The sequence below is a fragment of the Falco rusticolus genome, chromosome 5 (assembly GCF_015220075.1).
Source record: "Falco rusticolus isolate bFalRus1 chromosome 5, bFalRus1.pri, whole genome shotgun sequence".
NCBI lineage: Eukaryota > Metazoa > Chordata > Aves > Falconiformes > Falconidae > Falco > Falco rusticolus.
The window spans coordinates 29268607-29839537 of NC_051191.1; the positions used below are offsets into that span (position 1 = coordinate 29268607).

At 46.5% G+C, this 570931-nt stretch overlaps 1 protein-coding gene and 1 long non-coding RNA gene across 4 annotated transcripts; one reads left to right on the forward strand and one right to left on the reverse strand.

Annotated features, from left to right (window-relative positions):
- Positions 1-10144: 10144 nt before the first annotated feature.
- PLXNA4 (plexin A4) lies at positions 10145-466301 on the reverse strand. Of its 3 annotated transcripts, none has more exons than XM_037389024.1 (32): positions 466062-466301; positions 436773-438036; positions 416618-416800; positions 239642-239773; positions 166758-166858; positions 126601-126724; positions 123056-123209; positions 119871-119970; positions 117488-117602; positions 101123-101323; positions 92040-92136; positions 88538-88728; positions 82821-82972; positions 82108-82225; positions 76742-76878; positions 74897-75064; positions 69025-69118; positions 66297-66536; positions 65316-65462; positions 59769-60003; positions 59212-59354; positions 55928-56196; positions 52492-52558; positions 50105-50251; positions 42441-42600; positions 35916-36019; positions 33620-33719; positions 31041-31231; positions 27052-27221; positions 24177-24389; positions 13551-13701; positions 10145-12720 (listed from the first exon to the last, which is right to left on the reverse strand). In XM_037389024.1, exons 2-32 carry the CDS (start codon positions 437949-437951, stop codon positions 12625-12627), a joined length of 5679 nt encoding a protein of 1892 aa, XP_037244921.1. In that variant the 5' UTR covers positions 437952-438036; positions 466062-466301; the 3' UTR covers positions 10145-12624. The 3 variants fall into 3 exon arrangements, with proteins under 3 accessions (XP_037244921.1, XP_037244922.1, XP_037244923.1); XM_037389025.1 differs by lacking the exon at positions 466062-466301 and adding an exon at positions 464664-464736; XM_037389026.1 differs by lacking the exons at positions 10145-12720; positions 13551-13701; positions 24177-24389; ... (23 more) ...; positions 126601-126724; positions 166758-166858 and adding an exon at positions 217331-217841.
- LOC119148616 lies at positions 465312-467208 on the forward strand. The gene is made up of 2 exons (XR_005104444.1): positions 465312-465544; positions 466876-467208. It is a non-coding gene; the product is annotated as an uncharacterized LOC119148616 (long non-coding RNA).
- Positions 467209-570931: the final 103723 nt, after the last annotated feature.

Below are 570931 nucleotides of genomic sequence, written 5' to 3' on the forward strand. Positions count from 1 at the left end.
CAGAGATGGGGTGGCCTGGGGTGTATCCCTTGCTTCAGTGGACAGATTTCTCTCTGGCATCATCCCTGGACCCCAAAAGGCTGTGTTTCAAAAATCAAATCTAACTTCAAAGCTGACCACAAGCATTTCTTAGGGCTCATTCTCCCATCCTCGTGTACAAGCCCTGAACAAGTAAGCATCACTCTCTCACAGTCATAACAGACCGAACCTTTAAAACAGCTCCTTGTCCAACATTTTGTTACAAATCTACCCTGACCCAGTAGACCCTTTTCCCAATCTGTCTTTTTTGGGTCCATCTCTGTGTATTTGGCTCAGTGAAGCACCTGTGTCTAAAAGCATATAAGGCAGAAGGAGCCAGACTGGGTGCAGTTTTATCCGTGAAGGTAAAAAATCCCTGGTACATGCTTTTCCCAAACTGTGCCTGGGCATTGAGGTGGCACTGTCCAAAATTGTGCTGGGGAGCATGCTAGCAGCTAAACATCACAGTTTCAGCCTAATGCTTGATACTCCACCTTGGCCTTCTTTTATTTACTAGCACAGATGTAGCCAGGAAAAACATAATGCCTGGTGGTGTTATCTGCTTGTCATGCTCCTACCCATCAAATGTTTGTGTGTCATGAATTGTGACTAACTGGTGATCTGCTTGTCTGTGTTGTAGGAACAAGGGCTGCACCCCATATGGTGTACTGAAAGCAAGCTGGCCTGTGGAGATGTCTTGGCATTGTGTTTGGTTTTGGGAGTTATAAGGTCAGTAAGTACATTTCCCATTAGAATTTATGAGAAGGCAGGAAATTCAAAGAAGCTAATAATAATAATAATGATGATGATGACAATAAAAGTTATTCTCCTTTCATTTTTTTTTCTTTGAACATTTTAGCTGAAGGCAAAATACCAAATTGATTCCTGCTTTCCTCCCGGATGCTTGCTGGGTTGTGGGAACATACAACACCCCACAGAGGAGTTCAGGGCTCTGCAGCGTACACAGCGAAAGACATTCCCTTTCCTAAGACAATTACAGCAGGAAAGGTCAAAGCAGACCCATTGGTGGGGTTCATTCCACCTGGCTTTAGAAAGGCATACTGCAACCATCCACAGCTGGGCCAGCTCCCCCATCCTCCTTGGCCCAGCAAGAGGAAACAAGCCTTCACCTTGGTCATTCTGATTATTTTAGCTGATTATTTTAGCCATTGAGGCTGCAATGAGATGAATCGTATCCTGAACGGGCCCATTTTTCACTGGTGACTGTGTGGGGAGACAGGAGAACTAGCACAGAAGAAAATACCCACAGCCACTCAAATCCCCAGCACTAGAAGAGGCAATTTTGCAGAGATCCTTCTAGGATGGCTCTGAATAAACCCTCATTGATCCCAGAATCATTTTGGGATTGGGATTGCCTGCAGCATGCTGGCACACCTTGTACTGAAGCTAGCAAGGGCAAGTGACCCAGAGTGACAGTCTCCATCACTCTCACCACCTCGGTGAGGATAACAGCCCTGAGGCTGGACATGAGGAAAGGAGTGTCGGTCAGTGCCCTTGTACCAGTGATATCCAGTGGACACGGGAGAGCTGATGCTGGAGTTATACTCTGCTGAACCAGAAAAACTTCCAGGAAGGGGACTGGTGAGGGGGACAGCTTAATATGATGCAGGCAGCTGAACCTGTGAAGTGTCAGAAAGTGGCTGAGGGAAATAATAAAGGGAAATTGAATGCTCTCCAGGTTGCTGGAAATACTCCTTCTCAGCTGACATCTGGGATTGCTTTGGGAAGCTGAGCTGCAGACCAGCTCCTAGCTTTCCCCTGGGACCTGAAGACTGGCTCCTAGCTTTGTCCCTTTCCCCTGCCAGGTTTTCAAGGGTCACTTGGGGGATATTATTTACACTGGGGATGTCGCAGAGCTCCAGCAAATGGTGACCATTTCCTCAGTGGAGGAGCTTGAAGGAAGGCTGGACTGAGATGCAGGAAATGGACATCACCTCTCATGGACAGTAAAAGCAAGAAAGCTTTGAAAATACCTCTTTTCTGTAGCTTGGGGGTGGAAGAATCCAGTATGGACAGAGAAACAGCAGTGATCTTCATGAAAAGATGGGCAGATGGTTACTGCCCACTTTGTAAATAGCTGGCTAGCCTTAAATATCCAGCTTATAGCCCATTTGGGAGCTGAACAGAGGCGTTTCAGAGACTGAAATGGGGAGAAATGGCAGGTACCTCCAGCACACTTGCGCTGTCTGTGTCATGCACTTGCAAACAAAGCCAACAGGACCTGAGCCCAGGTCCCTCAGGATCTCCAGTGTGCCCCAGCAGGCACCACCTGTTCTGTCGCAGACATAACCATACCAGAGGTTTTCCTCCTCGCTCCTACCTTTGCAGCTCTCATTAAATCAATAGGTAAAATCTCCACTAAGCGGTAGCAAGCCCACACATGTAATCCCCTTGAAAGCAAGCATTTCAAGCTTACAGCTGACAACAGGGAGTTACCACAAGCCTGGAATCTGTTTGCTTGGCTGTGCTAAGTAATTGCAGACACGTTTAATGCTTGGAAGGGTGTTTTTGTGGGAATAGTTGGTGTCGTGTTGTTTGCCAGTCTTGGCACTGAAGACAAGAGGAAACTGGTCCGGTACGTATCGCGTATAAGGTCTAGCTACAGGATCACAGTGTAGGTCCTAACCATGCCCTGCCCTATGGATTCTCACAAACCTGCAATACACTGCTGTGTCCGGTTGCAGAAGCAGTGACTGGGTTGATCAGTACTGGGCAAATATAAGCTGCAGAGACCCCTAGCTTTGTCTCTGAGCTGCTGTGTGATTGCAGGCAATTAATTTCACCTCTTTGTGCCTCAGTTTCTTCCCAACCTCTTCCTTTTCCTGCCCAGTCTCACCGACATGGAAGCTGTTATTTCTACAGGGATGCCCTCCCTCTGTTTTTGCAACATCTGGCAAAGACTCAACCTAAAACTCTTATGCAAATGTTAAGTACAACCACCTTGTCTGGAAGGGAGTTTTTATATGATATTTTAGTTTAGGTTTAAAAAAAACCCCAAAACCCACATAGCTTCATAAAATAAAGCATTTTCTTTAGAGATGTTTTTGCTTTTTCCCTAAATACACTAATAATTCAGAATAGCTTAAATCTGAAGCATTTATTTCCACACAGAATTTTCTAATATCAGTTCCTGCCACTCACCCTGTTTCTTTCACCGACCCAGAGGGGTCTAATGGGTGATACCAATACTGATGACACACTGCTGTGACTGATGGATGTGCTGTGGGACGTGCTGGCAGAGTGATGCTAGCCCTTCTGGGTCACAGACTTTTCCTCTGCTGTGTCCCAAGAAGCAGAAGGACAGAGAAGTCTCATTTCCATGGCTGATGTGGTCAGTCTGTGGACATACATATGCCGTTCATCTATAGGTACCCAGACATGTGCTTAGTAGCATCAGGCTGAAGCCTATTGCAAAAGCTGCCAGCACTTCAGCTGATTCCCTTCCTTTTTTGAAATGCACTTTCTTACTTCCTTTCTGTGCTTTCCATTGCACTGAGGCTTGCCGAACTGAGTTCAGCAAAAAGGTGTTTGCTCTCCACAAGGCTTATATTGGCACCGGCGATCCCGTAAAACCTGTCAGCTGTCTCCTCCTTCAGTGGGTGACAGAGGCTTAGCATTTTGGAGCATGGCAGGAGTTGCACCAGCTCCAGGCAACTCTGTTTTCCACTCTGCTGAGCAAAAGGGAGGACAGTGGCACAGGGCTAGCTGGGAGAAGGGAGGGAATGGGAAATTTCAGGAGCATACACAGCTAGAGGAGGCTGGTAAGGATGCCCAGCTCTTGGGATGGCAGTAAGTGTGACGGGTTTGTCCCTGTTTTGTGGGGAGAAGGAGGCTGGTGACTATGTACAGCTCTGGCTGCGAGTCTGCTGGGGATGCAGGACACAGGAGGAAGCAGGTACACAGCTCTGCCCTCCTCTGCCATGGCTTATTGCTGTGAGAGTGGTGAATTATGAAAGAGGGCAGTTTTGGTAGTCCCCAGCACCATGTCCCCTTTCCACCTCCAGAGGGACCTGGCTCTGCTTACATCAGTTTGGCTTTTCAAGAGCAGGGTTCAGTGAAAAGCACCTACGAACCTTTTATCTCCAGTTTGCCTCCAGCTGGCAAAAAGTTCAGTCTCAGGTCAATTCTCCTGTCCTTTGGCGTACATCATGAGGCTGACATGTAAAATCACGCAGACCTGTGTCAAGGCAGTTCAAACCCTGCCTGGGCTTGGCCAAGTCCATCATCAGTCCCAGGGAATCTGACCTCCTTCATTAAAGTTTTACTCTTTGCAACAGCCATTCAAAAGGCAGTATCATAAGATAATAATCATAAGATAAGGGAAGCACAGTAGTTGGGGAACAGACATGGGAAAGGGAAAATGGATTTTCCTCTCTTGCTTTAAGCTGAGCTATGTAGGAACTGGAGTGTTCATGAGCTGCTCCTTCTCCCCACATGCGGGAGGAGAGCAGGGGTAGGACACAGGGCAAGGAAGGAGGCTGCCTTTCGCACCGCCTGGGGAACATCTTAAGTTTTGAACATACATGCTGAGGAAGGAGACCATGCCTAACAATGAGAAGGCTGCAGACTTTCCCACAGACCTTCCCTCTGCCTTGGAAAGACATCCATCTTCCACCTCCAGCCAAAGATATAGATGCTGAAGACAGATTGTTTCTCTCTGCTTGCATGGCCAACCACAACTGGTGCAAGCAGGGCTTGCCCCACTGGCAGCTTCAGGCCTGACAGGATATCCTGGGGACAGGGAAGCAAGTGGGTTGGTGTATTTGCTTCTCCACCAAAGACTACCTATGACTCTTCCAGGTTTGAAACCCACTGTGAAGATTGCTGCTCTAAGTTAATGGCCAAGGAGCCAGCGGCTGGCTCCCACTGAGGACTTTCCTTTCAAGAGCTGTAGGATGTGTTTCCTTTAACAGCATGCCTGAATTCATGAGCTTGTCAGACGTACTCAAAATGTACAGCTGATGACACCCCAGAGGCAGACAGAAAGGAATAACCTGTCTAGAACCCACATCTCCAAAAAATTTTCAAACTATCCAATAAATGTGGTTTTGTGTGAGAGGGAAAGGAAGAAAGAGAAATAGAGAGAGGACAAAAAAGAAGGCAGGTGGGGAGGGAGGGAGGGGTGGATTGGTGGAAGAAAGCTTTTCACAGTCATTTCTTGACTTAAGTGCGTTGATCCCCAAGCCTTTGCCTTCTCTATGAGCAGCTGGGGTCTGTCCATCTGGGGGCCACTCCCCACCATGCTTCACCAGCCCAGCCCATGGGCATGAGTATAAAGCCAAGCCCAAAATGCCAACATGTGCTGACTCTCCAGAGCACTAAGGAAACTCTAGAGCACCTACTGTAGAAGGTGGGAGAGCCTCAGCTTGGGAGAGGGCTCCAGCGGTGTACCTGTGGAGCAGACCTGCTTTGAGGACTTACATGGTCTTCAGTCTCCTGCTTCCCTGACACTTGAATTATCTCTCTCTGGCTCCGTTTGGCCACAGGAAGCAGCAGTCACAGCCTGGGGCATTTTTATTTCTTTATTTTTTTTAATAAACTTTATTCTATATTACAAATAGTTTTTTTTCTTTTTTGTTCTGGACTGCAAAATAGGAATGCCTTATATTTACATACACAGGTATACAATTAATTATAACAAAGGTACAGAAGCTTTGCCTTTACCAAGTAACAACGGGATTCCAATTTAAATAGTATAGATTTTATTTATTTTTTAACTAGGATCAATTCAAAAGAAAATCAAACCAACAACAACAACAACCTAAGAAAAAGGATCCCAACCTCCTTTCTAATGCTGTCTTGACATCTCTTTGAGGCTGTTATTAACACTGTAGTGAAAGGATATGTCTTTACATTGACTTTGTATTTAAGGTGGAAGCTTTAGCGAAACAGAGAACGAGACTTCTGGGCTCATGTGCATGTCCAAGACACAGGGTCAGACACTAGGAAGGGCCTGGCTTGTAACATTAAATAATCCAGTTGCCTCTCATCTTGATTCCTTGGGGAAAACACTGGGAGCATTTGGCTAGCACCTTATCTCTCTGCTTCCTTACGCCACTCTGGGCTGGAAAGTAGGTTTTCTCCAGGGTCTGGAGAAAAAGCAGCATAGAAATTTTAAATAACACCAAGTTTCTCTTAAGATACTTCAGAAAGAACTGCAAGCTTGGACATGTGCTTGGATTTCTCCAAATGGCTCTTGTGCCTCACTCTATGTGAAAGTGAACAGCGCCCTCTCCTACTGGAAATGCTGTCTTCAGAGCCAAGGAGCCATGTCAGACCACACCAACAAGAGAAGGGAATGCCAAAAGAGCCTAAATGTCCTGGTTTCCCCCCTATTTTCCACACCCAGGTTCACTTTACTGAGCTTCCCTGTATACTGCTCTCTGCTGCGAGCATCTTTGAGGTGATCTGTTTCCAAGCAGAAAGAATTTCTTGAGGTAAACTCTCCATTTTTAGAACAGAAGATTAACACACACGAAAAAAACCCCACCCAAAACTAAAACCCCCCGAAAAACCAAAAAAGCCCATGAACAAACAACAACAACGACGACAACTGAAATCACACATGTGACAGGTTGATTAGACTAAGCAGCTTTATATCCTCGCTGGGTTTTTTTGGCGGTTTTATTTTTTTCCAAGTGTATATTTTTTTTCTCCTTTTTTTTTTTTTTTTTTTTTGACATCTTTCTACAAATTAATTTGTAGCTGTAAGCTTGTGTCCCCTTGGGTGCTTCCCTAACAGCATAGTGAACTGAGCCATCCCAAATAAAACATTGTTGACAAGCTCCATTTTCAAAACATTACCACAAAGCAGTTATCCCTCATAAGACAACAGAACTTTTTTTGGAGAAAGGGGCATTGCACAGTGGTGGAGGTGAGGGAAAACTGCAGGACTCCATGGACTAAAAGATACTCTGAAGTGGGAGCAGCATTGGATGCAAATGGCTGTGAATAGCCAGGAGGTTGAGGTTCAGACCATGGCGTTGAGGTTCACTGGCTTTGTCAGGTGCCTGCTCCACAGCGTACCAAGTTTGGATGGTAAGGGCTAGGGCACCCCAAGACCTCCACCTGCTCTGGTGGACTGGTCAAGACTTCTTGACTAGTCATCAGACTAGCACAGAGCAAATTGTCCTGGCATCACTGAGGCTACGCCAATACTTCTTTACCCAACAGCTCTCATGGCAAGCCATCTGCCAACACAGAAACACAATCTACTGTGATCATGTAAATGATCCTAGCTCCCTATTTCAGAGAAAGAGATCCTTTCCTGGGATTCCCTGGTCATCCCGGGAGAGGAGGTTATCAGAGGTTCAGAGGAGTTTAAACAACAACACTGATTTGAGAGCTGGGGTTTATATTGATCTTTTCATTCAGAGATGGGGAATAGGCAAACTGGGTTCCTGGGTACAAATTTTGGTGAGCTATCTGAAACGAACACAAACTTGGTGGGACGACAATGCACATTTCTATGCAGTGCCCTCTGTCTGGCTTCTGTAGCTAAACGCTGAACCAGGAAGAAGAAAGGGACTAAACCCACCTTGTTGGGACAGGTGGGGATTGGGCAAAGGACTTATCTTGTCACAGCATCCTCCCACACCAGCAATGGCCACTGCAGGAAGCAGCAGATTTCTATGGAGGAGCAAACCTCTTGCACACCAGAGCCTACCTCAGGGGTCTGGGAAGTAGGAACAATTATCTTCCTCTCTCTCATTCCTTTTACAGTGTCAAGCAATAGCTCCACATAGTCAGATGAATCTGCTTCATGAATAATTCTTCTACAGGTTGCTGAGAAAAGTGAAGCATGACTTGTTTTACTGATGCCTTGCTGACGTGAGAGAGTAGTCCTGGTCATCTTTAGTGCCCAGAGTTTTCTTTTTAATGTGAGATGGTCCTTGCACTTAAAGGTCTTTTGTGGAGACACAAATGTATGCCCCACTAAAAGAAGCCCTGGGACTGAGTCATTTCAGGTTTCCAGTCTTCCTTTGTAAGAGTATTGCACATTATGGTGTCCTTTTCCAAAGCAATTCACTAAAGCCCTGGGGAAGGACAGATCTACATTTTGTGTTTTAGCTTACTTTTAAACAATTTTCCTCTTGATAGTAGCTGTCTTGTGCTTGCGTTGTTACATCATAGGAATCCTGGACTTTAGGAAATGTGGAAGTGATGTGTAATCTTTCTGCTGGCTGACTCAACAGTGAGACTGTCCACTTAAAACTCTATCAGTTTTCAATAGTATTATTACAAATAATTATGACAATTATGTGATTTACTTGGTCTCTTTCTCTTGATGGTACACCTTCCTGTGGGCTAATGCACAAGACCTGGAAACGTTGGTAATCACTTTTCAGTTAAAGCAAATACCAACGAAAATTCTACTGGTAAATCTTCATGTCAAAATACTTTTTTATGGTTTCCAGTGTCAAAAAGGTAAGATAAGACAACCACAGTGGTAAAACTACAGATGAGAAAATTGGCAGAGCCCTATTACCTAATGGAGCAAGGCTGGTATATGCTGGATTGGACAAAACCTTCAGATATGTTCAGAACAGAATGTAGAGTGGGAGGAGAAGGACTAGGGCATGTTGGGAGAGGAAGGTGCCCTTGGGTGACATTTCTCTTTTCAGTTTTTCTCCTATGCTGTCTGTTAAAACACTAACAATCTCTAACACCTTCTACCAGGTAACTTGCAACTTCTCCCACAACAGTGTTTACTGGAAGGCTCAGTCTGCAAAAGTACATGATGTGATGGGTTATGTCTCAGATCACTGCGTCACTGATAGGTGAGTACACTCACAGGGAGGACACGATGTGTTTGCAGAGGGACTGTTCACCTTTTGTCCTTTAACCCAGGTGAAAAGTCCCAGAGCAAACTCTGCAGTGAAGAAATAACCTTAGCTCTCTCAATAGGACCACAAAGAACCTTCATGAGTTCCCTTTCCCTGTTTCTTGTGGTGCTGAAAGTGTCAGCATTCATTGTCTTGATTGCAGTGTTCAAGAAATACCCATAAAGGTCAGCCTATCATCTGGCATATTCTGCATGTTAGGAATCTGTCCATTGACTTGTAGGGACTTTGGCTCCAGTTGTCTTGGTGTGGCTTGAAAAACAGTGTGAAGTACTACCTGTAGGGTATTTTTGGCCAAGTGTGGATAGAGAGATGAGGGGGAAAGATCAAAGGAAGAGGAAAAGAATGCATCCATGGTGTAGTAGGGCTCATTCTTCTGCTTGTGTCTTTGTTTTTAGTTGTATTTTGCATGCATTTAAAAAATAGTTAGCTCAACAGGTGAGGCAGGGAAGAAAGATGCCAAGACCTCTCATAGACCGGGAAATGCTGGGACAGTGGTTGGAAATGGGGAGGGCACTGAAGGGGACAGGGGAGGAAGCCCACACATTTACATCACAATTCTGGCACATTTTCCAAGCGAAAACCAAAACCAGCTCAAACACCAAATAAAGAAAAACAAAAAGAAAAATAAGGAGGAGATTAAAGAGAAGCAAAACACAGATTTTCTTTCAAATCCTGGGGATGGTAGAAAGAAGAGGGTGGAGAGAAAATGGAAATGCCTAAATGGGAACTTGGGAAGTGTTAAGACACCAATCTTGTGGCTCTTCCCATTTCCCCTAAGTGTTTCATTCTCAGTGTCTCTGAGGTGTTCATGTTTTTCTTGAAAAATATACATATATATATATTACAGATGAAAAACTTCGTACCAGCAAGAAGAAATGAAATAATAACAATGGAAAACCACCATAATAAAACAAAAACACAGCCCTGAAAACATCAAAAAAAAAAAAAAAAAAAAAAAGGGTGAGTCTTAAATTTCCCCTGTGGTGTTCCTCTGACTTCAGTAACAGTGCAGGATTACACCAGTTCACTTTGATACTTTTTTTTTTGTTGTTGTAAAACAGCTTCTTCTTCCTTTCATATGCGCATGTCCAGACAGTATAGCCCATCACTCATAACCATTTCCCCGCCCGCCCACCCCCTCCCCGAGCCAGCTATTTGTCCTTAGACTCCTACCATCCAGCTGTGAGTACAAGGCATGACAATAGGGTCCATATTTATATTTTGTGGCACTTTGTTTGTCAAAACCTTTGGTTTCTTCCTTTTTTTTTTTTAATTTTCCTTTTTTATGTACTTATAAAAAATATTGTGTTTGTGGTGGTGGTGTAATTTTCTTACTGCTGGCTCTGGTGGGACTTCCACCCCACTTTCACAGCCATAATCAATGGATCTGGAACATGCGCTGACATTACTAAATGGATCAACAAAACCATGGCAGAACCAGCCAAACCCAAATCATCCCCAATGCGCAGGCCTCTTAAAAATGCTGAGATGTCCATAAGGTGCGTGATGAGTCCATCAGCTCAGCAATCAAACAGAAAGCAAGCAAAATTAAAAAGGAAATAATGCACACGCACACACAGATACACACACACACACACACAAAATAATAATAATTAGAATCAAGAGAGAAATGTCTGGGGTTTGAAAACCAAGGCGTGTCCCTAAGTTTGCTGTTTCAATATGGATCTCGTGATATTCTCCCCACAGACACATCCAGTTTTGGACTGCTGTTCTTTAAATGGTTTTAGAAAGACTTGCCTACATTTATCTGCTTGGCTGAATGAAACCCACTTGCTGACTGACTTCTGTTTGCACCACATCCCCCATCAGATGCACTCATCATTCTTCGCTTTGAAGAGGTTCTGGTTTGCTAGCAAGAGGCATGAATAAAACCAAATGCACTCATTCTGCAATCAATTTACACACGCTGTCTTTACCCCTTCCTCCCTCCAGGTGCAAAGTAGATCCAGGCTGTAGCTCTGAGGATGGTGTGAGGTGGATGCGGGATGATTCTCCATGGCATCAAGTCACTTCCCCACCTGCTAGTGAGCTCCGTTCCTTTCTGGTGAGATGAATGCAGACCCAGCTCTTGCCTCCGTACAAGATGCAAAGTTCTCCAGACCCTGAGGGTCTCCCACTACACTGAACCATGGCATTACCCAGGCTGGCAGCAGTATGAACCAAATAGCCAAACACAGAAGAGACGCAGGAGCTCACCCCTCTTTGGTTGACCACAAAACAGGTTGAGATGTTGTTCTGCAGGAGTTGAGCAGAGGAGAGGACAAGGTAGTCACCCACAATTGTTCTGTGGTGATGGTGATCTCTGAAGGGATAGGAAGTGTGAAGAGGCAGCAGATCCTTCCCAGGCAGCAACTGTGCCTTCAGCAAGGCCTGTTGATTCAAGGAATGGGGAAGAGAAAAGGCCAGGAGTTGGCACCAAAAGGCAGATGGGCTTACAGCGGTTCAGAGACCTCCAGAAGACATGCAGTTTGGCTGGGGGTATCTAGGTAGAAGAATATTTTGCAGTTTTTCATTTGGATTTCCTCCAGGATTTCCTTCCAAAATATGTGGTGACATTTCCTTTTAGGAGTGGCTTTGAAGGAAGGTTTTACCATCAGTCCTATGCATCACCTTGCTTCATCACAAGCCCTTCACGTATCCTTCTGATATTCCGCCATGAGAAAACAGTAGCTTTGTTCCAGTTGAGGAAACAAAATTGAAAGAACTTACAACTTTAAAAAAAATAAAAAAATCCCTCTGGTTGGTTTTTGAGGCCAGTCTCCTTGCCTGGAACAAAATGAGATTTGCGGCTCTTGCTTTCCAAGCTGAGGTGGGAACAAGGGAGATGCTGTGCTGTTCATTGCCAGAAGGAACAGAACGACCACCAATGGGATGCCACTGAGCAGAGAGCATTTTTGCCGCAGTGCTACGACCAACAGGACACAATGGGAAAGACGGAGGGGGACACAGGTCTCTTTGAAAAATAAGAATAACCATATGAAACACATGGGCAGGGGAGCGTCGGTCTCCTCCTCCCCCCCAACCCTCCCCCTCCCCCAAGAGAACAGCTACACTGCTGTTTGCCCAGGCAGATAAGAGCCACAATGGTCCCACTCTGGACGGAGCTGTGGCATTTTTCGGGGATCCTTGGGGTTCCTCTCCCAGTGGGTCACTATCAAGTGATAGAATTGCAATGGCTCTGCAGGAGAGGATCTCGATTTCTCCTGCCCTCCAAGATCCCTGCAGGCAGGCTGTCTTCCCCCTGGGGAGACTTTTAGTAATAGTGAGTTCATTTCCATGTCCACTCCAGAGGCTACAGGCCTCGGAGGGCAGTTAAAGCAGCATGACAGAAGTTACCTCCCAATTTCCCATCTGCAGACTGATGATGTGATGATGGAGGAGGGTTTGGAGGGTGAGAGGGTTGTGTGTAATAGTTCTTCTCTAGGGAAAAGGCAGAGGGGAAGCTGTGAAAAGGAGTGCTCCACCCAAACGTCTTCATGTCCCCAGAGTCAAGATTCCTCTGCAGTCTTTTCTTTTAACCCCTGGGGCTTTGTCGTTTTGTCCACAGATTTTGAAAGAGAAAGAAATGAGAGAGAGAGAGAGAGAGAGAGAGAGAGAGGAGTGCTGTTCAGGTGACTCTGCTTACAGTCGATCAAAACTTGCACTTGGTAAAGATGATGATCTTGAGTGAGGCACGACTTGGTTTATCCCTCCCAGGGTGTCCCTGGCAGGACAGTTCTCAGCTGTCTATGCTCATGAGGGTTATGACTTGTTCAAGTTTGTAGGCGAGTTTCTGTTTCCCAGCCTGGTCATCTTGATCAAGGGCTCCAAGAATCTGGAAAAGGAGAGAGAAAGAAGTGGTAGGGATTTTTATTTAATTAATTATTTTATTTTATTTTTTTGCCCAGCGGCTTCAGTCCAGCGTCTTATAGCAGCAGATTGGGATTAGCTTTCTCTAAGGTAGGTCCCAGGCTTAGCTTATATCATGCAAAACAATTAGGCAGCCAGCAGGGAACAAGGAAGGCAGTTTGGGGTTGATCTGACTAAATACTGATCTCTAGATTGCCAGCCATCAAATGGGTTCTTAGCTTGGAGATCAGTTATTTAGTAACTTTATTCATCAACTTGCCATGCCACTTGAGATGCCCCAGGAGGTCTCACTCGATGTTCAATGCACAGAACCATGCTGGTCACCTTTATGTCCTGCGTCATGCTTGCTGGACCAGTCTTGGGTGCTTTAGCGTATCTGAATGTATATAATATCTGAACTGATCCAAATGAAACTGAATGAATAATAATATCTGAAGGTATTATGGCACTGGGCACATATGTTTAAACAACTTTTGGCCACATGTGATGGAGAGCTCATGTAGGGCTGCTGTGTAGCAAGATAACATCTGACCATCAACTACCTCAAGCCACCTAAATCTGATTGAACAGTAATGGGAGACAAAAATAATAGGGATCCAGACAGAAGAGTACTGGGGACAACAATAATCCCAAACCTTCCCTTTCCAGACCCCAGGCCTTGCTTTTCATTCCTTAAATCCATCATCCCCCTAGCCAGGACAAAGATAGGTATCTGTGACACATGCTGGGCCTTTGGAATGGGTGTGATGTCCCATGGTCCTGCAGAACTGCTCTTCCCTGCTCCAAGTCTCTTACCTCCTCGCTGTACTTGCCAACGTAGGAGTATATTTCTGAGAGCGCACTCATAGTGTTGAACTCGTTCATATGCATGCGAGACTGCTCAGCCAAGTATGCATTCATGTCCTGGTCACTGATTGCTGGCATTTTGGCGATGTCTGAATAGTACCTGAGAGAGAGAAATACAGGTGTTTCTCGAAGGGATAGAGTTGGGAATCAGGAGATGAAAACCACCAACAATAAGGAGAAAGAATGCACTTAGCACCTTGGGCTTTTCTGATGCATCAATGATATACCTGGTCATACTCTTCTTCTACAGCAAGGGAGATGACTGAGCCAAAATGGAATTACTGAAGCACTGTTTCTGAGTACCAGGTGTGTTGTATTCACTCAACCATATTTTAAGACTGAAGTCCCAAAGAGCATCCTATAAACTTTCTCCATGCCATCAAAGAAGTAGGCAGTACCTATTAATGTTGGATTCCTTTGTCAGACCTTCAAGGGCTTTGAGCTCTGCCTCTAGTCCCAGAGAGCAATCCCACTGATTTCACGGCCCACTGAGAGCTCAGAATTGGTCCCATAGACAGAAAAAAAACCTTGCATGCTGGCTTGCACCGTTCACGCTAGTACATCTGCATCCACTGCTAGCATTATCCACCTCCCCACTGAATCTAGTCTATCCCAGCAACTCCTCTGCTGCTCAGTATCTCCCTTTTGCCCCCAAATTTTAAGCTGGCCTGATGTCATCTCCACTCCCACAACGCTCCCATCCCCACTCTGACTGGGGAAAATCTACTTTCCTTAGGAGTCAATGCCATTCCTCTTGAGCTCAAGAGAACTGGGGCTTTATCCATGGGATATGGATCCCCCAGAACCATTGCACATCAGGTTTCATCAGCAAAGCGATGTCTCTTTAAGGCAGTTGCTATTTTCAATGTCCTTCGTCCCCAGGGTAAGGCAGGTCTTGGAGGACAAGGTTTGCAGAAGGTAATCAGTCACTGTCACTCGCAGCTGTGCTCTGCTGTCAACTGGTTAATTAGACGCCATCATTTACATTTTTAATTTCTGCAATTTGACATTTTGTGCACAAGGAAAAAAAAAAAAAAAAAAAGAAAGAAAGAAAAAAAGCCCATAGCTGCAGCAATCTACAATTTTATAATTAGGAGGCAGAGGGGACAGGGAGCCAAAAGAGCTGACAGGTGTCCTGTAAACAGCATAGAGACACCTGCTGAGATGGAGGCTGTTTTCCACTGCACAAAAATTGGACAGTGAAGTGCTGTATGACAAGGATCCTTCAGACAGACAAGTGGGAAAATACTCTCTATGACAGAGCGGGACAAGCAGCTGCTGAAGTCTCCTATGAAATACAACACAGTGCAAAAGCACTGGGAGGGAACCCCTTCACACCAGAAGGCTCCAGTTTTGCTTAGTCTGGTTTTGTGCCCTGCACTCCCATCCTGCCTGATTGCAATGGGATGGTCTCATTTGCTATCCTGGATTTGCAAGGGTGGGGAAGTTTGATGTAATCCGTGGAGATATAGGCACAGGAGGCAGAGGTCCTTCTCCCAGCATAGTCTTCTAGTCTGACTGCTTCCAGAGCTAGACTCTGGCTCATCATAAAGACTCATGCCAACCTCATTAACTTTACTGCAACTTCCAGCATACACAACATCACTCTCTCTGAAGGCCTAGCATCTTTTCCTCTGGGCTCAGGACCAGCCAGAAATCCTAGACTAACTCAGTCCCATGGTCTAAATATTGTCCAATCCCAGTACTTCAGTGATGAGTGATCTGGGCTTGATTTTGCTTTATGCTCTGTCCAACCCTCAATTGCCAAGTGGACCTGAACAGTTGCCTATGAGGTAAAGCAGGCAACTAGAAATGCTGTCAGGAGCTGCCCTGCAGAACTACTGCCAGGAGAAGATGGTGAGCAAGATGAATAAGTATTTCTCAATTTTTGCCACTCAAAAAAACCCTCAAACAGGTCTCAGCATCAGCAGCTGGACAAAAGCAGACCTGTTCTATATAGACTTCTGAGAAGAGAAAGCATCAGGAACTGGGGGCATCCATGACAGTGCTATTGCAGGCTCCTCAGAGCCAAAGCACACTGCAGAGAAACAAGGACTCTTGTGGCCAAAAAGCAAGGTGTGCCTTGGAACTCAGAGAAAACGACATCCATGTGCAACCAGCGCAGTTCATAGACTTGTGGGGAAAAACAGCCTGCAATGCAGCGAAATCCATTGATTTATGGTGCTTAAGCAGAGCCCATGGAGAAGAGCCCAGCTCTTCATGAATATTGCATAGTCACCCTCCTGCCGGGTGAAATGGAAAGTGAAGGGGATTACATCATAGCAAAAATAAATGAGGCTGGTGGAGGAAAGCAGAGGTACCGTGTTGGATTTGCCAGTCTGTCCCTGACAGCCAGTTGAAATGCTGCTATTCCTCTCTGGTTCAGCGAGCCATCGAATGGTGGCAGGATAGTGGGTGTGGGAATAGGGTGAAACACAGACACACGTATCGTCGGGTTCTCCACTTTTGTCCTGTCTCCCTTTCACCTGGTAGCAACACTCTCCGGAGTCTGTGGCTCACAGGGTCTGAAAGCTTTGCAGTCCCTTTCCAGCCCTGAGGAGATATTTTTCCCAGCAGCATAACACACCCATGACTCATCTGAACAATGAAAGCAGTGCTCCCTGGAGCGAAGGACAGGATACAAGAATCTGAGTTTCAGGGCTGGGAGGCCTCTCCAGCCCTGACAGACTCTTAAGCTGTGGTCTCAGTATTCTGGGTTCATGGGCCATTACCCACCACCACACAAAAATGTCCTTGTCTCCCCTGTACTCATTTCCCTGGCCACCACACACCTGAGCAGTAATTTCCCACGAAGACTTCAAACCAAGATATTTTGGAAGTGTGTTTCATGGGAAAAATAAAAGAAAAAGAAAGCAGGAAAAAAAAAAAATGTACGTACCAATAATCAAACCTAGCTGCCAGTACAGGGAGAAGATGTATAATATCCTTCCATCAGAACTCTGCCATGGCCGAATGACTTATTTATACAGAAGTGTTTCTAATGAAGCCATCATTGCACTATCTAAAGAAATGATGAATGTGTGTATTAAAGCAACCTAGCAGGGAGATGACAACATCCCTGCTGAGTCTTCATTTACCTTCTATTTGAACTCAGATCCTCAGAGATACTTAGGGACTCTCTGCCATTTGCATACCCCTAATGTTTTCAAAACCACTGTGAAGCTGTCACCAAAGCCCAGAAGTCCTTACATTTTCAGTGCTGGCATTTGCAAGGCTGCCTGTGTGCTGCTTCCCTTCACCCCTGCGGCTGACAGCTCTCACACCATCGCTGAACTGCACGGCACTGCAGGGGGAGTGAGATGCTCTTTCACCACCTCGCTCCTGTGAGCATCCCTAAGCTGAGGGCCACCAGATCTCACCTGAGACATGGACAGATCATTGACTCACCCTCCTGCAGTCCCAGGGGCTGCATTAGGGAACATAAGACTAAATCATATCCCCTCTGGATGAGACAGAAAGGTGGCAAAGCAGAAAATTCAGTACAGCCTGCCTCCAAAAGTTCAAGACTAAGAGTCCAATGTAGAAGACAGTTACTGTTTGGTCAGTTGGCCACCATTGGCTGGCCTGGTGCTGCATATTTGCTGCTTCTGTACTCCAGTTTTGGTTATCTCCAAAGCTGTTTCCCAGCTCTTTCCAGAAGATCCTTAGATGCATACCAAAAGACCCTGTCTCACATGCTTTAGTTTCCCCTGAGCCACAGGAGGAACCTGACTTCTCACCTCAGGGCTGTTCATTCTCTGATGTAGCAGGAAATTTGTTCATTAGATTTCAGAAGCACTAAAATCCATAAGAAATATGTGTAAATCTGTTACTCAGGTACATCAGCATCTCAGACGGAGGATGTGAGGATTGCTAGACCATAGGATGTGACCTCACAGGTACCATTAGCACTGCAACTCATCCCAGCCTGGCTTGAACAGGAGAGCCCATAAGACCATCCACTGCCACTGTTGTATGGGGAAGGATTTTGGATGCACTAGTATATAGCAGTGCTCCCTCTTATTCTCAAAACATTGTTCCTTTCACACCCTCCTCTTTCCCTGGGTTGCTTTTGTTTTGTTTTGGTTTTGTAAGTGTGCTGGTTTTGGTGGAGTTAGAGTTAATTTTCTTCATAGCAGCTGGTAAGGGGCTCTGTTTTAGATTTGTGCTGGAAACAGGGTTGGTAAGACAGGGATGTTTTAGATATTGCTGAGCAGTGCTGACACAGAGTCCGGGACTTTTCTGCCTTTCCCCCCACCAGCGAGCAGGCTGGGTGCACAAGGAGTTGGGAGGGGACACAGCTGGGACAGCCGACCCTGACTGACCCAAGCAACATCCCGTACCATATGACATCATGCTCAGCGTATAAAGCTGGGGGAAGAAGAAGGAAGGGCGGGACTTTGGAAGTGATGGTGTTTGTCTTCCCAACTCGCCACCACACGTGATGGAGCCCTGCTCTCTTGGGGATGGCTGAGCACCTGCCTGCCCATGGGAAGTGGTGAATGAATTCCTTGCTTTGCTTTGCTTGTATGTGCAGCTTTTGCTTTACCTATTAAACTGTCTTCATTTCAACCCACGAGTTTTCTCACTTTTACCCTCCTGATTCTCTCCCCCATCCCACCGGAAGGAGCGAGCGTATGCATGGGGCTGAGCTGCCGGCTGGGGTTAAACCAAGACACTAAGGAAAGCAATAAAGCAGTGACCTGGGAATACAGCCTGCCCTCTGTTTAGCCCTTTGGTACCACCCAGGAAAAGCTCCTTAGTGGAGCTGTTTTACAAGAATGACTGTGCCTGCTGCCACTCAGTAACTCATTAACTCATCAAACGAGAAGAGAAAAGCCATGTTGCTACTGCTTCCTCTCCAGTCTGAAATTTTCCAGCACGGCCGCGGTTTAGGAAGCTTAGCATGGAGCTAATTGCCTTCCAAAAGATCTTTTTGTCATGGCTGTTGTTGTGCCGTCGCTGGGTTGGGACTGCGCTCATTAATAATCATTTTAGCATATGAAAAGCTTGTAATGAATCCATGTGCTGCAGACGGCAGACACAATTACAGCAATAACATAATTAGTGTTATGCAATAGCCGGCTGTATCCAGACCACTGAAGAAGGAAGAGATGCATGAAAGGGATATGGGGGACTACTATAGCAGAGAAGGGCTGAAGAAAAGCTTGGGAACAACCCAGTGGCCAGGGTTTTTACGGGATGAAGTGAAGCAATGCAAGGACATGCTGTCTTCTGTTGACAGAGAATGGCAGTTTTCATTTCCTGGAAGGCATCTGAGCTGCAAAGTTTGTGTTTGTGCTGAGGGTTGTGAGGCTCTGGCACAGGCTGCTCAGAGAAGTTGTAGGTGCCCCATCCCTGAAAGTGTTCCAGGCCAGGATGGACGGGGCTTGGAGCAACCTGGTCTAGTGGAAGGTGTTCCTGCCCATGGCAGGGGGGCTGGAACTAGATGGTCTTCAAGGTCCCTTCCAACCCAAACCATTCTATGATTCTGTATGATTCTGTATGATTCTGTGCTTCAGCTACAGACAACTACAAGACGCCTAGGCCAAAGTGATTCTATTTCAGAGAGAGGTTCAAGGCCAGGCTGTTGGACACTGATTGGACTCTGGCAGTAATAGCATGACAGCTTAGCAAAAGGTACCAGCCACAAAGTTAGCTGAAGACCTGTCAGTTCTTCCAGCGATTTGCCTTGAAAAGCTTGGGGAAACAATTCTGTCTCTGTATGCATCCCTAGCCAGGGCAACGATCTTATTTTGCATGTTCATGGCTTTTGCTGCTGCTTTTCGTCTCAGAATAAATACATGGTAGAGAACAGGTGGGCAGCACTGAGTCAATGGCTGAAGAGTGAATTAGTGCACAGGTAGTTTCTGCAGGAGGAGAAACCACCCAGCACCATCTCAGCACAGAGGACATGTGGGTCTGAGGCTGTACCCTCTGCATATAGACACATTTTCATCTAGTCTGCTGAAAACCACACTGCATAAGAACAGCATGGTTCAGGAGGGGTTTTTTTGAGACTAAAAGTGAAGACAGACAAGAAAACCGTCTTCAGATACATGAAAGGCTGCAGCGGAGAGGCAGCGAATGGGCTGCACCCCTGGCCCCTGGGGATGCAATGAGGCGGCATGGGCTTTAATTACGGCCAGGGAGATTTTGGCTGGCCATCAGGGGAAACACTCTGATGGGAAGGACAGGGAACTGCAGGAATGGATTGCCTGAGGAAAGTATAGGCTCTGTCGTTGGAGGCCTTCGAGAAAGAGGTAGACAAGCATCTGTCAGGAAGGTTTTAGACAGAGATGATCCTGCCCTGAGGCAGAAGCTGGTTGGGTTGACTCCTGAGGCTCCTTCCGGCACCAGTTTTTATTATCTCTACTGACAACAGCCCCCTACCTTGACCCTTAGTATGCTATATCTTGAACCTTCTTTCTGGCAGGGAAAGGAGGCACAGAAGAGTGCATTTTTTAAAGTAGAGCCAGGATTTGCATCTGTTATCTGATGCTCTCTTTTAAAGTCCTTGTAGTCACCCCAATGTTTCTGTTTAAAATCACAGAAACTTACAATGTTAGGGCACATGCAGTTTAAAATATTTATTGTACTAAATTAGTCTAATTTCCCTTTCTTTCTAAAGCTAGCTGCAATGCAGCCAAGAGGCATCACAAGCACTGCACTGGAAGACAGCATCTATTGACTACAGAGTCCTGAAACCACAGGCTGGCAAGTTATGTAGGTTAGATCCTGAATGAATACAGACTTCTGTTTTTCATACTCCAAACACACTCCCACATCATTTTCTAACAAGCTTAAGACCTTGACATGTAAAGGCTAACACCAGGCAAATCATAGCTGCTTCAGCAAAAAGAAGCAGATGAGTTCATGGACGCAGGACCTGGGTACCAACAGCTAGGTCAAGTAGTGTTTGTACCCAGTTTAAAATAATAAATCCACTGGTCAGGTCACTTTAAACCTCTTTCAGTCCCAAACCTGGCAAGCATATTTTGGATGGTCTTCACTGGAAGATTCTCAAGGTGTTAAGAATACTTGCAATGTCTTCGTTGACTTTCAGCTTTTCTTCAAGGCGCTATTTTTAAAAGGCAATAAGCAGCCAAAAGGAAACCAAGTCCCTGTAGGGATGAGAAAAAAGCACAAGTTCCTCTCCTTGCAGCACTGCAGGTATTTGGGGCACCAGTGTGCAATGGAAAAAACTCTTTGGCTTCTGCTTTTTGTGCTCTGCCCCTTTTCAGTCTCCCACACCCCTGCCTTTGTGCCAGGTTTCAGTAGGGAAACATAGTATTGATTGTGATGCAGGCAATTAAATGGTGTTAATGAAGTTCAAACAAGTGTTATCATAAGCTTGGCAGCATGGAGAGAAATGAAAGGTCAGCCACAGCCCTTTGTCATCTTTTCAGTGTGGTGCTGAATGCTAATGAGACAGTCCCAATTAGAACCAGCTCCCCTTTGTATTGCTTGGGGATTGCATCAAATGCTCCCAAGTTCTCCAGATTTCTAGGCTCAAAGGGGACATTTGAAGTAAACTTGAAAAGATGCAGATCTGAAGCTGCTCTAATGTAAATTCAGCAAAGCCTATGGAGTTTTACTAACAGAAGTCAGATGAGAATCTGGTCTACCGTTCCCATTCTTTTCCTCTTTTTTTTTTTTTTTTTTTCAATAGACTCATATAATGATAATTGAAAAGCCTCCACTTTGTTTTAGAAAGAAGTCTGACTCTTCGTGGCTTCAACAAAAGCCAGAAAGCCTGTCCCCATTTCCCGGGTTAATTCTCCTCCCTCAGTCAGACCTCATCTTCTGCTGCAGGAAACCCAAGCTGTGGCTGCACCGAGATACTCTTTCGCCATACGTTTTCACAGTGAAAGAGGCTTGGGTGTTTTAATTGGAATGCTGAACCTACTTTTCCCCAGTAGCCAAGATTTCTCAGCAGGGTTGTTTTAGCAGGCAGTGTCCACCTCTGCTTCCAATAGCCTTAAAAAAGGACTGTTGAAATCAAACTCCCAGTTGTTTGCTATGTGGAGGTAGATCATTGGTCAGGCCAGGATCTGTAGCTACTCCCTTCCCAACATACATTAACAATCTAAAACAGGTGGAAAACTAATCACTTAAGGATCAGAGGAATGTACTTTCACCCATGCCTGTTTCTTATGCCAGGGTCATTCCCTGCTTGGATTTTTGTGAGTCCTAAAGGACACTACATTGGGAAACCATAAGCTGCAAAGGGATGGTTTGGAGTAACCCAGCTCAGCTACCATTTCAACAGCCCTGTTAGAAGTCAGGAGCCTGTCTTTACTCCAGAGTGCCTTCAAGTTGGGCTACAATCTACCACTGCCTAATCGCCTTCTTATAGTTTCTTCTTCATCAAAGTAGTTCATTTGACTTCAGGTTCTTCTGATTTACTCAACCACTTCTTAAACTCCCCGACTGAAAATCTTTTTATCTTAACATTTGCTCTTTGAAGAAGTCTAGTGGCCTTGAAGGATGCCATCTCCAGCTGATGCTGACTACAGAAATAGCTCCAACCAGGACTGGAAGCCTTTGGATTTGGAATAACTCCCTCAAAGTACAGTTGCAGAAAAGAGAAAAAGAATTCATTAACTCAGGGTAGAGTTGAAATTATATTCTGTTCATCCTTGATATGTTTTTTCTTTGATCTCCCACAGCATCCAGGTGCCACTGCATTGAGTCAGTGGAACTGACACACAAAAATATAAGCAGGGCAGAAACTCTAACCATATTCCAAAACCCACAGCCTCCCCTTGGGCTTCAGTTCAAGTTGTCAGACATCAGTGCAGATAACAACCCAGCACATGCTGGGCACAGAAATCCAGTGCTGTTTACTAGCAGCAGGAGGTGTTATGTACCTCGTTTGCAAACCCAGTTGTTTGGGAAAACTTCCAGGGAAATGCAGCACCTACTGCTGAAGATCACTGGGCAACAGGATTTAGCTCCAAAAAGCTGTAAAGTGAAATCAATACTGGAAAAACAAAATGGAAAATGTAGCCTTTTGTTTGTTCAGAAAAAAAAGGTGTTGCATGAGGAAATACCCTCTTCTCCACCTATGTACCTTAGTTTGTCACTCAAACATACCACCATCCCTTAAGATAAAAATCAACCAGGTTCATATGTAAAACAGCATTTTTCCAAAGAAAACAGCCACCCACCACATGCAAGGTTGCTAAAGCATCACTAGAGTCACTGTTGGTGCAAACTTGATTTCTAAATGAATCTCAAACACCTCTTTCTCCCTGTCCAGGTCAATCCAACAATCAACCTCAATACATACTAAGAAACTTGGACACAGTGCCAGAAGTAGGTCATAATTAAGCAAGGTAGCTCGTAAGAGCCTTACAGGTTGCCTAGAAACGACATTTGCAGAAGTGTTTAACCACGTCTAAAAATAATTGTCCAGACAAATCAGAGACCAATGGGAGCACTGTTGCAAAGAATGTCACCTCATGCTGACTAGGGGACAGAGCTTTCTGATCAGCCATGCTCTCCTTTCAGAAAATGAGAGGAAACCATCCCCACCAAAGGAATATGGTGGTTTACATCCCAGTGTGCCCATAGTAGCAGAGGTCTCATACAAGGTGCATGATGTGGTATCAATTTTAGACAGTGCCTTTGAAGTCATGCAGACAAATCATTGCTTAAAACTGGATGGCATTGCACAGGAACAATCTGTAAGATAAACTCATCTTTGTATTTACAGAGTAGTAATCATTCTCCATCTGTGCAGTTCCTAAACCTGTCAATAACTCCAAGCAAGTGTAGCATATTAGAAAACAAAGCACAGATCAACTTCTGCAAGGATTGCTCCAGCAGACAGGCTCCTGCTGAATGCAGCGCAAGATGTGCTATTCACTTGTCCTGTGGAAATTCTTAAGAGAAACTGAAGCCCCCACGTACTGCAGGAATAGTTGTCTTGGTTGTATTCCCTGTAGGGTAGCTTTGCCAGACACTGACCTTCAGTACAGTAGATTGAACAGTACAGCTACAGGTCTTGCAGATGTGGATAAAATGCTTGGAAAGACCTCTGACCTTTCAGAAAGTACCTGCAGAGCTTCAGTCACCAGCCTGTCAATCTTTCGGCATCTCATTCAAAGCACAGAAGAGCCTCCAAGGAAAGCTACCGGACTCGGAATAAGGGGAGATAATTGTATAACCCTTGGGATGTAGGCAGCATGGGGACTGTCACAATGATGCTGAGAATAGCAAACCACTTCTGATCTGGGTGAAAAGAATTAGAATCCCATGTACTTCACAGGGCTCAAGCACATCACCTCCCCTTCCTTCCTCCCTCTAGCATTTCTCAACAGTTTCTCCTCAAGAGAAACAGTGATGGCAAACACCTTCAGTTCACACCTCTAAATTTCCATCTCTGTTGCAAGGCACATGGGAATAAAAGGCTAACATGGAGTTTTCCAGTTAGGCAATAACCAAAGAAAAAAAGCCCAGAAGCATCTACCAAAAGCAATACTGATGATGCCTCCTACCTCCATCCCTGAAGCAGAGCCTCGCTGTATCACTTGCTATGTCATTAAGATTTCCAGATCTAAAACTTACCTTTCCACCCAGTTCTTGTAGCTGGGAATGTCCTTGGCGTAGAGAAGCTTGTTGGAGGGTGAGTCTTTGCCCAGACGGTGCTCTGAGGTCGAACAGGAGTCCATGAAAGTCTGAGCCACTACAGAGAGGCAGGCATCTGTGATGCTGTTCTTGTGGATGTCGAAGACGAACTGTGGATTCTTGATCATGTTAACCCAGAACCGTAAAGGCAGGCTGCAAAAGGGATGGGAGGCGGGAAGAGGTGCGTCAGTCAGTGCGTGGTTCACAGGCTTTGTTGTGTGAGGTTACAATGGTAAATGGTGGATGAGAATCAAAGATCATGGTGTGGAGAGAAGGGTTCTGGGATAAGCTTTGATATACAGCAAATTCCTCCCCTACAGGTCTCTGTGGATGGCAGTGGAGTCAGAGAGTGGTTTTTGTTCCTGTTATCCTTACAAACCAGACTTTATCGGTCTTAAAGTCCATGCCATCTTGGTGAAGTTGCACATAAATTAGTGGGAGTATAATTGAGGTGGTTAAAATGACTCCTAACTTCTCTATATTAGGTTGCAATGTAAAGTTGCAGCTGTTGGCTGCTTCCTCAGACAAGGACAGGCCTTGCATCCCCAGAACTTACAGTGAACATTTGTCACTGAGGGACTTGGCTTTCAGCCCTCATAGCAACCCCATGGGATGAGAGGGAGGTAGAGCTCCCAGGCTGAGACCAGGAGTGTTCATGACAAGTACTGTGTGCTGTGGACACCGTGTACTGTCATGCTCCATGGCTCAAGCCCAAGCCCACATATGATCCCAGCACAGTGGGCATGACACAGTTAGTATGTGACAGGAAAACCCCTGTTGCTTCAAGAAGAAAAACCTGGGAAACAAGTGTTGCAACGTTTGAAATGAAAATATACCTGCCCTAATGAAGGACGCAGTCCAAAGACCTTTTTTTGCCCCCTTTTCCTCAAAAGAGCTGTTCATTTGTATAAGATGCCTTGAGGTATCTACCTCCAGCCTTTGCCTCAAGGCTTTCTGTCAAGGTAAATGCATTCATGTGATGGCGGCCTAGGAGCTGTGTCACTGATCACGGAGTCAAACTCTTTGTCAGGTAGACCATTAAGTCTACCTTCAGTGTCTGCACCTTCCTAAGAGGAGGTTATTCTTCAGTTTAACAAATTCACCTGATGTTCAGAGTAAACTGCCCCATTCTTCAATTCTTTCCAGTTGCTCATTACCCCCATGTGTTCACAGCACCATCAAGGAAATCATCTCCAAGTCTGATACATGTCAGGTAACAGCATGCAGTTTGGCATGTTCTGACAGAGGATGACACCACATTTTCCTAAATCACTGTGTGTTCTCCTGAGCCGTCAAAATCAGAGAACAAATGTAAGGAAAGCCCCATGCAGGTGAACCTGTCGCCAAGGTCAGGAGAAGTGGGAAATGTTGGCAATGAGATGTGATGGAATTGAGGTGTGGGGGTGATAGCGGTGGTGGGATTTTTAGGCTGGGGATGGAGGTTAGGGGGAAACCTTTTAGGCTGGGGATGGAGGTTGAGGGAAAACTTTTTAGGCTGGGGGTGAGGGTTGATCTGTTGCAGGAATGAGGAGGATGAGTGAACTGTGCAAAACATCATCTGCAAGTGCTTGGACAGCAAACACAGCCACAGTGAGGATGAGCAGAGAGTGCATGTATGTGTGCCTGAGTGTGTGTATGGGTGTGGGAAGGGGCTGAGGGGGACAGTGTCCCTAGCTGGGAATAATGAAACCCGTGATGTGACTGAGTTAATTTAATCTGATTGAACAGATTTCTTCATACTGCCCCTTTTCTCACACAGGCACACACTCTGCCTTCCCCCCTCCCCCCTTAAATAAACCTCCTGCTCATTTAGTCTGAGTGGCTGCAATCAGCCTTAGATTAGTGCCGCAGATAATGTTAATAATATGCTAATGTTTCATTAGTTGAAAGCCTCTTTGGTGCATGGGGTTTCTTTTTTTATGTCACTGTGCTGTGACGATCTGCCATCAGCATGGATGGTAAAAGGAAAAAATGCATGAGCTGGGAGCCCCATGGCTCTCCTCTGCTGTTCCTTTTATAGTCCCTGTATTTGCACAGGAGAAGGGGAGGGAGCGATTCCCCACAGGACTCTTCCCAACAGGGAGACTCAGCAGAGAGGAGCCGCAGAGATCTTTTCTCTCCACCGATCCTGGCTTTTCTCCGCTGTCCCATTACATGTGTGAAGAGGGACTGCTGCCTGGCAGCTAGAGCAGGGGGCTGATGTCAGACTTTGTCACTCACTCTGAAGGAGGGTCACATCCAGCTCCAGACCCTTTAAGTACTTAATACCATTTGAGATGCTTTCCTGGACTCCAGTTGCCAGGCCAGGAGGGTACCACTGATCTCCTGTGGGTGCTGCACATCCCCTAAGGATGTCTGGGATACCTTAAAATAACGCAGATGGCACTAGATGTTTATGTGTGGGCAAACAAATGGGGCTCAAGCCCACCTCTGACTACAGTGGGAAATCAAACACCCAGCCTAGATGAAGGCAGTGGTGCTGAATCCTCTCCCATGCCTCCCTAGATATTCCTGTGGGCCCGGACACTGCAGCAATTAAACATTTCACCATTTTTCCTCATGAGGTCCCTCAGAAACACTGCCAGCCTCACATAATACAGGGCGAACTGGGACCTGCTTAGCCAAAGCACTCCATCCTTGAGAGCATCTTTTAGATTCTTGGATCTTCTGACTTCCCCATCAGGTTGGGAAGACTGAACCTGGTACTCTGAACCCCACAGCAAGCTCCTCAGCTCCCCCAGAAGCCAGATACCGAATGACATGTCCCCCTACCCTCCTTCCAGTCTGAGACGTGGTATGGGACTGTCTCACTCACCAATTGCTCTTCCAGGTGTGCCGCACGTGGGGGTCATGGATGTTGTGCTTGTCAGCCTGCTCATCCAGGAAATCAAACATGTATTTGATAGCCAGGGGAAGTGCACTGCCACGGTGAGCAGTGCTGAAGATGGTCTCAAAGAGGTCGTCTACAAATTTCTGGAGGGTGCCCTGTTGGGAGAAGGAAGGAAAGAAGAATGTGAGATACCAAATGGGAGAAGGATGTTAAATTATTGTACCCCACTGAAAACAGGGTATGTCTGTGGATCAGGCCGAGAAAGTATGGTTGAAAAGTGGGAGCCATCTGATATTTGCTAAATGTGACGTGAGCTGGAAATTTCAATACAGATGTCTTTAAGCAGGCACGTGCATCCTCACAATATCTGCTACATCTGCTTAGCAGACAGATGTAGTAGGTCAAGGCACTGCCTGTCCTCTCTGCTGCTAGCACTCCTTGCCATGGAGGGTGGCTGAGCTGTGGTGGGACACCTTGCCCCAACTCAGGTATATGGTGATGGTAAAGCTCTGATCTGTTTCCACTAAGATTCCTCTCCTCTGCATCCTATCCTCAACTGCTTTAGTACATGCATGAGGCAAAAACTAGCCATATTCTACGCTGGCTTTCATCCAGGGCCAATTCTTGAGACGGTAATAGAATTCAGGTGACTATAAAGCAGAGCAGAAGGTGTCACTGGGACAAATGGGACAAGAGTGCCTTAAGAGAGACGGCTGTTTAAGATGTGTGAGTAGCATAATAAATAGCACAAACTTCATCTTAATCCCCAAGTGGCCTGCTCATTTTTTACTACCCGTTGGCACAGGATTGAGGCAAACCTTAGAAGCAATGCATGGATGTGTCATGTATTGCTCTGCAGACCTCAGTAATGTCCACTGCAGAGGTCTTCTTATGTTACTCTGGGAGGAGAAACCCAGATCCTGTGGTTGGAAAACCACCCTGGACAAGCCAGTGAGGACAGTTGACCTTTAGCAAGAAGGTGGAGCTGGAATATCAGAGGGTGACCAGGCCTGGAAAAGGGGGCAGCTGAGGAGCTGAGATAACCAGATGAGCTGCAGGCTGGGTTTGGAGGGGAACCATGCAAGGCACGCTTTCCCTGCTGCATTGGGAGGTCTAGCCCATGTCTGAACATCTGCTCTGTTATCAAAGTTCATAAGCATTTATATGTGAACAAACCATGTGGTTGCTAAAATAACCAAAAAGCAATCAGATCTCCAGCAAATCTCCAAAATTTTCCTCTTCTGACAAATCAAACCCTCCCCCTTCTCTGCAGATCCAGGCAAGAAATTCTTCTTACTAAAAACAAAGCACCAGGTGCCACCATGGTGGCTCTAGTTTACATAGCACTAACAAATTCTTAATTAGAAAGCTGGTGTCTCTTGCTGATTCACCACTTGATTTATTCTTTGGGAAACAGAGGCACCTTTTGCTTGTGTGAACTCCTACAGGGTGAATAAAGCCCTGCAGCACATGTCTGACTCAGAAAGGGCCCCTGAGGGGAAATCTTGTTGGTCTGACATGGAAGAGTTGCCCTCAGGTTCAGTTTCTGGAGGGAATTAGTTCTCTACACATTCACCCACACAAACACAAAGAAAACCTCTAAGGCTTTTAGGCAAGAGACTCTAGGTCTCAGAGGTCAGGGATTTACCAGAATAAAAATCATTGTCAGTTTAACTAAGTATTCCCTGGGATTGTATTACCAGCAATTGCACTCTCTCCTCTTTCCCTCCCTCAAATGGTCAGGACGAGAAAAGAAAATTGCTCAGCCCAAGAGAGGAATCAGTAACTCCCCAGCCTTTCTACTCTCTCTGTTACTGTGTAAGTTTTGCAGCTGCTTTCCTGCTACCTCTACAAAAAACAAAACCAAAACCAAACAAAAAAACCCCAAAAAAAACCCCTCCCCTCCCCAAAAAAAAAACCCACCAAAAAAACCCCACAAAACCCAGCCACAAAAAACCACCTCCCCCCAAAAAAACAAACAAACAAAAAAACCCCAAGTGCTGAGTTTGTGATCCGTAACAGAGAGCGATTCAGTGGTGGGGTAGGGGACGTATCCCCAGACAGTGTAAATCAGCACTGGTCCAATGCTTGCTGATTTATACCAGCTGGGGCCCAAGCCCTGGGGAGCATCATTTTCTTTTTACATTGTGTGACCCATAAAAGCATCTTGATGCCAGGGAGATGAGCATGTACCAGGGGCTAAAGACAAAGCCACTTTATCTCCAACTCCCACTGCAACATAGACAGCCTGAGTGAGGCTGCAGGGAGAGTCAGACATCAGAAGCAAAATGAATTCAAGAACAAATGTGCAGGTAAAACTGTATGGTAGGACTTAAGCATGTGATGGAGACCTGTCCGATGAGCAAAGTCAGACAGCGTTTGCATGAAGACATGGAATTGTGTTTGTGCCTATTAACACCCTTACAAGAAATTATAATAGTCAAAAGTTCAGAGAAGGGAGGAAAATTGGGCTGTTTGATCACTGCTTGGTTTAACCCTGCTCAGAAAGGGGTGAGATAGCGCTGTGATTAGCCACACCTGAGCCACAACTACCCTGCAGTTTCCACTTCTGGGATGCATTGAAATAACTCATGTTAGAGAGGTTCGGGTGCAGAGGTGCTCTGTACTGCAAGAGGACAGCAGAAGTGCACAGGGAGCCTATCTCTGATTATACTGCCTTTCTCCCCACCTGCCCTAGCCCCTGTGGGGTGCAAAAGAAGTTGCAGTCTCTTCATTAATGCAGACTTCTCCAAGGAGACCACCATCCACAGGGTGGAAGAGGAAATAAACGTAAACTCAGACAACTGCTTTTGCCCACACTCCTGTAGAACCTTTAGAAGCAAGTCAGGTGGAGGATAGTCTCAGTCGGAGATGAAAGAAGGTGAAGGGCTTGAGATCTTTTGCCAACCCCAGAGAGAGCCAGCTGCAGCAAGAACCAGCCATCCCCTTTGCACGGAAGGGACAGCATAGTGCGGAGTGGCAGCGAGTTCTTTCTGTGCAGACAGTGGCAATTAAACCACTTTCTGTGGCTGCCCCAGAGCCAAAATCCACTGCAATTAGTTATTGTAGTTGCAGCTTAAGTAATCTCCAGTTGTGCAAGTGTCCTCCTCATGATGCTGTATCCCCAGTTACGCTAAACACTCACATACTGCCCCACTACAGAAGTCCTGCAGGCTCTGGCAGGCACCCTTGTAGGAGGCTGCCTTCCAGCATGTTGGGGAATATGGATTGAGCAGATGGGATCTTACCAACTTCCTAAGACAGTCTTTGCCCTCTCTGCAGAGACTTGCCATGGACCATGATGTCTGAGATAGGACATGATGTGTGAGATGTGCCTGGAGATTCAGCTCAGGATGTCCCTGCTCTGCCCCAACCTGACTTATTCTGTATTTTCTCTTCGGAGACCCTGGGCTTTCTATGTCTCAGAGGGGATGAACATCTAACTCTGCTTTCTCTTCTTGGAGCTGCCTACGTATTAGCTACACCACAGCCAACCCCCTGGCAAGTCATCAGCACAAGAACCTTTATGGGCCCAGGGGAAAGGTAGAACACATAATCACAGGTTTGTGGCATAGGACCCCATTTCAGACTGTGAGGTGTGACACATCCTTGGAAGCTGATCCAAGCACATTTTCTCCCTGGGTCTTCATCTGCTCAATTTTGGTACAAACAACAAGCCGGTGTAATTGACAACCCCAGCACCTACCCCTGTGCTGACTTTCTCCAACACTCCCATCGCCCCGAGTTCTTTACTCCTCATTGCTCTCCAATATCCCTTTTCTGACTGCTTTCTAAATTCAGGCTCCTTCCTTACAATGTTTGGAACTCCTTTTGCTTTATTTTCCTTCTGCTCTTCTTGCTTTACCCCTCTTTGGCATCCTTTGAGCAGTCTCTAATTTCTTGTAGGCAAGAAGCTCTAACGCAGCCTTTAAAAAAAAATATTTTTCACTCTCTTCCCCACCCCCACCATGTACCTTGGTGGCAAGTAGTCTTGTCAGGTAGATCTCAGAAACCATCTTGCTGCCCCGGTCACCCTCTTTTTGGTCACCATGCTCATGGTTCTTCACCAAGTGCCACATCTTGACTCCACTTTCAAGGTCAGGAGTGATCATGGGAGTGCGGGAACGGAGGCTGTCTGGGCTGCCTGTGTAACGGATCATGTTTTCTGCAAAGAGAGATGCATGTGTCTCAGCCCTAGTAGCACTTGTATTGGGATCAACAGGTTTCATCAAGGAAATATGCTAATGACATGCCACCTAATAGAAGATTTTTTTCAGAAAGGCAAGAAGAAGACCTCTTCTGTCTGGGTGCGATAGCAGGTACCTCTCCCATTCGGTACATGGAAAGGATGCTCATACAGATTCTGGTGTGGGCTGCTGAGACAATCACAGCTGGTGAGTTCACCCTGGAGAGACATTAGTTTGGGTCTCCAAACTGGGAAGGTTGTAGTAGTGCTGTAACGTCCCTGCTCCCACAAGCTCCGTGTTTCCATATTAGTATTAAATAAATTTCCATCAACTAACTTGTAATGTTAGGCAACACAGGTATATCTCCTGGTGAAATTACAAGGCAAGATGGAGAAGCCCCCAAATGAGCTGGATGGGCCAGGCCTTATTATCAAAGCATCACCTAATGACCGAGTGATTAGCTCAGCAAAGACAAGGGTTGTCAGCCAAGCCAGACATGACATCAATGTCTGCACTATTAAATTAGAGCCTCAAACACTGACTTTCAGTTGCCTGTGCTCTTTACCTCTTATCACAATCCCTGGCAAAGCTTTGGCCTGGGACAACTGGCACTGTCAGTGTCAGACACTGCCCAGGACTCGTTCAGGGGAGAGTACCAACTACTCATGGTAACCAGCACGGCTAAGTACAACTTGTTTTACCTACATGGTTGTTAGTCGTACCATGTCATGCTGCTTGGCATTATGGCCAGCAAACAGGCCACGGCCTGTTTGCATAGTAATATTGATGCAGCTAACGTGACCTCTTGTCTAGCTCCCCATCCCCAGACTCAGGAGGAGCTGCCTCCTCTTCCCCCTTTGGCATCAAAGCAATCCAATAACTCCTGCCCAGCCATCCTCTTCACTCCCTGCTCCAAAATCTTGTGTTGACCAAAAATAAACCAGAACCCCAGGTGGGCCTGCAGAAATTTCCTCTCCCAGGACACCTTTAGCCTCCAAATTTTACCTCTTGAGTGTAGGCATGAGGCATTCCCCTCTCCCTGACCTTCCAGCAATGCTGCAGAGTCTTTTCCGACCATAATTAACACAAGAGAGTTGCACCTTTCTGTAGCAAGATCTGAATCAGCCTCATTAATGCATTACCAATCCCTACATCATAATTATCAGATGGAATATCCTTTTTCTCTCTGGATGCTGTTTTCTTAATTGCAATTAACAATCACTTCTGACCCACCATATCTTCTCACCCTGCATTCTTCCCCACTCCCTCCTCCTGAAAAAGCAAATAGCAAAAGAATTAAAGAAATCCAACAGAAATTAACCCCTCTGAAGTCTTCCTTTTCAAAGGTCACTGTGTCTTTCAGTAATTGCAACAACATGGCAAAGAGGATGAATATTAATAAGGTGTGCTGGATTGCTTATGTCCTTGGAGAAAGAGGAAGGGGACTCCTCTGGACACTGAGGAGGTTTACTTTCCCTCAAGCTAAAAGGAGTAAGAAGAACTGGAGATGCTTTCATAAATTAAAAAAAATAATAATAATAAACTGATCTGGCAGTTGCATCCAGGTTGGAGGGTGGTTTTCAGCACTCTGCACACTGGAGATGCTTTGCCTTGCCATCCACCATCATCATAGTGAGACATGTCCTGGGCTGCAATTCTGGTGCAGGGGAGAGAGGTCTGTGTTGGTGTGAGAGACTCAGGAGGTCTCTGTTTGTCTCTACAGAAGACTTTCCACCTGGTCTCTATTTCACAGCTGTCTCATTCTCAGTTGTCTCATGGGTAGAGCGGGAACAACAATCCACTGCCTTGAGATATACTGATACAAGACCTCAGTAAGCCATTTTTTTTTTATTATTGCAGGTGCAAATTCCCTTGGGATAATAAGATAGCTGGGTGGGACATACAACACCCACACTGGGATATATCTGTAGACAGGTCTATACCCTGTGTAGGTTATGGTTGCTCATCTGTGCCACAGATTCTCCTTCACAAAAGACCATGCTGCAAGGACTTTGACCGCCAGAATGACTCAGCTCATACAGTGTGCAGTGCTTCTCGCTTGCCTCTCCCTATGCAAACTCTAAGAGCAAGACTGAGAGATTGAAAATGCAGGCAGCTAATTATATATGCTCCTCCTTTTATTAATGAGGGAGGAGAAGTACTTCCTAAGAGCAATCCAACCAGCTTGGACCAGGTGCCAAAGTTTTAGATGAATAAATCCTCTCCTGCCATCCCTCAAGCAATCTTATCAACTAGTCATCTGCCTATCATTCTGTCTGCTGGTGCTCAGTGTCTTGTAATCACCATGATGTTTGGGATCTCTTCTCTGGTGCTCTCTCAATCCATATCAGCACACAAATCCTTACCATACTTGCTGGCTGATGTCCGGGAGACAGTGGAGTTGTTGACTGCATTGTAGGCAGTGACTTGCTTGGAGACTAAAGCTACCACAGATCCATCTGGCACCTGTAAAGAAAAAGGGACTTCGTCAATAAGCTTCTGAAGACTGGCTGAGGAGCATTCCAAGGACAGCAGACATTCAAGCAGCAGAAGCTGAGCCATAAACCAGTGCCACTGTAGATAGGACAGTAGTTTTGGCCCAAAGCTTCAAATACTTTCTTCCGTGTGTCTATTAACAAAAAAAAAGGGACAAAATCTCCTGTTACACTGCTGGAAGCTTGCACTTGGGCAATAGCACAACTGACGATAAAGCAGGCTCCGCTCCACTGAGGTCCTGATTCCAAGTTCAGTGACAATGACGCAAGTCTATGCACTAACCTTACTAAAGCTGACAGCACATTCTTCCCAAAGAAGCTCTTATGCAGAAAAGGAGTGTGAGAAGAAGAAAATAATCTGAGCTATTTCAAACACCAAGGGTGGGCTGTCCCATAAGGATGATAAAACTGATGTGAAATCCTCTATCCCTTCCACCTCAATTGCAGATGATATCTAGGTACCTAGCTCAGAAATGGGTACCTCCATTTCCCACTTTGATCGTGTCAACCTCTCCATGTACAGCCTCCCCCTTCCGCGTTACAAATGTACTGCTGGGCTGAAGTGACTACCACAACTTCTTTCTCTTTGCCGTGTCAGAGGGTCTCAGAGAGGTGAAAGCAGCAGGTTTGGGGTGGCTGTGTTCCAGGATGTCATAGGACAGTGTTTCAAAAGACAACAGAACTTTCTGAAATAAGCCAGATTTTCCATAACTACAACAAGGCGATTCATGTGGGTCCCATATTAGAAATGTTAACAAGCCAGTGGCTCAGAGGAGCCATATCATGGATATCTGTGATAAATAAGACACCATAAAAAGGAGATCGGTGAAAAAAAATCCTGCTAACGTCTAACTCTTGTGTGTAATTAGCACTTGCATAGAGTTTTTCATCTTCAAAGCACTGCAGAGGCTAATTAAATAGCCCCTCAGCAATCATGGAAGGCAGTTATTGGCTCTTTATAGTTTTAGCCCCAGAGTACAGAAGGGGAAACTGAGGCAAAAGGACTATCAGTGTCTGTCCCAGCATGTTCCATGTCTGCCCTCAGGACAGTCAGGGTAAATGGTGTAAAGCTCAGCATCCTGGCAGCTGAGGACCTGTTCTGCCCCAGCTAATCCATATAGCTAGGAGCTTGTTGCCTGAAGCAAACAACTGGAAAAAAACACAGAAGTGAAATAAAATTATGCCTGTGGTTTATTGGTGAAATAAAATTGAAAATGTCCCCACTCCTCTTGAAAAAAAGTATTCTGGAGTCAGCCAGCAATGCTTCAGTCAATCCGAAGTGAAAAGTTTTGTTTCCTTTTCAAATTATTGCTTGCTGTCTCCTCAGGTCAGCTCTTAAATAAATAAAAAAAACAACAAACAAAACCAAACCAAAACCACAGAAATCTTGTTATGAAATGTAGACTGCTGAGGTGTGATTGAGGAAACAACAAAATTGTTAGCATTGGATTAAACTTAATGAGGTGCTTTTTTTGGCTTCTTTTTTTGGCAAGAGGTGAAGGAGTGAGGGAGCTTTTGACCAAAGCTCAATTTTTCATTAAATCTGCTACTTGTGTAAGATATTTTTGGACATCTTTAGCACTCTCTTATGGACCTCAAGGACATGCGGAGATAAAGGGAAGCCCTGTCCCAAAGCGTGTGACATGGATCAGGACAGGGGTTGAAAACAAGTGTTCCTAGGTCAGTGACAACCCCACTGCACTATGGTCTTCAGTCACGCTGCTTTCCTCCTCCTTCTTCCTGACACCAAACGTTCTTCCCTTCCATTTTTCTCTCTTCCATCCTTCTGAACTCTCCTAGCATCACAAGGCCATTGATGCACAGGAAAAAGGGGCACGGAAAGGCTTGCTTTCTGTTTGTCTACATGAGAAAGGTTAACTCGTGTTGTCCTCATGTCCATATCTCCTCTTCACATCCTTCACTCACCAGGGATGCCTCTCCTTTGAGAGAGATGGAGGATTTTTTCTTCCCTTGGCTTAATCTCTGGTGTTGTGCAGGGTAAGTACTACAAGAACAGTGGAACAGGATGGATGTACTCAACACAGGCGCTCTGCCCAGTTATTGCCCACTCAACTATTGTTTACCTTGTGTCTTAGAGAATAACACTTTGCCCTTCTTGCTGTTTTCTTAGCTGATCTACCTTCTACCCATCCTCTCACACAGTTACCTGATAGTGTGCCAGCGTGTTGAGTCTCTTCCAGTCATTCTCTATCTTGGTTGTGATGTCTTCATCCTGAAGGATCATCCTTGCCCCGCTTGCTTGCCGCCACTCTGCAAGAACAGGGACATTGAACTCTGATGTGCAGAGCCTCTGATAGGGGATACAGCCCAGTAATCCCTGTGCCCATAACTCTTGTAGTCACACATGTGAAGGCTGCATCCATGTAGCAGCACATCAGTCATTGCCTTTACCCACTGTCAGATGCCTCCAACCACGCACAACATACGAACGCACAAATGTCCAGAGCCCTCTTTCCAGAGGGAAAGAGAAGACAGATAAACCATTAAAAGTTCAGAGAGACGGTTCAGGAAAGTATGCAAAAATCATAGCCATATGGCAATGTTCAAAGTCACGTCACAGATTATCCAGACTGGTTTCTCTACCCTTGATAAAATGATATTGCGATCACAAAACCACTTCTCCACAGGGAACACCCACTCCTTGAAAGAGTGATGCCACACAGAGGTCAGAACCTAGAGCAGTTGCTTAGGGAGATGAGAGATCCAAGGCTAGGGCACAGAGAGGGCTCCCCTGGGCAAAGCAGTGTCTTGCTCAGCTCTCAGTTCATCTCCATTAGTGCTCACACAACACTTCTTGCTACTGGAATCCAGAAGTGCTGGAGAGCAGGAAGCCTTTGGCTTCAGGCACAGTAGAGGGACAATGGAGAAGAGAGCCTGAGATGGAACAAAGACCCTGCTCCACGGAGCATGTAATCTCTACCAGCCTTCAGCAGCATACCTGTGGGAAGAAGGGCTCCAGTTTCTGACCACATCCAGTTCTCCAGCCTCCACCCTGAAATAATGAATGCTTCTTTCCTTCTGCAGCACTGGAGCGCCCTGTCACTTCCCAGGGTACCACCTTTTGTTCAAATCTTGAAGGATGCTCCATGTGGAGGAGCACTGAGGACTCACACACTTGTGTATAGACAAGGAACACATAAACACAGCCAAAAGGAAAGAAATGTAGTATCACTGGTGACAATAGGGAAAGCTGTGCTTTAACCACAGACAACCTGGACCATCCAAAGCTATCTTTCTGGTTGTCGTGTCTCAGTCACAGTGACCTAGCCACACAGAGTTTAGCCAGAGTCAAAGCAGAAAGTCTATTCATTTGCAGGAGTTAATTAAAATGAACTCTTGGATATGGAGACATCACCTGCCACCCCTGCTTATTTCTCCTAATATAAAAATGCAAGGACTGTTGCAAATTTCTTTTGGTTTCAGCAGTATTCTTATCACATAATTAAAATGTATTGGGGAAGCTCCCCTTGCCTTTATTATTCATTTAAATTAGCACAAAGAGGTCAGCTGCTGTGTTTATTGCTGGGTGTTACTTTGGCTGGAGATACTCAGAGAGTAAGCAAAGGTCATGTTGGCTAAGCACTGATCCTGCAGTGCCCTTCATTTACTCCAGTGCCTTAGATCCTCACCTGTATTACCTTTGTGATATCCAAGGATGATGCTTTCTGTTCATTCCCAGCTGGACTGGATTCCATGAAGGTAACTGGTCTCAGACATTGCCTCAAAGAGCACAAAATGTTGAAATTTGGGCTGTGCTGGGAAATTGTGCTCTTGCTAAGTGCCCCACAGAATGCCAAAGCCAACTCTACTGTCACAGTGTGTCCCTTATGTGCCTTCCTTATGGTCCCTTGGGGACGGTGTCTCTTTGATGTCTATCCTTCAGGGCTCTGCATGTTGCTGTCATCCTCCTCTCTCCTCACTCATCTTTGGGGAGAGACACACACTCATGTAGTGTTTCAGGGAGGCGGTGCAGAGGTTCTCAGTGTTGCACTTGGCTCTGCCATGAGTTTTCCTCATCCTGTGCTTTATTTGTATTCAAGGCTGGACAAGCTCCTCATAGCAGAAGAAGCTTTCCCTCTGCTCCAGGGGAGCTGGAGGCATGGTAGGATGTCCCCCCAAGCCCTTTGTGCTCCTGCAGGGAGACAGAGGATTGCCAAGGCCTTCCCCTTGGCCTTCCTGCAGAAAGGGGCCATGCGAGGAAGAGGAAGGACTAGTCTGACTCCACACAAGAGCTACTTTCCTGAGCAAGACAAGGAGAAAAACACCCTGCAGAGCTTCAGTTTTGCAGCCCATTTGCACTGACCAAATACAAATTGCTACATCATGCATCTGAGGAAAGACAGGGAAAGGTCCCCCAGCTATGGTCCCCCAACTCTTCCTAGTTTCACAGGAGCACTCCACACTTCCCTTCTCCATGAGTGCCAGCTGGCAGCTCAGTGGTCTTGCAAGGAAAGGCAATGGCTGGGAGCAAGGGAATGGGAAGGAAGGGTGCAAAGGAGGAGAAGGTGACCCTGACATCTGTATTCACAGCACTAAGTGAAAACTGTTAGCTTTTTCCTCGCTGGCAGCACCCTGTCCCCTCTCTCATCAGATCTGCGCACTCCTCTGCGAGCTGGCACAAAGGAGAGACATACTCCAATCCAATTTGTTACACTTCCACCTTCCAGAGAAAGGGGGAGGGAGGTAAAAAAATCCCATTATCTTTATCAAGCCTTCCAATCAGGAGCAGCGGTAAATGCAAACTCAGGAGACAGCTGCTGTGAAGCTTTTATATTTCATTCAGCAGATAGTGTATCTTTTTATTGCACGCAGGAATTACTTCTTTTTTCTTTTTTTTTTCTTTTCTTTTTTTTTTCTTTTTTTTTTTTTTTTTAAGAAACAACCTTTCTATTCAACTTGACTCGGAAAAAGGAATTCCAGGAGCCTTTGATAAAAAGCTGCTTCTCTGAGCTGTAGCAATGCCTGGCTAGGGAATGACTGTGGGGAGATGGGGACATGTCTTCCTGCACCTCAAATACGTTAGAAAACGTTACACCCTCAAGACGCCCATTGAACAAAGGAGAAAAGTGTAACAGAGAGAATATTTTTCAGGGGTAATTGAAATACCCAGGTGGATGAATATGTGCCAGCTCACTCCAAGTGCCTTCATTTGAGCTAGTCATCATCAGTTACAGCATCCTTTACAGGCATTTCTATGTCATAATGCACACAATCCATTTCAGCCAACTGCTCATGCCATATACTGTGCTTCCTACTCCTTTCCTAAACACCCAAAGTCTCCCGTGAAGGGCTGTGAAATGGTTTGTGGCTGACTTTGCACAGCAATGGCGTGTGGAACAAAAGCATGTGGCTTACCCAAGCTTGATCCCTATTTCATGACCACTTGTGCTTGTGGAGGATTAGCTTGAAGAGCTGGGGAGGGGTGCCTTTAGTCTTTTAAGTATTTTTTCACTTCCCAGCAATTTCCACGTGAGAGACAGATTGGCATGGAAACAGGGGAATAAACTTTGTCTGTATGCTGCAGGCACCAGTACAGCCAGGTGGGTAAGAAACAAAAATGGGTAAACGTCTAGTATGTGATGATCTCTAGGAAGAGAGGAGAAACTCAGCTCTGTTTCTGGGGTGGAGAAAGGACTGCCATGGCTGGGGGAAAAAATGTTTGTATCAGAACACATAGATGGAAGATGCCTGTGGAACATTTCATCCTGTATATGGAAGCTGCCTGCCTCACTGTATATATACTAGAGTTAGACCCAGTTTAAATGCCTCCTAAAGGCTGAACCTCGCATCCCAGCACCGCACCACACGGAGGCAGTGAAAGCTGGCCTGACACGGCTCACAGGAGCCTAAGGCAGCATCACCGAGTGGAAGACAGTCAGCCTAGCAGCTCCCATCACCTCAGCCGTCCCTTTCAAAAAGCAACTGAAACACGGGGAAGAGTGAATGCCTCAGCATGAAGCCAAATTCCTGGTTTGTGATCCTCACACCATAATGCTTTCCCAAAGGTGGGGTATTTTATTTATGGTGAGGGCTTTAAAAAGTAGTAATAACAAAAATAGCCACTGTAGAAAGAAGCCTTTACTCAGGGGGCTGCAATTTGGGCTTTGGACTAAAATGTAACCTCAGGGTGTCCAAAATAAGTGCTTTCAGCTGACAACCCCCTCCATGAGTTGTCTGGGTAACTGCCAAACATTATGACATTTGCGACACATACAAGTCACTCTGCCTGCAGCTACCCTGCATTTAACAACTCAAAACAACTCATTAGCTTGTTTGCTTTCTTCCGTGTGAGCAATCTGGCCTTAGCATAGACAGAAAGCCCAGAAAATTTTAATGGTAATAGAAAATGGTGTTGTTGTTTAGAAAACCATTGATTTCAAGGCCATATTACAGTCATCTGCTCTGACCTACTGTTTAGCATGGACTGGCAGGGCTGATTCAGCTGCCTTTGCAGTTCTGAGGATTCAGCCTGGGGCTGAGAGCTCTGTGCTTCTTCCTAATGGCCAGCAGTGCTTTCTGCTCTCCTCTTGCTGCCTTCACTGTCGCGGAGGGATGCCAGGTGCCAACAAACATCTTTTCCTGCATAGAGGCTGGGCTGGAGCTGTGGCTGGACGTGCATAACCTCTTTTTCCTGCTTTACCCATGCCAGCCCTGCTCCTCCCACCTTGTTAGCTGCTGTGCTAAAGGATCCTGCAACTATATCACTGCTGGCAACACTCTTCTACTAGATGAGGGGGTGTGTGTGTTTTGTTTTGGGTATTTTTTCCCCAACTGCATCATCAACGCTATTGGGCAAACAGCTGCTCATTAAGCAGTCTCCTGTCAATATGGACAAGTCTGTCATCTGAGGGGTGCACATGCTCATAAAGACTTTCTGGAACTTGCTGGTCCTCAGCACTACTCAGCGGGCCACTATTTCTTAAAACAGCAAGAATCCTGGATGCAAAATTGTCAGTCTCCAGCTGGGACCCTGCACACACACACTTCGGTATCTGTCAGTTCTCAGAGCTATAACAAAATCTGTGGACTCTGGTTTATCCCTGGCATTTGCAACATGCAGGTGAAATTCCTGCCTCCCTTATGGATGCATAGTTCATCCCTACAGCAGAAGAAACCACTTTCCACTCACGCCCAGTCTGAGATCCAAAGGTGATGGACTCTGTGGCCACCATCCAGTGCCAGACAGATCAGGAGATCTGGCTGTAAACCCCACTCCTCCGGTCTACTGTGCCCTGGCACCCTGCCCTGTGTGCCCCCATGCTTACACTAGCACTCACCATTCCCCTGCTGACTCAGAGCAGCTCCAGAATTATCTTTGGTCCTTTCTTGATGATTTATATGATCTCTTCTTTACCGCTGCAGGTTTTGGCAGCTTGTTTCATTATTCTAACTGCCTTTCACGAGCAGGAATCTTGCTGCAATTTCTGTCAAGAATCCCCTCCTTCCCCAGACATATGCACACACATATAGACACTTAACTTTAATCCCTGACCTCTCATTCCTGCCTCCATTATTGCTGTGAATTGTTTCTTGGCATCAGTTCATCCCTTCTCCTTTTGGTTCCTCTTCTACTTTGCTGGGTTTTATAGACTCCATCATTTTCCACTCAAGTATCTTTCACTGAAGGTCACTGAGGGCAAATTCTGGCAGGTACAGCTACAATGCAGTCCCCAGTACCCTCCCCAAACATCTCAGCAATGCCCCAGGCATATTTTTCTACATTCTTTTGTAGTAACTTCCAGGTGCAATATCACATCTGCCTCTGGGCCCCAATTAAGGCTCACTCATTCCAGCATCGTTGCTCCAGATCTTGGGCAGAAATGGATTTTGGCCTCAGAGGCACCCCAGCACTGGGCTGTACAGCTCCCTGTGTGCCCCAGAGCTCAACAACACAACTGCCTAGAAATGCAAGTGAAGTTGGTGCTGCTCTTTCCACCCTCCGAGCAGAGCAATGCATGAAGAAGCAAACCACTGAGAAAAAAAAAAAAAGCATGAATTCATAAACAGAAGGACTAATCTTTCCTTAAGACCTCCTAGTCCTCTGCAGAAAGGAAACCTCAGAGCAGCAGCTCCCAGCCCTGCTGTTGGTGATGGGGTGCTGGCTGGAGAAGGAAGCAGTCAGCGATGAGATAGATGCAGCCCACTGAACAGAGGATGCTTCATCCCCTTTCCTGTGCCTGGACAATGAGTAATTAGTACTGCATGGGCTGTGACTATCTCAGCAAGAAGATATATGTAATCCAAACCCTCACTACTCAGAGAAGAGCTAGGAATAAATCTCTGCAGCCTGAACATTGCTGACAACACCACCCTGGGCAGGGTTTTTTTCCAGGGGTCTTTGGCAGGGCAGCGAGGATAGCCCCAGCCATGCCTTTTCCATACCCTTATCCAAGTTGAATTCTGAGGGCAGAAAAGCAGGATGGCTACTGGCCTTTGTAAGTCCTCAGTGCCAAAGATTTCACAAGCCAGGAGCATAATGCATCAATTTAATTAGTCTCTTCTGCCCTCTCACCATTGCTGCTGCTCTGCCTGGCACAAGCACCAAAGGCACACTCAGTCTGGAGAGGTGGCACCTGCCCCAGCAAACAGTGTCTGGACTGAGTGTGGCTGTCTCCCATACCCCTCTCCCCCCTGCCCAGGGGCAGTCAGGGCCTGTTGTGCACTCACATACCCAAGTCCATATCAGCAGCTTTGGGCCGGTGAGAGCATGGTACGTTCTTGAAGATGGCATCGAGGATCTTCTCCTTGACCTGCGTGATGGTGTCACAGTTCAGGATCTTCACTGGGATCTCGGGGCTGTTCACGTTGTCGGGGTTCACACAGCTCAGGACCTGAGAGAGAAGCACCACACATTTCACAGCAGCACGGGTACCCTGTGCCTGCCCTTCCTGCAAGTCTCTGTGTCCTACAGCCAGAGGGATCTAGGGTGCAATAAGGGGAAAAATGTGTACCGAGAGTATTCTCTCCTACAAGAGGGCACAGAGATATGGTTGCACACAGGAGGATGCCATGTACCCACGCTTGTGTTGCTCTCAACCCCTTACCTCTGCCTGTGTGCAGTGAACTAAAGGTAACTCAGCATCTGGCTCTCAGCTAAGTGCTGTGGGCTCCCAGATGTTGCAGACAGTGACTTAGGGCTGATGTGAAGTTTTTTTCTGAACCTGTGTCTCATGCCACTTATCTCTGTGAGAAGAAACTGCTGTACTTGTGGGAACAGTCCCTTAGATTTGAGCCTCATCCCCTGGACATCTTCGCTATACCTAATAACAGAAAGACCATGAATACCAGCTCAGGTTCTGGTGCTTGCAGTAAAAATGGCTTTGACTCAAATGGTACCAGACAATGGTCATTGACACAGTTTTCATAGAAACCATTAAAAATGCAACCAGTCCTAACCCTGGCTGGAGCTGAACCGATATCCCAAGGGCTCTCCAAAGCTTTTCTTGGGCTCTGACTCATTCCACACTCCCTAGAGAGCTGGTGAGGTGATGTAATTCAGTAGTGGCCTCCTTGTATTGCCAACTCACTTTGACAATTCAGGTAAAAGTGCTCTTCAATCTCTTGGCCTTAAGTTTGTACATCCTCTGCACAGCCACAGGACTGACCTACCCCCTTCTCAGAAGGATGTTATTAATTTGAAATGCAGGGCTTCTTAAAAAATGAAACACAAAACAACAACCACTTCTGCTTTCACATTTAGAATAAGAAAATTGACCCAACTAGAGAGGCCCCTTGTTTCTTAGAAGGAGATTATAATTTTCTCCAAAGACTCTGTCCAAAAGTAAATGCAAAGCATATGGGATGGTGAGGAAGTGGGGATACCTTAAACACATGCACACAGTGTTTAACAGCAATCTGCCTGCTAACTTTGGTCCATGTCTATGTTGAGCTTTCTGCTCCCTTCTGGTTACAGGAGTGTGAAGTCTATAAACTTTTATAAACTTAGCACACCTTTGCACTTGGAAGGAGTGTTCAGTGATGCTCCTGGCTATATTCAGTCATTAAATGTTTCTGCGCCACTTCTACAAGTGCAGACATGTTAGTTTTGGTGCCTCATGACCGATTCTACCTTGACAGTACATTCCCTTTCATGGCACGTAATGGGTACTGGACTCTCCATCACTTTCTGTCTTAACCTACTAAGATGCAGTGGGATCTCAAAGTGGCTTGAAACTGGGTGAAACCATATCAGCATAATTACATATAGGCTCACCAGGCTCCCTTTGGTGCTGTAATGCTCAACTGAGAGGGACTTGTGAAGACATTGCTTACAAAGAGCTCTGTGATCTTTCTGGATGAAAGGGGAGATGTAAATATGAGATATTGATTAGATCATAATGCTATTATTTATATGTCACTTCCAGCAGTATTGAAGAAGCATCAATTCAGATAATAATAACAGCACAGATTTACAGTTCTGTGGCATCTTTCATCTCAAAGGATCACAGAACTATGCATAAAAAGCACTGTTGAAATTCATCCAGTGTTGAGGTTATTAGCTGATCTAGCCAGCTGCAGCCCTCTGGGGTTATGCCTGTTCCTTGCCTGCAGAAACCTCTTCCTCTGCAAACTCCTCAGGTATATCTAAAAAATAAACACCTGATTGCTGGGAGCCTCCATGGCGTTAGGTTTGTGGTTGGACTCAATGATCTTAAAGGTCTTTTCCAACCTAAATGATTACACACTTGTAGGGAAATGAAGCAGTGATGGCAGGTTACGACAGCTTTTTTGAGAGTGCTAGGGGGGTCACACGTGATTCTGGAGACCAAGACACTCTGCAGGTCTCTCTCAGTGATCCGAGCTCAGCTGAGATGAAATGAGCTGATGCCAGTCAGATCAAGCTCTGTGGTGTGATTCACATCTGATGCAAACACCTCAGGTTCAGTTCCGTTCCCTACATGAAGGCACTTAGTGGTCTTTAAAATAAGCTGGGCGACCCTACCAGGCCAACACGTGGTCCAGAAGACCCAATGTTTCCTGCAGGTGCTGACTAATGTCCATCACACCAGTACCCACCATGCAGTGTGGTACATCACCCAGCTGGAAGCTGGCAATGGTAATTTGCTCTTATAACTTGGTTGTCCCTGAATTTCACAGGGTGCCAGCTTTGGAAGGTGGCAGAAAAAAAATCTGCCTGAGTGAGCCATGATCATTCATGGCCTGACTACAGTAGTCCTTATTTTCCTCTTTTCCATCTCATTTGGAAGAACAAGGAGCAAGGGAGGCGACATTTCAAAGGGCTGTGTAGAGAGAACTTTGATCTTGGGGGTTTCAAGCATCGATAGGAGCAGCTGGTAGTAGCTGTAAATCCCTGAATCCCAGGGTGTTCAAGACAGTCAGGAGGCTCCTCACAACATTTTAGGTAATTCAGGCATTGCTTACAGAAACCAGCACCCTTCTCAGAACACAGTGTCTTTGACATACATGTCCCAGGTTTCACATCCACTCTCGGTTGGTGTTTTCCAGCTGTTCTCTTGTGAAGAGCTGAACTTTGTACAAAGACTTCAGGTTTGCAGGGTACATCCGTGTATTGCACACACTAAATGGCTAGGTTTTGGAGATTGTCACGGACCCGATGGAAGTCATCCTTACACCACAGGTTGAAAATCTCTCCTCCCCTTCCAACAGACTGAAGTTCCTCTCCTCATTCCTCATGCTCTACGCAATGAAGAGAGAGATTCCTACCACTTCTGAGGGAATCCTCCCAAAGTTTTCCTCTGTTGTGAGCCCAGGCTTCTATAGATTGTCCCTGGAAGGGGATGACTAGGAGAAAAAGAAAATCTAAGCATTGGCTTCATCGATTTAGCAGAGTTCAGATGCTTCAGCCTCAATGGAAGAGAAAGCTTTGCCCTGTGTTCCACCCAGAGCTGTTCTCATAACAACCAATGTAAGACAGAGATGCAATTCCATTGCTCCTGCAGTGCTGCTAAGCTATGTCAACACAATCTTTGATGTTAACTGGTGGGGAAGAGATCCCTGAGATGGCCTGTGTTGTATTCCTACGTGATTAGTCACTCTGAGAGAAGTTTTGTGATGCCGATATGAATGCATTCACTGTTACTCCATCACTCGACGGCTGCCTTTGAGCCTTGTGGGGCACAGCTGGCAAGGTGGATGGGGGGAGTCACTCAAGAAGATGCAAATGTTTTGCTGCTGAGAGGACACCAACACTTGGCACCACTGTTCTGTCATGCATTGAGGTCTGTGTCAGTATGGTATAAGGACGGTGCCAGTTATGGGGTCAACGTGAAAAGGACTGGGAGCAAGCAAGGCTCTCCTCTGTGAGCCCTGCTCTCCCACTGACTCTCTATGACCTTGGGGCATGTCATCTCAATGGATTTGTGTTTATTGACCTTTTCTGATATCCTTGGGCTTTTTTCGATTGCCAGCCCTTCCAGCCATGAGCTGTCTCTAAGTCTATACATACATTCAATGCTCAGCACAGCTAAGCCCTGATCTCCACTACAGATTACTGGCATTTAAATATTAAAGGCACAGTTTGTGATTACTCACATGGTCACCCTGGCTCTGAGTTCTCTGAGGTGATTGAGTAGTCTGCCTTGAGACCAAGACATCACTACAATTTCTGTCACAGGGACAGACATCTTTCTCTCCTTTCTAGTATGGGCTAAGGAAGGTTCTAGGGGGCAGGCATACAGCAAGGCTTGGCAGCAAAAAAAGAGAAGGACCCGAAAAAAAGCCAAGTATAGGAGAGCTTTCTGATACCTTAGTAGTGGCTTCCTCCTTGCTACCAAAATTCCCTGAAAAGCCTTAACTAAAGTCAGCTGGAAGTATCTTTACCCATCTGGAATATGTTGTCAGGAGAGATGATCCAATGAGGCTCTCAGCACTGGAGCCACTGAGGTGTGCAGGGACCACACAGAGCATGCCACTGCTCAAGATGTACTGGGCAGCTCCTGCCTGCCACCCCCAAGCACTAATGAGCCAATACTCTTGGCAGCTTCTGACACACGTCGAGGCCTTTGCTCCCCTGCATTATTTGTATCAACAGAAATGAAGCTGATGCAGGAGATGGATGGTCTCTCATCTCCCAGTGACAGCAGAGCAGTGGCAGTAGGGAATGAGGTTTTCGCATTTGAACTCTTGTTTAGTGAATGGTTAAAAAATCATGGATTCTGGCAAAGGCAGATGGCAGTCAGCAGGGATGAGATCTTCCTGTCTCTCATAGATGGAATAATCTAGCTGGGTTTTTAATAACACTGCAGACCAGAGATGATGAGCACTGGCTGCTAGCGAAGACATTAACACAAGAGGGTGTTTCTCTGAGGTATACAGCTTGGGAGAAGGCCTACTGTTTAGCTGCAACACATTTATTCTAGCAAATCACATCTGTAACTAGCTTACTTTCTCCTGGACTGAAAAATCCCTTGTAAATACAGACATTGTTACAGACTGCAAAGACCCTGGGACACTGAGGGCTGCTGCCTTGGAGAACTGCAGGACATGGCAGACAGCAAATCTGAGCTATCTAGTTTGGACAAATCATATCAAAACAATCTAAATTTAGTTCATGAGGTGTGTATTATAAAATCAATAATTCCAAATGTCTGAATATGCTCCGTCTTCTTTTTTTCTTGCTGGATGAGTCAATTTCTCTGGATGTGCTTTTCACTCAAACTATATTTGAAACCATGTTTTAAAATAGTTGGTCTTGATTAATGAAGCCTAAAGAATAAATGCCTTTCAAAAGAACCCCCAGCCTTATCTTTCTGGAATAATGACAATAAAGAGCCTGTTTCAATGCATTCCGCTGCTGGAATTGTTATTTAACTCAGTCAGGAAGTCATCTAGCACTCATGAAACGTGACCAACCCAATGAATTCTAGACACACACACTGCAAACTCACAGTGGTGACCAGGTGTGTTTGGTAGAAAGCAGGAGACATTGAGGGAATTCCTGTATTACAAATACTGAACCAGTTCTTTCTTTATTCCATTGCTATATATTTTTAATAAAATATGACGGACTGCTTAAGGAAGGTAGAAAGACAAAATGAAACAGAAATAAAGAGAAACAGAAAGAAAGAACAATCCTATTCATAGTCTGCTTCTTCTTAATCTCCTTCACCAAAGCTGATCTCTGTAAATCTGCTGAGATTCCTATCAGGGTATATTTGTCTGCTCTTGAGATGTAAGAGGGAGAGCTGATTAACATCAAACGACACAAAGCGAATGGAGGACAGCTTTGTTCAGGCTGATGTATAATTACTACCCTTTGCTGGCTGCTTTATATCAAGCCTAAAAGGATCGGAGGGATTTCCTTTGGTGAAAGTGATCACTGTGTCTGCATTTTTCTTCTTTTTGCTCATTCTCTCCATGTGAGATCAGGCCTTTGAATTACTAGACAACCACACGTAATAGAAAAGAACTACGCTGCTGATTTAATAAAAGTCACGTTTTTAATGCACAAAACAAAATCGTAGTCTTATTTAAGAATAAAGTCTAGCCTCCCATCAGACTTGGATTCAATCAAAGCTCAGCTCTAGACTGTCTGTAGTTATCGAAGAAAAGCAGGCATTTCTAGCGTTAGCCCACCTGAGCTAAGATCTAAGACAGGTCAAGGAACTAACATCAACTGGACACAGCTCTCAAAGCTAGCTAAAGTTAAGTGAGATGTACATCCCTCAATTGAAGGCACAAATAAAATAATCTGACAAGTTCAGAGCATCTCAGCACCATTTCTGAGAACAAGAATATGAGAAATAAAGAAATTACAAGGATCTTTGAAGACTTAGTGTTCTTCTTCCTGCAGAGACTTAGAAGCTCAGTGGATTTAGTGTATCCAGGAAAATGTGAAGGCCCACAAACACTTACATTAAGAAGAGATCTCTAATGCTCCTTAATTGATGTTCTTTAATTAGGTGGGGAAATGATGTAATTTCAGAGTAGAAGCTAAAGCTGCATATTTGAAATTGCATTGCTGGAACACGTTACCCAGAGCAGCTGTGGCTGCCCCATCCCTGGCAGTGTCCAAAGCCAGGTTGGACGGGGCTTGGAGCAACCTGGTCTAGTGGAAGGTGTCCCTGCCCATGGCAGCGGGGGTGGGAGCTAGGTGGTCTTTAAGGTCTTTTCCAATGCAAACCATTCCGTGATTCTATGATCCTATGTCTTTCACTATGCAGACAATTACATTTTGAAGCAAATGACTCAGTGACAGGGATTAATTTTCTTTCCCTTGAAATCTTTAAATCAAGTTCATTTTTCTTTGACTTGTGCTTGCTCAAGAGGAATAGCTGCATTAGCTCTAGAGAACATATAATAGGTCCCTTCACTGTGTACCTCTAATACATTCCTTGATGCTGAAATCTTCATTGGAGAAACAGATTATTTTTTTTTCCCCTGGTATTATTCTAGAGCAGTTCCTTGCAATGTAGCCTCATAAAAACTATTTTTACTGTCACTTGCATAAGGGCATAGGCTTTGCACTGACTGATGCCCACAAGGTCTCAGACATCTCTGGGCTGGCCGTGCCCTGAGCTGGGTGTCCCTGGGATCACACGTGTCCCGCAGCCAAGGGGCTGGTGCCCACCTGCCTGAACTCCGCGCTGGGGACACCCGGCACGGCCAAGGGCTGCCACCCCGGGCAGGCGCTGCCCAGCAAACACCAGCCCTTGGTGTGCCCGGGCTGGGCGCTGGGCAGCTCTGCCCTGGTGCTGGGCACCGGGGAGAAGGGAGCGGGTGGTGGGGGGCCAAGAGTGAGGAGGAAGAAACCCCACCGTGGGCATCATGCCCCTGCCAGGGGGTGACAACTTGCAGTGGCAACCCCACCTTCCTAATGTAGGAAGACTATTACATTTGACTTACAACTCAGAGGGATGTTGGAAGGGTGGATGTCACTCCAGGGAAAAGGGTTAGATACTGGGAAGCATTTTGTCTGACAGAACAGAGTAAATTGCCCATATCTATTGTCTCCATGTTCACAGGCCTATTCATGATACAAGGTTCATGCCTGTCTTCCAGTGCTCCTGGACCTCAGCTAATCCAAGGAATGGTAAAGGACTGGCACTGTCAGCCTACCCAGCTATAAGTGCAGATGCTTTCAGAGAACAGGCAAGGCCTTTGGGGAGCTGAAGATGCTCTGGGCACAATGGAATTAACTTGGAAGCAGCTGTCTCTGCAGATCTGCTTTGCAAGCAGATGCTGCAGCTATCAACCTTGCTGTGTTAGGGGACGCATCAGGGGTTACCCTGCTAGGTTGCAAGAAAGAATTGTCCCAGAGGGTCACCATGCCCATCACTGGCTTCTTTTCTCTAAATCCACTTTTTCTAGAAGAGGCTGGACAAGTCCATAGGAAGGTGTCCTCAGAGCACTCACCAGTGTCTTGTAATCAATCTGCTGTCGGATAAGCTTGTCCTCACTCAGTGAGTACCGGGCCTCCCCAGTGATCGAGTCGATGGGACCCTTTTCCATCTGCTGCTTGATGGCACAGAAAAGGGAGAAGAGAGGTTCGCCAGCACACTCCTGCAGGGGTGACAGACAACCATGAGGTGAAACAGGAGGAGCAGAGGTGAGAACCCAACCTACACAGCATCTCAATAACTGCCACGATTTGCCATCCCCAACCACTCAAGACAAATGCATCAGTGGGAATCAGTTTATTCCATACATCCTAGGAAGAGAGGTGACTCTCCACTTCCACAGAGCACAACCAGCCCTCTTGAATGTCCTCTCATGGGACAGAGGTGCCGGTGCTCCCTGGCAATGCTGGGGCTAGCAGAGCCTTGTAGGAGCTGTTCAAGTGATGGCCACCAGGCCAGAGCTTTGCACTGGAGCAGGTGGTGGGATGGGTCCCAGAGGAAGACAGCTCTGAAAGGGAGATGGGCTGCTGATGCCCCATCCTGGGTGTCTGGTCAGAGTCAGCAGTCTCCCTGATCCCTCTCATTCTGGAGGCAAATAGGGCTGCTCAAGCAGAAGCACCTCCATGATCCAGGGGAGGTGAGCCCCTGGATCTGTATGGTTGCATCAGTGATGTCAGATGTGTGGAGCCCAGCACAGAAGAGCAACAAGCAGCCCACAGGCAGGGCCAGCAAAGCACACTTCTCCCTAATTTCTCATTCCCATCATTCGTACTCCCTGCACTCATCTTCCCACACTTTTCCTAGCCTCTCCTCCCTTGCTGCACTCCCTCTGCACATTTGCTGTCATGCACTCTTCCTCAGGCTTCTTCTATTGGCTCCCTTCCCCTTCATCCCTCCATCCTTCCTCCCCTCCTCCCCACCTTGCCCTCTCTTTCAGTGTGTCCAAACTCAACGAGCGAGGTCATTTTCCTCTGGTGTAGATCCCAGCAAAAACAAGTTAATAATCTGAAGCAAAGTGGCCCCTTTCTCAGTTCCTACACCTGTCTCCCACTTAATTAGCTTATCTGCCAGCAGCATATTGCTTCTGTGTGCCTGTCTCTTGCCCTTATCAGGCCTCTGTTCAGGCTAAGGCAAGAAGACAAGTAGCTGAGTAGGGTGAAAAAAGCCTATTATAAAAGCAGTTCTTTAGGGAGTCACCTCCTTATATCCTTTCCTTTCAGCTGAAAGCAGGAATCTGATACTGAAGTCACAGAAATTACCTTCCAGGGACCTTCAGAACTTTCCCATGTGTTCATCCTTGGACTGGTTGCACCTGGGAAAGGCTCAGGGGAATGGGACTGATTTATAAAGCCTTGAATTGCCAGGCAGAGGATGGCCACGCTGTCCAAATGGGGCTGTAAGGTCCAAGGATATCTAGCAACAGCACTGGGAATGAGGGAGATGCAGAGCCCAGCTCTTGCCAAAAAGGCTGGCTCCAAGTCTGGTGCCTGCACAATCAGCATGCTTGAGTTCAGTGTGTATCCCCATGGGGAAACTGCCATCACCCAGCATTCAGCGGCAGGTCTCAAAGGCTGGAAGACTCTGTTTTTCACTACACACCACCACAAGGAGACCCCCCAGGAAGAACGAAAGGGCTTCAAGGGGTGTCTCAAGTCCTTTCACTCTTTTGCTGATGGTGTCCTGCAAAGCCAGTGCTACCTCCCCCTCCCACTGGCATATAAAGCAGCAGCAGCCTCAGCCCATACTGGGCTCTGGATGCAGCAGTCAGGTTGACATGGGGTGTTGTGTCCAGCCCTCTGTACTTAGATCGCGCATGGCCTTGCCCAGGGCAGGCTTGAGACAGCCTAATGCCAAGAAATGCTTGGGCTCAGGCCTAAATTAAACCAAGCAGGGTTATGGTTACAGTGTGTGTAAAGCAGGTAAGTATGAAGGAGACACTGGGTATGATGGAGGCACTGGGCCTCAGCACTGTTCTGCAGTTCTAGTCACTGTCTCTGTTCTGTTCTTCAGAACTCAGCAGTTCTGAACTGGGTGGGAGGAGATCTCCAGCCACTGTGCATTGAAAATATGGGTCACCACGTAATGGAGATCTGAGCCTGCTAATAAAAGGAGAGCATTTTCAATGTAGGTCTCCAACAGGCTCTGAAATCATTCACATTTCAGCACTGACCCTCAGATTTCACCTCTGTACAGGAGTAAGACTGACAGGCTGCCTCTCTAACAAAGTGTCCTTCTTTGTTCTCCCTGGATCAGGAAGCAGTCCCTCTCCCATCAGGCAGTGAGCCTCCTTCAGAGAAAAAAAATCCTTTTCCTTTATACCCGTGAAGTTTTTGCCCCAACTAAACCTCACCAACAAGAAATGTATTAAAGCAGCTGTTCATCCAGGCATGCTGCTCCTCTTACCTTGAGGAACTTGTACAGAAGGAAGGTGAACCAGTTGGTGAGCATCTTCTCAGCCACAGACTCTGTCCTAAAATCAGCCAAGGAGAAAAAATAAATTGGAAATTAATTAGTCATGCTGGTCATATCAAAGGGCTAGTCAAAGATTTGCTTTGTCCATCTTACTGCCCAGATCTTGGAGCCCTGTGGAAAGTCTGTCATGACACCATCAGGATTAAGCGCATCCTAGGTTCTCTGCTTTCGCTTTGCATGTAGGAAACCTGCAGGCAAATCCTTACTGCCCTGTTGATATCCCTGTGACTAGGGAAGTCCCCGTATGTCTGTTTCCCAGTTTCTCCATCAGTAAAAGCGAGATGACAACGTTTGATGGAACCTTCTCAGAGGAGCTCAGGGAGGATAAAACCGTCAGATATGAGGAGCTGAGAGTTAGGCTGTATGACAAGCAGGCTATATAAATACTGAAGGCAGACAGATCTAAATCACCAGAGAATAGTTATCTGGCTCTGACCATCTCCCTGGCATTTGGGAGTGATTATAGTCTTCAATGTGTCAATGTGGTGCATTCACAGAACCCATCCTCTTGCCCTTGAACACTCTGTTCTCAATCAAACAAAAGTCCATCTCGAGTCTTCAGGGTGAGCTTCTCCTACAGAAGGACTGACTGAGACCTGTAAACGTGTTGTGGGCACCAGGAGCACAGGATAAACCTGTGTTGGTGCCGGTACATGCACTGGTGTTGATCAAGAAGAAAGCAAGACTCCCTGCCTGGATGAATTACAGTCAGTCTTCCTTCTGGCTATCACCAAAGCCATGCAGGGGTTCTTGCTTAGGGCTGCAACTTGCCTTTTAGGTTCCCTTCAACATAAAGTTAATCTTGCTTCCTTTGGAGCGTGACACTTCCAAGAGGAAGGGTTTGCATTGCTGGAGCTATATGTGTGGAACCAACCAACAACCTTGCCTGAAAGCAGTGCCCTGTTACACCAACACAAAGCAAGTGACAGTCCCTTCCCTAGCTAAATGCAGTTCATCTTCAGCCTGGTTTCCACAGAGATTCTTCTGTTCTTGTGGGCAAATCCTCACTTAAATAGTGGGGATGGTGCGGGGAGGAATGATACCAGGGGTTTTCTGTCACTCCTCTTTTCTTGCTTGCAACCAGAGAAAGGTGATATGGTCCCAGTTTGCTACCAGATTAATGCTGTGTTTCCTTTGCTTGCAGTGGTCATCATTCTGTCTCTGCCTAGAGACTGCCTCTGTCCAAACCAGCCTGTTTGCCCTATATTTCCCTCGGTCAGTGTCACCTAGCTGCTGTCCTCCATGGGTCATGCTGCGATATCAGTTCCAGCAATACTCATGCTTATCTTGGTCTGAGCTTCTCTCAGGGAATATCAGCCAGAAGAGTGCTCTTTCTGACGCTCCCTGGTGTGACACCTGGAACCCATGGCATAGTGCAAACAGCATTACCATGAGAAAAAAGAACTGAAATGCCATTGTGGTGCTGCTCTCTGCCCTGACAACCTTGATCGCTTTGAGGCTGCAGATGTCTTGTGGGACAAACACTGGACGCAGGTGAGGTGGGAAGATCATTCCAGCCAGCTCCTTCCTCCTGCCAAATACCCCCAAAACCAACATTGCAGAAAGGTGTTTGAAGATTCCCTTCCTTCCGCAGACTCACAGGGAGGGAGAGGGGAAGCATCAAGTTGACTCCACCTGCTTCAAATAATTGTCTGAGGACCTCACACCAACATCTGACCCAAGGCATTGAGCTATTCACATGTTCATCAGGACACTGTCCTGATGCTGCTCAGTGCAGGACCTCCATCTCGGAGCATAAACTCAGAGAGTTAAAAAAAACCAAAAAATCAGCAAAAAGTCAGAGATGTCTCTAATGTCTCCTTGTGTTTTCAGAGCTTGGAACAGTGGAAGTGCCTTCTTTGTTCACAGGCTCTCTTTCCAAGGGCCACATTTCATTTCCAAAAAAGAGGACTAGAATTAGAAAAGAGCTGGAAGAAGGAAAAAGAGGAAAGTTGGGATGCTCAGGCCAAGACAGGAATGGAAAAGCAGGGAAGATTAAAGAGATGGAGAAAGGGGAAGAAGAAGGAGAAAATGAAGGGAGGAGACAGTTGGAGGAAGGCAGTGCCATTCAGCATCAGAGGAGAAGCACAGAGAAGAAGCCTGGGGACAGCGGAAGGGAGGTCACCAGCCAGGCTGTAGGGCTTGAATCACATCGGGGAGTCAACTGACACCAAAGCAAAGTCCAACCTCTGCCCCTGGCATTGCTGCCTTGAATGCTAGGGAGTGCCTTCTGCTCCATAGTGGGCAGACGAAAAGCTCCCTGCAGGCACCACAGATCTCTTCCCTGTCCAAGCCATCTATTGTAATCAGCTGAGGACTCCTCAAAGTTGCCTTTCAGCAGTGGCAAAGGCCATTCATCTCCAGAAGTCTCCACTGATTTCACTCAGGGTCCTTGAATCAGAAGGGATGGTTCAGACTCTGAAAAGGAGATTAATGTGATCCTAAAGGGAGAAGAGGCAGCATTTCCCCAGGCAGGGAAAGCACATTAATGACAGAGCAGCAGATTTCTATACCGAGGGTTCCCATGGAACTGTGGAGTGTAGACCTTAGACCTGGCCAAGAAGCACTAATCCAAATTTGTGCCCTGTATGAAACCTGTTCTGTTGTCCTGCTCAGCTCTTCTACTGTCTTCAACAAGCTCCCAGCACCATTGCTTAGGGAAAGACAGGCAATGCAGCTGCAAAAAACTCTCCAGGTGTCCATAGCTCACTCATGAACAAGAAACAAAGCAGGGCAGTCCACATCCCAGGCAGGAGACATCAGCAACTGACTGACCTATTCACCAGGGACATAATACAGCCTCTTCCATGTGGTACAGGTCCTACAACTGCAACTGGAGTTTTCAGGTCAAAAGGAAACATAAGCATAAACAAGCATCTCAAGCACACAAGGAGACCAAAATAAGGACGGAGAAGCATGGGCTCTTCCTGCCCTTACAAAGCTTTATGGAAGATCCATATTAAAATCCAGAGGTAGTTTTGTTCTGTAGCTTTTAATCATTGACTACATTTTTGTTAGGGAGGAGATGGAGCAAGATCTATAGACACACTCGCTCAAAAGCGAGGAAGAGGAGAGTCCTTGAAGAGGAGGCATGCTCTGTCAGGAAGTCTGAAAGGAGCTGGGAACTAGAAAGGGAGAGCGATTCAATCCTCATTCAACCCTGTCTGCCTTATTTAACCCTCTTGACAAACAGCTTCATGGCATATAGGGTCCCCTGAGCTGTGGCTGTGTACCATCCTGATTTCACACCCTGCTGCACAAACAAAAATCAAGCAGATTTGCCCCTTTCCTCCAGATGACCAGCATGCTTATGTTAGTGGGGCTCAGGCTGCCCAGGCCAGCTCACTCCAGCCCCAGGCACCCTTACCTCCGGAGCAGCAGCTTGGGGTGGTTCTTGCTCTCCAGATTTTTGTCTATGAGGTCAGCCAAGAGCTGTTTGAGGACATCAGTAGCATACTCCAGCTTACTTTGCAGCACTGTCATGATCAGTGAGGCCACATTACCACGGTCCCGCATGGAGAAGCTGCGCTGGGACTCCAGCGTGCGGATGAAGGACAGCAGGAAAACCTTGTTGTTGATGAGCTGGGCAAAGAGCTTCAAGCCTTTCTCCACTCGTTCCTGCCTATAACCAGGGACCTGCACAAGAAGAAAGGAAATTTATACCTTTCCCTCACTATCTGCTGTCAGACCTCCCTGAATTGGTCACACCCCCTTTGCTACCTCTCTGCTCTCATCCCTCCAGCTCCTCTCCCTCCTCCAAATAGACTTTAACATCAAGAAGTCAGTACTGAGACAGGGAAAAGCTGCTTCAAACAGCAGAAACAATAAAAAAAAAAAAAAAAAAAAAGAACTTGCATCTAGCAGGCAAGTGAATCCTTCCTTCTGTATCACAGGATAGTCCTGTAAAAAGGAAGAGAGTCCACACACCATCTAATGCTTAGGAAGACTGAGACACCTCCTAGCCACAGTCAGATTATTCTTGTCCAGTCCTGTCTTTTCCTCTCTTAACAGTACATCAAAAATAGATTGCTAGTGCCTAGATGTGGTACCATACCATGTTATATTTTTATTGTGGTCAAAGTGAAGTCTCACTCTATCTTTACCTAAAACCTCTTTTTTATCCCTGAAAAAAGCCTGCTTACAGAGATTTGGGGTTCAGCTTTAAGAAGTTATGACAGGCAGCAAGAAAGTGAATGGGGAAAAGAGCCTGGGGTCAGGTTTTGAGTAGGTGAAGAGATGCAGTGAGGCAGTGGCTGAGTTGGTGGTCATGCAGCTGGGCCTTGGTTTGAAGAACTAGGTATATGAAGGTGTGTGAGGACACCCTGAGTTGGGACGTCTCTTGGAGATCCCACTGCAGTAGGACCCCTGTGCTTGGGAGCTGAGATAGTTTAGAGACAGAAAGGTTGATAAGTCTGTAATATATTTCTCAGCTGTGGAAGGCTGGTGAAGTAGTTTTTCTATAGAACAATTCAGGACATCAACACTGGACCCCAGGCTCCACAGTCTACAGCAGGCTTTACCATTTCCCATCCTTCTGGCTACAGCAAAAATGGAGCCTAAACAGAAAACCCCAAACTCATTCCTTCATGTTGCCAAAGCTGTTCTAGCCCTTGAAAAAGCTTTCCTGAAAGCTAGAGGATCTCAACATAAAGCAACATGTGTCGCTGTGGGATGTATGTATTAATAACCAACCGGATTTGGCACTTTAATCCAAAACAAGTTGGCATGCTTAAACAACCAAGTAATGCAAGGGCCCTTAAAAAGTCATTACTTTTTCATTCTGGAAATTAAAGCTCTTAACTCTTTTTGTATACAGCAAATAAATTACTTAGTAAATAGCTTGAGACAACCAACCACTACCACCCATCCCACGAATAATTATTTTTAACTCACTTGCTTGAACATTTAATATTGTCTATCCCCGGGTTATTATGGAGAATTAAAAAAAAAACCAAAAAAAAACAACCAACCAAACAAAAAAACCCCAAGAAAAGTATTTTGTACTGCATCTGGAAGCAGTTAATTGGCAAATGAGCTGGAAATAAGTAAGACTGCTCACTGCGGGATCTATGCTGGGGCCTTTTGCCATAAATAGCAACTCCTTCTAGGTGCTACAGAGGAGGGAGCAGAATGGGAGCTGCCTTCCCTGATATGTTGGTATCCAAAGATGTTGACACTGAACGAGCTGTTGAAGCTTTAAAAAGGATTAAGGGGGGGAAAAATAGTTGAAGGAAATGAAAGGAAGACAAGATCAAAGGTGGCTGATTGAAACATTAGCTCTGTGTCTCTCTATATGTATCTACACATGGGAGCATCCATGCTAAAACCTCTGTAGGGGTCAGGTGCTATTTTGTGGTCAGCTGGCTGAGGTTAATGAATATAGGGATTGAAATTGGCTGTGGGTATAATGAAAGTGTTTGTGTGTGCGTATACGTATGTGAGAGAGAGATTCATCACCCCTCACCTCTTGTGCTTATTTGTTGTGAGCCCCTCTTTCCTGAGGGAAAGCAGCTCGACGCCACTCTGCCTGCACCCCAAAGGCAAATATACACAGTAGTCAATGTGTAACAGCCTCCTACCCAATCCCACAAGTCCTCCTTGCTGACAGATTAGGCTTTTTCATGGTTCTCTCCATATGGTTTGATGAATTTTGCCTCTCCTGAAGGGAAGGAGTAAAGACAAGCAGGCCCCTCTGATTACGCAGCCAGCCAAGCATGGTATCACCTGTGCCAGCTCTTGGTCCTCCTTTCTGCCAACTAGCCCCAGTCGTGGCCTCCAGCAATCTCACCAGCCCACGCCAGAGCCTCTCTGAAACTCAGAGCTTGCCAAAGACCTTGCAGAGAGCTCAGGCAATGACCCTCTGGCCCTGGCCATGGTGTACCCCTGCTTCTCTGGCCCAGGTACCCCTGGAGCACAGCCTGTCATCTGCCAAAGCCTGAAGCAGTTTTGCAGCATGGGCAGACCTCACCCGGGGTCCCATCAAATTCCTCATCGCCGGTGAGGCAATGCAGGCTGAGTGTAGACCTCGGCAGTGCCAGGCCATGTCTCACTGTTCTCCCACTGCTGTGGTCCAGGGAGTTCGGGTGGAGGAGACAGATGTGGACAGGGTATGGGCAGACTGATGCTGTGGTTTTCTGACCTCACTGACAACCACAGCGTACAGCAAAGGCGAACCTTCTTCAGCAACAGCAGGTTATTTCTATAGGCGTTGCCACAAAAAAAAAAAGGCCTCTAGGTAGTATAAGTGTCATTCAAAGCTGGAGTGACACAGGCAAGTGCGCTGCTCTGCCATATAACTTTTTTTCCTGGCCCCTGCACAGCAGGAACTAACAAATCCAGCCTAAAAAAAACCCCCAAAAACCCAGCAGGATGAAGACCACAAAGAAACTTAATGCAGTTGCAGTAGACCTAATGCACACAGATCTATGAGGCTCTTCCAAACAGGTGAATGGTCAAACAGAATTTAATATTTAAGATAGCAGAAATCATCTTCCCTTTTCAACCTGGATTTTCAGTGAGGTGCTGTCACACCCCTGGCAGGATACAGCATTGTAAGCCATCACATCCCCACCACTGGCATAACATCTCTTGCATACAGGAGAGAACAGGGAGGCATGAGAGAAGCCAAAGCAGGAGATGTTGATTTCTTACCTCCAGATCCCTCAGGACTGGATGATCTTCAATGCCAGGGAAAAGCACCCTCATGGTGTAGGTTCGGTAGTCGAGGAAAGGGATCCCTGCTCCATCCAGATCACTTGTCAGCTCATGAATATCTGTCTGTAGCTCTGCAAAGGCTGACACAAAAAAGGAACGACTCATGCAGCCATGACAGTACATGTCTCCCTCACCATGATGGGGAAGGCCCTCAGACCCACAGGAATGAGATTAAGGTAAAACTGGAGAAGAAATACATGGAGAGGAAGAAGAAGGTGGACAAGAGCAGTCCCACCTTTTCTATAACATAGCCTTTCCCCAGGGACATGTGCCAAGGTTCTCCCTGAACAGCAAGTTAGCAAATGCAGTTAGGACAGGGTGGAGGAAGGCTGGGCTCAGGTAAAATAGGCAAAGTCAGATTATGTCCAGGCTTGAGCCATACCCACAGGGCTCAATGCCTCTTTTGTTCGTGATATTTTGGCTCAAGGCTTTGTGGCTGGATGCCTCTCTTCTACTAACACTGACACAGTGTCAGCTTTCCTTCCTCATCCTACCTTCTTTGCACTCCAGTGCCACCCTGGACTCCAGGTTGTCCATCTGCATCTGCAGACGTTTGAGAGTGAGGTCGCTTTCTCTGGATTTGCGCTTGTACGCAATCAACACAGCCACAATGAAGATGATGAGCAGGCCACCGGCCACCGCAATGCTGACAATAGCTGGCAAGCTGAGAGGGCTGTCTGGAGAGATATAGACCATCCCTGGGGAGAACTCCATTCCTCCTACACGAGCCTAGAGGGAAGGCAGGGAAGAGTTACACCGAAACTGTAAAACAAGCAGGAAAACAGAGGAACTCCATCATCTCCCTAACTAAGGCTGAATGAAGACCTCCCCTTGTCTCCCAGGCTAAATGGATCATGAAGTACTTGGACAGAGAACAGCTTAAAATTGCCTGAAATGTCATATAGAAGCACCTCTGTAGACAGAGTGGCCATGAACCCAACTAATAAAGGACTTGTGATGAAGCAAATCTCACCAGTTCCAATGTCCTGGCTACCTATCAGTTTGGGCTTCATTCTGGGTTTTCCATTCCCTGTCCTGAACAGCTATGTTGTGCTGGACTGTCCTGGTGACACATTCCCAAAATGCACACAGGACGCTCAGCTCATGCTTGTGGTTTGATAGGTCCTAACCTCACAGTGGCACAAGGGACATCTGACCCAGACAGCTAGCACAGAAGCAGTCAGTGCAGCAAGAATGCAGAAATCAGAGTCACAATTTGCTTTTGACTCTTCAACCAGGGAAAACTGTATCTGGAACCCACTGGGACAGGAAAAAAAAAATAATATCACAAAACCCACTGAGCCTGAACCTTTACAGCCCCTCTTCTAGCCACACATTGACAGGGTGGCTGTAAATGCTCACCAGTGGGACAGGGAGAGGAATACAGCTCTCTGCTCTCCATGCACTCCCAGAGGTTCCCAGGGCTGCTGCTAGCCTCTGGAACAAGCTGCTGTGTGAAGACCTTGCTTTTAACAGCCAGAAAGAAACTGTGCAATCGGCACTGCTTGAAGGCCAACAAAATGCTCTGTTGAAGCAAGTCTGTCAGGAACCCAGTTTTACAATACGAACGCTGCTCCCAACAGTAATGCCACAGGGTAATGCTTGCTTAAGGCTACTACAAGGTTGTTCAAAGCTGTTTGTAGAGTAGAAAAAGTTTGAGTGGCAGGGGGAAAAGCACTGCTGACTAGCCTGAAGTATAAAAAGAGGCTTTGAGGAGTGTGCAGTCTTAGGGGACCACTGGTTATAGATCAACACAAAGCTAGGAAGATGCCATGCAAAGAGCTTGAAGGATCGTGACTTGGCAACGAGCCCCATCACTCCTGCCAGCTGACCTTTGTCACAGGGAGGCACAGCAGGCCTTGCACAAAGAGCAAAATCTTGCTGCTGGGCAAAGGTGCAGTCAAGACCTCAGGACTACGTGCTGTCCCCTCCCACTGCAACTGGACCCGTTGCAGCATGTACCTGAACCTTTTTCTTCCTTCTTTATGAGGAGCTCTCCCTTATAATTTCCAGATCCCACAGCATTCCAGCCTGGCATGTGAAAACACCCTCCGCATCCCAGCCTGGTGGCTAGCTGTCTCCTCCATCCCACTGGCTCTCAGTTACTCAGTCTGCCTCCAGCCCACCTGCACATGCATCAGTCCCAGGCCTCAGCGCAGGCACCCACTTGGGCTTCCTCTCTAGGCTCCAGGAGGAAGAAACTGGCCCGAGGAGGAAGGATTAACTAGCAGGAGAGACTATGAAGCAGAAAGTCATGAATTAATGAAAAGTTTTCCAGCTGCTTTTGCTCCTCACTACTACAGGCTTTGCAGGGGACATGAATCTGTGTGACCCCGCAACCTCCTAGAAATTATTCTGGCCCCAGTTACAGCCTCTGAGATGTCTGGTTTGCTCTAGCAGCAGCAGTAGCCTGTTCCTCAGTGGGTCCTGGCCAAAGCCACCTAGCTGTAACCCTTATGTCTTGGGCAGGACAAAAATGAATGTCTGGAAAGATCTAATTTCTATCCACAAGATCCCCTCATGGCATTTGTGGATGGGCTTTAGAAAGATAACAATGTGTGCAATGAGAAACAGAATCAAACCTAAGCTCATCGGACCAGGCAGTAGAGTTTCAAGATGACCGTTCCTGTACCATGACATTGATGACTTGTAGAGCATCTTCAGTGGCCAAGGAAAAACCTAGCACTCATTTAAGTTGAGGATGCAGCATTAACTAGCTTTCCCATCTGTTTCAAGATGCAAGGCCCGACTCACCTATAAGGCCTGCGCAGGGCAGAGGTTTGCTGTTGGTATGTGGCATGCTCAACTGGGAAGACAAACTGCCAAACTGACACGCTAATGTCTGCACTGGAAGCTGTCGCCTTTTGCCCTAGACCACTGTCCCAAATCCTCCCAGCAAAATTTGCTCACCAGCTTGCACAATTTCCTTCCTGTCACAGTGGATCAATAAACAGATTTGTCACTTTTCATTTTTTGTTTCCGACAGTGGCCCTTTTCCCCCAAGCCCTGTAGTCAGATAAGTCCATTCAGGGAGTATCAGACTAGAATCAAAAAACCCCATCCCAATCCCCAGTGCAGGTCTGTCCTCAAAGCTTGCCGAACAGCCTGTCTCCATGGGTGGGAGTCTTCTCACCAAACATTGGACATGCACATCTAAGTTAGACATTACAGCATGCCTTCAGAGTCAATACAGAGAAAAAGCACTTTTAGAATGTGATTTATGTGAGCAGCTTTTGACACCTCCTTTAACATTAGGATGAGACGTTTTATTCAGTGGAAGTTCCCATTTCTCTCCATTAACTGTAAGGAGATCTAGACTCATAGAGGTAGGTGTCTAACAAAGTTAACCCCAGTACATTCCTCTCTAAAAGTTGTTTCAGCACTGCTAAGGTCTCACAGTCCATGAATAAAACTGCCATGATCTGAGGGAATCTGTCACTTGAAGAAGAAAGCCTGCAAGGCTGCAGTATTATTGTGAACATTTGAAAGAAAAATAAGCAAATATGTAGATACAGCCTTACTTTATCTCCTGGGCCACTGAGTGTTTTATAAGTGCTATTTATACCTTCCAGAAGACTGCACATGAGCCCTCCATCTTATCAAACAAAGTTTGGCCACCTGCTAGGCCTATTAATCCTGAATTTGTTCTAAATGGCACTATGGCAGAGCTCAGTTTTGTCCAGCAAAGTCTTAGGGGTCAGCAGTTCAGGAGTTCCTGTTGAGCACAACTTGACTGTGGCAGTGTCTATCCTAGTGGAAGTTTGCCCTGGCCAAATGTAAGTGTCTACCTTAGGATGAGATCAACTGTGCCCTGAACTTCAGTTGCTGTATTTGACCATCTCTCCATTCACTATATAAAGAGTCCAGTGTGACGTTCCATGTATATAAGTGCCTACATTAGATACCAGCAACCCTTCAAAAGTACTCCGCTTCTTCATTGTAGACCTTCCCCAAGATACTCATGTATCTTTCTCATGTCTCTTTGATTTCCTTGAGACAGAGCTTGCCTCTGAATTTTATTTAGTCAATCTTTTTTAACCGTTGCTCAGGCCTTTTAGTTCTTTTCTACTTTTTCAAATATTTAACTCTGTCGTATAAAAAAAAAGATAGCTGAGCTAGATCAAAAATCTGTTGACATTAATGTCACTGTTCCTTCCCTTAGAAATAATCTTAGGTTCCTTCTCTTAGAAATAATATCAGTGTTGCAATGGTTGATTCACTCCCATGGTCCCCTCTCAGATCTAGGCCACCTCACTTTGCAAGAAAGGGTTTGCTCAGCGATTTACTCAAGGTCACACAGTAAATTGTTGGCAGAAACAGGAGGAGGACCTAGGAGAGATACCTGTCAATTTTCCTGACCATCAAAGTGACAGTCATGTGAATCATGGGGATACATTTTGTACCAACCTGAGCAACAGAGATGCCATGCTATGCTGGAGAAGGCATTTCCCAGCCCAGCTCTTCCCCTGTAAAGTTTCAGCTGCAAAGCCCACCCTTGAGCACTGGTCTCCATTGCAGGTGACCTTCTGTATTTGGTTCCCAGCCCAGATGCTGCCAAAGCCTTGCCCCAGTGTTAGCAGTTGAACGAGAAATCTGTAACTTGCCCCTATTACTGATGCTCATTAACAGGCTTCAATGCGATCATCTTCCTTGGCTTCCAGCAGTATCTCTTGCTTGATCAAGATCCTCAAAAAGGGATTATTTTTTTCTCTATGGCTTCACTTAAGCTGTCCCAAGCTGCAGGAGCAGGGGAGTCTTTCCAATTAGTAAGACCTGAGCAGATATTCATCCTCCCTGATCCCCAGAGGTTGATTATTGCTCACCTGACATTGAGTTTTCTCTCTAGGATTGGCTTTGTCCATCTCTGACTAACCATATGTTTAATTATATTCATGAAAATGACATGGAACATATATTGTCTAGTTCAAAAGCTTTCGTATTCACACAGAGAAAATCTCTCACTTCATTATTACTCCTCTTGGATTGTCTTAAAGTGCTTTACAATGAATCAAGAGCCATGCTGTATTTGCATGGCTGAAAAGGGTTATTACCTCTGTTTTCCAGATGACAAACTTTGGCACAGAGAAGTTAAGCAGCCAGCGTCAGGTGTCCCAGCAGGAGTCACAAACAAGACCCAAAACGGTCACCATAAACTATTTTCTAAAAGTTCCCAGAAAATTCTCTTTTTAAAGAGCCATGCAGTGTGTCTCCATCAACCTCTATGAGTCTCATTGCATTGAAATAAATAAATACGTGACAGATACAAGTTTAGGAGGGCAACAGAGAGGTGGAGAAAAGTTGATAACAAGGAATGAGAAACATTGTTCATCTGTATGTTTGGTGTCACTTGTCAGATTTTGTTGTATTTCCACCCACAGCTCAGTACAACTGCAATGAGTTTGCTGATGTGCTGCTTATCAAGCAACAGCATTGAGGAATGCAAACTGCTGAGAAGAAAGTAAAAATGGAGTAAATAAATCAATAGTGAGAGGAAGAGAAGCTCTCTCTGATGTAATCACTGAGTCCATTTTTCACAGATCCCAGGAAGGATATGCAGGATTTTTGGATTCTTGGATTTTTGCCTAAGTTCAGTCCGAAGTCCAGTCATACTGTTGCCCATATCCTGCATTTCTTTTCTCCTGCATAAAGGTGAATTTTACCCACCAGTATGTTAGTAATTGCTAGTGACTGTGCTAAATTTAACTAAGTATGCCATGGAGGGAATATAATATATATATGAACTCATATAAGCATCTAGTGTTCATACAGCCCATACAAAAACAGAAGAGAGGCAAACTTCCCTAAAGGGTTTTGATAATGAAAAGTTTCTCAGTGTCCATTGAGATCTCCTGGTTACTCTTGTACTTCTCCAAATTACTCTTGGTGGGGATATTATGACAAGAAGAGGCCCTGAAGTTTATGGGATCTATGGAAAGCAAATGGTGATACAAACTCCTCGGAGATGTCTACCAGCTCTTGAGCACTGGTATGCCCTCCCAACCCACCCAGGGAGGACAGGCTGAAGTTCAAGCACCACTTACCATCACCTTGTGCCGTCCAATGAGGTTTGGGGACTCACACAGTAGCTGCACATCTGATACGGTCACTGCACAGGGCTTCTCACCAACCAAAACTGTGTAATTCAGTTTGGCATTCCCTCCTGCCACTGGTGGGATCAGGTTCTTGCCCTGGATAGAAAGAAATATCACACACACACCAAAAAAGCCCACCATCAGAAAAGTATTCACCTTCCAGCTCTAGTTTGTTCCTTTGACATGAGTATTAACATTGCGTTTGACATTTGTGGTTCGTCATTTGCTAACACAGAGAGGAAAAGCCAATTTAGAAAGTCATGCAGAGGACAGCATGGATGGCTACAGACTGTAATCTGTCAAAACAGCCTGTCCTGCTCTCCTCTCTCTCTGAAACTAAATGAGAAATGTTACATATAAGTCTTGAACAAACAGGCCCTCACAAAATGTGTTCAGACAAGACAGACCTCTTTGTAACCACGCAAGGAGGTATTCTGCAGGCACAACCATTTCTTTGCGTATGCACCACATACAAGTGCTGATATAGAAATGCTCAACCATAAAATTCTTTCTCTCTATTGCTGTCCAGATTACAGAAATGACAAAGGACTGGTGTAAGATTTAAACAGGGGTGAAAGGAAGGTCTTGAAAACCCAAGAAAGACATAAACTTGGATATTTATCTACCAGCCTTGTTGCAGTAGCAGAAAACATTCTTCTCTGGTGGAGGGCAGTGGGTACAAATTTAAGCTGCATACAGGTAGCTACAGCAGGCGTTTATATTTTTTAGTTATGGCTATTGGCAGATGCTGAGCAGTGACTGGTGTTTGCAGATGATGACTCTGATGTGATGCAATATGGTAGGTGCAATAAATGAAGGAAATTTCTAGGATGCAATTAGGATGCCACTTGTGGGGTGCTGGCAGACACAGAGAGGCAACAGGCAGCATGTGTTTGTCCTTCCTCACCCAGTCCTTGGCCTCCATCTCACCTTCAGTATGATGGGACTTCCCGGCTTCAGCTCCAGGATCCCTGAGGGATTGAAAACCTCGAAGATAGGGTTTGGGTAGTAAGTGAAGTTGGTTTTGTTGAGGATCAGCAGGGATTGCACGTTGTCAAGAATGAAGCCAAACTCCTCTGGACGCTCGGCGAGCTCAGAATGGTGATTGGGGTCAACAGCCAGTGCCGGAGCCTGGCAGGTCATCTCCGTGCTGTTCTGCACCTCACAGTTCTGGAGAAAGGAAACAAACAGAGGGAGTGTTTATGGAAAATGCCTCCAGCCATCCTGGTGGACAGATACCTCTCAGTGAAATGTTAGCCTACCTGCTCCTGGAGGACAGGGAGGAGCAGACCTCCTTGGTTATCATGAGACAGGCTGGTGCTCCACTGGTTCAAAACATACCCGCCACCCATCATGCAATCAAGTATGGAAAGGGATTAGGAAAACTTTTCTGGGGTGGGTGTGTGGAGCAGTTTGCACTGCACTTGGGCATCCTGTGCTTCTTCCCTGAGGGAGCTCAGCCTGTGGGGTTGCCAGTGTTGACATCTTCCCTTAAACCCATTTCTTTCTGGAAATAGAAAGTCTTCCTGGTTTTTTTTTGTTTGGTGTTTGTTTTTTTTTTTTGACAACAGAGACTAATCAAAGGCTTACTATCACCCTAAAATTAGCTCTCATACTCTTGGGGATCACTCCACAAGTATATGTGCAGCGCAGGCTCAGTTGTGCCCAAGATTCCTGTTTGAACATCAGGTTACCCGAAATGAAGCCCAGGAAGCTGGAGAGGCGCAGATAATGAGGTAGGTCCCAGGAAACCCTAAAGTGTGTTTCCAACCCTGCCAAAGACCTGCTTTTTCCTGTATTTGAGAAACAGGTTATAGCTTGTGAAAGGCATTTTACCCTGACTACCACTTTAAACAATGTAGAATTGGACGCCTGCTTGTCCTTCAGGATCTGAGTTTTCATTTTTCTATATCGTGGTTGCTAGCACGCTGCATCCCAGTCTCACCAGGAATCAACAGGCTCTGTAGGAAAACAGCACCAGCCCCATGGGATCCCAGCTGTGCCTGATCTGAGAATCTTCTCCAAACTAGTCTGATACCTACAGCACTGAGACCATGCTCATTATCACAGCTAGCATAGCTCAGATGCTAGTATGTCTTTGGTTTAAATCAATAGATAAGCGACTTGGACCAGACAGTTTTGTATTGGAAAGTCAGTCAGTCAGATGTTTTTTGCTGTAACAGCTCTTACAAGGAAGAAAAGGCACCAGAGTAATTCCCAGTGCAAAACTGATGGGCAATTCCGCATGGAGGTGTGTGAGATGAAGAATAGGCTTCATCACCTGCACAATGGCATGACTGTTTGAGACCACTGTGTCAGGCAAGATCTGGAGTCTGGCTGGAAGAATAAGATGAAGTCATGCAGGCTTCTAATTCTGCAGGAAAGTTAAAGTAGTGTTTGTTTGTGCTGTACCAGGAAATAGAACACATTACCAAAACATTCCTATGAATATGCATAATCAGTTGGACCAGGGTTTCCCCAGAGTTCATGACAGACTGGAAAACTGCTATTCAAGTTTCAGCATCCAGAAACCAATCTCACTGGTATTTCCTGAATCTGATGGGGCATGAGAGGTGACAAAATTGCTTTGGATCTGGTTTTATGAAGGGAGATATTAGTTCATGGCAGAGCTGGGACAAGACCAACATTTAGGTCTCTCAATCTGTAAACTGCAGACGCAAATGAATCTACCCCATATTTTCCTGCATTTTCTTTTTGGATCTACCACAATTTCACCATTGTTCATGTGGCAGTACATTATTTTAATGTCCACAAAGTGCTTTGAGAACCTTTTGTGGAAAGCATATGGACTACTCTAAATCCGAGAAATGAAGAGGACCTGGACTTTCTGACCCCACCCCAACTGGTCCCTCTGTGTTTTGGGTTTTTTTATTTTTGATCCCTCTTCTTCTGGGATGCTCTTTCACAGTTGGTCCCAGGAAATACCCATACACAGCCAACTACTTTTCAGATGCTGTTGCATGGCCCCTTCCTCCAACCTTACTGTACGTACCAGCAAGTGCTACCTGCTCCTGAGTTTCCTAATTGCATGTCCTGCACTCACACCTTTTACAGTTCTACCTGGAGCTGCTCAGCAGCTACTGGCAATTGGCTCCTTCCAGGTGAATTGTCTTCCCATTCCTTGGTAAAGCTCTACTGGCCTCCACAGGCTGACTTCTGATTCTTCAGTGGTCACTAAGAGTTGAACTAAGTTACAAACCTAGCTGGTTAAACCTGGAGACACTTGCAGGATCCCAAAAAAGGCCAGGGAGTGGACACAGTAGTACCAAAAAGCATTATTCACAGTCCCTTCCAGTTCCAGCACACTGATCTAAAAACCTGAATTTGGGTCTAGTTAGGCACAGGCATGGCTGGTAAGCAACACAGGTTATACAACAGCCAAGAGAGGACGGGTATCCTTGAGCCAACAGAAGAAATAAGCCCAGCAAGGACCAGGAAATGTATGACCCACCATTAACACCTCTCTTTTCTCTCTTTGGTCCAGTGCTCTTTCATGGAGAAAGGATGGTGTAATCCTTCTGAAAGCAAGTCATACTCTGTTCTGGATGCAATTGGAGATTTCAACCTCCAGAGCTGTTATCCAGCCCCTCTCACCACCTTGGACATGTCCGCTCTCCAGCTCAGCAGGCATACTCACATTGACGTGTTCCTTTCCACCGTGCTTTGCCCGGATCTGAGGGTTTTGGATGAGGTCTAGATGAGTTCCCCACACTGCAATGGGTGTGTTGCCACTAAAGGAGAAGAAATGGAAGAAATGCATAAATGCAGCTAATAGGTATCAGAACTGATTGCACCAGCAATGGGTGATCTGTATTTCTAAATATTTAGTGTGAAGTATCTGACCACATCTCACAGTCACATAGGAAGGGAAGGAAAAACAAAACCAAACCAAAACAAAACAAAAAAACAAAAACCAAAAACAAAACCCTAATAGTAATTTTTCATCTATTCATAAGGCGAGAAATAAGTAAAACCACATACTTGCTAAAACTGTCACATCAAGCAGCACCTAGGTGTTTTTCATTGTTAGGACTCAGAAATCCTAAGCTTTGGTAATGAGGATAAGAGTTGGAAATTTAACAAGGACTCTTCATAATGGTTCACAGATTATATCTCTTATATCACTTAAGGAAGGGACCCCAAAAAATCTTCATAAATACTATCCTGTGCAGGCAGCTCTTGAGGATTCAGTGCTGCCTTGGTTGAGGGCTGTATCTTTAACATCTTGCATGTTAAACCTGCTATAAAAATATCACCCTGAATAAGAGAATATCACCTCAGTGAATACACTTCAGTGCTGACAGGGCACCCGGTCCTGCAGCATCTAGAAGGAACAAGAGTCAAAATCTCCACCCCTGGAGTACATAAGGCATTTGCTTGGTTTCCATTTGGCGACCCAGGCAAATAAGCTCTACCACGTGTGTTAGATCCAACACATAACAGAAAAGAGATTTCCAGTCACTGTGTCCCTTTGCTTAGATGAGGACTGGTTTCCTGAGAAAGCCGATTCATACAAGCCACAGCCATGCATCTGGTAGATTTTGTCACTTCTATAACAACTCTCTCAGCCCAGCGTAAGATGGCAGGATGTAGGCAGAGCCCTTCCCATTCCCTGCAATCACTGTCAGCAGAAGGAAACAGCTTTCAGAAACACCCTCCTTTCCCTTCCCTTGCCTCGTCTGGCTGCAGCCAGCAGTTCTGTTTGTGGGACTTCGGGGAACAGAGGGGAGGGAGGAAGGAAACTGCAAAGGAGCATTCCCAGGCTTCAGCAGGAGCTAGCGCCTGGGTTGGCTTTGAACACCGCATCAAGGAGAAGGGTGCACCACAGGCAGCTTCAGCCATCCCAAATTGAAACAGCATTGCTCTACCAGGGTGAGCTCTCCCTTACAGCACTGCGGTGGAGGCAGAGTGATGCAAGGGCTGCAGGGAGAAGAGTTACCTAAGAAAGTAAAACCTTCAGGGCTCACACGTCCAGGGCAGGATGGGGAAATGTCATCAGTGGACAGCCCCATCTCTGAGAGTTTCCCAGGCTAAGGAGTGCTCTCATTGACTTCAGCACCTGCCTCCATAACTCCCTTTGGAAACCGTCCAGGCTGCTATTTATTTCCTTAGTGGGATTTAAATCAGTGGGATTGGGAAAAGAAAGCTCAGGCTCCCTTTCTGCCTCCACATAAACCTCGGCATACATGAAAAGTTAAACAAGTACATTATAAATGACAAAACACCAGAAAACAAACACACTGAGAGGAAGAATCCCATATTGGCCAAGAGATCTCCCCCATTTCTGACCTCTGTTTTCCATTTTCCTCATTTATCTTCTATTATTAATTAGATGGGGCAGGTAGGAATGAATGCAAATGCATCTCTGCATGGCAGTATAGCTGTCAGGTTCCAGTAAGCTGGTCACAGCTAACTGGGACTGTGCTTCAGCCCCTCTAGTCGTGCCCACACCGATAAACCAAATGGCCAGGACAGCAGCTCAAACACTGGCTGGTGACCGTAGATGCTGAAAAGCTATTAGTGGTACCCCGGGCAATGCCTGGTCGTGGTTCAAGGGATAGCAAGGACCAAGGAGCTCTCCCAACAAGCAGGATAGGTTGTGTTTGCTGAAGACACAACATCTCTCCCAAACCCTCTGTGGCTTGCAAATCAAGCAAATAGATGAAGCTAACCTGCCTTTGAAAGAAGAAAGACCAAAGTACATATGAGGGCTATGCATGCTCTTGCTTCAGGACTAAAATATAGATCTGGATTAAGTATTCACTAGCTTAAACACAGCCTACTGTCCCATAAGCCTGTAAATTTGAAGACTTGAGACATGAGTTCTGCCAAAAAGCTTGTCACAACCATATCTTTTGGCAGGTGCTGTTGTGACACTTCTCAGAAAGATTCCTCTTGGTCTTTCATTCAAGTAATGCCTGTACAGACTAATCCATGGTTAGGACAACATTTGACCTTGAGTTTCGCAGAGTACCTCAAGTTCTTGCTCTCCGAAGCCATCAGCTGTGATGGGAAATTTCTAATGGGAAATTGTACGGGGCAAAACCATATTTTCCGTTTCCATAAGATCTGCTTGGATGGTTGAGCTTTCTTGAATGCACAGAGGATCTCTTCTGAAGTCAAGCATCCACTTACAAGAGAGACACACACACACCCCACACCCCGCCTTACAGAAAGAATACCCTCTCCCCAAAATTCAGCTTTGCGTTAACTATTCCTGATATCATGCAGGGAGAACTCGCTCACCAGAATCCAGAAGAGAAGTGTATAAACCAAGTTTTTCTTTCTCCGCCGTCTTGGTTCTTCAAGAATTTTGGCTTTGAAACTTTTTAATTTGTATTATCATTTATTATTATTATTATGAATCTCTGCTGATTCAAACTAGAAGGGATTTTTTATTGCTACTCAGCTGAAAGTTTATGTGTTCCAGACTTATCAAATGTATGCACGTATGTACAGATATATCTGACTGTGTGCATATACACATAAATCCTTTTATTTAATCAACCAAGTCTGCACACACAGTTTCAAACTCACATGTTAAAAACGCTGTATTTGGTTTGGAAACTCAGCTTGCAGACCCAGCCCACAGTTATTAAGTACAGCCACAACACCTGATCAAAGGGGGGCCTTTTCTCTGAAAAAAACCTAAAGCAGTTGTGTTTGCTGAGAGCACAATATCGCCCCCAAACCCTCTCTGGCTTGCAAATCAAGCAAATAAGACTGTTTCTTGCCTTTGCAGGAAAACTGCCAGCCACTGCCCAGCAAAATCACAGAGGTGCCAAGAGACAAGACCATGACCTTTCTTAATTTAACTCCTTATTGTCCCAAAAGCTCTGAGCATAATTTTCTGTCTGCAGACTCAGACAATTGCTAGGCATAACTCAAATCAAACCCAGATCAAAAGTATTAATGGAACCTCATAATGGAACCTCATAAAATTCTAGTTACCTGCCAGCCCAGTGTGACTTCTTTTTTTTTTTTTTTTTTTTTTTTTTTTTTGGCTATGGAAGTAAATTAGCAGTAATCTTTTCTTTATTGTCTTGGAAAATGGTACTTGAGAAGGTTTTAAGCCAGGCTCAATACATTCATTCACTAATTTTGCAAAGCTGGTTTAGTAGCAATCATCATCTATCCCTCAAAACAGCTTAGCCCCACAGCCAGGAGTGATGAATCAGAGAAGCACAGTGGATTTGCTGTAATGAATCGTACTGCATAACAAATATACTGAGGAATAGTCTCCTCAGTCTATCTCCAGATCCACGTGTCTTGACTAACTTATTTCCCTCTTCGTTCTCAGGACTGGAGTTGGAGTTGGCTGCCCTTTCATCCAGCTCTGTGCAGAGGCTTTACTCTAATGCTTGTCTCCGTTATAACCTGCTGGATGGAGCTCCACAGCTAACGGTTAACAGTGCTTAAAACTGCCCTTGGCACCCCAAACCACCATGGTAATCCTGGATATTGCATCTTCTCTTTCTGCACCCTCCTCCAAGGTTATGCACCTTTGGAGTGATTAAAAAATGCACAAGAAGGGGGATGGAAGGGGTAGGTCTGGTTAAAATTAGGCACCTGTTAATGCTCAAGTGGATGCTTTCTGATTTCAGTGATGCTGAAGAGAGCAGAGGGTAGAGGCTGTACCCGGATGATGAGACAGGTAGAGTTCCACTCATCCATCCCAGCAGCTACACACCCTGCAAGTGAGCTGGCACCCACTAGACAAGCAGCTCTTCTTAATTCCCTTTATGCTGGGAGGAGGGATGGGAGATCCCGGGCAACAAGCAAAAGGATGCAGAATCTCTGCACCCCCAGGCTGGGCAAAGCTTTACCAATGCACCTGAAGCATCTCCCAGGCTGTTTCTTCGTCTGTTGCTAGAATCTTCAGTGGAGAAACCAAGGAGCAAATGGGCTCTGGAGAACTCCTCTCACCTCCCAGCCTGACCTGAGGCCAGACAGAGGAAGGTCTCCATCTTGCAACTTTCCTGGGGATGACAGGGGAATTCACTCTCCCAGGCTGTCAGTCTTGCACCTTTTAACCAGCACTGAACATACTTTAATAAGGAAGAGACTAAAGCGATTTCTCATTTCACTGATAACCTGAACTCTGACTGAAAATAAAAACCCCAAATGGAAAATCCAGACACTAAAGCTTCAAGACCAACGTGCAAAGATTCAATCCAGCTAAATCGGTAAATTCCCTCATGGTAATTAAAGGCACTAATTGATTTGTGGAAACATCTTCTGGACAGGAGCTGAACTGTGGGGATTTACAAGCCCTGCTCCTAATCCCTAGATACTCCGATCAGTACGATTTGACAGGGAAGCAGAAAGCTGCTGTGGATGAATGGGGGGAGACTAGGATTTCTTATTTTGTATCTTTTCAAGGAAATACCAGTGCATTTAATGACCAATTTCTCTCTTCCTGAGGCCATTTCTGCAGGCTTCTGAGAGCATTTGGGTACTGCTTTGATGTCTTCTACAACCAGGGCAAATGCTCCTCTCAGACACCTTCATGTGAAGCCTCTGAATTCACCAAAGCAGCATCAATGGGGTGAAGAGAAAAAGGGATGCCTAACGAGAAGGAAGGCTGTTAATAGGGCAGGGACCAGGGGTCCCTTTGCGTTTCATCTTGGGAGACAGCCCTGGGGCTTTCAGGCACAATGGCCAAACAAGCAATGCTCAGTCCAAAGCCAGCAAGACCATGAAGGCTGTGGGAAAGGTAGGAATTGAAGCTTCCAAACCCAAGGAAGATTCACTTCTTTAAGCAGTTTGACATTTATGCTTGGTTTTAAGAAATCACTGACTGGTCCTGCTGCCATGCAAAGCTGTGGACCCATCCCAGTGGGGCCTGAAACACAGTCATGGCCAGAAGCACTAGGAATTTCAGTTTTTAAGGATACAACCATGTAGTTTAACTAGCTCCAGTGTTCTGTAATATTATGCAGACAGGGAGCATCCTGGTGCTGGAGATAAACCCTGAGCTGCAGTGAAGAGGGAGAATGCTTCAGCACTAAGTTGGAGATCTGCTGCATCTACCTTTGTAATTAAAGCATGGAGTCTTCAAGGCAAGCTTCTGGTAAGCATTGGCAGCTGGATTTTATGCGTTAAGCCAGGAAGCTTGGCTCTGCTAGTGAAGGTGGGGTGCACGATCATTTAGGTTTGGAATATAAGGCATTTGTTTGGAGAAAGGACCCTGCTCCCACCTATCCCTCACTAGACTATGTGGAAATGTTGTCCCAGGGTACGCATGAGCACAGACACATGTTGAGCATCCAAGGTGTTGTAATGAATGCACAATACACTGCTTTGTCTCCCCTTTTAGTCTTCCCAGAAGGCAAGTCCACCAGCCCTCATGATCTTGGGCTTTGGGAAGTATCTCTGCACAAATCTATTTCTTAGTGACCACAATGCTTGGAAATCAGTTTTCTGTATCTAGGACCAGTATGAACACATTAGTGCTGCATTAGAAAACCATGTCAGGTGGTATGGGGGAGTGTCTATGGAATGCTTACCTGAAGATGCTCCACTCGGGCTCAATCCTCAGGATGGTTGGATCCTCTACATATTCATACTGTAACTCCTGATGTATCTTGGCCTTATCCACTCTCACAGACACCTTCACCTTCTCAAAGCCTTCATCAGAGGCAGTGGTGTTACAGACAATATGCTTGGTGGATCTCCTGTGAGTAGAAGCACATAAATATAAACCAGGTGCTACCAGCAGCAAAACAACCGGTGCCAAAAAGAGCCCAGCTACTTACTCTATGTCCTGTGACCTTAAACCTAGAAACTGTGAAGTGGTGAAACTCACCGTTACAGGACTATGCTGTGAATAGTGCAACACATTTATCTGAGGAAGTGACGTTGCCTTTTCATTTAAATAGTTAGTTTAAATAAAACCACAAGAGCCATCATTTCTCAGGTCTCAGAGTGAAAACTGAACCTCAAGAGAAGTCCAAACCAGACCTCTCTCCATCAGAGAGTGTGTGGTTAAATGGATGTTTCCGTCCCGTCTGCAGACATACACAGCAGTGGCTCATAAAAAGGGGTGTTTGTACTTCAACTTTCCAGTCTGGAGTAATAAAGTTTACTTTGCATTAGGACTGTAAGCCATGTTTAAGTGCAGTTCGCAGCATGTCTAAGATCTTTGCATGAAAGGTGTTAATATAGTGGGAAGCACTTTATGATTATACTCAAAGAGGATTCTGCATAAACATTTCCTTTTGGGCAGGGCTCAAAACCAGCTCCGGGTCTGAATTTTGCCACGGCTCTTACCTTCCATAAAGAGCCCAAAATCTAGGCTCCAAACACCCTCAATCTCCCCAGTCCTGTGTTTTGTGATGCAGCCTCATCTTACACCCCTAGAAAGGATGAAGCAGAGTGCATCCTTCCTTGCAACATGGCATTTGCCCTCACTGACTGCACCCTCAGGTGCTCTCCAAATTCCCCCGAAAGGCCATGCTCAATTCCTCCTAAACCCCCCCGTCTCTTCAGTAAGCATCTCCAAGCAGCTGTGGTTCCCACTTAGCCTTTTAAATCACAAGCTGTGACTTCACCCTCCTGAATTATAGATGCTGAATCACACCACAGTCATGACAGGTGGCTAAAGAGGATCCCCACAGTCAGGAGAGGGAAGGGCATTGCCCCAAGACAGTGGTCCCAGGTCTCCTGTGAATGAGCCCTTCTTCTGCTAAGGATATGCTAGGAGAAATGTGCCAACTTCGTCTTCAACCTGCACCGATCCTGGCAGCAAAATGTGTTGCACAGAGTAATTTTGAGCTGCAGGAGCCCTTGGGAATTGGATTCAGACTCATTCTCACAGGGATCAGGGAAGGTTCAGCAGGTAACACTGACATTAAGCCTCTCTGAACTGCAATTGAACAGGAGCCAACCCAGAGCTAAAATGTTGCAAATCATCCATTTCTTAGCACTACAGGACTATTTTGGGATAAAAGGGACGTGGTTTAATACTTAGAACCTATGTTGTCAGATTTTCTTTGTCACCCCTGCTAACACAGGGACATGAAAATGAATCTTTAAAATTACATACTCCCAGAGCAAGTAGCAAAGCATAGGACCGTGGAGAATTGTAGTGAAATTTGACAAGGGGCCATGGAAAAAAGCACATCAAATACCAATCAAAACAATGAAATAAATCCTATTCTCCCATCCCAAAACATGCAGAGTAAGGCTGCACATGGTGCAGAATGCAAAAGTCCTGTTGCTGAATAGACATGGCCACAGGCAGAAGAGGCACTTGAGGGACAGGTTTTCTGGGCTGCAGAAGAAGTCTCTTAACTATAATTGTTCATGTCTTTCAGACTCAGGCATATACAGTAGCAAGGACTCATCTGTACCTGTAGAAGAGGCAGGGTTGTCGCCCAAAGGTCACGATGACATTGCTGCCTGCATTGAGGTTGTTGCCTGTAATTGTCACTTGGGTGCCACCTGACACTGGTCCCCGCTTTGGCTTGAGGTCAGAGAGCGTCAGAGTCTGTGAAGGTGAAGGGTCATGTTGAAAACACAGCAGGGGAGCATAGGTACCTTCCTTCTCTCATTTTAGTGAGGGAGAGAGGTAGGCACCCCCAGGGGTTAATCACATTAGCTGGACTTCAGAAGATGACTGTATCTTCTGGACAATAGAGGAGCCTAGGATGACACCGTCTTATCACAGACACCTTGCTTGAGTGCCAGGTGCGGTGGGATGAGTTCAGACCTAAGCCCAGCCTGTTCTCCCCACCCCTCCAAAATCAGGCCTGCGTTTGTATCTGCTCAGAAACACTCTGTGTTTGCAAATCAGTCCAGGGGCCTGGAGCCACTGGAGCCATGATCTCCCATCTCCACTGCTTGTTTGACATCGCTGAGGTGTCATTTGTCCATCCTGCAACATCACCTCTGCAAGGTAAACCGGGTCTTGAACTAGCTGATTGGATCTTAACGGGGACTCTCTACCTCCAAACTATGGAGCTCACAAGTGATGAAAATTATCAGGTCTTGCAAAGATTACTCTAAACCCTATCAATCTGAGAAGGGAACAGGGCCCACTGTATAGCTCCAGAGAGATGCCTAAAAACTCACCCTGTGCTCAAGGGCTTTTTCCCAGGGAAGGAGGAAAGCTGTGGTTCAGCAGAGCATCGGAGCTCATGCCTTGCCTCTCCCACACGCCCAATGCATGACCTCATATCTTTCTCATTTCCTTATCAGACTTGGGTGCTGGGACAGCCTAGTACCACATGAGTGTCTGGCAGCGATACAGCACAGCAGCGTTCATGTTGAGATGTGCTCTGAAATACTACTGCCGCAAAAGGAGCACTGTCCAGATGAACACCTTTTTCCTTTTTCTGCTGATTTTCCAAGCCACTTTTCCAAACATAACACAGTGCTGTATCAATGTATCAGAAAAGGGCACAACTCTTTTAGGGACCCCAAATCTCAAACCTCTTTTTCTTACTCTCCTGCTCTCCCTTCCCAAAATAAAGATAAAATACTTGCACTCTGAATGTAGAAATCACTCTGTTACCACAATGCAGAGAGGAGACATCCATTTTCAGGGAGAAATTTGGAGTTACAGTTTATTCTTTCATTTGCATTTTAATAGAAAAACTTTCCATTCAGTCCCAAGTGAAAAGCTACTATATGCATTTAAATGAAGATTATTTTTTTCCTCCTCTCTTTAAGAATGATGACACAAATGCTTGAAGCTCTCCTCTGCTCCTCTGAACGAGCAGGTACATCACGCAGTCACCTTATTGAGCTTTGGAGACCATTAATCCATGTTTATAAAACCACCTGACACACACCACGCTCCCTCTTTCGCACACACGAAGCCATCCCTGTCCTTGTGCCCCTCTGGCTAATCATTTTGAAAAACAGCAGTGAGGTTTCCACTTTGCTTTTGTTCAAAATGCAGCTACCTCTTGGAGAGAGGGCTGAACATGAAAATCAGGCATGAAACCCACAGCTCTGTAGAAAAGTCTCTTGTCAGAACTGCACACTTCTTGTGTTTAAACTTGACTGGTTTTGACATGATGTTTTGGAAACTGCTTTTATACTTCTCCAGGAATATTCTATAACAGCTGTTACTGGCATAAAAGATGCAGCAAGAGTATGCAGATGCAAAAGGTGCACTTCAGTACGTACTGCTCCTCTATTTTTGGGGTACCACCTCAAGCTCTGATGGCAATTCCTTTTTAATCCCTTATTGATGGCCACCCCTACCAGTGCTAATTACTGCTGACCATGATGGCTGCTGCTGGGAGGGGTCCTTCCAGGTGGGAGAAAATGGCTTGAGAATGGCCAACCTGGTGCACAGAGCCTACACAAGAGCACTGCAATAGTATCTGCTTTACAAACCATAGAGGAACATTTGAGTTACAGACCCAAAGCCCTTGTCCCACACCTGGATGGGTTTCCTGCTCTCTCCTAGAGGCAGGTAAACTAGCCATGACCTTTAGAAGATCCTCACAGACCAGAGGTACTTCAGCAATGCTCCTTGGCAAAGCATTGCTATGTCCCACACAAATCTTAAGAAGAGTTTGTGGCTAAGCTTTCAAAGTTGAGATAAACCATTAATTATTCACAGTGGCCTTCATAAATATTGCACAGCATGTTTGCAGTAAAACTCTCCAGGCTATTTACCATTTCCTTGCTGGTGAAAGGTGATGGAAAATGCAAATGCATCTAGTGGATCTCTAACAGGCTGAAGTGGACAGTAACAACTGGGAAAAGAGGACAGGAAATCTTCTGCACCTTTCTAGGAGCTTGCCAACTTTCCTCTGCTCCCCAACCCTTTACTTTCCTTCAGCGCCTCCTCCACACACACAGGCTGCCCACAGAGAAGCTGCCATCAGAGCTGTGTCTGAACTGACCTCATGGTGCGTGCCAAGACCTTGGTTCCCACTTCATTCCTCCTGGGAACAAGAGCAGAGCAAGATGTGACTCCCACATGGCGTGTGCACCTGTGTTTCCTTTCTATAGGTTCAACAGGGGCAGAAGAAGGGGAAAGATGGAAAGAAGACCTGCTGCAAATGGTCTCCTGGGACAAGGAGCAGATCCAGAAGAGATGCTATCAGAGCAGCTCACATCACCTGCACTGGGCCTTAATCTCATCCAAAGGCAGAATAAAGGCAAACTAGCTTCAGCATCTGAATTGAAAAGTGAGGGGAATTAAATTTTTTTAATTGAAAGACCATGGCAATAATCATAGCCACAAACTGAATAATAATAATAATAATAAAAAAATCAGCCTGCAACCAAATGCTTTGGTTCCCTTAACATTTCTAAACTAAGCCACCTCTTTTTTAAAATACTGAAATTAAATACCCTGTTGAGTTCAAGATATAATCTCTTCCAATTTCTACAGCACAGGCTGAACCTATTGGCCAAATTTGACCCTGTTTTGCTTCAAACCCTTTGAAAAGCAATTTTCCGGAGGATTTACTATGTGTCAGAAAGCAACATTTGTCTCCCCTGTGATGCCCTTCCTTCGTTTTCAAACATCTTCCTTCCCTTCAAGCTGCCACCCACCCTTGCATGATGCCAAGGCATGTTGTGATGTCTGCAATAACATCACTACCCTCCTGGCAGCAGTATCCGAGGAAGCCAAGCCACACCAGCAAACACAGCTCCTGCTATGGAAGCAACAGACACGGGAGAGGGCATATGATAGGCAAGCTGGAGAGTGTCTACATTTTTTTCTGTCTAGCACAAAGGTATCAAGGTATTCAGCAGAGAAAACCCTGTTGACTTCATGCTCGTGCACGGTTGGGATAGCTGGCAGCCAGAAAGCCGGCAAGCAGAGGGAAAAGCTGTCACAGATGGACACGGATGACCAAAATCAGACAGTAATTCAAAGAGCAGCAAAGGTGACACATTAAAGTGTAATGTCCTGGAAAGAGCCCTTCTGTCTGCCTAGTGGGGGCTACCTCTCAAGGTGTTTCTCTGCCCACCCCCACCCAACCATAGCACCTGAGTGACATCAGAAAATACAGAGAATTGAGAAATTCCTGTAGCACAGGGGGCAAACCTAAGAAATTTGCATTTGTTACCAGTTCCTTTTACCATAAAAAAAAAGTGCTTGGCCACGTGAATAATTTCAGAAAAGACCCATTCCATTGCAGGATTTGGGAGCTTTTGATGGGAACAAAGAGACCCTCTCATCTCAACCCTGCACAGATCAAGGCCAGGCGATGCTTGCATGTCCTCAGCAAGGGGCCTTAGAGCAATAAGCAGGTCTCTTGGACAAGGAGCATTATCAGAAAGGAGCAAAAAACCAAGTCTGGTGTACAATGTATTTGGCTCTGCTCCTCTCTTCCATGAGGCTTTCATGAACAGCCTCAGGCTGAACTTGCATCATTAGTAGCCCAGAATCAGGCCCAGAGCCCCTCTGACTGCTTTGCAAGCTGATGTCCCAGACAGGTGGTGTAGCGAGCCAATTTGCTAGCCCAGTCTCTCTAAAAAGAGGAGCACGGCTGCTCTCTGAGTGCCTTCAGCACACATTGAGGGGGAGCTGTGTGTGTGATCCCACCAGACACCATCCCTAGGAACTTTTGGCTTCATCTCTAAATTCCTCATAGCTCTTTCCTCTCTCCAAACCACCTGCCCTTAAAAGCTAGCTGAAGTTCAAGCTTGCTGGTGTCTATTTTTTCACTCTGGAGCACCCAAACCAGTTGCCAACTTGCACTGAGTCCCAGTCACACTCTACAACTCTCCCGGGGCCTGGCTGGTGAACTGGTCCTGCCTGATCTAGTGCTGCTGGGGTGCAGCACAGCTTCTCCAGGACACCAAAAAGACCATCTAACACAAACATCCCTTGAATGCTACACCTTGCAGAAACACTTGCCACTGCTATGGTGACTGCCTGTGGCTCAGTAAATAGGAAATTTTGTCCTTGCTAGCAAAAGGCCACAGGCCTTGTACTGGCCCAGCACCGCAGGGTCTCAGACATCTCTGGGCTGGCCGTGCCCTGAGCTGGGTGTCCCTGGGATCACACGTGTCCCGCGGCCAAGGGGCTGGTGCCCACCTGCCTGAGCTCCGCGCTGGGGACACCCGGCACGGCCAAGGGCTGCCGCCCCGGGCAGGCGCTGCCCAGCAAACACCAGCCCTTGGTGTGCCCGGGCTGGGCGCTGGGCAGCTCTGCCCTGGTGCTGGGCACCGGGGAGAAGGGAGCGGGCGGTGGGGTGGCCACATACCCCCGGGGGTGCCGAGAGTGAGGAGGAAGAAACCCCACCGTGGGCATCACACCCTGCCAGGGAAGGGCTCAGGGTGGTGGTGGCAACACCTATGTTTCTCCTGAGGGACACCGGTGCCTTCAGCTGTGGGCCTGGAGAGATGCCAAGAGGGTGAGCATCATACCCAGGAAAAGTAAGATACTAGGGAAGGGGGTTTTTCCTTTTTTTTTTTTTTTTTTCCCTCCTTTTCATTCCTGTATAGCATTTTTAACTATTAATGAGGATTTTCTGTACTAATTTGGACCATGACTGTATGTAACTGTAACTGGACTAATAATTTGGACTATTATTAGATTGTTAAAACATTAATCAGGCAAGCTATTTTTGCACATAACAAGATTTTAAAAGGAAATGGAAAGAACAATTTGGTGCACTCAGAATGGCAGTGAAGAGCTCAGAGGCTCAAGATGGTCAAGGACGATGGATAGATGCAGCAAAGGGAACCAGGGCCCAAGGAACTTCAGGGTCAAGGAGAACTTCTCCCTGGAGCTTACCATAAAGTAGTAGAGCTGTGAGGACCTGGCCATGAACTCTGGTTTGCACTCAGCCACGCAGATTTCCACGAATCCGGCATGCTGGCTGGGCTTGGCCTCCCCCATCTCACATACTATCCTGTGGAGAAAATATGAACCAGAAGCAAAGTTTGAGAGACGGTTCGGCAGTCTGGATATAGATGGAACTGGAGCAAACAGCCCACAGTGCTGGGAAATGGACTGCAGGCTTAACCCTTCCTCTTCTTTCCAACTCAGGATCCAAACTGTGGACTATGTTATTCTTTAAAGAGAGGTGGCTTTTGGCTATTGGTACTTGGTGGGACATATGCTTAGCTGATGTAAATCAACATAGCTTCACTTAAATATACAGACAAATGCTGGGCTGAGGTCTGACCCCAGGGGTCACTCCGTCCTCCAGCCTTGCATGGTGGACAGCTTTGGAGCTGTAATGCTTAATGGTCATTCCTGCACACCCTGTGGTGGCTGTTATGTGAAAAACAGAAGATAACTTCAGGGTATGTGCCATGAGGATTATCTAAATATGAAGTCCAAATACAGTAATAAAAGGATTATTAGCTCCTGAGCTGTAAGTGAGGAATGGCATCTCCCATCACCCAAGGCTGGGTGGAATGGATTCCTTAGAAGACCCTACACATAGCAACGACTGTTACTAGGTGTGCTGTGGCCCACTGTTTGCCACACACCCAACTTACTGCTCTGCTGGGATGTACCCTTCCACCAGTGGTTTGCACTCCACTCCGGCCACTTTGACATGAGAAGCAATATCTCTGAACTCCAGCCCCAGATTCTCCCCACGGATGGTCACTTTGGTCCCTCCTTCGCGAGGGCCTGTCACTGGATTGATCTGGAGAAACAAGGCAAGAAAAAGGAGAATAATCAAACCACCTATGTAAAGATACCCGCATCCTCTCAGGTGAGAGAACAGGCAACATCATGTCTCTTTGTGACAACTAGAGACACTCATGAATGGGGAACAACTGAGGGAACAAGCCTACTCCAGATACATCACTTGGTCCAGCTCCCCTGAAAATATATGTATCACACATTCCCCAGGCACAGAGTATACAAAATTCTGCCCCAGATCTCACTTACTCCCTTTTAACTACTCGCAAAATATCCAGAGATGAGTAGGAGGTATTTTCTAGGTAGGAGCAGGGGTTTCTGCTGTTGCAGCTGAGCTCTGCACTTTATAGACATAAGCCATGGAAAGGCCAGAGGGAGGTAAGGTAGAAAGAAATGGGAGAAAAAATGAGAAAAGGATACAAATGGATTCAGTCAGTCACTTTAAATCCTATATTCCCAGCCCAGTGTGCATGGAGTTTTGATCTGTTCTGGAGGTAGGCATTGGTCATGCGTCACAAACTCAGCTGAAAATGTCCACTTCAAAAAACCAGCCGAGGCACAAAGAAACAGCTTGTCAGATTTGGTATGGAGTAGGTGGATGGCGACCGAGACAGCAGCAGCAATTGCTGTGTGCCAACACGTTTCTGAAAGGGCTCCAGCTGCCTTCACGGGACAGCTGAGGGCAGGCACGGGAGCATGGACAACTTATTTGTGGGGTGGGAAGCTCCTGAGCCCCAGCATGAGACAAGTGGCTATCCCAGCCATTCTAGTGGCTGGTGGCATGAAGTTTCCATCCCAGTCTGGACCTTCACCAGGCCATAGCAGGGGTAGGTTCTCTGTGTCTTGCTCAGCAGTGGCTGTGTTGGGCAGCAGAGCCAAAGCACCAGCCAACCCCCAACGCTCCCCTCTCCCTCCCACTGCAGAGCCTCGTGGGGCACCCACAGCTGCCTGCCTCTGTGCGGTATTTCTGGCCCGTGCAAAGGAGCTGTGCACGTGGGAAAGCATTCTGCATCACATCCATCACCCTTGTTCAGAGCCAGGTGGAAATTAGCATCACAGTTGTCTCCTCAACATTGAAACAAGACAGAAATCATGGGGCTGGCCCTTAATTATCTCAGTTCTGCCCTTCCAATTACTCACTGTGCCCAAATGTTTTGCCATACAACTGGCTGGCTGAAAGGGGCTTCAGACGTTGCTTTCAAAGGGTATTCCCTGCTGCCCACTCAGGATGCCATGGATGCCATCTGCCAGCATTGGCAAGGCTCTCACTGCAGTGAGGAAGGGGGAATTCCCTGTCTGAGGTCCGTACCCACTGGTCGATGGCTCTGCCAACTGGGAATCTAAAGCTGGCAGCTAGATCCCTGCGTAGCAGTCGGACTGGCAGGGAAAGTCGAGGCACTAGCATGAGCAGGGCTGCTCTTGACCGCTTCCTAGTGCTGAGTCTGGCACCTGGGTTAGCCTAATTTCCACCCCGAAGCCAGTTTTTACAAGGTTCGTCTTTAATAGAAGGAGACAGACCCTGGCACTTTAGGGGATATTTTATTTTAGGGTATTTAATTTTAGGTGCTGTGAACAACCTCCTGAACATGTCTTTGCTCTGACTATACAGGGAACCAACAGAGGTTAACAAATTAAAACCCCAGATGATCACGGATGAGCGCTTGGATCCCTGGGCTGTGTAGTGTAGACACAACCTCTGCAGCACCAGATCCCTGCAGTGGCCCAGTCTCAGGTCCAAAAAACAAACAAATACCACTTGAGCCAATGAAATCAGAACCATGGCAGGCTTATGCCTACTCCAAAAGATACTTACATCCTAAAAAGAAAATAGTACAACATTCATAAATCTGACAAGTGAAATGATTATTTGGGTTGGCTGGAGATTTGACCTTTGGATGGTCTGTGGTGATGAGATTGATAGACAACTAGAAAACTGATAAAAAGAGAAACAGAGAGGCATTTGTAGCTATTTTCCAGGAAATGAAGAAGGTAACTTAAAAAATGAGAATGAAAATGAAATTTCTATTCCAGGAAAAACTAATACTGATTGTCTCGGTTGGAGATTCAACACTGAAAACTCAAACTATTTTCCAGAAATGGAGTTCCAAAATATTTTTATTCCGAGTCATTAATAAATATCTATTAAAGCAAAGTTTTCTGTTTGAAATACATATTTTGCTGATATCAGTTAATCCTCTCCTGAAAAAACACTATATGAATGATGCTGGAAGGCCAGAATGTATCACCATACCAAATGCAATCTAGCGTGTACTCAAAATGAAAAGAGAAAGACAAACCAAAATTCCCTTATTTTATTTCCTAATGCATTAGACACACTTTGTAAGAGAACTGAGTTCCCCATGGAGTAATTTGGTTCTGTTTTGTGGTATTAAACTTGCCATCAAATGAGTTTTACTTGCTCTAGTAAGGCAGGTGTCTAGTGAGCTAGGTCTGTGGTTAATTAGGGCTCACCTATGCTTGAAAGAACTTGCTAGCACAGGCAGTACATCTCGTAGCAGGTCAAAAGAGGATTTTTTTTTCTCATATGACTGATGTCATTACCCTGAATAAAAGAAGGTGTAGTGGTGAAAAGAAACATCTTGCTAGAAAAGTCCTTTACTTTAGTACTAGGGGTGAGTTTGAGGCAAAAGTTTCACTGAAGAAGTCACAAAAACCTCCGTGTTGACATTATCAGCCTTCTTCCAGCTCTGTCTAAAGGGTGAGATGTTTAAAAATTCTTGCTATGATGCAAAAAGCATGGATGGGAAACTCCCTGGAGGGAAGGCAGCACAGCACCTCTGATTACATCCCTGTGTGATTTTTAATTTGTAAAGGCCAGCTTCAAAACCCACTTATTTCCCTAAAACAGGAGTGCCTGAGATTCTCCCAGGAGCACGTGGGAGAGTTTTTGACCCCAAGTCTTTGCATTCCCATAGGTGCATACAAGAAGAAGGTGTTACCATGCTGTTTCCACAGCGAGAGAGAAGGAGCCTGTTTCTATCACAGGTGCAAAAATGTGGAATGAAACCTGTCAGTTTTGGAGAGGAAAATACAGGCAGGGAAACAAAAGCTGCCAGGAAGCCTCAGCTTTCTTTTGAAGACCAGAGCTGCAACACTGCATCACAATTTACACCCTCCGCTCACATCAGCCTAATGCTGCAGCTTGTCACTCTTAAAGGAGGTTTTGTGGCTCAGCGAGTCTCTAAGTCCCTTGATTTCACTGACTGGCAACATGAATGCAAGAGCTAGTACGTAAGCACAGGTTATGGGAAGCTCTGTGCTGGGTATGTGTGTGTGTCTGTGCAAGTACATGTGTTGTTTCTCCTCCTTCGCCTCCACAGATACTGCCCTGGCTCCTCGCCAGAATATGCATGCTCTTACCAACCGCCCCAGACCAACCATTAGCTGCAATATATATCCAGTCACTTGAGATTACTTCCATGCTAATGGCTCAGAAAAAGACTTTCCAAGAGCTACTTATGATTGCACCAGACAGCTGGAATATTTCATGAGCAAATATTGCAATGATCTGTTCGAGCTTTGGGAGCTGTTGGAGGAAATGCCAGCAGAACTAGAAGTATGTCCCCTCTGGAGCTGTAGGGTCGAGAATGAGTGCTTTGCACCTCGTAAAGAAACTGTAGATGCAGGGTTGGAGTCAAAGCATAGCAGAAAAATGTGGATGGACCTTCAGAACACCGTACTACTGTGTGGTCAGGTCCTTGTGTATTGGACTTCTGCTTTAGTTGGTCATCCGTCAGCTTACCAATTTCAAATTCTTTGAATCTGTGCAAAATTTCTGAATCTTTCTCAAAGTTCAAGAATCTGAAAAGATTCAGAAAAGGTTTCCTTTACCTCCCAATAATTTTCAAGGCCTCAAAGCTGAACTTTCAGAGGTAGCTGCTCACTCTGACTGTCTGGGTTTGGTTTCACAGCTTTGGGTTGTTCAGATGGGCTTAAAATTACCAGTCCCAGATAAATGCAAGTGCAGTGGAGACCTCTACCTTAGAAACATCAGAATAAGTCTGGCACTCCAGCATCCAGCTGAGCGAGTGCTTTGGGGACTGATGAATGACAGGAAGATGGACTGAAACACAGTAAAAGGAGTTCCTTTCAGTGGTATCTGGGAAAAGAAGATTCTACCCAGCCTTTGCTTTCACAAAACTTTCATGCATGGGCATGGGCTTGTCCGTAACTCCCACACTTTTTATTCTTAACCAAATACAACTGAAAAAGCCTTTCTTGCTTTCTAGAAAAAATAACCTGCATAATAATTCCTATTAAATCACAACAGTGGAAGCTGGATTTCCCTTCTTTGCATTTACCCCTATCTTTGTCTCATTTTCCTCCTTACTTTTTTCATTTGGAAATAAGACCCTAGCCACCTTGAAAGGGTGCTTGTGTTAACTAAGGCATGGTGACTGAGAAACACTCCCTTAAGGCAGGAGGCAGTTGGTAAGGATGGGGCCCCCGTTTTCAAGGCTCAGATGCATCCTGCTGCCTGCCCTGTGACCTGAAAACGGTGCCCATCATTGTGGCAAAGGCATCCCAAGACAGCAGACGAAAGTCCCTTTAGACTGCAGGACTGATTTGCCTACCTTGCCTTCTCTCCTTTCCTCTGCTTGCTCTCTCTATGGACTTTCTATTCTCTTATCTCACCTTTGTACCTTCCTCGCAGATCTTCCTTAGGTTTAGTTAACACAATCAATACGAAATCTTACAAAGAACACCATTTTCCTGCAGTTCCTTCCCCCCAGCCTCACCCTCATTCTCTCTTTTATCACTTAATAGGACAGTTCCAAACTTCAGTTAGTCCAGGCTTGATCCTGCCTTCTCCTTGAGCCTTCAAAGGGGGAACATTGATAGCTATACAGGGCTTTGTTTGCTCCGTGGGGATTTCTTTTACCATGCAAACTCAGCCAGGCAAACAAAAGACTGTTACACTGCTGAGGCCAGTGGAGTCTGCTCTTTTTCTGGACGTTGACCCTGTCCATGTCATGCTGCCAGGAAGCATGAACTACAACCCACCTTGTTTCTTGATCTCCTGTCAGCAAAGTTCAAACCACTCCAGGATCACTCAACATCTCCTTCTCAGCCAGGGTGGCCAAAGAGGTTCTTTCAAGAGGTAGTTTGGCTCCTTTGATTACCTTCACACTGCCCATTTGAGATGTCCCAGAGCATCCTGTCTCACCCTCAGCTGTTCCACTAGAAGGCCAAGGTCTCCTAAAGGCTTGATGTCATGTCTACCAGCCCTGTGTGTGCAGGTCAAATGCTGTGGCATTCCTAAGACTGCACCAGCAGACTGTGCTTGTGCAACTGATTTACATCCACGGACTATGGTGGGAAACCTGACACCCTGCTCACTCCTGTGATCTAGACACCTGAAGTCGTGTGCCTGCCTTTGAAGGCCACCATGTCTTCCCATCACCAAGGGTGCCTGGGGCTTTGCCTGATCCAGCAGAACTCAGCCATAACCTTCCCCTCACCAACCCAAAGATAAATCAGGAAAATAAAGCAGGGAAAGGGTACGACAGGGAATACCCCAGCTTCTGGTAGATCCATGACTTACATCCGTGATCTTGGGGTTGGTGCATTTGCCCTTGGTGCTGGACAACTCCAGCCACTGGCTGTCCTGGGCTGGGCAGTGCTGCTTCAGCGTGCACTGGTTTTGTCCCTCGCACCAGCCGCACTCGAAGTCTGGGTCAGCTTTCAGGCAGAGTCCACAGCTGTCCCGCATGGCCCCGCACTTGTACAGGTGAACTGCAGGGACAGGAAAACAGAGAGGACCTGAGAGATGCAGACAGCATGGGAGAGTGGTGGGATGTCAGAGGGCAGAATGAGGAGTGAAAGAGGGGAAGGTTTTATGGGCTGCTCATCCCAGAGGCAGGATGGGAACTCTCCAGGGGGGTGAATAATGGGGTGTGAGGGGGAAGTGTTTACATCCTTCTTGAAATAAATAGCACTTGTCAAAATTCAAACCCCTTGAAAGATATGTTTGGAAGCTGACAGCAGAAGGAAGGATGCTGCGCTCAGTAAGATGAGGGTTTACAAGCAGGCGGCTGGGGGGAAAGGTGCTTGGGCAGTGACTCAGCCTCAGTCCTTTCCTTCTTCAGAGACTTTCTGAATGTCATGTGATGCCACCTATAACCAGTCTCAGCCTCAGCACTTCATCCTAAAATGATTTTCTAGACCTGGTCTACCCACAGCTTAAACCTGGGGATTTTTCTGATGTGAAACTACCCAGAACTGGGCGTCAAGGTGATGCCACTCAGGTTACTCAGGTTTCCCCCTTAACAGAAATCCTAAGAGATAATAGTAAATCCACAATGCTTCACTATGAGGCTGTATCCAGGGATTCACAATCAGCCTTTCCTCCTTCTTCTGCTCCAGAAATTCAGTCTGTTTTACACTTTGAAGTACTAAGTTGAACCTCCTCTAATAAAGAGAGCAATGGTTAATGCTTAGCTACATCTTGGATTGCTAAGTGATTAGAGGAAGGCAAAGCTTTTTTTCTAAATAAAGCCTAAAAACATTGCAGTCCTCCTACAAAATAAGATCATATTATTTATCCTTATTATACAGATGTGTAAACTGAGGCCTGGGTTGCACAGGTAGGAGACTGATAAAAATTCTCCTCCCTGAAGGTGAAGACGACAGACTTGAGGCTTTCAGGCTTGCTTTTTCCTGTATTTGTGGGCATGTTGGTGAATTTCTTTATAAGATGGGGGATTTTGCCTTTGTGCTACTGTTTTGCTGGGTCAGTAGGTGACTAAAGTCTTGTTTGTGGTTATTACTATACACAGTCCTAAAGCCCAAAGGCTTTGGATATGTGTGCTGAAAAGCTCTGGCTGGCTCTTCATACTTGCACCCCAGAAGTCAGCAAGCATTGACCAATGCAAAGAAAAGCCCGGAAACTTATTATTTCTTCATGTTAGGTGCAAGACAAGTTTGCAAAACGGCTGTCAATCACAGTGTGCTACAGGCTTCCTGGGATAAAGCCCTTTCCTTAATTTTCTGTTGGATTTCCTCAGATTTGCTGAGTTGCTCTGCTTGCAGTGCTCTTAGTGAGTACCTCTGCTGCCATGTGATGCCAGCTATGAAAGCAGTGGCATCTTGGTTGTGTACCCAAGTGCCACTGCACTTAGAAAGGCACTGGGTCTAATCCTGCCTCTGCCTCTCCCTCTCAGTTTTCCAGAGAAGAAGGTCTGCTTGTTTGCAGCACTGTGCAAAGCCCTGCCTGGGTTTTGTGTTTGCCTGTAGCCACTACATTTATGCTAGTAAATAAAGCTGTGTCCTTGGGAGCGTGTGGTATGCCTCCATCTGCTATACCCATGTACATACTCCTAAGCTCTCCTCCTGACCTGAAATATGATGGTGTCATCCAAACTACTCATGCGAGAGAGCCACCAGCCAGTGCCACTTCCTAGGTTTTTCCTAGTCATTACTTACAACCTTTAGGGTTCAAATAACCCAAGAACTTGTAAGGGACTGTGCTAGAGGCTAAGCACCACAGATGTTTCTTGAGTTCATCCCCTGGTCTGGTTTACATTGCCAGCACAGACATGCCTAAAGACACAATCATCATGATTATGAAACTGATTTTACCCCTACATCACCCAGCACAGCTCAGTACTGCCCAAAAAGGGTTCACACTCATTGTATGGACCATGTTGTATCAGCAACACTTGGGCTATATATAATGGTAACAGAAAACTAAGCAGGACTGGGGGAAGCGCCCAAACCCTGACCTCCAACCCACGCTGGTAAAGACCAGCACAGCCTCTGGCACTGTTTGGGCCCATGAAAAGTAGCACTGTCCTGGCAATGCCTTGGCACAGCTTGGAGAGCAGGAGAGAGGGCAGACAGCTTCAATATGGAGAGAGGTTGGCAGTGTGAACGTAGGCTATGCCACACTGCTGGATGCCAGGGCTGGACAAGGGTCTCCAGCCTGTGGTGTTTGCTGAGCGGATTTAACCTTCAAGAGCTGTGGGTTAGGGGAGGACAGTGCAGGATCTTTTGCATTTGGCCTGGCTATTCTAACCCACCAGTTATTTGAGCCAGCAGAGAAAGACATCACAGAGGTAGGGGCAGGAGGAGAAGGTCAGGAAAGGGTCATGCCATGGGAGAAGAGCTGCCTTCTGTATTGCTTTCCAGCTTCAATGTGGCATTGGTGGAAACCTCACCCATCACCCCTCAGCACGAGGCAGTGTGTGAAATGGTGTGAAAGAAGCATGGGAGTACCTGATGGGGAGAGGTGGAATGGGAGAAGGTGTGGAGTGTGTCCAAGAAAAGCAAAGGTAAAGTGAGAGAGATAGAAACTTCTGAGAGGTGGTGATGGGAGAAGGAGAGAGTCTGCAGGTCTGGGCTGTACAGGGAGAGCAGCCGAGAGGAGAGGCTGCCTGGGGGAAAGTCTTCAGGTTCCCTGAGGCTGATGGACAAGAAGGAAGAAGATGTGAATGGGCTGTCCATCTCCAGAAAAAACACCTGCCTCAGGGCTGTGGCTGGACGTGCAATATCCCTCTGTGAGAGGCACATCAATCCTGTGCTGTTGGTGGTAATTAAATGGAGCCAGGCTCTAGGCAGGAGGTGGTTTTCGGTCCTTTGCTATTATCATTTTATTTTGTTCACAATTTTCCCACTGAGGAACTACAGCCTTTCTCCTCCCCCTCTCCCTTCCCCTGTTCATTACTACATCGCCTCTGCACAGACCGTGCCGATCTCCTGGCATGTTAACTTGAAGAGCATCACTGCGGGAGGAATAAAGAGGGGGGGGAAAGCTAGAGAAGGAGGGGTATAAAAACAAAACACAAAATTGTGGGGAGAAGCCGGAGGCAAAGATGATGCAGGAAGCAACACAAGTGGGAGGGAGAGTCATATTTCTCCAGTGCAAAGAGAGAAGTGCGTGTGTGTGTAACACATAGCACACAAAAACCTGGTAATTTGCAGAGTGCAGAGAACAAGTAAGCACCAGACAGCATGGGGAGATGGTGCTGCCTTTGTTAAGTGCAGGGAGCTATGCGGCCCGTTGCTAAGGTTACCGCTTCCAAGGACAAGTTGAAATAACTCTTTACCTTTGTTCTGTGCTGGGTTGTCAATGTTGAAATTCCCATTCCAGACAACCGTCAGTTCCACCGGCAGGCTGTTAATCTCCATCCCTTCATACGAATACTAGAAATAGGAGAGGAAAAACAAAAAGAAAAACCAAACCCAGACTTACATGGTGCCCAGAGGTAGGGAGGGGATGGGAGAAGGCAAAAGGTAGTGCTGCAAGTTGCGAACAAGAGAAATTAAGCTGCCAGCTATCTCCCTAATCACAATTACATGCCACAAAAGCCATAGGATGCTCTCAGAGTCTTGGCTCTCAAGAGAGCAAGCCATGCCCCTCACAATAGCCTACTTAGCTGTTATGTCAATGTTCCATGATTTAAGTGTATTTGCATGTGCTGGGGTTTATCTTCGAAATCCACCTTCTAGTTGTTGTGCACAGCTCTGAAAAATATTTTGCCAACTCTTGGGTGCACTTTTAAGGTGTACATTATGCATTGTAAGTCTACCATCCATATGTACCTCTGCTGAGTATTCTGATGCTGAGCTTGTATGTAAGGTTACCTACATTAGTGATATTTTGAAGAACTCTTGGAAGCTGAGTGAGGTCTCAGGAAGCAGGGAACAGTCATGTCATGGAAATATCTTTAAAAAATGGAAAATGGAAGTTCTGTGTAATTATAGACCTGTCAGCCTAACTTGACTTCCCAGAAAGTACGTACATCGAATTATTAAACAATCAATTTATAAGCACCTGCAAGATGATAAGGTGATAAAAATCAGCCAGCATAGATTTGTCAAGAACAAATTGTGTCAACCCAATCTAATTTCCTTTTTTGACAGGCTTAATGGCTTTGTGGATAAAGGAAAGGCAGCAGATGTGATTTATCTTGATTTCGGTAGAGTATTTGCTACTGTCCTACAGGAGATTCCCATAAACAAACTAAGGAAATAATGATCTAAAAGAAACCACCATAAGGTATATGCAAAAGCTGCCAACCCCTCCCCCCCCCAAAAAAAACCCCAAAACCACAATCAACAAAACAAAGTCAAATAGTTCAATGTCAGGCTGGGAGGGTGTTTCAAATCGAGTAGCGTCCTGGGTCTGGCACTATTCAGTATTTTTACTACTAACTTGGATGACAAACCACAGATATCATGAATGACACTGTTCTGGAAGAGGGTGCAAGCACATTCAAAAGCAGGGTTAAGAATTCAAAAGAAACTTGACAAATTGTAGAACCAAGCCAAAATCAACAAGGCAAAATTCAATACAGGCATGTACTGACTGTTCTTCAGTAGGAAAAATCAATGCAAAAAAATACAAAGTTGGAGTGACTGGCCAGTGCTGCAGGAAAGGGTCTGGGGACTGGTGAAGATCACAAACAGATTGTGAAACAACACTGCCATATTGCTGCCAAAATCCAAGCAAATCTCAGTTGGGGATATCCTAGATAGAGTTTGTTACATAGGTAAGCCCCAGGAGGCAATTATTTTTTCCTACTCAGAACCAGAAAGGCTTCAGCTGGCGTAGGGGGTATCCAGTTTCCAGTAAATATGTATTAGGAAAGCCAGAGAAATCTTCTGAGAGAGTTGGACAGACTTAAACAAACACTTGTCAGGCACAGTCAAGGTACACAGAGCTGGCCTTAACAAAGGAAATGGCAGCTGATCTCTGGAGGCCCTCTCAGCTTGGACAGCTCTCTGACACAGTGCTGCTCAGTGTATTTTTTCAGCTAGATTTTGGTTTATCACAAGCCAGTTCACACAGGGTTCACCCGGTTGTCCATCAGATCCCATTGCCCACCTCCATCAACAGCTTCCATCCAACACTTCACAAAAGGCAAAAAGCCTCTTATAAGGGGAGAGGAGATAGTTGCTTAAAGGGCAGAATGGGAACATGTCTGCTACGGTTACTGACCACTGTGCACATCAGTATTTATCCTCCTGAGATCAGGAATCTCCCACTGCACTGGGATCTATAGCAGGACAAACTCCTACTTCTAAAGAAAAAGATGTTTTCCCCACTACAAGGCTAAATGTAATTCAGTAAGCGGCCTGGTTTGGTTGGGCATGTCTTAGAGACCACTAAAGAGTTCCCCATCACTTAAAGTTTCAGCATGGTTTTCCACAGAGATGCCAAAGCTCTGAGCCTTTAGAGGTAGATTTTTCTGTATCTGTTAATTGCCATGTAATTGCAGAGTAAATCGTATATGGTGATTTCTGTCCATTACGGCAGAGTACTAGTTGCACGATAATTTCTCTTTGGACAAACTAAACACAATTAGGCACTAATCTGCAAGGCCCTGTGATTACAATCTAGTTGTAGGGTATTTATGGGTATAAGCTTTGTGGTTACCATGGAAGTAAAGAGCAGCTGCAGGTTAGCAGAGTCCTTTGCAATAGCGCTGTACCCGACAGTCTCATTCAGTATTAGCATTTTTATGACACTTTTTGGTGACACTGCCAGCAAGATGCAAGATGATGCAGAGCCGCTTGGACTCACAACACTGGCTTTTCACAGTTTTTTGGAGCTATGAGCAAGGATGGGGAGACATGAGTGGGAAGGAAAATGTCTGAAAAGTAGAGAATAATTAATTTTCTGCCACTCAGGAGCTTTCCAAATGCCTGCTTTGCACAGCACTTGCAAATACTGATTGGGAGTGGGAAAGAACATGTATACAGAACCACCGGTCACCCTTACGTCAGACACTGAGTCTGTAGGTGCCTGAGAAAGCGCTACTTTCTGCCTCAGCAGAGCCTTATGTGCATGTGTTGGGATTTAGCTGTTAGCAAACCTAGACAGGGCTGCCAAGGGACAGGCAGCTGCAGTCCCCCAGAGCCTTTCATCCCACTGAGAATCCAAGCACCAGCAGCAGGAGGCCAGCTGGGATTTTAGATCTAGATCTGTCTGCAGCACCAGGGGCAAACACATATTAGACTTGTTAACTCAGCAGACTTGATCCAGAACTGGAAATGGATGCAAGGGAATAAACAAGGGGATCCCCATGGAAGAGCTCCAAGGATGAAGCCAGCTGGGGGCTGGAACGAGGATGCTCACGCTGCCATGCCTGGCCTGCTCAGACAGCTTGTGGGCTGCACAGCAGTGAAACAGAGCAATTTGCAACATAACAGTGAGTAAATGCTCCATCCTCTTCAGACCACAGGAGCTGCTAACTCGTTGTGACCCCTGTTCAAAGCCCACTGAACTTAATAGGAGTCTTTGAAAAGGATTTGCTCAGCTGTAACAATAAGATGGAAATATGTTTCAGAGAAGAAAAAAGGGATAGTGTATCGATCTCCAGGACAGCAGAGCTTCCTGGATACTCTTGATAAGAGCATTCATACTATTAGGGCTTGTGTATATACGTTGCCTTGTACAACTTTCTCCAGCACAGGCAGAACTGCTCAAAAGGCATAAATCTGACCTCTGAATCTGCCAAATCTGGATTCCCACCATACAAATCAAATCAAAGCAGAAAATTACAGGCAATTTAGAGGCCCAAACTGAGAAAGAGAAGCTGCCTTTCCGGAAAGGCAGACTGGCTCCCATCAGGAAATGCCAAAGATCTGTTAGAAGGAGCTGTTGTAATTCACATGAACAACACAGCGTGTTTTGAACTCCCAAGTACCAGTTCTTTGTCTCTTAAGCTTTTTGCTAGTATCAGATACTCCTGCAACACAGGCTGAGCCCATCACATCACTTGGCCATTTTGCTGTGGCATTAGCAGTTTAACATATTACACGTAAGCTACTGTAAACATGTTGATTGTTTGTCTCATGGAAGCTCACAATCCTCGGACTGAGAGGATGGCTGCAAAATCACGGCTAGCAGCTCTACAACAGCTATGGAAACATTAGACCCCTTCATGGAAAAATATTTTGCCTTTCAGAAATCTGCAAATTCCTGTCTCTTTTGGGCATCCAGTTACTACAGGCACCCTACATTAGAGGAACTCAGCTTCACAGATCTCTGTGAATTTGCGGTTTGTGCAAATCCATCGCCATGCTTGACCTCTTGCTGCATCCTGCTGGAATGCTGTATCGCTGGGTAAAGTTCTTTGGTAGTTTGGCTTGGGCACGCTGAGGACAATAAACCAAGAGTGGTTACATGGTATTTCCCCCTTGTATCTTAAGCATGTTCAATAGACATCTGCAGACAAACAGCATTTTAGCAGTATTTTAGTGTTAGCCTGTTTTCCCTTACACCAATTTTGTGATTAGAGCTTGGAACTGGGAACTGATTCCTGTACCTGGCTCTGTCACTAACTCTGTGTGATCCTGGGCAAATCATTTAATCCCTCTTTGCACCAATTTTCCAGCCATAAACTATAGGCAGAAAACTTCTTGCCCACAGTCATCCCGCCTCTTCGGACTTTTTGTTTCCCAGAGCTAGGACTGAATTTTTATGTCTAGGTATCACCCAGGACAATAGAGCCCACAACATGACTGGGGTTTCTCTGTGCTATCTGAATGTAGATAAACAATAATGATGCATCATAATAATTGAGAAGTGGATGCACAACTAACAGCCCCGTGCTTGTCTTCCTTTGGCTGCCCATAATCATGTTTTCCCACAAGTTCTGTGAATAGCTGCTGACTTTTTCCCAGCAGTGTTTCTTGTATGGGTTTTCCTAGAACTCCTCCCGCTGCATGAGCCACACCACAAAGTCAAATGGCACTGAGATCTCTTGCTCAAGTGTAATGGTGTGACAAATACAACATATTTGCTTTTCTTATTCCTAGGTTACACAGCATTTTCAGCTGTACTATCTCAGGTCTCATGGCACACAGACCTGCGAAGGACTCAAGGCAAATTATCAGCAGGGATTTTGCTGCTAGAAATCAGTGTCTGCTGCCTCTGTGTGCCAAAGTTTGGCAATGGGTAGGCTCATACTGAGCAAGAACATGAGTTTTGTCACTGAAGCAGGTAAGAGCAATGGTCATGGCATGGTCAGTTCGGTCATTTCTCACCCATCTCCCAACATCTCACCCTGTTCCTCATGCCAAAGGCTGCTAATATTGGGATGATTGCAAGTACTGGGTCTCCCACTGTTTCCCACTGGGGAGATTGCTCCCTGCTCTGGTAGATCTAGCAATTTCAGCCATTCCTCCTGACATTTTTACTTATTTATTTATATGCCTCTTTGGCTCTCCTCCTTTTCATTTCCTCCCATCACTCTGTGTCCAGACTGTCGGCAGAGCTATCATAAGTGCAATAAGGAATGGCAGTAGGGTCTCTCTGAGTGATAATTGCATGCCTTGGGTGGTGTGATGGAGGACAAAGCCCAGAGCTGAGAGTCTCAAACCACTTGACAAGAACAATAATTGTCCCGAAGCATGCTGCCTGCAGTGACTTATTGCCGTTATCAAATGAAATATCTCCAGGAAAGACAGGGGGAGAGACCGAGCTGGCTGCTGATGGGACCGAGCACCTAGGCACCGTCAGTGTTGGATATGACATTACTGACACACTGTCAGATAGGCTGGTCCCACCTGGGTGTTCTTATAGCATCCTTTAACTGAAGTTGGAGACACTTGGAAAAGTGCCTGCTCAAAAATGGTTCTGATCCCTGGTTAAAATCTTGAAGGACCAGGCAGTGGAAAGCAAGAATTAAGTTTTTTTCCTGCTTTCACACAGGATCGTATCAGAAAAAAGCCTGCATTTTGCAGAAGTTATTATGCAAGAGCTGAATTTGAGCTCATCGATGCCTAGTGTGTGATGGGAGGGGGTAGATCTTGAGGCTTATGAAGGAAAACAAGCCAAGAAAGATTGCTTAGTCTAGCATGCACCACCAACAGAAAGATCTGCTGGCAGGATAGCATCCCTTCAGGGACACACCATCACAACACATCCTCCCACCCTCCTTTGGACCTTCTCCAAGCCTGCAATGCAGGTGCTACATGCAGTGTCTCATCCAGCAACTCTGCCGAGGGGGCTGATTCAATTTGCAAACAAGCTCATATGGCTGTTTCTAAAACCAGGTGACCCTCGGAGCACAGGCTCATTGTATTGCAGTGGCTCCAGACAGAATGCTAGTTCTGGCAGGGAAGGAAATAATCATGATGGAGACATATCTACAGCACTCCTTCCCTATTGTCTGTGTCCTCTGCCACCTGCTCAAACAGAGCTGAGGCTTCTCTGTTCCTTTTTTGTACCTGTGTGACTGTTTCTTTCTTTCATCTGGCTCTCCTTTCCACATCTCTTTCTTTCAATGTCTGGCAAATTCAGAGCAACAATGAAATAACATTTTTCAGGGAAAAAAAAAAAGAAAAGAAAAGAAAAAGAAACTCAAATCAGAGAGTCAAAGTGCCTTCAAAAGAAAAGGGAAGAAAAGAGAAGGAAAGAGAAGGGAAAAGAGAGAGAAAGCAGAAAACAGGATAGAAACAAGTTGCATATATTCCAAAATAAGCTCTCTCCCTGAAAAAGGGAGAGGTTCACCTGAGCCAGCACCAAACATAGGATGGACATCTTACAGACACCACACAGCAGCAGGGTCATGAAGTGTCTTGGCATTAGCCCGAGACAGCCCTGCTACCCTGGCGCAGCTCAGGAGTGGCCTTCAGTGCTCCAGCTTATGAAAACAAACATTAAAATGACAACAGTGCTGTCACAACGCTCAGGCATCCCATGAGCAAATGCATCTGGGATGATTCATCAGAGCCCACTTCTCTGGCCCTAGGCACTAGCAGCTTCTTGGGGCATGCAGGTACTATGGGAATAGTAACCACTACCTCTCAAAACCAGGCTCATTTATTAGATACCACAACTTGGATGCTGAGAGGAACCCCTCAGGACTACAGAGGCAGTCAGTCCCCTGCTCAGCCCAACTATGCTTAAAACCAGCCAGAGGTAATTCATGTTGATGCTTATGTGTGCCAGAGAATTCATGACTCTAAAGGGTGGTTGCTGTCTTCCCTGTTAAGACTCTTTGGACAGATACATAGACTCTGCCTGTCGCAGCACAATCAAAACTAGCTGTCTGCACAAGGCTTTGACCATCACATACCAGGTTAACTTCAATAAGTAGTTAGCACACCTTGCCCCTGCACAGCTACAAGTGGAGATACCTTCAACAAGCACATAAATGCCAGCAAGAATACCACCAGGCCAAGGAGCAGCAGCAGTGGCAGGAGCCGCCCGTGGCACCACACCGCTCCCGCGCCTTCTCCCAGCACAGCCATCACCACTGTCCAGCCGGACCTGCTCTGGACCTGCCACCACTGCGGGCTGCTGCCATATCAGGCCATACACTCCACCACTACTGCCTGTTACCCTCAGTCTCTTGGCTCCACGGTGGTCAGGCTTCCTTCTCTTTGATCCCAACAGCTCACCTTTACTGGTGTCTGATCTGGATCTCCAGGCTTTTGCCACCTATCTCAATGTGATCTGGATGGCAGGCTATCCCTGCCTACGTTGGGCACCACCGTCACCACTCAAAGCTTCAAATATCCCCTGGAACAGCCATTATTGCTGTCACTGCTCATTACACTCAGTCTCATAATCTGAAGGTCGTGAGTTTGTGCCTCACACAGGGAATCAATTGTCACAGCACTAACAAGCTATCAAGCTGCAACAAGGCTTTTACCATCCCATCCCAGGTTAACTTCAATAAGTAGCTCCCATGCCTTGCCCCAGCACGGCCACCAATCCCCCACAAATTTTCAACAGTTCATCTACTGCCCGTGCTGTTTCTTCAGCCTCTTCAGGCCAGTCCACCCTGCTTCTTGCCTCTGCTGCATCCTTCTCCTTATCTCTCCTCCACCCAGGGCACTCTCTCCCCTCCCTCTGCTTCTTCCAGGTCTCTCTTCATCCAGAGCTCCTCTTCCATCCCCCTCAGAGCTATTTAACTACTTAGCAGGAACCAGCCACAGCTGCACCTTACCCACATCAGCCAACCCACCGCCCCTGAAGCCAGCCCACAGCTGTATATTATCAATGATAATTAACCCAGCTTCATTCCTCTACATCTCCTCTACATCTGCCCAGGTTCATAGCCTTTTAGCCACAGACTTTCACCATTGTAAAAGATTTTATTTTGATTTTTTAAAGTGTAGTGCCCTGTTAACTTCTCAAGCCACCCATTTCTGTGAAACTTCAAACCTGGATTCTCACAGGCTGCTAACCAGTAATGAAAGTCAGCGCGAGGGAGGGGGACTAAGAACAAACACAAGAATTTCATTGGGAAGTTACTTGTTTGCTACAGATCATAAAATGTGTGAACTGCCTATAACCTTCAGCACGCTGCTTAATACAGCAGAATATGTTGTGACGGATTTTAACAAGCGCTGCCCGGCGTGGAGTGGCAGATCTGCAGTGAAGTGGCTAAAGCCTGTAATTAGCTCTTTCACTAATAAATCATCTCACAGTAGCAACAATGACTCAAATGCATGTCTTGGAGACACGAGTCTTGTGGAGAAACCTCAGGAGAAGCGGAGACCACCATTGCACCTATGCACAGCTCCTGGCAGATGCCCTCAAAACTGGCATTGCTGTGGTGACAGCTCCATTGTGACTCAGACAGGCTCCCTGGGAGTTACTACTGGTCCTGCACTGCATATTGGGAAGTGGAGGTGGGCCAAGGTAAGGAGACTAGCCAAAGGTCACACGGTGAATCAGTGGCTGGAGGAAGGTTTGACTCAAGCCTTCAGCATCTCACCCTTCTTTTGACCCATTACATGCTGGCATCTGTGAGACTGTTTATATGGGTTTTTATATGGCCCATCGCCAAAACACCATATAATAACCTTAACTCTCAATGTTGACATGAACGCCTGTCCCTTTTGAATGCACACAAGGATGTGGCACTGTGAGGATATGGGCAGGTTAAGCTGGTAATAAAGCCTATAGGTCATGGCTAAGGTGCTCCATACAGCTAAATGCTGGGATCCAAGGGTAAAAGCAACTACTGGGTGGTGACACCAGCCAGCCTAAAGAGCAAAAAGGGCAGTCTGCAAGCTACCAACCAGCCTTTCCTTGACTGTGACTGGAATCAGGTAGGCAATAAGGTAAAAAGGGCTGCAACACAACCCCAGGTCCCATTGGGACAGCGCTATAGGCACTCCCAGTCCTCCTTGCACCACTCCCAAGCACACAGGGTTGGCTCACCGAGGTGTTCTGGCACTGCACGCTGGAGCTGTTGAACCTCAGGGCAGGCACGCGCTGCTCGTTGCCCTGGATGTTCAAGATGCACTCGTAGCCTCGCTGGCCCGACTGTGGCTGGGGCAGGTTCTTGGCCTTCAGCGTGATTGGCTTGACCACTTCCACGGGCACCAGGATCTTCTCTGCCTGCAGCAGCTGGGGACAGTCCTAAGGAAAGAGAAGACAACATGCCAAGTCAGCACATGTGTTTCCCAGCTGCAGGTGGAGTCCTCTGATGCTTCTCACTTCACGCTTCACTTCAACAGATTACAAAGCCTTTGCATCTCCCAGGGCCTCAACATATTACAAGGGTATTCAAGGAGCATTACCAGGAAGGCTCAGATAGGTGAGGAAGGATTTCTTTTACAGACCATCCTTTCCTATCTCCCTTATTTGCACTACAGACTTTCAACCTTCAGCATCCAAGGAAGCTACCTCTGGTGCTTTTTAATACCTGTTCTGTTAATCAGGTAGTGGGAAAGCAATTGTGTTGCACACAGGGACTTAGCCCAGCCACAATGCCATGACCTAAGAAGGGAATAAAGCAAAAATCTGAGTATAATTCCTTGCCTCCTCAACAGCCAACACATCATTATACAAAAGGCACAGCTCCAGCCAGCTTCAGCAAGACATGTTGTAAGCTACAGACTCTGAGCTGTTAAAAAGAGTTTGTTTTGGCTTAGGAGAGGACAGAATATTTATTACAGATGGATCCAGCTCCCAAGAAACAACTGTTGCACAGTGTGTAGAGATCTCTTGGAAAGCTTGCCACCGTTTCACCAAAGGAGCAATGCTAAGCGGATGTTACTAATCCAGTGCCTCTTGGTGGGTCCCTCGCACAGGTAGAGGTCTGGGCACCCAAAGCTGCAATGCAGAAGGCTGTATTCAAACTCTCATTAATTTGCACAGCTTTAGTTAAGAGTAGCAAAGCACTGCTTCTTCATAGTACAATTAGACAAGTGCAAGCTGTCAAATTCATGTATTCTAGGAAGCTATCAGCTCTTTAGGAAATTACTGCAGAATTCGCCTGGCTAATCCAAGGCAGTTTGATGTAAAATGGGATCCCTTAAAAAACCCACTGCAACAGGCTACAAAACATAAGCATACCATATGTACAGACCACACTGTCTTGATCATTTGTGAGTGCCTGGCTGTCCCCTCTTTTAATTCTTTTCAGGTCCTAAATGCCAGAAGAAAGGCTGTTCCTCTCTTTTTTTTTTCTTCTCTGAGTTGTGTTTAGCACACTGCCTGCTCTCTGTAGAGCACCATGTTATCATGACAGTGCACCTGCCCTGTCCAGTCCAGAGAGCAACAGCATTTCGGTCTGTCCTGCCCAACATTAAGGCCAGGTCCAGTCAGTGCAAGCAGAGACAGGGAACTTACATAAAGAGGTGTAAACTTAATCTGTAGGTGTGGGCAAGGGACAGCAGGGGGGAAATGACTAATCCAGGGCTGAAAAGTAGTGAAAGGGATTGAAAGGCTCTAAAGTGGAATTTATGGCTTATGAAAGCCTGGGAGCTTGTTAGAGCAGATGGTAGAAGCATCTTACTGAAGCAAATAGCTTAGGAAGATAAAGAAATGGATTAGACGTGTAACATCTGCAGTTACACCAACCAGGAATAGAATTACAAGAGCCATCAATCATCACCCTGTGGGTGTGAGCTGATCCATGGCCTGAGGCAGGAAGAAAACCCAGTAACCACCCATCATGTTGCTGCAGTGAAGTCCAGAAGCCTTCCTCAGCCTCCAAAGAGGGTCTGTCTGTCCTAGTGGGGATGCCAGACTGAAAAGTCCTTTGAGGCTACATGATTTCTCATCTGCACTTATAGGGTGATGCTAATGGTGTAAGTACTCAACAGCTGCTGATAGACTTCAGCTGGACTTGCCCAGACTAGCACTCAAACCAGGACAGCCAAGCACATGGTCACTGGAGCTGGAGGGAGGTAAACTATCTTGGGTTTGGTGGCCATTTGCCTGGGCTAATCCATCACAAGACCTAGTTTAATATCTGCTGCCAAGAACTGAGGCTTAATAAGCCATCATGTTAACTTGATGGGATGGTGTAAGGATTGGAGGTGGCAAGGTACTGCATTGCAGTGGTGAGCTTTACCACTGTGATGCTCTGCAGTCTTGGGGATCCTGCTGCTGAGCAGCACTTCAACAAGCAGACGTGTGAGGAGGCTCCAGAAAGCTGAGTATATGGGCAGTGGAAGTTGCCTTATGACCCATCGTGCACAAGACACAGCCAGTATGGAAAGAGGCTGTATCTGACCTCCAGGAGTGCTTGAGGAGGAATACCCTCTGCCAACACTCCCTGCTCTTGCTGTTGTCCTGTCCTGTGATGAAATGCCCCTAGGGAACTATAATATTTAAACATGATGGTTGAAGTGTCACAGAAGTGTTTTGTCTTGACAAATGGGCAATGCTTGGCAGTCTAGAAAGTCTTTCCAACCTTGGGTGCAATGGTCCTATCCTATTAAGGCACACAATCCTTAAGGTTAGCTGTAGGGTTAAGTAGCTATTCAGCATGAGAAAGTGAGGCATAACCTAACCCTGGGTGCATTAGACATATAAAACCCCAGAGGGCAGGGGAAGAAGGTATTCTAGGCTGCGTTAAAACAACAGTGAGAGTTTCCAGTTCTTCTCACACCAGCAGATACCATGTGCGAATACCTTTTGGGACAGTGTGGCTTCAACACACCCTGGAACTTCCCCTTCCCCTGCCCAACATGTCCTGGGGTCTCTCAGTCAGCTCCCTCTCTTTCTCCTGGCACAAGAAAAGACCTTGGCAACATCATCTATATTGTTTTTCTCCCCAGCTATAAGAGTTGAGAGAGAGAGATGCACTGGCAGAGAGGATCAGTGGGACAGGAGGCTGGGAAAGCCCTATCTGTCGCTGAGCAGCCATTTCCCAAGAGTGGGCATTTTGCTTGATGTCTGTCAAATAGAAAAGCCTCTGAAGGGAGCTGGAGGATGGGGCTTGGAGATAGTCCACCATGTTACCTGCAGGCCAATCCCAGCTCTTCAGACTGGTCTTTCTTGTCTAGCTTTATCCTGTCCCCCTCCACCACTGGTGCTGTAACCTTTCCGATAACACTTGTTTCAAGTTCATTAACAAGCAGTGATTGCGGCAGCCCCAAAACAGGATTCGTTTGCATATAAAAAGCTTTGCAGTGCTGTGAGGAAGTTCATTATAGATAATTGAAGAGGCAAGCGCCATAAAGAGGAAATCCTCCCAATGTGGCTTTATCTGATTGACCTAATGTTCTTTCTAATTGAAATGGGGGGGGGGGGGGGGGCAATTGCATTGGGTAATGTATTGCATAAAACCTCAGAGCTTGGACTAGGCTCTGGGTTTGAATTCAAATGTAGTATTCATTTTGCAGCACATGTCAAGCTTTGGATGCCTGGTCAGGTTTGTATTTTTGAGATCAAAACATTAACCTGCTCAGAGCAGACCCTGCAGCAGGACCAAAGCAGAAAGATCCTTAAAAAAAGAGTTATCTTCAGTATTTTCCAATGGAGACACTTTCCCTTCACCCTTCCTCTGCAATGGACATCACCTAGGTTAGAAAAGCACAGTTTTCACATGATGTAGGGGAAATAAAACCATCCACTAACAACAACTGTACCAAGGAAAGTTACAGTCCCATCCCTTTTGTCTTTGGTATATAATAAATTAAGCCTTTCCCCCAACTCTACAGGGAAGTGGTTCAGATTCCAGAGGAGCTAAAATCCAGTTCAATCTGTACCAGGGCAACACATTTGAAAGCGGACTCTTGTTGATTCATTTTGTGTATGTAGCTTCATTGTCTTCATTAAATGTTTTCGAAAGAGTCATTCTCCTTAAAATAATATCCTCCACCCTTGCCAATTACTCGTATCAGCAGCAATGCACGCCTCAAATCACCAGATTTTGCCAGTTATCAAGTCAGAGAGCTTTTGTAGTGAAAACACGGCCTGAAATGGGCTGTACTCACTGGGTCGATGGTAGTTTAATTTTCTTTATTTATAACTCCTTATAGAATCACTGAAAATGTGTTTTTCTGCAGCTTGCAGGAATAAAGAAGTCTCAGAAATATGAGAACCCTTTCTCTCCTTTTCTTTCACATATGTGTTATGGCCCTCATCACAGTTATACCTGAGTGAGTCCCCAGCGAGAGCTATCATGAGTATTTTGCTAAAGAGGACAATGAAACCTCTCTGAAGCTATGTGGTCTTAGCCCTGAACTAATTAGTTTGGTACCTTTATGGTGCTTCATACATATATAGTTATGATTTCATGGAGGTTTCACCATGCTGTTTTCTAGTATAAGCAGGAGACTGACCAGATACTCTGAGTTATCATCCTCTCCTAGGGATGAAACATGTAGGGATCTTTCACAGTCTAGTGATATTGCGTGGATTTTCTTCTAACCTTCTTTTGTACAGTTTCACTCTCTGTTGCTGTTTATAGCCAGGATCATGAGCCCAAGTCTCATCAAAGTGTTTTCCGTTTTCCAAAAGAAAACGGGTGTGATCTGCTGTGAATAGTAGGCATCCCACAAGGGAACAGGTGAAACATCTGTGAAGGTTTAATTAAAGGGGTCCTCAAACTATGGCCCGCGGGCCAGATACGGCCCCCCAGGGTCCTCAATCCAGCCCCTGGTATTTACAGACACCCCCCCCCGCCACCCCCCCGCACCGGGGGTTGGGGGGGCAAACCAAGCAGCCGCAGATGGCTGCCTGCCACTTCATCTGCGCGCCGGCCCCCTGGTTAAAAAGTTTGAGGACCCCTGGTAATACAATGACCCATCCACCTATCAAGAGTCTCGACCTTATATTGGTGTCCCAGTTCATTTCTCTTCCCCTGTGCATCTCTTATCATCCAGAGCATTCAGGTGGGGGAATCTTTCCTACTTTTCCTTTGTACTGCTCCCTCATGATCCCTGGTAGCATTAACTGGATCTCCACTTTCTACAGAAGGAAACTGGAGCTCATCTATGGCTGACTGCACTGTAGGAATCTTTGGCAAGATATATTCAACTCTTGGCAGTGGGTTTTCACCCTTTCTTTCCTAGAAAAGTAGGAGTCATCTCCATTCAGGACCAGACACAGCCATCACCATCAATTCCTCCAATACTGATCTCAAAGCATCCAGTTCCCCTTTTCTCCTGTCATCAAAATCTATTTCTTCACCCTCATTCAGGGCTTTTTTAAGACTTACTTTTCAATATCTCTCATTCATCAACCATCTTTGTGCCTTATCCAAGCCATCTTGTCTGGAAGGAACATGACCACAAAGCGAATCTACATGGGGACCATAACTTACTCACTCAAGCCCTTCAGAACCCCACAAGAAATGACACTCATTGCTATTTACTCACATAATATGTAAAAACAATACATCTCTTGTCCATCTGCTCTGCTGAGCTGCAATGTACCATTTTGCCTGTGTCCTCTATGGTTTTCCCACCCTCCCACTCTGTGCTGTAATCAAGTCAAAAAGGGCAAGATTTGAGAGGCAGGGATTGAGTGTAAAGATATCTAGACTACAGCATCTGGATGCTGTAAGTGAGATTAGATAAAAACACATTAAACCCAAAACAGAACAGAGAAAGAGAAAGAAAGGGAAGGAAGGAGCAAAAGGATCAAGGCAAACAAACAAACAGAGATATTTTTTCCCCCATTGATTCTAGAAGAATCAGATTTCACCTGGATAAAAAGCAGGAAATCAGCAAGTTGGCAGATGACAAGCAGCAAGGACTGCCTGGAATATGTTGCCTGAACTTTTTTCTCACACCTCAGCATGGTCACCCTAGGTCAGGGTTGTGACACCACCTGAGCAAAATCAGAGGCTTGTTCAGCAGCTACCCTGTACTGCTGCAAACAGAGAGCTTCAGGCTCTAGGGCTGACAAGCTGTTTTCTTCGATAAATCATTTTTAAACTCTTGCACAACTTCCCAGCCCGAGGATAAACTGGAGAAAGAAACAGCAAGGAGCTCGGCATTCCCAGTGTGAGAAGGGAAGGGGTGAGTTACAGTCCACGTTGTGTTTACATTATTACACCACTAATTCTTAGCATCATAAAAATATATATTTAGAATTTACACGAACAGTGCCGGAGAATGTTATTAGGTTATAAAGTGGAATCAGGTCAATGCTTCGTAGGCAGGATTCCAAGCTCCATAAATTTCTGGATATACTTCCTCCAAATTTACATTGGCACCAGCAGCAATCAAACCAGCTACAAAAAAGCTCACCCGGTCAAAGAATTTTTTAATGCACCATATATTTTATCTGCACTTCCTAAGTTTACAATGTTGTTAGTTTGATTGATGTTGTGCTTATTTATTACCACAGCAAAAGTAATAATACATGAAGAAAATGCTCAGAACTTTAAAGGCAGCTGATGAAGAGAAAGCAACAGGATTTATGGGAAGTGTAAACATCTGCAGAGACAACAAAGGAATAATTGAGTCTTTGCAAGGCTGTCACTTCTGGTGGCTGCTTTCTAGTTAAGAGTCTTCGATGCACTCAGGAGCAAATACCAGCTCTCTTTTGCCAGATACTGCAAGTGGTACTGGTGCCTGGGAAAAGGTGGTTGGCCTGGAGGCTGGTGCTCAGTCTATGGAAGAGATTTGGCCCTGCTTAAGCTCTGTGCACTCTGGTGGCTTGCACAGATTAGTGTACAAATATCACTGTTGAAGGAAGGGAACCCAACGGAAGTATCAGATCACTAGCTCAGCTGCCATAGGCTGTTGGGTCCCTGGCTTCGGTGTTGTGAAGGCTAAAGAGCAATAAGTGATGCTGATCATCCAAGAGTGGATACTGGAAAAGCAGAAGCTAAATGAAGATAACTAACCTCCTCTCATATGGCTTACTGCTGGATCCTGTTGATTGGGAGCAAAGTGACCCCCCCAAGGCCATGCAGGCATTACTGGGAAATGACCCAGGTCTGGTGAGAGCTTGATCTCAGCCTAGGACTATTCTGCCTCTGAAGTCAGTCCATATATCTCTGCTGATCAACATTAATGATTTTACTCTCCTTTAATTCTTTATTAATAGAGTCTTTCTCAGCTGGTCCATTATTGCACAAGGATCAAGGTCAGGCTGCCATAATTATCCAAGCACCACATTTATCCTTCTTAAATAGAGACACGTTAGCTTTCTTTCAGCCCTTTGCTGCTTTGACACACTCTCAGAAGGAAAAGTAATGATCCGGAGAACAGGAGCCTTCTGGTCACTGGGTGAGGGGAGTGGACTAGTGACAAAAATAGTAGATGATTGTGTCATTAGGTACATTTACTCAAAGGAGAGGGTCTACGGGAGACATGCAAGCAGTCTCAGCTCATGTGTTTCCTGAGTAACTGCCTGGTTTTGAAATCATAAAAATACACGCACTGAGGAAGGTGGTGTACATGCAAGCCACAAGATAACTGTGTATGTACTCAGGCAGTCTGTAACGTGTTAAAGGAAAACCCTAGGTAAGTAGAACAGCCCTTCAGAATAACACACATAGTAAAACTGCATTGTGCAAAGCCGTGGAAAGCACAGAGCAGAGCACAGGCAGCTTATAAAGCAGTAATGACTTCCTTCTCTAATTATTACTATATAAATCTGCATCCTTCTGCTTAGCCAGCCTTCTGGCCTTCTGTAAGGACTTTATCTGAAGTTCCAAGACGTGATGTATATCAAAGCACTGTACATGCATGGCAGCCCAGTGAGGCTGCAAATTTTGAGCACTGCAGTAATACCCCTTACTGCTCATCCCTGTTGGTGCCAAGGACTTTGACATGTCACTCCTCCACAAAGCTGTTTCCTGTACAGCTGTGCCAACAAATCGGTTTTGCTTGCCTAAAGGACATTCTCCAAGGCTCCCTCATAAGCAACAGGGACTCCCATGACAACACTCTCACATGGGGATATCTGGTCTGTAACAACGGTTGAGCCCAAGCTGTGACACTTTCCTCCTAAGAGAACCAAAGGTCTGTTTCTTATCTAAAGCTTCCCATTTTTACAAAGTTATTAGGAACTTGGTATCTTTGAGAGCTCCAGACTTTGGCCCAACTAGGCCAAGAATGGCCAATCAGTTCAGAAGTCAATAGAGGAGACAGAGTAACTGGTGGACCGGAGGTTGCACACACAGGCCACGTTGATGCAAATCCACTTTCTTTGGAAACCAGGACAGAAACCCAGAGAGTCATATTACTTTGGCTTCCACAGTGGGAAGGTCAGGACCATGATATCATGGCTTTTGTCAGCCTCCCCCACACCAAGATTCATGACAGTATGTGATAACATCCAAGCCAAAGCAAATGGACTCATGCTTAAAAACAAGGCAGAGAAGGAGGGTCTGGGCTCAGCCTCCTGGAGATGTCCCAAGCAGGGCAGGAGATAAATTCCAGCCTCACCTCTTATCTGTAGCTTCAACATCCTGAGGATGTTTCTCATTGGCCATGATCCAAAAGCTCATATGAAGCAGTGATTGCAGCTGATGTTACAACGAAGAAAAGCAAAATTCTCCTGCTTTAGAGCCAGGCCATCAGCATCAGGGCTAAGTCTGAATGGGGAGCTGTCTTTCCTGCCTCAAACAGCAGGGTGCCATACAGATCCTTGCAGTCCTAACAGATGTCCAGATAGCCAGAAAATTCTTTAGTCACTTGAGGCATTACAGTGGCATTGCACTGAGCTGGGCTATCAAAACAACATAAGCTCTTCCCGATGTTATTTCAAGGGTGCTGTGTTGGCAGGGACAGATGAACATTACCCTGTTGCATTCTGAGATCACTTTGTCCCATGGGATAAATAAACTTGCATTACAAAGATGAGCAGCCCAACTGTTATGCATAACATATAGCAAGGACGCGATACTGAGTGTCAGATGTTTCTTACACCTCCATTCAGACTAACCTCCCTGAGCTACTCCTAGGAAGTACTTGAACAAGTTCTTGATTGCTCGCTCACATGGTGGCTGGATAAACTAAGTTCTAAGAAAACAAGATGTGTATTAAGGTAGGAGTAACCACTCACAGGGAGGCTTTTTTTTCCATCAGTTCTCTGTTCCCCTTGTGATTCGGTTGGAGGTCTCGACAAGGAGAGACATGATGGAGCTGCCCTGCACCAGGACAGATTTCCTGCAGATCCACATCCCAGTAATCACAGATCCTGCTAAGTTACTGCAGAAACTGAGCAAGTCACCAGCCTCTTCCCCTGCCAGTTGAATGAATGCAGGGCAGAAAGGCTCAGAGATGAAAAAGGTGCTCCAAAATAACAGAAGAAACCACCCTGCACACAGGCTTTCCATCTTTTCCTTCACCTCAGTGCAAGTCAGTATGACTTGCAGATAACAGCAAAATACCTAATTTGTTTGTACATGCAGAAAGACTTCTTATGAACAGCCCCCACTGCGAGATTGCAGCTCTGAGTACTATGCACTGTACAAGCCCCTACTAACAGAAAGTGCTTACCTGACTCAGGAGAGGGTGTGAGAGAAACAGGGGCACAGAAAGGTGAATGTGTCTGAGCCAACTTAGAGCCAGGTATAAAACCCTCATCTGCTGAAATACAACCAGTGGCCTCATACACGACCTAATACTACCTCTGAGCAGTATCTTCATATTCTAACAGGACTCCATGACCATGTCGAAAGCTTTCTGCCTGGCCTCCAACTTCTGTCTTTAACTTCCTCTTATTATTATCTGAAGCACCCTCCTCTGAAGAAGATGTGCCCGCTACATGATACATCCCCATTTCTGCGAAAGGGCTGTAATGGTGGATGAGGGATGAAATGCCAAACCACCAGGAGCCCCAGGGCATGGCTGGATCCAAACAGTCAGCTACAGCCTCCTCCCAGATTACCCCTGCATCTTCCCTGGACAGGATGCTGACAAGACTGAACTCCATCACACGTGCTTGGAAACACTTCTAAGAGCTAAACAGATGATAAACACCAAACCCCCCATGCTGCTTAAAAGCAGGTGCCACAAAATGCATGCATCACTATGCCAGATCCCATCAGCATGGGGTGACTCTTGCTGCCTGCAGCAGCTGCTTGTCTAGAGCTGCTCCTCGCCTCTCCTGCCGGTCCCCCTGCCTGCTCACATCACTTAAAGGCAGCAGGTTCCCTGCAGTTGCCATAGAAACTACACCTCACACCCTCCCCTTAATGATAGACAGGTGCCAGGATAAGTGAGCGGGTAATTGACAAGCGGGAAAGGATTCGGCACTCTGATTTTGGCCTTGCTGCAACCGTCATTAGAGTCCCTGAGAAATGAGAGATACATTAATTTGAGCAGTGATGGCTTTTCTCTCCTCCCTGTGCTGATGCTTCCAGAAGCTGCCTCTCTGGCCCAGTTAAGAAAGGCTGGAAACAGGAGCGGGAGGGAAACCGGGCAGTTGCCACAGCAACAGCTGAAGATGCATCACCAGAAGATTTGCCGATGCAAGGGAGCAAAGGGTTGGCCATGCTCACCTGATGGCCCAGCAGGTCATCTGCCCCCTGCCCAGTGCACTCACCCAGGCATTTCCACCGGGGTGCATTTTGGGAGGGGGTGGGCACTGTATCTTCCTTCTGTACCTTGCAAAGAAGGCAAAGTAAGACATCTGGGGGCCCTGAAAACCTGCCTGCTTTTTGAGAACTTGGGGCCAAGCCCTTCTGGAGCCAGGCTGAGATGCACTGGCGGGGCGGGAAGGGCGTTGCTGAGTTTACTACAAAGTCCACCACAATGAGGAGTTGTGGGCATTACCACATAGAATAGAACAGAATTGGCATTAGAACTGAATGGAGTGGAACAGAACAGAATAGGACATGATAGGATACTTTTCAGTTGGAAAGGACCTACTACAATCATCTAGTCCAACTGCCTGACCACTTTGGGGTTGACCAAAAGTTAAAAGCATGATAAGGGCATTGTCCAAATGCCTCTTAGATGCCTGCCAGTTCAGGTTGAGCTGTCATTATCACTCCGTGCCTCTTTTCGTCACCTCCTTTCTTTCCTGTTTCCCCAAAACCCACCCCCAAGAAGGACAGGCAGGCGGTCAGAGATAAATCAGTGCACTCCACTGCAGAGGCCACCGGTACAGCTCTTTGTTTGGCACAGGGCATGAGCAAGTGCTGGGCAAAGCAGCACTCCGCTCCTCAGCAGCTGCTCGCCAGCATGCGGCTCACACAGCTTTCTATCGCTTTTGACAAATTAATATTTGAAGCAGTTGTTTCTTTTATGTGGGCTTTACTGTCATTAGCACGTAAAACTCGACATAAAACACTTTGGTGCGAGATCTTTTCTTCTGTTCTCTTTTTAGGCAGCAGATGAAAATCCTTTTAATAAAAAGCTTGTTTGGGGGAGGAAGAAAAACACACGCACACACAAATCGGTTGAACAGGGAAAGATGAAAACCTCCTTCAAGGTAATTAAATGATTATGCATCTTTTAAACCCCGCGGATAATAGATTTGTTATCTAGGCTTGCTTCTGCCTTTGCCATTTTTCCCCCCCTCTTTCCCCCCACCCCCAAAGCTAAAATCCTTGCAAGGCCCAGAACAAGATCATGTTCATTTGAAAAGAAAGCACAAAAGAAGACTTAATCCTTTATCCCATCAACTCAAGTAGGCTACCCCAGCTTACCCATCCTTGTACAGATGTCTATGAAACACTGGCTTGAAAACTACCTCCCTGGGTCAGAGTAGGTCTGTACAAAGACAAGATGGATAATGCAGTCAGGTGTAGTGGGTGATATATATCAGGAGAGACAGATAACTGTTTCTGTAGCTTCTGTCACACCCGAGACCTTCAGATCAACTGTTTTACTCCTCCATGCCTCAGTTTCACTCCACTACTTGTTGATTGTTCTGCCCATTTGCAGAACAAAATGACTGACCTTTCTTGCTTGGTGACTGTGTCAGGCAAGGGTTGATTTCACAGTGTGTTAGTCTGCAACGCAATCGTTTATGGTGCAACACTATGCCTGCACTATGACTTTAGCAACAAATGTCAAAGCAGAGACAGGATGCCAAGAAAAAAAACACAACACAAAACCCAAAGAACCAAAAAAACAGAAACTTGGCCTGCTCCACTCTATCTTTGAGGCTAATTATCTCTACTTTTGCCATCAGCTCCCTTTGGGAAATACAACAACAACAAGCCACTTCAGTAATAAAATGTCTTTTCTTTCTTATTCTTTCCTTTCCTGTTCTCAATAGCAATACCATCAGCTCCCCTTTACAAAGCAAGAAGTCACTCAGTATATTTCAAGCTAGTGGACTTAGCTTTTCAAAACCCACTATAAAGGGAAATTATATGCTAAGGTGAAGTATTTCTGTCGCAAATCATCCAGAGACATCGTCAACCCTAGTTGATTGAGTTCAGTGCCATAATCATAAATACTCTTGTTTTATGATCACGTTGGAGTTCTTCACCAGGAGCAAACATGGGCTTTCCCAAGGCTTCCAGTCTAGTTGATTCAGCTTTATTGTGGGTAGAGCTGATTCACCAAGCACCTGACAAGTGATGGGTAAGAAAGTCACGTCTCTTTGTTGATATCGAGAGATGTGAATTTACTGTGTTTTCTCCATCTCTGGTTTAGTTTTGCCAGGCAGTTCTGGGAGAGCTGCCCTGTCCCAGCCTGGGGCTGGCTGGTTGCAGCTACTCACCATGTAATGCAAAGGCACACCTTGGATGGTAGATCACAGGCTATACAGATAGAAACAACATTTTGCCTTCCGGACAGCATGGGTCATGGTCTAAGCCTTTCTGCTGTCCCACTGGATCAGTCTCAAATTCATCCTGCACTCCACATTAATCAGCAACTCATACTATACAGAGAGGAGAAAAAAAAAAAAAAAAGCAAGCAAAAAACCCAAACAAAATCCTTTCAGAAAACATGAAGACGACCTGAAAGAAAGGCAGGTTGAGCCCATGGGAATCCAGAAACTTGTGAGATATGCTAAGGAAATTATGGAGTCAGAAGTAGGGTACAAGCCTCCCTCCAAAGAGTTCTCCAGGCTGGTCCAGAGGTGATGGGTACCAACCCAATTGGTCCATTTGCAGCCCAGGCCATCTGGAGAGTGGGAAGCCTCTTCCCACATGATGGAAAGATGCTATATAGGCAAAAAGAGAAAAAAAAATGACCTAGAGGTGGGCGTATCAACAAAAGAAGGTGAAGGCTATAGTGAAGGGGAGAGGAGCAGGTTTGGCATGCCAGCAATGATGATTACAGAGGGAAGGAGTTTCTGGCACCAATCCATACGACAGAGTAACATCAATATTTGTTTACTTGGCAAGGAGTCTCTTGGTGCAATCAGACCATACAATCCTGGAAGCCGGCCATGCTAATCTGCTCAGCTGATACATGGAAGGACTGCAAATAGCATGGTCCAACCACCCCATGCTGGTAGTACAGTTTCCCATGAATACCTCCTCAAGACTTACTTATTTAGCAGGTATTCATGCCTTGATGGTAGCAAACTCTGCCCCCTCCTCATCTTCCAGGGGTCCAAGTGCTTGTAGAGGAAAGGATCAAAAGGAGCACTGCAGATGGAGATGGAAGGCCAGTAAAAATAGCCCCACTCAAGGTGATGGTACATTTTGAGCACTACTGAAGATGGCATTGAGAATTCTGGAAATGGACCTTAGTCCTGTCAGCCTTGTGAGTCATGTCATCAGGAAGTGGGTGGAGGTCTGGATGGGCAATGAGGAGCCAGGCTTGGCTTCCATACCAAATGGTTTCCATTGTTCAAAGAACTCACTCAACAAATAGTCATGGGTAAAGGAGAGAAGAGGAAAGAAAGGTGAAAGTAAAAAATAGACAGTAGAAATTTCAGTGAGAGGGATGAGTCAGTGAGAAGATGTCTTCTCAAGAGAAGCATAAGAGACATAGGCAGCATTTGTTCCAAGTGTCATTTGACAAAGCCTTTCTGGCCACAGAGCGAATGTAAATCTGTGTTTGTCAGAATGCACTTATGATGCTGTCCTTCCCCTGCCCAAGTGTCCTTGAGGGCCACAAACACACCAATGGCAATGAGAAGGACCCTGAAGCTGCAGGGCATTTCTCACACTGCCAGGCAGAAAGCTGTCTCTGAAAGTTTTGGGGTTTGCAAGGCCATTATCTTTGCAGATACTGTCCAGTTGTTCCAGTGCTGAGAAATGTTTCTTCTGCACAGCACACAGGAAAAACCAGCTCCTGAGCTGAACAGCTGACTGGCAAATGTTGTGCCCTTTGGGAAAGAGGTTTGTGCCCAGACATGGTTTTACTGCAGAAGCCAACAGCGGTGCAGCCCTTATTAGGAACGGCCGATGTAACATACAGTGTCGCATGATGCTGCCATTGCCTTGTAGATCAATAGTTGTCTTCTGAGGTCAAGTTTGTGCCTCTCCCTGCTGCCATGCAAATTGCACAGAGCAGCTTTGCAAGATCAGAGAGGAGCATTTGAAGCTCAGCAGGAAATCCTCTGTGAGAAGGGATAGAGGAGAGAAAGAGCAATCTCTGCTGACAGACAAAGCTCCCCAGACTAAGCTGTCTCCTAGTCTGAAGAGGATGCCTTTCAGAAACAAAACGAGTGAGAGGTGACAAAGCAGTGATGGAAAAGGTGTGCTAAAATAGGCAGATCTGCAGAGGATGAGTCCACTGTCTCCTCCCCAGTTCTGCAGAGATTGGATCTTGGAGGAGATACAGTAAAGACCAGGGGCTATGCCATCCTCAGTCCCTTCCCTGAGGAACTGGGGTGATGCAGAGCTTCTCATGATCTCCTTTCCAATTGGAGTGAGTGTCAGAAATACCAAGGATGTGATGGGGGTCGAGGAAGAAGGAGATGCACTAAGATTTGTAGGTGTTTCACTTTGGGCAGGGGGCTGGAGGATAGAAGAAGCGGGAACTAGGAAGGTGGGTCCCGTGCTTGGTACATGAGACACACCAGAGATGTCTGCCAGAGGAGGTAAATGGTGGTGGTATTGCACAGCAGGAAGCTGAGACAAAGCAGCCCAAGGAATTCCACCTGAGCAAGAGGTTGAGGTCCCTCCAGCTCCTGAAGTGAAAGGCACAGAGACCTGCAGCCAGCAGGACTGGCCAGGTCTGCCAAGGCTCCACGTGAGGGAATAGGGCCTGTCTGACTGGGATAGTCTACCAAAAGGGCTGAACCCTGGGCTGCCTTCCTTCACCGCATCACCACTGAGCAGAAGGTGTCAAGCTCTCCAGCTCCTCAGCAAGTTTTCTAGCAGGTTTACAGCAAAATCTGAAGCCTGGTAGATGAAGAACTGGCAACCTCCCTGCTCACGCATATTTATGACCTGTCCTAATGCCACAGCAGTTCAGGATGTCTGCTCCAGGACACCTCAGCCAGCACATATGTGACATCTCAACCAGCTCATGAGGAAGGGGTGGGAGGGAACGGGGGTTGACATAGGAGTGTGAAGACACTACACATGTCATTTGGTCCAGCAAACTGGCTTGTCTGGGACATGGGCTGGGGGTAGGTGGGGGGCCACATTAGAGACACTAGACCCAGCAGGCAGCGCGGGGAGGTTCTACTCCATTCACATTCATCTTCTGAATGTGACACACGTTGCTGGAGTCTTCAGCAGCCGCCTCTGTGCCCCGTGGTTCAGCAGATATCAGATCTCTTAATGGGTACTGGTCCCTTGGGCCAGGCAAACAACGAGCCATCTCAGGTCATTTACCAGACAGGCCAGGATGCTTTTAGACGGCTCCTGACCAGGAAGTAATTAAGTGGCTTCCTATTTGTATTCTCCCGAGCTCCACTTGTCTGCAAGTGCTCGTTAGTTACAATACGAGCCAGACAGCATTTGCAGCGCAGCAGCCAGCTCTGTATTAAGCCCCAAGGCCCAGTTCAGCTCAGCGACTGGCAATGAGGCATCCCCCAGCCTCATCTGGAGGCAGCTGGAATCACTGGCCATTAGGCACCAAACCCATGAAGCCACAGATGTGCTCGAAGCCCAGCTGAAATCCACTGACACGGTGGGCATAGCCCTAAATCTTCCCCGTATCTGAGCGTCTCAGGGTATCTGCTTAGTAACGACCTCCTCCCCTGGAGGAGATGCATGCCCAGTGTTTCCCATTCCTCACAGTCCCTTCCAGTCGCCAAGACTTTCCAAGGTGACGCACTGCCTGTAGTGTATCGGAGGGAGATGGCAGCTCTCTGGGTGTCTGGTAGAGCAGAGAGGAGAGGAGCTATCTGCAGAGGAAAAGGTGAGGGTCTCCTGGCGAGTGAGAAGTAGAGGGAGAGGAGGGGATGGGAGGTGGAGAAGGCATCCTGGACTATTGGTCTGACCCCAGCCAAAGGGTGACATCAGCCCTGAGCAGCCCACGTACATGACACGTGCCCTATGCCCCTGCCTACCTCGGGCAGCTTGACACGTCCCTCCTGGAAGGAGCAAGAGCTGGGGTCATGAGTGCAGACGTGGCGGTACTTGCACCAGTGACACCGGTAAGGGCTTTCCACGCATGACAGACACCTGGAAATAGAGAGAAAGAGTAGTCATTTGGCCAGCAGGGGCCTGTCAGCCAACAGGACAGACCATAAGACTAATAGTGTTTCTCAGAGGAAAATATAGCCTGGTAAACATTGCTTTTGCCACCACTAGCAGAAGGCCATAGGCTCTGATCTGGTCCAACACCATCAGGTTGGTTCAGGACTTGCATGCCCTGATCTGGTTGTCACTGTGATCACAGGTGTCTCATATGAATTAGATAATTTAGATTGCATTCATATCATTGTAACTAGAATAATAATAAATAGAAGGATTTTGGTTGCCTTGTTACAACTTTTAACCAGACTGTCACCAAGTTCTCAGCTTCATACATAAAAGGCATTCCCTTTTTTGCCCGTAACAAAAAATACAAGATCAGGGGATGGATGGACACTGCTACAGCCTTGCTGCCTCCACAGTGAACTGCACCAGCGCCCTGGGAGCTGCAAACACATCATGAGAAGGTGGCTGAGGGAGGGACTAGCAGGAGGAGTGATGCCCATGGAAGCATCGGTGCCTCCCTGCTGCCATGCCACGGTGCCTGTGCACCAGCAGTCCCATCCGGCTAATCCTCCCACTCTCATACATGATACAGAGGCCAGACACAAACTGTGATGCACCGAAGTCAGAAAGCCAAGGATGAAGTGGGAGATTTTCTTCTCCTGCGTCCCACAGCCTTATTAGTGTGAGTCCTGCCCAGGATGATGAGGCTGGTGCAAATATATTAACTGTATTTTTTCTTCATCTCAGCAGAGGAGGAAAGACTATTGTATTGCCAGCTGCCTGGGAAGCAGAGGGCATATTTAGGACATCACCTGTTCAGACTGTGTGAAAGAGCCATTCCTTCCATCCTACAAAGTTTTGCTCTCCTATGCCCCACAGACTCTGGAGAGTAAGAGCCACAAACACTTCTGGCTGTGTTATAGCACTGACTTACATCTACATTATACTTTTTAATTTAATAAGATGTCTGCTCATCAGCAACCAAACTGAGCCATAACAAGCTCTCTACACAAAACAAGCACTGAATGGTAGTGACTCTGGTCACTCACACTGTTGGAGACCTTCATGCAACTGCAGGCTCTAAAGTACCTGGAGGGGATTTGGGGAGGGGGAGTTTTCCTGGCCCTTATGTGCCAGTGGGGTTTTAATGGGCAGGAGTGAAAAAATTGCCTGTGGTAGAGCTTGGCTGAACCCAACAGGCAGACGCACACCCTCTCCCCTGCCTCTGTGAAATCTCGCTCAACTCCAATCCACTCTCAGCTTTGGTACAGCAAGCTATTCCTCAAATTGGTAACAAGTGCTTGCTCTGATACATCAAATTAAAAATGGATAGTGTATTATAGTTTGTCAAGTAAGAAACCAAAACATGCCATAAATATTTAACACCACCATCTCTCATGCTCTCCCCCCCAACACTTGCTTTCTGACACTGTTTGTCAAAGCAGCAGGAACACGGAAATAGGATTTGCTTTTCCTTGTGAATTGCTGAGCCGCAGTAATTATCTGCTTTTGGCACTTCTGATGGCTCAGTAGTAGGGACAGAGCCGCTCAGCCTTGCTCAAGGGTGGATCAACCTGCCGGAAGAGCATCTTTCTGCAGGAAAGCTGCAGACCCACTCCAGTGGGGCAGTTCCTGGTGCCAGCTAAACCCCAGAAGAGTGGGGTGCAGGGCAGAAAAGGAGCTCACAGGATGGAAGAGGTGGTCTTGGGGGAATCAGCTGCGTATTCCCTGCTCAGTTCGTGTCATGCAGGAACCAGAAACTCCTGTCTTTCCACATTTGAGGGTCCAAGCCCATGCTAACCACCTGGGGCAGGCTCCTACTGGTGGGACTGAGAGCATGGATGAGGGTTGGAAGTGCATATGTATGGGCAGGATCCAACCATCCAACGAAAAAATGCTTGATAGGAACATGAGGGGGCCATTTGCTGAGGTCATGGCTCTTTGACTCAATTTTGTGGCAAACTCCCATTACTGTGATGCTCCTCTGCCTGAGGGACATGAGTATGTAGCAATCCTCAAGAGAATGTCTTCCTGCAAACGAGGCTTATCAGCAGGACAACTGGTCACCATATTGCTCCTGGTCTTCTCAGGAAGGACTCCACCGTGCTGACTATCACACAACTGATCCTGACCGCTGGTCACCTCCACACCTAACCAGATTCCTGAGGGACACCTGCCCCAGTCAACAGTGGGTTCTGTGGCAGATCCAGAAGTGGAATGAAAAGTAAGTATCAAAAGAAATGAACATACGAGTTGTGGACGCTGCAGTTGTAGAAGACGAAGCTGGTGCTGGCAAAGGTCATACCCGTTTCCTTGGACTTGAGCTGAAGCTGGACAATGTGATGGTCTCCTGGGGAAAAAATAGACACATCAATGTGTGACTGCTTTGTTAGCCTAGTTAAGCCCTGTTGGCCGTGCCACCAGTCCAAACCTGAAGCTGTCATACCGTACCTTAGCTAGTCTATCCTCATAGATGTAGAAAGTGCAATAAAATCCTTCTAGAGCACATCCCCCCTCTTATGGTCCTAGGGTGATGGAGTATGTCTTCACCACTGAAAATTATCGTACCTGGGAACAGAGCCAGGCCTGTATGATGACAACAGGTCTAGACCATACCTCACTAATTTAAAAAAATAAAATGACTGAAGTCATCAAATAGGAAAGCTAGGCTCGAAGAAAGGATGCAGGTGTCTGGAATTAGGAGGCCATTAAAATGGAGTACTGTCCTTAAAGTTCTTCCTTGCTGGTGGTTCATTTGATGCCCTCAGAAGATTTGACTGCTAGCCCCAGCCATTGGTGGCCTGTGTATACAGCACCTGAAGGATACACATACCTGTTTTCCTAAGGGCATAAAGAGAGATCTACTTTCTCCTCACTGTCACTATTTAAGATCTTTAAACAGAGCCCAATACTCAGGACAGCTATGCTTGAAAAAGGCCACCTCCAAATCCTGTCCCCAAAAGAGAGGTTATACCTTGAGAAAGCAGGAGGAAGGAATGATCAAGGATGATAAATGTCATAACAGTGAGGACAGGGTAGGGGCTCCCTACCTGCAGCCTGGGAAATGCTGATGAACAGGAAGGCTCCACGCAAACAGTTCCTCCAGGTTCTCTCACCCCATACACCCCAAGGTCCATTCACCCCAGCCTTTGGCTACGAAGAACCCATCTCAGTGTGAGAGACATCCACAAGCCTTCCTTCCAGAAGGATCCATCCATTTCCACCTGCAGCAAAGCCTGCACCTCAGCTCCTATACACCATCTCCTCATCCCCTTTCCCACTGCTCCCATGCTGGGCAGTCAACTATTACCTCTACCTCTTCCCACAAGGCCAAAAGCCCTGTTCAGAACCCATCAGCTGTGGGTAATGAATGGGTGCAGTAATTGCAGTAATTTGGTGGGGAAGGGACCATGTTTAATTCAAGACTGCAACCTGGCTGGTCCTTTCACCTCTATTATTTTCCTCCTCACCTGAAAGATTCATTAATCAATCAGGCCAAAGCAAACTTGACAGCTCATCGCGGCATGCAGCCACGTGCACGCTCCCCCACCTACAGGCATGCACACACACGCACAGACCATACACTTCACTAAACATGTTTTGCTGCCAGTGCTCAACTTTGCTGCCCATCTGCTGCCGCCGGCTTTGACAACTCTGTTAACTGCTTTGTATTTAACAACTTTGCCAGCATCTTGCATATATTTTAAAACAGAATGTGGGGATTGGATGGCCTCAGGGATCAAACACGCTACAGAGCCACACATTCTTTGATTCAAATCCAGTTTCTGGCACTATGCATGGAGAACTTGGTCTTTGCAGAGGTGTGGAGCACCAGCTGCTGAAGTCGATACAAGCTGCAGGTGCCCAGCTCCTCTGAAAACCAACCTGCACATAAATCTCTTTTGTCCTGCCTCCACCTTCCACTGCTATTTTTGTTTGCTGCTTGATTAGAGCCTGGTCTGGGACAGATGTCCATAGTAAGTAAATAGTTTCTGGCACGTTTTTTGATAGGTATACATGACTGATAAATCAGTGGGACCTGAAAATGGTAACATCCCTCCAGGGGCTTGGTTTGGGACCGCAATGGAGAGCATACACAGCTGTGTGCAGCTTGGGGAGAGCGGAGGCCATGGTGACAGTTCGTGTCACTTCATTTTCTGTGGCCTGAGGATCCTTAGAAACAAACCTTATGCTGAATTTTCAAAGAAGCCAACAACAAAAGCGGCAGCATACTCTCTGCATCTTTTGGGGTGATTGATGGGGGTGAGGGTTTTATAGCAAGCCCCTGCAAAGAGCCACAGGTGCTCTTGAAAGTACCTAGAAAAGTTGTCAGACCAGGGAAACAAAAAGAGCAGAAAGCTGGAGGGGTGATGGGGGGTGGGGTGGGAAATCATCCTTGGAGATAAGGTATTTTTCTGTGCTGGACCATTCTGAGGGAGGGAACCAGCAGCAAACCTGGAGCAGCTGAAGGCGGTAAAAGATGGGGACAGAGACAAGGAACTGAGCATACAGATCTAAATCTGGGAGGAGGAGGATGAATTTACAGCCAGGATCATTCAGACTTTACAGCCACTGCACAGGATGGGATGTGTTGAGAGTACATCCAGCCTCATTCCCTGGTTTGTATAACATCAACCTGGGCAAAAGGTGCACAAATATCCCACATCCATCTCCTGTCTTTGCTAGATATATGCAACTGCCACTCGGTGGCAGTCTGAAAGCACACAGTATCACACATAAGCACCTTAATGCAGGTACTGGTACTGCAGCTCAGTGCTTGCACACGTGTGCACACATACACATCCCATGCTACAAAGTGCTGCTGCACAGCTCTACCAGCTAGTGCTGGCACAGCATCCTACCTACTCCCTGTGCTTTGCAATACACTGTTCTCAGGCTCCCACAAGCCAAACTCCGCTTTGGGAGAAAGCAGGACAGAGAGGGGTGTGTGGTGAGGAAAGGAAGGAGAAGAGGTGTTGCAGCAGTATCAAAACTAGCTGGCTGCAACAAGGCTTTTACCATCCCATCCCAGGTTAACTTCAATAAGTAGCTCCCATGCCTTGCCCCAGCACGGCCACCAATCCCCCACAAATTTTCAACAGTTCATCTACTGCCCGTGCTGTTTCTTCAGCCTCTTCAGGCCAGTCCACCCTGCTTCTTGCCTCTGCTGCATCCTTCTCCTTATCTCTCCTCCACCCAGGGCACTCTCTCCCCTCCCTCTGCTTCTTCCAGGTCTCTCTTCATCCAGAGCTCCTCTTCCATCCCCCTCAGAGCTATTTAACTACTTAGCAGGAACCAGCCACAGCTGCACCTTACCCACATCAGCCAACCCACCGCCCCTGAAGCCAGCCCACAGCTGTATATTATCAGTGTTAATTAACCCAGTTTCATTCCTCTACAAAGAGTTGCAGATGGAGGAGCTGTGGGATACTCACCGTTCTCTGTGATGATCTGGGGTACTTCTTTGGCAGCTGGCGAGATGCATTGGATCTGACTGCCCACCACCAAGCCATCCATCTCTGAAAGGTCCTCAAAGGTGCAATTGACTCCTGCTGACAGCTCGGGGACATTGTATGTCTCCAAAACCAGCTGCAAGCAAAGATGGAAGGAGGAAAGAAGAGATAGAAGAAGGAAAAAAAGAAAAGAGAGAATACTAAGCCAAAAAACAGAGCTGGGCCAGCAGGAGAGAATTACACTGGAGAGGTTGGACAAAGAGCCTCTTGCTAGAGAGAGCATCCTCCTTCAACAGAAAGCAGCGATTCAGGAGAGGGATGTGTGTGTGGAGGGGGAAGGGGATGAGATGCTGATGCCGACACAAGTGGTACGTGGCTATGCAGGGACAACGGCACTGCATCCCAGTGCTGGCTGGGTCAGTGGAGGGGAGGGAGTGCTCGCTATCTGTCATGCAAGTGTAAGGTTAGGCAGGGAGTCGTTGGAGCCAGCCGTGAAGACCAGGGCTTTGGCGGCTCCCAAGGCACGCGGTTTCTGAGGAAGGTGACTGCTACTCACAAGAGGCACTCTGCAGACTACAGAGAAACTGTAGCACTCCAGTCTAACTCTCTACGGCCTGCTCTCCTAGCATCAGCAGATGGGGGAGCGCTCTGTCACCAAGTTCCTGTGTAAGGAGAGTCTAGTTACAGCCTTCAGTCCACCACAAAAAAACACTGTCTCTAGAGGCACAGCAAACCTCTCCTGCCCATCCCACCAAAGAAGCAGTTGGCTCTGGGGACTTTCTCTACTGGGGCTCCATACATTAAAAAAAAAAAGCTATGAAGGAGGAATTGCCCATGTTTCTAGAGTTCACAGCACCCACTGGCATTGGTCTATCATTGCTTATGGTCATAAAAAAAAGGATCATACAGATGGTTTCCACCATGTTCATTCTCTGGAGAAGGACCCTCATGCTGCCAACTTCCCAGACCAGCTAAGGTCCTGTACCACAGCTCTCCATCACTGAAGGTCCTGCCTAACCCACCAGATCATGTTTGAACAAAGACAGGCATCCCAGAATACTTCTATCACCTGCTGCTGACCTAGTAAGTAAAAATTTAGCATTTTTGTGACCAAACACTACAGCCAACCACTTGACGCAGGCACAAATGCAGATGGTCTCCAGACTTGCCTCCTCCGTGAGCTAGCTGAGGCCCCCTCTGAGGTGACAGCCACTGAAGGGAGACATAAACACATGCTGAAGTGTTGTTGCTACCAGCACAAAGAACAGAGGAGGCCAGTCCAGGTGACAAAGCGGGAGAGGATGACAACATAACATAATGCTTACTGCTCCCCACACACTGTTTTCCTCACTTAGAGAAGACTTGCAGCTATCTCTTCACACTAGGCACCGTCAGGGAGAAAGGCTGAGCAGACAGGCCTTGGCTCTGACTGACATAAAGCTTTTGTGAGAGTATGTTCATTTCTGGGCAAGGATAACCGCAAAGGGAAAGGTGATTTCTTTTGTCTTGGATGGGGAGTAGGAAAAAAGCTTAGGTGAGTTGGATGGATTTAGCACTCAGGCTAAATCCATTCTCCCTGCTCATTAATATCCTGCTAGAAATGGAGAAGGGGAAACTACTCTGCCTAACAAATCTTACTCTGAGCTTGGATGATGCAGAATGAAGGTGTGCCATGCAGAAGATGACACCAGTGGATAGACCAGTAGTGCTTGGCCACAAATGTTATGAGCCAGTGCACTCTCTGAACAGACAAGAAGTCCTACATCCCACATGCCTGCTCTGGAGCTGCTATAATGAGGGAAGGACGGAACCTTCCCCCAGCACATACCTCTTCCCAGAGACCCCAGAGCAGCAGCCCTGGACTGAAACAGGCTCATATACAATTTTGCAAGTCCTTGTTAGTGCCCAAGGTTTAAAAGATTGACTGGCCATACAGATAGCTTCTCTGCCTCTGTACACAAGAACTCAGTATGACTGACCCTTTGCTAGAACCCAACTGACACTCAGCAAAGACACCACCTGCTATTCTTTCATTGGTGGTCTCCCCCTGGTTTGCCAAGAGACTATCTGTGGTGACTGTGGATGACCTAGTCACCAGTCTATCTGAGACTGGGTTGAGACTCCCATCTAAATGTTCATGCAGATTATTGGGCAACAGTCAGATAGTGGCAACTTCTGATCCCAGCAGCTCTGGGTTGTCTTGCCCTGGAAGTAACCTGGAGGGAAAGGTCTTTTATTCTGTTATCATTTTCAATCGCCCTGAGCCAGCTAGTCCCCCAGGATTTATTCCAACATGAAAGAATTCAATGACTACTGAGAGAATAAGAAAGAGAAACCTTGAACTCCCAGAAGAACAAAGGACTTTAGATGTCTCAGATCAGTTTTGTCTGAAGCCTAGGAAAGTAAAGTCACAGCAAAGTTAAGATGCTGAAACAAAGCAGTAGTGATTGGACATGCAGGCTTTGGAAGGCTGATTTCATTAGCACTGAAGAAACCCTAGTACCCCCAAAACCTGTCACCTGGAAGACATCTGGCAGCAGCACCTTGAGCAGTTCCATTTAGACCTTTCAGGGTGTGGGGCTAGTGACCAACTCATCCAGAGATGGAGCTTTTTGGGCCTGGGTTATTACCTTAATTCCAACCCAAACTAGTATGGTCAAAAAGACAGAGCTCTAGTAGCCTGAATGAAACGGTTTTCTGCCTCCTCAGAGCATGTTAGGATCTCACCACATAGGGTACTGTGGTCATGGGTCAGGAGAGAAACCACAAGCTGGTTAGATCTTCAACAGAGATTTCTTGCCTTAAGCCCAGAAAATTATCAAGATCATCTGCTGCTCTGCCAGTATTCACTGTGTGGCTTTGTTGGCTGCTGACTTGAGCAGTTTGATGCCATAAAGGTTAAACCTCATGCTGAGGAAGGTCACAAGAGATAGCATGAACCTCGGGAGCCTTAGGTTCCTCTGCATAGCATCCTGCCTCTCTGCTCTGCATAATTAGGGCTGGAGCTGGGGCAGGGTGGAGGTTTTGGTGGCTGAAGAAGGAGACATTTCCACCCAAGGTGCTGGAAACTTGGAGCTTACTGAACCAACTCATAGTATGTCTCACTTGTCCTCCTTCTACAAGGTAATTTCTAGCCATGATAAGGTTTTCCTTTGCCTAAGGTCTATGCCCAGCCATAAACAAATCCCTCTTCCAGGGAAGTAAACAACTACACTGGGTGCACACAACATTTGCATGGCACAGAGTCCCTTCAGACCTGCCCTCCGCTACTCACAGAAAACAGGGAAGCCTCTTTCCACACTTCTAGGCAGGGAACAACCAAGGCCAAAATGTGTTCCAATGGCAAGTCTTTCTCTGTGCCAGGAAAGTTGTTGGGGAAGTAAATGGACTCTGGAGAACCTCTTGCATCAAGCTGCTGGTCCTTCCCACTCATGCACTCCCACAACAATCCAGGTTGTACATACCTGGGGCTGTCAGACTGCATGGGTAGATTAAATCTGAGGGGGGCAAGGATTAACGTTCCTCACCAATACGTTGTACTGGGAGACGGAGATGTTGTTGGGATGCACGGTAAGACGGACACACTGCTTCATCTCCGAGGCGAATCTCCGAGGCTCGCTGGAGCGCTCACACCGCTCCTTCCTCGTGCACCTGAGAAAATGGGAACAGAGAGAGACAGAGTTAATACAAAGCCAGGCTGAGAGGATGAGGACAACCCTGGGACATGGGACGAGCAATCATTTTGCATGGAAAGTCAACACTGTACCTGTTGGGACTGCACTAGCCGGGAAAACCACAGAGCTCCACGCCCTGGAGTGCCCTGACTTGAGTGCTAGCAGCCATGGGATTGCTCAGCAGGCTGGAGTGTTGCAAGGACACCATGAAAGGAGAAAGCGTGGTGGGTGAAAGCCCCATGCCTTGGGCAGAATGCACAGCTGTAGAGATGCTCTATCTTTCTACCCACATAGGGACAGCGTAACCTTCCCTTGGGCAAACCCACAGCCCTGAAAACTGTTTGGTCCAATGGCAGCGATACATCTTAGGCAGGGATGTCCTTTCACAGTAGCTGTGGGTAGCCCAGGCTCGTTGGCCCTGCTGAGAACACTGCACATATGTGGTACTTCTGGGCTGCTGATACCTCTCTGCTGGGAAGAGGCAGCCTTCCAATCTATTGCTCAGCAGCAGCTAAGTCGTCCCTGGCAGATTAAGGAGTTTTAGGCATCTGGTTTGAAAGTGCCTGACTAGAGGTGCCCAGGGTTGAATCTTAAAAATTCTCGTGTTCTTAATCAAAGAAAGTTCAGTGAAAGTGGTGGCTGCACAGCACCTGGGCTGCACTAGCCCATGAAGCTTACACCACGCGCTAAGTGTCAGTGCTTCCAACACTGTCTCTGTCTCTTGCCTTATCTGCCCGGTGTAAACACAAGCCAGCAATGTGCGTTGGTAGCAGTGCGCCCTGTTTCAATCCCAATTTGCATCTGCTTAACATAAAACACATCTGTATTTTATCCACATGCGCTGCCGAGGCCATCGCTTCAAGGAAGATGTCTGCCTAGAAATCCACAGGGTTAATACAAAAGGACAGCTTCAGCTGCATGCCAATTACCTTTTGCCATTAAGCTGATGTTATGGACTTGCACAGGGTGTCTTCAATGGATTTTGTTATTAGCAGTGCTATTACCCCCCATTAAAATCAGCTATAAAGACTAAGTGTGGATGTTAAATTATTCACCCACTCCCAGACTTCAGAGTCTTAGTTGTGAGAGCACATGGGGGCTGCTGGAGGCTCGGCTCCAAGATCACCCCTCAACATCCTTGCTCCCTGGAGCAGAGATCGCACCTATGTGCATGGGGATTTGCTGATGGAGTTCTACAGCAAAACATGCAAAAGCAACCCTATATACCCTACATAGCCTGGATGCTACAGAGCTTGAGGGCTAGCCTAAAACATTAGGGCTTGGCTTGTCTCTAGTGGCTGACGCTAGATAAAATGAACACCCCAATTTAAAACTCATATTGCTCCCTCTTTCTGGTAAAGGAAAGTTTTGTATTTCCAGTGGCAGAAGTAATAAAGAGAGATCTGTACCATTCTCAGCATGCTCTCTGTTTGCTTTGCAGATTTGAGAATGCAAGAGCAGCATTGCAGCTCCCGCTCTCTGTTCCCTAGGAGCCATCATCCCATTAGGTCTCCTTTAGCACTGCCGCATGCTAGATCAGGAATTTAAAATGTGCAGTCTCCAGAGGGATGGATGGATAGCTGACTAACTACTCCCAAAACTTTAAGTCCCCTATCACAGAATGAAAGCCACAGCAAAAAGCTGCCCTGAGATTTTTATAAGCACTTCTATAAAACAAATAGACACAGCAATCCCATCAAAGCTCTGCAGGCCATGGGAACTACTCTCCTGAGAAAAGCTTGGAAAGAAACCCTTTTGGGCTTGGTGTCAAAACGCAAGCACCCAAACTCTTATTTCCTTCAGCTGCAGCACAACAGAAATGTCTGGATTTTCTGAAATTAAATGGGCAGATACCCGGGCTCTGTTCAAGTGTGACAGTGCAGTAGGTTGCAAACACATCCAGCACATTAGCACAGAAGGACAACACATGGGTATAGGTGAAGCATCTAGGAATGTAGTTTGTATTCCCAGTCCCACCACTGAGCAGGAATGTAATAATCAGCATCTTATCTTGCTATTTATTGGTTATACACATATAAGACATGTAACTCTTCAGACCAAAAATTCACCCTATATTACACTGGTGTCTTGCAGCCTTGGTATCTTGTGTGTTGCCATCCAAAGAGTGAAATGATGAAAAATCAAACCGAACTAAGCCTGGTTTTAATATAATGTTAAGGTTGAAGTGTCAGGCTCTCAGGAATTAGGTACCACCAGACTGGAAGTAGCTTCTACACTCCTGTGTCTGCTTCCTGCACTAACACACTGTAAGCCAGACTTTAATTACAGGATCTAACATTATTATTCCTTTTTTCCACAGGTGACCTCAGTGCTGCTACTTCCTAACTTTTGACTTTGGCTTTTTCAATGCAATTTCTCAAATAAAGCAAAGAGGGGAGAAAAAGCCCAAAACAACCAACCCTGCCTGGTGCTTGAGTTTGGTGACGGGGGAGCTCTGCCAAGGTGAACCAAACCAGCTCTGCTCTGGCTCACCAGCGGGGTCCAGGCCCTTGAGTCAGTGTCACAGACTTGTTCCTTGAGCTAGCAACACAATTCATCCCAGGTAACTGATCACAGCTGCTGTATAAATCAAGACTAAAGGGATGGAACACCTGCCAGTGGGTTTTGCAGGTTTGTCCACATAGAAAGGAGTGATGGGGGCTCTTCTCCCAAGCACTCTGCCCATGTTTCCCTATCTCCTCTTCCTTAACCACCTTATCTATCCTGAGCTGGAGCATGTGGAGCATCCTTTGGGTCTACACACCATGCTCTCCCAGGTGTCTGCCCAGCAGCTGCAACTGGGGGTCTTCAGAGGCAAAATGTGGTGGATTTTCAGGGGAGCAGAAAGAGGTACCTACCTGTCATAAAATAACCTCCCTCCAGTCCTCCTCTGCACTGCCAAAAATGTTCTGCCCTCTCCCAAGAGTGAAGGGGGAAACGGCAGAGAAAATTATTTCAGCATGTGCTAAGTATCGCCCTCCAGCAGCAGTCTCTCAAATCCCTGAATGGTGTTGGCTGAAACACAGAAAGAAACGTGGCAAAGCACCCAGCCACTGAAGGCAGCTGCCCAGAGGGGACATTGCAGCCCAAAAAGTAAGTTCAGCAAATTGTAAATAAAGGCAAATGGGACTTTTAGTAAATAAGTACTTCCAGACACAAGTGCCTGCCTTAGAAAAGTGGTCACCTGGAAGGCAGCTGCCTGCACTCGGCAGCTGGACTGTGAAAGGGATAATGAAATATCCCAACCCCAGCTAATCATTTCTGTTGTCTCTGTTGAGAGTCAGCATGTACTTTGGGCCCTGGGAGATTGCTGGGACTCTGCTGTGCTCTCATCTGGTGCGTCTATTACGGCTTACGCAGAAAAAATATCTTGTGCTGCCAATAACTATTTGGCTTTAATAAAATAGCAGTAACTTTAACACGCAGGGTCTGTCAATATGCTGAGATCACTTTCCACTGCTATATAACCTAATTCAGTGCTATTCATGCTATAATTAGCTGGTGTGTAACTCCCACCCAGTGGCATCACATTATACTTAAGATACCTAAAAGAGCATATTCTACTCCTGAACTTATTTGCATAAGATTATGGTGTAGACACAGCACTTCTCTGTGTGTCTTAATAACACCTGCTATTTCATTATCAGCTGCATCTTTAACAATTGCAAGTGTCCTGCTTCTGTCCAAACCATTAGTGCAAACACTAAGAAACTGTTCCTACCACTGAACCATGAGGAATATTATTTCCTCCTCATCTCCCATTAAGAATAAATACCGCTAACGCTAACCCTCTGCTCACTATCCACTAACTAATTATTTCAATAATGTTAAATTAATACGTTGCGCTTCTATAGCATCTCTCATCTGAGGATCTCAAAGGGCTTTGCCTGGAGCTAATTAAACTTCACGATACCTCTGTGAGGTTTGAACATTCCACGCAGCAGCAGGAAAGGGAGGCAAAGACACGTGCATGTCAGAGAGAAGAGCAAAGTCCAGGTCTCCTGAAGATGAGTTTGTTTTGGGTCCCAAGAGATCATGGTTAAATCCCAGGTCTGCCACCTGGGACCTAAAGCAACCTGCTGAGGCCACATTCTGCAAACACAGGCTGCAGAGGGGTAAGGTGCTATTCCACCTTTGCACCAAGACGCTGAGGGCTCTTCCGCCTTGCTAGGGCTTGGTCAAACCAAGCCCAGGCTCACTCCACCACCCCAAGGGTCTGTCCCTAAACGTCCAAGGTTAGGAGGGTTAATTTGAAGCCCAGAACTCTTTGGAGAGGCTGAGCACAGACCCAAAAGCTCCACTCACCTGGATAGAACAGGTTTAAGAAGGGTCAAGTGGGGTACTCCTCCACCTGCAAGCTCTTTGTTTTCCCTATGCACAGCAGGGAAAACCGATCATTCTATGGCAGGGTCGCCAGCCTGACAGAGGGCACATGTGCCACGCACATGCCTTCACTTGCCTTTGCCTCTCTGTGAAGACACATCTCCACCATCCTGTTGCAGAAAAAAATCCAACAAAACTGCCTGCACACACACACAAAATACCCTAGAACAAAACACATGACTTCTATTTTGCATCCTGGCCTCCTCTTGGCTCTATCTTTGTTTTTCCCATGCTCAGCATAGTGCGGTCCTGATCCTTGCTGCACCCTCACCACACAGTCCTGCAGACCCTCATCCCCATCCTATCGGTTTAGCCTGAACAGTCACTCATACTTCTCTGGAGCATTGCACCTCCCCTTCCTCCCACCTTGGTGTTGTGTCTTTACCATCTAGACCTCATGGGATCTGGACTAATGGTCATAAAGAGGCTGTCATCACTATGTCTGTAGAGGATGGAGCTTGGTTCAGGAGGCTGAAGATGGAAAGAAGGTCTTTTACAACCGTGTAGAAGCCAGGAACAGGGAGAAAACTAGGGAAAAGGTGCTATTTGCAGAAGGAAGGGAGCAGGGCAGTTGCGATGCCAAGAAGTGCTATCTGAAGCCATCCCTCAAGAGAGCAGTGGGGTGGGACAAGTGCCTCCAAGGGGGGTATTTCTCTGCCCCTTCTTGTCCATTTCTCCATCCCACCACTGCTTGAAATGCCTGAGTTTGCTTTGGGTGACTCCTGATTTCTTAGCAAAGGGAAATGAAAGGAAGGAGATGGTGTGCTCTCCCCTCCCAAGCAGGGTGCTCAGAGGTTGGTAGAGCTGCAGAGGTTCTTAGGACCTGAGCCAGAGCACCCCTGCAGCTCTGCAACTCCCGTTTCTTTCACCAGGATGGAGACACATGATGCACAGACAGCTCTACAGACCAAGATCTCTAGCCTTCTCTCTGGCCATTCATTAAGGGCAAACTACGCCACGGTCCCATGAGCTGTGTGGGCTTTTCCCTTAGTCACACCTGCCAGCAAGGCAGCTCTTAGCATCACCTGAGATAGCAAATTATGCATTCAAAAGGCACTAGTGGTCTTTGTGCCTGGCCTTTCCAGTAGTAATTATTTTATAAGACATGCAAAACCCTGGTAAGATCATACAGTGAGTTTCTCTTATCATTTAGGCTTGCAGGGTCTTAGGTGCTCAGGTGCTCCACAGACCCATGCCATGGCCTGGGGCCCTGAGGCTTCCAGGAGAGGCGGAAAGTTGTTCTGCTAATTCACACCATTAGTCAGATCTGGTGGTCGCTGCTGAAATCCATATTAACTGGCACCATGGACAGACAAAATAGACAGAGACAGATAGTCCTGGGAGGAGAAAATTAAAGGAGAAAAGTTTCTGTACCGTAAGGTTTTTTTTGTTGTTTTGTTTTGTTTTCTTTTGTTTTGTTTTTTTGTAGGGAGGTGGAAATAATGCAGTCAGAAAACCAGCATGTAGTCCTGACTGAGCCTTTCTTGGTCATATCCATAGCTGTTGAAAAAGGAGAATTTGATACTTTGTTTTTCTTTTCTTTTTTCTTTTTTCTTTTCTTTTTTTTTTTTTTTTAATTTTCCCAGAAACAGACTAAAACATCCAACTTTTCTAATACAAGATTTTTTAAAAATGTTGTCAGTTTTCTGGCAATGGAAAAGGTCTTATCTGCAATTTTGTCAATTAAAAACAATTTTCAAGACAAAAGAGTGGTGATTGGATCTGATCAGAAATTGCTACTCAGAATGGGGGTGGGTGGGTGCGTTATACAAATGGCAATTAGCACATTGTACAACTTTTTTATTCAGGAAAAATAAACTTGCCATTAAAAAAAAAATGAATTCCCAGAAATAAAATCCAAACAAATTAATTCTTTTCAAAGAAGCCTCACCATTTGATGCATGGCAGTTTTCTTTTGACTGCTTTTGCATTGCAAGACTCAACCTGGCCACTGAGGGAAGAAGAGGGACATGAGGCACCTATATTTGATGCCAAGGGTCAGGGGTGGCACCGTGAGACAGCTCAATGGTTTGGGTCAGCTCAGCAAACTGAAATGACACCCTTCCACTACCTCCAAACAGGTAATTTGCAGTCACTGCTGTTTTGCAAAAGGTTTTGACATTTCAGTTTTCCTTTCTGATTCCAAAGGGTGACATTTCCCGCAGGGGAAAAATTCACTCACCCTTTGACAGAATAATTCCAGCCACCATTTCCTTCCACTTTCCCCCTGTGCTGGTAAACTTGAGGTGGCAGGTGGGAACCGGTGCACACCCCATTCACCCCAGCAAGGACAGGTCACCAGGGCAGGATGGTACATTTTGATGGGACACAGGCTTCATGTTGGCACCCATATTTGCCTCCCTAACCTGTTCATTGCTAGGCATTTTGTTGTGGTGTCGGGTCACTCACACTGGGGTCCTCAGCTTGTGCAGGACAGAGATGTTGCCCCATCCCACTCCACACAGTTCTATGTTTTCAGCTTGGACAAAGTTACCAACTTTTTCTCATGTCTCTAGCTCTTTCCCTTCATTTCTCCCTGCTGCCTTCTCTTCTTCGCAGGTTATTTGTCTGCCTCCCCTGACTTTTATCATCAGGGTTGTCATGTGTCTCCTAATCTCCTCATGTCCAACCAACAGAAAATAGGATATGGGAAAAGAGAACATGGGGCTGGATGGAGTGGTGATGGGGACATTGGGAAAGGGGAGGAAGGTGGTGGCAAAGGGACCAGCAGTCAGCCTGCACATCCCAGACTCTGTGAGAACAGAGATGTGCAGGGTTGCTGTGAACACCCACATAGTCCAAGCTATTCATACACTTTTCCATGCTTCACAGTCTGACCTTTCTGCCAACTCCATTGGTCTCCTTGCCCAGGCTTGCTGGATCAGTACATGCAAGGAGAAAATTCAGGATGAGGGTAGACAAGCTGAAGGGAACTTTCAGGAAAATCTTATTTGGGTCTCGGTTTGAAGACCTTGAGAAGCCCAGATGGTACCAGCCATACTGGAGCAAGACAGGGCAAGAGACAATGACTTCCCATTTCTTCCATCTCTTTGTCTCTAAGGGGAAATCTGAGATTGCCCAGCCCAGCCAGAGTCCACAGCAAGGCAGGCTGCACCTGCAAGTAGCTGGCAAGGGTCAAACTGAAGAGACTTCCCCATCCCCAGCTCATCACAGACCAACAAATTGGGAATCTGAAATGCAGTGCGGGGTGCTGGCATGGTCTGGGAGCAGCCTTCCTTGCCCCCGAGGGGAAGGGTGATTTCCTCTAAAAAGCAATAACAGAAAGTCTTTAGTCTTATATCTTATACACACTAGCATTTGTGTCCTGGGCAAAGCTGGAGGAGGCTACAGTGCCTGGGAGGTGAGAGGGAGACTTCTGGCATCACCGCATCACTTGGGTTTTCCTCTGTCTATGCAAAGCCAGCCCAAACCAGCACTGGCTGATGTCCTGGCAGTCTCCCCAACCCACCGTCCCAGCATCACCCCAGGGTTCCTGTCCCTGCTCTGCTCTAGTCCTCGCTCAGGGGCCACAGGGGGGATGCCTGCTCGAGGACAGCCCAGTAGGTTGGCGATGATTTTGCAAGGTGGTCAGCAGAGGAGCTCACTGGAAACCAAGCCCAAACCCTGCTAATGGCATTTTCCACCAGGGCTGGGGACAGGAGCCAGGAAAGGGACATCAGGGCACAGAGGTGTGTGGCTCAGGAGATTTGAGCTATCTGGTTGTGATGGTCTGAATCAGGCTCATTAGTCTGGTCCCTCTTTCAGGATGAGATGCAATATGACAGCTTCATTTTTTATGGGAGAAAAGTTTTTGATTTCCCAGTTGGAAAGAAGGGTGAGATGGGAACAGAGCAATTAAAGGAATCTGGGGATGTAATAGGAGGTTTGTTTTAGGCAAAGACTGACCAATGTGTAGAGCCAGATTTGTGTCTCCTGAGATGGCCTTATCACAAGGGGGGAGGAAGTCTGGGGAAGGAGGGAGCAGCTGAAATTTGCCTTTCCCTCTGCTGGAGCCAAAGCAATTTTCTGGCTGGAGTTAGAAAAAAAGAAGGAGATTCAGTCCCACTTGCATGTAAAGTTTAAGGTCAGTTTTACCAATGTTTTGACATTTCCAGGTTCCCTCGGGGTCCTAAGGATAGGAATGCCATAAATGTCGAGACACAGACATAATTGACCTTAAACTCTATGTGGTGATGTGGTGAATAACCATCCCTCCCTGTCTACTCTTTCTGGCCTCCAAGTTGCCTTCCACCCCTGCCAAAGGATAGCTGAAATCTAGCTTTGCCTGGCATGAAGGAGTTAAATTTTATCCACTGCCCTGGATACTCCATTTGGAACAGAAAGGCAGGAGATGCTACAGGGAAAGGACAAATTTGATCTGAGATCATGTACAGAATCATTTCTGGGAAACCTGTCCTCGCAGTGAGAGGGGATGCTTTCTCAGCAAAGTAATATGCACCCGAAGGAGTTGGACCCTTGTTTTCATCTTTGGCTCTAACGACAAACAGGTTCTCCTCCCTGAAAAAGCTGCTCTTTGGGCAAAGAGGAGGAAAAGGCCACTGAGGTGGCCTGGGGAAGTCAAGGCAGTGGGGGGTTTTAACTGGGGGTATTTTTGGCACCCAGAGGTCTGTGGATTCTTTCAAAGAGGCATGAAAAAGGTAACTCAAGAAAGCAGAAATTCCCTCTTTGGAGCTTTGCAACTTTTCAGGGCAATTTTTCAGGGATCATGAGTCACAAAAAGGTTCAGATCACTAACCAAAGCTCCCGTGCAACCCTGCTCTTTTCCATGTCCAGCGAGCACAGCCCTACAACGAAAGACTAGAAGTCCTCTGTGTCCTTCGGCAGCAGTTTGGGAAGGAATCACTGCCCTGCCAAAGCTGCCTCTTCCCTGCATGTCTCCTGCCTGCTGCCACCAACCCTGTCACTTCGCCAAATAGAGTGAGGATGCTAATTGCTCTGCCTGCTAATCTATTCTAATGCATGGTAATAGAAGCCGAGTTTCTGCCCTGATAACTCTCCCAGCTTATGCTGCAGAACGGCAATCCCACCGCCCGCCCGTTATCTCTGTCCCCAGGTGGGCTCCTCCCTCTATCACAGCTATTGAATAAGCCCACCCCCAGAGCCCCGCGGGGTGTGGGTGCAAGGGATTTACTTCTCCATCTCCTGCCCTACAAAGCCAGGCACTCCATAAACAGTATCCCTCCCCCCTGCTTTGGGGGATTTCATGTCCATTCTCCTTCCCCTCCCCTCCCCTCCCCAAGTTTCCAGAGCTGCAGATTGTCTTGTCCCTGCTAATCTTGCTTGGTGGGGGCTGGGTGGGTCTCTCAAATGCAACCTGCTTTTCAGCCCCAGCCTATGAACAAAGGTTCAGAGGTGGCCCAAGGACCACACCAGTTCACGCACCACTGGGGCGCAGCCACGGACAAGCGGTTTGTGTGTACACATGTGTCTGCCTCTGTAGGCAGATCCCTGATGAGCATTTTGATGGCTCATTCAAGCCTGAGATGAACCACAGCATTTCACATGCAAATCCCTGGAAACACGGAGCCTTTGTCCAATAAAGAATTGGAAATTGTTTGCTGGCACAGGGGGAGGAGAGTGTGGAAATGAGGGAAGGGGTCTGTGGAAGGTGATGTTGAAATGCACTCCTCAGCTGTTACTGCTCAGCATTACAGAAAAACTGTTTCTCCTGTGACAGCTGTCGTGTCCAGAGAGACCCCAAAAAGCCCCAACAAGCTCCGCAGTATCAGCCAATGGCTGGGATTGAACAACTTTGGGCTGGGGACTTGGCTCCAGGTGGGTCCCAGCCTCAGGCTGCAGGTGGTGGTGGCATTTCAGCCTGGGCAACTAGACTTTCATTGTCTTCAGTTTCCAGCGAGACCTGCGCCATGAAGTTAGGCTGCCCTGATGAGCCCTAGCATTTGTTGATTCCCAGCTAACACTGCAAACTCACTTGAAGCAGTGACTAGCAGCAAATGTGCTGGAAACACACAGGTCCCTAGAAAAAACCAACTATCCTCTGCTGTAGAAGCAGTCTGAAAAAAGCCAACACACATTTGATGTCTGGGAGGATGGCTATGGCCTGCCTTCATCCACTGACCCTTTCCCACTTCCTCCAAGGGTCAAAGACACAAGGAAAGGACATCTCTGAAGCTGCAGGGTCTCCACTACCCTGTCCCTTAAATCAAAGCCCTCTGACTCCTTTTGCTGCTGAATAAACCAGGCACAACACAAGCCTGGAAGCTGAAGGCAGGAGGAGAATCTCAGCACAAAATCAGAAGCAGCAGGCAGAACCTAAGCCAAAGGCACGTGTGTGAACGAACTGCAGTCGGTCCAGAGCACTGGGGTGGTCTGCAAGAAAGAAATCACAGGAATCTGCCCAGAACCATCTTTTGCCATCTGCCCATAAAAGTCTGGGCTTCAAATGAAGATAGAAAAAAACCCTGAATATTCAGCTGAAGGCTACCTGAGTAATACAAGCTTCTGTCTCTGAGGAGGCAGTAAAATAACTTTCCCAGCACTGAATTCACTTACAGTCATTTTAAAGAAAATTAAAAAAGAAGAAAGCAAGAGAAAGGGAACAAGGTTGCTAGATAAGGCAAGTAATTAATGAACAAAATTACTTTTCCCAGAGAGCATCCTATCATGGCGCTTCCTATTCATGCTAATAATATTTGTGAGTGTCTTCCCCAGAACCTGGGTAGATAACACCTACACTCTCCCGCGCTCCTACATGCTCTCCTCTGCAAGGGCTGATGCAAATAATTTGTTCAAAGGGGCTGAAGTTCTTTGTTCATGGCCTGATTCAGATTCCTCGGAACATCATCCCTGAATTCTTCTTGGGAGCTTCTCTCTAGTAACTCCAGAGAAATGTATTTGGTCTTTTCCTTATCACTATGGCCCAAGTACCAAATATCTGTTGGTGAAGATGGTGAGAGGTGCCCAGGCCATAAAATTTGGAGTGTGTTGCTCAGAGTTCGGGGGTAATCCAAATCAGTGGTCCTGAGGCTTCCTCGTGAATCACTGCTGAGACTGCAGTCAGACCTAGAAGTCCCATGAAATGGGTGGGAGGGTTTGCTGCCACTTCACCCTTGCCTCTTAAAGGACAAACAGGGCAGGAAAACTGCAAATGAGAAGCACAGCATCTGTGTTCAAGGAGGTTTTCAGGGAGGTTGGGGGAGCCACGGGAAGTACACTGTAAGGGGTACCCCACTTACACAGATACTGAATCACTGCCAGACTCAGCCAGCATGTAATTGAATTGCTCTTTTGCTGTTAGCATCTGCTGCCCTGACTTGGGGAAGCATAGCAAGAAGAGACAAAACATTTCCACAGGCAGACTGACTGGGCTTGAACACTGTTTATCAACCCACGCACACCTCTAGAAACCCCCTGCCCCAAGCAGTTTTACCCAGAAAAGTACAGGGCGTAGGGGACCCTTCAAAGTTTCTCAAACCAGGCTTTCCCTCCCTACTGCTCCTTTTGACCTTCATCCATATCTCCTTTTTTCACATCACTCTTCAGCTCCTTCCCTTTCCTCCTCCCTCTGCCCACGTGCATCCATCCATCTGCCCATGTCCCCCGGCAGCAGCGCCAACAGTGACGTGTGCTGTAGCTCTGGTATTTGCTGCTGGCACAGACAGTTCCTCCCTTCGGGTCCAACCTTTCCCCATGTTCTGCAGCAGTACAATTAGCAGCCTGGAAATCCACAGGACAGCACAGAGGGACTTACATCAAGTCCCCGTTACCATGCAGACCTGGAAAGGGAGGTCTCTGGCTGCCCCATGGCTCCAGTCAGAGGACAACCATTCTGTGCAGAGTTAAGCCTCAGTAGGGAAAAATCAGCCAAAGAACCTTTTGGGCCAGGCTTGGCTTTCTTTGTGAAATGTGAAATGGCTGTGATGTGATTTGCTCCTGAAAAAGACAGGCACCCATGTAGTTCACCAACCCCAACCACATCCGAAGCTCCCAATCCATCTCTCATGCGTTCAACTGTTTGGAGCAAGGAAAAAGCATGGGCTGAAGTGGATGCACATACTTCAACAAGTGAACTGTCTCAGAGGTCATAAATCAAGGAGAAAATGTGTTTACATGGTAGTTTTCAAACCTGCACATGACTGATGCGCAGGCTTTTAGTCAGAAGTAGAGCTTCCCAACTACTTAAGTCAGCATTTCATCCCAATTCTGACACAAGTAAGAACAAAAAGCCTACTCAAAGTATAACTCATCCTGACTTACACAGCTCAGCTCCTTCACACTGTGAACTAGGACAGGGAATTTGGGGAGCAGGGGAACAAGAGAAAAAGTAGAGCAGGAAGGATTTTAATCTTAGTCTCACTGCTCTTCTAATGCCATGCCTGCTCCAGCCAGTCAGAGAACCAGCTCAGCTGCCCTCTTCCTAAGAGTCTTCTCTCTGCTGAACACTAAAAGTGACATCAGACAGCCTTAGATCCTTCTGCTTTGGATGCCTACCCAGCAAGGAGAGCAAGGTGGCTCTGCAGAGATGTTTGGACATGTACAGGGGTCCATCCAGAGCCAACCCATAGGAATTAAAAGGGCCTTTAGACCACCCTAGACATGATCCTTGCTTCATCCCTCTGCTGCTTTAACCATTCAGCCAAAAGGATGTCCCCAGACAGCATTTTCCTAAAACACAAGGAGCTGCTGATCTGGTCTGGCACACTCCACCGAGCCTGCCGCTCGCACCAGGAGGCACAGGATAGTACTCCCTGACCCAAAGCTTTGCTAGGGATCTCAGCTAATACTCCAGCTGCAAGGAAAAGGCTGTCGGCATGTGATGTATGAATTTCCCTTCATCCATGCATGTCTGGAAGGGATGGATTAAACACTGAAAAATTGCTGTGGTGCTGTGAATGACCTCCGGCAGGCTGGGCTGTCAGATGCATGGCAATAGAGCCATTTATTATACATTCCAGGTGTCTATCTCCCACACACATTTTCCTCGTTTCTTTCTCTTCAAAAGCATGTAGTTTCTGGGAGAAAACTTGCATGGTGCTCCTCTCTGGGCAATCCTGAGACTACCAGGTGAGCAGGATAACCAGGTTGCACTGGTGGATCTGATGGGATCTGCTATGGGAAGATGTTATTTCTGCTGGCTGTGACAGTGCTCAGCAATGCTACAACACAGGCTGTGAGGGAATAGTGTGGATCCAGTGTAGGTGGTGGGAAAGGGCCAGGGATGCTGAAGGAGGTGGGAATCCAAGTGCAGTTTTGTGATGCTGTCTCTCATGCACAAGTCACCCATATGAGACACCTTCTTCCAGTTGGTAATTTGTGATGGACAAGAGTCCAGCTTTGCCCTCAAAAAGCAAGAGAGTCCTGCTAGACTTGAAGTCCTTCAGTATCAACCATATAATGTCCAACTCAGAATGTGGATTCAAACCATCCATCTTACAGGTTGGTGATAGAACTCAGGTTTTTAGTTTCATCTGGAAGGGAGACAATAGTCTGGCACTGCTCACTGACAGAAAGACCAGGCAGCAGAAACAGAGCCCATGGTGTGTCAGTTGGGTTATAAATTAGAGGGAGGACTCTTTCAGACAACTTGGTTGGAGGGGGAGTCAGGTCAGTGCTTTGCATGTAGGGAGGTGGTGACATAGAAAGGTCTAAGTTACGTGCTTATGATGTGAAGATAAAGGGCAGATTTGGCAATAGGCTGAAGTGCATTAAGCTCCACTTCAATAATTCTGCTCCAACCTGCACAACTTGCTGAGGGATAGCAAAAGTCAGGACATCAGCAGGTGGGACAGGCTGTAGTGTGCTCATCTTCACCCATCCCTGACCCACTGAGACAGCGCAAATCTTCAGCACTCAGACACAGGGTGGACCCAGGCTCCCCTTGTGCAGAGAGCTGCCAAGCTCAGGATGCCTCTTCTCCTGATGGTGAGGACATCTTGGTGTTGGAGGAGGCTTGGACCAGCATTTATCTCATACTGCAGATGTGTCCTTGGGAGCGTGGGTGGGTTGGCAGATCTGGGAGACAAAGGGTGCTTGGTGCAGGCTCCGGCCCACCCCTTCCCCTGCCATTGTTGTCCCTGCAGCCCGGGGTGTTAAGCATCATTTGAATCTAGTGCAGCACATGAGGTGAAGGTGTTATTATTCAAGCCACTGGTTCCAATGAGATTATCCAGTCTAATGGAGCAGCTTGCATGGACCTCCTCTAAGCCTGAATTTTCACTGTCAGAGAATCCCCAGCCAAGTGGAAAATTAGAATGAGAAGGGAAGAGGGGGTTGTGGAGGGGAAAAGGGAGGGAATGATTAAGTTCTCTAGAAATTAATTCATAACTAGAGAAATGGAAATAATAACTCCCCAAGCCAATGGACAATCCCCAGCAAACACATTTCAATTTGGAAGTCAGCTTTGCTGCCATTGCATCGTTTGCTTTCTGGCTCACACTGCTTCATTGATTTAATTTTCCACCAAAGGTGTTGACTTTGTCCTCGGATTGTGGCTTTCTCCCTGCCAAGGCTCGAGCAGTTCAGAGCCCACTCGCTACCCCTGGCCACCCAACCTGCAATGCCTGGTGTTGGGCACATCCAGTGAGAGAACTTGCTGGAACGGAGGGCAGAGCTGGAGCAATGCACTGGGGAAAAAGACAGGAGGAAATGAAGGGGGGAAGGAAGGAAGGACCTCAGGTTTTAGTCCTCTTCATTTTTTTGTTCCCCCCCCCCCCCCCCCCCCCAAGGAATGGATCCCAGAACTCAATGGGTTTAGAAGCTCTTGTGCAAAGCACACATGCATGCTGAGTGGAGTTCACAGTCAACACCAGCCTGTTCCACCCTAACAGCAAAATGTACATGCCTCTTCACTAGATTGTGATCCCACACGCTGTCCAAGGGCCAAACAGGACTTGGTCAAAGCCTCTAGACTGTCAAAGCTGCAACAAGCAGTTTGTTGGGTGGAGCAGCTTCTAGACACAGCTGGATATTCAGTTCAGAGACAGCAGGGCTCACCTCCACGGCAGTATTTAAAGGCACTAGCACATGTAGCAGCTTTGTCCCCAGTTGTGAGAAGTATCATAGTACAGGCTCGTAAACGGTGTCCTATGGCCTGACTCTCAACAGACCATGCCCTCAGCCATCAAAAGCCAGACCTGTTGCCCAACAACTGTGTGGCCCTAGGAAATGGCAAAATAGCAATGCAGAGGTTTTGGCCCTGAGACACCAGGACCATGGGTTCAACTGAATAGCAGTTAATGAACAAAAAGGTTGGGACATGCAGGCTGAATTGCAGCAGTGGATCTCCAGCAGTGAGGGGCTCCTGAGCACAGAGCTCTGCTCAGCTGCTTGGCAGGCTTTGCACACACAGGCACACACAGCCGCCCTGAAATGGCCTTGAAATGGGGCTGGAGAGAGTTAACAATTGTTTACCTGATTCCCCAGTGCAGCTCGGTAAAATGTTACTGCTTCCCAGAGGCACAAAATATAATTTTGCCTTAAAGGTTAATAGTATTCTACTCACTGAGGAAAGAAATGAGTGCTTGAAAAGCTCTTTCATTAGGATCCCAGCCTGCTGCACTTCAAGTGGTACCCAGGGCTCTGACCACCAAGGGGAGCTGGTCTCTCCCAGCCAAAGCCTGCTCTCCCTCTCCTCCTGCCTGCACAGCCAGCAGCAGCAGCTCTGTTTGCAAGGAAGATCTCTTCCCAGGGACTTGGAATTTTCTAGCATTTAGAATTTAAATTAAAGTCCCTACTCATGACCTTGGGCAAGAGTGGGTTCCTTACTCATGAAATACAAGTGATGTTTCCCTGTGCTTTGTGGGGAATTATTATCCTTACTAACAATAAATGCACCAAAATAGAGGAAAAAAACCACCCAATCCTTGCAGCAGGGGAAACCCTGTGAATCCTCAGTGGCCCCAGGCTGCTCAGGAAGAACTGCCCTTAGCAAGCCCACTCGTCGCTGAGTTGCTGACCCTCTCCAAGCACACCTTCAGTAGCACTTGGGGGTATAGTGCCCTGCTGCAGAGCGGAAGATGCACCCACAGGTGCCAGGCAGTTGGTGACTGGGAAGATCCTTTGATGAGGAAGCTGTGACCTTTATGTGCTTTAGGCCTCTCCCAGAAGAGGATGCTGGAAAACAAGGCTGCTCCTAGTTAATGTGTAAATAGCCAGGTGCTGTGATCCACTTGCTTTCTGCAACTACACTGACTTTAGCTGAGCTCTAGTCTGCCTGATCACAGAATGCCTGATCAGGCAGACACTGTCTAGGTCCTCCTGGGGTGTGAGTGGCATCTCACCATAGTTTGTGAAACCTATTTCAGGATGGGTTGTTCTCCCTAGCTGAATCAGATTGTGCTTGTTCACATTCAGCCCTCCCAGACTGCCTCTACATGTGCATCGGGGCCAGCGCTTGGATGCTGAGGGGTGATAGACTGGCTCTTGGTGGGTCTCTTTTCCGACTTTCCTCCACAGACTGGCAGGTCAGCTGTGGGGACATCGGGCTGACCCAAGAGGATTCGAGATTATGTTTAATTGCCAGTGTGTGAGTTTGCAGGACACAGAAGACTCAGAGGCATTCTGCTTCAGTCTTGCTCCTGGTCTCTGCTGCACACTGCCTCCCAAAGCCCTGGCCTGAGCTTCACATCACTCATGAAACAGGCTGACAGTTGCCCTTTGCCCAATTGTTAGCAACAGACATAAGGGCAGAAGAGCCACTGAGACAAGTATAAAATACAGGGCTCTTCTCCAAGCCCCATGTCTTATAGACTGATGCAAGATGCAACGCCAGCATGGTGTCTCCTGAGCCTCCCAGCAGATCCATCACCTCCCCCAGCAGCTCAGGAGAGGATGTGAGCCACAAAAGGCAGTAGAAAGCTAATCCGTTTGCTATATAAAACAGCCAATAATATGCAGGACATTTCCTATTAACCACCACACATCCAGACAATTACTCTGATTGATTCCAATCAGGTTTTACACTGTGCTTTATCCATCAGCACAAAGCTTCACTGCCTGTTAATATCATGGGGCAAACCATTCTTAATGGAGGCTGCCAAACAGTATAGCGTCAGCATTAGCAGTCACAAGAATTGATGAAGTAAATGCAGCATTAGGACGGCTGGGGTTTTGCAATCTCTGAATGGAAAGCGCAATAAAAAATCTATTAGAGTATCCACACAACAGCAAGTTCACCAATAACTCTCCCTTGTGTTCTGAATAAATTTCTAATCCGATGGAAAGGACTTGAAGAGATAACTTGAGATATATGTCTTCTGCAACCAGGATTATTGTGCACACATTGTACTAATGTGATGGATGGATGGATGGATGGATGGATGGATGGATGGATGGATGGATGGATGGATGGATGGATGGATGGATGCATGGATGGATGGATGCATGGATGGATGGATGCATGGGTGGATAGACAGACAGACAGACAGAAGATCTGGTTCATTCCCTGCCTACCTTTTACCTGGGACTAGGAATCTTTCCCCCCTCTCAACTCAAGCAGAAGGGCTGTCACCTTTGTGGTTACTCTTTTTAACATGTTTGCAGTTGGCACAGTGATCAAAAAAGGAGGCTGCTGAGTGTAAGAAGCAGAGGTCTCCAAGAAATGTAGAGACGTTATCCGGCTATTAACTTCTCAAGATGGGGATGACACTTATTTTTGTCTTTTTCCCCTGCCCTGATGCAAAAAGAAGTCACTTTTGCAGCAGAAAATAAGGGTGCACAAGGAGGATGCTGTGAGCCAGAACCAGCAAGAACAACTGAACCAAGAACAGCTATACAGGTGCATAAAGGAAAGAAAGATCAGTATGGAAAAGAAATCATCCACATAGCTCCTATTTCTGTCAAAGCATGGAGATATGAGTTTACACAGCACAGGAATATAGTTAATGTGTGAGGTCTGTGGATCTACACACACACACAATGTATACACAGATACCTAGCTAGCCATCTAGAGAGAAGAGAATAAACCTGCAACCCCCAGCACTGAAAACAAGCCCCCCACTGAAGAGGGGGAGAAAGAAAAGGCCCCATGGGGGACTCTTCAGGCTGATAGCAGCTGGGGCCTTCCTCCAGAGGGAGAAGATGGATGAGCTGGTCCAGCAACCACTGCTGAAGACAAAAGAGCCCTTCCAACCCTAAAGAACACAGCCACTACCTCTCCCCATGAAACCAGCAAATTAGTGACACAATAGGTCCAGCCCAAAAGTTTGGTCTGTGACAGCTCCGCCACCTTGGGCACCCCTTATTCAACCAGAAAAGCTGAAATTGGGACATATGTCCCAAGTCAATCCCTCCCCTCCGTATATGTTTTTCAAGCATCTTCTATAGGCTGTTTTCCACTCCTCTCTTACATGCCTTATTGATGTGTTTCTGCCTCTTCTATTAGGAAGAGTACTCCACAAGCAATTGGATCTCCACCTCAGGGATTTCCCTGATGGCAGTCTCAGGTGACAGGTTATTGCCAGTTCACTTCCAATGAGCCACACTGCAGAATTCCTGTCCCACACTGATCTTCCCTCCGCTAACCTGTTAATTACTTTGCCTGCAGTCTGTGGATTCAGCTACTTTGGCCATAACTATGACATGTTGTGTATGCGCAGCCTGCAGTTAAATAGGACTTTATTCAGATTCACGGGCAAATGTCTAGTAGCTGAGGAGTTGTTCTTGCTCATCCCATGGCTGAATGGATGCCAGCATGGACTGACATCTTGCTAGCACTACATCTTCTGTATTTTCGGTTCACCAGAACTGCAAATTACCAGCACTACTGTAAACTAGACCTTGCTCTCCAGTGGCTGCTTGCGATCCCCTTTAGAAACACTCTTCCCCCCGCATCAACTTCCTGATTACTTTTTTCCCTGACTTCTTCAGTTTTCCCCATTTTTTTCCTTCTTTCCCAGCAGGAAAAAAAACCCCACACTTCCAAAGTGCTATCAATACCGTGCATGCAAAATACCTTTGATCAAAGCCCTGGGTTATTTTATCAGATGTTGAGGAGAAGAAGGAATGGCAAACAGCCCAGAGCACTGATTGGAAAACCTGGTTCAGCTTATTAATTTGAACACCTGGTATTGGCTGTGTTGTGCAGCAAGGTCCATAATATGGATTCCAAATAATTAGAAGGTCACAGGCAGGTACAAACCTTCTGCCTTCACTGAAGCAGCCATCTCTGGCACACCGGGTAAGGGATGCTGACCTCAGAGATCTGTGGAGACCTCATTTCCAGTCAATGATTCGATATCTAATTAAAGTATGTGCAGCACCCATGAAGTGATTTGTTGGTGTTGCTCTAAAGAAGCATCAGTTGGACCAGCACTTTGTAAGAAAGTAAATCCCTATTCCCACACAGTAATATCCTACTCTCTGGTCTGCAAACAGCTCCTGAAATACAAATTATATTTCTTGGGTTTTTCTAATAACCTTGAACTGTTCCTTCTGATTTCATGGGTATACTTATGTTTAAAGGAAAGAATTAGAGATTTCTGTCCATGACCTTGTAAAGGAGGGAATGGATGAACTCAGAAGGTCACCCAGACACAGGGAGCCCTAGTTCCTTCCCTCAGCAGCAAGACACATGCTGCAAAAATGAGAGCAGAAATCAGTACATCAGGTGAGTGATAGTGCCAGTTTGCAATGACACATATGGAACTGAGGGAAGAAAGCAGAAAGAGTCAGAGAGCTTCAAAGATATTTTAAAAATTAACTCCTTTGGAGCAATAATCATAGTGCATCTTGAGAAACGCGCTCCAGCTAGGGAGTTTTTCTTGTATCACAGGATGAAAGTCTGTGCTACCAGTTACAGGGACTGTAGGGTGCTGGGTGATGCAGGCAGTCGGTGCCTATTTCTATCCTGCTACCAGGTTGTTGGCTTTTTCTCCCAGCTTTCCTCCATCCCTTCAGTCAGAACTCAATCTCAGTTTGCTTTTACTTCATGGATTTTTTTCCTTACTTTCACACTGAAATCATTAGCAATTATCACATGCAAAGAAAGGGGATCCTCAGTACCAAGAAGTCGATGACTCGAGGTAGCTGTGAAACAGGAGCCAGAGGCAGCAGCTCTAAGTCGGATCCCTCTTTGGCACAACAAACTTACCTTGTTGACATAACTCTTCCTCTAGTCTGACCAGAATGGATGCCCACCAGCTCAACCAATTTATCCATCTCAGAGCTCACGACGGGCACAGCTCTCACATGACAAGGGGAATTGCGCTAACATCCATATTCAGGTATTTATCAAATCTAGGAGGAAATAAGTCTTAGATCCAAAAGGATCCATTCATTAATTCCCTGAAAAGTGCATGTAGCTCAGTCATTTCTCCACCCTCCTATCTCTCATGGTCTTGTCACCATGACTGGCAGGTTGGAATTTAGACCAGCTTGTGGCTGGGACATTGACACACCTCATGCTGGAATTGTTTAGATGAGCAGATAAAGTCGTCATTCAAAATGCATCCTTAAAGCATCACCCATGACACATCCAGAGGAAATCCATAAATCTAGCTTACGTCCTCCCCTCTGGACAAAGTAAAATTTTTGAGTCACCATTTTTCAGAATGTAGAACCTGAGATCTACAGGAGAAACATCACTGACCCATCATGCCACAGTGGCAGAGTTTTAAACGGAAGCCAGGAATCCTGATGCCTGATCCCCAGGGAAAACATCACTTCATAATAGACTCACCATGACAACACTGATACAAACTTCATCAACTGCAATCAAAGGCAAGAAAACAAAGGACAAGACGGAGGGAGACAGCAAAATGACTGAGTTGAGATGAGCTGTGCACACATTTTAATGGGTATTTGGACTCCCTGCTGCTGCTACTGAAAGGCTTCTGCAACGATTTTGGCTTCCCCTTCATGCAGTTACTGAGCTAATCAAACACAATCCAGCCTGGCGCTGGACAGCTGTCCGACACAAGCTGCAGCTGGTGAGAGGGGGATGGAGCTTCTGAGCAGGACCACAGGGTGGCTGTAGGGAAGAGAAGCCCCTGCTCCAGGCAGTGTGGGGCAGTTGCCAAACGTTGTCCTGCTCCAACACTATGCCAAAGAGCCAAACCAGCCAACCATGCCAACGTCGGAGCCAAAGCCAGCTCCGGGGCATGCTAGGCAGGGTGGAGGGCGGCCTAGCAACTACATGTCTGCAAAGTGCTTCCAGGCATGTCCTCGCTGGATGGGCATGGCAGATACTCATCGCACTTTACATCAACTGCACTTTGATTACTCCGTGTCGTGCTAGTAAAGCCACGAATCAGGGGACCTTTATTCAAGAGATTTGCAAATTGGTGCTTGAGAGGCACTTGAAAAAGTAGAAACACAGAAATGGCTGCAACAGCTCAGTCCAAATACCCAGATAGCCATTCACCCTGTCTCTGGCCCCAATAGCACACAACTGGGTGGAAAAAATAGGAAGAGAGGGGTTATAGAGTGAAACTCCTGGTTTAAACTCCCAGCTTCCAGCAAGCAATTACATGTGGACTGCCTGACCTGGAGCCTTCAGTGATGTCATTGTATTGAACAGCTCTCAACAGATCTTTCTTTCATTAATTTGTCTAATTGCTTTCCAGACAGCTGTATTTCTGGCCTCTGTAATGTGCTTCACAATGTTGCACAGATAAATGATACATTATATGAAAATGTCCTTTCTTCTGTTTGTTTTAATATTCCACTTGATAATCTCATATAAAGTTCCCCAGATCTTGTGTTGTGAGAAATGGTGAGCAATCATCCCCTATTCACCTTCTTCATTACACTCATGATTGTCTGGATATATTACAGCCCTCTCAGTCATCTCTCTTTTAAGATGAAAATTGCCAAGTCATACAATCTCTCCCAGTATAAAGGTTGTTAGAAACCCATGGTCCTGCTTCCCACACTTCCCACCACCTTCGTGGTGGACTATATTCATTTTAACTCTATGTGATCAAAAGTGCCCAGTGTGCAGAGCATGGGAGAGCACCACAGATCGCCACGTAATGAAACTCTGTGTTATGCTCTCCCATTCAGTTCCAAAAGATGCCTTGCATTGTATTTATTGTTTGACGTTTGTGGAGAACTACCCAGGCTGACTTTGCCACCTCCCTCACTGCAGCTGGCCCGGACACCTCGAGGTACAGTCTGCTGCCTCTCATGGTTAACCCTGCACGCATCAGCCCCAGGCTGCACTTGCCATTTTATTCCCCCAACGCACCGTTTCATATACTCCTACAACTCCTTGCAGACTTTTTAAATTTTGACAACCCTGAAAAACTCCCTATCACCAGTTACATTCTCTGCTTCGCTCTTTAGCTCATTTATAAATACAGCAAACACCCTCAGCAGAGATCCCCATGGGACCCCCTGGGTATTCCCTCCCTCCATCGTAACCTGATCTTTATTTCCCATCTTTGAACTGGTTACTAATCTATCAGAAAACTCTTCTTCCTGTCCCATGACAGCATAGTTTAAATTCTTTGCTATGGGAAAAGTAAAAACTCCTCTGTGTTAACCACATCTTCTATATCACATGGACTTTGATTTATTTAAAGAACAATAATTGACTTGTGACACCCACCCCCCTCCCCCAGCGTATCATATGCTTCTTTGCAGAATGCTTCTGTTCTTAATGATGGCTCAACCAAATTGACAAGTGAAAAAAGTCATATTTCTGGATTCTAGTTCTTGGACCTTTCATGAGTTCAACTTAAAAAAAAAAAAAAATACATTTTCCACCATTCATTCCTCCAGTATCAAGGCCAGTATAAGTAACTAGGTGCACAACAAATTTAATAATGTGGCAATTTCATATCAGAGTTTCTTAACATCTTTCAGTGAATATTACTTTTATTCTCTAAAAGCATTTTTTACTAAACCTTTAGTGGCACACACTTCAGAAAGCTTCTGCCCCTTAGAGAGTGAACTTCTGGGGGAACCTTGTTAAATTTTAATTATTCATTTTTATAAGATTAGTAATGTGCTTCCTATGCGACTGCTTTGCAATTCACACAATAGAGTTAGTGGTCTTTTTATTATTTTTTCCTTTGAGTACAACTTCCAGGTTTGAATAATGTCTCTTTACCTTGCTGTTTAAGCAAGCATTTTAATTTTTTTTTTTTTCCTATTCGCTTTTACCATCTTTCAGGTCTTTTTTTCATAGGTCATATAACTTCACAATAAGCCTCTTATTTGATGTCTTTATGCAGTCTCCAGGATACCATGAAGCACTTTACCCTTGCGGCTGCTCCTTTTAACAAGCTTCCTCATTTTTATGTTGTTTCTGCTTTGAAGTTGAACTTCACTGTAATTCTTATTTATTTATTTTGTTTTCCGTCTACAGGACACTGAATTTGAATACCATGTGGACACTCTCAGAGAGCAACGCACCGATTGCTGTGCCCTGCAGCACGTCCTGCAAGTAAATCCTAAGAGTAAATTGAGACTTGTTTCTCTTTTAATGGGTTTACGGGTATGAGCTGCAAGCGTTGTGACATTTGCTCAGTGCATACAAGGCCACTTGAAGTCTCTCATTACCGCATTCTTTGCCCTCCCAACCTTTTGGATTTCTCCCAGCATGTCACAGTCACTTTCACCATCTTCAAGTGGTCAATAAACCAGCCTTAACACCATTCCCTTCCCTAGGGATACCTTGTCACTTGTGCACAGATTGACCCTATTTTCTTTCTTTGATTTTACATTTTCTTTAATATAATGGCCCTTTCTTTACCATTTTGGCCTCCTCTGTTGTTCCTGTGTGATTTATGTCACAGATGAGCTTCCTTCTATCGAGGTTTTGGGCTACGTATCCTATTAGCCTCTTCATTTAAAGCAGACTACCAGTATGCACACAGGAGCATGTATATATTTAATTTTGTCTGATTGCCTATTTTCATGTGCCCTGATTAAAAGGGGCATTTTTTAGGATTGATTTTTTCTCTTTCTTACCTGAATTTTATCAAGTTCCAATCCAACCACTTTTCAAGGATAAAGGCATATACGACTTCACCTTTAGTCAATGAGTTTCAAAGTTCAAAACCTCTTTCTCATCTAATTTTTATTTAACTGGCAACAGACAGGTTCCTTCTGGTGTTGCTTCCTATACTTTGAAAAGGTTTCCTTATTCCTTATAAACTTTTCCTACTCTGTTTTCTTAACTATGCATTGAAACACTGTCTCTGTACCTGGTTTTGCATTTGAGAAAATGTTTCTATAAAAGCCTTGATTTTTCGCCTGTTATCTTAACAGCTTGTGTCTTTCCTCCTGGATTTTCCTCCTACTGTCTCCTTGCAATTGGGAGCTGTGGCAACATCCCATTAATATATTAAACAATACTAGGAAACATTCTCTGATCCTTGGGCCAAATGACACGCTCTGATCATTTGTGTTATTCAACTCTATTCATTTCCAAAACACCTTGTGGAAATCCTCCCTGACCCATTTAATTCCCAAACATGTCCAGGAATTGTTTGAAGGAGAGAGAGCTGTCCCAAGCCAGATTATATAATAATTTTGCAGCATAGGTAGTTGTCTTCCTTGTGTCTAATAACATTCCCTGGAGTTGTTTTATTTAGTACTACACATACACATTATATGGACCAGGACCCCAGGATTTCTCCCATTGCAGTCTGTCTGGGAGCTCCGTAGGATCTATCATGCCTCTACCTTTCAGGAAAATCTCTGACCATTCCTCATTGCCCTCAGAAATGCGGCTCTATGTTTACCTGCTGATCAAATCTCCTACTGTTCAGCTTGTTTCTCCCTGCCACCTGGGATCTGTGCCCCTGAAGACATGTCCTCAGTGTGAGGGGCCACATGGATATCATCTAGGGGCACATCTTATTTATATGGTTCTTCATCCTTTCTCCAACTGTTAACCACAGGTCACAAGGCATTCCTTCCTATTACATTTGCATAAGGCAGTATCCCCCCCCCCCCCCCCCCAACCTGACGGAGGGATTGCTCTATCATATTGCTATAAATTCCATCATTAAATTTCCCTGTCATCTCAAGTCCTGCCAGTCTGACCACCTTGATCCCCAAACCCCAAACTTCTCCCTAAGGACCATGAGCTGCCAATACCATTTGCACTTACACAACATGTGCCCATGGGGCAAAAGCTGATGTTCTGTGCCATGACCCAAAGCCTCACTCTTTTCCAGGAGACTTGGAAAACTAAAGGAGCATTAGGGTTGTGATATCAGCTGGGAAATCTGAGGTCCAGAGGTAGCAGGGGTGGAATGAAGATGGTGGATTGAAGCTTTTAAATTTATGTGTTGATTTTTAGGTGTGTGAGCTGACATCTGAGCTCCCTAGACAAGGGATTTATTCAGTACAGTCAGCAAAGGCCAGAGAACCGATCCACCTGCTCTAACACCAGGGCTCTGTTCTGTTGATGACATATAGGATATTCAAGACTGACACCTGGCGCTGGCAGCTGTGCCACTGGACCTATGGAGGACCTGGTCAAAGCAAAACAAAGGCCACCAGATGCCTATGTTTCGGTACTGAATGGAGCCTCATAGCTACTGTAGGGTGAGCTGCGTCTTTCTTTAGACTCCACTGACTGTACTGGTGCGGGGGCTGGATGTCCTTGGGCTGTAATGGGGTGGGGGGGCAGGTCTCAGAACGCAACTCATATGGAGATACATGCATAAGCAGACTTGGCAGGTCACAGTCAGAGTCCTAAGCAGAGCTGAAAAGGGACTTTAACTCTCCCACACACAAAGCACAGAGGTGGAAAGGACCACCTGATTCACTCAGTGCTTCTGCAGGCAACCCCTCCATGGCAGCTTACGAAGAATTGTTATCAAACTTTACTATAAAACCAGCTGTATTTTTAGCACTCACTAATGCCAGTGGAAAATTACTTCACACACTCATTCTCATTCCAGCCAGAAACCTTCTATCTTACACACTAAATGCGCAGTTTACATCCATTCCCTCTTGGGCCATGACTATGCACATCTTAAACATACTTTCTCTTTCGTAGACATTTAATCCCTAAATCCACACGAACAGCAGTCCTACTTCGAACCACCTTTGTTTCCTACACTCAGTGGGACCCGTGCCAGTCTCTTCTTGCCCAAGCAGCTCTGCTAGCTTTTCTGGAAGCCTCTCCTAGATACATTTCCATTTTTTCCACTTCAGGCAGAGTTGCAGTGTCCTAGTCTGGCACCTTAGGCAAAGCATTAACAGTATAAAATGTAAATCAAGGCAACAGGGGAAGATGTTTCCATCCTACAGAGATACATCAGCCTGTCTACCAAAGCAGCGCCCCTGTGCCTGCTCTGGAGTCCCTCCAGGGTTATGCCAATGTAACCCTGATCAGATTTTCTGCTCTGTTTGTGTGCACACTGTTGGAAAAAGGGAGCTAACTTTCATGCCAAGTGTCCCACGGGGGTAGCTGCAGGAGTGACAAGGCGGGCCAACAAATTCCCTTATACTTTCTGAGAGATGTTTCATCTGAAAATAACTCTGACATGACAGAGACAAGTCACTATTTCAGATGTTTAAAGATACGGTATAACACTGCTTGGCCTTAATTTTGGGCTTCAGCAAGCTATTGATTTTTTGATTCTTTATATTATGTTAATGATGTCATGATCATATCAGAGCAGTAGTGAACTCCCATAAAGCTCCAGAGTGCAGCATTTAATAAATACTGTTAGCATTAATTGATTTTGCTATAATTCATTCTATGCATGTTGTCACTTTTAAGGGTTTGGTTGTGGGGGTTTTTTTAACAGTAAATTCCCTAAACATGCAGGCAGAGTGAAAAGTCAAAGCATTTACTTTTCCTCTTAGTTTTTAATTTGGGAAAAGGGCTAGTGGAGAAGGCTTTTCTCTCCAACTCACCCCAATCAATAACAGTTTAAGTATAACACTCAGTAACTGGACTGATGTGTTCCTCAGCAGCTCAAGAGGCAGCTGAATGTTATTTTGTCAATTGGCCAGATGAGCTTATGCTATGGGTCTCCCCTCTTTCCTTTCTCACCAACCCCTCCAGATCCTCAATCAGTTAAAGCCAGGAGGGAATCCTCAAGGTCAGGTTTTTGCCTTCAGTCCCTGAGAGCATAGTGTGGAACAGAAATCAGAAACTTGGTATTGCTCTGACAATCTAGTAAAAATTAAGTCCTTACCATGCAGAAAAAGACATTGATATCTAGGTATACTGAAGACTTTACCCAGAGAAACTAATCAGATCCATACCCAAAAATAATTTTTACAAGAAAAAAGGCTTAAGGTGGAAAAATCATTCTATTTTCTAGGTTACTCACACACTCAAAGTTACTTGCAAGCTTGTTTGCAGTATGGAGACTGGGTGAAAATGAGGAAGAGATCAGATTGATTTAGTCTCATCAAGATTTGCAGTTTCTCTTCTTCCTGAGAAAAGCACTGAGTGAAAGCTGTTGGCAAGCACACCAGCATCCTCCTCCTCCCATTATTAACCAGCTGGCTCTTTAGAGGCACTGGGTGGAAGAAGGCCAGGGTAGCCTGCAAGGAGGGGAGAAAAGCTGCTTCTGGCCTAGCCACATCTCCTGGTGGTTCCAACAGAGATGCTCTGCTCTGATAACACCTTATCAGGCCAGGCAAGCTCTAAGAGACAAGGAACAGGCAAAATAGGAAAGTGTTATCTGAGTTGAAATGCTGCCCCCTTGCCCTGCACAAAATAATCCAGTGCTCATTTGGCAGGGCTGGTTGGTGGTGTCCCTTCCAAGAGGATGTTGGAGGCAGGACGCATCTGGCTGCCCATTCGCAGCTCCTGAAGGTGCCAAGGGAAAGGACAGCTGATGGGGGCATCTGAGAAAGTCTGCAGACAAAGCTTGCACCTCTTTGCAGGGGAAGTTTGGGTCTGCAACAAAACCAAAGAGTCCAGTGTTTGTGTGGTCATCTCCAACCTCCGTCCTGAGCCATGAAGGGTGGGACCCTGTTAATACACGTGAGAGACTAAAGAGGCCTCACTTCACCCCCTTTCCTTCTCCATCCAACTGCAGCAAGGCAGCCTTTCAAACACCTGAAGCATCTTGACCTCCTTTCTGCTCCTGCTACGGAGGATCGGGGATGAGAAGGAGGGGAGAGGATGCAACTGCAACCAGAGGACGGGCTCTTGCAAAGACCCAGTTCCTCAGGCCCTCAAGGGCTGATGCTCAGCACTGTCAGGCCCCACAGCACCTCTGCTTGGCCTGGTGCGTATCATGGCTGGGTTTTGCATGCCGCTCCTATTTATTTGTAAGAGAGGGAGATTTAAATGAGGTCCTGCCATTTTCTGCTCTACTTTTTCCTGACAGATCCAGCCTTCTGCCCTCCTCCCCATTCCAAAATCAAGCAAGGATGGGAAATGGAGAGGAACAGACATATAACAAATACACACACCCTCCCCCACCCACCCCCCACCCCCAAAATGTGCATTCAACATCTGCACCAAGCTAACAAGGGAGAAGCCTTCCAGGCATGGGTGAGCTAGATTGAGATTATTTTCTTAACATGTCTCAATTAAAATGTAGATCTCCTTTACTGCCCGGGGCCAGAGGGGCAGGAGGCATTGGGAATGAGATATGGGAGAGAAAAGCAAGACACTGGTGTTTGCTTCATTCCTTGCTGTCCTGCCTGCCTTAACTCCTCTGGCACCACCTCTGCTCTAACAACCAGACAACAGAATAGGGTGATGTGGGGATGTTCATTGGGTGAAGCAAGGAGCTACACGTGTGTTTGCACCTTTCCGTGTCTGTTAAGGCACTTTCTGCACTAATTATGAAAACCCAAAAGTTACTCAGCCAGTGGTGAGATGAAACTATTGTCATCTTGCTTTATAACCAGTACTACCTGGGAGCCTGCAGTCATCAAGTCCAGCTCCTTGCAGGACTTCTGCAAGCCACTCATGGTCCTAAGTGCTTTAAGGCTTTGAACCTCACAGCCACCTGTGAGGTGAGGAACTGTTACTCCTCTTCTACAAACAAGGGCCTAAACACAGGGAAATTAAGAATTAGAGTAATTTTCTGTTGAGTATTGTTTTATATAGTCATTTAAGTTTTCCAAGTAGCTACTACACTAAACTGGCACTTCCAAGGGGCAATTCACCCCACTGCCTTAGACACCTCAGGGTTACAATGAATGTATTCAGAAAAAGTCCCTGTCTTCACTGGCTGCTGAGACAAGAAACGTAGTAGTAGATGAGATAAAGCTTGTCCTAAGTAACTTGTCCAAAATCATGTAAGGTATCTATAGCAGAGCAGGGAAATAAATACTGTTCACTCTTGCCTAATTCTGTAACCGGTGGATCCTGCTAGCAACCCTTTCTAAACATACCAAGGCACCCAGAACTTATTTTCCTGGTCAGAATCTGTCCCAGAATCTTGTCTTACAACAATGTCTCAGACCTTCAGCCCCCAACAATTCCCAGTTCCTCATGTTGTCCACATCCCCTCAAATCCCTTTAGCCAGGTTAGGCAGAATCACCCTCCAGCCCCTCCACTCTGTCCCAGCAGACCCTTCAGCATTTCTTCTCCTCCTCAACGTGTTTCTCTTTCCCATTCAACTTTCTCTTTAGTCTTTGCCACAAGATAACCAGCAAAAAGACATGCTAACTGCCGATGTGACTTCCTAGGCAGGGAGACAAATAGTGAAGGAAAATAAACAGAAACCTGCCCTCCCTTCCATTAACAGGGGCTGGTGCATGCTGCATTACAAGATACAGCCATGCCTGCTTGCAGTGGGCTGCCCCGTGGCCCTGCAGTGGGTGAAGAAGCCCATAGCCAGTTGCACAAAAAAATTCACAGCCCACATGTCTGTTCTTCACTGTGAATTTGGCCGCCCCTGTGGAAGGATGGCAAGGAAACATGTTTTCTTTGAATATCCCAGTTTCTTGCATCCAGCCATGTTAGCCACTCCAGTTTAGCTCTGGTTCCAAGGATGAGACTCTATTCAAAATGCACCCATTACCCTGGAAAATATTAATTTGGTCCAATCTACTAGGTCTTGGAACAGGAGGAAAGAAATATTGTTCCAAGTCCAGATCTGTCACTCATCTCTTGTACAACCATGGTCCTGGCAACGTGCTGCTTTTCCCTGCTTTCCTCTGTAGCTGCCTTGTGCTAGTGAGCCCAGCAGAGAGCTGCAGCCAGCTGACACCCAGGCTTGCTCTTCATTACTGGGGCAGTTGGCGGGCTTCATTTGCAAGATGTTTTACTTTAATGTTGTGTTGTACATGAGGGAGGGACTTCTACATCTCCCCACAAGGCCAGAGATCAAGCTGTTGCCTGCCTCCTGTAATTCATGGAGCTAAAACATGTGTCTGCCTTGGTAGATTGTTCCTACTATTGATGGTATGCTATTTGAAAGCTGATGAAGGACGTATCTGAAGTGGAAAACAATGGGAGACAAGATGTTCAAGAAAATAGAATGATGAGTTGCTCGAATCCACTCACCAAACAGAAGAAATATGTGTATTGCTGGGAACAGGAAGAAGAGACTATGCTTATAGCAATAGCAGAACAAACCGGGTACCAAAAAAAAAAAAAAAAAAAAAAAAAAAGGCACCCCACAGCAGGACGAGATAATTAGCTTCAACCTCAGAAGCTCCTGTGGACTCACACAACCTGCCTCCAGGACCACAGGACTAGAGGGAAGGGAAATAAAATCTCACTGGTACAGAAGATGACTGGGAAAGGCTCTGCCTCTACACTGCTGCTTGGGGGAACGACTACAGAGGGGGGTGGGAGCATGAGCCAGAATTAGGGGTTGGAGACATATGTGCTGGTGGCACACAGGGCTATTCAGTAGCAGGTGTCTGAGTGTGGGAACATGCAACAGAAGATGGTGGCATGTATTTATGTGCATGTTTGTGTGTGCAGATCCACAGAGAGAGCGATAAAGACATACCTTAAAAGTCTGCTGTGCTTTTCTTTAGGAGGAAGAGCTTCCTGATTCTCCCCCTCCCCACTCCCTTCTGAGACCTGTCTCAGGTTGAGGATGATGAAATGTCACAGAAGAAACAGTGGAAGTGGAAGGCAAATGTACCCCTGCCCTGGGGAGAGCTTGCCTGGCATGCCATTTTCCCTCATTGGCAGATCATTGGCTGCAGAGGCACCAGGGAGCATCTGACAGCAAGACAGAGAGCAATTCCCTACAAACAGCCCAGCAACTGAGACAGTTTCCCAAACCATCCATACATCATCACACTCACTGAGCCCTAGTCCTGCTTTATTGCAAATTAGTGCCCTGAAGGACTTTAAAATTCACAGAAGGACTGAGACTGGTCAAGTTGCAAAGCCCAGAGATGGGTTTTGGCAAACCAGAGATTTTGTGGGGAGAGGACATCCCAAGCAGGGTTTAGGTTCTATTTTGCTGCCCACACATGGGGGTCTAAAGTCACTTGAGATATCCTCAGGACTCCAGCTGGTCCCCATCTTATTCTCCAGAGGAAACGGGTCTCCAGTAGACTCTGTGTTGTATTTGCCAGCCCAAGGTGAACATTTCAGGTACTCCAGTTGCAGCAGACAGCATGAGTGGGCAACTTAATTGCATTCCTTGAGTAAATAAAAACACCTGTATTTCAGAGTTTCCTTATATTCTCTGTATATCTGTGTATAGGCACCTTAATTAAGTCCTTGTGTTGCTACTTCATATCTAGGTCTCCTTGCTGGCCCTGTCAACCTCCACTTTATAATCGAAGCCAGAGTATGCTCCTTCCCTGTGGCAGCCCTGTAACTTTGCATCTCAGCTCCAGTGCACATCTGACAAGCTTTCTAAGCTGGTCAGCGTGGTCACACAGCTCTTCCCTGTCCCTGTTCCCTCCCTAGCTGTTGCCCTAGGTACATACTGTGAGCTATCGAGATATGCCACCCAGCAGTGTGTAGTGGCCCAGAGCAAAGGCGATGCTGAGATGACAAAGGTTTGGCCCCTGTCAGGGAACCGACACACAAAAGGTCTCCTAGAAGGAGCCCCATTACCCTTTTCTCATTGCATGTCCTAGCACGTAAAACACACATCCTAGGACCATGGCAGACTGTGTGCTGTGTTTCACATCAGAGAAGAAAAAACCCTAGAGACCTTTCTCTGCAACGGCTGAACTTTCTGCAGTGCTAAACCTGAGCTGCTAATGTTTCTGTGATGGAGACAAATCCCAAGTAGGACACCTAACTCACAGGGCTGCACCAGGACGAAGCTTCTGCTGGAACCCACTGCACAAACTAATTATCTTCCCACCCTTCCCCACTGCCCTCTGGCAAAATAAGCTAATCAAGGAAGAAGGTTGTTATTAAAACACATTTACCACACGCCTGCGTCTTATGGTCCACAGTGCCCAGTGCTGTGCCCGAGTTGCCTCAGGCAGGCACGGCCACCGAGATAATCAGCCTGTGAAGGGCACAGCTCTGCCCTGCACTGCTAGGTAGTCTGGAGCAGCAAAAATTCTCCCAAAAGGGACATGATGGCATTTAGGGAATGGAAAGGCATCAGTGATGCTGCATGTACGACATGCAGGTACAGTGATGGGTCAGCTCTCCAGGACCAGTGCTCGGCTGTTCTCCTTAAAGGTGCAGGGCTGGTTCAGAGTGATTTATTCAATGCCATTGCCCATCTGTAGTGAAATGGGATTCCCAGGAGCCTCCGTTTCACACAGGGCTTTATCACCATCAATAGGCTGGCTCTCCGTCCCAAGAATTCCCTCCTACTCTCTGGACTAAGAGCCCCGATCTCATTTCAAAAGGCCATTGGAGAGCTGTCACATTTGGGGCTATTTCCTCTGCTCCAAAGGAGAAGCAATGCCTAGGTGCAAAATGATGGGTACTTTAGCTATACCTCAGTAGACAGATTAAAGATTATCTAGACTCAATGCAGAATGCCTAATGGGCCAATGTCACTCTACAGAGCCCCCCTGCTGTGTGCTTCCCTCTGTGTGAAGGCTGAAATGCCGTCTCCAGTTTCGATAACTACCTGAGAAGAAGTGGGAATCACTCTGTGCCAAGGCCAATTGTGGGAAGATGACTCCACTTTCCCTTGCTATCAGATGGAAGAGGTTCACAGGCCATGTGCCTGGCTGTCTGAGCACCAGCTGTGACCAGGAAGGAGTCAAACCAAGTGCTGTTTGGAGACGAGACATCTCAACAGCTGGTTCACTCCTACCTTTGCCACCATTGACTGGCAGTACTAACACCGCCAACCTGATCAGAGACTTTCAAACCAAATGAAAGGTTTCAGATTTCCTGCAATTACTTTCCCTCCCAGCATTTACATTTTTCTTCCTATTGTGTACCAACAGCATGTATCTGTAAATCTCCTGTTGCAATGAGAAATGCCCCCAAATGCCTCATACACACAGGGGTACTGAACACAGCAAGTAAAGTAGCTCTGAGCTTCCCCTCTGATGGGGAAGATCAGCCCGGATACACGTTTCTAAGGCAAAGCAGGATTTGAGTTGGAAGCCATTTGTTCTTCATGCAGCTGACCCACCTTCACGAAGATCAGGACAATTGTCATGTATATTTGACATGTAGAGGGTCTCCCAGGTATCTGAAGGCACCAAGAGCTGACCCATGGCAAGATGATGCTAAGGCAGGAAAGGATACAGAAAGCTTTTCCTATAAAAAAAGGTCCCAACTGTGATTGTGAAGACTTATTCGTCATGCCAGGCAAATGCAAAACACCTTCCAATTGCTACCTTACTGAAGGGACTCCAGTTTGCACCTTGGGACACAGCAACATGGGGAGTACAACACAAGGACAGCTGAGGGCCTGCTTTCTTGTAGTAGAAGCTGGGAGTTCACAGGATCACAGGCACCTGCCACAATCATTAAACCACTCTTCTCTCACTATGTGTTAGAGCTCAGAGTGGCACAGGACTGGGGGTGATATTCCACCCTCCTGCCCTGCTGGGTCCCTGAAGCCTGATACATACAGCCCTTCCAAGTGCCCCTTCTCCACGCAGCAACTGAGAAATCCTCCCTCCCCTGCACAAGTGGAGGAAAAGACTGGGAAGGAAAAGAGAGGAGGTGAAGGGGAAAAGAAAGAAAAAACCTCAGCCTGAAAGACAGTCATAGTCTTTCAAATAGCAGAAAGTCAAGCAAGCAAAAGACCCTTCAAAAAAAGGTCTTATTGCAGCATCTGTAGGCAGCTTAGGTTACTCAAGGCTCTCTAGTGATTCAGAAGACTTTGACCAAGAAAGTTAAAGCCAGGAACGATCAATGGGCCTCTGCAAGCAGTATCGCATCGGGTTACCTGCTGAGACGAGACAGCAGGAGCTGCACTTTTTAACTTTTTCTATTTTTTTTCCCCTGGTCTGGCAATGAGTCTGAGTATGGATAACAAACTTCCCTCCCCCTCCACACTAATCCCTCACTACCTAGAAAACAACTTCTTTAAGTGCCTTTTTTTCTCCATGTCATATTAGAAATGAGAATCATAATTTCTGGGTACAGCACTACCCTGCAGTTACAAGGCAGACGGGAAGAGCTGGAGGGCAAGAGAACATGGAGGGCAACTTCCCGGATACTGGGGTAGGTGTCTGCTACCAGAGGACAGCATAAAACCCTTCTGAAGAGGGCTGTCCTTTTGTAGGGAAACCAAAAAACTCATACGACTTCTCAAGTGTCTCAAAAGCACCATATCTCCTGTTACAGCTGTCCAGTTAATCCATGGTCAGCTCAGCCTGAGTAATTGCATGTACCAAATTTCGGTCATGCCTTGACTAACCCAGAGCCAAAAGGAGTCAGGAAGGTGGCTGGTCTGGCCCATATCTAAAAGCCTTCTGTCATTGCTCCATTCATGGGGTAAGGATGCCTACAGGAGGCCACTGCATCGTATTTCCATGGCTCAGGAGTAGGGAAGCCTCTCGGGCACGTGCTCTGCAACTGGGGTGCCACTGGGGTGCAAAGCCAACAGAGCCAGCTCAGGTCCCTAGGTGAGGTTCTTGGGTGCCAGAAGGACATGCACAGGACACGCGCAGCTCCTCACCAATGAGCAGAGGAGTGCAGAGAGCAGATCCAGCTCCTGGCTCCACTGCCTTCACAGTCGGACAGACTGGTGATGCTTAAACAAACTCTGTTCCCTCAGCAGCAAACGTCAGTTCCTCCAAACGAACAGTGTTTGTTGACGACCTGCTATGCTCAGTCTCTAGAGCCAGTAAAGGCTTTGGTGGGACACAAAAAAAAAAAAAAAAAAAAGTCACAGATGGACACGTTTCATTTTAATGAAAAAAAAAAGAAAAAAAAAAGTAAAACTTCACTTGAGTGACTTTTTATTTTGATATTTTAAGTGATTTACTAAAAACTGCAATAGAACCCCCAAATAAGAGTTTCTGAAGTCTAAATGAAACATTCCCCAATTACTAAATGGTATCAGTCCCTTCTAAAATGTCTTTCATGGTATTTTTTTTATTAAAATAATAATTGGCTACTACAAGCTGGGAAAAGAGGTTTTGAAATATTACAAGTCCTCCCAGAAAATGGGACTATTTTTCTCTCTGATTGCAACTAATAATCTGCCAGCCAAGGAGTCCCCATAACAGCAAGGGCAGATTCCAGAGCAGAAGGAGGCTGGTGCCAGCAGGGTGCATCCTCCCTTAAGGACAACTTGCACATGTTTGATTATTCATCCCAGAATTAGACAGAGGCTACGTGAGGTTGAAACCAAGCAGCACAGCCAAAATCTAGGAGTGGCAACTAACACAACAGAGCCTGGGACAGGTCCCTTCCGCAGCCAGCAAGGTCAGCATATCTCTCCTTTACAAAATGTAGAGACATGGTTTAGTGGCGGACTTGGCAGTCCTGGGTTAGCGGTTGGACTTGATAACCTTAAAGGTCTTTCCCAACCTAAGTGATTCTATGTTGCCTCTCCCTATGGGGATGCTGCTGCTTTTCTGCCCCAAATATCCCTTCTTCTGGCAGCTCAGGTATTAAGTACAACCCAGAGACACTGTGCAGGACTGAAAACCTGTGTGGTTATCACGTGCACATGGATCAGTCCTTGTGCACATCTGCTCTGGAGCTGGTGCTGGGCCAGGCAGGTTTCTCAAGCCTCATTCAGCTGCAGAGGTGTTTATCCCTTCTCTGGGGGCAAAGAGCCTCAGCTTTCTCTGTCTTTCTGCATTGAGAGGGAAAGGAGGTAGAGGAGGGTAACAGTTTGGATATGGATGGAGAAAGAAGAAACTTGCAGGGGGCTTTAGAGGGTTGATCAGATATTGGATAGCATCTTCGGACACTGCTGCGACTGACATAGGAGGAAGCTGCAATTCATTTCAGGCTTAGAGAAAACTTTGCTCAGCTCTCATCTCTCTCTGCAGCCCCCTGTTTGGGCTGGTGACATTGCTGCGACCTTGCAGCCAGGCACCAAGTGCCTCTGTGCCAGCTATTAGCTTTTCAGCCTGGTTCCTCCCCCCCCACCCGGCTCCCACCCCAGCCCTTCTCCCTCCCCTGGAGACCCAGGCAGCAACTGAGCGCCACATTTTCAATTTACACCAACTAAATGATTCATCACCACCTAAAGAGGCCTGAACAGAGCCCAGGAGGGGAGCAGAGCTATAGCAGGGAAAGACGGGGGGGACACAAGATCGGGGCTAAAGATACAGAGATGAAAAGCTCCAGTGGCCTGCTCTATATCGGCTCTTCTCTTCTCGGGGCAGAAGCCAATCAATCCTTCCCCCCTCCTTTTCCCTGCAGCCGTCTGTGTGGGTCTGTCTGTCTCTTTCTCTCTCAGCAGACTCGAGTTTCTTGGTGTAAGGTTAGGACAGCAGAGATGTGGAAATCGATTCCTGAGCCCTGGCACGCAGCCCTCTGCGCAGACAGCCCAGCTCTGCCGTGAGATGATGGATGGAGAGCCATCCCCAGGCGTCCCCAGACCTCTCACGTGGTGGGAGCTGAGGTTAGCTTGGAAATGGGGGTCTGGGGAAAAAGGTCTGCATCAGCCCTTGAAGTGCAAATCCCAAAATAAGAAAGACAAGAAGACAGATGCTGTACCCCATCTGGCAGCTTTCACCTGTCTCCCAGTCTACCACTGTTCCTCTTGATGGTTTATACAGGAGGAAAAGATGAGCAAAAGCTGTGCCTTTGCCCACAAGCGATCTGGTTTCCAGTACCACTCCATCCCAGGTCTTGCACAGCCCAACTGCCTCCTCCATCTCTTACACAGAACAGCTCCCAGATCAGTGTGGCTGGATTCAGCCGTGTACTGGAAAGCCCTTGGGATTTCTGGCTGGGAGGGAAGGGGGAAGGGTTAGCACTCACAAAATGCTTATGGCACATTTCCCCAGATATCCCTGTATGGGAGTTATTGATGATGCGTTCCACTTGAGGAAAAGTCTGTTAATGAATCTGAAGGGGTTCTGATGTGCAAAAAGTTCTGGTAAGAGATTGAGCATTATGGCACTCTCACCCTGAACATCTTCACAGACAAACCTTGCTGAGCGGGGTGTAATGGGGTCCTCTGCTCTCAGGGCTACCTAAAAATATGAGGAAACAGACCCAGAGAGGAACACCTGAGGCTGCACTGAAAACCCCTACCAAACTAGAACTGAAAATCAGTTTTCATTATTGCAATGGATTCTATGGAGAAGGAACAACCTAAAGTTGGATTTGACATTTGCCTTCAAATAACAAAACAAACCCCAAACCACCACCCCCCACCCCCAAAATCCACAAGGAATTAATCTCAGTGACCCTGCTGCAAGGTACATCAATAAGAGGTGCCTCTCCTTTCCAGATAAGGAAGCAGAGGTTAAGTGACCAGAGGGAGGAGGGCATGGGGGTTCTGCTGTCAACCAGGTCCAGACTGCAAGGCCAAACTTCTTGAAGGACCGAATCTGTACGGGTTTTTTTTTGTTCTGAGTCGATGCTGCCACCCTCACTCATCACCAGCCATCACATTTCTGACACTCCTTCACAATGAGCTGCTGAGCAATCTGCAGTTCCCTCTTCCCCTTTTCTCTCTGTTGGGGGATTTATTGCTGGATGTATTGATTGCTTGTTGTCACTGACCCTGGATGGCAGGAGATGAAATATCTAACATTGCTGTGGAATAATCAACGGCCAAATCCATGCTTTGCTATACTGCTTGCACATGGTCTGTGCTGTCCTTCCACTGACAGCAAAACAGACAGTGCTTTGTAGGGCGGGTGCAAGATAAGACGAGATAGAAATGTGTTGCAGAGCTGCATATCAATTGGAAATATCCTCAGGTCAGCAGGATGAAGGGTTCATGGGTTCTTGCCTACCAGACTACAACTCAGGACTGGTTTGTCAAGGATCTCTGAATAATTTCAGAGCCTGAGTCAAGCCTTTGGACAAGTTTTGGAATGGATCACCTAGATCTGATCTGAAATTAAGCAGATTGTTGTGGCTTTGGATGAGGGTCACACAAGCTAAAAAGCATCCACAGAAGGTTGGAATATGGTACAGGTTTGTTCCCTTTTCTTCTGTTCAGGAAAGGAGAGGTAGCAAAGAGGATTGCTTCAACTGGATCACTGTCTCCACTAGGAGAGTTTGCAATGCAGCAGGAAGAATTCAGAGGTGAACTCAGTGTGAGTAGACAGACACATTGCAATATCAGGGTCCATCAGAAAAAACCTCCATCGCTGCCAAGGACACTGTGAGACTTGGAGTAACAGCACCCTGCAGAGCCACACTCAGCTGGAGATGTTTGGTTAGACAGATCCAATGCACTTTCCAGCCACTGTCTCTGCTGAGAGGTTCTTGGCAAGTAAGACCATCCTGCCACTCATAGCCAGGAGCTCAGCCAACCTGACACCTCCCTCTCAGCAGCTTTGGCAGAGGGGTGTCTGCAGGAGGGGGTCACTGGCAGTGAAGGGAGGAAACTTCAAGATCAATAGCACCATTAAAAAGCCTACAGAAAACAAAGCCAATGAACTAATCCCCCAGTCCTAAGGACACCTGCATCCAGCGCTCCTTGTGAGGTCCTGGATAAGCCAGTACTGTAGAATAATGAAATGGTGAAATGAGGTCCCTTCTTGTCCTGTTACACAGAAGTCAAAGAGTGTGGATATGCACAAATTAGCTCAGCATCCTGGCCAGGTAAGCCAAATGAGCAGTTTGGCTCATTGGTGCTCACTTGGCACAGCTGAGTTGACCCACACAGGACAAACACTCAACTTCAGGGTCAACATTTCCCCACAGTGAGCATACAGACTGTAAAGCTCTCCTGAAGAACCCCATGATGCTTACAGGGACCTGATTCCTCTTTACGGGCAATGGAAAACATGACAAGTCTGAAAGAGGAGAGGTTCAGGTAAACAGTGGAAAGTTGTTGGAGATGCTGAGACAAGTGCCTGAGCTGGGCTGCTAGTCAGAGCCAAACTGCCTTAAGCAATGGAAACAAGGTGGTCACCGGAAGAGCTGGTGGGTGGCTTGATTCACAGTGCATCAGGGTGGCAGGTGCTATCCTGGCACAGTCAGCGGACTGCGAATAAGGCAGTTGAGGAAATCAGACCAGTCTCTACCACCCTTCTCTTCCCTTGTCTTCCAAAAAATGCTTCTCAGTTAAGCAAAGCCTCCCCCAGTAAGTCCCAGAGACCTTGCTAGAGGTACCGGTGTGACTCACTGGCTCACCTCACTCAACCAGGGACTGAGGCAGCAATTTGCATCTCTGCCATGTGTTATCACAGACATTGAGGGAAGATGGTTGGCAGAAAAGCAGGGCTGGGATGGTGGCAAACATCAGCAGGTACTTACATGTTGTGAAGAACACACCATCCGCAGTGAGGGTCGCCCGAGCCCAAGCACTCGCTGCAGGTCTCATACTGGCTACATGACTCCACAGGCACCCGAGTGAGCTGCAGGAGGAAAGGAGATAACCCGTCAGGCTTTTCACAGAGCTCTGCAATGCCCATAATGACTTGATGGAGGTGCCACCCTCCCTGTCCTCTTCTCCTGGTGCCTGTCCTCCCAGTAGAACATCACTGCAGAGCTCAGTAGGCTGGGATAGGCAGAGGGATGTGGCTGCAGATTGCTTGAGAATTCAACCTGGTACAAACCCTGTCCAGATCAGAGCTCAGCCTGGCTGAGTGTAACCCCTGTTGAGATCAGCATGTGCCCTGTGGCCTTCCCCTCTTCCCCATGGCCTTCCACACTCCATTGCCAGATGACCTCACTTGCACGGTTTCAGAGGCAATGAGGAAATCAGGCAGGCTGTGTACAGGCTGTGGCGACCCGATACCCTGAGACAATTCAACATGTGATCTTCTGTAGCGAGTTCCACCCGCTGGATCTCAGTGCTCTCTCTCCTATGTTCTGGTTGTGGACCCTGCTTCTTTTGGGCTTCCTGTGACAACTGAGGTCTTGTGATGTCTTTGTCTCCTTCCCTTGACCTCCCACACCCACCACCACCGGTCCCAGGAGAGCGTTAGCTCCACTCCCCAATGCATCTTTCTAACCATCAGTTGTCCTATCCCTGGAGAGGCTGTTCCCAGGAGGAAAAGGACAAAGGCTACCGGCCTGAGTACTGAATGAGCTTTCTGTCACTGTGACTTTGCAGCTCAGGAGGCATTAGAGGCAGACCTGAAACACCCATCTACTGCCAAAATACTGCATTTTATTATCTCCTTTTTTTCTTTCTTCCTTTTTAATTAAAGTATTTCACTCAGAGATTTCAAAGACAGAAGGGACTGCCTAGCCTGACCTCCTGTCTAACGGACCAGAGACTTTGGATTCCTATTAGGTTTTGTAAGCCACTTACTTCTTTTGAAGCCAAACATACAATTTGGGCCCGATGACCTGATAGTCTCTTTTCCATTGAATAAGCTACAGAGAGCTTCTGTAATCTACAGCCGATTGCCAGTGCCTTCACCCCAGCTCATGTCATCAGGGAGAGTTTATTCCTTCAGATGATACAGTGTGGTATTATCCTGATGAAACACCACTGAGAACTGCCAACTGTAAACTGCTGAACAGTTACTTGTGACAAATGACAAGGGAATACACCTGAATCCTACTGACAATGTTTTACTTGGTGCAACATCTGAGAGAGTTTGAGCTGTGAAGTGACAGACTAAGATTCATTCTGACTGCATCTGCAAATGAACCAAAACCTGGTCTTTATATATAAATACATGTTAGGCAAAATTCCACCTATTTATGAAAATCTGGTACAAAATTTCTGTTTGTACCAGAAATTGTCTTCCTAATCCCTAAACAGCCAACCCACATGGTAGTTGATAGACTATGAGAAAAAGCTGAAAATCCATATTTTTACATCTGGCAGGTGGCTGTAGCTTTAGGAAACGTCAGAAAGAAGTATTATGGGATTTACTTACAATTGCACCATTGCCTGTTTCAAGTCACCCAAAGAAACCAAACCAAACAAACAAAAAACCCAACCCAACACAAAATCACCTTTCTCAAATTGAATCTATTGCCATGAGCATAAGAACATAATCAGGACAGACCACAGAGTGAGGAAAATGAGAAGGTCAAAGCAAGGAGTGAGTGACTTAAACTTCTCTAAGTACCAAAAAGTTTTAAAGGTAAGACGGCCTGGCCATGAATGCAATTGTTACACCTTCCTTAAGCTTTGAGTCAGGAAGGTATCAGTTGTTCATTTAATACAAATTGTATACTCCAGGATTTCACCCAATTAGACTTATGTTGAACCCAATAATCTGTGTTGCATCCAACTTCCAAGAAGACATACAATTTTTTACAAAAAGACAGCAAGGGGTGGAGACCTCATAATTTCTTGTTGGCCATTCCCACTTGTTACTTCCACCTGAGAAAAATAAATGATTAATTATTTTTCCTTGTTTACATCTAGCTTGACCATGCCTGTGCTGTGAACATCAGAATACTTGCAGAAGAGGCAGACAATCCAATTTTAAGGATTGTAAATCTGCCATTCCTTAATGCAGGGGCAATCGATGGTGTAATCTCCACCTTGTAATTAGAAATATGTGAACACAGTTGGTATTGGCTATGCAGCTCCTATCCAAACTGCCCTCAGTTTAACATATGGTGAGGCTCCATTTATCCTCATTAGCTTTAGATAGTTTTTCTGAACCTCAGTTTCTGAGCTAGTTTACATCAGTCTTACAGAAGAGAGCCTTGGTTAAGAAGTTTAGGTCAGAACATGCACTTTTCCAGCACCTAGTTGATGCTGATCTTGAGTTTGAAAGTTCTGAGTCAAAATCCACTTGTGACTAGTATATATATATGTAAGAAAGAAGTCCTAGAGGACTAAAATATGCTATTTCTTCACAAACTGCCACAAAAAGAGTAGATAAAAAGCAGTGCCTGTAGGTATTATTATTATTATTATTATCATCATCATCATCATTATCATTATTATCATCATCATCATCATCATCATTATTATTATTATTGAATTAGCCACCAAAGGATATCCAAGCTTCTTTCAGAGGCAGGAGGAACCTACTGGGAATCCAGGTTTACATCTTTGCAGAAATGCTTCCTTTTTAGTGCATTTAGGGTACTAGGTCCCTATAGGATAGAGTTTGTATGTTGTGTGGGAGCACACCTTGCTTGAGCTGCTGTCCGAGAGAGCACAGCTATGCAGTTTGAGCTTGCGCCAAGCTACATCCCACACCCTGTCAAATACACCGGAGGAGTAGGTATGTTGTGCTACCATTCGTGTTGCTGTATTTTATTCTTGCTATATGAGATCTTTCAGGAGATCACCTCAAGTAGCTTTACTGTGAGATTAATTAAAATTGTACCACGCTGATAAATGTCTCGGGCTGTAAGTGTCAGACCTTCTAATTAATAAAGAAAGAAACTACAAAAAACAAAGGAGCTGTGACTGAAACGAAAGCCACCTAGGGGTTGTCAGCTGAAAAGAAAAAGAACATCAAGCAAATAAGGCACATCAGAGGTCTTATTTTCCTTTGGAACATAAACTGTAATTAATTCAGCTCAGCTTTCCAAGTTGAAAGTTTTGAGGACTGACCGTGCCCCCTGGGAGCAGTCAGCTTTTTATGCTGCCCCTAAAATATCTGAAAAAGAAAAGTCCATGCAGCCTCCCAGTTACAGTGCCTTTCCTTTTTCCACTGCGATGAAGGGACTAGACAATGCTGAAGGTTGAAATCTCCATTGTAAAGGAGACTGTGATTACTCCTTCCACCCCATTTTCATCCTTGGAAAGTCTAACAAACTTACCAAGGTCATTTCTCAACCTTGGTGAGGCTCCCTACTGCTGGTCTTTCATCAGGGTGGAATAGGATTCAACTTTTTGCAGCAAATACAACCAGGGTTTCAGCAGAGAGGATTAACAAAAGCAAGGTGGCCTTCGTTTTGGGGCACTATGAGCCAGGTTAGAGTCATTTATATTCCTGCAGTGGTCATGGCTTAACTGATTTTTTGGCCTCACTGTGTTAGAGCAATATATGGATATAGGAAGAGAGTGCTGTTTTAAGGGCTTATACCCCATATGTGATGAAGCACATATCCCCGTTTTATCAATGAGAGCTGAAGCTGAAAGTGAGGTCTTGCACAGCTGAAGTAGGTGCTATCTAAATGGCTTTGAAGGTGTGGGCTTAAAGCACCTGAGCAAGTTCATGCAAGAAGTCAAGGAAAGACCTGGCTATTGAACACTAAGTTTTTAAAAGACTTTGGTTTCATTGAAATATTGAAGAAATGGAGGTAAGGTTCCTACAGATCCCTGTCCATACACCTGATGGACATCTAGGAGCTACTGTGCTTCCAAGGCTCTGTCCATAGCAGACCAGAGTGACAGATGGTCTCTGATCATCTCTGAGGTAGGCAGCATTTCCAGGGCAGTCATCCCACTACAGGATCTCCAGGATCACTGCTGTGCATTGCAAGATGTAAAAGACCCAGGAGTCTCACCACCAGCACTTTGCTTGACCAGGGTCAGGACTTGTATCCCTCAGGAAGCTTCATCATCTAGACTGTCCCCTACTCACATCTATCCAGAGTGAGATGAAACCCCAGAGCTACAGTTGGACAAGTGGTAAGGGAATCTGATGTCCTTCTCAGGGACAGCAAAAAGACAATCAGCAGGTCCAGCTGCCCTAGCATCAGCAGGATTTGAAAAGATATCTCACTTCATCAACACATTCATTCACCAGTCCCCAAAGAAATCATTCATGAGTTTCTGGCTCACAAGGACATCTTGAAAAATCTGGCAAAATCTGCAACCGCTGCACAGTTCAGAGCTCACCTGCTAGATATGATTTCAGGGCTTTTCACACAACACTGGGGCTGTCCTCACCTCTGATCCAGGCTGAATTCCAAACTGCAGCTTCTCCAGCTCCCAGCCTCACTTCCACCCTCTATTTCTAGTATGAATGAGTTATAGAAACTCATTTAAAACAAAATGATTGAGGTTTTTGGATCTGATAGACAGTAACAGCTAATCCTGTTAGAAATTTGGCTCCCACTTCTGCCATTATATATTCACAAAAGCTCCTGCTATGTGCTCAGTCATAATTTTCTGGCTCCCATTTTTGACTTTTTTATTTCAATATACATTACTTTTTTTTTCCCCTTCAACTGCCAACATTCTGGTCAAAACGTGAATCATTGCTCAATCTTTGCTGTTATAATTGGATGTTAATACAGCGGCAGGATTTATTCAGTCTGATGGACTAAGTTAATTTAAATGTACAAAAAGGCATCTTAAGTAGCCAATTTCCTTCCCAACAGTCAAAAGATACATTTCCAAAACACTGAACAGTGACTCTGTCAAGCCATGTGGGTTCTGTGAATGCTGCTATCTTTCAAGGCTCAGCCAGCCCTGAAAAACAGCAGAAAGATTAAGAGAGCAGCTTATTTGATTTCAAAGCCTTGAATAGAGTGTTCATGATAATACAGTTTATTAAATAGAGCAAGGCAAAAACACCTAAGAGACAACTGATGGAACCAGATTCTGCACCCTTAACAAGAGTCAGTGAGGGTGTTCGGTCACCTGCACAGCATCCCAGGATGCCAATTTTAATGTGGCTTTAATTGTGGGCAAAGAGACCTTGAATTCCTCTGTCATGTTTGAGTTCTTGTGCCTCATCCACCTGACCTACAAACTCATCAAAAAGCAGGAACACAGAAAAGCAAGGCTTTTCAGACAGGGAGCTGAAGCATGTCTTAGTTATACTGGTAAGAAGCAGGACTCGCAACATATAGGTGGCTGTAAAACTGGTGGGAAAGAAGATGCTCCTGCCAGGATAGAGATGAGGATCTGGGTTTGATTCCAGCCTGCCACTCCAGCATGATAAGTAAATAACTTGCCATTCCCACTGGGACATGGAATGTCATTTCTCATCAGACACCCCCAAGCTCTTCCTCTTTGTTGTAGCACTCTTCCCAGTGTATCCATGCTTACATACTTGGAAAACTGGAGGCTTTAATTAAGGAGAGTTAATTGGAAGCAGCAGTAGCTGTCAAGGGCAAATGACACAATAATTAAACTGGGGGTCAATGTCCCGCTGCGTGGCAGTATAAATTACCTGTCTAAATATACTTGTTCATCAAGGGCTTCCTACCTACAGTTGCATGCATGCGGTTTCTCCTCCTCTCCTCTTCGCTGCCCTGAGCTGTCCTGCACATGTTTGGTGAGAGATGTCTTCACTCTGGTGTTGCCAGAGCAAATCCTCAGCCACAATCACATGCCACTGACACAAAGAGAGGTAAAGCATGAAAAGATAAGCAAGATTTGGTACCCACAGCCTCTGTGGCAACAGCCCCAGAAACTTTTGGGGTAAGGCTGAGAGGTGTCAGTCCTCACCAGATGCTCTACGATGAGATTGCTATTGCTGCTCCTACTGCAGTGCCTCCCTTGGCAGGACGTTGCCTTACAGCTGGGTCAGAAAAGCCACATTAGGTGTCCTCTATGTAGAGCATACTGGGCTTCATTTCTGATCCATCAAGACTGTACAACTTGCAGCTTGTGGGGAACAGCTCTGTCATGGGAAGTGTGCAAAGCAAGGGTTTCACCCACTCACCGAAGCCTGTCTGCAGCATCAGAGTCTAAGCCTAAGCTAGAAACCCAGGCTCTGCTGAAGGAGAGACCTTTTGCAGGGCAGGATTTGTTGGCTCTGTGGTTTAGATGTCTACCAGGGATGAGCTAAATCACACCCTGGATGTGCCTATGCCTATCCACTGAATAGAAAGGAGTCTAGACAGCCAGGTCAGGTGGAGACATTTACAACGTACACAGCAAACACTGGGTGAGGTGAATCCCACATCAATGCCATACTTAGTTCCCCGCTAGTCCTCTAATCTTGCTGCTGCAAACAATCCCCAAACATGCTGGAGGTCTCCCCTCTTCCTAATTATAACCCCAGAATAACCAGTCACAATACAAAATGCATTTCTTTATTCACTGGGAGAGTGATAGAGGAAATCCACTGTGTTACATAGCTAGAAAACGGTTCCAGGAACTCAAAAAACCTGGTGTGATGACACAGACTGTTTGAACAAGTGCCTTTCACCATCTGCTCTGTAAATACAGCCCTCCTGCTTTGCTGCAGCCAAGCTCATTCCTGCTTTCTGTTCTGGCTTTATTTACAAAGGAACAAGCACTCAGATAACAAAGATTATCTCAGCCCTTTTCTTGAAGGTTTGGAGGCTTCCCAGGTTCCCCCTTCAGAACTGCTCAGCCTACCCCTAGTGCTGTCCCCTCCTTCTCCTTCTTCTCTGAGAAGTCTACCACTCTGTAATAACTCTTATCCCAAAAGCATCAATAAACCAGGGGAAACTAGGGACACACCATCCTGCTATGAGTGTGGCTGCCAACCTGGAGATGGAAGAGTGTGTGTCCAGATGTTTCAGCATTGAATCTCATTCAGATTGCCTCCAAATTCACTCTTTTTTTTTTTCCTTACCAAGAACGCAGAACTGTTCCTCAGCTGGGATAGCAACAGTGCATCTCATTGGCATCCTGATGTGCACAACTAGGAATCCTTGTTCCTTGTAAAAATCCCAGTTCACCAGCTCAGAGGTGTGGAGGGAGTGTCAAGTGATTTTACCCAAGCCTGATGAAACCAGCCACCTTCTTACTCGCCCTGCAAACCACCAGCTCTGGCGAGCCTTCTCTGCCTGTAGCATTCAATCTGTGCTGCTCCCTGCCAGGCCCAGGGAGCTTCAGATACCCCCTGCCTTGTCTACCACTAAATCTTTATCTCATGATCAAGTGTTTCAGTCTGCAAACAGTAAAACAGATGAGGTTTGGCTAAATGTTTGTGTTCACAAGCCTACAAAAAAAGAGAACCTCATGTCACAATTAATGCAAGGCCAGCCCAGGCTTAATGACAGCCAGTGCCTGTGTGGTTACTGAAGCATGCCTGCCAAGCAAGGGGTAGGTCGTTACCCAGGTGCTATAAAGACTATATATAGATTTAACTGGGACCTGTAATGGAATTTATGTCACTGCAATGGGCTTTCTTAAAGTCCAGCATCTCTTGAAGGCTCCTGGTGGAGGCGTGAACAGTTAAAACACACAGGGAGAAGTTAATAGTTTTTTCTACTGGTGACGGCTGCTTCCCAGGTCATGTTGTTCCACCATCTTTCCAGATGTTCTCATCCTTATCCTCAGATATCAAGGAGCATCTTCCTGCAGATTCATTCTCCTCAGAAGCCCTCAGGTATCCTATCATGTCACCTGTCCATTCCCATCGATGCAATCCTATCACCACTCCAAATCCCTTCTTTATACCCTTATCATCTCCCCAGGCTAAGATATCTTCCTCCCATTGCCTGGAAGATTTTTGCCTCTTCTCACTCACCAGCCACCCTCACCTCCCCCAGGTCTCTAGCTCCACCTTTTGATGACCCATGCAGTTCACGAAGGATGGATCATGTTGATCTAATTCCCTTGTGCAGGGTACGACCCATAGAAACACTATAAAGCTACATAAATTGTGGCAGTTTGAAAAATGCCCTTTTCTTCCATTGAGATCAGACTTCACATTCCCCATTATACTACATAAAAGCAGCCATACTGGCTGGGAACAGCACTCCACATATCCCAGTTCCTTGCCTTCAGCCATGGCTTCATGGCACTAAAGAAAGCATAAAAACAGGGTAAACATTTATGATGTCCCCAGTAGCTGCTCAGACTTTGGTTCTTTTAATTCAGGGAAATCTATGAGTCTTATGTGTCCCTATGCTGTAACCTGAGCAGATCTTTCTTTAATTTTCCAGTGCATCCTTGAAATCGCATTGACTTTTCCCATCCACAGCCTGCTTTGGCAGGGAGTTTCACAGGTCCAGAGCCCACTGCTTGAAGGAATGACCTCCTTTCATTTGTTCAAGACTTGATTTTCAACAGTTTAATTTCATGCCCTCTGATTCTTGTATTTGCAGAGGTGGTGAACAGTCACTTCCTATCCATCCCCTTCTGCCATTCACAATTGCACCAGTCTCTACCATACACTCCAGCTCAACTCTTCCCAGCCTGAGGAATTCCTGCTTCTTCAGCCACTTCCCATTCCATACCTATGATCACCCTGGTTCCCTTTCCCTTTTGACCATTTTTTTATCCTTGCTGGCCAAATGTTGGGCAAAAAGAGAGGCTACTTGGTGGCCTAGGTCATCTCTTTATAGCCTTCTCCACCTTCTCCCCTCCCTGGACTCTCAGGCACTGACCACATCAAAAACTGTTAATCTACTGCCTTTAACAGGGTGGCATCTCTCAGCTTGAGGCACACGACTGTGCATATCCTTCAGGCTCATCCCAGCTGAGAAAGAAAACACATCAGCTTAAGCTGTGATTAAGACTGCTTTATCGCGGGCTCAGGGAATAGCAGGTGACTCATAAAGCTGTGTGCACTTGATTGCTTTCAGTGGTGTGAGCATACGGTGGTATGCTCCTCAGAGGCCATGCTTCTTGCCATGCAAAGTAGCATTTGTTTTCTTCCCAGATACGCTCACACGTACCCCCACTTCGGCTTCTCTCATCACTGCTGCCTCTCCTTTTAGAAGTCGGTCTCCATGCAGTGCCATCAAACCTCAGCTGACACCAGCACCACAGCCTGCCACCGGCAGCATCAGCTGGAGTGGTAGCATCAGCTGAAGAGTTATGAGGTCATGCTGGTTAATTTGCAAACCAAAAACTCAAGATCTGAGGCAGGGAGAGCCATGATAACCTTTGCTTGTAGCTGATCCTGAGCTGCAGCAAACATGTGCTAACCCAACCTGGAGACACAAAATTGGGATTTTCCAGGGCTGTTACATACCTCTGCCTCTCCCGAGCACTCACCACCAACAGTGTTACTGCTTCAGTCAAGAGTTAACCGAGATCCACAGAGAAAATGTGAAGCAGGCTCTTCATGAGCCCTTAAATGTCTCAGTTTATTAAACAAGAGAAAACCAGATAGAGCTTTCTGCTCAGCTGATGCCTGTGAGAGCTCAGTGGGCCCCTGAGATTTGGGTGGTAATTAGCGCTGCCAAAAAGACGATGACCAGGGCAGAGGTGCAGGCAACTATGTTGGGGCACATATATTTGCCTTTAGGTATCTGTTTGCCTTTAGACACTTTTTGTTTCAGCATGGAATAAGCAAGAAGGTCCTAGCAAAGCCCAGCTCCCTCTGCAGTGCTTTAATTCACAAAGGCCTTGAAATTCAGAATTCCTGCTGAGTGCAAGGAGGGTTGCTCCATCCCAGCCCCCAGTGCCCATATTTCAATGAACTAAGTACATAACCTAGTGCAGCAAGCACTACACATGTTTTCCCAGCTTTCTCAGACATTCATCTTGCCATAAAATGAAAGTTCAAGGACATTTAATTCACGGATCATATAAATGCATAGCATTTAAGGTCAGAAGGGACCACTAGATCATCTGTTCTCACAGGCTACTCATCCACCCTTATACTGAACCAAATAATCTGGTTTTAGCTAAAGCATGTTGCCTAGAAAGACTTCTTGTTTCAAGGTGAAAATACGCAGAAATGGAGAATCCTCCATTTCACGGGCAGCTTGTTGCAGTAGTTAATAACTCACACCAGAAAAAGCTTGTATATGCCTTACTCTTCAAGTGAATTCACGAGGCTTTGGCTTCCAACCACCGACTCTTATTTTGTTTTTCTTCTCTAGATTGAAGAGCCCTTTAAGCCTGCTGTTTCCACCCCATGAAGATGTTCAGACATGCCAATTGAGTCATTCCTTGACCTCCCTTCTGATCAATTAGCAGACTGAGATTCTTTCAATCCCTTTGAGGTAATCAGACCTTCCCGCTCCCTGCAAATAATATTTGTGGGTCTTTAGTGCTGCTTTTCTTCTCTCAGGGCTGTTTTACAAAAGGGGTCTCCAGTGCTGACCACAGAGCATGACTACTGCTCACCCTACTCCCTTACACTCCTCCAAGGATGCAAGGTGGTGCCAGCCTGTTTCTACTATAGGCTAGACTAGGACAAGCCCTTTGCAAGGATGTAAAGAAACGACTCACTCATCCATTTCAGTCATTGCTTTCTAGGACACATCTCCCACTTTCCAGCATGACCTACATTCCTTCTTACGAGACAAGGAAGTTTGCATCTGTTTTCTTCGAGGGAGCCAAAGTCACCCAACAGCTCTGCCCTCATCATTGTTAATGCTGAGCTAATCATTGTGCCACTGAATATTTTATCTGCAGGATTTAATATCAACTTCCCACTCATTCATGAAAATTTTCAATAGCTTTGGACCCAGTATTGATCCCTGGAGAATACTATGAGGAAAACCCTCAGGCTTTTTGAGAGCTGCCAAGTACGAAGCCATTTCAGAGACGTCTTCATGCTATTTTTAGCTGCCTTTTTTTTTTTAAGGGAGCAGGCTGTGGTGTTGACTCAAATGCTGTACAGAAAGGTAAAGAAGGGTATCCACATAATAAAACTTCATTATTTCCTTGAAGAATGAATCACCTGCTTTCCCAAAGAATGAAAAATGCCTTGTTTTCCATAAAAAACATGCTACTCAGCTGCTAGTCAGCCCAATTCAGGAGCAAGCATGAGAAGCTTCAGACTTATGCAGGGACTTTACTAGTTAATATTACCCCTTCTAGCCACCACAAATCACTAAAACAGGGTGTCTTACTGATGCACTTAAATTAGGAATATATTCCCTAGGATATTCGATGTCAGGCATTTCAGGTCTCAGGTGTGCAAAGTCACACTCAGAGGGGCCTAGCACTAACCAGTGCCTATATATTATAGCTTTATACCTGGCTAAAATACCTTGGTGAATAGCCCAAATTTAGACAGGATCAGTCTGGGCACTGGAAATCTGTGGGGTTGTTAGGATATGCATTTCCTGAGACTGAGGTGACCCCCAGAATTGTGGTCACCCTGTGGCTACAGACACTGCAGAGGTGCAGCAGCATTGATACAGCTGGTTTTGCTGCCATCCAACAGCACATCCTTTCTGCTGGCTCCTGGTGCTAACGCTGAATTCACGCCTTTCCATGGATCCCACTCTTTGTGCAGGAGCACACCAGCATCTTCATTTCTCCAATCAGCTTCTCTTTCCCGTGTCCTCCTGTAATTTTTTCACCTTTTTCTCCAGCCAAAGCAGAAAGCTGAGACTCCCACTGCACCTTTTTTTTTATGGAAAGACATACACAGCACCCAGATTTTTTTGGGGAAAACAACTGGTACGAGGATCTGTAGAGAAACAGAATTTTAGTCCCTATAGATAACTGATTTAAACCTGATTTAAGGCCTGGTACTGCTTTGGTACTGTATGAAACAGCAAGATGTCATTTCAGCTTCTGCTGCCAGCCACTGCTGAGCAGGACTGCTGCCCGAGGAACCAAGGGCCGGGTGGGGGGTGGGGGTGTGTGACAGTATTGCACAGGACAGCAAGATGCACATGCCAGCTGTCCTGTGCACAAAGCACAGAGACCCAAGAGACACCCACAAAGCCTATGCCAACTCTATCCAGGTGGTTCCCAAATTGTCATATTGAAAGAGAGCAGGATTAACCTACTGAGTCATGTTAAAGGAGCCCTCCACCTAGAAGATCAAAGGCACATTGGCCCCATGTCTCTTATTATACCTGCCTCCTTTACAGGCATCCCTTACAAAAGCCCACAATCTGATTTGGACTGTGGGATTTGCTCAGGTACATTTCACAGTGCACAACACTCCATAAAAGAATAACCCAAAACCAACCAACAACAACCAAAAAAACCCAACAACCACACAAAAAATCCCAAAACCAGAACACCAACCCAAAAAATACCCTTTTGCCCCTGGCCACAAAGAAAGGAACCTCATTTGGCACATAATGCAAGGGGAAATAAATGACTGCAAGGAGTAGGGCCAGGCCCTCGGAGAACCCCTCTGAAAAACAAGCCATGCCGTGCAGGTCAAAGGACCCGTTCCTCCTGTCCACCTCCAGCAGCCAGGACAGGGACACTGCCTGACTCCTGGGGCAGCTCTGGCACCTCCCGGCAGGGCTAGCTCACGTGCACAGTGCTGGCACGGCAAGTGATGCTCATGCCTCTTGGCAGGATCCTGCTGACCCTCCTGGACCCTTTTATCTGGGTCTCACCCACATCTCAAAGAGAAGCCAGTGGCTTCAAAAAGTTTGGAGTCTTCTTGCAGAGCTCAGGGCATCTGACTTCCCTGTCTCAGTAGCAGTAGCAGTGACCTCCTCATTGCTCCTCTTTACTCTTCCTTTTTGCCAGGTAATGTGAACACATGAACAAAAGCACCAGCACTCTTCACCTGCAGTCCTCAGAGCCATTCAGGAAGGGAATGAGGAACAAAAAGCATCAGGGATTAGAAGAAAGTCAAGCATAACACTAAAGTGGCTGTCTGAAGGTCAAACACACTTAATGCTTTTATTGGCATGAGAATTGACACCAGTTTCATTAAAGCAATCTAACCACTACCTAAATACTGCCGTGGCCACACATACCCTTGTTTGAAGAAACCCTCTGATGCATAGACTGGCCAAAGTGGAGGGAAGCTGAGGTAGCTGAAATCCCCTCTCCTGAGGTCTGTGCACTGCATCTGGCGTCCTTTCAGCTACAACAGGCTTGTAGCACCCATAGGATCAGCAGAGGGGACCAGAGATACTGATCATCCAGCATCACACTCCTTCTCATGCGTGTGGACACATGTATGCACGCTCCCATGCATGCACACATGCAATCCTGGCAACCAGCTTACGGCATTTGCAAGCACTGGCAGATTTATACCATACAGAAAGGGGCTACGAGGAACATGTTTTTTATTTATCAGATTCTATTTCACACTGGTGAACCATAAAATTCTAACTACAGCTTTTCTCAGTCTTTTACTGATCTATGATATCTGTCTGTCTGTCTCTTACCTATCCGCATGCATGCAGTGTGCTGGCAATAATGTATGTCCTGAAGGAATGGTATCACCTCTGCTTCCCGAGGATTGGCGCCTGCCTCATCCAGAAACAGCAATCCCTGCCCCTGCTTTATTAACCGAACAGCAGGCGTTGAGAAAAACCCTCACCCACACAATCAGGAGAGTGGTTTTCTCAGCATTTGTGGAGAGCAGGAACTTAGGAATGTGTAATAAAACCAGAGGACAGCTGAGAATCAGTTTAAAATCTCACCAAAATAATAGGTGAGGAGGAGAGTTTCCTTCCAGTTGCCTGGGATTTTACCTGAGGAGAACTGTGTATCTCCTGCTTTAACTTCATGAGTTAAAATATCACCTTTTTGAGTCATGTTTTAGAAAAACACAAGAGTTCATGCCCCTGTTCCTTTACCTTCTCCAGAGGACACACAAATTCTATAGGTAGCTGGCACAAGGGAGTGAAGGAAAAATGATGCTCTGTGTAATTTTATCTTTTGTTTCAGCCATTGCTCCTGAATCAACGTCTTCAAACATCCTTCCCTGTTTGGAGATCTTACTTATACCTTTGGAGACAGAAATAATTTGTGAAGGAGGGAAGCCCAGCCAGGTAGGAGCACAGCTCCAGTGCCTCTCTGGCCAGGGACCCACGTCTGAACAAGTTATTTAATCTCCATTTCACTTCATCTAGCCAAAGCATCTCTGAAAGGGACATAAACACCATCTAGGACTATTTCTCTCCATTGCTTATGAATGAAACCTACAGCCGAGGTGGGATGAATCCGGAGCATGCTTTTTTTCTGCCTGCACAGCAAGGGTTAGAGCATATCTGCAGCTCGCAAGGATGTGGAGCTCTGGGACTAGGGGGATTGCCTGGCGCTGAGGGTGGATGTTTAGAAAGGCATGTACTGAATCCCTGGAAATATTTAGCTCAGATGGTTTGTTTTCCTAAAAGATGTGCAGTACTGCTGAGCTGGGGGCTCAGAGCAGCCATCTCCCTGAGGAGTTCTGCGACCTCAGTTATGCAGATCACATCAGACAGTCACACTGGTCTCTTTTGGCTTTCAAGTCTATGAATTTATAAGTAGTTGCCGAATAGTTTCAATGATAATTGTCAGCCTGCACTGAAAAGAGCTTAGCTAGGCATACAGACCTCATGTGAAGTGAAAAGTTTTTATTATTATTATTATTATTGCAGATGGGTTTTGTCTTGCTCAGCTTTAAACTCCATTTTCCCTATCAGGATATAGATTTCAGAAGACAAGTTGCCTGACCCAGTGACCAGGCCTGTAATGGGACTGCTACAGTAATTGCCATATTTGCAAGACAAGTACGAATTACTACTTCTAGATTAGCTATGCAGACAGTGGAGATGAAGTTTATTGTTGCCCTAAATGCGTTGCTTTCTGCTGATGCATGAATGTTCCAGCAATTAGTTTGCTGTGTTAGGGTCCCTTTTTCCACATATTTTTCCTGGGGTTTTACTTGGAGTTTTTGTGAATTATTGACAGTATCATTACTGCTTTTTTTCTTTTTTTTTTTTTTTTTTTTTACATTATTGCAGATTTTGCAATTATTAATTTTCCATTACTAATTCCTCCACTAACAAGAATCCTAAACATTATTTTATTATATAGGCAATTATGGAAAGGGGTTCTGTATTCAAATGACCTGTAGTATCAACGAGAGTATCACTGGCAGTTCCTACTACTTAATCTCTCCTGAATTCCTAAGTTTTAATTCAGAGTATCCTATTAAAATTCATGAACATTTTTTTGTTTTATTAATGAGAAATTAGACTGACTCAACAGTTCCCCCCAAAACCATGTCTGTTCTCTGCAGAAATCTTAATCCTTTCATAAAAGAATCTAAAGAATTAATTTTCTTATGACTCGTAATATGTCTGATTTACTGGTCTGATCTCAGTAAAATTCCATTTCAACAGAAAATTTAGTCATAGTTTAGTATTAGCATCTCCATTTCCTTGGCTTTGTTGGTGATTTTGGGTGGGTTTTTTCGTACAATTTGTAAAGCAGAACTTGATGCATGGCTCTTCTTGAAAAGGATAGCGTGGAGACCAATTAGTCAACCTAGAAACTGGCAAACTCCTCCTCAAGTGACTACATGACTGCCACAAAATGGCAGCTAAATAAAGATCTATCTAGCTTTTAAAAATATTAACCTTTTTGTTGACGCTGCCATTTATCAGAAGATTTATTCTTTGAATGACAAGATAGATACAGCAAAAAGCAGAGCTAAAGGCCACCAGCTCCCCCATCATCACACAGATGGGCAGCAAATGCCCAGGGGTGCTTTTAAGCATAAAGACTGAGCAACCATTTTGGCAAAATAACTGAGATTAAAGCATGATTTAGAAGTTTGGTTTGCATAAAATGCTTCCTTAATTACTTAGAAATTGACAGACTTATTAAAACCTAATATCCACTTCTCTCTGTCTCTTATTTCTGTTGTCAAGCTGAGCCAGATGTTTCATCAAAGGTGCGAGCATCCTGCAAACGTCAAAGCCTTGTATTAGGTATCTCTGTATTCCCTAATACCTAGAGGCTGGTTTATAACCTGAAGAACTGCAGTTAAGGCTTCTTCTAAATTTTTGGTTTAGGAAGGTTTTAATTAAAAATCATGTTAAAGCACTAAGCTCCAAAATATTTTTATTATTATTTTCTTTTTGCTTTTCTTGCAAATGCCTGTCCATGGATGCTGTTTAGAATGAAAGCTTGAGGGGGGGTGGGGGGTGGGGGGGTGGAATAACCACCTTATTCACTGTCCTGGGGAAATTCTCTCCTGCAATGAACCTGCAGAGTCATTGCCAGTGGCCACTGCAAGGACTGAACTGTAGGACCAGTTGTGGTTCAGGCTGGCTGGGAAAGCGCCTGCAGAAGAAATTCCATGGGGAGATGCTGGTTCACTGAATTCAATTCATCGAGCACTGACAGATTGCAATGAGCTGTTATTAGCTTCAGCACATCAGAGAGGGAGTATAAAACTTCCAGTAATTTGCAAGTTGTGCACCTGAACTTAGAAATGCTGAGCTGTTTTTGGAGCAAAAAGAATAATCTTTTCCAGATAAACCTTATTCCAGAAAAGAATTAAAGGATCAGGTGTTATGCTCAAAATACCTGTGTTAGCAGTTTATCTGGGAGAGTTGTAGGAGTGGGTGGCAAGCAGTAATTCAGACCCAAAGCACTGAAGATGGACAGTCTGAGGCAGAACAGTTTTCAATAGGTCGTCATCTGAATAAACAAATATTGTTGGCAAGCATTAATAACCCGTTAGCGAGCAGAAGTCTGGGAGACCTGACTGCAGCACAAACTACTCTGTTCCTGCTTGGGAAATTGTTGCCTCTGAAAGCCCAGACAGCTTCACATTTTCAGTGGCAAAAATGGTGAGCAAGGGAAATTAATTTTCACCCTTGATGAACTCAGGAGGTAAGGAGAAGAAAAGATGAGATTGAGAGGTGCTCTTCAAACTGTCCACCAAAGGGAAGGAAATGGAAACATCTACTGGCCATTAGACAAGCAGTCCCAAGTGTGGTAAACAAAGCTAAATTCCCAGAGCATCCTTTAGCTCCTCTAGCTGCTGGCTGTTGATAAGCTGCCGACAAAACCCACGGTCTACTGCGAGAGGAATGGGGCTGGGGTGCAGCTCCATCTTTAACAAACCGTTTTGCATTTTTACCTTTTCTGCATTGCTTTCTCCAGGTCCCTGCAATCACTATTTCTTTGTCGGGCAGGACTGTGTACTTGAATATCAGCAGTGGTGCTTGTGGCGCAGGAGCTCACCTCGTCTGTGGGAGCTCAGGCTTGAGCTCACCATGCTCACCACACAAACCGATCTTGCTTGTAAAGCACTGCTCTGACATGTCCTATTGCTGTGAAGTGAGGACACTGACCACACTGACCTCTTCCAGGGACAGTGTGCCACACAAAACGCAAAGCTAATAAGGCACAATTGCCACTGGGGCAAGTGACCTCTTTGCTTCCATGAAAAATGCCTGGCTTTCCAGGCATTACTCGTTTCAAGGACAAGGTTTAATAGCTGGTCTGCGGGAAGGAGCTGGGAAGGACAGGAAATCTGATCAGATGAAAGAGGTGGGTCTATCAAACGGTGCTCTGAAAGCACTGTGCAGCCTGATAGCTCGGATTTTATTGACTGACAACTTTGAGAGTCTGAAGAAAATCCCTGTGCTCACTGCTCTCAGGTTTCCCTGGGGAGTTGTGAGTGTATATCCTTATGTCCCTTTCAGAGATGCTTGGGCTAGATGAAGTGAATTGGAGATTAAATAACTTGCTCAGACATGGGTCCCTGGCCAGGGAGCCACTCGAGTTGCGCTTCTACCTGGCTGGGCTTCCCTCCTTCATAAATTATTTCTGTCTCTAAAGCCACGTCAAGAAGACAATAAAACAACTTCTGCATAGGTAGTTGACCAAGGGAATAAACAGACTGACAAGGAAAATGAAGCAGCAGAGCTGGGTAGTTTATAGGAAAGGTACAAGGAGTCCATCTCTGTGTCCTCAAGTCCTGAGCCACCGGTTACTGGAAATGGAGAGCATGTCACTGTTTTCTCTCTTTTGAAGCTCTCTGTTACATGTTCATCACCAATCCTTATTAGAAAAAGCTTTCTAGGCTGGAGACACAAAATCATGGAATCACAGAATAGTTTGGTTTGGAAGGGACCTTTAAAGGCCATCTAGTCCAACCCCACTTCAACGACCAAGGACATCTTCAGCTGGATCATGTTGCCTTGTCCAACCTGACCACAAATGTTTCCAGGGATGGGGCATCTATCATCTCTTTGGGCAACCTGTGCGAGTGTCTCACCACTCTTATCATAAAAATTTCTTCCTTAGATCTAGGCTGAATCTACACTCTTTCAGTTTAAAGGCATTTCCCCTTGTCTTATTTCTACAGGCCCTTGTAAAAAGTCCTTCTCCAGCTTTCTTGCAGGTCCCCTTTAGGCACTGAAAGGCTGCTGTAAGGTCTCCCTGGAGCCTTCTTTTCTTCAGTCTGAACACCCCCAACTCTCTCAGCCTGTCCTCATAGGAGAGGTGCTCCAGCCCTCTGATCCTTTTTGTGTCCCAGCCCTGGACCTACTCCACATCTCAGTGTGACCAGTGCAGCCAGGCCAGGCAAGCTGTACCCAGTCCACTTCTGTGCCAGTGAAGAAGGAACAGCATCATCCCTTTCAGGAGATGTAAATCTGAAGATTGATACAAAAAAGGGTAGGAAATGAGAGGAAGGAAGACAAAGTCATCACTGAAGATGGATTAGAAGTTTTAGAGAAAACTCAATTTGCCAGGCAACTTTGCATTGTAAAATCGCCTTGACGGGGAAGTGAAGGCAGAATCAGACACCTCCATCACAGATGGTCCCATCTCAGTGGGAAGATCCCATTACGTGGTAAGGGGAAGCAACATCATGGAGAAATTTGTCTGTGGAAGATGTGTGTCTGGGGACCCAACAAGGGCAGGCTTCCGTCACCAGCACTTGCCTTTTCCCAGTAACGCTGCAGCTAAGCTTCTCCGTATCATAGCTCAGGGTCACTTGATTTCTGTTATGAGCTTCATTTGCAAAATGTGGTAATCCACATATTTTCCACTGCATATAACTGGGAAAGCCACCAAACCCCCCTCAAATCCACCCCTAGGAAACCATAAAAAAAAACCCAAACAAAAGCCCAACCAACCCACAAAAACACCACCTCAAAACACAAAAATGCACCAAAAAAACCCCACAAAACCCCCACAATGATGGCTCCAGCTATCCTAAACTTGTTTCTCCAACATAAAAGCTGGGTTTTGGAAATGTTGTTTAATCCTTTCTAGAGGTTAAACACCTCAGTCTCAAGAGGAGGTCTTTGCTAGAGAAGCCGTTCTGCTTTTTTTTTTTTTTTTTTTTTTAACCCCCAGTTAAACTTTAAGAAAAGGCTGAAGATTGCAAATGTGATATTTGGCTAGGAAGGATTCCAGCATGAGGAATCTCCACTCTTCCTCTTCGTTTTAAAAGACCAGTCTATTTAAAGTTCAAAAGCATATGTTGCTCCCCACTTAAATTCCATCCCTTTTGTTGCCTGGCTGCAAGCGAGAGGATGCCACTTTTCTTCATCTGGCTCAAAACCATCGTGTTGCTAGATTGTGCATCACGGATTATTCACTAAATCCTGGTTATGTGATGATGTGACATCTCAACAGAACTCCCTGCCAGCACTGTGTGAAAATTTTCTCAACTGATCCCACCGTCAGAGTCATTTGCGTGTGAAATTGTGACTCTCTTTGAAAACAGAAAAAGGGCAAGCAAATAAACCTCTGCCAACACTGCTCCCTCCTCTGATGTGTCCTAGTTGCCAGCTAGTGTCCTGCAGGTTTGCACCCACCTTCCCGGGTCTGGTGTATTATGTCTTGGATCTGCTGAATCTGAAAAACTCCAGACTTTGGTGACCAGACCTTCACATTCTGGGATGTGAGAGACTCACTTTGTTCCATATGCCTCCTTACTGACAGTGAGGTGTGGAGCACAAAGCCCTACATCCTTTGCTTATGGTTCCCCATACCTTAATTAAGTCCCATCTCTTCATGTGCTCATACTCATACCAGAAACAGGACTACAACTGTGAGTAGAAATTGTACTACTTCGTCTCTATTTCTCACCCATTCTTAATCAAAAAGAGGGTTCAGCTGACACGTGAACATTAACGGCAGCAAAAGCCTTTCACGACATTGTTGCAGACTTGGTGCAGTTAGCAGAACTCCACCAGCTTTGGAGGCAACGAGCATGCAACTGAGTGAAGTCTTAAGTAATAATATCTTAGTAGTTCTCAGATGACACAGGAGCACTGCAAAAATGTCAAACCTAACACCATTATTCAAAAATAGGAGCATGTGATTAGACAAGCAATTATACACCGAGTAGCTTAACATAAATTGTGGGTAAAAATATCAGAAACAATTTTTCAGGATTTAGTGAGGGAGCACCTTGTAAAGCATAATTGGATTAGAGGAGACAGCCAGCATGGATTTACAAGCAGGAGGTCTTTTGCTTAACTAACTTGTTGGAGTTCTTTGAAGCTACAGTATTGCTGCCAAGGTAGGCAAGGGAAATGTAATAGATGTTATGCACTTAGATTTCCCAAAAGCAATTGGTGAGGTTGTACAGTGAGATTATCGGCTAATGGAAGAAATCGTGCTATAAAAGAGGGCTGGCTTAGAAAAATGGCTCAGAAGCAGAAAACAGCCAGTGCGTGGGTTGGCTTGCCATGTTCGTTCTCAACCTCAGAAGTGAGTTATTTAAGTGCTTGGCCTGGGGAAGAAGGAGGTGGAGGGGTTCAGGCTTGGAGATCTTTTTGCTCAGATTTCAGAGAGCTCCCACCCTTTCGCAATGTGCAGATCTCCCACAAGAGCTCAGCTTATCAGCCCCGAGGATGAGAAGAGCCCAGGGAGATCATTCCCCCTCCAGAAAGAGGTGCAATTCAAAGGCAGCCCGGCTGCACAGGCTGTGTGATCTGCCAGCCTCAAGGCTGCTTGCAGAAGGACAACCAAACTTTGCTTCCACTGAACAAGTGAGGAAACTGAGGCACAAGCAGGAAGGAAAATGTGCTTGATGTCACCCAGATCAGTGGCAAAAGGAGCACAGATGCCCCAGGGCCAGGCTTTACCCTCTGGCTCATGCTGCCATGGAGCATGTTCAAAGCAAAGGACCTTCCGTGCAAATGCAGGGTGAGCACAGCCAGCCTCAGCACAGCACCTACCCTTGCCACAGAGAGAGGCCACCCTCACGGGGAAAGAGGAGAAGTTTGGGGAAAGATGGGTGCATGGAGGAGTGGACAGATGGGGTGCTGGCAGCAGGCACAGAGCCCTCCAGTAGCCAGGTCCTGTGCTTTCAGCCCTTCATCTGCAGCCAGCAGACTAATTTCAAATTTTCTACTTTTGATTTACATCAAAAGCAGGCTAAGGAGAAGACCCAAGTGGCTGGATTCATATCACAGTCCCTGAAACTCTCCCAAGAAGTCAGTTGTGCCTTCTGTTTCTTTTCCACATCATGTCCCAATAGCAGGCAACATTTTGCTCCCAGCTCCAGCTGCTTTTCTTGGCTGCCCTCAGAGCCGCCAGAGCCGATAAGGCTGGAATCCCCGTTCAGTACAACCCTACTGCTGTCCAACAACAACGGTGACTGGATCAGGGATCAGCAGCATTCCCAGGCATTGTGCAAGGCTTTTAATGGATGCCCTGCAGACCTCACTCCAGCTCACAGACCGCCGGCCGCCCACCCCTATAATCGCATCCTGCCTCCCTCCTCCACCAGCGCTGTGGCTGTCACCCCCATCACTCCTCCTGGCCTCCCCATTCCCTCATCCCCCCTTCCCACCCCCCAGAACATGACCCAAGTTTGTTATGGATCACTGTATTTACAAAGCTTAAGCTGAAAATCAATTTTAATTACCAAAATCAGATTGCCATATCAATAAATCACTGGGGACCTTTCAGAGACACAGACAGAAGGTTGCACCTGGAAGTGGAGGGAGGGAGAGATAATGAGTAATTTTCCCATCGGGCTCCTCCCTGCATTCACTGGACAATATTCATCAACATCATTATCTTTGGTATTATTGAGGGTGTAAAAGGGAGATGAATGGAAGTGGAGTCAGTTTTAAGCAAATAGCGCTGGCTGAAATTTGATTTACCAGGGATCTCTTGGCAAGAGCTGTAATTTTTTACCATTAGGATAGTGCTGAAGAAAGTGGCTGGAAAACTTTTCACTGTGACCCCTCTGTCAGGGTAAATGATTGATATCAAACTGTATCCTGGAAAGATAACTAATCCTTTGCAACTGGAATGAAAGGCTACACAAAGCATCATTATTCCTGTTGCAACAAGCCTACCTAAATATATGATTATTCATCACCATTATTATGAGAGGCACTCTTACTGGGATGTGTGCCACTTCAGAGAGCTCAATGGTTTGAGTCTGGGACAAGTCCCAGTAGTGCCCTATTTCTCCTTTCTATCCTTGGGTCAGAGGGCTTGCCATGAGCTCCAACATCTTTCCAGACAGACCCAAAGTCAGAAGAGGGAAGAAGATGCAACCCAAATGGTGGTGGCATGCAAGATGAGGGTTGAGCAGGTCCCTGCTCTGCGTGCTGGAGATACAAGGAGTAAGGAAGACATCTTTAAACTCTCAGAGTCAGAGACAAGACAACCCTTTGCTGTAACCAGTACTCGTGCCAAGAAATAGGATTTTTTTGGTTTCAGACCATCAAAATTGCTGCTGGCCTGGGTAAGTCCTTCAGTTATCTGTTTCTCCCAGCTCTGCCACACTGACCAGAAGGAGGTGAGCAAGTCAAAAGCAGGGGAGGAGTCGTGGCAGGTATAAATTGGCATCTTCCACTGCAGAACAGCCAAGCAGCTCCACTGTGCCCAACACCACTCACTGCAGAGTCATAACTCACTCCCCAACAGACGGTGAGTCAGAGATATTTGGATAGCCCAGTTCAGGGCCAAGATGCCAACAGCAAGACATATCCTCAAGCACAGCTAGGTACTGATGGACACCACTGAGCACAGGTGCCAGATCCAAAAGGTACTTGGCTTCTGTACCATGATAGAAAAGCCTTTTTTCAGAAAGAATCTTTTGCCAAATGCCAAACTTCAGGCACTCTTGGAGAGGTCACCATAGTCAAATCAAGCTGAATCTGGCAGGTATTTAGGCATCTTCAGGTCCAGATCCACGAAGGGACACAGAGGGTTGCTATCACTAACATAAGAGGGAAGAAAAAGCTTAAATGATCAGAGATCAAGCCCATAGCAAAAAGCCATGATCACACAGACTATGTGAGACACATAGCATAACACTCTGCTCTTGCGAGTCTCAGACCCTTTCCCTGAGCACTGTTCTATGCCACGTGGAGCTGAACTCTTTGAGAATCTACCCCTACATTATTACTGAGCCAAACCCTGGGGATTTATGTAGATTTGCCCATTTTGAGAAAAGTGTAATTAAAATAAAAGCCTAGTTTTTGTCTCTTCTGATGTATAACTGCCAAGGGCTTGAACTAGTAGGGACTTTCTGCACCTTCCCTTGAAAACCTAGACCATGTCTCAGAAGGCCAGCTGTGACACAGGTAAAAAATTGTCTTCAGCCACCTATTCAAGACCACCTAGGACACAGTGTTATACATAGCATTATACATCAAATTTATTCTCTCTTGCCATCATTCCTCCCTGCTTCATATGTCAGGCAGGGTACCAATGAGCAGCCTTTGCAAATAGATGCTATCCCCCACCTTTGACTGTCCATCAACGGAAAGATCCAAGAGAAACATGTAGAGCAGTTCCAAAAAGAGAGAGGTGAGAGATGGTGACTCTGGGGAAAGGATACAGCCCAGTGACTTCCTCCATCCACCCTCCCCTGTCCTGGACCCAAGTAGCTGCATCCAGACCTGAGGGAATCAGCCAAAATCAGACTCAGATGGAGAAAACAAAGCTATCCATTGCAGTGAAGAAAGAGCTTCCTTGGCAGTCAACAGATATTTCTTGCAAAGATACTTTTAATCTCCCTGATACATTATGAGGACCCAGATGAATACAAGGAGATACTGCCAAAGGCACAGGGTCATCAAGGGACAAGCCAGACCTTCCCGCTAGAGGTGATAACTGCTCCTTGCTGGAGCTCTGGCAGTTTCTTCTGGTGCTAAATCCTCAGGAGTTATTAGAGGTGGTAACGTTCCCCTCACAGTTTACCTATTCATGCTGCATCTTCCCCTGTTCATTCTGCAGCTGTGACATACAGCTGACGCTTTGGTGGATGCAGTTTCCAGAACTTGTATCATTTTTACTATAACCTCAGAAGGCCAGCTTAGTCCTTTGCTGCTATAAGGCACAGGGTGTTTTACCAGCTGTATCACTATTTGGAGCAGGAACCTGTATATAACACTCCTGGAGTGAATCAGGACCCAGGAGAACAGAGAAGACCCAGTCCTGTGTCAATAAGACCTCACTGGAGACAAGCCGGACTGCAGGACCAAGGTGCCTTCTTGGTGCAATGCAGTCTCTGGTGGGACTGGGATTTTTTTGAACACAATTATTCTTTTTCTGTTGTGAGTGGGAGCAGGACTGCCAGCTGTTGGAAGTCTCTGTGCTTTACACCCGCCCACAGCCCTGCCGTGTCCTCTTACAACACTTTAGCCTGATACACAAGGAGGATTTTTCTGAGAATTTGCAGCGTTCAAGTGATTGCAAGGGAGGGTGACACTGCTCTTTCACAGATGGTCCCTATTGCCATGGTCTGATTTCCAGAGGAGCAGAGTGGATTTCTGTGCTCAGTGCCCTCCCAAGATGCCAATATTAGCGGGCACTTCTTTCCCATGCTTGCCTTGAAGGTTTTATTGTAGGCATCTGCAGGAACTAAGTAAAGAGTTTGCTAGTTTGTTGAAAAGAGCTTTGGACCAGAACTTTGAGCTTTCAAACACTCCTCCCACACACTCAAATTCAGGAGTGAGCGCAATTTTCTCTTTTATCTTTCTAATATCCCTAATACCCAGCAAGGGAACAGCAGGCAGAATAATGAGTCTTTTGCTCTGTGTCTGAGGAAAGGAAGAGCATATGCTCACCTGGGTGGGCAAGTGGAACGTGAAGACATTTCCCTTGGTTGCTTTGAATGGCCATCTCTCACCCTACTGGACGAGATGGGGGGAAACAACGTTATCTTTCAGATATGGCCAAGGAAGATAGATCTGACTGTCATCACACCAATAAAATGTGCATAACCTCCAACTTATAGTTGAGTGGAGTTGCAGTGGCGTTAGTGATACAGCACCCATGGCACGAACAGGCGTAGGTGCAAACGTGTCCACACTCGGTGTTAAATGGTACATATTTATACAAATCTGTTTCATTGCAGGGTTTCCTTTGTGACAGACACAAGGTGGTGGTTGTGTTCCAAGATGTTGTCTTGAACATCTCCTTCACAGTATTGACTCCAGTTAGTTCCATGGGGTGTAGGACAACTCTGTGCTTCACACATCCTACCTGTGGCTACATCTGTTGGGAACAACAGTTGACATTTACTCTTAGCTCTCAGAGACAAACCTTTTGCTCCAGTAGGATGAACAATGATGCTCATGTTTAAGTGCCAGGGACAAATGATGATACTTTTTCCATGTTTTTAAGTGGAAAAACAGCTTTTCCACATAGAAGGTGGGTTTTATCTAAAAAAACAAAAACAAAAACAAAACCACCTTTGGCTTTTAAAAAGAAAAAGATGGGGTTTGTTTCTTTTGATAGATATTGGCTGGAAAGCTGCCCAACAGAAAAGGACCTGGGCGTGTAGGTTGACAGCCAGCTGAAGATGAGCCTGCAGCGTGCCCAGGTGGCCAAGGAGGCTTGGGTCAGCAGCAGTGTGGCCAGCAGGACCAGGGCAGTGCCCGTCCCCTTGTACCCAGCACCAGTGGAGCTGCACCTTGAATCCTGTGTTCAGGGTCGGGCCCCTCAGGGCAGGGGGGATGCAGAGGGGCTGGAGCACAAGGCTGGTGGGGGGTGGTGGGGTGATCTGGGGAGGGGATGTCAGCTTGGAGAGGGGGGGGGGGATCAGGGGAGACCTTCTTGCTCTCTAAAAGTACCTGAAAGGAGGTTGTAGCGAGGTGGAGGTTGGTCTCTTCTCCCAGATGACTAGTGACAGGACAAAAGGAAATGGCCTCACATTGTTCCAGGGGAAGTTTAGATTGGCTATTAGGAAAAATGTCTTCACTGAAAGGGTGGTCAAGCACTGGAACAGGCTGCCCAGGGGCAGTGGAGTCACCATCCCTGGAAGTGTTCAAGAATGTGTAGGTGTGACACTTAGGGACGTAGTTTAGTGATGGACATGGCAGTGCTGGATTAATGATGGGGCTTGATGATCTCAAAGGTCTTCTCCAACCTAAATAATTCTATGATTCTATGATTCTATAATTCTATGATTCTATGATTCTATGATTCTATGATTCTACGAACTGCTTCTTTGCTCTTTGCTTTAGCCAGAATTTCAACAGTTTGGTTTTCCATTTTGATTTCTTGCTTCAGTTGAAGGATATATCCTAATTATCTGCTAGCAAAACTTCACTTATGGATGGAATATTTTATCATTTTTAGACCTTTTTCTAATTATCAGTATACAGACTGTGTTTTACTATCCACAGGTCAAACCTATGTCTAAACAGATGCGATGTATGGCAGTGTCAGTAGGACCCCCCTCCACAGAAACCTTAAAACTCCTTCAGGGTTCCTTGACGCAAGATGTCACAGTCTTGTAGTGCTGTCCATCCTCTCCAAGATGCCTTTGAATTCAGAGTTTAAACCTCACTGTAAGAACTGGCTATTGAGGCAGGAACTGTGCTGGCCTTCAGTGCTCAAGTAGGTGTTTCTAGCCCAGAATGGACAGCTTGATGTGTCACCTCGGTGGATACACACTTTGCTGTCATTAAAAAGATCTGGGAGTCTCTTACCCTTTGCTCCATTTCAAAGAGGAGTTAATTCAGACAAGTCCCTAGTTTAATTTGTGCTTCCTTCCTTTTTTTTTTTTTTTTTTTTTTTTTTTTTTTTCCAGATCAGACTGATTAGGTGATCACAACAGTCTGCTCTCACCTTTTAGTACTGAAGTCTCATCAGATACTGCAAATCCGGATCTTCTTGGGAAATAGGGATCACTAGGCTAAGCTATTTCAATTCACATCTAAAAAAAAGGTCCTTTCAAAGATGATTCTCTGGTGTATTACACATTCAAAACTTGGCGGGATGCACTAGGAAATTAATTCCACAGAAGTGGATATATGTAATGCCTACTATTCTGCTTTTTCTGACAAGCAGGGAGAAAAACAACTGCAATGAAATCTGTTGTGTAGGGACAGAAAGGGGAGATCAACAAGCTGTGACACGGCAGTCCCAACCAGAAAACCACATGGCATTGCACATAACTCCTGCTCACTTGCACAGCACCACAGCCATCTTGCCCTTATCCTGCCTCCCTTTTAGCGACAGGTCAGTTAATTTTTACTTCTGGCCATGATCAAAAGCAAGACACAGCCACAGCTAGGCTACAGATCTGATTTGGCAAAGCAGCACCTATCTTGAAAAACAATCCCTACAGCAGTATGAGATCCTCATGAACAAGCGGGCTGTCTGACAGCTGATGCTATTTTATGCAGTGAGCTATCCTTTCATTCACTAGAAATGTATTACATTAAGATTTATTAAATTACATTTATTAAATTAAGAAATAAACTTTAAGCAAGCTTCCTTCATTTGCATAATGGGAGGCTGTGGAGCAGATGGAGAATGGGGACTGTAGGCAGGCAACATAACACAGGAGCCTGCATGTTTTCTAGATTAATATCCTCCTGAACACTCTCCCAGTTGCCTCTGAATGGAAAATAACCACAATTTCCATGTACTAGGTGGTGACAGTGGGGTTAGTGGCAGAAGACAATGAGGAAGAGTACTGGACCCCAGCTGCCTGCTATAACCTTATCTGTTCAGCATGTTCATCTGCACTCAATTCTTATTCCCAAATAAACCTTTGGAGGACTTCTGGAAAAGCATAGCAAATGTGAACAAATATAATTTCCCAAGGACGGCAAATGCTGCCCAGATATCCACACAACTTTGCATAAATAAGCTGGCAGAGATTTCCATTCAAATTCAGTCAAGCAAAGGAGAACTGCTTGCCAAAGAAAGTCCTAGATCTTCTTATGATTAATTGATCTGGATTTGTTCATTTTGATACCTAGACCTTTACCGACTGTACACCTGATCCATACCTGCTGGTTAAATAACAAAGTCTGGGCAGACAAACATGAGTTCACCAAGGAACAACTCCTAAGGCAGCAGAAAAAGTCGATGGAATTGAGCAGCATCTTACGGTTCACAAACCTGATCCTGTCATATTATACAGTTTTGTGCCAGGTAGGGATCCTGTTGGTGGCATGAACCGATCTGTCCCAACACAGAGGCAAGATCAGCAAGAACTGCAAGTCCTAGGCATTAGTCAATTTATTATGTGATTATTAACTGAATCCCTGTTAGCTGCATATCAGTTATTCATCACTGAGTATTTTTATAGTTTCCTAATACCATAACAGGTTACTGCCCAGGTTATAAAGGCAATTACACTAAATGCCAAGTAACAAGTGCTCCAGCATTTACCCAGAAAATGCTTCATCTGCTTGAAAAAATTAAAAAACTAAAGCCACAAAGACCAGGACGAACTAATGTGCCATCAGGCCAGCAAGAAAGAGCTTGACTTAGAGAAATGAGTGCACAGAAGAAAGGCATTGCTCAAAGCCAGCTGGAGAGATGAGGAATGGGCCCTCACAACATGCTACTTAGAAAAGACATCTAGAAACCACCTTCCTCTGGACCCATTCCTTTGCAGCTGATCCCATCCCAGAACCCAAGAGGGCAAAGCTTAGTGGATTGCTCATGCCAAGCCATACATGGTTTATACAGGTAATTTTTAGGTGCCACAGCTAGGAACAGTGGCACAATGAGGAAGGGAAGAAGGGACACTACAGGCAGAGGGGAAAGAAGGAAGATGAGCATCAGATGAGGGTGAACTGCTCAAGACAGAAGAAGCGAGGCCTGAAGATCAGGAGGTCAATGTGGAAATCACAGGTAGTGTGGTCCAAGTATGTAAATTAACTATTGACCTGATTTTATACATTTCCACCAAGGTCACTCAGCACATTGGGAACTGGGCCGTGTGTGTTTCACTGACAGTAGGGAAGGGGTTGTATATTTTATTTTGTGGTGTGTTTTTTTCTGTCCTGAGTAAAGCTGAAGAATTCCTTTGCCTATGGGAGAAAGAGAGTTTCTAGCTGTCGACTACCTATTGGCAATTTCCAGAGCTCACTGATTATTAAACAGCCCTTCCCCACTAAAAGCTATCCCTTACTGACCTCTAGGAGAAACAAACCTGATCTTGCTAATGAGACCCAGTTTCTAATATGGTTGATTTGACCCAAACCTAAGTTGACCACAAAGCTAGAATGAAGATCAGATGCAGAGAAGTGGCCAGACCTATGTCAGGAAGCCATTACTCAAGTGTAGTCAAGCCCTGGACTGGGACACCTGCAGATCCATGGTGCTGAGAGGGCGCAGAGCCCTTCACCTGCTGTGTCTGTGCCACAAAGGGGCACACAGAGCTGATACCGGGTGGACTACAGAGTTAAACCTCCCAGCCCTGGACTATGTGCCAGAGCATCTGGTCTGCAGACCTCCCTGGTGCTAACTTCTCAGAGATCAACCTTCATTACAGAAAATACCCAACAAGTTAAAGCTCATGCGTTCCTTTGTTGGAGTTATTTATAGATCCCTGGTTTAGTTGTATCCTTGTGTTTATTCCCTAAGGCATGTGTTACAGCTAACTCCAAAATGCTGATATACTCTAGGTGTTGGTGACAAGATATAAAGCATGAAGGACCGCTTTTGCAAATTCTCTTTGCAGAAGTGATCCCAGCCCCCATCCTAGGATAAACTTTGCATTGCTTTCCTTTACTTTCCATGTATTCATTCTGTTTAATAAAAATATAATAAACCAGTAAAAACAAAGGAAAACTGTGTTTTCCCATGCACTAAATCTCAAACTTCAATTTACACTGACTTTTCCTTTTACAACATGGTAGAAATGTGATTTTCATCACTAGAGTTTATACAATATGGGTCAAAACTTTAGCACTCTAAGTTATTTATTTGAGTTCAGTGATGTAATGCTCATGCAAAATGAAGAGTCCACCTTATGTGTTCTGCAGAAGCTAAGTTGTAAAATTTTGGACTTGTCTACACACAGGAGTTATATTAATTTGAATTAATCTGCCATCATTAAACCAGAGCATTTTGTTTATTGACATTCATTTCAGTATAAATTATTTATTTCTTTAATTTTTATTTTTTTTACCTAAACTAGTACTCTGGATCATCCAACAGCAACTAAACAGATATAGTTTATAGTTAAGTATATATATATATATAAGTATATATAAAACAGCATCCACATAAAACACCAGGCAGATCTAAAGACATCAGTTTAAAAATGCACCTTGGAATAAATCAGTGTAAGTGTCTGAGGTTGTCTAGATTTTAGTGTGGCACCTGGGAGTGATTTAAACATCTCTTACCCTACTTTCTCTTGAGAAAACAATGCAAGACTCATGTCAACTCTTAGCCAGAGTGCCTGACGCTGGTTCCCTGTGCAATCCATGTAGAGAAGGGGCTGGAAGCCCAAGTTCACCACTACAGTATGTGATAAGATTATTTTCAAATGGATCTTGGGGCATCAACAGAGGAAGCCAGTTCTCTTATGCTTAAAGAAAGGACTGGGCAGCAGAAGAGACAAGCAAAGCAACATGATTCTTTGGACAAGTCAGGCATCTCTGGCCATACTGGAAGCAGTGGCATGTGCATGTTGTCCCATACTATTAAAATGAAAACCGTAACTTCCAGCATATTTTAATGCATGATTCACCATTTGCCCTATGATTTATTTTTGTGTGTTGCCCCTCAGGCTTAAAATCTCTGGTTCTGTGTAAAAACACCTCCAAGGCAAATTATTTTTTTAGGGGCAGTTCTTTAAGACAAGTCAAGGAACATGCCATACAACATGAGCTGACATCTGTAATGAATCGCCTTTCCCAGAAAACTAATAAAAGAGAACCAAGCTGATGCCAAGAAGGGACTTCCTCTGCAGATAGGGAAAAAAAGCCAGCACTTTCCTTATGCCCAGTCTAATGTGCCCATTCTGTATGTGTGTTGTGCTTGTGATACATATCCATATGTACCGGGCATCTGTTCGTGCGCCTGCTGTAAAAATATGTTATGAATACAGCTTTCTAAATGTACATGCTGTATGAATGCGTGAGACACGCACTATAGGCATTTGATGTACACGTGTGATGTGTCTCTCCCATCACGTAATGAAGCACATGGTACATTTATGTGTATACAAACAAGTGTCATAATTATGACAAGTCTCACTCCTGTTCAGTCACTTGTGCGTGGATGTGTTTGGAGGCAGGATGCTTGTGTGCACGGGCCACGTATGCAGGCGCTCACACACTGATCACGCGATGCAGGAATGAGGTGCGCGCTGTCCTTGTGATGCCTGGTGAGGCATGGCTCTTTCAACACTAGGCTTGCATTGCATCTGCTGTATTACACAATCCTTTGCATGATGCATGTTTTGTTGAGCTTATGTACTATGTATTTTAGGAGCGTGAGCCCTATATCATGTACTTACTCTCTATTTGTAATCTAGATGGAGGTGTGCTTCAGCCACATGAATTTTGTAATAATAATGTTCAATATGCACATTACAGGTAGTGCTGTGTATCACACACAGTGTCAGGCATGAGTGCAGTGTGCTTTACATCCTATGTGGTGTCCAGCATGGGAGCATACAGGAGTATTTGATAGGAGGAAGTATTTTAAAATGCTGTCGGGTAAGAAAAACCCTATGTAGATATGCCCATGTCACCAACAGAGACACAGCATGACATTTCCACTGCCTAGAGGGAAAATAATTTATGTAGCTGCACATTAAGTTTGTCAAACAAGTCAGAGAAAAGAAGATCGATCTTGCATCTAATCTCCAGGATGCGGATGGCAAAAGCAGCAGTCTGGAAAGCTCTGCATGCATGAAATGCACTGAGCTTCACTTGCTGTCTCACTCCATCCAAAAAATGTTATGAGCAATGTGGCGGGGAGGAGGACAGGGAAAAAGAAGAAATGAGTAAAAAAGGAAGTTATGAATATGAATAAAAGAAAAACGGGGGTGGGTGGGGGTGGGGAGATAATTATGGGTCACTTTTTAACAAAAGATATAGCTGTGAACATGATCAGAGAAGCTGGGTGGTCACCCTACCCTGACATTGTAGGTTGCCTCACTTCTATCTCATCTCTCGCCTCCTGGGTGTCTTCTGTTCCTTGAGTGACTGAAGGATTAGTGCTCTGCTGTTAGAAACAGGCACTGTCTTTTTTAGCACAAACTACAGGAACCCCCATGGGAACTCAGACTATGTAGGTCCAGCTCCCATCCCAGCAATGAGCTCACCAACCACTTCCAACCCATTTCTTGCACCCCTGTATCTGTGCCTTAGTGTATAAAATGTTAACAGAATATAATAGGATGAATCAAATTGCCACTTTTCATTAGATCACCTCAAAATTGAATAAATCAGGTAGTTTGGAGTCTGACTTGGATATCCAGAAGCTTTCCATGTCTAAATGCATGCCTGTATTCCCAGACATATTAGCTGATTATTAGATCTACTACAGGGTGACACTTCTACTTAACTAATTTTCTCTAAACACACTACCTGACCTGAAGACATCAAAAAATTCCCACACACTTTCCTTTGGTACACAGGGTATTTTTTTTCCTGGCTTACTTAATAATTATTAACTGTAAACACATGCTGCATTGCATTTTAGCATGTGCTGCTAGGATGGTCTGGTCCAGCAACAGCAGAATTCATCCCCTTCCATAGGTGCAGCATCAATAGACTTAAGACCACCATGTTGCAGCAGATCAAGCAGTTTCACTGCCACTCTTTAAGTCTGATAAGATCTGGCCAGGGCATGTGCAACATGGCTCTTTTCCGCTGCTTATGCCACCAACTACCAACACTTCAGCCTTGTGCCTTACAGAAATCAGCTGCACCTCTTTCTGCAGCCCATCATAGTGGTATTGGAGGTAAAGTCTGTGGCCCCAGGCAGCATGCTTGTACCAAGATGAAAACAAATCAGAAATGAAGTAGCCTGCATGGGAACACGCTGGTTATAATGTTTGTGGATTATGTCCTTTAGGCTAGTATAGAGCTGTGGCTCTGAACCTGTGGCTCTGAACCTATGCCAGGTGACCCACAGATGTCCCACAACAGTGTAACACCTCTCCACTTGAAAATCACGTCATTGAGGGCTGTGGTAACCCACAGAAAAATGCTGAATCTTGTTAGAAGATGACGTCCGGAATATTTAAAAGTTTCTGGGCAAGAGCAGGGGTCTTTTCTGCAGGGTCTGTCAGACCTGTGTTCCAGCAGGATTACCAGGAAAGAGGAAAAACAGAGGCAGGTGGAAAATGATCATTGAGAACTGAGGATTGTTTCATACACTTTGTTTGCTAAAACAGTGACAACACAGCCAGGGAAGTTAAGCCATGGATATCACCAGGTATGCAGTGGATGGTACTTCGTTCACTAAAACAAGATAATCTTACGGTTTTATGGCATCTTACACTCTATGAGATAAGTCCATCTTATGGTCTATGGCATCTCTACACCATCTTGGAGAGTGGTAGAGCAACTGTAAGACATCAGCCCAATAATTCTGGTGCCTGAGTCACAATTAGACACTTAACATTCAACTCAATGAGAGTGATGGCCCATTCAGATGGCCTGTTACCCAGGAATACCAGCCTTTGGCTCCCTGTACAGTGAATAGAGAGAAACAGTCATGAGACATGTATTCAGCACATGTATGTAGTAGGTGGTTTGAAGACAATTCTGACATTTCTCTGCTGGTTGTAGAGACAGCCAGGGTCTGGCAGTGCTGTCAAGCAGCAGGCTGGGTTGTTTACTGTCCCTTTAAAATTATCACAGTTGGTATGTCGAATATGGTTTGGGGATACAGAGGGATTTGAGAAATTCCTGCTGGGTTTGTTCAAGAAAACAGTCTGCCAGCCTGGACAGGTCCATGCGTCTGTCCAGCACACAGCAGACTGCTCCCTCTGGGACAGCTGTCCTGCAACAACTTGTGGAAAGCAGAGTTTGTTGGAAAGTGAACCAGGACTGCTCAGCTCGGTGTGAAATCCCTGGCATTATACACAGGCGGCACATTCCCTGCTTCTGAAACAGATGGAGTTAATTCCGGGCCAGAGTCTGCTTTGCAAATACTCTCAGGAACAGCCATCCTGATCAGTGGCACTGCTGCTATGCACAGACTCATCATAGCATCCGATTACTCCATGGCATGGCCGAGCACAGTGCTTCTAGAATGTCCTTGTCCCCTCCCAGCCCCACCAGCTCACAGTTGCTTCCCCAAGGGTCAAAGAGCCAAGTCTGTGTAGTATGTGAGATAAATGTAGCCCTGCTCCTGCACTCGGACTGCCTGAGACCAAAAATGGTCTGGACCACCACTCCTGGGAAGGTGGTAGGGATATGTTGGATTTGAAAGCTGCTTGCTGTTACAGGTCTTTTTTATGCCTGGTACTTACTGAGCTGTATGAATCCCTCGGCACTCTGAGGTCAGAGCAAAGCATCCTTCCTCTAGACAAGATGCAAGACATCCCTTGTAGATCTATCACCCAGCCACATAAAAGTGCTTCCAGATGTCTCCTTCCACCCTGACACCACTTTCACCACTATATGAGCAATCCCTGAACCATGACATGGACTAATCAAGCATGACAGTCAATGAAGACCTGCCCTGGGAAACTCCCCATCACAAAAAGGTATCACCTCTTACCCGAGGACTCCTTCCTCCCCCTCTTTGCTGAGAAGATCAAAACTTCTCCTGCTTCCTGAAGTGTTTTCTATAGGTATAAGATACAGCTCTAGACAACTTCATCATTTTCCATCCCTCCCTGATCAGAGTAAGGCTGTCTGTTAGCTGGAAACTGGACCTTCACAATGAGACAAAAACTAGTTAGGGGCCCAAACAGTTTGGCTAGAGGAATGAGATTTCTTGCTGAAATCATAGCATCACAGAATGGTTTGGGTTGGAAGGGACCATACTGATCCCCTAGTTCCAGCCCCTGCCAGGGGCAGGGACACCTTCCACCAGCCCAGGTTGCTCCAAGCCCTGTCCAACCTGGCCTTGAGCGCTGCCAGGGATGGGGCATCCACAGCTGCTCTGGGAAGCCTGTGCCAGTGGCTCACCAGCCTCACGGTAAAGAATTTCCTCCTAATATCTAATCTAAATCTGTCCTCTTTTAGTTTAAAACCATTCCGCCTTGTCCTATCGCTACAGGCCCTGGTAAAAAGTCTGTCCCCAGAAAAAGTCCCAGAGTGAGGACAGTACTCACCCCCACAACACACAGGACAGCCAGAGAGGTTAGATTAAAGTACACTCTGGATTGGGTACTACAGCCTTACAAAACAACCAGGCAGTCTGAGTCTGACCCTCTAATATAATCTGGTATCTGCTACTGAAAACATCTGTCCGTGCACATCACCATTCATTTTTACTAATGGATTTGCACTGAAGAATTTATGGAGAGACGTAAGTGGGGAAAGTGTTTTGCACTGCTATAATATTTTTTTTAAGCTATTCTCATCTTTTCTGTCTGAATAGGAACTTTCATGATTTTTAAAAAAGGTTCAAAGAAAAAACTAAAATAGTGCTCCAAGCTTGTGGGTGGCCAACGTAGCATTGCTCAGTAGTGCAAGACCCTTCTTCCCTTCTTTCCTTTAATTTGACTTGATTTCTCAAATCTGGGGCTTTCGCTGTCTAGACCTGACCATTTAGCTATACAGACAAGGGTCTAATAATTCAGTTTCGCATCAGAGAAAACTCTGTGGTTCGAGTTTGGGTTGCAGGATATGCTTCTTTTTTATCTCACACACACACATGATAAATAAAAAAGTATAAGAAATTACACTATCAATTCCTAACTCAAAAATAATCAGTGAAACAATCTGCTGCTTAACCAGGTGTCTGCACAAACATGCCAAAACCTAAATGCGTGCATGCACACAGATACCCAACCTCTTATCCCCTCCAGGTCTCCTTCTATGCCAGTCTCCTGATCAAACACACTTCAGCCATCATCAGTTCCTTCTTTCCTCACCTACATCAACCTTTTTCTCTGTTTCCATGATCATTACAGGATCATTACAGGTTTTGTACTGTTATGCTACCTCTAGTTTCTTCTTCAAAGCAAGTTCTTTCATTCCCACTCCATTGTTGTAGAAGATCTCATGACTTTTGACAAAGGAAAAAGATAAATTTTATTGCAATTCATCTCATCCCTTTCCAATACAAGTTCCTTTTTCCTCCCTATCCACTGGTATATAATGTGACTGAGATGTCAGGACCAAGGCAGCATGCGATGCTGCAGGTCAGCACTGAACGCTGCCTGCCCTCCAGTTTACCTGAACGTTGTGTGAAATTAATACCGTTGTCACAGGAAGAACATAATGCATTGGTATATCAAGGGAACAAAATCAGTCAGTCAGTTCTTGTTGGAAAATCTACCTTTTTGGTTTGGTTTTTTTTTTTAATGGAAAAATCTGTAGAACTTACAAATGAACCATCCATCCATATAGATATATTAGGAAAATACTATTCATCCCCAAATAAGCCTGTTTGCTGAGCATATAACACCTGAGTGGTAGTTTGCAGTAATCTTACAAATATTAGGTGCCTTTGCTTCCTTATCACTATTCATCTCCTGATGTTAGGAAAGTACATAATAAAAATAACCATAAGGAAAAAAAAATCTTAGTGAGAACTTTATCTGGAAGAATGTGGATCATTTAAAAGTATGACCTGCCAATCCAAGGGTGCAACCAATGGAAACTGGATCAAAAATGCCACGCAGAAGTGCTTAGTGGGCACAAGATGTAACGGCAAAAACTGGGAGAAGCAGCTGTGCAGGAGTAGAAGTTAGGAGAAATGCTGATAGTAAACAATTTTTCCATTATTCTGTCTGCCAGTCCTCAATAAAGGAATAAATTTATCGACTGGGATTAAACTGGAATTCAGATATTTCTGTTGTTTTTCCCCTCCCCTTACGAAAATGTTATTAAAATTAACATCGACCATGGTTCAAGTGATCTGTAAAGAAAAAAAAAATACCATTTAATTGTAGTCTTCTGCAAGGAAGGGAAAGAAATTAGCAGCTATATATGAAAGAGGGGAAAGACAGCACCCCTATAACCAATAGTTTGCAGGATAAAATATACATCCAAGATGCAGGATAATGTCTTTAGATCGTGGTTGTTCTCCAGAGTGGTTGAAATCCACAAAACCATATACTCTTCCCTTCCAAATGACTAACAGATTCATTCAAATAGACCAACTACTTTGTTCTGCCCGGGATTTTCTCTTTCCAGAATACAAAGAAGATCCTCCTCACTGCTTCTCAAGGAAAACAAAAACCTATAGTTTCCACAGAAGGGAAAATCCCTTTTCACCCAAAGACTAGAGCTGACAATTTGCACACTGGAAGCAGAATGAAAGACTGTTGCAAACTAGACAGGGTTTCTGCTCTTGATTTGTCAAAGTTAGCTCTTTTCCATCTTCAGGAGTCCCCAGGGACACGTGCAGCAGCAGCAAAGCAAATTGAGCCCACGCAGGCCTGACATCCATCTAATTAATCCACCTTTTCAGGCTGCTAATGGTGCTCTCCAAGCTGAACCACAAGATGGCTTTCCCAGCAACTCGGCTTCCTGAGGCAACTGCTCTGCTCTCACTGCCCTTGGTTGGGAGAAAGTCCAGACAGCCCACTTAAAGAAGTGACAAACTGTTGCTGGGACAGATTTGTCCCGGTTACCTAAGCTGAGTCCAGACAGAGGACAAATTTAATCACATTTATCTGTTCCTGCTGCTTGTCAGACCATCATTCCCACTCTCCTTAGCCGGAGAGTATTACCCTGCCTTCCAGATAACCACACCAAATAAAGAGTCACGGGTAGGCTGTACCCCGTCGGGATAAGGTGAAAATAATCAGTCATAGAATTAGGAGGCTTCCCAGGAAAATATGATGCATCAGCAGCTCTGAGAAGGTGGCATCCATCTGCCCTTGCTTCAGAAATACTTATGTGATGATTTGGTTTAGTTGTCTTGGAGCTGGACACTCAGCAGTAATGTCCATCTGGCCCTTTTCTTCTCCACGCTACAAACCCATGCGGGCACAGACAGACACAAACATGGCCATGCAGTTGTGGGTGAAATTCCACACGTGAAATGCTGACGGCTACATGTAAGCAAGCTGCCTAGGCTCCCTCCTTGGACACAGGAGCTCTGTGGAAGGACTACTGTACTCCTACTATAGACACCTAAGTAAGTGAGGTGGGTTCCAGCAGAAAAATAACTGTCTCTCTCCATCGACTGCCAGTGGAGTCTCAGGTAACAAGTCAGATGGAGATGTCTCCGTGGTAGATGTACATTAGCTGAGTCTTGCTTGGCCTGTCCTGATTTCCTGGGAGCTCTTTCCATTCAAGCACAGGACACCAGAACACTAGAGTCTGAGAGTTGCTGAGCGCTAACAGAATTCCATAGGTGAGTTTTACTCAGGGATTTGAAGGACCACAACTGTTTTAGCTCTATTTCTATTCTACATATGGAGCCTGGAGATCCAGTTAAAGAGGTGAAGCCACCAAAATTACAGGCATTTTAATTCTGTTCTAAGCAATTATATAAGCCCCATCTCCTTGTAGAGAAAGCCTCCCTGTGTCAGAGCTAATATTAATTTTACATCTCCAACCTTTTCAAATTAATGTGAAACTGTAAGTTTCCACATTCTTTGATTAAACATTCTGCTGTGTAATGACTACTTTATTATTTCCCCCCTCCAAATTACTGATTGTTGTCTTACATTACAGCCTCATCGGTACTTATTAAATTAACAAGACTGTGAAACACTTAATGAATCAAAACTCATCAAGTGTTTCCAAAGTTAATAACTAATCTAAAGATTTTTTTTACACTTTATCTGCATGTGAAATTTATACATTCCCCACACAATCGCTAAAGTTCAGATGGTCCTAATCTCATGAAAGATTTATTACCGTATAGCTCGGTGATTTATTCAACATTTGCTGAAGCAACACATAGTATGTGTGGGGAAGGAAGGAGTGTCTTTATTTATTATTTAATTTCCAAGGCTTATTACAAGTTCTCAGGATCCCTCTGTGTGTGTGTCTGCAGACTCTCCCCAAATAGCAAATCTGCAGTTACGAACTGGAAGTGGAAAGCGGGGTGTATAAAGAATGGCCTAAATCCAGAGAAGAGTAACTGTACAGAGATGGGGGCAAAATAACAGAGAAATTAACATTCCATGTTCAAAAATTTAAGACCAAAAGGAAAATATCTTTTTTCAGGATTATGAAAAAGCAGACAAACCTTCCCATCAGATGATGGGAGGAAAATTAATAGATATAGGGAGGGTATGCACTGTAGATTGTCTGGAGTAGTATGAAGATATAGCATGTAACCCAGCAAGAACCAGTATGACAGCATCCTTATCCCCACTAAATCCATCCCTGGACAGGCAGGAGCATGCTGTCAACACTGCTCATTGCAATATGAAGTCTTTGGAGAGCAATTCCTAGACCAGAACCTGCTTCAGGTGAATAGCTTGGTGAGGAGAAAGCAGAGGTTTGCCAGTGGGTTCAGTAAGTCAAGCAGAGATGTCTCATGGTGAGCAGAGCGCAGGGAAATGTCCTGCGCAACTGCACCGGCCTCGGCAAAGCCAGCACCACTGCACAAGCCTAGGAGAGGGGCTGGCTCTTAGATGGGCAGGGGATGAGGGTTACCAAAGGGTAAAAGGGAAGAGGCAGTGCAAAAAAGGCAAGGGAAAGAGCTGGAGAGCTGGCAGGATGACCACAGCAGCACCGTCTCAGGCCCCAGGTTCCAGCGTCACAGCAGACCCAGGTGCTCAGCCGCCCATATGTAGTCTCATGCAACTCGATCAGGATTTATGCTCCGTCCATATAAATTGCATCTCTCTGCCAAGAGTGTGATAAATGTACCCTACAAAGCTCCCTCAGGCCCCACTACCCTTTCCCCCTGCCCTGCGCCATCTCTGTTCTCAGCTACCTCGGGGCAGCTGGATTTGTGATTACCCACTCCAACACCCCATCAATCTTGGGCTCCCTTTTACATGTGTAGGAAGAGATATCTTTCTGTAATGACACCGCTGTAAAACACGGAGCCTGAAGTACAGCCTTTTTGGAGGGATAAAAGAGCTCACAAGCAGCTAGCAGGGCTGTGATGAGAGACCAACGACCAAGCCGAGAGAAGAAACGCAAGCCAGCCATATGGGGCTAGATGACAAAACCCATCAGGCGTATAGGGGAAAGGAAAAATTCATCCGCAAATTATGCTGCAGCAGCTGAGACCCAAGAGTGGCCTTTTAACTGGATTTTACACCAATTCTCTATGATGCATTGTGAGGAGAGAGACAGGCGCAGAAGGGCCTTGGCTCAGCCCTGGGGGCAATTGCGGAGGAAAATGCAATTACATCTGGCTGCTGAACTTGCCCTTGCCTTCCACTGGCTGTATATGCTGTGCTCTCGCCTGGGAAAACTCATATGCAAAAGAAAGAAATTGGAATAGATGGCCCTGCCATTGCCATCAGTGACCCTATGCCCCTGCTCCCCATTCCCTGGAAAAATGTTCACGCCATCCCAAGCGCAGCGTGACCGCAATCAGGGGAGACAGACCTTGGCCCAACCCTCACTGCCCACCACACCTCTCCTCATCTCTCATCCCACCCTTTGGTGGACCCCAGAGACATTCAAGACTGGTTTCTCCATAGACTGCACTGAATTTCCACCCTTCCACTCCTCACTTCACCTCCACAGCCTGTCTGCTGTCTGTTGCAATGTGTTCCCAGGCACAGGGAGGGGCTGCAGGAGGTAATCCCACACCCAGGTGTTCATCAAGGTGTGGGAGGATGAACATCATCTGGCCAGGGCATCGTAAGAGCTCTCACCGATGAAGGACAACATAAAGCAGGAAGATTAATCTCTTATGAAATTCACCCAGCCAGGCTTCCTCCCATAAAAGAAAGGATCTGCCTTAGGAGGTGACTGGGCATAAGCTCATTCCCAGGAGCTCACCACGTCTGCAGCACACACTCCCCTTAGCTGGTCATAAAACCTCCCCTTGCCTCTTTTCCCTTTTCACCACAATGGTAAGTGTGTTACTTACCTCATAGTGAGGATGGGTTAATTAATTAAGGCATGTGACATGAATTAATATCATCACCTTCCCCAGTAGTTATACTTATCTATCCAGAGCATTCACTTGTCTTGAAACACCAAGATCTGGACCCAAACAGGGACAAACTGGAGTTAAGCTACAACTCAATCATCTATTTCTATTTGCTTACTGATTTCTAAACAAGAACAAGGTCCTTACGTGTCTGGCACTGTATAGTTTTATCAAACCACACCATTTGGTGATTTGCTTAAGGTCATAAATGAAGTGCCCTGTCTGCCTTTCCGGCACAGTGTCCCAATGCTGGTGGGATGTGAAACCAGATGTCCTGACCCCCACGGTTGTGTCTCACCCCAGAGATTAGATCCCTTCAAACCTAAAGCTACCATACTGAGGGATGAGGAGGAATTTGGATGTGGAGCCTGCCAAAGAGGCAATTTCAAGCCAGAGACCACACGGAGCCCTCCAAAATACCCCAACCTGCCAACAGTGTCAAGTAGTCCATAAATTATCCCTGAAGCCTTCTGGTTTTAATCAGTCGCACTCCCTGATTACTCTTAGAACGTGACTCCAGGCCCCAACACTGAGTATTTATCTTGCATTAATTAGATTAGAAAAGCAGGAGTATTCGATACACTGACTAATCGAGTCAAGGGATCAATACGGCATGTGGCAGAGCCTTACATTGTCCTCACTCTGCAAGATGACAAGTAATGGATTAGTTCTGGAAGGTGCCCAAAATAACACTTGGTGACCTAACACAGGGGAAACATGAACTTTTGTCTGTTTCCCCACTGGAGAAGAAAAAGATGGTGCCACTATGTATATACCAGTATATACCATTCCTGCAAAGCAGAACTAGTGAGGCTGAGTAGTAAACTCCAGGTCATAACTCCCTCAACATGGAAAGGTATATCGGAGTTCCTGATATAGCAAACCAAGGTGTGATGTCATTGCACCCTGCTGAACCTGCTCCTGCCATCTCAGCTGGGCTCTGTGTCATTCAGCTGGCTGTCCCACACATCACTGCTGTGAACAAGCCTCCTTGGAGGTGACTGCATTTTAATCTGCCTGCAATCTTAATGGCATGCACTGTGGTCACACTTCAGCAAAAGCCACAAGGTCAGTTTGGATGGCTTATAAATACCATCTTCAGACAGAGTTACCTAAACCCTAATGCAGCAAGTCTAGGTCTTGTCAGTGGGGACGTCTGTGGTCTTCGTTGCTCTGTGGTTGTTACTGGGCTATGATGCTACTGCGTTATTTGGCTGGGGGTGGGGGGGGTGGCCCTGGGGGGGGGAAGGAGGAAGGAAAATAGAAAAGACTTAGCAGCAGCCATCACTAGATGATGAAAGTGCAGACTGCTGTGTTTCAGGCAACAATGACATACCCATGGAGGAATGGGCTTACTGGTCATTTTGGGTCATTGTATATTGTTACAGGACTGAAGGGGGGAGGAATTCCTAGCCTGAAAGACAGAAACACAGAGAAAGGTGACCCTGAGTTCATGTCAGCATTAAACTGGGGGTGAGAGTTTGTCTGGTGAAGCCCTGTGGGCTACTCAGGACTTACAAGAACACTCTGCAGAGTTTTTTCCAACCACAAGCTAATCCTCTGACCAGGATGAGTAGAGAGAAGCCCCTGAGTTACAAACAGAGCTTTACTGTGAAAGACTGTCTAAGCAACCTTCTAACCTCCTTCTCTCCACTCCTCCACTCCAGAGCTTTCCCTACTGTTAAAAAATAAGTTGTTACAAAGCCACATATTGTTGCCAAACTGGTGGCTGTTCTCTTGCTATAACACCTCTGATGATAATCCATATCATATTAAAATGTCCTGTTGGGTAAAGGGATACTCCTTCTTTACAGATGGCAACAATCAGCTGAGGATGGAGAGAGCTCACCTGATGCTGTCTTGTGTTTCTGCACATGATCTCCACTTGCCAGTTTCACCAGCTCTCATATTAGTCCAACACAACTTCCCAACCCAGACTACCCATTTTACCAGCCAAGCCCATGCCTCTAACCTAACCCAGAGATTACCCTTAGGAGGGAAATGTACGCGAGAGAGAAGAGTCTGCCACCTCACTCAATGAGATGGGGACATAGTTTGCTCTGCACACCAGCAATGCCACACTTAGTGTATGGAGGGATGTGGAATTTCTGAGTAATTAGCATCCTTGTAAAAGAATCAGTTTTGTCCCTTCTGTTTCTAAGCACTTTTTTTACATGAATCCTGAACAAATGGGCTCTGTTAAGGGAAGGAACAAGACAATCTGTATGACAAGCCACCTCCGTCTTCTCAGCAGCCACCTCCTTGAGCCCCCAGGTCGAAGTTCCATCTGAAGACCCACAGCACTCGTCCTCCAGAGCGGAAGTGCTCCCTTCTCCCACTCATCTGTCATGCACAAAAGTTGTGCAGAGCTTCTGCAGTCTGGGCTCCTACTCCAGCTAATTTTCTTTCTCCCCGCACAGCCCGAAGCAGTTGGAGCCTGTACTGAGATGTAATGATCTCCTGATTTTGTTTTTGTGAGTCAGCCTCTGCTCAGTACAAACCTCTGAGCTAATCTCAGCATGAGCAGCTGTGTCTGGCAAAATGATGGACAACAAGCAGACAAAGCTGCTCCGGGTGTTTGTTTCCTTCTTCCTCAGCAACGAAATCTTCCCGGTTATCCATCTTGAGGATGTCCATTAAGTTTACTGAGCTTGCAGGAGGCCTCAGCTACAGCTTACCGTTTCATGCTCAGATGTTTAGATCAATGCAGCAAACATTCAACAATTTAACAACCTGGTGGGAGGGGAGAGGCGAAGAATGTGATTGTGGATGAGGTGTGAAGCTCAGATCCAGTTTGAGTACTACCTCTTCTCACCCACCGTTCCTGGGAGATGGGATGACCTCTGTGCCCATCACACTCTGAATGTCATCCACCAAAGGTCCAGACCCCTCATCTGACCTTATGTGGTGAGCAAAGCTAGACATGAGCCCCAATCTCTCTCAGCACTCCTGCCAAGCACGGTTTCCTTGCTAAACAAAGACATGAGCCTGCTTCCGTTGGCTTCCATAAGAAAAGCTTATCAGAAGTAAAGCTGGATTAATGTGATTTGGTGTGCCCAGGCATTTATAGGCATTGAGAAAGAAGGTGCTCTTACCAGAGCTCATTTACAAATACCATTTCCCTTTACTAACTGTGTGGATCACATTAGTATACAGGGCTACAGATGAAATGAAAACCCCACAGCTGACATGTCCTTTACAGCGTGCCTAATAGAAGACTTCTCCTGGTCTGTTTTCAACCTACAGCCTCGGGAAGGAGACACTGAAGAGGTGATGTCAAGATCCCCAGCAAGTGCATGCCCAAGGCAGAAATCTCTAGTGTCTCAGTCCCCTCTCTACTCTTCCCTGTCAAATTCCCCGAAAAGCAGAAGAAATGCAGACGTTGAGATGAAAGGGATGACTCGCCAGGGTCACTTCATGGTGTAGCCTTCTAACTCACTCTGTTGTTACTTCATCTTTCCTTCCTGGGAGCAGCTGATTTATCTTTATTATCCTCCTCTGTTGTCACTGTCATTAAATTTTGTTGAGCCAAGAGACTCCACTGTGTGCTTTAGTAATTCGATCAGAAAGGAGGGGAAGCAGAGCTGAGGTAATAGGCAGCGTGAAAGAGGTCAGGAGAAGCAGCCGTGGCACATTAAGGGAAATAGAGATCCAGGCTCACTTGGAAATGGTAATCATATAGAGCGTGCCTAAGCAACTGGCAGCAATAATCTAGAGCAACAGTGACCCAGAGCCTTGCTTGCTCCCCTAGCTGTACTCTTATTTCCCTAAGACCTGATCTTGCAGGGATGTCACATCCTAGGCTCCTTTCTCAGGTTTTAGTCTGTCTTTACCAATGCAAACCAGTCGCTGGAATTAGCAAAGGAAGATCTTAGGCATTGCTCTTCCCAACTCGCTGTTTTACATGTGCCTCTGCATGAATTTGTGATTTGTTTCATTTAAGCATTAGCCATTGAACAAGCCCAGTGGCAACGTAGTCATTTATCTGTACTATTTTATTTACATGGCAAAAATCCCCTGCTGAGAGAAGAATCCCAATGCGTTGTGTCCTTGTATTGGGTCTGGCTGCGATGGAGCTCATTCTCCCCACAGCAGCCCTCCCAGTGCCATGCTTTGTGTTGGTAGCTGGAAGGGTGGTGGTAACACACCGGTGTTTTGGCCGCTGCAGAGCCGTGCTCCACAGCATCGAGGCTGGCTGCCCAGCATCCCCCCTCACCAGGGGGCTGGGGGTGGGCAGCATCTGGGGAGGGGACAACAGGCAGGACAGCTGGCCCAAACTGACCAAAGGGATGTTCCATACCATATGTCATATGGACGTCTGCTCAGCAATTAAAACTAAGAGAAAAGAGGAGAAGGGGGAGCATTTTTTACTCTGACATTTGTCTTCTGGAGCAACCACTAGGCATACTGAAGCCCTTCTTCCCAGGAAATGGCTGAGCATCACCTGCTGATGGGAAGCAGAGAATAAATCTTTTGTTTTCCTTTGCTTCTGCATGTGGCCTTTGCTTTTGCTTTATTAAACTGTCTTTATCCCGACCCACAAGTTTTTTTCCTTCTTATTTTCTCCCACCCCATCCTGTGGAGGAGGGGAGTGACAGAGAAGCTTGGTGGGCACCTGACATCCAGCCAGAGTCAGCCCACCTCAGTCCTTTTTGGCACCCAATGTTGAGTACATGACAACAGCAGTTTTGTGTTAAGTTTCGTATATAGCTATTGCAATTATTAAGTGGCAAGCTCCAGTGTGGGTCACAGAGTTTGCTGGCTGCACTGCTTGTCTCTCTATTTTGCTGAGCTTGGGAACATGTTAATACAAACAATGGCTATGTGCCTAGCACTGATGGCCTTGCCGTGCTGGGGGAGCTGTCTTTTGAAGAGCATGAGGGAACACAGATCTCTCTTCCTACCTGGGATTGATGTGGATGGTTTTATTATGCAGGTTCCCAAGGGACCTTGTTCATCTTTACATGAGCCGTTCAGTACTACTGACTAACACTGGGGTTTGTGGAATCTGGTGTCAGCCCAGTGTAAGAGAAGGCAACTTTTCAGTAAGGTGGTACTGAAATGTGTCCTGAGGCGTCCAGTGCCTGGGTGGCGGGGTGTGTGGAAGGATTTGGGGGGATTCCTAGCACAGTTGTCACCTCCCATAACCTGGGATTTTACACTTGAACAGGCAAGCAACCCCGGCAAACTGACATGCCACATGATAGATGGGTGCCTTGCCTATCCCAACAAAAAACAGCAGCTTCTTGCACCGTACTGGGGGCCTGGCCTGTGCCTGGCAAGCCACAGTTCAGTACTCTGAGGGCTGTGATTGAGGCAGGGACCCAAACAACAACTGCAGTAATTGCCCCAGTAGTGAAAAAGAAACAGTGGACAAGGAAAACAACAGGTCCACATCATCAATTAGTAAGGGAAAAGGAAGAAGAGGAATGGTTTGATCAAGAAGCCAGTCCTTCAACAAAGAAACTGGAGGAAGAAGTAAGAGGATTCAGGCAGGACACAGAAACTACCCAGTCCCTGACCTCATCAGGACTTTGAGGCGTGCAGGAAGATGACAGCCACCAGCCAGGTGAGCGGATCGCTGCCTGGCCGTCCTGACACTGAGATAACGGGGCTGGCAGTCAGCAACTGGAAGGTAAGAAAGCCCAGCAGCTGGCTTCCCTTGTTAGAAACCAGGGAATTGAGAGAGGAATTGGAAAAGAGGCAGCTGGAGACAGCTTCTCTCAAGTGTGAGGGCAAGATATCCATTCAAGCAGGATATTGTGGACTCCCCACAAAAGTGGACTACCATAGGTGAAGGCACCCAGTACCTGAGAGAATTAGTGATGCTGGAAGTCATCTACAGGGACTTAGAAAATTATGAGGTCCCCAAAAATCCAAAGGATGTCCTGTGTACATGGGCCATGTGGAGGAAGGTGATTGGAAGGAAGATGCCCCAGCATCATATTCTAACAGCTTGGCAGTGATGTATTGCCCAGATATGGATGCACCAGCTGTGGACAGAGTGTCTTTTTGGCTCCAAAGTTTGAAGAAAATCTCTGCCCCTCTTTATCCTTGTGGTCCAGCACCTTGGCTGTCAGTGGCACGCCAAGAACTCAGTCCTCTCCTGCCCCAGCCAGAGGTAAAAGGAGGCCCAGGTGCATGCCACATGGTGCACTGTGGTTCTTCCTGCATGACTAGGGGGAGGATGGGAGGAACACCTAGAACCTCTGGCAGAAAACGTCAAGAGGAACTGGAGGTTGTCCATGAGGGTTTTGGAGCTGAGAGTATGGAGGATCAGAAGCCCACTACACCCTGACTGAAAAAGAGAAACTAGCAGCAGGTGAGGGGATTTGAGCTGCTTCAGAAGTTGTTGGTAAAGAAGCATATCTCCTCTCGGCACCATGATTGCCCATGCTACACTGGACATTCAAAGGAAACATCCTCTTTACACACACAATACAAGCAGTACTACAAGGAGTAAAATGGGTAGTGTCAATCATGCAGGGAGCTCTAAAGGGGAAACACAACTGCCCAGAAATCCTGGAAGAGACCATGGACCCACCAGAAAGCAGAGATTTTGGAACATTGCTTGAGGAGGTGGCTCATGCCCAAGAGGGCACATTTCTTAAAGCTCAAGTCAGCACCCTGGTTGCTAATGCATTTGTAATTGCACTGCACCTCCTGCCCCTGTGTGTAAATCATGCACCTGTGAGTCATCCCACTGAGGACTGTGGGACCATTTCTATGACCAAGCCCCAACATCAGCCAGGAACTTCACCAGGATGCAAACACCGGTATTGCAACAGCGTTATAAGCACTGACATGCTTGCTAATATGGAGAGAGCAAAAAGCCACCTTTAGCCATGGCCACGTGGATCAAAGCCTTACAGCTTAAAACATGTGACATGGAGCAAGGTGTTAGCATGTAGGTGACCTTAGTTCCTCAACAGCTACAAGCTGGGAACATAACCCTGAATGTCACTTTTTTTGGTACTTGTAAGACACATCCTCAGGATAGATACACAGATTCATTCTTGTTTTCCTTTCCTTCTGTTTTTTCCCTAGTGCCTCATCACACAGTGTAACATAAGGCCAGTATAGTCATGTGTCTTGTGGTTAGACACAGATATGTATGTACAGCACCCCCTATCCTGTATATTCACCTTTATGTGCACAGTAAGCAAAACTATAATGTGCTAATTATGCAAACGCACAAGACCATATTTTTATGGTCAATTACATAAACCCCACACATTTACACTGTATGCCTATGTATATACAAAGAGGACACAGTTCATCTGGAGTATTTTAAATGCCTTTTCAGGATGAAAAGTTCTCCAGGACCTCTGCTGACAACCAGTGATCAGTCCTGTTTTGAAGAGAGGTGTCATGAATCCATCACTTGTGTTGCATTATAAAGGGAACCTGCACATCTAAGATCTCTTTTTTACACACATGCAGCAAGCATGTGCACATAGAAAGAAACTGTTTCTCTTTTATCCTGTTTCTTGCCTTCATGTATACATGCTCTTACATGCATGCATATACACACAGAAAGACTTCGTGGATTCACTCAAGAAAATACAGAAACAATGAGAAACAGTATAGAGAAGATGTCCAGGTTCCCACGTGCTGCCTGGCCTAGCTAAGGTCCAGCAAGCAGTGTAGTAAACAGCAATTTAATTGGAATAAATTATTTATTAGTTATTAAGGGCTTTTTCCTTGAAGCTCATAAAGGCAACAATGAAAAATTACTCCAGAATTTATTCATTCTGCATGCTGGGAGAAACACTGCGTGTCTGCACATATACACAGATATAAAGCAGACCATGCTGTGATCTTATATATTTACGAACAGACTGCAAGTTAATGTGCACCACAGAAATAAGCAGAACACCATAAAAATTAAAGGAGCAGTGCAGAAATCCAGTATCTTTGTGGTCACATAAAAAGACAGAGGTGTAGTTTGCTTTAGGTACTATAGATGGCTGTTTACTTTCCACTTAACTAGGCTGAAGCTGATCTTTGCCAGATGATCACTTCTATGCCTTCAGGCACTGAAATACATTGCTAGACTCAGGCCACTGCCCTGGACTGTGACAGTAAATACATATACATTGTGACTGGGGCTGTCCTGCAAGGTCTCTATGCAGTCAGCTTCAGTGAAGACCCCTAGATGCTCTTAATTTTTTATTGCAGTTTCCTTTCTGGCCACAATCCTAATATTGCCCAAAGGTTTCCAGTGGTCCCCTGCTGATTGGTAGCAACACCATGCTGGATATGCCAAAATCTCCACCATTTCAAAGTTATATTTCATTTTTTACTGCTCTCTTGCAGTTCATTGTTATTCCATTCATAGGCTATGCCTAGCCTTTCCATTGGACCCCTACCAAGACTTCACAGCACCTTGGAGATTTCAGTCATGACACATAGATAATTTGCATTTTCCTTTCCTTCAGCCAGTAATTGAAGTTGAAGTCCATCTTCCACTGTTTCTAAATCCTTAGCACTTGATCTGAGGCCCTGTATTAGGTTTATCTCCATGCTACATAGAAGAACAACTTTATACATATAACTCCAGCGTTCAATAAATGATCCTTTGACATCTAGGGATCAGTGGAGGTTCTCCTCTAGTACAGCCAGTTCTTCGCAAAACCCTTTCTTAATAGCAGACATTTTTCCGGCTCTCCTAATCACATCAAAATAGTCACTGGGCTTTTGGATATATCACATCATGCATTTCTTACCATGATAACACCAACGTATCTATATGGTGGAGAGCACTGACCTGTCTCAGGTGAACAACAGCTGCTGAACCATGTGCAGTCACACTGCCCAGGCAGTTAGAGAGGAATGTAAATAGCCCAGGAGGCAAATGAAAATTTTGGAGGAATGTCCTGATCTCTTCTGCAATCTGCCCATAAGAACCACACAAAGAACTTCCACACCTCAGCTCATCCAGGGACCCATTTCCACAAATTTATTGTATCTTGATGTGCTTGATGCACTCTGACAATTAACACCACGAATGTCCTCGAAGGACTTTGCCATGGACCACAGTTTTTTCTAATTCCTCTGGAGTTCTTCATCAGCACTTTGGGCTCTGGGATCCCAAACCATATTTTCTACAGCAGTGATGTGGTTTGGGGTTTTTTTGTGACTCTGAAGTGAGGGCTAAAATACTGTAGCTGGCTTTAATTGTTGGAGGATTAGCAGTAGTCATCCTGACACTCCTTGATGTCTCAGCCATGCCGTTAACTACAGGTGGGTCATCTTCACAGTCTGGGATCTACATCCCTGGAAGCTGTGTGGTCTTTTGTTCACCTCCTTTATGGAGTGGCTGGGAGCTCTTGTGGAGCCAGAACAAAATAAGGTGACAAGAAAATCTCAACGGCTGTAAGTAAGTACAACATGAGTTTGCTAGAGTATTCAGTCCAAAAACTGATTTAAACCTGAAGAAGTGATAGTAGTATGTGAATCTTCTTAGAATCCATTTCTGGTCATTCTTTGGATAGCAGTCCCCCAAACGATCTCTGTTCAGCCCACCTCAGATGCGCAGAGCAACCACCTAGGCAAGAAGGCTGTGGACAGAGAGAAATGAAGGACAGTGGAAACTGCTGCCCCCTCCCAAAGGGATGAGAACTACTTCCTTGGCGGGGAAATAGATTTATTGCCCAGCAGAGGCAGGCCACATGCTGACACTGTGCCAGAATGACTGTGACAATTGACAACAACTTGGTCTCTGCTTTGGGAGGGAGTCTTGGACAAACATCTGAGGATGCTCCTTGGTGGCAGAGCAGCCAGTCCCAAGCATCTCTGTAAGGATCACAGGGGACATCCTGAGAAAAAAAGAGCATGGACACTGGACACAAGCCAAGATCCCCTAGCTATGCTATAGAGGACACCCAAAGTAAGAATCACCTTTGCTCGCAGCCAACACAAATACCTCCTTACACCTGAGCTGCTTGGACTCCCTTCATAAGCACTGCAGTGATGCAGTTACTGCTGAGGGTTGTTCATGCTATCCTAAAGTTGAACCTGCAGGAAGCCATGTGTATTTTACTCTGAAAGGGACAATTTCTCTCCCACCAACAGCAGGTGTATGAATGATTTACCTAGGTGCAGAGAAACAAGCTAGATATGGTAAATTAAGATGAATACCATTATTTCTGTCTGTATGAGTCTGCTCTACCTGCAGGTCATTAACAGACGAGCCTCCCATTCCAGAAGGATGGATGCACTGCCATGAAGCCACAGTGTCCCAGCTCCTGCATCAGCTGCGTACTAGCATTGATGGCCTACACTGAAGTCACCTTCTTTCTGCAGTGGTGGAAAGGAGGAAACCTTTCCTCTTGGACAGTATCTTCCATTAACATGGCTTGGAACTTGTTACCAACAAAAGCTCTGGGCTCCTAAATTTCTTGTGCCATGGAGCTTCCTTTCTTCCAAGGGAGATAAAGTGAGAACAAAACAGAACCTTTGAAATCTGGGTGTTGCATGAGTATTTTACAGTGAACAGGTCCCTTGTAATATGCATATAACACACAGAGAGAAATTTGGTGAGCTTGACCCTGGTGGTCTGTGCTTTGCTGAGTGAGGACAGGAACCACCATGACACAGTTTGCAGATTGTCCAAGCTTCAGTAGCCACTATTGCAGTCCATGAACTAAGGAATGTTGTTTAATACTGCTCGTTATTGTGAGAGGTTAGTTGAGGCCACCTTTCCTACTGTGGGTGCCAAGGCATGCAGGGGTAACTGCTTTATCCAATTTGCCTTAGAACATGAGTGGCTCAGCAGGGAATCAGACTCAGAAGAGCAGACCTCCCCTACTTCATCCTTTTTGGGCGGTTTGGAAGGTGCTAACATTAGGCAGAAGTTGAAAATGCTTCCTGCTGCCCTTTTGGCAGGGAATTCGCAGCTGCTGGTCTGCTGTGCTCCCCTCTCACCCATAACAGGTCTCCCTTCTCAGATACCTTCTCAGAGAGCTAAGTGATTGAGGGATGCCCCTTGGTGTGTTTGCAGCTTTGCCCTAGTCGTTTTATAGTCATTGGCTATTGCTCCATCTTTCTCAAAGGAAAACAGCATTAAAATAGCTTTCTATATTCCTTGAGTACCTTCCGTCATTCCTTGGCAGCAGTCATCCCTTCATGTCCTCTCAATGATGTCACTGACATCAAGCACAGGACCCCCCCAGTCCCAGCTCTCTGATGCACTTAATTAAAACAGAATCACTCAATAATTCTGTTGTGCTTTCCTGCGCATCTGGTCATTCACCTCTCATGTGCACAGGCAATTAATTTTTAGGTTGTCCGTACAAAGGGATTGAAACTAGAATATGAATTCCAGCACAGTGGGAGGAAAGAAGGAAGTTTTGCTGATGTGTTAGTCCACCTGCAGGGCTCTGCCCTCGGATGCCAAGTGCCCATGATGCCTAAAGGCTTCCCAGAGTGTTAAAAGTTGGAAGGGAGGGAAGGTTTTTGAGATAAAACAGTCCCCCACTCCTGCCCAATTCCATTCATATTGTGAATAAATTAATAACCATGTTCCTGCCTGGAAACCTCATCAAAACCAGTGGCCCAGGGTGCTACATAAAAATAAATGTCAGACCCTGCTGCAAAGAGCTGTATGTGGCCTTTAGTGACTTCTGCAGAATCACACAGAGATCATGTAGAAATCTCAGCACTAAAACTCCTGATTCATGGGCTAGAGCATATTCATTAGTTTATCCTCTTTCTCAACCTTTAAAAAAAAAAAAAGAAAAGAAAAGCTAGCAGTACAAAATAATCATTTTCCCCTGGCATTTATTGAAATGCCATTTGAATGAGACTAAACAATGCTTTATGTTCCTTTGGTTAACTGATATGGGCAAAACTCCATAAGAAAGGAAAACTGCAACTCTGATCTAGTTAATGGATATTAGAGGTACGAAATGCTTTCAAATACACACAATTATTTTTATCTGCTAATTCAGAGGGTGAAAGCTTCTTTCTAGGAAATATGGTAATATATATTGATCAGAAAAATGAAGCTTCTCTACCAAACCCTGAGCACGATGCAAGGTTAAGGGGTTTTAATTAATGAAAAAGCTTTTTCATGAAATGATGCCACCACTCAAGGAAAGTATACACTATGACCTCCAGTTAAGTGGAGACACTTTTTAAATATGACACTGCTCATACGAGCATCACTCACTCTCTTTCTTGGCCAGATAAATATTGAACAAACCTGCTGCCAGACCAGCCTTCCCTATTCTGCCCTGCTTGGGTGGTGGGTATCCACTGCTGAGGTGACCACCACAAAAAACTCAATCCCAGATATGGATGTCTTTCAGGCATGCCAAAGATCTGTGATGGCATCAACGAGTGGTCTAAGCATCTGGGTGGGACAAGATCATCACTAGGTGGTGAAGATCTACAAGATGTGCCCAAAAACCGCATCTCAGACAGCCCATGGTATCTACTGTCATAGAACAGAAGGTGAGGAGCTTAAGACCACTTGAACATGTACAAGTAGCAAGGTGGAGCAGGAGCAGATCTGTAGATATAAAGGAGCTGGGGACCCAGTGTGCATGATATGTATGTTCCCAATGCTCACAATGCATACATTTCAGGAGGGTTATTTCAAGCTATACCCAGCTTTATCCCTCGAACTGAACACCTTTTATCGTTGGCTGTGGTCCTGAAGCATGTCTGCTGGTTTAATCTGTTCAAAAAGAGTTTGGGTCATGCAGTCTGAGTCATTGTGAGATGAAAACAAAAGCCAGTAAGCAGGGACAACTGGGAAACTTCTTATAGAACTTTACTCCTGATCTGAATAAATCTCAAACAGCAATGCAGATGTACCCACAAGTCCTGTGCCTTTTACTCCTGAGAACAATTCCTTTGCATTTATGTCGAGACTCCTATAGTTATCAGACATTTAAGCTGTCATTGGAATTAAACTACCTCTTCTTCTCCACCTAGATTTATTTTCTAACTCCTACCAACACAAACAGAAATATAAATTAGCCCTTTCTATCATTTATTTTGAAATCTGTCCAGCTTGCCTTGCAAATGGGAATATAATGAATTTCATCTTCAATCAGAAACAAGTGCTTTAATTGTTCAGTATATTAGTGATGCATTGTTTACACGATTATTCTTTTTTAGGAGGCACAGTCAACTTAGACTGAGTCCCATATGGATGGTAAACTGGCAAAATCTAACCTGCAGCAGTGGTTTTGCTACCTGAAAGGTAATATATTTACTTCCACTCCACCAGGATTCTTCTGCATTTCAGACCTGTACAGGACAGATGCTAAACTGCCCAAGACAGCAGAATTATCATGCCATAGGGGCAGAATGGAGTCTGCTGCAGAATTTAACAGGATAGCTTGAATACAGCGAGGCCTCACCACGTCTGTCTTCTATTAACAATATATGACTACAGCCCTACCTAAAACCTGACATGCAGCTTCTTCACCTAGCAGGATAGACCAGTCCCACTCAACTTAGCTCGCGATGGAGTGACAGGAATGTTCTGCCATAATCTCCAGTGGAAAGAAGAACCCTTGTCATGCAAAATTGCTGGTATGTTTGCATTTATTGCAATGCTTCCACTGCAGTTGTTACTGGTGGTATCTGAGCACCTAAATTTTGGCTGCACATATTCCTTAGCAGAACCATGGAAAGCCGAGTGGAAAGGGATTGCTCTGTGCTGACAGCCATTACCCCCAGGCTCAGGTGCACTGCTGAGCTGTGAGGGGTGCACCCCTCAGAAAGTCTCATTAACAAAGGGAGAAGACAGCCCTCCAAAAGGAACACTTCCTTCTAATTGCATGTTTTTATCTTGCTTCTGGTACTGTGCAATGAGTTTGGGAGAGGCCAGCAGAGTCCAATGGAAATTCAGAGAAAAGCAACATTATCCACTGAAATGTCAGACAAATATCGACTTCTCCACAAAAGGCTTAGTCAGATGCCTTGGGAGAGTCAATATTTGGTGGAGAGCATTAAAATTTCACAGGCCCTTGGCCAAGGTGACTTTCTACAAGTAGGGCTGATCTCTCTCACAGTAAATCTGCCCACCAAGCCTGCCACGTGTGAGCAGAGGCAGTCCAGCTTTTAGCAGCCCCTGGTCTCCCCCGACTGACAGCGAAGCAACATTCAAAATCCTCCTGCCTGGGGGAGGTGTCTAAGGAACAAGTCCAAGGTCCTAATAAATCCATAGCAAAGGTGGAAAAGAAAGGGCAAGTCCAGACACCATGATGATGGGCACTTCATAAACACAGCTGACAGGTCAGAGAGATTGGTAGACAGATTTCTGGCATTTTAGCCCACGAACACACGCTCTGTAAAAGCTAGACTCACTTCCAGCTGCAGTAACAGGGAGATTTCATGCTCTGTGGGAACTGTCAGTCCCCAAAAGCTTTCAGAAGCTCATGACTGCATTTCCTGTGCTTTCTACCCCATTATGCAGATGCCTTAAAGTAAATGTAAATCACATCAAGACTAATTGTAAAGGGCTTTGGCTTCGAGAAGAAGCAAAGTGCTCTGAGATGGCTGCTGATGGTCCAGTGGCCCCACGTCTTTGCCCTCTTCCCCTCTCACTCCACACCCTGTCTCCACTCATCCACACATCGTGATGCCCTGAGCTCTCACAGACAAGGCCAGCAGGGCTCACTGGGTTAATTAAATCAGTGTCGTTTGCTGTCTGGAGCTCAAGTGACAAATGCATTCCCAACCTTGCCCCTTCTGAGTGAAGGGTGGTTTGTGAAGCGTGACGGTGGTTCAGGACTCCTGGACTCTGTGCTCACACGTCTCACCCAGATGAAAGCATTGCAGCCCAGTGATCTGGTTTCCCCCCTCTTGGTCACTGGGACAGAAAGCATCAGCACCGTGTCAGTGCAATAAGCGCATTTTCACTCTGCTTTAAGACTCCCCTTTTCCTGCTTCCCTTCGTGGTCTGTCATTGGGGAATTAGATGTCAGGAGATGCTTGGAAAGACTGAAAGGGACAGTTCCCCTCCTCCCCACTCAGGCTGTGAATGTGAGGCTAATTTTATTAGCCCAGCCACTCCATTATCCAAATAACCCCTTGCCAGCCTCCCACTGCATTTGCAGATGCATTAGTGTAATGGTACTCTGCACTGCCAAACACATGCTGCCTTCCATACCAGGTGCGTTTCCCAGGCAGATAAGGTGATTCTTCTGGTTTTGTGTGTGTGTATACATATATATATATATATAAAAAAATCTATAAAGGTGTATACTAGAGCACCCAAACATGTCAGTAACTTCAGAAGATTTTGAGCATACAGGGTTACAGAGCAACGCTCCTGTTTTGTAACACCCTTTGAGGTCCTACATAAGCATGGATATATATTTACAAGGTGCCGCATGTTGGTTCATCATACGACAGGTAAGCTATACACTTTACCATTTGTGAATGTTTACAGTGAGACAAAAATAAGCCTGATTCCCTGCCTCCTGTCTTCTCTACTTCGAGGTTCGCAGAAATCTGTCTAACCCATGCAGGTGGTGGCTTTCTTACGTTAGCGCAATGCTGCCTCCTCTTTTAAGCTGGAGGAGGAGGGATGTAACTTGGAGGAGTGCCAGGGAATGTATTTGTGGGCTTTTCTTTTGCCCTGTGACCTGGCATGAACATTACAGCAGATTCACATATGTTCAGTAGTCCATTTTCTGTGTGTCCTTTATATGATGAACTCATGCATCAACCTTCCAGTCATCTACATCATCTCACAGCAAACCTGTTGCATAATGGGGTAAAGATGCAAGAGGGCTCCTGCCATAAGAGCAACTCATTCCCCCCCAGCCTGCTCCCAGTCCAACCCAAAAGAGAGGGCAGTTAGTTAGGAAAATGCAATAGCCTTTTATAAAATCTTTTAAATCACTAAGGAGCCAGCAAATAACTAAATCAGGTCTGTGTCATCCATGACCATTCTCACAGCTGAAAGAAGAAAGAGCAACATCCCAAGCTAAAAGCAAATCACAGATCCAGAACAAATATTTTTTTTCTACAAATGGAGCAGTAAATTCACAGTGACTTTTCATGTGGTGAAATAATAATAATAAAAAAGTTAATATCTTGGAGAAGCAGGATGGCAGAAAAAAATAACAAATGCAAGTAAAAAAAATAATAAAATTGTCCCATTGAAATGGACAGGATATTTCCAGAGACCTGACCCAGCTAAGCAAGAAAATTTCATCCACCCAGTAAAGAAGCTTGTTATTTTTCTAGGACCCTGGGGTAAAACTGTCGATGCCAAAACCTACAAATAGTCCCTCTGCTTTAAGAAACAATGATTCAAAACTGCAGTTCTTTATCACATGAGAATTCTCCTTCCTCCTCCCAAATGGTTGTGTGAGGAAGCCAACAAAATTCAAACACATATATCAAATACAAATATTTCGGTATTTAAAAGATCTTTTTGCACTGCAACCATTACTCCTGTTCCTCTAGGTGAAAGAATAACACCCCAAAGCTGTTTGAGCACTGAAGGGGGGTGGGGTGGGAGGGGGGGTTTTAGCTTGTGTGGGAGCAAGGAGAGCCTATGATATTTCCTACAAGTACTTTTATCCATTTAGCTTTGAAAATTAATGAAAATAAATGATCAGAAGGCAATAAATAGATCTGCAGCTACCCTCACGAAGGAATGCTGATACACTGTTTACACATCTAATGTTTGTTTTGAGACTCCGCAATCTCCGCAGGATGCTTCAGTGCATATGGTGTTGTCACTGTATTTCTTTTTCCATTTTAATTTATTGATCCAGGATGTAAAAGTATCCCTGAAGCCCTGGGTTGGTTTTAAGAAGTTCCCTTTGCTGGAAGGAGGTGACACACCTCAAGCAAGCCAGTCCTGAAGGAGCTTGGGCGCACAGGGGTGGGTGAACACCTGGCACCTTAAAGAGCAGCCAGAGACATCAGCGGGTTGTGCACCCTGGGGGTCCCCCATGGAGACGCCGATTCCCGCTGCATTAGCAAACGGAGAGCCTTCATGCCATGAGAGCTGCAACAGGTCAGTGCCCTCCAAGGCTGTGATGACACTGTCAAATAAAACAGGCCAAGGACCTTTTATAAAGCCTTGCTGGCAAACGGCAAGGTGTCTACATCCCTACATTTTCTTTTCTTCCCCCATGTCCTGAAGTTTGTTGATGTCTCCCTACTGCCCCAGGGACTAGCCCTGCCCTGGCATTCCCCTGTGTGAGGAACACTGCCTAGAGGAGTGCTGCCTGACACAGGGTAAACCCATGGCAGGAGCCGTGCTAATATTGCCATGGTGCTGCTGGTGGTGTTCAGTGTTTGAGCCTGTGCCTGCCCTGTTTACCTGGTGGTTTCACTAGCCCAGGAGTTGGGCACATGGAGGCGAGCACAGGACAGCCTCCCCTGGTGTCACTGCTCTTGGGGCAGCACCGCTGAGAGGTCATGAAACATCATGGCTGACTTTCCCAGCCCCTCCTAGACCTCTTACCACACAGGCATGTCTTCCATCATGTCAACATGAGGTCCTTGTGGTCAGGCATGTGCTCAAGGTGGCTAACAAGCAGATATCCCTGAAGCACAGACAGGTATATCCAAGGACACCAGTGCATCCATGGACAGCCTTAACCAGAGGAGGCTGCTAGCTCAGCAACCCCACTGCACACAGCCAGCCTGCTCCAGCAGGCTGTGTGGGCTTTCCCCAAACACATACCCACTCTTCTCCTCTGTTACCCCTCTTTAGAAGATAGGCATCAGCTCTTAATCAATATTTTAAACATTTAATTGGGAGTACAAGCTAAAAACACTAAATGCTCAAGCTGACAGCTTGCAATAGCTCCTGTCCTGTGCAGTAGTACGGAGACTTTGAACCTACCTACACAAATCACCTAACACTGTGTTTGTATTACTCTGTAAAGGTCTTTCTGCACTGGAAAATTTAATGTGCATTACTCTCCAGTCCTAAGGCCAGTGAGTATAGAATAGCAGATGTACACATCATTAAACTCTCTTAGCCTGCAAATGGAGCAGCTGCAACCAAACTGCCTCTCAGAAGTGGTCACTGGCCATGGTCATCCCTGAACCATATCCAAGACTATCTGGAAGACAGCTTGCCAGCCCCACGATGAGGATGTGCCAAGCGCCATCACACCATCCACCTCCAGTGCCTGGTCACACTCCCCAGCGCTGGTACAGATGTAACCTAAAGTCCATGTGGCTACTAGTTCACTGCTTGCAGGAGTAAGAAAGCCATCAGAAAAAAAAAGGAAGAAAAAAAAGGGGGGGGGGGGTAAGCAGGAACAGCAGATGAAGGTAACACCTCCTCCACTCCCAGGCCATTCCTGGTCCCATGTCACAGAATACCATCCTCCAAGGTACGCATGTAAGTGGTCCTGAGGTCCTGCTATGAACCAGGGCAGCAAATTGGCCAGCTTTAAGCACAAATCAAACCAAGAAATTAATTTTAAATGGTTTCTTTTTTCAACTGTTATCAGTATAGAAGCACAAATGCAAGACCTGGGAAAGGCTATCACAAGCCCATAATGACATGGGAGATAAGGTATCATCAACCCAGGACCTGAAAAAGACAACATTCTCCCAAACAGGGGCCACACTTGCCTCCTTGGTGAGGCACAAAATGCTGGAATTTCAGATGAGGATCACAGAAGGTGTTTTTCTTTTTGCAAGTACACGGTTAAGATGGACTGTGCAGAGATTAGCTGGATTTCCCCAAAGATGCGAGCTCAACCTTGGGAAAGTGCTGAGTATAGGGTTGAGTAATTAGTGATGGATAGCATGTTCACCAAGTCCATTAGCTGGAAAGAAAAGAAAACCTGCAGCATTCTCAGCTGGAAAGAAAAGCAAACCTACAACACGCTTCACATTCCTTCCCTGGTTTTTCCTGCCTCCTGACAGCATCCCAACAACCCCCTCGCAGCCCACACTACCGCCTGTCATGGGGCTCCTCTCAGCGCAGCTTCGCATTTCGTTGGGGACTGGCATTTCCAATCAATTAGACATGTCACTGCTGAATTTCTCTGCTAATTACTGAAGTTTATTATGTCTAAAGCCAGGTTAAACGCAGAATTCCTGAGGTCAAATGGGGTCACTCAGACAATCAGTTCCACATTTTCTGTAGCAAAAGAGACCCCCACAATCAGTCACTGCCAAGTGGTTGGTAATGACCAACCTGCCAGTTAATGGCCCGAGGTGAAAGTCTCAAGGATAGATAATGCTTTTTTTTTTTGGGGGGGGGGGGGGGAGAGGGGTGTGGCAGAAGTGAAGTGGCAAAGAAAAAGGCCACTTTGGAGGCAATTATAGCACAGAAGCTTGAACCCAGAACCCTTTCTTGCTGTCTTACTGTGGAAGGAGAATGGTTGCCTCTATGCATCAAGCAAGAGAGCAAGAGGTGCCTTCCTTTGCACTAATTTCTGGGTCTGACCCAGTTACTAAATGCCCTTTGGTTTCAATGGGGTTTCATAGTGGCCTCAAATGTGTCACTATGAAAGCAAGGTGCTCAGGGGTAAGGACAGATAGGCCCTAACTCGCCAGTTGCTTAAAAGTGTGCCATGAGCTCTGCTACTTGCTTCTTCACCCCTCTTTGCCTAGCGATAGATGCAGTGGCTGTAAGAGGGTTGCAAGCCAAGGAGAGCCTGGGAGGGCTGTTCCTGAACAACAGAGCATACAGCTCCCTTCAGAAGGAAAAGAAAAACATCTCCCCATCTGTTCTGGAGACGAAAGGGTTTTCAAATCTCTCTTGGTTCATTCTGACACTGCATCCTGAGGGTAAAAGATGTGCTGTCCCTTACCAGGGTTTTGCTTGCAGCCGGCTGCAGCAGAGCATGAAACACTTCAGCCTAGACAGAGCACACGGGGAAGCTCAAAGTGCTCAGAGTTTGCAGTAGCAGCTGCCTGAAGCGCCTTGCCTAAATGTCAACACTGTTTTCAGAAACAATTACAGGGAATGCAAAAATAGCAATCAGGGAGTTACACACCTCTTCTCCATCCAACGGCTGGCAGATGATTCTATATCATGAGGAAGCCAAAAGAGGATCCCTCTAACTGCTGGCCCTTAAAACTCTCTATAAAAGATAACACTACACAGGCTTTTCTTCCCAGGGTTAAAGGCTTCAGAATGACCAGCAGTGAGGAGGAAAAACAGGCTCCCATGGATGCTCCTTCAGCTGGAGCGGTGCTGCAGAGCCCTGACAATCCACACGGTTAAATTCTTCATGGTCTTTTGCATGGGTTTGGCTGCCCAAATTGCAGCCTCTCAGACAATGTGCGGGAATGTCTTGAGTTTATTGCCTGCTCAGTGTGGATGGAGCTACCCTCTTCTGGGAGAGTAAGAGAGCTGAGATCTGTAGGGACAGGCCACACTGCAGCATTTAGTTTCAGTGCCAGAGACTGTTCCGTGTTTTACTGCATTTATTAGTATAGCTGCTGGGGAAAAAGGATACTTCACCCTGATGGAGACTAGGTTAATGCAAACGTCTTCCTGTCTCCTTTGTGCCAGTGCTATGTGAATCCAACATTAATTGTGTGAATTGCCCTGGAATTGATGCTCCATCAAAACACATTCTTGATGTGATGCTTGGAGGAAACACATGGGTTACCTTTGCTCTTTGGGGCAGAAACTACTGACACGTGAACTATAGAAGTGCTTGGAAGGTTCCTTCCAAAGAAAGCTTCCCAAATGATGTCATGGGAGCAGGGATATCATACAAACACCATCTTTCATCCCCAAGAAATCCAAAGGGCTTTACAAGTTCGTAAATACATCACAAAGGCATCCATGGATCCAAAGAGAAGGGACACAAGAACAGGCATTTATGTAGGATTTCAGGACTAGTGGAAAAGAAGTGATTTTGTAAAGAAAAGGATTTCTAGGGAGTCAGTGATGCGAAAACTGCAGAGATTGAGACAAGACAGCAGAACTAAGCGTTTAAGGACCTTTTTTTCTAAAAGTCTGACTCTTATTCAGGCAATGACACATGGGGCATTTGGTAGTGAAATTGTCCTTTCCGTGTACAGCATCCACAGAATGGACAGGCAAACACCAACTGATCTATCCAATTAAATTTCTGCATTGATTTTTCTGTCCCTTCAAATCTTCCCAACCTCCCAAAACCACTGCCTTTGTTACATTTATCATATAGACATAGCCACAGGTGCGTGCCCGAGCTCCAGGGAATATCATTACAGCACTGGGTGTCTTCCTGGGCTGCATTGTCCATCTATACAAGTGTCTAACCAGCCCAAGCCTACACTACAAACAAAAATACAGGTATAACCTATAAAATAGAGTGCTGACCAACTGCTTAGTTTGCTGGTTCAAAATATCTTTCTACAGAAAAAGAAAAGGGGGTGGGAAGACAGACTAAATTAGGTCTCAAGGATTCCCATTACTTCCTCACCCAGTTAGGAAACAAAACAAGAAAATAATTTTCAGGGCACCTGAGTACACTCACCTCCAATCACGATATGGAAAATCACAAAAGCTGGGAAAAACAAACAAACAAATCCAGAAAAAAACTGGAAAAAACTTCAAAATTCTTTTTTAACAGAGAAGAACATAAAAACCAGTAAGCCTTTCAAGCACAGGTCCTGAAATGGATTTAATTTTCCTGATCCTACTACACACATCTATGATGATCACGACTATATTAAGCAATATAAAGTGATGAAAGATATTTAACAGGGGCCTAAAGCAAGAAAGACTCAAAGCCATGAGTGCAGAAGACACAGCAAATTCTGGAGCACATTAAAAAGTTCTCTGTGATTCTGACAACAAAAAGTCTATTGATCCCCACTAACAAGGAGCATGCTTAGGAGTTCAGAGGTACCACATGAAAAATAGAAAAGGCATTAGAAAATGATAACTGTGCACTTACAGCGTACACAAAATCCCCAAGAGAGCAAATATTTGCTTCAGAGAAAGTAACAAGATACATAAGCCTGCAATGGAAACAACTTTTGAAGCATATTTAAAATGCAGTAATTAAGAGAACAGTCTCTGACAGTCACCGGGCACCGATCCGGGAAAACACTTAAGCATGTGTTAGATTTAAAAGCTTAAACCCAAGAGGTATGGAAGTGCCTGTACCTCTGAGCCAGGGTTTCTGTCTTGCCCAAACCCTCCCTCCCTGGGAGCACCGGTGCTGTGCCCGGGCTGGGCTGGAGTGGAATACCAAAGCAGGGGGATGGTTAACAACTGGTGCTTTCAAGGGACCTGCAATTGTGAGATCTGTGTGAGAGGAGGAGACCTGGCTGTCAGTGAGACTGGAGGAGACAGGTGTTTAATGGAGTCCCGGATTACAGATCTGCCAGGCTTCACATGCAATCACCAGCTTCTTAGGTTTCCTTTTTCTTCTCCCCTTCTTCTGGGTCTATTACAGGGTCAGGGGTTGGAGGGGGATGATGGCGGTGGTGGAGATTTTCAGATTTCCAGCTAAATTCCTTGAGCTGCCCTTAATTCTCTGACCTATTCCCAGCTGAAACCACAACCTACCAGTCTGGCAGGATTCAGGGAGACAGGAATGGATTTTTGTTTAAAAGAAGGGAAGCGATGCACTTAACTCCACAGGTCCACCTCGTTTTCCCCAAACAGCACAGTAGCTCCACTGAGCAGTCTGTGTTTGACTCAGAGAGGCCACACCACAGAGGAATGGCACCACGATCAATAGTGCCAGATGACCTGCACATTGTGTGCCGGGCAGCGCTGTGCCCAGGGGACACGTCTGCACGGCTTCCCACCCGTCACCCGCTCCCAAGGATCGATAGTCCCTGCAGCTTCTCACCCCGGGAATGGCTCTACAAATGTTTTTTGCATTTATGGGCATTGCTCACTCTTCCCTTGCTCACTCTTCCCTCTAGTCTTACTCTTTTTTTTTTTTTTTTTTTTTTTTTCTTTCCTCTCCTCTGTGCAAGGCAGGGGGTAGCTCTTACTTTACAAAAGCAGAGCCCCATGGATTAGAAGGACCAATTTTCCCACTTAAAAAACACAGGCAATAGGAGAAAGGAGACCTGGTTAGACTGAATGATCCATCTCATTCCTTGTGTCATCACTCCAGGTAACCCCCTACAACACCGTGTCCACCACACAGATACTTAAAGCAAGGAGTGCCAAAGACAAATTAAACCACCCTCTGCAGGAACACAGCACCTTTGAAAGCCTCTGTGCATCCTCCAGCTCCTGTGCTGCTTCTTTGAGCAGCCTGTGGAGGAAGAATCCTGGCATGGGGATGACTCTGGCAAGCTCAGAGATGAATGCTGACATTAGGCATTGCTGAAGTTCAAGCCAAATGCAGATGCACAGATGGCAGTGTGAAAGCTGGAGTTCTACCCTCAAACACTGGATACATAGAAGAGGGCATAACTGCAGAGTTCAGGCACAAATATACCGTCACTGTGACTGAACATAGGTCTTTTAATGAGAAAGACTGTATCAGGCACTAAACTGTGTTAATGTATTTGTACAAATATAAGTGCACCCCCAACGCTGGCCCAGGGGTGACTGGGAGGCTCAGCCCTGATGTGCTACTTAGTCACAGGCATATGGCATGACCAAGGATGTGTCTCAGCCTCCTCTGCTCATTAGCAGCAAAATTTCACCAGCAGTGCTCCAACCCAGAGGACAGTTACATGAATTCATGTCTTGCCAGCATGCAGTGTTTAGACTCTGTCCATGGCTAAGATACTTGTGTTCAAAGTACTTGAGCAGTTGCACTGATACACTCCATCCCACCCCCACCCCCCACCCCCACCCCCCGCTGGATCCCAGTGGATAACGCAGTGTGCTTGCAGAGAAGTCATTTCTCTGGGATGGGGCAGATCTGGAAAAGACAGGATTCTGGCACAGATAAGCAAGGCCAAGCATGAAGCACAAGGACACCGACCTGCATTTTGTATTAAAACCTTCCCTCAGGTGAAAGACTGCCAAACTGCTCCCAGCTAGTCCCCTCCACACAGCTTGGGCTTGTCAACATTCCTCTAGGTGGGATCAAGAAAGCTATAACTTGGTGTCACTTACAGGATGGCTGCAAAGAGAACAATTATTCTCTCAAGAAGCATTTCCCTCTCCAATACATGCAGCAGAACTCAGACTAAATGCCTGATGGTAACACAGAAAAAGTCCCTCTGAACTTTGGGATTCAGCAAAGCTTTCGAGCTTCCATCAGGGCATGCACACCAGCCTCAGGTGTCAGGACGAGAACTGAGTTTTCACTGGGCAGTGGCAGGAATTGTGGAGAGCTCCAAAAGAGGTCCTGATCCTGGGAAATATCTTCTGTAGCTTCAGGACACAGGAAGTTACAGTGGTTTGCCCATAGCTGTACAAGGATGCTGTGAGCAAGGCAGGGTGTGAGTCTAGGTCTACCAAATCCTGGACTGTCTGTCAGCTGCAAACCTTTCCTCCTTTCCAGCACGCTTAGCATAGTACTTGCTTTAGGGCGAAGCAGGGCACTTGAATACAGCATCAAACTGGCTTACAAAAGCATTTCCAAAGCATAAAAAAAGCTTAATCTAAGTGTGAAAAGCCCAAGGCTGAGAGACAGTGGGAGATGAAATTCCAGATGCCCATGCATCTCATGGGATGGAGACGGCCCCTGGTGAGATTTCTTCCCTTGCCATAAATGCCTCATCTGGGACACCTCCAAGACCTTCAGTTGGTTCCTCACCTTCCCAACCCAGCTTCTGGAGTTATTTACATCCCTGCTGGAATACACAACCAACCCAGCAGGAGATTAAGGGACTCCCTACACCTTTAAGTATCCCGCAGCTGCTGACTCCTAGGATACCCATGTGCTAGCAGCAAATGAGATAAAATTGAGCTAAATTATGACTTTTTGCAATAATATGCCTTTTGCTGATAAAGAATTATTTCAAAAGAGTCAGCAGCACAACGTGCTGCAGTTTTGCTGGTGGGCCAAATCGCTTTTATCATTCTTGGCTGAGAAACATAGGCAACTCACACAATGCCTTTTCCAGCCTCAGCTGAGCATCCATCCATGCAGGATTTTCCATCCAGGCAGTTATTTCTCAGAAGGCATCTGACCTTATTTAACAGGTCCTTAATTGGGTGAAAGCAAATGCAAGGGAGAGCGGAATTCAGCCTCCTGATATTGCTGAGGGTAATCAGTGGTATTTTAGGGACAAGGAAGAACAGTCAAAAAGAACAAAAGCTGCCTTTGCTGCCAACTGGGATTACACTCATTGCTTGGTAGTGACTGGCTGAACTCCACCAGCTCTTCTTCCCTATCTGTTTTGTGCAGGACTGCCCAAGAGCAGGGCAGCTGGGCAACAAAATGGGCACTTTGGAGTCCTCTTCTTCTGAGGACTTAAAGAGCCTAATGTGACACATCTTTGCAAAGACAGTGTGCATTTCAGCTCCACTTAGGACTCATAGAAGCTCTGATGACCCTGAGCTTACCTAGGATGTTAATCTGGTTTAGGAGCACCCAGCTACTCCAAGGAAAAGACTATGCTGTCAATACTGTTCCTTCCTGGCTTTCAGGAGCTGAACAGTGGAGCCCTGCAGAAGACCAGACCATCTCCAATGAGTGGAAGTGCACAGCGTGGTTACCTTTCACACTACACACAGTAGCCCCTTCTACAGGTTGACAGGCAATACGCCAAAAGCGTACAAGACAGAAGAATCAAATGATAGAAATCTGCAACAGCAATGCCAAGATTTACAGCTTATGGGTGTCTCTGCTGCTGCATTTAAATCCCCAGGTCAAAAAGTCACACCTATTAGACAATCTCAGCTTTCCATTTTCAAACAAGATCTTTTTTGTCTTTTCTGTTTCTAGACCAATGATGAAAAACATGGTCTGCACACAACCTGATGGCTAACGAACAAACAAATGCAAATTAAAAGGAAAAACTCCTGAGTTATTTTTAAAACTTGTCATCTAGAGCCAGTGTTTCTGGGGACAGCCTCAAACTGACAATCCCCTGGAAACAGCCACTCCAAACCTAGCATTAATGTTAATTGAAATCTTGTGCAAAGACCGCATTTGAAGAAATTAAGCTATAATTAAGTAGTTATTAATGATTGCTTTAACTAATTGAGATGATAACATAAGCAGCAGACAAGATTTTAATCAGCGGTCATGAAATCAGAAGTAAACTAGCCAGTCACCACCTCTTCTTTTGCAGCTAATTTGCACACAATAATTCTGTTGCACATGGTGACTCAGCGGCAAAGGGAAGAAGAATAAATCTCAAGAGACAAATGGGTATAAGCCTTCCCTGTTTTAATGAGAAACAGACACAGAAAGGCCAAAAAGACCCTGTCAACATGATTTGCAATACTGTTACTTAATTCTTACCAAATGTTGTTTCTGCCATGCTTTAGTTAAGTACATATTTATTTGATATTTCATTGGCAAAGTTTAAAAGAGCTCCCAAAATACCTATCTGCTTCTGCTATGCACGACCCTACCAGTCTCACCTTCAACACACGGTAATGGTTTTAGGGAATGATAGCACTGCACAGACATGATTTATTCTCTGATCATGGGTGACTTTCTGCCAGTTTACAGGGAAGAAGCACAATTTCCCGCTGGAGCATGGAGCTGACTCACCTGCACAAAAAAAATCTGCCTGCAGAGAGAGGGACAGCAAATCTCCTTCCTTGAGTCAAAAGTAGGGTTACTCATACACTGACTGCAGAACAGAGTCTTCCTTAGCCATTAGTAGACCAAAAGTGGGAGGCAGCTCAAAGCCTTGGGATTTTAATAATACAAAGTTGGGTCCTCTTGCTGTTTGCCTTCTGGGCTTTGAGCCTTTAAGTTCATTTTCTCTACCTCTTTCCTTTGATGCCTCTATATCAAAGGTAAGAGCTGATATTCTCATGTCTTGGAGTTGCTTCCAGGTGCTGTGTTAGCTATGCAAAACCCACCTAGCACTGGGAGAGAGCCAGGAGTCCTGCATGCTGAAACAGATCTATTTAGGGGGTGATGGAAGTGACCTTCCAAATGATAGTCCAAAGCCACAATAGGAAAATGAGCATCATGCACCTCCTGGCATGTAGAGCTGGGCTGCATGGGCATGCTAACACTTAAGCATCAAAGAAGCAAGGAGACATGGTCAGCCAGCAGCATGGGGACAGCTGGAAGAGGAGAAAGCAAAGGAACAGGGATGCCAGGAGTGGAGGAGTGACAGAAAAGCAAGTGCAAGTTTGCAAATGAAAGGACAGGGCCATAAAGAGGGATGGGATCTGAGAGCAAGGCGGGGGAGTGAGAAAGGGGTGAAAGAAGCATTCAGTCCCTGCAGAGAGCTCCAGTGAGCTGGTAGGCTCAGGCTTCTTAACTGAGAGGAGAAAGAGGTTCAGAGAGAGGGGCCTGAAGAGGCATGTGCATGTGTGATGAGGGGCAGAGGAAATGCGGAGACACTGCAGGGCTCCTTCCCCTGCTCCTCCAGCAGCATTTCCCATCTGGTCCTTATCCCCTTAGATCAGCATGTGAGGCAGAGGGCTCCTCGGTGTCTGCACACCAGAAACAAAAGAAGGAAAACAAAACATCCCAAGCCTCCAATGTACCGATATCCCTGTGACACCTAGGGAACATCTCAACACAGGGACAAGTGCCTTTCAGGCAGGTAAGTGAGGAAGTGACACCCTGGAGCAACCCTTTCCCTGACTTTGCCACGCAAGACCCCCGTTCAGTGGGAAACACCATCCGGCTTGTACCTCGCTCAGACCCTTTGGGAAGGCTGGGGCTAAATGGCAGGTCTCCTGACAAATTGTGACAGATCCCATGCACGCACCAACCCTTCCCTGCTCTGTCAACAGGGACTTGAAACATGTTTGCACTTGAAACACACATACGCCCACAGCTTCGTGAAATGATGGGGCCTTTGTATAGCGTGTCTCTGGGTTTCAGTGACAAATCTTTCTGTCTCTCTCATTCAATCAATCTCACTATAAAATATGTATTTATATATAATGGAGCACCTCTGATGGTGAAAGCTGTCGCATCTTGCTCCTGAGAGCATGGCACGTCTGATAGCACCGACAAGTCCTGCCTGTCATCTCTCGGCGTTTGGAGTTGCTGCAAGGGAGGACTTGTTTCAGCCACAGCCTGCAGGGCTGAGCTGAGTTCCCCATTCCCCTTGCAACCCGAGGAGTTCAGCTGCAGATGAAAACCCCCGTGTGCAACCCCAAGGAGTCCCCAGTGTGCTGAGGAAAGTGGTCCCATGGAGACGTTGACCTTAAAAAGATCAGGGTTTTTTGTTTTGGTTTTTTGGCAGCACAAGAAAGCCTCTTCTTGTAGCCAGATTTGTAGTGACAGCACTTTGAAGGTGTGTCAAGGTAAAGGGTGCCTTGCTGAGCTGAGTCCAAATGCCTCATTACAGAACAGTTTGGGGCATGGCATGAGCAATAACTGCTGGGACTGGCAGAGCCATGATAGGGCTGGGACAAGCTGGAAAAATCAGCTTTACCTTTGGGGCTTCCATTCCTGTTGAGGACTGGTGAGCAATGTAGCCAAGCCTGGCAAAACTGCTTTTAATGGAGCAGCAACACCCCCAACAGAACCACTTTTACCTCTGAGACACGGCCAGGGTTGAGCCCAGCAGATGGAGGGAGGAGAAACCTCCTCCTTCCCCAGGGATAGGACCAGCCCTAGTGTCTGCTTGCCTTTGGAAAGGTCAGGTCAAGCTATGATACTCATCTCCACAGACCTCACGATACCAGGGGTTTTCTGGGGACAGTGAAAACCTCTGATAAGTCAGATCTTCATCCATTTACGAAAAAAACTGTACGACATGGCTTGCACAGTGGATGGGATATACGGTCCCCAAGGCCAGCCTGCACTCTTCCACGCTGCTCATAGTCCTGCTTCAACAAAGGCAAACCCCTGAGCTGCTAATTCATGCGAGCACTTGAAGTACATTATATCATGAGCGCACAGATAGCAACTGTATTGCCGTGATGGCAGCACTGTCATTCACTTTGCTTGCTATGCGGCAGATAACATCAGCGATGGGCAAAGGCTTCTGTACTGATGAGTGTTTCACAAAATCAGATCAGATTTTAAATAATAACAGTCCATGCCCTTTTCACTAACCTCTTTCATACAGACACCCTTAAGCTTCAAAGACACGTGGGAGGAGATGATTGAATAAATCACAGGGGACTCAGGGCTCCTGACGTCTCTGTAGGGCTCCATCAACAGCTTGTGCTCCTAAAAAACCAACCTGCCTGAGCTTGTGCTTCAGAACAGCCAACCACAAAAGGAATCTGCTTATGTTTTAATGGTCATGGAAGTGCAAGGAGTCAACAGACCAGCAAGAAAATATTCTTGCAAGTTTCCGGAGGAAAAACAAATTACTTGTCTTGTTCCAGATTTAATTTTTTAAAGAAATGAGTGAATGAACAATGCCGTCCCATTGCCCTTTCCTAGACAGAATCAAGACAGCTCCTGGGTGTTACGAGACCACCCAGCCCAAGGCAGTCAAATGTCTTGTCTCTGTAAATATGCAGGGTTGTACAAAGCCAATGGTGGTATCTGAGGTGACCTGTTGCCAAATAGCCCTGCACACAAAAGGGACACTGAGCAAATCTGAAATCACTGAATTGATTATTGGCATATTGTCATGCTCAAGGGTTTGACCATGCAAGGACCCCCATTCCCATACTCAAAGGAAAAAGGACCGACAGAGTAAAAGGATGAGAAAAAGGACTGGTGCCTTGACCAAAGTCTCACAGGAGCCTGAAAGCATCACCTGCCTCCAGCTTCCCACTCCAACCCACAGGTGACTGGGACTATCTTCACTTCAGTACTGGAGGTGACATCCCATCCTTACCTAGCACAGAGCAGATGAGAAAGCAATCCCAGCTCTGTCATCGCACCTTCTCCTGAGTTATTGTCACCTTGCAGCCTCTTTAACAAAGACAAATGCACAGAGTGGCTCCCTTCCCCACTCCAAATTTTAGGTATAAATATCCATAGCTTAAGGAGAAGGTCAGAGACATCACAGAGGCACAAAACCTTTAAAATGAAATAGTTCAAGCAGAAGAAATGACAGTCATAGACTGGAAACTAAACCTCTATACTTTGCAGGGGGAGAAGGATTAGCCAGCTTGCTACAATGCAGCTCCTGGACCACAGCAGCCCTGCTAAACACCTCCTTCCAAAACCTGCATGTATTCATGCCTTGTGGGCCAGGAGAAGACTCCTTTTAGCTTAGGTAAAGGATAATAATTTCAGTGTTAGCCATAACTTGGAAAACAGCCACCTGAAGAGGATATGAGGAGGGTCTATAAGATCATGGCAGGTGAAGAGGAAACAAATTTTCACTGTTGCATTTTTAAGGCAGGAATTTGTGGGTGGTAAAACTACCACGAGGGTGGCTGAGAGGAGGTGTCACATCTCCATCCTCAAGACTACTGACTGTTGAGCACTGTCAAAGGGTCACAGCACACCACATACAACATCTAGGGTGGATCTTGGTGTTAGGGCACTGGGCAATACTGGGAGGAAATCACACTGCTCTGGAAGTGCTACTGGAACATGTAGGCATTCTCCAGGCAGGAAGGCAATAAGAAGTATATCAAGTGAGTGTTTTATGTTTGGTGCCAGTTACATGATCCAAGGTCAGGTGGGTAATACTTGCTCAAGGAATCATTGAACACTGTAGGGCACCTGCCATCACCCTACCACAATGCCTTATTGCTCCCTTTTTTTTCTACAGACCTAAAGCTCCTCATTAGCGTGCATGAATCAACCAGGTACAATCATTCAAGTAACCCTGCATGTCCACAAGACTAATTATATACAATGGATTTCTTCAGGCAAAAGAAGTTCCTCCTCTTCCCACCCCAAGCAGCAAACTTCTTCAGGCCAAACACTTTGCTGAATTCAGCCAGACTTCCACGTTGAACACCCAGACTGGTCCTTCCCTGGAATCTGGCTGTTAGTATTTTCAGTAATAATACTAATATCACAACAGGAAGATCACGCTAAAGTTGGCCTGCACCCTGGCAGGCAGCATCCTATACTCTTGATCACTATGTCTCAAAGAGGCTTTAATGGTTCAGCATTACACTTACCCATGTCTATGGCAGATGTACCCACAGTTTGAAGGGGGGTGGAGAGCAATGTGGTATGCAGCAGGTGCAGTAGCAACTCCTCGTCATGTAGCCGGTAGGACGCGTACTGCATTAAGCGATGCTGGGGGTGGTTTCTGCCCCCTTAGTTCTCTGACCCTGCCCCTCAAATATTGCATCAGTCTATAAATGCAATGGTTTCTAAGCACAGAAAGTTATGAGAACAACAACAGAGCACATCTTTGTAGTAACTGTGTTCACTATCAGAACTTCATGTGCAATTGTGACGTCCATAGCATGATCAAGGTAAAAGCTTTTAGAGCACCATGGACTGACAGAGTTTCTTACCTGCTTCTCAGACATGATGTAGAGGTGCTCATGATCCACTGAGAAGGCCATATCCCGTAATATGGGGCCAGTATCCACCACCTGCACAATCTCATACTCCAGTGTGTTCTTGGTAGTGCCATCCACACGGATCTGCAGGGCAAACAAAAAAGTAGGGAGAGAACATGAGTATTTTTCCTCCTCCCATAGAGACTGTAGGATAATCATTGAAGAAATGTATTCTGGTCCAGGTCTTTTGGACAACCACCACTGTCATCGCAAAGTGAACTTTCACCCTGCCTCCTGACTTCAATGATAAAATGGATTTAACAGCTTCTGCTGGTCCCACCAACACAAGAGCACTGTAGAAGAATAATCCAGAGCCTGCTCGCTTTTATCTGGCACTGTCACTGTGTTACTGTCATTGCCTGGCCAACTCTATCAAGCTGGAAATGATGGCACAGAGGTCAGAATTTGCGGTGATGATGAGCAAAAGATAAAAAAAAAAAACCAAAAACAACACACGAGTCTGCAGTCAGCCAAATGCTAGTCAGACAATATTATTGTTCTTATTGCTAATATTCCATGGGGCAATATATTATTGCAGAGTGTACAATACAACACAGACTATTTCTCTTCTTGATTACACGTATCAGATATTGAAATCAGTCCTGAACAACTATGGCACCTTATGATTCCAGACACATCCCAGAACAGGGTGTTACTTAGGAACATCAATAACTGGGATTATGAGAAGGTACTAGATACACAGTGCCAGTCTATCCTTCATAGTGACCCAGTGATACAGAAGAAAATGCACAAAACACCAGAGTTTTCTTTACCTGTCTAAACCCACTTTCTAGAGATTAGGCTCAAAAGCAGCTAAAAAGATTTGTAAACCCTTTCAATACTATAATTACACTTCAGGATAATCTAGCTGTCCACAGGCCTACTGAGTCCTTCTGGATGCTGTGAGGCTCTATACTTCAGCAACCCCCATGGCCATGTTTCAGAGATGCATCCACATTCCTTATCTATCCTGGTATGTTTTTAACATGTTGCCCTTCACTTTCAGAAAATCTTCTATCCTGCAGCAACACAAGCATCACAGTACCCTTCCCTAGAAAAAACAACATTGTAGTAGATCCGCTTCGTGCTCCACGTCATGATCTCCACACCTCCCTGACCAATAGCAGACCAAAGGCTCCCAGTTGCTAGTTTGTACTTATGCAGTTTGATAGTGGAACAAAAGCACCCTTCCCACCCAAAGGAAATAACAACCCAGCAAGATTGTATGGTGTCCAGACCCATTCCCACTGTTTCCTGGCACAGTCCACCAGCTTGTTCCTCCTGTATCAACCTTCCAGCAAAGAAACTGAGCCTGAATCATCTTCTATAATAGAAAGATAAAGAGAAAGGAAGAGAGGGGATGGCAAAGGGTCTGGAAAGCCTGCATAAGGGTATCTTATACCCCCAGGAAAGAGGGGAAATGAGGCCGAGAGGAGTTAGAGGGGCTCCCTGTGACAGCAAAGGGTCTGGAGGGTGCTTAGGGATGCTCAGATCCTACATGCTATCCACCACTCTGCACAAGCGGGTGTATGTGCAGGCATTGGCTTTTGGTCTAGTCAAATGACACCCGAAGATTTACAGTTAGCTTGTCATCTCGATGGATCTGGCTATGACAGCAACACATGTTGCAACATCAGCATATAAAGAAGTCAGGGCCTGAAGCCCAGTACCGAGCACCCATGTCCCGCTGGCTCTGACTGCCCAGGAGGAACGGGCTCGCTTGTGTCCATGGTCCCTAATGGGTGAATTCAGCTCCTCAGAGTCTGTCTCCTTGAAAGTGGGCACAGATGTGATTCACCCGTGAGGTCAAGGGCAAAGAGGCCAACAGGCTCAGCATGAGTCATTGCCCTTAGGACAGTCAAGAGAAAGGAAGAAGGCAGAAAGGGCTGCAGGCTGAGAAGCACAGGTGTCTCCTCACTGGAGGTCTGCCCAGGGCAGCTCAAATGCCCCCACAGCAGGAGCCTTTCCTATTTCCCATGGAGACTTTCCTGCACTGAGTTCTCATTCCCGGGAAGCGGTGGCTGAGCTTTGCCTGCTGTTTCAGCTCTGCCTCTGCCCCCAGTCCCCTGTGGCTGCTCATCCCTGTCAGAGGGCTGCAAGAAGATCCTCGCTCTCTCTGCTGATCACTATGCTAAACAAACCTTATGTCTTTGCTGCTTTGACCTTGATTTTTCAGCATCTTCAGGGTCAGATCTGTAGGCTGCTAGATATGTAAGCAGCCAATTATCACCCCAGGGCTCAGTCACTGTCTTCAGCCTTTGCCAGGCCCCATTAGAGGAGAAAGAGCTCCAAGACAGAAGAGGCAGGCTGGAGAAATAGCTGGCTGGAGTTAACAAATGATGCAGACAGGAGGCACAGCCCCCAGGGATCTCCCCTATGCATTTGGTGCAGGTAGAAGATTGCAGATGTTTCACACCAGGAGAAAAGAGATACTCTCAAGTGATTTAACAGCCGTTGCTAGCCTAATTGTGTGCAAAGTCATTATTTTGCAGAGAGGGAGGGAGGAAGAGAGGAACAGAGTTTATTCCATGGTACATGTGCAAACACACACACGTGCACTCATAAACACACAGCCTAACAACTGTAAGTGCAGGAAACCCTCTCTAGTTAAAGCTAGGTGCTAAGGAATAATAAAATTCAGAAGAAGGCCAGAAAGTCTGGCAGACATTAACCCATGCTGCACAGACCGTGCAAGCCCTCTGCCAGCAAAGAGGTGATTATCATAGCTTGCAGCCAGAAGTCTGGCCTTTAACTCAAGCCATCCCTTTACCTGTCTTAAATTCTGGCTTTCTTATGTTTGACCCCAGGCATGGAGCCCAGAGGATCTCCACCTTCCCTGCACATTCTTTGCAGTCCTGAGCATCAAACAACACAACAGCAGTTTCTCTTAGAAAGGGATTTATTCCTGGCTCCAAGGCATTCACTAGAGCCAGGGCATTTGGGTTAGCAAAAAAATCGAAAAGAAGAGCTGTGAAGGGGAAATGAGAAGATTCTCAACAAAGCCTGAAAGTGATCACCACTAAAATCAGGGACACAGATATGATCTCTGCTCAGAAAGCTTCCCAAGTTGCCAATTGCAGGGAATTTGAAGCATGAACCAGCAGTTTGCTCTGTTCCTGCTTTTCTTTGCTGGCCTCAGCCACAAGCCCCACATGAGGCTGGGGTGCTGGGGTAGAGATTTCTTCTGGCTGAAGTACAGGTATTCTTATATTCAAGATGTTCTTATTAGTCCATGGGATTAGAGCCTGACTGGCAGTCCAGTTGAGATTTCTCCTTGAAACTGCCTGTGAACCATGAGGACCTCTGCAAGGCAAAGGGGAGGGCGATTGGAGAAGGTTCCAGGACCATACACAAGTCTCCAAATGCTCAGTCCACTACAACCACTGTTACCAGACCTGTGCACACTCCTCCACAAACACACTTTGATCACTTCCACCACAGGAATACCTGGCACATGAAGGCCCGGACCCCAGGTGAGATCCCCCATTGCATACACCAGTGCTGGTTATACCCAACCGCTCATCCACCCAGGTTCTGCCCTGGAACGTGCCTACGTGCAGCAAAGCAGGTAGGGCAGGCCAGGTCACACCCCACCGAGCTGTTTACTCCCCCCTGCTCACCTGAGGAGGTCTCTTCTTCCCAGCTCAGGGTTTAAGCTGGGGGGGCTTTGGGCAGCCCCTCGTTGCAGACGGGTGAGCACAGAACTGATGTGCAGGTGAGCTCAGGGAGCCAGATTTAGTGCCAGTTGCTCCCTCACCACATTTTCAGGCAGAATCACCCTGCAGCCCGGCACCCAGGCAATGGGCAAAGCCTTTTCTTTATCTCCACATCCAGGGCTCAGGAGCGAGCAGGATAAGCCTGCACAGACTTCAGAAAGAGCCCTTACAAATACCTGCTCCCACTGCCTACACATTTGCCCTGGATGGGCACATGGTCCTTGGACCACAAGATGCTCTGCTTAGCACCCCAGGTTCCCCTGCCCTCCTTTAGGCCAACGCACACGTGCAGAGCTCCCAGGGACAAACGCTGTCAGGCTGCTGCATGTTAATCCTGCTTCCTGGAAGGCTGCACTCACTGGGCTTGGTTCTGCAAAGCCGGCTGCTATTAAAACATCAGTATGATGCTTCCCGAAGGTCAACTACCAGGGGACCTTTTCTGGCAGCTGTTTGTTTGTTTGTCTGAACATTATCTAGGGCTGGCTGTTTATTTACATCCATTGAAGTATCAGACAATAAATATCCTCTCCCAGTAGCAAACAGATGCTTGTACTCGAATGTTCTGGCTAGAGCTGACTTCAAAACGATCTCCTTAATGAGCAAACAACACTATTAATCTTTAAAGACGCAGGCTCTGGCCTTCCTGGAGCTCCCACCCTGGCCATGGCTAGGCCTACAGGCATCCTGGCAAGAAGCCCATGGGTCTGGTATACGAAAGAAGGTAAAAGATAGCTTCCATCACTTGACTGGTGCTTTTCAGCATTATCTGGGTCTCCCCAGCTGCTGTGGGGTTCACAGGAGGGTGATGCTTGAGCACAGTCTCCCAGGCAAGCTGCTAGCAGATGCCTCAATCACACTTCTAAGAGGAAGATGGGGTTTAGAAGTTGAGATAATATTATTGAAGAGCAGGATACAATAAACCCCTCCAAATCACGGGTATGGACTCAACAGGATCAAAGGAAAAGCACTGGGGTTGGAGGACAAAGAAGGAATTGGTGCAGGCAAGCTTTAGTCCCATTATTGGAAGATAAACCATGATCACATCAAAAAGAAAATATCCTTAAGCTCACCAGAACAATAGAAACACCTGCCTTCCAGAATGGAAGGTCGATCCTGTCCCATGGTCTGAGAGGACCACATACCTCTGTTACCATGTTATTCCTCCACTAAGCTGGATGGGGACTGTCTCTTGGAAAGCTTCATAGTGCAGATGTGGTGGCTAGGTGAGAAAGAGGTGAAGCGACTTAACACGCCAGGAGCAGAGTGGGGAAAAGCTCTACCAAACTATATGTCTACTTTAGCAAACAGTGTAGTGTAATAAAAGTTATCTGTAAAGGGACACTTCTGCTGAAATCCAGCATCCATATTACATGTACTTCGGGAGCTTTACTTCAGACCCATTGAAGCCTGATCCTGTAGACTGAATCAGTGTTTGGAGCATGTTAACGTCATCCAATATTTTTTTATCCAAGAAAAATCCGTTCATAGACTGCTCTGCTGTTTGAATCACAGCAATGCACAGACAACTGTTTGTCTTCAAAACTGTCTTCAGACTCACTTCAGAAACAGACCCCTGAACCAGGACTCCTGCTACCACCTCACTTCTATTTTGTTGTCCTAGCAGCTTGGACTGGTCACTGGCAGAGAAAGAACAAATCATTTCCACTGTGTTGATCAAGCTCAGCTGTTTCCTGCTCTTCTAAAACCATCATCTCCTGCCCAGAGCATCATTCCTAGCCCTTCAGAGTCAAAACAAGACCTCCCTCCATCAATATCTCTGTATAAAGCACCTGAAAGTCATCCAGATCTCCTGTGGTGGCGAGCATGATCATGACAGCCAGCTAGGTGGGCAGCAGGAGCAGGCGCTGGCTGACTGGCAGTCATTACAAATAATTAAATTAATAACTAAGCAGAAGAGATGTTTGGTGAACCATGGTTCACTCAGCCAAGCCATTCCTCTCCACCACTCTGTTTTTGTGCAGCGTCAGCAGCCCTCAGGCTGACAAAGTTAAAGGGAATTCATCATTGCTGGCCCAATGCTTCCAGCTGGCGATCCAGCAGCTCCCGCTCAAGTCATGCTGGTGGTTTGTTTTAGCCATGAAATTGCCCCAGTTCCCGGAGGAGGTGATTAAATGGCTGCCAGGAAGATTGCAAGAGTCAATTTTAAAGGCAAAGCCCTGCAGGCCACAGAATCAGACCCTGCTGCCTGTGCCTGGGTGCAAGGGTACGAACATGGCTGTGGCACTGCCTCTGAAAGGAGAAGAAATATTTTTGGGTGGGCAAAGCCATAACTGGCAGGACAAGCTCTGTTCTTCCCATACCCTAAGGCATCTCTCCTTCACCCTCCTTGCCTCTCCTCCTCCCAGGGCTTCTCACTGGAATCACTGTCTCCTCATGATTGGATTAAGGATCTACAAACATCATTTCTAGGAGATCCAAGCAGCCTGGGAGCCACACACATTAATCCAGGCTGCTCTGAAAACAGCCTTATGACTGTACAGGGGCCCCCTAATACTTCATTGCTTTTCCAATATGAGTTCTTCCCTGTTTTATGAACCTAATGTTCCCCTGTGGACAATGGGACTGTTGGCTGCTGTTCTTTGCTTGGCGAGGGGGCAAAGACACGGCAGACAGCGTATGATCTAATGTCAGGCCATTATGATGATTATCTATTTCTGCTTTTCCATTGATTTGGGTTACATGATGTAGCTCTATTGATCTCAGCAAAGATGGGGATGGGAATGGTGATGCTCCATGTTCCTCCCATTTCCTTCTGTTTTGGCATGTGTTTTCCAATCGGATAATCTGTTCTAATTTGCCTAAAGCCTATTAACAGGAGATCAATTTCTAATAAAACATGGCTTTTCAATAGCCCTGTCTATCTACTGATCCAAAAGGCCTTTAAAATCACTAATTGAAAAAGGAAAGGGTGAAGTATCTCTTCCTTGTGCCTAATAGTCAGCAGCCAGCAGCCCTCTCTTCTCTTGTACAGATGTTTTAAGGTGCCACTTGCATGGACGATGCCAGCCCATGCAAATACAGATCTTAGAGCACCTTCAGCCACATGGAGAGCAGGATCCTGGAAAACCAGGTGTTTAGTCTTCTCAACACTCATGCTTTCAGTGCTGTTCAGACCCCAACATGTCATGATGGCAGCCACTCTCACCAGAGGTGATGCTAGCTGATCCAGACAAAAGAGTCGACCCCAGCCTTTTATTTCCAAGGTAGACCCACATCCTAAAGTTGCAAGTGCCCTCCACCTTTTACCCTGGCAAGGCTCACCTCTAAACGTCTGTCCCAAGCTCCTCAGCATCTGTGTGATCCCTCACCCAATTAAACCCACAGACCCAAAGCTGTACACACAAAAATACCCCTGCAGAAGGCACCTACAGGCACAGCATGCTTGCTTCATGGAATGCTTATGTACACCTGAGTACACACATCCATCACACACAATAGAAGGGACAGTGAAGCGGCTTGGTCTTGCAATCCCTTCAAGGTCCTGGTTTACATTTCTTTTGTCCGGATCTAAACCTTGTGGTTAGCAAGCAAGCAAGATTTATTTGCTACAGCATTGCAACAGCCAAGGAGAACAGTACTTCTCCCCTTCTCCAGCTACACAGTTCCCAGGCCCTTTTTTTTTCCAAGCAGCAAACCCAAGGTTTTTAAGAAAACAGCTTCCCTAGAATACCGCCGGCTAATCCCTATCATCTGCAGGCACTGCACTGTAATCCTCCCACCGCACACCCTCAGCCAGGCTCTGGCAGGGAGCACGGGTGGCTGCCCTGGGCAGGGAGGTATAGGCACTAATCCCTGCAGAGGAGTCACCCACTGACCTCTCGTGTAATCCAGCCAGGCTGCAAAATTAGGTCGAACAGAGATGTGCCCGACTGCTGGATTGGAGATCTCCCTTGGCAGGGTGACCACAGCACACTGGGGCAGAGGGAGATTCCTCTTACTTCAGGATGTGCAGGAGAAACATGGGACAAGATGTTGATGGCCATCTGGTTTCCTTTTTCAGAGAGATGTGTGTCACCAGGCCTTGACATGGCTACTAGGTGCACCAGTTTCATCGTGGTTTACTGTCTCACAACAGATCAAGCATGCCATAACCTGGGATATGCTGGAATGAGCCTTCTGCTTTGGGGCAGCATCCTTCAAGCCAGGAGACAAACTCCTAGCTGGCGGAGGTCCCCGTTCTTTCATAGCCCACAGCACGTAACTACTGTGCCATACAACTGTGGTTCCTCACCAACATTTATAGCAAGACATACTCCTGGCTGCAACGGATCTATGATCTAGTTAGACATAAATGAAAGACCCACCTTTCATTCTGGGCTTGGACAGCCCCTAACACAGTGGGTTCATGACTGTTGCTCCCAGCACCATAAAAATAATAATGACAGTTTGAAGTGCAGCCAGCCAGGACATAGCTGGACTGCAGGGCTCATCCCAAAGTGAAACAGCTACAGAGCTGGAAACAGAGGGAAAGAGAAGGAGTTGTCTGGGTCCTTCCTCTCCCTCACCAGGGAGAGCATGTCAGGTGTACGCAGCTTTCACATTCATGAGCCAATTGACAGATGACATCATTTTTGAAAGCATGGTTTACACATGCTCCCCTGGCGCTCCCTGATTGATAAATTAGACACTCATGAGCCACGTGCTAATCAATGCAAATCATTAGTTTGTAACAACACAAGGCAAGCTCGGCAGAGCTCATTTTTCAAGGTAATGGCCTGCTAAGTGATCAGTGTTCAGCAACAAGCTCTGCCAGGCAATCTATTCACAGGCTGCTGGCACTCACCTATGGCACGAGGCTGAGCCCTTTGCAGTCCAGTTGCCACCAAGGACTTACAGAAGACTCCTGTATCAGAAGACTTACAGAGCTAATAGGTCCAGAGGATTCTCTTTCACCTGATGCAACAGGGTGCTGTGAGGAGAAGGAGGTGACTTTACTGCTGTAGAGTGACCATTGGTGTGCTGCAGAGAGGCAGATGCAGTATCCAAAAACCCCATCGCAGTGCACATGAACAGAGCAGCACTAGGATGACCTTCAATCCCGTCCACTGGGATCCTAAATATGAGTATTGAGCACCAGAACCCTCTCTGTGAGCGCTGCACTTTACCTCTGGGAATGTCAAATAGAGAATCCTTATTCTCCATGGAGAACCTGGAGTCGCTCTGTGGTAGGATATATGCGTGAAGGAGGAGGAATAGCAGGTTTGAGGCTGTGGCTCTTGCACTGAGCAGCACAGCCCCAAACCTGCTCTTCCTCTCCTTCCTCTTCACAAGGCATCACAGCTCCTGGCCCTTGCCCAGGCTCTGCTGACAGTGGCCGCCTTAGTCCCAGACATCTGGAGTGCATGTGCTCTTGTAGTGCCTGAACACTTCTTTCCCACTTACCCCAACCTCACAACCTAAAATAAAAGTCATCTGAGACTGAAAAATTTTGCTTTGCCTTCTATCAGTGGAAAATGAAGGAGGGCACTCAAAACATTGACCAGCAGGTGTGTCCCAGGAAACTTCATGCTGACAGCAATGGCACCTCTAAGAACTGATGCATCAGGCATGTGCTTGGCCAAATGAAGAGGCCATTTGAACACTCTAGCCATCAGATTTTACATCCAAACTTTCAGCTTCAGTCTCTTATAAGTGCTGTCCTGCTGAATGAGTACTTCGGGAGAATGAAACTACATCAGGGAAAGACCTGTCACCATTAACCAATCTGCCACAGCAAAAGGAAGGCAGGAGAATGGGACGACTCTGCTCCTTCCCCAGAGGAGCCCGTACAGCCTCTGTGTTGGCTTCCCAGGATCCGCAGGATTTCAGTCCCATTGGCAATAAAGCCCCATCTCTTTATTCATGGGTTGCTTTCTCACACATATATCCTACCACAGGTGGTCCACAGAGCGACTCCAGGTCCTCCATGGAGAATAAGGATTCTCTATTTGACATTCCCAGAGGTAAAGTGCAGCGCTCACAGAGAGGGTTCTGGTGCTCGATACTCATATTTAGGATCCCAGTGGACGGGATTGAAGGTCATCCTAGTGCTGCTCTGTTCATGTGCACTGCGATGGGGTTTTTGGATACTGCATCTGCCTCTCTGCAGCACACCAATGGTCACTCTACAGCAGTAAAGTCACCTCCTTCTCCTCACAGCACCCTGTTGCATCAGGTGAAAGAGAATCCTCTGGACCTATTAGCTCTGTAAGTCTTCTGATACAGGAGTCTTCTGTAAGTCATGGCATTGTTCCAATTTTTCAGTGTGCAGGAATTCAGATGTATATAAAGCCACTGGCCATAGCACAGATCTCTGGGCAGTTTTGCTTCTCTCAGGCTGGTGGAATTTAATTTACATGCCCAACATTTTGGGAACAGGACAGCTAGCTTTTAAATGTTTTACCCTGTTACTGTCACCAGTCCTGGATTTTCACAAAGAGAATGTAAATAGATGCCTTTGGTCAGAGGGGGTACTGATTGGGATTAAGGGAACGACAATGCAAAAAAAAAAAAACAAACTCCAACCAAAAAAAACCCAAAGCCCCCTAAACTTTTACATACAAGAGCATGGGTGACAGCTCGTAAGATGCACAACCCAAAAAGCTTGCCTAATTCTGGTCAACACTTAAGCGGGGATTAAATCATACATAAAACTAATTCAGAGAAGCAGCACTACCAGAAGGGCTCAAAGTCCTGCATGCTTTTGGTTCAGAAAGACCCAGAAGCATGGCATGTGCGTGAATGGGACTGACTGGAGACAAAGATCTCAGCGTAGTTGGCCTGGAGTACAAACCCTTACATAGGATTGCTGAGAAATTGAGGCAGATTGTAATATGGGATGGTATGAGGACAGACGGATTGCAGCATGGGCTGGATCATGAACACAAGTCCTTTATAAGCATCTGTTCATGGGGCTGAGGGACCAGATTCCTCCCAGAGATGAACTCACCCTGCCGTGCCGGGAACGCGGTGACCCAGGGGGCTGGGAGCCCTGCGGCAGGGGGTGTGGAGCAGCACCACAAAGGGCCCTTTGACTGCGGCCAGACGGGGTGAGCTTTGAGACACCCACAGATACTCCACGACACTGTGTCACTTGAAAGGAAGCCAGCTGCCCTTTGGCAACAGGAGGCATGCACGCATGCAGAGACCCAGGCAACCGCATGGATGCATGGGCAGGAGAGCATGCAGCAGCACCCAGGTGGGCACGGGCAGCAGAGTGCACATCAACACAGTAGCATGCCAGAGGGTGGAAATATTCAAGCAGGCAAATCAGGCAGTGATCTGGAGGGACCCAGCAACATATGCATGCACATGTGCACACACCCTGCCCACCAAGGCTCATCTACCTGCACTGAGGATGCGCTCACCACCATGCCACGGGGCCTTGGTCATGAGCAACGGGCCATGGCGTGATGTATATATGAGCACATGCATGCACTGAGTGTATATTCACACACAGCAGTGTCTGGGGCTGGAGCATGTGTGGACAGCACAGGCATCCCCACAAAAGGACCTGCACCCTGTAGCAGACAACACAGGGAATCGATCTGAATATGGGCATTTACACACACCTCGGGTGGCTCAGTGCCCTGTGCAGCTGCAGGCATCAGTGAGGGCAACAAGCTCAATCATAGCCTGTCACATTCAATCTTGGAGATATACAGACGCATTTGCAATTTCCCTTTACAGCGTATCAGAGGCAGACTGAAGCTCCTGCTTTGCTGAGGATTTGGGTACTTTCACCACTTTCTCTAAAACAAACAAATCAAAAATAATATCCCAGAGATTCTATCACTGGTTGAGTACAATTCTCTGCTCTCGCACCGATATTTGTCAGATACTGGTGCTTAATGGCTATAGGGAGATGCAGAGAGTGATGGACTGTGAGCGCATAACTGAAAACAGAGAAATCTGGGGGCTGGAGCTCTTTGCGTACACCCTTGCTAAGAGCTGTGGGCTTGGGTGGGTGGATTGAAGTGGTGGCTTTGGGAACAATTCCTGTCAGCAATGTGGGGACACATCATCTCCAAGGCCGGGGGAAGGGGAACCTGAAAGAGAAGCTCTCCAAGGAAATCAGCCAGCCCAGACTCTGTCCAGTCACTTTTGTCAGTTGACATCCCTGGGGCTAAGGTTGGGATAATGAGGTCCCACATATCTCTGGGCCCCAGCCCCATTGACAGGCTTCTGCTCTGCAAAGGTTATTGTAATTCAATTGCTGACTCTTTAAGCTCCTGGGTTTCTCAATGACAAGATGACCTATTAAGAACTTAATATCAGATAAAAAACATCCCTTGAAACCTTTCTAACCTTCATAATCTATGTTTATCCACAGGAAAAAAAAGAGAAACAAATAAGGAAAAAGAGTTAATGCTTATCTTCCAGTATTGCCTCAGATGAAAGCGAAGTACCATCTGGGGACACAGCTCCACATTCCCCTTTCTCCCCTTTCATGCAAGCAGCCAGAAAACTGACCCAGTGCTGAAACAGTGGACAAGACCTCTCCCATTCACCTCCCCCAGACTGATCCTCCACTGAAGGCTGCTCTCATTTGCTGAGCCACCAACACTTCCTCTGCTTTTGTCTCTAATATTTGACTAAAGGATGTGAGGATGTGTCTCTCTGCAGGCCAGCCTCAGCACAGACCACCTTTCTCACCAGCCAATCTCAAATGAGTAGCAGTCGTCCCAGAAAGTGCCAACTCTTCCATCAGCCAACTCCCATCAAGACCAAATTGCTCAGCAGCCACCTCTGCTCAGCTGTGTCCCACCAAGGCCTTCAACTTCCCAAGGTTTCTTTTCATCTCCCATCAGCTCATCCCTCATTAGTGACCCAAAGCCGTCTCTCATACTTTTTTTATTCCAATGCCACCAGGTGCCTTGTTGGTCCTCTCCAACATCACTTGGCTGGATTCATCTGCAGTCTCCAGCACTGAGCTAAAAGATGTTCCTAGCCACCACCGTATGGAGAGACAGCTGCCCCTCCAAACTCCTGCAGAAAAGACCGCACCAAACACATCCCTGCTCAGTTCTTCCCTCCCCATCTCCTCAGTCCTTCCTGAAAGGATCAGCAACAACCTCAGCTGTGCACTCCATGCAGCCACTTGGCTTCATCAAGTCTGTCCCCCTAGGAACCCCAAAGCATCCAGTGACCCGTGTGAGAGCTACTGCTGTGCCCTCACAGTAACGCAGCCACTTCTGAGGGTGCCACATGAGCAAACATGAATGATGGGAGGACAGAATTAGCAGCCATGGCCCTTCCTCCACGTCAGCTAAGAAAGTAAAGACAGGGGGGCATAGGGTCTCTCCGCTCTGGGGCACGAGGATGGAGGGAAGTAGTGTATAGAGGGGACATGCAACAAGAGGCAAAAAATGATCCCAAGCCCAGAGAGCTTCCCCGTAGTGAAAACATGGTGAAAACATAGGCCCAAGTCCAGCATAATGAATTACATCAGAGATCACTGGATATGGAGCAGTGGAGTAGTGAATATCAATCAGAATCAAACCTCAGCTGAGTTATGAGGTGGCTATATGACTTCAGAGATGTCACCTACCCTGCCAGTGCTTCACTTTTTCACATTTTTCACTGAAAACAGTTGTGGACTGGATTATTTTTATGGGAGACCTTCTGCGGATGCAGGAAAGGTTAAATGGAGGTTCTTGAGATATAAAGTATAGACTCAAAAAAATACTACCAAAGTAGCAAGCATCACTGTGCATCCTTCAGCCTAGAGAGTGACACAGGGGAAAACATCATTTGTATGATCACAGACCCGTGGCTTTTAGATCATTATTAAGGGCACCTCCAGAGAGGGTTGGGGAAAGTAAAAATTTATTGGAAATGGAAATCTTCAAATGAAAAGTATTGTGTAAGCAAAGCGAGGGAACTGGGCAGGGGGGGTGTCAGCCTGGAGAAAAGGAGGCTCAGGGGAGACCTTCTTGCTCCCTACAACTACCTGAAAGGAGGTTGTAGCAAGGTGGGCGTCGGTCTCTTCTCACATGTAACAAGTGACAGAGGAAACAACCTTAAGTTGCACCAGGGGAAGTTTAGACTGGATATTAGGAGAAATTTCTTCATGGAAAGGGTTGTCAAGCATTGGAACAGGCTGCCTGAGGAGGTGGTGGAGTTCTCATCCCTGGAGGGATTTAAAAGACATGTAGATGTGGCATTTGGGGACATGGTTTAGTAGTAGACTTGTCAGTGTTGGGTTAATGGTTGGACCTGATGACCTTAAAGGTCTTTTCCAACCTAAACAAATCCATGATTCCAATTATTACCTCCAATATTGTAAGAATAGCACCATCTCCAGACCCTTAATCACAGGGGTTCCTTCAGCATCAATCAGAATTAGTCAAATGTGTATTCAAAGCCCTTGATTGAATTACCTAAAAGTAATTCAAATGAATTTAAAAATAACAGCATAGTAGGCACATTTTTAATGCTGGTTAATCACCAGCCAAGACCATCAGTGTAAAGTCTCCGTGTACAAAGAGACTAAAGGTAGAAATGCAGCAGTCAAGGATGGCAGAAAGTGATTTCCTCCCAGCCAAGCACACCCCAGCATCTGCAGAGCATCAGCCCAGGTCTATGGGGACAAGGTTGACCACCCCATGGAGGAAACAGAGCCCTTCAGGTGCACTTAAAAAGGATTAGGAGGTCTGCTGGCAACAGTCCTAGAGGAGCTGTATGGCACAGAGGGCAAAGCACAAGGTACGATAAAGAGAGACTTAAGAGAGCCAGAGGGATTTAGTGGGCAAGTGCTGACATATCATTCCACTTAGACAGAGACAGGGGACTCCTGGGAGAGAAGAAAGGCTTCCTGAGCCATGCGGGTTGGGGTCTGCCTGTTGAGCTGGGAATCAGATCCTAGATCAAGCTTTTGGGGGATTTAAGTTGTCCCATCAAAGGAGTTAGGACAGCTTTCATGAGTTTAACATGACCCTGTAGCACTGAACCAGCCCAAAAACCTCTCCCCCAGCAGAACCGCAGGTGAAATACGACATGTAGAGAAATTCAGAAAGCCTGGAAAAGCCAAGCACAAAGAGGACCCTGACAGACCATCTCTAGGGATGCTTTGGATGAGCCAAGCGATGCACAAGAACCAGAGCCCAGCAGGGAAGTCAGAACAGAGCTAAGGAGAGGCACTGTCCTTCCAACAGGACCAACCTGCACATCTGCAACTCACCTGGTGCCCTATACCTTCCCCCAGACCCTTTATTTACTTTTGTAAGTATTAGAGCAGTGCCCTGCCTGAGGCAAGACAGCTACTTTTCTTCTAATACAAGAGACTGACATGGCTGAGCTTTAAAAGTAGTGTCCCGTAAGGAGCTGCAGGAGTCCTGCATCCTCTAAAGGCCCTGGCTGGCCACTTGCCTACACAGCTCGTTACCTCTGTACCAGTGGCTTATACCTGGCCACACACCAGTGAACACCAATAAACAGGGCCTGCCTGAAAACTTACGGGGACAACACGCAACCCTTCCTGGGGCAGTCACTAGCAGAGTAGAAACCACATCCTAGACCTAGACACTACTGCTGCAGCTGCACGCTTGGATAGCAGAATTTGGGAAATGGGACTGCTTTCCAGAGAGGTTTATGGCACTGCTGTGTTTCAGCTCCCTGGGGTGCCCAAATAGGTTCTTTCCCTGCTATCTTGAACATGTCAAGCAAGGCAGAGAGCATGCAGCAAGTTCAGCTGCACCTTTGGTGATGGAAAGATGGTGGAAGAGTAGCCTGGGCATCATCTTGTGTCTCCATAGCTGTCACCTATCCCCCATGGGCGGGGGAGAGGCAGCAAGAGCGTGTCACTCACGGGAGCCAAGGGATCACTTTCTTCTGGGACCTCGAGGTAACCCAGGCAGTGAAACTCTACCCAAAGCCATTTTGACATAAGGTCGTGGCTTAAGACAAAGCAAGGTCAGGAGTTCAGCGTCAATACAGCAAGTGCCAGTCAGGACACAAAGGACTGGGGGATCAGATACACCTGCCAAGCCTGCTTGGGAGGGAGGGTATTGAGATGCATAATGACTCCCCCTTTCATCCCTGCTGCCTTTCCCCTCGGTTCACACGGCTCTCCGGGCTTTGTCCTTGCACAGGTTGCCTCCAAGCAGGGTCCTAGCCAAGGCACCCCTCCACAGTCACACAGCACAGGTAGTGGAACAGGAATTGGGTGACGGGGGATGTAAGAGCTTAACCCCCACCCCTTCCACTGAAGCAATGGCTCAGGCTTCAGCAGAATCACTCCTAAGAGCAACCAGTTATTTCTGTGTTCATCTCCAGCTTTGTGCTGGCCTAAAACAACACGGGTACCCCAGATTTACACACCAGTAGCAGCAGGGACTCCAGAGGAACTAATGTGGACTGGTGACTGCAGGGAAAGAAATACCTCAAACCTCCAGAGTAGGGGCAACTCTTTTTCCTTTAAGTCCTGCCAGTGTGGATTAGTGCTGGTGTTTCATATTCCCAAAGTTTGGGGTGTTACTTGGTGAAATTCCAAGTCAGGGAGATAATAATATGCAAAGTACTGTGCATTTCAAGGTACACACTGATCATCCAGACAACAGTTTGAAACGTCTGCAATATTAAGGATTTTCTTGAAACAGACCCCTTCCTGGAATTACAACCCACTCACTCCTTCCCAAAGGCTGATCGCCTTTTGAGGGAAAGCTTTCCGTGTTCTCAGGGTTTTGTTGTGGTGAAATTCTATCATTTCCATGAAACTGGAAAAAAACACAGTAACCTTAGGTTTGAAGATCTTCATACTCCCTCAAGGATGCTTCACAGAGCCCTCAGTAAAACAGATTTACAAATGCTTGGAGCTCCCTTGCTTTGTTTTCTCTCTACAGATCTCCCTCACAAGACAGAAGGGGAGAAAAGAAGGTTTTTAAATAGTTACTTAACCAACCCTTACCAAGTTGCATCTCAATTTTTCTTGATCCATGGGAGACGGTCAAAAAAGTGGAGGAGGTGAGCGGCTATGTCTGCATATCCAGCACAAAATGAGGGCGAAGGAGAAGGGGTTGGGGATGGGCTGGCAGTTATTTTGGGGCGGTACTAGTCCAAAATGCTTCTTTTTGGCCGAAGCTTCCCTACGTGTGCAGCAGATGGCGCAGCTGCAGTAGCTGTCCCACCGCCACCCATTGTCCCCACTGCCACCCACTCTCCCCCTGACATCCACTGTCCCACTGCCACCCACTTGTCCCCACACCAGCCCCAGGGTCACCTCTCATCTTGCCTTTTTTTGGCTGGGTCCTGCACCGTGCAACCCCCAGTGCTGGATTTTAGCGCTCTCACAGCAGTTTGCAGCGATGAACGTGGGCCACCAGCTGTCCCAAAGAGGGGGAACATGTCCACAAGGGATGCAGGAGGCACAGCTCCATCACACAGAGATGGATGTACCATAAAACCCTGTATTGGTGTCTCCTGGGACACCAGCATCATTCACAGCCCTGAACCCAGCCTGAGCCCTCCAGCCCTCTTTGGGATGTTTAAAACCGGGTGAGACAAAGGACAGGCTACAAAACAGGCCATGGGGAGCAATCCTGCCTTGGCTCAGGTGCTTCATTTCCATACCAGGAGAGAAAAGCCATGTCCCTGGTGTGGATCTTGCCTCCACAGGCAATGCCAGTCCGGATGGATGGAGACCAGATCCTGACCAGCTGCCTCAGGAGCCAGGAGCCAACCTCCCCCCACCGCCTGCACCCTTTGGGCCTGGCTGCATTCATCGGAGAAGACTGGTGCTTCTCATCATGGCTGTAATGGTTCCCACTGGACTACTATTTCTGTCCGGGAGTGACAGAGCCAGGCAGTATGAAGCCTTTATTTTGGGGACTCCAGGCTGTCTTTGCAGGCTTTGTTGTTTGAAGGGACATGCTTGCTCCGTTTATGACAATCAGCTGCTTCTTCTCTCATCTTCAAAGCCTAAAGCTAAAACTTACTGCACTGTCAGTTCTGTCCTGGGCCAACAACTCCCCCCAGCCCCTTTGTGTTGAGGAGCAGCACATGATTGTGCCTCTCCTTTTTCTTATTTTTTTTCTTCTTTCTCTACTTTTGTCACTTGTTCTTGGAGGAGGACTAGACAGTTGCTTATAACAGGGAGAAACTTGTGTTTGTACACAGATCTTTTGGCAGTTGGGAAAAAAAATACAGAGGGGAAAATATTATTCTGTGTGGAAGCACCGTGGCAGTTGGTGGCAAACAAACTCAGAGGAGGGACGTGGAGTAGGAAGGAGAACGAGTTAAAGAAGTTCTTTTTGGATGTGGAGGTGGCCATGTCCTATATCTTTCTCTGCAGTTGCCTTCTCCCCACCACCCCTCACCACCACCACCGCCCCGCATTCCCCAAACTAGGAGCTCGTGAAAGCTTCTTGCCCTTGGCCCCTGGCCTTGGGAGCGGAGCGGAGACAGCCACAAGCAGGCTGCCAGCCACCAGCTGCCATCTCTGTCCCTGCGGTAGCACTCAAAAGCACAGCTGGGACGCGTCTGGGGGAATTGTTTCTTTTTTTGTTGTTTCTTTCAAGAACAGTTGCTTTTTTCTTTTTCCTGGAAGCTCATTTTTCAAACCCGAAATTGCCCAACCCTTCTGTGAAAGTCGCTGCATTTCTTGCCGACAGCCACAGGGTGTCAGCAGCTATATGGAGTGGGTTTCCTATAGGAATCCCGACTCCCTGGGGTGTCCCTTCGATCAAGCAATACTTTGGGGTGGGTCTCATCCTGCCCTGTCCCTCCGTCAGTTTCCAATGAGCAAAGGATCGTCCCACCGGCTGCTGCCCAGGATTTGTTTCAAGCCGCATGTACATGTTACAGGACTTTGGGGATTTTAGGGCGGGTGATGTCAGTTCTTCCCCAGTGGAGAAATGATCCAAAACGATCCAAGAGCTGGTGGCATGTCCTGGCACAGGAGGGCTTTGAGGGGTAGCTGAGGGTCTGGATGGGGGAAAAATCCCAGAGGTGACAGGCGTTACAAGACGGGCTAAATTTCCAGATTTTTGTGTTTCTGAAGGTCTGATGTCAACTCCTAGGAAATATTAGCAAGGGGACTTCAGGGGGATTTGGGACAGCCAATTCAGACCCCAAGCACCGCCTTTATGGCCTCATTAGTGCATTAGTTGGGTGTTCATAGCCAGCAGCAAAGAGCTTTGCCATGTCCCACGCTTGAGTTAAAAACTGCCCTTTGCCTTTTCAGCTTCACTGGGGGAGGGAAGGAGCAGTGAAAAGGTCCAGGACCATGGGCACAGCCAGCCATAATCCCTGGTGTCCAAGAGCAGCATCAGCAGGCACAGGAGGTCGAGTCCCGTGCCAGTCCTGCCAGTGCCCTTTGCTGTCGCTCATCCCATGTTGTGCCTTGAGTGTCCCATCGGTACAATGGGAACAGTGAAATCTCCTTCCTTTGCCAAGTCTGAACAGGACAGGGAAGGACTCACACTGAGCATGGAGCAGCGGGGCAGAAGCCCATGTTTTTCCCAACAGTGTTCCCATCTACTCCCCAGACCATGACAAAACGAGGTGCCACTTTCTAGTAACTCAGCTCAAAGCAGAGTATTTCAGACAGAAAGATGCAAAGGCTGGGGAGGGGCAAACCAACCTGAAAACAAATGGATGAGGACTGAGCAGCCCTGCTGTGTACGGCTCCAGAGACATCTTGCTGTCACCAGTTACCTGTGTGCCTTCCAGGCATGCACTAAACGTGGGATTCATCTTGTTTAACATGGTCTTCCTGAAAATTAGACATCTCGCTTAATGAGTCAGGCAGGTTTCCCCTCTAGTCAATGGAAAGAGACAGGTTTTACCATGGGGCGATTCATGCCATCCTAAATAGGTGTCTCAGGCAGATGGAGTGAATTGCTTTCTGGAGGTGCCAGTCTCTCTCAATTATCTATAAAAGGCAACTCATTTCAATTCAATGCTGATGACCAGCGTTAGGTGAGACAAATTTTAGCCTAAGTGACCGTCTGCCATCTCTCACTGGTAGGTCGTCCACCCTTTCCTTGCTGTCCATGTGGGAAAAGGTGTGTGGATGGCTTATTTCAAAAAGGCTTAATTTTGAGGGCAATGGTTTTTTGCTCAACATGTCATATTACAAGAAGAGGGCTGGAGAACTGTACTTTGATCTCTGTCTATCTTGGGGTGCTATGCTATTACATAGTTATGAAGCAACTCTTGCAGAGCTAGAAGGGCTACAGATAGAGAGCTGTCTCTTCTTTTGGGTACGAAAACTTGCCACTGGGCAGCTTGCAGTTACGAGATAGCAGAGCTTGCCATTAGTGCAGAGCTGACAGTAGGAAACAAAGGATTTGCAACCACCATCCTTGTTACATGCACACATGCCCCGTCCAAGCTGGAGCTGCCCATGAATTCATGGAATCCCAGTTATATCACACTGCTGCAGCGCAGCAAAGTGGCCAATTCATGGTGTATCAGAGTAAAAAGAGTCTGTTAAACAGCTGGGAGTGGTCAGAATGCTCACAGACTGCTCAGGCAAACATACATTGAGTGTATGCCTTTCAACAGAGAAGTTGTCTTATAGTCTGTACTCTCTAAAATCCCCTGCACCTTGTCTGTATTAAGCTTCAAGCATGAACAGCTTGTGGTCAGCACTGAGGCATCTACTTATATATGATGAAGGACGTAGCCAGCCCCACAGTGTCGGAATTTGGTCTGTGAAACCATACTGTCTCATCCATAGCATGCAGGGCTTTGAAATCCAAACGGGGTCAGTTTTGACATACTTAAATCAATCTGCAGACCCTCATGACCCTGGTTCTTGCACATTATGGTTGGAAATAAGACGCCACAGGCAACTGCAAGCATAGCTTTAGGTGCAATTTTGCACATTGATCAGCTATGGAGGAACCTGGAAGAACCTGGCTATGGCCAAGCTTCTTGCTGCCCTGTTCAACACCAAGTGCTGTGCTGTGCTGTGCTTGGTTAGAAGGGAGCTTTGGCAGCACCTTTTTAAAAGCATTGGATCTGTCCACCATTTCTCACAAGTCTCTGCCCTCCTCAGGGGAGCTCTGTCTGGTTTCTCTTGGAGACCTCTCTCCCAATGCTTGTCAATGCTTTTCTCACCATCAGCATTTACTCAATAACAATTCAGATCCCCAACACAACACACAGCAAAGGCTAATGGACACCTTTCTACACCTGACCAGCACCGCGCTCCCATGCCTTTCTGCTGCAATCCAAAAAATCCAAGCACAGCATCCTCTGCCTCATGCTGTCCCATCAACTTCCTCCTGATGGGGACCATTTCCAACATCACTGGCAAAAGCGGCACATACCAGGCAGTGGGTCGCCTCCCAACATCTGCCATGCATATTTCCCATCCCCAGCAAGGGGCTTTCAAAGCAGCCCTCTGCTGGGATGTTTGTACAAACATGTGTATTTACTGTGTCAACACACATTAGAGAGCAAACACATTAAAAGGAAAAAGAAACAGACTATGAGCTGAGGCCTCTCCAAACCTTGCTCCACCACAGCTCTTTCCTGGAATCTCAGGCTGATGGTAAAAAAACTCATTACTAAAATCTCATCGCTTTTCTCCACAGCTTGTGCCTGCCCAGACAGCCACAGGGGTCAAATCTCTCTGGCCAGCAGGAATCTCCGTGCTGGATACATGCCTGAAGATAAAAAATTGAAGTGTCTTTGTGATAGAAGGCTCCTTGGACAGTTTTGGTTCAAAATCAGGAAATACAGCTGGGATGGAGCAGTGCAAGGGACAGTAGCAAGCAGGGGATTGCTGCCACAAACACATTTTTAGTTCAGCTCTGAGTCTCAGCTATCTCCAGTGCTGTTATGCTTTCCTGCTGTAAAGTTTAACTTGAAGGCATCCTCCTCATGAAAGTCCCATCAGCCTAACCCCTGGGTAACTCTGCCGTGATACATGATCCCCAGGCAGAAGGCAAGTTCATACAGACAGAGCCAATATTTAGCAAGCCTTCATTTTTCCCAGAGAGACCAAGGATTTCTGGGGTTATTCATTCTTATGATGCTGCAGCCGGGAAGAGCAGCACTGAAATGTACATAAAAAGATGTTTAAAGAAAAAACAATTCCTCCTGGCTTGTCACATGCTGGATCCAGCTGTTGCTTGCATTCACTGCTTCCTCTTCAGCCTGGCACACAACTGCACGTGTGTGTGTGCATGAACACACAGACAAGACAGACAGAGGTAATTATAAAGCTGAAGCCACCTAGCACTTCCCAGCTGTCAGTCTCAAAAAAAAAAAAAAAAAATCATGATTTAAATGCAGAGACATCTACCACTTAAGTAAAAGAGAATATCTGCTACAAGATGTGAAGAGAGCAGTTTAAATATATCTCAGAGAGGACAGTGATAGAAATATTTGCTGGGAAGTCCAGCAAAACCGTAAGAAACAAAAAGAAAAAATACTGAAACCAAAATCTTCAAAGGACATGGCACAATCCTACTGTTGTGCCACGTGAAAGCTTTGCTTGGTCCATCCCACATCACCTGTGGCAAAATCATCTGCTAAACTCCATCCCCTGCCAAGAAATGCCCCCAGGACCATGCACCCAAGCCTATGCTGGTGCAATGCGCAGTTAACAGCCAGTGCAGCAGCAGCGTACGGCAACACACCGATATCGGGAGCAGGGATCGCCCCATCTGCAGGATCCCAGGTCCAGCATAGGTGTCTCCAGCACTTTGCATTGCACAGCCTCAAAATTCCCACACAAGACTGCCTGTCAATGGAAAGCCTGCCTCTTGGGAGGGGAGCAGCAGGGAGACCATAAAAGAAAAATCAATGCCAAATGATGTGATTGACACTTCAAAGGGGGTTTGGCACCTTGCCGAGGAAAACTCTCCATTGCTTTGCGGGACCAAGCATACAGGAGAATTCCCTGACCCAGATCCACTTGCTTGCCTCAAAACCATTCTGCCACGCTTGTCCACTGCCTGGCAGATCCTGGTCAGGGGGGATTCACTCTGCTCAGGACGGAGTCCTGGATGCCACAGGATGCTATAGGATGCTGATGGTGAGAGAAGGAGTCCTTCCCATAACTAAATGCAGGGGAAAGCATGTGTACGTGAGAAATCTCCAGGAGATATCACCTATCTGCTGCCTCTGGGAATTCAATGCCTGGTTTTCAAAGCACTAGGTCCAGAGTTACTCCAGAGCAACCTAAGGCAGCCTGAGCTTTTGTAGGGTGCATCAAGCTACAGGGAGCTGGGGCAAGACATGTGCAAGCCCTTTGGCTAGCATTAATTGATATTTCCCTGAATGACCAGGGTAAACAAAGCAGCCTGTTAAATCAGGAAAGGCTGCGAGCACACTGGAGAGCAGAGCTTGGAACACAAAATTATCTGGATGAATTTAAGAAATGGTTCAGAAAAATAAACTGGATTGAACTCAGGGAGGGCAAATACTCTCAGGCAAAAACAGTGCACAGAGGCAGACAAGGGGAGCATGGACTCAGTGGCACTGCAGAACCGTGGCAAGAAGGGTAGGTACACCATGCGCTCAAGGCAACAGTGCTGGGCTGCTGCAGGAGATGCAGCCCCCCTGCTGCAGAGGGACAAGAGGCACATGTGCTTGTCAGCATGGTGGCACAGTCCAGCTGCCCTGATGGTACTGCTGAGGCCATCAATGGGGTGCTTCAGGAGGCCAATTGAAGAGTACAAGACTCATCAGGGACCTGGGGAGCCTGAACTTATATGGCAAGGCAGCAGGAACTGGGGCTATTTAGAGTAGATGGAGGGGAAGCAGGTGATCTTCGAATGTGGAGAACAAAGGAAAAGAATAAACCTTGCTCCATGTCTGGTGTGGGAAGCCTGTGAATAATGGTAGGGAGGCTGGCTTTAGATGTTGAAGAGAATTTCTCCCCACAAGGGTAAAGGAGCCACAGGGCAGCTTGCTTGGGGAGCCTGGCAGTTTGATGAACAGGCTGAAAAATCTTCTCTCGAGGGGGATACAGGTAGAGTTTTATCCTGCCTTCAGGGGGATTGCCTAGACAACCTCTCAGGTCTCTCTCAACCCTATTTTCCACCTTTTGTTGTGAGCATCCCCATGCACAGGGGAGGTTCTGGCTGGGACTGGCTCTGCAGCTGCTGCTTTGGATGAGAGGAGCTGCTCCCAACCCCACCGAGCTGGCAGGGACTCAAAGCCACCTCCTAGAAATGACAAATCCCTGTTCCGCACCCCTGCTGGCTTCATTCAAATAGTGGATACTGTTCAAATTAGCAGCCACCTGCACTGCCAGGGAGGCACAGCTCCCATGAGTGCATTTACCCATGTGCTGCACATCCTTGTACACAGTGCCACATCCTGCTTCTCCAGCCGTGCACCCTGTTGTTCTTAATGACACAGCAAAACAAAGCACACACTGTCCACTTCTTTCCTTGGACACCGTGGGGCACGATGGTTGTGCTTTCCTGTGTATCTGGGGGAAAAATGTAGCAAGGTTTTAGAGGGATAATGTAGTATCATGTTGTCACGGGTTTGGGCTCGGTGTCACAAGTTTCTGCTTCAGCCTTTCCCATCTGCAGCCTACCTGGCATGATGAAATAGCACCAGCACACCAAAGGAGCTTTGTACATGGCAGGGCATGTGGATCAAGTGGAGGACGTCATGCAATGGAGACCAGTTCCTAGACTCCATCACAAACACTACCACCACAACAGCACAACCTATGCAAAAAATTAAAACTACCTGCAAAAACAGCCTTTTTGAGATGTCTGCCCTTCCACCACATGCTTCTTTTAGAGGAGCTGTGCAACAACACCCTACAAACAGTTCAGCATCTCCTGCTCCCCAGACAACACACAGCAGCCACACAAAAGTCCTCCTGGGTCAAGCTGAAGGCAAGGTGAATCTGCCTGGGGGAAATTTCAGTTCAGGTGCTTGATCTAAGGATGACTACCCTATGTATGACTATACAAGAACCTTGACATACCTTCATCCTGACACAAGGATGGAGAAGGACTGCTGGTATCCACCCCTACCCTCCACCTCCCAGACCTCCCTGGTGATGGATTCTGTTAAGACAGGTTCATTGTTAATAACTGTACAATTTACCTAACAAATTCAGAGCTTGTAGTACAGCTTCATTAATATGTTTAATTTATTGTTACAATTCCTTCAGGTTAATGGTTTGAGAGTCCATCAGAGTTTAATCTCTGCAGTTATTATAAAGTGCTTGTTTCTTGTTAAAATGCAAAATGGAGTCAACCAAGGAGATTTACGGATGATAAACCAACCAGAGTAAATCTCTCTCCCAGGTGAGCTGAGGGGGCATGGCAGGGGTAATGAACATTAGCCATTTTAAATACTACAGGTACAGATGATACATGTCAGAAACAAGTAGACTTTCTCAGTCTATCTTCTTGATTAATCAGAAAATCAGAAACAAGACCAGTTTACCCTGAACTCCCACCCTGGAGGAAGCAGGCCTGAGCTCCGAGACTTCAAACAAGTGAAGATCATACTCCAAAACATGCCACGGAGGTCACCTTGCTCTGCAGGAAGTCCATGTCAGAGCATGTCTTACCTCTCTGGGCACTGGTCACAAGCACTGCAAGGACTTGGAGGACACAAGCTACTCCTTGTGATCACCGAACACTTTAATGACAACCAAGAAAGACACCAGAGCAAGAAGAGAGGTGTGCCCTGATCCTCAAAGCACCTTCCTGCACAGGCCCTTTTCCCTCAGTTGGGAGAAGGGAGGAAAGTCTTGCATTCTGGCAGCAGCTTTTTTGCCCTCATGAAGGAATCTCAGCATCTTTTGTGGATGAAAGAACCAAGGAGTAGCACAGGGTAAATGGGTTTTGGTGGTCGATGCCTGGGTGTAAGGCCTAGCTGGTCTACCTCTAGATGGGTATGAGGAATAGCTGGCATGTAACAAGCATGATAGGTTTGTCCAAAATAAGCAACAAATAAGCTTTTCTTCCTGTGATGCAAGTCATGCTGAATGGCCAACCTTGTACCTGCCTGCAACCACCCTGAACTTATCAGGCCTGCAATACACCATTCCTGCACCATTTGCACTAGTTGTCTTTGACAGTTACTTTCCTCCTCGTGGATGTTTCCTTCTAGCAATGCCCGTCCCCGTGCAGTTTCTCTACATCAGCACCCAAAGGGGAACATGTTCACATGAATGAGCCACGCACCAGGGTATGTACAAAATCCATGTATTTAAGTACATCATGAGACTCAGCTGACATGCACCCCCTTTCTAGAAAACAAAGGCATCACATACAGAATAAATTATTCCAATCAGTGCAAATAAATACATCCAGGACATGCTGGAGTTTCAGCTGGTTTCAGTGGCTCAGGAAGACAAAAATCCCTGTAGCTGGACAGGTGATGCTAGTGAGGATGTCTCTGTGATTGCTTGGTTTATACACACTATCCGCATCTGCTGATGGCAACTCCTAGAGACAGGACACAAGCATAGATAAGGAACCTTACGTTTAACCACTATGGCCATTCCCAAGTTCCTGTCTGCAAGGGGATTTGTAATTAAGGCAGTGGAAAATGGCTTGCTTTGGCGGGTTGGCAATAGCACTGCAGTTCCACATGCTTCTGGCACAGGAGAGGCTAAGAGCAATGAGGGCACGAGAGGACATTAGGACCAGTGTTCCCTGGTCCTTGGCACTCCTGACTGAGGAATGGAGATTATATTAGTAACCTTGAACATTAACAGCATGAATGTGGATGCAGTCTGATCCTGCCAGTAGTTGAGGCCACATGGCACTTTGCAAGAAAGGCTTAAGCATTTAGTAACCTTTTGCCCAGACTGAGCCATGGCAGACTGTGGCAGTGTCAGGAGCAAAACACTTCCTGAATGCTGAACCCATTACTCCCCATGAAACTCAAGACACAAGCTATCTCATATCAATGACTTGCCTTTGCAGCAGCAGCAGCAGCTCTGCACTCTTCTGTATCATGCCAGCCCCGTACAGCCAGATGTCCAGGGGTCAGCCCCATCCATTGCTCCAGCACAGAGCCACAGGACATGCACCTTGCACAGAGGCAGTGAGTTACACCACAGCTGCTCTACCCAGGGCCATTTGGAGAAGAAAAAACAATGCTGTATTTCACAGTGCCAAGGATCTATCTGCAGATGCGGCATGAGTTGCAGTTAAATTGCAGCCCGGAGGCACAAGACCAGTGCATTCCTCTGAAAGGCAAGTGGAGGGTGAAGGAGAGCACGGGGGCAGGGATACTTAATTCATGATAAATTGCAAAGGACTGTAGTTACCCAGAGATGGAACAAGAGCCAAGAGGCATTTGCAGTAATACCTGCCACCCTCCTAGGGTGAGATCTGAGCACACACATACATAGACATGTATTATAAAAGCTCTTTCCCTAGAGTGCACTATTTTATGGGAAACTTGACAGGAAATTTGAGTGAGGATAATTCAGGCAAAATAGCCCCTATGCTAGAAGTCAGGGAGGCTAAATAGGTGGGACAAGGCAGCCTAAGAATTATGCTGCTCTATATGCCCAGGTCCCAGGTTGGGTATGGGATGGAGGAAAGTAGTGATCTTATCTAACCCCTAGTAAATTTAATCCAAAGCAGAAAGTTGGCTGCAGCATAGCATGAGCTTAGAGTTGTGGGGTAATAACAGATGCGTGTGGAATCTCAAATTAGGGCCCCAAACAGGCAAAAGACTGGAACAGCATGTTTGAGTTAAGCATGCACACATGTCCCATTGCAATGAGTAATGTTCAGTCATGTGCTCAACTACTTTGCCAAAGAGGAGCATCCAGCAGCAAGGCTGGAACAGGTTGGCGGAGCCGAGGCAAGTTTGGCATTGCTGGGAGCTCAAGAAAGATGAACGAGATGGTGCAGGCTGAGGGCATCTTTGGTCCTGGGACAGTGGTCAGGTAGAGAAGGGGAACATGCATTGATGGAGTCATGTAGAGAGTAGACGCTGTATCTCAGAGCAGATAAAGATAAGGTGCTTCATCGTGTCTCTGTACCAGAAGGTTTTTTTTCCCAAAACCTGCACGCCCTATGCAGCCAGCCACCAACACAAACCACTTCAGTCCTGAGCTATCAAAGGTTTGTCTGGCTGAAGCGTTCAGTTTTAAGGACACAAGTGTGCAGTATTGGAGCACTATCCCCTGGGAGATGGGTCAAGGAAGCTTCTGTAACGCTCTGTGCACAGCAGTCAGGATTCTTGCTATGTGACATGCTTCAACCCAAAGGCTCCTGCAGCAGGCACTGAATATTTATGAGTGTAAGACAAGGATCAGCACACCTACAAGACACAGGTTGCAACTTGGCAAAAGAAAAGGGTTGGAGGTGGGGTAGAATATCAGTTCTGGATTTACCAGCCTGCAGAGAGCAGAAGGCAATCAGAGCCAGGGAGCTGGCAAGGCCATTTATCTGCTGGCTGCCTCTGAAAAGGCATGCAGTTAGTGGTACATGTATGATCCATAAAATGCTCCTGCTACGGCAGCTGTGCGCATTAGGAGAGGCCCCAGGCTGGCAGCCTTCCAAAGGATGTTTCCTCAACTCAGACACAAGGGAGATGTGGTAGCATTTAACTTCACACATCTCAAAATCAGTGTTAACTCAGTACCTTCTCCAGGCTCCCATACAGTGCGATGGAGAAAGGCAGCTCTTGAGGTATTTTGTCCCATCAACTCTACGCACCTACTTTAGAAAGGGATGAACCATTTGCTGACTGAAAAAGGAGTCCAGCCAGCCAACTCAGCCTCAGCCCAGAGCATCTCATCACCACTGATGTTTGCCATGGGAGGTAAAAATGGACTGGGTTTGAAGCACCTCAGTAGACACGATGGAATGGGAAAGCTCTGGTGCAACCTGTTGGGTTAGAAACTTGCCCCACAGAGTTCCTTGGAGAAGTGCTACATCCTGCTAGGAAACCAGCTGTGACCCACTCTGATTTACAGGTGACTAGGGGCATCCCCTGGGGCAGAGCAGGGTTTCAGACCCTACCTCCAACTTGTTTGGGGTGGGCTGTGACTTGCATAACTATCATGAGTTCACTCCTTTGCCCAGGCTCTCCCAAGAAAGCCAGCATAGGCGCAGCGTATACTGCTTCCAGATAATTCCTAGCATGTGGAAGCACAAAGCCTCCCAACTGCATGGCCACAGAGCTATCCATGTGGCGGCCACATTCCCTGCTTGAACAGCCACCTCATATGTCCCAGTTGCCTCCAACCTTGGCATCTGCAGGAACTTGGCTGGGCCAGCCAGGCACCACGGAGCCAGTGCCTTTGCCACCTCAGGTGATGCCACAGGGTGCTGCAGGAGGAGGGGGAATGTGGGAAGTGGGACTTGGCTCCAGCATGAACCCAGCCACCAGCCAGGGGGTGGAGGAGGTAGGGGGGTGTTGGCCTCCTTTCCTCCCCCAGGATGCCACTTTGATTTTGTTCCCTTCTCTCAGCCGACTGGAAATCTCTCATAGACAGGAAAGCTTGCAGCATCCAAGGGGCACCAGATCCCTCTTTCCTTCTGGGATTTTTTTGCTGGGGAAGAGGCAGAGTACTGACAGGCAAGAGTTCAGCCTCCCTTGGAAAGTTGTCAATGTGGCAGGCGGAGTCCTTTCCCCATCGCTCCCCCCTCCCTCTGCCTTGCATGAAGAGCTATTTTAAGTTGCACTTGTGGCTGCCTTTGTGATTCCCTGGCAAAGCCGCCTTCCTGACATCAGAGCAGAACAACAGGCTGCTGGAAACCCTGAGAGCAGGGAGGAACTGTTCCTCTCCCCGGTACCCCAGCACAGGGGCTGGAGCACAGTGACTGTCCCCTCCCTGATCCCAGAAGATGATTCCTGCTGCAGGATCCAAGCCACCCTACAAAGACCCAAGAGTGTGCCACCAAGGGGTTAGGGGAGTAAGCTGAACCGATATGGGTGTCTCTTTGGTACAGATACTTCCTAGTGCATGGTGTTTTCCCATACAGATCACCTGGCTGATACATGGCTTAAACCTGTGTAGCATTCCAGCGAGTCAGCCAGTCTGGGAGGCTTTCAGCATCCAAAGAGCCTTGGCCAGTGACAAGACACCAATTACTGAGATACATGTGCTTATATGTATAAGCAGACTAAAAAGCATTTTGACTGGCTGCTTGCTCGGTGTAGTTACAGCCTGAGCTTGGAGAAAGGTGAAGCCTGAGTGTTAAACTCCTACAGCCCCAAGGAAGAACATTACTGGAAGGAGCTTCTGGCTCAGCTGCTCCATGTCTTGTACTGGCTCCATCAGCAGAGGGGGAAGATGGACCCACCCAGTGAAGCAGTGCCAGCGGGGGACAGCCCTGGCTGCCACAATGCTGAAAATTTAGGCTTAGGCTGCAGTGCTTCGAACACAACATGGTGCCACTAATTACATCAGTCTCTCTTAGCTTGCGGCTCCCAGCAATCACCGACCCCTGCCGCTGGCTTGGATCATGGGAGCATGACGGAGAGCCAAATCCCTTCCCTCTGGGGCATTCTCCAGAGGAACAGTTTTGCTCATTCCTTTGTCACTGCCTGATGTCAAGATGGCCTGTAAAATGTTTGGGCTAAAGTCCATGCCTCTTTCTAATATCCTCCTTTGAGCAATAACAGGGAAGGAGCAGAAGATGGGCTGAAAGGAGCACTAAACTCACCCCAGGGAGATGCTACCATTTGGCAGGCTTGGTAGCCCAGGCTCTGGGGGAGCTCTCTTACCAAGGCCTGCCCTGAACCAGGTCTTGAACACACAAGAAAAGAGGTTAAATAAAGATTTAGCCCAAGGTCAGCAGTATAAGAACAAATGGGAATGAGCTATCTTTGCAAGGAGATGTGCACAGTAGTTCCTGGGTGCCATGATGATAGGCACAGAAAGCTGCTTACTCTGGCATAACACGTCCCATCAGAAATTCCCTGTATTTCAGCTCGACTGTACAGAATGCAGCAGAAACAAAGTCTTGCTGATGCTACCTAATATCACATACTATCAGCCTGCTCCTAAGTTTCTTAGAACAAATGGTATTATTTTTAAATCTGAAAGACTACTCTATTTGGAGCTTGCTAGGAGTAAGACCTAAGAGGAGAGGTCTTGCTCTTCCTTGTGATACTTCCAGAATTATTGCCTTTCCAAAACATCTGTACCAGTCTCCTGTCTATCCACTGGCAGGCACCCTGTAGCTAGATTAGCCTTCCTCAGGATTTCTGCTACAACTAGAAGAACTGCATTTCCTAAAGACTGTGTGACTAATAGGGACCCCAGGGATTACCAGAGAAAATGGCTGGTCTTCCTTGGCATGAACCAGCCATGGGACAGCTGCTATATAACGGTCTCATGTCTGTACCTCCCTGCTCAGAAAGGTCCCATGTATAATAAAGACAATAAAAGAATAGGAAGAAAGCAAAGGAAGAAAGACCTGATGTAAGAGCAACCCAAAGATCTGCGGCTGTCACTTGACTTCACACTTCCAAATGGTCTTGGAGCCAGTGTTTCAAGGAGACAGTGGCTCACCTTCAAAAGCAGAGCCCCCTGCCACTGCAGTCACAGTGGGGCTGTGAGACGTGAGGGACCTGCAGTGCACCTGGGCAGACTCCAAGGACCTCGCATCCTCTTGGTCAGTGTTCATGCCAATGGACAGGTGTGAGACCCTATGGTCTGCCTACAGAAAAAAAGTAGGTGCTGCCTGCCCCATGAGGGTCTGTTTTGAGGCTCCAGTGCACAGTCAGATCCAACATCAGCCCAACATCCCACAGCAAATCAACTTGAATAACCCCAGTTCTTTCACCAGCTAGACAGTAGCTCAAATCTCATGAGAAATGGCACCTAGGAGAGAAGTGCAGCCAGCATTTGGCACCTGATACTTCTTTTTCTGGAAGATACTGCAATGTCTCAAGGACACAGATAGGAACCATAGAGCATATCCATGCATGTTTTAGGATCTTCCGTCTTTGTTTTGACTCTGTGCTTTGTGCATAATTATTCTAAGCACAGCCTGAACTGTCCTGCTGGTTAACAGGGAAAGTCAGAGCAGCATCAGTCTAAGAAAGTTCTATGCTGGGAACAGCTTCTCAAAGTGACAAAACCACCAGGCTGAAGAATCAGCACTTCAAATGAGTGATCGAGTGCCGGGAGCTTGACTGGACACCAGATCCACAAGAAGTGAATGTAAACATCAGCCACACATTTAGGCCGGAAGTACTTTGCCAGCACCACCAGTTAGTTACCCAGCAGCACTAGCAGTCAAAGTGCACACCAAAGAATTACCAGACCCTGGGGTTCATTTCTTGGGTCCTGTCTTGGGATGTTGTTGCTCATCTGGTTACCAGGTTAACATGGGACTTTATCTCCTGGGCCACTCCTTTGTTTGCCATCAACTTCTTCAAGCTGGCAGCTCTCAGTACCTTTGAAGTTATCGGTTTGTGGGATGCAGATGCCCACTGTTAAGTGGTCAGGTTGGAGTCTGTGAACACAGTGGCTCCTGCGTTCAGACACCAGGATTTCTGGTTTAATACATAGAGCTCAGGAGCACCTGGGTCTCCATTAAGATACACAATACACACTTTTCCACATGTGGAGGACCAACTGAATGGTAGTTTGGAACTAATAGATTCATTGCACCCTGACTACAATATCTACATCTCTCCCTGTCTCCAGCGGGTCAAATTCTGCTGCTGGAGGGCTGGATAATTGTACAGATGGTAAGCCCCAGGTCAGTCACATCGCTATGATTAAAACCTCATGCTTCACAGTCAAGTTTTATTACAGGTGACAGAAGATTTACATAAACGTGCAGTATATGACCACCATACCATATCTGGTCTCATTCTGAGTGGGTTTTGTTTGCTTCTCCCAGATCTCAGAGACTTTGGTTGTGCTCATAATGGGAATTCAGACAGATTTGCTGATGATGTAGAAAAAGAGGTACAGCCTTCACAGACCAGTGGTGACTGTTATAAAGGCAATGATGAACCTGATGAACCTGGAGTAGTGGCACTCTAAGTTCCTTACCCACAGGGCACATGTGAAATGCAAGCCCTCATATTTGTTGAACCTTGTAACCCAAAGAACTGAGGCTGTGTCCAACACCAATGATTTAACTTTGTAAGAAATACCCAGCACCAGCTGCAGAAGGAGCCCCAGACATAAAGCTGCTTCTTCCCCCCAGACACGACTTGTTTCCATTCTGCTTGGCCTCCCCACACCATCAGGAGTGGGCAAGGGGCTACTCAGTCCATCAGGCTGACAGGAGTGGCAGTGAAATTTCATGCCTGCCACTGCCCCTCAAGCTCGAGGGCAGCAAGATGTAAAGAGCTGCTGGCGATGTCTTCCCTCCTGCCCCTGCCCAGGCAGCAGACAGCACTGCTTTTGCTCTGCCGGCATGGCTGGTCTGACATCCCTTCCCCACCGTTGTTCGGCTCTGGCTTGAGATCAGGACTTATAGCTCTCCCTTTTTATCTCAGGCTTGCTCACAGACGCCAAGGCTATGGGAAATCCTGCTGCAGCTCACCTAGAAGCGGTCTGGAAAGGCAGCTTTGTCACGCTGCCTTGAAAAGCCAAGCCTGGCTGAGCATCACACTTATGGCAGGAGAATTGCAGACAGGGAGAGACTGTGATGTGGCTGAGGCTGCAGGAGTTAGGTGGTGAGAATGAGAAAGACTCTGACAGTGAAAAGAACCACAAGGTGATAAGCAAGAGACCATCACACCTGCCTTTGCCCTCCTGGCTGAAAGCATCTCCACCCCTTCCTTCCACCCGGAAGCAGCCTCACCTCCTTTGGGTTTTGCTTATTGGATCCCAATGTCTTCAAACATAGAACAAAGCCAGAGGACCAAAGTAACTGCAAGCCGTGTGGCTCCTGGCCTCATGTCCCACCAGGAACTGGTCCCTCCCAGCTCCAGTCTTGGCTTCTTCTTGGCCATGGGCTGGCCATTGATCTGTCAGCTGGTTCTGATAGCTGCACATCTGGGGAGCAACAAGCTGGTGATGCGCCTGCTCAGCGGTGTTGCCTCTGCAGTAACAGAACTAAGGCAGCAAACCTCTACAGCTCCAAGCCTGTCCCAGAGGTGGACATTATACCTTGGCTCTCACCTGCTGTGCTCTGTTCCCCTCACACCTGTGTGCTTTGCCCTTGTTCAGCAGGGCTTTCTGCTCTTTCAGCTCTGGGTTTCTCTTTCCACTTCCCACCCTCCTGTCCCTTTTCCTGTTTTATTCCTGCCCCTGACCGCCATGGTAAGGACACATAAGCAGGTCTTCCCCAACTTTTTCCAGCTATACAGATGCTGTGTTGTTTGGCAGGTTACAAGGAGGGTTGGCAATGGAGAAGATGCCAACACATTCCTTTAGGGCAAGTGACTCGACCCACATAATTTTCATTCTGGGATGCTGGAGGGCAAAGTGCCAACCTCCATAGCTCATCCCACCACCCTCAAGCACAGGGGATGCCTGAGCCTTGGGGCTTCTTTCTGGAGGGACTGGCCAAGCCCTTGCACAGCTGGCAGTGATGGGAGCTGGGTCCCTTCCCAGATGTGGTGACAGGAGCTGCCCCACGAGCATCCAGCACTCCTCCATGTGTTAATAAGCAGCTTTGTTCTGCATCACCTAACTATATAATAGCAGCAGGAATTTATATGGCCACAAATTAATAGCACAGGAGAGTAATCAGCGCAGAATGAGATACATCCTAATGCATTTGCTGGAAGGGGATGGGAAGACAAATACTGGGGATACTCTGCTTGCTGTGGCCTCTCAACCCTGCCAGCTGGGCTGGGCTGCCACCACTAACAAGTTGCTTCCCTTTGCCAAGGATTACAGAGCCACTGGCACCCTACCCTGTTCCAGACGAAGAGGCACTGCTCTTGGCTGCCTCAGGAACACAAGTCAGGAAGGATGTTTTTGCACTTGTCATTTCTCAAGGAGGGAGGAATGTCTCTCCCAGCTGTTTCAGCTGAAATCCAGTCTTTATGAAATCAAATGTGACCTCTAGCTGTCTGTGTTTAAGGCTGCCATCACTGTGATACCATTCATACAGTTAGGACTAAGTCATCCATCTCCTCAACTATAAATACCTCACAATCAGCCCAAAGGACCTGCAGCACTTCATAGATGAAGACACCTGGAGGAAAGGGTGGTTCAGCTCTGAGTGTCACTTCACTCCTGAAATGCAACTACCTCTGTCTGTTGAATGTATAGCAGGTTTTTAACAGCTTCTGATAACTTTGACCGGCAGAAAACACACAGGAATTGCCAAAAGGATGGAGAGCCACCCCCACCCAGCCTATGGCCAGGATAATGCATTGTGTAAATATAAGCACTTTTGCAGAAACTATGTCAGGGCCAGCTCTGCATGTTCATCTCACATTGCTTCCTGCTTGGCATGGCAGGAACAGTGCAAGAGAGGGAAAAAACATCCATGCTATTTTAAACAGCACCAGCCACTCCTGTCAGGCTCTGCAACGTGAAGTGGAAAAGAGATCAGAGCAGACACAAAGCCCTTGAAACAGGAGGTTTCTACAAGAAACCCAAACTGCCGATTCCTATTTACTTGTGTTACACAGTGTGATGTTAATTCGACAATTAATGTTCTGGCTGATAATGGCTGGTCCCACCTCCTCCAAAGCATGCACCTGCTCCCCCTCCCAATCCCGCACTCCCCAGGAATCTACAATGAGGTGAGACCGCAGCAGCCGCTTTGTGTAGCAGCTTCACTTTCCCAGCCCTGCATATTTGGGACAGAAATCCTCAAGTCTGGGCGAGATGTGGATTAATAAAGTGCAGTCGGCTCATTTTTAGTGTGTGACAGCAGCTTTACTGATTTGGTTCATTCATAGACATTGCTCTCAGGCACCAGACACCTCTGCTAACTTAAGATCTACTGGCACATCTTGCCTTGAAAGTAATTGCATCCTCCTCTTCCTCCCACAACTACTGGGGGAGCTTTTGAGGACCCTTTGGGAAGGGAAGCACCTCTCAAGTGGGTATCTCTGAGCATCCTTCACCTGCACGGAGAGAGAGAGGCACAGCAGGCAAGTCATACCCTCAGCCACCGTCACGATGGGAGATTTACTTATTTCTTGGATGTTTAGCTGGTGGTTTGGGGTTTTTGTTTTGTTGGAGGGGAGGAGAGATTGCATTGCAGTCAGCAAGCCACATCTCCCTTTTCCTGTGCAGTTGCAAAGAGGCAGAAGATCACTACTATCCTTCAGGCAGAGCAACCCTGGAGGCCAGCCAAAGGGTGGTTTAGCCATCACACTTGAAAGAAGCGCAATGACCCTGTTCCAAGGGTGCAACAGTCCTTGCAGGGGTGTGGATGGACAAACGTGCTGGGCTTTTGGCTCATAACATTGCCAGTCTGCAAAGATTCCTGTCTCTGGATACACTCTAAACCTCAGACCATAGCATAGCCCAAATGACCTCCTTGGGATACAGGATCCTATGGCATCCTGGGGCACTAGGGAGGCATTGGAGGGAGTGGTGAAGGGAAGATTGGTTCATGGTATCGGGTGGTTGAGATTCCAGTAAAACTGGGCTTAGAGACTCCAGTCTTCCCTCACAGGGCTCCAACACCATCCCAGGCTTGGGGAATCCCTGAGTGGGACTGGAGAGTGGTGGTCAGAACAGAACCCAGACAGGACATCACATTCTTCCTGAGCTTCCAGGTGCAGAGCCAGTGGTGGTGTAAAGGTGCTGTCCCAGATGTCCCAGTGGAAGGATGGCTAAGAATTTCCTGCCAGCAGAGTCAGGGCAGGAGGAGACCAGTGACAGTAAAGAACTCAGCCCTGCTGATACTGGACAAAACTCCTTCTAGAAAGGAGGAACAGCCCTGTGCCCACTCTCCCCTAAAAGCCTGTTGCAGCTGTAGTACATGCCAGAGGACCCTGGCTGAGCTCTGCTCTCCCCTGTTAGCCCCTTCAAGGATCCAAGGCCCTGGCTAATGAAGGAAACCAGGAAAATCATGTTCTGGGGAAATCATCTTCTGCTCTCCATGCCTTCCCCTGTTTCTTTGCATGCAGCTTAATTAACTTCATTAGCAATACAAAGGAGAATGCTAATGGATTTATTTTGTTGTGAATGATAGTTATTTGCCTCCCTGGGTGTTTGCAGGTTGGGGTATAGCAGCGGGAGCTGCTTCTGGAGCTATTCAGGTTTGTAAGCAGCTCTGCCTAGGAGAGCCACAGGGATTTGCCCCTGGCAGCCTGGTCTCCGGTCAAGGAGCGAAGGCAGCAGGTCATGCAGTCCAAGGACAAGCCAGAAAGGCAGTGAATGGATCTGCAGCCAGGGAAGGTGGTGAATACCTGCTTGTGGCTGTGGTGACTGGCTTACCACACCTGGGAGCCAACCATGAAGAACACGGCAAGAAAAGCTGCTTCTCACCCTCTACTTTTATACTCTGATAAGAGCTCACAGCAGTCACAACATTGCAATGCTGGATAATATGCAATGGAAAAGCAGCGTGGCTGCAGGACACACGGCATTAGCGTTCCTGTCAGGTCCTCATGGCTCCACTGGCATTTTCAGTTAAATGGCAAAATAAGGAAAATACACAAGGGACTGCACAGGGAGAATAGAGCTTATTCCTAGCCTGGACTGAGAGGCCCACTGCTGTGCGCAGCCACAGGCTGGAGCACAGGAGAACTTGTGCCTATACACACATACAGACTCCTGCTTACAAATGCACAAGACTGAATGCAGCCCTCTGCAAACTCAAGGGTGCAGATTCACACCTCGTGTCCATACACACTGACACTTTAAGAATGGCAATATCTTATACTACACACACACACACACAACTGCACTTAACATCCTGCTTCTTCTAACCTCTAGTATGAAAAGTTAGACATAGTGTGCACTCCACACATATATGCACACATATAATGTGTTTTCATAAACTCCCTACAAACACTAGCAAGTGTAATCACATCCAGTTTGAATTACAGATATGCAGGTATATAAACATCTCAAGTTTTATCTCTCTCCAGCCACTCCTGTTCACCACAGCACATAAGTGTTACCCACCTTGCCCAGTGAAACCCAAGGCAGAACTACCCACACAGGTAAAGCAGAGAAAATGTCTACTCCCGCCTGTCCACAAGTGGAGACATGAAGAGAAACAGCCCAAAATATATCCAAAGGTGCTTGAGTTCATACAGAAGTCTCCAGGTCTTTGCACTCAAAGTGGTTTCCCCTCTGCCATGGTTAGCTGTGCAGTAGATCGCCTTGGTGGTACAATGTGAAACCAGCTACTTCTTTAAGGGACTATGCCTTTCCCTTCACCTCCCCCTGATGCTAGAGCGGTACATCTTAATTGCAACCTTCTCCTTGTCGGTGTGTACCAGTGCAAAAGAATCTTTCACACTTGCTTTCTTTTCAAGCCATCCTCATCTGATCTAGATACGTGATCTGACGGTGTTCGGTGTTCGCAACACAAATAAAGCAGGTCAGTGTGTATTCATCCCCTGGAATTCACCATACAGAGCCTCCATGTTATCTGGGCAGAGATCTCCACATACCACAGAATCAGAGTGGCTGAGGCTGGAGGCACCTCTAGAATCATCTAGACCAAGCCCTTGCCCACAGCAGGTTGCTCAGGACACTGTCCAGTCAGGTTTGAATATCTCAAAGCATGGAGAATCCACAAATACTCTGGTCAATCTGTTCCAGTGTTCAAACACCCTGAGAGTAAAACACTTGTACAGTAATAAAGTTTTTTCACTGCTAGGACCCCTTTCACCCCTGGACACAGGGGTCAGATGGGGTGAGCCAAGGTGATGGCTGATGTACAGGTCTAATCAACAGGAGCCAGACCAAGTGACCAAATGTGAATGCACTGATAAGTTCCCAAATGAGACAGCATTGACCAAAAATGACAATTAAACCCAAATGCAGCTACATTTGAGGAATTATAAATGTTAGAACTACATATTCCATGTAAGCTTATAGTGAACATCATTAAACTGGTCCAATGTTTTCCAGAATGACAAGACTTGAAAACCAAGAGCAGCAACGGAGATGGCCCAGGCCATACAGAGTGCACAGACCTTGGCAAGACAGAAGAAATAAGTGCTTTTTGTTTGGATGTTTTCTTTTATTCTGTGCAGTTAACATGATGAAACACCTTTTAGCACCTAGTGCAGATGCAGTTTAACACCTCCAAGGTGGTATTAGCAGGTCAGAGTACACCCCAGGAGGGAGCAGTGTGTGTGGGCACATAAGCATGTGCACATGTGCCTCTCTGCAGAGAAAGTGCTGTGAGAGGGCTCAGGCAGCAAAAGAAATCTCCATTTAAGAGGAAATTAATGACATTTATTTCACACTGTCTTGATTCTTTTGTTTCCATGCCATCCTGAGGACTGAAGCTGGGGGTCTGAAGATATACCTACACCAGCATCCCCCAGTTGTCCCCATGTGCTGCACATCAGATCACACCTGATCTGAGTCCCTGTTAGGCAAAACCCAACCAGAAATTGGGAACACACTGAAAACACTCCAGCCAACAGTAGGCATTGGCCATCCCTCGCTCAGGTCCACTAAACTGTAGCCACAGTAAAAATTCCTGCAAAATATATGAACCTATAGTCAGGGGTGGGGGGAGAAAAGCAACAGTCGTGGCCTGCATCTCCTCTCCTGCTGCGTTGCCCCTTGCCGAGGGGCACGTCTGTCCTGTGACTGTGCATCTGTGCGTGCATCTGTCACGCAAGCTCCGGTCCCTCCTCGCCATGTGGCCCCAGACATGCGTCTCGCGCGCCGCATCACCCCAGACTGGAGAAGTCTGCTCTGATGGTCTTTGAAGTTCAATGACGCACAGCATTGATCACCGTTAAAGGGACCCTCCAGGGTGGAAGAAATAAGGGCTGGGGCCCTGCTTGTGCCTTGCGGGACTGAGCACTCTGTTGTCAGCCCTCCTGCCTCATAAATCTCTTTGAGGGGTGTTGCTGGTTTTCTTGTTTGAGGGCAGACACTCGGTGGGATCTGTGCTGCATGGAGGCAGAGAAGCACAGGAGCACTACTACACTGTCGGGCAACAAGTCAAACTGCAAACCCTGGCTCCTCTGTTACTTCTGAATGAGCATATAAAACGAGCCACAGACACTTCTGCTGTCACCAAATGACATGGCATACCTTGGTTTTATGCTTATATACTCTCGTTACCAAACTAGGGTGACTGCTTCAACTGCTTACTGAGGATGGTTCTTGGTGGGTGTTAACCTTTGAAGCAGGTCTAGGCTTTAATCTTGAGACACGACTAATTGGTTCAGGCTGAAACCACATTGGCAAATGTACTGGAGATTAAACAACGTGGTCACTCTAGGGCCAGAGATGGTATTTAGCATTCTATCATAGACATAACCTGCAAAGTGCCTGCAGCAGCACACAGCATCCTGGCTCCAGCAACAGAGATGGAGGAGACACAGCAGCCAGAGGCAATGCCAAGAAACATACTCCAGACTTCCAGCTCTCTTGTGTGGCCGACAGCCCAGAAGATGCTGCAGACCCTCTCTGGAAGCTGGCTGAGGAGTCAGTAAAGCACAGATGAAACTTTGACAGTCTGCCACCTCCCTTCATTATGCGCAAAATGCCTCTGCAGGCTGCTGACAGGTCTGGTGATACACAGCATGAACTCCATGTCGAGCGAGCAGCTTGGCCCCTGTGTCAGCAGCCTGGCTGGGATGCTCAGGAGTCCTCCTCTGCAGCTACAGAGGGGACCTATGGGGAAAACTCCACTGGCACTGGGACAAGAGATGTTGGAAGGCTGTACCTAGGGACTGCTGTGTGCAACAATCCATAGATACAATGCATGGGCACACCAGTAACCAGGTCAAACGCTGCTCTTGGCAACGCCAATGAACCAAGGACTGTTCATCAGATCCATCATAATTATTATGCTTTAGGGGCACTATACTTGCCCTTAGGAGCCCCAGGAAGAGCCTGACCCCCACCATGCCAGGTGCTCTCCCGACACCAAACCAGAGAGCAGAATCTCTCCCCAGGAACACCCAGTTCAGCCCAGCTCCCCTGCCAGGCAGTGCACTGCTGCCCGCTCCTGACTTATCCCAGAACAAGGTGAACCCAAATGCATTAAAAATTTCTTTGAAGCACCTTTTGAAGAGAAACCTTAGTTCGCCATCAGACTGGCTACAAAACAGCCAAGGTTTTGCAATGAGTTAACCTCGCACAGCAGCAGAAGTGGTCCCATGACATTGCCCACCTCTTCTGTCAGGAGGGGACCCTCCTTTCTCTGCAGCCTCCAGCTGACTTGTGAACCACCTACACAATCCATCAGACCGTGTCTGTCCTCAGCAGTGGTGTCTGCTCAGTGACTTTGCTGTTTGAGTGCATTCCACACAATTTTGGTTTCCATATGTCAGGCCACTGTTTAAAATGTCTGCAAGCATTTAAGAGAGCAGTGCGCAACACTTGGCTTTCAGATCTGAAAGTGGCACTGATCATAAATGCGGGGCTTTCAATGTGATGTGGGCAACATCTGCTAATCCAGCCCTTCACCCAGCCGTACTCCAAAGCGCTCTTCCAACTGCATAATAAAGTGTGTTGAAGGACGAACAGGATTTTTGAAATTTTTAGCCTGTCTGAATATACTAGTGCTTTGATCCCAGCTGCTGGGTCAAATTAAAAGAAATCCAGAAAGCAGCTGACATAAAGGTCAGGCTTTACTTCTAACTACTCACAGAATATATTGACATATGGTAAAGAAACAGAAAACATGTATATGCTGGAGTTTTGTGTTTGCATCCCTGCAAACTTTTAGTAATATTAAGGGCATTAAATACGGCTTGTTACTGTTATGTCCTGCAGCCATATAATGGTGGTTTTTTTACTTTACTCACAGGCCTTTGCAATGAGCTCAGAGAACCAACTGTTGCTGAATGAACTTTTGAACCTCTGCAAAAGCAAAATGTGTTAAATTGCTAGAAGAGGGAAAAACAAATGTATGATGTTTTGTGACATCCACAATCTGGGAAGCTTCACTTCTTTGGACTTCCCAAGAAGAAGAAAGGGATAACCAAGACATTTTCTGCTTTAAACGATTACGAGCCCAGTAATAGATCAAGGCATTAAGGCTAACCAAAAGCCTTCAATAACCAGTTGTTTAAGAGAGCTATAAACCAGAGTCAGTTTAATATGACCAGCTAAAGAAATTATGCTAGGGCTACCCTTGCATGGAAAGGGAGCAGTATCAAGGGTGAGTAGAGGAAAATCCCAGCATAAAGCTAGAAATGCCCCCAAACCCGCCAGTGTGTTGGGTAGTGTCCTGCACCAAGTGAAGCTGCATTGCTTGTCTGTAGCCTGGAGAAGCTTTTGTGTGCTGCTTTCAATAGACTTGAATAACTCCAACATTTGCCTATTTCATGGGGCAGAGAAAAAAACTCCTAGGGCTAAGAAGAAAAGCCCCACGCAACATCACCCTGGCAGGGGCGGGGGGGATGGGAGACTGTCTGCTTCCCCATGTGGTGTCCCAGCCTCCCACCCCCCATGCCCCACTTTGCAAACAAACCCACCCCCTCTGACTTTCCAACAGCTGCTCCCAGTCTGCCCAGCTCCCACATGGCACCAGCACTCCAGCCTCATGCACAGCCCCCGGCAGCCTGCCAGCTCCCACCAGCATTGGCATGCCCACTGAGTTGGTTTGCCGTGTCACTGCCAGGGTCCTGCTTGCCCAAAGAGGGCAAAGGGGGGAGATGCTTCAGCATTTGACTGCTCATGGATTTGTTCTATCACCATGATGCCCTCTAAGACAGATTTTGGAAGAAAGATTTGCTTCCTGCCCCCACACACTCACACACCGCCCCCCCCCAGACCAAGAAGGGGAGCGAGCACCACACCCTTCAAAGCACCCGTGTACCTCCTATCCAGTTCGTAAACACACACTTGATCCCACAAGGTGCTGCTTGCTTTCATCTCCCACTGAATTCAATGCAGCCTTCCTGGCTTGCAAGAAGAGGGGTCCCAGATGGGAAAACAATTTGACAGATGCTTGCAGAGGATTAAGAGTTTCCAGTCACTCAGAGCGGTGCCTGCACTGACGGAGACATGATCAGAGGGAGAAACTGTATTCAAACTAAACTGAAAAACTACCTCCAGTAAGTGGATTATATGAGTGTTATCATCCAACGCGAGCCTCCCTCTGCCGTCTCTCCTGCCAGGGATGGTAGGCAATATTATAATAATCTGTGCACCTGGTGCAGCAGCAGCTCTGCAATGAGATTAATGAACCTGCTGACTGGCAAGGAAAACTTTGGGGAACAATTTGCCCTGCTGCTTCTTTTAATTCCCCTGCTATGGCAGGGTGGGGGGTGGGGGCATAATAGGTTTTAACTCAAGAGGAATTTAGAGTCCTGCATCGGTATTTCCCATGCAAAGTAGGAGAAACTGGAAAGGCTGGGAACCTGCTCAGAAGCACTTAACTCTATTATTTAACATTTCCCCCACTCCCCTTGCTCAAGTGTGGTGAGGAGTGCGTCTGTGCACATGTATGTACGTGAATGCCATGGTCGTTCCCAGGCTCAAACATCCTGGTTGCAAGCCAAGCAAAACGTTGCTTGTTGCTCTTAATTTTGGTTGGGGTTAATCCACGCCACTTGTTTCCTGCATTTTTCTTATTGAAATGAGGGGAAATGGATCATGTAAAACAAAACAATTTGCTTGATATGAAAAAAAACATCTTTTTTTTTCTCCCCTTTGCATTGGTCTTTTATCATCTCATCCAATTTCACTACCATGCTGATATTATTCAATAATATTACAGTTGGTTGCTTTATTTCAGTGAATTTTGATGGAAAGCTTTGTTTCAAGAGAAATAATTCAGAAGTTTCATGTCAAAACCCTAAAACCAAAATATTTTCCATATTCCTACCCATGTCTTGCTTGCACATTGCTTTCATTGAAAAAAAGTTGTCCTGAATTTGATACAAGTTTTTTAGTTAGGATCATCCTGCATTTTTTGGTGACTAAAATAACATGGCAAAAGAGCTTGCAGCAGCACTTCCACACTCCGTGAAATGAAGCGGGATCTCGCGACCAGCTCTACAGGGGGTTGTGCAGAGCACAGCCCTTCTCCAATGAGTTGGATTTACAGTGCATTGCTGCACAGCTGATCTGTACACGTGCCTGGGAGGTGCCCAGGGTTTCTGGGGATATGGCAGCCAGAGCAATGATGCCCTGCAGTGGTTTTTCTCATTCCCAAAGGAGAGAAACCCACAGCAGATTTATATGGAGAAAAAAGAAGAAACCATATGAAAACCTCAGACCTCAAATACCACCTGGACAATGTTTCCAGGTAGGAAAATGGAAATATATGCCCAGAAACCCAGATGTATCATAGTCCTAACCTGAAGGCATCTCTCTTCACTCATGACAGCAAATTCACGTGTGCAGCAATTGTGACAGCTCGTGCTGTTACCCACCGGCTGACACATGGCAGGAGGAGGGCTGGCATTTCAGAAAGTGGCACTATTTTCACCAAGCCATCACCATCTGGGCTGCTGGAAACACTCTTTTGGATCTGTTGTAAACATGTAGTATCTAAGCCCTGACCAGGTAATCAGTCAGATGCAATGAGCAAGGTCTCTGGTGGACATTGTCCTTCCTAAGTTTTGTTATGAGCATCACTAAGTGCTTGGGGTGGGATGAGATATGAAGGACAAATCATGTTTAGTTTGGAGAATGAATGACACCAGGACATTGCTACGTAATTAGAAGCGTCTTGAGCAGATGCAAGAGAAGCTAATTAAACACTGCTTTGTAAGTGTTATCATCAGCCTCATAATTATTATTATTCAATTCCCAGGCGGCAGAGACAACGGAGCTCCTCCTTCACATGAGGTGTCATAAAAAGGCAAATCAGAAATCACAGTCCCTCTTCAGAACCACTTACAGCTCTGGTCATCTGCTTTGTGCCACGTAGTGTCACCACCACCTCCCACGCACCACCTCAGACGTGGCCACATTGCCGTCCTGAGCCAGCTCATCCCTGTCTAGAGCATGTGAGCTAATCGCTCACAGCGGGAAAGTGCCTGGGAATCCTTTCAAATAGCAGGACAACATCAAGGCAAGGTGTTAATAAAGTGTCACTGGCTCCTTCGCCCACAGCCCCACATGGCGTTGCAGTGAAGATGGTTGTGATGTCAAAAGCAGATGGCTATGTCGTCAGGGGGGAGGTAAGCTGCGTAGCAGATGGGCACTTCAGATACAAAGATCCCTTTCATGCAAATTGCCCTCGATGATAATTTAAAAAAAAAAAAAATTAGAGAGAGAGAGAACTGGAGAAAACATCTGATGTGTGAGCAGTACGGTCTCTAAATAGAATATTTTCCCATTTTCCCATGAAGCACCAGGAGGTTCTTAAGCTCCAAAGTGTTCATTTAACTCCTTGAGGTTCTGGTCTTACATTTCCTTTGCACCATGCTGCCCTAATATACAATACATTCAAAACTGCTGTCTGTCTGAGTTTATTTCTAGAAAGCCAATAATTTTGCACCTGTTTACACACAAAACTTAACATAGAACAGATTTCATTTTTTTAAAGTAACTTTCATCCCAAATGCCTCCAGTGGATCTGTAGCCAACACACAAACAATGCTAGAAATCAACCAGTACACACCAGTATGCCAGGTTTATAATTTGGATGAGTCCATTGTAATTTTAAACTGGGTAATCAGACTGGTTTCCTCCTGTTGGAGCACTTCTATGGAGACAGGTAGACAGGAAAGTTCAGTGGATACAGGACAATTCTTCTTGCATAAAAAGTTCACATCCAATTTATAGCAGTGTTAAGTGAGGGGAGAACCAAGCACATATCTGAGAATACAAAGATTGCTATAAATTAGAAATTGTAGAAAATCACTTAATTCACTGAAGAAATGCACCTAATTCTGGGGTGACACATGAGCGCAATTGAAAGTCTATTCAGCATCTGAAATTCTCACAGATGTTCCCAGGGTGCCTAAATGAGCAGTGAACACATGGAAAGTAAGTATGCAAACAAAGCTACATCTTCATACTGAGTCTACTACAACCACAGAAACACCATCAAAGATATGGCTGGGTCAAGAAGAACAGGTGTATTTAAACATGCACCAAGTAAATAACATGTGTTAAACAAACTCCCACATGCCCAGAGCAGGGAAGATCTAAATAATGGATGTGAGATCCCTTTCTATTGAACAAGAGCAGGTCCCAAATACTTGGTCCTGCTCCAGCCTGAGGATGCAAACAGGCAAGGCTCGGGAGAGGGTATTTTTATGGATATGAGAGGCATGTGCATGCAGCAGATGAAATGGGGGAGCTGTTATTTAATAAGCACCAGAGCCTGGCCGACCCCACGGGGCTCGAGCAGCCCTGGTCTCTGAAGGTGGTGGTAACTGAAAAGCAGGGATGAGACAGCCTGCCTCTCCCAAAAAAGCCCGGCAGGGCAATAAATCATCCTGACAATGATAAACACAGATCTTTACTTTGGGCAAGGATCTCCAACCCTCACCGGCATATTCGCTGTGAAAACTGGAATAATTTGCTTTCCTTGTCCTACCACCCCTACCACTGCTGATGCTTTCAACTTCTGCATCCACATGCACACCCGGCCCCTGTCCCTTCACTCTCCCTCTCTGTTGCATGCGATGTGCAGTCAGGGATGCTGCCATCCACCTCCTGCCCAGGGCATCGTGTCATCTGCTGTTCTGAACTGGCTTCCCCCGGGACCTGGAAACTACCATCTGAATGGGGTCTGGAGATAATGAACCCTCGGCAACGAGTAAATAAATAGCATCCTGCCCATATGCCCAGCTGCACCCAGGACCCTGGTGACAGCTCGTTGACAAGGGCAACAATGTTTTTTGATCCTTTGCCTGCAAGGTATGGTACTGTCCGGCTCAAAACAGTGGGGAGTCAAGGCTACAAGCGCCAGGGAGCATCCTGTATTCAGAGATCCCTTTTATTCCCCTGGACATGAAATTGCTGCCCGCATGGCAGCCTGCACACCCACTTCTGCCAGCACCAAGGAGGATGAAAGGATCAGATACTAGGAAGATGTAGGATAAAAATGTGTCCATGGGGTGATGCTGAGATTTTGGACACTGCTGACTGAATCGCTTGAGCTGCTGAATGCAGAGGTAAGATCAGTCCTGGGTAAATCCCCACTGGCAAAGAGCCCAGACAATACCAAATGTTACTGGCCCTAATCACCACTTATTTCTTTCCCTGATGGTTCTTTTGCTGCCTCTTCCCGCTGCCATCTCTCTGCCAATGCAGGTGAATCGATAACATGTGAGGCTATGGCCGGCAGTAGCGCAGGTGCATCCTACCCAGATGTTATCTATGTTATCTGGTCAAAGGGTTAATGTGACTTCAGTTAAGCTTGTCACCCCAGATGAATTAACACCGAGCATATAAAAACATGTAGAGGCTCACCATTTGATTTAGGATATCACACCAGCCTCCTCAAAGGGAAGAGTGAAATCCCCTCCCAGCCACCACTGAGCACTTGGTGTCTGCCACCACCATCCGTGCTTTGGGCTTGCAGTGGCATGGATGCCCATGTGATGAAAATGAAACCACCACCGCTCTGTGGCTTCCAGTTTATAGCAAATGAACAGAGTGAGACCGGAGGTTGCTGTAAAAGACAGCAAAGATGCAACCTTCATCTAGCCGAAGCAGGTCAAAGCGATAGGTCAACCAGCCGGTGGGGACTTCCATGGCACAGACCCTGTGAAGTCCCTGCACGTGCCTGCTAGCCACCAGCCCTCACAGAGGTCTCTGCTGTTGTCCCCCGTCACTGTAGCTAAATGCAACTTTTCACAGCAACAATCACATCTTCAAATGTGGATATGCCTGAAGTCATCTCAAGGGCTGGGTACTCACAAGAAAATAATAGCAGGGACAAAATCTGGGAATTTCAAATCACAGACACCAGCAGACTGGTGTCAGTTTGGGTGATGGATTTTTGTGCAGGACATCAACTCTGCAGTGGCTAGAGAAGTAGTCTAGTTCATGGTTTAAAGCTCCTCAAAACTGAAGGACTGGAGATTCTGGGGCTCTGGTTTATATCACATCACAGTTAATATCAAAACCAACACAGACCTTTGGTTCAAACACAAGCTGGTTCTGATATGAAACCCTGAAAGACTGTATAAATTATGAATGCTTAGTTTTCTACACTCTTCTGCACTCCACCTTTTTCTCTTTGTGAGGTTTGACCATCCCTCTAACAAGAAATGAACCTAACCTAGAAAATGAGGTCACATTTTTAACTTGGGGGAAAAAGCAGTGTTGTTATTGGTTTGCTTTCATCCCACTAAGCTTTAGACAGTTACTGGGGTGCTGAGTTGGGAATTAAGTCATCTTAGGCTTCCCATCTAGTCAACAGAAAAAAAGACAGGCACCTTCACAGAGCAATTCAGGTCTGAATTACTTTCTGGAGGTTGTGACCACAGAGTAATTGCTGCATTGACTTAACTGGTTATTTTTAAAGCATTTCTAGCAGCTGGGCAAAGGTGGGTAATTTCACCTTCATGGGATCTGGCTGTACAGTTTCTTGTTCCTTCTAAAGTAAGAAAATGTTTGTGGGCAGCTGTTCAATGCCGCTTTCGAACGGGTCATGTTGTAAGTAGGCTCAGAGAGGTCACCTATGCAGCCTTCCCCAGTACCCCAGTATAACTAACTGTGTAGTGGCAGCCCTGTGCTAGCCACCTTTGAAAGTGCTGCTGCAACATTTCACCTGGCATATTAACGATAGCATTGCATTTAAAACAAAAATCCACTGCAATGCCCACTCAGCAGTCTCATGGCAAGGAGTGCACTGAGATCGTGTCAAGACAGGGAGGGTAGAGGTATTCTTCTCACCATTCGAAGATTAGATCTCTCCAAACTTAACCCTAAATGTATGGAGCTAAAAATCACCTACAATTATTTTTTTTTTCTTCCTTTTCAATGTTATTTAACAATGCTGATAACGTTCAGCTTTGTCTGCAGTCATGCCTATCTTATGTCTGGCATCAACTACCAGAGCTTATTAACAAGAATTTATTTTCACTTATTTTAAGGATGTATCAGAGGTGATTCACACAAAGCAAACTTCACCTGCATGTCTGCAAAAAACTACCCCTATAGAAATTTGATCCTGAGAGTTGCCTTTATCCAGCTGCTAATGGATGTTTAGCATGTGAGAATCTGTAACTTCTGAATTTTGAACATAATAAGCTTTTGTGAGCTTTTCATATAAGACATATTGACTGGAAGTAATTCAGATAAGTTATTCAGTAACTGCTTGGAACAACAAAAGAGCTTGAAACAGATTTACTGCTGGCTGACAGTCTGCATGCCACACTGGTACAGCTCCCCACTTCTCCAGGAAAACTCCTGACATGCTGCCTGAGCTGGGCTAGCCTACACCACCAAGATACCTTCAGAGAGGTAAAATAACTGTATTTACAACAGAGAAAACTAGCCCAGCTGAGCCACCAAATCCAACTACCACCTCTGGAACTAAGAGCCTGGTTTATTTACTAATGCATTTGTAGGACCTCATATCTCCATAAGCTATGGTCGTTGGAAGGAGAAACTCACAGTGAAGACGATCTCAAAATCCAGCCAGAGAAGTCAGCAACACTCATACAGGGACAAATACACCACAAGGTAATTGATTTCTTTTCCCATCATCTGTCATTGAGATACATACATATTATCCTTTAGGCTTCCTCCCCACATCAGTCGGAGCTCCAGCCACCTCAGTGCAAGATTTTGTTAGTTTTACACCCTGAGAGAGGTATCTTATTCCAGTATCTGATTCCCTGGCAGCTTTGAAGTGTCACAGCATACCAGCTACAGTAGTTTTGAGCAGGTGCAGATTCACTATTGCTTTACAAGATGCATTTTTTGCCTCTTTGCTCTGTGACTTGGTGTCTTCAAATCTGAAGTGTTTGTGGGCTTCCTGCCAGTGCGTTGCTTTCAGACTGGTTCCTAGTTTAATGTCCCCTGCTTTGCTGCCTCCTGCCAGCAAGTGCCATTTTTTCCTTTGAAAGTCTCTAGTGCAGCAGGTGAAAGAGGCTATAGACTCAGAAATCTATGTATGGGAAAAGGTGGGGTGGGGGGGAGCGGGGGAAGGAACAGGGGCCACTTCCAGTCTCAGCACCTATTTTTTGTGTGAGTTACAGATCAGACAAAATAAATGCAACAGAGTGTTTCATTATCACAGGGGTAGAGGGTAAGGATGGGGAAGCTCATTGCTGGGAAACCCCCTTCTTCAGCTCCTGCAGGGCATCCTCTCACCGACCCCTCATCTGATCTGGAAAACCCTCCTGGTTTAGAGCAGAAGGAAAAGAGTTTGTAATGACGGTGTAGTGGAGCAAAAGACCTATGTCAAAAGAAGGAATGAAGGAAAGAAAAAGAAAAGAAAAAAAAAAAGCATCTAATTGAGGAGGGAGGAATAAAAGCACTCCTTTGCTGATCCAGAGCTGAGCTGGGCAAAGCTTATACAAGATTAATAACACTGACATTACAAAGCTATGGTTAATTCATTTTTCTACTTGTCACCACTTCGGATAATTGGCCTACACAACAAACGTGGGGGAGGGAGGTTGGCTTTTTTGTCTTATTTTTTCCTTCTTGAGAGGTACAACTAGGATTAGATGGTGTGCTGCACCATTGATAAAAATAAAGAGAATGATCCAAAACCCTCAAATTTTAATCCAGAGGGGTCGCCAGTGAATAGTGCAAGTGCTGGAGGATGAAGTGAGACCTGGTTGTCTCTATGGTAGCTAAACCATCACTAGAGCAAGGACCAACCTGGAGCCTTCAAGCACGTTTGGTTTTGTCCAAGGTGGCGTGTGCTGTTGCCAGTCCATGCTCCTGCTTTCAGGGAGATTTTCACAGTAGCTTTGAGTTTATTCAGAAATTTCTAGCTTCTGGATTCAAGTAATGATCCTGGAATCCCACTGTTTGCTTATTTGTGTAAAAGGAAGTTCTGAGTCCTTGAGTGAGGGGAAAACCTGTAAATGTAACCTCACATACTTCAAAATTAGGAGGGCCAGCTTGGCATAACCACCCATTTTATATATGCTACCAACATAGAAAACACTGGCTCAGAGGTTTCAGAATACAAGGAGAAGCCAAGACAACTCAGAGAGGCTGGAAAACAGGCACAAACACCAAGAAACCATAAGATGAACAAAAAAGTTTATATTAATAATTTTTAGATCTGCTGAATTTTGATGCCTGATCCATGATTTTAGAACCTGAGGGGTTTCACAGCAGATGACACCAGATAGCCACTGGCTTCCAGTGCTGCTTCCATGAAAAGTTTGCAAAGGCTCCCATTGCTTCGTGTATCTTCCCTCTTATTACCAGAAAATTGTCTCTAAGTCACCAAGAAAAAAAACCAGAAACAACAAACAACCAAATAAAAGAAATTCTTTCCTCTCTGATCATGACAAAAGCATCTCTTCTTTAAAAGAAATCATCTTTGACCTGTGAGACAACTCTATCAGCAAATACTAGTTGCTAAGTAGCTGATTTCCCTCGTTTTATAAATGCCATGTGTTGGTTAAATATAAACACCATGGGCAAACCCATTTTTATCAGACAGGGCATTACCCTTAGAATCTTGCCAGGGTTAAAGGGGCACACCATTCATATGAAGTTACAATTTGCCTAATTAAATCCAAATCCCAATTAGATCCAAAGCCCCCCTAAATGCACAAGTATTTCTACATTTAGATCATGATTACATATTTACAGCCCCAAATGGCAAAAATGCACAAAACCAGGTGGTCCAGGCAATGTTCCAGGCTGCTTAAGGTGATCATATCCCTCCCAAGTCTCAGCCTTAGCCCCGACTCTGCTTTATCAGCCAGTGCCTGCTACAAAATGCCCCAGGAGGAGGATACAATTAGGCAGTGTTTGGCTTTAAAGGCAATTTCCAGAAGCCAATGAGTAACCCCTCAGGTGTCCATTGGCCATGGGCTCTGTCTGGGAAGCCTTCCTGACAAGCTTCCCTCCATCTAGGAAGGGTTGCCCTGGCTCCACAGGAGAGCAAACAACAGAGGGGAAATATTTTCCATTTCAAAACCCTCTACGGGAGGGACTGGCTTTAAATGAAATCATTGGTATGCAATGAGTGCCGTATGAGCAGAGGTATTTTGAGAGAAAGTTGGTGCTGCCATACACCACTTGAGACAAGGCTCAGAGTGCGACCAACCAGGGTGGCTTCAACTCAAACACCCATTTCTGGAAAGCATTGCAATCCACAAGCAGAAAATGAGATGTTTCCTCATGAGATTAGTCTCCCCAAATCAGAGGACCATGCCCCTTTGCTAGTATAAATCAGCACTGACTTGAATGTGTTTTTTTCTGATTTAGATCAGCTAAAGTTTTGGCTATAGCAGACGATGCTCTGTTTAATGGGGTGATCCCAGTGCTCACACTGCAGTGTGTTTCACAGGCAGGTCAGCCTTTTGCTGCTGGGTTGCATTCACGAGCCTTGTGGGGAGACAAGTAAATGAGGAATGGAGGAGATACCCAGCATCAGAACTGAGGAAAGACATGGTAAAGTGGAAGGGAAGGACCCCAAACCATGCCCGGGTACATACCACCTTTCCTCAAAGACTTTTCCACTGAAGCCCATACCTGGAAGACAGCAGTGTAGTGCACAAATATACACACATATACATGACTTGTGGTGCTACACAAAGCTTTAGCAACATGAGGACAAGAGTGCACTTTCCTAACAGGTGAGGGTCTCAGTGCACCACTTTGGAAATAAAGCATTTCCCCCTTGCTTCTCCCATACCTCTATCTTGCCTCTATAAAGCAGAGCCATTTAAGAAACTAAAATCCTTTCAGGAAGATTGCAAAGCAATTTATGGGGGCTAGTATTCTTGTCCTCTAGAAAACCACATGACTGAGTCACCCTGGGCTTAAATGTGCAGAGCACAGAAGGAGCTATAAAAACCTCGAAAAGAACCCTGAACAGGTTCACTGTGCATAAAAAAATATATAATAAAAAATCAAAATTTTATATCTAGTATTTAGGTGCTTCCAGCATTAGAAATAAATACGACACATCCTAATGCAGAGCCAGTCCTTTGGATCAAAGAACTTCTACTTCCCCATCTCCTTGCGTCCCTGGATTTAAAGACACTTTTAGGCCCAGGAAAATTTGGAAACCTGCCTGTCCTGAGCTATGGGAAGGATTAGCATGAAAATTGAAACAGAAAAATTGGGGACAGAGAGGGGAAGTACAGATTAATTTCATCTTTCCATGTACTTGGCCTCTGAGGATGCAAAAGAGTTTGGGGTGTCAGAATGAATGTGGGGGGATGGATGAGTAAGAAAGGGTTGGTTGGGCATTCAAGGGTCATGAACAGCAGTGCAATTATATACCGTGTGTTCCTTCAGACCTAGCTTGGCATTACTGTCAGCAGGGAAGAGCATTTGGCTTTGGGGTGAAGAAGATGCCAACTGCGTGCCATTCACGAGCTCACAATCACTCTTGCAGTACCCCAGCCTTTTCTCTCCTTGCTGCCAGGCCCTCCCCCCCCAGCTCCAAATGCCCAGTCTCAGGCATCCATCCCCCACCCCTTCGCCTTCTGCCCCCGTCCCTGAAGGATGGATGAGCTTGCCAGAGCAATCTGGCCCTTGCTGGAGAAACTGCTCAAAGCCGGCAGCCGGAGAGAGCACAGCAATCGATTGGACACGGGACATTACGGATCTGCGAGCGCGGCCGGGGCGAAAAAGTGGCAGCTTTGTGAAGCTGAGCACACGTGAGGATTACGGCATTAACAAAGCTCCCTTAAGCGACCAGCCTGCCCCTAGGTAAACAGGGGACTGGGCTGAGCGGGGGAGCAAAGGGGATAAAGAAGTGGCAGCACGAAGTCGCCTTCCCTGCCCGCCCCCCCCCCCAACAAAAGAGCAGCACGAATAAGAAGTCCTGGAGACACAGACTGCCGCCTGGGACCAGAGCTGCAGCATAGCTCATCAGGGCTCTGGGCCAAATTTCCTGCCAGCATAAATCCACTTGATGCCAAGAGAGTAACCCAAGGATGAATCGGACCCAGTGGGGAGGGTTTATTGCCTTCAGTTCAGGCAAGAGAGCGGAGCTTTGCCAGCTGGGGTGTCAGACTCCGTGACTCAAAAGGACTTAGAGACCTAAATCTATTAGGTACTTCAAAAAAATGTGGTCTTTCTGATTTTAAGGTCAAATCAGTCTTTTTTTTTCTTTTTTTTTTTTCTTTTTCTGAAGGCAGCTTTGAGGACCTCTGTTTACTATTGTTGTTAATCAAAAAATAATGGTAACAACTTGCAAGTACAAAGGGCCTTTTATGTTTCTGCTGAGGCTTTTATCTCAACGCATTTTAGTAAATGCTATATCAAAATCACTCCACCCACCACCGAAATTCAGTCATCTCTGGACTGCAGAGCAGCAGCTGTTTAACAGTGTGCAACAACGCTGAGCAGCAGCTCAGGACAGTGAGTGAAGGAGAGCAGTGTATGCGGCTGAAGCTGGCAGCCCCCCTTCAGATCAGGGCACTACCTCATAGCAGATGGGTTGAACAAATAGTTTAGCAGCAAGAAGCATGTCAAAGCATTTAGCATCTTGGAAAAATGCTTCTGTGACTACAGGCTGAGCCTGTGCTTCTCCTGGGCTTTGAGGGGATGCCCTTACTCAGCTGGTCCTGAAGACCCCAGCTGCTACCCACCACAAGCCTTGCTCATGGGCACAGGCAGCAGAACATCCTTCCCACATGGCTGTGTGCTGCCCGCAGAACTCATGCCTTGGAGAAGATCAGGTCCCTACCCCAACCTTTGAAGGGGCTCTTCAAAGCATCCCCAGGCTGGCCATTGCCTAACCATTGCACTCCTCATATCCTGACACCACCATGCAAGGAAGTCTCACCAAACCTGTCAGAGCTCAAGATGCATCTAGATGATGCTCTAAGTCATATAGTTTAGTTTCAGGTAGCCCTGCAAGGAGCAGGGAGTTGGAATCAATAATCCTTATTGTCCTTTCCAATTTGAGATATTCTGTGGGTTCTATAATTCTCTGAAGTGTTAATGCTAAAGGAGAAGGAGACTGTCGTCTAGCAAGCAAAAAGGACTTAGGGATTTATATAGTTATCCCAGTAAAGGAAGTTCAGAGAACAGTTTGTGGGATAATAATGCAGTTGTTTGAGAGACATTTTTTGAAACATCCTAAATTTCTGGAAAAGAATAAAAATTTTCTAAGCAAGCAATGGAAGAGGGCACCATGGGCTACTCACTGACATTACAACACTGGAACAGAGTGAAGGCACAGTGAGGTATAGCGATAAAAACCCTGAAAGAGGATGGGGCCAGGGGAAGCACAAAGCTAGAGCCACAGACAGAGAGAGGTGACAGCCGTGGGGCAGCCATGTGTGAGCAACAGGAGGCTGTGGCTTTCAGGGAGCATGAGGAAGATGGTGGAGTAACTGAGACACAGGGAATGACAGCAGGGAAATCAGGTTTTAGGTGTGTGGATAGATAGGAAGGGCTGCATCTCTGAAACTGTCAGCAGAAGGCATCTGCAAAAAGCTGGCTTGTGTTTGCAACTGTAGGAGCAGGTCATATCCTGTACTGGGACTGAGTAATGGTCCAGGTGATACTTTTGTCCACAGTGACTAAGGAAGGTCAGGCACAGAAAACCTGAAAGAGCAACCAGACCCTTTGCAGGCTGGTGTTCACTGCTTTGCATTACAGATTCCAACCTGGGATGTCTTTAGAGAGACTTCCCACGGCCAACAAACGAAGCGCCTTGAAAAGAGGCAGCCTGCTGAGGTGAGCCGTCTCCTGTCCATGCTTTGGAGAAAACCTTTTCGTTCCTAAAAAGAGAGCAAGCATGTGGAGCCCTGTTAGAAAATAAAAAGGGGCCAATTCCCTCATATTAAGCCTGTTATTAGGCTCAGAATCAAATTAAACCACAGGGCTTTTCACTAGCAAAGTGCTATTTTAAGGCTTATTAGACTATATTAGGATTGGCATAAATTTCCACTGACATAATATAGGCCTTTAATTGGATTTAAGGGCGAGGAGGCTGCATTAAACTAAAATCAGTCCTCACAGAGGGAAATTGGGTATTCTCCTCACAACTCCTGTGCTTTCCCTTGGCGTGAATCCCAAGCAGCCAAGCAGGCTGGGTAACCCATTCAAATCCAGATGCAATTGCTTACAGCCTCCTCTATCAATCTGATAAGCAAGCTGGCTGCCAAAACATAACATACTCACCGCCGCTTGTTAGTCAAAGCCTCGCTGCCGTGGCCAGAGCTTTGGTTCACTTGCAGCTTGGGCAAAAATGGCATTTTCTTGGACACAGTCTGCCTGCTAGACTTCATATGAAGTATTTGCCCGTGAAAGGTTACAATAACAAAATCTCAAAGCCGAGACCTTGACATAACCTCCAAAGAGCTGCGAGCATCAGAGCCACAGGCAATAATGAAAACATAACCCCGCTGGTCCTCCCATGCTGGAAATGTGAGTCAGGAGGCACTCCTATGACCTGGGTTTTTTTCACGTGTCCCCTGATTAGACACGGGAGGCTGTCAGGAGCTTGGAGGTCAGGGACTTTCTCTGGCACGGCCATGTGCAATCCCTCCTTCCCCCAGCTGAGAAACTGAGACCAGCCCTGAGACGTGTGCAGACAGATCCTGCACTCATCTCATGAGATGCTGTGGAACATGGTGGGGTTTATGCTCATCGGTCCCCAAGTCACTCTCCACTGAATGGGAGGCTATCACGGGAACTGGTTATTTTTTCTTTTTTTGTGTGTGTTTCTCCAATACTGCCTACCCTGCGTGAGATACTGAAGCTTGAGAAGGATAAAATAAAACCCACTTAAATATTGAGTGGTACACACTGCACCTCAGGTTTAATAAAGGCAGAGACTGAGCAATCATTCATCCTCCACCTTAAGAGATGTCTCTTATTTGGCACCTAGTGGGCCACGTCTGGGTTCCAGCAACAAGGCTCTACCAAAAGGCATCTGAGCTCTTCTGAAGCACCAGGGACACAGAGAAACCTTCCACCACGCAAATGACTGCTTTATATATTGGTACTTGACGGTATGAACTTGTTGTAATATCTTGAGAAAACTTTATCATACAAATACAACCCTTTTCTTACACCAATGGCTTCATGTTTGGATGTGTCAGGGATAGAGGTCTCATAATCTAACTCTTGCAAGTAGAAATTTGTTTAAGTTGAGCCAAGCTCATGATTTTCCTGAGAAGATGCTTCAAGGTCCATTCTTCCAAGGTCATGGAGCTCCTAGATAAGTTCAAGATCTTTTCTCTCCCAGCCCACAGCTTTTTAAGTTTCGGGGGATGCTATCAAACCTTCCCTTCTGAACTTGCCCAGTCCTGTAGTTATCAGGATACACATGGTCATCATCAGTGAAATATTAAGAAAAGGAAGTTTGGTGCTACTCTTCAAAGACATTTCAAAGGAGGCTCTCAGGTGGGGATAAATATGTTTGAAAAGTAGGTTTTAGCTGAGATTTTGGTATGGCCCTTTCCACATGCAGGTGCATGTGTCCATGCATGGTGTGTGTGTGTGTGTGTGGTGAGATCTGATATGTCACAGCTCTACAGCTGCATCCCATTAGCACAAATATGCAGCTGCCCAAGATGGTGATATTTTTCGTCCAATAAAACAAACTTTATTCCTTTCCTGATAGTTTTGGGGATTACTTCAAGATGCATCTAAGAAACTCAGACAGGCCAAATGGTGTTGATGGATTCAGGGTGGCAACATACCCCAACAATGTTCTGTGTCTTCCAAGCAGCCACAACCTTTTGCTGTTGCTCTGCTGACACATCCTTGGAAGTGACCTCAGTGGGCATGGTGTATCCACACAGTCCTGACTCTCTGACACTCACTCAGCCCAATTTGAAGTGTGTGGAACCTATCTGCCATGCAGGGATGACTCAGTGGCCATCAAAAGCTACACGAGAGTAGCTGGAACTGGACAAAAAAACTTTGATTATACTGAGATCTCAGCCTTCATGCCTGGCTTTAACCATACCCACCAGAAAAGCCCACATGACTTCATTGTGCAGCAGCTTCCAAGGAAGTACATAACCAGGGAAAAGAAAAACAAAGCTGCGAGTAAAGATGGCTTTGTTGGCTGAAAGTCACAACTGTGAACTGAGACCTACTGGCCTCTCTGAGCTAACCTCCCATATTCATTTACCTTGCCTGCAACCAACAAAGCCAACTTTGTAATATAGATATAATGGAAACCGTGACCTTGCTTTGGGAAGTTATCTCTCTGCGGTTGTAGGAATCTCTTTTTCCTTCAGTTTGGACTGAGAAAAGCCTGCCTGGGGGATTTAGGAGTTTTTGGTGACAAGTGCAGCTCTGCAGAAGAGCCACAGACAAGTCAATGGATGGACCTGAAATGCTTTGGAGCAGTTTCTGCAATAAGTGCACTTTGACACAGGCCCTTTTGGAAACACATCATCATGAAGGGGCTGCGCTGCCTCTGGTCTCAGCCCTGTACGGTCCCACACCCATACAACCCAATGAGAAACAGGTGAATGGAATAGAAGAGGGAGCACAAAACTTGAAGCAAGCAGGAGCTGATTCCTCAGGGCATTCCTATTCTAAACGTTCCACATGATTCTGCACTTTCTGGCTCCAGATGGGACCCAAATACCGACGGATCAGGGAAAGTGCTGTCCTCATGATATTTCTGAAGTAGCCGAAGTCAGGGAAATTCTAGACAGAAGATGGATTTTCCAGCTGTAGAGAAACTAGGTCAAATATTTGAACTTTTGGATGCTTAGCTGCACTAAACTTCCTCCAGTGCTCTGCTGCTGTGTACAGCTAGTCATTGCCAGCTGTGCCAGGACTGGTCCAGTCCTGCCAGAAAGCTAAACCAAGAGGAGGGAGATTATTTTCCAGCCCTGCTGCATTAACAGACAGCTTTAGAGGTGCCTTAAAAATGTGTTTCTCTCCTCCTCTGCCCTTGGATATGATCTCAAGACCTTTCTCAACACTATTTTACAGCAGCTGACTTCTGCCTTAGCAAGAAAATACAGGCTGAATATCAAGACACATTTCTGTTAGTCTGTGGGCAGGTCTCTCCCGGGACGTAGAAGTCCCATTGCTTGAGGCATTTAGAGTTAGACTGGCCAAAGCTCCTGGGAGACTCTACAGGGAGACAATCTTCCCCCCGCCTCTAGAGAACAGAACAGACCTAATAAGCCTTCTCCGTGTCTGATTTCTCTGATCCTCTGATTAAAGTATGTTCATATCATTTGCATTTGAATTTGCTTTTATCCACCCCCCGATGCCAAAACATGTAGGCAGACAAGTCAGGAGATGATGTGTTTATGTAACTGTAAACTAGGTTTATAGGAGTTTAATTAGTAATATTAATAATGGCACCTAAGCTTAATGATACCAATTATAACACAGTAAATATTTCTTATTGGATTACAAGTAGCAATATTGAAAGATGAACTTTCATGCTCGGTCAAACTTTCTAAACATATTGTTTAAAAAGAGAGATAAGACAGTTTGCTTTTCACATGTGGGTAGCTCTTTTAATCTCAAAAAAGGATAACTGTTGCATATAAATATTTGCAGATGGGAAACACTGTCCCATTTGACGTATCAACACCTCTCCTCTCCCTGCTTTTGCTTCTATGCATTGAGATGGTAGAGCAGGTTGCCCAATTGCACCAAGTGAAAAACACCTTTCTGATGCCCCAGACAAGTGATTATGAGCTGCTGTGATGCACAGAGGAAGAGAAAGGGTCGGAGACTGGCAAGGGAGGAAGAGTCGAGGTTACATTGATCTGCCTATGACGTACTGTATTCCTTGAGGAGCTGTAGATGCAGAGGAGAAAGAGTTAGAAAAGAGCCTTTGGGTCATCTGTGATGGGTCATTCATAAGACTTCCATTTTGGCCCTGAGGCCTCTTTTGAAGGTGGCAGATGGAAACAATTAAGACAAATGAGAGCTTTTTAAAATGCTATCATCACTAACGCAGCCCCATCTCTCCCCATACCATGCAGGATTATCCTTGGCAGTGTCTTGCCTCCAGAACTGCTCAGGCCCTGCTTGGTATTTTCTAAGCCTGGTGAATTTGTCACACTTCCCATTCCTATGTCTACTTGACCAATGCACTCTCGACTGCCTACATTTGGGTAACAGAAATGCTCAAAATTAAAATCTCTGGGATAAGAGTTCTGTTTAATATCTTAACGTCTTTATCAATGATCTGGGTGAGGGGATGGAGCGCGCCCTCAGCCCGCCTGCGGGTGACACCCGGCCGGGGGGCGCCGATGTGCCGGGGGCAGGGGGCTCTGAGGGGGCTGGGCAGGCCGGGCCGAGGGGCCGAGGCCGAGTGTGTGAGGGGCAGCGGGGCTGGGGGCAGGGGGCTGGGAACTGCCCGGGGGAAAGGGCCGGGGGGGCTGGGCACAGCCGCTGGGCAGGAGCCCCCAGCGTGCCCAGGTGGCCAAGGGGGCCAGCAGCGCCCTGGCCGCTGTCAGAAGCGCTGTGGCCGGCAGGGCCGGGGCAGTGCCCGTCCCCCTGTGCTGGGCACCGGTGCGGCCGCCCCTCGGGGCCTGGGCTCAGGGTCGGGCCCCTCAGGGCAGGGGGGACGCAGAGGGGCTGGAGCGTGTCCAGAGCCGGGCAGGGGCTGGGGCAGGGGCTGGGGCAGGGGCTGGGGGGGGGCGGCGGGGGGAGCTGGGGGGGTCAGCCTGCAGAGGGGGGGCTCAGGGGCACCTGGTGGCTCCCTACAGCTGCCTGAGAGGAGGCTGCAGCAGGGGGGGTCGGTCTCTGCTCCCAGGGAGCAAGTGACAGGGCGAGAGGAAACGGCCTCAGGTGGCGCCAGGGCAGGGTCAGATGGGCTGTGAGGGAAAATGTCTTCACGGAAAGGGTGGTCGAGCCTCGGAACAGGCTGCCCAGGGAGGCGGTGGAGTCACCATCCCTGGAGGGATTTAAAAGATGCATAGATGTGGCACTTAGGGACATGGTTGAGTGCTGGACTTGTCAGTGCTGGATTAATGGTTAGACTCCATGATCTTAAAGATCTTTTCCAGTCTAAATTATTCTATGAGTCTATGATTATCTGATAAGATCCCTATTCTACTAAATGATATAATAGAGGCAGATTTGCTGCATCCTGACTATGCTACCTCAGTCCTCTCCTCCTAAACTTGGATTTACTAGAACTGCCTACAAAAGCAAAAGACAGCTTCAGTTTCCAGCATGGAGATACTCCTCAGAATCGCTTCAGAAACAGTCCAGAATATCATCTTCCTCCTGTCACTTTGATCCTTTTCCCATCACTTCTCTTCCCCAGGAGTTTTCACATCCACTCTTCTTGCCTCGATCAACACTTCACATAGTACCCAGTTAAGCAACAGGAGCAGACCTCACTTGCACTTGCCTTATGGAAACAGGGAGTATTTCAACAGTAGTTCAGTAAAACTGTCCCCCAGGAGGAGTGAGGAGCAAAGGGAGTCCTACATGAGGTCTGTTGCCAATTTAGTTATTAGAGCACTGGAGAGCCAACAGCTTATGGGCCTAGCTGGAAACCACGTCTTCGGGTCACTGTTTAAGATGAGGTGTTGTACATCACCCTCGGGAAGCACCATTGATCACAGAGGAAGCCGAAGTTACTGCTGTGCAAAAGATAACAGCTTTTAGAGGTCTAAAATATGGGGATGGGAATCCCAGGCTTAATGCCATCACTATGAATGCCAGCAGGTCCAGCAAAGAAACCAAGGGATGAGCAGACCTCCCAGGCCTGACTTCTCATGGCAATACCTCCAGCATATACCTGATATTTTTCCCTCCCTGGTTACTGAATTTTATTAATCTTGCCTGTACAAAAGTGTGCAATGAGGGAAGAACAAGAGGAGCAAAAGAGTCTGTGGTGGAGGAGAAAGGGGTAAGGGAGGAGAAGGCAGGAATATGTCTCTATCCACAGCCTCACCAAGTAATTTACGAGAAGGGGCAACTCATGACAAATAACCCAAAGCTCCTGGGAACAGTGACCTAATCAAGATGTATAATTGCATGCCTTATCTAAATGAAAGCATCATTTCAGAAATGATAATGTTCATCACCGTGGATTCAATTGCTATAGAGTTCAGCAGTGAAGGGTAATTATAATGTTTAACAAACATATTCCCTTTGGGGGCCTGCAGTTAAAGACATCATGTCCTGGTTTCCCCTCATGATGCATGTCTGCTACCAAATTATAAGGGTTCCCTCTCAGTCATGAAATCTCTCATTGATTTTCCAAAAATGGTTTTCTCTTGTCCTGTCCAGACTTGCTTTTAGGAAAGCAAGAGGCAGAGATTACGGGGGGTGGGGGTGGGGGGGTGGGGGGAGGTTACCTAAGAAATGAACTAAGGAAAAAAGTCAGTCCTATGAGTGAAGAAGAAATCAATTTTCCTCCAGGTTTGCTTGGCATCAACCTGCACAGCAAGCACCACAGAGATCTGACAAACTCTGGTTAAAGACTGCGACCAGACTCCTACCACCCCACAAGGAAGGATGTTCTCCCCTCTAATGGACACCTACTGCCTTGATATTTGTTACAATACCTCAAAATCCTTTTTGCTAATTTTCTCCCCTTCCTTCTACTCATATCTGTCTCAATAATGTCTATCCCTTATAGGAGAAAACACAGAAAACACACGTCAGATAGCTCCAGGTTGTTACCATGCATAATTGATATGCTACACTCAGCATGAAGGAAGGTCTAACACAAACAGGTACGTATCCTATATTTATGCAGAAGAGGGGCATACAATAAGGAGAAGTACAAAACAGCTTCAGAAAAGGAGATAATAAGCAGGCTGGTAGCTTTTAGCCTGGAAAAGAGACAACCGATGAGGTGTCTATGAAATCACAGATCGGAGAAGGGGGAGAACAAACAGCTGTTCCCTTACTAGCATGCAGAAGCAAGGGATCGGGCAATGGCATTAGCAGGCAGCAGGTTGAAGACAAAAGAAGGGAAGTACTTTTTCATGCAGTGTATAATTAAATTAGAGAACTCATCAGCACAGGATATCAGAGAGGCCAAAAAATATGAATGAAGTGAAAAAAAAATTAAAAAATCAGATGACTTGAAGGAGGATGGGTCCATTAAGGGCTGTTAAACACTATTCAGGATATAGCCTTCACCTCGGGAAGTCCCTACACCGCTATCTGCTGGAAGTTTGGAGGATATTCAGGACAAAGATTGCTCAGCACATGCTGTTCTCCATGTGCATCCCCAGCTCCAGCCAGCACACTGCTCCAGGGACCATAGTTCATGGTACAGTTTATGCACATCAGCTGCTCCACAGCAGCACGTTTTAGCCTCTTCAGAACAAGGTGCAATTGCTGGGAAAGGTGCAGAGCAATAGCACAAGGTGCTCAGGGAGAGCACACTCAGCCTACTGCCCAAGGTTGCTCCAGTTGTCACTCAGAGGCATAAGCAAGACTGGTTGCTCAGTGGAGACGTCTTAGAAAATATCCTGCAAACAGACTGCCCCACTGAGCCCCCACGCTGCTCTGGATGCAGCAGCCAAGCATGAAAGCAACCCCAAAAAGTGCATGATACTGCAGTGGTGTCCTGGTTATGCCATGCTGGGAGTGGGCTTGGCATGGCATGGATGAGATCAGGTTACTGCTACTGTAGAAAGTGATGACCCCATGGAAAATATTTTTTTTTTCTCCCCCCCCATGCATGATGGATGCATTCAGCAAGAAAGACAAACTAGTTTAGAGACAGACCTGTCAGCTGCAAAATAGCTGATCCTGCTTTGGGTTATTAGCTGGGAAAACAAAACTGAGCCAGCACTGATTTTTGAGAATATTTTTTAAACCCACATTAATAAAAAAAAGAGAGACGGAAATTAATAAAAAAAAAGAGAGATGGAAAAACAGAGACAAAGAGAGTGAGAGGGAAACTTGGTTAGATGAATAACTTTTGCATCGTCTCCAACACCCTGATTAAAGCTGTGGTGTCTAAATCAAAGATACCAACAGCGCCCTTAAAGGAAGACTGAAAACAATTTTGTGTGCTGCCATTTTTCCCTCTGCCTGTGTTTCATTATATATAAAGTTTTATTTTGTCCTCTTTTGATCTTTGAAAGTAAAGAAGCAAGAGAGAGGTAGGAAAAAAAAAAACCAAGCCACACAAAAAAAATTGACACCAATCTTGTTTTCTTCCTTCTCGCCTGCATCGATAACTCAATTGGATCAGAAGTGAAGCGCCAGCAGAAATGAACTGAGCACAGCCACCAAATGAAAACCAAATGCAGGATTGCAAAAGCAATATTTCCAATAACATGAAATTACTGGGCTGACTTTTCTCCCTTCCCCCAACATATTGCAGCCAGGCTGTTGTGCCGACCAGTGCAAACTTTATCTGCTTTAGAGGGTACAGGGATACTCTGCCTCTAAGCAGCCCTGAAGGGGCATTTATTGGCAAGATACCAGCATCTGCTGTGGGAGACCAAAGCAATTTCTGCAGAATATAAAGCTTCAAGCACAGAGTGCCTGGTGTGTATGGAAGAAGTATCGGTGCAGGAGTCCACTTGCATTCCCAGCTCTGCTACCACACATTGGACAAGTCACAGCACCTTTCTCCACGTATGTCTATATTTGCAAAGTAGGGACCATGACACCCACTCTCCTTCATTAAACCTTCAGAAACCAATGTGCATGCTGCGTAACAGTGGGAATTTTAAAAGTGTTTAACCCTAAACCTAAACAAAAAGAAACAGGGAAGACTTCCACTTTCAAAAGCCCTCTCTCTGCTCCCTGTAGTGCCCGGTGATGGGTGGCACAGTAGGTGTCCATGTGAGATTAGCTTCTCAAAATCAAACACATTAACTCATTGCAATTTGTCTGCCATTTGTTAAGGGCTCCCTACCCTGGTAGCAAGGCTGTGCTGGGACAAGGGTCACTGATGAGACACACAGGAGGATGAGGATGATCTTTCACCCCAACCCCATCCTTCCATGGCTGCTGCCATCTCTCTTCTTTCCTGCATCCAGAGCTCCCCTCCCAAGATACGTAGTAGCTAGCTTGTGTCTCCCAGCCGCCCAGCAAGCCTAATTCTAGTGATACATGGTCCATAAGTGTGCCATCTCTTGTCTAAACTTGGAATTACAAATTAAATGCTAAAATCCAAAGGGGAGGACCTTCTTATGCAGCCAGGTACCTACCTATGTAGGGGGCTGTGTGAACGTGCTCTGTGGGCTAATGCCTTCCTGAGTTTGGGTTTCCTGTTTCCAGAAGATGAGCAACCATAAATGCAAAGCTAAACACCATGATAGCAGAACAAGAGTCTGTATTTCCCCAAAAATGCACACTTTCCTTCAGTGATCGCTGCATTTGCAGGCTACAGAGTGAACAGAGTGGCCCAGTGCAGAAGACTATTCACAACCCTTCATACCATCTACCCAGGCACCTACCCTCCAGTGACAAAACCCCTTCATGATCCATCATTGCACAGCAGCAGAACCACAAGCTTCTGACATGTTTGTGATCCAAGGTCTGAAATAGCAGCCACCAGTTCCACATAAAAGATGAAGGGATGTCCCTGGCTTTTTACTTCTGCTTGTGATCCAGCACATGGATTATCCTACCCAAAACCTACCCCACAGTGCTCACAGCAGACCCACAGCTTGTGCATGGCAATACTCTGTGTCACTGGGTCCCATGTACTTGCCAGGCTTGGAAATGGGAGGACTAGAGCAATTAAAAGTTGGATTACAATGCAGTGATTTTTCCCTCCCAGATGGTGCTGGGTTCACATAACGCCTGGGCAATATGTCTGCGTGTGGGTTGTGAATTGTTTGTATGTGCGTATGTGGAGGGAGGGACGTCAGTGGAAGGAATTCATTAGCATTTTAGTTGTTACATATTTATGCTCCAAAACACGTGGAACAAAGAGAGGACACATCAGGGAGCCTTGCCTTGCAAAAAGCCCTCTGACACTCGCAGCTGTTCAGTGTGCTGGTGGCCAAAACCAGCCAAACCATTGCTTAGGACAAACCAGGCCAAATCATGAGAAATTCTTCACCTGCTTTTCTGTGAGCCTTTCTGCAGCTCATCACCCACATGCTGCAGCCACCCCAGGTGTTTTTCCCAACACTTGGTGTACATATTTGCTGCAATTTGATTCTCTGCTTTCTCATCCCACCCAAAGCAGGCACCGAGAGTAGATGTCTCCCTTCCTCCACGCAGCTGCTGCTGATGTGCACAGATTTGGTCTGCTGTCTCATCTCTGGACATCTCTGAGCAACCCGGGTTCTTCCGACCCGGCCTCAGGTGGTCACATTTTGAAGAAGACCCAGCCAAGCTTCACAGGGAAAGGCATGCACATAAAAATCACACGAGAACACAGCATCCATCTCTAACATGAGAGTTCACACAGGAGTTCGTCACCATCCACTTATTTTCTTATGGATAGAAGAGCCAGGGGATAACAGCCTTGGAGGCTGATACAAGACCGTGGCATGGGAGGTGTGCTCAGAATAGCACAGATCCCTTAAAAGCATGGTAATATAGTCTCTCCACCTTTTCATGTCTGTCTGTTAGAAAGTTTTTTTAGAAAGGAAAAGGAAATGACCTTACAACCAAATAATGCCTTATGGACCTTGCAAGGGAGCACTGAGGTCTCTACATGAGCTCAAGCATATGAAGAGGCAACTGTCTCATTAGTTTCAGATGCATGTTTGTTTTTCTGACCATTGCTGCTCCTTTCAATTCTCATCTTTCCCTCAGACACAAATCAGTTGCACAGGCTGTATTAAGCTTTTCACTAAGCCCCCTCTTTGATTACAATTCCCAGCAAACCACCAGGGTGCAAAAAACATAATTAAATATCTTGCTTACTCTGTAAACAGGCAATCCCCAGAGAAGGCAACCCGTGACTCTCCAGATGGGCTACCCAGAAAAAGTCTCCCAAACTTCAAGGTGAGACTACCGAAGCTGTAACACTTACATTTCTGTCCCTGAGATATTATCTCCACAGGCCATGCAAAATGCCAGTACTGGTGTAACCCAGAAAGGATAAAAGAAATCATTTAAGCGATAAGTGACTTGGACTGATAAAAAGTAATAACTGTGCAAAGTGTATAGCCAATGCACATTCCCTGCCTTTGAACATAAAGCTCATCAAAAGCACTTAGTTTTCATACAATTTCTTCATAATGCCAAATCTAATATCTAATCTGTTCGTGACAAAGCCCTGGGAATGGTTTAAGAAGCACAGATGTAGCCCAATAATGTTACAAAAACCTTCCTCATCAGAGGAAATAAAGAACAATATTTATTAGCAACTTCTCTTGCAGCCTTCACCTATCTGGAATACTGTCTGGGAATGCCAGGGGTTTCCCTGTCTCCATCTCTAGAGAGCCTTTGCACAGCTCCTTGATAACACATGGATCTCGGGAGTATAATTAAAGCAACAAACTTGAGGCAGAATGATGCGTGGATCAGAGCACCTATGGAAACTGCTGGAGGGATGCTCTCTGGGGAAGGGTGAGGAGGGTCTCCAAAGACTGGGGTGATCAAGTACATGGTTTTCAGTGAATTTTGGTGAATTCTGTAATTATACAAGTGAAGAAGATAAAAGTAGGGGGAAAAAAAACCCATAAAAGACAGAAACCCCCTCAGGCTTCAGGAAGGAAGTGCACCAGGGAAGTTTGTATCATGCTGGCAGGAAAATTAATTATGGAAGCCTTCCACTTCCATCTGCCACCTTCAACAGGGTCAGTGCCCGACTGGGTTTGCCCTCCTATCTGGTACACCACACTATCAGCTAAAGAAAGCCTGCTGGAGTCCAAAGAGTGCAACTTTTTGAGAAAAGCCAAGACTGTCAGAGGTCCCTTGAGCTCCCAACAAACTCCTGCAAGAAGTACCTCAAGATGCGTACAGGCAGTTTGTCCAGGGCAGAACAGGACACTACTTGTGAAGGTGAATGCCTGACTGTATGGAGTTACAAAAGAGGGAACTCTAAAGTGCTCACCATGAAGAGGATGTCCCCTTCAGCTCCAGCAGACCTGTACCATGAGGCTTGCTCAGCCTTCCAGCAAGATACCTGTTGTGCTTTCAGAGCAAACCAGCTGAGGGGCACAGTGTGCCTGGTTGACCATGAAGCCCAGGTGCCCACTGGCTCCTTCAAAACCTGAAAAGTCTTACCGGGCAACATCTTCAAAGGTATGAAAATGTGGAAGCAGAAGGAATTCAGGCACAAGACACAAGATCAGATGTTATTCTTGATGCAGAAAGCCCCTTTGCTCTCCCACATGGCATCTTCTTCCCCCTTGGAAAGTAGATGCATGACCTATCAGGTGCTTGGGATGCTAATGGGAATCTTTGATGCCATTGTGCTAACTTAAAAAGTCTATAGGGCCTTCATTAAGTAATAAAATATTTTGAATGATTTTGTTATTAATTATGTTGCTTTTTTAGCTGTTGCATTAAATAACTAGACACCCATATGGAATTGGGGGAGGGGGAAGCCACAGTAGCGTAAAGGAAAGGGAACCAGGGAAATATGAAACTTTCATGTGAGATAAGAACCTCATAACACTGTTATTATATCCCTCTGCAGTCAGGCGGTCTCCTGGTTTTAATAAAATCTCATTTTCCTTAAATTTTCCCATGTGGCCAACGTATTATGTGTGGAGTTCAATGTAGCAGGATATGATCTAAACTTAGACTCAGGTGGTCTGGGCCCTCTGGAACAAATGGGGTGGATTGTCAAGCCCTGGATGGGGGAATATGAACAGCAATAGAAAATGCTGCCTTTTTAAAATTTTTTTGCCTCCTTTTTCAACATCTGAAAAGACCTTACTATAAGCAATTAATGATCCAGCCAGCCAGCCCAAATCAAAGAGACATGCATGCAGCTGTGAAGGGATGGGCATGAGGGGGGGAATATAATCAGCACTCACTTTTCTTTGTTAGAAGGAACAAAGAAATTAAAATTTTTAAAATGTTTCAAGATTTTGCAAATGATTGATTTGTGTGTTTTGGTTAGGTTTTTTTAAATTACTTTTTATTTTGTAAGGGTATCTGTTCTTGTACACTACTCCAGTCCTATTCCCTGCAGAATTTCTTAAGGTTTTCATTAGGATAGGGATATCACATTCATTAGGATCACTGGTCCTGATGAATTCATTTTTGTTGTCACATACAATTCCGTAAGTGGACTTCACTTATAGTTCCGAGGGTGATCCTCTGTCACACAGCATCAGTCATCAGATCCTTAAGAAAGAAATATTCCTGAAATGGGATGTATTTCAGTATAAAGAAACATTCTCTGCAACAGCTCCACTCGAGAGCATTGGGGCTTTTTTTTTTTTCATTTTTCTTTTTTTTTTTTAATTAAAGAGGTACACCATTAAATTGCATGTTCCTAAGAGCAGCTCATCAAGAGGCATTTCCAGAGCTGCTGCAGCACCGAAGCAAATTCTTTATTCTGGTTGTAAAGCTTAGTTCAGCCAACTTCTTATTTTATTTGCAACATTTCCTGTGCTTCATGTGCTATTTCTCCATGCATTTCCAGAAGGCGTAGTCAGGTTGCTGCTGCAGAAGGGACAACATAGGGGGGCAGCTAAACAAGACATAATGGATCTGTGGTGCCCTGCTGAGCATCGATTTAGCAATTTCTGTCCGTGGCTGCAGGCTTCCAAATATAGGATCTCACAGTCAGAGATGACCAGGATTAACTGGCAGGACTTCCTGGATCCGTATTGACCGGTCATCCCAGTCAATGTCAAAATAGCCCCCTTCACTGCTTGCAGACCAGGACAGATTGCTACATGGAAAAGGAGCCCACCTAGCACCTAGACTGTGTGTTGGGGGAGGTGGGGTGTGTGTGTGACTGTACAATCGTTCCAAATGGGTTGATGAATATTGGCACAAAGAAAATACCCAAGCAGGTTGGTTTAGGCTGCAAAGGAAGGTGAGAAATCCTGAGCACCCAGCTGTGCCCCATCTACTCTGACCACAAAGCATCTGACAACCTGAGGGAACCTCAACCTCCTTTAGAAAGCCAGCAAGACCCTGTCCTGCATGTGAAGGTAGGGAAGTTGGGGCAGAAAAGTTAAGTGCCAGGGTCTTTGGCAGAGGACTCAGAAAGTCTTGCTTTCCTGCTTTCAGTGTTGCTTTGCAGTAAGGTATGGAGGCTTGTAGAGGGAGCAGGTCTGCACTTGAGACACAAGGCACATTTTCCCTGGTACCTCCCTCAGTAGCAAGGCCAACTTGAAAGCTCCCTACCTCCAGTTGCTTTCTCCTGAGCCTCCTTCCTGTCCTGGTAAAACCCACAATACCCATCGGTGTGTTGCTCCATGCAACTGCAAGAAGGGGAATCCAGATGGCATGGAAAACAACAGCCTTCAACACTCTTCAGTAATTCCCAAAAGCAGAACCACCACCTTAATAAGCAACTGTAGCTGCCATAAATGTGTCTTAGTGTTTTGAAGATACCAAGTGGGCAAAGGTGCGAAAAGGGAAGAACAATCTCATGTCACAGACAGGGGACAACTGTCTCAACAGTGAAAGTCCAATGCACTCATCCTACTCCTTGTAGAGCCACAGTAATGATTGCCAAAGAGAAACCCTCTGGTTTGAGCTAGTTTACACCCACTTTGTGCTTCTGTAGATCGTCCTGGTCAGCAACAGATAGGACCTTTGGGACATATCAAAAGCTATGGATATTTTGCATCAGAGCTGGGAATTGGACCCTGATCTCCTAAATTGCAGCCCAAAGCATTACTCAGGGGCTCATCCTTTTATATTAAAACAGTGGAAACATTGCCTCCCTAAGGACTTGTTTACTGGAAAAACTCACTCCCTTTAAATTCATGCTGTTATACTCTGGAAGAATTTTCATGTGTCAACAGCTAAGCAAAATGATTAAAGATAACTCTTTTCTATTCCTCTGATTAAAAAAGAAAATAATAAAAATCTTATCGGACAAAGACAACCTTAAAATCCCTTTTTCCATTTCCTAGATCGATAGACACAATAGGCTATACCAAGCCCACAGCACCACCCATCAACCTGCTGAAACAACTCATTCAGACTTTGCTCTGGTTTCAACATACGTCTGGAAGGAAGAAAGTCTTTTTGAATGAGTACCTTTCAAGCCGTGTCAAGTGAACACAGGCTTTGTAACCAAAGGGGCGTTGAGCAAGATGCAGCTCATCAAGACTCAGAATTACATTGGTTAGATCTGGGGCCCAGGAGGCTGTTGCCTTCCAGACACAATGCTCCAAGAGTTTTGATCAATCTCAGATAATGCTGAACCCCAAGAGGGAAAATTAGTAAAAACTGGTCAACTGATCTCCCAGTCTGGCAACAGCATAAGAGCTAATCTTCCTTAATCTAATTCAATGGACTCTGCTTAGCGTCCCCTGCCCTTTCATTCTTCATATCAGAACAGCAAAGGGTGAAATCAACTCCTTTCTGCTCTCTGATTCTGCAGCAGGTCATACAGACCTTACATTACCCCCTTCTACCCACAAAGCGAAGTGCTACCCCAAGACGCTATTCTTCCACTGCCATCTGAGATTTCCTCCCAAAGCCTAATGCTGCCCACCTGGTAAATAGGAATCTCACCTCCCATACCTGCGCTATTGCACCCCACGCTTTGAAGTTTCCAGGATCTAATTATATCACTTGATTTGAGCAGGAAGAGTGGAATACAGCCTAAAGCAGTGTTTGCTTACAGAGTAACTCATCCTGCCTGCATGCTTGCTCTTCAAACACAAATGTCAACAAAACCTCACTTTCCTAATTCATGAATTTTGAAAGAGCTTTTTCTGGTTTCTTTTTTTTTTTTTTTTTTTTTCCCCTTTCTTCATTTCTTCCTCCTTTTCCCCTGGGATTCTCAGAAGGGAAATAGTTGGGTTTTATTACAGAGGTCACTACATAAAGCCTGTGGGTTTGATGGTCCACAGTCTTCCTCATTGCCATTTGATCCCATATAACATTATTATAAAACCCTTCCATGTGAGGCCAACCATATAGAAACCCCCCATGACAGAATATGAGCAAAGCCTACATACAGACCTCAAATGCAGCAAAGAAAAGGAGATATAGCAATTCCTGGGAAGAAGAAAAGGGCACATTTCACTTCCAGAGACTAGGAACACGCAGCTTATGTTAAACCCATGGATGTAGACATCACCTGGACAAGGCACTCTCTGAGTCACACTCTAATGAGCCATAAATGACAAGAAAGTTGCAGACAATCAGGCCGTGAAATTACAAGTTTTGCATCTGAATTCACCCTGTCTGCAGTGCTGCATTCGAGTTACTTTCTGCACCTTGTTTTGCTGGGATGGTAAGACTAGGTTGGCTGATTTCAGCTAGTTGCAAGTTCTTATTCTGATAGATCTGAGCTGTACTATTGTGAAAGTTTTCCAGACCTGTGGAGGAACACTTTAATTCCAAATAAGAAAAAAAAAAAAATTAAAAAAAAAAAAGGGGGGGGAAGACTTGGGAGATTTTATAAAATCATGACTTTTCTTTAAACCATGCCAAAGTAAGTTTTTACCTTAAAACTATCTGACAGCACTGGGATAATATTTTTAATGCACACAAAGCACTCATTAGGAGAACTTTCAGGCTTAAGAATTATGCTCTTGTTTATTATTGCTTCGTAACATTTCTTTAGTAAATATGATCTCTTCTTTATTCTTCATTTATAACCCTCTTTCATGACAAATACCAGTGGAGTGACTCCCCTTAAACACACACTTCTCCCATTACCCCTTTGCTTCTATTGCCCTTTCTCTGTTTATTGATTACAGCAACAGTCAATCTATTTTTTCTTCCCCCCCCCCCTTTTTTTTTTTTTAATGGATATATATCATTGAGCCTTACAGCCACAAAGAAAAGGCATTTTGAAACTGGCCTGAGTGGGCCAACAAGGATTTAATTCAAAGGCTCATAGAATCAATACTAGCCTTTGACTTGTCCTTATTTTATCCTTGTTGATGGTTGATGTCTGTTGTCAAAACTCCTGGAAGGTGTCTGCTGTGATTTGCTATACTGGCTATGGAGACTTTAATGAGCAGAGTTGTTCTTATATTTGAGATCACCTTCAAAATCCATTATCTAGTCTCACTAGAGAGATTTTGGAAATCTTCCACATGGACAAGCAGCCAAACACCTCCTGTCTCACTGTTTTCTGCCGTTGGACTTACCCTTCCTCAAACTGGCCAATTTATAGCCCACAGTTCTCATGACCTGTCTTACCAGCCTAGGGCTTGCTCCCCACTGCAGCAACAGCTCTGCACTGGGTTTGGGGACACCCAGCCTCCTGCATCCCTCGGGTTCCCAAGACAAGCTGGCTGGCCATAGCTGCCACAACGTTTCCCATTTGTCTAGTAGTTTTCACAGGAATATTCCAAAGAGCACCCCAAGCTGACAAGGAGCCATTATCCTCATTGCCCTACCCAGGAGAGGAATCAAAGGGAAAGATTTGCCCCAGGAAACATCCATCAGTGAGTCACACAAGCCACAAAACCCCATTCCCAGCTCCTGGTCTAGTAGCCACATCATGCTCCACATAAGCTCATATGAAGCAAGAGGACTTACAGCCTCCCTTTAAAGAGCTTGCTAAACCCATTCCCAATTCTTCCTTTATTCAGCCTAAACAGCAAAACCTCTGATAAAATCCCAGGATGAGACTGGATCTTTACCACCATATTTTGGCCTGGTAGCTCTGAACAAATTGAGAAATCACATCCTTTCTAGCGGTCCTTGCCCTGTTTCAACGGAGCCACAAAAACGATCATCACACCAGCCCTGTTCACGAGGTGCCCTGCTTTGTTGAATAGGTGCATTTCATGTAATTTACTTTCTGTTTAATCGTTCTCATGCACACGTTAATTGTTCTCCTACATGAGCAGGATATTAATCGGAGCTCAGATAACCTCTCTATCCTACTTTACATGCTGGTTCACGCTTTCCCTTATTTTAACTGGAGCCATTTTTAATTCCAGTTAGGAAATTGATTATTCACACTTTTATTTGCCTTCTTTAAGAAGAAAGCACAAGGAGCACGAGAGGAATTGTAAACGCTTAGGTTAAGACCAGAAATGGAAATCTTGCATGTCAATGTGTGTGTGTGTACGTGTCATGTGCATGAACAGACAGGCAGGAAAGTGTCCTCATCATGTTCCCAATCAATACTTCGGATGCTTTTTGCAGCAAAGGTGCTGAGGCCAGGTCACCAGGGCTCAGAGGACAGAAGTCTTTTTAGGCTGGCAGAAGGGCTGAATGCAGACCACAGCCAGTCAGAGAAAAAAAGTCTCAACCTAGTACTAAAGCCTCAGCAATGTCGCGGTCTGCCTTGTTTCTATGTGCAAAGCCTGCGCGTGTCTCAGGGGCTGTGAAATGTAGCACAGCAGCTCACCTTGGGACCATGGAGCCAGAGGGGGAAAAGGAAATGGTGCTGTGCACCTGGTGGGTCAATGGAAATGGTCCCCTGGCCTTGGGTCACCCACAGGAAAGCACAAGGCTGGTGTGCTCTTGGTTCTTGCTGGTGGTTTGCTTATGAGCAAGGGGATGGTAAAGTAGGTATGCCGGTCCCAAATTCCTCAGAGACCCCACCGGACCTCTTAGCTATGTCTAGCAACACTAAATGCAGATTTTGCTGGGCATTTCTTCATCTGAGCCGGTCACTCAGCTCCCTCAACAGGCAACAGGAAAATTGGCAATTTCCATCCACCTGAGCTCTTTCAGATGCTGACACTGGGATGAAATGGTTTACTGTTCAGAAATTCCCATTCCTCTCCACGGACTGCAAAAATGTGGGATGACTGCACCCTGTGGAGACATTGCAAGGTGTTTAAAGACAATCTAGGCTTCACGGCACCTCTCCCAGGGTGCTGCAATTTTTGCTAGGGGGTTACAAAAAGTGGAGGGAGGCAAAAGGATTTGCAGGAAAATACAGAGGAAGAACAGATTTCAGCTATGGCAAGCTGAAAGATGCTAGGGACATGGTAGGGAGAAATCCATCATGTCCAGAGAAATCCCCTACACAAAATGTTTCTCTGTTATCCAGGCATGTTACTAAGGTGGCTCATTTAAAGCTGTAATTTTAGATACCCTGAGTTTCCATGCCCCCTGCAGCCTAAGGTGTCCAGATGAACACTGTCCCTCATGATACATCATAGTGAATGGCAGGAAATATTGCATCATGTCATTCTCTGGCAAATGGAGAAATAATTTATTGTGGGTTTCTAGAGTAAAGGAGGACACAAAACCAGACCACAGCAATCACCGTTCTCAGCTGTTATTTTTCAGTATTCTTCTCCTTTTTTTCTGCCTTTCTTTTTTTACTTTTGATAGAAATACCAAAAATCTGTGCATAGTCCACATTCTTCTGAAAATAAAAACTGTTAAGTAAAAGAGCTGGCTTTGTGATGATGATGATGTAATAATGATGATGATGATAATAATAATAATGATTTAAAAATCTATTTTGGACAGTTAATGCTTGACTGGCTCTTATCAAAATTGAGAGGAAGCATCCAGAGTCTGATTCTGTGTTCACATACACGGATAGTCTTGACTTCCTCTTGCACACTTGATTCCACTGAGGTCAAATCAAGTAGTCAGGTTGGTTATACGATGCAGACGAACTTCACCCGTGGGTTAAGAACACATGCAAAACCCAAACTTTCCTTTTGACCTGCTTAAGACTCAGAAACACACCTGCAGCTACAGGAGTTAGAAGCCAGCATAATGTCATGAATCCAACTATTTGATCTGTGGCCAGACATGCTCCCATGAAGTAACAACAGCAGCAGAGTCCAGATGCATTCCAGATAGGCTGTGTGCCCCTGTGCATAATGCAGTGAACCAGCTTACCCCGCCTGGCAGAGGCAGGTAGGATCTTTATTTCGATCTGGTTTCTACTTTTCCAGTCGAATGCACCGGGAAGCTCCATTATCAGTCGTAAAAGGTTTGGTGCTGCTGAACTGGAACCGTGTTTCTAATATGATCAACGAGGAACGAGGCTTTGCTTGTGATTCTCAGGCACCTTCAGGTCTCTATTAAGCAAGAGGAGACAGCAGCTGGCAAAACTCCTGGAAGCTGTGGGGATTTGACTGCTGGCAAGAGAGCTCTTGCAGTGCCAGTACAGCCAGGCTACAGCAGTCCTTCCCTGAGTATTTACAGTGCTATTGAACTTGATATTTCAAGCAAACTAGATGGGGACCTGACTAAATGCTCTTTCCTCAAAGCTCTCAGCAAGCAGCAGTGCCAGGGCTGTTACCTACCTATCCCGTCCTTCCACTCCTGTTCCCTCCAAGCAATGCATTTACAAACCCTGGTGGGATGCAATTGCTTGGATGTGGGCTAAGAACTCCAGAATCACTTCTATATTCTCCAAATGGCTGTGGTTTGGAAAGCCCAAAGCCCAACTGCATTTTCCTCCCACCCCCAGACTGCAAGCTAACTGGCAGGCATGGAGCTACTCTGATAAAAGTGGAGACAGCAGGATTGGTCCATAAAAAACAACACCTGGCTTAAAATCTCCCTCAAAGTAACAGATATTTTAGATTCTGTCTGCATACAATGACCCTCTCTAAAGAACATCTGCTCTGGTGAACATCAGTTATGAGTTTTCCTTCTGGAAGCCTCTCTAAGTAATAGTGCACTGAGGACTGAGTAAAACCTCATTAAATCTGGCAAGCCTGAGGACTGTTTTTTGCTCTGGACCCCAGCAGGGGGGGGAAAGAGAAGAAGCAACAGACGGCAATGCCCAAAACAAGTCCATGCACAGAGTCAATCAGGAATAGGAGCCCCAGGGACACAGCCCTATTGCAAGGAACATGGATTCAGACATGGGGGATCTGATGACAAGCCAGAGACAAACGTAAAGAAATCAGGCTGGGATCCCCATAGACAGCTGGAAGGGTGGAGGGAAAGTTTTTAGGCAAAGTGCTAAGTAGAAAAAGGATCCAGAAGCAAGTTTACTCCTGTTGTCTGATCGCCAGATATATTCAGGGAACAGAACTTTATGCATCCTTTATATGAGAGTGGGATTTCATCAAAGGGATAATAACTGCATCATCAATTTCTCTTTCGAAATGAAACCCAAACATTGCCTGAATGCAGAAGCCAACAGCAGTAGCAATAACATTGCTAGAAAGAACACTGTAATTGCAATGCCATAAACCATAATCTTTGTTTTAGAAATAACACCTGCTCTCCAAGTGACTTACTCTCTGTGGTACCACCTCTAGAAACTCCCTGCAAACAGTGTCAGCCAGCTTAGAAGCTCATATAAAACACTCAAGCACACCCGCTTCGTGAAAACATATTAACTAAATGGAGCTGCAGGCTTCATTCTCCTTTGCTAGAAGATGATTCCTGCCTCCAGCTCCACTCATAATTTATTTTCCCTTTTTAAGTGCTGATACACACTGTCTTACAAAAAAAAAAAAACAACAACAAAAAAAAAAAAAGCTTTTCTGATTACAGTGGCAGAGAGAAGGCTGCAGAGCTGCTTGCTGCTCTGCATGGAAAACTCGAATTCACTTTTCTCTAATGCAGATTTCTTTTTTATTTCCTTCCATTGTTTTCGGGTTTGGTTGGGTTGGTTTTGTGTTGGTTTTTATTTGAAAGTGCGGACATACTTATTATCTTTTCCATCAGGAAACCTCGAAGCTGCAAGAGTGGGGGAAAATTACCCCAAAGAGCAACAGGAACGTATTTAAAGCAAGGAGGCAAGAGGGTTTGTGTGGCTCACTGGGGAGAGGAGGGGGATGGAGCAAATGACCAGTCTGAAAGAGGCCAGGCGGAGTTCATGCCACTCCATGGTTCAGGGCAAAGTGAACTGGGGACTTGTGAAAGGTGCCAGCTCGATGGTCTGGGCTGCAAAGGGAAAGGTGCCTTACCTGCTTGTAATTTATCTACCTGAGTCTGTCATGGAAATGTAATTGCTTTTTAATCAGGAACATGATAAATCAAGGGCCTCTGCATGAATTCGCACTAATGAAGGGGCACAACTGTGTTCAATCCTCAGTGACTTTCTGTTCCCCTTCCTTTCTTGCCAGAAGCTGCCCGTGGGAACCACCATCCCCTCCTCATCCTGTTGTTGAGCCCTTCACCAAGAAGACTTGGGTATAAGGGATTCATTTCTCTCTAGCCGTTTTCCTCTGTGGGGTCTGCCAACAAATTTCTTATCAACCACAGGTCTTAAAACTGTGTGTTTGGAACCCCCCCTGCGGGCACCATTGGGGGAAATCTGAGACTTTAATAGGACTCACATGACCAATATGAAAGAGAGAGCAAAAGGCACTGCCGGAGAAGGAGGGAGCGATAGGTGGATGCTGGCCTTCACAGGAGGAGGGGATGCTTTCCAGGATCGAAATAAAACTCACCCAATATTGCTGCAAGAAAATTACTCTGCGCATTGCCTGGAGCCTCCCAATGTAACAGGAGTTTCCCACTGACTTCAAAGGGCTGTAGACAAAGCCCACAAAGAGTTTTTCACTTCTCCATGCTGACAGACAACTGAAAATTACAAGAATTGGAACAAATCTTTTCTCCTCCTTTTGTGATATGCAGGGATCCCCCAGATGGACCACTCCAACATGATGCGATTTAGTCCTTTGGAGAGGCACCAGGGTAATAGGTTTGAAAGGAAACTTGCAGTTTATCCACAGAGCATGTAAAGCAAAGTAGAGGTGAGTCTGGAGCCACTAACAGGATCCAGGCTTAAGATTTAGAGTAAGTCTGGGCCCCCTCCCCACTGTGACTTATTCTGTGCTTGCCTTTGGATAGCATAAGCAATTCAGGAGGACAGAGTCAAACTCAACAGCCAAAACTGAGATGTAAAACAGACACGGGAAGCCCTTCCCTTACCGAGGATGGAACAGCAGCTTTGGCAAACCTCGCATTCACGTACACCCCAGCACCATCCACTAATGCTAGATGTTGACATGAGCACTGATGGGTCCTATGAATGATGGAAGTATAGAACAGAAAAATGGAATCATTTAGGTTGGAAAAGACCCTTCAGATCATCGAACCTCACTGTTAACCTAACACTACCAAGCTCACCACTAAACCATGTCCTATGAAACTAAAACATCCAGTTGTCTGGTCCAAGGGCAGAAGGTTTCCTACCCTGATGTAAAGGACCAAGTCCAACAGTGCAACCTGGTACTCTCACTACCCATGGGTTACTCTACCAAGTCTTAATTCCAGCTTTCTCCTCCACCTCCCACAGAGCTGATAAAAACGATGTGGCCTTTATTTGCCTCCAGACCCAGTGCTCTTTTCCCAGCTCTATCTGTGGAACTTCTATTCCTCCCAGCAAAGGGAGCCGCTCTGCTCCCCAGCTAGGGAGCTCCCTCACCGTCTGAGTCCTGATGAAAGGAGCAACACTTGAAGCCAACCCGAATGGCTTGTGCCCTGTTTCTAATTAGCACATCATCTGCTTATTTCTAAAAGCAGCCGCCTGAATGTGTGCCTGGAAGAAGAGTCGCTTGCAACAGCACCTCACACTCCAGGCAGCCCGGAGTCAGGCCAGCAAGGCCACCTGGCCACGGACCAGGGGATCTGCTGTGGTTTTATAGCCAACGGGGAGGCTGGTACCTCAACCCAACCCCAGCAGAGGAATTCAGGCCACAGGGTATTCAGGAAAGCAAAGCAGGGTGATTTTCCCAAGGGCAAGCTGAGGGGGAAGCAGCTGAGCTGCCAGCCTCCTCATCCCCTCCACCCTGGGAGCTCCTCAGACCATCATCTTCTTTAGTTTCTCTCCATGCTTCAAGTCTCATGCTGGGATGCCCAGACTGTGCCTGAATACTCCACATTAACATCTTCACTGCTTAATACAGAGGGCCCACGTACACGGGAAAAGCAGACTGGAATGTGCTTTTATGGAGTGACTTCTAGCTAGAGACAGCTGTCTAGGTATAGGTTCTCTCCTCATTTTGGTTCATTCCTGGTCTGTACAATGATGCCCTGAACATGTCTGCCTTTCTTTTTTCCATTTTTTTTCCCTTTTTTTTCTTTTTTCTTTTTTCTTTTTTTTTTTTATTCCCTTTTTTTTTTTTAATTCATTATGCAGCACAGCAGGAGTTTAGCCACTGAGAAACTTTCTGCAATGCAAAAATCATGTGCTGTCTCAGGGAACAGATACGTGTGGGAGAGAGGTAATTACTGTTCTCCGTATCTGTCTTTAGCTCTGAAATTAATCCGTTGAGAGCACTGAATTAACTTAAGACCAGAGAGATCTGAGCATTGTTTCTGGCAGTTTGTCCCAGTGATGCTGGACCTGGTGCAAGCCTTTGGACAGCAGCCAATGCAGACTGCAAGCCAAAGGCAGCACTGCAGGCATGGCAGTTCCTGCAGGAATAGAAGTCACTCTATGCAAGGGATGCACACAAGAAATTAGGGAAGATTCATTGTCCTAACCACCTTCCCAGATTGTAAGGAAGCCAACAGTCAGTCACACTGGCTGTTAAAGATTTGTCCCTAAATCTCTTACAGTAAGAGAGAAGAGGGCAATTAGAAAAACATAGGGAGGGAGGGAAGTGTCAGGTCCAGGTCAGCACAGAAGCATGGAGAACCAAGAAAAGGATGGCATTGCCTCTAGCCTGGCTTTTATTTCAGATGTGAGTCCAGTCTAATCCAGCATCTCCTGAGTTTTAGTTCTGCAACAGCAGCAAAGTGAGATACTTTTTTTCTTTTTGTTTGTTTGTTTGTTTAACTGTGAAACAGCCACTGCCCAGTGAAACCTCTGTGTCTTTGTCTGGAGTGAAGCAGGTAGGGGACTCTACATTGAAAAAGCAGCAAAGATTCAAAAAAAAGACAGAGAGTGGATGGTGGAATTCAAGATTCAGGGCCTGTTATCTCTCCAAAGCTTGGGCCTTTCCTACACTAAGGAATTAGAGATGGGAAGCATAAACCTGTATCTATATTACATCTTTAGGTATAGTCTTGATTTAATGATCAAGTCAATCCTAGACTTCAGGGCTGTCAGGTAAATATTAGATCTGCCCCAGCCTAGAAGCAGCTTCCTACAGACAGAAACGGCAGGCTTTGAGCTTAGGCAAGGCTCTACATTTTGCTTATGGCTTCTTCAAAGTTCATGTGAGACTAAATCTGAGTTCGGCTCACAACAGAAGACACATATTCCTGATCCATTCCTGGCCCAGGCTTCATACCTCCCACTCAACAACATTCAGATCTGTTTGGTCTGTCCCTTTTAAAATGTCCCTCCTCTATCAATTTGAGATGCTCCACATACCTGGGGAGGCTGGCTGGGCAGATTCAAGGCATGCTAGTCAGCTCTGCCAGCTCGCCCACATGACATGACTGTGGCACTCTCAAAAGGTATCGGGGTTTTACAAGCTGTGGGATTTCCTTTCTGAGCACAGCTCATCAAAGACCAAGATGTGACTTCTCTGAAGCTTTGCCCAACCAATCTCTAGCTTGATGTAAACCCCTGGAGGTATTCAGCTAAACATGGTCCAGATGACACTGGAAGACACAAGACATCAACAAATCACATCCAGGTTAAGACAGTAATGTCTTTATGGAGGCTGCCCAAGCCCAGACGATAGTAAAGTAAAATCAGAGCTGACCCGAAAAGCAAACTGAGCTTTCCCTCCCCACAATGCTGCCTCTGCCTCATGAGCCTCTTTCTAAACTGATCCATTACCTTGCTTTTCCTTTCACAGTTTCTTCACAGCTCCATCTCAGCCAGAAGTTGAGCCATCTGAGCGCATGAGAAAAACTTTTCAGATGTGAGATCTGGCTCAGAGGGAGACCTAAAGATCTCAGAGCAAAATGGGTATATTCGGTTCACCACCAATATCCCAAAGGCTTGTTTGTAGCCAGAGAAGAGCTGAGTCTTGAACACTTAATGAACCCTCTGAGATTTGCCCATCATGGCTCAAAACCACGTCACAGCTCCCCTTCTTAAATCCGTATTAAAAACCTCTCCTTTATAAACTACATTTTTGGTTCTCCCTGTTTGCAATTCATTTGGCAGTGCCAGCTTGGGAGGATTCACTCCATACAACAGGATCTCATGGCACTTTTCAAACATTCATGAGCACCCTTAAGAAAAAGGGATACATTAAACAGACTCCCTTATATCTCTGGAGAATTAATGTTGAGTAAACTACACTAACTGACCTTCCCCACATACCAAGAGACTGTGGCAGCATCTAGCACACAAGCTTCACCTCCCAGCGCCTGATATAGATGCTAAACAGCTCTGTCTCCATGTGACAGTACAGTAGGCACTGATTGAAAACCCCCTGGCATGAAATGCCCTCACATCACCTCCGAGCACCGCTGACAACCCTCAGTCTGCTTCATGCTGGAAAGAGTCTGCTGTGTCAGTTTGCAGCTATTAGTCATCAGGAGAACTGGGAGTCACCTTCGAAATGCTTCCCTCCAAGCATTCCAGTCCCCTGCCCCAAACGTAAACACAGCCCACAGCCAGAGCTCGGTTTCCACAACTGTAACTGCCGAGCTATTTATATCCCTGGTCCTCTCTGCATAAACAACATCAGTAACTTATGTCTTGCAGCAGCAACTGTGCTTGATTATCGGTCTGAGAGCTCTGCATGGGAGTTCTCAGCAGCAAAACCTGGGAAATACCGTCAGATGTTCACATCTGTGCCCTGCAAGATCCGCACTTCGGTTCTTCCTTCTCCAGCCAGGGTGATCGCTCACCACCTGCAGATTGTGAGCCAAGGGATTTGGAAAGGCTTATGTGTGGAAGGGAGATTAACACGGGTTTGAGCCGTCTGGCTGGAAAACATGGGAGGCATGACAGCGGTATTCACAGCAAGGAACAGTTCAGTCCCGACAGGACAGTCGCTGCTTTTCTTCCCACCTTCTACACGGAAAGCTAAGCAAATCTTTTACATGTCCTTTCTTCAGTTTTAGTCTTTTGGACTCTTTTGTTTTTTCTTTTCTTTTCTCAGCTGGATCACAAGTGGGTGATGATTTCCATGGAGGCAATGGCCCTGCGGACTGCTGGGAGGAGGGCGGTTCTGGTCTCTCCCCATCAGCGGAAAGAATAGCTCAGAGGGATTACCTGCTCCCTAAGCCAGGTGAGCGGAGGATTCTGTGTGGTTGGAGCCCCATAGATCTAGGTTAGCACCCCTCTTGCGACAGGCTGCCCCTGTGACCTTGAACATGTTGCTTAGAGGTTCATCTCAGAGCCGATTAGGGGATTTAAAATAATTTTCCTTCAAACTAGCAGGAAGGGTTTGCTTACTTTTTTCCCCCGTTTCTCTTAAATCTGTTAGGTCGCTTGGAATATCTCAGCCATAATCTCTCTGGGTTGCAGATGCAACCATCCAGCAGATGCAACTGCTATACCCACAGCAATAATTAATGAACTCCAGTCTTTTGACTGAGTGCATGGTTCCCATCTTATAATTTCTCTGTCTGACCAGATAAGCTGACCTTTCAGAGTCCAGTCTCATGGTAACATTGAACAGGAACTGCAGTATCAGACAAAAATCTTCTGTAGGAGTGCCGCATCCTACAGAAAAACTTCTTTCACTATAGTCTTCAAATGGAGCAAATAGAAATGAGGTGCAAACACCTAAGCAGCATGTCCCTTCACATGCATTCACACCAACCCTCCTGCTTTGCAGAGCCCAGAGAACCCAGATAACCTGGAAATGGACAGGACTTGCCAGTTCTCCTGGGTCCTCCCATGGGGCCAGAGCTAAACCAGCTACAAGATCTCTTCTGGGCTCCTCCAAAGGGAGCCATACGAGTGCAGGGAAGAATAGAAGCCATGCAATCAGATGGCCAAGAGCTATATTTAGTTCTTGCCTCTTAATATTCATATCTCTTCTGTGCCCAAATAAAACCACAGGATTTTGCGATACTTGGGTGTGAACTTGTATCTGGTACAGAGATAAACCGAAACAGAACTGTATGAGATCTCATAAGATAAAATCCTGTCTTATTCCTGATCACTGCAGCTGTGACATTTTTGCCCTCTAGCTGCACAGACTATTTCAGCACTGCAAGAACTGAGTTGAGATCTCCTGTTGCAATGTGAATGCTTGTTTTGCTCTCATGTTAAAGAAATGCTCCAGACAGAAGAGTCACCGATGATCTTACAGAACAAAGATAACACCTCACATGCACCTTTCTGTGTGACATCCCCAGAGAATGCTACGTTCTCAAATTCAAATATTGTTAATATCTCCCATCAGTGGAGGAAAACACAGGGGCTGGTCTTGTGAGACTGACTGCTGGAATAAAAGCACCCAGTTATAGCTTCAGTGTCAAGGAAATGGAGAGGGCAATTATATTAGTCCAAAGCACCTCAAGTTTTTGGTGGAGGTGGATGAACTTCATCCTGTTTTTCCTAAATTATCCAAATTCAGGAATATAAAAGCACTGGGCCAGAGATGAGCATAGCAGGGTCGCAGAGTCAGTATTTAACACCAAGATGCCTCGGATACAAGTCTTTTGAGTTTTGAGATAATTTGGAAATTACAGTTTGTTTTCAAAGACCACTAGAAAAACGGAGAACAATGAGAGGTGTCTGCACTGTGAGGTGAAGCAGGTTTGAGAACAGCACGAAGCAATGCAACCCATGCAGACTGCCCTGGTGGTTTTAGCTGAAGGGCGCTATATTTATGCACAGGTACACCAGTTACTCCACAACCCCTTGTGACAGCCATCAGGAAGCCTTTCTAGGAGTGGTCCCAAGCCACCTGCACTGGAGCCCACTGAGACCATATGAAGGCACATGCTTCATCCAGCCACAGGAGAGATTGAGCTTGGGTCCATGTGAAAGTATTAAGTGTGCACTGCTCTGGCAAACTTTGTTTAGACTGATACTCCTACGTACGCTGCTGTTTTCAGTGGGGACAGTGGGTAACACTGGACTCAAGAATGGGTTGATAATAAAGACAGCCCCCTAAAGGCAGAATAAGAGGGAATAACCATCTTGATAAAAAATAGAAGAACCAGCCACCAATGCCCTTGACAGCGCCCAGGATTTCCTTTATGCTGAATCCAGCACACCATCCCCATCATCCTCTATAAGACCTCACTAGTGCTCCTAAATTTGGCAGCTGTCATCTACAGGAGTTACATGATCTGGAGCTAATGCAATTAGCTGTGACTTTGAAGGCACACAGCAGCTTCTCATCATTCTCAGAAGAGCCTTAGACAACTTGGGGACAGCAGCCAAGCTCAAAATGACTGCCAGGAGTGTCATGTGCTGTTCCAGAGCTCAGATAGTGTCTGCAACAAGAAGTGAGCCTTGAACAGATTGGGGGAAGGATGTGGGTGGGAGGGGGGAAGACAGGAATGAATGAAGACAAAGAAAGATCAACATCAGAGAAGGGATGGCTACGCGTTACAGGGTCAGACTGCAAAGGGAAGGAAAGGGGAAGGATGGTGGGGTGGGGGAAGATTGGACACAGTATATAGCGGGGGGTTGGGGGGGGGGGGAGCTCAAGAGGAAAATTATCAGGTGGATTGAACAGGGGAGCTGGAAGAAAGCATACACATTGAGAAGGGGAAAGCCAGTGCATTAAAACTGGGGAGCTGGGTTTAGTTTGTGGTAATTGTTAGGGTGAGTGCTTAGGGCTTCAGCAGCCTAATCTATACAGCATCAGCACTGGCATCTCAAAGGAGACCTTTCAGGCCGGGTGCTCAGCTCCATGCCCTTGATGGTTTGTTAATGCCCTCCCATCAGTACAATTTAACCCTTGCGCAGTGGGTATCACCCAGAATCCCTTTCATCCAACACATTTTAACATTGCTGCCAGCATCCACAGTGCTCGGCACTGAATCAGACAGGACTGAGAAGCTTTTCAAACACTGTCACTGATGATGGGTTATGATTAAATATGGCCTGGCAAAAAAGGTGAGAAGATTAAAGTGCCACCAAAGGCAGAAAAGAGAGACTGGCCTGCAGGAGATCAAGCAAATAAGTCAAGAAATAGTCTCCACTGGCCCATAAAGCTGCTTCTGTTCATGCAGTTGGGTCTTTTATTAGTCTTGATATATTGTAGAAAGTTACAATAACTACTTCCAAAGACCAGCTTTGCTGCTAGAGGCTCTTAGAGGGCATGGCCCATTCTCTTCTTTCATCTTATTGCCAGAGAGGCACCGTTCATGAGACACTTCTACCAAGGAGATCCCACCACTCATGGTTGGGGGACCAGGGTCCCAGATGGACCGTGATGGCGAGTCTGGGGACTTACGCGTGTTCTCCCTTGTATGCCTGCAGACTGGAGAGAAAGCGAGCATTTAGGCACAGCTGCACAGGCAGAAGCTCTTCAGACTAGATAAAAGGAATAATTTTTTACACTGAGGGTGGTGAGACACTGGCACAAATTGTCCAGAGAGGTGGTAGATGCTCCATCCTTGGAAACATTCAAGGCCAGGTTATATGGGGCTCTGAGCTACCTGATCTAGTGGAAGGTATCCCTGCTTATTGCAGGGGGGTTGGACTACATGTCCTATAAAGATCCCTTCCAACTCAAACTACCCTATGATACTATGGATGGCAGGAGTCAAAAAGGGCTGTGATACTACTGCAGGCCATAGTGGCGTTTCTTAGGATTTCCAACAATTATGCCAACATTAACATACCTGTCAAGCCAGTGGGATTTCTAGATTCCCACTTTGACCCCAAGGTGCATATACATTTTCTAGGCTGATCTGGGTCACTCCTTAGCATCCCGCATGCTCCATGCAGCTATCAGTTAGGCGTGCAACCTGTGCGTACACACAGATCTGACTTACTGTGCCTGCCACAGGCAGCCGCCATTTGCATATGCTGTGGACATCTGGGTTTCTTGGCCACACAACAGCCCTTGATGGGAAGTCTGTGCTTGCACACAGTTAGTGTATGGCACATGCAAAGTAGACACGCTCAGAGCCTTCCATCATGGAGAAGCCTGCCAGAATCCAGGAGCCACAGATAAATGCAGGACTGCCTCCAGCTCTACATAGGAAAGAACATGCCTTCGTATGCTCCCTATGTATGAAAGTTATATGCAGATGTCTTACATCTCTGCCCTGAGAAAGAGTGGGTTGTTAGAGGCTGCAGCTCAACAGCTCATTGAATTCTGCACAGAGAAGGTCCCTTGTGTCATTTTGGGCTCCACAATAAGGTACATGTGAATTCCCATGTGTTTATTTTCAAGAATATAGTGTTCGTGCAATGTGTGCAAGGGCAAACGCAGCCTGAAAACAGATGATAATCCAACCAGCATAGCCTGTTTTCTGCAGCTTTAGCAAGCACACACACCTGAGCACTGAGCTATCCCTAGGCACTGTCACGGCCCTGCTATCTGGACTATATTCCAACTTGAAGTGTCTCTGATTTTACAAAGCAAAGGAAAAGCCCAGCCTGGAGGTTCACACCTTCCAGGAAAATAGATGCATTAATATGAGTAACTCCTTCAAGGCTAGAGGGCTTGTGGGAGGAGACTGTAATTGTAAATTAATCCAGCATCACACTTACACCTCATAGGCCCAAACTCCTCCAACATCCCAGCTTCTCCACGCCTGCCAGTCCACACACCTCTGTGCATGCCACGGTAACCAAGAGCAGATGTTGAGAAGCTATTGCAAACAGATGCTGATCTAATGAATGTGTTGAGGCTGGGGCAACTGGTCATAGTAAGATAAGCAGGTGTCAACATCACATCACCTATGACACCATCCATCACCCTGTCAGGCTGAGACAGGCTGCCTCCAGATGGCATCTAAGCCAGCAGTGTGGGACCTGGGGCTAACAAAAGGGGTTGCGTCAACATGTACCAGAGTGGTGCCAGCCATATGAATCTGAAAAGGACTGATAGGGGTGGAAAATAAAGAGCCTTTCTGTGGTTTGCAAGAGGAGTCTGCCTCTCTTCCTGCAGTGGCTGGAGGAGGCAGCCTGGATGAGAGTGAAAGGAGAGACAGGCGGCCGCTTGAGATGTTCTGGAGAGACGTGTGGTTCACCAGTGGTACAGAACATCCTCTCCCAGAGCAGCTCAGGTAATAAAAGCTGCAGAAACACTGTCTGCAGTGCAAGGGGACTGGCAAGTTAATCATTTGGCAGGTGGAAGCTTAGAAAGAAAAAGAAAACTTGGGAGTAAACGTATTTTTTCCCCAGAGCGGCATCCTGTATCTCACTGGAAGTAGATGACAGCTCTGAGCTCAGTCCTGTGCTGCATCAGGGAGAGGTGGTGCCTGGGGCACCCTGATGAGTGCTGCCCACCCTGGTAATAAACTAGATGGGAAGGGATGGAAAAATTAAACTCATATTCCCAGAATAGCCAGGACTTGGATGTTATTGACCCCTGCTTTCTCACTAAATTTTACCTTAAGCAAACACTTTTCACTCATCTAATGTAACTCAGAGAGGTGAGTCTCTCCTTCCAATCCCAGCTGTCAAGAGCACCACGGGGCTGTTACCCCACTGCAGGGAGAGCAGCATTTCTCTCCTGGGTGTAGCAATGCATGGTACACCAGACCCCTCCCCTGTGCCCTTTCCCAGCCTTGGTTGCCCACTCCCATCCCTTTGCCACCTTTCCCTTGTGTCAGCACAAATCTGCGCCCACAGTGCCATGCAGCGAACCTGATCCAGCTGGAAACTGAGCTGGTGAAAAATAAGTGTATTACTTCAGCCCCTGCATTTTTCCAAACCCATTGGTGATCTAGCTGGACGAGCAGTACGAGGGGGATGCAATGACGTGAGAACAAGTGGCTGGGAGTTTGGGGTCAGTTTTTTTCTGTAGTGGGTCATGCTGCTTGGACCACACACAAAATCAGAGCATCACGGTTCAGGGATGCTGCAGGTATAGACTCAGAAGAGCCAGGGACCACCCACCACCACACAAACAAACCCTCCCATTTCAATCCTAAAAATATCCAAAAAGATCATGTTGGTCACATCCACCTTTAATGCAGGGGGTCTGCAGAACATCTACAACACACACCATGACGCATGGTCACCGCGAAGCATTTCCCAAGATCTACAGCATGAGGCTAAAAGCTGCAAAATGCAGTATGCCACAGGAGGAGGAAGAGAAGGGCAGTGCCAACACCAGCTCCTTGCAGCAGCCAGTTAATTTGTCAGGTAGCAATTCATTAACTCTTAATACAAAGGGTGGTTTTAGAGCAATGGGAACTTAGTAGCACTCAACGTACACATTCTGTGACATGCCAGCAACGCTGGCACTCTGTAGCCAGCCGCAGATTTGTTATGTTAATACCCCCTTCTTCTTCTGAGACTATCAAAAGGCAGCTGCTGTCACACGGCAGAAAAATTACAGTTGGGTATGGATGGATGTGACTGGTGCTTATTGCTCATGCACTATTGGGAAGGCACTCAAAAGAACGTTGGAAAAATGAAGGAAATAAAAAAGGATTTAACCATTTTTTTTCTGATCCATTTATGAAATCTCTCTTAGTTGGGACTCTCTGGACCAGATTCTTCCTCCAAGAATATGCTGGAGTAACATCATGGATTTCTACAGAGTGCCTCCAGCCCAGGATGGAGTAAAGACAGTGGGAATCTGACCTTCTCCCTTTAACATAGGCTGCCCTCAAAAGCTGCAAGCCCCAGGGAACAGGGCAGTGTGGGAGTGCTGCTGAGCCTGCAGGCAGAGCCTACAGTCCTAGACAGCCATTCAGGAAAAGCTGCTTTAGTTTTCAAGCTCCTAATTGAACTAATTGAGCTTCTGCAATTTGCCAGAGTTAACCCTCCCCTTGCCCACCGCAGGAGGCCAAAATCTTGCTGCCAATTTGGTTTTGCAGAGCACCCGCTCGGCTTCTCCACAACAAAGGGGAGATGGAAACTGTTGTTGCTCCCGGACCTCTCAGGGTCTCCCTTTGATTGTTGTATTTCCTACCAGTGTCAGCACTTGTGATATTAATGATCTAGACAACGGGTCATTAAAAACCATTCGGGAGGGGTACTGCAGCCACATAAGGAAGGATTAGAGCCCCGTTGTTATTAAAGAGTGAATATTCACCCTGTCCAATTAAAGGGATCTTTGCCTAATAGCGGGAACACCGCTCCTCCAACTCCCCTCTGGCAGGAAGGCTATGGAATAATTTTATCACTCTTCCAAATAAAGCTGGGGAGATATCTGACAAAGAAGCTTTTTTTCTACATCTGAGGTGCCCACTCCAAAACATAAAAGTGATGCTGCTCAGGGAATCACAGTCTGATGAGGTTCACAGAGATATTTCAGCCAAGGGGGACTGGTGGCTACAGCAAGGGGGACCTCCAATTTCATGTCCTTTCATTTTCTGTTAATGTTAATTGGATTATAATTTCAATTGGTTGGAGGTGTATCTTCATGTGTGTGAGATGAAGATGCATAAAAACAAGCGCTGCTGATGGGAGAGTAAATGGAAAAAGAGGAGGATGAAGAGGCCGCCGTGGCTGAAAGAGAAGTCACATTCATAGCTTCTTCCCTGGACTTGGTTAAAGCAAGATCTCTGTTCAAAGCTGTGAACCTGAAATTACCCCAGGGTCTGGAGTGGTGGGAAATCCCATTTCTTTGTCAAGAAGCACCATTAATACGAAGACAAACCAGCAATGAGCTGTGAAACAGCCAAAGAGGAGTGTGGCAAAATGAGTCCCATGCAAGCAGCTCCATTTCTCATGCCCATTTTACCTATAGGGAAACTTAGAGGTGAAGGAAAAAGGGCTATAATACTCATAGTCCCCATTGCCCCCTCGGTACGGCCTCCACCAAAGCTGCTCCCAATTTGCAACATCTTCCAACATTGCCAGTCCTAAAGGCCAGTAAACATTAGTCTCCCCCGGGAGATGGTGCACAAAGGAAACAGATTCCAGCTCATTTGCTCTTGCATCTTGCAACCTTTGCTCTCCTGGCCCCCAAAATGACCCTGCTTCACTTAATTGGACCCCCATCTGACCTCCAAGCCCACCTTCACCTGCAGAGCTTAGAGCAAGCTGTGTTCTCCAAATGAATTCCCTGGCAATGGAGGTCCCAAAATCTGCTCCCTGCTCACGTATTGCTCTGCCAATCTTCAACCTCTTGAAGCACCTTGCCCAACCATTAAAAAAGAGCACTTCTCCCTACCCTCTCCAGGTTATTGGCTGTAATCTCCTTGAATGAAAAGCACAATGAAAAAACACGATATTACAGCTACTTTCCCCACTGGAGCTGAATTTAAGGAAGGTAAATAATTGGCATAAAAGAGGCTTTTGAAAAGCAGCCCTCTGTACCTCTGTACCCATTTGTTTGTGGATTTCTAGCAAATGCATCACCAAGCTCTCTACAGCGAACTACATCACCACCACATGGAGAGAGATATTTTTTTTTAAAAAAAAAGCTTCTATTTATTATAAAACTTTAATTGGTTTAAAGAGTGACTGTCGTGCTGTCTGACACTTTAAAGTGTTCTGTACCGTAGGAGACATAAAACATGAATCATTGCACTTGTTTTTTGTCGCCTTTCCTGCCACATTTGCTAATTATTTAATCTCCCAAGTCAGAAGCGGGACTTTTGCTCCTTTTTCTGCCCATTTTTTTCTTTCCAATTTTCTCCCGTGCTAGAATATGGCACGGGTATTGCCCTGGTGCAGCTTGGGCACAGACAGCACAGACCTAGAGGGACCAGGGAGAGGGAGGGATTCAGAATGGGGTTAGACACATGCATGGGTGGGAGATCATCCACAGCAATTCAACATGACAATCCCAACACAACTTCTTGCATGAATTCTTCATCTTCTTCATTGAAACTGAGGGTCTAGGCTCTTATCCAATTCCCGTAAGCATCTCCTACTGACTATGTTGGATATGGGATACTTCCCCCAGGCTGGGACAGCCCCTCTTTATGCTGCCTGTCAAAGTCTAGTCAACTCTAGGCTCACAGATCATGACGCTTACATGGGACTTGTTCACAAGTGACCAAAAGGACCAAGAAATGTTTGTGGAACAATTCCCCAAAGCACCAGAGAAGCACTCCTTTGTTGGGACTCAGCAGCTGCCTCTCTTCATTCAGAAGAAAAGGGGTTCTCCCTGCAGAGGAGGGAGACCAACATCTTCACACAACACTTTCCACTGCATCCATCATCATCTTAAGACATATACACTCTTCTTTTCATCCTCTGACAGTGTCCTCTCCATGGAAAAACGGCTGAAAATCCTGCAGCCACTAGAAATGGTTAGAAGATTTCAGAGAGAAAAAATATATCTTGTTTAGTCTGCAGCACAGAAATAAAGGTCCTAAAATAATGCAAGATATCCTGGGGGTAAGCCACAGAGAAAAGCCCAGACAGACAGATGGGCAGAAGGCACAGTCATGCCTTTACACACTGTAAAAGACTACTAACAAAATCCTCCAAAAGCAAAAAAAAAAACCAACCCAGATTTTCAGCTAGAAGCCATAGATGAGGATATGGGTCCTGTCTTTTGGGCAGAGAACAATGAAGTTTCACCAGCCCCTTGCAGGACAGTGTGGCTCAGCAGTGTCTCTGCTGCTCCCCACCAGGCTCTGCAGCATGGTGCTTGCTTCCAGTGAGTGAGTGTTCTCCTTGGCAAAACCAGTCCTTAAACAACAGAAATAAGAGAGTGGAGGACCACAGCAAGCCAGCAATACCTCATCCACCTTCCCACACTTCAGGGCAGGACCTGCAGGGTACAGACCTCTTTCCAGTTGGCCTGGAAAACTGGGCTTTCTCCTCTGTCTCTAGTGACCAGCTCCCAAGGGCTGGCATCCCAGTGGGATGCTCCTCTCTGCCAGCCTGTATGGCCACACCGTGATTTATCTCTTGGCAGTAGAGCTCCATGGCACAGCAGCTCCTGATGTACACGTTGCCCTCCTGGAAAGATGCATCTTGGAAGGGGAAAAGAATGCATCTCCCCGGATGCTCACTCGTAGTTTGGGGCCACTGAACAGTGCTTCTGATTATGGGTTCCTGAAAGCTGCTGCTGGTTTTGGGCATGGGAGTTGGGGGGTAGCAGGGGGGAGCATAATGAAAAGTCTCAGATGTTTGCAAAGAACAAATAATAATACCACTGATGAGGCTGCATAATTTTATGGCACTTGCTTCCCTATCTTCAAAGGGCATCCCACAGCTTTTGGCAAGCCCTTGTGAAGCAGAAGCTAGTCACCAGCTCGATGCCAGCTCAGGGTTTAGCATTAGCAGGATTTAAGGTTACTGTTGATATCATTAATATGAACGTTCGAACACAAGCGCTGGCTGCCAGCTGGCAGGGAGAGCGTGGGCCCGGAGACTGCTCACCAGGGGAAAGAAACCCATGCACAGAGCAGCCCTAATTCTGGGTGCTATAGAGGTAGAGGAAGTGATTTACTCCCAGGCTGGCACTGCTTCAAGTAACAACTGAGCACCTTGCAACAGGAGCGACCCCAGCAAACTGCTCGGTGCCATGTCAGATGGCGACAGAGCATGGCATGGCCCTGCTCCGGTGAGTGAGAGCACCTTTTGTTGCCACCCGTTCCCCTCCAGCAGCCGCTGGTGCCTCCCTTGCAGCCACCAAAGCCAACTCTCACCCAGGTCAGAGCTTCACCTTCTACAAGTAGAAAGCCCCAGGTCATCTCTTCCCACCACGTGAAGCCTGAGCTGAGCTTCCCCAGTCCCTCCATCATGCCCTCCAGGGACTTCAACCAGAAGGGGTGGGGATGCTTCTGTGCTGTGGGGATGAGAAACTGGCCGCACATGGGAAGTTTACTATGTGATCTCTTGCGACTATGGCCCTAAGGTGTGTTCAACTTGACACTCAAAGGCATCTGAAGAGGGATTTCTGCACCCGTGAAGCCTCCCCAGGTACTGCAGCCCTCCCCAGACAACTCATGCATTATGAAAACAATGTGCAGAGCGTTATCGGAGAGGGGCTGCCAGGACAACTTACTGACCCATACAGGCAATCAGCTTATGATATGAGGGATGGGATCATGTCGGCTGAGCAGGCACAGCTGCTAATGTTATTCTTGTTCATCAGAATACTTAATCCGACTTTTTTTTTTTTTTAATAAAAATAAATCCTCAATGACTATTTGCCTGAGGCTTTAGTTAGAGCAGCTAATGGGGTGGTCACGTGAACTGAACCCTCCGTATGGAGTAGTGAACAGTATCAAGATAGCTGAACTCAAGTAGGGAGGGCAGGAGGAGCCCAAATGTGGAAGAAAAAATCACATGCAAAAAGCTCTGCTGTGAATGCACAGGAGTGTGAAACTTCTGAGTGAATGGGTGTGAGAAGGACTGATATATCCATGTGCAAGCTTACATAGGGAGAGGTCAGGAATTGCTACAACTGTTGGAAAAACCCTAAACAAACAACAGTGTCACGAGCCCTGGGGATGGAAAACATGGCAGGTTGAAGTTAGATGGGAGCAGAGCCCAAATGAGCAAGACACTGGGCACAAGAGGAGGCACAGTCCTACTCTCCTGCCCCCACGAGCAAGGGCTCGTGGCTGTGGGTCACCCCACGCACAGCCAGCCTGCTCCACCTGCCCCAAACCGTGCGATGGTGCTGGGATGCGGGTGCAGAGATAATGTGTGACCGCTTCCTCCTCCCAGACACACAAACACACCAGGTCCTGGCACACAGCAGCAAATCTCATTCAGGAGACAGCAAAGAGCACGTGCAGCCCCGCACTGGTGCCGGCAGCCGAGCGCTGGCTCCATCCCGCGCTGCAGACACATCCTGGTGCCCACCGGGCCCCCTTCGCCCTCCTGGCTTTGCAGGGAGCCATGCACCAGCAGATCGCTGCCCTCCTGACACAGCCTACCAGCTGACAGAACCACGGAGAGCCTTGAAAAGGATTTCAGAGTTTGAAAACCTCAGCCAGCTGATGAAGAGACCTCGGGAAGATGAATGCCAGAGGGACATATCCAACCCTGAGCAGGAGGCATTACCATACAATCGGTTTTCATAACATTTTTTCTTTAATTTTGTTTACAGTCCCAAATTATCCTCCTCTGAGCAGCCAGAGCAGTTCACACCCGCTTTGCTCTGGGCACAGGATCCCTCTGAACCAAGTCCTGAGCCCCTCCATCAGTTCCACACAAATCCTGTGGCCACCAAGTTTCCAAGACATGCATGGCATACAAAGGGAAGAAAAGAAATGCCGGAAGATTAGACCCTGAGCTGAAACTAATTGTTCAATAAGCCATGAACAATATAACATTTGTGCGGTTTGCTTCTCTGCCTTTCATCTGTAGGAAGGAAACATAAACAGTACAGGGAGAAGGGCAGGAGGTGCCTAGAGCCACGACAGGGTTAGAGGCAGAAGCACAGGCAGGAGAGCCACCATCTGAAACAGGACAGGGCTACGATGCTCCCTCCATAACAACACTGCCTGCTCTCATGAGTGAGCTACTTCATCGAGGCTGTCAGTGCTTTGGTCACAGAAGGCTTGATTCAGCTCGGAGTAAATCAACAACGTGATTCCTGGGCCAACAACATCAGAGTCTAGTCCACAAAGCAGATGAGAAATAAGACCATACATCCAAGGCTATTATTCTGGGAACAGCAGCGTCTCATTCAGATTAGATTAATTGACAGGAATAAAAAAGAATATGTTGATAACTCCAGACACACAGAACATTTTTATTCATGCTGGAAAGAAGCCCAGATGTAATAGACTTGCACAGACACCCCCCGTCTCTCCCCCCTCCTCAGTGCAGTAGGCACCGTCAGCAATTTCCTTCCTGATCCTTAATAAACTAAGGGCAGGACGGAATCTGGGGCACCCAGCGAGACAGCATCCTAGCAGCCTCAGCACCAGGCAGATTGCTGGTCTTTGCCCGACTGCAAAAATTAACCATCTACCCAACATATGGGTCCCAGAGAGTCTCCTGCAGAGCCCACTCCTCCCTCCACCCCCCACCCCCCAAGCAGGATAATCCCCTTATTGTTATTTAGAGACACAGAGATGGGTCTGATCCACAACCCCAAAATCCCTATGTCTGGAAAGGTCTGAGGAAGAGCGGAGATTAAGGATGTACCTCCCATGAAGGAGAAGAACTGAAGAGTCAGATCCAGACTGCGCTGAAATCTGTGAGCATCTGAAATTTAGATCCAGACTCAAATTTCTCAGATGCAACCTGGCTCCAGCAGGTTGTACGCTGTACAGCTTGCTGCAACCTAGCAGCAAACAGCTGATTGCCTCCATGAGCTCAAAGTTTACGGAAGAAAAAAGAGGATCGACTTCAAAACAAGGACAACCACTGAACAAACACCAAAGAGTTCAGGCATGTGAAACTTATATATAAGGAATAATTTTTTTACAACAGGGTTGGTGAAACCGTGGAACGGGTTGCCCAGAGAGGTGGTAGAAGCCCCATCCCTGGAAACGTTCAAGGTCAGGTTGGACGTGGCTGTGAGTGACCTGATCTAGTTGAAGATTTCCCTGCTCATTGCAGGAGGGTTGGACTAGGTAGTCTTTAAAGACCCCTTCCAACCCAAACCATTCTATGATTCTATGAAAGGTAGCAGTGCAAAATCTCCCTGGTCAGGGAAGCAGCATTAGGAAATCTCCATCACTTCTCCCTTCTCTGGCTTTGAGTTACTGGCTCTGGGGCTCCTGCATGGGTTGGTAGCTCAAAGTTAAATGTAAAGCTTCCTGCCCTGGGCTCAAATTGGGGTGCCTGGCTTTTCTCTGCAAGTAAATGCATTAGAAAAATCCAGACCAAGTGAAATCAGTGCCAGCATTCAGCTTTCAGAGAAACTTCCCAGTGAACAGCAGGGAGGTAACAACGTGGCTTTACACAAACACATGGGCAATGGGATTGCCTGCACCAGATCCTACCATATCATCAGACACGATGCTGCCCAAATGGATGGAGTTCATTCAAGGCAACTGGAAGGACATGTCACTGATGGAGAGGTCACAGAGATATAAACAAGACCAGCATCCTTATGTTAATTTTGCCAAACATTTTCTCTCAAAATTAATCCCAACCCCACCGTCTGCTTATGTGGCACGGAGAAGAAGGAACCCCTGAGCGTAGGACCCAAAAATGGGCTACACCAGCTCAGTGCAGTCCTGCTTTCACTCCTGCTTTGTGACTCAGTGTGCTAGACGCATACAGGAGGCAAATCCCAGCTCAGACCAACCAGGTGGTGCCTGGCAGGGAAGCAGGAGAGATCTGCAGTGCCACAGCATCTACCAGCATGAGGCAACTCCCTACCTTCAAAGAAACCCACAGCCACAGGCAATTACATCAGCTCTAAGCAGGACAGAGATGACCATGATATGTTAAGACTGGATGGGGTACCAGCTCACCTTCCAAAGATTCCATCATGTAGGATGTTTTACTGCAGAACAGAGAGCATCTCAAATGCCATCTCCCCCAAAATTGATGTCTCTTCCCTTCACACACAGCCTCAGTGCCACCATACAAGGCCCAGGCAAAGAAAAATACCTTTTATTACTTCTCAGAGCCTGTCATTCCTGAAAAGCTAGAAATCCTAGGTTGCATTTCTCATATTCCAAAATCAGCGTAAGTTCAGATCCAGAAGGAACTGAAATGTGGTGAAAACTTTCTTTCTGTCTTACAACATAGAAATGATCAGGAAGCCCATCAATATGCCCCAAAGCAGCCAGGAACAGCTGGGAGGGAGATGAGAGGTTGGGGGCTATGGGGCCTTTGGGGAATATCTTACAGCCCTTTGAAAGTGGGATGCCAATGTGCTGCATTGTGCTGTCTCTCATTCAGTGCCCAAAACTATTCTGAAAAACACATACTCTTTGCTGGAGTTAAATTTCCACCTTTTCCAACATTCCTGGGACTGCAGAGCTGAGGCAAACCCAACACTTCTGTCTTCCCAGATGCCATGCTGTATCCCCAAATCCTTCCATGAATCAGCAGGAAATCTTATTGACGTGCTTGTTGTGGCAGCAGAATTAACTGCTGGGGTGATTTTACCAGAGGAACACGTCAATCCCATTTTCTATTATTAGGCATCTGTGTGTTATGTTCATTGATCCTGGGCACTAAATTTCCTCAGGGGTTAACAACACTTTCAATACGTGGACAAAAATCCATGGAAGCTTAAAGAATACTCAAGCGCAAAATTCCCAGAGGTCCCCAGGGCCTGTGTTTTCTTCAGTTTACACAGACACATCAATATATCTTCTTAATTTCATTTCATTATTCCCCACATAGTATGTGTGCTCTCCCTTGATTGACTTGAGGGAGCTTTTTTATGACAGACAGGAAGATGTACTGCCCCACTCGTTAGATGTACCTTGTGTTTTGTGAGTTTGATGGTCAGTCTTCAAGACCAGAATGAAAACATGTGTAATTCCTTTGCTTTCAACAAGAATAAAATATAAGTACTAAGGCCTCTTGTGGATGCAACATGTGATTCCAAAGCCATCCTATTATAAAAGTCTACTTAATGTCCCATTACAAAATGAGATCAAATGAATATCCCCGTTAGCTAAGTAAAGATGGGCAGAGATTTTAATATGCAAAATCAACAGTGAATAGGTAAATGGAGTCTAAATAAACAGCCCAGGGTAGATGAGAAGAGCAAATACCAAGCTGAGGGATGGGAGATGTCCCAGAGATGTAGTAATCACACCATGGGCAATCTGGACCTGTCTTGGCCCTTAATCCCTCGGCATTCCCCTACAAAGAACACTTGAACACAGAATCAGGCTCACAAGAAGAGGCTGGGAAAATAGGAAAGAGACAGCTAGAGGAGGGAAGGTGCTTCCCCAGAAAGGGACACCATGGCAATAATGATCCTGATGACTTCAAACCTAGCCCTGGGATCTCATGCATCTACCAGTGCCCTGTAGGGAAGGTTTTAACAGGTAGTGAACAGCGTCTTGGTGGTGAGGGCCCAGTTTGGGTGTGCTACTCTACACCCAGAAGAGTTTGTCTTACTTCTGCAAAGTTACACCAGAACATACAAAATCAAAATCTGGCCCATTAGAGCTCACATTTACCTTCTGTGCAGAATGCAATTTTCTTACATCTGTTCTAGCTAACAAGCAGACAGAAAGGGTGAGACACCGAAGGCAGAAAAGACAGGAACAGTAGCTAAATGATGGCTAATGGGCAGCTGATCGAGTAGAAGGACAGATGCAGAGAGACATTAATAGAATAGATAAACAGGCATCAGACCCCAATCTCCCAGCAATTACAGTCTGCTCTGGAAATTCTAATCTTCTGCAGTGTCGCTTTCCAATAATTCCAGTTAAATTAGTTATTATCCCTCATTTGTGTTTGTCCCTGGAATTATTTTGGTGGCATGGATCAAAGAAACACCATGGGCTTTAATGCAGCGTGTGCTTTTAAAAAGTCAAAGCATTAGAAAGTGCTCCCCACTCTAATGCATTCCCGTCTCGTGCCAGAAAGTGGATCTTTAACTTCCAATTAGCGCATCTCAGGATCTGTCCAAACAACCCTGCCATGTCTCTCCCTGCAAACACAAACAGATGAGGTTCCCCAGGGACTCACAGCCAGCTCGACACCTATGAGGGGTAGCAGTGTTCTCACAATTAATAAAGCATGAGCTTTATTAAACAATGCTGAATCCAGCTCTGTAACTGCAATCCAATTGTTTGTACTTTATTTTCCCTTGTACTCAAAAAAAAAAAAAAAAAAAAAGGATGAAGAAAGAAAAAAAGATCTCATTACAAGTTTAATTTAAAACTCTATCAGTGATTAGGATATTTTATGGACAATCACCTGCCAAATGTTATGGTTTAAATCAAAGCTGCTGCGGAGTTCCACATGGGCCATAAAGAAGAAACAGGGTTTGGGTTTTTCCCTCTGCTTTGGAAAAAGTCACTGGCTCAGACATTGTGGTGCAAATAGCCAGGAAAGCAGTGAACAAGGAAGTGATGGTGAGATGGATAAATGAGAGAGGGTCTGACAGAATGAGGGGCTTAAATCTTTGGCTGGAGGGAGTTCCCCCAGCAGACGTGGAGATCCATGGTGACCAGCACATGCACAGCAATCAGCACTTATTTAGACATATCAGTCATGTGAAGCATACAGAAATGTGCAGGGGCATTCAGCAGCATCAGCTGCTCATTGTGAATGTGTGAATGGGATGAGTCCCATCACACACAACAGCTGGGACAAAACTGAAGTGCAAGGAGGTGGTGCTGGGATGTCCTCCTTATCAACCAAACCACAGGACTGCAGAGCCAAGAGAGGCACCTGTGGAAAAGGGATCCCCAAAAAATGGAGAGGGGGAACAACAGCAGCCTTAAGATCCCAAGGAAGAACCATTTCATCCACAAGAATGGCAACCTCCCTTCCACTCACATAGCCCCAAAAAGCATATTAGCAGCAATAAGGGTGATGCTTTTCAATCCCAAAACTTAAACCAAGACACAGCTTTATGGATGTAAGGGCATCAACTGCAAGAAAGGGTGACCTGGGGACAGAAGGTAGGTTTGTCAGCTGTGAAGATGTGGCTAAAATGCTGGTGCCACTTGAACTGGAGAGGACCACACACAACAACATGGCCAGAGATCTGCTGCACCCAGTCTGACCGAGTGAGCTGGCAGGGCTAGCTACACATTCTCTTCTAATTTCAAAGCTTAATTTAAAAGTCCAAACTATATCCAGGTCCTAGACCACAGCAGGAAGGTCTGATTGAGAAGCTGAAGCCAAACACCCTAGACTTCCCACCTTACCTGTATTTGAGACCAGACCAGCCAAACCTGAAGGAATCTCTAAGACCTTCAATGTCCAGAGGATCCTCATGCAAGGACAGCTTGGATTCCCGTATCTTTAGGGTTGCCACTTCAAAGACACAAAAAACTAAAACTAGTCTTGAACAAACAGTCTCTTCACATTCAAGAATACGCCTGCATGGAGCTCAGTAGCTCCAACAAACCCAAAAGCCCCACTGCAACTGGCCAGGCTATCAGGAATTGCCCAGGGACAGCCATAATCTGCTTTCTGACATGCAGAAGGCCCATAAACAAATGATTACACTTCTGTGCTGGAGTTTCCCTAATTTGAGAAACGTTGATAATGATCAGGGCTAATTGAAAATTTCCCATCAAGCATTATTAGGATGGGGAACAGGGATTTTAAATGGACCATTTGCAAAAAGCCCGATTTTCCCCATATATCTGTTTTTTGACAGTAAAACAAACAAACTAAAAAACCCCAAACCATCTAAAGTCTTTGGATAAAAGGACAACATTTTCCATAGAAAACGCTTACTGTTTTCTGGATAATTCAGTGAGCTCCCAGGCTTCGTAGGGCTTCTGAGGCTTCTTTTATTGCTCTTTTAAACTATTACAGATGCTTTATGGGAGGCTCAGTACAGCAGGAGTTATTTTAAGTGTTCGTGCAACAGACCTCTGGCCAAGCCTGAGTTAAGTCTCAGACAATGCTGTAGGGAGAGGGCACTTCATTCACTAACGAGAGGAACATCCAGATGATGAGTAAACTGCACAAGAATGGCCAAACCTTGTGGGTTTTACATCTGATCCCAGCATGTTTTTGAGTAAGTTGCTGGCAAAGAGAAGGGCAGATCTAGACCCTTCTGCCACCATGTTTTCATGAGGACTGGATGGCTGCATCTGTAGATAAGCAAATAAGCTACAAGAGCTTATTCCCTTGCCACCAGTAGCAGTTCACATCCACACTCCTACCAGCACAGGGGCTGCATCTAAACTACTGACTGGGGATGAACTCCAGCCCAAGCTACCCCAAACCTTGTCTGGGCATCACCTGAGAGCTGGAAACGAAATGCTGGAGACAGCAACGGGCCAGAGCTTGTGGCTTTCTGTCCCTGAGGTAGCCTGGAAAGCTGAGCCAAGCTGGTGGCCAGGACATCTATCCAGCCGTCAACATGGGTGGAACATCTCAGCAAACCATCAGCAACCTCAAATTTGGAGGTCAGTGCACTTAAGCACTCACCCAAAATGACTCTGGCTGCTGCACCTGCCTTGATCTTCTGCCCAGCCAGGACTGGCCTTCGCTATGGTTTAATTACAGAGGTGACCAGAGGGCCCGGGGCCAGCAGTGTCACTTCCATTAAGCAGATTGCCACATCCCTTTACAGCCTGTGCTTTTCCTGTGAGAGCAGAGCCAGCGAGAAACACAGAGGGCAGGAAGACAGTTGGCTTCATCATTGGGCTAATAAATACACACACATAACGACATACAGAAATGTAACCAAGCAGTTAATAATGGAGAATAATTAGCAGGGCCTTGATCAGATGCGTGAGCAGAAACACACTGAAGGCAATGGGAAAACTTCTATCAACATGAGGAGACATTTTGGATCAGACACCAAAAGACACATTTTATGTATTAGCAAGTTTTAGACTCCTACATCCTTCCCTGCAGTATGCCTTCAAGCCCGGCCTCTAGTTTTTTTGCAGCCTAAAAGGAGCAAAGAGGCTGGAAAATCCAAGAGAAAAAATATCGTTGACAAGGATTGAGGTTTCAAGGACAACAAGCTCCAGCAGGACTGCTCCAGCAGGACTGGATTTGCTGCTGCCTGGGAACTCAGGATCCTCCTGTCAGGGATGGACCCAGTCTGGAAACCCCGTTCCCACCCAAGTCGCAGGAAAGTTTAGGTCTGAAACCCCAAGCTGCAGCATTCTGCAGCTGGAAATCAGAGTTATGTGGGACCCCAACTTCTGATTCACACCAAATCCCACCAATTTGGCCTTCCGCTTGTGTTTGCTCCATTGGGTAAGATACCACATTTGGAAATTTCCTGCAATTGAGGCTGGGAGGCTTATGTAGCATCAGCAGGGAGACTTCACTTTGATTTTCTTTTAAATAAGCATGGCAGAAAAAAACACTCCTTGCAAGTCAAAAAATCACTAAAAAGTCAAACTACGTGACGCTGACTGAAGACAAAGCAGTCGTTACTTTTCTCTTCTTTAGCACAAAAGCCCTGCATCAAAATCACTAAGACCTCACAGAAAGTTTTGACATGGAAACATGTTGCCTTGTTTTGAAAAAGAATCCACTGGAAAATTACAGATCTGCTCGAAAACACAGTGCCAGCGTGTGCCCAAGGCTAAAAGGAGGTTTTCAAAATGCTACAGAGCAGCCACTCTCTGCTCCAGCATCTGTGTCCTGTTGGAAACCCAGCAAATATACAGCGGACTTGTGCCTCCTTCTCCTTAGATGATGCTTTTATTTGGGGAAGAGGAGGAGAAAGTGGGATGCTTCTTTCTGTTGGCTGTTTTTGCTCCCCTTAAACTGAAAAAACCTCTTCCAGATGAGAAATTCTGCAGGATTGGAGCCGGAGGTCCACCAGAGACCCCTCAAACCTCATTTTTTGTGTCATGTGTGGAGGTCCTGCTATATGATTTTAAAGCCCCCTCCTTCAAAAAGCATCGCAGTGCTCATCAGCACCCTGCAGGGACTGGCAAAGGGGTGTCTATCCCCATCCACACAGCTGCCCGGGAGCTGCTGGTTACCGACCCCTGTTTGTGCAGTGCACAGTTGTATAATACAAGTGGCTGAACAGGATTTGACCCCCCAGCACAGGTCACCTGCAAAGCTGGAGATTTACAGGACAGAATTCCTTCTTATGTGCAGAAGAAATTACCAGCCAAACTTAAAAGAAGATGTGAAATTTGCAGAGGGGAAAGGAGAGGAGAGGGGTGGAAATCAGTGGCTGAACAGAAAGGCAGAGGGGAGGAGGAGAGCAGAGAGGTGAGCTGTGCCGTGGAAAGGGATTAGCGGTGGTGCACGGCCTGCTGGGGTGGGCAGAAAGCCTGCCAGAGCCTGATCTGCCGCACTGCCACCTTTGCAAATCAATTTGGCACTCCTGCTCTGACTGCCTTGGAAAGGACATGCTTCCTCCTCCGTCCACCCTGCCTGCACCCCCCAGTCCCACCTCACATGCTGCGGGGGACATTTCAGACAGCCGTAAGGGACTCCCTGTTCAGGAGGAGACCAGAGGAATCTTCCCACTGGGGCCGAGCTGCGAGGGCAAGGTAAACGCCTGGCAATGCATCTGCCACAGGCACAGAGCCCTGCAGGAACAGAGCCAAAAGGCCTGGAGATTTTGGGGGGGCTGCAGTGGTTTGGTGGGTCCTCATAGGTGTTTTGCAGAAGCCAAATGGGAAGTGCTAGAAGCTGGGCAGGGGGAAGGTGGGATGAGTGCAGCCGTTCTCCAGGAACCCTCCACCCATCATGTGTTCTTTCCCAACCATCCCTTCCAGGCAATCAGAGCTGGTCTCAGCCTTGACATCCCAAAATCCGTTGCAAGGCTGCATCAGGGTGCTGGGAGCATGGCAGCCATGGGAAGAGAGATGCTGTCAGGAACAAGTCATGACAGATAAAATTTGTAGGGGTGAAAAGGGAAGCTCAGGCAGAGCTCCTCTCCCTGACTGCAGGGCTCTGGCTGCCTGTAAGCCACAGTTTCAAAGTAGAGGCTCTGTTCATGTTGTCTGCAGAGACCAGAAATCAACACCCTGTATTGCTCAGCTCAAATGTTCCCAAAGTGGAGAAGAATCATGAGCGGATGAACCTCCTCTGTCAATTGCATGTGGCACCCCTGCCAAATGCAGCATAGGGAAACTGAGGCACTGCAGCTCACACTCCGTTCTGCTTACCATTGCTTGGCTCATCCCATTCAACCATGAGTCCCCCTAACACCATCCTCCAAGCCCCCTGCTTTCTGCCTGTGAAAGCAGCCCCAACAGGAAGGGGCATTGCCATGTCCCCAGCAGGACAACGAAGCGGTAGGCATCCCAGAGGAATCACCCCTGCCAGCCAGGATAAAGGAAAAAGCAACATCCCATCCCATCCTTGGACAGAGACGTCCAGCCGATGATGATGTCCCCTCTCTGGCCAGATCCCATGGGCTGGGACAGACCGATGGTCCCCACACTCAAGACTTTCATTTTAAAAAAGCAAACTACTTAAAATCTGTTCTCTTGAGTCTCTAGAGAAGGACTCAAAGACTCTCACAGTAATTCAAGGGCTTTGCAGACCTCATCTCCTTCTGCTGCATGTGCAAGGGGAATTTCTTGCTGCCTGCCTTCCCAAGCAGGAACAGTTGGCCACACATATATTAAGTAAATACCTTGGTGTGCACTTAACTCACAAAGCCTGCTTCCTTGTGCTGTTCACTCAGCACACATTTTCCTGCCAGCCCCATGTCACGCTGTCTCTCTGGTGTCCTGTAACACAGCTGTGCTCATGCTGAGCTTTGCCCAATGTGACAACGCTGATTTGACTGTCTCTCGTGTACTCAGCCACCCGCTCCCATAAAGCTCATGTGAACTGAAGATCCTGAAGCCCCTTCCCTCCTGTCAGACCTGGTTGAAATAGAGATGATTTCCTAATGCCTCTTCATGCAGAGTAGCATTAACTGCAATCACTGGAAACTTTGGTGGCAGAGGGGTGGGAGATGCTGGAATCCAGGGCGAATCAAGGCTCCCTCCAGCCAGACATCATCATAACTCTGGCAGGTCTTCATGGTGATGCTTTAGGAAAAAGCAACTGAATCAAAGCATATGACACCTGGCCAACCGACCTGTGCTTTGCAGGGAAGTAGGAGAGGATGAGATTTCAGCAGCCCTCCCGACAACGAGCTGAGTTTGGTAAGACTTGTCATCCAAGGAGAAGACAGACAACCAGATCCTCAGTTTGGTAGCAACACTCTGTGGGATAACCCCAGAAAGGTCTCCTATGCCTCTTACAGCCCATACCCGAGGCAGTGCAACACAAGGATCCAGAGCTGGTTCCCACAGCATGAAAGCACAAAGGGCACAAACAGTATTTAACAGAGGCAGGTCAGGGCTGGAGGAGGGATGTGAAAAGCTTCATTCCTTCACTGCATCTCACATGAGAACACTGCAGAGTCTGATACAAGGAAAGATGACTACTTATTTCATTTAAAGGTCCTTAATGCAACTCAGCTCAAGCTGACCCACACGGCAAACGTTACAGGATAGTACCAGCTGCCAGGAGCACAGTGGGGTGGTGACCATCACACCAGTTAATACAGTAAACTTAACATCATGCGCTTGATCTCACCAACTGAAGGCCCTCAGGGTGCTTGGGAGAGAGGGACAGTACAATGATCCTCATTGCCAAAACTGGGGAAAGTGAGAGAAGGATCCTTCCAACATTGCCCCAGGACAGTGTTCATCATTAGGCAATGTCCTTCCTACCAAGCCACTGCAACCTCTGGATTCATATACCCTGAGAGTGTGGTATGGATCCCTTAACTACTCAGACCATGTGGGATGTGCAAATTAACTCTTGCAGTGGTACTGCAGACTTAGTCCAGACACTCATCCCTGTGGTTAGTCCGTGACCTCTGATAACCATGCTGAGTAGAAAGGCCTGACCTAAAGGACTCTTAATGGTGCAAGACTAAAGAGTATCTAAAACCTAGATGTAAGTCCGCAAGACAATCATTATTGAAAATAATTATGATTCTATTATTTAAAAGTAAACAGTGGAGTCTTCTAGCCAAAAAGCTGCTTATCAGAAATCACTGTATGCTTTCACTCCAAGACTTGAAATCTCATATAAAGAGCACATTGTCATTCTTGCAGCTAAAGTCTAGACCAATTTCTCTTTAATAGAATAAGATCTTCCTTGGAGGAGATTGTATGTTGCTGATAATTATTTGATGACATGTTGAGGTTTAGCAGATGGATTAATTTAGTTTTACATTATGTTATTAGTGCCACTGGAGGGGTGTGTGGCTGCATCCTTTTGGGTATTAAGCTAAAGAGCTTGTAGTATACTTTACAGACAGTGGCAACTGCTGGGCTAAAAACAAGCCTCCACTGGCTTTGCGGCAAAAAGTGTCGACAGAACACTGTGGATGATATGCTGTCATGCCAATCACAAGGAAAGGCCGAACTCAGCCTGTTGACTGAAGATGGAAGATGCTCCAGGTGTCCAGGTCCCAGCCTGAGTCTCAATAGACTAGATGTGATACCAGACTGCAGCAAACATGGATGCCAGTAGGATACCAGCAGAATATTATGAGCTGCAATGTCCTTGAAGACTTCCTCCCACCTGCAGCACCGGGAGCAGGGTAACTTTTTGCCCTCCACAGCACTTGCTGCCAAACAACTCAGACCTCTTGATCCGCAAGAGCAATTTTCTATGCACTCTGCTGCAGTCTGTACATACAGCAAATCAAATGACTCTATCCACCACGCAGAGTGCATGCTTGTTTTAAAGATACTTCCCGATCTATCCACCCCTGCTTCCCAGAAGAGTTATTATACACAGGCACATGCAACTGGGGAACCAAAAGGCTGCTGCTTTCAGAATATTAAGCAAATAAATTGGTTGCCCTCTAACATAACTTTTTTTCTTCCAAGATGACCCAGGCTACTGAAAAGCTAATCCAGCTTTCTACTGACTGGAAAAAAGAGTGTGTGGAGTTCAATAGGGCTCAGCTACCGAGCTCAGCTCAGACAAGTAGCAAAGGTGGAAAACAGGAGAATGAAATTACTCTAAAGAAGGATATTGACTGATTATCATGTGGGATGCCTGGAAGAAACTTGAGTGGTATCTACAGAAAATATACTGAGAATAGCATCTATTACACTCTGAAACACTCTCCAAGGGGAAAGGGGGGGGGGGGGGGGGGAGGTGGGGAGAGGGGAAACTCCATTACCCTCAGCAGGAACAGTCAAGTTGGACAAAATAACCTTGCAGTGAAGAAATAACCTGGCATTGACTGATATTACCGTTCCCTATAAGCCTCACTGTGATGGGACTCCAGGGAACTAGGTGGAGTTTGGGGATTGCTGCCACTCTGAGAGGCTGGGACAAGGGTCACAGGAAGAGATAAAGTTGACTTTGATATAATTTTATGCCCTCCTAATACCAGCCTGCTCCAACACAACAACCAGAGGCTGCTCAAACACCCCCAGGGTTTATAACCTCTCCATACAACCACGAGACAAGCCATGCCAGGAGCAGGACGAGGCTGTTTCAATAGCAGGTATCCCCACTTGTTTGGATGCATTTTGGAGGATGGGGGTCACACTGTCAGACCCAATGTGGCTGGAACAAGGAAAGCTGCTGGGTTTGCAGCTGCTGGTGCTTCAGGAGACCCTGGATGCCACTGTTGCTCCCTCCCAGGCACAGCAGCTGAGCAGCAGCATTGTCACATGGTGTGGCACATAGCTGGCACTCTCCACTCCCTGGGTCATTGCTTTCGCCCAGAGCCCCCATCTTGCACAGCTGCCGTTGAAAACATACATGCTTTTTATTTCCTTATCTAGAACCTAGAACTGGCTGAGGCAAGGCAAAAATCCAGCAGGTTAGTGGAGCAAATTTTGGAGGCAAGGACAAGGTGTTTGGCCTTGCTGAAGGTAGCAGCTCTCCATATGGCAGCTCCTTTCCTGCTTCATCTGAAAGTTTTCAGGAGCTCAACTGGATCTCGCTGGAGCTGCTCTCTAGCCTCTCCCGGCACATGGAGGCTGGTAGGCATTTAAACATTGCTCTTGAAAAAAATGACAGGCCCTGGGGCGCAGGCTTGCAATGAGAAATGGTTCTCATTTTTGTGAGTGCAGTGGGTTCAGCCAAGGTCGATGGTAGTGGTGCTGAGGGAAAGCCACTGCAAAATATAACTAACTTTCCCATCACTCACTCCCCTCCTTCCTCAGCAGGCTTGGGCTTGCTGTAGAAAGCCCAGCAGAGCCAGGTGAGTGGACAGGCTCTGGGAGACAGGGCTGCTGGGGCAGCCTAGGTTTGGGCTGGGGTACTTGGGTTCCTCTTCAGCCACGGGTAGACCCACTAAGAGCACATGCTGCCAAAGACACCAATAGTCCAAGCCACAACACACACCAGCAAGGACGTATCCCCTCCAAGACCAGCTTGTTTCAACCACCCACCTGCAAGTCACCACACAAACACTGCAGATGCCACGAAATGTATAGTCACATAAATACATACACCACAACACAGTGCAGCTGGTACCCTCTGCACCAGGCAGAGATGCTTTGCCTGTGCACGTACCTGCACATATGCTCACATATGGTGCATGCTCCTTCCTTGAGTTTCTAACCCCCTGAAAAAGAGCATCACTTTGAAGCAAGGTGACAAATCTGTGCTGTTCCCTACACCAGTGTCATGGATGGCAAAGTATTCGAGCAGGTCACCTTTCTCAGGAACCACTGGGATGAACTTGTGGAACCAGAACTAGCTCAGAGCAGAAATGTTTTCACTGCAGAGCCTACTTATTTTAATGAAACACTCGTCCCAGCCCCCCTCAGAAAAGGCTCTCCTGCCACTGTGTTTTTTACATTAATAATAGAGGGGAGTTGATGAGCACAATGACCAAAGAGTTAAGTTAATTGAATTAGCCAGAATTATTCATTGCTGCTGCCACACAGCCCCTAGTTACAGCTGACTAGCCGCAGAGAGCTCATCCCTGAGCTGTGGCACCTTGGCTTCTTAAGCTCCTCTGAGTCCTGGTTAGAAGGTCTTGTCAAGGTGTGGGTGTGGGCAGTCTGCTTCCTGGGCTGGGATGTCCTGTCCTGAAATGCTATGGGGAAAGCTTGAAAGGGGAACAGGGATTGTTGCCAAAAGAAGCATGAGAAAAGCCAGTCTCAAATCTGGTCCCACGTTGAAAACTAACCTTAATGCTGTGAGCAAGTAACTCAGGCTTCACATTTGCTTTGATTTCTTTGTACAATCTGTTTGCTGCAACAAGAGGGACCATTGCTAATACATTGCAATCAAGTTGTGTCTTAACTATGGAACCCCAATTCAATGCAAACATTTCCCTTTCACACGAGTGATCTTTGCATCAGGATTTTGGATTACATCTCTTAGTTGTGCTTGGCTTTGCATCAAGAAGGATATCCCATTTTTTAATGCTGCTGGGGTCACGTCTTTAGCTCAGATGTGACTTCAGTGCTGAAGGTGCTCTGCTCCTCCAAGATGGTCATTACACCCACCCCCAGCACTAATTGAAACCATGTGTGAGGGCTGGCTTGCACATGTGGAGGCAACATTGATTATATTTTATAGGAGTTATATATTAAATTTTAGTCCTCAAACTCCTATCGTTTTACTAACAAGTTACCACCCTGAACTCATACAATACAGCAGGACTCCTGAAAGGAATATACCAGGCTTTGACATGAAACCACTGCAGCACCACTAGAAGACAAACAGCTCATCCTCCACTGTCCAAAACTGCCCCACAGAGAGAATACCCTTCTATTAACGCTAACCCTTCAGTGACATTTTGCCTGGCTGCATAAACCTCCCGCCACATTTCTGGCAAGCCCTTGTTACCCTTTCTCATCATCAGCGTCTCTCTGATATATATAATTCAGGAGCAGCAGCGCTGGGTCCAGGCCAGGTAGACTTGGCATTCGGTGCCTGGCAGAGATGCGGGCTGTGCTGCCTGCTGCCTTCCCCAGCTCCAGACTCACCACAAATGGAAAGAAAAAGCAATCCAGCTTCTGCCTGCACGTAACACCCATCACAGCTGCATCTGCACAGAGGATTGTGCTGTATGGTTTCACATCACTGTTTAAAGGTTGACACATTTGGTCCCAGGAGGAGCTGCAATTAAGTGGCATGCTTCTCTTTCTTTTTCCCATCTCATTTCACTGAGCTGGTAACCCAGCAGTTAAACCCCACCTCTGGTGAAGTCAGTGGTGAAACTCTGACCAAGTTCAAGTAAAATTTCCCAAGATGTCAAGGAACAGAGGGAAGAGTGAGTAGACTCCAACTCTACTTTCCCCTTCAGCCATCCATCTACCTAGGCATTTATTTGATCTTCTGTCACTACAATATCCCAGTGCTTACAGCATACCACCATTCACGCCAAAGCTGAATGAAAAGCCTTAATGGTGCTTATGTGCTGCGATGCACCACCGGAGCTCACGGTCACCTCCAGTGCATACGAATGAGAGACATCCTCTTGTCCCTTGCACTGACAATACACATGGGGAGAGAGATTTGCTGAGGGCTCCCTGGATACAGATTTGTGATCTTGGGTGAATAATGGTTTAGTTTATTGGAAATTCACTTTTCATTTTACTTCAATTAAGTGACCAGCGAAATCAATCACATACCTTCTGCAAACACTAAATCTTCCAGAAGGAAAATATTTGTCAAGTCCCAAGTGACCAGCTTTAGCCCCCTTATCCTTCTAGCTCTCTGGAATTGCTTTGCAATGTAGAGGGGAGAAAAAAAAGAAAGGCAAAAAAATAAAGCCAACTTGACAAACTGGAACTTCAGAGGAAAAAAAGCAGATTTTCAAGCAGCAATGAGAGCTCTCAGTACAGAAACATCCTACAGACTTTAGCAGAGACAAAACCAGCTGGTTGTAAGCATGCATCCAAGTGTCACTGAGATGACATAGCCGAGGACAAGCCCCTCTGCACAGCGTTGCTATATTTAGTTATTTTTTAACATCCCCTGAGACCTCTACTGTAGGTATGAAACTCCTCAGGCCAGAAGATGGTTAAAATGAAAAGTTTGCTGTTTAATTCTGCAAGACTCCTCCGTATGGCACCAGCAAGAATCTGCCATCAGGGAGCTGAAGCAGAGATACAACAGCTTTGGCAGACTTGAAATAAACTGGATTTGTCTCAAGTATCAGGTCATGGTAAAGTGTCATCTCATTATACCTCGCTGAGCCTAGCTCACAGTACAGTGGTCAGGGATGGACAGGTTGTCTTTGGCAATACCAACATCAGTATTACTGAGGATTTACACATCTGTGCTGTCTTTTCATCCCAAAGATATTGCTTTTGCAAACCACAGGGAGCCAGTTCCCATTCCACTTGCAGTTCTCATTTTCTGAGTACTGAGACAGTGAAGGACTGTCACCCACAACCCAAACTAAGTGGGAAATTTGCAGTTGCATCCTCATCCACATCCAGATTTCTTTAAAGTGTGATGAACAGAGACCTGGCCTTCCTCTTCAGGCCTGTGTTTAGATACCCCTGCTCGCATAGTCTTCGATTTTCTGTGGGTTTGGAAATGCTACCCATGAAACTGGTCTTCAGGAAAGTGTAGTGACTGCAGTCATCTGTCTGCTGGCAGAAGATAACAGACTTCAGCTGTCCTGTGACTCAGTCCCTGGAGGGAGCTCTGAGGCACACGTAAAGATCAGAGGAACACCCCCCAAACTCCCTAGCACACTGGGGCTTAGATTCTCACAGCCAGCACCCGGGGAAGCAGCTGATCTGTAACAATCCAGGCACCAGAGATCTTTTTAAAGAGTCGCTGCTTCACCAGCTGGTTTTGCACCCTTCTCCCAATGGTGCACCACGAGACACAGTTGAGTAGCTCCTTGGCTGCATGACAAAGGACTCCAACCTGAGCTGCAGACCTTGTCCTAAACGGGGGTAGTGCTTCACCTTGGGCTTCCCAGCCACAGCAGTGGCATAGCAAGGGGAAAGCAAGAGCAGCCTGCTCAGCAGAATCAGGTTCTCTTCTAGGACCACCAAGACTATGCCACAACAGAGGGATCTTCTGTGTCAAACCCTCCCAAAAACGCTTTTGAGAACAGGAGTATTTTGGTGAGGGAATCTTTCCGAGTTGCTACATAACAGTCTCTGGTCAAATACAGCTGAGACAAAATGGAAACATTTGGGGAGACCAGTGTGGGCTAAGCTATTAATGTACCTGTTTCAGGAAATACCACATGCAAACCACACACAATTGTCCCATTGATCAGTTCACAGGAGATCTGAGTGCAAACACAGTTCCGATCTCACAGGCATAGGTAGGCTGACTTCAAGAAATCCTCTGCTAAGCATTTGACACAGGGCATGGGAAGTCAGAGGGATGCTGTCCTTCCATTTTAGCTGGCCTTAGACTGGTCACCGTGCAGTCACTGTGTTAGACTGCCCACAAGTAGCTGGGGAGCACAGACCTGACCTGGGTTACCCATCACATGCTATGGTTTCTCCTAGTTCTCCCAAGTGACCCACTCCTGGGATGGGGGATAGAAATGGTCATGCCAAAAACATCAGAGCTCTGGAAAGGACCAGCAGCCACCACCAGACAGCACGCAGGCACCAGAGCCGTTGGGACATGACAGGACAGAAGCTGAATCAATCAGTCTAAAACCTATGAAAAGCCTGAGGGCAGGAACATGAGTTATAAATGCTGCTCCGTGATCAGAGAGGGATTTCAGACAGGCAGAAATCAGCAGTATGGTATTAGAGACAGCTGAAATGTTTTGTTCCACATGGGGAGACAATGGAGCCCAGTCATACCAGAGCTCTTGACCCAAGGATGCAGCCTTCCACAGCCCCACATCCCCATGGGATCTAAGTGACTCTCCTCTTGCTTGCTTTGTCCTAAGTTTAATGCCCCGCTTCCATCCCTCTGCCCCCCACAACAAACCGCTGTTATGATGATTCCTTGCTTCATATGCCAGTGTGCAACAACCATATCCTCATTCCCCATCCCATAATACCCCTGCATCTATTTTCCTGATGCTAATACAAAACTTTTTTCTCTCTGAAGCTGCACTGGTCATGCAGCATTCCTTAACCCTTACTGCCTTCCCAGTCTTCAGCTTGCCTCCAGTACCAGCTGGGAAACAGAGACGGTTCTGTGTCTCCTCTTAAATTATTAAAACCCAGTCTTGAGCAACTGCCTTTAATATGTCAATCACAATTATGATGTCAGATGACAACCACTGGGCTAGATCCTCAAGAAGTGAAAGCTCAAAAGCCACTCATAGAATCCTACCCCAAAATAGCCAACTGACTGAAAGCATATAAACCAGTTTTTGCTTTTTGTGTGCAGCCATTGCAAACATCTGCTCTGAAACTGCCAGGTAGTCCACTTGCCAACAGCTCTCCGCAGGCAGCAAGGTCCATCCATGACTGCATGTGATTATTGCTGCAAGCTTCCCAGCCTCAATGATCTAGACCCTGTGGAAGGCCCTGCAAGTGTCCATCAAGTAAGACTCAGAGTATAGTTGACATTACTGGGAAACAATGAACACCTAAACTATATTCAACAGCTTACATGTTGCTTTTGCCTCCACTCCTTCCATCCCTCCTTTCCCTCCCCCACAGCTTTGTCCGGACTCTTCCCTTCTCAGGCATGAATATTAAAGTGCAGGAACAGAGAAAAGGGGTGATTTACTGAAGATCTTAGTCTAAATCTCCTAAAAGTATTCTGAATCTCAGTCCCAGTTCACATAAAGACAAATCCAAGTTCTCCTAAAGAGGTTGCCAGAGCTGGTCTTAAACCCCTTCGCACCATCTCTACATGCTCCACTTAATACTCCTCCATACACAACAGATGAATTATTGAAGAATATTATGACTCACTGTTTTTTAGTCTCTGGTCCATGGGTAACTTCTATAGCCACACAAAAAGGTAACAAAGAAAAGTAAATTTGTACATAGATACTGTAGGGGAAACTTTGTGTATTATACTTTTATTGAGAAGATGGTTAGGGTCCATAAATCCAAGAACTTTGAAAATGCCTACAGAACAGTTAATACCACTCAAGTTGTTTTGAAAGTCTAAGCTGGATTTGGCCAGGATGCTGAGGTTCATAACCTCAGTCTGCTGGTTTGGACTGTGGGGCACTATTGATTTAAAATAACCATAAGGAGGTCAAGACTAATATTTTAGCAACTTTAGCTTAACATCATGCCAAAACACTGGTGTAATTCAGACTGCCTCACTCTGAGAGGCAAATACCATCCACCCAGATCTTGCACAGTTCCAGCTTCTTCCATTTTGGGGTTTTAAGGCTCCTGTCCAAATACTAACCAAGTCCAAACACTCTTAGCTTAAAGGTTATAGCAAAATTAATGACTTGGGGTCCCTAACTTCTGCTAAGCACACTGCTTGCAGCTAAACGGTTTGACTGAGGACCAAATAAATCCCTTGCACAACTCCAATAAAGCAATTCCAATGGGCAGAAAGACTTTAGAGATTTATCTCGTTTCAGGACAAGTTCATCTTTTCATGCAAAAATCAGCAACTTTCTTGTGAATCTCATTTAAGTAGCAAGAGATTAACAATTCATTTCAATTCTTTATGGATCTGCATTCTTTGCTTCCTGCAGACAGAGGTTCTGCCAGGCATGTCCAGTTATGTGCTTTTATCAATGGTTATTGATGTTTTTCAATTACTTTTATGACATTTTTTGAAATACATTTGTATGTGGAAAGCACTCAATATAATCCCTTCCCAGCACTTTACAGGCTGGTATCCTCTTATTGCTGAGCTGGTCTCACATCTCTGCAATTTGTCAAGCAGCTCTTCACCACTTGGTCAACGCATCCCTTAGTGCCATCCAATGGACATGATTAGGATGCCCATTGTTAGAGCTAGAATAACTCCAGATCCCTCTGCAGATGCAACTAATAGAGATTTCAATCAGATATATCAAAAGTATCCCTATTTTTTTCTAAATGCCTTTGGAATCACTGTATTCAAATCCTGGAATTAAGACCCTTGCAATAATATTCCCAGGTGTGGTTATTCTGCCTCTTAACCCCTCCCTCCAATATTTTTTATTTCCCTGCCTTTACTGCTTATTGTTTTTACTAGTTTCTGACACTGCAATTGTATTTTCTTTGAACAACCACACTACCATACTAAAAGAAATCTCCAAGCCTCTCTACACTTCTTGCTACCAAATGTTATCCCATGCTGGAATTTATGCAGAGAATATTAAATAATTCAAAGTTTGTCCTGAAAGCAGAGTTCCCACAGTCTGTGCCCCCAGCTTCCAAGCAGCCCCGTAGTCTAGCCAAAATGATCACTTCTTCCATCAAACTTTCTGCGCACCAAGAAATGACAAATGAAACCAGACCTTGGCACTTTCCATTTTGCTTTGTTTCTCTGGGAAGAAACTCAAAATGTGCTGTAACTGCTCTACAAGATATCCACACAAACCCCTGGATCCTATGCATGCTCATTCCAAAATGCAGTGCATTTCATCCAAAGAACTAAATGTCCTCATGGAAACTACACAGCTAGCACAAAACCACAACTCTACCACAAAATGAACTAAAACACATCACAAACTGGATGGGAGAAACATTTTTCACAGAAAATATTCCTCTTGATTTTTCATTCCTAACACTTACCGTGAATTCATGGAATATCTTTAAAACCAATTTAGGGAACTAAAATGTTGGGTTCCACTGAAATTAAAGACCATGGACTGCACAGAGCCATTCGTTTTATGGCCAGCTACAGCTACGCAGATGGCATCTCCCTTCTGCACTGGTACTAAAGACATTTTTTCTCACTCTCCCATTACGGCTACAGACCTGCCTCCTCCGCTATTTCTACCACCCTTCTCAGCTTTTCAGATGCTAAATGTTTTTCTCACTAAATTGAAGACTTAATTAGATTAAACGAAGGACAATAATTGTGTCTAACTAGTATTTAACTGGGATTTTGCTGCTTCTTTGGAGATCTCACGAAGAAATTTCTGTGCAAAACTGGGTACTTATTTCTTTTTAGTTCTACCTGTTGATGCAGTAGATGGTATTTTACCTCTTTCTACAGACCCGCACACTCATACCCTTCCATCATTCCTGATATAGAAACACCACAGCTAAATCTACATTAGTCATTCAGAAGATCATATATATATATTGCTAGTGTACCCACCACCTCTGTCCTTGGGTTTTGTATACAGAGGAAGTGGACGTGACTAAATAATAAATCAGACACATAGTTGTCATTATTGCATGCAGTATTTCACAGTACTTGTCACTGAGGGATGCCAAAAGGGATTTCTTTACCCATACTAGCAAATTAAGGTAATTGTCTAATAAATTGAACACAAACACTTGTGGAAGAAGGGTTATTGGTGAAATGGCCAAACCCTGAAGGTCAAGACAGTCACATACCTGAGCAGACCAGTTCAAACACCTTCACCCCTTCCCTCCCCGTCCAGTGCCAGGGTGCAGCATACAGCTGAGATGTGTGCTGCCTGCAGCAGTTCTTCTAGGTAAGCCACTGCAGCCCTGTCCTTGGCAGAGCCTGGCAGAATCCATCAGAAACTAGAAAATTCTGACTCAGACAGAGACAACTACATCCCTCTTTGATGCTGCCTCAAATTTTAATTGTTAATAAGGAAACCAGTAATCGGCTGAGGTCCTTCCTGACTCTCTTTTCCCATCCCACTTCTGCATACTTGGGACTATACTGAACTTGGCAAGAGCCCCTTAAGGAAGGAATAGACATTGTTTAGGATCCTCCTTTAAGCAATCTCTAGGGATTGAAGGTTGCAGTCTAAATAATGCAGTACCTCAGCAAGATAGCAGTGCTTCTCCCAACAAAAAAGCTACAGGGGGCTTCTTCTTCACAGAAGTCATCAGCCATACTTCTAGGTTTGGTCTTATTGCACTCTGCATAACACCCTCCCCTGCCCATAGCACTAGAAAAGGGGTGCAGTGAAGAAGCTGCTGTCTGCCAGAAGGGTTTGCTGGGGAATATGAGCGAAGGGAGATAGGATTATTATTTATGCAAGCTGAAACAAGAGCTGAAGAGGTTTAAATCCTCTGGATAATCAAAATTAGATTAAATTCTTGGTGTAGGACCCAATTCAAAAAAATTGCAATTATAATGACATGCTATACAGTAAAAACATTTTATTACAGGGCTCTTTTATCTTGAAAGATCCCCAAGTCACAAGTGGCATGTGGTTTTCTGCAGAATGGGATGCAGCAAATGCACATAAGACAGTTTATCTTCTAGCTAGAAAGAGGGGAAGCAGAACAAGCAAAGAGACTGCCTTTTGGCTAGGACACACAAGCTTACCCTTCCCGGCTCTCAATGCCTACAGATCAAATCACCAAGTAGCTCCACAGTACTTTGAGCAACTGTATGAGAGCCAAAAAGGAATCGTTGCAAACAGACATGATGTACCCTGCCACAGGACAAAGTAACCTGCCTGGCAAATTTAACCTCTAGAGTTTTTCAGGAAGGTAGCCAGAGAGGTATCAAACACACCTGACTTGGGTCAGCTGTGAGACTGGACAGGGAAAACGGTGACTCCGATTCACACTAAAGCCTCCTTACTCTGCCCACTACTCTAAAATAGATATAAAAAAAAGATGTAACCATGAAGAACAGCCATCCCAGCCAATCTCTGCCTTGTTATCTAGAACAGGGTATGGTGGCCTCATTGCAATAAAGGATGGCTTGACACAGGACACTCAAAATTGAGAATAATTCCCTGAGCAAAACTCTCGTTGTCTCTTTCTCTACTTGTTTTATACCTGTGCATCTTGTCAGCTTCTCGTCCAACTGACTCATGGTGAGGCCCCTGCTCCTCACACTGGCCTAATGGACATCTGCCTTTCCAAGACGGACAGAGGGGCTGGCAGACTGATGGTGTGCTTACATGAAAGCAGCTCTCAGCAAAGCCATGTTAGAAGGCTTTGCTCTACACTGGTCTCCTCCACAGGACAAACCAGACCTGCCACACCTCCCTTCTACGGTACCTGGAGCAGCCAGTGCTTGTTTACAAAGTTTCTGCAGTTTTGCTTAATGCAGAGCAGGCTTTTCTGGTGAGTGTCACCAGTTCCACTTGGCTGGCTTTGATGAGCACAATGTGACTGCTGGGAACTGGGACAATCCTTACAGAGCACTCTGTTTCTCCGTGTCTTTCTCTCCCTGAAGCATCGTTTGGGTGGAAGGAGGAAAAAGGGGTGAGGGCTGTCGAATCAAACAGTACATAGTCATTTACAAACTGGCCTCAGGAATAGGTCACTGCCTGAGGTCTGAGTGACCAGAGGCATTCAAGTCCTCGCTTGACAACAAATAGCTTAAAGAAAAGCACATTTTCATCTTCAGAGAAATCAGTGATAATGCCAAATCAGATGCTTCCAGAGATAGCAATGCTCCCTGTCCCTAGGACAATTAAAATGAAAGTTTCATCTTCCCCATTTAAAGACTGTTTGAACCAAAGAAAATAAAAGTTTTCCCCTAAATCCCACAGACTTGGTAACCACCCCTCAAACAGAAACCCCATCTGATACTCTCTGCCTCATCCCTCAACATTTCACGTATCTCTCTTTTACACTGTCTTTATAAAGGCGACACCACACTGAACGTTTGATGTGTTGGCACTAGCAAGGTCAATGGCTCCAAATCTCATGTCTCACATGTTCTTTACACTTGTCCTTAAAGAGGAAAGGCAAGAAACTCAGCTAAAAGCAAGGATGCAAATCTTACATTCAACACAGTGACCAGTAACAAGCCGCATTCCTCTGTCTTATCTGGCCATCTGTGGTGTGCTGCAGCCATGTCCTGCCTATACAAACACGGCGTGCTGCTCCTCTGTGACATGTCCTGCACTTGCTGCATCAGCTGCAGGCTCCCTTTGCTCCGGGGTCCCATGGATCCCATCTGGCTGACCAGATGGTTCCACCTGGCTGGCCAGATCTTTGTCCTGCTGCCCAGATTAGACCAGTACACGGGGGCCCAGTGTGAACAACAGGCTGTGCTCCCCTCCTAAGACAAAGCAGCTCTTGGGCTCCGTAGGGTCTCCAAATCAATCCTCCTCCACCACAGGAGCTCACGTTCATCACATGACCACATTTGGTTTTCTGGTCTGAAAGAGAAGAAACTTCAGAGGTATGCCAGAGTGGATAGTGGGAAACTGCATGAGACGAGCCAACTTAGGAGCAGGTATCCATGAGAACAGCTTATGGATGCAGTGATGTGGAAGAGAAGGATGCTGGCAGGAGATATCAGCAGCCGCTTGAAGATGGAGGGAGCACTAATGAAGAGAAGAAAGATGTCAAGAGCCAAAGTAAAAAAGCATCAGAGCCCACAGCTGTAGGCTGGGGACATATTTTGTTTTCAAAAGCTGTCCACCTCCGCTGGCTTGATTAAGGAGTATTAATTAGCCAAGTGAAGGGCACCAGTGAATATACTGACCAAGGTTTGACCGTTGTCTACAAAAGAACAAAAACTGATATGAATGCTTTGGGGGAAAAGGGAATACAGCTGGAAAACAACGTAGTCCTGCCATGTGATGCTTGACCGTCTCCTTCTCCCCCTCTTCCTCTCACCAAATACTTAAGAAAACCTCAGAAAACTGGTCTCCTTTTCTTCCCCCTGGCAGACTGTATTTCCCCTTTATTCAGAATGACTGTAATTGTATTATTTCCATAACAAGAGACTGTGAGATCAGAGAGCTGCAGATGATGGGTTGGAGAAGGAAATCAGCCAGGTAGATGGTCTTAAACTTCTCCATGTTTCTTGTGTGAGGGATGGGACTTCTCAGGAGAAGTAACACCTAAACTACCCCATGAAATGTCACTGTAGCTACAACAATATACTCCAGCCAAGATCCCAGCTCATGCTGACAGCCATCTAAGGAAGGAGTGGGACAGTGGGGAATGTTTCTGCAGCTGATGGCAGTACTAAGTGGGGAGAGGGACTCTGCCATACACAAAGGCTGTTTTTTACCAAGCCTTTTCTGCATGCACCACATGTTAAGCACATGCTTTGATTTGTGTCACAGTGAAGTCCATCGTCCTTATGTAAAAGGTGGAGCAGGTTGGCATCTCCCCACAAAGCAGCAAAGAGCCTCTCTCTCTGGAGTGGCAGGGCAGGATTTATGGTGCAGGCAGGCAGGGAGAGCATGCAGCCCCTGAGCAGGAGCGTCCACTCCAGCTCGACAGGTTGCAGAGCATCAGTGCTTTTTAAAGGAATGGTAAGTGACAGGAGAGGATGTCACCTTGCAGAGCAAAAGTGGCCTCAGCCCTCTTCTGCTATCATTTTGTCCCTTTGTATTCCAGGCTTTGAAACCACTTTACATTGCCACTGGGGGAGAAGGGAAGAGGGGAGAAAACATACTGGCAAGAGCAATCACCAGCCCCTAGAAGAGGCAAGGAGCACTAATGAATACAGGAGGACACGCCAAGAGCTGAACTAAAAAGCGGCAGAGTTCATAGCCAAGGGGAGGGGAGCTATTTTGTTCTGAAAAGCTGTCCACCTCCCCTGGAGTGAGCAGAAGCAGTTGTCACTGGCTCCACGAGCTGAGACGGGAGGTGCTGAGGGCTATCTCCTGACTTGTCCACAGTCACACAGGACAGACACATGTAGCAACCACAGACCACGTTGGCTGTGTCTCCCCTTCACCTTAATACCGAATGTGGACAGAAAGAGGACACCCTGGGGAGAGACGGATCAGACAGAGCAGCCTGGTTGACAAGGTGTCACCAAACCAAGTGCAGACGTGGCTCTAAAAAGCAGTGGCCACAGCAGCAAACGCTCCTGGCTCTAAGCTGCCACCACATGACACCAGCATCTACATAGCAGGGACCAGGCTCATGGGGCACCTTGGGACTTCAGCTAAGGTGGGTCCCCGTGACACTGGCCAGCAGAGAGTCATGGATTGCTCATGAGTGAGTTAGCAGTCGTGTTAGGCTAACGGTTGGACTCAATGATCTGTCCAACGTAAATGATTCTAGGTTCCGTCCAACAGGCTGGGGCTGTGCTTAACGCTTATGTAGAAGCAGAATAGACCATCTTTCATCTTAATGCATTCCCAGTCATTGTTTTCCCCAGCAAATATGAAACAGACACAATTAGCCTGAAAAGAAAAATATCTCCAAGACGCATCCGGTCAGAGATGACTGGCTATCTTGTGGCTTTCATTTAGGGACTGGGGGAGGGGGAGGAGGTGAGGGGTGTTTTTAATAGCTAATTAGATAGCTTTCTCAAGCAGTCATTAAAATCTGCTAATTATCCCATGGTCTGAGTAAGACGAAGAAAATCTCTCCCTGCGGATTATTCTGGTGCTGTTGAAAAATCTTCAAGGCCAACAAGTTGTCACTTTCCAACTTTGAAAATAAACCCTAGGAATTAACCTCACATTGGGATTTTCAGTGCATCGTTTCTGCCTTACAAATACTTCCTAAGCGATCAGAGGTGAGTGGACTTCCCAAGGAGCTACCCCCAAAACAGATGCTTTTAAATGGCAAAGTGACAAAGGTTATAAGGGTTACTGGCCTTTGTGTCAGAGCTTAACATGGATGCAAAAGAACAGGCAAAAGAAGAGGCATTATGATGGACCTTGGCAGAACTTGCACTAGCACCAGTACCATCTGCTGGAGATGTGACTATCAGCTCAGCCTGCTTGAACTGTGTTTCTGCGATACAGAAGATGTTCAACTGACTGGTTTGATGCAAGGGTCAATCTTTTCCCAGCAAGATCCAAGAAGATGGATACCCTGCACTGCTGCTCTGGTAGACAGCACTTAGCCACAGGCAGCTTGACAACAATCTTGAATAAATCTTGAATAAACATTTTGTGTTAGTGCTTTGCATCTCACAGCACCGCTATAGGTCAGCCGCTCTCACGTGGTGCTCATGGTAGTATTTTCCTGTGCAGACTAGTTAAAGCCAGTAAAATTCAGGCTCCCTGGAAATATTCGTATAAAGCCTCTTGGAAGAGGGTTCTGAGACCTCATTTTAAATCAAATTAGTCGTTTGATATAACTTCACCACATGAAGGATTTCCCTTTTGAGCTCTGTGCTGTTTATAGAAGTCCGTACTTCAATGCTTAAGGCACTTCTGTGAGACAAGACAACAGCTGAGGACTAGGAAGTTCACGCCAGCATTTGCAGAAAAGCCTCATTCACTGCCCTGGATTTTGGATCATCAGGAGCCAAAAGGATCTGCACCCCAAGGATTACATAGTATCAGCTGAAATCCCTTTTGACTCTGGAGAAAAGGTTGGGCATCTGGGCATCTCCAAAGTTGGGAGCCCTCCTCAAGGCTCTCCTGCTGGCCTTCAAACACAGAGGATGGTATCACAGAGCCAGCCCAGGGTTACTCAAGTCTCTTGATCGGCACAAGCAAAAATTATATCTGGCCCAATGAGGAGCACAACTAGATGCCAAACCCTGTCGGAAGCATTGCCTCATTAGCTTACACCTACAGTCAGCTCTGAGTGTTCATTTTAAATGTTGTAACCTATTTGCCAGTAGTTTCAATGACATGGTAAGGAGAAACATAGAAGGGAGTCACTACTGGCTAAGGAATCCCCATATGGATTTGCAGGATGGAGTTGAGAGCAACCTATGAAGGTTGCAGGACCACTAGCAATCAGACTGGAGCCACAGAAGCAAAGCACAGAGTATTTGGCAGGTTGTTAGAATCTTTCACAAGGACAAACTGAGCCAGCAAAGCTTATTCATCACAAAAAAATAGTGTATTGACTTAGACTCCCCAAAGAGAAAGGCATTAAAACAAGCAAGCAAATAAAAACATTGCTTCTGAAAAAAAAAAACAAAACACCTTAGGATTTGTACTGTGTAAAATGAGTTGCAAATCCTCAGACAGCTGGGGAATTCAGGTAAACAGAACAAAAGCAAGGTCCTAGTTAGGAACCTGGCTGGAAGAGAGGAGCTGGAATTTCCCAGCTCTGAAGAAAATTATTCTATTTTTTTTATGAGCGGAAGTCAAAACACTGATTTTTCTCACAGCTGAGGACTAATTTTCCCCACATCTTCCACAGCCTCCTTTGCTGCACTGAAGCAGAGAAGGAACAACTATCAACTCATTAACACCTACTTTTTGCAGCACCCATGAGTTCCATTTGACTGCTCAGCTCAGGAAGCCTGAGGAGATCACAACAGGAGTGGATACAGCTGCAGGCCAGCAACCTTCTCATCACCTGAGCAGCAGCGGTGCTCCCTCGCAGGCAACCAGCTGAGGGAAAATGCAGAGGGTATCTCTGGAAGCAGCTAAGCAAACCCAGAGCCAACCCCAGAGAAGACTTCCAAGACAAAGCACAAAAAGGCTTTGAGCAGCCACCACATGGATCACCTGGGACAGAAGAGAGAGATCAATGCTTTGGGAGACCACGGCTCCTCACCTTGCCCTCCTCTCCTTCAGGCTGCCTAGCAGAACAAGGGGAGCTGCAGGAGGGGCTCCAGGCTGTCCCCAAGCAGTGTGACCAGCAGCCCTGCCATCACCTCTGATCGAGTGTTTGAGGATGTCATTTAGAGTGCTCCAGCCCCAGACCTAAAGTGGCTTGCATCTGGTTGTTCGTAGCCAACATGCAGTGGCCCTCCGAGCAGACCAGGAGGAGAAAACAGCTTTGGTGCCGCGGCCTTCTGTAGAAGGAAAGCAGGGAGCAGGGGCCCAGGGGGGCAAGGAACCTGGAGGAGCTTTAGCTGTGAAAGACATAAAAGATGCCAGCCAAAAAGCAGAGAGAAGGATGGAGGGACAGCAGACCTGTAGTTTGCTGCAAGGGTGCCTAAACACGGGTGCTGATGCAGGCGAGCTGGTTTCTGCTTAAATCTCTTTATTCAGGGCTGAGCCTGGAGTGTAATTCAACCTCCTTCATTAATGTCTGTGACCAATTCAGCGTACTTCTGAAACGTGGATGACCCAGAAAAGTTCTTGTAGGTCCATGGACTTTCTCAAATGGGCTGTAAGAGGGGGAAGAAAGCGAGCTCTCCTTTTATAAATACTGGATCAACCTGCAGGCTGAAAAAAACAATAAAAAAATATAGACTCCATTAAGCTACTTAGGAGAAAAATCACTGCCTCTGGATTGTTGAAGACTGCCAATTTTCTGCCAGTCACGCTGTATTTGTTTTAATCTGAGAAAGAAAGGGGAGGGGAAAGAAAAGACTAATAACAGAAGAAAAACAACTGTGTGAAACACACCAAAATAACATGAGTTGCTCTGATTGTATTTCCCAGCAGCTAGACCTTGGATTGTGTTCTGCAGAAGAGAGAAGAACACATTGCAAATATGTAATGAAAGCAAAGCAGATATGCAACTTGCACCACCACCACCCTGCAAATAAATAAATAAATAAATAGATCCTAGAAATGGAGGGAAAGTAATTTGTCTCTTCTTAAGGTACATGTGCCTGGAGGCAGTGTTTGCAGCTGGGCAGAAACTGAGATTTCCTCCCCATTCACACCAGCTCCCTCCACTGCTGTGCCAGCTGAGGGTTGTTCCAATGTCCTCCTGTTGACACCAGCCTCTGCATCCCAGTGCCATGTGTGGTTGAGGTCCCTGGCTTAGTGGTCCGTATAGGGGAAAACATCTCCTTTAGCACCACGTTTTCTAGTAGAATATCCACCAATGACTTCTTTGAGGGTGGTCTTCTGCAATATAGTGTTAGATGGTCTTCCTTGTTTGTCTAAGAAATGGGGCCTTCTTGACAGTGTCTGATGTAGCAGGGACACGCCACTGTGTACAGAATTGCCACCCATCCCGAAAAGGTAATGGTCTGCCTAAAGATAGTCCAGAGAACTGTGACAACACTGATCAAGGTCATGGCAAAAAATTTCCTCATGAAGAGGGATTAGCAAGGGCTCTGAGACTGTACATTTCAGAGGAGATGAATGTGAAGGGATGATAAAGGTATATTAGAAAACGACAGAAGGATCTTTTGTTCTTTCTGCCTCATAACACAAGAAAAAGGACAATTCCACAAGAAAAATGGAAATAAAAATGGGGAAATATAAAGCCGATACAGGAACTGCTTTTCCCCTGTGCTGGGGAAACTTTTGGGGCAAAGAACCTAATGGGCCAAAGGAAGAAGCTGGTGTATTTTTGCAGCCCACAACAACAGCCACTGCTAGGGGAACAGCCAGTAGGCCACCCTGCACAAAAGTATCTGCCAGCCATCTCAGTTGTGTGCCTGTCAGCCTGAGCAAATCCAGAATACATTCAGGAGATCGCAGAGCGTGCTTCTTCAGCCTGTGACAAAACTGAGTTGCACTCTTCAGGTTCTTGCAAAAGCAAATCCTTTGCCCAGACCCACAGCAGCAGCTCACAGGGGGTCACACCTAGTCGAGTTGCACGGAGGGAGGCATTTGCTAGGACCCGTGATTCAGCTTTTTGCCATTCCCTTACACCTGGTACCACCACAGCCACAGAGGTTATAGGAGATAAGGCTAAAGAGGAATGTGCCAGGGGCCCCATCCTGCCTGCAAATCACCCGTCAAGCCACCTCCTAACACGTGGCATAGCTCTCAGATGGGACCAAGTCTGTATGTGACCATGTTTCCAGAACTTTCTCCTGCCTCTTGGGGTGTTCCCAGCACAGAAGCAATGAGCCCATCTCCCTGTGTGAGCCAGTGGGGACAGCGCCTGCTGGCATTGCGTGCCAGAAAGCGTGCAACGAGTTGTGCAGTGCTGCAAAGGAAGCAGGGCTGCAGCCTTGGGTGGAGATCAGTGAGCTCTCAAGATGCAATGACAGCTGGGTTTTTTGGTTTTCTGTTTTTTCCTCCCTTAGTCATACTGGGTACAGCCGCCTCTGATAGAAAAGGACAGCGGCAGGCAGGTCCAGAGGAGATAACAGCGCTGACAGGTCCAAAACACCTGGGCTGCAAAAGAGCACTCCAAGATATTACCTTCTAGCTCCATCCAAGTAGATTGCTTTTGCCATTTGGAAACAGATAACTGCAGTGACCTGTCCATCCAGTACTGTGTCACCACGGGGGCTCTCACTTTGCCTACCCTCCTTACCTCAGCCCCTGTTTACCCCCAGGCGTGGACTGGGTGCTTTCCCCCAGGAACCAGGAAGAATCAAGGGCAGGGGTAGGCGGCCAACCTTCTGTCTTTCATCTCTCAACTTCCACTGTTTCCCAGCTGCTCCTTCAGGCTATTTCTCACCCACTCCAGCCCAGAGCTGGCTGGAGATAGCTACAGCTCAAAACACCCAAACTCCTACAGAAGCCAGAGGTGAACCACCCTGCCTGCAGCCTCCAGCTCCTGGTCCATACAGCCCCATCCCGCCGAGCCCACTCAGCCCACAGCAGTAAGGAAACCTCTGGTCCGATACTGAGGGCAAGCCTCAGGCAGCATTTCTCCTCTCCATCCAGGAGAGCCATGCACAGAAGCCAGAGGGGCTGGCCAGCTGGGACCGTGCTGGCAGTGGCAGCCTGCAGGCACGCGGAGAAGTCAGCAGCAATTGAAAAACAGAACAGCACTGGGTTTGGAGGAGGACAGGACAGTTCTGATAAATTCCTCCTCTCCTCGACTGCCCCTGCTCGGTCAGTGACTCGCCGAGCTCCCAGCCGACAGCGCTGTCAGGACACGGGGCTCCAAATGGAGATTAAGCACACCGAGACTGGGATGAGGAGCATAAGTCAGTGCCAACATCCAGGGGTGACCCAGAGCCTTCTCCAGTGCCTGGCGCTGATCTCCCATGGATGAACGGGGTCTGCTTTCTGTAGGGGTGTCTTCCATCCCATAAGCTAGCCCTGCTCATTGCAGGGGTTGTGATGCTGTTGTTTGGGGGTCCCACTCTGTGGGATGCCACGTCACCTCACAGACTTCTGTCCTCTCCCCATGCCATGAGAAACCAATGCTCAGACATCATGCCTGGCAGATCAGGGTTTGTTTTGGCCTTCTCTAGACCAAAAAAATAGCACCAGTCCTATGCTCCCCCCTTCCCACTGTGGTGGTAAAAGAGGACTGTCAATGAAAGAAGAGCAGAGAGCTAATTAGACCAGGTCTCTGCTGGATCCCCAAATACCTCTGTGATGCACACCAGTGCAAAAACCCCCCATCCACATGGGGAGAGTGCAGTAGGTGTAGAGCAGCAGACATTTGCAGAGAAAATGAGACTCAACAAAACAACAACTGGCTTCTGGGGAGCTGCACCCTGCACGTCCCCTGAAACCAGCTGCCAAATATGAAGAAATCTCATTGCAATATCTCACCCCCAGGCCCTCTTTCTGCCCTGTGCAGTCACGCTCAAATGCAACAAGCCAAACTTCCCCCCCCTTTTTTAATTTCTCACCCCTGCAAGCAAACAAACTCAGTGCCAGGGGGAGAAGACCACAGTGTCTCCTGGTGATGGGCAAAACATCCCCCCCACTCCCCCGTGAGGGTTCAACCTGCGTCATTCAAGTGCTGGAAAAGAGGAAAACAGCAAAGCTCTCAGGGAGGAGAGGTGTGCCGGGGAAGGGGGAAGGCTTGAAATTTCTTGAATGTAATACAGATCAAATATGCATGAGCCTGAATGAGATATCCCCTGCCAGCAACTCCCAGCCTGGCAGTGGTTCAGGTGTCCCCTCGATTCAGGTCCTGGCATCCAAGTCTCCACTGTGGATATTTTTTTTTTTCTCTCTCTCTCTTTTTTCCTTCCCTTCTCTCTCTCCCTTTCTGGAAAGCGTTGTACTACGCTGGCAGCCTGCCATGCTCACGTCTGCCTCCCACTTCATCCCCATCTGCCATTGTTTCCAATCAGTTTAGGAAACAGCACTGAGAACAATTAGAAAAGATAACGAGGAAGAATTACATAATTACAGGCCACCGCATCCAAAGCATTTTAGCAGGCTGAGCTCTGCCTGAGGGAGGGAGAGCGACTTAATCACACTCTGTTTTTGCCTTAACTTGACTGTCTCACCATCACCATACGTGGAGAGAGGACCCCTCTGCAGCTGGACTCCACGAGCTGCCACAAGAGTTTCACCCAGAAGGATAGTTTGGGGCTTGGCAGAAAGGAATCTCTTTCTCCCATGCCTTATCTGTCTGGGGGAGGTTTCCGACTCAGCCCTGCCCAGCTGTCTCCCTGGATCACATCTGAGCAGCAGACATCACTGGCAGCAAGAAGGAAGATGCTCAAGGAATTAATCTGCTCTCAAGGTCCCCAGTGAGGCTTATGCAACAGTCCCCAGCCAAGCCAGGCTCCAGTGTGCCAGCAGAAAGATATCACAAAACAGCAAGTGAGTGGAGACACTGCGAGCAGCTCCGCACGCTGGGACAGATCTGTGCCCACAGTACGTGCACTCCCCAGCCACTACCCCTGTCCCTCCCCCCAGACCTCCTCGCTGCAAGGAGCTGCAGTTCTGGTTGTGCGCAACACATCTGTGGCCAACACAGGCTCTATACCTGAGCTCTCCTTTACCCCCCCACCCTGTCAAAGTCCTGCTTGATGTTTCACCTGTGCGGCCCAAGCCACCTATTATTTCTGTACTTTTCCAAATTATGTGCACAGCGCTGCTGTGACACCAGAATCCAGGTTTCTCCAGGTGGCTCAGAGGTGAAGCCAGGAAACTCAGCGCTGAATGGCTGCTGTTTGCTTTGCTAAACACCTGCCTAATTTCATGTATCCGATTCCCCCATCCGTCCCCGTACAATAGGTTTACCACCTGCCACCTCTTGCATTAGAGCTACCAGAGAATATAATGCCAGGAAAGGAGACATTTACCCAGGAGAACACTGTCTTGAATGCTTTTCTTCGAAGGATTTCAAAGCAATTCTCTTATCATCATCCTCATGTGGATGGAGGCAGGGACTGCTATGTGAACTGATATTTGATCTGGCTTCAGAGAAGCTCTAAGATCACTGTATTTTCCTTGCCATACATGCCGAGGTTGATTTGCTGCTCAGCCGTTATTTCTGGGAGCAAAGAAGCATCTTCAAATTTAAGAATCCACTTATTTGGCCGTAAGCGACTCTTAACAAACATCAGAGTAATTAAAAATCTCCCAAAAGCATGAGATCTGGGAAATGCCTTTGATATTTGCTCTAACTACGAACGCTCTCTCATCCTGACTCAGTGTGTCACAGATGTTAACTGTGAATCCCCCTTCATTCTTTAACCTCCTGAGCTCAGCAAATCCACCATTACCACGTCCTTCCTGATCTAGGTGTAATTCAGAGCTTTTGAAATTAAACCCCTTTCATGACACCTTTGATTGAGAGGTTCTTGCAGAAGGACTCTAGGGCTTCTCCGTTCCCTTTTAAGATGCAATGAAAGTGAGAAACTGTCCAAGCCTTGCAGGAGGGGCTTGAAATTTGAAAATTAGGTATGGGAAATAACGCATAACACGTGGATGTACAGGTGCTCATATGATCCTGGAACAGGAGCAAAAGTGCTGGAGCAGTGGCTTCTTGGAGGTTCCTTTAGCTTGGCTGATTGCCTCCTGTGCAGTCCACTTATCAGGTCTTGCTGGGCAGGTGAAGTATTAAGAGATCCTTGCTCAAAAAGCACATTCTATCAATTAAAATAAATCAGACAGTGCAACCTAAGCTTGGGGACTCACATGGATAAGCAACACAGACATTTCCAAATTAACTCATCTGAGATTCATCATCACAGTGAGTATTCACTGGATTCATATTGCATACATTAAGGTCATTTAAGGTAACTTAGGAACCTAGTCACCTGATGCTGCTGTATCAGGCATCAAGATGAAGAAGGCACCTTTGGAAAGTAATTCAGACCTAAGGTAGAGACAGACCACCTCCGGACATATTAATGGCTCGGCATTGCCAGTGAATGCCCAAGGGTGGCCGTGCAGCTCCCTTAGATATCTGAAGCAGGTGGGACTATGTTTCTTAAGGCTGTGGCTCTCGGCCATTGCAATGACCAATACACAAGGAGTGCAGCATGATTAACTGGGAGGGAACCAGTCCTGCCAAGGAAGTCTGGACTGAAACACACGATGCATTACTCAGTGGGTAAAATTATCAGCATCTCCATGTTTTTTAGGAAGTCTCTGGAAGGTTAGCTTGGATTTCAGAGAGGGCCGAAACAACAACTCAGTTTGGACACTCCACTTTGAAATGATGACATTAAACAGCCTGTTTTGCTACATTCCCATCCAGAAACAAAGCTTGAGCAGTCACACAGCATGGAGGTGCTGATAGAAAGATCTTTAGGACAGGACTGAATGCATAGCACACCCATGTTTGGGGTTCCCCAGGCCTATTCCAGGTGCAGTAACACACTCCAGCTCTTACAGGGAGGGGTTTCCCAGACATGGGTCTGGGAAAGAGCCAGGGGATTTCCCAGGGAGGGGACAAAAGCAAAAGTGGATGAAACACATGGGGAGGAGTCTGTGTTTATGAATATGCCTCTATAATTGAAAAGAAAATGCAAAATAAAGCAAACCAGGAGGACGGTAAAAATAAAAAGCCAGTGTATGAAATGTGGACTGAATGATCTATAAGGAAAATGCTCCTCAAAGCTTTGCACCAGTCATCAACAGCTGCACAGTAATAGCTATCACAGGGGCAGGGGGTTCTGCATGTACTTCAGCAAAATGAAAGCTCCTCTTCCAAGGCAGGAAGCCCAGGGAGGGTTGGGGGAAGGAGAAGGAGGGCCATTTTTGTCTCTCAGAAGCACTCCTTGTGGCATTCACTTGATTTCCCATTGTTCAAAAGATGGCTTCCCATCATTCCTACTGTTCCGAGCATAGTGAATGGATGGAGACTGTCGTTAGATTGCCCATTGCCATTCATTAGATGAACACCCCAGGGAGGGATCCCACTGGTGCAGAGCCCTTCAGATGCCAAGAGCATCCCAGTCTGGTGCCTTCCTTCCAGGAGGAAGATTTCCCTGGGATATTCTCCACTGCAACCTTTGGTGACCAGCACCCTGCCAACATTGTAACCCTCCAGGGTTCATCCAGACCCCACTCTGCCAGGATCCCTGCAAGCTCTGCCCTATTGCTGGCCCACTGCGGAGGGGCTCTGCCGTGAACAGCTCTCCCTGAGCTGAGCAGTTCCTTTCAGTGCCTTCCTGGTCCCAAGAGCCTATCTGCACCACATCACTCCAGGAGGGCAAATCTCCAACAAAACAACAACAACAACAACAACAAAAGGCAAAAAAAAAGACGTTGAGGGTGGGAGAGGAGGCAAAAATGGTTTCAAAACCTGGACACATCAAGAGACTGTTTCCATGGCAACCTCTCGTTCCTACAGCACTCAAGCCTGTTTTAATCAGTGGCAGCATTTGCCAATAAAGTCTGCCGGGGTCCACACTTCCTTCCCCTGTATCTGCACTGGGATGGATGGGGCCGTGCATCCCCAGAGGCAGGGACACCTTTGGGAGATTATGGTGATTCTTTTTTCCCTAGGGCTTCAGTGGCCAGAGCCAAGCTGCTGTGATGCCTACCCCATGCCACAGAGAGGTTGCAGGGCAGCGCTCCGGGCACACACACCTCTGCAGCCATCCTCACGCTTACCTCCCGCCCCAGAAAATCTCAATCCAAGCAGCTTCACAGCCCCCTCGAACTGCTGTCAGCAAGCTCAGCCCTTGGTGGCTTGCAGAGCTGCCCCAAAACCCATGAGCTGCCAGTGCTCCCTGCAGGCATCAAACCATGGTGGGGGCAGGAGTGGTGGGCAAGGTCCAGAGGTGGCTGCTGTGGTCAGTACCATATGGTGTGTCAACAGGGCTGTGCAGAGGTGACACGGAGAAGGTGAATTGCTCAGTCCTCAACAACAAAGGCAGGGGATCTTGTTTTTTAAAAAATGGTTATTTCCACCGGTCTAGTTCAAGTGCACTTTGCTCTTTCCTACCTGGCGCCTGCAGGGTGCCAAATTGTAAGGCGATACCTCATGGCAGTTTTCATGTTACTTGTAATGTTGTTATTTCTAAGGAGTCCAAAAAGAAAATGTTTAAATTCAGTTCTGGTTCAACTCCAGAACAGCAGGTCTGATTTAGATGGCTTAAATCCACTTTCAGTTCAACTTCACCTCAACTCCCCTGGGATTCTGCAATGCAAATTTAAATAGCATAACCCAAGCAATCAAAGCTGCCTAATACCCTTGGCTTCAGATCTGAAGCAGCTCTGCAAAACAACTCCTTGAGCAGAAAGTGTCACAAATCTTTGTTAAAAATCTTCATGCTCACTATTTATACAGCATCTGTCACATTGGGGTCTAGATTAAAATTGGACAGGAATTTTGACTTGTATACAGTTGTCATCAATCAACGCAGGGCAAGCGTTACCCACAGCAAAAGAACTTCTCAACAGTTTTGGAAAGTTTGAGAAGTTTCTTTGTAAAATTTCAAACATAAATATGCTGATATTTTATTTTTGAGGGAATTTTTAATTTATTTTAAAAATGGCAAAAATTAGAAAATATCAATGTGAGAAAAAGAAATAATTCATTAAGCTTCAAATATTTAACCGGGCCCTGTGTTAAAGCAGTATATTCTTTTGTTGCTTTTTAAAATACCTTTATTTCAACAGAAAACTGGAAGAAAATGTTTTAGGTCAACCAAAAGATTTTTCAGTGTGTTTTTGCTTTCAGCCAGTGAACCTAAAATCAATGTTTAGCCCTGATCCATGACTAGGACTTCTCCAGTAATTCAAATAAACACAAATTGACAGTAATCTCACTGTGTTTGGGTTTGCTTTCTGCAGATGTTCTAATGGACCAGTTTGCTTTCTGCAGATGGACCAGTTAAGCACCAGGGAATTTTGCAAGCATAAACATGGAGCAATGTTCGGGGACTGTCTCTGGAGAGTGAATTTTGAACACATTTACCCATCCTGCTTCTAGGAAATATCTATGACATACCATATAAACAAGTGGTCTGCCACATCAGACCACCACAGCCCAAATTTCATGGGCCTGCAGTGAAGTGCCTGACACAGCTCACTGCTTTTTCCAACAGGGATCACCCAATGGAGCTGATGGGTGCTGGGCCTAAAATGATGGGAGCTATTTCTTTGCACAACGTATTGTCAAACCATGAAGCTCCTCGCCTCAGGGCATCCTGAGTGCTCAAGGTCTGCATAGCTGCAAAAAGCATGCAGGCAGATTTGGGGAAGAAAAATCCACCGCAGGCATTAAATACAGTAGCAGCATATAAAGCACCCCAGCCACTCCTCATGAATGCCTCTTCCCCGCTGGCAAACTGTCCCCAATGCCTCTGTGCACCTTCAACTTCAGCTCCTGCTCACTGTAAATATTTAACAAAGCTTGCTCTCTCCAGAGACCCCTGCCTCAGCACTGCCTCGGCTGCACGCTGCATCTGAACACCAGCCAAGGTTAACAAATTTGAGTGAAATGTCACAGCTTAGTCCTTCCTTCCTTCTCTGGCACCCTCCAGAGTGTAGATTCATGCTCCACAAGCCACAGGGTGTTGTTGTATTTGTTTTTTCTTACAGGGAGCTATTCCCATTTAATGCTTTGCCTGACAGCTGCTGTGATTAATAGGTGATGTGCCAAGAGCCACATGCTACTATTATTATTATGGCAACATTTAGAGGTCATAACCAAGAGCAGGGTCCCATTGTGTCAGGCACCGTACACTGTTGGAAGTAGCCCCTGACTCAGAATCTCCACCTAAGTAGGCATTTCTGAGAACGGGGATGGGAATGTACAAAACTCTAAGTGTAGTGGGTTTTTTCTAGGGTATCGTGCACAAGGTAAGCAGTAGAAGAGAATAACTCTGTCCCCCAACACGCTGACGCCAAATATGCTAGACCATGCTGTCCACCAGCTGGGGATTAACTTCCATGCATAATCATTCTACCATTGCACAGGGTACATGCATGGGTACAAGAATTTTGGTCAGTGAGTTACATTGCATCTGAAAAGTTAGACTAGCACATTCATGAAAACCAAAAAAACCCCAAAAATTTCCAAGCAAAAGACCTCAAAATTTTCTTAGTTGGTGTTAGAAAGCCATGCCCTTCAGTACAACTGCCTTACTCCATCCTGGAATGCTCAGCCTTTCCTCTTTGTGACATGCATGTTAACAGAACAAACTGCCTTATTTTCTAAAAAGATGAACCTAAACACCAGGTCAAGTGATTTGACCAAGGTTTCCACACAATTTGATGTCAAGGGCACAAACAAAACCCTAAAGACATAACAGCTTGTCCAGTGTGTTGTCACCTAGATCCCACACCCAGCTCTGGAAGATGCAATATCCCTCAGCTCCCTGTGCCACGAACCTTACTGGAAATGTGCTGGCCTCCAAGGTGGAGGCTACAGCTCCTGCCTGACTTTTTTCAAGCTGGTAAGAAATGGAGATTCAGATGCTCAGTTAGAGGAAATCTTATGTGGCCTGCAACCACACAGATGAATTCCCAAATTCATTCAGTTGCACGACAGGGCTGGGTAATACACTATCTCCAGCTATTCGCTTGTCTTTGAATTTAGATATCATTCCATCCCCAGTAAGACATTGCTGTTTAGAGGCAGAGAAGCAACAACTAAAATGATGAAAGACACAGGACTGGAAACTCAGGCATAACTTATTATTTAAAAGATGCAGTCCCCTGCAAGCTGTAAGCTCCTCATCACCCCAAAGTATTTGCTTTGCAGGCTTTGCTCAGCTCTGTGCCCAGGAGCTGAAATCTCTGCTCGTATTCACTTCTCAGTACTATTGCAGAATTGATGGACTTTTCAAGTCTTCATGGACACCTGTGTTGTCAGCATTGGGAAATGTAAAAATATGACACAAAATCAGGCTAACAACCAGACACCCTCTTAGCTGGACCCAGATGGGACAGAAGGAGACCTGGGTACCTGAGGATGTGGCAGATTAATTTTAGGAGTGGTCCAAAAAGGTTTCTCTTAAGTTTCCTTCTTGAAAGTTTTTCCTTCAAGGAAACCACCTGGTGAAAATGTGCAGAGAAATGTCCTCCCTCTGAACCTGTTAAACCCTAGAAGCAGCTCGCAGCCTTTCTCCAAAGCCCTGCACAGAAGCAGAGACCACACACCCCAGCCAGAACTAGTCTAAAAGTTCAAAAGGGTGTGCTCTGAATTTCTTCATTCAATTTACTTTTATAAGAGACCAACCTCTTGTAGACCAGAACATGCAGAAGCTGTTTTGCTCCCACGTGCTGTTACAGTATGGTTTATTCATGCCAAACATGAGCCCTTTTCAGCGCGCTCAGCCTTGAATCTCTATCGGCAAGGGCTGGACAAACGCAGCTCTGCTATCTCCTGCCCTCTGCTCTTCCTACCTCACGATGGCCAAGATCTAGCTCTTGGTCTTAGCTCAGTGTTATCCAAGTGGAGGTCTGAGATCTCACATGATCCTCACGTCGTCTCATCTGCTCCCAGGAGCAAGCAGCTTTTGTCTTCATGTGCAAGGCGGGAGCACAGTCAGACCCAGAGTAAAGCCTCTACCTAGGGGTATTTCTAATCCCATACAAAGAAAAAATAACTGAGAAGAGTGGAAGGGGGAAGGATTTTTGAAAATGCATACTGCAGCACATGAATGATTGGTATGTCGCTATTGGCTGGCGCTCCTTTCTGTACCCAACAGGAATAAATCCTGCACTATCACGCAGCACTGGGATCTCAGTACGGGTTTTTTTTATTAAATAAGAGCCACCTTCACTTCAAAATAGAATAAACAAGTAAATATGAATGAGTATCACTACAGAAAAGCTGCCTTGGATCCTGGTGGGATATTACATTTGTCTGGGCCTGTCAAACCACGTAAGCTCGCCTCCGCTTAAGAAATTACATTACGATACACAACAGCTGACTCTGGAAAGAAAGAAAGTTGTCCCCCAATAAAACCCAATCGGCCTGCTTTTTGCAGTGCTGTCTCTGAACTAACCAGCCTGAAACTGCCTAAAAAAGAGTCTGACATGCAATTTATACTATGGCAGAGGAAAATAATTTCACTTAAAGAGGAGAGATCAGCTGAATCAGAAAATAGTTACACCTGTGGAAGACAAGTTTAATATGATAACAGTTCTGGGATAATGAAATAAGTATTTCTCCCTTATATACTTTATCAAAACCAAACAAACAAAAAATACCCAAATCTACCACAACTCCTGGCAATGCTACTGTGTGGAATCAAACCAGTATCTCCCACATGGACAGTTACTAACTGTCCCTTCTCTGTGCAAAGAACTATCACATAAGAGCTGGGCCTTGGAAGTACTTCTGAGTTAGTGGCTTTTCCACACCCATGAAAAAGTCATCCTTTATCTTTGTAGAAGACAAAACTTTTACTTAAAAAAAAATAAAAATGAAGAAAAAACCTGACAGCTTGAAGGCAAGAGCCACGTGGCACATTAGAGGAGAGGGGGAAATGGCATACAGAGCACAAAGCCATCCCCAGCAGAACTTGAGCTAGCAACAGCCTGTGGAAATCCTCTCCCTTTATTACAGATGCAGCTAAATAGTATTAAAAGAAAATGAAAACTAACAAGAAGCGGGGATGGTTTTATCAAGCCTCCACAAAAGTTGAACTGCTCCTGGGAGCTGTTTTTTTCCCCTTTTGAGCAATTCAGAAGCAACAAAAAGGATGATTTCTCCAGTGCACACCCCCCATAACTGCATCATCGGATTTGATGTTTCAAAAGGAAGCTTCAATCCCCATGAATGAAAGCAACTGTTTGAAAGAGTTTATTCACTTGCCATGTAGCCTAGACAGGAGGGAGCTGACGGCTTGCAGCAGGTTTACGATAGGCCAGCCTTTACCCTTCCAAGCCTAGATTCAAGCAGAGACATCAGTAATAAATTTTCACCAAGTGCTGACAGGAAAGAAGGCATCTACAGCTCTTCCTTCTCTTCATGTCCTACTCCCATCTTGAGTATTAACTCCAGCCTGCACTGGCCCTTTCTCCTATGGCTGATATGTTTCTGCTTTTTCTGAAGGAGCAAAAGAGAGATTTGACTTGAGAGGGAGCCTTGTTTATTTTGCTCTTGCACGTAACGCTCCAAAGTCAAGGCTCCAACTCATGGTTATTGGAGGTCTCGTAACTCCTGCCACTTAGATCCAAGTTCTCTTGTCACCTGCTCTGAGCTTCCTTCACATTCTCCCTGCTACTTGACTTTCCCCCAGTTACCCCTGCCACAGGCCTTGGGAACAGAGAGTCAGCAATAACCTTGGAGATAACTCTCGGTTTTTCATCTGCTGGGAGGAAAGAAAATAGCTTTAAATAAAAATGGAAATTTAAAGTAGAAGGAAGAAAAGAGGTGATAACATCCATGTCCTGCTGTCAAATAGTTCAGTGTAGCATTTACCCTTCATATAAAGCCATAGAAGCGCATAGTCAAGGGCTTTTGAAAAGAGTCAGCAATGAATCCAGCTTCAACCCATCTATTTTGCTGGTGCTATCCAAAACACGAGTGATGGAAACAATTCAATGCCATCAGCAAATTCCTGCCTTCCCATTTTTCCTCCAGACAGCCCTACTCAAGTCGCCCACTTCGTCCTGCTCCCTGGTGTAGCAGGTCTCCTTTCTGGTGCCAGGGATGATACAAGGAGGCATGGAGAAAGGAAAGGAAGAGGTCGGTTCCTTCTTCCATCTTCCCAGGAGATAGCAGCCACCTCCATGCACCACACTAGGAGACTACAGCTGCCTCTCATGAAAAATTGAGGCAAACCCCAAAGACTGCACTGAGTGAGAACCATAATTTAGATACTGGGCCTTCGAAGATGCTGCGCCAAAAGCAGTGCTGGCACTGCACTTTGCTCAAGGAAGGGGTTCATCCCCATTGCACTAAAATAATAATGACACCCTGGACTAGTCCCATGATGTGCTATTCACCCCAAAACCACATAAAGCATTTCAGAATAGGGAACAAAACCTTTGCTGTGGACCACATAAGAAATTCCTTGCGGAAATCAATGAGCTAAGACCAGTCTCCAACCTGAAGAGCAATGTTTCAAATTCCCTTAAAACCTTTCCTTACAACACACACCACTGGAAGCTGGGAAAATTAAGCTGGCCCATAGTCATACTCTTCCCCAGGCTTCTGCTCACTCTTTGGATAGGACAGTGGGTTAGACTGGTCTTAAAATTGTCCCAGGTGGGCAGCAATTACAGCAATTACTTACTGATGAAAGGCAGCGCTAGCTGTTGTTCAATCTATCTCACTCCAGATGTTGCAGATCACCAAGCACACGGAGTAGCACAACTTCTGATGTAGAAAAGTTGTGCTTTACCATAAGTCCAGCTTACTTTGGCCTGAATTTTGAGCTTGTTCCACAAACTCTTTGATTGCAGTGTGCAGAAGCAGAGGAAATCCCCAGGACAGCACGTGTAGCTGAAGTGTCTAGCAAAAGGAGAGATCGGGATTTCCTTGATATGCAAGAGTTTGTCTTCCCGAGTTGGTGGGGGTTCCCCCCTCCCCTGTGTTTTTTCCATACATGTTCTTTGTCATGGAATCTGTCTCTGTTGTCTTCTTCCAATACAATAGGCTAGAAATACACATTTTATTTTGTGCCTTTAGAGAAGCAACAGGAAAAAGAGAATGAAAGAAGCTGAAAGCACTGGGAGAAGGAGACAGAGGGGGGAGGGAAAAAGATGAATAAAGAGGAAAGAGAAAAAAATGACAGCAGGGGGGCGGAGGGGGGGAGGGGGCAAGGTGGGACCACGATAAATAGCAAAAACCTACTCTGACACAAATTAGTCCTGTTCTTCTAGGCAGCTTCCCAGGGAGAGACGAAGGGTCAGGGAACCCAATCTCCTTCCCTTCTTCAATGGAGCTTTCCCATGCCAAGGGAGTAGAGTGTAAGCTTGGCTGTGGAGATTCACAATGCCCACATACTCCCTAAACACCGAATTCTGCCTTCGTTGTTGGGCATTGCCTGGGAAAGCTGGAGTGCGTCCTGGGAAAAAGCTGCTTAGCGCAACTGGCGCTGCTCTTCTTTCTCTGTTTCTGAGTCAGGCATGAAAGTCTTGGGAGAAATTCAGGGATCCATGAAACTTGTTTTGAAAGGAAACATAGTTGATTCTCATATGGGAAGGAGAGAGACACGTCTTCTCTGACATAGAATAAGAAGTTATTCACAAAGATTTCCTATCTTCCCAAACTATATTTAATGCAGAATACACATATTTGCACATTGCAGGAAAGAGAAGACTACGCATACTCTGGGCCAACTCTACAAGGAGTTTATTATTCTGCTATCCAATGGTCCTTTCCGGGAGAAAGCAATGGACATCCTTCTGGACCTGGGGTCAAAATGAGTAGATATGTGATAGTACATCATTTCAGATCTGTATTCTGGTATTTTTTACACACCAGTTGTGAGATAAATAGACTGCACAGCAGGACTTCTGTCCTACTACACTGTTACTTCCAGTCTGACTATCACCGTGGATGTGAGCACCTTTCCATTCATAGGGAAACCTTGCATCCTTCCTTGAGCATGTATATTATACTGTAGCAATTTCTGTCATGGCCTAGATAGATGGGACTCCAGAAGAGGCAGAAGCCAGATCACCAACAACCTTAATGTTCAGAACCAACTTATTTCTCACCCATAGCACTTTTCCCAGAAAAAGGAGGAAGCACAGATAATCCACGGGGTCACCTGGCTCATGAGTTTCATTCAGATCTCAGTCAAGTCATCCTACATCACCTTTTCTCCTATGGCACCCTCATTGCTTTGTTCTGAATTGGAAGAGGATCTAGGTTTTGCTCTTCTTTGGTATTACTGAGAAAGGAATAGTTTGAAAATAATTAAAACCTGCCATTCTTCATCCAGAGGTGACAATCTGTCTCCTTTCAATCCAACAGCCTGACATCAGCTGCCCACACCCATCTTTTGGGATTTGAAAATTGAGGTTCAGCCCTGTCCAGTGATTGGCAAATCCAGCAACTCCCGTCAGCTTTGGCTCAGATCTTAACTTTATAGAAAAAGGCAATAGATTTTGTAGGAATGAAGCACCCTCTTTCTCATTGCTTTTGAAAGCTTACTCAGATCCATCCTGAACCTGAAAGAAACACCTCACAGTCATACAGCCTGGAGACCCCCATTGCATTTCAGTAGAAGTTGCAAACTGTCTACTTGTACAACCTTTACTGAGGACGGAGAAGACATCCTTGGTTTTTTAGACAGTAAGAATGGCCTTACTGGGTCTAGTCAAAGACCCAGGTAGCAAATAGCTGGCTCTGGCAATGGCTAATGCCAGATGCCAAGGGAAGAGCAGAAGAAAAGGGTAAGCATCCAGCAGTATGTGCCCAAAATACTCTTTCCACGAGTTTTAGGCTGAAGGATGTCCCAAGCCAAATGTAGAAACTTTACAGTTAATGGTCCTCCATTGATTAATTTGCTGCAGATTGGTCTGGCTGTTTTTTGAACCTAGAATATGTCCTGCAGCAGGAAGTTCTATCAGTCAATTAGTTTTTGTGACCAGAGAGATGGCTTTTTTTCTCCCAGAACAAGTTTCCATTTGTTTTGAACCTGACATCTGCTACTTCCCTGAGAAAGTCTCTAGTTCTTGCATTGGAAAAGACAATGAACAATTGAATTCTATCCACTTTCCATGGAAATTACTCCCCCCACCCCCGAAAAGAACCCACTAAAAAACAACAATTGAAAAAAAAAATCAAACAGTGCTAGAAGCTGGATTTCTCACCAGGAAAAGAAAATAGAGGAATAATTCTGGGGCTGTCTATTAGGAGACCTATCTCAGTTTTCAGATCATCTTTAATCTGTTCAGGCTTTATATCATGCTTCCATGCTTGCTATTTTTACAATAAAGTTGACCCCACCATAACAACAAGTGCTTCTTTATCAAAACCTCTTCTCCCCTAGCAAAAATTTCCATCTTTCACTGCCAGGGTCTCCCAGGACTTTATGGATGACAGATTCATCCCAGCTATACCAGAACACTTTCAAATTTCAGCAGAAAAACCCAGATTCAGATCCCTCCCCTCACTAGCAGAGGTACCTTGTCTTTCTCCCTCTTGCTTCTGCACATCTATTATGCGCATTTTCATTAGGAGCATTTTGCAAGAGATCTGTTGATTCATTGTATTAGAATTGCAAACAAATGGTATCATTTTCCCTGCACACTCTTTTTGAGAATTCAGCATTGATTTCCCAGCATTGTTGGGCTACTTGACTGATGCTTCTGGTTGATTTGAACCCTTTAAGATTTCTCGCTGAAACCACTCCTGCTCATCAGTTCTTCTGCTAGGACTCAAGAGCCAGCAGGAGCTCAGGCACCTGAACTAGTTTACATAGGCCGCACATTTCCCTATTCTGTGTATGATTTATAATGCTTTTCCGTGACAGCGGAAAGTGGGGAGCAAGGGGCCAAATTCAAATCTATCCCTGATGTAATTCTACCGACTTCAGTGTTCGCTGTGTATCAGATGGGCATGTGCGTTTTAATCACATCCAGACTTTCAAAGAGCCCTTGATGCTCCAGGCAGTCAGTGCACTATTTAATCCTTCAAGTGCTGGAATTCTTTCTTTTTCCTGTGTGTTTTTGTCTTTTTAATAAACAAATGCGCATTTGCCACAGTGGCTGTTATAACCGAAACGACAACAAAATACTTTCAAATGCCGTCATATTCTTTACTCGTGTAGAGACCCATAGTAACAGGTCTCACAGACCTTGACAAATATTCATGGATCTTGACATATCTGGCTGGCATAGTGAGGTTTAGGATCTTGCAGAGGAAAACAGAGGAACAGCAGCAGTAAATAATTTGCCCACACTGTTGCATAGCAGGGTTTCTCTGATTGCAGAGATCAATGCCAACAAAAGAATCCATGTAAACATGGCACTTTCAGAAGTCTAACTATATTCTCATTAGAGAAGAAAATGGGATAAAAAGCCCATTCAGGATCTGCACAGCTCCCATGGAAATCAGCAGGAGTTTTGCACTGCCTTCAGTGGGAGCTGCATCCTGCTGTAAGGTTCACAGGGCAATTCAGCATATTCTGCCTTGAAAGAAGGGTTTGGTATCTTCAGCAGTTAAGTGCCTTCACACCCCTATGAACCTGGAGCACAATGTCAGAAATGAACTCTCCTTGCAAATGACCAATTAGGGATGCTAAGATCGAATCTAACCACTAATCCAAGACTTTAAAACAAAGCACCAGATCATCAAGGCCATCTGCACTGGCTACAGTGCAGAATCAAGACGCTGGGCGGGGAAAAGGGCCTTTGGATTCCCAGGATTCAGGATGTTAGGCAAGAAGCAAAGGGAAAGATCTTTTACTACAGGAAGCAATCTCTTCAAGACAAGTGAAACCATTTGGGATTGTTAAAACCAAATTGTGCAGAGCCCCGGAAAGCACACTGATCTGGTGCTTACTATGAGGTCCTGAAGAGGAGGGCACTGACAAACCCTTCCAAACGTTCTCCCTTTGCTGGCTGCATAGCTGAACCTTTGTTCGGCCGGTCTCAGAGTGCTCTCGTGCAGACCCGAGGGCACCTCAGTGCAGGAACGTGAGCCCCTGTCTGCTCATCTGCCTCCCACACAGACCATGGGAAGCCTGGCCCGGTGCCGTTCATACTGGTATCGCCTGGGTGTGTTTCTCTTCTGACAGGCTGATTGTTTTCATTGCTGTGTCAGAGAACTGCAAATATGAAGTGCTCAGTGTACCAAAATGACATTTGTGTAACTTACATTGTAAATACTTACTGACATGCTGACGTTGTTAACGCAAGAATGTTAAGAGGCTATTAATTTTGTTATTGCTTAATCAGCAGTGAGCACTACTGTTCTCTCCAGCCAGCTGCTTAGCTGGTGAGGTGTCCTCCAGAGAGGAGACTGCGAATGCAGGACAGTGTCAATGATGCCAAATGCTGGTGCATGGTGGGGCACAACTCCACACATCTGTGCACATCTGGAGCCTAGATGGAATAGCTGCCTTCATGAGCCTTTAAATGGGTAGGGTGTCTGGAAGATTTCAGTGGTGTCCCAGCCTTGAACTGAATCTATGTGGAGAAAGGGCCTCCATCCTTTTGCTGATGCTTACCTATAACATCTATATGAACCAATAAGTGATCTTCCTTGTTTTGTTTTTCCTGTCTGTTCTCATCCTCAGAAAATCCTGCTACAAATCCAGAAAACTATTTCTCAGCAGCAGAATGACACAGCTTTACCCTATGCCCCCCAAGAGTCACGTATATCCAGGACAGAAAAGACCCTGTTCCACCCCTTCTTGGATACAGTTCTCAAATTTATGAGAATGTCTAAACCTAGGATTTATGAACACCAACACCTTCATAGCTTACTTGAGGAAATGGCTTCAAGTTGGGCTGGGGCCGGGGGGGCGGTTTAGATTGGATATTAAGAAGAATTTCACCGAAAGGGTTGTCAAGCATCAGAACAGGCTGCCCAGGGAGGTGGTGGAGTCACCATCCCTGGAGGGATTTGAAAGACATGTATATGTGGTGCTTAGGGACATGGTTGAGTGGTGGACTTGAAATCGATGATCTTAAAGGTCTTTTCCAACGTAAATGATTCTATGATTCTGTTTTATCAAGTCTATTCTTTTATATGCTCTGTCAGAGTTCATCATAGGTCAGACTGAGAATCTCTCAGACTTCAAGAAGTTAGAGCAGGAGGGGAGAAAAAGACCTGTAAAGTCATGTAGTCTGACCCTCTTTTAGTGCAAGAAGAAAGAGTTTCCCTCGGGGAGACTGAGGCAAAAGGACACTGAGAGACAGCTCTTGTAATGGGAAAACTATTAGCCCAATGACTTGAAAAAGTGACAGACTGATAAGAAGTAGCCTGAGCATGAGGAATAACTTCCTGACAGCAAGATCTATCAGACTGCAGAGAGAGGCCCAGGGGAAATGTCAGGAGGACCAGCATTCAAGCCACTTAGAACAAAACATATTTGGAAGTAAACCTGCAATAACCAGGAAACTAAACTAGCTACAATATTTTAGCAGTAAGTCTTTTCCATAGCCAATAATTCATGAGGAGATATCAGGAGGCACAAACAATGTCCAAAGAGGAATGCAGTCGACCTACCCGACTTCACCAAGCAAGCATACAACTGCTGCGGTTTATATGTCCCCTGGGACCTGCTGTGGCTCAACTAGGATGATCAGAAAGACTTGCAAAATAGCTAGAGTGCAAATCCTTACCCAATACTGGCCAGAAGCAGCAGCAATGCAAGGTTCACAACTACACAAGTTCTTACAGGTAGAAATGTGGCAGCACTTAAGACCACAGGACTTTTAACCTCTGTGTGGCCCCAGCAAGATAGTGAGTATCAGCCATTGGGTATTTAAAATTAAGCATCAGGCTTTATCAATAGAAAGTCATGCAGGAAACCCTCCACCTGACCCCTTCCCACAACTTTCACCTAGGACATTGACAAAAAAGCCAGTTAGAAGCTGTCCATCACCGCAACAATGCCCTGGGAGTTGACCCATCCGGGACAATGTACCCATCAGTAGACTCATGCAGGTCATGCTGATTCCAGATCAACCAGAGATGGTTGGGAGCATGTTACCCACTCCCAGGGTTGCACCCCTCCTGCACAGACAACTGAGTTAGGAGGTGCTGGGACATCAGACCCAGAAAGATTGAGAGCATCTAGCCTTGGAGATTAAAGAAACGAGGGCTACTTGTATACGCCATAGCCCCTGAAACAAGACTCGCTTTCATTCACTGGTTCTGCCTCTGACTCACTGTCTGACCTTGAGAAAGTCATTTAATCTCTCTGTGCCTCAAGATCTGCATAAAAATAATTATTATAGCTGATGTTTTATGGGGAAAGACTGCTACCATATAAAACATCATTCTAAAATGCCCTTTTCAAATCCTTCATCAGAAAAAAAATTCTACAGGGGGGCAGAATTTCAGAATCTTATTAAGCCTTTCCCAGCATCTCAATGTATTTGACTAACTCTCAGTATACACCATGCTACATTTAGATCAGAATTTGAGGCTACAAATTGTTCATAAAATCTTCTGACTTATTCCAGTGGCAGCTTCAAGTTCTGATGATGAATTGTATCTAATTAGTTATTTTGTCATTTGCAAAGATAGCTGGATAATAAATCACTATTTCCAGCTAGAAAACTTCAACTTAGCATCTCACCTCCTTCTTAATCAACTCTTGAGCCATTCATTAGGTTTTCATCCAGAAATCCTTTTCTAAACAACTGTCAAGCAACCAACATTGTTTCAGGTTAAAATGAAGCTGGAGGTTACGCAGTTATTTTCTTATTCAAGGAAAACTATTTCCTGATTAGTGTCAGCCAAAAAAATATATATACATATTCATCTTAAAGCTTATCTTCTGTAAAATAAACATTGCTACAACTATTCACCCTGTTCCAAGCCCTCCCATCAGAGAGCAAAAGGCAGGGGTTTATTGTCAGCTCTACTTGCAAGAAGAGCTTTCCTCTCTCTGTTTCAGGTTGTGATGTCTAGGGAAGATGGTAAGAAAAGGGGGAAATTCTGAAGCTTCTGCATACCAGCATCCTTCCTCAGCTGGCCATGCATGGCCCCTCCAAGAGGAATGATCTTTAGTATCCCAGTATCAAGTGCGGAAGGATGAGAAGGAAGAGACTGATCTGTTCAGAGGGCTCTACTCAGTCTTACGGTAATATTTTTCCCTCTCTCATGGCACAAATTAAGCAGCTCTTTAGTTGCCACTCATTCTAACAGCAGAGACAAAAGTGTCTTCTGTGGGAAGCCACCACAGCTCAATCAGTGTCACACCGCCGCCTGTCACTCATGTATTACCCAGCTCATTCTTATGAAAGACCTACTCAGATCTGAGGCTGTACAACACCTCGGCATCACGTGCTTCTCACACAGAAATACGAGAGAGAGAGGGCTGTGTTCCACTGCGTTGTTTTGGAAGCTGCATATGACAGCAGTGGTGGCTGGCGGTGTTTAGTGAACAAAAGATTTGTCACTGCTACAGGACTGAAGAAAGGGGGTGGGGGGTTGCATGAGTTACACCTCCAGTTATTTAAAATTAAAATACTGATGTAACAGCTTTCTGATTACAGCTTGGATTTTGTTCACTGAGTTCCCAGCAGGATCTTCTCCCCTGCAGCACTGGAGGGTTTCTGGAACTCTACCCTTGCCTCCAAGGAAGTGCCTGTGTAGGACAGCCAACACCTAGGCTTGGGTGAAGGGCCATCCCTGTGCCCCACACTGCAAAGAAGGTCAGGATGACCAGCCTTATTAGCAACTTAACTTCAGCAGGATCAAGGGAAGTCACTGCAGTGCTGGATGCAATGGCCTTTGCATGGAGGCCTGTCACCCAATGGCAAGAGGATATCCCACCTTCAACCCAACATCTGCCTGAGACCGGAGGGGACGTTAGAGGGAGCACAACAGAATCCAACATTAGTGTCCAAAGAGTGCAAAGCACGCTGATGAATCCTAATGATGAATCCTATCAGGAAAGTCATAGCCAGGGTCATCCTCAGTGATTACAGGAGGTCCCCCGGCACCTGATGGGGGAGGAAATCCCGCATCCAGGGCAGGCACGTTTACAAACTGTTGTGCTCTCTGTGTTCATCTCTGTTTCCCTGCACTGGCCCTGAGCTTAACCACAATAAAATAATTCAGGTGACAGAATGCCAGGGCAACAAATGAAGATAGAAGCATCCTGCCAAATTCTTCAAACACTCTTCCTTAGGCTAATTTCTAGATGCAAGGTGACGTTTAGGCGAAGGCTTGATGATTTTCTCATTGCCCTCTATGCAACACCTCACTCAGCGTTAGGGATTTGAAAGTGCACGTGGGCAACACCACCACTATGCAGCCACTTTTTTCAAGGAGACTGATCCACTGCAACAGGCAGAGGCAATAATATCGCAGCAAGCCTACCCTGTTTTTCCAAGTTCAAAATGAGCTCTGGATTCATTCATATGCACTTAAAGCCTGGCGTCTTTAACATGCCTGAAGGTTTTATCATCTTCTGAGATTTCCACTTGAATTACAGCAGCAGTGGGAAAAGACTGAATGAGTCACAGTCTGGAACTCTGTCCTCCTCCCATCCCATTGAATGAGACACAGATAACCTGATGAGAATTGTGCATCAGAGAGCACAAGGCAGCTGTGATTTGAAACGTGCCCAATGTCCAATACCAACAACTCCATATTCAAAGCAGTGGGAGTAAAATTCAGCCGCATCTCAGGCACAAGTCTAGCCCTGCTTTCTGCTTTCTTGTCTTGAGAGAGTTCATGCCATGCTTGGAAGATAACAGAAGGACATTGCAAACTAGCCATTCCCAGGGAGGGGAGCTACCAACGGGTCCTCTACACGAAGGGCAGGATCATGGGGTAGTAGAAGAACATGTGCAGTCTTGGATGGTTCTGAATCCCATAGAAACATCCTATGGACTACCTCACTCCCAGCCCATGGACTCCCTTACTCATCATCCACAGCCTTCAGCTATGAGGACATTAACTGCTGAAAAAAAATTACTCTAATACCAAGCTGGATGTCTGCAAGGGACATACAGATCCATGTTTCAAGGCGTAAGCCAACCCTATACAGATGGGTCCAGCCTCATACAGATAGGTCAAAGGGAAGTATTCCCACAGGTTAGAATATCACTTAACTCCTTTCTGACAGCTTTTCTGCACCTTCTTCTGAAACAAAGGCCAGAAAAACACCAGATGAGCCGGACTTCAGATCCGCTTTGATTCTCTATTTGGTCAGCAATGATTTCTGCCCCATGAAGCACTCGGGTGTCATCTTTATAATGGGAATTTTGGTCAGGGAGATGGGGATTGGAGAGAAAGCAAGAAGCTGACACTTCTACATGCACCACATTCTAATTGGGGTCAAGGGGTGCAACAGTTGGAGAGCAGCAAGTTATTTTCTGCATCACTGGCCTGTCAAAATATGTTTCTACTCAGATATAAGGAAGGAAAAGGACAGAATCCAGGAACAGCTCCCTGTCACATCAGTTCTAGGAAATGTGGAATGCCAGTAGTTGCCATCCTGAGCTGTGCTCGGCAACATGCTCCATACTTTTTACCTGGAGATGGCATGGAGCTACGAAGATTAATGGAGAACCTCAACCAGCCACAGAAGAAGGAGGAAGGGCATTGAGGCAAAATCGTCCAGAAAACATTTTTATAGGTAGCTTTGCCCATGAGGTAATGTGATCCACCTGGTAACTTTTGGTGGACTTTGACTTACTAAGTACATTTACCCAGCTCACAAGAGCATCAGGGGTGAAGGCTTACCCTTGCACAGCCAGACAAGTTCCCCAAGGCTCAGAAAATTCAACCTCACCCAAGTACAAAAACAGAGCAGTTCCCTCCTTACCCAGCTCACCCCAAGAGACAGATTTGGAGCCAGAATCCTCTCTATACATCTGGAAAGTTAAAGACCCATGCTCCAGCTAGTTGAATGGTATGAGTCCAAATCCTCAGGTGGAAAAGACTTTTCCTGGTCATGGGAACAGACAGGACTGCCACAGACCAAATGTGGATGTGGAAGAAGAGAGAGAAAAGACCTCTTGTGATGATCATCTCCAGTTTTGGAGATGTACAACTAGATCCCATCCTTCACTTGATGTGTCCCCCCAGCATATCCATCCCAGCTAGAAAACCCAAGCAATTAGGGATATATTCACCCAGCAAGAGCGGGACCTCTTCCCAAAGCTGCGGCCAGCACAGCAGTGCTGGCCAACTCAAGGCAAATTACCCCACCAAGGGGCTTCCCTATGAGGTCTGGGGGTCTGAAAGGCAGGGAGTAAGTGGGGACAGGGACAGAAAGCTAAAATCCATGAGAGACAGAATATAGTCCTGTGAGAAAGCCAAGAAAAAGTATTTCTTTGATCCCATTGCTAGCTGGAAAGACAAAGAAAATTTGTTGCTATTATTCAAGTGCATATGAAAGTGAGGAGAGGGGCTGAACTGGTGAGTACAGAGACAGATACGCCTGTGCACCCCCATGAAGGACTCCACTGCATTGCTCTAACAAAGTGTTTAGATTTAACCCAGAAACATCACATCTCATACTAAAAGCACAGCTCAGTGTTTGGCCAGGCTCCTCTGTTGACATTGCTACTAAACAAGCACCCCAGCCTAATGCCTTCCCCGCCTCAGGAGATGCCCAGGTCCCCACCACGGGCTAGGAGCCACCATAAGCACAGTACCCAGCTAGAAACTAACTCCATCCTTAGCACAGCACACAAGGAGGTGTTCCCTGTACACAGCTCTTTATAAGCTTCCCTTCCTCATAAATGAATGATGAGGCCTTTTTAATTGAATTAATTCTAAATGCTGATCTTGGGATGAATTACCAATGTAAAACAGCAGCGCAAGCACAGGGCATTTGCAGAGTGCTGCCAGCCACAGCAGCTCACTCACTGCTCACCAATGTTTTCAAACAATGATATGTGAAGGGAGGGAAGGAAGAGTCAGCACCCAAGGGCTTCCCCAGTGGGATCCTCTTGAGCTCTTGCAACACTGCCTCTCACCTGCTCAAAGCCCCCAGCATGATCCAGTACAGGTCTGGGAGGATCTCTGGATGCAAAAAGTCCATTAAGACTGTGTGTTAAGGTATCATTTGTATAAGGCTGAAATAAGACCAGCTGTATGCGAGTCAGATAGATGCTGCTGTTGTCCAAAGAGACATCCAATCACCCCACCCCATCCCATCATCCCAAACAAGTGATGAGTTAATGAAGGACCAAGCATGGACAAGAGTTTCATCACTTGTGGGGCAGGACAAGCTCAGAGCTTCCCCAGCTTGGTCCTATATCCCACCTGCAGAAACACCCTCTATGGGCAGAAGCAGAAAACTTTATTCAAACAGCCCGTTCAGCCAGCAGCCCCTAAACCAGTAAGTCAAGGCTTCTCCTGCCCCCATCACCCTGTCTCAATGCAAAAGATCTTCCCTGTCTCACATCAGCATGCCATCTTGGAGGGCTTGGAGTGGGATCATGTTCCACGAGCACAGAAAGCCAAGCAGCAAGCAAAGCTGTTCCCACGTCTGCTCTTCCCAGCAGGTAGGTGCGAGAAGCCCAGCCATGCAGCAAGAGAGATGCAGACAGAAATGTGTCAGGCCATGCTTTATTTCCTCAGGAGCCGGCACAGTTTGTAGGGAGGAGTTTGAAGGGGAAAAAAACCCAACACCATAGTGGAGATAACTGAGATGTGAGCAGTGGTGCAGAAAGCATGAGGGAAGCAGGTGAGAAAGATTCATACCCCTCCTCCCACAAAGACTCTCCCAAAAAAAGACGCTTTACTCCTCCACCACAACCTGCAAGCCAGCTCTCTCCCCATGCGGGCAGACATCCCCAAGTGCTGTTCACTCTGACACCAGTTTCAATGGGACTGGGATTTTACCCATTCCATTAAAACAAATGCAACCGCTCCACACAGCCCAGACACACATCCAAAACAAACTGCTCTTTTGTGAAGACACTGGCACCTCAGCAGCTAAATCCTTCACTTTGAGATGGGCTTTCCATCCCACAAATTCAGGCTATCCCACCTGTTGGCTTGGATTATCTTCCCTCTCCAGTTAATCCTTGGCACAGCCATCAGCTCCTCCATGGGCTCATCCCCCTCTGCAGCACGAGCTCTATCCCTGGCAGTATTTGTTGAAAACTTTTCCTGAATTTGCTTACACTGAGCAAACACTCCGCTCCAGCTCTCTGTGGCCTATCAAATTTTCTTCAAACAAGAGTCTAAATAAATAAAACTGAAGTAATTGTCTCAGTCACAAGTTTCAGGGTAAGATTTTGGCAATATTAAGTCTGTCCAAGGCTTGTCTCCTGTCTCCAGAAGCAATCAGGGCTGGGGTTTTATGGCATAAAGAGCAGGGTATGTGCAGACTGATTTTTCCTCCAGTGCATCCCAGGTCCAGGCAATAAGCTTGGGAAAATCTCAGCAGATACATAACACCCACACACAACAGTAACAAGGGTGGGAATAGATACAGCCTTGCAAATCAAAGCTAAAGCCACTGGCAGAGCTGGTTGAGGTGGTATCAGTGAATAAAGGTGGGTCATGCCTTATAAAAAGGGTCCTGTAGTCATACTGCACCTACTAGGAATTTAACTCCACATCAAAGACACTTCGACACAACTACTGCAGTCTGATCTTTCATTACACAACTGCCATTAATTCATATAATCAGAACATTAGTGACAAGACCATTTTCCCCATCCCTTGCACCCTTACTGTGCTTAGTACTACTGCTGCTGAAGAGTGGGTGTATTTATTACATCCAGTTTACGACGTGTTTATTCACATCTGTGCCATGACCCTTCTGGTTGGAAAATTAGCAGTTATTAAGAGGCAGCTAAAATCAAGTAAGTTGAAATAAAATAAAATTGCCACAGCATAATTAAACTAATTATTATTGAAATGTGACCTAAAAGAGATTCCATCTGTGTAATACCCTTTCTTTAAATACACAGATATATATAATATTTAAAAAATAAATACAGACAGATCTCCTCTGTAGGTGTAATTATACAGCTACATCATTTATACACAGCCACACTGTATGTATATTCCACAATGCAGATACAGTAGGCGGTATATGCATGAGAAGAAAGTTCTAAAATGTATTTAAAACATGATCATTACTCAGAGTATTTGACACCTCAAGTATCAAGAGGTACATTTGCACTGAAATCAGATTCTGTTTGCTAATCACTCAAAGGCAAGTTTCCTATGAGCTTCCCCTCCTCGGTGGCAGGGTCCCAGCAATGGACTCAGCTATCTAAAAAGTCCAAGGAACATTTCCTGCTTGTCAATTAATAGCAAAGCAGAACTGGCTGTGCTCAAAATAATAAACAAAACCAGTGCAAATTCCTCTGAGCAGCGGCTGGGTGCTAAACTGCTGAATCAGCTCCTCCGTAAAACAGAGCAAAATGTAAAGCAGCCATCAGAAAAGCACTTAAAAACCAAAACAAAACAAAGCCAAAAAACTAACCCTTGCCTTCAGAATAGAATCAGAGGAAGCAGCAGCAGGAGCACGTATTGCAGCATCTCCACTAACAAATCCCTTCATCAAATTTGTCTGCTTTGTGCGTGTGTGTGAGGTGAGCATATGTCTCTATCAAATATTTCTGGTGGAGGCACTTATAGGTGAGATATGCTTAATGCCCAGGCAATTTTTAAGTGCTATTAGCAGTGTGCTGCTTTGGAAGCACTGCCCATCAGGCATCACTCTAAGGCTGGAGTCACTTCCCATTGCAGCAAACTTGTGGGTTTTGGGGCTGTACTTTGCAGCTCCCTCCAAGGTTGTATTACTGTTAAACAGGCAGCTGCGTCCCCCAGCTTGCAAAAAACAGCCTTTGGTGCTCCTAGCCTCACCAGCTTTCTGTAGAAGGATGAACATGGGTTGCTGGCCTGCTTGGGATGACCTGCTCTCCCCACACAGAGTAGAAAAGTCCCTTTGGACCAACTCCTGGGATGCCACCTCTGTGCTCCAGCAAGAACACAAGCTGCTGAGGAGGGAAGTTTCTGGGGCCACCTCAGGCTCATCCTTAACTCAGTTGGGGCATTGCTGGGATAACCCTGTCCTCAGTTTAGCATCCAGCTTAGCCCCAGTCTCCCCCATGCATCAGCTATATATATCCCTATGGGACCACCGGCAGTGAGAAACCCTTGGGCTGGGCAAGTTGAAGCAGCAAACGAAGGCAAGGATGGAGCTTGCAAGGTTTGCAAGCAGAATCACACAATGTGATGCCAGCAATGGCAGGGGCCTGGATATGACCCAAGATGTCCCTTCCAGTCCTACATGTCTTTGCAGCATGGCAGAGCTCTGCTCTTTGGCGCTTCAACAAGTCCTGATGTAGCAGTGTGGGGTCAGAGAAGTCATTAAGATGTGGAGCAGGGCACATTTTGGAGAGGGCACTGATGTGCCTTCTTCCCTGGCCTGCTGTGATTTGAAATGAAGCCAAGGAAGAAATCAGGAGCTAATTCAGCAGCTCTGGAAATGAAGCAGATAGAGAGTTTTGTTTTTCATTACAAAGCCCCAGCTGTGCAGAAATAACTGCATAGAGGTGACTGGCAATGACTCTCCTGGGACAGCATGAATGAAATCACAGTGACAAGGGACTCTGAAAGCCATATAAGAAGAATGGGCTAGGGGGAGTCATGTGAAGTGGTAAACTGCAAAAAGGATAAAAAAGATCCCACTGACACACCAGAGGCTGAAAGCAAAGTGTGGCTGTCCATCAGCACAGAGACAACCCTGAGTTTAAGAAGCTTTATCTTCAGAAATGAAAAAGCGCAAGCATGTGAGTGGACAGAAAGCAGAGATGTTCCCAGAAAGAGAATGGTGGCTCCTCGTTTGAGCAATTCTTTTGCAAAGATGGTTTTAGGAAGAACAAAGAGGGAAATTTCATCTCAGCCTTGCAGATTTGGCATCTCCTGGGAAAATCACTACGTTAAGATACAGAAAAAGTCACAGGGCCATGTACATTTGGTAGTTCAGGCAATGAGATGAAATGACCACACTGTCCCCTGGCTTTCAAGATGTATCTGTGTTGCAGTGGGAGAACCAGAGACTCCAGAAGGAGCCTTGGGCAATGCGATGGTATTATGACAGAAGTGTTGAGGAGACACAAAACTGCATCACGAACTCTCTGGGTTGAGGATGTTGTGTTTGAGGCAAGTGATCTCTTAGGCGTTGGACTGTCAGGGTGGTCTACCAAAACAACCATAGGTGATGCCAGAGAGACTTGCAGACTACTTGTCTGAAGCCAGCCATGACTACAGAAAAACACAGGACTAGTGAAGACTCATGGAGATGTGAAAGGTCCAATTCTCAATGTATGCCCAATATGGCATGTAAAGGGGGTGTAAAAGGCCACTACACAGGCACTCAAACGGCTGTTTGAGCACCAAGCCTGCTTTCTCTGCCTGGGTATGCTCTGAACACTGAGTGCAGCTTTCCTCGTAACTTATTCATGATGTTCTGGCAGTCTTGCCAAGTTCACCCCAACTCAGCTCATGCAAAAAACAAAAGCTTGGAGCATTACAAAGGGCATTTCACCAGCGCGGTGGAGGGAGGAGGGAGTTTCTAGGAGTAACACTGCTCCTCCAGAGAGCAAGAACAGCTCCAGGAGCTGCAAGGGGCAGGGAGGGAAGGTTATGAACTCAGGCCAGCTTATAGCTGCCTCTTCTGGGAAATCAGGGCCTCCCACCGGGATGCAGAGTCAGCTACAAGCAGAAGGGCTTGAAGCAGAGCCACTGCGGGGAGCTGTTTCCAATTGATACTCAATAAGCCCAAAAAGGGATCGTGTAATCACGCTGCAGCCCTGCTACCTCTGTTACCCCTGCACACCCCTGCTCACTTGCACTCAGACTGAAAAGAAAGAAATGTGCTCTCAGCAGTCTCCCTTGCAAAAAAGAGTTCATCTATTTTTCCATACTACTCTGGCCACCAGTGTTAACGCACATGATCGGAGTTTGCGCCCCCCAGGTGAGCAGATATTCACACAGCAGGGAGGAGTGTGGTCACCTTCATCATTCTTACTGCTCCCAGACACAGCGGAGCTGGTGTTCAGACTGGAAAGAGTCACGGAGACTCGTGCATCGCGGCTTTGCTAATTTCCTACTTTTTATCCTGTTGACAACCCTTGGAGATGTCCTCTCATGTCAGCACTGTAAAGAGGAGATATAACGAATGTGATAATGCCAGATGCTGTTGATAAGGGATGGAAAAGCAGCAGGTAGGACTGCTTGCTCCCCTCTAGGGAGAATAAGTGAAATAAAATTGCCAGCTCAGAGCAGCTCGCTACCTTCACCCTGAGGACACTGTTTCCACTTAGCTGAGGTCCCCTCCTCCTGCCATTCGGGGATGCTTAGCACTTATTTGCAGCACCCTAAAAAGGGCTGCTGGATTTTCAAGAGGGCAACACAGTACCCACCCCAAAGAGGCGCTGCTCCTGCCCAGACATGATACATGTTTTTAATATTATTAACAATAAATATTTTTGGCTTAGGGTAAACACAAAAGAAGTAGAGGTAGAAAATTGCCTTGAAGGGTATTGCCTTTAATCCTTATGGCAAGCATCCTACAGGATATACTCCAGAGCCTTGCTGCATTTCATTCCCTGCAGAGGAGGCAAGGACGAGGGCAGAGCCCCATGGCCAGAGACAGCAGGGTCATCAACCCAGCCCGGTCTGAAATCCAGCCCCGCTGCACCTTTCATGCAGCAAAGGGGACACCAGGGCAGGGAGCAGGTGATGGTAACTCAACACTGGCTCCAGCTGCCCGGCGGCAGGCAGGCGACCCACAGGCTGTTATAAATAACATCATCAGTGGCTCTCATGTAAAGCCGAGGGAACAAACATGCATTAGTCTGGATGCATGGACAGAGACATGATTCAGAGTCAATCAAGTCCAAGATGAATCCAGAACTCGTGAAACTCATCCTAGCTCTTGGTTAGGCTGCTTGGAATTATAATCCTTGATTTTTATTGTTTTGGTTGTTTGTTTCCCCCCCCCCCCCGGAAATGTGCCACAAACTTAACCTGGCTCTACAAATTATTTAACTCCTTTGCATCTCCAGCCAGGAGAATGGACCCTTGGTTTCCTGGCTTTGGCAAAAAGTTAAGAGATCCAACTGGGAAAGCACCCTCGAAACGCAGACCATGTGTGTGCAGGCAAGTGCACGCTCACAGCCTCCTGCCCACAATAGTGGCTGGCAAACACTAAGCAACCCAAAAATCAGGGTAGGAAGGGTATGAATTTTGCAGCTTCAAACTTCTCACCTGCCTTCTAAGCCAGCTCTGCCAGGACTACCCCTAACACGCCAGCAAGGTTCAGCACAGCTACCATTCAAAATAAGTCTCCTCGCACAATTTAAATATATCCCATACTCATTCCAACAATAACATTCTACCATGCCATAACAGCTCTGTATTTATAGCTATGGTTTCTTCATGCCACACACCCGCGTATTTCCCCCAACAGGAGATCCAAGAATTCCCATCCCCATAAAAAGGGATTTTGTTATTTTAACAAGCTATTTTCACTGAAACCCACTTCTGCCCAGGAGTGAGTTCAGCCACACCACCACAGCTCCACGTCAGCACAGGCAACACAAGACTTTTCCCCCTGTCTCCTCACTGGAAATGACAAGGCAAAGTCTCCTGAGGGTTAACACAAAGCTACAACCACTTCCATCTGAGCCATAATTGAAAATCAATACAATTGGTAGTTTGAATGCTCATGTGCTTAAAGCAGAGGTCTAGGAGTCAGAAGCAGGAGTGATTTCTTCTCCTGGCCCTGATCTGAAACAGAGGGGGTTTTGAGTTCCCTGGGCTTGTGATCCAGCTTCAATGAAATGGAGATAATCCACTGTTGTGCTGTAATTCACTAGAGCTTAAAAAGTGCTGGGGCAGATAGGTGCACGGGACACACTCACGGAGAGCAAGTTATTATCAAATACATTGAGTGAGAGGCAGTGAGGGATGCAGGGTCTTCCTTTTTTCTTTCTTTTTTTTTTTTTTTTTCCCTAAAGAGCATCAAGGCAAACTCTGCATTGGTGATCTTTGCCCCACTTGACTAATACCAAAAAGCAGCAGTACCAGGCACCTAAACTGAGATCAGCATCTAAATGTGCAAGGTGCTGTGCAAGACACATGGTCTAAACAGCCAACAAAGGCTTTATCATTCCTGTGGGGATAAGGCTGGCTTTTCAGGAGATGCTGCCACCAACAGCAAGGGGCTGTGCACACTCCCCTCTCCAAGGTGCATCCCAGCCTCTCTAGCTCCACTGGCCAACACGGGTCTTCTCACCCAACAACAAGCACTTTTCAACCTCTTTGCACACTTCCTTCACCCCTGTTGCTGCACGGCCCTGAAGGTCCAGAGAGGGAAGAGTAGTGTGGATGGCTTTCAGAGGCATATCCCACAGTGCTCAAAGAACCAGGAACATCCCTTGGGAGGGAGCCCACATCTGCTCTCAAAATAATGGACCTTGCTGCATTACCCAACCTCTGCCCTGTGCCACCCAGCCCCTCAGGAACGGCACTTTATGTATATTGTGGGCAGGCTCTGGAAAGGAGAGATTCATTTCACTGAGACTGTAGTGAAGGTGAGGGGGGGGAGGAAGGTGGAATTACTGATTTATCCTAAGACAGGCTCTGTGACGAGAGGAAAGGATAAAGGTGCCTCCAGTTGCTTCTTCTATCTCCCTTTTCAGCTACTGGGAATACCACCAAGCACTGCTCCACAATCGCCCGTCCACAAGAAGAGGGTTTTAACCAAACCAGTGCTCCAACATGTACAGAATTACACCGGATTAGGAGGACTTATTGCAGCACGACACATTGTCCCTCTGCCACAGGAAGTGCTGTACTGGTAAAAGCACTTTAATAACATGAGCGAACAGCAGGGAGAACATCTTATTTCTTTATTACAGCTCAAGAAGCACAGCCCTTACGGCACTCAAGGTTCGTGCCATGCTGCCTGGGCTGGCTCACATCTGGCCTTCAGCTCCAGCTGCCGAGCAGCTCTGAAGCAGCTGCCCAGTTCCTATCAGATCCAAACTTCCACAAATCTAGAGCGGTAACACAAACCTTGCATTCCCAGGCACAGGCAGCCTCAGCGGAAACCTTCATTTTGTCCAGCCCTGTTCACAGCACGGCTTGGAGGTGTCATTAAGAATCCAATCAATGTGACGTCATGGGTGTAATTGAATTATATGTATGCTCAGCAGACCCTTTCCACTTGGTATCCCCATTGGCTAATGTTGAATTATGATGGATCATACACAGGGATATAAGAAACATGCATGAATAACCCAAGCATGCATTTTTAATGATGCAATCCCGATAACTTCCCCCTCCTAACAAAATCAAAATGAATTAAACACAAGTAGCTGTCAGTAGCATTAAAATAAAAAAAGAAAAACCCCTCATCATTTAAATGGCAACACAAAACTTCACCCAAATTGCAGTGTGACTAGGACCATTTGTTGTAATGATACTAATTAACATATCTATCCATTTAAAGTTTCCAGTGCAAAAAGAAAGAGCAGCTTGGGTGATACTCATAGTAGGGAAGAAAGGTGACAATAATGGTTCGCAGGGAGTGAATGGGACTGAAATGAATGGGGCAATTCTAACGAATTGTCTGACAATGGCTAGACAATCCTCCAGAAAAGTATGTCCCCAGATACAGGATCAAGCTTGCAGGCTTGTGACATTCATTAAAATAAAATAAGGGCAAAATCTGCAAATGCAACAGTCAGAAATTATGCAAGTAAGGCAGAGACCACTGGACTCCAGGCATCTTTCTTAAGATGCTACAACAGCCAAGTTAACCTAAGCATCCCACGTGAATGGTTTATCTAGAGTGGCTTTTCTTAGGGGTAGAGGGGATCAAAAGACTTCCATACCTGCATTCTCTGATTTGACTGATCATGAGCAAAGAAGAGGGAATCATTTGCAGGGATGATCTTGCATCTTGGATTTGGGCTCTGCATCGCTACTGACCTCTTACAGATAGAGTGCAAGAGTTATCTTGGACAGGTAGGCACCATGGGCCCAGATCTGTGTGTGCCTATCTATCAGAGCCATCCAGATATTCTTCTTTTGCCATCTACCTTGTCAATGTATCAGTATCAATTACCTAACACACTCTGGTAAGTATTCTGCCCAGGGTTATAGCTTCAACTACTTGGGCTAACACCATTCTGATTTCTAAATCCCTAGAAAAACAGGCAGCAGTTTGTAAAAAAAAAAAAAAAAAAAAAAAACCAAAAAAAAAAACCAAAAACCCCCCAAAAAAACCAACACAAACTTGCAATTTTACAAAGTCCTTGGGGAAAAATTTGTTCTTACTCTGCAGATCATGAGTTTCTGCTATGTTCAATGCAAATCACACATTTTTGTCTCGTTGCAGATTCAGTATAAAGCACAATGTCACAGACCTTGTTCCTAATTGCAGACAGGCTGGACACAGTGGCAAAGGATAGAGCCGCTAGAGATACCAGTATGTGTCTCATAACAAGCTCATTAGCTCTAACATCAGACCCCATGTTCCTCAAAAACTGTCCCAGGGCCCCTCTCAGGATTTATGCCAAGCATGCTTAAGCAGCAAGTCTCTTGGAAGACCTGTAGAGAGGAAGTCAATATGCTTCATAACAGATGAGCGAGGGGTCATCCTTTGCAATTAATAGCGAGTTAAACAAATAAATGAGAGATTGTTTATCTTCTCCAAGCGAGTGGCTAACATGCCCTGCCTGCCTTTCTGCAAGAATCTGGCACGTCAAGCACTATTGGCAGGTTTTGAGGACAGCGGGATCTGTGTACAACTGTACTGGGGGTAAAACACAATTCAGAGTGGAAACAGAGTCAGAGAAAAACCCTCCTTTCCCAAGTGCAGCAGGACAACTCATAAAGGGAATAAACTTGCTGCCATCCTAGGGACCTTGAGGTTCAGCCTTGTCCTGTGCCACCACTCATGTAGCTTATACAACTTCAAACTTTCTGCTGCGATGTCTCACATGGAAGTCACACACCGCTGCGGCATGTCTGCACATTTTGTGCCTCTCCCCCTATGCATTTGAGTTATTTGTATAGAAACTAGATAGGTAGCTACCTCCAGGGAGTGGTGTAAGTGATGCTCCGAACTCCACTGGACTATCTACACAAGGACATCCTGGCTAGTAGGTGAATGGACCACTTTCTTAAAAATTAAATACCTATGCCTTCTCCAGGTAAATCCACTTTAGGCATCAGAGTACATAGCCTGGATGGTTTTGCTCTCTCTGCAGCTCAGGGACAGTACCACTTCCATTCCTGTCAGCAGAGCTGGGAGGATAAATATGTTATTGATCTGCTGGACAGCCAAATCCTGTGGCTGGAGAATCTCTGAGTGGTGCATTAAGTAGCATTCACAACACCTGGCAGAGACAACTGCAGTCTTGGTTGGAACAGGACTTTCACTTCCCTTTAGAAAACAGGCAAGATTTTTTTTAAGGAACTGGCTTTCATTAGAAGAGGAGGGCTGGGAGAATACACCTGAAACAGGCTTGGTTTCTGAGGACACACACATGCTAAAATGCCAGCATTTCTGATGCAGCAAAAGTTCAAGGTCCGAAGTCACATCCCAGTTCTCATGATCATGGCTTTTCACGACAGTAGGTTTGTGAGAATGTGGAAGCACTCTCCCTTGAAGGGCTCATTGCTGACCAGAGCTGTGAACTCTTCTTTACAAACAAATCACACCCACCCTATGCATGCCTGTGTCCCTTAGAAGAGCATTACAGCTTGAAATCTTCCAGTGTAAGTCTAAGTGGTTTGGGGTTTTTTTTTTCCCTTTCTGCTTTGCACCAGCTTCTCTGTCGTATGTAAATGTTAAATCACAGCATAATTTTAGAGATGGGTTTGTTTATCTTAGAAAGTCAATTCATCTTTCTTGAAGAAAAACAAACAAAAAAAAAACCACGGCGGGTGGGGCGGGTGGTGGTGGAACGCTTCAGCTTTGTTAGATTTCAAAAATAAAACCACTTCATAAAAGCTGCTCAAAGATGGCACATTACTGGGGTATTTAAAATACAGACAGTGGGTTTTTAACTGTTCCTGAGAAACACTCCTGTCTAACAGAATGAGGGCCATGAGGTTAAAACACAGCCATCATAACCTTTATTGCTTCATTTTTGTGAAGCCATTAACCGCAGGAGGACCACAGATGTGCCACAGCTCCAGCAGCTGGAGTGAAATTCAATACCCACATCAGAACCTAATTTATGATCAACCTGTTGGGAGGGGGCAGGGAGGCCAAAGCACGGCATTCCTGCGTACCGTATGGCCGGGAAATCGGAGACACACGGGGGTCTAGGAAAAGTTGCGTGTTGAAAGAGCTCAGCCAAAGCCCTTGCACAAACACAAGCACGTGTCGTGTGGAAGGATCCTGCACTCCCATCGGCAGTGAAGTCTTGCAAGTGGAAATTTTGCATCCAAAAGCAGCTGAACCCCAACAACATCCAGCTTTGAACTAACAGTTCAGCTGCCTGTGAAACCTCAAAATGAAATCAAAGTGCCACTGTGCTCGGTGTAGGACGTGCTCATTGCGAGTGACAGTCCATTCCCTGAAGAACTCACTGGCTATGTAGAGAAAAGCGTAGGAGGCATGTAGAGAGGAAAGCGTTTTGCCTGAGGTCATGCTGCAATCAGCAACAGAGCTAGGAATAGATCAAGGGTTCCTGCTCTGCCATTATGTCATACCAAGTTTTTTTTGACCACTTTTCATGCTCTCGTGTTCTCCGGATTGCCCCCAATCTGAGCTGGCCTTTCTCATCAGCCACCTGCTCCACTTCATTCAGATCCTTCTAAGGAACTTGCTCTTTTCCACACTTTACCCTTTCGGTGTCTGCCTGCTCCAGTTATTTATGCCCTTCTGACTGCAAGTTCCTGGGTATAAGAGCCTCCTGCAACTGGAATCATACACTTAAGTACTTTCGAAAGTATCTTGATTACAACTTTGCATCCCTAAATACTTCCTCCTCTCTCCTTTAATCCATCCCATTTGACTAACCCGAGTCTCCAAGTTGCACAGAATTATGTTGGGCATTCCAAAACATGTTGCTAAATTGTGCCACATCACCCAGAGCATCCCCTGGTGCTGGTGCATGATGAAGCGATGCCCTGCCCACGTGCAGCAGCAAAACACACCAGGCTAACATCACTGAGACTGTCAGATGTGTGATCCTAACAAGAGACCAGCCTGCTCATCCGCTCATAACTCTGAATTTTCTGGCAGCGCCCTTGGTCACTGCAGATGCCATAAATTCTGCACACTCCCTTTCCTTTCCAAACGAGCTTAAAGTTTTTTCCTAAAGCTTTTTAGCAGTTTAGGGAGCACCTGTAACAACATCAAAAAGAATCAGTCACTTAGGGGTGCACACATGCTGGGTCTGTTGGCAGCCCCTCTTGTCTCCTAAACCAAACGAGTTGACGTTGCAGCCCAGTGTCCCCACTCCCAAACCATCTTCTGTCTATTTTTTGCAACCTTTAGCTGTGCGGCCCACTGTCTGGCCAGGAAAGAGCATCTGAACTTTACAGAAGACTTCATAGTTGGATAAGTCACCTGCATTAGAAGGAAGAAAATATAGGACAGTACCAAGGACCAAAAGAAACAGCCCCATTTGAGCATGTTAATCAAATTCCAGCTGGAAAATTGTGCATAAAAGATAACCTGGCACTAATCTTTTCTATTATTATCATGTTGGAGCACCTCACAACCACTAATTGTTCACAAGACCCCTGACAAAGCAGGGAAACACCGTTACTGTCACTTACAGACAGGGAACGGAGATGTCAGGGGTGTTTACATCCAAACAAATTGCCCTCAACTCCCTTTATTGTCAATGGAGAGAAAAAGACATTTTTAGGACAAAATTCATCTGCCCTATTTTAGGGCAATTTCAGTCTCCTGCAGGATGAGGTGTCCTAAAAGGTTTGGTTTCTCTTACTGGACTGGCAAGGGAGTTGACAACACCTCCTATGGATGGAGATACCTACACTTAATGAGATTAAGTCCCCCCTTCCAAAAGATGGGTTCATAAAAGTCAGTAGCAGAGCAGGAACTCAACTCAGGCTTCTTAAGTTTAGTCCAATGCTCAGATCAAACCGTAGATGGACATCCAAGATGGCCAAAGAGCCATCCAGCAGTAACAAAACTGTGGAGGCTTGAATAAAACTACTGATGGGAGCAAAGTGGAGTGGATGGAGGAGGGAAAACAAATACATCCTAAAGAGCAAGTTAAAAGGACAGTCAGGCAAAGTAGCTGTTGGAAGAAAGGGAGCAGATGACGAAAGCAGAGAGAATGGGGTCATATGCTGTCTGTAAGGTGCAGCAGTAGGAGGAAGATCCAGGAGCAACATACACTGACGGTCGCAGTGAACGTAGACGGGAAAACCTTGCTAAGACACTATCCCCAGTCCAGATGGCATTCAAGGAGGAACTCAAGTCCTTTCCCAAACACCTTCTTCCCATGTCCCTCTTCTTTGTTTTAATAACCGCAGGAGAAATAGGGAGAGCAGACAGACAAGTCCAAGATCACCCAGAGAACACAGAAGGAACATAACTGAGACCAGATCCCACCACAGCACCCTAGGTTGAAACCCTGCAACTGAACTTTCTGGAAATTTGACTCCAATTCCAAATTTTTGCAGTGCTATTAAAAAAAACCAAACAAACAAAACGAAAAAAAACCCTGAAAAAATACAGAAGTAAGTTTGGAAACTGGGTGACAAGGCTGATCTATGCAGCTTGGAGGAGGGAACTGCAAGGAGGCCACCAGCATGTGTTTCCATCAGGAAAGTGAAAACAAATAATTGCTAGGCTTCTCTGCAAGCAATGAAAGAGCAGTTAATGAAATCACCTGCCACAGACAGAACTGACAAAACATAGAAAATAAGTCACGTCAGAGTCTGCCAGAGCATCTCTGGCACGGACAAGGGGCCTGATGGCTGGTGTATATATAGTGCCAGTGATATCATCTTTCCTAGCAGGGTTTGCCTTCTGCAGAGAGGAGAAGGGCAGCACTTCCATGACAATGTCAGTGTGAGCTTTAAGAGGAAAGCGCCTGAGATTTCCTTAACAGGGAAGAAAGCAGCACAGTGGTAGCCTGGGCTACATCACAGAGCTGGGGACAGGCAGAGGCTGCAAAGCATGATCAAGATGAAAACCCAGGGGGGAATAAAACCCATAATACCCATGCATGTGTAGTGTAGATGTTAGTGTAATGAGTTTGTGGTTACTCAGTTTGTGTTGATCATTGCCCCAACAAAATTTGGGGCTGCTTAGAGCTTTGCAGGAGGGGTAGAGCTCAGACCCTCCCAGTTCCATCTAAAGACAAATCCTTTTTAGAACATGAGGGTATATATAACACCTTGGTGAACGGTCCTACATCTGCACATACATGCATTATGCCAACAATTTGTTAAAGGCAAAGAACTGGAATACTAATTGCCACAGATCTTTTAATCTCTTGCTCTCCATCACTGCTTTACTGCGCTGCCAGTCCCCTATAAAAAGTCAGAGTCCCCTAAAAATGAGAGGCGGGCTTAAAAATAATGAATTAACAATCAATGTTCAGCTTTAGCTTGCTGTTATAATTATTAACAATTAGTGTCAGCATGCAGGTGTTACATTTACCTGCATTTCCTCAGTCCAAGCAATCCTCTTTGCTCGAAACATCTCAGTCATGCAGTCCAAAGCCGAAGCTGTGTTACACCTCTAAATGAACAGATGCAATACGCCAAGGTAGCCCAGCACTACCCACCATCCTAAAATATTTTCTTTTCCCACTATATTATGATAATTTATTTCACTACTGGGGCTCCCAGGTGAGTTCAATTCTCCAGTTTCCAAGCAGACAAAAACGCTAACCCAGCAGAAGTTGTTTAACAAAGAGCTGAAATGTAGCAGTCTCATAAGAACTTGCACCTCACCATATATTGCATGTTAAGATAGACATGCAAGGAAAACAGAGAGATACAAATTTGGAAGCATTTTCTTTTTCTCCATGAATAGAAAATTAGCTATAAATTCAAAATTTAGGTGGGATTTTGGGAATTAATTTACATCATCACAAGGGGGAGAAGGGGCTTGAAAGCATCAAAAGATTTCGACTTTCCCATCTCACAGCAGAAATACCTGTAAGAAGAGAGCTCATTAAGCAAAAAAAAAAAAAAAAAAAAAAAAAAGGGAGAGAGAAGAGGAGACGGGGAGGTCAAATAACCATAAGTGGTTGTTTCATAGACCATAAAACTTTCAGAGCTTTGGAGGTTGGTTTGTTTTGTTGAAAAAGAGGAGGGAGAAGCAATCAGTTTTGATTTGGCACAGGTCTGGGTTTGGGTTTTTTTTATTTATTCTTTTTATAAAATTTTCTCCATTCAGTAAGGAAGCAACCAAATGAGTTCTTCTCATTGTAAGAGACAGGCAAATACTCAAACCTAACAGGCTGCCAAGGTCCTATCACTTACCAGCACAGAGATGCTGTCTCAAGGGCAAGAGAAATGCATTAGCATGCACCACATGTCCTTATCACTCAGGTTAGCTCTATCATCAATATGTTCCCTTAGACCCCAAGGAGATAAATCGATTGCATATGAAATCCAAGAGAAACCCACAGAAACTTGTAAGCAGTGGGGGAAAGATCAAAGTGCCTGTAGTGTGTGAAACCAAATCCACTCCAGCAGATATCACAAATAATAAACTCTTCCTGATAACCCAGCCTTAATCAACCGTATGACAAATGAGGCAAACACAGTGAGATTTGCACAGTGCCAGTCGCTATGTTTAATTAGATTTCATCAGAACAGTTCTGAAAAATTCATATGACGAGGTCTTTGCCAGTCTCAGTGATAACCTTTTCCCTGACATCACTGGAATTTATTGCCAGCCTCAGTTAAAAAAAAAAAAAAAAAAAAAAAGTTACAACAACTCAAAACGAAAGATAACTCCAGACCACAGCCATGAGCATCCCAGCAGGGTGGGATACCAGCATGACTGGCAGTAGAAACAGTGGTTTCCATTTCCAGGATGCCACAAATGCAACAGTGTGCTGAGGTCCTTTGCCTAAGTACCACATCAGCTAGAAGAATAACCATCAGTAAAGGTTCCAAAACCCACTGAAGCCCCTTAGGAGTTCCTGTTTTATTATCCAAAGTGACCCAGCCCTGTGAATCATCAGCAGAACATGTTCAGCATGACAGAGTGTAACCAGAGCTGAAACCCACAGATGAAACCCACAGATGACTGGCTCCCAGCTTTGCTTCTCTTGGCACCCCTAGGGTCCCAACCCATCTCCCATTAGAGCCTGGGAGTGCTCAACTTGTTTCCAACACACATTTCCAGGCTCACTGCACCAAGGGGGATCCCAGCTTGGAGGCATTGGCACATACTTGGTGTAATATGCTGTTAATATATCAAATACAACTCCTACCAGGAGTGATCTTCCATGGGACATGTCCCATGGAAGGGATATCTCTCCTAAGACAGTCCTGCTGTGTCTGTTCAGCTATGGATACCAGCCCAGTTAGTACATCTATTTCCTTTTGGGGACGTGCATTGAAATACCGCTCCAACTCAAGCTCTTTTTTAATTTAGGAGGTGAAAGATCATCCTTGGTGTCATAGCTGGTATAACACTGGCCAGTATGAAGAAAGCCAAGCAATGACAAAGTTCACGAAAAAGGCATTATTGACATTAACCTAGATTTGGCACCATCAGGTTACAGGCAAACCCACAGGGCTAGCTGCTGCCACCACAGCTAGTAAGATGCTTTCTGGTCACCCTGGGCACGGCATGCCAGGAGACTTTGATGGAGTCACAGCTTTGATTAACTGTCGTGGTCCAGCCTTCCGCCTGTATTTCTATCCCTCACCCAGCAACAACAGCTTTTCTAATTTCAGAAAGGGCCAGGAACCTGCAGCTTTTCCGTATGGTTTCATTTAGGAGGGGTGAAAGGCTACTGACAGGGTTTCGAAGAGATGAAAAAAAAAAAAAAGAAAAAGAAAAAAAACAAGTGTCAGACCAAGCAGGAACAGATCCCTGAATCCTGCATAGCATGCTACACATGTCTTCACTCCCGCAGACACCATATGGGTTGGGGTCTACAAAAACCAGTACAACTCTCTCATGCTTCCCCCCAAGCTCCACATACAAGTCCAACAACCAGCAATCCATCAAAGCTTGATTACTCTCAAGCTAGGCTGCCACCAAGACGAGAGAGATGATGAAGCATAGCAAGCCAAAAGTCATTAAACCAAAATGAAAGAAACACGAGGGGAAGAGATCAAGTTGGAAAGGAACAGGGGGGATTTTATTTCTGCTTTCCTTCACAACCACACCAGCAGCACTCACAAATGGTGGATATGCAGATGATGCTAAAGCCCCCAAAATGGGGTTTGCAACCGCTGTGCCGATGCTGTGGGGCTGCCGCACACTGGGGAGCCAGCGTGTGTGCTAGGGAGAGGTGGAGAGAGGCTCTTCAAATTAGTTCAAGCCCAAAGTTGCTTATCCTAACAAAGAGAGGCACGTTCCTTTTTTGCCTTTTAATTAAGAACTGGCTCATAAATCAAACCTCTTGTTCCTACGCTTTGATGTCAGCTGGGGGAAAGGCTCTTTTCGAATAACCAAAGCCCCCTTGCACAAGCTGCAGTCCCTTCTCCAACCCCAGCAGCACGGCTAATTCACCCCCAGAAACACCCAGCTATGGGTCACACTGCACAAAGCCTCCCCTGGCTTCAACATCAGCAGAGAGGAGGAGAAAATCACTGTTCAACTAAGCATTTCCCTACATTTCCTCAGGGGTATCCACAACTTACTGCAAATTAAAGGGTTCCTAGAGGTGGGCTGGGGAAACTGTTTAAGGCAAATTGTTTTCACAGAGCAATAAGCGGAGAACAAAGCCTGAGGTGCATGAGCCTAAACTCCTAAGCAGTATGTGTTGCATGCACACACATATACAGACACACTTTTAAAAATACATTTCAAAATTCTTCATCCATGGCTATTCTGCTTTCAGCCCCACAGACCATGCTCTGCTGTCTCTGCACTGCACTCATTTCTAGTAGCGCCTGGGAGAGGAGCTAAAGGTGTCGGTCCAGACTGCAGCAAATACATGCAGCAAAGAGTCCAGTCGAGACTCTCAACAAACCCTTGGACAGCATCACAACTGAACAGTGGGAACAAGGAGCTTTCATGCAATGCATATCCCGCAGGCACAAAATGAAGGCCTTCAGAGAGAGCAGGGAACCGAATCTGGACCTCGTCATCACGGTCCATACCTTCATCAGTGCTCCACTCACCATCCCCTGCACCCTTCCTGTTTCCTTCCTAAAGGCAGGAGCTGTCAAACCGTGATGTCTACGTCACTGCCTACCTGGGGCTGAACCGGGGATCAGCAATGTGGCCAATGGGAGACGGGGGAGATGAGACAGGCCACAGGGGTGATCTTGGGCACCGATATGGCTGCAGGATGGTAAGGGGGGTAGAGTGGAGGATGGTGAAAGGAAGAGACAAATGCACAGGGCCTTATCAGGGGCTTGCTGTTCTTTCAACTGGCTCCCTGATAACATATGGAGCTTAATCAAATATGCAAATGATGTCCTATCTAGAGACAAGGGAAATAGAGAAATAAACCCAGAGACCATACATGAAAACAAGCCAATAAAATGAGGGAGTGGGTAGAAGGTTTCCTCTTTTTGATAAAATTATTTCAAAAGATTAAATTAAAGCAAAAGTAATTAGGAGAACCGCACTTAAGCCGACTTCCCGTAAGAAGGGTCAGCAGGCAAGAGGCATTCAAATCAAAGGCAGATGCAAGAGGCACTTCAAGGGCTCCCTGAAAAGTCATTATCCCAGTCAAAAGGAAAGGGGATAGAGAGGAGGAAGGAATGACAAGAGCCATTTTGGCTGGGCATCCATCCGGGCATTAGATGGAGTGTGCGGGAAGTTAAATAGCCTCGCTTTGTCACCCTGGAGAGCAGCAGTATCAGGTGATGACCAAAGCTGATCACCTAATGTCCCATGCAGAGCACTTCTCAGAGAACAGAGAGATAAAACCAAAGAGAAATAGATAGACCAGGGGGACACAGGGACGTATCTTCTTTATCTTATGCTTTTTCTTGTATCCCACCCCTGCATGGTTTCAATCAACAGCACAGCCACACCAGGTATTGCAGCCTGAATACTCCACACGACTTGTACAGTTAGGGACACCATGCAGAAAACCACCTGCCACAAGGCAAGTGACAGCCAGCATCACTGCAGACTGTCCCCCAGAAGGCTGCAGGGCCCATGGCTTTCAGTAAGGTAACCTGCAGCAGGACACTGCTATCTGTCCCTTTCTGGCTGCTTTTGTCACTAACATCCCTCTGCCTGCACAGCATGCATCCTCAGCCACCTGTGGGGAATCCAGATCAGCTGCTTTGCCACTGGAAACCTGTCAAATTCAAGCTGCAGCTTCTTAAAGGAAGAGTTTGAAGAGATGCTGGTACAACCTGCTGCTTTCCCTGCTGCAGTGGGCCCACAGAAGCCTGCTATTTCTCCAGGAGTTAGAAACAAAAGCCCACACTGCAGCACCACTGATACAGAATCTGGAGGGATTAGGCAGGCTCTTGCAAATCTCTCCTCAGGATCACAAGATCCCACCTCTGACAAGACTCTGAGGCGCTGTTAGAACAGAACCTCCAAAAAAAGACCGGCACTCAGCACATGTACGCAAGGCACTCAGCAAAAGCACAGCTCAGCCAAACCCTGCACACCAGCACAGAGATTGCTGAGTAGTCAGAAAGCAGAGAGGGGTACTTGAGGGAGAGACACGGAAAATTAATTGCTGTCTGCCAAAAAGCAGGCTTTAACTCTTGCTGGGAACAGCAACCTTCCTAGCAGAAAAAAAAAAAAAAAAAAAAAAAAAAAAAAAAAAAAAAAAAAAAAGAAAAAGAGAGAGAGAGAGAGAGTTTTCCTACTGCAGTTAGATATTGCAATAAGCAACGAGCTAACCACAATGTGCTACACTGACAAGTTGTAGCCTGAAGTCCCAAAGCAATGGAAATGAGGGTGGTGAGAAGTGAAGCACCCGCTTGCAGTGACGGAGCAATTAGTGGGCATTTAAAACAACTGTCAGCTGCACCAGTTCAGCAGCAGAGAATGGATAAAGGCCCTCTGGTGTGGTTTAGGGCAGGGTGTTTTGCAGCAGAGGATGGATCATAGGGTAACCCAGGCTAGAAGGGACCTCAGGAGGTCTCTAGTCCAACCTCCTGTTCAAAGCAGGGTCAGCTGTGAGATCAGACCAAGTTGTTTTGTCCATTGAAGCTTGGAAAATCTCCAAGGATGGAAACTGCACAACCTCCATGGGCAACCTTCTTCAGTGCTGGTCTGTCCTCGCAGGGAAAAAAATTTATCCTTATATCCAGTTGGAAGTGCTGTCATGTCAACTTATGCCTGCTGTCTCATATCCTCCCATCACTCACCAATGTGAAGAGCCTGTCTCCATCTTCTCAAAAACCTCCTTGTAGGCATGGGAATGCTGCCATTAAGTCCTTCCAAGTTTTCTCTTCCCCAACCTGAATAAGCTCATTTCCCTCATCCTCTCCTCTTCAGTCAGATTCGCCAGCTCCTGGACAGTCTTTTTACCCTCTCCTCAATTTGTGTTGGCTGATCAATATCTTCTTTGTACCGAAGGGCCTAAAACTTGGCACAGTATCTAGATATGGTCTAGCAATTGAGGTCAAGATGATCACCTTCCCCTCACACTGTTAGCAGCGCCTCTATTTGTGTAGCGGAGGATGTTGTTGGCTTCTTTTGCTTTTTTTGCTTTTTTTTCTTTCTTACACTGATGGCACATGTGCGACTTGCTGTCTACCAGGATCCCCAGGTCCTTTTGAGGAGAGCTGCTCCCCAGCCAGGCAGTCCTCAGCCTGAATCGTTGTAAGAGGTTGTTCTTTCCCAGGTGCAGGACTCCCCAGTTCTTCAGTGAGTTTCTGTCTCATTGCTCCATCCTGTCTAGGTACCTCTAGATGGCCATCCGGTTGTTCAGCCAGATCCTCCCAGCTGACTGCATCCCTGGGCTGAATGCAGATGCCCAGAGGAACCTGCTTCCCACCTCATTCGACATCTAGGGGGTGAAAGATGAAGTGCAACAGAAAGATGCCCACCCGCTCGCAAGGCTTTGAAGCAGTAGAGGACGAGAGAGAGCACAGCAGCCTAAAACCAGGATGCACAAGTCCTGCATCATTGATTTCACTCATGGAGACACTATCTGATCACCCAACGCTTTTAGGTCATGTAGGATTCCAGTATCACCAGCCAATGACTTTTACCTGACCCTGTACAAATGGGTGTCACTGCCCAAGGTCCACACAGACTCCCATCACCACCCTTTCGGGGCTGCCTGCTGGTACACCCAACACCAGCATCAAGTGCAAAGTACCACAGCTACCAAAAATCACAGCTTTTCAAATGCTACAGCCAGAAAACTGAACTACTTCTTAGGTATCTAAGCTGGCAACAACCTCTCAAAGAGGGACTGTCTATCAGTGTAGGACAGACAACTGCAGCCTTCACAGACGTCAGATGCGGACGGGAAGCAGTACCGCTCCATCACAAGTGAGTGAAGCACTCGAACTCCTGCTGATTTAGGAAGCTGTGAGGAGAGGCCAGGGTGAACAAGCCCCTCTCACAGAAACCAGCTTCCCAGCAGGAGCCAGAGCCTCTACAGCATGTTTTCAGAGCAGTTAAGTCCACTTGCCAAGCAGTTGGGGTAAAAACCATAAAATTTTAAAAAACCTGACTCTTTCAAAGCAACAGAGGGAAGGAGAAGGAAGCCGAATTTCTCTGCTGACATTCACACAGAGCTGTCAGCAGAAGAATATCCTCCAGGGAATATCAAAACTGAGCAGGGTTTCTCATCTTGTATGTATTCAGAAACCCCCTTGCCTGGAGAAACAGTGAGGATCTCTGTCTGCCTGCAGTTACCACAAGACTGAAAACCTGTGCATAGCAAAACCAGTGCTCTTTCATTAGCTCCAGCTCCTTGGATGGGAGGTGAAGTATGAGAGGAAAAGGAAGATACTCCTCTCTATGTGGTTCTGTCACGGTATCACCAATCCACCCAGAGCTCCATCACCTATACGTCTCCGCCCACTTCTTGCATCCCTTTTACCTTGCTCAAATTTTCTAGCATGAAGAACTCCATTTCATTCCTTTCTTGCCCTTGAGAGCAATCCAGCCCTATGGAAGAACATGACATGCTGCCAGTCCCACCAGGATTCAGCTGCTCTCTCCTGCTAACTGGATGAGCCCTGCTCTGGGAAGGGATCTCACCCCACATGTGAGGGGACAACGCCTGTACCCAGAAGACCCATCATAGCAATCAGCAATGGCAACAGAGGTGCAGGTTTGGATGTCCTGAAGGGTTGCCTTACTGAAGGAGTCCTGACACTACCATAGACCAAGGTGCATCTTCTCCAAGACACAGGCTGACTCCTTCAGTAGCTGTCAGTGGTTCCCCTTCCCTCTCCAAGGTAGTGGGCTGTAAACAGCGCTGTACAACCAACCAGGAGAGCTGTCAGCTGGCTGACAGGACAGAGTAGCTACAACTACATGGCCAGAAACCAGCAGAAGCTCAGACTTGCATGTACTTTCCAATCCAAGTGTCTATCCGAGAAAGCTAGCCTTCCCCAACGCAACTGTGAGATGAGCCAAAATGAGAATTGCAAATCAGAGCTCTCAGATCTTAAAATCTCCCAGCGGTGTTTTGTCTCGGGATCCAAAGAAAGCAGGGTCTCCAGGTTCAGGGTAATCCAGAGGGTGGTTCATGAAATGGGTTGATACTGAGAAATTTCTATTAAATAGAGGTGACACCTGGTGAGAAGTGCTGGCCAGATTTCAGAGCTGTCTGATCTGAATGAAAACCTTAACCCCGAATGGCAGTCGAAACCTAAAAAGCCCTTCAAAGATCTCAAACCAATGGGATCTTATGAAAAGTGAAATACAGGCCACAGGGTGAAAGAACTGGGTTTTAAGCCAAATTCCTTTCTCTGCAAGGAATTTAGCATAGAAGAGGCTCTGAGTGAAATATTTTGATGAAATAAAAAAGTTACTTCTTATGGGGAAGTTTCAAATAAATGTAAATTACTACTACTCCATTTTCAAACAAACATTACAAATTGACAAAAAGCTTTGTTTCGTTAGAAGTGCAATTCCTAGGGCTGTTCCCAGGTCGATATTTGTAAACTCAAACCACCCTCTACACCTTCATCTACACACAGAATAATTGCAGGTAAGCTGTATTTCTTTGACTGGAAACTATCTGCACAAAAGCAATGACCCATAAACAAATGCCTAGGGAAGGAATACAAGGAATACTGAATACTGCTACACGCCCTTAGTGATGACAGGTATTTATGGCACATAATTTGGCTGGACGCACCAGAAAAAAAAATCCAAAACAAGCATACAAAACTGTGCAAACCGTCCTCTAGCTTTCTTCTGCTGCCAGAGTGAAGAGCTAAGCTTGTAATAAGAGAGCGTGCAAAGGGGAAAAAGAGCCAGTGGATTTTAGCACATGGCTGTTTTGGGGCCAAGCAGTTTGTAGGAAGTGCGTACCCAAGAATACCTCCTGATCCTGATGGTTTACTGCCCTGATTGGAGAGAGACAACACAGACATTCGTTCAATTCAAGTGAAGCTTTCGTATCTCCTGAAAACGATTGCTAAAAAGTCACAGGGGTGCGAATTGACTTTCAGCCATGGGTTTTGTTCGAAACACTTCCCATCATACATCGGAGCTCACTCTGCCAGCAAAGCCCACCAGGCACCCTGGGGTACACTAAAGCTGTGGCAATGTTCACCAGCATGGTACAATGTGGTACGGAACACAGGGAATGCCACAGGCCAGCCAGCACAGGAGGTAATTACAGATATTGGGATCTCACCAAAGCACTGCAAGATGAAATATTTCTCATCAAAGAGTACCGCAAGATCTTTAATGCCCACAAGTGGTCAGGAGCTGGTTTTCCATCTCATCTGATTTGTCTGGATTAGCTGTTTGATATGATGGCACACCTCACAAGCTTTAACACATTCATTTTCTCCAACACTTCTTGGAGCAAGCAAAATATTTCCTACCTTTTGCAGGACAGAAAGTGAGGTATGGAGGTACACCAGAAGTTTCTGGTAGAGAACTGAACCCAGCTGTCTCCCAACTCTCTCATCTCTGGGCCACCCTTCTCCATCCTAAAGACACCACCAGCACCCATCAGGCCTTTAATCCATGGATGCTGGTTTCTATGCATGAGATATGGACAGTGGGAATTTTCCTTCTCTGTAGCTCGGCATTTTTATCCTATTTATATCTTCATTCTGCAGGGCCAGGCTGTGCTGTGGACGAGCCAGCAGAATTGGAAGGCATATCTCTACAGCACATTATTCAGTGCCTTCCTGTTGGTCTGCACACGTAGCTATGTGAATGAGCGAGGATTGCAAAATGTATTTTGCCTGGGGCAGTGAAATAGCTGGGGCCAACCTTGTCATTCTGTTTCACTCACTCTTTTCCTACCCTATCTCTATCTTGGTCTTTCCTTTTCTTTCTCTCTTTGTTGTCTTGGTTACATGGGCAGATTCCTGATACGCTGCTAGTTTTCATTTTAATGATATGTTCCTGTAAAGCACAATATTTTACTTCAGTTGCGTGTGCCACTGGATAAATTCCTTTGACATATGTGACATTTGTGTATCAACTAACAGATATTGCTTTATGACTGTGGGTATTTTGCAGAGAATTCACGGATTGAATACATCAAAATCTGATACACAGTCTGCCACTTTCATATAAAAATATACAAACAAAGGAAAGGACTGAAACTGCATGAAAAATAAGGAAAGTTTCATCAAAACCAACTTGTAATTACTTGCAGTGAGTCTTCCAACAACTGAGTAGATCCCGCTATCTTGAAGATAATCTCATAACTCCTCTCTTCATGCTATCCAAAATACTTCACTGTAACTTGACCAAGTAGCTGCACTGCACCAGGAGAAACAGCAGCGTATACCACACGTGGTAGGACCCAGCAAGCAGAAGAAAAAAAAAAAAAAGACAGCTCCCAGGCTTTGTCCACTGGTACATGGAGTTTCATCGAATCCTAAAAAGCTTATTCCAATTTAACCATAGGCATTTTTGTTTTAAACATAAATCAAACTTCATGCTAACATAATGGATTATCCTGGAGTTGCAAAACCAATGCACTATTTCCCTTCCTTCCAATTCAAAAGCACTTGATTGATGAGCTAAGGTGGAAAACAAAGCTTCAAAAAGCCCAGGAAGTCTTGGCAGGGGCCAAGGAGTGTCAAGTGAAAATCTGCCAAACTGGCCTTGTGTGGCACCCAGAGAGGAAAACAGGTTGGTGTCCTGGGCTCAGATACCCTCAGGAGCTGTGGAAGAGGGCAGTGTGTGGAGGAGAGTCAGTGCTTGCAGAAATTGTAGCAAGGATAGGGCTGAATCTGTAGGAGCCAAAGGTTTCCAGGAGCCTGGATCAACCGCTCCAAAACAACCACACGTGTTTAGGGGAGCCCCATTTTGCTATGCATTCTGCCACTCTGGTGGAGACTTATTCAGCTGAGGAAGATCTCACCCAAGACTCCAACTCTACTCTGACACGTGGACCCAAGGCAGTAAACACAGTCAGAATATTCAGCAAATTAGGCAAAAGGGAATAAAACGAAGCTTTCTCAAATTACATCAGCCAGTTCAGCTCCCCTCTTCTCATTCTTTACCCTATAAGGCTGTCCCCACTCTCTACCACACTCCATAAAGCACTAAAAGCTTTCTCTCCTGTTTTCCCCTATTAAAAGGAATCAGATCTCGGATTCTGCAATGTGACCTGTAAAGGCAAAGACAGAGCTGTGTCTGAGTTGGCTTCTCCTGAAGCCAAAAGGAAAACCAAAAGCTTGCGAGTACAGGGAAGCAGCAGTTATTCTTAACCATTTCAGTCTTTTGTATATTTACCATGCAGATCTCAGCTACCCTATTCTCCCCCACCAAGAGACGGACTGGAGAACTAAACAGTTTATTATGAGATCATAAATGACAGGGAAGCAAAACCTAATTAGTCAGGGGAGGAGATTATTTTTATTGCAACTCTTTAAAAAACAATTTGGCTCCTTTTCCACATGCCTGAATAGACTGTTAAAAACAAAACAAAACAAAAACCCAAACCATTCTCTTTTCAAAAGCATCAGCAGCCTTTCCTCTGTTGAACAAAGCCAGAGACATTTGCCAGCAGGCAGAATCTTGTTCCCCTTGCAGATCTCCCTCAGCACAGGGGCATTGCCATCTGAATCTACAACCCTGATTTTCTTTTTAAGTGAGGAAACAGGTAGAAGAACAAAACCAGTGATTTCAGACCTTCCTTAAGCATCTGTGAACAAAGGACTCCCTCCCTTCCTTCCACATCATACACGAGCCATAGTAGATCACTCTTTCATAGCACCTTCCTCTCCCCAGCTTAGAAGTTTTTATTTGCAAAAGAAATTCAAAGTGGAATCAACACCCAACCCCCAAGGCTCTGCCCAAGTTCCCTTCCCAGCTTTTCACCCATCCCCATCACGATGGCAAAGCAACAATCTCCTCGCACATACAATATTTTGCAACACTCCTGGGCTTAGCATTCAGACAAACATTGTCAGACTGGCACCTAGGGGTTGTAATAGTGGTGGCGCCCATAATTAGCATGAGAAGGTCCCTTCTAGTACCTCTTCTTGCCTTGAGAAAACCACAGGTAGATGATTCCTAGCTTCCACCTCCCAAGCTTCTATACAATCACCTTACATGGCAAACTACAGAGCCACAACCATGCAACAGGCATATTTTTAGTGAGAATGCACAGTGACGAACATAAACACGCTCTATTTTATTTGTGTTTATGTGGCATCAAACATAAGCATAATGCCCATTCTTGTTCAAGACACAGCCTTCCCTTGATGAAAATGCTCTTCCTTCAGTACAAGCGCCCAGCCTGACCTAAACAGAGATTGCTAATACCACACTGGGCTCATGGTGAAACCACAGTCTGGTCATATTGCTCTGAAGAAAGATCTCCAGAGCATGAACCCTGTTTCTGAACAGACCTCAGCCACAGTCAGTTTTTCCTGTGGAATGCACAGACACCCTGTGATCAACTACTTAATTAGAGATGGTCTGAACAAAACAAAAATCTGTTGGATGCAAACTGCATCAAGTCTGTCTGTGGCTGTATCAAGTCAGTCTGTGGTTTGACTTCAGAAACATTCAGTTGCTGATGAGCAACAATTTGGAAAAAGGATTTTATCCTTTCTCATACCAGCTTTATCCCTCAAGTGTGAAACAGAGGAGTTTTTTACCAACTGAAACATTTTCTATCCTCAAAGTAGATGATGCACCTTAGGATAAGGACTGTTTTCACACTCAATACAACACTGCAAATCTCCATAAGAATGCAAAAATCTGAGTTAGAGGACCACGTTAGGTCTTACCTTCTTCAGCTTCCCAGTCTTGGTGCCCACAAAAGCCAGGGAGTGGTTCTTGTAGACATAGGCAATCACAGACGTCATTCTGTCTCCATCCTCAGTGAAAATGGGGAGCCCTCGCACCATGGACGATACTCCCAAGGGGGCATTCATATCCAGGCCACAGAAATTGTCATCAATTGTTAACAGCTATGAACAAAAAGAAAGAGAGTGTAAAAACAAATTAAGCCATCAATTCTTTAGCCATTTGGGAAGTATCCATCCAAACGGGGACACCATTGCATAACATGCCTATAATTTATGCAGACTGACAAATCAATGACAAAGGCAGGACTGGAGAAGTACAGAGGTGGAAAAAATTTGTCCAAAGTTGCATGATGACTTACAGACAGAAAGAGAATTGGAAACTTTCTTCTCTTGAATGACAGCCCAGCAGGATACATTACGTTAAGCCTTTTTCCTACCGCTTTGCCAGTCAGTTTTACCAGTCAAGACCTAGCAATCAAAGACAAAGTCTGCTGAAAATGTCTTAAACATATCTAGTTCTGTGTAAAAAAAAAAAAAAAAAAAGTATGCATATCATTCCCATGGGATCCAGAATAAGAATCACTGAGCTAAATCTGCACTGGCAAGTAAAACAGACCCTGGCCTGCCCTCTGGCCCAGAGACCTAATAGTGTAAGGCTTACACCTACGAAACCTAAATAACCACTTCCCTCCTACCTCCAAACCCTGTAGCATCACTTATGCTACATCTGGGAAACTGTAGTCCCCCAGGGCATGTCCAGGCATCGCCTAGGAGAGAGCTGGTCAGCCCAGGCCATATCTGCAGCGGGGGCCACGCTAAGGATCAAACACTACGCACAGTGACTGCACACACTCCCCGCTCCTGGGGACAGTTTAATCATGTTGTCCTGGGTTCTTCTCTCACACTCTTCAGCCTGGGCACTTCATCCCTCTGGGTCTCCATTTCTTCCCTATGAAATGGAGATTATCCACATTTATCCATCTTACTGTAACACACTGAAGCTCTTTGGAGAGGAGGGAAGGTTTCACAGCTGTTATGAGAGCCTCCCAGTGTTTGTTGAAGATGCCCAGGAATTCCTAACCACCAGAGAAAGGACCCTGTCCATTAATGCTGCTGCCTAAGCTCTAACACCTATTACATTTGAACTCAACAGGCTTATAATCAGACAGATGCTCCATGGGGATCCTTGTACATGAATGCACGTAGTCTCTAGTTATCACTGAGGATGCTTCTCTGGAATTCAGGGAGTTACAGAAGTACAGCAGCAGAGCAGTACAGACAACTCTTCTACCTTAAGGCACCATCTGGACAGGAGGTGAGGCCAACAGAGGTTGCCAATATAAAGATCTTCACAGAATAAGTCAAATAAAGATGAAGCTCCGAATACCACAGTACACAATTGCCAAAACAGTTAGCCTTTATTAACTTCACTGGGACCCTCACAGATTTGAATTTAAGCATCCACTTAGAATATTTTGCTGGACCAAGGCCTAGAAAGGTAATTATTAATTGTACAGGAATGTTGCCTCTTTTTCACGTATCAGTAATAAAGGACCATGACAATTATCTTTCTGAGCTCACATCTTCCTGGAAGCACAGTTAAAATATGTGCTGCTCCTTACTTGAGTTCACAAGCAGTAAAAGCCTGATAGTTGATTCATTTTCTCCTTACCCAGCAATTACAGGGAATAATTACAGATGGTTTTACTGAATGAAAGAATAATGTATCCTAAATGTACTTGTAAACACATAAAACCTATGAGGAATTCAAACAGCCATTAGTAAGGAACAGCTAATCTGAGCTCTGGCCTGCAAGAGTCATTAGTGCTTGTGGACTGCCCTTTCCGACCTAAAACAGCAGCTCAAAGAGCAATTACAGATCAGATCAACAGCCTCCATGGGCAGCAGACAGGATGTTTCTAGTCTACAATAACAGCACAAAGTCTAAGATAAATCTGCATCCTGGATCCAAATGCCAAATTCATCTGAGGTCTAGTGCCACCAAGCTGACGAACACACTTCAGAGAGGCAGGACACCCCTGCTCACAGCACGGCTTGCAAAAGCAGAGTGTCTCTGTGGATAATAAGAACACGTACAGCTTCATTCCATGGGTCAGGATGGAAAAGCTGCAGCTTGATTACTCAGGAAGTACAAATGTGTTTGAAGCAGCAACGCTACCCAGATCTTTCTGTGAGATATGGGATACTGTCTGTCAGAGATGAGCTAACAAGAGGAGCATTGTGTTGGTCTGATGTAGTGTCACAAGCATTCTGTTCACTGATTCACTACCCAACACATCACCTGGTGCGGGATCCTTCTCACCCAGCTGTAGCTATGTAAAATCTTAGTAAGTATCCCACAGTAGTCCTCTAAAGCTACCTCCGTAATCAACAGAGGAAAGGAGGTATGTCCAAGAATAAGCCATCCAACCAAACTTGTAATGCACTGGATCACCTTCTGATAGAGCCAGCTGATTTCAAAAGGACTTCAGATGATTCATTCAGCTCCAGCATCTAACATGAAGATGTATCATGCTTTGAACCGAAGGCTGGACTATATGACCACTTGAGATCCCTTCCAACCAGGAGCCTGCGGATGTAGGATCTGAGAAGAATCCAGGTCTTGAAGTCAGGTCCAGTTTGACTGGAAACTCTTAAGCTCTCAAATTAACATGATCTGTGTTTCAAGGCTATAATAAAACTGCGCATGTGTCTCACTCAAACCAAACCTACAAATAGCAGAAAGCGGGGCAAGGAAAGAAAGTCCTGTTTAATCACGTTTTTAAAGGAAAACAAGAAATGGGAAACAGCATCCTTCACCACCAAAAGGATGAAAACCTTAACAGTGCCAGCAGACGTCTTACCTAGGATGCGGTGTATGAAGCTCAATCACTGACAAGCAGTGAAACAATAGCAATCAAACAGAGCGGGCACAGTTAGAGGCATCCACATTGGCATAACACAGTCCCCCACCCACCCCTCCCTGCAGCACAGCCAAACCCAGCTACGTGCTTAGAGACCAGAAAGGACCCATGCAATCATCTGCTCTGCCTTCCTGCGTGACCCAGAACCTCAAATGTCAGGCAGAAGCAACTTGTCCTGTTTTGCAGGGAGATAGAAGCTACTTCTGCTTGCTCCCTAGGGAAGTCTGAGTCTGCATGGCTGTAAGGATACAGCCCTGAGCCCCCTGTAACCTGCTCTATCAACAGCCGGGATGTGTTAGCTAGAGTGCACGATTGCTGTAGATGTATATCAGAGCTCACACAGCCAGTGTAAGCTCTCATCCTCCTGCAAAACCCTAAGAGGATAGAGACCCAGAGATCCCAGCATCAAGCACAATAACCTGTGGCTGATCTGCAGCACATTTCCAACCTGTTGAGACTTAATCCAATTGCCACAAGTTAGCTCCTTCTCCATCAGACTGGTCCCAGTGCCAGCTGAACTAGAACCTGCCCGTACTGGGGCTGATATCATGGTTTCCCCCCCATACAGACACAAAACTGAATGTAAGCCCATTTATTTCATCCTATTTCCTTGACATTATTTACAGAAGGACACATCCTTACAAGAAAGATGGGAACAGATTTTTTTAGTAGGGCCTGTAGTGACAAGACAAGGGGTGATGATTTTAAACTAAAGCAGGGTAGTTTAGATACTAGGAAGAAATTCTTTACTGTGAGAGTGGTGAAGCGCTGGACCAGGCTGTCCAGAGAGGTGGTTGACGTCCCATCCCTGAAAGCATTCAAAGTCAGGTTGGGCAGGGGGCTCTGAGCAACCTGATCTAGTTGAAGATGTCCCTACTCATTGCAGGACCTCTAAAGGTCCCTTCCAACCCAAACTATTCTATGATCCAAGCACTACCGCAAGGCTGAAGAGTGAAATCAGCATTTTCTCTTACATGGCACAGTTCAGATGGGATCTAGGACCATCACAACACAATCTAGCCTCCAAGACACGCAAAGTGGTGTGTGAGGGCAGACATGGCCATGATGTTCACTCACACACTGTTGTGTGAGTGACAGAGAAGCAATCACAGGGTTGTGGTTTGCAATGTGGACAGCCGTCCCCCAAGAATAGCAGCAAGTCCAGCAAGACACATGCCACATGAAAACTACTTTCATTTAACATATTTGGGTTATTTCCTCTAGGGATCATTTGCAAAAAAACGCCAGCAAGCAAAACCCTAAAAATAAACATCACCCAGCTTCTGTGCAGCTGTGGCTCTCAGCTGCACACATGCCTTTGTAAAGACAGAAATACAGTCATCTTCTTCAGCAAAGAGAAACACGTAAGGAAGTTTGGATTTATGATGAAAGGGTCAGGAGTTGCAAGCACAGGTTTATTTTCAATTCCAGACACTCCTAGCAGCAATATAAAGTAGCCACGTTAAACTCTCTGGAGCTTCTCTTCTTGGCAATTTCACATTAACGACTTTCCAGAATGAAAGCAGAGGTGAGGACATGAATTCACTCTGCTTGCAACACTGCTGCTGCACCAGCTGGGATATCAGGGAGGGGCAAAGGGAAGATCTAAAGAGACAGGAGTAAGATCAGCAGTTCCTGCATCCTCAGCAGTTAAAATCTAACCCAGAAATTCACAGCTCAGTCTGTAGGTAACTTGGGAGGGAAGGGGGGCCCGGTGGTTGAGGTGCTGGACTGGAGTCAATCAGCTCATCATCCCACACCAGGTTCCCACCTACAAGAGGGAATATTACTCACCACCCCTCTGCCCCAGGAAAGCTGCTAAACACAGGTTTATAAGGTTCTCTACACATCTGAAATATCTTCATGTGAGAATGACTGGCATAAATGTCTTCCCAAGCCCCACCACCTGCCTCTCCATCTTGGGAGAATGTGCAGGGGGGAGCCAGCTGGTGAGAGACCACAGTCTGCTCCTGCTGCTGCTGCCTGCATCAGCAACCAGAGAGTTATCTGCAGCCGTGACACTGTGGCCAAGTGTCACATTCACCAGTGAAATAGGAAGGATGTGCAAAAGAATGGGCCTGATTTACAGGAGGATTCTGGCAGACATTTGCCTTCTCCAGGATTAAGCCTATCAAATAAATAATTAACACATCCAAGCCCTCCTGGAAAGAATGTTTTTACAAGACTGGTGCTGGCTCAGTCCCTTAGGGATCCGCTGAGCCCCCAAAACCCCCAAACTCAGCAGAAGGGGTAGAGCTCTGATTACAGCACCTCCATCCCCATCATCATCTGATTCCCCAGCAGAGGCGAGCACTTTGGCATCGCATGAACGGCTGAAGCACCAGATATTAGGGGGCCAGTGCAAACAGGGCTCAAACTGCAGTTTTCCCTTAAAGATCTGTTTTAGCTATCTGCCTCTGAAATAGCCCCTGATAATCTAATATAGCCTAATCTATTATTTGGGAAAAGCTTCAATAAAGGATTAGCCATCCCTTGTTCCTCCTTGCTTTCACTCCAGCAAAATTTTCTCCATTCAAAGCACCAGGGGCTTTATCCAAGTATCTCAGCAGGCTCCAAAGCAATTCCACAGACGCACTGGGGATAAAGGCTGTCCCAATGGCCAAGTCTTGCCTTTGATTTACAGCTAATACCTAACAGCCCTGTCTTCATATGGTGGCAGGTACTTGGCTTCTAGCTCTTGTTATCTCGGGCTTGGCTACACCAGACGATGGAGGAAACTCATACATTATGGCTGTCTGTGCTGCCAGCAGGGCCAGGGAGCCAACTGCAATAAGAAATCAACAGTGATATGTACCTGAGTCTTCACAAGGAGATATCCAAGGTCTTTTCCATCACCTGACTGCAAGATCTTCTTTCCTTCCTGACTGCAAGGACTGAGTGAGGGTGAGGGCGAGCATGCGTTCTACTCAACAGGATATTTAAAAACCTAAAGAGATGGAAGCCCTAAGAAAATTTCTCACCAGGAATCTCATAGTACCTGAAGAGCTACAGGCTAGGAAATTTAGGCTTTAGATCACTTGGTGCAGGGGTGATCCATAAATTCCTAAGCAGCAGATCTGCAAATGTTGAAAACTATCTCCCTGCAAACCATAGGTCTCTAAACTCCAACGGCAGCAGTATGGTGCACAAGGCTTGTGCTTCTGCCGTTTGCCTGTGCATGTCCTTTTGACGGTATAAGCATGTGCTTCCGTGCCTAGTGAACTTCTGGTTAGATTCTGGGTTGCCCTACCCCTGGCATTAGGACCTTGCCTTCCTTGAGCTGGATTGGCTGTGCCTCTGACCTCCAGCAGTACTGCCTCTGCTTCTGGCCATGCTGCCTCCAAGTCTCTCTTCTGACTCCTCTGAGACCAGTGAAATTTATTTCACTTGAACTTCTCCCCATGATCTCTTCTGTGAACTTTGACAGAACCATCACATTTCAGCCCGCTGGCTGTGTCTAGCTATGAGGTCCTACTGCAGGATGGGGACAGCCCCTCCGACTTTCACCTTGTGCCACATCATTCACGTAATCCGATGCCTGTTACTGCCACCGCCACCACCACCACCCACCAACCCCCATCACACACATTCCTGACAATGGGTCAGAAGGCGGCTGAGGGCTTGTCCAGTGAGCATCAACATCTGTAGACCTTTGTCATCTGCAATTCAAAGCCATGGGGAAATTTTGCGGACAAAAAGATGGGAACCCTGAGCCACCAACCAAAGATAGCATAGATCACCAACCAACCCACTATTCAGCGGTTAGCCTGCAGTCTAACGGAATACAAAAATGTCCAGTACCGTTTCCCCAGGGTGCTCTGTGATATAATGGAAGCTGGATAGTGAGCTAGCATTTGGAAATACATTATAATTGCACGCTGCTTTTCACTTGTGCAACCACAGCAATGGTTACCATGCAATTACGTGTCACCATATACAAATGACAGTGCAGTTACAGTAACTTTGCCAATTACAGGGAAATTGCACCCACTATGCTAAGAGGTTTTCATTCAAACATAATTCAGGAACCCAAAGAACAGGGAGAAAAGTTACTCAAATTGACTAGAACTGGTACAGGCGCTTGGATTTTAGGTCTGTAGTTTAAGCATCAGTTCAAGGACTGGTGTCAAGTTTCCAGTGCTGCAGAATCTTAATGTAGTACAGACTTTTTATGCCTGCATTTATGTTCCTGCTATACTGTGAGCATAAGGCTTCCCAACAGTCTATACCATGTACGTCCACGTCGTAAAATTTGTAATTTCCTGAAGAGGAGGCTGCCTTTCCTACAGAGACCTACAGGTTTCTTTAGTCTTTAGACCTTTTGCTCAGCAGAGCTGGGTGATTATTAGTAACAAGTAAATGTTGCTATACATTTAGTACTTTCTAAGTCCTGACTTTCTCAATGATTAGCATACCTAAAGATGTGTACAATGTACATTGGTTAGTGAACCTCCAAAAGTTTTCTAGACCACAACATTCAACATTTTAAGCAATACTGGCAGTAAGTTTGCTTTCCTTACTTTCTGCTGGAGATGCAGATCTGCATCTGCTGGAGATCTCTCCCCGGAGATGCAGACCACAGCTTTCAGGGTCTGCTGACTCTGTCACAGCCACAAAGCTAGTGAGCAGCAACTACAAATGCTTTCCAACCTGTGGCTTGCTCTCGAACTCCTGTTCCCACTTTTGCTATGTGTGTTGCCTTGCAACTGGCATGGGATAACAGCATTTCTGCTCTGGAAGCAGCGCTGGGCTATCAGGGGGAAACAGTTCATGCCTCCATGGAGCAAAGTCTGGAAAGCCCAGAGAAGCACATCATAGATACCAAGAGTGTAATGTCATAATAACTTACTTGCTTCTTGGTCACTTGCAGAGAAGACACTCCTACCATTACAAAGGAAGATGCAATAAGGATCCAGCCTGGAACACCAACAGGTTAATGAATCTATGTTACTGGCAGATGATGTACTGACACCCACTTCACCACATCCCTCAGCTCCTATGTGAACTTCACCTCCAAGTGCCTGCCAGGAGAAACAGCCACACTATGTCCAGATACACAAGGTGAGGTGCGGAACAGACTCGGATACTTGGCAATATTTTTTACTGGGATATTTACAGTCTCTGTGTTTAGATGTTGTAACTTAAGTGATATTTCAAGTGCCTTGCTTAGACCCCAAGAGTCTGATATAGTCAGGGAAGAGAGACAGTACCTCCAGCAGCAACGCAGCGTCAGACTGAGATAGTACAAACACTCCCATTTATGGAGGTCTTCACATCCCACATCCCAAACAGCGTCGCTGTGTCAGCCAGATCTCCCTTTTGCATACGTCATTTCCATCCCCTCAAAAAAATTTCCAGCATTACCATTACAAATCTGAGTGTTAGCACACCAAGCCACACAGCTGGAATGAAAATCACACAATCACAGAATGGTGGGGTCAGGAGGGACCCCTGGAGCCCCCCCAGCCCAGCCCCTGCTGAAGCAGCTCTCCCAGAGCGGGCTGCACACAGTCACGTCCAGGGGGTTCTGAATGTCCCCAGAGCAGGAGACCCCACAGCCTCTCTGGGCAGCCTGTTCCCCTGCTCTGGCACCCTCACGGTAAAGAAGTTCTCCCTCCTGTTCAGGTGGGGCTCCCTGTGCTGCAGCTTGTGCCCGTTGCCCCGTGCCCTGTCGCTGGGCACCCCTGACAAGGGCCTGGCCCCATCCTCCTGACACTCGCCCTTGAGATGGTTGTAGATATTGATAAGATCAATCAGATCCCTGAGGTGCGGGGTCACTGAGGTTTATCCCCTTACAGGTGACAACCGTACCTACAAACAAGAAGGATGGATGAACCTGGCGAGCAGCAAGTGTGCCTATAAAAAGGAAGCTGAGTTCTTCTGCAGTCCCATAAACTTCCCCTTGCTGGCTCAGAGGCTGGACAATCATATGGATGAGGCACTGAAGGATAAACAGAGGGATATGATCTCTGTGGCTTTCAGCTCAGCACTTTCCATGAGCTTTAAAAAATTCACTTAAAATTTTTCACACGCACACCATAAAAAAAAAAGATATTATTGTGTGTGGAGACTCTGCCTTTGAAACCGCCATGGTCTATTGGGCAAATAAGCATTTAAGGATTTTTTAGAAGTGAACTATTGATCAAATAAGCTGCTAGAGTTCTTCTGTAAGAACATACTCCAGCAGCAAAGCCGTGTTACGCACCTGAAACACAGTAGCACCAACTTCCCCTGGTGCTGCTGTAGCTAAGATGGGGAGTAAGAGTACCAGAGAAAGAATATCTTAGGTGAAAAGGGTTTTCTGTGTAGGTAGAAAGACACCTTTGAAAGAAGTGCTTGCCAGCTGCTGCATTTTATCCTAAAGGATGTTGCATTTCCATGACTGGCCAAAGGTGGTCTACGTAACAAATGCCTGTAAACATCTACTGCGGTGATGAAAGAGGTGTAAGAAAAGACTGGAGCTCTTTCCTCTGCTAGCTATACCCTGTAAACCTGAGCATCCTTGGGTTTCTCTCAGGCATGTCCATCCAACAGAGACACCTAACAAAGAGACATTCCCTTCCCCAAGTTAAAATCTCCCATGTCCACCTTCACCAGGTGGACACAACAGCCACACTGCAGGGCTCTTCCAAGGTAACCACAACAATACCCTTGCTGTCTGTTGCATGCAACATTGAAGGGTGTAGGACCTTTCCCTTGCTGACCTGTCCTCCCTTTCACAGACAGTGTGCCTGGCCCGTTATCTCCCAACACTTGCTGGCAGCAGAAAGGTTAAACCAGCATTTCTGGAGCATTTCTGCTAGCTACCGGGCACCCCTCATTCCCATTCCAGTGACGAACACCAGCACCTTGCCGGATAGAGTCCAGCTGCCTCCCTTATGCCAGCACCACCAGAGATTCTCCACTGAATCACAATTACTATAATTATTATTTTGTTACACAGACAAAATTATCATTTGGGCTGCAAAATGCCACACGCACCAACAGTGCTATAGAAATTAAACAACAATGCTGCTTTGCATGCAAGCAACACCTTCTCCCAGAGATCCCAGAGCCTCTTAAAAGCATTAATTAAGCCTCACCACAGTCCTGTGAAGGTAAGCTGACTGTTGTAATGAACAACATGTATGTGCTGTTGCTCTTCAGCAGGGGGAAATTGAGTGAGCTTGGCTGGGTACAAGAGGCCCCAGCTTGCTCACCAGATACAAGTCATGCCAAGCTCCAGGGCTGCACATCTGTATCAAGGAGAACCAAATTGTGCCTGGTCCTATCATCTCACAGGAAATGAATTTAAAGAAGCCTCGTTATCAGCTTAAACAACAAACTAAAGCACTCGAGCCCTGAAAAGAAAAATCTCCCACTTGCTGCCTCTATCTGTGCAGATAGATCTCGGTACTTGAGGAATTCAGAGCAATTCAGAGCACTTCTGTCAGTCGAGTATAGTAGATTCACTGAAGCAGTTACACTCAGCCTGCTCCTGTGGCTGACGCAGGGCTGGGGAAGCGGCAGGCTGCAGCCAGCCTCAGAAGCAGGGACACCACGACAATCCCAGCCCTGTGCTTCTTGGCGCAGGATCCTGACCAATAGCCCCTACCCGCTGGTAAGTGCTGGGTCATTCCCTCATTAGGAGCAGTACGCTTTTATTATTCCCTTCCACACGCTCCCTCACTCTGCCTCTCCCACTCTCTGTGTCTAAATACACGCCTGGCTAATATCGCTTGTTTACAGGATAAATCAGCTGAACAAATCCTATTATATTTTGGAACACTGACAATAATGGGGTAATGACATTGAAACAGGGAAAATACGATGTTGTTCCTACTGATCTAATGTCACCCACATGCTCTATCAGCTATGCCAGCTCCAGTACTGCATGGAAGAATCAGAGGTCTCTCTGTCTTTCTCTGGTGGTACCATTTAGTTGCAAGTGTATCTGGGTGTCTTGCCTTGCCTGTGTTTTAAGTACTACTTTAAATATTTTAGATGTTATTAGAATCTGCACCATAAAGCAGAAAATATTGGGGCTGCAATGTTTACTAGCTCCAAAACTGAAGCAACTGGGTGCTGGTGGCCCAGGGAAGATGTTAAGTCCTACATGTCATGTAGTTTTCTGAAGCAGAAAGATGCAACATGGGTCTGCATTTCAGCAAGCAACAATCATCCACTTCCTTACATCTATCTGTGCAACAAAGCAGAGCTGAAGAGGACAGTTCAGAGGCAGATGTGTGCAGGGCACCGAGGTCCCCCACTTCAGCCTGATCTTGCACATATCTACCCAGCCAGGTCCGTGCTGGCTCTGCAAACACCACATTTTGTCTCAAAGCTGTTGTCACGTTACTCAAAGACTGGGCCAGTGCTAATAAAATGCCTCTCAGGCAAACTTACAGCAGAACCATATCCAACATTAGCACAGCTATGTAGATGCCAGGCTGGCAGAAATATGGTCAGATGAGATTTGGCCAAGTCTCTGTAGTTACAACAGCCTTTCTCATGTCCACCTTCACACCAGTCCTCCAGCATCTGTATTATCCTACCTGGTATAATGGTGACCCATGTTTCCATCCAATTTAGATAAATAAACACGCTTGTTTTGGGGAGAGGAAGGGGGAGGTCTTATGTCCTGACATATAAAATAAATAGACATGCACATTAGATCATTCCCAGATGCCAAACATCTTTGCTGATTCTGAGACAGATCCTGAACTATTTTTCACCCCGACAGCTACACTTGCATCAGGCAAGTGAGAAAGGGTCTGTGCAGGATCTGGCCCAGAAAGCAATGCTGAATCCAGCATACCCTCAACCCCCTCCTCAACAGAACGGTTATTGTACAAACTCCAGTGCCCGCCTGCCCCCAGCCCGGAGGTGCTTTAAATAGCATTGGGCTCATGAAGGGAGCTGGAGTCACTTTGCTTCTGGCTTTTCCAGGACAGCTGGGTTTTGCTTGCTGTTGTTTTTTTGTTTTCTTTTTTTTAAAAAAAAAAAAAACAAAACAAACAAAACCAACAAAACAAACACAACAAAACCTGTTGCACAATCAGTCCCACTGGCCTGCAAGGCAGCCTCCTGGTGAGGCAGTACAAGGTCATGTTTGAGAAGTAGCTGATCTCCCTGCATGGAAGAAAATGCGAGGAGACCATATGGAGCCCTCCAAAAATGCAAGGCTGAGCCACAGGCGACCGCAGGGCTCAGCCACAGAAGAAAACAGCCTGGGTTGCTGGCGGGGGGGGAGCAGCAAAAATCAGTTCCCAGAAACAAATCCGATTATCCATGTGGCAAGCAGCAGAGGCAAATGGTACAAGCAGCAATGGAGAAGCTGGCACCTTGCTCACCTGCAGAAGCACCTACTGGGGCACCACCAGGACCCAGGACTGATGCTGAGCTGCTCAGGCAGAGTCCAGAGATGGGACTGATGATGGGGGAGGGAGCTGCGCCTGAAATATCTCAGACACAACAGCGACTCAGCAGCCTTGGGCCCTGCTCTGTCCTCAATGAACATGTTGTGTGAGTGAGGGAGGTCAACCAGACGCAAGGAGCCAGGAGAGAACAGCACTGTGCGCGGGTTTGGCGCCTGGCCACTTAAAGGCACAGGGTTTCCTCTGGCTTTATGCTTGGGAAGTAAATAAATAGTTTTGAGAAGGAGGTTGTTTCCAAAGCATGCTGCTTTTCCCCCCTCCCCCGCCAGGAGAAGCAATGAGGATTTTGGAAGCAGAGGTTGCAGGCTGGGGGTGTGATAAGAAGGTAATTAATTACCACCAGCATTATTTCTGCATGCACACTGATCTGAAAGTATCCTTTCAAGGGCAGGTGTTTAATACAGAGGAACATACTTAATACCTCAAATGCAATCATCCTCTCCATACAATTAGCCCCTGGTTTGCAGCCCTCAAGTGCCAGCTTCAGTTGATGTAGGTGCTTAAGGGGTTTTGTCTTTCTCTCCCCCAGAGCCTCCAAAGCCACTTTTCTTCCTGCCTGGAGTGCAGAGCACTTCACAGAGGCAGGGAAGTGTCCTTATCCCTGCTAGCTGAAAGCAGAGAGGTGGCACATGGGAGGAAGGACTTCCACCGAGGAAAAAGTGAAGATGAACCCATGTGGTGCCTTGAGAAACCCCTGCAAATGAGCTCCCACCAGGTTAGCATGTGCATGCCTACCTGAACAAGCGGTGGGTTTTTGAGGATGTCCACAGGACTGGGATGTTGCCAGCAGCTATACCCAGGCTGAACTAAGAGCTCATGCAGAGACTGGAGAGGTCTGGTAGTGCTCACCCAGCACTGCTCAGCCATAGGCACATATATGGATTGAAAAGCCAGGAGGGTCTCATTACAACAACTCATTAGACCCCAACCATCATGTCCCTAGCACGAACACTAAGCATGCTAATCAATGAATTAGTGCTAATTAGTTAACAAGACTGCTGGTCATCCCACAGAGGAAGGGCTAGGGAGACTTCCCTAATCTAATTACAGAGGTGCCAGGACCTTGCTCAGGATAGTGGAGATTTGAACTCAGCTGTTCTCCATTAGCCTGAGGAGCATGGCCCTAGATATTTCTGGTTACTTCCACCACTGATGACAATCATGAGAAATACCAGCCACATTGCTGGAGAGAGCTCACTGCTCTGCTTTTGTCTGAGCTGCCTCACGTAGCAAGATAATGTGACATTCCTCTCCAACAAAGTATCTTTCACCCCAGAGCACAGCCAGCTTTGCAGCAGAGATGATGGTCAGGCCTGCTGGAGGTAGACAAATGAAAAGCAGGAAGGTGCGTGGGGGAGATTTGCAAGTCACAGAGGTCAGCTGCAGAAACCCTAAGCTGGCACCCTGCCCCTTCCATTAAACCCCCCAGCCACTCCAGCTCCCAGCATCAGCAAGAGGACGCTTGTTGCCTCTTACCAAAGTTGCTGGGCTCAGCAGGTCACTCCAACAACATGCTCCGCACACAAGCACTCCAGCTCCCATCCAACACAAACTGATGTGACCAATTATACAAATACAGATCTGGCAGTAATAATCCTGTTTGCTCTGTCTCCAAGTCTCCAGTGGGCATTCCAGAGAGACATTACTGTATTTCTGAGGCTACTGCCTTTGCACAGACTGCACTGTCTTTTGGTTTTGTTGGGGTTTTTCTTTTTTTTTTTTTCCCCTTGGTTCCTGCTCTTGCTTAAATCTTCAGAGGAAGGAGAAGAAAGCACTACTAAACACTGACCAAGAACTGACCTCAACTGACCACGAGCCCTTTGGATGACAAACATGAGCCTGTGTAATTTGGAGTAAAGACATGTACGCAACACTCTTGTGCCTGGTCTATCCAATAGAGATGAACAAAAAGACCTATTGTGCAAGCACGAGTGGCATTGACATTCACAGAGATTTACTTAGGATAGCCCAACTAGCAAGCAGTGACACTACGAGGTCTAATGAAATCGATAGCTCGTTCCTGTGACTGAGTCATTCCCCTGGGAAAGCAGCAGCCTCACATACCGGCCAGCCCAGCTGGGAGAAACGGGCAGGGGCTGTGTGGGCAAAATGTCAAAGCAGCAGTATCGCATGGACCTGCTTCCACACGTTCCTCTTCCCAAGGTCTAAGCAAAAGTTAACACTCACTTTCACCCCAACCTTTCCTGTTAAGGGAAAACGATGGGGGAAATGACAGATAGAGACCACAACTCCCGTTTTTTAGTTTGTAAAGTGATTTTTTCTTTACTTTGAAATGCTCCTTCTTTCTAAATGACCCTGGTTTTCTGTCCCCCATACCAGAGGAACACAATAGCAAAGATGATATTCACTCTTCCAGCAATAGGTAGGAATGTTGGGTGCAGCACTAAGACCCAGGAGTCCCTGAGCTGCAACTGCACTGCAAGTTATGTTTTATTGTGCCTTAGCCAACCCTCCTGTAAAACAGGGGTAATGCTGCTCCCCATCCTGGTCTCTCAGAGATGCTCTGTTAGACCTGTGCCCCGTTAATACCAATGATGACAAATGCAAGCCCTGGGAGGAAGAGGAAGTCATGAAATAGGCTGTTTATAGGAAAATCTTGGCTACCCCATCACCAACAGTGGCGCTGCCAGGAGTCAAAATGACTGTCCCATACCATATGCAAAGCCCTTCTAAGACCCGAGCTAGAAATGACCCTTCCTAACCCAGCGGCATGGAGCAGAAGAATGCCCATGGATCAGTCCCAAGCACCATTCATCCCAGGGAGAGGTGTTCATGCTGCTAAAGCAAAATGCCTGTGCACCCAGTTGGCATCCAGACATGCTAGACAGCCACCTATGGAAGGACTAATCGGCAATATGCCCTCTACAGCTGCCTCCTGCATTCAGTTAAACCCTGTTGAGTACAGCGCTGCTTGCTTTGGTGGGTGTCAAACATCTCAAATGGGCAAGGGGGATGCAGGGAAAGTGGGAGGAAGCAGGAGAGCGGAGTCCACTTGTGGAACAGATGGATGGAGGAGATGCAGGACTCTCAGGGATAGGCACCCGTATCTGCAAAGATGTTTTGGGGAGTTACTGACTTAGGCTTGTCCTGAAGCATTAGAAGCACAGGAAGCCTCTATAGCCAACTCACTTGTCAGACAATTACTTGGGTCCCAAACATCCACTTTGCCTGCCCTCTGCTAGCAAAGTGTTGGAAAAATATTGCCTGGCTTTTTACACAAGGTCTTTTGTTGGCTGGTCAGCTTCAAAAACATTTCTTTTCTCCCTTAAGTGACAGCATTGCCATGAAAAACAGGAAGAGACTGAATACAGTAATTTAAACAGTCAAACTCCATTTCCTGCCAAAAGGAAAAGAAAATACCGGCAAAAGGCAGAAGCCGGGCAAGAGTTGGGGACAGACACTTTGATTATCTTGGACAGATTATTTGCACTGTGTATCCGGTAAAAGCTACAGCGATGGAGGTGACACCTTTTCATTTCAGGGACTGGAGTCTGTTAGGCTGCAGAGAGGCAGGTGATGCTGTGAGGCAGATCAGGCTGGTGAGGAGATCAGGAACTGCAATAGCAGCCCTGGGTTCCAAACAGCTCCTAAGCTGACAGCCAGAATCACATGCCAATGACACACTGTTTGGGACATCACCGCAAGCCAAAGCTCCAACAAGGATCCCCATTCCTCTCATCACCCCAGCAGACCCTGCCATCCTCATGCTGCTTTAGAGTCAGTCTCCAATACCCTCCTCTTCTTTATGCATGATTGTATGTCCCACACCTGCTCGACCACCAAGGTAGAGGGGAAGGCTCTCCTGCCTCCACTACTGAGCATCCCTGTAGCACAATTGTCACTGGGCTCCAAAATACACCTATTGTTTATGCTGTCTCATAGTAATAAAAAAAAAATAAATCAACAAGTCTCCCAGTCATCAAGTCCTGTACTATAATGGCCATTTACATCTCCATCCTCCTCCTAAACTACTTTTTTTTTTTTAAAGAAACTCAGTATTTCTCAACTGTATCAACAGTTAATTACGATGTTTATGAAGTATATTTAAACGACAGCCTTCTTTATCCAACATAAATTGTTTTCTGTGTTAAGAAGCCAATTTTTCCCTGCAGAACAGCCCTTCCTTCTGCCAGCAGCCTGCATGCCCATACAGCCGTGCTCCCTCTGCTCCATACATTGATGCGCCACAGAAGCAGTCACATTCTGGGGACACACAATGCTCTTGCTAGAGTACCAAAGGGGATGAAGGTGCTCTCTGTGGCTATATAAGTAGGCATGGCTTCCATATCAGGAGAGGAGATTTAGATTAAACCCGGGGGAAAGCTTCCTAGCAGCAAAGAGAGATCATGTATGGAAAGGAATCTCCACTGCTGGAGGTTAAGAACAGGTGAGACAAACATCTGTCAGAGATGTTATAAGTAGGGCAGAAGGGCAAATCAGATGACCTAATAAGACTCTTTTTCCCAACCTCATTTTTCCTCTCATTATATGAATTTCTAAGCATTTGGGGTCAAGTATACTGTTTTAATACGAGATAGCTTATATTAAAAGCTTATATAAAAAATAGCTTATAATTAATAGCTTATATTAAATTCTTTTCCTCTTATTATATGAATTTCTAAGCATTTGGGGTCAAGTATACTGTTTTAATATAAGCTATTATCTTGTATTTGCAGAGAGGAAAACTAGAGAGTTATTATCTGGAACTGTTCATCATCTGCGTGAGCACTGCCAACTTGCAAATCAACTGCCCAGACATAAAAATCCATCACTTTTCGTGATTTATGCTGAAGATTTATGGGAGGACTGCTACAATGCAAGGACAGGGGAGGAAGGAACATTAAGGATCCTCCACTCATCTGTGGACTTTTATATTTCTCATTCTGGAAATTCTTCTATCGTACTGCTAACCACTGCAACATGCACACACGGTGGGCACGAGAGCAGCACAGGCTCATTGCACAGTTGTAGCTCTATCCCTTGCCTTCACATTGGGTTTGCAAACCAGACCAAGGTGAGTCTTCTGGACATCCAGCCCTGTAGGACATCTGAAGACCAAACATCTCCTGCTGCGTGTTGACCATGAGACACGGTGCATCCAGCCCAGCTTGCTGTCAGGTCCTACACAACCTCAACTTTCCCCAGCTCCAGCTGCACCAACAAAGTTGCCTGACCAGAGAAGCTGCAGACTCTGCACTGTACTGCTCCAGCCAAGCACACTGTTCCCTCACATGCCCGTAACTATTTGTGTGCATATTGCAGGTTAGGAGAGCTGTGCTGGGAGTGGTCCCCAAGAGACTTCTCTTGCCCTGAAGCAGCCTTGAGCAAGCATTACACCAAAACAGGAGCAGAAGCATCCTAACATGTGCATCTCTGAGTCAGTTATCACCCTATTAGAAAAATACTTGTTATTAGAAGCCAGACCTGACCATGCACCAAAAGGTGAGGACAGTGTGGTGAGCCCAGCTCCATAATTCATGGTCCCACAGTTAATAACACAAAGAAGGGCTGGAATATGGCTTCTAATAGTGTTTCTCTGAGGTACTTGGTGAGGATTTCCCACAGTTCGGCGCCAGGCACATCAGCTTTATCTGTTCACATGCAGGATTTCAGCTGCTGACGGCAGGACAGCAGAGCTGAAGTTCCTGTCCAGCCTTGATCGCATGCAGGTTAAGCCTCTATTTGCACCACCAGAGAAATATTTGACATCCACACAAAACCAGGGAAAGTCTCACTGATGGATTTGCAATTGCTTTTAGAGCTGCTTCAAATGTGTGCTAAAAGGCAGAGCAGCGGTGCTGGTGGATGGCTGGCCAGCAGGACATCAGCAAAGGAGACAAGGTCCTCACAGACATATATCCAGGCTCCAAAATACTTCACCAACCATCACATATTTTCCAAGCTTAGCAGCTGGACTCTGCAACCCTTACAGCAGCCAAGTCACTAATACCTCTTCCTCGGGCAGCACAGCTGATCTCAGACAGGGCTTGCCAGCAGCTCTAAGCAGACTCATTTAAGGAAAGGACAGCTCACTTGGTTACACTTTTCAGACCCCTGTTTTTCCTTCAAGGATCTCCAAGCTCTTTTTCCAGCTGGGAAGTATTAGCATCTCTAATCCACCATGAAGAAATGCAGTCACAAATGTGCTTTAACAGTTTCTCCCACTGTCACCTAGTTCCTTGTCCTTTCCCCAATCTCTGCATTACTGGCCCTCCAAATTCAGACTGGTATGTCAGTCTTCTTAGACCAGGACTCACCCCAAGGGACACAAGAAATCTGCTGGCTTTTTTGCTCCTGTGTAAAACCACAGATGCCAGGTGAATGAGAGATTTCAAACCTCCCGATTTGAGAGGTCCAGTATTGCAAACATTACTATGGAGCACAAGCAGAGCAGATTTGCAAATGCATAGAGAGGCTTAACAGCCCAGGAAAAACTCCAGTGGGAAGCTCCCAGCTTAAATCTAAAGGCAGCTCTTTGAATGTGCGGAGGCCTTGAGGCTAAACAAAAAAAAAAAATATCAAAGCCAGATTTGGGCACAGACTTTCTCTCTGTGCAATGCTCCATAGGGAGCTTTGCAGGTCCAGGCAGAAGGGATCCCAACTAAAATGAAGGACTTGTCCCTCCACACGTTCATCTTGGGACTGTAAGAGCAGTGCAAGGTCAAGCAACAAGTGCTGAGGGCACTGGTGTAAAGAGAAATTATGGCAGAGTAAGGTAGGACCAGTCTCACTGCAATGAGGTTTCCATCTGTGTTCCTCTTGGTCTGTCCTTGTCCTGCAAAGGAACAACAGCAGGGATCTCCCAGCAAAGGAGGCTTGAGTACAAAGGAAAGCTGGAGCAATCCCATATCCCAGGCCCTGACTGCCTTGAGATTATGAGGCAGGAAAGCGCTCTGGTGTTTCTCCATATTCCCTTTGCTCAGACTTGAACTTGCCTCTCACTTGAAAGAGCTAATTAAGGGAGGAAATCAAAGCCCAGAGAAGCAGCTATTACAGCAGCCTGGGTGTGGTGCCGGCTGTAATGCCGACTTCTGTGCATGGCATCAAAGCCAGCTGTGTGCTGGCAGGGCTGATGCACAGTTCTGCAATGACACTTAATAAACCAACAGAACAAACTAAGACCATGCCTTAAGACCATTCGTAGGTCAGGTAGACCAGACTCTTCCCCAGTCCTGCCCTTAAAACTTGCAGCATTTAACCCTTGATCTGCAGCCAGGCCTTAATTTTGCAGTGCAAAAGCAACACAGAGCTGGCTGGAAACTGAAAGCTGAAGGACTGTGGTAGTTAACGACCAGTGCTTCTCAGCCCTTGAAGAAACCAAGCCCTGGCTTCACCAAGTTCCGTGAACAAAATCTGCTCCAACACCAGCCCAGGAAAATAAAGTTACACCAGCAGACACAGAAAACAGCACAAGCCATTGACATTATTAGGTCCTGGTTTGATTTCTACATTTGAGCCAAAACTGCTCAAGGAAATGCAATTTCACCCCTTATGAATTGCACAGCAAAGTAACTGCAACAGGCAAATTCCTCCTAAGGATTTACAGGCCCCTTGGCTTAGTTCATCAGCAAACATCGCATAAGGAAATCGATACCTCCCTCATGGATACCTGTCCATGAGAAATCTGAGGTACAAACTGGTTAATTTAGGTGGTATGGTAAGCTGGAGGCAGAGCCAGGACTGAGAGGAGGCAGTCTCAGTTCCTTAGTCCCTGCTCTAAGATCTGTGAGCACACGAGGAGATTAAGGTTGGGGGCTTAGGGGCTTCACTTACCGCACTGCTACAGGGAATGTCCTTAACTTTGAGCCAGGCCAGATCTAACGTTCCCTCCCCCCTGTAGCAGGACTGCAGTCTGTCCTTGATGCGATCGTTGATCTTTTTCAGGACAAAGATGCAAAGAGCAGACTCATCCAAGGACTTCATCTTCCTTTTCTGCCCCTTGGAGAAGACTGTGAAGAGGATATCATCCTCAGGGACAACACCCAAAGACCTGGCTAAGATGGCTCCAGCCTTAGACAAGTAGGCTGCCTGGAGCAACCGGTACTCCACCCCGTTCTTCTCACAGCCAATGGGTACCTCAACATAGGAGTTAAAGGCTGTGTCCTCCTTACAAAGCCGGACCAGCTTGGAGGTATAAACCTGCTCCTTTGTGGTGGAGCCAGGTGGTGAGATCATCTCAGGCTGCAGAGTCAGGAAATAGACAAAGTTACCACTGCTGAAGCCATAGATGTAGTAGATATCAAAGTCAGGGATGATGGTAAACGTGTCTGAGGGGATCTTGATCATAGAGGCCACGAACTCGTCATGAAAGACATACGCAAACATCCCATCTGCCTCGGAGTTCTTGGTGAGCTTTCTGCTGGAAATAGTGGGGAAATACTCAGGTTTGCCATCCACAGCAGTGGCAATGAACAACTTGTCATCCATGTTGCTGTAAGAAACAATGACTCCAAAAACAGAGCCACTCTCATTCACTCCAGAGAGATAATGCTCCTTCTTGTGGAAGGGCTCTCCCAGCTTGAAGAGGTCATCCAGCCTCAAAAGCTTACAGATGCCCTGGTAAAGACTCCCACATGCTATCAATCGATTCTCCTTGTAGTCTATGAGGAGCATTTTGTTTATGTTGTTAGTGGGTGTCAAAGGCTCATTGCAGGTTTGGACTATCCTGGGAGGATAACACTTGGGATTATCATCATCAGGACCAGTCTGGTGGGTCACCAGGACCTTCAGGTCACCGGAGAGTTTGTAGATCCTGTTGACAGCTCCCAAGTAAATGTGCCCAGTTCTTTCGTCAACCACCAAGTGATTGAAGTTCCCCTCTGCTTGGTCTCCAGTGAAAGTGATGAAGGGCCTCTTTGGATGGAGTGGCTGCTGCCTACCAAGAGGTGACACTGTAGTAGATAGCAGAAGGTGAGAAACCAGGCAAGTCCATTTCCACATGGCCAGTGACATGATTACAAAGGTTTGTATTCCCAAGGGAACGAGGATTAAGAGCTGTAAGAGTCTTCAAAGCACCAATTCCCTGGCAGATTTTGTCCTACAAGCAAAGAGAAAAGAAAACAAAAATACATTACTACGGAGTATTCCTTCCTCCTCCCTCCTTCACAACCATGCCATCCTCGGAGCATATTTAATTGCTAATCCTCCCTTTCTCGTCTCTGAGCTCTCTACTTAAAACCAGCACAAAGGAACCCCTCCTGAAAGAAAAGTTGCTGGTAGAAAGAGCAGAAATCACATTGCAGAATAATAAATCAGCACCCTTTCACTCTCCATTACACACACATGTGCCCCATGGTGCAGCACAAAAATTCACTGGAAGCCAGAGCAGTACAGAAGGCTGACGGTAGAAACATCAAGCAGTATTGCCGTTTGCACTGCCAGCTTTGACTCAACTGTGTATTTGCCATCTAAGATGGCAGGACTGGAGAAGGATTATTATCCCACTCTTCTGGATGAGGGGCTGAAGCCTAGAGAAGGTCAGGGACCTGCCTACAGGGACAGGTCCAGATGGATGCTGAGCTCTTTTGCAACCCTTGAAGCTTGCCAGGAAGAAGCCAGCTCTGGTCTGACATTAACATCCGTTCAGGGAGCCCTTGGTCCAGGACAGGCCTGTTTGAAGAAGATCTCTGTGGCTTCCAGATCAAAGCTGTCTCATGCCAGCCCAGCGTGGAGTACAGACATAGAAGCTGCGGTGTGCCAGCCTTCACAGCCACATCTATACAGGGCATGCAGCCAAGCACAGAGTAAGCTGAGCACCAGGTCTTCTCCCTCCCCTGGGCTCTCATAACAAGACTGCTTTCCACCCACCACACAGTCAAGAAAACATTCTCTGAAAGAAAGGCACAGCTCCCCAGTCATCTCAGATGACTGAGGAGAAAGGGTGTGCCTAACTACTAGTAGTAATAAAGTCTGAAGGAACATGAAGTAGGAAAACTAATGACCCAGGGACCAGCCTTTTGACTTTCTAAAGAGAGGGGAAGAGGGCTTCCTTGCATCACTCAGTCTTTTAAAATCTCTCAGGTTTTAACCAGGGTGATGGGAGCAGTATGGGGTTCAAACAGCTTCTGTAATTTCATGACCACATCACTAAACCTCATCCTCGTTCCATGGACATGCATTTGCCTACTCAACACATCCATCTTCTCCCTGTTCCTTTGCTTTTTCATGGCTGCTTCTGTACCAAGAACAGCTTTGGTCCTTTATGGCCCCACAGAGCACATGGGAGATTGAGTCGTATCAACTCAGGTCTCACAAGCCAAGCTCCTTGACAAGTGCTGACTGCACAACCTTTGTTGCTGGTGGCCAGGCTGAGCTACATGAGTCTTTCCTCCCTCCATCCTTCTTTAACATCCAGATCAGAATTTCACAAAACTGTTCTTGATTTTAAGGACACAAGCCAAACCCCAGTACTCTTGCAGCCCAGTGTCCTATCACCTGTCTCAGAGTGACTTTGCTGAAATCAGAGGTGTAACTAGCTGAGCAAAGGTGACAGTCAGCCCTGCACAAGTAGGAGGCAAGGAAAAATAAATAAAAAAAACCCTCACTTTTTATAGATCCCAGCAGGAAGGAAGATGTAGCAGTGACACAGGTCTGGATTTGCAGCTTTTTCAAATCTGTGTAATCCTGCTAACACCAGTGGAACTGAAAAATTTACTTAAAGAAATAATTAAGAGAATAAATCCTGTCTTCTTTTGACCTGTAGACTGATTAGATCTGATAGTGGAAAGGGTAAGCCTGGGCTTGTAGAGCATCCACCACTTTTGTGCCACCCCAAATATTTCAGGATCCTCACAGTAGCCAGAATTTCAAAGCTGTTGTATGATCACCTTCACCTCCCACTGCCCTCCCTACTGCAGCAGCCACAGGCATTAGATAGATGACGGACAAAGGTCATTTCACATTTACTTTAGGTGTGTTTACCTAGTTCTCCTTTGCCTTTCTGGTCAAGCAAATATTTAATAAAACCAAGCTTATACTGCAGAGTTTGCAAGACTGTCTCGCGAGCAGAGGAGGATTCACTCTGCAGGGATACACAGGCTGGCCATGCAGGCTTTTAATAACCTTTACTATGATAGATAGAGCAGCGATGGGATGAGCTTTTCCCACACAACCATTCCTCTTTCTGGAGGGGCCACCCTTGAGAGACCAAAAGAAGAGGGAAGCTGTCCAAGTCCTCTGTTCAGAAACATCACATGGCAACCCTGAACATTGGCTCCTGTCACTTAGGAGTTATGATCCATATTTCTAACACACTGACTTGATTGGGTACTAGACAGATCTAGGAAGAAATTATTCTTTTCAAGTACTAAAAAGATACCTGTTTTACCCCTGTATCTCACTCCTCTTAGCCTTGCAGAGCCAGCATAGCTGTAGGACAGGGAAATGGGAACTGCCATGACCCAGAGACAGAAGAGGTAACAAACAACCCCTCTTCTGCAAGAGAGCCCTCTGCCTAAATGTCATCACAACACCCAAGAGCAGAGTTGCACTAAAATAAGTGGCCAACACGGCATAAGAGGAGATACACTCCAGGTGTGGAGTCTGAGGCCCAAACAGGTGAGAATTGTGATTGACTTTGAGGTGCAACTGTCACTCATAGAGGAAGAAGAAGGTGAGAGGAACATTCCTCCAGGCAAAGACAGCAAATTTGGTCTGGAAACCAGAGAGACCTTAGTGAGAAACTCAAGGAAGGCTGGGTGAGGAATCCCTTTTGCAGCAGATAAGGGTGCTTCAAAAATAGTGAACTTCAGGGGTTAAGATGTTCACCTGCAGAGGAAAGAGCATCAACAGTCTGCCAGCACTGACAGCCACCAGGTAAGCACAGAAACAGCCTTTTGGGACAAAGCAGGGAAAGCAGGAGCCTGGGGCTATCTTGCCTTCTTCCATCAGCCATCTGAGTGACCCTAGGAGCAGGATTTTTCTCTTTACATTGTTGGCGCTCATGCCTTCTCTCCCATCTGCTCATGTTGGTTGCCCTGTACCCTCTGTCCTGGAGTCTCAGTCAGTACTTGAGCCTCTAATGGCTATAATTTATAATTTAGCTTAATTAATAACAGCAGAAAGCAGAGACAGGGAGGACTGGTTGTTTAGCCTGCAGAATAGAGCAGGGTTTGTACTAACCCCTTAGAGGATGCACCAAGGAGAAGGGGGTTATGCACATCTTTTTATTACCCATGTCTGGAGAGCAAAAATCATAGCAGCTGGGAAGACATAATACAGCACCATGGACATACCCAGTCTCTTAGGCTGCCCAGTTTACAAAAGTGTAATTATAAGAAAAAAAAAAGCAAATAAACAGAAGGCCACAGCAAGCAGGCAGTGAGGTCTGGGCTTAGGCTCTGAGCTGGGCATTTCTAAAATAAACCCAAACCGCCTTCCCACAATGATCAGGCTCTCTTGCTTTTTTTCTCCCCAGAGACGTGGCCAGCATCGATGCCCTAAGTCACCATGTAGGGCTCCTGTGTGAGATCAGAGAGTGCCTCTACATGGCTCCTGCCACAACAGCCTCATCCCCAGAACATTCAAGGTCCCTGGGAAGGTCACACATCCTCTACAGCCCCAGGGATCTGTAGGGAAAGACCTTTTGGTGGAAAGCAACTGGTTTTTTCTCCCTCTATCAGGAACAGCTGTCCCTGCTCTGCTGGACCTTTTACATACAGTGGTGCTACTGAGGAGATGCCACGGGCCATAACAATACCAAGCTTTTCCTTGAGACTGGATCTCCTGGGTGAGTCAATTCATTGTCCCACAGCATAAAACACCCAAGAAACTGCCTACCTCCTTCTCTGACCATGGTTTGGCTGTGGTGCTACACAACCTTCATGAAATGCAGCAAACCTAAAGATAGATATCATTCTTTTCTTCAGAACTGGAGCTACACCAGATTTGAACAGTCTGGACATTAAAATGAAGCAGAGGAAGCCTCCTTGCAAATCCAGTTGTTTCAGACAGGGCTCCATCCATGGTCAGGGGAAGGTCTCAGAGTCAGCTCCCACACAAGATCTCACATGACTCTCTTAGCTGTGGAACTAGTGTCTCAACTCTGACTTGCAAATAAAATATTCCCCATAAGACCCCTTGAACTCACACAGTTTGGTTTAAGGACTGGTTCCCTCCTTGAAGGATAGCACATTATGATGCTACTCTATGGTGTGGTTACTTTTTTACTGTTATTGACCATTTCCAGCAAAGGTTAGAAACCCCCGAGTTAGAGGATGCAGCTTGGTTCTGCTCAGGGATCCCCAGGACACAATCCTAAGACTCTGAAACTTGCAATCCTATGATAGACAGACAGAGTCCTGGACAAGAAAAGTTTGGATGCAAAAAAGCCTAAGAGGAAGAAACTTTCCTAACTTCTTTTAACTCAGTTGGTGGCTGTTATTAGATGGGACAGCTAGGGAATGCTGAATACATCCTCAAAATGCAGCAGGTTTCAAGGGGACAAAGTCAAGAAGGATGCACTATGGCTGAGGAAGTAGGAGTAAATCAGCAGTAAAGAGGACACAAAGGACTGGCCTGTCAACGGAGAGGGAAGGAAGAACCTAGGAGAAAGCGTAGAGGAAGAGAGGAAAGAGAGCAGAGGCATTCAGTTTTGACTGACAATCTCACAATAGCCATGGTCACATCCCTGTACCAGAGACTGGCACAGACCCACCCCACTGCAGTGACATCTCCTGAACGGAACATGTCACTGGGTGAACATGGGAAACAACAGCATCTCTCCATTTGGCTCACACACACAACCCTCCTGCCACCACAGGTGACAGAGATTCATATCAGCAGGTCCCCTGCCACAGCCACATGTTGGCAGCGGGGACACTGCAAGGTCAGTGACAAGAGGAATCAGGCATGAAAGCCTGGCTGCAAAAGGCCATGGAAGCAAACCTGCCCTGGGTCCAGCTCCAGCCAGGGCCTCAGAGCAGAGGTACATATTAAAACCCAGAACATGCCCAAATGTGCTGAAACAGAGTGGGAGGGGGAGAAAAGCCACCACATCCTCCTGGGCAGTGGCTCTGACACCACCCCAGAGATGCTGTGGCTGGTGGGATGGGCTCAGTGAGTTTGCCACCATGCAGCACCTGGCTAACAGGAAGCCAACAGCACAGTCCGGGTGGTTAATGAAGCCCAGCATTAATCAGGCAGCACGCTCCTCTGTTTACTTTTGCTCCACTCGGGCATGGCTATTCATTTCCCGGGATGCGGGAGGCTGTGCAGAGATGCTGATGAGGCAGACTCCCAGTGACAGAGCCAGCACAGAGCAATTCAGCACCAAGTGCAGCTACACAATCCCTTTAATCTCAGCTAAAGTTGTTTTTTTTCCTCCTGGCTTCCTTTAATAAACCCCGATTACCATGGATAGAAGCTTTTCTTTGGCATTTGACATGGTAAGAAAACTCACACAGGGACATTGTCAACAGCTCCCACAACAAAGACCAGCTTCTAATTTCAGCTAAATCTTTTCTTCCCTGAACTTGCAACCTGTCCAGCACCTGATGGAAACTGAAGGCAAGTCTCTCTTTGAGGGCATCCTGCATCAGAGCATCTTTTCTTTGGACCTCACCGCAACAAACAGATCCCCACACAAGCTGCAGGTTGTCCCAGATAAAGAGATTAATTTCGGGAGTGGTTTGTTTGCCAGGCACTTAAGGTAAGGTGGGACAGCATGGCCTTCCCTCACCACACAGGTTATTCTACTCAAGCACTCAGATTGTGCCCATCACTTTGTTACCTGTGCGTCTGCCAGCAGCGTATTAAATGATGGGATTAAAAATTGCCATGAGTGGGATTTTCTTTCTTTTTTCCAATTCCCCCACGTGATACAACTGCATGCGGATGGCATTTCTGCCTGCATTTCAAACTCTGTTTCCTATCAACAAAAGCAGGTCAGAGCTGTGCTCCTTCAGGCTTGCAAAGGAGAGCAGAGAGGCTTGTAATGGTTTCTCAGTTCCTCCAGGAATTTTCTACACAGAAACTCAAATGAAAGGACACAAATATTCAGTGTCACAGAAACAAGAATGGAGTTTTGAGGTCACGGAAATAACCTAGAAATCCAGAGACCAGGGTTAAGCTCTTTTCTGGAGCAGATTTGGCTGCGAGTCTCCACAGCTGAGCACCACCCTCCACAATGCAGCTAACAGCGTTTCCCAGTCTGAAAGTATTCTGAGGATAGAGCTATTAAAATTATTATTACAGTAACTGGGGAAATGTAAACCCCCAGACAAACTAACTATTGTAGCAAGAACACACAAGGTTTGCTTAAAAGTCAGTGACCATGTCACAACAGCACCTAACTTTGTTGACCCTACTTCAAGGAACACTTGTATGAGACCAGACAGGTCCAAAGCACTAGGAAAAGTGAATAAGTGCCAAAACCCAGAGTGTCAGGTTGACTTCTGTTTCCAAGTCTTATTCTTGTCCCCAGCAAAGCCATCGTATACTCCTGGGACTGTTCTCCCTACTACAAAGTTTTTCTCTACTTTACCTCATTGAAGTGCAGCTCTCATGGGGTCAGCAGTGCCAAGTTCACCAAGACATTAAAATGGCATGGGATATCCCTTTGGCTGGTTTGAATCAGCTGTGTCCCCTCCCAGCCTCTTGTGCCCCTCCAGCCCTTTCGCTGGCAGGGCCAGAGAAGCTGAAAAGTCCTTGACTTAGTGCAAGCACTCTTTAGCAACAACTAAAACCATCAGTGTGTTGTCAACATTATTCTCATATGAAATCCAAACTACAGCACTGTACCAGCTACTAGGAACAAAATTAACACTATCTCAGCTGAAACCAGGACAGCACTTCACAGGTAAGGAGACCCTGATCAGCTCTAGACACGAAGAGGAACGAACACAGCCTCTTCCCCTAAAGGAATGATGAATATTGAAAAGAAAATGAACTGAGTTACATCCCAGCAGGTCTCCCCAGCTTGTATATCAATTACAGCATTTTAGGACAGCCTTAAGAAAACAGCATTTCATTCCTCAGAAGTCAAGCTTATGCTCGCAAATTCCCTTTAAGGCTTCAGGGGCTCTGAAGAGTACCCAAATGAAGTCTTTAAATTTTCTGGACCTGTTCAGATGGGAGCCCTAAACCACCACTTTGATCCTCAAACAGCAAGGAAGGGGCTCTGACCCCAGCTTTCTCTGTGAGTCAGCAGGCAACTATTTTCTTGTTGGCCGAGGCTGTATAGCACAGTTTATGTTGCATTGAATGCCAGTGGGTGGATGTTTCCCCCTGCTTTGCAATCTTGGGAAGATCTGCGAGACACAAGTCCTCTCTCTCTCAGGCTGAAGCCTGGTAATTAGCACTGTATAAATCCATGAAGAGCCAATTCTCATAAGACAGAGAGACCATGCTTCAGCTGCCTCCCAAAAGCCTGGCAGAGATAGTAACTCTGTATTTGCAGTGACTTTGTGATCGCTAGCTATTTTGCTCTCGAGATCTACATGAGATGCCAGCAAGGATGAAACATGGGACTTGAGGAAAAAACAAAACCTTTAGACCTTGATCTACTGGTTGTTGGAGCACCGAGATCTATATTTGGAGGTAGGGAAACCACTTGTAAAGAAGCCAGGAGAGGATCTCCTGGCTTCAGTCTGAGATTTCACTACATATTCAAAAGGCAGCTGGAGCAGAGCAGCCCGAGAGACATGAGGTAAAAGCAACAGAACTGGGAAAATCAGAGATACCAGGACGGGGAATAAGGTTTGGAAATAAAGCTTCAGAGGGATGTAGAGCTGGTGGATTTGCTACACAGGACCAGGCTACCTGCAAACCAGGTGAGCTTCAGTTACCAGTGGCCAGTACTTAACAGTTCAGAGAGCGTGGGACATTCTCCCACGTGAAGAGTGTGCAACCGGCCAGCTGATGTGGTTAAGGCAGAGCACAGCTGTGTACTCGCAGAGACCTGAGATCCTCTAAAGTAAGGACCATCAATCCTGCAACTATACTAAACTTTACAGTCAGAAACAGGCTGAACGTGCAGCAGGAGTAGGAACATAAAGAAAACACTGTTAACAATACTGTATTGCTGGGAGGGAAGTGTCAGATAGAGGTGTGATGAACTTCTCTTCAGTGATGCAGGGTTTGCAGCAGAGGCAAGAACGGTCTCCCTTTATGCTTTATTCAGCATAAAATTTCCTCCTTTCATTTATGGCAGGTGTCCAACCCATTTTGGAGGAGCAACCACTAGCTATGGATGGGGCCAGTGAAAAGATCTGACACAGCAAATCATTCATCTTCAGCTTCCCACGTGAGTGGCTAAAGAGAGCAGATGAGTGAGTACAGTCCCATAAAACAGGGCTGGCTGGACCATCTCTAATCTTAGCCAGATCTCAAGTCCAACACACACATTATCACTATCGGGAAGGAGTAGTGCTGACTGGCATTTGCTTTCCCAAACCTGAAGGAAAGCTTCAGTTTGCTGCAACCATTAGCAATATTTTTATAGTGACATCTGTACTGGAGATTAAAGGGAAAAAGTAAATAAGACAACTCCTTGTTTCATTTTCTCTGTACTGACTAATTCTGACCAAATTCCTAAATGCTCCTGGGTGGGTTTTTATGCACCTATGAACCTCCTGGGCAGACACATGCCATTTATTTTATCACTTTTACGTGACAGCTCTTTCACAAACTGGCCTCTGTCTTTCATTCCTTGAGCAGCTCAGATGAGGGAGAGTCTTTTTCCAGGTTTCTTTAACACCTAGGGCAATTAGGTCCCAGTCTAGTTAGCTGATAACTTGCACGTTAGCTGAAGTGATCTATTTCTGCTAACTCTATGGGCTCAAAAAGATATCTTTAAAAGATGTTAGAAGGCCAGCAAGTCCATACTTTTGCCCCAACATTCACCAGCCCCAAATTCCAGACATCTTCTGCAGATATGAGATTGCTACAGAGCACAATCTCTTCTCTACAAATGAAACAATACAGCACCAAATAAATAATTTTAGAACAATACCAGTCTACTCCATGCTTTATTTGGCTTTCCCTTACAAATTAATAAAAACTGCATTAAAAATGTTTATAACTTAACCATTCTGGCTTAAAAGTACTTTTTGTCAAGTTCAAAACAAAGCTGGGCTCAGTGCAGCTGCTATGTTCAGAGTGAGATTCCCCCCTGAGAAAAAATACTCAAGCTCAGACCAGAGATGTCCTCTTCAGAGCGTTTTGGCTAAAACCTTCTGTCCCCACTTGACTTGAATTTTTTTAAACAGGGTGAAGGGCAGTTGAGATGCCACGTGGTCCAAAAGGCAAATGAAGGGACAGGACTCTGATGGAGAGCCCATGCTTGCGCTAGCAGAGGCATCCAGCTGAGGCAATTTCCAGCTCAGCAGCACTGGGGGGATTGACTCTCCTTACTGTGCCAACAGCTGTAACAGGGCAGTGTGCATGCAGCCCTGACAAGCAGCAGCTTTGCAAGCACTTGCGGGGCAGGGGGACAGTCTGACAACTCTCCCACCACAGTCCCATGATATCCCATTTTACAGACAACATAGGAACACAACAGGTACTTTCAGCAAAGAATCAGCAGCAAAACTCAACCCCTCCTTAAAAAAAACCAAACACACACACAAAAACCCACAAACCAAAAACCCCAACCCTTACTGAACTATTACTAACCTGCTATTACTTTTCTTTTCCAGTGACACTTCCACCACAAAGCAGAGGACGAGCCCAGTACTGCCAACACACAGAAAGGCCAACGGGAAGTTATTCTTAGAGCCCTGCTCAGCTGTTGCTGCAGGATAACTAGTTCCAAATCATGCTTGACAGTCTCAAGATACTGCTGAGCTAGACAGGACACCTATGGCCCAGATCCGATACAGACAAAAGACAGAATTGTGCTAATATGGGTAAGAACATAATCACACACTATGTTTGTTAACAAGAAGAATAGAACTGATGTTGTATACACACAGAGAGGCTGTGTTTGCAAGGAGATACAAAAATTTATCCTGTACAGGATACAGATGCATTTATTTTTGCACAAAATTACACAATTCCTGTACTCCCAGTGCAGAGCAGTGTGTGCATGCATAATTACACCAAGCATTAGCAGCAACACCTATAGCTCAGGTTCTCTGACATGTTCTGTGCTAAGACTTGGTTTTAAGGTCCTCATTATTCTGACAGACCTGAACCACTCTGAGGACGATTTCCTCAGCTCGGTGTCTGCCTCAGGCTAACATCACCACAGGAAGTTGCATTCAGAATGGCTTGGACAATTCTGAGAACTAAATTAGGAGAAAAGTGTTTGCAAATTATTGATTTTAATATTTTTTTGTCTGTGTTTGACCCTTGGTTATATTCTTTCCACTGTCTTACTGAAAAACTTCTGTGCTTTGGAGCAGGTAGTAAAAATTGTGAGGGTCCTCCCCTACTATCATGGGGATCTTCCGTCTACACCTGAAAGTCCTTCTGAATTTGACTAAGTTACACCATCTAATAACATGCACATTGCAGATAAAGATTTTGCCTTTTCCACTGTTCCCAGGATGGATCAGGCAGCACTTGGGCTATCACCACAGAAGAAGTAAAACATGCTCAACATCAGGGATGAAGGGACTAAGCAGTTTTTCCCCATGCTTATTTTCTGTGTCAGCTGGAGGCTGCCGTGGTGCTAAGCACTGCTGAGGAAAACTCTTCTGGGCTCCCTAACGGACTTAGGCTGCAGCTCAGCTTAATTAACCCAACTGGAAAACAAAAGAGGAGAATACTCTGGCACAAGGAAGAGAAGGCTGGGAAGTAGAGGAGAAAGAGAAAACTGGGCAGAGACAGTTTAGGAAAAGGGATACAAGCAGAGACTGGGAAATGTGGGCAGATTGTAGACTTGCAGGCTCTGTAACCACTGAAACATCCCCTCCTCATGAATAGAGCATTAATCCCACAGCTCCTGAGTCTCCCAGTTCCCCCAAGATGGGCTTCCTCCAGCCACTGACAAATTTGAAGTTCAAATCAATTACATAAGGTTAAAGTTCTGCAGGCACATTTCCATTTTTACCTTACCCAAGAGCTTAGAAAAAGCATATAAAACAAAACAACAGCAAAAAAAAATGCTGCTGCAGAAAGGAAAAGAAGGGGAGAAAAAAGAGGTAGTTGCTGAATGATTGCAGACTCACCCAGCATCTTCCTTAACCCTCCTGTGTATGCTGAGAATAAATTAAAGCATATTCCCCCCCCCCCCCCCCCCCCAGAACAGGGGGCACTGCTACCCCTTTTTAATTCCTTCTCAACAGCAATCTTGAATGTCACATCTGGAACAAGTTACCAAATTATGAGGCTGAATAGAATCAGGTGCAGCAGCCCTTATTTGCAGACTATTCCTACACATGGGAGAATGGGGTGAAGCAGAGTGTGATGACCTGAGGTTGCTCTTACTTTGTTGTCCTACTATAGCTCACACCAGCACATCACACCTTGTCCTGAAGGGCCATTCCAACTCCCCCCAGTAAAATACACAAGGGCAACCTGTGCTGTAATCAAGATGTGCCTACACAGAGCACATCCCCACCTCCAGAAGCTTCAGTCTAGAAACACCTCAGGGAGACAGAGGTCCAGGAAAGTGAAGACTTGGCCAAGGTCACGCTGATACAGCTCATGTGTTTAATCCTCAGCTCAGTGCCACAGCAACAAGGCAATTATTCTGCAGAGCCGTGCATGCAGCACCAGGAAAACCTCCTTTATAGCTGACTCCCTCTATTATCATCTCCTTTGGTGCATGTTTTAGGAACACACACCCTAATGGCTCTGGAGTGGTAAATTCCCATCAGTCTTAAACCCATCCACTCGGCAGCACTTTGCCAGCATCAGCAGAATAGGTGCATTATATACCCGAGTGTCATTGTTGAGACTACTTTAAATAGTGCAGTGGTCACTGTGTTCAGCTGTGTGTCTGCATGGATGCGTCCATGGCGTCCTGCAATGATACAGCACAGAGTCCTGCTGCTGGCAGCCAGCCGGCAGAGCCAGAGAGAGGAAGGGAGGAGGTATCTGCTCCGGCTACTCCGTTGCAAAAGCTTTCTGCAATTTATACATGCATTTCCCCACACTGACAAACCTCAAGAGGAGGCACTGTCAGGCTACCATCAGCAATGGCACTTTATAAACAGCTTGCTGCTGCTGCAAAGCACACCTGCAAAAGGCAAAATCTCTCCTTCTCCTTATGTAAATATCATCCTTAGGCCAGACATTTAGACAGGGATGGAAGCTGCAGGTATTCTGCACTTTGTAGGATCTGACCCTTCATTTGCACAAACACATGCCTCATGCTATCAACAAATCACCCTAGAGCAGCCACAAGGAGGGTGATGCAATTGTTTTAGCTATTTGCACAGCTTCATCATTACAGATCCATCATCACAAAGCATTAGCTGTCTTAGGAGCATTGTTACAGAGAAAACCTAGCATCAGAAACGGGCATATGAGCCCGTTCAGTCTGCAAAAGATAGTCTATGTGTTTGCAATAACCACTGGTTTCAGATCTGGGTAGTGCTACCCAGAAGAAAGTTACTTGTTTGCTTAGAGTCAGCTGCAAGCAAAATGTCACTCCAAACTCTAATTTAATCCAGATCCAAGCACCATCTGCTTTGTTCCTCTCTGCTCACACAGTCTAGAGGCACCTGTGTCTGAGATGAAGGACGTTTTTAACGTGGGAGCGTGGGAAAGCCATCTCTGTTCATAAAATCCTGCTCATCAGAAATGGAGACCTTGATAAGACAGGTTGCAAGACCTGAAGAAACACTACAGAACAGGTACACAGGTGCTGAAAGAGTAAAAGCCACAGAGGACTGTTTTCCACATGCACTCCAGCCCCACCAGCTGCATTGCAGAAGGCAAGCCTGCCCTCATTTTCCCACTGCCTCCATCACTTCAGCCATCCCTCTCTCCGAAACAGGACTTGTGGCTCTCTCCCCTCACCCTGCAGGATCCCACAGCTGCATTTTGAGTGTTGCACAAGTCTCAAAGACCATGAAAAGCACATAAGCCTGTGCCCATGCACCCCTGCCCTTTGCGGGTGTATTCACAACAGTTTTGACGTGAGGTAGGAGCATCCTGGTGAGGCCACATCTGGAGTTCTGGGTCCGGTGCTGGGCTGCCCGGTTCCAGAGAGACAGGGAACTTCTGGAGAGGAGCCAGCAAAGTCTACAGAGATGATGAGGGGACTGGAGCATCTCCCTGATGACGAGAGGCTGAGGGAGCTGGGCCCGTTTTGTCCGGAGAGGAGAAGACTGAGAGGGCACCTTATGGGTGTCTACAACCATCTCAAGGGCGAGTGTCAGGAGGATGGGGCCAGGCCCTTGTCAGGGGTGCCCAGCGACAGGGCACGGGGCAACGGGCACAAGCTGCAGCACAGGGAGCCCCACCTGAACAGGAGGGAGAACTTCTTTACCGTGAGGGTGCCAGAGCAGGGGAACAGGCTGCCCAGAGAGGCTGTGGGGTCTCCTGCTCTGGGGACATTCAGAACCCCCTGGACGTGACTGTGTGCAGCCCGCTCTGGGAGAGCTGCTTCAGCAGGGGCTGGGCTGGGGGGGCTCCAGGGGTCCCTCCCAACCCCACCATTCTGTGATTCTGTGGTCCCTCCTGCTCATGGAGAGCATTGTCTGTGCTCCAGCCCCCAGGGGCCTTGGGTGAGGGGCTGGAAAACACAGTCCATGGTCCTGGCTCCCATGCAGCTGGGACATGCAGCTTGGGGCCAGCCAGGGAGCCTTGGGTGGCTGCAGATGGATTTTAAGGACACAAGGCATCCACTTGAGACAGGAGGCTGGGCTGAAATTTGCCCTTGCTTCAAAAGTTTAAACCTGTAAATCTTTTGCTTTGACTAGAGGAAATAGGCAGGGGAGAGAAGAAGGGAAGTTTGAGTTGTTGGTGGTGGCATTCGTCTGAATGCAGCATTGCTTTGTACTAGGTGTTGTTGAGTTTGTCAGGACAGACCTGGAGAACCTATCCAGGTGTCACTTCTGGACTTCTTTTCTTTTTTTGTTCTTTATTTAGTAAAACGACAGCATAGTGATAAGTAGAAGTAGGGACTTCTCCAAAAGCAGCGAGCCTGTCTAGCAACTCCTTTTGCCACACTGACCCTTGCTAAGTCAGTCTTAGCAAACCCACTCAGGAAACAGGATTTGCCATGTGGACCAAACCATGCTGCAGCAAGTCCATAGTCATGGCTCAATACTGTGGGCACATCGAACACCAAGCTGTCCTCTGTCTCTGCAGTAAATAGGAAATCCCCATCAGCTGCCTGCAGAAGGGAGCCCACAGCCCATAGCTGTGGTCCTGCCAGACGCCCAAGTGTCAAGATAAAAACTGTAGCGGCATACACAGGTGTAAAAATGCTATAGCAATTTGATGGGTTATTAATAACAAGATATTTCTCCTCTGTGGCCATCTGCGTCCCATACACCCCCACAAATCCGGCACTTTCCTCTTCCAGCTACAATCCTCTCCCCCTCATTCAGGGCAAATAATTCCCTTTTTTTCCTTGCCTTCAAACCATGCACGAAGGTAGCGCTCAACAGGCGGTTTCTCTGGTACAGTCCATGCAGACTAACATTGTGCCAAGCACCGTGAACTCAGAATAGAGGTTTTTCTACCAAGGTGCCAGAAATAATACAAATAAACTCTTCTTCTCTCCCTGGCTTTATATCCACAGCTCCCACACATCACTACCAGCGGGGCTTTAAAACTAAAACAGACTGGGCCTACGTGGCTTGAATTTATTCTGGAAATTTATCTCTTCTTGCTGAAAGCTCTGTGTTTGCTTGATCTTCCTGCCTTCCAAGTCCTACAAGTGCCACATGTTGCACAGCTGGATTCCTGACAGAGAAAGAAAATAGGATGGAACAGAGAACAGATTTTAAATATATACACACACACACACACACACACATATATACACATATACGAAATGCAGTGGCTGAGGTTTTCAAAAGTCTCCTGTGAACTTCAGCAAAGTAGCTTCAGATATCTCTAAGGGACCTAAATGCAGGAAACACACAGCTCTTGAGCTTCCAAAAATCTGCTCACTGCGGGCAGAAGAGGAAGGAAAAAGAAACAGGCAGCTCCAAAGGACTTGCTGCTCTGAAGATGCTCGAGACCAGCTCTTGCAGGAAAGGATTTGCAGAAAAAGCTGTATTGGGGAAGGCTGGAGATAAGACAGCCAGGAGGAAGAAAGATAGATCTGTGTGGCAATAAGGGAGATGCTGACTACTTTTAATTCTCGAACTTGCTGGGGTGTGACTACTAAAATAATAATGTGTTTGGCCAGCTCAGGGAGAATTTGATCACCCTCAGCAGCCATAATGGGAATATCCCTGGGGTCCAGCACAGCTAATGGTCCCACACAGACATGGGCAGCAACATCCACTTCCAGTGTGCCAAGCCAACTATAAAGCAAGAAAAGCTAAGGGGAAGAAAGCCTGTTCATCTTGAGCAGCTTAAAAAAAAAAAAAAAAAATCACACCGGAGGAGAAGATAAAGAAAATGTTATTTCCTGTGAAATGAAGTATTGCACTCTGTAACAGGAGGGGCAAAAAAATAAAAAACAAAGCAAGCTAGAGAATCAGTTCATAAATACAGGAGAAGGTCAGCTTCCTCCTCACCAATAACTTTGTCCCGCAGGAATCAAGCATGGTATTTGATGTAGGGCAGATATTTGATTCCTTCCTCTGCGTGGGAAGGCTGACACACATCCCACCCACCCCTCCATCCACCTTCCCCACCACGTAACAGCATTGCTATGGGCTAGTTCAGTTCCCTTCTGCTGACCACCCTGCATCAGCAGCAACCAGTTTAAAATCCACTCCCTCTTAACACTGGGCTGAGGAAGGGATTATTTTTCCTGTGCCTGAGAATAAGCAGTTGCTATAAAACCTTCTGCCTCAGCCCAGCAACAACGAGACCTTGGAAGAGGCTAATTATGGGTGGCAAAGTAAGTCACCCACTGGCAGAGAGCAGTGGAGAAGAGGCAGGCGAGCACAAACCTGCAGCTGGAGACCTTTCTGCTTATTATAAAATAAAGCTGATTCTGCTACCTGTGTTACCAGGGAAGGAGAAACAAGACAGGAGAGAAGACAACCACCCCATGAAAACACTGCATGGAAGGGACCACATTTTTCCTCTTCCAGCTCACTGTTGCAAGACTAAGTAGCACAGCTTTCAAGCATCACACTGTAACTTCCATGTCCTTGTGCAGGTACAGCAAAGCCTCAAAATTATCCTCCCCACACATACATACCCAGAAGGAGGGGAAGCAGAGCAGGAAAGAAGCCTGTATGGCCACATAAGAATGTTTCTGGGTAAAAGGAGGCTCAACACACCCTGTGCATCAACCAGTGGGAACCACGAAGATGTCTGTATGAGCACAAGTCCATGCATGACCAAGGGCTGAGAAAGCAGATTGTCACCAAGTTGCAATCTGCTGTGCTGCCTCACTTGAGTGCTCATGGCCAAGCTCCAGCTGAGCCACTTGGAGGGAGGACAAAACCTTCATCCTCTGCCCCTGGCAGCCCTTCAGTGACCTTTCTGTGATCAGAAGAGCCTGGACCAGCACCTCCTGAACATTATTAAAGCGACTGAGCTCACAGGAAGCCACATTTCCAGATGCAAAGGTTTGTCCAGGATTACACCATTTATTCCCAGTTCTGCAGTGGAACAAAACCTCAGACATTTTCTTCCTTTCCCCCTTCTCCTTACAAGCTAGAAAAAAATCCCTCTCCCACCAGTGTCTGATCAAGGGGTTTTGGAGGAAAAAAGAGAACTGTGCTTGTCCTAAATCCCTCCTAACTCTGGCTGTGCAGCAAGGCCACTCTTCCTTCACCGGTAATCTCATCCTGGACCTGCAAGACCTTTTCCTGAACTGTGAGAAAAATTGGCAACGAGCTGTGAAAAGTGAAGGGTGAAGAGACTGGCATTTTCTAACCACTTGTGTTTTGCATTTGTGTGTAGAAACGTGCATATAAATGTGTATTTTTATGTATATGTATAAAATATACACACACATATATATATGGATGCATGCATGTAGTTGTATTTAAAAGAAAAGGGACTGCAACTTCAACTACAAAATAATGAGAGAGCTGGGTATGCACAGGCAGAATGATGCAACCCAAATCTCTCTCTTACACTGTAGGACGATCAAGACTTCTCTGAAATGAATGCAAAAGAAGGGCACAAACAGCTGGAGAAAGGGTGATACATGTGAGAACTGTCTTTTCTCTGGCTCAGGCATAACAGAGAGAGAAAGTGTGTGTGTGTGTGTGTGTGTGTGTGTGTGTGTGTGTGTGAGCTGCAGAAGAGTCAAAGTCTGAGGGCTGCCTTGTGTCAGCCATTGACTGTGTCAACCACAGCAGTTCCCGACAGCCTTTAATAACGCTGCTTACAGACTCCGGAGCAGGGCGGCACACAAGGGGGGAGGTGAACGTTTCTCTTGCAGGCTGGCACATAAACCATCCCACACGCTCTCCAAAATGTGGTACAGGCACCCACTGATGGCTCCATAATTGCAGCCCACACGGCGATGTGTTAATTCTAAGAGGTAACATAGGGCACAGCTGGGAGCGCAACCTTGGGTACATGGGAGTAGAAGGGGAGTCTCATGGCCAGGAGGATGTGGGGGCATGCTGGGGTCAGGTAGAGGTGGACCAGGTGGTGGCCTGGGGGGACCCATCCCTACCTCATTTCCCAGTGTGACGCCAGGTGCCTCCATGGATTCACACCCTAAACACACAGGTTTACACTGGGAAGCAATCAGGAGACAAGAAGTTATCTCTATTTCCATGCAGAACGGGTAAAACAGAGAAATATGTACAGACAAGCAGGTCACATCAAAAATACTCAAGCCCTGCTGTCTGCCTGCAGCTTGGTTCCCCAGCATGAAGGTGGAAAACAAGTCCTGATCAGGTCTCATGGATGCTGGAAAGCTCAGACTCGTGAGGATGTTAAAAATGCCCAGCGTAGTTCAGATTTAGAAAGCTTTGGGAAGAGCTTCGGAGCACATCATGTTCTGATTATTTACTTCTCCAAGCTAAGGAGAGACCTACTTCACACACCACCTCCTGGAGAGGCGGAAAAATCAGGCATGTAAAATAAGAAGGGAATGGAAATTGACTTGATAGTTCCTTCCCCTTCCTAATGGGGAATACTTACCTAATTATGCCCGCTTGCCACTTCCTTTTCCTGCTTTCTTTGAGATATTATGCAGAGAGAAATTTGTCCTAAAAGTTGTTACTTTCATTCAGAGGCATCCCTTTGAGCTGTTCGCCTCGCTAAGGCAGGCAAAGGCAGCAACTCCATTATAAAGAAGGGAAAAACCCTCCTGAATGGCTCTGACAGGCACTGCCTTTAGCATCCAGCTCTTGCTACACATGGCTCACCTCTCTTGCCTCCCTTCTCTGTCCCTCACCCAGGCAGAGGGGTGCAGCTCCAAGGGTGCCTCATGCCTCCTGCCCTTGCTCAGCCAAGGTGAGCAGCTCCTGGCTTCTTGGAGCTACAGTGAAGGCCAGGCAGGGAAAGCCAGAGGCTGCAAAGACGCTCTGAGCCCAGCAGCCAAAATGACTCTGTCCTCAGCAGGCATTCGGAGAGAAATCTGAGACCTGATGGTCTCACAGCTGGTGGGATCCAAGGGGGCACCCCACAGCAGTCCCAAGTCCATGCCATCACTTGGATGACTTCTCTCCAAACGCGTCAGTGTCACAACCTCATATCCAAGCAGCTGGCTGCAGCTCAGGGTGGAGAAAAAAGGGTGGTAGAAGCAAACTATGACCCCTCCAGGCCCACACCAACATGGGTGACCCAACGAAAACAGAGCAAGCTTTCATTTGCCACCACCAGCTTCCCTCCTTTAGGGGAGGCCCCATTTAGTGCTACACTTCATTGCACCAGGAGTAGGGGAGGGATTGGCACACACAGGACATGCAGGAGCATCTCCCACCCCAACAGTGCTCCCAACTATCAATACAACAGAGGCAGGCTGGATGTGACCCTGCACTGACAGCTGAACTTGTGGGATGGGTTGCAAGGATTTCTGTCACAGTGACAGGTGAGCATTCAGCCCTCTAGACCCCCACAGTGGACCCCCCCCTCCACCCCTCCACCTCCAGCCTACGCTTCCCAGGAATGTGCCTCCACCCCTCCCTGAGCCCTACTCTTGTACCTCAGGTGTTTTTTTCTCTTCTCTACAGGGAGCACAGCTTCCAAGAAGAAAAATACAAAGCCCAAAGGGATTGACTTCAAGCAATGAAGCAGGCTTTGCAAAGGAAGGTGTTTTATTCCTGCTCGAGGGGGTGCTTTAAAGAGCCTTCTTTTGTTTCCTCAAAGGTTGGGAAGGCTGTTTCCCAGTCCTAGCTTGGCAGGCCGGGGAAGGTGGAGACTAGGAGGGATTCAGAGAACTTCAACGGTCACACTCTGCAAGCAACAGCAGAGATTTCCCCAGGCTCAAGTCTCCATATCCAGCATCCTGCGCTGGTCCAGCCATTCCTGCATCCTGCCCTGCCCCGCAGGGGCTCATCCCCTCAGGGCAGCCTCTGCACTGGCTGCACTGCCAGCTGAGCCCTGCACCTGCAGCAATTGTGCAGGACGTGCAAGGAGGGGCTGAGCCATCCCCCCTGCAACTACACCAGCCAGCCCTGAAACTTCATCTCCCAGCTCCTAATTCTGCATCAAGAAAAGCTGGGTTGCTTTCCTTTTTTCCCCCCTTTTTTCTTTCTCACCCCTCCACCCCCACCCCACCCCCAGGCATTTTCCTGAGAGTCCTTCAGAGCTAGGAGGGGAAGAAGGAAGAACTGCGCAGCTAATCCCTGCTGCCAGCAAAGCCAAGCCCTCCCCTGCCCCAGCCAGAGTGGCAAAGCAGCCCTGTTCCTCCCAGTGCCTCTGAACGTCCCCCCCATCCTCCCAACCATTCACCTCCGGGTCCCACCAAGCCACCCCTCTGCAGTGGCTGAAGCACTTCAGGGCTGCCATGGTGTGAAGGGCAGCAGGGTGGAGGAAGGTTTCCTTGCAGAGCCACTTCTGCAGTGCTGCCAGCTTCGAGGGGAAGCCACAAACCTGGTGGCTGCAGGCAGGGGACCCATGCATCTAGCTTTGCATCCCTGCTGCACTGCCCAGCTGTGCATTCTCCAAACCTATGGATGCATCCAGAGAGCCTATAAATGCTGCAACTCTCAGCCAGAGCATTGCTCAGCACCCAGCCTACAGAAGATACTTGCTCCTACCCCCATCCCACCCCACGCATTCCTGGGGAGCAGGAGCCCCTGCAGCAGGCTTTGTCCACCCACGGCAGCTGGAAAGCAGTAGTTAGGGCAGGCAGAGCAATACCCTTAGCACCACTTGCTCTGCTTGGCATCTTGCAGGCTGAAGGCAGCCTTGGAGGGGCCTCCTCTGCACAGTCTGGCTGGGTGCCCAGCTGCAGGGGGGCTCAGCCTGGGCAGGAGCTCAGGACAGGAGTAGCAGAGGAGCTTCCCTGCCTCCCAGCATGGAGGGATGGGTTTGCAGAGAGTGGAGGGACTTCAGCAAACAACAAGGAGCAGCACATGCAAAGAGATAAGAGAAGGTATTTACCAGGCAATCGCTACAAGGTCCTGTGAATATAGTATTTGTGATGGATGAACAGACATATTATTACAGAACTTAATGCAAACCCTTTGCACCAAATGGTGACATGCGATTACTAGTTTGGAAATAACTAAGCTCATTATAATGAAACGCTTCACTCGAATCCCCCTCCAAAGGATGGATCTGACGAAGGAAGGAACCTGTGACGGGAACATACTGGGGGATTTGTTTAACCAGATCAGCCTGCTGGGCCAGCACAGCACGGTTGCTTGCCTCTGGCGTGGCTAAAGCCTGGATTGCTGGGAAGTGTTAACCCACCAGCCTGTGTGGACAGGGTGGGCAGTATCCCACACCCAGCTTTGGGCTCTTCTTGGCACAGCCCTGCGTTTAAAAGAAGAAAAGAAGCACCTTTCAATAATAAATAATAATGCTAACTATGTGTTTCTATAGCAACTCATCACCATAGCAGCTAGGCACAGGAGGAAAACTCAGAGCTCATCCTGCCGTCTTCAGGGTGAGGAGGCAATTGCCCTCATGGAGGTGGCTTCGGTGGTGGCAATGCTGGGACTTAAAGCAACAAGTCACCCTCCAGGTTGCCTCTGAGCACTGCCCACCCCAGGGTAGCTGTCTGGGAGGGGACTGGATGCTCTGGAGAGGTGGAGCCTGGGGTCTAAGGGGTGATGGGGGTATGCAGCCTCAAAAGCATTAGGCATCGAGGTCATTGCAATCCTCCAAATGAGTCCTGGGGCTCCAGAGTGGCTGGAAGGAAGGGGACTGTGGTAGGGGACGAACCCCCATCCCCCCAGGAACACACTGTGAAGGGTAGAGTACAAAGGGTGAGACGCCACCAAAAAGAGGGAATGCCCAAAATTAGCTGTGCAAATAGCACCCTGCCCCTAAACACATCCACGTCCCAGGGTAACAGCTCACAAAACTCCATGTGTTGCTCTGCTGCTAGCAAGAACCAGAAATTTGCACCAAAACCCTGACAAACAAAAGGGGTTTCCCAAAAGAGCCCAGAAACTCACTTTTTTAAAGCTAGCAAGTCAAGCAGATGTGCTCATCCTAACTTGGGTGTGGGGCTTAGGGGTTCTCCCCCCCCAAAAAAAATTGCCCATTAAAGAAAAATCCAAGCAAAACCCTTTGATTAGCTCCACAACTGGTGTGGTTGTATTCCCAGCTCACCTCCTCTCCCTGGCAGGGATGTGATGACAGAGCCTTTTCCTCCAATGTAGAACATCCTCCTGTCCCTCACCAACTCTGAAAGCCTCTTCCCTGCCAGCAGAAGAAGCTGACACTGCCCAGGGACAGGATAGTGGCTGCCAGTGACCTCAGGCTGGTGAGTGAGTTCCCGATCGGAACCTCCTTATTTTTATCATCTTACTTTCAAAAAGTGAGTCATTTGTACAGGTCATTCGACTATTAGATGATAGTTAAAGGGGCAGTCACTTCTACAAGACCACCCCCGTTCGATAGATGGGGAAACAAGAAGCCAAGGGACTTGCTCAGGGCCATGGGGCAGCTTTCCGGCAAATCAAAGTCTCCCTTTGGCAGCCCAGAATAAGTTTCCCTAAACTAAAATAAAGCTGTGTTGCACACCAAGCACTTGCTATTCCATCAATAGGCAATTGTAACAGGATACACCTCCTTAGTCTCTAAATGAGTTTTCTTTCCAGCACTACATTATAGACAAATCCCCTGTCACAAAAAACAAATAAATCCCTTTTCACAATCAAATATGCTCTAACCAAGTCAAACAGGGCCACACACACGTGCAGTGAATCTGCAAACCTTTTCCCAACTTCCCAGCATGATCATCTTCCCTTTGGGGTGGCGGAAAGGCAAAAAGGAAAGAAAAGAAAGACCATTTAATAGAAGAAATGAAGTGGCAATTCCCCAATTCAGCTGGGAATCAATATGTGGGCTCCTCGTGGTTTCTGTTTCAAAGGGGCTCTCACTGCCGAAGCCCAGAGTGACACCACGCCAGTCCTTGACTTATGAGTACTTCATCTCGGCAAGATATTTTTAATTTAAATCTTGCTGCAGTTGAGTACGAAGCCATCCAGGCTTTGATTTACTGCTAATCTGTCGCTCCGATTCCTATAACTCTAAACTCAAGTCACCAAACAGTTGTAACGCCAAGGCACTCACCAGCGAGGTTCTTCACGAGCATCGGGGGGCTGCTGGCGGCAAGTGCAAGTTCCTCGCTTCAGAGGAAACAACAAGTACATAAATATTAACCCTCTACATGCTCCCTGAGTCCAGCATCACTTCACTATTTCAAAGGAAAACAATACTAGGATTAAAAGAACCTCCTCCACCCTCACCTTTCCTCCCCCATGTAGGGTTTTATGCTCAAGGAGAAATAACAAGTGGGTTGGGGTGGCTCATTTTGCAAACATTTACATGCATTTGATGTAGCATTGGCTGCTAGGGCTCACCAGGCACCAAGATTTATTCCTCTGGCCCTTGCATGAGCTCAGAGGAGGGGGAAGTGTATGAGTATATATCATGCAAATGCCTGTAATGGAAACCTATTCCATATTACCTGCATTAGATACACACATTCGTCCCATCAGAAGGACAAGGCAAATTCAAGTGCCAGTCAGCTCCACTAAATTTATTGCCAATGGTTGGGTGGGAAGGCCCCAGCAGGCCATTGGTGTACGGATGAAATAGCAGGAAAGAAACCCAAGAGATTAGGCATGAAAGCCGAGAGAGATGGCAACATGAGGTCTCCCTTCTGAGTCACCAGTGCAAATCCAGCCACACTCAGCAGCAGGTGGTGTTTATTCCTATGCAAAAGAAGCCTGTGAATCTCAGCCGTTTGACTTTTGGGGTTGGAATTCTGTTTCTTGGCATGCAGTACTTAAAAAACACTGGAAAGCCTTCACAGCAGCAAAGCCTAGAGTAAAAGCAAGACAAGAGTGTCTGCAAATGACCTCTCTCTTTCTAGTGAAACCCACCCTGTGAGGTCAACGCCACCTGCTGATAAGCAGCATAGTGGGGATGGAGGTTTCAACCCCATCACTGCTCCCACTCAGGTCTTCAGGCTCTCCTACGGCCCAGAGAACTTGGTGTCTTCTATCAAACATTACTGAGATAGAAGCAGCTGGGAACATTGTACTTCAGCAAACAGGTGACTTCCTCCACGGCTCCAGGAATCACCTTTGAAGAGCACATGTCCCCAGCAAGGCTCATGTTAGCTGGCACACTGAGCTGACTGGGCTAGAGGTGTCTAAAATGAAATGACCATTGGGTTTCCAAACCAAAGAGTGCCTGTTCAAAACCTTCAGAGAACCTTTAAGGGCTCAGGGAAGGTTGGGTGTTTTGGGTTCTTTGCAAAGGAAAGGGTTGCAGAACAGATACCACACAACACCCGCTGCCGCTGCAGGAGATGCAGGGCAGAGGCTTGGCACCTCTTGGGTGGCTGCTTAGCACCTTACGAGGTGCAACCAAGTAAAGATGAGGCAAAATTAGCAAAGCACATGCACCAACAAAGAACAAAGAAAACCAGATAGTTCCGGTGGGATGAGTCAAAACAAAAACAACAGAGAGCAATGCCAGCTCCAAAACATCACCATGCACACTATCAGTATCACAGCACATTGCATTTTTGCAATGATCTCTCCATTCCCAAAGGTGATTAAAAGCATTTTGTAACTAATTTTAAAGATACAGGGACCAAGATTCATGATGGCACAGCTGTCCCCTGGCCAATTCAGTAACGCAATATGATATTTTCTCATTTTAAAGCACCCATCTGTCATTTGAACTTAAAAAATTTCAATCTTGCTTGGTCCTGTTCTGACCAAGCACTGTTCTTGGCTGTTCTTGAGCACAGGCTCAATGCTCTCATCTCCAAGTACCTCTTGGGGTTCAGTTTGCATTTCATGGCAGTGAGTGAGGATTCCCATCAACAAATGCAGACTAAGCCTTTTGCCTCCCTGTGCCTCGGCTTCCCAGTCTGCACCAGGGCAATGAGAATACTTTCTCACTGTTTTAAAATACTTCAGAATCTGAATGAAAAACATCTGAGGAACCCTATGTATTTATTCCTGTATTTTTTGTTGCAGGCCCCTTGAAAGCTCAAACCTAAGGAATATAAAGTGCTTTTCACCTGAACACAGTCATGCAGGGAAGCACGCTCATCACTGATACCCTGCAGTAAGTCAGTGGGTTGTCCAGACTTTGCAGGGACGGGAAGTCTCATTGCCTTGGGCGCCTGGAGCACACGGCGTCCATTAACTGAGTGTTGCAAGCAAGAAGGAAGGAGTAAGAAAGAGCCCTCTGAAGCCCTTTGTCACACTGGTGGGGACCAGAAAGGGCTTTTATTTGAGCATCAAGCAGTTTGAGGGCTTTACCATGGGAAGCAGTCATAATCCAAAATGCATCCCTAACCGGGGAGGGGAATTCACGGGCAGGGCATGAGACTTCTGAGTCTCAGAACTGCGGCTGCAAAGGGCTGACATTGGGCCTCAGTCTCAGCTACGTAGGAGCTCACTTCAAGGGACTATTGTGAATAATAAATTACAAAGAGCTAGGTGACTCCCAGGACAGCATACCATTTTGCTTGAAAACACTTGTAGGCAATGCCAAGCATCAAACTTGGGCAGTGCTAGCTCCAAAACTCAAAAGCCCTACCTCTAACACCCTCCCCACCTAGGATCCCAACACAGAGCACAAGCCTATCCTGGCAACATCATTCTCAGCTTTTTAGGAAGCTTTTCAGTGTTCCCTTCCAAACAAGAAATTAATTCCTAAACAGTGTTAACCCTCAGCACACCCAAGTATCGTAAGACCTTGCAAGGCTTTTCACCCTGGAGCATGTGAGCACGCAAATCAAACCCTGACCCTCCTGGAAGGAGGTAGGTTTTATTGCAGCCACTCAACATCGAGGAAATTGGGAGACAGAGACAAAGCAATTCAGTAAAAGGCAAAATGATGCAACAAAAAAGGGGCTCCAGCATCCCTCCTCACCCTGCAAAAGTAGAGAAGTCAACACGAAACTGGCTCTGGCAACCCTCTGTCCCCTGGGATCTTGCTGCCAAAGGCGGTTTCTGCCCTCCCGGCAGCAGATCTCAGCTGCTTTCGTGGCTGTGCTGAGCCCTTTGCTTTGCCACATCCACAGGCTGTCTAGCACTCGGCTTGCTGCGGGTGCAGAGAGGGCTGCTGGCAGGTGAGTGAATGAGGAAAGGCTCGAATATTTCCCATCCCTGTGGAGAAGTTCAGCATCTCTCTGAGGATTTGCAATAGCACTCATCCCTCCACTAGCCAGGTGCAGGATTGCACGCTGAACAGATTTAACACCCATCTTCAGTGCCTACAAGGCAGTTACAATCATCAAGCCAAAGCTTCCCAACAGCACCGTGACTGATCATCAGCCTGTATTTTAAAACACACGTCTTGGACATAAACAGCACCTCGATCATGCGGCTGTCGTTTATTTTGCATCTTACTGATGTCGCCGAGTGCTGCACATTTAAGATGGGACAGAAAGGAAAAACCTTGGACTGGTCCTTTCAGGAAGGAGACACCCCCGTGGAGGATGGGTCTGAGCAGAAGAGGGAAGAAAATCCCAGGCTTTCGTGACAGCGCTGGGGTTGCATGTTTAAACCTGGCTGCACACGGAAAGCAGACACACATCTGTTGCACTGCTTGAAGCCCGGCTCTAGTGAAGGATCCCACACACAAACAAACAAACACACTTTCCGAGGCAATTAACCACAAACCAAATGCTGCTCTCATCCCCGAGACCTTAAGACAGTGGCTTAGCCAGGGGGAGGAAGCATCTAATCTCACAGAGGCACACGTTGTAATTAAAATCAGAGACGCGAAGGCAAAGCAACCCCGTGCTCCAGGAGTCCTACCCGCTCACGGATTTAACCGGCTTCTATAGACAAGACCCGGGTAAAACAGAGGACAGATAAAGAGAGTAAGTTAGCATGCTTCATGCCTTCCAAAATGTTTGTGCAGGACTGGTGCACGCTCAAGATAAGTCCCTAGAAGGCTGCGAGAGTTGCATCGGCTGTAAACCACCACCACCCCACCACCCCGCCCCGACACCGTCATTGTTCGCCCAGAATAAGAGCACCCCCCGGCAGCCCCGGGGGTCCCGGTCCAAACCTTCCCTCCCTGCGGGGCTCACTCCCGCGGCCCCGGGGAGCCGCAGCCCCCTTCGCTTTCCGCAGAACCTCGCAGCGCGGCATCGCATCTCAGAGGCAGCGGGAGCCTCGGACCGTCAGGTGCGCTCCCAGCGCCGTGGCGCGGCTGCCCAGCGGCGCGGCCGGAGCGCACGGCGGAGCGGGCGCGGGGGCAAGTTTGACGGGAGAGGAGCGCGGCCACACGCTTTCCACCTGGCCCCTTCCTGAAGGCGAACCCTGCAGATCCTACACCCGAATCCGGCACGGCAGAGACTGCGTCCCTTGCCAGTACGGGGAGCAGATGGGGCCCCGGGAGGAGGGTTTCCTCTGGGCTGGGTATGTAGCAGCCACATGCAGCCGCTACAAACCCAAACAGCACTTAGCCCTGCTGGGGCTGAGCAAGTGGGTTTGTTTATCTGGAAGGAACTCATCTGCTGCCGGAGTATTATATTTCCACCAAAACCATGTGCGGCTCGGTGTTTAGATCACTTCTCCCTGTCTACATAATTTAAGGGCATATGTCTGATAAACGAAGAGCATCAATACGCAGGTTTCGGTTGCAGCACACACATGCACGGAGGGAGAGGGGTTTATCAGCGCTGACTTCGCAGCCGGGATTTGGGCAGTCAAACTCTCCTGCACCTTGCAGGAAGGGAAACGACGGGGGTGTCCCTTCTTCCTTCCCAGGTGTTCCCCGCCGGGGGAGGGGAGGCTGTCCCCATCCATCGCTCACCCGGGAAGTGTGAATCCTCCCCGGGAAAAGGGCTCTGCCTCCAGCCCTGTCCAGCTGCAGCCTCATCGGAAGCAGGAAAAGTTTGCAAATGCTTCCAGCCCCTCGCCCGAGAAAGGCTCAGGGGCACCGAGGTGGGCAAAAATACCCCCCGAGGGGAGGAAAATCCGCAGCCGGGGAAGGTCGGGGGTGATTAGGGACGGGCTGCGACACTGGAGCTGCTGCCTCCGGGGAGAAAAGTTGAGCCTTGTACATTGGGAAAAAGCCATCGGGGACCCGGGGGTGGGGGGGGGAACACTGGGCACGGCGTCCCCTCCGCGCTGGGGATGTGGAGGAGGGGGGATGCTGGGGTCCCCGCTGCGAACACCCCTAGCAGCCTCCCAAGCCGACCCGGGAGGGGCGGAGGGGCCGTGCCCGGCCACCCCCGGCTCAGCCCGCTGCCGGCGGGGGTCCCTGCCCGCCAGCCCCGACCCCCTCCCCACCACCCGGGGGTGGGGAGAAGCGGCGGGGGGAGCCTTCCAGGGGCCCCCCTCGGCTCCTGCCAGGTGTGGGGGGCAGGTACCGCTGCAGCCCCGCCGGCCCTCCCGGGGCATCCTCCGCGGCATCCTCCCACCAGCCCCCACTACCCGGGCCGGGCGAGGGGCTCCTTACCTGGGAAGGCTCCTCGCTTGCTTTGGGTGGGTTTGGATATATATGTGTATTTTTTTTCCTCCTCTCCTTTCCCCCCACTTCAGTCTTCAGAGCAGGCGCCGCATTGACACTGCAGATGGTCTCTGTGTGCGTGTGTGTGTGCGCGCGTGTGTGTGTGTCTCTCTCTCTCCAATCCCAAATACTCCACGGAGGCGGAACACGGAGCCCCTCTCTCTGCACTGGGCAAACCGCGTCTGGCTCGCCCAGAGCCGGGGGGGAGGGGGGGAGGGGGGGAAAGAAACGCAGCTCCACTTTTCACTCCCCCCCCAAATTACCCCTTCCCTCCCTCCCCCAGCCCTTCCCCCCCCCCCCCCCCCCCCCCCCCCGCCTCTAAATCAGCAGGGAGGGGGGGAGACAGGCAGCCGAGCTGGCAGGCAGGGTGCGGGCAGGGGATGCGCTACGGAGCCATGCCCGGCTCCGCGGCCGCGGCGCCGCTGCCTGCCCGCCGGGGAGGGCTCGCACTGCGGCTGTCTCGCCAGCCCTTCCTCCCTAGCCCTCCTCCCCAGTGGTGGCTGCCGTGCCGGCTTGGACACCCAGGCGCTTTTGCAAACACAGGCACACGCGCAGGCACACACCCCTCCGCCAAAAAAAGACGGAGAGGTGTGGAAGTGCGGTGGCAACGTGGAAGTGCGATGGCAACGCAAGCCCAGCCCGCCAGGGAGGGATAATGATAATAATTTTAAAAATGACAACGATAATAATAAAAAAATAAATCCTTTCTGTTCTTCTTCTCCTTATTTCCCTTTTTTTTTCCCCCCCCCTTTTTTTTTTCCAGAGAGAGTGGCCAGTTGCTCCTCCTTTCGCCAGCCCACCCACCTCTGGGAGAGGGGAGAAGGCGGAGGGCGCAGGTTGTCTCTGGAGGGGGACCCTTAAGCCGCTTTTCGTCGTCCTAAAGTTTGCAGGGGATGAGGACGGGGACGGGGACGGGGCCGCCGCCTCTGAGTGCGCCCGGGGCTGCGAGCGCAGCCACTCTCCCACGGCTGCATCTCCGGCTGCCTTGATTTCTCCTCCGGGTGCCTTCCCTCGCTCCTACTCACTACTGACACCTAGGTTCTCCAGCCTGATTGGGCTAATTGGGAGATGTCGCTACCCCCTCAAAAAAAAAAAAATATCAAGGAATCAAACGCATCTTGTTGGCTCCCTCCATCACCTCCCCAGAAACGCCCTTCCCCGCATCGCAGCTCTCGCTGGCATCTGCCTCCCCCTTCCCTCTCCAGCCTGTGCCCCGCTCTCCTCCGGCTAGGACGGAACGAGGAGGGGAGCCGATCAGAGCGGGTGTAGGGAGGCTCAGAGGAAGATCAATCTCTCAGCTTGGGTGAGCAGTAATCCTAGAGAGCGGCTGCAAGCTGCTCTGCTCTCTGGGTCTTCATTTAATTCCTGGCAGCCGGAGGAATAATAGTATTTTTTCAAAGCTCTTAGTGCTTACTGCCTGCGTTTTGTGGCCAGGAAGCTGCTGGCCTGGCTGGCCGGACTGCCCTACAGAGCAGACCCCACTCCATGGGTTTATTCTCCCCATACAGAGCCCCAAACTCCTCTCTGCAGGTAATATCAGGGCTCTCCTGGAGCTGAAAGCAGAGCAGGCAGCAGATGGTGGGAAGGAAAGCAATGCTCTCGGGGTGTTGATAGCAGCACGTAGCAACAGGGCTGCCTCCCTGTAGAGACAGGGGAGCCCTGACACAGCTAGGATGGGCATCTCGCAAAGGTCTAGGGAAGAGGAGAAGTGAGGGGGAAGCAACTGGAGAGACCCTTTCCACTTTCAGGGGTGTTTGCCATCATCACATCAGGGCAGGGAGGGGAAAACCCTGGGAGGGAGCCTGCAGCTTCCCCTGACCCCATACAAGATGAAGGTATCCAGTGGAAATGTGGGGTGGGGTGGGGTGGGGGGGTGGCTGTGAAGGGTGTCCCACTGCTTGCTGTGATCAGAGGCAGGGATTGCCTCTCAGGAGGTATGTTGTAGAGCACCACACACAGCAGGACTCACCCCTCCTCCCCACAGCCTCTACCATTCACAGAAAATCAGGCTTAATCCAAGCTTTGTATTTTTAATTATCTTAAATTTATGTCACAAAACACGGGGGCCGGGGGCTGTCTATTTGCATCCTCCAAGATATTTATTTTTAAACAATATCATGTTTTTCTTTAAACAACTTTTATCTCCCCAGCGCGTGCCTGTGTGTGTGCATGTGTTTTGCCTGAGCTCTGGTTTACATTTCCTGATGGATGGATGGGGATTCAGAGCCCTTTTTTAAGGTGGTGCATAAAATGTATTTATTATTCTTTATCTCCTGCCTCTTGCAAGGAGTTATTTGTTTTCATTCAGAGGAACGAACACTATGTGAAGCCTGAAGAGTAATAACACAGCAAAATGACAACGGAAGAGCGAGACAGAAATCTGAGAGATACAATGGCAGGTTAGTAACCTCTAAAGATCACTGCTGTTGTGAGCAGTACAGTATTATTTAATGTCCAGTCTGGCTTGCAGCTTCATTTAATAAAACATATGAAAATCTCTTGGAAATTTGGTCTTATATTTAAAACTGGGCTGTTCTGCTAAAAAGGGATAATCTGGATACACCGAGATTACTTCCCACTATCTGGTGGGGAGGAAGAAATTAACACAAAATCTTTCTGCTTCTTAAGACAATGGCATGAGTCAATATATGCCTGTGCCACTTGGGATCATAAAGAAACGAGTGACAAATGAGACTTTATTTATAGGCCCTTTCATGAACTAGGCAGTGGGGGCGGAAAAGGGTGAGGGCTGGAAAACCCAAATGACCTCCCCTGACCTGTGAATAGCTGCAGTAAAAGGGCCCAAGGACAAGGAGGGCTCAGGCTTACCCTGTTGTCATCAAGTGGGTATTTTGCCCCCGGCCACAGTGACAGCAAGAGATCATGGGTCCCTCCAGAGAGGTGCTGATACCCCTCACTGCCCCACTCCCAGGGGAAAACCCACCAGGGCTCAGCACAAACAGCACCACAGCTGCTCACAGCATCATCTGGGAGGAGGAAAAATCATGCCTTCTCCATCCAAATGACCTCCCATGCCTGATTCACCCCCTGCTGCCCCAAACCACCCACTTTGTTCCCCATTGCTCCTAAAGTCCTGGATGCTGACAGCACCATGTTCCTCCCTGGCTGGTGAGCGGGACAGCGGCAAACAGTGCGCACATCCTTTCATTTCATGCCTTGTTACCTGAGCCACACACAGGGATCCCTTCCAACAACACCCAAAGAGCAGAAAACCCATTTTTCTGAGGATGTACATCTGTATGCTTGAATGCTCCAATAAAAAAGTAGGGGAGCCAATTTAAAAAAACAAAAAAAAAAGAAGTAAAGAAAAAAAGATAGAGAAAAAGCAATCTAAGAAGTTACGTTGGGGTTTGGGGTCTCTATTATTATTATTTTTCCCCCGCCATTTTACAAGTTTGTTAAACCAACATGGTATTTAAATTGCTAAAAGCTGGAGCTGCTTGTTACGGCTCCGGGTTTGTGCCGAGCGCGGCAGCGCTAAAACCTACATAGCAGCGCCACCTGCAGCGGCCGCGCTTGGTGGCAGCCCTGCAAACCCCTAAACAACGGGTGAAATCTTTTTTTTAAAAAAAAAAAAAAGCCGGGGAGAGGGCTGCTATCTTACGAGCTTGTTCCTCCAAATCTCTATATCACCCTCTCCCACTCTCCAGTCTTTCAGGTTGTTGGAGTTTTAAACAACTTGCCCCGCTCTGCTAACACCCGAAAGAAAATTGGCTTCTCTAGCTGTCATGGTCCCTGCTGCTGACAAAGGACATCTTTATCGTGCTTTGGGAGGGTGGAAAAATTCATTGCGTGATGTTTTAAAGCTGAGCCAAGGCTCTGTGTTGTCACTCGTGACACCCTGGGGAGGGACGGGGATGAGCTCTGCCCCTAAAGGTCGTTTTCACTCCGGGTGCTGGCTGCCGGGGTTGTTGTGCTGTCAGCTTTTTGGCAGTTTTACCAGCTTCAGGAAGGGTCATGTTGATAGAAAATGAGACAAAATTGTTACAAAAAAAACCCCCAAAACCAAACCTGCAAGACAGGAAGTTTGCAGAGAAGATCAGGATTGTGTCACTCGGTTACCAGCCACTGCCTTCCCCTTCAGTCAGAGCCTCTTTGCAACCAGTTTCTAATCACAGGTGGAGAAAAGTCCTTGAGAGGATCCATCCAAGCCATCCTCCATTTGTGCTTTGTCCAGCATGTCTTTGGAGTCTCAGGGGTTTGCACATTGGTTTATCTAAGAAACTTGGGGTGTCCTGGCACGGAGCAGAGCTGTGCAAGGTGCCCGTTTTCCTCTGCCACTGATTTGTTGCACAGCTTCCGGCAACTCCCTTAACTTCCCTGTCAGTCCTTGCAAGTGTACTTTTTTTTGGCAAATTTCTTAGCAGGACATTTATTAAATAACATTGGCATCCGTTATCTAATTTCCCCCTTCTTCTAGCCCTTTAGCAGCTATGATGCAGTGTCAGCCAGAGGTGAGGTTTGCCTTTGTTTTTACCACTTGTCTGGATGTTTTCTGAGGGAAGCAAAACCTGCTTTTACATTGTCCCAGGGAACAAACCCAGTAACTGGCAGGAACCACAGGCCTGCAGGGTCTGACTGTCCCTTCCCTTGGCTCTGTTGCCAGGGCTCCTTCCCATCAGTATATACTCCAGTCCATGTTAGCATCTGGATTCAAACACTAGGTCACCAACCCCAGTTGAGTTACAGGAAGCTTTCCAGAATTATTCAGCCCCAATCTCCCCTCTTTGTTGTAATTTCCAGGTCTTTGCCTCCCTTTCCATTAGCTCTTCTCTGCTCCCCTGCTCCATTTCATCCCTCCCCATCTCTACCTTGCCAGCAAGGTGCTACTGCCAAGTACAGCCTCTTCCCAAGCAACCCTGGGGATGAGAGAGGTGCTCATTCCACATCCCCTGCCCACCCAAAGGGGATTTATGGTGTACTCAGGCTGACAGCATCATCGGCACATTTTCTCCACCCATCTGACCTCTCCCTTCCCAGCCTCCCCCTACCAACTCAGGAGTGGTCCCTCCGTTCACCCCCTGCCCTCCCCCTTGAAACTCCCCAATGAACAATTTTTCTCCTTCTCCCTTCAAATATTTGTCGACCATTATCGCCACCGGTCACACCCAGGCTGTCATTTGTCCAAACAAAACAGAAGGGGGATGGCTGCAGAAGAGGGGCAGATGGACAGAGGCAGGGTGAAATGAGAGCCAGGGGAGCAGTCAGGTCATAATGATAAGGAGAGTATAAAACACAGGCTGGGGCTGTTGAATTAAATGAGGGGACGCCTGAGAGGGGCTACTTCAAACCGCAGGAGACGAGCAAAAGGGAATAATATTGAAAGCAGGCAGGTGGAGTGATAAGATACAACCAGAGAAAGTCAGAAATTTTGTTGTTTTTCCATTTTGGGGGACAATGCAAGTGGTAAGAGCAATCAATCCCTGCTCAGGAGGGCTGGAGAGCATGGCGGGAAGATAAGGAACAGGGAGGTTTTGGAGGTGGAGGGATGAGATGGAGAAATAGGTAGAGAGGCAGAGGAAAGCAGGCCCAGGACATGCAGAAGGAGCTGGAGACTGTCTAGAAGGAGGGAGAGGAAGGCTGGATGCTGACACTGAGGGCACACAGCATTGAAAGGGGCTGCTGAATTTGGCTAAGGAGAAGCAATGCTCAAATCAGAAGAAATCCAAAGGAAAATAGGACAGTCTAAAGAGGGGAAGGGCCTAATCCAGAGATTAGGGCTTTATTTTGGGATTTGAGAGCTGGGGTCAGACTCACTGCTGCGATGCAGCTCCTGGGTGATGCTCCAGTGGGTATCACAAATGCAGTAGAAAGGATGGGAGCCAGGCTGGACTTGCAGGAATTTTCCCAGGAAGACCCAGAACTGCACAGCCCTTGCAATTGGCAATAAATTTGGAAAGGTGTTTCGGGAAGTTTCCCTCCCTTGAATAGTGGGAAAAGGAAATGCAAAATATCCTTTATAGCCTACCAAATCTCACAGCTAATTGTGGATGTCAGTCACGGCTACTTCTGAACAGGGGATATTTATAATGCCTCTTCCCTACGTAGCTTTGGCATTTTCCTCACTCAGAGAACATCTACCCAGCCACCTACTTCCAAAAAACTTTTAGGAACAAGATCATCTCTCTGCCTGTCAAACATGCCTGAACCTGCCCCAAATGAGTGGTGGGCACTGGTAGATAGGACGGTGGCAAAAGGTTTGTTTAATTAGAACAGAAAAGAAAAGAAAAACCAGAAAAAAGAAGCAAACCAAGCCCAACATTTGTGATTTCTTTTTTGTTGTTATTGTTGCATTCATGATTTTTAAGCCAATTGAATGGAAATAGGAGGGAGGGAGAAGAGGGAAGGCTAGCCCATATTTTTTAGCATGTGGGGTTGGCGGCACGCAGAGTTACCCACTTAGTGAACGTGGGAGACAGAGACGGGGAGAAGCATAAGCTCATCTTGGGATGTTGCGGGAACCCCAGTGAAGAACAGCTATTCTCATATGTCAGCTTCATCACCATGGTATCAGAAAGGAAGAACAGAAGGAGAAATGACAGAAAACAGGGGGGTGTGGGGCAGGGTGACTGAAGAAAGAGAAACAGGAAGGGGAAGTGAAAGCCATCTCCCCGATGAACAATATCACTTTTTAAATAGTGGGTACATGGTCACTCCGGTACCCTGGGTTTACAGATAGAATGATGCTGCTAGACCTTTTATAAAGTACCCTTTAAAATGGTCCTACATTCGCAAGAGCATGTCCTCTCTGGAATGCTGAACTGGGGCTTATTCAACGAGCCTTTCCTAAAAGCTGGGGAAAAAAAATATATATGCATGTATAAAAACAGGACAGCTGCCTTTTCCACTTTGTTTACTGGTAGAACCTATACAAAACAGCATTGAACTGCTTTCTTCTCATCTTGTGTTGGGTGGTTTCATCTGGTGAAAACGGACTGCGCTGGAGGGCAGTTTTGAAGAGCTATGACCCCTTTGCGGTGTTATAAGCTGATGGTGCAACAACTCAAGAGTACAAATTCTAACTTTTTTCTTCTAAATCCAAATTTTTTTACTATCCTTTACACCTCTGAGCATATACCAATTGCCAAGCAGATCAGGATAATGATCTGTGAAGGCTGAAATTCAGCCTTTGACCATAGCTACTAAGGATGCTTGAAACCACCACCCACACTCACATAAGCAAAATCTGGGACAAGAGACTTCTTCTCTATAGGGTAACACCCTGCTATTTTCCATGTTACTCCTATGGATGTTTTCATCACCAGTATTTATTTATTTTCATTAATCATGCTGAGATCTTCACCTCCCTGATTTCTCTACTTCCCAGCTTCGCAGGAAGATCTCCTTCATTCAGGTACAGCAAAAAGGGGCACAACTTATTCTTGCACCCAATTATTTCAGTTATTTTCCACCACTCTCCCAAACTGTTCCGTGCTCCTTTTGAGAGTCTGCTCATCCCAGATTCCTCCCATGTTTCAGAACATCTGCAACACCTACCTCTTCCCCATTTCTCTTTCCACCCAGACGAAGCTCTCCAAATTCAGGGGCTATCTCATGTTGTGAAGTTGCTCAGCACTTCAGTCAAAGCCTTTGAATAAAATGACCCAACATTATTGCTTTAAATCCGGGTCATTTTCTGCAGCTCCTGGCACCAATGTCTCGTTAGGGCCTTTGAATTAAATAGCTCCACTCATCTGTTTGAAGCCATTTGACTTCTCACCCAAGCAACCCGGCAGCAGCATCCCTCCCCCTTCCACCTCAGCCTCCTAACACCTTTCATGCAAATCCCCACCAAAGAAATAAAAGCCACTGGAGGTGTAAGCTGGGCCACGCATGTTGTAACCCTTTATTATCTGGGGAGACTCACTCAAATGTACAGAGAGAGAATGTTAATGGAGTGATGCATTTTGTCTGATCTGTAGCTATCTCTGAAAGATAAATGCCAAGGCAAAGTAGAAGCACTTAATCAAAAATAAACCACCTCAACATGATGTGGTTTGGGTTTTTTTTTCTCCTAAAGAAGCAAATCTTGGTCCTGTCACGGCATATTATTTTGCCAGCATTATGTTTGTTATTTCTAAATAATTCTATTTAGTGCTGGTGATGGGTAGGAGGGCTGAGATAGAAAATCAAATTAATTAGAGTGACCCAACAAACTTGTGTTTGCATTGCAAGATTCAACATGGCAGCAAATCTAGCTGAGAACAAATTGCATTCAAATTAATTTAGGGAAAATAATTTGGGGCATATCAGGTTTGTTTAGGATCAATTTTAATAAGCTAAAATAAAGTCAAGGCAGTGGGTGATACCATCAGCCAGTCAAAAGCCAACTTTGATAGAGGTTTATACAGCTGAATGACAGTTACTTTCGAAGCCATTATTAGAAAAGCTTCTTTTTGGAGTGGCTCGGACAATTAAAAGAGCACCTCAATTACAGCCTCTGGAAATATTCGTAATGAATAAATTATCCAGTAGGTTTAACCCTCCCTTCCTTCACATAATTTCCAAATAATTAAATTCCTTGCCACATTTTGAGACATTGTATTAAATTTACCTGCAGCAGAGGATCAGAGAAAGAGGTGAGCCCTGTTTCATCCATTTGACTGGTGAGAAGTGCTGCATGTCTGATAGATTAGACATGAGGTTTTGGGGGGTTTCCACAACAGGGTTATATTTTGTAAGTGTTTTCTTGGCATGTCCCTGACCCAGTGTTTTTGCACAGGTTACATATGCTGAATGCACACAGCAGGACTAGGTCATGGGTATATAAGTCTTCATGCCCAGACAGGATGCGTGCATGTTTGGCCATCTCTCGCCCGCATCCCAGAACATCAGGAATAGACTCATGGAAGGCTAAATCAGCAGGAGAGGTTAAAGAGCATCAGCTGAGCCTCAGCTGAAAGAGGCAAAGCCATGAGGAGCCTCAGGTGTGTTCATCATTGAGTATGGGCCTCTCCTAGATGCTCTGCAGTGCTCAATAAAAGACCTTTAAACTAGATTTGAAGGACAAATGGGATAAAACCAGCCTTACCAGAGATAAGCCTGGGGGTTCATGCCAGTGTTGGAGGGATGATGTGCTAGTGAGGTACTTCTGTCTGCTGTCTTGGTGGAGGTAGGGGTTGGAGATCCCTGTAGCAGCAAAGACGCAAGGGTTATTGCTGTGTTAGAAACCAGGAAGCGCCTGAGAATGGTCATGTAGGAATTGGGGCTTCTCCTTCCAAAACGGTGGTGGGATCAATAGCCCAACTGAAGTGTATCACACCAGTGCACACAGCATGGGCAACAAGCAGCAGGAGCTGGAAGCCCTTGTGCAGCAGGAAAGCTGTGACATAGTTGCTATCACAGAAACATGGTGATATGACTGGGACAGCTGGAGTGCTGTAGTGGGTGGCTGTAAACTCTTCAGAAGGGGTGGACAAGGAAGGCGAGGCGGTGGGGTAGCCCTGTGTGTTACGGAGGGTTTTGCTGGTCTAGAGCCTAACGATGGTGACAACGGGGTTGAGTGTCTGTGGGTAAGAATCAGGGGGAAGGCCAAGAAGGCAGAGATCATGCTTGGAGTCTGTTATAGGCCATCCAACCAGGCTGAAGAGGCAGACAAAAGGTTCTATAAACAGCTGGGAGAAGGGTCACAGTCGCTGGCTCTTGTTCTCATGGGGGACTTCAACTTACCCATTGTTCACTGGAAGTACAACACAGCGGAGAGGAAAGGGCTCAGGAGGTTCCTGGAGTGCGTGGAAGAGACCTTCCTGACACAGCTGGTGAGGGAACCGGTGAGGGGAGGCACCTGCTGGACCTGTTGTTTGTGAACAGAGAAGGGCTGGTGGGTGATGTGAAGGCTGGAGGCTGTTTTGGGCACAGTGATCATGAAATGATAGTGTTTTTGATTCTCAGAGAAGTAAGGAGGGGGGGCAGCAGAACTGCTCCCCTGGGCTTCCCGAGGGCAGACTTTGGCCTGTTGAGGAGCCTGGCTGGCAGAGTCCCCTGGGAGGCAGCCCTGAAGGGCCAAGGGGACCAGGAAGGCTGGACGTTCTTCAAGAAGGCAATCTTAAAGGCACAGAGCAGGCTGTCCCCATGTGCTGGAATACAAGCTGGCGGGGAAGAAGACCGGCCTGGCTGAAGAGAGTCCAGTTCCTTTGGCTGGAACTCAGGGGAAAAAAGAGAGTTTATGACCTTTGGGAGAAGGGGCAGGCTGCTCAGGAGGACTACTAAGGCTGTTGTGAGGTTATGCAGCGAGAAAATTAGAAGGGCCAAACCCCAACTGGAACTTAATCTGGTTACTGCCATAAAAGACAATAAAAAAATATTTTATAAATACATTGGCAACAAAAGGAAGGCCAAGGAGAATCTCCATCCTTTATTGGATGCGGGGGCAAAACATAGTGACAAAGGATGAGGAAAAGGCTGAAGCGCGTACTGCCTTCTTTCCTTCAGTCTTTTAACAGTAAGACCAGTTCTTCTCCCAGTATCCAGCCCCCTGAGTTGGAGGATCAGGATAGGGAGCAGAATGAAGCCCCCAAAATCCAAGAGGAATCCAAAGGCCTGTGAGACCGTTTCCCCCAGCGCTCTCCTGGAGAAGCCGGCTGCTCCTGGCGTGGACGTGCTGTTCCCCGGGTAAAAGCTGCTGGACGGCCGGGCCCAGCGCGTGGTGGGGACCGGAGTGACATCCCGCTGGCGGCCGGGCACAGGGGCCGTTCCCCAGGGACCAGGGCTGGGGCCAGCCCTGCCGGGTACCCGCACGGCGCTCGGGGCGAGGGGATGGAGCGCGCCCTCAGCCCGCCTGCGGGTGACACCCGGCCGGGGGGCGCCGATGTGCCGGGGGCAGGGGGCTCTGAGGGGGCTGGGCAGGCCGGGCCGAGGGGCCGAGGCCAAGTGTGTGAGGGGCAGCGGGGCTGGGGGCAGGGGGCTGGGAACTGCCCGGGGGAAAGGGCCGGGGGGGCTGGGCACAGCCGCTGGGCAGGAGCCCCCAGCGTGCCCAGGTGGCCAAGGGGGCCAGCAGCGCCCTGGCCGCTGTCAGAAGCGCTGTGGCCGGCAGGGCCGGGGCAGTGCCCGTCCCCCTGTGCTGGGCACCGGTGCGGCCGCCCCTCGGGGCCTGGGCTCAGGGTCGGGCCCCTCAGGGCAGGGGGGACGCAGAGGGGCTGGAGCGTGTCCAGAGCCGGGCAGGGGCTGGGGCAGGGGCTGGGGCTGGGGCAGGGGCGGGTCAGCCTGCAGAGGGGGGGCTCAGGGGCACCTTCTCGCTCTCCAAAAGTACCTGAGAGGAGGTTGTAGCGAGGTGCGGGTCAGGCTCTTCTCCAAAGTAACAAGCAACAGCACAAGATGAAAACTAGGGGAGGCTTAGATTGGATATTAGGAAAAATGTCTTCACGGAGAGGGTGGTCAAGTGTTGGAACAGGCTGCCCAGGGAGGTGGTGACTCCATCCCTGGAGGGATTAAAAAAAGTTGTAGATGTGGTTTAGTCATGGTCTTGGCAGTGCTGGGTTAACAGTTGGACTCACTCTTAAAGGTCTTTTCCAACCTAAACAATTCCATGATTCTATGCTCCAGTCCAGAGTCAGCTGCTCTAGCTGTGACTGGAAGCACTATTGTACAGAAGCTTGCTCCTGCATCACAGCACAATGAATTCGATGAGAATCTTCCCTAGGGCAGCCGGTCTGTATCACACAGGACTGCGGGCAGCATCCCCAGCCCTGTAGATACCACAGCCCTGTTTTCAGCCACCACAGGAGTCACAGAATGGGCCAGGATAAAGCCACACAATTCAAAATATATATTAATCTGTACAGCTTCACCCATGCTACACTTGCTGCACTAGGGTAGCAAAAGAAATACAATTTCCTCTAGGACACAAGCCTTAATCCTCAGGGTTTTACCTGCCAGGACAATTTTATTAGTCTGATTTAAGTGCTGCTTTCACTCCCTCCCTATTATCCTTTACCTCAGAGGACATCAGTGGCTGATGGCCAACATTTGGAGGTACCTGTCTCTTACCACTTCTGTCAAATGAGCATGCGATTGCAAATGGAACATGCCAGGCCATAAGACATCATAGAAATTTAAAGGCCTCCCAGTGATTTATGGCTCTTCAATCAAGGGCTTTTAGCATTTAATTAAAAAGCTACAAGAGTTGTCTTTATTTCTGAAAAAACTATCTATGGTTGGGGGAATTAGACAACATGAAACTCTCTAGAGCAAAGGTAGAGAAGGTGGGTAACAGGAGAAATAAAATGGTTTTTTCTCTTATGGCTTTGAGATCTTGCCATAATTTAAGCTGATAAATTAACCTCCATTGTTTTCAAGGAGCTTGAGAAACCATGAAAGATTCATCAGAGGATCATGCTAAAGAGGCAACAGGCAGCCTCTTGCAGAGAGAATGTACCATGCAGAAGAAAGAAGGGTCAAATGAAGAAGATGGTGACAAAGGCCAAGTCTGTCCCATCCCCCATGCCTCCTGCAGGTCCTTGTGATGCTCCCCTGGTAGGTGGGAGAAAGCTCTCTAAACCCCTGCCAGGGTTTGGGAAGAGAGAGGGTTTGGGACACCCACAAGATGGCCATCCCCAGCATCCAGCTCAGGCAGTACTCTGCTGCAGATATCCCTCAGCTGACACTCAGGGGATATCACACCTTGGATAAAATGTCTGAATATTCCCCAAAAGACTAAAAAGGGCTTTTTCTTTTTTTTTTGTGGCTGAGCATCAAAGAAGGTGCTGAGGTGAGTATCTTAAATATAAATATCTCCGAAGATGAATCCTACCCTGTGACTGATGTAGCAGAAGAAAAACAACTTTGTGAGCTTCTTGCTGGCATACCTTTTACACAGTTCCTGCTCAGTGAACATTTTGTGATTTCTAAAGAGCAGAAAAGCATTGAAGGAAAGACACAGAGCCTCTCCCCTCCCACTGGTGTCCCCGCAGGTGAGCAGTCCATGAACTCATGTCTCCCACAGCCACAGGCTAAAAAAAGTACTTCTACCATTGCCAAAACTGCCCAGAAAGAAATTGCATTATTTTTCCTGACAATTTTATTATATGTCTGAAATAAAACCTACTGCCAGTTTAATCTCATTTGTATGCTGTGTGGTAGATATGGATTTGGGCATCAGGAGGACTCAGCTTTGCCCTGGCAGGCTGGTGACCTTGAGGTGGAAGTGTATTTCTACTTGTACTACTTCTCTTCTTGAGCGGAGGCTTAGTTTTGGAGCTGTTTGCATCAAGGGCTGCCTTTTATTATGTATGTGGGTGCCTGGCGTAACAGAGATGTGATCTTGGTTGTGGCCTCTGCAGCTTCTCTAGTACAAACAATAATTTCCATTCCATCTATTCTTTTGTTTGCTACTGATCTATATTAAACAGTTGGTGATTACTACATTTATGGGTGATTATTGTACTTATGCTGTGTTAAATCTAAATGTTTGTTTATCTTTATGTGGTCTCTGTGTATGTTTGCGTGGCTTTTAACTTTATGTATTGCAGAGTTCCTTAATTATAAAATCAATAAATTTTTTAAAGTTATGACTATTGCACAGATAGAAACCCACACAACATCCATGTCTGTATGCAACAATGATTCTTATCTTGAGCTTGTGGCAGCACACAAACCTCAGCTACGAGAGTCAACAGACTCTTTCCGTTTCTTTGGGGTTTGTTTTGTGCTAGCTGCGATTAATGCTTTGTTAGCCTGGCTCATTCTCTGCTTCTCATCAAAGCCTTCCTCTTGCAAGCTGTTCTTCTCAGGTGGACTCTCATCTCCCTGGAGGCTTGTTGACTTCAGCAAAAGTCATGATCCATGGAGGTCGCTGCCCAATGGTGCCTGTTGAATGAAAGCTTGGAGAAGTGGGTTCAGTCCCCAGCTCTGCCACAGGCATCTTTTGAGTTACATCTGCACCACAGAGAAATCCTGAACGGAGTAGCTCCGTTACAGCTGCTCTTTATTCCACAATCTTATGTCTTCTGATGGTGGTGCACTGCCAATGATTAATTCCAGACCTTGAGCAGCTTCAGGCTGACTACAGCAAGAAGCCTTTTCTCCAGGTATTGAAAAGGAGGTGGTTGGGAATATTTAACACAGATTTACCAAAGGCAAGCCATGCCTGACTAACCCAAATGCTTTCTGTGATGGTTTGACTTGTTATGTGGAGAAAGGGAGAGCAAGGAATGTAGTTTGCCTTGATTTAGTGAGGTCTTTCATGGGCTTTCCTAGAGCCTCTCCATAGAAAAACAGAGGAGATGCGAAAGAGATGGGTGAACTACCTGAAAGTGGCTGAAAAACTGACTAATTAATGATTAGTCAATGATTAAGACTAATTGGTGACTAGTTACATATGGTGTTCTCCTCAGTGGTCAATACTTTGTCCATCAGTGACCTGGACAACAGGACTGAAAGCAACCTAGCAAGTCTGCAGGTGTCACCAGATTGGTGGGCAAATCCGAGGACAAGGCTGTCATTTAGAGGGACAGGCTGGAGAAATGAGCCTACAGGATCTTCATGAAATTCAACAAAGACAAATGCAAAATCTTGAATCTGGGACAATCCTTTGTACCATGCCATGCTGGGAACTGGCTGGCTGGATGATCTGCAGAAAAAAAGATCTGGCTCTTCTGATGGACAGGAAGTTGAATTTACATTAGCTGTGTGCTCTTCAGCTCTTGAAGGCTAAGAATATTCTGGGTTGTATTAGCAAGAGCATTGCCAGCTGGTCAAGAAAAGTGGTTATTCCCTCTGCTGAGCAGTCTGAGACAATATCTGGAGCACTGTGTCCAGCACTGGACATCAACACTTAGTCATAGAATCATAGAACGGTTTGGGTTGGAAGGGATTGTAAAGATTATCTAGTTCCAATCCCCCTGCCGTGGGCAGGGGCACCTTCCGCTAGACCAGGTTGCTAGACCAGCCATCACAGACATTTTGTATTTCCACTGTTCTTAGCAAGGATTTCCACAGCCTTGCTTTCAAGCAGTGTAACAGCAGAGCTGGTTTCTGTTTTGCTGGGGGAAACCAAAGCATGTCATCAAAGTATACCCTGCAATGTCATACCCTAGATTATGCACCAGAGAAAAAGAGCTTCTCTTAGCTCACGGTCCATGCAAGTGGAGAAAGCAAAGATGTCCTGCTTGGGTCACCAAGGATGATTTTTTTTACTTATACATCGTTCTGCAACCATGGTCTTCTGAAGCAACTTGCCAAAAGAACCTAGACATAGCCTTGTGTCTTACTCTAGTGCAGCAGCAGTAACAATATTTAGGGGGAAGAAAGTTTGTGAGCAGATTCTGTAAAAATGTTGCAGGAGACAATTCTGAAATGTCCACCAGGCTATGTGAGTGCAGCAGGTAAAAGACATTTCTGCATTACCCTGTCGTATGAAGCAATTAGGTTGAGCTGAGCATCAGCACCGTATCTCCATGATTCTGGGGACAATGCACAATACCCAAAACACACCTTTGTTTGGTTTAGGCTCTCTGTTATTGCTGTTTCATCCTGGCTGTGCCTCAGTTTCCCCCATAGGGTTGTACTAATATGGGAGCACATTATAATCTTCAGTATTTCTCCACTACCAAGAGTCCTGAAGCTCCTCCAGACAATTAAAACCTGTGAATTGATAAATACACCAGGAGACACCCACTGCCTGGCACTTGTTGCTGCCTGTTGTTGATGAGGAGCTGCAAACCTCCCATGGAAGCAGGAGCTGCAGCCACTCATGTAAACACAAGCTAATCAACAACCGGCGTTAAAGAAGTGTAGCAGGTGATGACCCCAATTTCTTTTTTTCCAAGCTATATTTCTCAAGCAGCAGCTCACATCGGCTCTTACACTTTCTTACTTTGCCACTTACATCTAATTAGGATATGTGCTTACAAGGAGCAGAAGCATCTGTAATTAAATGGAAGCGCAGCGCCGGGAGTGAGCTGTCAGGATGAGTGCCCTTCCGTAGCCGAGTGTGGCAGTTTTTGGCATGGCTGGAGGCCAGGGCTCCAGTGGGAAATGACCACCATGTCTCTCGCTGTGGACAAAGAGCTGGTGGGTGTCCTAGAAATGAATGTCAGTGGGGGCACGCACCCCTTTCCAAAGTGTTGCCCAAGAGATGGGTCTCGAGGGGAGGTCCCAGAGTTGTTAGTGATGGCACAGACAGGATTTCTGTGGTATCCTGTGCGTGGACTTAACCAAACTGTTAGCCAGCGCCAAGCTCAGCATCTTTAGTTTTGCAATGCTATTTTACTACTCTTTTCCAGGGGGGGAGTGAGGAAGGAGAGGAAAGCCATGCTTGTACACAATGTTAACTCTCCCTAAAAAATGCGGTATTTACCCCAGTCTAAATGTATTCTATGTCAGTGCGCATGAATTCACCCTCCCCAGCAGACTGTAGTTAGTAATTACAATAAGGTGTTTGGCAATGTGCACATCTGAGAACAGCCTGGACTATTGATCTTATTTTTTAAAAAAACATATTTAATCTCACTAGTTCCGCCCATAGAAAATACCAACACAGACATGTTAAATCTTATGCAGACTTGCCTGAGATCAGGCAGGTGCTTCACAAAATTGTTAAAAAAAGGAGAAAACCTAACTTAGCCAAAATTTATTTGGTGTCAGTGTACAGCCCTCACTCTATCTGATGCCAACTTGGAGCTACCTTTTTCACGTTAAATCAGGAGCAGCAAGGGATTATAATTGCTGCACGTGGGTAAGATGAAAATCAGAAAGAGTCCCAGATCCAACTGCAATTCTAAGGGAAATGTAGGAACATAATTGATGTCCAAAAGCAGCCTGTGGATAGAAGTCCCTGCTTGGAGCTGAAGCCAGCAAGTCAGGTGTTGCCGGGTCTTTTTGGCCCTGTGTGGTCAGAAATGTAATATCACAACTCATTGGAAAACCTCAATGGGTTGTAATTCTGTTACAGCATTAAAACACACCAGGGGCAGAGGCATCCCAGGGACTGTGTAATTCGAAAAAGACACATTCCAGCAATTACTTTTTTTTTTTCTTTGAAAGAAAAGCTGATCTTAATGGTTTCAATTATTTTCCATCCAGTTGCTGCCCTAGGATGATGTGGAGTTTGAAGTATGGGCAGGAACTAATTTCAAAAGGGACGTTAAATGTATGTTTATGTACTAAAATATGTATAATGCAGACCACAAGAAATGAACTGCAAAGCATTGCATGGAGCTAATTCCATCAAGGGAGGGAAGGAGCCCACAAGTTCACTCACACAGTTTAAAAGGTCAGAGGAATCCCTCACCGGAATTGTTTGTTTCTCAATAACTGTTGCCCAACTATTTTTCTGAAACAAATCCCATGTCTTCCAGGTGGAAACTGATACCAGGCTGAAAGCTTGCCTGCATGTAGCCTGCTTTCTCTTGTCCAAAGAAGAAATGTGGCCTCCTGTACATGAAAATAGAATCCAGGACCAATATACTTGGTACTGGAAAAAGTCAGACACTACAGGTTTGCTGGGTGATATTGGGAAAGGCTTTTCCAGCTCCAGCCTGCCTCCTTCTGTGATAGCTGGAAGGAAATGTTTCACATAACTCAACCCACACTGTTTTAAGAAGGCAATCCAGCAAGATATTTGAGGGTTTGATAGTTTTCCAAAGGCAAGGCAGGATTTTTAATTTTTTTTTCCTTTTTCTAAATCTGGAAGATGTCTCCTGGGACAGGAACATGGCTTCCAAGACAGCTCTTGAACCAATTATGTTTCATGCACTTTCAGATGACTTCCCTGCAAATGCTGAGGCTGCAGGCACTTTGCTGAAAGGAGCTATATTACCTGCAACCCACAGGTCTGCCTGATCTCCTCATACCCCAGAGCAGCAGACTCACATCCCACCAATTTAGCCATGCTGAGGAAATTGGGACATATCTACACACTGCAGGGCTGGTACCACTGCTCTCCCACGCAGCAAACGCCCCTTATCTCTTGCTGGGCAACTGCACCACTCTGAGATGAGGAGGCCACCGTCCCTGGAGAGATACTGCTGAGAGATTGGCCAAATTAACAGATTCCTGTGATAAGGTTTCTGCTCTGTGAAGATCTCATGAACAGTAACAGAGTGACTTGGAGAAACAGAGGACAGTAAAGTCAAAGCTACACTAGAACTGAAATCCATGGTAATTTCAAACAACAGGCAGCTGTTTTGGATACTTATCCAGTTGTTAAAACTCATAATTCCCTTTATAATCCCAGTGAAGATGCTTACTGTACTTACCCAGGACAGACAAATGTTGATGGGACATTTAGCAGAGGCTCTCTGTGGTCATTCAGTTGGCCCTAAATAGAACAGTCATTATCCTTATGAGAGCTTTACAGGGATAAATCAGCCTCGCTTACTCTGAGTAATCATGCTAGATCCTAGGTGACTGGAAAAGACACAGAAAAGATAGATGGTTTTGTGGTTAAAGCACTGGTTTATGCAACTGGAAGAGCAATTCCTGCCACATTTTCCACTGCAGTCTCTCTGTGGATCAAACTACAGGTTTTGTGCATTTGGATTATGAACTGCTGGAGAGCAGGGAGGGCAATCATGTTTGCACACCTCCCAGAAGGAGGGAACACCAATTCTGCTTAGCACATGTAAAATCTACTGTAATACAATGAATAATAGCCATGATTTGCCTTCTTCAGCCTTCTGGGGTTAGTAAAACCAGGAAAACTGTGGCAGAACTGGAGTTTTACATGCAGAGAGCACAGGGGACTGATTTAGACAGGCTCTGGCAGAGGATGCTGCGTAGACTTGGGAACATGTCATAGAGATGAAGCTGCAGCCCCTTTAGTCTTCCTGGGAACTGGTGCCTGCAAGAAAACAGGGAATTAAAAAAGCAGAGCCCCTTGGACGTGTAAATGGCCTTGTCCTGTATTTTAGCCTGTTGTGAATCAAAGTACCTGCCTTCTACTACACCAGACTCCCCATGAAACTTGGCCCTTCTCTTCCCCGGGTGAATCTCTTTCAGCAGCTCCTGGGAGGTAAAGATGACCAGGATAGATCCCCTGATGTCTTTCATCTGACAGGATCTGCACCCAAGAGAAGTCTGTGCTTCCTCTATCTTATTCTCTTTTCTATTCCCTGCATGTGCTGCTTGCCTATGCCAAGCTAGTGATGTAGTGAAGCTAATAACTCACTAATGCATATTCATGAATGCCAGATAATATGTTAATGACACTATGCAAACACATTCGATTAAAAAACCCAAACCAAATAAAAAAAAAACAACAAACCCCAGGCCACCTTGTTACCTTTTTTTTTTGATTGTGCTCTTCCCAGTCTCTCCAAGGAGGTTTTGCCTTGATACGGGTTACTGCATGCCATCTCCTGTTATGTGTTGTCGTTCCCCGCCCCCCCCCCCCCCCCCCCAAATTTCTTTCAGACTTCTGACAGTCATGACCTATTCATTATTTCAGCCACGTCACAGGTTTATGCTCTGACTGAACCTTTGTGCCTTGGGTCTGGGTCTCCTGAGGCTGGCTATGCTATCCACAATAGTGGTGTACAGCCACAGAGTCCTCTTTGACAGGAGCAACTCCCACCTGTTTTGAATACTCCCCAGATGGATTTCCAGGTATATTATCAGGACTGATCCCAGATAAAAAAGACCTTTTTAAGCTCCAAGGCTGAAATAAATACAACAAAAAGCAAAGAAATATTGTTTGAATGGATTTCACCAAAACTAATTCTTCTCAGAGTCACCAAGAACTGGAAATAACTGAAACCAGCTAGGTGTATGTTGATCACAACAAACTCTTCCCTTTCACCTCTGAATATCTTTAAGAAATGGAAAGGCTTGCAAAGAATGGCCATTCTCTCTCCTTGCACTCATAGATGCCCAGCTATGTAAGGTTGCTCACCTTGATGTTAGAAAAAGATTCAGTGTGGGCATCCATGGACCATCTTAATTGGATTCAAAGCAAGGATTTAAACGAGGTTATCTTGTCTTTCAGGGCAAGTCTACTGAGAGAGGGAAGATAAGGCAGTGAGGGTTGCAATGCCTCCAGCTGAGAGAGATTAGGGTGTTGGCCAGTGTGAGGAAAGGTTGTAATGATTGCACATTGCTTTGAGTTCATTGCATTCCCACAAAAGGCTCTGCCCCCATCACACCCCTCAGCATGCTATATTAGGGGCAGTGGTTCAGAAATGATGCAGAGAAAGAAGGATTATTTTCTGAAGAAGTTACACAAACAGCATTTGGCATCTCCTGCCTGCTCACAGAACAACTGTGACCCTGGTTAACTTGAAAAAAGCACAGCTGCCATCACCTTGCTACCTCCTGGGAAAGAGTCCCCAGGCAGTAATCCCACCATTAGAGGAGGTATCAACATGCTCAGAGGGGCTTGGTACTGTTCACTGTGGCACAGCCTCCATCTGTGCCCACCTTGCTCTACCCGCAGCAGTGGCAGACGTTCCCAGGAGGTGATTGGTTATTGCCTCAAAGCCCACAAAGAGCAGTTCCCAACATTTTGCTGCAGGTCTGATCCCGAGATGAACACAGAGATTGAGTCTCTCCACCTGCAGCTGCCCCATGACAAGCTGCCAGATTGCCCTGCAGAGGTGTTTCTCAACCTTTTTTAATCAAAGACCATGAAAAGATATCAATAACCCCCTCCTGGAGTTGCTTATGTCATGGAGTTACAAAAGAATTTAAAAATAAAGGTAACATTCAAGTGCTGCTTCGTTTTCCCCCCGTTTTATTTGTGGGTTCAGGGTTGCATACATTTGTACAAAAAGGAAAGGTCTGCAGTCATTTCACAGAGCTTTGGCTGTCTGTAGCAGCATTTAGAGACCATGCTGTACCTACCCACCTCTCTGTGCAAAGGGTTGGCAATTTCCCCATGGCATCCTGCATCCCCACGGCACCATTTGGTCCAGCCCTTTCTGCCCAGCAGGAGCAAAAAAACTGAAGCAGGATGAAAAACCCCTCATACTGTGAAAAGGAGAGAATGATGCCTGGCCGGGTTTCATCCTTCTAACTTTATGTGTCATCAGTTCGGATGCGTAAATCTGAGCAAGTTGTCTAGACATCTTTTATAGTCGATGGAGAGAAAGAACTTCCCGGGTGCAATTCAGCCCAGCTGGGAGAGATGAATTGTGCTCTAGAAGGAACCATCTCTCTTTCCCGACCGTAAAGCAAAGTCGCAGCGATAAAGCAGCTCAGACATAACCGCCTACCTCTCAGCAAGCTGCAGTTAGCTGAGAAAAGTCCCACTCAAAATAACACACAAACAACTGTCAGCTTCCCTAAACAGCTCTTACGCTGTAACAGAATAAAAGCATCCAGGGGAGAACTGCATCTTGGCAGCATGCTTCCTACTGACATCAAACCAGCAGAAGCCCCTGACCTCAGTGAAGTTATCTGACCTGGGAAAAGACCTGCTCCATACCCTGACTGTAATAATGCACTGTACCAGAATTCCAGATCAGAATTTAAGGCTGCAATAAGCCAGAGGAGCTGTGCTCACTCGGGTTTTGGTTTTGCGGCAGCAGAGAAGTTGGACAGCATAAAAGGGGCTGCAAACCCTCCCAGGGTGGTGTGGGCTGTGCCGTGCCAGGAACAGCATCTGACTCCCAGAGATGCAAGGACATAGCACTGAATTACAAAGGGACTAGAATATTGCTGCAGATTTTTCTGACAAAAGAGGCTCCACCTTTTCCTTCTTCCCAAACATGGGAAAAATTCTGAAAATATTTCCTCAGCTCCATTGGAGGTTCCACCAGCACATGCACAGCCCCCCACACATCCCTACACCCCCACACACACTAGGTACACAGTCATTCCCCAGGTTTGCTTTGCAGATTTGCCTATTGACATTCCCCCTCCCTCCTTCCCTCCCTCTCCTGCTCTTCACTTCCCCCACTCCGTGGAGGCACCAACACGACTCGACTCTTTATAACATTCACCATCGCTGGGAGACCAGGGGCTGCTTTGAAAAATAATAATAAAAAAAGAGAAATATTTTTAAAAGGGAAAAAAAAAACCACCAAAAAAAACAAAACAGGGAAAAGGGGCAGAGGAAAAAAGAGAGAAAGAAAGGAATGCATGTCAGCTCCAACCCGCTGCCGCGCCAGCATGCACACGGGTTGCCTTTTGCTCGGCGCACATCAATGCCTCTTATCCTCCGAAGTTATTTCCCCTGGAGTGAACCTATCAAAGATTTTCAGCCTCTCTGGAGAGAGCAGTTCCAGATAACACTGGATTCCCTTGTCAATTTTTGCCTACCAGGCTCTGGCAGCATTTTCTACCTGTCACTCTGATCTTGACACACACGTACCGAAGAAGCATGTGTGTGTGTGTGTGTGTGCGTGCGTGCGTGTGTGTGTTTCTGGAGCTGTTTCCTCCTGCTTTGCAAGCAATGCAGCTGCTTTTAGACTGCAGAGAGGAAGGGAAAACTCAGTTACGCTTGGCATCTGTATAGCACCCCACTCATCTGTGATTCCTGTAGTGTCTTGCCCTCATCATAATTACAGTAATTAATATAATTATACTAATAATAATTATTATTATTTAGGGTGTGCCAAAGCTTTCCTAATACAGCTCCTTCCCTGGAAATCCTAGGCCTATATTTGTAAAAGAAATCACTGTAGGATTTCTGAATAAACGCTCACCACCAAAACCCTGCTGCCACAACAGCTGTGAATTCAGAAACATCCATCCTCTCCCCTTTCTTTGTTGTGACAACAGCACTGGAAAGACCAGCCACTCCAACAGGCTCCTGGTATGTCTCTGATGGGCCAGATAGGTCTTTCTGGTCACTTGTGATTTATTTTTGGAGGAGAGAGATTGGTTTGAGTGATTTGGTCAGCTTTTATCATTGAAGACGCTAAGGCAGTGGCTGGTGAGAGGAGAGACTCTGTGCAACCCCTAAATCAGCATCCCAAGAAGCCGTGTAATTACAAGGGTCTACCTAAAGGGCCCAGAGCTCATTAGCCTCAGCAATTAAATAAGCAGTTTATAGGTGCTGTAACTCATGCTGGACCAAAGGGTGGGCACGTCGCAGCACAGTGAGCTGCAAGGCGCGGCTGCTTGCCTGTAGCTTCAGCCCCAACCAAAAGTTTTCCAAAGCTCCAGCACAGCTGATCTCTCTTGTGCAGAACTGGTCCTTCAAAACGTAGAATCATGTGTGCCAGTTGATGGCTTCTTTCTATTTTGTGTTTTCTGCTGAGGCTCTATGTCCCAGGATGATATTAGACCCAGCTGCAATATGGGTTATGATCACCAGCTCAGCTTGCACACCGAGCGGGAGGAGAGTGGCAAGAAGTGATGCTGATGTGTCACCCAACCACCCCCCTCCTCCTCTGGCAATGCTATCTGCAGCACGTGCACAGACAGTAGAAATCACTACTCTGTGGTTAAACATAGCCCACAATTATTTGCACTGTATATATGATCTTGCAGCTTTCTGCATATCACCCAGGTCATGCCCTGGAAGTAGCGTTGCCCTCAAGCACAATGTAAGAGCCCCTGAAGACCCCCTGAAGGTCTTAGCAGTGTGGGAGGAGGATCCTTGAATGCAATTTACAGTCACTGTTACCAACATTAAGTCGTAACGTTTCCACCTGAGTCCGATAAAATGCTGTGGAGGAAAGGGAGGCCCAGAGCCACCTCAGCACCCCGGGACACTTGAGTGAACCACCCAGTCTAGGAACTGTCAACATTACATCAGGGCTCCACGACCTTGTGCCCTTAAGCATCCACACTGTTTTCCCCCCAAGGACATGCCTTCTCCAGCGGTGACTGTAGAAGCAGGAGGAAGGCAAAGGAGGTCAGTGAGGATACTGTGCTAGGGAGTGAGAGCATGGTTGCTCTACTGAGGCCACCTGACCATCCAAACCAGACCTCAGGGCTTGGCTGTTTTCAGCCACTACTGCTATTCCAGCTGTAGCAAAAGTATGCCAGTTACCCCACACACAACCTCCCAAACTCAAGCACCGCCTTAACACTTACTAGACTCATGTAGGTGTATGGATCACACAGGTTTGCCTATAGATGCTGCTGGTGTGCAAACAAGGAGACCATGCAGACAAAAAAGTCACACTGCATGGTGTCCATATCATAGAATCACAGAATGGTTTGGGTTGGAAGGGACCTTAAAGACCATCTAGTTCCACCCCCTGTGCCATGGGCAGGGACACCTTCCACCAGCACAGGTTGCTCCAAGCCCCGTCCAGCCTGGCCTTGAGCACTGCCAGGGATGGGGCAGCCACAGCTGCTCTGGGCAGCCTGTGCCGATGCCTTGCCACTGTCACAGCAAAAAATTCTTCCTAATATCTAATCTAAATTTACCTCTTTTAGTTTAAAACCATTCCCCCTTGTCCTATCACTACAGGCCCTGCTAAAAAGTCTGTCACCATCTTTCTTATAAGCCCCCTTTGGGTACTGGAAATCTGCTCTAAGGTCTCCCCGGAGCCTTCTCTTCTCCAGGCTGAACAATGCCAACTTCCTCAGCCCGTCTTCCTAGGAGAGGTGCTCCGGCCCCTGATCATCTCCGTGAGCTCTTCCAGACATTAGGGACACACAGAGAGCAAACGATTCCTGAAGACCTCCATGGTGAAACCAAGAGCTCTGTTTGAAACCCAGCAGCACAATATAGCCCCTCAATAGCAAACCCAGCCCCAGAGAGGACAGCTTTGCTCCAGAGCTCACCTGTGTTACTCCAGCCCTGTAAATACAGACTGGAGACCTGGGTTCTAGCTAGTTGGTGCTGTTCCCCCTCTGGGAGATTTGATATTTGTCAATTCCGTGAAGGCCCAATAGCATGTTAAAGGCAGGATGTAAAATTGGATTACGTGGACTCAGCCTTTGAGCATAGAAGAGCTAGCTCTCCTTAAAGGCCAACAGCCTTTCCTTTTTCCCTGCCTGGGACCTTCACTGAACCTTGAATGGTGCAGCACACGGTTATTCCATTTCACCTTGCAGCTGGCTTGCTGTAATTGATTATATTTGTCAGCTTATTTTTTTTTTTTAAATGCCATGAATGGATTCATGCTGCACATATGTGTAAACCAGAGTCACTGCCCTGCAACAATAGTTCCCTGTTATTCTCTGTTTTGTGCTCACAGTGGGAGAGATTCATTCAAATAGGACAGAAAAATATTGCTTTATAAACTTGAAGTAGGTGTGCAGCAGCTAATCCAGCCATCCATCATCTCCCTGCTCTAATCTGCCTAAAGTCATTGGGGACAGAGAGGGAAGGAGCAGGCAACAATCGCAGTATCATGGTAACAGTGAGAGTGATGCTGGAGTGGCTTGTCTGCTCCAAGAGTGCAGGGAGGGGTGTGCAAGCTCACACGCAGCTTCCCGGGCTGTGTGTCCTGGGTAAGCATTAATCAGATACAAAAGGGCACAAGTCACACAAGAATAACTCTGCTATTATTATGATTTATTTCATGTAATGCTCTAGCTCTTTAGTCAGGTCAGAGCCTTGGTCTTTTCCTTCAAAGCCTGAAATAGCTGGAGGCGTGGATGGCTAAGAGCGTATTCTGCACTCCCATATTCAGCTCTGCTCAGGGATGGCACTTTGCAGTTGAACAGCTCCTGCCATGTCCCCGGCAGCTTGTGCAGATGGGAGGTCGCTGTGCCACCGGCCATGCTGTGGAGCCAAGGGCCCAGCTCAGAGAAAGGAGCTGTGAAGCATCCTTCCCTCCCACCAGCCCCAAGGTGTATTCCCCCAGGGCACAATGGCAGCCCTCATCCTGGCAGTGCTTGATGTGACTGTACACAGTGAAATGTGGGTCAGATTAAAAGTAAAAATTACCTCTGGTGGTTTCAGCTTTGCAAAACCTGCAGATCCGTCTGTCTGTCCATCCTGTTCTGCTCTGAGACCCGTTCCTGGTGTCACCATGAGCTGCTATCACAGCTCACCACTCCTACTGTCTCCTCCTGTCCTGGGATGTGTTGTATGACAGCAGAAGGAAGGGTGTTGGGCCAAGAGATGCGACTCAGACCTTTCGTAAAAGGTACCACCTGATGTGAATTAAAAAGACACAAACCATCCAGGGGTCTGCTTTCATGGAAATGGAGCATAAAAGGCAAATTTCATCTCCTTAGAGGGTGGCTGGAATCCTTTAGTCTCTGATGTCCAGGTACCCAGGAAGGAACAAAAAGAATCTGCAGTAGGAATTAACAGAGCACAGATTAATTACCAAGGACTAGGGTCTTTAGAAATGCATCCTATAAAAACCAACCAAAACAAAACAACCCCCCCAAAACAAACCAGGAACACTTTGGGGCTTTAACCTTCCCCTCTCTCCTCCCATCTGTCACACAATTATGGCTGCCCTCTTGCAAGAGGCTGCAAAGACAAGGGGCAAGGGGAGCTAGCAGAGCAAACACACATGCCCAGGGGCCTTGTTGCATTGCTGCTTCTCTCTATGGCTTTGCAGGAGCTGCAGGGATGCGACAGCGAAATGCAGCAACTGGAGCTCAAGAGCTGCCTGCATCATGAGCAGGGAGTGTGAACAACGGACGCAGGAGAAGCTGTTAATGCAGGGTAGATGCTGAAGCAGCCCTAATCTATTTGGCAAGCTGATACCTGACACTGCATAAAACTGTGCATTGAAAATAAAGACAGGGTTTTGTTGAAGTTTGGCAGGGTGTGATTTGTGTTTGCTAATGTACAGTCTGCAGTAGCAAACGAGAGAAATCCTGGTATATTCAGAAAGAAAGAAATCCCGCTATGGTTCTGCCTCTGCAGCAGCGAGGCATTTTAAGGGGCACTCAGTCTGCATCTGGATGGCAGAGGTGGCTCGCATACTCTGCTCTCCTTTCACAACGGGTCTCTCCAGCTAGCACATTTAATTCTAAGGGCTTGGCTCACTGGCAGATCATCACACTCAGTGGTTCATGGATGGGACTGAGCCAATATCCATTCTCTGTGGTTTGATACCCAGCTCTGCCTTTGCTATTAAACCTAAATAAAAAACAAGTTCAGTGGCTGCAAAAGCTGCCAGGCCATTGCAGCTTTATTTAGTTGCATTGCAGGTGCATTTTGGGAAGTGGGTTTTGCAGTCTTCCCTCATGCATGCATGCCCGCCGCCTGCCTGTGAGGTTAACCCATCCCTAAAGGATCAGGACTGTGCAGACCAGCCCCTTCCCCCTCTGCTAGCCGGCTAGCTAGTCAGCTAGCCATCTACTGCAAGGAGTCTTTGTGCTGGAGGCATGCAGCTCCGAGGCGTCCCCTGGTGCCATTGGAGTGTCTCATAGTGGGTTTGAGAACTGGTGACCAGTCTCAGGTGGGATCTGAAATCACCAGAAGTCCTGCATGAGAGGATGGATGGATGGGAGGGTGGGTGGATGGATGGATGGGAGGGTGGGTGGATGAATGGAGATGTTACCCAGCATTCACCATTGCCTAAACCTCAGCATTACCGTGACAAGGTCCTGTCCATCAAAAGCTCCACTGCAGATGCCTGGGAAAGAGATGTCTATATTTAGGAAGCATTCAGAATTTTGGGTTTTCTTTCAGGAATTTATCCAACAGCTCTATGAACCTGTGTAAATGCCTGCCCTGAGAAGGCAGCCAGTAGAACAACTCTCCATCTGAAGGATGTCCTTGTGTTTGTTTTCAGCTCGCTTCCTGCAAAGTGCTGTCTGCCTGTCAGAGTTGATGCCTCCTTTTCATTGTATCAGAAGAGGTGGTGAAAGAGCTTTGTCTCTTCATTCCTCAGTGGCACTTACAGACGTCTACTGAATCCACTCTCAGCCATCTCTTCTTTAAAGTAGTTATGTTGCATTATCAGGATTTCATTTCTGGCTCTAAGCCACCAACAGAGAAATACTTGCAAGGAAGGAAGAGGAACTGTCTTTGCAATGCCCATGTTCCTGGCCTGCTACAGCCCACCCTCGCCTCCAACAGCACAAACCACTTGAAGCTGGATTCACCTTTTGTGACTGTCTAAATTTGAGGCATTTTACAAGCCAAACGTAGATATTTGTTTTAGGGCAAGCTAAATCCTTCTGTAGACTGTCAAGGGACTTCAGTCACCACATCTTGCAGAGGCACCTATGTTGTAGCTGTCTGAAGGCCAGAGAAGGGCAGCGAAGCACAGAAGGGCAATGCAGCTGGGGCAGGGGCAGGGGCACAAGGCTGATGGGGAGCAGCTGGGGGATCTGGGGGGGGGGTGTCAGCCTGAAGAAAAGGAGGCTCAGGGGGGACCTTCTTGCTCCCTACAGCTCCCTGAGAGGAGGCTGCAGCAGGTGGGGGTCGGTCTCTTCTCCCAAGTAACAAGTGACAGGATGAGAGGCAACAGGCCCAAGCTGTGCCAGGAGAGGTTTAGATTGGATATTAGGAAATATTTCTTCACTGAAAGGGTTGTCAAGCATTGGAACAGGCTGCCCAGGGAGATGGTGGAGTTACCATCCCTAGAAGTGTTCAAAAAATGCATGTTCTGGTCCAGGAAATCCCAGACTGGAGAGATCTGATGTTACACCTGGAGTGAAATGAAGATGCAAACAAGATCAAATGCTGCTCATCAAGAAACTTTATTGTAACAGAGTGTTTACTAAAAAATAGCGATAGGAAAGGGAAGGAAGAATAGAAAAGAAGGAAACCTAGCAAGCAGTCGGGATAGAGTTGCAAGAGATAGCCACCACCTTGGATCCAGTGGCTTCCCATTGGTCCATAGTTTCCTTGTCCATCAGTGGTGGGGGTCTCCAGATCAAGCCCCTTACTGTCCAATTATGCTGTCTTTTCTAGGGTATCTGGGCAGACTCTTTCCCAGACAAGGGCACGTACCACACTACCGGGCATGCTCCCCATCTCAGCATGCTGGTTCCAAGGGGCACACGTGGCAGCCACGTGGTCCTTCACTACGGACTGCACATACCTCGGCAGGTTGGGGTGGTCATTCATGTCTGGACATGTCTCCCAAAACAACGTGGCCGTTCCTTGACCTTGGCTGATGTCTGGTTTTGGGCGGCTGCTTGCTCCTTGTCTGGTTCACAGCTACTGAGTTTGGTTAAACTGCTGGGTAGCCTTGCGCCGAGCCCAGCGAATGTGAACAAGCTTTGAGACAGGTCACAATATGGTCTCCCACAACATAGAGATGCGGTGCTTAGGGACATGGTTTCATGGTGGGCTTGGCAGTGCTGGATTAATGGTTGGACTTGCTGATCTCAAAGGTCTTTTCCAACCTAAATGATTCTATGATTCTATGCAGTCCCACCCATATGGTAAACTCAGCCTCCTCCCCACACCTCTGATTGCCCATCTGAACAAACGCAGACAGCTTCCCCTCTTCATGGTATTATTTAGAAGCTCAATTAGTTAATGGCTGTAAAGTGCTGGTAAGATGGATAGCACTATAGAAACACTGTTCTTGGGAAGTACTTCCAATTTTTTTTTTTTTTTTTTTTTTTTTTTACTAAAAAGAAAGCCACCTGACAAATCTGTGGCTAGAAAAGCCAGGATGTCAAAAGAGATGGACAGTGAATAACTGAGAAGGTGACAGGAATTATAATTCATCTTCCATTGGCATTTGTTCCATTTTTATCTCCACTTTGGCTTGAATGCTCAAGAATAAGGTAGGAGGAAGGAGTTTTGTTACTGACTTACTAATGTTGTTGGTGAAGGGCAAGAAAGCCTGCAGTACAAAGCTGAGACACTCTCCCCCTCTATCTTCACTTTGCATCTTCTTCATGGATTTACCGTTTCTAATGTATGAAGCAGTCAAGGTGGGCAGGACAGCTGAAAAACACTTTCTCATATTATTTTTTAATATAATAAAGAATTGGAAAGGGGCGGTAACCCTGTTACTGTTCTTTTGTGAGTCAAAACAAGTCGGGACAATACAACCTTCTTGCCAACACATTTTTTGCTGTGCTTTTGGCCTGTGGTCCTTTCCCTTGCTGCAAGCCTGGCCGGCGTCACTAACCAGTGCCGAACATACACAGCACTTAAGGTTTCTTTGAGCTTTTTCTGCAGGCAGCTTCCTGCTGTCATCTCTGCTGTTTGCACAGCTGAATGCCTGTAATACCTGAGTCAGGGCTGAGCACAGTGCAAATCCCCCCAGCTATCAGGAAATCCAATTTTATGGACACGGCTAAATTTGTGTGATGTGTTGGTGGATTAATTCATGAAGATCATTGCCTTCTCAGTACTGTAATTCAAGCTCTTTTCTTACAGGGGAGAGAGGCAGGCACACGGATATTTTCACATCATGGGGCCAGTCAACAAGTGTCACAGTGGGATGCAGAAGCAGCATGTAAGATTGTGCTTGGCCGAAGGTCAACACAACTATTATAGTGCTGCATGGGATTGGTCAAAGGTTTTAAATGAGCAGTCTAGATAGGTTAATTCTCATTTCATGGATATTGATAGGTCAAAAGGCTTCCAGCAACTCCAAAGACTGTATGTATGTATTGTCCATGCTGAGATTTTTTTTTTTTTTTTTTTTGCTAGATAGTTGTAGACTGAGCTAAACCAATAAATCACACCTACTTTGTGGGTCAAGATGGAGGGGAAGAGCTTTTATTTGGGAGGCAGCAGTCTGCTTACAACATGATACTGCCCCATGTCCTGCTCTTTGCATTTGTACAGTGCTTTTTCCCTCTGTGCCCCAGGAAAGATGCAGGTTGTTGCTGTTCCTTTCTGGTGTCCCTGGCCAACAGCACTCCAAAACCCTTTATCCCTGAACTGGTAGCACCAGTGCTTCCTCTAGAAGGGCCTTCCCAAAACAGATACAGAGTCATAGAATCATTTAGGTTGGAAATGACCCTTAAGATCATCGAGTCCAACTGTAAACCTGACACTACCAAGTCCACTATTAAAACATGCCCCTACCATGGGGACCTACCCTACCTACCCTGTCATTCTTGAACTGGTAGAGTCTCCCTTCCATTAAAATGAAAGCCAGAAAACTCCACTGCCCCCATGTAGGGCTGTTTAATGATAGCATCACTCCCAGAGGCAGGAAGATAACTAATATTTTCATCCTCCTTTACTGTGATGAGGAACCTGAGGCCCAGCACAGCTGTGATTTGTAGAAGCAGCAGTATGGGTTTCCCAACATTCAGCATCCATCCAGCCTGGTTTTCCATCTTTGCAGGGTTGTTCTACTGATCCTGCAATGGGAGGACCCACCACAGTCAGCAACATCCCCAGCAATGTCATCGTTGCCTTTAGCCTTCATCTGACAGACATGAGACATCAGTTTCCTCCAGCTCCTGACCATGCAGTATGTGTTGCACTTCCTTTGTACAACACAGAGGACAAGCTCTATATCCACCAAGAAGCTAGACGTCCCCGTGTCAGTCCAGAACCTTAAACATCAGAGTCACAAGCGGCTTATCACAGCAGTCACTGCAGTCATGCACCAGAAGGTGCCAAGTAACACTGCAATGCTACCAATGGCATGGAGTCACCAATTTAGCAGCCTCAGCAGGAAACACATTGTATTTGTCTTTGTAATAAAATGCACATGAACAGGGACCAAGTTACAGATGGTACTGAGGCTGAAGGGACACCTCACGATTTTGGGACCCCTCAGGACCTCAGCTCTATGGGATCCATTACTTGCAGCCTCCAGAGCCCCCACAAGTGAGGACTTCTCTTCAGGGAGAACCAGCAGTTTGGTGTTGGAATGGATCTCAAAGCACATGACAGAGGATGGAGGAATAGCATTTCCTCTATTTCATGGATGAAGAAAAGCCAAGGGCAGCAAAGACATAATGTGTCTTAGCCTACATGGGATCAGTTGCAGATTTGGGAATAGATCTAGGAGAAGGATGGTGCATGTATGGGTGTGTGTGTGCATGCAGGGGTGTGTCCCACTGAAACAACCAGCCAAACCTCCACCACCTTCTCCAGAGCAAAGACTTCATCCAATAGCTCAACACCTCTATGGCTTACATGAAAATCCTTCCTCTACAGCCGTGACAACCAACCACTGCTGGTGGTTCCTTCCTGCGCCTCACTTAATACCCTCATTCCTGAACCAATTCACAGCATCCCACAGCATCTGTGGGGAATCACTGGAGCTTTCCAAGGCTTGATGGGACTTCAGGAAATGGCATAAGTGAAAGCCTAAAGAGGGTTTGACTTGATGTAGGCTCATCTTGGAGGAAGAAAGGAAAAAATGTCCATCAGATAGGAAGGACCTCCTATCACCCTACAAAGCACCTTAAGCATGTTACAGACTGAAATACCCACAGGGATGTGGTCTGTTCTTCCTGTTCCCAGTTTACGTCCAGTCTATCCCCACCTATCTCTTTTTCCTTTTAAAATCTCATTTCTCTAATCTTCTGGAAGCAGCCAGACATAGTTCAAAAATTACCTTCCCCCCCCGCCTCCCCTCCATTAAAGCCTGTCTCCCTCTCCCTTTCTTCATATACCTGTTTATATCAGTTTCAGATGAATGGAGAAGGTCCACTGAAAGTGTTTTTCTGTATTTTTTCACAAATTGGACCATTAAACCTGATGTATGATATTAGCAAAGTGTGTGGTATTAAGCAGAGTAGCATTTACACATAAAAATTATTTAGAGTATTAGAGATTGGGATTGTTTTCCCTTTACACTGCTCAAAATGTGTCGGAAAGTGAGGGAGAAGTGCATTAGCAGAAGGATCAGTTGTGATTCAAGGCTGAAGAGTTAAAGCTCCCTGGACCACTGTAATTTTGACCCCTTCTCCAAATCATTATGCTAGGACATAGAGCCTTTCATTACTTGAGAATATAACGCTGGGCTTTGGGAGCTTTAACTCTGCATTTTTGGGATTTTGTGAGTTTAAATAATAATTTATTATTCTATTAAAATAGTTCTTTTTCATTTTTTTTTCCCAGTGAATTAACTTGGAGAGGTTTTTGAGAGTGAAAGGGAAAATTAAAAATGTGGGGAAACTGGAGAGTATTTCCACACATTGCAATAGTGTCTCTGGCTTGCAATGCAAATATATCCCAAAATATACAATGTACTCAGCAGGGAAAACAAATGTGCAGATAGCTGGAGGAGAGAACAGGGTGACAAAGCATTGAGAAAAATTGCATGGGTTATCTAGGAGCTCATCTGGGTATATGCAACAATCCAGCAAGGAACTGTAATCGTAACCTGATATTACAGAATCACAGAATCATAGACTATCTTGAGTTAGAAGGGACCCATAAGGATCATCGAGTCCAACTCCCTTCTCCTCACAGGACTACCTAAAACTAAACCACGTGACTAAGAGCATCATCCAGGTGTTCCTTGTACTCTGACAGGCTTGGTGCCATGACCACTTCCCTGGGGAGTTTGTTCCAGTGACCAACCACCCTCTCAGTGAACTTTTTCCTAATGCCTATTGTTGCTGTTATTATTTTTATAAATATTAACTAAACGTTGAGTACTGTCATTGATCCCTTTCCCACCAGCAGGACCTCAAAGTCTGCTGGAGATCTCAAATCAGAGGCTTCTGTGGTTTTCAACAGCCTTTGGGCCAGGCCATTTCACCCACAGGAAAAACCTGTTGCATTTCAGAGCTGTAACAAGAATGCCAGCAAGAAAAAAAGCAGAGAGAGAGTTAACAGAGTGATCTGCTGTGCAAGGTCTGGAAAAAAAATGACACTTTTGTGAAATAAATAGGGAGAAATGTTGAGACCGTGGATGGTGTTTGCAAAAATGGCAGCCATTGGTCAATGTTCTCTTTCTCATTATTCCTCAATTGTGGAACAAAATCAGACATTATCTCCAGGGATGTTTTGAGATGTAAATAGATGACTAGGCATGTTCAGATGATTTTTGCCATCCCTAGTGTTTATGTTTCATATCATTTCATGGGCACACTTCAATCAGATTGCATCAAAACTTGTGGCCAGATTAGGGGTGTTTTGACTGAAATAAAGATTAAATGTTACTCAAGACGATTTACAGCTGTCCAAAACTAGATCTAGAAGGAACCTGAAACATTTGTCTGACACTTTCAGAGCCTCAGGGGTAGGAAGTTGTGCAGATTTATATTTTTTATTTCTACCATCTTACAACCATTCACTAATGAGAACAATTTCTCACATCCTTGCTGTATGTAGGATACCAGCGTCACAGCCCTTCAACCATGGGGCTAGGTACAAGCGTGTTTACATTTGTGCATGTCCGGAGTAACTGATGGAGCAACCAGAGTCTGATTTAGACCCACAGCTTCAGGTCTGCAGAGTCACTTAGCAGCCATTTCGTCTCTGGGCTGTTTGCACTAGACTTGGACCATACCCAAATATAGCCAAGCTTTGAAAAAACTGAGCTCTCAATTCAGGTTTTTCAGGATATCTCTAGGTTTTAGTATGTTTTTCTTCTGTCTCTGAGTTACAGCAGGTATCAGGACTTCAGGTAACACAGAACATTTCAATGAGGACTTGTTACTTGAAGAGGAGCATTCGTCTGGGAACTGATGATCATCACCACAGTTACATCCCACTCAGAATTTCCAAAAAGAATCAGTGGTCAGGGACTTTGTGGCAGGGAAGGATTCAGATTGGATCACCATGTGAGCTGGGTGTTTTAGACACAGCAGGAACACGCTGTTTACACACTTTCCCTGGTCCATTCATGTTCAGATGAGTTTGGATGTTATTTGATTGATCAGATCTAAATGAATCTTTGGGAAATTCCTTTTTTTCCATGGTGCATAAGCTGATAGCTGGATGAGGGGCAAAATACATCATGAATTTCCTATGGCATTTGGTGTCCCAGGGCAAAAGTGTAAGCTTTTTTGCTTCCTGCTGAGTCTGGTGGTACAGGGAAAAGGCAATTGAGGAGTCATGCAGCCAAAGGAGAATCATTTTCATCTGCTGTAACTTTGCAATCCCTGCACAGTGCCATGGGAAAGCTTTAGGACTTTTATAGCTTCTCCACAAGATGTGTTGGAACTGTGCTCAGTATATAACTGGGGAAAACCACATCAAAAGCGGGTGCCTCAGTGCACTGCATGACTTCCCGATAACTAACTTCAATTAGATTTATTTATTTATTTTATTCTGTTGATTCACATCTCACAGCACTTCGCTGTTCCTGACTCCCTGTCCTCAGATGACGAGAACTTGGTTTGTGCATCTGTCTTTCACTGCTGTCACATGAAGCGAGTCCTCTGTGTTGCATACAGATGAGACTTGGCTCTCGCCTGCGCAGCAGCCAGAAGGATATCCACAGGAATCGCAGCTCCCCAGGTGTAAAAGTATGGGGAAAAAAAGAGAATAACAGGCTCTCAGACTGCAGAGAAGTGGTGGAAGACACTAGTGCCACTCTGCCAGCATTTGTGTTTTCACTGCCAGCCTCACAATGTCTAGAGGTGTCCCAGAGCAGTGAAAGGATTGTATGTTAAAAAATGAATGCTCTGCAGTTGTCGCTAAGGAGCAAAGCTAGGACACGTGAGCCCTCAAGGGTGTGAAACCAGAGGGCTGTAGAAGGACCCCAGATGTCAATGCTTTTCTAATCCTGAACTCTTTTCTTTTTGCACTTCGGATTGGCAGTGGTAAGATTAATGGCTGGATTCTACCTATGTTCTCCAAAGTTTCTTGCTATAATGTCTGATCCCTGAAGATTATCCCTACATCTTCTTCAATCTCTTTCTATTTAAGCATTGCCTTTACAAAGTCAGCTTTCAACCCTGCATTTGAGAAAAATATTAAGCTGTTTTGTCAGAGAAGACACACACTTCAGAAAGGGGCTCTTTCTGCAGCATGTGCCTCAGACCTCCCCAGCTTCTATTTATGCTGCTTTTGAGCATAAGGATAGTTTGCTTTTATCTGTCCAATGGATTTCTGTCACTGTGATCATTTGTCCCCTGGGAAAGATGTCTGTGGCTCTTTCCACCACCACCGAAACACAAAAGACCTCTTTTCCTTTTGTCAAGGAGCCAATGTCGAGAATTCCTGCTCTCTCACTTGGGGGTAGTGACTGACTTGGAAAGAACATCTCAATTGAGTATTAGTTTCCCCAGATGAAATATCACTTACCCTCTTCTTTGCAGTGCCAGTAATACGAATGGTCTCCAACCACTGTAATTGCTTCGCGGTAGATTGAAAAGGGAAGGAGCAGCTTTGCTGATTTGTGGTTTAGGAGAACGTACAATATATGTGTCTCCAACCGATATTAAAGATGACAGATTGAAATCTGAACCACCAAAGATGTGCACTGCAGATGATAAATTGCCCTCCAACTTTGAGAAGAGTTGGATCGTGGCTCAAAGTGCAAGGGAAGGCGTACACTGAAAGCCAGACCAATGCGTAATCTCCACAATTAGTGTAAGCATCCATCCTGCATCTGTAGAGTGCTTTCTATTTCCATATGGATGTAAGTGAATTAGTGTGCTGGGGGCTGATAGCCCCATTAGATAGCCTGCTTTCCTTTAATGGTTTGATAAAAGGAAGGTGACAAGAAGATAGATAGAGGCAATACTCCAGGCTTCTTGCCGTAGAACCATTATCATTAACAGCATTAATTAGCCTATAATACACTGTACAGAAACACCAGATACAACCAGTTTAAAGGGAAGTAACCTGACAATTGTCCGTGACGTGATAGCTTAGCATTAGCATATACTGATCATTGAATATCTTTATCTTCCTAACCTGGCTTTTCAAAAAGGGAAGAATTCCCAAGGCTGCCTTGCAGGCAGCCTCTCTAACCAAGTCATTAAAAAGACACATGATTATGGAAGCGGGAGCCACAAGGTTGGTTGCAGACGCCAGAACCTTTTGCCGTGCAGTCCGGGTTTACCCTTTGGAGACTATTTGCGCTTAAGGGTACATCAAGGTGGACTCAAATGCTTCTAAATCTGACAGCCTTTCCCAGCAGAGACTGGTAGTGCCTTTGGAGAGCTCTGGTGAAGAGAAGTGCAGAGAACAACCCTGAGTTTGCCTATAGGAGGTAATACAGACAGATATAGATAAAATTGGAGTACAGCCCTAGACTGGGGTGTTTCAGCCTAAAGCCAGCCTTAACCATCCTGCAGTCTGGACGTGCAGAGGTGATAAAGTACCCTAAGGGAAAACAAAACATTTTACTGTTAGTTCTTCTGAGCAGCTAGCCAAAAACCCCAAGGCTCCTACTAAGAAGAGAAGTAAGAACTGTGTAATCAATGGTTTTTTTAAGGCAATAATCTTTCTCTGCAAGGAATGTGTCCAGCCACAGAATCACAGAAAGACTGTTGAGTCCCTTGAACCAAAGTTGAATCAGGGGCATCTAGCTCATGCTCAACAGAAGTTTATCCAAACAGTTGGTGAAAACCCTCAATCAAGGAGATTTTAAAGGCTCCCTTGTTAAGCCATTTTAGCGTTTTGTTGTGAACATGACTTCTAGTCTCCCCTAGTATCCACATTAAATGTTCTTTGCTGAAAATTAAGCTCATTTCTTATTATTTTTCTCCCAGTGGATTAGAAGAATTGCTCTCATCACTTTTTCAAGTATCTTTGGTCTCCTGGAAGACTATTATTCTATCTCTACTTGGCTTCTCTTTTCTTGGCTAAAGAAATACAATTCCTTCAACCTATTTTGCTGATTACAAAAGTAATCGAAACTACTGGAGAGGGTTCCCTTGCTAAGAGCACAAACCCTCTCTCAGCGAGGAGCCCTGAGACTTTTTTCATCAAGCTTTTCTGCATGCTGCTTCTTCAGCCTGTGTGACACTTTTCCCCACCAGCATAACTGCACTGAAAGGAATACTGAGTTTTAATCTAACTGCTCTCTGTGCCTCAACAGCCTGAGGCACGTGGGCTGTGCAAAACCCTCCTCGGGTTCTGGGTAGGTCCTCAGGGGTTAGGCTGATATCTAGGCTGGTTCATATTGTCTGACACCGGAGGTTATCACAGGACTGTGAATCAGCCACGGCTTTGAGACAGCCTTCACACAGAGCTTCCAGAAAGAGACAGAAAGGATTTTAAATTCAGAAAACTCCAGTGTTATTTGAATAAAAAATCCAATTGATTTCTCAGCTAGAGGATGGAAAGAAATTGACACCTCCAGGGGATTTTTCATCCCAGATGCTAACCTAACCTTTGGCTGGAATGAAACTCTCCTTTTCTGGAGGGACACTTAGGGTTTGCTCAGCCTGGACACCCAACATCTAGATGGCCTATACTTGATGAGTTACATGTTTGTGCTGGTTTTCTTTTGCTTTCTCAAAAACAGCTCCAGTCCAAACAGAAGGAAAGGATGATTGATTGATTGATTGATATGGTGATGGAGCAAAGTTTACGCTCCTGATTCCTTGGGTTGCAGCACTTTTATATCTAAAAGTATTTCTTTGGCTCCTTAAGCAAGGGCTTTGACCAAAGAAATCCTTCCAGATCTCTTCTTGAGCTTACTGTACATGGCCTCAGGCAGACTCCAAGGTCAGCCATTCTGCCTGTCCATGCAACCCCCAAACTCCTGGGCACGACACACCCCAGACTGCCAACAAGTACCTGCTGTCACCAACGAAAGTCTGTTGGGATCATGAGAAATGCACTCACTGGAGAAAAGTCTCCAGTGAAAATGAGGGACAAATGAGACCAGGATGTCCTGCAGTGACCAGGTGGACACCCTTCAGCTAGGTCTTGGCAGCTCCGTTTTCCAGCTCTTCTGTTTCCATACTGTCCTTCCTAGAGGGAACTGCCTTGGCAATGGCAAGGAAGAGATGCGGTCTTCAATATCGCTGTTTTTCTTGGGAGTGCAGTCTCATGAGGAGTTGCAGGGTTGCCTTCAAGCCTCTTCATAGAAATGCCTAATTTAGATGCTGTAACCAGCTTGACATCTAAACCAGAGCTTTCTGACCTTGAGCTTACAGACAGCCAGTGTAAAGAGCTAGGGTTTTATAGCTAAGGTAGATGTCAGCAGTAAGCAGTTACTTATCGCCCATAGCTTACCCAAGGACAGCTTCCTGACAAAAAGATGCACTCCCACCTGGCACTGAAAGCAACCCCTGGTCTATTCCATCTATGCTCAGGAATCAGCTGTGGAGGAATTTCTAGCTGACCAAATCCTCCCTGACTACCTTCACAGCCAAGGGACAGAAGTAGGCACCACAGCATGAAGTTTATCTGTCCAGGCACGGATGTCTCCTTTAGGATGAGACGATTCATGTCTGAGAGGTTCTTAGGGGTGCATGGATGGAGCGTAGGGGGTGAAGTTCATTGTGGTTGTGAGTTGAACCTCACTTCGGAGCTCACCTCTTGCAGCCATGGGGCATTGACACTGGGGAACCATTTACACCAGTATTTTGTTGGTCATCTAATAACTGCTTTAGTGAAGTGCAAAAAGAAATGCTGCCCATTCTGCTTGGGCTGGGGCTTGGGAGGGAGGGAAAGGAGGAACAAAATCTTCCTCGGGGGATGAAAAATATGGAAAAATGAAATAGACCAGGCAACAGAGAGACTGACAGCTGGAGCCTGCTGGATCTATTGCTATTGACCGTAAGCTTGGTTAAGGTGGCAGTTATCAGCTGCAGTATCATCCCACCTAAAAGTGGAAAGGAAATATCAATACTGAAATGTTAAAGGCACCAAAAAAAAGCAGAGCAGAGAGAGAAAGTGAAATAATGGGACTGCAATGATTAAGACAGACAGACAGACAGTGATGTTGCTGCAACAACTCTCAGCAGTGCTGGGAATGAAAGTTACATTTCATTGTGAGAAAACATAAAAGGAGATGAATTTGCTCTCATGCTGCTTGCAGAGTTTAGTAGACTGCAAAACAGATTTCCTGGGTTCTCTGAAGGAATTGTTTAGAGGAAATGCCCAAGTCACGGGGGTTATTCTCTTTTGCTTACAAAAGATACCTGGATATAGTACCTACAACTTCAGTTTTGGAGCAAAGGGTGGAGCAAAGGGATGGAAACACAACCTCTCCATATATATTATAAGGTATGAAATGGCTTGAGGTCAGTGTTTTCTCAAGAAAAAAAAAAAAAAAAAAGCATTTTGTTCTTGCTGCTTTGAACTTGTGTATTTCCCATTGCTTGAGGTGAATGAAAATCTGCCCTGAAACAGTGTACATGCATCAGCGTGTGTATGCATGTGTGAGCAGGGGTCAGATGGGCACGCAGCATTGTTATAAATAAAAAGAAAGTGGCTGTCTTTTTGCATTGTGCTTGGAACTAGGGCTTATTTCCCTAGAGGTGCACATGTCCCATTTTATTTATGATCTCTAATGGCACCATCCCAAATGATGGCTGCTCCACAGATGGGCCTAGATCCCCAAAGGGGACTGTCCCATGAGCGCAGCTTTTCAGCAACACTAGCCACCTCTTCCTCACTATTTGGTGCCCAGTGGATGTGGACACCCTAGAGGACCACCTTGCTTTGAGGAAAGGCTCATTTTTTTACTCTTTTGAAGAAATACTGGGCAAGCACAAATCTTGAGGATACTTTTGAAGCACAAGGCAGTTATATATTTCATGCAAAGCATTTCCTTGCAATGAAAGGTTTCAAGATTACAGCTTTCCAGGGCTTTCCTGTACTCGAGATCAGCATCACCAATCCATGGATCTCCTCTGCTACCCCTATGGCAACTCTAGGTTTGCACATCTTGCTTAAGGACAATTTCACAGAATCTCTTTTCCTGCTGCAAAGTCAGCCTAGGAAACCTTTGCGTTGCTGCCCAGCTCCTTTCCACATCCACAAAGTGGACCAGGAGAGCTGTTCATGGGACCACACCAAAAACCATGTCACTGTCACTGAGATATCTGGCCAAAAGACAACCTTCTGGTTGTGGGTGATATTTGGAAGGGAGGTGTGGGTATATAAGGGTTATTTTCAACTGAGATTATCTAGCAGATTTTCAAAATAATCTCTACTTGAAAAATCAAGCTTGTGATGGAGCGGTAGCTGCCCTTCCCTCCTAAGATGGAAGCATCTGCTCTCCCTTATTCTTTTACTCCCAAATCAGCCCCTGCAGTCCCAGAGAGCTTATAAATAATAAAAAAAATAATCAATGTGACAGCAAGAAAAAGGGATCTGCCCTAACTATGCAATATACCCCTCCAAAACCTGTGCACAATGCCTGTGGTGTTGCTGATGAGGCCAGAAGGAGCCCTCAGGAGAGCCAGCCTTCCAGCCTTATCCTGCTGAGAAAGCACCCGTATCCCCCTAAGCACCCTGAGAGAGCCTTGATTTAGGTCTGGCTCATACTGCTTTTCTCAGATGAATGGGAAGGAGAATTTGGAAGAAAATCTTGTTTATAGTGGTGGTCAGAAGCAAGGCCAGCGGGAGAACGTATATATGCAAGAGTGTTCACACACATCTAAGGCTTTACCTCGGTTGCCTCCTAAATAATGTCAAGAAGCATCGGGATGGCAGAAGGCAGCCGCAGCCATCTCCTTCCTTCCCCTTGCAGGCCTAGTTCTAATTTTTTTCTTGCCCAGTTTTCAAGGCTATTTCAGGTCCAAATTTTTCCTGCACGCTCCACCTCTTCTCCCTTCGTTTTTCACCATGCTGGGAAAGAAACATGAAAGCTGTGTTTGCTCTGCAGAGCAGAGAGGACCTGTGATTGCAATTATAGCTCTCAAACTAATGATGTGCAGAGACACTAGACAACAGTAGTCTCTGTCCGCAGGATGGGGATATCCTGTGTTGTCCTAGCTCTGGGTAGCTTCAGAAAGAGAGAAAATCAGTTTTTAACAGGGGAGCATTTCCTCAGCTGGTATAAACCAGCATAACCTGATGCCTTTCTAAAGGCCGGGATGGATGACAATAGCCCCAGGATGATTTCCCACAAAACTTTACAGAATCTGAATGAAATAAGGACAATTCGTTGCAAGTCCTTAGCAAAAAAAGCACACAGCTTGGTGCTTAAATTTCCCGACCATCTCTGCTATTTTTACGTACAGCCAGCCAGTGCCATATTTATTTTCCCAGCATCACTGCCTGCTTGTTTTACAAGAACAGGACTTGACATACAGGTGTGTTGGGCAAATAACTTGCCCAGTGCTTCAAAAAGTCAGCAAGAGAGTCAGGAATCACAGCCTGGCACCATGCAAATAAACATTTCCATCCTCTGGCTGTGTGGAAAACTGCAGGTGTGGGATTAAAGGAATGGTGGGGAATTGGGGGTAGGGAGAAAAGTGTAAAAAAGGAGCTGAGAACAGTGCCTGCTCAATGAATGTATTTGAGTGGGAGACAGTTAAAGGCTGGTTTATGGTAACTGCATCACACATTCACATTCATCTTTCTCTAAAACATTCTGAGTTTTCTTTACTCACTACCAAGGCAACTAATTCCTGCAGGAAAACAGGGTGAACTCACACAGAGCAGTTGTAAACAGCAGTGAGCACAGCAACACCGCACTTGTAGATGCACAGTGGCCAAGTCCAGAGCAGTTCAGAAGATACAGAGAAAATTTCTTTGCATCTAGAAACCTCTCACCACCAACCGCTGGGAATGCACAGACCAACCATCTGAATATGCCATGCAGGGCCCACCCGCGCAGTGCATGGTGCATCAGATATGCTGCTCAGATGCCGATGGATGCTCAGACATGTTCAGCTTCAGCGAACAGCACTGCTGATGCTGGCAGGAGTTTGCCTTCTCACATCTGACTCCAAACATCTCCCACCCTCTCCTCCAGCTCAGCTTCTGTGAAAAACAGGAAGGAGAGGTGGCCTTGGAGGAGCTGAGAGCAGAGAGCAAGACACGCAAGGCATCTCTGCTCCCACCGTTAACAGTGTTGATCTGACTTACGAGCACTACAGGTGTCAGAGTCTAGACTTGAACCTTAGTATCCCACGCTGGGACAGGGTGAGAAGGAAAGCCTGTCCTCACGTGTCCTGGGTGCAGTCCTGAGCCATGCCTCTGCAGGTAGCCCACTGTGATGTGACAAGGAGGGAGGCAGCTTTGGCTGTCACCTCTCCCAGCAGGGCTCACAGACGTCAGGGAAAGAAGGGCTGGCGCTCAGCTGGCAGAGCCTTGGCTTAGTTACAGCATCAATGATGACCCTGTGGCCTTTGTGAAAAAGTATTCTCAGCCCTCGGGCTGGAAAGGTTGGACACCTCTGGCTGATTTATCCAGAGGCACTGACACAGGCAAGCAAGGTCCCAGCCTGGGAAAGTTTGCGGAAGATGGATAACAAGGCACAGATATTAATGGGCCATAAGGGAAGGTGACAGCAAATATGAGGAAGCTTCTGGTACCTGACACTTGCCTTTCAAATATAATTGCCCCTTGTCTGGCTGATGGAGGGATTTGAACCTGGTGTTTCCCATGCTGGAAGCACAAATCTCCAGGGTCTGCATGAAAGAGCAAGGACATCGCTGCACTGCTGACCCATCCCTTCTGCTAACGGCGAGGTCTGAACCTTGAGCCTTCAGCCAGACATTCACAATTAGCAGCACGCACAGACGGAAGCATCTCCATATTAACCCATCATCATTGTCTGCCCTCAGACAAACCTGAGAGCAACTGAGAGTTTCCCCACACAGCATCTACCTCCCCAGCAGCTGGGCAGGTTTAACGGCACTGTTGGCACAGCCCCTTATTTGTTGCTGCGCTTCAATCCATTGATGCTAAGGGTGGGGTTCCATCCCACCAGCCACATCCAAAGTGATCACCTGGTGCTCCCTCAAGACAAATAACCACAAGCAAGTGCAACTTACCTTAAAATAGAGATGGTAAACAGATCAGGCAACCTGAACCTTGGAAAAGCTTGTCTTTCTCCATTGACTAGGAAGGGAAAGAAGGCTGATTAACTCTGATGTAATTTTTGTATTGTCTCTAGTATAAGACCTTAAAAAATGATGCTGCAGTCATGTCTCATGAAAAGGGAGTCCTAAGCCACAACATGTCAGAAAATCACACTCTAGAAATAATGTAGAATAGAGGTAGCAAGATGATGATACAACAATCAATAAAGCAGAGAGGTACCAACAGTGCTGAAAGAGAAGCCCACTACTGAATGCAATGTGAACTCTCCACCCAGGTGGAGGAGGAGGAGGAGTGGGAATTTATTACTCTGCTAGGCAGGACAGTATAATGAAACCCGTCGTCTGGCTTTGACCTTTTCTTGACAAAAGAAACTAGAGATTTTAGGGTGCTTCCTTTTCACAGGGTCAATTTCTTATACATTAAAGGGGATGGAGCTTCAGGAAGACAAGCCTAACCTTCTGTATGTCAAATCCCCCTGAGATGTTTCCTGCAGGCCACCTAAATATTAAGTCCTCTGAATTCCCTTCAAAATTGGCTTCCAGTATCCATACTCCAGTCTACACTTGATTCTTCCATATGTACTATCATCTGTAATGTCTGACCTTTTCCAAGGTTGGTCCCCTGTTTCAACTGGAGATTTTGCAACAGATTAAGGACAAATGTCTGATTCCTACACAAAGTGAACTAGAATTGGCTCCCTGGTTTTCAAAGGGAAAGCAGGAGGAAGGTGCAAAGAATGACTGTCTCAAAAAGTTTGCACAGAGCAAGAATGGTCTCCTGCACCATGGCCTTACAGGTTTAACCAGGCAGGTCTCCTGCCCTTTGTCTGGGCTCCTCCAGCAGTTCTCCAAAGTCAACAGGCAGCCATGCAATCGTACAGTGTCCTAGTATGTTGTGATCACTCCTTATTATACTGTACTCTCCCTACTCCTACCTCTCCTGGGGTGCTGAACACTTTGGGCAAGGCCTGCCAGTTGTACACACACCCAGCACTCATCCACAGTACCATGGATTTGGTGTTATCCTGTACATGTGCAGGATTGAACCCTTGCTGCTTACCTCAGGAATCCAAGGAGGTTTTGAATGCTCCCCCCACCCCATTTTCTGCTGGCACTGTGTTTTGTCTTTCCTGAGACACACAATATTTTGTGATTTTGATTTTCAGATGAACAATGACAATGAAGAAGATAAGAAGAAAAAGATTCACTTAATTTTCTCCGTTAATATGATACATTTTGTACTTCTGCCTCCCTCCTTTTTACTCTGAGCTTTCACTGATTCAAGGATCTGTTAGCTCGTACTTGTTGGAAACAGCTCATCTCTGTTTACTGTCTCTGCAGGAGGTATTATTGCCTCTCACAGCTTAAATTCATGAATATTTTTTTCTGTTTGTTTGTCTTTATCCATCTCCAGCCTTCCTTGTTGCCTCCACTTCCTAGTTGGATCTTCAAACTACTTTTGAGACAAACCTTATTGTTTATCCAAGGGATCATGTTCAGATAGCCTACTCTAGGTGCCTTGCTTTGCTACCACAATGATGGAGCACCACCAGCAAAGGGCTATCCAGCAACTCACGTCCATTGTAACCCATGGGGTCAAAAGGAGAATTCAAATCTGCAATTTTAATCACTAGTCTGAATAAGAGACCTGACTTCTCTCCCAATGACAGCGGTAACTGATTTTGATAAGACCAGGATGGTCTTCTAGCAGAGAGGGAATGGCCAGCTGCCCTGGACACTAGACAGAAGACCTGAGAGTGACCTTGATTTCCATGTGCACCAATGTATGTGCTGGTTTTTCACATGTAGGATTTCTCACCGCAATCTGCCAACAATGAAAGAGCAAGATCACAGCAGCCTTTCCTGGGGAAAAGTAAAGCTTCTTAGGAACTGTTGAGACCTCAGAAGCGACCGCTGTGAGAAGGGGAAGGCTCATGCATGTTCATGCAACAGCATAAGGGACACAGCGCCAGGAGACCAGGCTGGGAGAACAGATAATGCATGGCTTATTATGAAACAACAGTTAAGCTGTAGCTCTCAGTTATCAGCTTGATCGCCATTAATATAAGAGCATTATACTTTTGTATTCCTTCTTTGCCCTGTGCTTGCAACTAGGAAGCACTCCTCACCAGCCTTTGCAGGTTTTCTAGGGTCAGTTCTAGAGAGTAGGTTCATGGCCAAGACCATCAGGATGGGCAGCAGCCCGCTCTCCTCCTCCAGCATGTGGTTGTCACTGTACCAGAAGCAGCTCACCCCAATTCCAGTAGGGATGATGTGAACGTAGCACCAGATCCAGTCTGAGGATGCTGGGTAAGGCTGATGGTGAACAGCCTCAGCTGCTCATTTGCCACTACCTCAGTGCCCCTACTTTGGGTAAGCTAATGTTATTCCTACCTACAGACACTTTCTGCAGTGGTGGGTGGAGGGGGGATGCTCATTGCAGAGTGCCAAGGGGAGAGAGCAAAGGGGTCTCATGGCCACAGTAGAGCCAAGCGGACAGAAATGGGAAAGCTCAGCAGAGAAACTGCTTGTAGAAAATGGGCTGTCATTGTCTCCACTGACCCTTTCCCTCTGCTGAGCCAATATCACAGCTTATATTTCCAGGCAGCAAGCTGGAAATGTTTCCTTCCCTGTCTGCAGATGCCAAAGGTGCCCAAGCCGAGACAGAAGCTTTCAGGGTGGCTCATCACAAAATACACCACAACAAACACTGGCAGGGCTGCAGCAGTGCTTTTCTGAGCACCCTGCATGCTTTGCACCTTCCTCCACCACACCGTACAGCAGCCTGTCAGGAGTGGGACAGTCACAGCCTTTGCCTGTCAGACTGTGGGATTTCTCTCTCTCTCCCTGTCTCTGTGCCTTTGGTGCAATGCAGTATTTTCTGCTCTAGCTGCTTTGCTCACTGGAGCCCTGCAAGTGCTGGAGAAAACAAGGGGGTTGCTTTGCAAAGCCACCCTGTATGCAGCTATTGTTCCCACCTTCAGTGGGACCATGCTTAGCCCAGTGATCAAGCAGGAGCATGAAGATCTTTTATGCCCCAGTTCTGCTGCCTGCCCTTAGTGAAGAGAAGACTGGGAAAGGAGGACCAGCAAAGATGTCCAGTGTGGGGGAGCCCAGTTTCTGAAGAGTTTGTGTCCAGAGCACCAGCCCGCAACTCAGAAAACATCTCAAGATGTTTCTCCTTATGTCAGCTGATATGGAGAGGGATCAGAGAAGACACTGGCAGTATGTAGCTTGTCATGTCTAGGATGGAGAAAAAACAGCTGGGTAAATTCACATTTTCTTTGGTCGGCGATAGGGAAAGGTCCGTGTGCGCTGCTTCATGGCTAGCTCCTTTACGGTGCATTGGTCATGTCCACACCACAAAGCACCAGACCCATGGCTTGTCCATGACTCTAAGATAACAATTATATTCAGGTGGATTTTATTCTTTAATTGCTTGAAATATAAAAGCTATCCCCAAAAAGAGTGTTCAGGTTTTGTCTTAAAGGCACAAAGGGATTTGCACACAACTATGAAATAGTAACTGAGATAACAGACAAGCACCATAAGCAGTTGGGGACCAGGGAGGAGGAGCTACCCTGGGAGCTAGGTTGGCAACCCTAGATGCACCTCTTTGGTAGAGGCTGCAACCCCAAAATGCTTGGATAACCTTAGGGGAAAAAAACCCCATGGATTGCTGTTGCAACCACTACTGGCAGAAACCCAGCCCCTGCTGTGTTTTGTGTGTGCACAGGAATTCAGAAAATGCATAAACCGTGCTGTGGTTTCCTGCCTTTATGTAAGAACTTGCCTCCATCCCTCACATTCACACCTTCCAGCCAGACCTACAGAGCTTTGCTCCAGGGTTGCAGTACTCTGCTCCTGCGCTACTCCTCATCTGAAAGCCCAGAAAGCAGCTTCACACCTCACGCAACACTCAGATGTGCCCAGCAACATGTTTAATGGGCTGTGCACGGCCCAGAGCAGCAAACGGTGGGTTCTCACCAGCTCTGTGTGCTCGGTGGAACTGTCCTCAATCACCCTTGCTCTGCAGGGTGAGGGGAAGGAAGGGAAGGAAGGGAAGGAAGGAAGGAAGGAAGGAAGGAAGGAAGGAGGGAGGGAGGGAGAGAAGGACAGAAGGAAGGAAAGAAGGAAGGAAAAGGAAGGAAGGAGGGAGGGAGGGAAGGAAGGAAGGAAGGAAGGAAGGAGGGAAGGAAGGAGGGAAGGAAGGAAGGAAGGATGCAGCCAGACAGCACAGACTTCCTCTTTCTTTCCGCCTTGCTCCTGTCCAGTCTAATGAGAAGCAGGCAGAGTTTCTCCTTCCCCAGCAGCCATGGAGCTTGTTTGAAGCAATTTGGAGGCAATTGAATGAAAAGGAATAAACGAGTGGATATTGCAGTTTATGGATGGCTGACTCAAACCCACAGGCAGTGATTAGAGGCCCACAGTCCCTTTTATGCCCACAGTAAGAAAATGAGTTAAATTTGTTCTATTTTAGCTCTAAACAGGAGGCAAAGTTGTAGTGGGCTGGATTGTCAGTTATGCCACCTTTTAATATTCATCTGGAGAAAAACCAAAACAGAACAGTTTTTTTTATTTTAATTTAAATAAAGTGTCAGTCGATCCAAAGCTCTGGCTTTGATACTCTCCTTCTAGCTGAGATGCAAAGAAATGATGGTGGGGAAAATGGAGAATAAACAAGTGCAACTTCCCTACTCTTTCTCCCACCTTCATTTGCCCTACAAGTAGTTTTCAACACAGCTGTTTGCCCATTTGGCCCCTTGTTAGCACTATCTATGGTGGTTCCTCACCTTCTTTCTCACCTGTTTGCAAGCTCAGATGAAGAAATGCAGTTCCAAAGAGTGGACAAGATGAGCATGTCACGAAAGACCTTATCTGAACTTTAGTTCCATCATTGCCTCTGCTGATGATTGTCTGAGTAACCTTGGGTAAGCCAGTAGAAATGTTTTTCCCCCAGACATGTGCCCGCTTGCTGCATTGCCATTAGTCATGCTAAAATGTGCAGGTAACTGGACTGGAAAAGGCAGGCCAATGCACCTGATGCTTCAGTTGTCTTTCTGCAGCTGGGATAAAAAGGCATCCCAGTCCTGCACCTTTAGGGTTGAAACCAAAGGACATCTCAGGCCTCATCACTGCTCTCTTGTGGCCAGCACAGCCAGACCTTCTTCCCACTGGGACCAGGGTGATGTGCTGAACAAGGAATGGGGGAAATCGGACTTTCTTCCAACATGAAGCTGGTTTGCAGTTGTCCTGGTTTAACCCCGGCCGGCAACCAAGCCCCACGCAGCCTCTTGCTCACTCCCCCGCAACCAGAGGGATGGGGAGAGGAATCTGAAAGGAATGTAAAACTCGAGAGTTGAGATAAAGACAATTTAATAGGTAAAGCAAAAGCCACACACAGAAGCAAAGCAAGGAATTCACTCACCACTTCCCATGGGCAGGCAGGTGTTCAGCCATCCCCAGGGAAGCCGGGCTCCAGCACATGTAACTGTTACTCAGGAAGACAAACGCCATAATGCCAAATGTCCCCCCGCGCTTCCTTCTTCCCCCAGTTTATATATCCAGCATGACATCATATGGTATGGAATGCCTCTTTGGCTAGCTTGGGCCACCTGCCCTGGCTGTGTCCCCTCCCCATTTCCCGTGCCCCTCAGCCTCTCACTGGCAGGGCCCAAGAAACCAAAAAGTCCTTGGTTTAGTATAAACATCACCCAGCAACAACTGACAATATCAGTGCAGTTATCAACGTTGTTCTCTCATCAGACCCAAAGCACAGCACTGAACTAGCTACTAGGAAGAAAATTAACTCCATCCCAGCTGAAACCAGGACAGCAGCTGAGGTGCATACCAGACAGAAGGATGCATCCTCAACTTTGAGGAATGAATGGTCTAAACAGACAAAGGAAGAAAAAGCCAGAGATTCTCCCAAAGTCACCCAAAATGCCAGTGGTTGCGGTAGGCTTGAGAGGCCCTCACTCACTACCCAGTGGTCTTGCCTCTACGCTACAAAGAAAAAACCTACATCTTTGTATTCTTACACTAACTTCTTTCATCAATGTTACTTTCAAGATATTGAGATTTGTCTATTTATTAGAAGGGAAAAGACACAGTAAGATTTAAAATGTACTTCTCAACCTACATCTCTTACAGTCATGTTATTCAGTCTCCTGGGACAATGGCTACCATGGCATCTAAATCTGAATCCTCCTTTGTAAACGGATGGAAACTTGACATTCTTCAAGTCTTTCAGAGAAATTACAATAAAACAAAACCACCAAAAAACCCCCAAACACACAAAAAAACACCCCAAAACCAAACCACAAACCAGCAAAAAACTTCAGAAAACCACACACACTTAGAGCATCAGCTGCTGAAGCCATGTTAAGTTTTCAAAGGACAGAAGGGTAAAAAAAACCACCAACCATCTCCTGGATGATGAGTCTTCTTGCTGCTGATAGTAACTCTCATTCTGGTCCTACCTGCTCTATGTGCTGCAGTGTTTGTACTGTTGCTTTGTCAACTTGACTGTGATGAACTATTTACAGCTTGAATTTTGCAGAGACAAAAATATGATACCTGTTTAGATGAGTAAGACCTTCCATGCCAGCGGTGTCGTGTATTTTCCAGAGATAAAGGCAGAGCATCTTGTACACAGTTCAAGGTGTGCTATGGGAGGTCAGTTCTCTCGCAGCTTCATTCAGCTCTTATGCGTAATCCCAAGCCACTCACTTCTTCACTGTAACCTCTTCTAGTCTTTACATACTCCAGTGCTTTCCAGGCAGAGATGTCTCTCACATGGGCTTCCCAGCAGTTCCCATCTCAGCTGGCCTTTGATTTCAGCTGGGTCCTCAAATTGTTATAATGCAGAGAAGATCAATAATGTCTGCACAGAGTAAAGGTACAGAAGTATTGTATGAGGCAGCAGACAGCAACAAGACCAACAACAGAGTATAAAAAGTGGGGGGAAAGTATGCTTTTCCCTATGAAAACACCTGGGAAAGGAAAGAACAGTACACCAGACCTCAAACGATGATGGATGCTCAAGTCACTTGTGCTAAGCCTGGATGGATGGAGGGAGAAAGATGATGCCTGGACTATTGAAATAAGCACAGAAAGCAGAAAAGGCATTGGGATTTGATGTGTAACAGAGTAAGCCCCTGAAGATATCCACATACAGAGACTTTATAATACTTCAGTGGAGCTACTTCATTTCTGCTGTTACACGAGCATGCAGAGCATGACAGAGAATGGAACACTCTGAGTGGAGAAAGAGTCTTTTGGTTGCAAAACTTGTCAGCAGCTCAGACAGTATAGTTGTCAATCATGGCTCTAGGGTTTTTTTAACCTGACCACTTGCTTACGGCTAGATTTCCCAAAGAACCCAGCCTCTGAGCTAGCTGCAAAACAATTTTGTTTATCTGTCGCTCCTATAAAATATGTTAAGTTTTGTTAAAAAAAACAGACACTTGGAAACAGTGTATTTCTCAGCTTTTAAGGAAAACTCACACTTTTTTTTTCTTGAAAATGATTTCTGATTAAAAAATACGCACTTTCAGAGAACACCTCTTTTTTTTTCTTTTTTCCTTCTTTTTTATTTTTTCTTTTTTCTTCTTTAATTTTTTTTCTTTTTGGTTTTGGTCCGCCTCCTCCCACACCACCACCCCCCGCCACCACCCCAAATAGTAACAGGAACAGCAATCAAGCAAACAGATCCAAGAACCTCCTATAGAAAAAGCTCTAATGCTCCTGACTAAGCACACAAGTGAGGATATCAGGCTTCCCAAAGTGCCCAGCCTACAGGAACCCACATTTGTATCAGAAAAACTACATCCATCAGAAACTATTCCTGGCTTTATGCAGGGACTCAATCAAAACTCTGTGGAGTCTTTGTGCTTGGTCCTTTCTTTGGGAAGGTCTGCTTTTGGGGCTCCATCACACAGGAATAACTGAAGCTTTTTACAAAGCAACACCAATCATAGAATCATAGAATCGTTTAGGTTGACAAAGACCTTTAAGAACACCAAGTCCAACTGTTAACTTGGCACTGCCAAGTCCATCACTAAAACACGTCCCCAAGTGCCACATCTACACGTCTTTTAAATACCTCCAGGGACATTGATTCCACTGCCTCCCTGGGAAGCCTGTTCCAATGCTACACCACAGGCCAGAGAAGATGAATACTGTCATTGCGCTGCTGCAAACACCAGTCCTGCCAACTGCAGAGCATCGGGAGCCACTTTCCCACCTCCTCCCTCCTCACAAACAGTTTGGAGCTCAGCCATGGTCCTGGAAGAGGGCCCAGATATTTATGTTCCTGGACCTTGGCTCATGGCAGCCAGTGTTTGGTTTTGAAAACAACTGCTGATTAAACAGAAATCCCCTGCCGAACAAACAAAAAGAATCTTTTCTTACCCATTTTTGCCCATTTAGTTATATGCCTGGGCTGGAACAAGACTGTTTTGCTGGACAGATCTCTCCTCGGCAAATTCCAGCAGTGGATGCACTGCTTTGGCTCACACCTGCCTTGGTGCTCCCAGGGACTCAGAGCCTGCAGAAGCTGGAAGATAGTTTAGACAATGAGGGAAAAGGCTTTTCTCAAATAGTTAAACTAACACTCAGTAAAATTAATAGGTAAAATTCCAAATAAACTTCAGTGCTCTCCCTCAACCCTGCAGGGTTTGATTTTGGTCCCTGACACCTTTGCTTGCAAAGCAGCCTTCACTGGTGACAGCCACTGCAGCCCAGAAATAGCCATCTCACACAGCCCTTCAGAATGCTCTCATTTTCCCCAAGACAGAGCAGTGATGTGACAACTCTGAGGCACTCGAAAAAGCTGCCATTCTGACACTGAAACAGCTATGATTTGGCCTCCATGAGACCACAACCATTCTTTCCATCCCCATCACAATGCATTGTTATCCCCAGCTGGAGTCTGTGCCTTCACTTGTTTTTCTTTGTATTGCAAGCGACCCTACTGCTTTCAGCTTTGATGCAGACCCTATAGTGCATGGTGCTGTCCATGCCCACAATTTTTATGAAGTAAATAAAACAGTCAATGTTTGGGGAAAAAAAATAACGTGCCATTTTGCAGATGGCTGGAGGCTGGTAGTTCTTGGCCATGAGCTCATCCACAGTCTACTTGTTATAATGGCCTTTCAGTTCTGCTGTGTTACATGTTATAACCACATTCTCAGTGTTTCATCCAAAAGCTATCATCAAGTAGGAACCAAAACCAGCAAAAACTCACTTCTTAAATCAACTTCCAGTTGACATCATTGTCATTTCTCTGGAGTATCTCCTTTGAGCCTTCAGAGCATGGGACTACCTGGACCATGTTCCACCCACCACACTCTCTTGTGCTTGACTATGGATTAGATTTGTGCTACCATGTTTCCTAAGTCAACTGTTGACATAAGAGCACATCACAGTATCTGGGAAGACACTCACTAGGTTTTCCAGAGAGGCTTTGCAAAGGAAGCCATATTTTCAGGACAGCTCAACAGGCTGTGTACTGAGCTGGGCTGAAAATCTGGGAGCTCTCAAGCCAAGCGTCAGGCACTTCTGAAAACCTGAATTCTTTTGAAATCTTGTACCATAACTTAGTCAAAGATCTACAGGGACCTATGGCACACCCACCCTTTGTGTCATCATCTTCTGAGCCTTACCTATGCCTTTGCAGCCTCTTCTTCTGTTACATACAGCATGTTCTTTTTTCAGTGGTGCGTTTAGAAGTAATTGAAAAATTTCCATCACAAATCATTTCTCAAAGCAAACATTTTTTCCCCCCATACTACACTGTTTTTCCAACAATATCTTCAACACCAAAACCAACAGCTCAGTGCCTCAAACCCAAAATGTTTGGATGGGAGTATTGCTCACTTGCCTTTAGTCCCATTCTCCCATTGTGAGATTCCCTGCCTGGAATAAATCTCTGACAACGTACCACTAACTTTTTTCAGGGAGACTGTGATGTTAAGAGGAAGGTGCAGACTAACAAGAAAGTCTAGGAAAAATGGAGCCAATCTCTTTAGGCGCCATAGAGTGGTACATTGGAACCTATGTTTCTTATTTTCCAGCCTTTCTCTCCCCAAATTAATATTCTCACTGAACTCATCCTGAAAACATTTAAGAAGGTAGAGATAGAAATGTCTTCGTCCAGCTATAACTGCAGTGGTATTCCAGAAAGAAGGGCGAGGGGTGGGGGGTGGGGGGGGTGGGGGGGTAGTTTTTGTGCTGTCTTTCACACTTTCTTTAAAGTTTCTTCTTGTGAAAGGAACTTGGAATCCCACCTTTAAATGACAAAAAAGATACTGGATGATTTCAGTGATGCAGTTTCTCCTGGTTTTGCTCTGTCATTTCTGCTTGTCTCTGCTCAAGCAGTTGAAAAGCCATTCAATCTGCCTTGGACAAGTGGCCATCTGACCTGGACAGCAGCCCCTGTCATGTAACCCATGCAACAGCTGTTGAATGGTAATGCACTTTAGCTGGCCATTGGGCTAGTCTGGATTGACTTGTGAGCCAGTGGCTTGGAGGTGAAAGCCTTCAGTATTCCCTTACTAATTGTGGTCAAGCCAAAGGAACTTGTAGGACATGGTTATAGGAAAAATTAGTAGATAGCAAAGCAAATTCACAAGTATTTAGAGTCCTGAACAACGACGAGTCACTAAGTCTATTGAGAATAGCTCTGAAGATAATGTGCTTGGATGGAAATAAATAAAGGAAAAGAAGAGCAGAGAAACGGATGTATGGCACCATGGCAGGCACCATGGAGCACTCACCCCAAAGGGTGTATAAATACCCTGGTCTCTAGAATCATTTGAAAGTGGGTTTGCCTCAGCAAGTACAGAAAAAATCTTGTGCTGGCCAAGAGATGACCTCGTAGAACTTTCTGTCTCTCTTTTCTAGCCCTTAGTCTCTTGGATCATCTGTTTCCTTTGGTGCAATTGCCTTATTTCCTGGTCTGAGGTGGACTCACCTGTCTAATCTACAGAACAATGATGCTCTCATTCATTTTCATTCTTACCACTTAGCCATGCCTTTCATTATATAGCAGATGTTTACTATGGTTACCAAGAAAGAAGAGAGCAAACCGGTAGCTTCATCTGCACTCTACTGTATGTGATGCTGCTAGACCCATCATACCTTTCATAGGTCTTGTATGCTGCATTTGGCAGGAGGTGGGAAAGTATACCCCTACCCATCCCTATATGCAGGGCACATCTTAATACAGACTGGTCCCTTGTAAGACCACAGGATCAGTTTATGACACCAGACAGGGAGGTGAAAAGCCCTAAACTGGTCTTTGTCATCCACAGGTCTTCATATTATCCCTCATAATAACATTAAAAAAAACAACTGGCTGCAGTAGGTCTGTCCAAAGTTCATCCCTCCAGCCCACCAGTCTGCTTCCAACCATGGGCAGCTGCAGATACCTAGAGAGAAACTATACAGAACCGGGAAATTATAGAATGATCCATTCCCCAATTTACCCATTCAAGACCCACTCTTCTTTCCATCGTGGCACACATGGTGGGTAGGTAGCTTCAAGGTAGGCATATGTTCAGATATCTTATTCTAACTCTGATTCACAGCAGCCTAGAAAATCTGGAGGAGGCTGATGGCACTGGCTTAATGAAACTAACTGTTCTACTTGGAAGAAGGGAAAATTATTCAAATTGAGTGAACGTCTTGGAGAAAAAAACCCCATTATTTAGAAAGCTTAATCATCTATAGACACTGGTTTGGGACTAAAGTAACCCTAAGGAGGTTCCAGGAGTGTTCTAGAGAAAAGCTGCCCTCAAATGTTTGGGTCCATGTGTCTGATGACTCTGAGTTCATAGGAGAATCTTTCCCATCCTCACTTCCACTTGGGTGGAAACAGGAGTGCTTTGCTGCACTTGATTGAAGAACGAGAGGCTTCAAAAGCAGCATTAAAGTCAGATATCAAGGCAGGGGAACAGGAAAAAAAACAACCAAAACTAGCTTGGTGATGAGGTTTAGGGCAAGTCTTGCTGTATGCAAAATCCCAGCCCCAGTGATTTGGCAGTGGAAACTGCTTGAACTCAAGAGTCACCAAGAAATGGGAAACAATAGAGATAGGGTTTGCACCTGTAATTTTCTTTCCCCCAAACCAGGAAAATTCATACTCCTCTTGTCTTAAACCAGAAAGAAACTAGAAGCCATGCCCACACACATGTCTCAGTGGTGGAGAACAGTCTCCTGTGCTTTCTCCTCTGGACTTTCCTCCATTTGGTGAGCCCCAGGGTCCAGTGCAGGGTCACCCTCTTCCTTCCACTGCCTGCACAAGTGCTTCATCACATAAATGATCCAAAACCAGACGTAAGCTTCCCCCTACCCACTCTGAGCCTGAGTTTTAGGACAAGGAAAAGCAGCTGCCTCAGAGTGCAAACCCACCATGTCGCCTCTAGTCAGATGACTATTGAACTGCTGCGCCAGCATTTTTTACAGCCGTTTAAAACGCTATCAAGGCGGCATCAAACTGACTTTTACATCCAAACCAAAATGGCTATGGAATGGAGCCCAGAGTGAAATGCTAAATTGGATCCTATCAAATCAGCATCAGATCACACAGGCTAAGCGGTAATGAATGGCTCCTAATGATGGAGTTCATCATTATAAAGTAATGACAAAAGATACATAACCACTGAGGTCTCCAACAGTGCAACCAGCCGCCACCCATCACCTACCCCCTCTGCTCTGTCTGTTGCCCGCTGATATTTTCCTATTAGGGTGAAGCTTTTTTCTGGGGAGTGTTTTTCTCCCTTTAACTGGCGAAGGGTTTCAGGGCTCATTCAGGATAAATTATTCAGTCTAAACAGAGATGCAATAAATCTTAAATCGCAAACAATAGACAATTCTCCCTTTAGACACACAGAGCCTACAAAACTAATCTCCTGCTAAGCAATACTATGTCCCACTACAGCTGCTGATGGCAAAATTTACAAGGGTAGCATTTGTTTCCTTATGTGCATCTATATTTAGATTGCCATAGGGCCTCCCCTTCCCACAGCAACACAAGGCAACCCATCGTTGCATGCGTGAACTGGTCACCATGGGCAAGACAGAGAGGGAAATGGCTCGTCACCTCTCAGTTTGGAAGATACTTGGCCATGCAAACTTTTAGCTATTTCACTCGTTAAATAAGGACACTTGAAAGTGGAAGAAAGGATAGAGCAGCTTGTGTAACTGAATTAGGATTAGCAGTCCCATGTATCGTTCTGCCGAGATTTAAGCCTTTCATGTAGCTGGACTTGCACCGCTTTTTTTGGAAAGCATGGTCTTGGCATGAGTTCTATATTGTTGAAAGTAGTTTTACCCACCCTGAACCCAGGGGATCCATCTGGAAGAAGGTGAAGCCTCAAACCCACCTACAGCGCTCAAATCTCTGCCCCTTCACCAAAGCTAGCTCCTCCTTTTTCCTCCAGCCAAACTCAAAGCACAGACCAAGTCTGTAGCATCTGGAGGGTGGTGCTGTTCCTTAAGGAAGAGAACCAGCTCAAAGCAGAGAAAATCCCCACCACAGATTTAGTGCCAGAAACCAGCTGAAATAACACTGTGGCTAGCACAAGCTTCGGCCACCAAATGGAAATAGCTGCCGGTGGATCCTCGGCAAGCCACATTTCCCCTGGCTGGGGACTTGGCCTTCTGTGTGCAAATCTTTCCTCACATTGCACACCCACTCCTTCCTGCCATCTGCCAGGCGCGCCATGCCCTGGGCCAAGTCTGGTGCCGGCTGCTCCTCCCTGTGCAAGCCTCCCCAGCCCAGATATGCCCAAGTGCTTCTGCACACTCCAACTGCTCTTCTCAACCCAGAAAGAAGCCAAGTTGGGAGCTCTGCTGTCATTTCCCCTACCCCCACATCAGCTGTAGCAGGAGTGAGCAACTGCTTTGGCTTCTCTTTACCTTTCAGGGCCATCTGGACAACCTCAGACCTTGTGCTAAGGAAAATGGAGAAGGGCCAACAGCACCTTCATGATGTCAACCAGGAAGCGAGTTATAGCCTGGAAGCAGGAGTTTTATGTACATTCATGAAATACTCAGGGCTTCCTAGCACTCCTTTATGACTGCAGACTCCTTTGGGAATGACATGGACTCCTAATGGATGCTGCATTAGCTAATCCAGTGATTCAATTACTTTTAAATACTCTCTGGTGGCAGGGGCTAGTCTTCCTGCTCACTTACTGGAAATAGTTGCTCTTCCAGGGGGTGGGGAGAAGGGCTTCCATTATAAGAAGCATCCCCTTGTCTTTTCTTTGCATCGTCTTTCCACAGATAGTGCTCAGCCTCTAAGGACACAGAGGAAGGCAGACAGACCTGAGATCCAGCACCTTTCTTCCCAGCAGGCCAGACACAAACCCTGTCTGGCTCCACCATCATAAGAGCTGTATGAGGAAGGCAGGTCGTACCAGTTCAGTGCAGCAATGCCCTGATAGCCACCAGCTTGTAGGAGCTGGTTTGTATCCATCTAGCACACAGTGAAGCCAGAGGTGCTCAGTCCTGCTGATGCTCAGCTCTGTAGGCTAGCCAGTCTAGGACCAGTATCCAGATATCAGGAGTTGCTCCATTCATTTGCCTCATGGTCATCCCTCAGCTGGACAGAATTGTGTTCAGCATGGGGCCCCTCGCTGCAGGACAGACACGGAGGAGCTGGAGCGTGTCCAGAGCCGGGCAGGGGCTGGGGGGGGGGGCAGCGGGGGGAGCTGGGGGGTTAGCCTGGAGATGGGGGGGTGCTCCGGGGGGACCTTCTCGCTCCCTACAGCTGCCTGAGAGGAGGTTGCAGTGAGGTGGGGGTTGGTCTCTTCTCCCAGGTAACAAGGGACAGGACAAGACGAAAACCAGGGGAGGTTTTAATTGGATATTAGGAAAAATGTCTTCATGGGGAGGGTGGTCAAGCATTCGAAGAGGCTGCCCAGGGAGGTGGTGGAGTCACCATCCCTGGAGGTATTGAAAAGACGTGTAGATGTGGCACTTAGGGACATGGTTTAGTGGTGGGCTTGGCAGTGCTGGGTTAATGGTTGGATTCGGTGATCTTAAAGGTCTTTTCCAACCTAAAAAATCCTATGATTCTATGATCACTAAAGAGGATGGCAAAAGTATAGACACCAGGCTGGACAGACTCCTATCCAAGCAATCATGACACATTCTACTGCTGAAATTCATATTGCAGCTTTAATGGGACACTCCTTCATTTCCTACCCTGAGCTCTGCCTCTGTGGATGAATACACTTCAGTAGTGCATTTCAGACAGTCTTAGGCATATGCATAGGTATCACCTGTATGTCACACAGCAAATCCACACTCTTTCTGCTGGTGCTTTGCTGTATGGACAGAGTTTATAAGCCTAAGAGCAGCATTAGTCTTAGTTCTTGAAAGCACAGAAGAGATGAAAGACAAATTCAGCACGCTTAGAGGAATAAGAAGCTCACGCCAGAGAAGAGCAGGTTTGATCCTCTAGTGAAGGAGTGCTGTATCCAGCCTCGCCTGGCGGATAGGCACATACGAAATACTGCACCCCCCTGGAAAGTAATCAGCCAGAGCATGGGAGAGTCTGCTGTAAGTCTCAAGTGGGTTTTACATGATAACACGCTTACTTCTTAGAAACTTGCAGAAAAATAAGGAAAGATTTGCAGAGAATGGGAGTGCCAGGTACACTTCCTTTTGATTTGTCAGCGATGAACCATCAAAGAAGATCCGCTCTTGGCTTTGCTTTTACATTAGGATTGCTATACTCACTTTTGACCAGGGAAGTGCTAAAGTATATACAAAAAACATTGTCTGCATAGACTTAAAAGGGAAAGATAAAAACTTACAAGCTTCTGCCAAAATCTTCATATGGCCAGAAAACGTAAGACAGACATTCATACATTGGTTCATATCCTTAAAGAGCAGAAGAGATCAAATATACATATTAAAACATACATATTTTGTACACACATATTATATATATATATATATAATATATGTATATATATACACAAATACATATTAAATATCTTCAGTCCCTACTGGGGAGAAGAATCAGTGTTTGCAACATGCTGTTACAGAGCATGGAGTCAGCCGATGTGGAACTGCATTAATTACAGTTTCACTTGGTGCTTGTCCCAGGCTTGGGCTCTCAGGGAGGAATTGCTATTTGCCAGTGGTTTAACACCCTGCTGCCACTGCTCCTGAGTTCCCAGCTCAGAGGGGCAGGAAAAGTGCTATTTGCAACCAGTTCAGCTCACTGCTGCTGTGAAAACAGGACAGCAGCAAGCATTTTGCCCGACTGACTTTCCCAGGAGCAAAGCATGATCAGGCAGTTAAAATCCTGGCTAACCTACCCACCCAAACAGCACAGAACTGAAGTAAAAAACTCTGCCATTCAGAGCTGGTCCAGTACTTTCAGAAACCTCAAACTTAGATACTGGACTCAAGTTTCAGGAGAATGAAAAATGTCCTTCATGTGAGGACAACACCCAGACTCATTCTGGGGGAAAGTTCATCCCAAAGGACGTCTGCAGCAGCCTGTTTGGATGGAGCCATCCAGTTTTGCAGGTGCACACAATTTAGGTATGCGGATGTGATTTGGGCTGGGCCATCTGGTCTCATGACTAGACCTTGGTCTGGTTTACTGAGATATATATCCTGCTAGATCATTTCTTCCCGGATTGGATGGGATTTCTATGGGCCTTGGAGCCAGTGCTGCCCTGCCAGTTTTGCCCACAGATTTTCTTAGGAGCTGGGTGCAGTTTAAGGAGAACAAACAAGGCATCCTGCTGTGTAAGTCTTTGTTCAGTATCAACAAAAACATGATTCCTTCACCACTATCTTGAGGGGAAGCCCTTAGGCTAAATCCTTCAGTCATAGGTGGGACACAGGCAACCTGAAGAGAGTGGAGGAGAAGGAGGTATAGGGAAAAAGCCTGCATAATTGCAACACAGGACAGGTAGAAGATATCATAAATTCAAGGAGAAAGAATCAAATAGATACAGCCTGAAATTCAGATATAGTAATAAATTTTCTTTGTACTGTAGAAGAACTAGTTCAGAGAGAGGAGATGAGGAATGAGGAGGGTTATGGAGTCAGCTTGGAAAGTGAATCAACCTAAGTATGAAATAACTTTGTTCCTCTAATCTGGGAGGTGCAGAGGTCCTGCCATTTACTGCCTTGGTAGGTCTGGAGGCAACCACCTGGTTGTGGAGACCACTCAGCCATAAGGACATACAACCAGGACATGCCAGACTTCATTTAAGCTACCTACCCTTGTGTGGAGGTTGAATTTAGGGCTGTATCATAGTGTTTTAGTTCAAGAGAAGAATGATTCTGAGTTTCTGCTATCCAAGGCTGTCAGGTCATCATCTCCTACTGTCAATGTAGAGAGCTGGGCAGGCTGTCTGAGCAACCCTCTTCATGCACATACTCCAGACATGAATCCTACCTCCCTCCTTCAACTACGGGGAACCTAGATGCAGTGATCCTATGCAACACGATCAGAGCTGCCCATCAGCACGAGGAAGACTGCTGTGTACTGCAGCTGGTACCTAAGTCCTTCTTGAAAATCACAGCGGGGATATGGCCCTCATTTGAGGAAAATCTGGACAAACAAAATGTGCTGCCCCCTCTCTGCAGGCATAAAGTACTTCTCAACCCTCCAGAACAAACCTCAGGCATTTAGGAAGAGCCATAGCCATGGAATGGGCCAGGAGGACTGAGAGCATTTCCTAGCACTACTTGTGCACCTTGTTGATGGCAATGATGGAGTTAATATAGCTCCCATCTACATGTTGAGCAGGCAGCTTGCCAGAGGCTTGAAGTCTGGTAAATAAGCAGGCACATCTTGGCTCACTGGGAACAGATTGTTAACTCAGTTCAGCTCAGGGTGAGATGCACCACTGAGCGGCTGTCATTAGCAGAGAGGATTCAGTGGTCATGACTGCATGTCACTGTCACAGCCGGAGCTGTGCAGGACTGGAGATCTGGTAAGAGGAAATGGTTTTGGCTCTTGACCAAGTCTTGCAGTCCTTGCTCCACCAGCACTCCCGCTCCTCATCTTGGTGCAACCTGCTGTTCAGTGGGTGTTTCATGTTCCTCCCCTGGCAACCAGCCTACGAGCATGCAAGACTAAGCTATACTTATGTCTCAAGAGCTTAAAGTTCCCTGAATCAGTGCCGAGCCCTTCCCTTCATGCCGATCCCAATGCAAAGACCACCAGGTTTACTAATATCGCTGACTGCCTTACATGAGATCCTGAAGAACCCTGGTGACAAAGGGGCAAAAACACCCCAGGCATCACCATGCTGGCTGACACACTATGGCCAAGACCACATACTGGATGCTGCAGCTTGAGCTGCAGCAAAACCAGTTTAGTTGACTTACCGAACCCTGATGGAGACCTGAAATCTTGTAAGGGTCTAGGTGATGGTAAGGTGGACAGACCAAATAGCCCCTCTCCAAGGCAGCCACCTCACCCAAAAGGCCATGACCGCTATTGGTTATACAACTGAGCACCTCTGTCTACTCAAGAAGCATCTCTCCAAGACAATGGTCAAGGTCCAAAAGGGAACTGGCTTCTCCGGTATGCTTTCCCAGACCATAGCATCAACTGGGCTTCAGCTAATGGATCCACATCATCAAATTCCCTTCTGAAACCTGGCAAACCAGAAAATACAGCTATCAGGAAACCTGTGAACTGCAAGGGCAAATTCTGGAACATGATCCATTTAGGTAAAAAACCAGCAAATCCACAGCTCACTCTGTGCTGTTCCCTCAAGCTGGAGCTCAGACACAGAATTATGGACCTATTATCTGGGCTAAAGGAAAAATCCATCAGAAGTCATCGGTACAGGGCACACAGTGCACATTGGAGCCGTTTCAGCGCAGTCCAGCAGAAGCCAGGGGGGACTCCATCTGCTCCAGCCAGCTTGCCGCAATGCCAAGCTTGCGTTTTATTTGTGCGTCCTTGGTGCAGTTACGAGCATGTACGTGGGAATGTTCTCTCCATCCCCTGTTTGCTCCCAGCATGCAGTGAATTCAAAGCTGCCCTTCCAACATCACAGGATGTTAGAACAGAATTGGTCGCAGTGTCATGAAATCAGCTGGGAAGTTTGCAGCAGCAAGGCAGGCAGGCTCATTTTTCTCAGTTGATAAAAAGCCTGAAGAGCATTTTTATTAAATCCATTGAGGGAAACCCCAGGATCAGTGGCAGAAGGGACAAGGGGTTGTTATGGAGAAAAATCCTCTCTTAAAACGTACAGAAATCTCAGAGAGAGGCTCAGTAGAGGCACAGCAAATTATGAAAAATTATCAATAACTTCTGAAAATGAAATGACCACGGCACTGTAATAAACCAGCTCTGAAAAATATGCACAAAAATCCCACTAGGAGATGAAATCCAAACTGTGTAACGATACAACTTTATCACAGCCCATATAGCAATCAGCAAACAAGCCTTCTTATAGCTCAAACTGCAGAGTTTTTGGGGCAGGAAGGTTGGTCATTTCATCTTTGCCAAGCTGTGAGCAGCTATGGTGCATGGCAGAGAAACAACAGTAGTGACAGCTTTCTAGGGCAGGATCTGTCTCATATCATGCTGGCTACTTAGTTGGTGCTTAAACAACGTAATGAGAATCTGCAATATGGGGACAAGTCCTTTTGCAGGCATACAGCCGCTGCTGCCTGCTAAGCCCAAAACAGACCCACCAGAATTATATTCAGCAGCCAGTCACCAAGCAGGTGCTTGTGAAGAACATCTCCACGATGAAGGGGACAGCTTTGAAGCCCTGTCCTGTACCATGAATCCTTGCTCTGAACCCACCCTAGTCCATATCCCTAGCTTACTGATATAGCCTTCTGCTCCTTACTCTCTGTCCCTGACCAGGGATTCACCTCTGCCTGCAGCTTTCCCAGATCCTTTCCCTGACGTGGTGCCTGATGCCACCTCCTGTCCCTTTCCTGCTCCTTGATTTTGATGCATGCTATCTCCACAGTTTTGTTACCTTCCATCCAACTCTAACCACACTCCTGCTTGCCCTTTGAGTAGCAACACTCGTGATTTGGGGACCTCCAGCTCTCCCCTGTTTGGAGGGGAGCTAGCTTGGCTTCTAACAAACCACATTGTAAGAGACAGAAAATTTAGGTGTCCTCTTTTCGTCACAGTATTTGCATTTGCAACCTTCCTTCTACATCAAATACAGAATTTGATAGCAACCTGCCAAAAAAAAATGATGGTTTACTATCAAAGAAACTAAATGCAAGTTGGCCTAGTGACTTACTCATCGCGAATCTCTTTGAAGGAAGCCTTTACCACCATGAAGGATTTCTGTGGCAGATGCTCAGTAGAGTCGATTAGACAGAAATCATCTCTCTCAAACCAGCCCTGGCCCTCCTTCTCAATTCAGATGGAATTCAGATGGTCTGAAGAGAGAAATGTTTCTCCTTTTCAAGTGCTTCCTCCTCCACGCTACAAAGTGTTGCTCCCACCCTCGAATGGCCTGTGCAAAGTGGGAACATGCAGCACATCAACCTTTCCCTAGGAAGCAGACTCCCAAGGAAAAAGCGATACCATTTTCTGCAAGTGAACTTTAAAGAGGAGGAAGCCTTTGTTTCTTAGAGCCTTTTAGGTGCTGATCAATAATGAAGCTTTAAAACTCCACAAACACGCCTTTCCCTGCAGTCAAACCAAGCCTTGAGGCTGCCTTTGCTCCTTCTGATGATGGGCAGCCTTTCTTCCAGCCCTGCTTCATCACCCCTCCCGGAGGGTCTGCCATCAGAGGAGGACCCAGGGTCTGCACATTCAGTATTCAAGCCAGCAAACAGCTATGACATCTACCGAGCCAATTAGTAAGAAGGGATGGCTGCCGCAGGAGCAGTGACCCAATCTGACTTCCTGGGGTGGGCGAGCAGAGAGGGTGACATCTTGGTGACATGGGGCAAGCCATCTCAATCCCAGCTGCACGTCCATCTCATTCATAATGCAGCTGGGCCGTTCACTGCTTTTCCCTGTTGCTTTCGATACTGGATGAACAGGAAAATCACTGATCATTAGCAACAAAGGACAGAGGGATCCCAAGGGCAAACTTTATATTGTATTCATAAAATCAGCTCTCCTCTCAGGCAGTCTGTCTCCCTGTGGCAGGTCTGCTCCACAGAGCATCTTTAAAAATACACTTTTTATTTCAGTAGTGCCAAAAATCAAGGCCGCCTTATGCTAGACACAACACGATTAAGTAGATTGTCTCTGCTCTGTAGAGCTTAAAATTCAAATAGTCAAGACAACGTGTAAAGGGAACAAGAGACACAGGGAGGTGAGCTGATTTTCCAACATTATATTGGAAATTAGTTTCAGCGCTGAGAATACTACTATGGTATCCAGACAGAGGCAGGATCCCTACAGCACGGTGGGACCATTCCGTTAGTAATACATCTAAATACTCCAAGTGCTGGAGCATCTATCATTTTTCTTGGAGACTGTCCTGTACCCTGATCACCAGGAACTTATATCTCTGATATTTAGCCTGTAGTACTATTCTCTCCTAGTCATAATCCAGTTTACTGTACCACACAGTCTTCTCTCCCTCACTGGTTTTACACATTTCAGAGATCTTTAGTCTCTTAGGGTGTGCTCCTACCTGTCATTGCCTAGCAAAACTTCACGTCTGATGCTCTTGCTGGTCTTTCTGGAATCACCCTGCTTTGTCAAGGTTAACACTGTGCCAGATTACCAGCACTGGCACTGCAGTCCTTTGGAGGTTGTTGCACAAAAGAAAAACACTCTTATTTGAAGATTGTTGCAGAGAACAGTGCTTTCCACCCCGAGCATGTGCCACCACTTTCACAGGTACTGACCTGCAATGCAGACACGTGCAGAAACATGACAAGACAGTACCAGCATGTCACACATTTAGCTCAAGCCTTAGCAAAGTTGAGCCGATTTAAAGCAAGGCACTGGCCTGACAACTTCTTCTCATCAAATAAGGTGGGATCAGCAGTGTCTCTCTTTGGGATACAGATGATCACTCACTCTGGATTTATAGGGGTCTCAACTGTGCCTCTGACTCCATCTGGGACCTGTAAACAGAAACCATAACACCTGATACCAGTCCAACACCACGAACAGTTGTGGTCAAAACTGTATGTCAATGCTAGATAAAAGCTCATGGTTGAAGTAACCCTCCATGCCTGCAAGATCCTGTGATAAGAAGGCCATTCCTATGGCCAGGAAAAGAAAAGGCTTTTGTGTAGCATTGTCCACCTGTATAGAAAGAAACTAATGCAGGCATGACTGTATTGTTTTTATTTCCTTTTTCTTTTCTTGTATCTGGTCTTGTATAAATGTTCTTTGGAATCATGTATGTTCTGCAGAGCTGGAAAGGAATCAAATCTCACGAGGATCTTCATTTGGGTTGGTACCCTGTAACATTTTTTATTAATGATTCAGACATGAAGGATCATTGGATTTGCTGGAGATAATGAAATAAGGGCAGTGGTTAGGACTCAGAAGGACGTAAGCATTTTGCAGACTGATCTTAATAGAGACGGTGAATAGGCACAGAAGTAGAATATGAAATTTAATGTGGCTAAGTGTGAAGTAATGCATGGGGGTAAGAGCAGTCTCTGAGCTAAGTGCATTTTAAACAATGCTGAATTAGTAACACAAAGGAATAAGATCTAGACTTAACTGATGATTTCAACATTCACCATCACTGTACAGTGATATATTATAATGTCTCAGGGTCAGGCCTCCCCAGGAGGTCAACAGGAGAAGCAGGTGAGGGCAACAGCAGGTTCAGCTAATGACCGTTAAGGTAGTAAGAAGGAGAATCATTTGCTTCACTTTCTCCTGATGCCAAGCACCATTCTCAGCTGGTGCTTAAAGCCGTCAGGCAACCCGGGCTGCTCACACCCTGTTTTCTGATCTTTATTACTTTGCCAAAGTTTAATTGGCCCAGCTGATGCTTCCCAAGCTGAGTGTCTGCTGCAGGCTGGTTAGTTAGTTATTTGTGTTGCTTTTTGCCAGAGGAGGGGGAAGCAGGGAGGAAGGGGGGAAACTCAGGTTTCAATAAGAAATGAGTACAACTCATTCCAAATCAAAACGCATCAAACAAACCGTCAAAATTATTCTTACAACTTTCTAAGAGGAGCAGTGCTGCCTCTTCCCTGCTTTGGAATAGGGATTTAATACCAGAAAAGAGAGATAAAGTCATTCTGATTTCTGGGGAATGGCTTTTCCCGCTTCCTGGGTGTTGTATATTTGCAAAGTTAAAAAAAATTCCAAACCCTTCAGCCTTCCAGTTACTCAAGAAAGGCTTGTTACTACATGGTGACCACATCCCCTAAGCTGTTTGTTTGCACTGACCATGCTTGTTCCCCTCACCCATCCAGGAAAGCAGCTGGGTAAACCAAGGACATTTGAAGGTTTGCTAGCCCACCACAGCAAGAGCAACTTGGGACTTCCCTTGTAACAGTCACCTCTTATTTAGGACAAGAACTTGGAGCAAGGAAAATTTTCTCCATAAACCCATTGGGCTCCCTTTTGGCTTTCCAGACAATGACTGAAGAAAGAAAGAATAGGCTAGGCTAGGCTAAAATGGAATGGAATGGAATGGAATGGAATGGAATAGAATAGAATAGAATAGAATAGAATAGAATAGAATAGAATAGAATAGAATAGAATAGAATAGAATAGAATAATTTCAGTTGGAAGGGACCTACAATCATCATCTAGCCCAAGTGCCTGACCACTTCAGGGCTGACCAAAAATTAAAGCATGTTATTAAAAGCATTGTGCAAATGCCTCTTGAACACTGGCTGGCACAAAGCATTGACCACCTCTCTAGCAAGCCGTTCCAGTGTTTGATGACCCTTTCAATAAAGAAATGCTTCCTCACGTCCAGTCTAAACCTCCCCTGACACAGCTTTGAATCATTCCTACATGTCCTACCACTGGACACGAAGGAGAAGAGCTCAGCACCTCCCTCTCTGCTTCCCCTCCTCAGGAAGCTGTAGACAGCAATGAAGTCACCCCTCAGCCTCCTCCAAACTAGACAAACCCGAAGTCCTTAGCTGCTCCTCAAAGGTCTTTCACCAGCAAGAATAAAGAACACAAAAGGAATGAGACAGACAGAAGACACCTTGACACAAGCAGACATCAATTAAGAGTATCTGGTGTGATGGGACAGACAGACATTCACTGCAACCCAAACCATGACAAGGTATCATTTTGGGATTGTACTAGTGGGCTTGGACCAAAACCTCACCAAGAACCATGCTCACAGCTTGAATGACGACACGTTGGTGCTGCCAGCCCAAGCCCTGGCCTGTGTTGGTTTGCCCGCACAGACATGGCCTCGTGCTCCTGTCTCACACTTTCTCTGCTGTCAACAGACACAAATGAGATTCCTGTACCCCTTGCACACTGACCAACACTCAGCACTGCCATCCCACCACAGCTAGCACAAGCAAAGGAGCTCCGCAGGATGAAACTGAGAGATGAATCCCAGTGCCAACCAACAGAGCCGGCAAGCTGGAGGAATTCATAGATATGTAGTCTTTTTCCTTTAAAAAAAGGGGGAAATAAAAAAAAGGAGGAATTTATAACCCTGAGACAAAAGAACATTGGCATTTTAAAATCAAAGCTAGGAAATGCCAAAATTGCTGGTGTACATACTTTAATTCACCCCCTTTCATATACACTCATTATACTATAATCTTAACTACATGGTTGCATGGGTTTTGTCTCCAGAACTTGGCTCACAGGATACAACCTGCTTATTGAGTCAGGCACCAGGTTTCTCCTGTCATTCAGTGGATAACCCCATCCCTTATTTTCTCTGCATAGTATATCAGCTTTGCTCAAAAGGCAGTATTATAAATTTTAAATTTTTTTCTCTGTTGATCCCCCATGCCAGAAGTTTCACTAGTATGAAGAAATCTACTTTCAAAACACTCTCCTGAGATGAAGCTGTGGTATGATTCTCACAATAAATGCTAGGAGCTGAGATACTGAGATAAAAAAACATATATCCATTATGACTGTTTGATTTGAGCTTGCCGTGACCCATTTTTTCCAAAAGGTTAGCCTTTTTTAGAGCTTTCTTTGTTAGATCTCTAAGGTGCCTTTCATTTCAGTCGCAATTTTAACTATTCAACATTTTTACAAAGTAGACTGCTTGCTTTCAATGAATGGTCAACAAAGAAGATTTTAGTCTAAATTACTTTCTCTGTGTGTGTGATGAAGGGACTTTTGTGGCAGAGTCTGAAATAGGGCTGAAATAGGGCTGGCCACAAAACAAAAATTCTCTTTTGAGTAAAGAGAAATGGATAATCAAGATTTCATTTAAAAAATATTTTAATGAATCTGAGATTTTTCTGCAATGGACAAGGGGAAAAAAGAAGTAGAGTCATGGTTAGGTTGTACTTCTGGACTGAGATCATGCCAAGCTGTAGTCCCTCCTCTGAATCAAACATAATAAAGCTCTCCTGAAATCATTCCAAGTTTTAGCAAAAGATAAATATTCACAAGGTAAGAGGCAGACAAATGGGACAATCACACACCTTTGAACTTCTGGGTTTTCCCATCTTCAAATGAGCGACCAAGATCAGCTATTTCAGTCACTTAAAAACCTATCCTAATCATCATAAGCCTTCCTGCTCAGTCAAGTTTTTCTATCAGGAAAGCATTTTGGGACAAAATTTCAAAGCAGCTCTACATTTCCCTGCCTAAATCTTGGCATTGGCTTTTCTCCCCTTTGGTATGTCACCCACTTCAATGCTTCCACCTGGTGCCACTGCTGTGCAGTGGACCCCAGCTGCACACCACAGCCTTCACATGTCCTCTGCAGCAGAGGAGATAGAACCCATTTAAGAAAATGGGGTCTTTACAAGAACTTTGCTTCCCTTCATAAGTCAAGGAAACTGGAGATTTGGTAAACCTTGACGTTTCAAACAAAAATCCAACAATCAACAGGAAACAGCATAGTATCACAGAATAACTTGGGCTGGAAGGGACCTCTGGAGGTCTCTGGTCCAGCTCCCCACTCAAAGCAAAGCCAACTCCAAAGTTAGATATAGCTTTGAATTTAGATGAGGTTGCTCAAGGTCACATCCTGGAGCTGTGGCTTTAGCAGAGAAGTAATCCTGGGATTTCCCTTCGAAAGACTCGTCAGCCATGGGCAGACACTTGTCTCCAGGGGCTCTGCTGCCTCTTTGCAGGAAGCTCCTGACTGTAAGTATGCCCTACTGCAAGAGCAATAAATTGCCTTGTCCACACCTCACCTGCAAGGCAAGCATGTCTCCATCCATTGCCCTATTTAATAAATATCAGAACTTTATGAACAGTTGCCAAACCTGCTTTACTTTGCAGGTGGGATAACTGCAAACCACGTTTCCTGCTCTCTCTGAAGAACTTCACACAACCCGTCTAAAACACAATCATTTAATTGCATTCATTAGTATGTTCAGTATAATGTAATGCCAAAGAAACAAGTACCCAGCATATAACCAGCCAGATGTATGAGAAAGGTGATCTGCCAGGCCATGGGAGTATCTCATGAGAGGCAGCCTAGATGACAGCCTCCTGTCCCCTACTGTTCTGCAATTAGAGCATTTATCCTAATGCGCGTACCCACGTGGGCACCAGTGACCAACATCCTGCCCTTTCCCAACTTTTGAGAGCTCATCTCTGTAGCCTTAATGTCCTTTTAATGTAGAATTTTTAATGTAATTATTTATTTACATGACCATGCAGCCTAGAGGGGCTCGCTTACAAGAGTTGCGTGAGAAGACTGTCATTACTCAGGCTTTGCAGAAGATGATTAAAGCAGCATGACTAAAGTGTTTAAAGTGCTCTGTCCTAAAAAAGGGCAATGTGCAAAGTGCCCTCTTCCTACATGCTGCAGCTGCTGTCTGTATTCAGAGGCGTATTTGTTAACTGCAGTGACAAAAGGAAGTTCTTTCTTTTCCTCCTCATTGCCTTGGCATTAATCAAATACAGCCTGCACTGGGTTTTACTCCATCCAGTTGCCCGCTCAAATTGTTGCCTCACTTCCAGGCAGCTACATGTTCACCAGCCCCTTGACAGCAGCGAGGTGGGAGATGGGTCCCCAAAGGCGTAATTTGAAGAAGGTATATTTTACAGAGCTGTCAAGAAGTTCTTCATTTGGGCTGCTGAGCCTTTATTACTAGCGATGTGTTGTAAGGCAGAGAGGGCCCAACTTGCCTCTCGGATTTCAGGATGAGTTTGCAAGACTGATAGAAAAAACAACAACAAAAAGAGCCCTTCTCTTCAGCGTGGAGCTTATCTAAGCTGCTACTTGCCAAGTGAGATAAATGCGGGCCCTCACAATCTGATTATCACCGCCATTTCACAGGCTTGATACAATCTTTAATCCACGAGCCACTATGAAATTAAACTGGCTGATCTGTTTGGATAGAGGCAAGGGCTGAATAGCTGAAGGATGAAAAGGAAGGGTGTAAAAGGGGAAGATGAAGGAATTTCTTTTCATCGCTTGGTTTATACAAAGTCAGCCTGAATATTCATTGTGGGTGGCAACGTCTGGAAGGAACGGTGAGGGGAAAAAACCACAGCAACAGGAAATCTTAATCTGGGGAAGAAGAGCCTGATTACAAATATTTTCCCTAAACCTTTCTAATGTTTGTTCACATGCAAACGTTGGATGGTGCTTGCTTGTAGTATGCAGATAGAATTTTCTATCTGCTCCAAAACGAGAAAGAAAGAAACAGAGGTGGAATGTAAGATTATTTACTGGTGGTTTAGAGTGTTCTCCAGCTGAACAAAACAATAAGATGTAGCTCTCAACTGCACAATGACACCTGAAGCTGCCTCTCTACCCCCTACCTGTAAAGGTCAGGTTCTCCATGAAAACTGTGTGGTCCTGCAGGAACAAAGCCATCAGCGCAGCCACATGGCCTTATCCAGGAGAAGGTGCCCAGAAAGGAGAAAAACCGATGAAGCTGCACCTGTATATGTTCTGCAGGGCTTGAGATCTGCAAATATGACACTCATGGAAGGCATCTCATGAAGAAGCCAGTTTTCCAGAATGCAAGACCCCTCCTTGTAATTAACCCCTCCCCACCACAGTCCCTAAGGTAAAACTGACCCAAACTGTTGCACATACCAGCTTTACACACGCACACGCACTCCAAATAGCCTTTTCTCAAATGGAGAATGCAAGGAAGGAATTCCAATTCATCTAGCCAAAATCTGATTTTTCTGGAAGTGACAAACTCCACCAGTTTCAGTGGCCTTAGTCAGGTTTGCACTGATGTCAGTGAGATCAGAGCTTGGTCTCAGTGACAAAGGGCTGGCAGAGGAGTCCTCAAATTGTCCCTAACACCATGGGCATCTGCTTCGCCTCTGGCTCTGTCCAACTTCCCCCTCAGCAGTGCCAGCTCCGTGAAAATAGAAATAGCAGAGGACTGATGGAGCGGTGCGTTGGGCTGGAAAGGCTTTCATGAAGGGAGATTGGTTTTTGTCATCTCACCTTTGAAGAGACAGTGCAGTAGTCAGGTATTCCAGCTTGTCTTGTGTCAGCTTTTACAAATGGAGTGATGTGAAGAGTTCTAAATGGAGAGAGCTTTTAATCTCTAAGCAAGCTACAAATCGAAGGTGAACCTCATTAACTTGGACACTTTGTGTGTTAAAAATGAGAAGCATTTCACCTAATGAGAAGCTCTTAATAGGTGTTGGTTTTTTTGCTAAATTATCATATTAACCAGCAGATAATTAACAAGCATTTTCTTAATGTGGTGTTCTACTGATAAAAACTCATTGTCTATAAATCATCAAGCCACTACAAAAAAAAAAAAAAAAAAAGGCTTTTTAATCATGCTGGGCATTATGGGCAAAAAGTACAGGACAATTTTAATTGTTGGGGAACTAGAAGGGAAAGACAAGAATCTCTAATCTGTTGGGGGCATGCATGGGGTGCCTTAAGGTAAATCAAACACTGAAGACTGGTTTTTAAAACACTTTAGAGTACTTATGGGCACTGGTATGTCATTATTGAAACGGCTTCCTCAGAAGTACAATGTGGCAGAAGTTTAAGAGTAAATGCCAGAGCCAAGTGTTACTTTAGAGGAGATGGGGGCATTTCCTCTAATGAGAAAAAAAACAACCCCAAAACCCAAAAAAATCCTGTAAAGGAAAGGGAGCCAAGATTAAAGCTTAAAGGTACGTTTTGAAAGTAGCATGAGATCTGTAATAACCACGTGCTGTTGGGACCTTTCACCATCAGAAAGATGCCCAATGCCCACTCCAGCAGCACCGTGGCAGTGCGCTGGCTCAGCGCGGTCCGAGAGCAGAGAGCTGCTAATGCAGCCGCTGCCGGCTGGCTTGGAGAGCAAAGCCTGGGGAGTTTCCATAGCACCAAGGCCTCCCACGCAGCCTCTTTCAGTTCTGGCCAGCACTGCGCATCATACATCACACCAGAAGGTATTGCAGGTGGCCCTCCAGTAATCCCAGTGCTGGCAAGACAGGCTGAATTAGTGAAGTTAGTCATCCCATTTCTACACGAAGGTGCTCCAGTGCTCTGCAGCTCAGTGGTGCATTTCGTTTTGGTTTCCACCAATTTCTACTCCATGTAGCCATTACAATAGTATCTAAAAGTTTTCTGTGTTAATTCTAGCCCCCGTCTCTACATCCCTCCATCAAAGTGACATAAGAAAACTATGGTTAAACCTGAAATTGGTTCCTCCCAGCCCAACAGTCTGTTTAGCAGGACAATATCTATACAAAAGCATGGGTCTTACTTCTGGCTACATAAGCCAGAGGTGGACAGAGGTAGTTCCAAGTTCCTGATACCCAGCACTGTCCCCTTTGCTGGGGCATTTGACGGGGTACTTGACAAACACTCCCTTCCGAGCATAACTGACTTGTGACTCATTTCCACCCTGGTGCATCCTCCCAACTCTTCCGTCATTTCCACCATGTTCTTCACAGGGAAAAATCCCTAGTTCAGTACCTTTCTTACAGACACTCCTGGTGCCAGCCCAGAGCTGATCAATATCTTGCTCTTTCTGCACAAAAACCATGGAGCCGCTGGCAGTAATTTCTGAGATGTCCTGGTAGCTTCCCACTTGTACCCTTTGAACTACCAAATTAATTTCAGCCTGTTCTCATAGTTTTACTGTTTCACAGCTCTACCTTTCCTATCATTTTTGCCCTCTTTGTCTGCAGGGGAATTTGGGCAAGGGAGGATTTTGCAGGGAGGATGAGAGGTGGCAGAGGATGAGCCTAGCAGGGTACAAGTCCCTGCCCACGTTTCCCCAGCACCTGCAAACTGTGCTGGCTTGGAGTGACATGGCAGCAGTTTTCTTCTTGGCGTCCAGCCGCTCCAACCACTCACTGCTGGGGCCGTGGGCTCCACACCAGCTGGCCTGGGTCAGAGAAAGTTGTGCATGGATAGGAAAGTCAGACCAGCAAGCAAAGAACAAAACTACAGAAATCAAGTTCAGAAGGAAACAACAGAGGAGAAAAGTAAAACAGAGAGAAAACCTTCAAGCCCAAACTGTTCCAAGAGTCTGGGTGTTAGGATATGAATCTCTCATTTCTGGCTGATAATCCATAGCTACCCAGAAGAGCCCGACTGCCCTCATGAATACTTATGAAGCTGTGGGCATGGAAACAGAGCTCAGATCTTTTTGCTCTTGTGGAAAGTCACCGACTGCTTGAACAAAAGGAGACTCCCTTCTGATGGTCCACATTGTCAAAACTATGATGCATGCATTGCTTAGCCATCCTCAGCCCATCTGGCAAACATGCATGAACCTGTGCCTCCAAGGACCCCAGAAAATTAGCTTAGATATACCAGCACCCATCACATGGCCATGTCCTGAAGATATATAACCTACCCTGACATGGTCAGAAAGGAGGGATGAATAACCCGATGTTCCAGCTGCTTTCCATCCTTCCACATTTGATGCATGGAGGGGAGATGCAGAGTCCTAGCGCAGCAAAATCCAAAAAGCCTCAGTTCATTGTGAGCCATATCCTAAGAGGGAAATACTGGAGGACCCCCAGGTGGAGAGGAGACGGATGGAGACTGGTGAAGCAGAGCTTGGCTCCTGCAGACTGGAGATGTGACAAGCGAGAGGCTGGTGTCACTGCAGGACTTTTGCACAAAGAGGTTGGCAGAGGATGGCTCTCCTCTGGCTTGTCTTGTGCCCCAGCCCTGGTACCACCATGCCCTGGGCCAGTGCTGAGTAAGTGGCTGCTGCTCTGCCTCTTCCCAGCTCTCACAGAAAAAGAAGGGATAGAGCTGGAGAGAGCGTGAGAGGAGAATGGATGAGAGTGAAAAATAGAGGGCCAAGGAGGAAAACAGAGCATTCAGCGTGATTACGTGTTGGGAGAGCATCAGGCCCCAAGCACAAACCATGCATTTGTAACACACACTCGGCACTTGCTTTTATAGCCCGCAACACAAGGACTTGTTAGAGGTAACTGAAGACCAGCAGGAGCCTTCATCTGGAACTCAAACAGTGGAAACTCTTCCATTAACACTCCCTCCCTGCCAGCTCCAATCCCTCTCTTTATTTTACCTCTAGGTTACGGCCAGCATCTTGACTGGAATTACCCTGGGCTGCTGCTGAACCAGCTCTGACCTCTGCTGCATATGCTTTTGTGGCACAGTAACTGACGGTAGAGTCCTGCTTGATTAGTGTGAGACATGCACCCCGGCCAGCTTCTCCCTCCAGCCAGCAATGTGATGGGGCGGGGAGGGGGAAGGTTGTTTCAGGCTGTTAGAGAAAATTTACTCCATGATTTATGGGAAGGGAAAATCCATTTAGAATTTAAAACTGCTACTAGCTCCTTTCAGTGTGCATGTGTCTGCATGTATATAATATATATATATATATAACATAAACCCTTATAAAAAATAAAACATAATAAAATGGGGAGGGGGAGGGGTGTTTGCAAGCCTTGCAGGCATAAAGCCCTGGAAATGTGCAGCAAGCTTTATAATTACCATAGCATTTCCAGTGCATTTGGCCACAAAAGCTCTGAATTGAATTGCTTAGCATCTCCCTCTGTCTCCCTGTGACTCTTCCTTGCATCACAAAGCTCAGAAGCACATTTTGAAGTTTCAAAAGGACCATTTTTGTGAATGAGATAATCGGCACCGACTAATCGGCCACGCTGCCCTCTGTGTAATCCATACACCTCCGGCGGAGGGAACAAAGCCACGTCCAGCTAATCCCCTTGGGTCATGCCTTGAAGCATGTGGCACAGGCCCTATGGCAGGAGAGGAGGCGGGAAGGATTATGCTGTCAAGAGCAGACATACGTCTGCGCTCTTACATCAACCAGGACCTTGTTATGCATAATTCCAGGTAATGAACCCCAAGAGTGAGGCTGTGTGGCAGCAAGCCATGTGGCACACTTGGGTCCCTGTACCCATGGCACAGAGGTGACCATATTGACCAGCAATGCAGAAACCATGTGAGAAAGCACCCACTGCCACCAGCTCCAGCACCCTGTGCCTTGCAGATGGGATAACGTGGGTGGTACATCTCACCCAGGAGATTGCCATCTCCTCCATCACTTGAGAAAAGGTCTTAACCACCACTTTATGTGCTGGTTAGGAGGTAAAATCACTTTCTAGCCCATAAATGGTGCAAGGCTGGAACATCGAGAGGTGCAGAACCAGGGAGAAAGGAAAGACAGGGCCGCTGCGGCTGTAGCCTTGTGCTCAGAATACCCAAGGGGAGGGGAAGGAGCTGTACAGGGGTCTGGGCTGCTCATGCATTTCACATACAGAGCCACTGGATCAAACAAACAGCAAAACCCAGGAGCCATCTCAGAAGCTTTGAAACCCCCTGCTTCCTCATTTCTATGGACAAAGGATATACCGTGTGGGGAAAGGTGAGGAGGAGCATGCATGCACTTGTGTGTGTAAATGTGCACACATGCATGCCTGCGGTTGGCACAGAGCACGTTTCTGATCCAGTGGCTCACCCCGCATCATCCACAGGAGTAAATCTGCTGATAGAAACCGACTCAGAGCCGCCTCACTAAAACAAACACTCAGGAGCAGTGAACATCCACCCTTGGGTTCTAAACTCGCTCTGTTCTTAACAGATTGCACCTGAATTAAAAAGGCAAAAAGCCTTGTTCCCCTTTCTCCAAAATCTACCCAAGGAAGGAGGAGCTGTTCCTGTTACACTGCAGTAAAAACAACCCAGCTGAACATCTTTGGAGAGCCCTGATCCCTCCAGACAGAGGAATCTCTCGCGCTGACATGCTCGCATCCATACAGGCTTATTCCTGCTCTGTGATTCTCCAAAGGGAGCCATCAGTCTCTTCAAAACACTCTCCTGTAGTCAGCGGTGATAGGCAATGTAATAATACCTTTTATTGGGTCAATACATCAGCTGGAAAACAGAAGCTATTCCTTTCTTCAGGTGATGGCCAAAAAGTGACCTATGTGAACATGCAGGCCAGTATATTATAGCTGTTAGGCTGGCCCGATAGGCAGGATGGTATATTTACCTCTCTTCGTTTGTCTCTTGGTGCTTTATTGCATTTCCTGTTTTGTGAGCAGCCTTAATAAAACATCTTTCTGAAGGGCTCTCTGCTGCGTAGTAAATATCCTCCCTCATCCGCCAACTTAGATAGGGATCAATCAATCAGAGGAGGTCCCTCGGGATGCCAGGGTGCATCATTCAAGGTTAGGGACCAGACAGACAGGTGACAGAAGAAGGATTGCAATGTTCTGCCAGGAATTAACCACCCCCCGCTGCTTGCCAAAGGGAAAAAAAAAAAAAAAAAAGAAAAGAAAAAAAAAAAAGAGGATGGGAGAGTCCTCCAAAGATGGGAGAGGTTTCATCTTGCATCCTTAGCAGGGTTTCTTTAAACAGCCTGGAGGAAAACAGGCGTCCCTGAAGTCAGCCATCTGGGTGACTTGGTATGAAGAGCCGTAACACAGCAGAATGCCTTGGGCTTTCCTGCCAGTAGACATCAATGTCTAACCAGGGACTGAGGGGTACCACGGTACCACACATGTAAGAAGTTGGGAACCTTCCCACTGAGAGATGGCTGAGGACCAGGGTGTAATAATCTCCGTGGGTAAGGCTTGACGGTGGCTTGTTTGCTGCGTGCTGCTTGGGGCCCATGTGAAATGTCTTTTCTAGCTGGCAAGCCAAAGGGTGGCACCAGCTTGGTGGGTGCAGGAGCTGCCTGGTGTGAATCCAGCCTGGCTCTGCTCTGTGCCAGGCCAGGTGACAAGGCATGTCCCCCCCACGGAAAGAGTTTTTTTAGTGATAAAGCTTTGTCAACAACGTTTTATTGCTGCCTGTGCTTCCCAGCTTTGCAACCATCTCTCATATTAACTCTTTGGTGCCTTCCAGAAAGCAAAGAAAGACATCCAAAAGATTAATTTATCGCTCCATTATTAACACATTAAAATGTCAATATTTGCCTTCAGTGGCCTGCAGTGCCAGATGGGAGCATGGAAGCTCTCATGTAAGGAAGCTGCAACCATAAGTAATGATGACCTTTTAATTGGTCCATTATAAGGTCGGAGCTTGGCCACCACATTGGGAGAGTTCACTAAGCAGTTAATCCATTTAGCAGAGTCCGGATCTTTGGAGAGGGTGTAAGTGGTGTGACTGTAGTATAAGCTGCATTTGAGAGTCATTAAAGGGTTGCTTTTTGTGGGAAGAGCCGTATTTTAACAGCATTATCTTCCAGCTCCACCAGGCAAGCCCTTGTGAATTATCCTTCTCTGAAGCTGCAGCTATAGATTTCATCTTATAGTTTCCTATGTATAATAAACGACAGCTCTCAGACATCCTAGAAGAGGGCTTCTAATGGCAACTGGCATGTGGGAGCAGGTGATACATCCAGATTCAGGAGTGTATAAAACCTGAGCTCCCTGCAGGCTGCTCCTCTCCAGCTGGACGGAGAACAAGAAGTTGCATAGCGTCTTCGCAGGCTGCGTTTTGTAAATTGGCTCCTGTCTGCAAGTGCACGTTCAATACATGCTTCCACCTGTAGCTGTTGTGGACAGTGCAGCTGGCTCTTCGGCCAACTGGTCTGCATCTGTGAACAAGCTGAGCGGTTCCTCTGCTGGTGCCACCGCTGCAAAGGGCTTGTCCTAAGGGAAGAGGTGTCACCGTTTAGTTACAGACAGTACCTGACAAATGCTGCCCTCTCACACGGAGTTCACAGCCTCGTGCAGTATGAAACAGCGACTGATTCAGAAGGACAAGGGACTATCATGGAAGAAGATGAGGCTGCAGGAACGAGAGGAAGGCAGGGTCCCTGTTCTCCTGTCCTGCACAGTGGGGATGGTTATCAGGAGAGGAATAAGAAGGGCCATTCATTAACACATACATGTTTTAAGGCCCTTCAGTGGTTAAAAGGTAGCGAAGCATAGGCAGGCAACAGATTCTGAAGACTGAGTGCATGATTCGGAGCTCCAGGTCATTCTCTGTATGGTGAGTAAAGGGCTCCAAATGGTGCTGAGGGGCTCAAAAGGTCACACTGCTGCAGTCAGTCCCTCAGCACAGGTTTGTAGATCTGGCCTCCAAGGACCCCCACAAAGTCCTTTGTGGAGGTTATATGCCAAGATGGTGAAAAAGCAGCGTGAAGGCCAGCAAGCAGCACTTCAGCAGCACACAGGCTAACTAAAGAGATGCTACAGAGAGAGAACCCGAGTCAAACCTCAAAGCCAATAGAGTTGGCTCCGCTTCCTTTCCCTGTCTGCCTTCCCTACTTCCCCTCTGGTGGATCTACACCAGGCTGCTGTCCCCTTCATCTTCCAAAAATGATTACACTAACTGCAGGGGACCCTCTAGAACCTTCCCTGGACAGAAGGACAATCTTATGCATCTCATCAAAGACAAAGACCCCCAGTTACCAAGGAAGGGTGAGAGTGGATGGTAGTGCTGGACCAGCAAGGACAGTCAGACCACCATGAATCTGCAATACGGCAAAGCCCTGCAAGCCCTCTCCTGAAAATGATGGGAATTGTAGTGTAGAGATCTACTGGGAAGAAAGCTGAGGCTGTGGAGGTGCAGGATGTAGTGGTGCAAGGTAACACCAAGAGTCAAGGTTAGAAGTCAGACTTGAGCCGCCCATCGCTTCTCCTGGTGAGCATGGCGGTCTGCTGTACCAACAGAGCCGTAACTCACCCGATCTCCACCCGTTCATCCCTGCATGCTCCGATCTCTCTGTTTCTTTTCCCCAAAGCAGCTAATCATTGCACTGCCACGACCTCCCGCCCCAGACCTCATCTGTACGGCGAAACCAGCTCCTGTGCTCAGCAGCAGCCCAGATTAGTTCCTTGTAAACAGAAGCATCTTTGTGCCCAAGCACTGACCTTTGACTCGGCTCCTGATCTCAGCAGATCTGATGTGTCTGGCTATTTGTCTTGCCTCTCGCTGAGAGGAAGAATAGGAGAGGAGAGGCGGCACGCGACCAAGAGCTGAACGGAGCAGGGATCTATTCCTGGTTCCATCTCAGACTTCCTCCCTGACCCTTGGCAAAATGACTTACTCTGTCTATTCCTGGGTTGTGTGGGGCCATACCTTGCTGCCCTTCCACTGGAAGGGCTCATAGCAGTAGGAGGATCAAAGGGTGGAGGATGTAATTTGGCTGGAGCCTGTATTGCTGCAGTTGAGCCTAAAACCGAGCACTGGACTTTCCAGAATCTCAGATGGCCAGGGACTGGGAGAAAAATAGATCAACTGTGCGGTTTTACTGTAGATCACATTGTCAGACCACAGCTCTCCACAGCATAGCCTCCTCTTCCTCCTCCTCACAGATTAAAAGCAGACCCCACATCTGCACCTTCCTCCTCATCTCTGGGGAACTGGTCTTATGTCCCTCTGTCTATTGCTCCTGCACACCTCAATCCCACCACCATCCCTGCCCATCTGTCCACCTCCCACCCTCCAGTTGGTCTCCCTCTTGCCCTGTCCCCTGTCTTCTTATCTGAGGATTAGCAAATTTAGTCCATTTCTAAAGAGATACCAAGTCCCATATCCTCTCCAGCTCCTGTCCTCTCCAGATCCTAGTGGTCCCAGTGACCTGGATTCCTTCCCTTGTCCCAGTCCTGGCAGGAACCCTCTCTAACAGAGTGTCTAGGTACTACTTTACCATTGCAGTCAATGTTTCCAGTAGTACTCATCGTGTTCCCTGCAACAGGGGCCAGACAAATAATCCATTAAAGCTGGGAGGAGGGGAGGATTCAGTATCTTTAGAAGAAAAAGCTGGCACGACTGTATGATGGGGAAGTCAAAGCTCACACTGGAGCAGGACTGGATAGGAACATTTCCAGTCCCTAGAGCCATGACCACATTGAACTCTGCAGTTCATGAAACACAAAAAATGACCCTGTCCTGGGCTGGGTTTGTGACAGTAAACATCAGGCAATATGCTGGTGTGAAACCTCTACCCAAGAAGTCTGTGTGGACCCTCAAGCAAAACACACATAGTATCACCCCAGATACCAGCTCCAAGCCCACTACCTAGAGAGATTTACCAGTCTATTCCCTGAAACATTTCTCACCTTTGCAGAAGTGGAGATGGATTTTCCAGCATATTATCAATTAACAATTTGCAAATTATTTCCTAAAATACCTTCAGTGTCATTCAAATGGCAGGGAAGTCAGCCTAAACTTCCAGCCAGATGGAAGCCCTCCTCTGCTCTCATGGGGGCTTCACAAGTAACTCCTGTGGGCTCCACCGCTGTAGCCTTCTGTGATGACCAGCTGGAGGCCTTTCATGACAACAGGGACAACAAACCACCCAAACACATTAAGGTAAGAAAAGGTGAAAACATGTATCAGGATGGCATTGCAAAGTACTAGGAGGGAAGGAAAGGAGGATTCAAGAAAAATGCTGGGAATCTCTTCTGGCATCTTTATCAAAATTACACAAAGCCGAGACACAGTTACTGGGTTTGCTCTCCACACACCTTGAAGGCCCAGAAGAAACACCAGGAAGTCCACCACACACTCAAGAGACACAGCTATCGCCATGGACAAGCTAAAGCATAGTAAATGCACAGCCATGAAATAAATTTGAAATTGAGAACTAGGAAGGAAAAGATCCACCCTCAAACCAGAAGTAAAAAGAAAAGATCCAAAATGTTGGCAGTTCTCAAGCTCCAGACTGCTAAACTTTCCGGGTCCACAGACCATCTTCTCTGTTAGTTTGGGTGTTAAGCACAAAATCTTGTTGTGTGCAAAAACAGATCCCAGCAAATGCAGGAGAACGACAGTATGTTCTTACTGCATGTATGATGCTCACCATGCCAGTGCCCTTCTGGGTCCTACGGTCAAAGCCTCCAGTCACCTCCAGCAGAAAGGTGGGGTTGTCACCATGAGTCATCACCACCCTAAGGAAGTCATGCAGGGATGGGAGGGATGTTCATCCAAATCCTAATGTAGAGGACTGAAAAAAGATATTAGCTTGCATTATTCATGAAAAGAAGGTCACATTTACTACACCCAGGCTTCACTCAGACAACCACAGGCAACGTATGGATCCTGTCAGTCTGCCCCAGCACTAGAAAGACCCTCTTGGGCATTGCCAATAGGACAGGAAGACCCTATGGTGCAGTTCACTGTGATTATTGACTTCTTGCCTTCAGGAGACCAGTGCCTGCCAGCTGCTTCATCTTCAGCTCCATATCTACCTGCCGACTGAGATGATCAGCCACAGCTGTATTTCAGACCATTCGGTGGCAGAAAGAACAAGGGAGGACAAAGCTGTGCACAGTCCCAGCTGGGGTGGATGTGCTGTCCCCCAGGCTGGATGTAGGCAACGGCCTGACTCCACTCTCAAGCCCACAAAGGTCAATGCCTAAATTCGTAAAACTCATTTAGAGGTCCGCATACAAGATTAATTTGACCGACAAAGGACTAATTGGTTTCAGGACTAATTAAGTACATATACTTGGCTTTGCTTAATCAGTGAAATTTCCAATGGCATCAAAAAGTCTAAGAATACAAATCCCCAGAGATTTAAAGCAAATAGTTAAAATCAACTGAGATCCAATTATCATATAAATCACTAATGACCTGGGTAAATTGGAAGCTCTTTGGCTCAGCCTCCAGGGAAGAATAAACCTGATAAAAATGAACATGCTACCTGGATTAATACACAGGCTCAGGGGACTTCATTGCAAATCTTCCAATAGGACTTTTCCAGTGACATTGTTACTCGCTGTGAAACACCAATATTTCAAAACAATCCGTTTTCACAGGAAGGTTTTGATGAAACTTTCAGCTGGAACTTTTACATCTTTGCGTGCAGCATCCAAAGCCATATTCACTCAAGAATAGCCAATTATCCATTGCTGGGCACATTCCTGCTGAATACTGTAACCAGAGGGCAATTAGTTATTTCCGGTCCCATCTTTCCATGCTCTGCCTTTCATTTTGCTCATGGTCACAGTCTAATATCCCATTTATAAAAAATAAAGAAAAAAAAAAAGAAAAAAGATGGTGATCAAGGATGTTGGTTTTGGTCTAACGAAAAAGAACTTGCAAATGTTTGCTACAGGCCCCAAGATAATCAGATCTAATTTTCTAATTAATTAATTAAATACAAATGGTGGTGGGCAAAGAACACCAGGTATCTTTCTTGAGCAACTTCAGCTGTCAATTGGATTCTGGAGTTAAGAGTTCCAGATCTGAGGAAAGAGCACAAAAGCATTATGGTGGCTGAAGCCACCAGATGGATATAAGACATCAACTAGCAAACACAGAGGCAACACCTCTAACAGCAGTATTTTTTCACCCACACTCATTTTTAGGTGCAGGCTACAGGTGGTTCCCAGAAGACCTAATCTCCATAAACCAACTAGGCTGTCTCATCCTGACCTGTTTATTTTGCCAGTCCGAATTCCAACCTTATTCTCCATTCATGGGAATGTCAGGTTTTGAAAAAGTGGTATGTGTGAAAAAAATAATAAAGAAAAAAAGAAATACAGTTTTTATTTACCCAGTGATTACAAATCCTAGCGTTTACACCTGCCAAGCTGCAGCACACATTAGGAAGTGCTGCCAATAAATGAGCATTCAAAGCCTTCACCTCCTGGCTCCAGAGTTTAGCCAGGAAACGCTCCCAGTCAGAACCCCTCCCATTCCAGATCGCCTGCTTTGCTGTGTGATTTCCTAATGACCCACCAAAGACTTAATCTGAATGTAATGAGGCACGGATAGGATAAAGAATTAACAGTAAATACCTTACCCACAGTGGAATAAAGCGATTAAAGAAATGTCCTTGGACCTTTGGCTGTGTGTTACGGAACAACAGAAATAAAAGTATTCAGGTGCACCAACCACACTGAAAACCTACACAAAGCTGTGCCACCACCATCACCACCCACCCACCCCTCCCCAGGTGATGGTTTCAAAAGCAGCCTCTGGAGAGCTGTGTTTGTACGTATGTTTTGGCCATGCCCTTTTATTCAAAGCTCCTGCTCTGGTATCAAAGCACGATCCCAGAGGTCTGCCATAGGCAGGATTTTGTTGTGTCCATCAAACAATAGTGAGAGGCACATTACAGCGGGCAGCCAGCTGGAGTGCTGTGGGTGGCAGGAGGGGTCTGCTGCGTCAGAAAACCCTCCTAAAAAGCACATCAACTTGAACAAGGGACTTGGATTTTAAAAGAAAGTGTGCATTCAAGCCACACAGGGTAATTTCTGGTTGACCAAAGAACTCTCATGAGACCCAGATGAAAGGCATGAAGGCAAGCCATACCCTCCTCCCTGTCCCCCCTCTTCATCTTTGCCCTGCCTACTACTCCATGTTATATAGCTTTGTTATGTGCCCAAGAAATCTCTGTGTGCTTAAAAACTTGGGTACCCAGGCAAATAATAAATATCTTTGTCGTTTCCTGGTGCAGAGTACTACAGTACTTGAGATGCATGCTGGTACTTCTCACTTGTTTGTTTGCTTTTAAAGAAAAAAACACTTGATAAATAGAGTAGAAAACAAAGGAAATCCATATTCCTCCTTGCTCACTCTCTTACTCCTCTGGAACCCCACAAAATTCTAACATATGGACTAAGCCTCAGCAGCTCGTCGCCCTTCCTTTTCTTCCATATCATTAGGAGGATCATTAGAGGTCAGAGTACAGTCCTTGTGAGGATAAAACAGCTCACAAAATTTTAAGCCTGTGGCTAAATAAAACTCTGAGCCACTTGCTCAAACTCTTGTTGCTGAAAATGCCCAGCAGCACTGAAGTACTGTAGATGTAGGATGCAGCAGACATCTGGGTGGACTTACAGGTGCACAGGAGAGGAGGAGGAGATGCTGAGCTGCAGGGCAGTGGTGGAAATAAACTGGCCTCTGCGCTGTTTTTACTGCTTTTCCCATCCTACCTGGGTATAGGAAACCCAGGGAAAACTTTAGCGTGTCAGGTCCTTGCAAAGCCAAAGGCAGCCTTTTGCAAGGCAAAAGCAAGCCGCAGCCTGAGCATAGGCAGAGGCGTGCGAGATGGGTCATGGCCACCATCACGGCACTGCAAATGCAATTTATAATGCAGTGTATTGACATGATAATGGGAAACAGCGCATCAGTAGTCCTCGCTCACCCCTCACTGAGCAGCACCCACTTGCTGGTAGCCCACGCAGCGAATCAGAGACACCTGCCATCACCTGAATTGTCCTCAGGCCAGGAGGAGGAACGCTGGCTAAAGTGGGGCTGGAAAGATGCAAGTTCAAGGCTTATCATAAGGGAACCTCCTCCAGCTGGCGCGAGGATAAGTTTACTGCCAGAATATGAAACCTGTTCTGATGCTACAGCTCCCTATCAGGATCCCGGAAAAACTGTTGAGGATAGACCCAATCAGGTCCTCACGGAGGGCTCAATGGACATGCACCAACACCAAGACAAGTCAGGGAGCTGAGCACCAGCCCCTCCATCTGCAGCATCCTCCCAGACCAGGGAGCTGATGGTGCTTCAAAAGGCTACGAAAAAAATCAACCAGGGTTGCTGTGCATGAGCCCCTGACGCATGAGCATTGATTGCGCTGATGTTACTCCAGATGAACTATGTGCTTTTAACAGTCACTTTCTACTTTTTATTCTGTGCTATCACTCCATTACGTTACAAAAGTAATCAATCTCATTTGATATTCATTTGTGGCCATTAGCTCCCTGCCCAGTGCTGCACACAGGCACCATGGGTTGAGCTCGCCCACCCAGACACCCACCACATGACGTGAAGTTGGGCTAAGCCGGTCCGCATCTTCTCCGTTTGGCCCTGGGTCTGAAGTTCAAAGCAGATTGAAAAAAGTCAATCTCCCCAAAACTCAAAGGTCTGAACATCAAAAAGACATTTTTATGGCTTTGCAGCCACCAAATTAGCTGTGTGCAGGCAGAAAGTGATGTGTAAGTTTTACACTTCAGGGTGGAAAACCACATCCTTCCTCTCATGGCATGTCACATTTGGCCTGGAGAATTTGCTTTTCTCTGGGGAATCAAGTATTCATCTGTAGTTAGTTCATGAGATAAAAATAAGTCAGAGATCTTGTTTCTCTCCAGTGTTCTGGGATTTTATTTTTTTTTCCTCCTTGTGCTGGAAAAACCCTCCCTGGTATCCCAGGAAGCTGAACCTGGGATTTCCCTGCATGTATGCAGGACAAGCATCCACCTGCACACTTAACCTGTGGCTACCAATTTACGTGGCGTCTTTGCCTCTAGAATCAAATCACTTGGGATGGAGAGGCTGGAATTCACTCTGCTGGCTGCAATCCATCCAGCAACCCCCAAAATTTCCAGGGGAGCATCCACAGCCAAGGCAGCTCAGCACCCAGGCACTCGCTGGAGCTTCACTGGAGCCAGTGGGACACCGAGCCATCCCTAACTCCTGCCTGGAGCATACGTGTTGGCAAACAAGGATCTGATCTGACTGTTGCTAAGCTACACGGGGCCTATGGGTGGATGCAGGGCTGTACAGGCTTGGGTCCCAAACCCATGGGGTGCCGCACGGGGCTGTCTGCGGGCGGCTGAGCCCCAGGAAACGCTGCTCACAGCACGGGTGAGTGTGCCAGCGCCAGCGGCTGCATCAGTGCATCAGTGCTGCCGGGGCTTAAAAGCCAGCATTACCCTGGGGAGGGGCGGCATGAGAAAGCAGGCAAGGATGCTTGAAGATGTGTCTTTTAAGACGATGAGGGCTTTAAAGAGCTAAGCCCCTTGCCATAAAACCAAAATCAAATGCTGTTATGTAACTCCCAACCCCTCTAAAGCTTCAAACACATCCCTTGAAATTAAAAAGAAAAAAAAAAATAATCTGGAAAAACCCTCCACCATCAAAGTATTTCACCTTAAAAAAAAAATAAATAAACCAACCCAAACCCCCTAACAAACAACAATATTTCAAGCAAAGCAAATAAAACCACACCCTGAACAGAGGCAACGTACAATACGGCTGAGCTGGGACCCTGCATCGCCCACCCTCAACAGCGTCTCCCCAAAGGTCATGGCTCAGAGCCCACCAATATTGGGGCAGACCCCCAAGTGCTTTGCCTGCACGTTTCTTGCAGTGGGGGCATTTTTTTTACTTCTTCTTTTCCCACCACTGCTACTTAATGAATAAAGCCTAATCAATACTCATAATAAAGCTTACTAGGTGGTAGGAGGGGAAGAGACAGCTCAGAATTATCATTGTAATGGGAGGATTGATTCTCCCTCCAGTAACTCCACCTCGAGAGCCTTGGACTTCAGCTCAAAACCTGACCTCTTGTTTAGCTCGGGCTGGTTATGGCCTTGCCACTGTGGACATGTGTCCTCCCAGGTCACATCACCCATCCTGCAGACACCTTCCAAGCATTAGCAGAGCAAGAACCGAGGCAGGCGCCTGAGATGTTGCCAGCTGCAGCCTGAGAAGATCCTCCATCACCCCAGTGCCCCACGTAATTTGTTTTCCTGGAAACTGGTGGTGTTAATGTTACGGAAAGCCACACCAGTTCTTGGTAGGTGCTTTCAAACCCAGAGCTTGGACTGGTTTGTGACCAAGGAAAAGATACTGTATTAGCCTGACTGGGGAAGGTGTATCTAGTGCCTCCAAACAGGGTATGTCGGGGGTATTTCTCACTGGAGATTCTTTTCATGTTACAGGATTTACAGCAAGTGTTATCTGTCTCCAGAGCAACACTGCTACATTAGCACAGATCACAGAGAGCCTCGGTGCCATCTCTGCGGGGGAGGAGACCCAGCTTCCCCGGATAACCAGGCTCCTGGCTCTTCTGCCATGGCCGCCAACACTGGCAGTGCCTCTGTACAAACGACCCTCAGACGGGTCCAGAGTGAACAGCACCAGCAGGAGCTCTGCAGGCTTGTGTACGCAGATGAGTGACGGTATTTGAACAGCACTTACTGTGTTTGATGAGGACTGGCGCTGTGTGGTGCAGAGATGTCCAAGCACACGTACACACACACTCTGGCATGGCTGTATCAAGCTTTGGTTCTCAATACAATTTTTCAACACAGCATCATTGGCCTGGGATGGGGTCAAGTCTCCTGCTCCTGCCAGACTGCTCTGGGAGCAGGCATGGCTGCTACAGGGACTACCCAGGGGACCTCATCCTATGGCCTGTGCCAGGGACCTCTTCTTGTATTACTGACACAGCAGCAGCAGCTGTGGGCTGTTGAGAAATGTGTCAGGGCTGAAGCCTGTTTTATGTGCAATGGATGCAGAAGGCAACGGTGTCCCTAGGTCACACATGGGCAGTGTTGGGTGTGGACCTCCTAAGCTGGGCAAAGGGTCTGCAGAAGTTGTGGGACATGTGATGGACACCACACACTTCCTATCAAAGAAAGGAGAAGTGACAGTGTCTTCAGTTTCTGGAGCAACAGGGTATTTTGCTAGATTGAAACACCCACCTACCCCAGAAAGTTAGGACAGAAAAGGACAGAAAAAACCCAGCATCCAGTGAGCAGCAAGTGCTCCAGGTTCTCCCTGTCCAGCTTCCTTGTAAAGAGAGAAGAAACCAAAATTGGTCCTCATGGAAGAAAACTGTGATATTCATAAAAAAACAGGTATCAGCAAGGAAGCTGATGAGGGGCTTGTTTTCCCAAACAAGTTCCCATCCCATGAGCTGTTATTTCCAGAACATTATTAGAGGTACCTTTAGACACCAATGCTCACCCTGCTTTAATTCCATGTTTAATGGAGATGGGGACAAACAGGGATCACAAGCTGCAGCAACACAGAAAACTTAAGAGGGAAGAGATAAATCTCTCCACGTTGAGGATGCAAAGGACTCATCCGAACGCAGATGAGTGTCATCCACACCCCGAAGGTGTTCACCCACCACCCTCCATGGGAGATGAGCCCTCCCGGACCCCCAGACGATGTGCTGTGCTCAGCAGTCAGCACAGTAAGCAGAGGGTTTGTTTTAATGTCATGGTTTTGTCCCTGTTTTGTGAGCCAGCAGCAGATTTAGACTCACCACCGTCTGGCAGAAGCCCAGCCACAAGCCCACAGAGAAGCAGCCAAGTCGAAATGAAGACAAAGCACTTGGGGGTTTTGATGGACGACAGGCAGAGCTGCCTTCAGCCTGAGCCGCTCATACAATATACAAACGAAGACACAAATCAATGCAAAGTGTTTGAACTCCATAAAGAAAGAAAAAATCAACACATCTATCACACTCAGACACACGTCCATTTGAGTCCAAACACTGGCAGCACTTTTTATCAATGGCATCAGCTGGATTAATACAAACTGGGAGGTACATGTAACAGGACACGAGGTCCCTCTCCCTTCCCTAAGAGGCAATTACTTCCCAGCTGCCTTCAGCATTGTCACTGGGACACACAGATTCTCCCAATGCACCTTAAAATAAAGGATTTAGCCCCACTTTATGGAAGGGACACTGAGGGGATAAGTACTACCCCATGGCTGAGCTTTGAGGAGGAAGACTAAGCTGGGGTTAGACTACTGAAGCAATCAGCTGATCATCTGGTTGGGAAAAAAATGGAAAAGATGCTACAGAAAAGGCAAAACAACAAAAGGTTACACCAAAACCTGACAAGAGCTCTGCTCACAGCTGCTACATGGGCTCTTGTGTCCCAGCGTGCTCCCTAGGATCCAGTTCTGGCAAAGCTGGTCAGACTGGAGAAGGAAATGGGACATTTCTGGGGCCACAATCAGTCAGGCATCCCCAGCCTCCAAATATTCCCTTATAGATAGGGACGGGCAGTGGGTAATAAGCCTGCCTCCAGACAACCATATATCCTCGCTTTCTTTCTAGCTCTGATGGAGCATGGAAGATACCCTCAGGGACCTTCTGTCCATCTCTCTGTGTCACCACTTTATTCAGGAGGTGGGCTGCGCTGAAGTGCACGTGTGACTATTAAGGTAACAGCCTTAGCTTTATTAAGCTCTGTTTAACACTGATTCATTTTCAAGTCGTTCTGCGCAGTGATTAGCATCATTTGGGTTGGGGGGGGGGGGGGCATACAAATTAAGCATTAGCTGGATTTGACAGAGGTTGGTTGTTCAGTTTTACCTGATAGTGGGCACTTCTGCGATACCAAAGTGGGCAGTTGTCTTCTCCGCAGCCTAGCGATCTGAAACACGAGGGTGTTTTACCATCTGCTAGCTCACCTGGGCTTAGCCATCCTCTTTCTTACTGCAAATTCACAAATAATCCATCCTATGAAACAACTGTTGCACCAATTCATTAAGCTTATCAAGACCATGGCTATCAGACAGCTCTAAGCATTTCAAAGAACGTAATTACAAGGAGTACATTTATAAAAATAGATTTAAGGAGGAGGTGCTTAACCCAGCAAAACACCTCCCTGTGCACTGATGCATGAGTCCTCTAGTGAGACTTTCCCACCTTGCAGAAGGCATTTGAACTCTTGAAGAGCACTTGTTTCAGGCTGCCTGCAGACCCTGGTGGGTACTTTTAAATTGCTTGTACTTCATCATGGTTTCAACTTGTCTTTGCCATGTCATAGTTTAACCGCAGCCAGCAACTAAGTACGATGCAGCTGCTCACTCCCTCCCCAACCCCTGGTGGGATGGGAAGGAGAGTCAGAAAATGGTAAAACCCGTGGGTTAAGATAACAGTTTAGGAATTGAAATAAAGTAAAATATAATATTAATACCAATACCAATTGTAACGAAAAGGGAGATAACAGAGAAAGTGAAATAAAACTCAAGAAAAAACAAGTGATGCACAATACAACTGCTCACCATCCACTGACAGATGCCCAGCCAGTCCCCGAGCAGTGATCGGCTACTCCCAGCCAACTGTCCCCAGTTTATATACTGTGCATGACATCCCATGGTACGGGATATCCCTTTGGCTACTTCGGGTCAGCTGTCCTGGCTATGTCCTCTCCCAACCTTTTGTGCCCCTCCAGCCTTCCGCTGGCAGGGCCTGAGAAACCAAAAAGTCCTTGACTTAATATAAACATCATCTAGCAACAACTAAAAATATGTTATCAAAGTTATTCTTACACTAAATCCAAAACACAGCAGTGCACCAGCTACTAAGAAGAAAATTATCTATCCCAGCTGAAACCAGGACACCCAGAACAATGCAGAAGTGCACATCTGGATGTGGGTGATGCTGGGGAGAAAGGCACCAGGACCAGCCTCCAGCTCTGGGTTCAGCTCATCTGAATCTTGGCCAGAAACTCTAATGCAGAGATCCTCTGAAACTGGTGAGAAACAGGCTCCTGAGTGTCCACCAAGCTCACCAGAGTCCCACAAGGAGCTCAGGGTTAAACTCAGACTTAAAACCACTGACTCATTTCTAATCCTGCATCACTTTCAGGTCATTCCCCAAGTTTACAAGGCACAGAGGGGCTGGAGCAGGAGCACTCCAAAAGCCTGTGAGAACCAGCAAAAGAAAAAAACTTGAAGTTGGCTCCACAGCCACTCCTGTGCTCCCTACAAGGACTAGAAGACAGGTTATAGGAAGCACTGGCTCCCTGCTGCCGCCATTTGCAGCTTGTACATGTCAGAGCAACTTCAGTCGTTGCAGTGGACAGCACGTATTGCAGCCAGGACCGAGTTATTTCAAGACCTCCCCCTCTGCTGCTGGGTGGGAAACCCATCAGTGATTCACCTTCAACCCCGAGCAGCTGCTAGGTCCTGGACCAGCAGCAATCAAGTGGCATCAAAGACAGTATCAGTTCCTTTTGGCAGGATGGCAGGTGTCAGGGAGAGCATCTGCAAACAGAGATAGGGTGGGCTGCCCCTCACTCACTCATCTGTCCATCCATCCAGGGTGCTCCCAGATCTATCAATTCATACTTAGCACTTCCATAACAGGTTACAGGTTCAAAGGGCTGTGAAAATATTAACTAATTAACCCCCTTGGCAGACCGTGAGGAAGGGGAGAGCTATCACCTCCATGGTGCAGGCTAGTGATGGAGGTTGGGGGTGTTCAGAGCACTGGTGGAGAGGAGGAGGCAAGCTGGTTTGGGATAAAGGCTTTTCCTGCTGGTATCTGTTCATGACCACAGAGCAGCTGCATTCATTTCCCTTTCCCTCCAAGCAGAAGGGATGAATCACACCTTCTTCCTAAACAGAGGCAACGACAGAAACAGCACCTACATCAGGGGCTGCAGCTCTTCTGGGATTCTCCTCCAAGGCCACAGAGACCCATGTCCTGATGGGAGGCCATCCATCTGTGCTGAGACCAATTCAGGCTCTGCCCCTTTGTGTCTGGTTTGTGGCAAGACCTGGGGCATTAGTGCAGGATTTTTTTTAAACCAACATGGATAGGAAAACAGAAGGTTTGGAAGATGGACTCATCAAGGACACTGGTCGGGCTCTGAATTCTTGGATAACAGGGAGCACATTTGGTGCCAGTCCATGTGGTGCTAACCACAAAAGCACGACCAGAGATGCTTTGATGATCGCAAATATTTCCCCTTTAATGCGCCAAATTAGGGTCTGCGAAATGGCCAAACATCTGTCAGGAAGGGGAGAGGTGGAGTTCATCCTCCCCCAGAGTCTTTGTGCAAAATGTCCGAAGCTTTTTCTGCCACAACTCCTGAAACCTCTCCCTCACCAGCCTCCCAGGCCCAGGGGTCTCCCTATCTGGCCTGGGCTGACAGTGTTTCTTCCTCTGCAGAAAATGCAGCTATGCCCCAAGTATTATAAATTAATGCCCAACAGCTCTGGATGCAAAGAAAAGGCTATTTTTTAAAAAAAATTATTGTTATTTTACAGCAGTGTTTGAAATTGCAGGAAGCACTGAAGTAAAATGTTGCTCTGATTCCATGTCATTCTCACACAAGCACACACCCAGAGCAGCATCTCTCCTCACCGTGCCTAGGCTCATCTGCTAATATCCCCTTTCTACCAACAGAGAGCCAATTAGGAAGGAGATGAAAACCAGTGAACACCAGCCACAGGCTCTGCTGCCTCAAAACTGTGCCTGAGCACCCTGCGCTGCCCCCCCACCTCCAGATCTGAGTCCTGATCCCCCGATCGCTATAACGCAGCCTTCCTTTGCTCCGCATCCTCATTATGGGAGACCCCAGTATCATGCTGTTATATATATCTTAAAGACTTTTCACCCCTCCAGAATATTCAGAAAATGACTGAAATAAATGTTTGCCTTTTTAATAAAGGCACACATGAGGGTTCACCACTGGGGAGAGCCCAGCAGCTGCGAACAGATGTGTCCTTAGGTCAATCCAAACCCTATTGTCATTCACCACTGCGACCCACTGCCGCCCTGACAGGAGCAGACGTACAAAAGCTACATCTATTACAGCAAATGAGACAAGGTCAGGGCACAGGATCAAACTCCAGCACACAATTACACATACTTTTAAGCTACTGGCGGGCTATCTGTCACAGTCTCAGACCACAATGAGCAGCCTCCCAGGCATGGGCTGGGTTTGGTCATTGCGCTTTGCAGAACAAGAAAACTTAAGCATGGGGACACAATTATGCCATGCTATGTCTCAGGGCCAGTGAATGACTGTCCCATGTTACTCATGACAAGGACAGAAGCAAACAGTCCTGGGTTCTTCTGCAACCTGTGCTTTGGAAATGCCAACTCACCGTTGAGCTTGCCTCACACCAGGGTATTCACCAAGGGTGGAAGGCATCCAACTGCATTTATAACGAACAAAGAAGGCTGCAGAGAGGGCTGAAGGAGGAACTCTGTCTTCCGCATGGAAAGCAGAAGCCCAGGCTGTACACCACGAGCTCTAGTAGCTGACAAGAGGGTGGCCCCTTGAGTGCCGTCCTACTGCTCTGACCGGAGACCAGCTGGTGCCTACACAGCTCCTAGCTGAGGGCAAAGCCTTGCTCACCTTCAGGACAGTTTTGGAAGAGCTGTAACAAATCCCCCTATGCATCAAACACGAGTGCCAGATATGTTTTTAGATACCATTGTGTGAATGTCTCCTGCTCTGGGGACATTCAGAACCCCCTGGACGTGACTGTGTGCAGCCCGCTCTGGGAGAGCTGCTTCAGCAGGGGCTGGGCTGGGGGGTTCCAGGGGTCCCTTCCCAATCCCACCATTCTGTGATTCTGTGATTTACAGTCTCTTTGCAGTGTCGGGAAGAAAAAGGAGGCCCCTTCATGGACTGCAGTGGCAAGAGGGCATTGCCGCTATGATGGTTCACATGGGATATGGACACACCAAGCGCAGTGGGCAGAGCTCAGAATGACACCATGTCTATGGCTGGCCACCATCTCCATGTCATTAAACATCCTGCTGGACTGAAGGAGCTGGGTGATACAACACGCAGCCTCATACCTGCCTCTGATAGTCGCCTCATTGCATCCTGGCCAACTGCTGAACTCAGAAGCTGTGTTTGCCTGCAGGACATGCATGACACACAAAGGCATGAGAAGGAGCAGTGGGGACAGGAGGAATGGAGAGAAAGCAAGAGGCCCCATGTGCATGCTACCCATGGCTGCAGGTAGAGAAGACCGTGAGCCAAGCGCTGTGCCCATAAGCAGGCCTGGGGGGAGCAAGCTGGCTTTCGGAAAGCAGAGCGGCAAGTAGGCGTGCAGGGGATTTTGGGACCATCCAGGGAAGCAGGGTGACATGGGACCATGGGACATCTCTGCGGAGGACAGCTGTATGGGGCAGATGTGATGGTGGGGCATGCATGTGGGGAGGCTGGGGGGATACCCTGGCTCTTGTATCTCCTGCTGCCATCCAAGCTGGCCAGACTGGGGAAAAGAGCATTCTGAGAGATTTTCAATGTGCTGCCTGTCACCATGGAAACCCTTCCCCAGCATCCCAGCTGGCAGCGATGCTCTCGTTATGGGGTGGCCACAGAACCCCCGGAGAGGAGCAGTCCCTGGGCAGGCCATGGGGCAGGAGCAGCAGAGAAGGGGTGGCCCTGGCCCTCAGAGCACTGCAAGTGGGACAGGATCAGGCTCTGCACACCTCAGCCACCTGGAATTGCCAGCCAATCCCTGCGTTAGCCCTGACACTAAGCAGGGAGGCTGGGCAGCCTCTGAGAAGCCTGCAAAGGCATCCTGGGAGACAGGAGGTGGAAAGGTGTCAGCTGGGGATGCTGACAACTGAAAAAATGTCAGAAGAAAACTCCCTTTGGTCATTTACTCTGGAGTTACCCATCATGGAGTATGTGCTCCTGGAGACACACAAGCAGGAGACCTGCTGGCTCAGGTCAGCCAGAGCAGAGGTGAAGACAAAATATCCTGCTTAGCATTGCATCATGCATATCTGTATCAGCTGTCCTGACGTCTCTGCCTATCATGGTGCCCTTCTGAGGACAGCTGGTCTTTTCTGCCCACGCCACACTTGAGACAACACTAACCTGGGCACAGAAAAAACCCAAACCCCACAGGTTGTCCAGAGGGAGCACTAAAAACCCGCTTCTTTTGTCTCCCAGGAAGGTGGGGGTGGAAGGAAGGATGGACCTGGCATCCAGATCCCATGTTCACAGTCTCCCTCTTCACCACCTCAACCAGCTGACAGAAGTCTTTGCAAGAGGTCTGCGGGGAAAGGAGTCCTGGGCAACACCGTTGTCTCTTGGAGGTGCTGTAGAAATGCTTGGAGGTGGTAAAACTGACCTTAATCCATGCATATGGTTTTAGGTTGATTCTCAGTTGTCCTCAAGTGAAGCTGAGCTCACACTTGATTAGGATTCACATTTTGTAGGTGTTCGGCAGTCTTTTCAACATGTTTCAGGTTTTTTTGTTTGTTTTGTTCTGCACAGTATTTATTGTGTGTTTGCTGCCGTGTTTTACCAAACTGCAAGAAATATGTAAACAGCAAATGATCAAAGCAATATATCTTTTATATCTAAAAGCAGGCAAGCCAGATGGAGTTAATTAATGAAGATGTTTAGCGAGACTAGAGTTTAGCTCATATGCAAACAGGTTGTTCCCAGAAGCATCAATCTAATCCAATAAACAATTTGTGGGGATCTAAAAAATACTGCTTTGTTCCTTCCTTTCCATTACAAAGAGCTGAGTAAAACTTTTGTTGCTATCTAATCCTGGCGAGAGGTTTTGAATTAACAGCACCAAAAGGTGATTCGCTGCCTGCACTGGAAACATCCTCGTCTGCATGTCCTGATCCTGTTGCTTACAGCAAAAGAGTAGTTGAGTATCCAAAAGCAAATTCAATGCTCAGCCTCTTTCCTGAGACTGCCAACAAGGGAGCTAATTATGGCCAATAATAACATTGTGGACATCGCTGCATACCAGGCTGCATTCAGCCAAGAATCCTGTTCTCTATCAGATGATAATTCAGGATGTTATGTCAGATTTTATTTTTATTCCACAAGATATTACCAGACATAAACTGTTATAATGCCTCAAGTGACAACCCGTTCAATCACTCTGCTCTGTGATCCACCCTATAACTCAGATTTACAGGCCAGCTTTATGCCACAGATTATTGATCAATTATCTGGCTCGGGTTGCGGCAGCCTGTGATGCCAATCCCTGCTCAGCCGGCAATAGAAGAGGAGCCAGCAGCCTCCTCCAGGACAGCACGGATGTATGTGAACCCATACACGGGCATATGCAATTCCCAGGGGCTGCAGTGATGCAGTCCCATCCCTCTCTGCACCCACCAGGAGAGAGAAGAGTGAGGTGCCTAAGCTGTCTGGAGAGGAAAGAGCAAAGCAGAGCAAGGAAACGGCTCCATTTGCATTTCAATCAGTCAGCTGCAGAACTGGACGCTGGGTGCAAAATGGTGATTCAAGTCTTACTAAATGGGTGAACTTGCCATTTCTGCATTTGAAACAAAAAGAAGAGGAGAATGGCTCCAGCTTTTCCTGGGGAAGGTTGCCTTGCCCAGGAGCCTTTGCCAGGCTGAGCCTGTCCCAGCAGCTGTGGATCAGAGGTGGCCCTCATGGGGAAGCTGTGGATTCAGTCCCTGGGATGCTCACAGAGGTGGCTACAGCTCCAGTTGCCACGTGTGGCAGCAGGAGAAGGGATCAGGACCTCAGACCTCTTGTGGGCGAGGAGATCTATGCCAGCTCCTGTGGCAATATGACCCTTCAGCTTGCATGGCTTTTACCTCCTCTTCTTGTTGAAGCCTGCCTGTGGCATGGAGCGGAGACGGGATTTGGTCTTAGCAAAGCCTGGCTGACTAAATGCAGGTAGTGTCGCACACACCAGACTCTGGAAAGCTCCTGCAAGTGGGCATCTTCTCCTGACCTCAGGAGCCACAGAGGGTCCGTTCACCTTGACAGATCAGTGAGCTAAAGAGCTGGTCACAGTCCTCCCCAATCCTTTCCTGGCTGTTGTAAGAGGACCTTCTTGGAGATGGCAATACAAGGCTGCCATTGCAAAATACATAGAATCTCACTAAATTCTCCCTTTCTCCTGCCCCTTTTTTCCACCAAAAAGTGTGAGTGAGATAAAGATGAAAGAAGCCACTGTCCAGCCACTGACCATTCCTGCTCCATCATCCCACAGTCAGGTATTTCCCTGCTTTGAGACACATTGAACCTGGCCCTTGTGTAGATGCTAATGTGGCAGAAGGTTCACAGGACTTCTTTATCCAGGAAAAACACTCTAATTTGGTGTTTATCATTGCAATAGTTACTGTAAACCTGTTTGTTTTGAAGGAAGATTGCTTAGTAACCCCAAGGTACCATCATCTGTCAGCTGCTGTGGTCACACCAGGCTTTTGAGAGATGGCGGAGACATGAAGACAAAATCCAGAAAAAGAAAACATCAGGATAACTTTATTTTATGGTTGTACCACCCCTTTTTATCACCTATAGCTGGAAGCCCTTGAGGCAATACTGCTTCTTCCTCCAACTCCCCCTCCATCCCATCAAACACACACTTCGAAGGAGTTTGAATACTCCTCTCCCAGCCACCGAGCCATTTATCTCCATGTCTCTCCAGATCCTGAACTCAGAAAAAAACAGGTAAGGATGCACTGAAACACATTTCAGTCTTTCTCTGCATGCAAATAAATATGCCTTTTCTCTTAGTGAGGACCTAGTTTGGTTTCCCCCCATGGGATGGAAAATGGCAAACAAGGAAGAGGTAGAGCTGAAGGCGAGATGGGCACATGTGTGTGCCCACGCGTGTGCATTCCCTTGCTGAACAGCAGCCGAAACTCCAGGAACAAACCGGCCGTCCTAAACTTGAAGCTTCAGATCCAAAATGGCATCAATTTGCCCGTGTTATCTTCACACTTACCGTGGCTAGGAAAGGTCAAAATGGTTTTAAAAACCACTTATATCCTTTCTGTGCTGCAGAGCAGACATCTCCCCAGTTTCCTCAAGCTGCAGCAAGCTTTCAAACCAAATGGATCAATAATAGCTTTTAAAAATTACCATCAAGAAATGAAAGGCTTGGCATTGCACACCCACTTAGGTAGCTGTAACTACAGCAGACTAACATGAAACTGAAGTTGGTCCCAAATGAAGGCACGTCTCTGAGACACTGGAGCCTGAAATGGCCTTTATGACGTAAATTTATATTAAGTACCAGCAATCTTTTAAGTTTCCTTCTTTAGCATTTTACTTTCAGTTGGCTTCTTTCTGAGTCTATGTAACAGGAGATTTCCTAGACATGGGGACAAAGCTGCTGTCAGTCACGTTCCTGTTTATGCTTGGCTGGGATGCTGATGGCCACCTGAAACTACAGATTAGGTCTATATAACCGAGGCGGGTGTGCTGAGGGTTTGGGCTGGAAATCTCTCTGCTCCAACCTCCTAGGCTGGGGACCATGCTCCCCGTTGGAAATGTGTGGTATGACCCAGATGGTGTCTGATGGGCTTTTTGGTTCCTAAAAAGCCATTTTTTATGGCCTTGATAAAAGAACACGCCCCTGAGAAAGACAACGTGGGGACAGAGAAAGCACAAGGACGCTAGCTCTGGGTTCCCAGCCTTGCTCCATCCTGCTGTGACCCCCGCAATGGGTCTCACCTCCCCCTCCCTCCAGCAGCTTCCTGCAAAGGTCAGGTGGAGGAAACTGCTGAAGACAGCCACCAGCGACAGAGAGGTTTGAAACAGGTCTAAACACAGCACAAGATTAGCCAGACATCACACCCAGACCGTAATTGCCCCTGGACCGAGATACCCACAGAAGCAGTCACGGGGTTAACCCCTGACTTGGTACTGGGAGCGCAGGTGCTTTATCTTTCAGCCCAGGGCCACCAGCCGTGCACCAAACCCCAGTGAAGTTTTCCAGCAGCAAAATGCTATCTGCAAGGTCCTTGCCCTTTGCAAGATCTCCTCTACCACCCGGCTCTGCCCTATTATAGCAAAACTCAAACCTGCACAAGGGCAAAGACCAGCCCCACTGAGTAACACAAAAGCTGCAGACCTGTTACCAAATACATACTTTATGTCAGAACAATAACAAGCTTTGGTTTAATTTCATTACCAGGAGGAGGAACATCATGCTGTCTGTGCAGAGGACTATAAGTCGGGATGCTTGGCTTGTGCTCTTGCTTCTTGTATGCTGCTGTGGAAGCACAAATACCAAGATGCCCATTAATGGCATCAGGAATTGGTCTGATCCCCATCCACAAAGGTAATGAGATGTCAAATGTCCCTTGATTTCAGTGGCACAGAGGTACCCAAAGCATTTCTAAGGCTATGTCAGGATCTCTGCTCCTGTAAGAGGGGATGACTGTGCTACCTACAGGCTTTACGGTCGGGAAGGCTTAGCTCCAGGATGGAAAATGATCTGCACTTTGATAACCCGCAGCAGGAACAGCCAAGAGAAAAGAGTTTGATCAGGAAGCATTAAAAAAAAAAAAAAGTATAAAAAAGTTGTAAGATTACGTTCTGGGACAGAAAGTACTATGCCAAGAGTGGGTCTACTGCTCAACCTCCAATATCTGCAACCAGGACAATGACCCCACTCCTTCAGGAATGGTCCTGCACAGGACAACTTACTTTGGAGACTGCAGAGGTCCCTTCTGGCCCTCCTACTCTTCTTCTGAAAGAGCTTTTACCATTGGGTGGGATTCACTTAACCTCAGCTCCCTGCCTGAGAGATCATCCAGGCTCCCACCAAGATCAATGGGAAGGGCAGCACCTTCAGAAACAGTTTATATAAATGCGGTAGGTGGGCTGAAGCACCCTCGGGATAAAACACCCTCTTTGATCCCCAAAAGAAACAAAGAGACAAACTCCCTTGGACTAGACGCTCACAGGTACAGGACTTTTACATACCCAACACTGCCAAGACGAGCCCCTGCCTTGGATAAGGGATCAGACCAGAAGGATTGCAGGTCTCCTCCAGTCTGACCAGTGGTGAAACAAAGGGAAAGGTTTTGTGAGTCAAACGACCTCTCCCTCCCGTTGGTGAAGGGGCCACCCACACCAGTGCCAGCTCCTACCTGCGTGGTGCCGCAGAGCCCTCGTTTCTGGTCCTGCACACTCATCCTTTCACACAGCAAAAGTGTGGAGAGTTGCAAGGTGGGAAAGCATCATGGTTTATAGTGTTTCTTTTAAGCTATGGAGAAAAAAATGTCATCAATTTTAGGGACACAATTCTAGGATGTGACCTCTCCTGTCCACATCCCTCTTCCCATGCGGGTGGTGTGCTCGCTGCACTGGTAAACCTGGCTTTTGCAGATGCTTCCCAGAGTGTCAGAAACTCTGGCACAAACTAAAAGGTCCTGGGCAAGCAGCACACAGGACTAGGAGAGCCCTTGGACAGGGCAGCTGAGACCTGTGATTACACACCTGGCTAATGAGCCTCCATCTCCTGAGTGTGTCACAGTTGTCCCTTAGTGGCAGCTCTAAAGGCAGAGCTCGAGGATGGTATTTTCCCAGAAGGCTGGGAATGAAGAACTCTTTTTCCCTCAAAATCTGCTCCTCTGCTGCTTTCTGCAGTAACATCAAGGCCATTTCGGTCCTTCTGGCAGAATCCCAAGCACTCCACAGGCACAGGGGACACGTTAGCTCCTGGGGCAGAACTGGGGAGCTGGACTGTGGGTCCCCACGCCACTGCATTCCTACTGCTTTTCCTAGGACAGGAATATAAAAAAGAATTTTGATTTTGTTCCTTTTCCCTCCACTGAGTCCCTCAGCAAAGAGAAGGGCATGAAACGAAAGCAGGTTAGAGAGAATTTTGCTGGCAATATTTCATGCTGCCTCTAGTCTCTTCATTCCCACTGAGTACTCCCAGCCTGAATATTGAGTAACCCGAGCTTCAAAACACACATGGGGGTGATGGATTGCTGCTGAATGCAGGCTGAAGTTTTAAGCCAACAATTACTTCTCTCTTAAGACTTTTTCCCCACCAGAAACGGGGGAACAAAACACCTTTGAATTGTTTTTATGAACAATGCTGTCTTCTGCACGGTAACTGGAATCTTTAAAGGATGCTGGGTTATGAATAGCTCTCATTACTGGGGGAAAAAATGCCCAGTGCCACGTTGGTGTTATTTTGTACATGCGCTTACTATATGTGTGTGGGATTAATCACCACTTTTAAGGAGGCTCAGAGCCGAAATGATTAACCTCTGAGAAGAAACCCGACTTAAAAAGGAAGGAGCCCACTCAGCAGGAGCCACTGCCTCGGAGCCCACAGCCCTCTCCCTCCCCTCCTCTCCTGCGCGGGGAGGAAATGAGCCTCCCCAGAGACAGCCGCGATGGACCTGGCACAATGAATGTCTCTCTGATCCCGTAAATCAAGTGGTGAGTAACTTCTGTGTGGGGGAAGGGATCGCTTAAGAACCGGAGGCAGAGTCAAGGGGTGAAATTCAGAGGAAGAGCTTGGAGGGGCTGAAGATACCTCCAGACTCAGAGTATCAGTTTGGCGTTTCTGCTGCTTGTTTTTAACTTGTCGGATGCCGAAGCTGGCCCCCCTCAAAACCAACCAAACAAAAAGAACCAACAAAAGGCAACCCCCCACCCCCAAACCAATGACATTAAACACATTTATTAAAAGACTGGCACTGCTTAACGGACATGAACTTCCCACAGGCAACTTCTGGGTCTCTGTGGGGGAACCCCTCGCCTGCCCTCAGCACCTCGTAGTCTTGAGCACCGGCATTATCACAGGCTGAGATCCAAGGAAATAAAGCGAGTAGGACATGATCCCATAGGGCCCTGGGGACAGCAATGACAACAGATATTTTGATATTTTTAAATCAGGCTGGGGAAAGCGGTTATTTGGGCACGGCTGTTTCATACCTGTGGAGCTCAGGGCAGAGCTGCTGAGCGGTTGCAGCTTTCTGACGAACCGCGGGTGTCCAAGGGAGGTGACAGTGACCACACACCTTGTGCCTCCAGGACAGATCAAACACAATTCCTTAGTTCAGCTAGTCCAAAGCAAAACTGAAAAAAAAGGAGAGTAACACATACACACACAGAGCCCATCCTTGGTGGGTAGATTAAGAATTGCACACCCACATGTTCTCTCCTCCAATGCCTACAGAGCATTTTCCAGCCTAACATGGTTATTTCCACCAGGCTGGGGAAACAGAGGCATGAAAAAGCTGAATGATACACCCAGTAATATTCAAAATAGAAACTACATACCCTGATGCCTCGGTAACCCCCACAGAGCATTTGGCATCCCTTGTACGGACCAAAAATAATGCTCTGGCTGGTTCAGCTCATAGCCTTCTGGGGAGGCAAGGTGAGTGAGACCACCTTCTGGACCCCTTGCCCTGAGACCCACCATCTCAGCTTCTGCATGGGGTCCCCTTGGGCCTGTAGGAACCTCAAACTGAGCTAGACAGCATAAGGAGGAGGACATGAAAGACCACTAGCTCCAAAAGGCTGACCCCAGGTAGCAGGAGGTGCAGTACAACAAAAAAGCACTGCCTCTCCAGGGAACTCTAAGTCACCAAGGTTTGATACACACGGGTTTAATACGCCATTTGGTTTCTTGGTAACAGCAGACCAAGCTGCAGCAGCAGCAATCAGCTTCGTTCTAAACCCCCAAAAGTGCCACGACGTCAGATTAAAAAGCTTCCATTTAAAGAGAAAAAAAAACCAACAAGGCAAGACTTGGTAGTGATTCATAATGACGCTGTTTTACAGGCCCCCTAATGGGTGCACTCTCCATTCAAGGAAAAGACACGGTGCACTGAGTGAATGATTTTACTAGACTCTGTGCCACAAAGGCAGCGTGCTCGGGTCGATAGGCAGATCCCAGAATGTGCACCGCTTACCGTAACATTAGCAACAGCCGCACATTACCCATTCTTGAGAGCTTGAAGTGGATTCACAACCATCTCTTGTTTTACTGGAGGCTATTTAATATTCTCTTGCTGTTGACACCCTGCCTCTCCCCCGCCTCCTCTCTTCTGCAGCTTTCCCCCAAAGCTGCAAGAACAAATAACACAGGCACACATTTGCTGCAGCACTCCCTCGCTGCTCCTCCGAGACGGCAAACTGGGACAACAGAACAGGAGCTGGTAGATTTCCTTCCTATTTGGGTGCTAAAGAAAGGTTTTTCTTACTAAGACAGCGTGTTACGATCTGTCTGCTCTGGCCTCAGCTCGTATGTCCCATGTTCAGCATTCCTCCAGCACTTCACACTAGTCCTAATAACAGCAACAGGATCAGCTTCTGTAAAACAACAAATACATACATGCTCTGTTCCTTTTGCCTATTCTGTGCTCCTGGAGCTGCATCCAGATCCTGTTCACAGACCTCTCTATGCAAAGCTCATTTTTTCAGGCAAAAGCAGAGGTTTTCATTTGTCCGCCTGATTCGCAGAGTGGGAACCTTAAGCAAAAAGTAAGAGATCACGGGACCTTTACCTACCCAGAAGCACTCAGTTGCTATCAATCAGACCTCACTCACCTCTGCAAATAAAACATCAGGCTCTGCTATTTAATGGCAGCTATGGTGGAATATAGATTTCTTGTTTGCTTGCTTTTTAAGAAGAGTCAGATTAGAATACATTCAAGCTGACTCTGACCTTTTCAAAACAACCCAAGTGGTAATATTAAAACTGAGAGGGGGAAAAAAATCCTCAGTATTTGACATAAGAAACAGGGGAGAGATCCAGTAAATTCTCATGGGCTGTCTCGCAAAAACGGTTCCTGTCCATTAACAGGTCTTCAGGACCTCATCTCCTTGCCCCCGCTATACTTCACACACTAAAGCCTTTGCAGAACTAAACCCCTATACCACAACCAAATAAACCTGTGAACAGCTTTGCAAGGAGATGACCTGGCTTAAAGAACGTGAGGATTTCTCCATATCAGGTTTTATGGAATAGCGCAGTGGACTCCAACATTTGCCAAGTCCCTTCCCGCCCTGCTCTTTCTATATAAGCAAGAGATGAACATGAAGAAGAAACTGATTAACTTGCAGTTAGTTGGGAATTTGATCCGCTTCTTGCGACTCCAACGTCATCTCCCAAATGGGCACTTGCAGTTTGATCTGTGCAGTCAACCCTCACTTTGGGATAACGGGGACAGCTGCTCTGCCCCCATCTACCCGTGGGACTTGCAAAGGAAGGAGGGATGATCTTCCTGCACAGGGTGGTCAGAAAATAACTCTGGTCTCATATGACAGCTGAAAAGAAAAAACCTCACCTCCGGCTGCTGATGTACACTGCAAGCTGGTAGAAATGCCTCCATTAAACCAGCAAGGCAGCCCACAGGAGAAGGGATGTGCAGGATCTAATACAAGGAGCAGTGGAACAACCTTCAACTCCCCAAATCAGCAATGCCACGGGGACACTTCCAAATGGCAACCCCCAGCAGTCTTAACAGTATATATAAAATATTTGTAATAAATACCACACCACTGCTGGCCTATCTGCTGCCTTAGGTCCTCCCTGACCATGGCAGAAGCACTTTTGGATGGAAGGTGGCTCAAAAGTTTTTGGGCACAAGACTTCTGA

Bases quoted from the DNA above. Each gene is read 5' to 3' on its own strand.
- PLXNA4 (XM_037389024.1), bottom strand. From the start codon at position 437,951: ATGTCACTGGCCATGTGGAAATGGACTTGCCTGGTTTCTCACCTTCTG. The intron at 65,463-66,296 runs GTGAGATGGAGG...CTTTCTATCCAG, and splicing joins GAAGTCCCATCATACTGAAG to GGCAAGAACCTGATCCCACC. The intron at 56,197-59,211 runs GTAAGAAATCAA...CTTCTTGTGCAG, and splicing joins CAGTCCTGAGGGATCTGGAG to GTCCCTGGTTATAGGCAGGA.